Source organism: Homo sapiens, chromosome 11, assembly GCF_000001405.40.
Source record: "Homo sapiens chromosome 11, GRCh38.p14 Primary Assembly".
Lineage (NCBI taxonomy): Eukaryota > Metazoa > Chordata > Mammalia > Primates > Hominidae > Homo > Homo sapiens.
The window spans coordinates 73,948,880-74,525,595 of NC_000011.10; the positions used below are offsets into that span (position 1 = coordinate 73,948,880).

Consider the following 576,716-nt stretch of genomic DNA (forward strand, 5'->3'; position numbering starts at 1 on the left):
ACACAAATACCTACCATTTGTATAAATGATACCATTTATATAAAGTTCAAAAATATGAAAAGGTAAATATGTTGCTGTGGATATTTGCAGTGTGGCACTGGAGCTGGCTTGTACTGGCTTGGGAAGAACTGGCAAATGCCACAAAACAGCACACCACTGGGTACAGGCATATGGAGTAAAGCTCTAAAGAAAAGCAAGAGAATTACAAACAGGTAGGGAGGGGCACATCGGGGCAATATTCCTTCAACAAGGAATGTTCTAATGCTGCTCTTTTTCTTCCTAAGAAGAAAAAACAAATAGAAGTTAGCTGGGTTGAGGCGAGGGTCTGTGGTGGGTGGGGTGGGAGGTTCTGAGCAGAGGTAGCAGCAGAGGTGAATGAGGAGAGGGGATGGCTGGTTTGGGCAGTGGCAGGCACTGCAGTCCATTCTGACAAGCAGTGGGTGCGTGTAGGGCAGTGGTGAGAGCTCAGGTGGAAAGGGAGGCACCAGATCACAGAGGGCCTGTGTGCCATGGTAAGCAGTTTGGAGTTCACTCGAAGTAATGAGGAGTGTGGGCTTTGCAGAACAGAGACAAGGCAGGCAGGCCCGCGAGGAAGTTGTTGTGGTCTTGCTGAAAGATGAATCCAGAGCTGGGCCCTGATTATGAGGAGGAAGAGCAGAGGAGCTGGGCTTGAGAGGTTGTCTAGGAAGCAGAATGGACTGAGCTTGGTGACCAGTTGGATTTGGGATGTGCATGGAAAACAGGGCTCTGCTGTACTCAGAGAGGTGGAGCATAACTCCCTCACTGTAAGGGTGGGCCGCACAGTGACTGCCTTCCAAAGAGTGCAATACAGCAAGTGGGGAAGGAGGGCTGGCGCGGTGGCTCACGCCTGTAATCCCAACACTTTGGGAGGCTGAGGTGGGTGGATCACTTGAGGTCAGGAGTTTGAGACCAGCCTGGCCAACATGGTGAAACCCCGTCTCTAGTAAAAATAACAAAAATTAGCCGGGCATGGTGGCACATGCCTGTAATCTCAGCTACTTGGGAGGCTGAGGCAGGAGAATCGCTGGAACCCGGGAGGCAGAGGTTGCAGTGAGCTGAAATTGTGCCACTGCACTCCAGCCTGGGCGATGGAGTGAGACTCCATCTCAAAAAACAAAAACAAACAAACAAAAAGAAAAACACCAAACAAATTCCAATTGCAGGACATTCTACAAAACACCTGACCATTATTACTTAAACTGTCAAGGTCATCAAAAACATGGAAAGTCTGAGAAACTGTCACAGTCAGGAGGCACCAGAGGAGATGCAACAGCTAAGTGTAACGTGGCATCCTGGATGGGGTCCGGAACAGAAATAAGATATTAGGTTAAAACAACTAGTAAATCTGAATAAAATGTGGATTTTAGTTAATAATAATGTATCAATATTGGTCATTATTTGTGACAAATGTACCATACTAATGTAAGATGTTAATAATAGGGGAATGTGAATGCAGTGGCTCACACCTGTAATCCCAGCACTTTGGGAGGCCAAGCCGAGCCCAAGAGTTCAAGACCAGTCTGGGCAACATGGTGAAACCCCATCTCTACAAAACATACAAAAATTAGCCAGGCATGGTAGTGCACGCCTGTGTCTCAGCTACTTGGAAGGCTGAGGTGGAAGAATCCCTTGAGCCTGGGAGGTTGAGACTGCAGTGAGGTGTGATCCTGCCACTGCCCACCAGCCTGGGTGACAGAGTGAAGACCCTGTCTCAAAAACATGATAATGATAATAATAATAATAAAATAGGAGAATGTGGATGTGAGGTATATGGGAACTCTCTGTACTGTCTTCTCAACTTTTCTAAACTCTAAAACTGTTCTAAAATAAATGTATTTTTAAAAAATTAGCCAAATGCATTTCTTCTAAAACCTTTTTATTAAAACTAATTACTGCTCTCTTTAAAAACAAAAACAAAATAAAACAGAGCCCTGTGAGTCTTCAATTTCCGAGTTGAGTGACCTTTCACAGGGTCGCAGAATCAGCCCCAGCTCTCCCCCAGTCCTTTCACTGACTCCTCTCTGTGGCAGAGCTGAAATTTGTTTAGGGAAGTGGGACTACAACTCCCAGAGTGCACCTGTGCGGTTGTCAGGAGCAACCAAGGAAGCCAACTAACAGCCTTGCTAGAGTCTGAGGACTATCCAGGGCCTGACTGCCAGCTAGCCAGCCATGGGCCAGGATTATTACTCTGTGCTCGGGATCACTCGCAATTCAGAGGATGCCCAGATCAAGCAGGCGTAAGTTGGGGTGGGAGCCAGGCCTTAGGGGTGTGCTGGGGCAGGCCCTGCCCTCTTCTCTTCCAAAACGAGCTTTCCTGCACAGCTTAGCGCAGACAAGGTAAACCTTGTTCCTCCTTTCACTTCTTGCATACCTGTATCCTGGCTTTGGTCTGGGTCAGGGCCCAGGTTGGAAATTTGAACTCTTTAGTTCCTCAATCTGCTCCCAACCCATCTCCCTTTATGCTCCATGCCCTATATCCTCTCCTGGGTGCCTTGCTTTTCCCAGCAATGAAGTGGGGACAAAGGAGCCATTTGAACTTTATCTTGAATATTATGGAGAACCAGAGGCTTGTGAACAAGGGAGTGGCCAGGCCAGATGGATGTTTTAAATTCAATTCTGGCCATGATGGAGGTTTTCAGCATTGACTAAACTACATTCCTGAATACTTCCATCGGATCTTAAGGACGTTCTGGCTCGTTCCTAAGAAAGCCTACAACAGGAGTCAGTACATTTTTCTGAAAACATGTTTTTGTTTTTTGTTTTGAGACGGAGTCTTGGTCTTGTTGCCCAGGCTGGAGTGCAATGGCGTGATCTCGGCTCACCGCAACCTCCACCTCCTGGGTTCAAGCGATTCTTCTGCCTCAGCTTCCCAAGTAGCTGGGATTACAGGCATGCACCACCATGCCCAGCTAATTTTGTATTTTTAGTAGAGATGGGGTTTCTCCTTTTTGGTCAGGCTGGTCTCAAATTCCCGACCTCTGGTGATCCACCCGCCTCAGCCTTCCCAAGTGCTGGGATTATAGGTGTGAGTCACCGCACCTGGCCAAAAACATGTTTTTTTTTTTAACAAATATTTATTGAGCGTCTACCACAAGGGTTGAGAGGGTACTTCACTCCTGCTGCAGTGGTAGCAGCTGGAGATAAATGTCGGAATCCGACATCGACACTCCCTTACCTCATGCAGCTAGATTTTGTTGCTGAATAGATGTTGAATAAGTCACCACAACTGTGATGAGTGTTACAGAAGAGGAAGTATGGGGGGCTGTGGAAGTTATCTTGGAAGGAGAGAGACCCTTTAGGAGGCTGTTCGTGGTAATCAAGGCAAAAGATGAGGCCAGAGAAAGGGGAGGGAATGGACTTGGTAATTAAGTGGATCACTGGAGGGTGAAGAAAAGAGGAGTCCAGGATAACTCAATCAATTAAGTTAGGCAGTGACAATAGGTGTATGTTTTGAGTGTGTAGGTGCTGTTCTGAGAACTTTCCATCACTGTTTAACCCTCACAACAGCCCTGAGAATTAAGTGCCATTATTATCCCACAAGTGCACTAGTAAATGGTGGAGCCAGTGTTCAGATATCAGGCCTCCCAGAGTTGCCAGTCATGGGCCTATTCCTGGGCCAGGTCCTGTAGGGGATCAGTGGCATAAGTGGAGAGTCTGCGGTGTTGGAGAAAAAAGACACAAACTCATGAAAGGATCTGAGAACAATTCAGGACAGTGTATGATGTCACCCACTCTTCGGAGCATCTCATTGACCAGAAGGACCCATCCAGGGAAAGGTAATCAGGAGGAAGGGCAGTGGGCGTGCAGAAAGATAAGCACAGCTTAAGCACTGGAAAGGGCTGGATCAGAATCCAGATTCACTTACCTGCTAGCTGCGTGACCTGGGCAAATTACTTAACCTCTTTGAGCCGAAGTTTTCCCATGTCTAAAAATCATCATCATAATAAAGGTTGCTGTGAGATTGAAATAGGATTAGATGAGATAATGCATGTGTCCAGCAATCATTTGCATGTGAAACCATGTCATATAAAGAGTGATTAAGGCCTGGCATGGTGTTTCATGCCTGTAATCTGAGCACTTTAGGAGGCCAAAGCAGGAGGATCCCTTGGGCCCAGGAGTTTGAGAGGGCAGCCTGGGCATCATAGGGAGACCCTGTCTCTACAGAAAATTTAAAAATTAGCTGGGCATGATGGCACACACCTGTAGTCCCAGCTACTTGGGAGGCTGAGGTGGGAGGATTGCTTGAGCCCAGAAGGTAGAGGCTGCATTGAGCTATGATTGCACCACTGCACTCCAGTCTGGGCAACAGAGCAACACCTGTCTCAAAAAAATAAAAATGGCTGGGCCGGGCACCGTGGCTCATGCCTGTAATCCCAGCACTTTGGGAGGCCGAGGTAGGCGGATCACGAGGTCAGGAGATCGAGACTGTAGCAGGACGAGCCGCAGAAAAAACCTCTCAGACACCGAGTTGTAGAAGGAAGAGCTTTATTCAGCTGGGAGCATCGGCCAGCTACTGCCTTAAAATCCGAGCTCCCCGAGTGTACAATTTCTGTCCCTTTTAAGGGCTCACAACACTAAAGATTTCACATGAAAGGGTCGTGATTGATTTGAGCAAACAAGGGGTACGTGACGGGTTTCATGCACTGGTAGTCAGAGAGAAACAGAACAGGGCAGGGAGTTTCACAATGTTCTTCTATACAATGTCTGGAATCTATGAATAACATCGGTTTCTAAATTATGAGTTGATTTTTAACTACTGGGTTTAGGCCAGGCAGGCCCAGGCCTGGTTTCAGGCCTGGCGCTGGGCTGCCTGTCTTTGGTTTTACTTCCTTGTTGCTTTTTTTTAAAACAGGTACTGAGTATAAAACAATATGAGATGGTCGCTCTCTTCCCTCAAGACCATCCTGGCTAACACACTGAAACCCCGTCTCTACTAAAAAATACAAAAAATTAGCCGGGCACCTGTAGTCCCAGCTACTCGGGAGGCTGAGGCAGGAGAATGGCGTGAACCCGGGAGGTGGAGCTTACAGTGAGCGAGATTGCGCCACTGCACTCCAGCCTGGGCGACAGAGCGAGACTCTGTCTCAAAAATAATAATAAAATAATAATAATAATAATAATAATAATAATAATAATAATAATGGCTGGACACAGTGGCTCACACCTGTAATCCTAGCACTTTGGGAGGCTGAGGCAGGTGGACCACTTGAGGTCAGGAGTTTGAGACCAGCCTGGCCAACTTGGTGAAACCACTTCTCTATTAAAAATACAAAAAATTAGCCAGGTGTAGTGGCGCATGCCTGTAATCCCAGCTACTGGGGAGGCTGAGACAGGAGAATTGCTTGAACCCAGGAGGCAGAGGTTGCAGTGAGCCGAGATCGTGCCATTGCACTCCAGCCTGGGTGACAGAGTGAGACTTCGTCTCAAAAAAATAAATAAAAAAAAGTAGGCCGGGCGCAGTGGCTCACACCTGTAATCCCAGCACTTTGGGAGGCTGAGGCGGGCGGATCACGAGTTCAGGAGATCAAGACCATCCTGGATAACATGGTGAAACCCCGTCTCTACTAAAAATACAAAAAAATAGCCGGGCGTGGTAGCAGGTGCCTGTAGTCCCAGCTACTCGGGAGGGTGAGGCAGGAGAATGGCGTGAACCTGGGAGGCGGAATTTGCAGTGAGCCGAGATCGCGCCACTGCACTCCAGCCTGGGCAACAGAGTGAGACTCCGTCTCAAAAAAAAAAAATAAAATAAATAAATAAATAAATAAATAAATAAGGCTGGGCACGGTGGCTCATGCCTGTAATCCCAGCACTTTGGGAGGACGAGGCAGGAGGATCTCCTGAGGTCGGAAGTTCAAGACCAGCCTGGCCAACAAGGTAAAACCCTGTCTCTACTAAAAAAAATTAGCCAGGCGTGGTGACGGGTACCTGTAATCCCAGCTACGCGGGAGGCTGAGGCAGAAGAATCGTTTGAACCTGGGAGGTGGAGGTTGCAGTGAACCAAGATTGAGTCATTGTACTCCAGCCTGAGCAACAAGAGCAAAACTCCATTTCAAAAATAAATAATAAATAAAAATAAATAGAGTGATTAAAAGAACTATGTAGGTTTCAAAAAGCAGTCCTTAACCCTTCTCCCCTGCAATAACTCTAAGTCACATGTATGACATGCTTGCTCATGGGATCACCTAGATATTGATCAAAAAAAAAAAGAGCTAAACTTATATAAGGAAGAAAAACATCATGATAGTTTATAATTGCCCAGGATTCATAATTGCAGCGTTCAAGCTGTGATTTCACCCCTTTCTCTCCCACTCAGGAAAGCAGGTGAATGAGAGTGATGTTATTGCAGGGATAATTTTGAAACCACTCAAATTTATATGAAAAACTAAACCTTTCTCAAACCTTGTTACTTTTTTTTTTTTTTTTTTTGAAACGGAGTCTCTCTCTGCCACCCAGGCTGGAGTGCAGTGGCAGGATCTCTGCTCACTGCAACCTCCACCTTCTAGGTTCAAGTGATTCTTCTGCCTCAGCCCCCTGAGTAGCTGGGACTACAGGTGTGTGCCACTGTGCCCGGCTAATTTTTTTATTTTTAGTAGAGACGGGGTTTCACCATGTTGGCCAGCCTGGTCTCGAACTCCTGATCTCAAGTGATCTGCCTGCCTCGGCCTCCCAAATTGCTGGGATTACAGGAGACTGAGATGGGCAGATCACTTGAGGCCAGGAGTTTGAGACCAGCATGGCCAACACGGCAAAAACCCGTCTCTACTAAAAATACAAAAATTAGCCAGGTGTGGTGGTGGGCACCTGTAGTTCCAGCTACTTGAACCTGGGAGGCGGACAATGCAGTGAGCCCAGATCGCGCCACTGCACTCCAGCCTAGGTGACAGAGTGAGACTCTATCTCTAAATAAATAAATAAAAATAACTGACTGTGACCTTTATAATTGAGAAAGGCTGGTTTGGAAGGCTGTGACAATTGTCTTCAAGTCTCTGAAGGTAGATATTCTCTCTGTAAGGTCCCCAGGGCACAGCCAGGACCCTTATGGATGGAGGGGCAGTTGCAGGACCACAGATCCAGCTTCCTGTCCGCAGTAAGAGGAGGCATTGCCTAAAAGTCAGAGCCATGCCACAGTGAGATGGACTGTCCTGCAGGATGCTTAGCATGTATCATTTATTTACTCACTCCTGCTCAGTGCCCAGCACTGGGGCTAGAACTGGATGCAGCAACTCCAGGACCTCCCAGTCTATTAGACAGAGGAGTCAATATACACCTGGAACACAGCACTGCTGAGGACAAGGATCAAAGGTGCTGGGGACTTGGGAAGGGGAGTCTAACCTAGAAAGGAGGCTAACAATCAGGGAAGGTGCCCTGGAGGATTTGGCACCTGAGTCGAAAGTTGAAGGATGAATTAAAAATTGCCCAGAGAAGCTGGGAGGAGCTGCAGAGGGGTGAGTCATGCAGGAGAGGTCAAGGGAGCAGCAAGAGAGAACAGTGAGTGAGGCCAGAGGGAGAAGCAGGGGCTTGGATCTTAGAATGAGACATCCGAGTTTTATGCTGGAGACAATGGGGAAACCAGTGAAGGGTTATGCCAGGAGAGGGACCTGGTCAGAAAGTATTTCAGAAGGCTGGGCGCTGTGGCTCATGCCTGTAATCCTAGCATTTTGGGAGGCTGTGGTGGGCGGATCACCTGAGGTCAGTAGTTCAAGACCAGCCTGGCCAACATGGTGAAACCCTGCCTCTACTAAAAATACAAAAATTAGCCAGGCGTGGTGGCTCGCGCCTGTAATCCCAGCTACTTGGGAGGCTGAGGCAGGAGAATCGCTTGAACCCAGGAAGCAGAGGTTGTAGTGAGTAGAGATTGTGCCATTGCACTCCAGCTTGGGCAACAAGAGAGAAACTCCATCTCAAAAAAAAAAAAAAAAAAAAGTATATGTCTGGGCTCAGTGAATTTATGATACCTTGGAGAGGAGATGGCAAGTAGGCACTTGGAGGTAGTCTTTGGCTCAGGGAAGTGGTCTGGTTCGGGATGGAGATTTAGCTGTGAGAGACAGAAGCCTGCCTCTGGAATAAGAAGAGAAGCTGTGGAACTCTGGGGATGGCGGCGAGGCGGGTGTGGGCACTAGAAAAGCGGGTGGAGGCAAGGTGGGGGGTCACGCCTGGGCTGAATGACAGGCGTCTGTGCTGGATGCTTCCCGTGCAGCCCTCCAGACCCACTCCCCACCCTTCCTGCCCTGCTGCGCTCCGGGAGGCTTCCTTGCCCTCAGCCTTCCACATGGAGCCGGCCCAGGGGAGCATCAGGCGGGGAGATGGGGAGGGAGAAGGGCAGGGCTGCGGCTTTATTCCCCAGTTCTCCTCCTATGGGGTCTCTTCAGTCAGCTGTGTCGCTTGACAGAAGGTCACAGCTCCGCTGAGGGCCCTGTCCACACACTCCAACAGACCCCTCGGGGTTCCTGGCCTGGGAAAACTGCACTCCGCTGTCCCTGGCAGTCTCCCTCCGCTCCTCCAGCACCTGGGCGAATGGTCCCTTTATTAAGCTCTCCACAAACCACCCAATCCGCTCCATCTCTCCCCCACCCCGGGTCACTGCCGATACATATTCTCAGACGCTGCGATGTCTGCCCTTCAGAAACAGGCCAGCTGGTACGACTTGTATCAACCCTCCCTCCTCCAGGTGCCGCAGACTCGCCCTTTAACCACCCGTTGAAGTCAAATGAGCCGTCTTCAGCAGAGATTTTCAGGCAAATAGCAGAGGACTGGGCAGGAACAGAAGTGGGGAAAAAATGAGCAGAGAGAGGGTGGGGGCGGCACAGGAACCGGACGGGCACTGAGCGCCTCAGCCATGCCCGCTGCACACCCAATTGTAGCTCATCCTCCCAAGATGCCTGTGTGTCTGCTCCGGTCCTCTAAGAAGCAAACAGGATTAGATGAGCAGGAAATGCACCTGGAGAAACCGTGAAGTATGAAGGGAAGGGAGCAGGGGCGCGCACAGTACAGCCTGACACCTGCGAGTGGAGACAGGGAGGGGAGGAAGGAGGGAGAGTGCAGCGAGGCCCGGGGAGCAGCTCAGCCAGCCTCTGGGGAGCCCTCGCGCAAAGCTTGCCCGTTGGAGGAGTCCTGTGTCTTGCAGGAATGGGCCAGCCCTGGTATCCCCACCACACGTAAGCATTGAGGGCAGCTCAGGGGCAGTTGCTTCAGCTCAGATGCCCAGGGGGGCAGCTGCTGGAACTGTCGGTCAACTGTGCTCCCCGCACCAGCTACTCTTCAAGAGCTGAGCAGTGCACCTCCGCAGCCACCACAGCTGGTGAAGTCACCCCGGATTTATAGCTAGGCAGGAGTGAACAGAGTGCCGGCTCTGAACTCTGGTCCGCCCTCAGAAACAGACCAGCTGATAAGACTTGTATTAATTCTCCCTCTTCCAGGTACCGCAGACTCGCCCTTAAGCACCACCCGTTGAAGTCAAATGAGCCGTCTTCAGCAGAGATTTTCAGGCAAATAGCAGAGGCCTACGACGTGCTGAGTGACCGTGAGTAGGTGTGGGGCTGAGCACCCCGCTTGATTAGGATCATTCCTTAAGTCTCTAGACTGTTGGGTTTTCTGAGGGGGCCCAATAACGAGGAAGCATCCTTCTTCCCTGCCTAGAATCTAGACACACAGAGAAGACAGAATACGGACCCGCCTTTCTCAGTAGAAGCAAGCTGAGGTGGAGGACGTGGGGTGTGGAGCCCAGGATTACACTGACTCGCTCATCCTGGCAGGCAGTGTGGGAGCTGGGGCACATTCCCCACGCATCCCTATGCCCTGCGGGGACGGGACCTTCCCCGGGAGAAACAGAGTAAGGGGCTTGCAGCTACGGGGAAGAAAGCTGAAGCTGGGCAGGCGTGCCCACCTGTCCCTCCCAGAGGTCCTTCCCAGTGGCTTAGTGTCCATTTCCCCAGGGCCAGCAACAGTAGGAAGAGGCAGAGAAAGGCCAGGAGTAATTAGGAAATCTGTCTCCTAGGGAAACCAGCAGAGTGAAGAAAGTGTGATCCCCGCCCCGGCACCCAGGGCCGTCCTGCGGGGCTTTCCCTGGGGGATTGTCCTGGAGACTAATCCTGGTTCCTGCGGAAGTGCAGCTAGAAGATCACTAAGGTTTCTACAGCCCCGAGTTTTCAGGACTTCAGGGTCCTTAGACTCTAGGATTTCGAAGTTTTAAAATTTGGAGGCTCTAGAATTCTTAGCTTCTAAAATGTCAAGGTTCTACGATTCCGTTTACCCCAGATAAGACAGTGGCTATGATGACTGAGTTAGGCCAAATCCCAGGGCCATTGCCTGAGCCTCAGTCTCTCAGTTATTCCCCCAGTCTCTCACCCTGCCCCCAGCAAACTCAAGGCTTTCCCGTCTCTCTTCTGGGCTACAGGAGCCATACCTAGGTCCTCCCAGAATGAAATGGAACGCCTGACTCCTAGGGTCTCATTCCAAAGACTGCCAGACAGCAGGCACTTTGGGATCAGGCTGCTTCTGCCCCTTCCCTTTCTCCATATCCGCCTGCTTCCCAGCCCCTCCACCTATCTCAGCCCCCAAAGTTGGACACCTCCTTAAGGTGATGCCCATCCACAGCCATGAAGAGAGGCATCTACGACAAGTTTGGAGAAGAGGGCCTGAAGGGTGGGATTCCTTTGGAGTTTGGATCCCAGACCCCATGGACAACTGGTTACGTCTTCCATGGCAAACCTGAAAAGGTGTTCCACGAGTTCTTTGGTGGAAACAACCCCTTCAGTGGTAAGAGGTCTTCCTCCCCCACCTTGCCTTATAGAGAAAGGACACTGCTATAAGTGATGTTTTCGTTGAGTAGTTTTGTTTTTATTTTTACTTTATTATTTTATTTTATTTACTTATTTTTTTTGGAGATGGAGACTCACTCTGTTTCCCAGGCTGGAGTGCAGTAGTGGGATCATGGCTTACTGCAACCTCTGCCTCCCGGGTTCAAATGATTCTCCTCCCTCAGCCTCCCAAGTAGCTGGGACTACAGGCGCACGCTGCCACACCCAGTTAATTTTTTTATATTTTTAGTAGAGACGAGGTTTCACCATGTTGCCCAGGCTGGTTTCGAACTCCTGAGCTCAGGCAATCTGCCTAAGGCCTTGGCCTCCCAAAGTGCTAGGATTACAGGCATGAGCCACCGTGCCCGGCCTATTTTTACTTTAATAAATATATATAAAACACATTGCAAAAGAAAAAGTAAAACAGAATTCATTGAAAAAGAAATACATTCCAGCCCTCCATTTTCTTTTTCTTTCTTTCTTTTTTATTTTTATTTTTTAGATGGAGTCCTGTTCTGTCACCCAGGCTGGAGTGCAGTGGCATGATCTCTGCTCACTGCAACCTCCGCCTCCGGGGTTCAAGCAGTTCTCCCTGCCTCAGCCTCCTGAGTAGCTGGGATTACAGGCACCCACCACCACACCCAGCTAATAATTTTATATTTTTTAGTAGAGACGTGGTTTCACCATGTCTGCCAGGCTGGTCTTGAACTCCTGACCTCAGCTGATCTGCCCACCTCTGCCTCCCAAAGTGCTGGGATTACAGGTGTGAGTCACCACGCCCAGCTAATTTTTGTATTTTTCATAGAGTAGAGACAGGGTTTCGCCATGTTGGCCAGGCTGGTCTTGAACTCCTGACCTCAGGTGATCTGCCCACCTCGGCCTCCCAAAGTGCTGGGATTACAGGCATGAGCCACCGTGTCTGGCCGAGCCCTCCATTTTCTTCCTCAGAAGCAGCTACTAGGGAAGCAGCTATTAGTAAACAGTTTATGTATCCTTCCAGAAACTTGCCATGCTTGTATGAGCTGTATTTATTTTTACAGAAGCCTTTTATTAAGGAAATAGGGCCAAATTTTACACAATGATTTTTTTTTTCACTTAATATATCTTGGAGATTATCTTATATGTTATACTATATATAGATCTACTTTATTCACTTACATGCAAATCTATATACTATGTACAGATCTGCATAAGATTTCATTGTACAGATGTCTATTAGGGATCCATTGCAGAAGCAAATACTGTTTTAGCCACGTGAAGCAGAAAGGGGTTCAAAACAGGGAATTAGGTGCTTTAAAAAATCACCGAGGCCAGGTGTGGTGGCTCACTCCTATAATCCCAGCACTTTGGGAGGCTGAGGTGGCTGGATTGCTTGAGTGTAGGAATTCGGTGCCAACCTGGGCAACATAGCCAAACCCCATCTCTACAAAAAAATGTGCCAGGAATGGTGGTGTGTATCTGTAGTTCCAGCTACTCAGGAGGCTGAGGTGGGAGAATCGCCTGAGCCCAGGAGGTTGAGGCTGCAGTGAGCCAAGATCGGGCCACTGCACTCCAGCCTGGGTGACAGATTGAGACCTTGTCTCAAAAAAATAAAATACATAAATAAAGAAATAATCATTGAAAGGCCTGGGTGAGAAGGCTGTAAGCTGGCCCTGTAGGAAATCTTCCAAGAACACCACCTCTAAACTGGCCCACAAGGAGAGCTGCTGTCTCTGCCACAGTCACAAAGAAGGAATCAGGAAATGTCACCGTTGCATTCCAGAGCACACCATGAATGTAGCTGCAACTGCTGCCTCACTTGCCTCTGACAGGCATGAAACTCGTGGGTGGACCCACAAAGGCTGCTGCAGAAAAACCTAGTGTCTCCACAACAGTGCCCACCAGCTCCAGACAGAGCCACGGAGAGATGCCTGCCGCCTTCTTCCTGCCTCCCAAGCAGCTCAGGAACTACCTGATGAACAGAATTCAAAGCCAGAACCTTAGCTGCAAGAGAGTCTGGGGGATGTTCCTTTTGGCTCTACAGATTCTCTAGCAGGGAAGGTATGCAAGAAGGAGGACAGAGCAGATGCCAAGTGCCAGCATGGCTACCATGGATGTTTTATAATTTATTATTATTAAAGTCTTGCTCTGTTGCCCAGGCTGGAGTGCAGTGGCACAATCTTGGCTCACTGCAACCTCTGCCTCCTGGGTTCAAGCGATTCTCCTGCCTCAGCCACCCGAGTAGCTGGGATTACAGGTGGGCACCAGAATGCCTGGCTAATTTTTGTATTTTGAGTAGAGATGGGGTTTCCACTCAAGACTGGCCAGGCTGGTTTTGAACTCCTGACCTCAGGTGATCCGCCTGCGTCATCCTCCCAAAGTGCTGGGATTATAGGCATGAGCCACCATGCCAGGTCTAATTTATTATTTTTAATTACTGTCTTATTGATGGGTAGTTTCTTCCCAGTCTTTTGCTAATATTGTATTTGTGGGAAGATACCTCTTGTCTCTTTTGCAGTTAAAACAGTTCTTGTGCTATTTATAGTTTCCCTAATATGCTTGTCTCCCTACCAGACTGGGAGATCCTCCAGGTCTGATTGATCTCAGCGTAGCCAAATCCCAGCCTAGCATCTGACAAGAGTGAGTGTGGATGGGTGGATGCATGAAATGAAGGAAGGACAGATGGATGAATGGATGAGTGGGTGTATGAATGAATAGACGAGCACATGGTGGGTGGGTGGGTGGGTAGGCGGACGGATGGCTGGGTAAATGAATGGATGGCTGGGTAGGCGGATGGATGGCTGGGTAGGCGGAAGGATGGCTGAGTAGGTGGATGGGTGCGTGATTCCAGGTCTGAGACAAACTGACCAAGAGTTGATTTCTGAGGCTCAGAATCATCTTGCAAAGGCAGTGAAAAGACCTTCACACCTGACTTCCTGGCTCCAGTTATACCCACATAAGGCCTAGATTTTTCACTGCCTGTTTTCTCCTACACCTCTTGCCCCTTCTCCCTGACTATACTTCAGCCTTTCTGAACTTCATAAGTTCTTTCCTTCTCTTTTCTGTGCCAATATGTGGGTTACAGCCCCTCTGCCTCAGAGATTGCTCCCACCTTGTGCCACCCTCACGTGTCTGCCAGAAGAAGCTGAGTTTATAAGCTCCACGTGAGACTGAAAACAGCAAGGGGCTTCGAGTAGCGGGCCTGTTTCCAATCCATGCGCTGCCATTTGTGAACCGTGTGATCCTGGGAAAATTTCTTCACCCCTCTGAAACCCCAGCTTCCTAACCATTACATAGCCAAAATAATCATTAAGGCTCAAGGGCTATTATCAGATGAGATAATGTTTATGAAAAGGGGCTTTGCAATCGGCCGGGCATGGTGGCTCACACCTGTAATCCCAGCACTTCAGGAGGCTGAGGCCGGCGGATCACTTGAGGTCGGCAGTTCAAGACCAGCCTGACCACCATGGAGAAAACCCATCTCTACTAAAAACAAACAAACAAACAAAAACAAAAAAACAAAGCCAGGCACAGTGGTGCATGCCTGCAATCCCAGCCACTTAGGAGGCTGAGGTAGGAGAATCGCTTGAACCGAGGAGGTGGAGGTTGTGGTGAGCCGAGATTGCGCCATTGCACTCCAGCCTGGGCAACAAGATTGAGACTCTGTCTCAAAAAAAAAAAAGAAAAAAGAAAAAAAATGAAAGGGGCTTTGCAGTCCAAAAATGCCATACAGTGGACCTTGCCTCCCTACCTGTCTCAGTTCAAAGGAGCCAAGTGAGTCTACAGGGCATCGCTCATTGGGAAAGGTCAGGCTCAGGGTCTGGGCTTCCTCAGGCAGTGCCCAGAAGCTATACTGCCATAGTGCTCCACCCCAAGGGTTCCTGAGTCCCATCTCCCTGCAGGGTTGAGGGGCTGGGCTTCCTGTGGACTGGCTATTGGGGTGTTTACTGCCTGGTACACTGTAGGTCTGGGTGAACAAGTGAATTCAGCAATGCAACAGGAGGACCAGAAGATTCAGGCCTCTTGATTGCCCATCGCATCTTAGAGGGACATAGTGTAGTCACCTCACCATCCCTGCCTAAGGTCATTTCACCATTCTAGCCTGTGAAGTTCATTCCATGGCATTAACCATGAGAGGCAGAATATGAAAACTCTTAACCATAGCGCCCCTCGAGTTTACAGCTTATGAGGGGCTTCCACATCTAGCGATGCGGCGTGGCACAGTGGTTAAGGACACAGGTTCCGTAGTCATATTGTCCTGTGGTTCAGATCCCAACTCTACTGCTTACTAGCTACGGGACCTTAAGCGTTTTGTTTGGGCTCCCTGGACCAATGAAATAATAATGTAAGGTTCCAAAAATAGCACCTGACGCATAGTAAGCTCTCAGCAAGTTTTAGCTCTTCATCTTAATGGTGGAAGGCAGGTCAGGCATTATTACCCCATCCCACAGACCAAGACACTGAAGCCCACGGATCACACAGCACATCAGGGGCAGAGCCAGGATGGGGCTGTCTTTGCACTGGGAGGAAGGATGGGGGCAGCAAGAGGGGTTATGGGTGCAGAGCTGGGCAGGGGCAAAAGAAATTGAGGAAAGAGGAGTTTGGGGAATGCCGGTGGCCTCTCAAATTGTTAGGGACCAACCCTTTCCCTCCCCCATCTCAGCTGACAGCTTTATAGAAACTTGAGTCTGGGGTCTTTAGCAATCTTGGGCTGGGCTGGACAGCGAAGGGTTATGGAGTCTGGGGAAGAGTAGAGAGGACTGGCAGGCTCTCACCTTCCTGCCGAGGACTACCAGCAGTCTCTTCTGGCACTCCTGAGCGCGGCCACCAGAGGGAGTGCCTCCCTTTCCTGAGACAGCCAGAGTTACGGTATCCGAGTTGTGAATAAGAGAGACGGGGAAGCGTTGGGCGGGGTGGGGGGGGAATGTCCCAAGGGGAGGTGAAGCAGTGGGAAATGGCAAAGGATGATAATCACTGCATCTGCAGTTGAAGACAGCTCCTTGGCTTGGCCAGTCTGAGAGGTGGTTATAGGATGCTGGGTGTTACACAGGACACTGAAGAGGTTGGGGAGCATATCTGGATAGGGAGGCTGTGTGTGTGTGTGTGTGTGTGTGTGTGTGTGTGTGTGTGTGTGTGTGCGCGCGCGCGCATGTCTGGGTCTCTGGATACAATTTCTCTTACTCCTCTCCCTACCTCCTGCAGAGTTTTTTGATGCAGAAGGAAGTGAGGTAGATTTGAACTTTGGGGGGCTCCAGGGCCGAGGGGTCAAGAAGCAGGACCCCCAAGTCGAACGGGATCTCTACCTGTCCCTGGAGGACTTATTCTTTGGCTGCACCAAAAAAATTAAGATCTCCAGAAGGGTGAGTACTCAGCTTGCTCCTCCCGGGAGCCACCTATCTCCTGCAGCCTAGCAGCTGCCTCCTCCCTTACCTGGGTGGGAGGACTCAGGGATGGTCTCTGATGGAATTATGGAACCTTAGATTCAGAGACCTAGGATGTTAGAATTCCGGAATCTGAAATTCGGAAGGGACAGTTGAAGACATTAGCCCGGTTCTTTCCTAGTGCAGGAGTGCCCTCTGCAGCCTTCCCAACTGGGACAGGCTCTTTCCCTTCCTTTCTTTCAGTTCAGCCCCATCCCCGTGGGAACTGGAAAGGCTCTGAATGGGAGGAGTCTCTTCTGAATTCTTCCTTCTGGGCTTTACCAGACCATATTCCCAGGATTTCATCAGGGTGCATGCCTCGTGCATAAGAAAGAACAGTGGGCATGGAGGGTGGGCTGGGAGATAGTCCCCAAGGTGACGGGTTGAGGAAGACCCTCAGTGCCTCATGTCTAGTCCTTGGCTTGGCCCTGTCCCATGGCCCAGCCCTGTGCCAGGCATAAGAGCAAGCCCCCTCCACCTTTGCCCAGCAGAGGAGATGCCGATGCGGCCATGCTTTCCACAGATGGAACCCATCTGGACATGCGACTGGGGAGTGGAAGGATCCCCAGTGGGGAATGCACTGGGGGAGGCTTAGATATGTTGACTTTCATTTCTCTCTTTGGGATTAAGAGACTTGCTGGAGGCTCAGGGCCGGGCCTCTGGGATTTGGAGAGAGGAATGGAGTACATTTTCACCATGTATCTGTTAGTGGCCAGGGCTGGAGCTGTGTGTTTGATCAACTAATGGTGACTGCTTGGCATCTCAGCCCCCAGCCCCAGTCTCATGGCATCCTCTGCCATACTGGAATCATAAGTTCTTGGTTGTCATGGCAACAGGATGGGAGTGGGAGTGGCTCAGGGCAGGCTCTCCCCATTGCTGGAGGCTCTTCCCATTGCTAGAGGATTGAGCCCAAGTACAAATCCCATAGAGCATCTTTCACGTGTGCAAAGGTCACCTGAGTGTTCATGAAAATCTGAGCAAATCTCGACTGTACTCATGGAAGTCCTAAGCAGACCTCCCCACACCTGATATGTTGCTATAGGTGCTGAACGAGGATGGGTACTCCTCCACCATCAAGGACAAGATCCTGACCATTGATGTGAAGCCCGGTTGGAGGCAGGGCACACGCATCACCTTTGAGAAGGAAGGGGACCAGGTGAGGGGGGAAGAAGCTGACTCAGGTCAGTCACTGAGCTCAGGCGGTGGGAAGACTGAGGAGGAAAGGAAGGGAAAGGAGGCAATACTTTTTCCTGCCCCTGTGAGCCTTGGTCTGTAGAGAGCCCAGTCTGCAGAGTGGGTGAGATGGGATCCCTAATGTTCCTTCCAAGGAACAGAGCCTTAGCCTTACAGTGCTTCTGTGAACAGGCAGCCCAGGGACTGTCCCCATTTTACAGAGTGGGAAATGGGGGCCCAGAGAAGAAAGGGACTTGCCCAGGGCAAGAACATGGGAGCTGAAAGGAGATCCCAGTCTGAACTCCAGTGTTTTCCTGATTTTCTTCAGTGCTTCTCAGAATAAAGCCCAATTACAGGAGCTACTCAGAAACCATTTAATCATAATAATTTTATTTATTTATGTATTTATTTATTTATTTATTTTTATTTTGAGATGGAGTCTCACTGTCGCCCAGGCTGGAGTGAGGTGGCATGATTTCAGCTCATTGCAGCCTCCACCTCCTGGATTCAAGCAATTATCCTGCCCCAGCCTCCTGAGTAGCTGGGACTACAGGCATGTGCCACCACGCCCAGCTAATTTTTTTTTTTTTTTTTTTTTTTTTGAGACAGAGTCTCGCTCTGTTACCCAGGCTGGAAGGCAGTGGTGCGATCTCAGCTCACTGCAAACTCCGCCTCCCGGGTTCAAGTTATTCTGCTGCCTCAGCTTCCCCAGTAGCTGGGATTGCAGGCATGCACCACCACACCCGACTAATTTTTGTATTTTTAGTAGAGACGGGGTTTCACCATGTTGGCCAGGCTGGTCTTGAACTCCTGACCTCAGGTGATCCACCTGTCTCGGCCTCCCAAAGTGCTGGGATTACAGGCGTGAGCCACTGCGCCCAGCCACCCAGCTAATTTTTGTATTTTTATAGAGATAGGGTTTCTCCGTGTTGGCCAGACTGGCCTCGAAATCCTGACCTCAGGTGATACGCCTGCCTCGGCCTCCCAAAGTGCCTGGGATTAAAGGTGTGAGCCACCGTGCCTGGCCTATTAATAATAATTTTAAATTAAATACTATTTAAATAAAAACATAAATTTATTGTCCAAGGCGTGCTGAATCCTTAAGTCCTGAGAAGAGGCATTCAGAGCCAGGGAAGACACATTCCTTTGCCTGCACTTTTTGCCCCCTTTCTCACCTATGAAACATCTACCTCCGGTCTGGCCTGGTGGCTCACACTTATAGCCTCAGCACTTTGGGAGGCCAAGGCAGGAGAATCACTTGAGCTCAGAAGTTTGAGACCAGTCTGGGCAACATAGCGAGACCTTGTCTCTACTAAAAATAAAAAATTTAGCTGGGCATGGTAGTGTGTGCCTGTGGTCCCAGATACTCAGGAGACTGAGGCAGGAGGATCTTTTGAGCCGAGGAGGTCAAGGCTGCAGTGAAGTATGATCATGCCACTGCACTTCAGCCTGGGCAACAGAGCGAGATCCTGTCTAAAAACAAAACAAACAGACAAAATACAAATAAAACATCTACTTCGAATAAACACGCTTCAAAACCCAGCTCCAGTGTTCCCCGCTCTGGGCAGCCTCCTCTGAGCCCCAGCCTCTGGGCCTCCCTTTATCATGTCTTGAGCGTGCTGAGGATTCACTGTCAGTGTTAGGGGCCAGTCTGATTCCTCTGTCCCCAGCGCCCAGAAGAGACCTCAGCAGAGTTTTGGTGACTTAATGAAGTTTGGGACAGGGGTGTCATGCCTGGAGTTACTAGCAAGACAGAGACATACGGGCAGTTGCCTGACGCCCAGCTTAGTGTTCCACCTGCCTGCCGTCTGAGGAAGCCTCTCCGCCCCTCCAGCTGAGTGTGTCTATTTTGGGCATGCTCAGTACAGAAGTAATTCTGGGGGGATTCATTTGGGTAAGCTTCTCGGGCTTCTAATCCATCTGGGCTATGGGGGCCAAACTGAAAAGGCCCTTCCAGAAAACCTGCTCTCATCTCCCCATTGTACAGATGAAGACATGGAGACAAGTAGAGGCAGGAACTTGGCCAAGGTCACACGGCCAACTAGTCCTTGTCACCTTTTGGCGTCCCCTGCCCAGGGCCCCAACATCATCCCAGCAGACATCATTTTCATCGTAAAGGAGAAGCTACACCCTCGCTTCCGCAGGGAGAATGACAACCTCTTCTTCGTGAACCCCATCCCTCTTGGCAAGGTGAGTGGGCAAAGTGCAGGAGCAGCGGGGAGGAGATCAGAGTGAGCCCTGCCTGCCCCGGCCTAGACTTGGCCTCCCCTCCCACAACCACCTGCCATCAGTCACTAAGCCCTGTGGATTCCACCCTCTAAATCACCATCCACTTGGTCCCGTCTGCTCATCTGCACCGCCTGGATCTGTACACCAGATCTGCGCAGCAGGCCTTCCTCCCCACTTCTCATCTCCTCCAGGCTCTTCTCCTTAGGGATCCTGCCACACACTCATCAGACCCTGCCACACTCCTGTCTAAACATCTTTGTGCCACTGGAGGCCCTCTGCGATCTGCTCCCTGCTTACTCCTTCCCCTGCACTCCCGCCCCTTCGCCGCATAGCACCCTGCCTGTGTGGCGCATTGTCACACCTCCGTTCTCATTTCTGCTGGGCCCTCTCCCTGGAATGCTGTCTATTCACCTGACCCTATAGGGTCCTCATCAATAGCTACCACCACTGCTACCACTTCCTGCCCCACTCCTGAATGGTTTAGGGGCCTCTCCTTGGCTCCCACAAACGCTTTTATTCTGTCTCCATCATTACATTTATACAACATCCATCTTACCTGCCAGATCCATCCATCTTTCCTGCCAGTGCAGAAAATTGCATGGGTCATTCACCTATTAGTTATTGAACAGCCTCGTCTCCCTTGTGCCCAACTCACAGTCTGGCACTGGACAGGTTCCTAAGGTGCCTTCTAAATAGGAGAGCCATGGTGACCCTCCTCAGCCCCACCTTTGGCCCTGACCCTCCCTAGGCTCTCACCTGCTGCACTGTGGAGGTGAGGACCCTAGATGACCGTCTGCTCAACATCCCCATCAATGACATCATCCAGTGAGTCCATCTGCCTTGGGCCCCAGTAGCCAAGAGAAGGGCTAGCCTGGGATTTAGGTGGTAGTGTGACAGGTCTGCCCAGTAGAGTTGTACAGGCTGCCCCCAGCAGAAGGGTTCCCTGCTGAGGGGATAGAGAGGACCAAAACTGAACCCACACTGGCCAAGCTGTGGGCTGCAATCACCTGGCAAAAGGAACATCTTTTTCTAATCCACACAAAGCCACTGCAGAGGCTAGAGGCCCCCATTGTTGGGCAACCCTGTAGCCTCCATGCCCTGCAAACTTCTCATTAGAGTTCTGAGTTGCATATCCTAAGTCCTTTTCCAAGAAAGGCCCTCTGCCCGTGAGGAGGTTTGCCTGGCAGCCCAGCACCCTCGCCCTCACCCCAGGGTTTGCTCACCTTTACTTCCCGTTTCCCATGTCTTAAACAAAGTTTCTGGAATCCTCCATCAGAGACTCAGTGTAAACAGGTTTTCAGGGAGCTCCTTTCCCAACCAGTTCTGGCTAAGAACCACTCCAGGTGAAGACTGCAGTGACTGTCCCCTTCCTGGGGTTATGTGAGTAGGGGTTATATGACAGGGACCTGCTGAGGTGCTGCTCTGGGATGCCCTCTATGCTCCTTTCTTTCATCCTATTTCAGCCCCAAATACTTCAAGAAGGTGCCAGGGGAGGGGATGCCATTGCCGGAGGACCCCACTAAGAAAGGGGATCTCTTCATCTTCTTCGACATCCAGTTCCCCACCCGCCTCACACCCCAGAAGAAGCAGATGCTGCGCCAGGCATTGCTGACATGACTGTGGTGGGCTGGAGCAGGGGTGAGAGGAGGCTAGCCGGGCCTCACCCCACCCCTACCCGCCACAGCCTCAGGGTGTGCAGGGGAGCCTGCTGCACAGATATGATACAAGGGTGGGATGGCGCAGGGCTTAAACTGACATAATAAAGATCTATTTCCTGTCCTCCAGCTACACCCACGAGAGTACATTGGAGAGGAGCTTCATATTAGCCCTTCTTGTGGGGCACAGGGAAGAAAGAGGCCTAAGGAGCTGAGTGCCTGAGTCCCTGTCCTGGCTTTGTGGGAAAGGGCAGGTAAGGGTTCAGATCCTCTGTGCTTCCACTTTGATAGAGTGGGGCAGGGCTGTGTGGCCTCTGAGGGTCTCTAGCTCTGCTCTGGCTTTTCATGACAGAAGAGACAATCTCTGGAGCATGATATGGTCACGTTAGAGACAGGAAAACTAAAGCACAAAAGAAAACATTCATTGCAGGTCACTCAGGCCTCAGTGGCAAAGCTGTCATCAGAACCTTGAAGGTGGCTGGGTGCGGTGGCTCATGCCTGGACTTTGGGAGGCCAAGGTGGGCGGATCACTTGAGGTCAGGAGTTCGAGACCAGCATGGCCAACATAGTGAAACCTCGTCTCTACTAAATACAAAAATTAGCCAGGTGTGATGGTGGGCACCTGTAATCCCAGCTACTCCAAAGGTTGAGGCAGGAGAATTGCTTGAACCTGGGAGGCAGAGTTACAGTGAGCTGAGATTGCACCACTGCACTCCAGCCTGGGCGAAAGTGAAATTCCATCTCAAAAAAACTAGAAAGGCCGGGTGTGGTGGCTTATGCTTGTAATCCCAGCACTTTGGGAGGCCGAGGCAGGTGGATCACCTGAGGTCAGGAGTTCAAGACTAGCCTGGCCAACATGGTGAAAACCCGTTTCTACTAAAAATACAAAAATTAGCTGGGCATGGTGGCGAGGGCCTGTAATCCCAGCTACTCGGCAGGCTGAGGCAGGCGAATCACTTGAATCCAGGAGGTGGAGGTTGCAGTGAGCCGAGACTGCGCCACTGCACTCCAGCCTGGGTGACAGAGCAAGACTCTGTCTCAAACAAAAAACAAAAAAAACCCCCAAAAACCTTGAAGGTCACTTCCCACAGACTCGCCCTGCGTAGAGAAGCAGCATAAAGAACACATGTGCACTGGAAACAGCTTTGGTTCTACCTCTCTGGCCTCAATCCCCTGGTCTGTGATAGGGTCCTGGGCAGGGTGATCTGGGAGGCAGGAAACCTGAGTTCTGACCCCAGCCCTGCCACTTTCTCCTGGGACCAGTCACCACACCTGTCTTGTCAGTAAAGCAGAGCCCATAACCCCCCTCACGGGCATGTTGTGAGGACAGAGAACATTGATGTGAAAGTGCTTGGTGAACTCACTGCTTAGATTCAGGAAGGGGTAACAGCACTGCTGCCCTCAAGGCCTGGAGTTCCAGCATCCAGGTCCAACTGGGCCTGCGTAGACCACACTTGCCTCCTCATAGTCAACACGTGTGTTATGCTCCCCTTCCATGCCAGGGAGGTTCCCTTCTAGAGTCTGAGCTTGGGTGAGGATAGATCCAGGCTTACGGGGAGTAGGTAGCCAATTCCATGGAATGCCTTCAGAGGTGCCAGAAAAGGCCCCATGTTCTCCAGATTGCTTGGGACTCCACCATTCAAATCACATCAGCTTAAGGTTTTTTTTTTAAAACGGGGGTTCAGTAGCACTTTTGTCATTAAAAAAATCACCATGGGCTGGGCGCGGTGGCTCATGCCTGTAATCCCAGCACTTTGGGAGGCCGAGGCGGGTGGATCACAAGGTCAGGAGTTCAAGACCAGCCTGGGCAACATGGTGAAACTTTGTCTCTACTAAAAATACAAAAATTAGCCGGGCATGGTGGCATGCACTTGTAATCCCAGCTACTTGGCAGGCTGAGGCAGGAGAATCACTTGAACCCAGGAGGCAGAGGTTGCAGTGAGCTGAGATCTTGCCACTGCACTCCAGCCTGCACGACAGAAGAGACGCCATCTTAAAATTAAAAAAAAAATCACCATGAAGTCAGCTACCCAAAGACCTTGAGGTGAAGACTCTGGGACCAGGGCTCCAGGAAGCATTTCAGCATAGTAGTTAAAAGCATGTGGGCTTTGGAGTCAGACACACCTGTTCTGGATCCCCAGTGTGCTACTAGCCAGCTGTGTGCCTTTGGGCAAATCACTTCACCTCTCTGAACCCGTTTCTTAAAGCTTACAGCCCCTACCTTGCAGGCCTTTCATGGAAACCAGATGGTGAGGCATGAAATGCTCTGGGGCAGGACTCAGGTGGAGTGGGATGGTGAGAGCTGCCCTGTTCTGAGGGCAAGCCCTGAATTGGAGTGCAGAGGCAGGGCTGTGAAATTCTTCAACTCTAGGTCTCCTGTAGGGCAGCAGGAAAGCCTACTCCTTATCTTGAAGGAAGCCTGGGTCTTGGGCCTGAAAGTCCCTTAGGAGATTCCTATTACCTTAGTGATCTTCAGTGTTACCTTGAATTAGGCAAAGCAGGGCTTATCATCTGCCCACTTAATAGGCATTAAAGGGTTGGGAACCAAAGAGAAGTGATCTACCTGTGATCAGAATGAATGAGACCCACTGGTATGTTTTCCAGTGGTTCCTACCACTGTTCCCAGCTCATTGTCCTAAGGCCACACCCAGAACCACAGTGAAGTTGGGTAGCCTCGTGTCTATTAAGGCTGCTGAATGAACCAGCTGACTTGCTCATGCCCACCCAGCCTGTTTAGCTTTGACACACACCTACCAAACTGCCCCTACTTCTTCCCGTCCAGAGCAGAGCTAACAAACAGCCTGCCTCACAGAATTAGTGTAAGAAGGTACATAAAGTAGTGGCCAGGTCCTCTGTATATGCCACCCCCTGCAGCCTGGCTGAGCTGCCTGTCACCTTTACCCTGGTTTGCCGACTTATGGCACTCAACCCTGTCCCTCCCGAGGACTATGGGGCCTCAGCTCAATTTGTCAAAAACTAAGAAGCTGAAGAATCCTGGGCCCTCGTTCCTTCTCCAAAAACCAATCTAACACCCTGGCCCTCAACCCAAGCACTGAAGGGTCTAGCCTCCAGCTCTGACCATTGGGCTTACGAGGCGGCGAAGCAGCAGTGGCTTCAGCGGCTTGAGGCTGAGGGAAGAGGGAGGGTGGTCGTGTTCTCAGGGCCTAGCTCCACAGCTGCCAAACAGGCTTCCCCAAGGACCCCAGCACTGGTCTCTGGGGGAGTCCACAAGGGGAAGGAGGACTGGGTCCCGGTCCCAGTTCAGTAGTGGACTTTCTGGGTGTTCTTGCCTGCATCACCTGTGTCAGGCCTCAGTTTCTTCAGACACCTACAAACTGGGTCTGAGTGACATAATTCTAAGGGCCCAGCCCTACAGGAGATGCCTTGGGATTCCAGGACCTCACAGTCTCCACTCCTTGAAATTGTAGTACCCCTGCCCACCTGCCTCTGAGTGCAGGTGATAAGAACAGGGACAGAGAAGCGGAGACCCCTGTGCAGCCAAGGCCCTGGCTTCTTGCGGCCTCCTTGGATGCCTAGCTGGGGCAGGGGCAGGTGGAGGGGGGTTGTGGTGGTGAGACTCCAAATGGAAAATATCCTGGCCAGGCACAGTGGCTCATGCCTGTAATCCCAGCACTTTGGGAGGCTGAGGTAGGTGGATCACTTGAGGTCAGGAGTTTGAGACCAGCCTGGCCAACATGGCAAAACCCCGTTTCTACCAAAAACACAAAAATTAGCCAGGTATGATGGTGTATGCCTGTAATCCCAGCTACTTGGGAGGCTGAGGCAGGAGAATCGCCTGAACCTGGGAGAGGTTGCAGTGAGCCAAGATTGCACCACTGCACTCCAGCCTGGGTGACAGCAAGTGAGACTCTGTCTCAAAACAACAAAAAACACAAATGGAAAGTATCCTCAGGCAGAGACCAGATGTTTGCCCTGCAGCCTCCACCCACCCTCTGTGGAGTCAGGGCCTGCTCCACCCAGTTCAGTAACATTTCCTCTGTGGGTGTGGCTGTGGCTGTGGAGGGTGGAAGGAGGCTGACTGACTTGTTCTCACAAGGTCTGGGACTTTGGGGGAGGTGGGTCTTCCTTCCATTTGTAAAATGGAATAAAATAAAGTCAACAGCATCTAAGAGTCTCATGTTCCTCTGGAACTGCAGGAGATGCAGGGCACACAGGAGCACTCTTGTTGTGCAGATAAACAGGCCTGCGGCTGGGGTGGGGGGTTGGGATGGCAGGCACTAGAGTACCAGATTCTGAGTAAGAGCTCAAGTGGCCCGGCAAAGGAAGGGGAGGCACTGCTGTCTCTCAGGTGGCTCCTGCACTCCCCATGTTAGTACAGGGCCTGGGTCTAGAGAGAAATGGACCAGATGACCTACACGGGCTTCAGATTGGATGCTGGAGGTGGAAGGTGGATCACACCCATTTTCAAAGTCAGGTGGTTCCTCCCCTGCCCACCAGGTACCAAAAAGGCCATTGGACCAAGACCTCTGGTAAGAGCTACAAGAGAGGGAGGAGACGCCAAGGTTGAGCTTGCTTTATGGATGACAAGTGGGCTAGGCTGGGCTGTCGGGGGCAGGACGAAGATTCTGGCTGAACTTTCCAAGGGACGGGACGCTTGGGATCCTGGCTGGTACGAGGCCTCCCACACTGTCAAATGTCAACTCCACCAGCACTGAGACAATGAGTAGATGAGAATGTAGAAAGAGGGAAGGTGGTAGGTAAAGGAGCGGAAGGAAGAGGTGGGGAAAGAGGGAAGGAGAGAAGGGAAGGAGGGAAGAGAAAGAAGGAAGAAAAGGAAAGCATGGCCCGGCTAGAGACAAAGCCAGAGGTGATCAGGTCAGCAGCAGGAGAGGCTCAGAAGGGAGCCTCTCGGGAAGTGCAGGCAGCCATGAGGGCTCGTTTCAGCTGCTCATAGGTGACGAACATCACCACGTTCCAGGAACCCAAGCGGAGAAAGGAGGGCATGAACCTAGAGGAGAAAAATCACAGGTCATGGGGGCACCTCCACCTCCCACTTCCCTCACTGGGCCTGGTATTCAATCCAACCCAGTTGCTCTGTCCCAAAGGAGGCTGGGAGGACTCAATGAACTGAGCTCACAGCTGCTTGGCTATAAGCATGAATTCCCTTTGAGTCTCCATTTAACACCTAATAAACAGTGATGGTAGCAATTCTGGGAGGAAGGAATTAAGGGGATAGGTGAATGCTGGTGAAATGCCAGGACCAGGATCAGAAATAGTCACACTTGGCTGCTACTCACTTCCAGGTGGTTCTCTCCCACCCACAATAGACATGCATAGCCAAGAGGCCTGAACTGGGTGGGGAGGACCAGAGGCTCACCCTTTGTAGAAGGCTCGGGGCCCCTCCTTCTGGAGCATGGTAAGGGCACAGTGGCCAGCGCTACTGTACTGGCCCAGGGCAGAGTTCATGTATCTCGTCTTGACCACGTCTACAGGGGAGGCGATGACAGTGGTGCAGAAGCCTGCCCCAAAGGCAGAAGTGAAGTGGCAAGGGAGGTCATCTGCCAAGGAGGAGCAGGCAAGGCAGTCAAGATCTTCACCCATCATTCCAGAAGGCAGGAGAATTACTTAAGTAGCTACGAGTTTTCATGATTTTAAAGAGACAGAGAGGCTGGGCACAATGTCTCATGCCTGTAATCCAGGACTTCTTTTGGAGGCCGAGGTGGGTGGATCACTTGAGCCCAGGAGTTCAAGACCAGACTGGGTAACATGGCAAAAACCCTGTCTCTACAAAATACAAAAATTAGCCAGGCACAGTGTGCATGCCTGTAGTCAGCCCCAGCTACTCAGGAGGCTGAGGTGGGAGGATTGCTTGAGTCAGGGAGGTCGAGGCTGCAATGAGCCATTAATCACCCCACTGCACTCCAGCCTGGGCAACCGAGCAAGACCCTGTCTCAAAAAACAAACAAGAGGATGGGGCGCAGAGGCTCACACCTGTAATCCCAGCACATTGGGAGGCCAAGGTGGGCAGATCACTTGAGGCCAGGAGTTCGAGACCAGCCTGGCTAACATGGTGAAACTCCATCTCTACTAAAAATACAAAAATTAGCCAGTGTGCTGGTGCACACCTGTCATCCCAGCTACTCGGGAGGCTGAGGCACAAGAATCGCTTGAACCCAGGAGGAGAAGGTTGCAGTGAGCTGAGATTACACGGGTAACAGAGTGAGACTCTATCTCAAAAAAAACAAAAAACAAACAAACAAAAAAACAAAAACAGACAGGGACTCCAGCTGAGACATCTTCTGAGGACCTGAAAGAGTCATTTTGCCAATCTAGCCTCAGTTCCTCAATGTGCAAAGTGGGAGCTTCATCCCAATTGGCTTCAATATGGCAAGTAAGAGATATCTTACTCTCCCTGCAAAGGGCAAATAGGATGAAAAGATGTGGTCTTCTGGTGTCAGCTAGACCCCCGCACCTGCTCCTGGCATGGGGGAAGGGTGAGACCCAGCACCGTCTACCTCATGACTCACCTGTCATGAGGTTGGCTTTCAGGAGGGCATCCTTGATGAGGTCATAGGTCACCAGCTCAGCACAGTTGACAATGGCATTACGAGCAACATTGGGAGAGGTCCCTGTAGGAGGAGGAAGATCCTGGGTGAGACCAGAGTATCGGGGAGGAGGAAAAGGGGAAGGGAAAACAACTGGTACACACCTTTCCAGAGGCCCCGGAACCCTTCCTCTCGGGCAATGGTCTTGTAGGCATTGACGGTGCTTTGGTATCTCCGACCACCTCCAGCCCGGGCCTGAGCTTGGAATCGGACCTTTACCACATCCGTGGGCTGGGCCACAGCCACAGCCAGGGCACCTGTGGTGCTGCCTGCTAGGAGGCGGCTCCCAATGCTGGCATCTGTGGGCGAGCCATGGGGTCAGTGGCCAGCGGGCTTGCACTCATTTTCTACCTCATCTCTCCTCACCAAAACCACCCTGTCACTGTCATCTCCTGCTTTTGGGAATAGAATCCAGAAGCTTTTGGCCTTCTACAAGCTCTTGCTGTAAGAACTCCTCACATCAAACAAAATATCCCTATGAATATCTACTTCTTGCTAGGGACATAGCAAGGGCTAAGACCAAAATGAAACTTGGTGCTTTCTTTCATAAAACATTTTCATTTACCTGCTCAACAGCCCTGAGAAATCACAATCATTTCCATCTGACAAATGTGAAAACCAAGGCTCAGAGAGAAGTGGCTTTCTGAGGACTGGGATTCCTAAGACTTGGGATCTCAGGTCAGCTTTACTTCTTCCTGCCATGTGATCTGGGAAAGACAACCTTTTGTCTGGGGCTCTGTTTCGTCATGTGTAAAATGGAGGGTTGGCATGGCATACTAAGGAGGTGAAAGGGAAGAACGCTGGCCTTAGAGACGAGTGTCCTGGCTCTCTACTGTGTGTTTTCTGGCTCTCTACTGTGTGCCCCTGGCCAAGTCCCCACTCTACCCACTGCCTTCCCACCTCAGTCTCTTCTTCTATAACACTGGGATGATACTACCTACTCCCAAGGTGGTGTTGAAGACTGTGATGGGATGACGCCCTGCTCAGAGCCTGGTATAGCCCAGGTGCTTAGGAACTATGTGGAGGACCAGGGCCCCTTCCAGTTCTCTGTTCCCCTGATCTTCCTAGGGATCGTGGGGCCTAAAAAACTATATGGCTGAATGAACTAAGATCAATCATCACTGAGAAAAAAGGGCCAAGGGGCCTACACCCTTGCTCCATACTCACGCTCAGAGCCCTTGGTGTAGAACTGTTTGACAGAATCATACAGGCCGATGCGGACAGAGGCAAAGCTCATTTGGCGCTGCAGGCCGGCAACCAGCCCATTGTAGAGGCTTCGGGGGCCCTCAGTACGCACCATGGTCAGAATGGTGCCCATCACACCGCGGTACTGGGCGCTGGCTGTAGCGCGCACTGGCCCCTGACTTTCTCCTTGGATCTGCAAGGCCAAGACAGGGTAGCTACAGGGATAAGCATGTTGCCCTTCCCACCTCCAGTCATCTCGATGCTCCAAACACTGGCCCTTGAGGGGTCTGTGTCTTTGGGGAGGGAACAGAGTAGACACCATCAAGACTCCCAGGCTTCATCCCCTCACCTGTAACCGGACTTTAGCAGTATCCAGAGGAAAGGTGATGAGATCTGCGATGCAGGCAGCTGTGCCAGCCCCAAGAAACTTCACAGTGGCAGTAGGGGGCACATCTGTGGCCTTGAACCCAACCATGATGCTGATTTCCTGCTACGTCCCAGGAGATGGAGAAAAACTGGAGACAGGGGCACCTTTAATCAGCAACAAGACGAGATAGAGGAACTCTGCCGGAATCTAAGCCAAGAGGAGAAAAGCCCCATTAGCCACAATGTCCCCAGGCCCTCCCTGCTCACCATCCCCAAACTCACCTTCCCTAATAGAACCAAGTCCCTCAGCAAGACTCCAAGTGGCCTCATGAGGGAAAACCGATGTGAGCTCGAGAGGCACTCAGTTAGGTGCTGGTGAAGCAATTCCTGCTCAAGCAGTCAATACTTCATGAAGGGCTCCCTCCCTTTCACTGCAGGGAGAGTCTGGATCAGAGCTCTCCTAGCGCTGCCTCATAAACAGCCACTGGACCAGCCCTTTGTCTGCTGTATGCAGAGATTTCACTGATGATGCCCACATTCCTGCTTCTGTGGTTCATCTGGAGAGCTGACAGAAGTAGAGAAAAGTTTCACCCAGACTAAGACCCAACAGGCACAGACCCATAGGCTTATGTTCTGGATGTCTAAGCAGGAATGGTTGCTACAGGTCTGGAACTTAAGTCAAGAAGAAAAGGTACAAGATGACTAATTCAATCCCTTCCCAGACCATCAGTCTAATTCTCTCCTCCAGCTCTCACACAGCTTAGGATCTCTAGAGTCATTGTTTTAGCAAGACTGCTTTGCTGGGCAGTGGTTCACTGAGATGCAGGAGATAGTATCTACTCTAGAGGAGGCTTACTGTTGGGCACAGGGGGTGGATGGGCAGATGATTCAAGCTGCATTTGGGGCTTACAGGACATACTCTCAAAATGCAAAGGAGGGAACAACTAATGCCATTGGGAGAGAAGGAAGAGTGGGTGATCAGAAAAGACTTCTTGGGCTGGGTGTGGTGGCTCACGCCTGTAAACCCAGCACTTTGGGAGGCTGAGGCGGGCGAATCACCTGAGGTCAGGAGTTTGAGACCAGCTTGGCCAACATGGCAAAACCCCATCTCCGCTAAAAATACAAAAATGAGCTGGGTGTGTTGGCACACGCCTGTATTCCCAACTACTTAGGAGGCTGAGGCAGGAGAATCACTTGAACCCAGGAGGTGGAGGTTGCAGTAGCTGAGATCGTGCCACTGCACTCCAGCCTAGGCGACAGAGCAAGACTCTGTTTCAAAAAACAGACAAACAAACAAAAAAAAACCTAGCACTTTGGGAGGCAGAGGTGGGAGGACTGCTTGAACCCAGGAGTTCAAGACCAGCCAGGGCAACATAATGAGACCCTGTCTAAAAAATATAAATAAAAATAAATTAGCTGGACATGGTGGTGCAGGCCTATAGTCCCAGCTACTTGGGACGATTGCTTGAGCCCAGGAGGTTGAGGCTGCAGTGAGCTGTGATTGTGCCACTGTGCTCCAGTCTGGGTGAGAGAGTGAGACCTTGTCTCAAAAAAAAAAAAAACAAACCCCAAAAAACCTAAGGACTTCTTAGATAAGGTAACATTTAGCTAGGTGATTTTGGGGGCTGAGAGTAAACTCTGGGGCATTAGACTCCTCCTGGCCTACCATGTGATGCAGAGAAAACTGCTCTCCTTTTTGTTTGGGCCAGTTTCCTTTCCTCCAACTTAGGGGGATCCGCACTTACACCACAAGACAGGCAGGGATGAGGGGTCCAGGTCAGAGCTGTGAAGAGTGATAAAGTAAACCAAAAGCCCCATTTTGTTCTGAGTTGGAACCACACCCTCCTCCACTGCCCCAGGAGGAAGTGAGCCCAGCACCCTAGTGGGGGAGGGTGACCTGCTTCTTCCCCTGAGCTTATTTCTTTGACTTCATTGGAGCAGCTGCTTTGAGCCCCGCCTGACTGCCTTTGTTGCTGGGGCTCAGGTGAAAGGGCTGGCTGGTGAAGGGAGTCAGCTGTGAACACAGAGACCCATGGAAACAAACAGCTCACCCAGCTTCCTCTTGGGCTTCTCACTCCAGGTGGCTGGGGCAAGCAGGGAAATGAAGATACTCACCATAGCAACTACACTGGGACCTATAGAACAGGGCCTGACCTTATTCCTGTTTCCCTCCAGCTTGCCCACGAGGCTCAGTGAAGACTGGTGCTCAAATGACAGATTGGGTTGATGAAGGTGCCCTCGGACTCCCCAGATTCCCTGCTCTGACACCCCCTTCCCCCAGGAGGTGCTCCACAACTTTCCCCACCCCAACGCCCAGGGCACTGTATTAGCTCAATCCTCAGAGCAGCCCTGCAAGGTGGCTGCCCTTATTTCCATGTGAGATGAGTAAGAGCCACACTTACAGGCACCAAAGCTGGTAGTATTTGCTTTGCACTGCTGCCCAGCTCCTCAGTTCGTTCTTGCTGTTTTATCAGCCCCAGGCACAGACAGGGCCTTTCACAAGGAAAGTTCTCACAGGCTGATTAAACAGTACTGAGAAGGCTCAGGCAAATGGTATCCCTTCTCTGGGCATCAGAGATATGATGACATGAGTCTGTCACATTCCTGACCTTGAGCTGGGTTGCAGGATGTTGTGAAGGCCAGAGAAGAATAAGACCCAGCTGCTGCCCAAAGACAAGTGCACAGAGGTTCAGCTGCCATATTCTGAATGTTGCCTTGGGCTTGCCAAGTCAGGTCCTTCAGAGGGTGGGTAAGATGGCCCTACTAACAGCAATTAAAATGCAGGACTAGAAATAGTTAATCCTATTTTACAGTCCCCAGCAAATAACCAGTTTCAGAGCCGGGCTGATTACCAATCTCGGTTTCAGGGATAGTCAAAAGCTAGCATCAATATGAAGTTAGAACAATAGGTTCCTGTCCTAGCTCTTCTGCTGGCTCCCGGGATGACTTGGGGCCAATCACTGTTACACGTGGGCCTCAGTTTTCTCCTTTATAAAATGGGGACCAAGATCCTTGGCTTGTCCGAGTCAGCTGAAGGGCCAGAATGAGAGCGGGGAGGTGTGAGAGTGCTCTGTGAACTGGAAAGAGCCACTTCACTGTCGGGGGTGGGGATGGTAATTATTTTTGTTAATGCCCTGCTGACTCCTGCCCCTAGACCACAGGGTTAGGAGGCAGCAAGAGACCTCTTCCTTGGACTGGACTCTTACCCGGCTTTGTAAGGTCTCACGGTGAGGCCTCCAAGATCAAGCTTCTCTAAAGGTGTCCCGTTCTTCAAAGCTGCCAGTGGCTATCATGGCCCGATCCCCTTGGTTTTCCATAGAAAATGGGTGGGAGACGAAACACCTAATGGTCATACTATGTGTCCTGTGGGTGAGCAAAGGCAGAGAGTTTAGAAAGGGCCACCTGCCCCAAGACACACAAGCCCACCCAATCCATGCCTTGGAGGGGGATGGGGAACAGGGCCCAGGGACTGGTTAAGTGCACACACTGGAAAGGGGAAAAGCAGGGCGGAAAATGAACCTAGGTACACTCCCCACCCCCACCCCACCTGCTTAATATCACAAATTGGTTCTCATCCAGACTTCTGCTTTTGTAACACTCAGTACTCTATATAAGCACCCCCTAGCACAGTCATCAGACTTTGGTGAGTGGGAGAGTTGTGAGGGGGTCACGATGGGACAGAGACTCTCCGGGAATTGGCTAGGTCCCAGGTCGGGCTGTGAGGAGGTTGGAAGGGCTGGGAGCCGGCCCTGCAGAGGCCAGATTGAGCAGCTCAAAGCCCACTAGAAAAAGCCCCCAAGCCCTGGGAAAGGCGGTGCAGGAACACTGCCTGGAGCTGCCTGGTAAGGGAGAGGTCATTGTGGTCATCGCTGATGGTCCCCATCCAAGGCAGGGCTCGGCATCGTGGTGGAAAGGAGGGAGTGAAAAGGTGGAGGCTCAAACGACAGCCAACTGAACGGGAGAGGGAAAGAACAAAAGGGACTAAGAAAAAGAGAGAAGAGAAATAAAGAACCAAGGACAGAAAGGATTAGCACAGGCCGGACCCGGAGGCTCATGCCTAAAATTCTAGGACTTTGTGAGGCCGAGGCGGGCGGATTGCTTGAGCTCAGCAGTTCGAGGCCAGCCTGGCCAACATGGCGAAACCCCATCTCTACAAAACACAAAAATTAGCCAGGCGTGGTGGCGGGCGCCTGTAATCCCAGCTACTCGGCAGGCGGATCGCTTGAACCTGGGAGGTGGAGGCTGCAGTGAGCCGAGATCGCGCCACTGCACTCCAGCCTGGGAGACAGAGCGAAAGCCTGTCTCAAACAAACAAACAAAAACAAAAAATAAAACCGAGAGAAAGAAAAGAGTACAAACTTGGGTGGGAGAGAAGGTAAATGGAAGAGCGGGCAGCGCACGCAGAACAAGCGTGGGGGGCGCAAAGGGCGCAGGGCTGGGGCCAGGCTCACCGAGCCGCAGGGAGAACACGGCAGTGCGTGCGGCTGTGTCTGTCGGCTGGCGGAGGGCGCGTCGGACGAGCCGGGCGAGCGTGGACAGTCAATCCCAAGGCGCGCGCAGCTGGGCTTCGCAGTGGGGCTCCGCGCAGGCGGCGGCGCGGCTTAAGCCTCGGGGGCGGGGCCCGGGGTGGGGCCTGCGGGGCGGGGCCGGGCCTGCCAGCTCCTACTTGGGTGCGGAGACCCTGGAGCAGCCGCCTTTCCGCGGGGACCGCCCCGCCTAGGGTTCTCTCCATGACTTTCTCCACTCCCGTTTCCGTGCGTCCCATCACCGCGTTTACTCCTTCGTTCCCCGAGATGGTCACTCCCTTGCCACTCCCCGCCTCTGCCTCACACTCTCTCGGGCCGCCAACCTCTGTGAGGATGGCAAGACTGACCGCCAGAAACAAGTCTTGTCCAGTCACACACCTCTTGCCTTCCCAGCCAGGACGGTTTCTAACAGCGTCCAGCGGGGCCGTGTCTTAAGTGCACTTCCTCTTTTATGGGCCCAGCCCCCCTACGCTGGGCAAACTACCCACCCTCCTGCGAGCGAGCGCGCGGCTGGCTCCTGCAGGGCGGGACTGGGGCCTCGCGACCGGCCTCGCTGTCGATTGGTTACAGCCGCCGCGTTGTCGGGGGAAGGAACCAATCAGAACTGCAGCAACAGGTGGCCCGGCAACCGACAACAGCCGTTGGGCTCGGCTGGGGTTCGCGCCTTCTCCCCCGGTGGAGCGGCCTGGCGTTTAGGGACCAGGACACTAAAGGCCCCGGCGGGGCGGGAGCACCCAGCGTGACCTCACGCTCCTACACACAGACAAGCAAACGGGCCGGCCCCCGCACGTGACAAGGCAGAGCCGGGCCCAGGCCAGCTGCCTGTCCAGCCCTGGGATGAGAAAAGGCGTCAGGAGATGGACCGGGCCTGGTTCGCCTTTAATTGGCTGACCCGTCCTGTGGGGGTAACTGACGCGTGAACAGCCAACAATTGGGCCCTCTGGCCGGGACAAACACGTGCGTTTGGGGAGTAGAAGAAGGCTGGTATTAACCTCCATTTTACAATGAGGAAACGGAGTCCCAAAGACGTTCAGTCATCTTCCTGATATTCACACACTTACACCCTGGTCAGGCCGGCGCCATATGTGTTTTCACCAGCAGAAGGGACTGCCAGGGAACAGCTGAGGGGACCAGAGCTGGGATGGGCCTGGATAATTATAGCGGAAAGAAAAACACGCCGAGCGCATGGTCCTGGCAGAAGCAGCGTGGAAACAGAAGTCAAGGCAGATTATTTCTGCCATGAGGAGATCTTGCCATGTAGGAAAAAAGAAAGAAAGAGAGGAAAGAAAGACAGAGAGAGAGAGAGGAAAGACAGAAAGACAAGAAAGAAAGAGAAAGAAAGAAAAGAAAAAAAAAAAGAAAAGATAAAGTTTTTTTGTGGCACTGTGAGTCTCCCTCCGCCAGGTTCTCTAGCTTTTGCGCTGAGCTCTGTCTGGCTGTGCATTCCGGAGAGGCTCGGCAAATTTGCTGTGAGATTGCTGAGCAACAGCAGAACAGATGCAAAGGCCTGCAGACCAAAAATTGTCCCCCTGGCTGTCCAAACAGGGAAGAATCTGGATTCCAGAAACTATATACTTATTATCCTTGGCAAAAGAGACTGTTAAAAGTGTGGACGCTGAAAAAGGGAAGTGGAGATCAACAGGACGCAGCATGAAGTCCTTAAGAAGTCCTCTTTGAAAAAGAAGATGTGTTTAGGGTTTAAACTATTTTTATTATTTATTTATTTAACTTATTTTTTGAGACAGGGTCTCTTTTTGTTGCCCAGGCTGGAATGCAGGTGGCTGGGTCTCAGCTCACTGCAGTCTTGACCTCCTGGGACAAGCAGTCCTACTTCTGCCTCCCTAGTAGCTGGGACCACAGGGATGAGCCACTAAGCCTGGCTAATTTATTTATTCTTTGTAGTGACAGGTCTCCCTATGTTGTCCAGGCTGCTCTTGAACTCCTGGCCTCAAGCAGTCCTCTGACCTCGGACTCTCACAGTACTGGAATTACAGGTGTGAGCCACTGTGCCTGGCCTCAAGAAATTCTCTTAAATTCTTTCAGGGTGGGGGCAGATCTGAGCAATCCTATAGACATACAAACGCTGCACCCTTGGATTTTTAGCAGCTTGCTCAAGTCATAAGATGTCCTGTGGACAAACTGGAGAATGTATGGGTACAGATAAATGTATTTTGAAAACTTGTAGCCAGGTGAGGTGGCTCACGCCTGCAATCCCAGCACTTTGGGAGGCTGAGGCGGGCAGATCACCTGAGGTCAGGAGTTGGAGACTAGCCTGGCTAACATGGTGAAACCCTGTCTCTACTAAAAACACAAAAATTAGCTGGGAGTGGTGGTAGGTGCCTGTAGTCCCAGCTACTCGGGAGGCTGAGGCAGGAGAATCGCTTGAACCCGGGAGGCAGAGGTTGCAGTGAGCTGAGACTGCGACATTGCACTCCAGCCTGGGCGACAGAGCAAGACTCTGTCTCAAAAAAAAAAAAAAGAAAACTTGTTTCACATCTATTTCATTGAATTGTGTGTACACGCACACACACACACGTTTATTTGTAAATATTTTGTATGTGCCAATAACCAAATTGACAAAGTTTCATATATTTTGTTGTATAATTTTAACATCATCCCAGGAAACAATCCACTGTGCTTACAGTTTTGGAACTTCTAAATCTTTAAATACAAACTGTATTTGAAACACTGAAAATGAAAAAAAGACACAAGAATGAAAGAGAAAACTGAAAACATTAGGTAATTAAAACCAACATGAGAAAAACTTAAACATTTCCTTAGTCTCTGATAATTTCTGCTAAAAATATTGAGTAGATTGGCTATATTAACTTTCCTCCCCTCATCAAACAAGCATACAGTTATCTGATTGCATTTTTAAAAAGAAGTCGAATTTGATAACCATACATTTTAAAAATTGACATGAAACTGAATTTCTTTAAACCCACTTAGCAGATGAGATGGGGCACGGTGGCTCACACCTGTAATCCTAGCAGTTTGGGAGGTTGAGACGGGTGGATCACTTGAGGCCAGGAGTTGAAGACCAGCCTGGCCAACATGGCAAATCCCTGTCTCTACAAAAAATACAAAAATTAGCTGGGCATGGTGTTGCACGCCTATAGTTCCAGCTACTTGGGAGGCTGACATGGAGGATCACCTGAGCCTGGGAGGTTGAGGCTGCAGTGAGCCATGATTGTGCCACTACACTCCAGCCTGGGTGACAGGGTGACCCTGTCTCAAAAAAAATAAAAAATACCTGTAATCCCAGCACTTTGGGAGGCCAAGGCGGGTGGATCATGAGGTCAAGAGATCGAGACCATCCTGGCCAACATGGTGAAACCCCATCTCTACCAAAAATACAAACATTAGCTGGGTGTGGTGGTGCTTGCCTGTAGTTCCAGCTACTTGGGAGGCTGAAGCAGGAGAATCGCTTGAACCTGGGAGATGGAGGTTGCAGTGAGCTGAGATCCTGCCACTGCACTCCAGCCTGGCGACAGAGCAAGACTCCGTCTCAAAATAAAATAATTTTAAAAAACCTCTTAGGAGATTAAATTGAATCATATATTTGTTAATTTCCATGTCCATTTTGATGTTTGTTCTTCTTCTTGGTTTTGGTTTCTGAAAAAAGGGTGGGGAAATGGTGACACAAAGCCAGATGGAATTACTTGACATGTTTGTCACATAATTAACCATTGTAAATGAATTTTCCTTGGTAACACATCCTGGTTTTTTTTTTTTTTTTTTTTTTTTTTTTTTTTTTTTTTTGAGATGGAGTCTTGCTCTGTCGCCAGGCTGGAGTGCAGTGGCGCGATCTCGGCTTACTGTAACCTCCATCTCCCAGGTTCAAGCGATTCTCCTGCCTCAGTCTCCCGAGTAGCTGGGATTACAGGTACGTGCCAACATGCCCAGCTAATTTTTGTATTTTTAGTGGAGATGGGGTTTCACCATGTTGGCCAGGATGGTGTCTATCTCTTGACCTTGTGGTCCACCTGCCTCGGCCTCCCAAAGTGATGAGATTACAGGTGTGAGCCACCGGGTCTGGCCCACTCCTGTATTTTAAAAGTTGAATTGAAAAACACCGAGTTAAAAGATGCATTTTTTCCCATGAATTGTGTGAATGAAATAAAGCTAAATTCACAAAGCATGAACATAGCAGTCGTTCTCATTTTGCTCACAGTTCTAAAAATGCAAATTCTCCCCAACTTCTTAGAGCATGACAGGTGTTCAGCTGGCAATCTTTCCATGTTTACATAAGAAGCTAGAATTGATCATATGGTTTTACAGTGCTTTCCCGAAAATCTGTGATTGTTATTAGATTCTGTTTTTCCTCTATTACCTCTCAAAGGAAATAAAGCAGCAAATTACTCCCATATTTTGAGCTCTAAATTCAAGAACTACTAAATTCACTGCCAGCCATTACAAATATTCAGTTCTTTATTAAGGTACACATCATTACAGTAGGCTCAGAGTGCTAATACATGAATAATAACTATAGTTAGTAAAACAATGCAAATGGAGATCAGTTTAAAGAGCCCTGATCAATGAAGTAATTTTCAGTTGAAAAATTGTAGAAGGTATGTATTAAAAAGCACTAGTAATATATGATAATTCAATAAGTCATTGAATGAATAAGTGAGTGAATCCAACTAACTAGAAATTATTTTGATATATTAGTTTTCTTTTGTTTTTTCTTTTTTTTTTTGAGATAGAGTTGTGCTGTGTCGCCCAGCCTGGAGTGCAGTGGCAAGATCTTGGCTCACTGCAACCTCTGCCCCCCAGGTTCAAGCGATTCCTGCCTCAGCCTTCCAAGTAGCTAGGATTACAGGCACACACACCACGCCGTGCTAATTTTTTGTATTTTTAGTAGAGGTGGGGTTTCGTCATGTTGGCAGGTTGATCTTGAACTCCTAGCCTCAATAGATCCACCCACCTCGGCCTCCCAAAGTGCTGGGATTATAGGTGCAAGCCACCACACTCCACCTAGTTTTCTTTCTTCTTCTTCTCTTTTTTTTTTTTTTGAGACCGAGTTTCACTCTTGTTGCCCAGGCTGGAGTGCAATGGCATGATCTGGGCTCATTGCAACCTCCACCTCCCGGGTTCAAGCGATTCTTCTGCCTCAGCCTCCCGAGCAGCTGGGATTACAGGTACCTGCCACCACGCCCAGCTAATTTTTGTATTTTTAGTAGAGACAGAGTTTCACCATGTTGGCTGGGCTGGTCTTGAACTCCTGACCTCAGGTGATCCACCCGCCTCGGCCTCCCAAAATGTTGGGATTACAGGCGTGAGCCACCATGCCTGACCCTAGTTTTCTTATATAGACAAATCTTTATAACATACTTTTAGTTTGTACCTCATGTAAGACAAAGTAGAAAACTATTATATTTACCCCAAACACAGCACTGACAATGCCAACCTGGTGAAAAATATTAAATCCTATATATAGGCCATAGTATTGAACACATGCTTATATTAACACTCTTAAGGAAGACATATATTTATAGAAGTTAAGCCACACATAGTCTGTTTTGTTATTTTATTTTTAGAGATAGGATCTCGCTCTGTTGCCGAGGCTGGCGTGCAGTGGTATGATCATAGCTCACTGCAGCCTTGAACTCCTGGACTCAAGCAGTCCTCCCACCTCACCCTCCTGAGTAGCTGGGATTAAGGCACGAACCGTGCCTGTAGCTACTATGTGTAGTGCCTGGCTACAACTAGTTTTATAAAGAAGAAAAAGTCAGCGAAAGTATTTACGTAATAACATTCTCAAATTCTTTGTTTGCCAGATATCTTATTTGGTCACTTAGGGTACAGTTTTAAACTAGTAAACAATTATACTATAGAAGAACTAAATTAAATTATAACATGGCACAGACTTCCTAAGGAAGGTAACTCAAAAAATCTAAAAAGTGATACCAATTATTCTAATTAACATTTGAGATACTAAACGAATTAATGACCGAAGACAACCTTTGAAACTTATTCAATTATTTTTTAAAAGTGTACTAGCATAATTTAAGATCAGTTTGCCTAAGATTACATCTTTTATTTTATTTTTATTTATTTATTTTTAGATAGGGTCCTGCTATATCACCCAGGCTGGAATGCAGTGGCACAATCAGAGATCAGAGTTCATTACAGTCTCAAACTCCTGAGTTCAAGTGATTCTTCCATCTCAGCCTCCAGAGTAGTTGAGACTACAGGCGGTCACCACCACACCCAGCTCATTTTAAAATTTTTTTGTAGAGATAGAGTCTCGCTATGTAGTTCAGGCTGATCTCAAGCAATACTTCCCACCTCAGCCTCCCAAAGGGCTGAGATTACAGGCATGAGCCGCCATGCCTGTCCAGAGTATGTCCCTATCGTAGGTTTATCACTAGAATGTTTTGATCTGAAGACATAGCCTTAATGATTCTAAGTGTAATTCTAACCTAAAACCAAAATCCTTGGTTTGTAAACATCAAATTCAATTTTATATTAATTCGTACGGCAACTAAGCAAAAAACAATTTTTTAAATGTCCATATTATTTATTACACTAAACAATTCTGACCACCAACAACCAAGAGGGGGCGGAAGGGAACAACACTATGAGACCATGAAAACATCTTGCTTCTCAACAAACTTTCCTCCCTCGCTTTAACATTTTTGAGGATTCTTTCCCAAACCTATTACATGTATATTATGATGGTTACGAATTTCCCAACTCCGCCACTCCTTTCAGTGCACTATTATTATTATTATTTTATTTATTTATTTTTTTGAGATGGAGTCTCGCTCTGTCGCCCAGGCTTGAGTGTAGTGGCGCGATCTCCGCTCACCACAACCTCCGCCTCCTGGGTTCAAGCGATTCTCCTGCCTCAGCCTCCCGAGCAGCTGGGATTACAGGCATGTGCCACTGCGCCCAGCTAATTTTTGCATTTTTAGTAGAGACAGGGTTTTGCCATGTTGGCCAGGCTGGTCTTGAACTCCTGATCTCAAGTGATCCACCCGCCTCAGCCTCCCAAAGTGCTGGGATTACAGACGTGAGCCACCATGCCTGGCCATCAGCACATTATTTTTAATATCTTAATTAAAGGGGAAAAAAATCACCTACTTGTAATAACAAAACAATGTTGGAAACTGCCATTAAAACACAAGTGAAAAACAGATCTCTTCCCAGACTCATGGGACTATACATTTAGGAAGTACAAAAAATATTAAAAATTAATTACACTCAATTGGATACATTAAATATATACAGCTTTTTGTACATCAATCATACCTAAATAAAGTGGTTTTAAAAACAAATGAGATGGGCCGGGTGTGGTGTCTCACATCTGTAATCCCAGCACTTTGGGAGGCTGAGGGAGGTGGATCACTTGAGGCCAGGAGTTAGAGACCAGCCTGGCCAACATGGTGAAACCCCATCTCTGCTAAAAACACAAAAATTAGCTTGGCATGGTGGCACACGCCTGTAATCCCAGCTACTCCAGGGGCTGAGGCATGAGAATCTCTTGAGCCTGGGAGGTGGAGGTTGCAGTGAGCTGAGATGGCGCCACTGCACTCCAGCTTGAGTGACTGTCTCAAAATAATAATAATAAATAAATAAAAACAAACGATCCAACCCATACCACCAACTGATAAAGAAACAAACAAATGAGTTATGCAAAAGAAAAGTCATGCTTTTTGGTTTAATCCTACTTTAAGAACACTAACAATAATTTGCATGCAATACATACAGTTCCCTAAATACAATAGATGAATTATTTTATAAACACATCTTATTTTTGTTTATGGAGAATCTGCTAATAAACACATTTTCTATTCAATGTATTATGTATGTATGAACGGGAAGTAACCTTAAACATTTTAAATACTGGAAATAAACAAAAGAATTATAAGCGAAGTAATACAAAGTGCCTCGTGTTTTTATCCTGGAGCCAACCTGTAGAAATCGCAGGTTATTAAGAGAACTTTGAAAAATATTGTTTTGAATATTGAAAATCACGTGTTTTGGGGAAGGAGAGAATTAACAGCCTTTCTTTGCCTTAAAATACTTTACATTTTATGTAATTGCAATTGGAATGAAGCAGCTCCTAAAGTAGTCAGCATTTGGGTCAGGGAAATTGAGCACAGGAGCAAACTGCTGTTTGTTTTCTCAACTCCTTCACAATGCTCAGCTGAAGAGGTTCCCACTTAAAAGAGCTGCTGAAGTCATTTCTATTTTAGAAGGGTAGTATGAATGAGTTTTTCTATGTGTTAACTAGAATTTATGGTAATTTGTAAAATGTTTTTCCATTTTTAAACTTAAGAGTCTTTTATGTCCACCCACGAAGCAGCAGTCACTGCTAGGGGTCTTAGGCTAACATCTGCCACCCCACCAGTCTGCATGGCCCATAAGCAGGTGTGGAGAGGACCAGAGTTCACCTGTCAGCAGCACCACGGAATCAACTGTCCAGCCTTTCTGCCATTAATTACCACAGATGTGGTCTTTTTCCTGATATTCTATTCCCACCGGAGGCTTTTTATTAAGACCTTGTACCTGTGAACGCATTTGGGGCACAACATATTGTCTTCAAGTTATGGGGTGGAAAATTGGAGGCAGGAAGCAAAAAGAGTGCACTCACTCTCCCTTCTTGCTTTTCTGGAACCCAGCCTTGTCCAGCATGAAACTGGAGGTGAAGCCAACCATCTGTGTCTGCAGGGAGTCTTCTCCCATGGACACTAGCCACCTGACACCATGGGCCTCATGTGGAGATCCCACTGCTTCTGGTGCCTTCTCCCTGGCTGCATTTCTGGCCCAGGAGGCCAGCGAAGCTTCTGGGGCAGAAGTTGTCACCACAACTGTATTAACTCCCTCAAGGAGAGCAGCAGACTCTTCTAGGTCAGGCAACCCCTCCCCAGGGGGAAGAGCTACTTTAGGAGGATGTGTCTCCTCAGGGCTTTTCGGGGTAATTTCCCCTTTGTCCACCTTTGATTGTTTTGGTAATGATTTCCGGATTCTGGCCTCTTTTGCTGTGCTAGGAAAATTCTTTTGATTTGGATAGGCAAAGGCACACAGGAGCTTATTTCTGGCACCAAAGGCCTGTGTGGCTTTGCCTTTAATTATAGACACCAGGCCCACAGAATGTCCCGGTGAAGCCGATTAACAGGTTGCGGTTTAGAGGGTAATGAAGGGATTAGTATCTTCTTCTGAGGTTTGGGGTTGTCCCTATACTCTGCTGCCTTCTTTGGGCAGAGCGCTTTTTCACCTTTAGCAGAAATTTGTCCTTTGGTTCCCTTTGCTGATGTTCCTGGCAAAGCAATTGTGTTTGGTTGATTAGAAGCCTGCTGATCCTCTTCCCTCGACTTCTCTGAGGAGGTCCACTCCCTGCCTTTTGCCTTCTCCATACTCAGAGAAGAAGCAGAGCTTGGTCCAAAAATTCTCAAATCAGAGTGAAGGTATGCAGTAACCATTGCTACCAAGATGGAAACAAATTCTATTTTTCCATAAAGAGTCTATGAAAAGAAGCCGGGCACAGTGGCTCACACCTATAGTCCCAGCTACTCAGGAGACTGAGGCAGGAGGATTACTTGAGCCCAGGAGTTTGAGTTTAGTCTGGACCACATAGTGAGACCCCACATCTCTAAAAAAGTTTTAAAAAATTCTGTGAAAAGAAAAACCCAAAGTGAGCAGCAGACTTACATATAAACATTGTTTAAAAAATACGTTTGCCAAAAAAATGGAAATAACCCAAACATCCATCAATTGCGGAACGGATATATGCTAATAAAATGTGGTATATCCAAGCAATGAAAAGAAATGAAGTGGCCGGGCATGGTGGCTCACGCCTGTAATCCCAGCACTTTGGGAGGCCGAGGCGGGCGGATCATGAGGTCAGGAGATTGAGACTATCCTGGCTAACACGATGAAACCCCGTCTCTACTAAAAATACAAAAAATTAGCCAGGCGTGGTGGTGGGCGCCTGTAGTCCCAGCTACTCGGGAGGCTGAGGCAGGAGAATGGCGTGAACCCAGGAGGCAGAGCTTGCAGTGAGCCGAGATTGTGCCACTGCACTCCAGCCTGGGTGACAAAAGCAAGACTTCATCTCAAAAAAAAAAAAAAAAAAAAAAAAAAAGAAGAAAAGGAATGAAGTACTGATCCATGCTATACCGTGGATGAACCTTGAAAACATTATGCTAAGTAAAAGAAGCCAGTCATGAAAGACCACACATTGTGTTTCCATGTATATAAAATGTCCAGAACAGGCAAATATATAAAGACAGATGGTAGGGCTTCAGGGAATGGGGAGATTGATCATGACAGCTAATGGGTATGGGGGCTTGTTTTTGAGGCAGTGAAAATGATCTAAAATTGATTGTGGTGGTGGTTGCACAACTCTGTGAATACACCAAAAATCACTGAATTGTACACTTTGAATGGATGAATTGTATGCTATTATGAATTATATTTCAATAAAACTGTTAACAAAAATGGGGAGAAAATGGCTAGGTGTGGTGGCTCATGCCTGTAATCCCAGTGGTTTGGGAGGGCAAGGAGGGAGTATCACTGGAGCCCAGGAATCAAAAACCAGCCTGGGTAACATAGGGAGATCCCCCATCTCTACAAACAATTAAAAAAAAATTAGCTGGGCATGGTGGTGTGTTCCTGTGGTCCCAACTACTCAGGAGGATGAGGTGGGAGGATCACCCAAACTACTCAGGAGGTTGAGCCTGGGAGGTTGAGGCTGCAGTGAGCTGTGATCACACCACTGCACTCCAGCCTGGGCAACAGAGCAAGACTCTGTCTCTAAAAAATAAAAGGAAAAAAACCAAAATGCAAATTAGACCATTTTAGCATTCTCTCTCTCTCTCTTTTTTTTTTTTTTTTTTGAGACAGAGTCTCACTCTGTTGCCCAGGCTGGAGTGCAGTGGCACAACCTTGGCTCACTGCAACCTCCACCTCCTGGGTTCAAGCGATTCTCCTGCCTCACCCTCTGGAGTAGCTGGGACTACAGGCACCTGCCACCCTGCCACCACACCTGACTAATTTTTGTATTTTTAGTAAAGGTGGGCCAGGCTGGTCTTGAACTCCTGACTTCAAATGATCCACCCACCTCGGCCTCCCAAAGTGCTGGGATTACAGGCGTGAGCCATCACGCCTGGCCCATTTTAGCATTCTCTTAAGGATGGCTTGTTGCACTTTGAATAAATTCGAAATGGGTTAAAAAGCAATGGCCAGGGGCAGTGGCTCATGCCTGTAATCCCAGCACTTTGGGAGGCCGAGGCAGGCAGATCACTAGGTCAGGAGTTCCAGAACAGCCTGGCCAACATGGCAAAACCCTGTCTCTACTAAAAATGCAAAAATTAGCTGGGCGCAGTGGCACATGCCTGTAGTCCCAGCTGCTGGGGAGGCTGAGGCAGGAGAATCGCTTGAACCCAGGAGGCAGAGGTTGCAGTGAGCCGAGAACATGCCACTGCGCTCCAGCCTGGGTGACAGAGTGAGACTCCGTCTCAGCAAAAAAAAAAAAGAGAATGTTTTCCAAGGCTTCTTATAAGATGTCAGTGAATCTTCATAGTCTGAGTTGAGACCTTCTAAAACAAGCTTAAGGTATGCTGATTTGCATACCTTTGACAAGGTTTAACTGACATATAATTTATAAATATCCACAGGAATTTTTAATGTTCCATCATATCATTTCTCAATACTGGATGTTCATTATTTTATACTTTTGCTACTTTAAATACCAAGAAGCCTTTTCACAGGAAGAATAAAATCTCCATTATCCTCCAGAGTGTAGGTAACAAAATATAAAATTAAACCAGATATACGTTTGACAAACTAACACTGAAAATCACCAATATTCATAATGACATTACATTAACAGTTATCATAAAGTCTATAAAGTTTATCCTTAGATTTATAAAAAAATGCAGATTGTCTCAAGGTAAAAAATATAGTAAGTGCTTTTTGCTAAAAAGCTCTTTGTTGAATTAGGATGTGTTATAATGATCAAGACACCAGACAATACTAAATGTTACCCAAACTACAACACAACACACTTTGAACATAATTTAAGCCTAAATTATTCTGCACCAGCAGGATTCTTTTTAGTGCCTGGCAGTATAAAGCTTTATAAAAGCTTTATAAAAGCTTTTTTCTTAAAGGTATTTAAGAAAAAAGACACAAAGTGTGAATAACAAGTTATGTGAAAAAATTAATACCAATGAAGATTAGCAGAGAGAAGTGAGGAAGGTGACCATCTCTCCATTCTGATAAGATGCCATCTCTACACATTACATTCTTTTCAAGAAGTAGAACTTAAGATTTAGGTAAAGAAAACTGGAAAAACCAGCCTGAATGTGAATATCTAGTGTTAAAGCAACTTCCTAGAATGAGTGAATAAAGTTAAGAACATATATAGTTTTCTACTGGAAAGTAAGAGTTTTTGAAGGCTTTCTTTTCTGCAAGGTTTGTAGTGTGACTGTTTTCCTACAAACTCATTGAATTCAGAGCTAAACAGTGGAATTACAAGCATAGCTCAAGAGGAACCCAGTCTGTTTCTGTTGTAGCAACCTAAGATTTCTGTTATGTTGTTGAATCTGTGGTTGCTTCCTCAATGACCATTTCAAATGACTCTGTCCTCTCATCTGCTCAAAGCAGGAAGTCAAATCAGGTTTTCCTTTTTCATCAGAAGCATCACCACACTTTCTGTTTGCGTTGATGAGATGGTACAGCATAGTGACATATCCACAGAAATCCTGCAAATCCACTTTGCTCCTTAATATTTTCAATGCTTTATGGGCACCCATACGACACAAGCAAACCCTCCTTGTGGTTTTATTTTATCAAATGGAAAAGATTTCTCTCATCCCATCATTCAACATTGTAAGCACATGTGAAGCATGAATTACTTCAAGGATCATAACTCCAAGACATAATAATAATATAGCAAGAATAACAATGGTGAAATATATCTTGACAGTTTTTGAGATCTTGTACCTTTGGAAAGTAAAAGAAACGGGGATATGACTTCTGGGGATGACTTCTGGATAACTGGTCTAATATGCTGAGGAGCTCTACTCTGATGGATTTGGATTCATTGGTGAGAGGAGCCATGAAACAAGCAATATACAATTCTTGTTTAGAACTCTGCTGCAAGTCACAGGTTCCAAATCAAGAAGGCTTTCACAGTGTAAGATACTGAGAAGAAAACCACAGTTGGGTTGTTTTGGTTGTGTGACCACATCACTGAGACACAGACACAGTGTTGTGCTTTTCAGAGTAAGTGCCTGATCAAAATTTCTCTCTATTCTGTACTTCTTTTTCACCAGTGTTTTGAACGTTTTGTAGGTCTTTAAAAAAGTTGTCCAGATGCTCATATGAAAATTTGCAAACTTTTGGTGAAAGATTTCCCATCATTAAACCAGCAAGAGTAGCCAGGCATGGTGGCTAGCACCTGTAATCCCAATGACTTGGGCAGCTGAGGTGGGAGGATCACTTGAGTCCAGAAATTCAAGACCAGCCTAGGCAACAAAGCGAGCCCCTGTCTCTATAAAAAATTTTAAAATTAGCTGGGCCTGGTGGCAGGTGCCTGTAGTCCCAGCTACTTGAGAGGCTGAGGCAGGAAAATTGCTTGGGCCCAGGAGTCTGGAGGCTGCAGTGAACCGTGATCACGCCACTGCACTCCAGCCTGGGTAACAGTGATACCCTGTCTTAAAAAAAAAATCTGTTTACAGACTGAAGCAACCCTCCCGCCTTAGCCTCCTAAAGTGCTGGGATTACAGGCATGAGCCACCACTCCCAGCCTAAAGTAAACTTTTATTGAAGTAAAACACATATAAAACAGTGCACAAATCCTAAGTATACAGCATGAATAACTTTTATAAAGCAAACATCCCTGTATAATGAGCACACATGAGGAAACATTACTAACACCCAGAAGTGATCCTTTGTGTCTACCATCAGTCACTATTCACCCAAAGAATAACCAGTATCCTGATTTTTAACACCAAATATTTGTTTTACCTGTTCTTAAACATTATATAAATGGAATGATACTATATGTACTATTTTGTATCTTTCACTCAACGCTATGTGAGATTCATCCAAGTTACATAAAATTGTAGTTCTTTAATTTTCATTCAAAAATAGGCAGAGGCCTTAAATAGACATTTCTCCAAAGAAGATATGCAGATGGCCAATAACCACACGAAAAGAGCCATAGCATCACTAATCATTAATCAAAATCACAATGAGAGACCACCTTACACCCATTAGGATGGCTACTATCAAAAACCAGAAAATAAGTGTTGAAGAGGATGTGGAGAAACAAACCCTTATACACTGCAGCTGGGAATGAGAATGGTCCAGCTGCTATGGAAAACAGTATGATGGTCCCTCAAAAAATTAAATATAGAATTACCCATACCAAGTGATTCCATGATTCCACTTTGCACTTTGGGTATATACCTAAAAAAATGGAAAGGAGGTTTCTTTTTTTTTTTTTTTTTTTTGAGACAGAGTCACGCTCTGTCGCCCAGCTGGAGTGCAGTGGTGCGATCTCAGCTCACTGTGAGCTCCACCTCCTGGGTTCAAGCAATCAAGCGATTTTCCTGCCTCAGTCTCCCCAGTAGATCTTTAAGTCTGCAACCCAGACATACTGACAGCTGACAATCCCTTGGATGTACCTTGAATGTTTTTATCTTGTTTCTGGGCCTTTGCACGAACCATTCCCTTTGCCTAGGATGACTTTCACTTCACTTTCTTTACCTGCATAACACCTACTTGACCTTTAGGTGTCTTCCTCCAAGAAGCTTCCTGGCCCCCCAACCACGTCAGATGTCCCTTATCTGTGTACCTGCTCTTGGGTGCTTTGTATACATCTCTATTTGTAGCTTTGATCACCCAGTATGGTGACTGATGGTTTGCAGTTTGTCTTTCCTGCCCCACCATCCTCCACCCCAGTGAGCTCCTTGAGGACAGGACTGGTCTTGTTCACCCCAGCACCTAACATAACATATGGCTTACAATGTATGTACAATGAATATTTTCATTCATGTAGCACACTGTGCTTTTCAAAGTGCCCTGAAACAAACTCATCTACAGAGCTATAATAATATTTCCTTACTTAACATTCATTCCTTCTGAATAAAATATTCTTTTAAAAAATATTACCATTACTTAGAACATTTATGTGAATTATCCATTATGTCACAAATGGGACTGAGTCAGGACTCTAACTATCTTATTTCTGCCTGACGTAGTAGAAGAGTTTGAGAAAAAGCAGATTTCTTTTGAATCACTTGACTGGAGGTGGTGTCTCTAGGAGTGTGGTGGGGAAATGGATGCACAGAACTTAGAAACTGGCCTCAGCTGGTAATCTGACCTTCTCATGAATTCACATCCCTGGTTTCCTGGAAGCATAAATTGAGGCCAGCGTTGAAAAGGTGTTCACACCGTAGCCTGGGAGAAACTGTCTCTCAGTCCTTGGAATCACAGAACTAAAGAGCTTCAGGTCATCTGGTTGAATCTCTGCCTTTAAGAAGTGGGGAAAGAGACTGGGAGCAGTGGCTCACGCCTGTAATCCCAGCACTTTGGGAGGCTGAGGTGGGTGGATCATCTGAGGTCAGGAGTTTGAGACCAGCCTGGTCAACACAGTGAAAACCCCATCTTTACTAAAAATACAAAAACTAGCCAGAGTGTGGTGGCACGCACCTGTAGTCCCAGCTACTCGAGAGTCTGAGGCAGGAGAATTACTTGAACCTGGGAGGTGGATGTTGCTGTGAGCCAAGATTGTGTTAGCCTGGGCACAGAGCAAGACTTTGACTCAAAAAAAAAAAAAAAAAAAAAAAAAACAGTGGAGAAAGAGATCTAGTATTTTGGCCTAGAAACCTCACAAGACTCACCAATCTCGTTTTTCTTTCTCCAAAAGGCTAGACTTGGCAGTTAGTAGGCTCCTGATCCCAGTCAAAATATCTCTTAGAATATTTTATCCTCCCTTTCTCAGAATCATCACCTGAATAGCATCCTCTGGGTAGGTGGTGTGTTAATATTGCCATATGGAAATTCATGGAAGATATAGTTCCTGGCCCTAGAAACTTACAAACTGAGACCAGGAGTTTGAGAGTGATTTGCACATGTCAGTCAAGTCAAAAGAAAGAGAAACTCTTTTTTCTTTTTTCGTTTTTGTTTTTTGAGATGGGGTCTCACTCTGTCACCTAGGCTAGGGTGCAGTGGTGTAAGCTCGGCTCACTGCAACCTCCGCCTCCTGGGCTCAAGTGATCCTCCCACCTGAGCCCCCCGAGTAGCTGGGACCGCAGGCACATGTCACCATGCCTGGCTAAAAAGGGAAACTTTTAATTTAATTCAATTCAATTTAATTTTTTTTTTTGAGACAGAGTCTCGCCTAGGCTGGAGTGCAGTGGTGTGGTTTTGGCTCACTGCAACCTCAGTCTCCTGGGTTCGAGTGATTCTCTTGCCTCAGCCTCCCGAGTAGCTAGGATTACAGGCACCCACCACCATGCCTGGGTAATTTTTTTTTTTTTTTTTGGTATTTTTAGTAGAGACAGAGTTTCACCATGTTGGCCAGGCTGGTCTCAAACTCTTGACCTCAAGTGATCCGCCCGCCTCGGCCTCCCAAAGGCGTGAGCCACTGCACCAACCGGAAACTTTTCAAAATATGGGTTTTATTTGAAAACCAAGCCAGACATTAAATCAAAATAATTTTTTTTTGCTTTTGTATGAACTCTCCAGTTTGTATACATAGATGATCTCAAGTTATAATTTAAATTTAGGAAAGTGCTGAGGATGAATAGATATTTGCTTTTTCCCAGGGTCTGGAGGGGTAGGAGCAGGGAAGCAGGGAAATGACATTACCGAGTGCCTCCTGTATGCCAACGATTTTTTGTTTGTTTTGTTTCAGAGAAGGAGTTATGCTCTGTTGCCAAGGCTGGAGTGCAGTCATTATTCACAGGTGCAGTCATGGCTCACTGCAGCCCTGAACTCCTGGGCTCAAGCAGTCCTCTCGCTTAAGCCTCCCAGGTAGCAGGTGCACACCACATGTCTGCTTTCCAAGGAGTTTTAGGTCAACCCTCACAACAAGCCTGTGAAGCAGCGATTGTTATTCCCACTTCTCTGGTAGCACACCAAGGTGCAAGGATTCCCTGTGGCTAGGTGGTTAGTAAGGTAGAATGGGGTGAGGTTTGAACCCAGTCCTGACAATCATCAGAGCTACGCAAGGCTGCCAAGAAGTAGAAAAAGATAGTGGCATTTTGGGTCCCCATTATCAATTCGAAAAATGTACAGTCTTAAGCTTGGAAGTCGGTCGTCTGGTTCAACCCTGCCTTTTGCAGAAGCAGGAGCTGGAACCCTAAAAAAATAAAGCTACTTGCCTGCAATTAAACAGGGTGAGAGGGGGCAGATGAAGTGTAGGCATGTGGGGCTGGATCTGGCCCTGCCCTGACACATAGAAAGCCTGAAATAGAAGTGAGAAAGGAAAATTCCAAGAAAGAAAAGGCAGAGAAGTGGCTGTTCTTACTCCCACACCTAAGGTGTGAATTCTTTTATTGAGTCATAATAATTTCCCGAGAATTCCGAGTCCTGCTACTTTAGGTTCTTGCCCAGGAATCCACCTCTTTTCCCCCAAGCCCAACAATCCTTTGAGGTACTCATGATTGAGCACGTGGTGGGGGGGGTGGGGAAGAGGCTGCATGGGGGTGGGGCTCCTGTGGCTTCACGTCATCCACTGTCACCTCTGGTCCCCAAGTCTCTGGATCCTTTGGTCTCACCTCTAGACAACCGTATCTTTCAAACCTTCTTCCCTGGCAACTCCTCTCTGTCCCGACAAAATCTCTCCCAAGGCATTGTCCTTGTAGTTAGATTTACACAGAGCTTTTGCTTTTATAAAGTGCGTTCATGCCCAGCTTCTCACTTGCATGTCATAGCACCCCTGGTGAGGTGGACAGGGAAGGGATGGCTCCCTCCATTTTGTAGGAAAGTGGGGGCTGCCCTCTTGATTCTTCAGTGTCGTCAGGGAATATTTACGAGCCCCAGCCTCACATGGGCCCAGCAGGGCTTCTTTAGCACAGGCTCTAGTTTTTTCTCTTGTTCCTTGGGTTTCCTAGAATCCCAAAGGACTCTCTGTGGCAGACATATTACAAATAGGCTGATGATGCATGTGTGATGGTGCAGCTGCAGTCGCCAGCTCTGTGTTGCTGGGTGGCATCCCTCCAGGCTCCGTGGCTGATCTCCCACTCCATTGTGGGCCCCTCCTGTCCCGTGCTTGCCATCCTTCCTGCTTATCATTCATTATCTAACCAGATTTCACGGGGATACACGTCTCCAACCTTCCATTTTGTCCAAATGGATCTATCTTGGTTTATTTTCTCTTGCCTAAATATTAGGCATGCCTAATGGGTTTCAAAAATTAATATAATTTATTTTCCATCTTGTCAGTGCAAAACAAAGGTGTTCTTGAGGCATGGCAGTGAAGACCAGAATCCCTCCTCCTCTTCTACTTCTGTTTCTTGAATCAGCAACAAGTAAACAACAGTTCTGTAAACATGTGTGGGTCTGTGTCCATGTGTGCGTGGATGCACCGTTTTCTTCCATTCTTAACTGGTTTCGGACACGTTAGCTACCAGTGGCCTTCTTGTCTTGTTCAAAACGGTGATTCCCGTAACATCTGGACTTTCATCAGGGCCCGTTTCAGCTGCTCATAGGTTACGAACATCACCACGTTCCAGGATCCCAAACGCAAAAAGGAGGGTGTAAATCTGATAAGAAAAACAACCAACACATCAGGTGGAGTGCTAGGGGACCACAACAGATGCGTGTGCTCTCCCGGGACACAGTGGTAGTGCCAGAGGATCCAGACTTCTGTTCATCACAAGCATTTTCTGAATCCTTTCAGTCTCTCTCTCTCTTTTTTTTTTCTGCTAAGGGGATTTAGGCAGAAGTCGGAGTAAGGAAAAGAAAAAAAAACTCACGTTTTGAGACGGGTTACTGTGTTAGGCAGCGAATTCTCACAGTTCTATAAGGCAGCCATGTTGCTGCCAGGCTCTTTTTCACAAACTGAGGCCCAGGGAGGTTAAGAGCTCAACCAAAGACCCGCGGCTAGTAAGTGTCAGAGGTGCGGTTCTAACTCCACCCTGCTGCTGGGTGTTTCTGGGCTCAGTTACACCCCGGGTGGCCAGCCCTAACATGGCCCCCTGCCAGGACATGGAGAAGCTTGGGCTTTGCAGGGTGAATACAGTGTGGCACCAGATTTAGCTCTTCTCCAGAGAGGCTGGCTGTGCTGTGATGGCATAGCACAGTGTCCCCACCTCAGCTGTGGCTCACCAACTCAGGGAGAAGCCCACGAGCTGGCCCCTGCCCCTCTCTCAGCCTGTCCCTCCACTAACCACCTCCTGGGCCCGTTTGCTCCCACCAGACTCAGCTAGTCACATTCCCTGACGATGCCAGGCCCTCTTCCCTCCATGCCTTTGCTCCTCTTGCTCCCTCTGCCTGGACTGTCCCCTCCTCTCCTCCTTCCCTGGCTGGTTGCTCTTTGCTCTGGAGGACTCAGTTTGGGCACTGTGACCTCATGCCATGGGTTTTCTTGACTCTTGTGGGGACGATAGTACTGTGACAACAAATGTAAACTCTGGAGTCAGACCTGGGTTCAAATCCAAGCTCTCCCAGTTTCTAGCTTTACAATCTGGACACATCACTTAATCTTTCTAAGCCTCAGTTTCCTTATCTGTAAAATGAGGAAAATAACAGTATCTGCCTTGTGGAGTTAGTCGTGCAGATTAGGTGAGTTAATGTTGGACAGCACTCAGCACAGGGCCCAGCATCAATACATGCTCAGTAAATACCACCAACTTATCTGCTGCTCTTTGAGGGAGGCATAACCCAGGGCCTGGCACCTACAAGATGCTCCAGAAATGTTGGACAAGTGAAAGCAGTAACTGAGACAAGTGGCTACAGCTGAAGACTGTAATGATAGAGGCACTTTTTGGAAGAACAGTCTGTCAATTGCAGTATAGTTTTATTACGTCATTCCCAGGCTTGAGAACCTATAGCAGCTCTTGTTCACTTGTTGGGTCCATTCTAACACTGGGCACCAAAAAACTCTCTGTTGAAGACATCAGCAGTGGGAGGTGAAAGGGCCAAGCTAAGAGCTTACCAGTAGGATAAACAACATTGTTGGGTGTGGTGTCTGACGGTCAGGGTTTGAGCCATGGCTCCACCATTTTAACCTGTGATCTTGGATAAGTTACTTAACTTTTCTGACACTCAGTCTTTTCCTTAGTTAATGTGGACAATACTACCCAGTTCAAGGGGCTGTTGGGATAACGTGTGTAAAGTGCTCAGCACGAGGCCTAATATAGAGTGACTTAGCTATTGTGATAATCATAAACAACCTGCATTATCGAGTGCTCACTTTGTGTGAGGGACTGTGGGAGATAAAAGATGTCTGAGCCACTTTTGCTGTCAGGAACTTGCTCTTTGCATGAGGAATAATTTAAGCTTACAAATACTATAATACAAGGCAGGAGGTGATAAATACCATAAAAATGGTATCAAATGGCATTGCAGAAGTTCCCAGGGAGGAGGAAAAATTTACACCTGAGAGTGTTAGGGAGGAGGTGGCATTTGAACTCGTCTTGAAGGATGGCTAAAATTGACAGCCTGTAGATGATGAGGCATTCCACGCAGAGGGAGCAGTAAGTGCAAGAAAACGTGGAGCGTGTGGAGACAGTGAGGAAGGCACTGGCCATGGTCAGTGTGGTGCTCAATGGCCATGGCAGGAGGTCCAGGAGGTCTCAGGATTGCTAACTTCCTCTGGAGACAGGCAGTACTTTTACCTATTCCTGGAGTGTTTGTTCTCAGTCAGGCTTCCCTAACCCTCCCCATCAGGTATGGTTCACTTTTTTTCTTTTACTTGCATGGTTTTTTAAACTTCTTCTTTGTGGCATTTACATCTGTACTCTTCACCGCTACATCCCAGGTTGACCCACGGTAGCCACATTCGAAAAGAAAGAAGCCCCTGTTCTCTGGGAGGGAGTGCTGGAGGCAGGAGGAGGCTCACCCCTTGTAGAAGGCTGTGGGGCCCTCCTGGGCCACCATCTTTATCATACAGTCGAGGGGGCTGAAGTACTGGCCTGGAGGTGAGTTCATATACCGGGTCTTCACCACGTCCACCGGGGAGGCCACCACTGTGGCACAGAAGCCGGCTCCAAAGGCAGAGACAAAGTGGCAGGGGAAGTTGTCTGCAGAGGAAGGACAAGCAAATATCAAGGAGTGCATTTGTGTTCTGTCCATATGTATGCACTGTTTGTCCCCAACTCAACCGTGAACTCCCTGAGCATAGGACAGTATTTTCCATATCTCTCACAGTGCCCTGGGCTAAGCTCTTGGTAAGTACTGGCAAACTAGGCCTGGGCTGACCCAGAGGTGGGAGGTCATGCAGGCTGTTTGAGGAAACTGAAGTCGGAGAAGGTGAGAGACCCCTGCTTAAAGCTATATAGTGAGAGGTGGTGCTGGGACTGGAACCCAAGTCTCCAGCCTCCCAGCCCAGGGGTCTTTCCTGCTTGTCACCACAATGTACCTGGCACTTTTTACTAGGCACTGCTTCTCTCTCTGCTCCTTCTAAAACCCAGTTGCCTCTGGGTGGTGCCCACTCCACGGAGTTCTGGGTTCCCTCCCTGCTGAGGGAGAGCTGCCTGCCTGGAGCCCAGGGCCTCACCAGTGAGCAGGTGGTAGTCCAGCAGCTTCTCCTTGAGGATGTCGTAGGTCACCACCTCAGCACAGTTGACGATAGCATTCCTCATGATGTTGGGCAAAGTTCCTGTTAGGAAGGCGGTGGGGAGGGATGTGAAATGGGTGGGGAGGGAGGAATGGGAAATGGGAGAAATGGATGCCCTGGCTGCAAGGCCACAGGCCCCAGTTTTGGGGCCATAGTGCCCCATTCCAATGGTCTCAGCCAGAGGATCCCACCCCAGCTGAGCAGATTCCACATTTTCCTTTCTAGGGTTAACAACTCTCAGATTATCCATGTTTTCCTCAGAGACAGAGAACAGAGAGGCCCACTTGTGTTCATTTGGCCACATTTGGAGGGTGATCTGCAATAGCTGTCAAAATTAAAATATGCTTCCTGGAGACCCAGCTGCAGCCAGAAAAGAAAGTCATTCAGCGAGAGGCTGAGCTCTTGGAACAGTGACAGAATGTGGTGCCAGCAGGGCCCTAGGAAACTGTCAGGATCAAACCCCTGGTTTCACAGGTAAGGGGACAAGCTCTGAAGGGTGCCCAACAAGTGAGTGAAGAGCCCCAACTTAAGAGGTGTCCTGCCCTTAAACTTCACTGGGTCAGTTTCTTCTGCAAACGTTCCTGCAACCTCTGGTTCACATGCGGAGAGAGTCCTGCATTCATCGCAGTGGCTGCCATGTGGACACATAGGGAGCCCTCCAGCTTTGCTCCCAAGGAAGCGCTTCCTCGTTGCATCTCCCTGCGCCCACTCCTCACAGCTGTGCTTTTCTGATGCTCCTCTTTTTCCTCCGGACCCTGCTTGAGGGCCCCTCCCCTTCCGTCTCCACACACCTAGAGCCTGTTCAGTCTTCCAGGCCCAGCTTAGGTGTCACCTTCTCTGCAGAGCCCGCCTCTGGAGCTCCACCTCTGGGGCAACCCCTACCACATCCTGCCTGTGGTGTAGCTGCATCTTATCTCCTCTGCTGTCCTCATGCCCTGGGCGTGTGAAGGTGTCTTAAGTTCATTTCTGGCTCCCTCACATCAACCTGCACATGGCAAAGGGCTGGTAAAATGAACTGAGTTTGAGGGGCTGTGGCAGGTCAGTGAAGTATCTTTGGTTGTGATGTTCTTTCAGAATCACTGGAACACGCCATGCTGGGAGTCCCCTCCTTACTGGGGTCCCTGCCCCAGCCTGAGGGGAGGGAAAGCTCTGCCTAAGACCGCCTGCGTCCAGAGTCCAGACCTACCTTTCCACAGGCCCCTGACTCCTTCCTCCCTGGCGATGGTTCTGTAGGCGTCCATAGTCCCGCTGTATTTTCTGTCGCTCCTGGATGGCCCGAGGTGTATGCTGGCCTGAAATCGGACCTTCACCACATCTGTGGGCTGGGCACAGGTCACCGCCATGGCTCCTGTGGTGCAGCCGGCCAAAATCCGGGTAGTGAGGCTGGAGTCTGGGAGGGGCAGAGAGAGTGGGCCAGTGTCCCCTACTAAGCAGCATTCTGGGACATGCTGTTCTCTGCGGGGCTGCCCCTGCAGCTTCCTTGATGTCCACTCAGAGCCTCCTCATAAGCGTCCGGTACCAGCTTCCCCCCGCCCCTGGCTCTGCCTCTGAGTCTAGACTTCCCTGGTCTCTTGACCCACACACTTTCAGCCACCCCTTTGGTGTTCAGGGACCTGGTCACTCACTGTCCGCGCCTTTGGGGGTGTACACCTGCTTGACGGAGTCATAGAGGCCGATGCGGATGGAGGCGAAGCTCATCTGGCGCTGCAGGCCGGCCACCAGCCCATTGTAGGGGCTGCAGGGACCCTCAGTCCGCACCATGGTCAGGATGGTGCCCAGCACGCCACGGTACTGCACGAGCCGGGCCGTCTGGACCGCCTGGTTCTCCCCCTGGATCTGAGGGACAATAGCAGGGGGTGAGGACTCAGATGGGAAGGCAAGAAGGGGCTGCGTGCACAGGAACCCTGCTGGGGCTGGGCCTGCCTGGGCTGGGCCTGAGAACAACCATGCTGGTCACAGTAGAAATCACTGGTGTCTGCGCAGCATTTTACCATTCACAAAGCAGTATTATACACATGGCTTGGTGTTTGATCCTCAGAGTAAATCAGAGGGACAGATTGTTTTTCCCATTTTATAAGTGCTTCGTGGCTTGCCCAAGGTCACACAGTTAATTCCTTACTTTTACCTCACACTGCATGCTTTACAAAGTAGGGCCTAGCCCATAAAGGGCCCTGTCACATCATGCAAAGAATTTAGATTTTTTTGTCCTGGTGGATGGTGATGGGAGGAGGCAAGGAAGGGTCCTAAGCAGTGGAGTGAGAGTCTTTGTCAGGGTTCTGAGGAAGGGCATGTGGGCACACGTCATGGGGGATATGGGAGAGAACTAGCCCCTCCTTCCATGTGATCAATGACCCTTGGCCAAAGGGCACCTACCTGCAGGCGGACCTTGGCTGTGTCCAGTGGAAAGGTAACGAGGTCAGCAAAACAGGCTGCTGTGCCTGCCCCCAGGAACTTCACAGCCATGGTGGGAGGCACGTCTGAAGGCTTCAGTCCAACCATAGTCCTGGAAGGCTCTGCCCAGTCCCTTTAGGGCCGAGAGGAGGTCCAAGGAGAGAGGCTGCTCCACAGCCCTGGGCTTCAGTGCAGCGGTGGGGCTGCAGGAGACAGGCCAGAGAAGGCTGATGGAGTGATGTCTGGCCTGGCTCCCAGGAACTCTTCCTTACCCAGGAGGGGCTTTAGAAAGGGAGAAGCCTGGGTGGTGCCATACTTAAGCTGCATGAATTTGGCCTATAAAAACAGGTCACGTTCCTATCCCTTGAATTTTGCAATCCTCCTCCTGACCCTCTCCCTCCCCTCCTTACCAGGGGTAGGCAGAGCTGATAGTGGTACCTGCACTGTATACATGAGGAAACCGAGGCTCAGGCATCTGTTCTCCCCAATATCAAACTGCCTCCTTTTTTTTTTTGAGACAGGGTCTCACTCTGTTACCTGGGCTGGAGTGCAGTGGTGCAATCCAGGCTCACTGCAGCCTTGACCTCTTGGACTCAAGTGACCCTCCCACCTTCAGCCTCCCGAGTAGCTGGGACTACAGGTGTGCATCACCATACCCAGCTAATTTTTTATTTTTTGTAGAGATGGGGGTCTCTCTATGTTGCCTATTCTGGTCTTGAACTCTTGGCCTCAGCGTGATCACTTGACAAGAGGGGCAGTTCTTAGCCACTCATGGAAAATGGAATGGATGGACACAGACTCAGGTCAAAAGCCCACCTTGGGGCTCTAGAACTTTCAGTAGTCAAGCTGCGGGAGGAGGGAAAGCCACAGTGGTGGGCACAGGTAGGAGGTGCCTTGAGGCCAGCACTCCCCAATCTTCTTCCCAATTCACTCCAGACTCTCCTAGACCCCTAGCAGCCGGCAGCCTTTTGCCACTGGCCAGTGGAGGAAGAAGTCAAAAGTGGAACCCTCATTACTGTAGCTCTGCTGGGGCTCCTGAGGGATGGGATGTTCTAGTCAGCATGGTCCATTAATGTTTGCTGGTTGCTTCTTGCACCAGATACCGTGCTGAGGGCTTTACAGACACTGACTGATTTGATCCCTTCATAAGGCTACAAGTAGTTGCTATTATTATTCTCATTTCGTAAACCAGGGACCTGAGGCTTCCAGGGCTTTTGCTAGTCATACAGCTGAAGTGCTGGAGCTGAGATTGGTGCCCACGTTTGTCTGACATCTGAAGCTGCGCCTGTTTCACTGCCCAGAGAGTCTCAGACTTCAGGGAGAGCCAAGGATCCCTTGAGCTGCTTGTTTACAGAGCAGATTCTCAGCTCTCAGCCCCAGAGATCCTGATTTAGGTCTGGGGTGGGGCCTAGGAATCTGCATTAGGAAAACTCCCTGTGGTAGCTCTGAAGCAGGGGAAGAGGACCCCATTTTGAGACATCCTACCCAACACCAGTTGCCTCCCCAACTCCAACCCACCCTCCCGGCAAAGCCTTCACAGCAGCCCACTGAAGAAGCCGTCTGGGCAGAGACCATGGGCTCTGTAAAGCTCCCAGCAAATGACCTGGACCACGCCTCAGGTCAGAAGTGCCCCTGTCATCCCTACTCAGGAAGAGGGCCCCAGGGTCCTCATGGAAAGAGAGGGATTTATGCTCTGGAGGAATCGCAGAGATTCTGGGGCAGGCAAAGAAGAAAGCCACTTCCTGTCTATGGGGATTTGCAAAATCCCACCAGAGGCAGCCAGCAAGGCAAAGGGGGTGTGAGTCTTGAGTGAGTGACACGGGTGTTGGGTTCAAGCCCCAGCCCTGCCACAGTACCCTCATCAAGGCCACAGCTCCCTTTTCATAAGGTGGCGGCTGGACTGAATCTCTATCAGGTCTGACAAGCTGCAGCTAGTGAGCCCTGACTGCTCGGGGCTGCTCTCTGAAAGCCTCCAATGAAAGGGAGAACAAGGAGAAGGGAGAGGGAGAGGGGAAGGGATGAGGGAGGAGAAAGGGGTCTTACCTGTGAGTCCTGCCACGGCAGGGGCAGCACAGGGGCTCCCTAGGGCTCCATCCCAGGAGGTGGCAGCAGGGATTGGATGGCCCCTCCTTGTCATTCACTGTTGTCTCTGCTGCTTCTGGCTTGGCACTGGTCTTATACACACGGGCTGACCTGAAACCTTATCCTAGAGAAGTTGGTTGACAGCCTGATCACTTGACAAGAGGCTGGCTGGTGAGGGCAGTGAGGTGAGAGGGGAGGTGAGTGAGTTCCAGATCTGGTTCAGTCCTCTTGACTTGGGGTGCTTTAATATAGCTCCTTTAAGCTGTGGACGCTTCCTTGGTGACAAGGGTGTATGGGGGGGTGGACCTGCTGCCACTTTTGAGTCCAAAGGTCAAGGCCTCCCACGATAGGCTGGGCACAGCTCTCCCAGGTCTCTTAATAATAATGTCATTTCTTTGTGCCTACTATGTGCTAAATATTTTACATACATTACTACTATTTTCCACAATCCTATGAGATAGGTACTATTAGGATTCTATTTTTTTTACTTTTTTTTTTTGTAATTTAAAATTTTTTAGTAGAGACGAGGTCTTGCTGTGTTCCCCAGGCTGGTCTTGAACTCCTGGGCTTAAGTGATCCTCCTGCCTCAGTCTGGCAAAGTGCTGGGATTATAGGTGTGAGCCACTGCACCCGACCTAATTTTTTTTTTTTAAATTACAGATTTATTGATATAGAATTCACATACCGTACAATTCATCTGTTTCAAGTGCACAATTCAAATGGTTTTTAGTATATTCTGAGTGGCACAACCATCAACACAATCTATTTTAGAACATTTTCATCACCCTCTCACCCTGGAAAAACTCCATACACATTGGTAGTCACCTCCCTTCCCCCGCTCCCCAGCCTCAGGCAACCACTAATCAATCTACTTTCTGTCTCTATAAATTTGCCTGTTCTGAACACTTCCTAGAAATGGAATCATCCAATATGTGCTTGTTTGTGACTGGCTTCTTTCACTTAGTATAGTAATGCTTTCAAAATTCATCCATGTTGGAGCCTGTATCAGTATTTCGTTTCTTTTTAGTGCTGGGGATCCTAAAATCTTACCACTTATTTTACTGAGGAGGAAATGGAATCTCAGGGAAGTCATGTAGCCAGCACGTGGCGGGGCCTGACTCCAGCCTGTAAACTGTAAGGCATTTTGGGCTTATCTACTGTGACCACCATTCTCTCCAACATGACACTTGGAGGCTTTAGCATGGACACTGCTGGAGCCAAGGGAGCTGGGACCTGGTGGAAGGGTGCCCCACAGAAGCTACTGGAGGCTCCATCTGTGGGCACTCAGAGTAAGGGCTGGGCACAGCTGAATCGGGCCCCAGGTGATGGGGGAAGGGGAGAAGAAGAAGAGAAGGGAGGGGAGGAGTGAGAAGCAGAAGGGAGGGAAGGAAAGGGAGTTAACTGGGTAGGGCAGAGGAGGAGTAGGCAGAAGTCTTTTCTGGACTGGGGCACAGAGCCAGCGTCACAGGGCAGGTGGTCAGAAGCATGGATGTTCAAGTGCAAAGCTTGGGCTGTACCTGTCCTCTTCCTTGGACCAGGCCCTGACCTTAATGTCAGCAGAATAAGCAGCTGCATTAGTGTTAAGAGGGAAGTGGCTGTCAGGGCTGCTGAGATTAGGAAGGCTCAGGAAGTAGGTTCTGAGCTCCATCTGTAATTGCTAGTCTAGAGGTGATGCAGTAAATTGCAGGGAGTCTGTGGGGGAAGAATAGAGTAGAAGCCCAAACCAGGAGGCAGCAGGCTCTGGAGAAACCTAGTGGGAGGGAGGGCCAGGCTCTCTTTAGCTTGGGAGCTTGAGGGCAGGGCCAGGTCTGCCTGCTTTGGCTCCATGTCCTGAGGCCAGCCCATGCTAGAAGTCCGAAGGCTGCCTGCTCTGGGTTGGGATGCAACCAGCCTAGGGATCAGAAACACCTATTCACAGGTCTCTGTGGAGGGAGGGCTCAAAGGGAAGAGAGGCAGCCACTGGCTCGTTCTGGTGGTGGGAACACCTATCTCATGCCTTAATCCATGCCACACGCCTGGTCAAGTCATTTATCTCGGAGTTGGCACTGGGAGATAGATTCAACTTCCGGGGATAAGATATTGATAAATAACACACTGTTTTGAAGTGGAGGTGGGAGGTCTCCACCCTCAGGGTCCTTTTGTGTTATCAGAGGCTGCTCTCAGCCTGGGGTAGGAGTGTGTCCTCCTGACCCCGATCAGGTTGTCTGCGGGAGCTGGAGTGGGATTTGGAGGAATATTCTTTACCTGGGGCTTTCCCCCTCAGGCCTGGGCCCTGACTGCCCCTCTTTAGGTCCCCTGGGCCCCAAGGGAAGTGGGGCCCTGGGCCTTGAATGCTCTGTGCTGGTGACTTGAGAGGGAGGCTGGCCTCTGTGGTGCTGGGGAGGGGTGGGCTGGCAGGCGTCGGAGCAGAGATAAATAGAAGCGGGAGGGCTTGTCACCAAGAAGGCAGCACCCACTCCTTCCTTGAGGTTCCCGCATCATTTTGCACCCTCTGAGGCCCAGGAGTGCTCTGCCTGCCCCAGTGGCTGCATGCTTGCCTCTCTACTGGTTTGCTCCCGAAAGTCAGGAGAGTGGGTGGGGCTGACATTTCCTAAGCTTCCACCATGTGCCAAAAGTAGGCGAAGCACTTTCACAAATGTCATCTCATTTGATCTTCCTCACAACCCCATGAAGCTGGGGTGATTATCTCTGTTTTACAGACGAGGCCACAGAGGCTCAGACGCAGTGAGACTGGTCTCTATCTCCAGCTGCACACTGCTCACAGGCTTTCCTGGCTCTCTCTCTATAGCTGTCCACAGCCTGGGCCAATTCTCTGTGCTCACCCCAAGACCTGTCTCTTCTAGGAAGCCTTCCCTGACTGCCCCAGCCCACATGGTCTTTCTCCATGAAGTCCCTAAATTCAGAGCACTTATTGGCTGTACCTTGTTTTGATTACTGAAAGCAGTAGCCTTGCAATACCTCTGGGATTTCTTGTGTGGTTAATCACTTCCTAACTACACAAACAGAGGCAAAACACTGAACTTACAGAAACTCTAGATATCATAATATCTAGAGTTAGAGAGCTGTTTTGAGGACTGAGTGAAGTGACATGTACTTGGGGGTGAAAGCCTGTTGCCCAGCCACACTGCTCACTCTGCACATTTGGCTCCCGCGACCCCATTTTTTTTTTTTTTTTTTGTGATACGGAGTCTTGCTCTGTTGTCCAGGCTGGAGTGCAGTGGCGTGGTCTCGGTTCACTGCAACCTCCACCTCTTGGGTTCAAGTGATTCTCCTGCCTCAGCCTCCTGAGTAGCTAGGACTACAGGCGTGCACCACGCCCAGCTAATTTTTGTATTTTTTTTTTTTTTAGTAGAGACGGGGTTTTGCCAGGTTGGCCAGGGTAGTCTCAAACTCCTGACCTCAGGTGATCTGCCTGCCTCGGCTTCCCAAAGTGTTTGGATTACAGGTGTGAGCCACTGCACCCATCCATGGCCCTTTTCTTGTCCTCCCCACGGGGCTTTGTCTGATGGATTTCAAGCATCAGCAAAGGAAATACTGGGTGTCACTGTCATCTGGACCAACCTGATTCTGGAGGAGCCAGAAGTCTCATGGTGATTGATCTTCGTCTGCGTGGGGTGTATGGTTGTTAATCTTTCTCTCTGGCAGTTAGGGCACACACGAATTCCTAGCATCCCCACTCCAGCGAAACACTTGTGCACAGATTACAAACACCAATATGATTTTATTCAAACACAGGCAAGAACAATGACCTTCAGAGCTGGGTAAAAATAATAAGTTAAAAGCATGGTTAGAATTTTAGACAATCAGATAAAAAGTTTGAAGGAAGTGATTTCCCCTTCCTCTCCTAATTGATTAATTCAACACAGCATAAAAATAATTTGTATCTATAAAATATCCTTGTTCCCACACAAATGAACTGGAGGTGGCCCTAGGATTTCCTTGACTATGCACAATGCACACAATCTACATGTCCCTCCTCCCCAACTTTTAAGGCAAAAATGGTCCTGCATCTTCAGGCAGAGGGTGGGCTCATGCCAGCAGTCAGCTGTGTCAAGGACACTGGGGGGCGTTTCTCCACCGAAAGATGCCTGCTTGGGTCCCACTTGGGCGCGGATTCCATTTTATTTCTAGCCTTTGCCTCACCACAGAAAAAAGGAGCTGAAATTCTGGCAAGTGGACACTGGACTGGTTTGGGGCACTCCTCCAGTCTGGGCTGACCGGGTCTCTTGAGGCATCCGTGGCCTAGGCAAGTGGTGGTTTCAGGACTGTGACAGCCCTGAAGGAGCCAGACCTGGTGCCTCCTGCAAGCTGGACAAAGCTGACGGAGGGTGGGCAGGTGTCTCCTTCCCCCCAGCCCCTCAGGCTGCGTCAGTCTTTCTGGGAGTACTGAGAAGAAAATATCCGTGCAATCCTGAGAGTTTCTTCCTCAGGCAGGTTGAGGGGGAGCGAGTTAGGTCTGGGGCGACAAGGCCTTTGGGAGAGAGCTCCCCTGGTGGCTTCGCTCTTGTCCTGGAGAGGAAGAAGTCAGCTAGGTTACCACTGAGGATATGGCACCACCAATGGATGACGCTGGTTTCTCTCATCTTTTGGTCCTTTGGTTAATATTTATGTAGAGCTGCCTGGTTTACAAAGCGCTTTACGTACCTTATCTTGCTTGACCCTTACCTCAACCCCATATGGGGGGTATATCATTCTCCCCATGTCGTGGATAAGGAAACTACATTCAGGTGGAATAAACTCAAGGTCCCACAGCTCTGAGTAGCAGAGCTGGGACGTGAACCCCAGCCCTGACTCTTTCTGTGCCTCTGGAGAAGGAGGCAGCGTCACCTCCAGGATAGGTTTGAATCCTCATCCCTTCTCCTGTTGCATGGCTTTAGACAAGTCATTTGTCCTCTGGGTTTAGTCCCATGTGTGATGCTGGGAACATATCCAACTCTCAGGGAGATGGCGGTGAATAATACACTCTCTGTTTGGCCCTTTGGAGCTCCTGGAGTTGCCAGGTGACATAAAGCACCTACCTACTGCTTGGCTACCAAACTTTGATCTCTCTGACTCTGGCTGACAGGGCATCACTAATTCCGCCTTTAAGGTACTTAAACCTGTGGGCTATGGTATCATGGTCCTCTGGACTCCTCTAACTCATTTTTCTTTCTTTTTTCTTACTCCATGTCAGGCTCCTGTGCTGAAGGAGCTCAAAGCTATACAGGAAAGCCATCCCAGACAGCTGGCTGAGAGCAAGGCCCTGGGGAAGAAGTGGGGGCCTGATAGGGGAGGGGGCAGTTCTGAAAGGAGATGGGAGCAGCCTCCACAGGCAAACCTGGCTGACTTCATGGCATGCAGCTTGCTCTTCCCTGTCATCAAGTCCCATGAGCTGAGGCTGTCATAAGCTGAAGGACTATTGAGAGCACACTGTACCACTTCCTGGGCACTGAGAAGAAGCTTGGTGGAGACCCTAGAGACTGGGACCACCTACCCCCTGCAGTTCTGCTCATGAGAAACTGAGGCCCAGCGAGAGTTGCGCCCAGCGAGAGTTGCGCCCAGCGAGAGTTGCTTCTGGCATCAGTAACATTCAGTTATTCTTTCTTTCATGTCTTCAATCTTTTTTAATACCTACTTGAGAGGGGCGCAGAAATAAACAGAACTCCGTTTTAGGCTTTCTCAGCTCAGAGTTAAGCCCTGGAGGCAGAGAGATCTGCCTAAAGAATTAGAATTGCCAGAATGAGATAAGGGGAGTGGAGTCAGGCATCCCTGATCTACTGCCTGGATGTCAGTTTCCCACCCATGAAATAGAAGTGTGGATGGGAAACCTTGAGGGTCCCTGCCAGTCTAGAATTCTAAGTGCCAAGGGAATGTCTACAATCTGGGAAGCTCTCAGTGCTATGAGCCCACAGGCAGCCTTTCCTTATAACCAAGAGCAAAGTGATACTAGGGCTGGGCTGCACAGCAGAGACTAGAAGATCTATCTCCCTGCCTTCTAGGCAGGTCTAGGCTAGAAGGGAAGAAGGAAACCCACTTTTTGCTGGTGTTTGCAGTTCTTCCTTCCAAAATACAGGAAGCACCTGCACTGCATGATGCCTCAGACCAGGGGAGGCCAGTGGCCAGCCTCTGCCTGTTGCTCTCCCACTTCCACACTGGGTGCTCCTGCAGGGCACGGCCTGGGTCTGAGGCTTGGGATCCCAGCGAGGCCAGTTCCAAGACAGGAGCCTGGGAGCTGCTAGACCAGTGTGGGTGGGACCAGGCCAGGGTAACCACAGGTTTAAATTGGGTGGGGAGGAGACTCTTTGTAGTAAGCTTCTCATTCATTCATTCTAGAACCAGTGGTTGTTGTCCTACCATATGCCAGGTCTTTAGTTAAGTTAAACTCTCTCAGGCTCTATGTAGCACTTTAAGCTTGTGTATATCTTTCTCTACTCCCAAGATCCAAGATGGCTGTTTCCTGAGCTATTTGGGATTTAGGATGACACAAGTCCCATTCCTGACCCCCAGCTGTACTGCAGGTAGATTTTCTGGGTCATCAGTTGTATCTTACCTTCCATTTCTTTCTCTGCTACTCTGAAGGGGAAGTAGGGAGATGTTTGTTTTATGAGCCAGATGGGAAAACAGGCCTTAGAGCATAGTATTCTATCTCAAATCCTAAAACCAGGCATTTGTTTCCCCATTTTCTAGAAGAGATGTCTTCTCTGTTTTAGAGAGACTTAGATGAGTCTTGTTCTCCATGGCTGGAAGGGCCAACTACCTCAGTTCATGAAATGACCATAAAAAGACCTCTGTTGGGCTGGGTAGCTCACGTCTGTAACCCCAGCACTTTGGGAGGCCAAGGCAGGGGGATCGCATGAGTCTAGGAGTTTGTGACCAGCTTGGTCAACATAGGGAAACCCTGTCTCAAAAAAAAAAAAAAAGGAAAAAAAAAATTAGCAGGGTGTAGTGGTGCACACCTGTGGTCCCAGCTACTCAGGAGGCTGTGGTGGGAGGATCGCTTGAGCCCAAGAATTCAAGGCTGCAGTAAGCCATGATCATGCTACTGCACTCCAACCTGGGTGACAGAGGAAGACCCTGTCTCAAAACAAAACACCTCTGTTGGTGACTCATCAAACTTTTCAGGAGCCTAAGATCTAATCAACTTGATCAACTCTTATGGACAACAGGCAGACGTGGTTCCTGTTGTCATAGGGCTGCTCAGCTAGAGAGAAGACAGACAATGAGCTACCCAACAATCACAGAGATGAAGCTTAGAGCTTGTGAGCACTGAGAAAATAGCAATTAGTAACAGCTGAGAAAGTCTGGGGCGGCTTCACAGGAGGTGGGCTCCAAGATGGGCAAGGTCTCAACAGAAGCTGGCTGTCAGGTGAGGTCTTTCATTAGAGGGAACAGCATGAGCACAGACCTACACCTACTGGCTGGGCCATATCTGCCCTGGAGCTGAATCGTGTGTGGCACCAACCTTCCAGCACTGATACCCTAACCCAATGACCTAGGGGGCCTTATCTGCAAGGCCCAGGCCCAGGAATCAGAACAAGGACAAGGACAGGGCTTGGCTCTGTGTACAGGGCAGGGGCGGGGTGTGGAAGGACAGAGAACTCACACTCAGCAGCATTTTGCTTTTGTTGACCTCAATAGGGTTTAGAAACCATCTTGACTAGTAGTGAAGATTCTTCCTTCATCAGGACTGCTACCCTAACACACAACCCTGGTGGGGTTGGCCAGAGGCGAAATTGGCCAGAGCAGGGATACCCTCAAATGTATCATCCATTCCTCTGAAATACTCCTACACTTCTGGCTGTAGACCTGAGGGCACAAGAAAGTTGTCAGCAGAACATGGGCTTTGTGGGAGGCATCAACCTTCCTGGGGAGGCAGGAGGAACACACATGGAAGCAGGATCGTCGTAGCTGGAGGGGCTGCAGGTGCCTTGGAGTCTAGACAGCGGGTGTCATCCATGGGGTGAAGTCCCTGGAGCGGGAACTTAAACATGAAGGTGGAATGTGAACAGACAATGAAGAGAGAGGGTATGCCACGTGGAGGTGCAGGTTTTGTGAGGAAGGAATTTTCTTTGCTAGGAAAGTGGTGGGGGTGGATAGGCTGAGCTGCAGGTATGGAGAACAGCCAAGACAAACCTATTACTAGAAGAGGGGTTGATGCTGGTTGAGGAAGTTCCAGAATGTCTGGGGGGAATTTGATCTTATTCTTCTTGGACTTCAGCGAGCTGATCTGTAAGGGCCTTCCCAGGGAACAGGGATGGGGTATTTGACGACTGTACTAGGCTGAAGGACAGAACTGGCTTTCCTGTGGACCGGGTGTCAAGCACGGCAGTAGGCCAGGGGCTTTCAGGCTGCCCCATTAAATCCTACCTCATCCATACATGGGACCTGTTCCTTTCTGAGTACCTGGACACCCAGGTCATGAACATGATAGGCCTCTCTGATAATAGATGTGTCTTAAAAGAGCCTTCAATGCTAAAGATCAGACTTTGCTGGGGAGAAAATGGAGCACGTGGAAGGTGTAAGGAGTGGTTTGGAAAGAAAATGTGGGGCTTCCTGAGGCTCTTCAAATTGAGTGGCTAACCCTGCATAAGGAGCTGGTTCTAGTCCTGGCTCTACCACTTCTTAGCCAAGCGGTGTTGGGCAACCCACCTTCTCTTTGGGCCTTGGTTTGTGCATCTGAATGGGATCAGGATGAGCAGATAATGCAAGAGGAGGCACTCTATAAACCACGGGCTTATCCCGGCCCTTGGCTCCTTCTCTGGTCTGCTCCCTGTGATGCAGACTCTTCTCCAAAAGCTCTCTCAGGAGGGCCTGGCCCTCTTCTTTGGCCTGGAACATGATCTGATCCCAGCCACTGTGTTCTAGGTTCTCTTCACTCCAGCCCCCAGATGGATTCCTCGAACAGGCCACATGCTCCCAGGGGTTGGTGGGTACAGGTGCCCCCACTTACCCCTGCTTCCAAGTATCTGAGGGACTTTCTCAGAGGACAGGCAATGGAGTGCAGTGGAAGGGACACTGGTCTGTGGCCCAACCTAACTGTCTCACTCACTCAAGACCAAGATGCTTTCTCACTCTGGGTCTCTCTGGGTCTTAGCTTCACTGTCAAGTGGATCTAAGAACTTCTGTTTGGTCTTCTTATCCAGGTCTATGCTGGGTTCAAATAAAATTCAGATATGGCCGAGGTTCTGACCAGGTATAATATCTTACAAAACACAGAGGCTAAGATGGAGCTAGAGCCAATACCAGCTGCAGACCCAAGAGCAAAATGAAGCCTTGCTGTTCTCAGACCCCATCCCTGGCAAAGGGTCAGGCCCCAAAAGTCCTGAGTAGAGCTGGGGTACAGGATCTCCTGTACTGAGGTAAGCAGTGCTAGACCAGGCAAGTTCTCCCCGCCCCACTGTCTTCCCCCCTTCTTTGGTAACAGTGAGCCTCTGGTCTGGGATGAGGGCTAAAGTTCTGTTCTTTTCCACAGTAGCCCCTTTAAGTGACATAAACATTGACTCAGGAGCTGAAAACTGAAAGTAAACAGCCGCCTGGGTCTGGCTGGCTAGGTGGACCTGCCAATGGATTGCTGCATCAGAGGCCGAGTGAGGGCTCAATATAGCTGCCTGCCTTGCTCAACTTTCACCCCTTTGGCTGGCTGCCTTTCCCTGGGGTGGCTCTCAGAGTCTGGCCTGGACTAGAACTTCCTTGATACTACAGAGAGCAGCAAACTCAGCAGCCACAAGTAGGAGCAGAGGGGAAGTGAGGACAAGGCACTTAGACTAGAGGCCCAGCCCTGAGAGGCAAATCCCAAATCTGACCTGCTCAGCCCGGCTGCCGCATGGCTCTGGTCTCATGCTCTGAGCTCACCCTCCATGCCTAAATTAGAGGTCTGGTCATGTGGTTCTTATTACCGATATGCTCCCTCCGTGCCACACCCCACCTGATGCCACCCTCTCCTTACTCCAAGAAGCCTTCCCGGACAGGCCCATTCTACAGGGCCTACGTCACTCCCTCACCCTGGGCCTTAGTCTATGCTACGAAGGGGCCTGACTAGGGCAAGACTCCTCAACCCTTTTTTTTGTTTGTTTTTTTAAACAGGGCCTGGTTCAAAAGATGATCCTCAATCTTCTGAACCCAAGCTCTGCCAGAGAGAGGGCTCCAAAGTCCAGGTTTTGAGAGGGAAGGGTTAAAAGTTATACTCTTACAAGAAGAGCTCCTGGCTCCTCCTGGACTCTGGCCTCAGAGTGGCTCAGGCAACCTGAGACTAGCACCTGCCCAGCAGACCTATGAGCCCCTTCCTAAAAAGTGTCTGCCAACTTGCAGTCTGGGCCAGGGTGGCGCCAGCCAATTTTGGCTGTTTCTCCTGACCTCTATACACCCGTGGCCAAGTTGCTTATCTTCTAAAAGCTCTGTATGGCCTTTATCAGAGATACTTTGACCTTTAGGTCTCTCTTAGGCTCTGCAGAAAGCTAGGGACTTGGTGGTTTAATGAAATGAGGCAATAGGTCAGGACCTCTTGCCCCAAGAGGGGCAGCTCAGCCGTCAGGCCTGGACCACAGGCTGAGAAGAAACCCAGGATCAGTAAGTTCCCTCAGGCCCCCTACTGATCTGATCTGGTGGCTTTGTGGAGAGCTGGGATTCTCTACCAGGACTATTTATCTTTCAGCTGCTTCTGGTTTGTGGAAAGGAAACCAAAGGATAGATTTTTTTTTTTCAGACACAGTTTCACTCTGTCGCCCAGGCTGAAGTGCAGTGGCACCATCTTGACTCACTGCAACCTCTGCCTCCCAGGTTCAAGTGATTCTCATGCCTCAGCCTCCCAAGTAGCTGGGATTAGAGGTGCCAGGATAGAAAAATTCTATCCCTTGGTTTAGACATGTTGCTGAGGACCTCAGAAAGTCATAAGCAGAGACAGGACAAAAAAATCAGGCTTGCTGGCACCTCGATCCTTAGTGATGTCTGAAGTGCTGTGGTCTGGCTGAGTACAAGTGAGAACATCGGGTGGGAGTGGGTGGAAAACTCAAGGTTTTAAGGGTACCCTCATGCCTGGCCTTGTCTCATACTTTCTGCCTCCTACACTCACTCCTTATGAATAACAGTGTCTGGCCCGATGCCTGTGGTTAATCCAGGGGCCCATTCATGATGTGGGCAGAGCGTGGGCTTAACACAGGAAGGCACAGAGCAAGACAAGGCTCACCTCATGGTAAAGAAGTGCCATGTGGACAGGGCAGGGAGGCCAAGGCTCAGAAGACAGGCTGCTTCTTGTCCTTTGCTTCTAATTCCTATCTTGTTTCAGTCCAGGCCCATCTCTTCCCATTTCTGACCATGTCTCTAGCACACAGTGCTTGTACCTTCTGCTGTCCAACTTCTGTTGATTCTAAGGTTTCTTCTTTTCAAATCCACAGCATGAAAAGCCTTTCCTTTATCTTTGTTGAATTCAACTTAAGCCACCCCACATGGCTCTGTCTTTCTTTTCCTATACTCATTCCCTTTGCTTTACTTCAGTGCTAATATAGGCAAATGTCATTTGAGGAAATGAGTGGTTTGGAGTCCAGTGCGTTTCCAAGAACTGCGAGCTCCCTAAAGGCAGGGTCCACAGCATGAGGGTCCTAGCTCTTTCAGCATGACAGGCAGTTGGCAGGAGTTGGAGGAACTTAGATATAAGGCTGGCTCCCCAGGGAACTGTGAGTTCCCCGAGGGAAGCTCCTGTCTTCTGCACCTAGCTCAGGACTGTGGCTTTGCACATTTGTTAAAAGATGCAAATTTCAAGTCTGAGGTCAAAACTATCTTCCTACTTTCTGGCCTGCCTATCCTCAGGCCCAGCTCTAGTTCTCCTATTCAATGACGGGAAGTTATTGGAAGGTTCTGAGCAGAGAAGTCACATGATTGAGTTGATGACTGATTTAACGTCTTAAAAAGTTAACAGGATGCTGTATGGGGAATGGGTTGTGAGGAGCAAGGGAAGCAGCAGAAAGGCAAGTTAGGAGGTTACTGCAATAATCTAGGCCAGAAATAATGATGGTTGAGACCAGGGTGGTGAGAAGCACATTTCTGTATATTTTAAAGATAGAGCTGCCAGAATTTCCTGTTTAATTGAAAACTGGCATCAGGGAGGATTCCAAGAGTTTTGGTCTGAACAACTCAACTAGAGTCCCAGCTACTCAGGAGGCTGAGGCAGGAGATCACTTGAGCCCAGGAGTTTGCAGTGAGCCGAGATCATGCCACTGCACTCCAGTCTGGGCAACAGAGGGAGACCCTGTCTCAAAAAACAAACAAACAAACAAACAAACAAAAAACACCACCCCCCTCCAGAGTTCAGCTGTACCCTTTAATCGAAATTGAGAAGACTGAAGGGGAAATGGATTTGGGAATAAAATCTGGAGCTCAATTTTGGACATGTTAAATTTGAGACATCTATTAGATATTCAAGTGAAGATGCTGGGTAGGCAGTTGTAGAGTTACAGTTGTAGAGTTAGGTCTGGGCCAAGTTAACCATCGGGAGTCTTCAGCATATAGAAGAAGAAGTAGGGGAAATGAGGGAGACCCAGCAAACAAGGCAGAGCGGGAGCAGCCAGTGAGGGAGGAGAACCAAGAAGAAGTGATGCCTTAGAAATAAGTGAAGAAAGTGTTCAAAGGAGAGAGATCAACTGTGTCACATGCAATCAGGCACTGAGATTTGATAATTGACTTAGGAATATGGAAGTTTTTTGGGGTTTTGACAGGCTTAAAGAGTGTTCCCCCTGCCAGTGGTAAAGTGAGGTAAGATCTGATTAGAGTGTGATATTACACTGGCTACAGTGTGGAGAATAAATGGTGGTGGAAAAGTGCAAGTATAAGTGAGACTGGTTAGAAATAGTCGGGGGGGCTGGGCGCAGTGGCTTACGCTTGTAATCACAGCATTTTGGGAAGCTGAGGCGGGCAGATCACTTGAGGTCAGGAGTTCGAGACCAGCCTGGCCAACATGGTGAAACCCCATCTCTACTAAAAATACAAAAATTAGCTGGGCGTGATGGCACGCGCCTATAATCCCAGCTACTGGGGAGGCTGAGGCAGGAGAATTGCTTGCACTCGGGAGGCAGAGGTTGCAGTGAGCTGAGATCGCACCACCACACTCCGACCTGGGCAAGAGTGAGATTCCGTCTCGGGGAAAAAAAAAAGAAATAGTGGGGAGATGATTGGGCTAGACAGGGCAGGGTGAGAAGTAAGTGATTCAAAAGATGCTTAGGTGGCAGAATTAACAGGCCTTGGTGATGTGGATCTTGGCTGTGGGTCATGGGGGATAAAGGAGCAGGGGTGAGAGATACTTGTGCTTCTGGCAGGAGTAACTACATGGATGGTGGCTGAATTTCCTGAGATATGGATGCAGGTGGCAGAGGAAGTATGCAAAGGAAGATGACAAGCTCAAGTTTTGGACAGAGTGAATTGTTTGTGACACATCGGACAAGACGTCTAGGATGCAGGTGGGTCCGTACGTGTCTGCGGCATGAGAGAGAAGACTAGACTGAAGATAAGGATTTGAGAGTCATTCAAAGTCATATTTGAAGTCATCAGAGTGATTGAGATATTCCCAAGAGTGAAAATCTACAGAGCAGAAGACACAGTCTGAGGAAGACAACATGTAAAGCAAATTACTGCCGTTCTCATCGTCAACCTCTCTCCTCCCCTGTATGGAAGTTGATAAAACTAGTTTGTCCATCAGCAGCTGAGCAAGCAGAATCACAAAAAACTTTTAACAAAATCAGGAAGCTGTCCCAGTAAAGAGTTACTTCATCACAAGAGGGAAGAGAAAGCAGGGGCAGCGGAACTTGATTGATTTATAATGAATTTGGAACTGCAAATGGATCGCTGTGCTGCAGTCCTGCTAAACCAGCCATCGTTCTCACCCCTTTTCTTTTTGCAGAGGCGACAGCCAGAAGTTGAAGTAGCATGGGGTGGGAATTATGGGCTGGCCCCTATACTCTACCTGTGTGGCACTCGTTATTCTACAGTACAACCACCCTGTGAGGCCTGATAACCCCATTTGACAGATGAGAAAGCAGACTCAGAAAAGTCCAAAGATCTGACGAATGTCATACAGGCTCCTGTATCCACTCTACTGTGGGAGGAGGGAGGGGAAATCTGTTTCACAGATGCTTCCAGTGGAGACTGGGAGGTTCCTTGGCTCAGGTATATCATTTCAGTGTGGAGTGAAAGATCAGGTCTTGTCTTCGATCATGTGGGGAAACCAGGGCAATCAATCCAGCAATTACGAGCCCTCTCCTGTTTCAGGGATGGGCTGTTAGCCCTGACCCGGAAGCAGATCAGCTTTAGTATAGCAGTCCTAGGACAGTGGTTGAGAAGAGCCCTGCAGCCTCTCAAAGTGCTCCTCTTCAGTTGTGAGGGCCAAGGCTGGCCTTAGGAGGAGGCAGAAGAGGTGGAATTCTCAAATGTGGATACAGGACAGGGCTCCTGCCCTTGCCTCACTCCCTCTCACTTAGAGCTGCTGACTGTGCCTGAAGCATCACTGAGAAAACAGGAACTTCCATCAACTTGAAACCCTACCACCAATCTCTAATCCTGTCTGCTTTAGCACCCATCTTCTCTGCCTTCCTTCATGATATTGGGTGAGTTTTCTTTTTCCTCTCAAAAGGCCAATACCTCCATGTGTGCTCTAAATCCCACACCCTTTCTTTTCCCCCTCTCCTTTTTCTCTCCCACTCCTGTGTCTTCCCCTTCTCCCTTTCTCTATGGGATCATTGCATTAGCACATAGAAAGCTGCAGCCTTCCCATATTAAAAAACAAAAACAACCTCCCTTGGTCTCGCATGCCACTCCAGCCACTGTCCTATTTCTCTGCTCCATATTCACAGCCTAATTTGTGGAAGGAGTTGGTGTCTCCATCTTGTTATCATTCAATCACTGTATAATTTTAATGACATATGATTATGTGATTTCATACCAATGAATACCAATGAATCTATGTAACAACAGTAAATCATGAAGCACAAGAAAATGAACATCTGTAAACCCACAACCCAATCTAAGAATCGAAACATCTCTAATACTGTTGAACAGATCTTTATGTTCCTCCTCCCCTATCCCATTCCCCTGCTTCTATCCCATTCCCTACCTCCACAACTATGAACACTGTAATCAAACTGTTGAAAACTAGAGATAAAGAGAAAATCAAACAAGAAGTGAATAAAGGTCATGTTACATCCAGTGCAAGAACAATCAGAACAATGCTTCTTATAAGAAACAATGGAGGACAGAAGACAGTGGAAAGGTATCTCTAAAATGCTAAAAGAAACAACAAAAATTCAAGTTAGAATTCTATATCCAGTAGAAAAAAAATCTTTCAAAAATAAAGATATTTTCAGACAATTGAAGCTGGATAACCAGTTACCAGTAGGTCCACACTATGTGAAATTCCAAAGAAGTTTTTCAGGCTGAAGGGAAATGGTCCCAGCCAGAAATCAGGATGTGAAGAAGAAATGCAGAACAACAGCAATAGTAAGTATGTGGGTAAACAGAAAAGACTATTTTTGTCTCAAGTTCTTCAAAGTGAGGCCTTTTTAATAAAGGCCACAAGATGATGGTGCTCCTGCTCAAATAATATTTCAAAATTAAATCTAAAATAAGTATAAGAAAATCAGTTGATGTTGTGATTTATCCCATGGTAATGATTTCAATCTTTTTAAAAAATGTAATTCTTAAAAATGTTTTCCTCTTAAATTTTGGTATCTCTACTTGCTAGTGTCCTAAATACATACATGATCTTATTTCTTAGGCCATCCAGTGCTGGCTGGCAGCCAGCCAGGAGCGTAAGATTCTGAGAAAATGTGCTGCAATAACCCATCAAGTAGTGAGAGAGGCCCATCACTAGCCAGGATGACTAACCTCCCTGGGTTTCCTGGATCCTGGGTTCCAGTGCTAAAACTGCATCAGTTCTGGGCTAACCATGATGACTGGTCATCCGAACCAGGACCCAGAATAAGGTTCTAAGGACATAAGTGGCTCTGAGAGCAGCAAACAATGGAATGTTGTTAAGGGCAACAAAGAAAAAAGGCTGAAAAGTATTATCTTCTCAAAAGTAGACTTGCTCTTTAATTGAAGTAGAAATTCTTATTTCTCCCTCTCCCATACTTTGTATCTAGTATTTAATAGACCAAAGACATACATCAGGATACTTCTGGACTGGCCCCATTTTTCATTAATGTGGCCTCTGGGAAAGCATATAAAATGTATACATGTTAAAATCCAACTGGCTAGAAAAATGTACCATAAGTCAAATGTCATGATTTTCAGGTGGTGTAACAGAAGAGCATAGAGTTGTGAGTGCGAAGTTTAGATTCAGGCTGGGCGTGGTGGCTCACGCCTGTAATCCCAGCACTTTGGGAGGCTGAGGCAGGCGGATCACAAGGTCAAGAGATTGAGACCATCCTGGCCAACATGGTGAAACCCTGTCTGTCTACTAAAAATACAAAAATGCTCCTGGGAGTAAAAATATTTAGTATTTTTACTAAAAATACTAAAAATGCCCCTAGGAGTTGGCATATTTCAAAGGCAAAAACACAAAAGCAGGAACAGCAATTCTGCTTGGAAGGTGAGGGATGGCCATTCAAAGCGGCCCAGAGACCTTTCCTGTGGGGCATGACTCGCTGACAGTTCATCCAAGACTCAGAGAGGCCTGAAGGCTTGTCTAATGTCACACAGGGACTTGTATCCACTATACTGTGGGAGTAGGGAGGATACGAGGGCTGGAGGGAAAGGGAGCTAAGAGGGCCTGCTTTTTTCCTCTAGGGTAATTCTCACCATCATCCTATTAGGTATGAATTATTAGCCTGACATTACTTTTAAGGAAAGTGTGTCTCGGGAAGGTTGAGTCACTTGCCTAAGATCACTTACTAGCAGATTCAGTATTTCACTCCATGGATGTCTTGCTCCAAAGCCTGGACACAGCCCTATGACCCCAGCATAAATGTGATGGGTGTGTGTGGGAAATGCAAGGGAAAGCACAGAGAGGAAGGAGATGAGCTGGTGACCACAAACCGGAGTAGTAAGAAAGGCCACAAAACTGCAGATCTTCCTGGACAGGACTGACACTTCTCCTCCCCTACGAGAGGATTTACAAACCTGATAAAAACTGAGATGTAGCCTGGGCAACACAGTGAGACCCCGTCTCTAAGAAGAAAAAAATTAGCTGGTTGTGGTGGTGCACACCTGTGGTCCTAGCTACTCGAGAGGCTGAGGCAGAGGATCACTTGAACCCAGGAGTTTGCGGGTGCAGGGAGCTGTGATCACGCCACTGCACTCCAGTCTGGGCAACAGTGTGAGACCCTGTCTCAAGGAAAAAAAAAAACAACCAACAGAGATATGTGGGAACTTAAGATTAATTCCTGTGCCAAATAAAATGAGACATCTTGAAATGGTGCTGAGGAGGTTGGAAGAGGATGGGGAAAGGAAACTAGTAAGAGGATCAGGCATCTGATGCTTCTCTTTAGGATTGTATCCCAGGACTATAACTTTAGGACTACAACTCTCAGGATACTTCTGTACTGACCCCATTTTTCATTAATGTGGCCTCTGGGAAAGCATATAAAATGTATACATGTTAACTGCTAAGTAAAATCTAACTGGCTAGGAAAATGTACCATAAGTCAAATGTCATGATTTTCAGGTGGTGTAATAGAAGAACAGAGAGTTGTGAGTCAGAAGTTTAGATTCAGGCCGGGCGCAGTGGCTCACGCCTGTAATCCCAGCACTTTGGGAGGCTGAGGCAGGCAGATCATGAGGTCAAGAGATTGAGACCATCCTGGCCAACATGGTGAAACCCTGTCTCTACTAAAAATACAAAAAGTAGCTGGGCATGGTAGTGGTGCACGCCTATAGTCCCAGCTACTTGGGAGGCTGAGGCAGGAGAATTGCTTGAACCCGGGAGGCAGAGGTTGCAGTGAGCCGAGATCACACCACTACATTCCAGCTGGCGACAGAATAAGCCTCAAAAAAAAAAAAAAAAAAAAATTTAGATTCACTTACTGGTTGGGTGACCCTGGGTAAGTGACTCAGCCTTTAGGCATCTCAGTTTCTTTATATATACACAGAAATAATCATAGCTTGTAGGTCAGTATGTGAAGCTCTGAGCCTCAGTTTCCTCATTTATTTTTTATATAGTCTCGCTGTGTCATCCAGGCTGGAGTGCAGTGGCGCCATCTTAGCTTACTGCAACCTCCACCTCCTGGGCTCAAGCGATTTTTGTGACTCAGCCTCCCAAGTAGCAGGGACTATAGGCACGTGCCACCACGCCTGCCTAATTTTTGTAATTTTTAGTAGAGATGGGGTTTTGCCATGTTGGCCAGGCTGGTCTTGAACTTCCTAGCTCAAGTGATCCTGCCACCTTGTCCTCCCAAAGTGCTGGGATTACAGGTATGAGCCACCATGCCTGGCCTAGTTTCCTCATTTTAAATAGGCATAATGATAGTATATTCCTCATCAGATTGCTAAATTTAATTAGTTAATACAAAGTACTTGGAACAGTGCCTGGTACATGCTAAGCACCACCATAACTACCATCTTTAACACAGCCTCCTCAGAGAGACCCTGTTCTTTATCACAGCACCTGGTACTCATCTCATCAGTCTATAAATATTTTATTTTTTGCTCATTATTTGTGCTCCATGAAGATAGGGAATTTGTCTGTCTTATTTACTACTATATGCTCAGTATCCAGCATGACACCTGATACAGGGTAGGTACTCAAAAGCAGTTATTATTAAGCAGTTATTATTATTGTTTATTTTCTTGGTACTTGCAAGAAAGTTCAGGTGCTCTGCCAAGGCAGAAAAGAGGAGATGTGGGATTTGTACCAGAGTTCCAACCACCTACTTCAGCTGAATGAATAGTTATGAGGTGTTTTGTAAATGGCAAATAGTTGTACGACTGATATTATTCTCCTCATCCAGATCTTACTGTTGTACTCCCGTAAGGTTGCATCTCCGCTCCTATCTACCTGCTTGGTGGGGACTCCCACAGCACTCAATACACATTTCTTAGCTGCCTCTTGCTTTCATGCTTCTGCACAGCTTTTTTCTTCCCCATGTCAGTCTTGGCTGACAATGCCCTGCTCTTGCATATTTGCTCTTCCTCACTTTTCCTGAGCTCCCTGCCCACTGCTGGGCCCACAGAATATGCTCAGTACAAACTTGAGGAGTGACCCCTGCTGCAGCCTTTCCAGGAAGATGACCTGGGGCAGCTCTGCATTCTGTGCACACTTCTGTGGAAGAGATGATGACTCTATAGAAGAAAGGTCAGTTGGCCATTCTCTTACCTGATCTGTTGTGGCTGCTGGTGGCAAAGTTGCTGAGAGTGAAAGCATCCGCAGGGAAGCCTCCAACTGCTGGGGAGGCAAAAAGAAGTTGGGCACCACAATGGGCCCTGGGCTACAATGGTAGTTAAGGGACAAAAATACCTAGAAGTCCACCCCTCTTGCAGTGGAGGCCAGCATCTCCACTGACCATTCACTCTGCCCCCACTCATGTTTTTCCCTCAACTATTCTTGTCCATAAATTCTTTGCTCAGCTGGCTCCCTCTGACTGGAAGGCTTGCCCACTCCTAACACATATAAGTTTTTTATGGATCAGTTCAAATCCGGCCTCCTCTAGGAAGCTTTCTCTTAATCTTAGCCCCACAGTGATCCCTCCTTCCTCACATCCTAGAGCAGTCTGCAACACAGGAGAATGCTTAATTATTTAGTCTGATATGATTATTTTCCTCAATCTTCCCTAAATTTCTCAATGGCACAGACAGTTTCCTTCTGTTACCTCTACTTCCTGAAAGCCCCTCAGGAGGCTGGCAGGTAGCAGGCGTTGAATGATTCTTGCCTAAGGGCCTGCTAGTTAGAAAAAGACCTATTAGAAGTCAGTCAGGGGATGTGGGGATTGGGATGTGGCTCCAGGGGGCAGTGCCTTAGGCTGCATTTAGGTGCCCTGCACTGAAGGAGGGCCTGCTTGCCTATTTTCTCTGCTCACATTCAGAAATGAGAGCTCTGCATCAGGGGCTGTCCATGACGGGACATGTCCTCATGTCAGGGACCAGTACAGCTGGTCCAATCTGGATGTGAGCCCTAGAAGGCAGGTACTGTTATCTTGCACTTCTCCTCCGTATCTTCTTGAGGTGCTCAGTGCTGTGTTGAGAATATGGTGTTCTACAGGTATTTTTTGAATCAAATCACTGATTCAGTTTAGTTGAACTCTGAAGGGGGTAAAGAGGGGACTATTTTGATGTTCCAATTTTTTGTTTCTGTTTAATAAGTATGGTTCTCACTCCAATTTGCTTACCACATTTCCTATTTTATCGTCGTTCTTCTACATTAGACTCTAAACTTCAAGAAGGCAGAGATGATCTGTCTTTCATAACCATATTCCTGTCACCTAGCATAGTACCTGGGAGACAGTAAGTACTCAATAAATATCTTGTGAATGAATGAAATGCATTGATTTCTTGCTTTGGTTCAAGTCCCTGATTTTTCTGTAGAGAGGTGGGGGAGGAATGGAGATCCCGAAGGGAAAGACCCTTTGACTCCAGGCCTTCTGCAGAGGCCCAGGTGAGGTAGGATCTATTTGCTGTTGCTGAAACTGCTGGGGACTGCCAGACAGCCAGCTGATGCTGTGGGGAAGAAAGAACTTTGCTGTGAGGTGTCAGGGCTGGCTCTGAAGCATGGAAGTCTCTTTCCCAGCCCATTGCCTCATGTGTGCTTTAGGGTCCTGCTCCAACAGGCACTTTCTCCCACCAACTTTTATTTTGTTATGTTTTTTGAAACAGGGTCTCACTCCCATTGTTCAGGCTGGAGTGCAGTGGCGTGATCATGGCACACTGCAGCCTTGACCTTCTGGGCTCAGGTAATTCTTCCACTTCAGCCTGCAGAGTAGCTGGGATTACAGGCACATGCCACCATGCCTGGCTAATTTTTGTATTTTTAGTAGAGATGGAATTTTGCCATGTTACCCAGGCTGGTCTTGAACTCCTGACCTCAAGTGATCCTCCCACCTTGGCCTCCCAAAATGCTGGGATTACAGGTGTGAACCACTATGTCTGGCCTCATGAACTTTAAATTCCTGTTCCTCAGTTCATAAAAATGTTCAAGTTTCCCATTTAGGGAAACAAACAAACAACCCCCTGACCTTGCATTGTCTTCTAGTTACCACCCAGCTCTCTGTCACTTACTAGATGGATAACTTCAGGAAAGTTCACTTTTTGTGCCGCAATTTCTCCATTTTTAAATGTATTAGTACTTATTGTTTTAAGGATTAAATGAATTTATATATGTAAAGTGCCTAGAATGGTGCCTCGATAAATGTCAGCTATTCTTATCTCCTCAGTTTATGTGAAAAAGTTGTCTGTTCTCACTGTCCTCACCATTAGCTGCTTTGACTAATGAAGTCTGGCTTCCATTCCCACCACTGTAAGGTCCTCCTTAACACTAAAACCAGTGATACATGTCAGCCACATTCTCCCGGACCTGTGTGCAGCGTCAGTGCTGACCACGACGTCCTGAAACTCTGCAGCATCTGCTCCTACGGCACCTCTCTCTCCGCTGCTTCTCCCACCTCCTGACCAGCTCTCCTCATCTCCTTTGTGGGCATGCCCTGTCCTGCTTCTCTTTGCACACTGGAGATGCTCAGAGTCTGCCTCTGTGTGTTTGGTTCCCCCTTCCCAGGCTCTTCTTGCTGCCCTCATCGACTCCCAGAGATGCCTACCTTTATGGCTGAGCTCAGCCCTCAACTTCACTCCTCCTGCATCTCCTCCTGGATGTCCTACAGGCACATGCCCCAAACGGCAATCTGCATCGTCTCCCAAACCTGTCTATGTGCTGTTTCCTATCCAGTAAATGATATCACCTGCCGGGTAACTTGTGACAGAAACCTCTAATTACACTTTCTATTTCCTTTGTCTCATCCCCTGCCCCTCTATCTAATCCTCTCAGATCTGTTCCCCTCGTCTTCATCATAAAGCAGTCTATACTTCAGGTCAGACTTTCTTCATCTCTTGTTATTATTGCAAGTGTCCTAACTAGCCTCCTTGTTTCTAGTCTTCCCTTACTTAACCTGCTCTCTACAAGGCACTGGGTGACTTCTTTTCTCATATGTACATCTGACCATACCACACTCTTGCTTAACAGTGAACACTATTCATGTACCAGGTATTGTGCTAGGCAGTTTACATGATTATTTTCATTTTCATTTTCACAACAACCCAGTAAGTACTATTATCACCTCCATTTTACAGATGAGGAAAGTGAAGTTTCTTTGCTTTAGAATAGAGTCCAAGTACCTCAGCCAGGTATAGAAGTCCTTTAAGATCCAGGCCTTGCCTCACCTCGCACCATCCCCTCATCCCTGGACTCTAGCCACAGTGAACTACTGCCCACAGGCAGCCTCCTTCACCCAGCGAGGCCTCTGCACACACAGTTTGTCCTGACTAGAACTTTTCCTTGTCTCTATTGCACAATGCCTATTCATCTTTAAGGCCTGGCTCTCCTGTCTCTCTTACTGGGATGGCTCCAAGTAGAGTTAGGGCAGCTCCCTCCTCATGGTCCCTCGCGTTCTGTCCACATCTCATCACAGTACTTGGCACAATAAACTGTCAGTATCTATCTACTTGACTGTCTCCTATCTCATAATGGGAACTTCTCGAGGTAAGGTCTCATTCAAATCTGTCCTTGGCACCCAGCACAGGGCCTGGCACGATTTATTTTTGAAAGAATAGTCAGGAAGGCCTAAGTTAAAGCAGCACTTAGGGTCTGGGCACATGTGGCATCTCCTCCATCGGCCATATTCTGAGCACAATTAATACTGACTGCAAAGGCAGCAACATTAGGGGCCAGGATCCAGGATGGGCAAGGCCAGGGAGAACTGCACACAAGGAGGTCTATTTTCAAAGCTCAGCCTCCAGCCATTGCATGCTTTAATCCTTTCCTGAGCCCACTCTCCCACCCCTAGGTTTTTCTCTGATCTGCATCAAGAATCATACTGTGTGGTGTGTACAAATGTTTCCACTCATTTGGTTTTCTCAACAATGTTGTGAAACTGTGATAGTTCAATCCAATCTACATTTACCAATCCCTTCTCTGTGTAGTGCTAGGTCCTGAGGATGCAGAAAAAGACAAGGTCCCTGACCTGGGGAGCTTATAATTTGGTGGGTAAGGGATTTCCGCCTCCATTTTACAGGTGAAGAAACGTGCACATAAAGATTAAACTATATGTCTATAATCACAAAAATAATTTTGTGGGTCTAGAAGGGTCAAAGTCAGGCTCCCTGACTTCTAGTAGAGGAAGATCTCTAGTCTAGTAAAGCAGCCTGCTTCACCTGCCAGCCGTACAATATTCCCTGCTTGTTGGGATAGCAGGTGAGCTGATCTGATCAGCTGGTTAGGCTACAGGTGTGAAGGCTGTAGATGGTCCTAAGTGGTTTCCTTTCCCCATAACATGCCAGTCTGTGTTTAAAAGGAAGGAGTGGGGAATGTCAGGTGCCCCCTGTTCCCATCAACAGTACCTTACTGGGGACTTGGGAAAGTCCATCTCCATGGTGCCTGTTTAGCTCCATCACTTCCTTTTTTAAAAAAATTTAATCTGGCCAGGCGTGGTGGCTCAAATGCTCTAACTGCAGCATTTTGGGAGGGTGAGGCAGGAGGATTGCTTGAGGCCAGGAGTTTGAGACCAGCCTGGGTGACACAGCAAGACCCCAACTCTTAAAAAAAATTAGCTGGGTGTGATGCTGCATACCTGTAGTTCTAGCTACTTGCAAGGCTGAGGTGGGAGGATCACCTGAGTATAAGAATCTGAGGCTGCAGTGAGGTATGGTAATAACCTTGTACTCCAGCTTGGGTGACAGAATAACCTGTCTCTTAAAAAAAAAAAAAGGCAAGTCACAATAACTGAGCATCAGTTTCCTTATATATGCAAAATAGGGATGATACCTACCTAAAAGACTTGTGATGACTGAATGAAAAATGTACATAAAGTGCTCAATGGCAGTGATTTTCTTTCCTCTTTCTCTAGACCCTCTGCTTCTCTTTCAACTGATAAATAGTCTCATTCCTTAGATCCCAAGCCTTGCCTTCAGGTGGTAAAATACCCAACAGATGAATTGGATAAATCAGGGTAGGCTAGGCTAATGTGCTACGAATGCCTAAACCCAGTTCAAGGCATTATGTTTCTGAGGGCTGGTGTTAATGGTAAAACTGTAGCACCTGTCATGCAGGTGGGGTCTTCTGAAGGAATGGTCTTTCCATGCCCCCTAGTGCATTCCATGAGGGTGGCCACTTGCTCACACTCACACTAGGCTAGTCTAAGTACCTGCATCCAAACCACTTGTGGGAAATGCCAAAGGATACAGCAGGAGGCTCTGCTTTGTGGACGTCTCTGATCCAGTTGTCACCTGCCTCTGCCTGATGTCAGAGGAGTCGATGGGTGGTCCCTTATGGTTTTCCCTTCTGCTCTGGGAGGCTAGATTTAGCGGCAACTTCTTGAAGCTATCAGCAGAGTCACCGAGCTCACTGGTGGCAGCTTCATTCTCAGCTGGGGCCTCTGACTTGGGCTCCTTGTTCTGATCTGTCTGTGGTGAGCTCCATCCAACAAACGTGCTGCTCTGTTGAGCTCCTGAGAGTGTTGGGCATGGGATGGGCTGAGGGTTGGCTGAGGCAGACTCGCCACCAACCCTGGCCTTAGAGGCCTCACACTCACAAGCAACAAGACTTTGGCTAGGAGAACCCTGCCTAGGCAGGTGGGGGTTGACAGCCCTTTCTGGGCTGGAGAGAAAGCTACTTTTGACCATAAGCTCCTCTCTGCAGAAAGGCCCTGGAGAAGGACAAGAGGGGCCTTCCCTCTGCACCTCGTCAGGCTGAGGGCTGATGACCTCACTTGTGTCTGATATGACACTAGACCAAGGGCTAGTTTTGTCTGTCACCGTGGTGATCTCATTTAAGGTCCTGGGCTCAATGATGTCTTCTTCATAGTCCTCATCACTGTAGGCTGGGCCTGCCTCAGTGTCTTCACTGCTCTGCATCCTTGTAATGGGTACTGCATGCCTCAGGGACTCATGGAGCATTCTTCCTCCATTTGAAGTCTCTTCGAGAGGAGGGGGTGATGGGGAATCTGTGCCTTTATCTGGAGCTCTTACCAATGGCTCATCTGGCATTGTGCATCGTTCTTGCAGTGCTTCTGTGTCCTGAGCATCTGGGAGGGTGGTGGCCTTGTTGCTTCTACTCCTGGCTCGGTGAGAACTCAAAGCTGCTTGCGAATCCCTGGTGATAGTCTGCAGATCTGAACAGCAACACATATCACTCTTATTACAAGGTAGGGCCACAGACCCCTCAAATTTCCCACACTAGCCTTTAGCTTCAGAAGCACTATGGCAATCAGACTCTGAACAAACCATAAAGAAAATTAGTCCACCCAAGATTCAGTGAGACTATATTCAAGGCGGTACAATTTTTAGTACTTTATTCTAATATCAGAGGACCAGAATCTAATCTATAGTTGTGGATACATCTGTGGAAATGCTTTCAGAGACTATCTGCTCATGCTCAGGAATCGTTGGGAGCTGGGAGTCCTGGTGGGCATGTTCATGCTTCCAGTTACTTCAGTAACTACCTATATTAAAAATCAAAATGAGAATCCACTTATTTACCTATTTGATGACAGTTATTAAAACTACCTATTTTACTTCGAAAATAAAAGCAAGGAAATATCTATCACCCATATGATAAGGCAGGGAAGATTTACACAGAAAATAGAAGCAGCAAGGTATGTTGGAAAGAGCATAGGCTTTGGAGCCGGTCAATCTTGGGTTCGAATCTCTGTTGTCACTTGTTAACTTTGTGATCATAAGCAAACCATCCTCTCTGAGCCTATTGATCTGTACAGTGTAATCAACACCACCCACTTCATAAGGTTACAGTAGAGAATACACGAAAGAAATGGGCATACACTGTGTGGTGAATATATAACCACTTAATAAACAGAAGCTACTAGTCATCTCAAATTATTTTTGGGATGGAATGGGAGTGAATCAATTAATAAATAGACCCAGTAAATGATACATGTTTGCAAGATTATTTGAGAGGAGAAAATTAGGAACTGAAGGCAAATTTGATTCCTGGGGAATAGGGGTCACATCTCCCTCACAGCACCTAACAGAGGGCTCACTCTACAGGAGGTGCTGGCTGTTTAATATTATACACTGATGATTTTCAGGCCTCAAAGGAATGGGTAGATAGACGAAAATGAAACATTACTACCTGTAAATAGGAATAGGCATGGGGAAGCATGTTTAGTTAATCCTAATCCTTTGGCCTGAACATGCTTTCTGTCTCAGAGCAGTCTTCTTGCTTTTTATAAACTTGCCCAGCCTTCAAGGCCATGTTCTATTGGATCTCCTCCAGGAGGCCTTCCCAGATTCACGAGTTAAATAAGATTGCTACATGGCTTTGTTCTATAAGGAAGCACTTAAGAATATGACACTGTGTAATTGTATGTTTACCCCATCAGACTGTGAGCTTCTCAGGGCATGAACCATATGTCTGAATCATGTTGTATCTCTAGGGCCTAGCCTAGCATATAGCTCTGGCTTAAAAAAAACCCCACTCAGTAACTCTCTCAAGTTTCACTCATATCCATTTGTCTGATGGCTTTGTAAAAACAGCATACTGAGGCATAATGGAGCATAATGGAGGCAGGGGCAGGCTTTTGCTGTTTTTTTTTTTTGAATGGTTTCCCTGATCTAATCATCTTTCTCTTTTTAAATTCATTCTCCTTGTGAAAACCAGTTCTCATTCAGTTGTCTGCTTGCTGAGAACTTTCCATTTCTTCCAGGATAAACATTAGGCCCCACAGCTTCAATTCTTTTTTTTTTGTTTGTTTTGAGTCAGAGTCTTACTCTGTTGTCCAGGCCGGGGTGCAGTGGAACAATCTCGGCTCACTGCAACCTCTGCCCCTGCATTCAAGCGATTCTCGTGTCTCAGACTCCCAAGTAGCTGGGATTATAGGTGCGCACCACCTCGTCCAGCTAAATTTTGTGTTTTTAGTAGAGATGGGGTTTTGCCATGTTGGCCAGGCTGGTTTTGAACTCCTAACCTTAAGTGATCCACTCACCCTGGCCTCCCAAAGTGCTGGGATTACAGGTGTGAGCCACCGTGCCTGGCCACAATTCCCTTCTCTCTCCTCTTTTAATATGCCCCTTTAGAAAGATTCCCCTATTTGTTTCCACCTCTACTCCAAACAAGCCTTCATCTGTTTTGCTGTCATACTTTCTTTGTGAGAGGATTTTTCTTTGGTTGACTATAGAATATAAGCTTGATGAAGGGAGATAATGCCTGTCATATCCACCACTGTATCTTCCTGGGACAAATAACAGAATAGTGCCTGGCACAGATGGTGCTCAATAAACACTTGACTGAAAATATCCAAGCAAGTGGAAGTCAAACACAGAGCATTTATCTGAGGCCATGGATACCAACAGGTTAGGTATCTGGAAGAAGAAGACAGAAAGAAGGTTTGTACTTAGTGTTAATCAAGGTGTTTTTCTCTCCTGTTAGACAAAGAAAATTGAACTTCTTCATCCCTGTGTAGAATCTACACATTTCGCTCAAGCAAAAACAAGTGAGGGCTGAAGATGCTGATCTAGTTGATTTCCCAGTGTTCCCTGAAGCTTGCTTGATAAAGATTTCTAGGTCATGACCCTGGATCCTGATTCAGAAGGATGGAGTAGGACCCAGGAATCTCTATTTCACAGTAAGTGCCCCGGGTGATTCTTATGCTCAGGCAGGTTTGCCAATATTTGCTCTAGAGCAGTCTCAGTCTTGTCTACACACTAGAATTACCTGGGGAGTTAGAAACAATACTGATGCCTGGGTTCCACCTCAGAGATTCTGTTGACCTACAGTACAGCCTGGGCATGGGGTTTTTTAAAAGTCCCTCAATAATTCCAATATGCAGCTAAAGTGAGAACCACTGCTCCAAAGGGGTTTTTCAAAGGGTGGACTATGAATCGCTAACATCCAGAATCATCTAGGGTGCTTGTTAAAAGTGCAGACTTCTGGGCTTTCATAATTAGAATTTTAAATATGTTTATTGTTCATTATTTTCTCAGAGAGTGGCACAAGTTCAAGAATTGCTATTGAGGAACCACTCATCTAATCTACCCCACTCTTTTCTTGGCTGGGGAAACTGAAGTCTAAGAAGGGAAAGGACACGTTCAGAGTCAGACTCTAAGTCTGTACCAGAAGCCCATCAAGGACCTGGGTCAGTCCAGTGCTCTTTCCATTGCCCCATGTTGCTGTGCCATACTATTATGTCCCTCCTTTTCAAACGCAAGATGGTTAAAAAAAAAAAAAAAGGAAGAGGGTGAAAACAATTGGTCTCTATTTGTCATAGGGGCTTGTCCGAAGGAACACATTCAAATGCTTTTTGAATTAGCACCTAGTGACCATAACATCTCAACAAGAAAGGATCTGAGTCATACCTGTGATTAAGGAGCTGACTTGCAACACCAGGTTACTGGATTTCTCCAGGATACACTGGCTCCCAGGGTCTAGGCTGCTGGCACCTGGCCCAAGATGGTCCCTACAGCTCTCCTGGTGCTGTGAGATGGCCGTTTGAGTCTGAGGGCTGAGGGGTAGGAAAGGCTTGGTGAGCTTCTGGCGGAAGTACCTCTGAATCTGATCAAGCTCACTCAGATTCTTCCTATAAACAAAAGGGGGAGAAGAAGACAAAGGGGTAATTCATGGAGATTATGAACATCTCTTATGTCCCCTGGACACTACCGCTTGAGCCAAAGCCTTAATACCTCTCACTTGGTCTATTAATATACTAAGTCCCTCTCTCTCCAATCCACCAACTCATCCTTCACTCCTCTGACTACAATCCTGCTGCTGGGGGCAACTTTCTCCCCCTTTTGTCTGTCTAATGCGATTCCTCATCTGATGTCCAGCAAAAATGCCACTTCCTCAGAAAGGAACCATTCTTGACCACCATTCCAGTCCTTATTTCTGTTTACTTTGACAGAATAAAGCCCTACTCTGCGCTAACACTGTCCTTTGCTACCTCATAACCATTCCTGATCCTTCAGGCAAGCAACTTCTAAAAAGCCTTCCCTAAATTGGTTTAGGGGCTCCTCTTCTGTGCTCCATAGTTCTTTCTGCACTCTTCCATCACATCACTCATTTATTTAACACCTATTTCCCCTGATGTACGGTCAGCTCTGGGCTGATTCCTTTACATCTACTGCACCCAGCATAGTGCTTGGCACAAAACAAAAGAATGCTGGATGGATAAAAGGACATAAATAAGTGATTTTAAAAATCTGTTTAAAAGCCTTTAATAGGGCCACATTCTCACCATTCTCCAATAAGAAATCACACCAACCTTCACTTGCATAGGATTTTATGTTTATGCTTTTAAACATATTATCTTGTTTAATTTTCAGCTAATCATATGAGATCAGTAATTATAAATAAGCAACTTGAGTTTCAGAGAAGTTAAGTGACTTGTCCAGAGCAGGGAGCAGTATGTAGCTACTCAGAATCTGGGACTCCAAGTCATGCTTTTTCCATATGAGATGGACTCTGTTCCAGCTGGGTTCGTTCCTTCCTCATACTTCTGCTGATACTGGAACCCCAGTTCAAGCAACTCCCTGCTCTGTTTCTATTCCAGTCAGCTTTTAAGGTTGCAGCTCACATTTCTTCTTTTCAAAGTCCATTATCCCAAATCTTTGCACCACCTGTCCCTTAAACACCTTCACACTCATCATTTCACACATCAAACTTTTTCTTAGATTTTCCCTTAATTGTCTCATTATATGTTAGTTCAGTTTCCCTAAGTAGGCCATGGGCGTCTCAGAATAGAAGATATATCTCACACTTCTCTATTTCCTTAGTACACTCAATGTGCCTGGTATAATCAACACAGCATGGACACCAAATACCTGTGACATGAACTGAAAGTCTTTCTATCCTTTTGTTAGAAACAGTCTGCGTATCTTAGAGGAAAATCCAAATGAGAGGACAAAGTTGATCCTTATTCTATCACTAGAGGCCAAGACTCAAGTCACGGTGGTGTGTACCAAATCACTTAGGTGTCTATATCGTGGTATATGCCACATGGATAAACATCTGCAGGAGGAACATGCAAACAAATGTAACTTGGGGTAGCTTTGGGAAATAAGCAAATCTACTGGTCTTGTTAGACCAGTGTAGAACCATGTAGAACCATGGCATGTCAACCTATGAACACCAAGCTGTACTTTGCTCATCTGTGAAACACAGGTTTATTAATACTTGCTCTGCAGGCCTGAAATGATAGCTGTGATTCAAATGCAGCACTGTTTAAGGGCTCTCTGAATCCAAGGAGGTTATGCAAATTGATCTCACCTTGTTTCGCGCCCATTTGGTAAAGAATTCCTCTAGATAGTAGTTCTGAAAGCCTAGTTCTAGGACCAGCTGCAGCAGCATCACCTGAGCTTGTTAGAAATGCAGAGTCTCAGGCCTTATCCTAGACCTACTGAATCAGGCACTGTGTGGATGGGTCCTAGCAATCAGTGCTGTAATAAGCCCTTCATGGGATTCTGATATACACTAAATTTTGCGAACTACTGTCCTAGGGCAGTGGTTTTCAACCTGGCAATATTGTCCCTCAGGATACACTTGGCAATGTCTGGAGACATTTTGGGTTGTCACAAGTGGGAGAGGGGTGCTACTGGTATGTAGTTGGTAGAGGCCAGGGATGCAGCTAAACAACCTACAATGCGCAGAACTGACCCTCAAAACAAAATATCTGACCAGAATGTCAATAGTGCCAAAGTTGAGAGAAACTACTCGAAGGTGAAGGAGTTTCTTTTTTTAAGTGGGTTCCAAATAGGTTATGTGAATGACCCAAAAAAATACAACCAAATTATCAATGGTTTCACTTAAACAGCCTACAATCTCTAGCACCTTACTAATATGAAGATAAGAATCTGAACATATTACTTCTTCGTAAAATAACTTTGGGCAGTTTCCTATAGTCTATAGCAGAAGTCCCCAACCTCTGGGCTGTGTTCGTGGCCTATTAGGAACTGGGCCGCACAGCAGGAGGTGAGTGGGGGCAAGTGAGCTTTACTTCTGAGCTCCGCCTCCTGTCAGATCAGCAGCAGCATTAGATTCTCATAGGAGCACAAACCCTATTGTGAACTGCTCATGTGAGGGATCTAGGTTGTGCGCTCCTTATGAGAATCTAAATAATGCCTGATGATGGGAGGTGGAACAGTTTCATCTGGAAACCACCCCCCACCCCCAACCCCACCCTTGTGGAAGAAAAATGGTCTTCCACAAAACCAGTGTCTGGTGCCAAAAAGGTTGGGGCTGCTGGTCTATAGCACTATTGATCAATTTTTAACTTGTCTCATTAACCAAAAAGATTTTGTTGATGTTTCTTTTCTGACTTTGCATTATGAATCAAAGAATAGGTTAGTTTTTTTTTTTTCAAATATAAAGTCTTTTGGCCGGGTGCAATGGCTCACGCCTGTAATCCCAGCACTTTGGGGTCACGAGGTCAGGAGTTTGAGACCAGCCTGGCCAACATAGTGAAACCCTGTCTCTACTAAAAATACAAAAAACTAGCTGGGTGTGGTTATGGGCACCTGTAATCCCAGCTACTTGGGAGTTTGAGGCAGAAGAATCGCTTGAACCCAGGAGGCAGAGGCTGCAGTGAGCCGAGATTGCGCCACTGCACTCCAGCCGGGGCAACAGTGCGAGACCCCATCTCAAGAAAAACAAAAACAAAAACAAACAAACAAAAAAGCCGGAAGCCGCAGTGGCTCAGGCCTGTTGTCCTGGAGAATAAGGAGGGAAGCAAGGCCAGGTGTTCGAGCCCAGCCTGGGCAGCATAGGAAGCCTTTATCTATCACACACACACACGCACACACACACACACACGCACACACACACACCCCTTTTAAACATTTTTTCCTTAAATTTTTTTTTTTTTTTTTTGGTGCTATAACAGATTTTACTCATGTCAATAAAAACTGACAAACATGATTATCTGAAATCTGTATGGGTAACTTTTTAAAGATGGAGTACATTTTGATTGTAGCAACCTCCATATTGTTCTTTTAAGTGGTTACATAATGTTGATACTTTCATTTTTCCTTAAATTTTACATACTCTCCTCCTTTCCTTCCTCCAACACCTTTCACTTAAGAATAATTGTTCTAAGGGTAATAATTCTTAGTCTGACATTCAAGGACCTTCATGATGTGACTCTTAAAAAATTCACCCTGCTTCTTGCATCTTATGCTCAGCTTTTTCCTACATGCACTGCTGGCATTTCCCCAAACTTGACTTGCCCCTGAGCCTTGGCGTAAGTTCTTTCTGCACAAAATGTCCTCCAAAGACCAGTTCAAATGTGACTTCTTTAAATCTTTCCAGGAACAATCCAGAATATTAGGCATTCCCCTGTCTACTCTTGGCCAGGGAAATTGCAGCTCTTACTACCCTGCATTATAATTATTTGGCAACATGGCTATCTCCTCCACTGAGATGGGCAGAGCAAGGATTGGAGGTCAAGTCTATCTGACCCTGAAGCCATGTCCTTTCCACTGTGCCACACTTTTCATTAGATAAGCTAGGGGCTGATCTAGCTGATCTATCATCACCCTTTCAATTCTCACAGCGATTCTCTGGCTCAGGTGCTAACTAAACTAAGAAAGGAACAGAAAAGAGTTAACAGGACAGAGGCTGGTCTGGACGAAGTAAATGGTTGTGAGGTTGTGAGGCTGGTTATTATTAAGTTTTGGTGAACAATCTGAAGCTCCTACATTTACAGGTGCATCAGTAACAGAGCCCCCTGAAGGAATGGAAGGTCCCAAGCTGATACAGATTCATCTATGAGGAATCCCATGAGGCTCCAGGGTCCAACCTGATACTAACATGCAAAAGAGCCCTCTACTAATGTTCCTAGGGCGGTGGCAGGTGATGGAAAAGCAGTAATGCACATTGCCATTTCTCATTCACCTTGTGCCCCACTATGGTTTCCTGTGTCTTTTCTCAGTAGAGCCTCACCTGAGAGAAGTCAGAATGGAGGTTTGGGAGGACAAAGGTGATGTGGTCAGTTTGTCATCACATGGCAAGGGTGCCTCTCCCTGAAGATGCAGGGATTCATGAAACCGGCGAATGTTCTGCACATGCTCTTCATGGCGTGATGCTTGGCTTCTTGTGGTATCACTTCTGTCAAAAAAAAAAAAAAAAAAAGTAGGAGCAAAATAAATTCCCAATCAATGAGAACACTGCTAGTGTGACAATAAACAAATCACTATCCTGAAATGGAATGCAAATCTATCCCCACTATCACAGTTCTGGCCTTATCATCTCTTGCTTGGATTATAAATGTCTCCAAAATAATCCTGTCTTCAATCTTGCCTACCCCCTTTTAACTCATTCTTCACAACAAGCAGAGTGATTTTTCTAAAACATAAATCTGGCCGGGGGTGGTGACTCACGCCTGTAATCCCAGCACTTTGGGGGGCTGAGGTGGGTGGTTCACTTGAGGCCAGAAGTTCGAGACCAGCCTGGTCAATATGGCGAAACCCTGTCCCTACTAAAAGCACAAAAATTAGCTGGGTGTGGTGGCAGGCGCCTGTAATCCCAGCTACGCCAGAGGCCATGGCAGGAGAATCACTTGAACCTGGGAAGTGGAGGCTGCAGTGAGCAGAAATCATGCCACTGCACTCCAGCCTGGGAGACAGAGTGAGACTCTGTCTTAAAAAAAAAAAAGCCCCCCAAAACCAAAAACCATAAATCTGAAGTAATAATAACAAGAGCAACAATAACAACAATATATTTGGCGTCCTTATTATATGCCAAGCCCTGCTGTAAGCATTCAACATATATTACGCCATGTGATTATCACCATTCCTTTCTGGCTTTGGCTTTTAAACAAATCTCAAATTCCTGAGCATGATATTCAAGATCATGACTCCAACAATCTCTTTTTAATTCACCGCTTTATTGAGATATAATTCACATGCCATACAATTCACCTATTTAAAGTGTATTATTCAATGGTTTTTAGTATATGCAGTTACGTAACTGTTACCACAATCAGTTTTAGAACATTTTTACCACTCACAAAACAACCTCATACCCATTAGAACCATTCTACATTTCCTGGTCCTAGGCAACTACTAATTTATTTTCTGCCTCAATAGGTTTGCCCATTCTGGATATTTCATATAAATGGAATCATATAATATGTGTTTTTTGGTGACTGGCTTCTTTCATTTAGCATAATGTTTTCAAGCTTCATCTGTAGTACAGCATGTATCAGTCCTTCATTCCTTTTTACAGCTGAATAATATTCTGTTGGATAGATATACCACATTTTGTTTATCTACTCAGTTGACGGGCATGAGTTGCTTCTACTTTTTGGTTATTAGGAATAATGCTACAAACATACGTGTACAAGTTTTTGTGTGGACATTTGTTTTCATTTCTTTTGGGCATAAAACTAGAAGCAGAATTACTGGGTCATATGGTTACTCCATGTTTAAGGAACTTCCAGATTATTTTCCAATGCACCTGCAGTGTTTTACTATCCCACCGGCAATGTATAAGGGTTCCAATTTATCTACCCCTTCCTAAGGCTTGAGATATCTTTTTTTTTTTTTAAATACAGTCACCCTAGTGGATATAAAGTGGTACCTCATTGTGGTTTTGATTTGCATCTTTTACTGTGATTATTGGCCATTTGTATATCTTTTTTTGAAGAAATGTCTATTCAGATCCTTTGCCCATTTTTAAACTGGTTATTTGCTTTTTATTATTGAGTTGTAAGAGTTCTTTATATATTCTATATATTATTTTGAGACAGGGTCTCACTTTGTCTTCCAGGCTGGAGTGCATGGCTCAATGCAGCCCTGACCTCCTGGGCTCAAGTGATCTTCCCACCTCAGCCTCCTAAGTAGCTGAGACCACAGATGTGCACCACCAAGTCTGAGTAGTTTTTTAATTTTTTGTGGAGATGGGCTCTCACCATGTTGCCCATCTCTATAAAAAATAATAACATGGTCTTGACCTCCTGAGTTCAAGCGATCCTCCCACCGCAGCCTCCCCAAGTGCTGGGATTACAGGTGTGAGCCACTGCACCCAGTCCCCTTTATATGTTCTAGATATAAGATCTATAACTGGCCGGGCACAGTGGCTCACGCCTGTAATCCCAGCACTTTGGGAGGCCGAGGCAGGTGGATCACAAGGTCAAGAGATCGAGACCATAGTGACCAATATGGTGAAACCCTGTCTCTACTAAAAATACAAAAATTAGCTGGTGTGGTGGCGTGCACCTGTAGTCCCAGCTACTAGGGAGGCTGAGGCAGGAGAATCGCTTGAACCCGGGAGGTGGAGGTTGCAGTGGGCCAAGATCGTGCCACTGCACTCCAGCCTGGCAACACAGCAAGACTGTCTCAAAAAAAAAAAAAAGAGCTATAATTTGCAAATATTTTCTCCCATTCTATGGGTTGTCTTTTCACTTTCTTGATGGTATCACTTGCAGTGTAAAAATTCCAGTTTTAAAATTTTTATTTATTTTTATAATTTCAATTTGTATTTTAGATCTGAGGGTGTATGTGCAGGATGCTGAGGTTTGGGGTTTGAATGATCCCATCACCCAGGTACTAAGCATATTACCTAACAGTCAGTTTTTCAACTTTTGTCCTCCTCCCTTTCTCCTTCCTTTAGTAGTCCCTAGTTTCTTTTGTTGACTTTTTTATGTCTATGAATACCCAATGCTTAGCTGCCACTTATAAGAGAGAACATGTGGTATTTGGTTTTCTGTTCTTGTGTTAATTCGCTTAGGATAATGGCCTCCAGCTGCATCCACGTTGCTGCAAAGAACATGATTTTGTTCTTTTTTTTTTTTAATGGCTGTGAGAGTTTTTAATTTTGATGAATCTAATTTTTTTCTTTTGTTATTTGTGCTTTTGGTGTCATTTCCTAAGGAATCATTGTCTAATCCAAGCTCATGAAGATTTACTCCTCTGCTTCCTAGGAAGAGTTTTATAGTTTTAGTTTTTACATTTAGATATGTGACCCATTTGAAGTTAATTTTTGTGTATGGTTTGAGGAAGGGGTCCAACTTCAATCACTTGCATGTGGATACCTAGTTGTTCCAGCACCATTTATAGAAAAGACTAGTCTTTCCTCATTAGTCTTGGCATCCTTGTTGAAAATTAGTTGACCACAGACACATGGGTTTATTTTGAGATTATCAATTCAATTCCACTGATTTATATTTCTATCCTCATTCCAGTACTGTTTTGCTTACAGTAGCATTGTAGTAAGCTTTGGAATTAGGGACTCTGTTCTTTTTCAAGGTTGTTTTGCCTATTCCATGTGCCTTGAATTTCCATACTAATTTTAAGATCAGCTTGTCCATTTCCACAAAGCCAGCAGGAATTTTGATAGGGATTGTGTTGAATCTGTAGATCAACGTGGAGAATATTGCCATCGTAAAAATATTAAGTCTGTTAATCCATAGATATGGGATGTCTTTGATTTTATTTAGACCTTTTTCAATTTTCTTTTTTCTTTCCTTTTTTTTTTGGCAGACAGGGTCTTACTCTGTTGCCTAGGCTGGAGTGCAATGGCATGAACATGGCTCACTGTAGCCTCGACCTCCTGGGCTCAAGCAATTCTCCTGCTTCAGTCTCCCGAGTAGCTGGGACTGCAGGCATGCACCACTATGCCTGGCTAATTTTTTTGATTTTTTGTAGAGATAGGGTTTCACTTTGTTGCCCAGGCTGGTCTCGAACTCCTGAGCTCAAGCAATCCTCTCACCTTGGTCTCCCAAAGTGCTGGAATTACAGGCATGAGAGACCACGCCCAGCCTCAATTTCATTTTTGGTTATTCATTGTTGGTATATAGAAATACAATTGATTTTGCTTATTATGTTTTAAAAGTTTCTGTTTCAATTTCTAATATGGTAAAAATTGATAGATATAACCCACATAAACCCGTTTGGGTCATCACTAATTTTTAATAGTATAAAAGGGTTTTGAAGTGAAAATGTTTAAGAACCACTGCTTTATTAATGTGTAACTGACATAAAATAAACTTTACATATTTAAAGAATACAATTTGATGAATTTTAACACATGTATACATCCAAATAAACCATTACCATGAAATAATGAATATATCTACCATCTCCAAAAGTTTCTTCTTGTCTTTTGCAATTCCTTCCTCCTTTCCTCCTTATCCACCCTGCCTTGTCCCTAGGCAACCACTGATTTGCTTTCTGTCACTATAGGTTAGGATGCATTTTCTAGGATTTTATATAAATGGAATCATATACAAGGTACTTTTTATTATTTTAAGAGACAGGTTCTCACTCTGTCACTCAGGCTGAAGTGCAGTGGTGTGATCATAGCTCACTGCACCCTTAAGTACCTGGGCTCAAGTGAGCCTCCTGCCTCAACCTCCTGAGTAGCTAGGACTACAGGCAGGCAAATTTTTAATTTTTTTGTGGAGATGGGGTCTCACTATGTTGTCCAGGATCATCTTGAACTCCTGGCCTCAAGCGATCCTCCCATCTCAGCCTCCTAAAGCACTGAGATTAAAGGCCTGAGTCACCATGGCTGGCCCAATGTACTCTTTTTCGTCTAGCTTCTCTTCCTCAGCATAATTATTTTTATATTCATTTTGTTGTCTATCAGTAATGCATTTCTTCTTGTTTTTGAGTAGTATTAATATTTCATTGTATGGATATACGACAATTTTGTTATTTGTTCACCTCTTTGTTGATGGACACCTGAGTTGTTTATAGTTTTTGGTTATTACAAATAAAGCACAAAGACCAGAAAGTTTGGAAACTGCTGTTCTACGCATTTCACAAGTATTATTAGTAATAAAACCTCTCTCTTAAGGCTGCTGTGAAAACCCAGTGAGCTAATGTATATAAAGTCCATATAAAAGTGAGTTATTTCTATTCTCATTTACTCTTTGTAACAGCCCTTGAGGTACTATATTATTTTCATCCTACAAATTAGAAAGCTAAAGCTCAGAAAACTAAAGTAATTAGCCTCAGGTCACATGTAACTAGTAAGTGGTAAAGCCAGGATAGGATTCCAGATCTGTCTGACCTCACAGCCCACTTTACCACCCTGTCCCTTGAGCAGGGCAGGGTCAGGAAGAGCTGGATCTCTGTTAAGATGGTTAGAGAGTGAATTATAGCCTAGCCTTAAATGGCTGTCTGTATATAATATGACACTTCGATGTGGCCCTTCTGAAGTGGTAACAGGGACATCTTTATGTGGACAAAAGGCAAGCCATTAACCTTTTAGCTTTTAAAATTACTAAAGGGTGGGCATTAGAGATATCCTCATCCTACCCATGTGTCCCACTGTGGGTATGGTCAAAGTGACACTTTTATAAAAGAGATAACAAAGGAATTATCTAAAATCTGGGATCTAGGAATTGACAGATACATAGCTCTCTTTGTACAGAGGACCAAGGATCTCTTCATGTGGTGATCAAGTAGAAAACTATGTAGCCCTGAATTGGGCCTTAGAATGTTACATGATATTAGTGTCTTCTTGGAATAAAAGGGTCTGCTCAGTAACTGCTCTTGTAGGAAGGGCTGCTGTAGGGCAAGATTCCTTGCCCTTTCCCTGAGCTGAAGAGAAAGACATAGGAAAGACTCTGGTGTAGGCAGCGGGGTGCTTCAGATGGTTCTAGGGCCTGTAAAGAGGTAGAATGGAAAGCAGCAACCTTATTCTTAGACCCTGTCCTTGTATAGGATGGAACATGCTCTAGCCCTGAGAGCCATATGCATGTTCAAGGCTGGCTTGGTGAAAAGGATGGACCAGTTGCTTTTTGTAAAATAAACTGGCACATAGTTTTAGCAGGGGAAAGAAGATGTATTTCTCACATAGTTGATGACTGAATTTAGGGATAAAGGTTAAAGGCCTTTGAGGATAACAGAAACTTGTCCCTTGTACTGAAGTGACCCTTCTGATAGCAGTACAAATTCTAGCTCCTATCTTATAAAAACTTTGTTTTCATACGATCTTGGGGTTTTTGGAGTTGTGACAGAAGATCAACAAAGCTCTTACCCTGTCTTGTTTTTTCCTCTAATAAAGGAAAGAGAGAAATGATAAGCCAGTTCACACACTTCCATTTTTTAACCCCATTTCTTCTCATCATCAAGAATTCACTCACCTCCCAGGAGAGGAGAAATCAAGCTCCTTTGAGGAGGCATGAGCAAGTTGGTCTAGGGTCTGCCTTGCCATGTGGCTGGAGAATGCAGCATACGTATCAGAGGCAGGGAAGGAAAAGGGACTGTATATTGGGATCTGTAAACACAACAAGAAAAATGGTACACTTGTCACCATAAACCCATTCGTAACAAAGCAGTATATAAATAAGTTTGTAAAATTTATTGTGTGCATTTAATTTACTGAATACTTTGTGTTAAACACTGTGCTAAACAATTTACATACATTTTCTCATTTATAATCTTATGAGGCAACTATTATTATTATACTCATTTTACAGACTATGCTATCAGATTTGTTTTCAGTTGCTTTATCTATATTTATGCTCTTGTTCCTCCAGCTATTAATACACTGTAAATGCCTGAATGGATATCATTTTACATTTACCTTACATATGAGGATAATCTGGCTGTGAAATTTCTTGTCTTAGGACTACCAGGGTTGGGCCGAAGAAATGACCTTCCTATATTGGGACCAATGAACTCTGTTTTCTTATGCATGCTTTCATCCAGTATTTATGGATGACCACTCTGTGCCAGACCCTGGGCCAGGCACGAGAGACAGAGAGATGAATAGAAAACATAGTCTTTGCCTTGATAGAGGTCCCGTATTTTTGATAGTCTGGGAAATTCTTTCTTTTACAGTTAAACTCCTTGAAAGAGTTGTCTACGCTTACCGTGATCAATTCCCCTCTTCATATTCTTTCAATTATTTTTTTAAATGAAAGACTAATGATATCAATGTAACAGAGTTGAAAAACAAGTCAGTTGATAGAGTTTCAGATTCTATATGACAACCTTGTTTTATTTGGAAACTGCGATATAATTAATGTATTATACAATTCATCCTTTTAAAAAGCTCAATTCACTGGTTTTCAGTGTATTCAAAGTTGTGCAACCATCACTACTAACTAATTCCAGAACATTTTCATCACCCCAAAAGGTCAGGAGGTTGTTATGAGACACATATAGTATATAACGTATTCTATAAGCCGGAGAGTGCCAAACATGAGTAAAGGATGTTCTTATAGGTCAGTACAATTCGTATTGGTTAGGGATGTGAATCTCCATACATACCAGTGATTTTGAGGTCTCCACTCCACGCCTTGCTTGCCTTTCTTCTTTGAAGTGTATCAAACTCTCCAAAGGGGAGACAGCAACTTTTATCTGCCCCTGGCACTCTCCACTGAAGTCTGTGATGTTGTACCAGCCACAGACAAACTGGAAGCCAGAGAGAAGTGGGGAGAGGTCCACCGAGGCAAAGCCAATCACCCTCTCCTCATCTGTAGAGGAAAGAGAAGAGCTGGGCAATGTGGCTAGGCATGTCCTGCCACTGAGATTAGAGGGTGCACACAGAGAAGCTGATTCAGGGGATGGAGGAATTTAGTGATCCCAAAGCCATCAGAGAAGACAGATAATGAAGTTGAGAGGGACTGGCAACCAAAGCCTGCCTTCCCTGTTAGGAATTCCCTTTCTGTATGGTGGGAAAAAGCTGACAGGCTTGCACTTCATTCTCTCTCTCTCTCTCTCATTTTGAAAGAGATGGGGTCTCACTCTGATGTCTAGGTTGCAGTGCAGTAGCATGATCATAGTTCACTGCGGCCTCGAACTCGCAAACTCAAGCAATCCTCCCTCTTCAGTCTCCCAAGTAGCTAGGACTATAGGCACACACCACCATGCCCAGCTAATTTTTAATTTTTTTGTTGAGATGGGGTCTTACTATGTTGCCTAGGTGGTCTTGAACCCCCAGCCTCAAGTGATCCTCCTGCATTGGCCTCCCAAAGTGTTGGGATTACACATGTAAGCCACCCCACCTAGCTGGTCCTCTTGATATAGGCAATTAGAAAATAACACTAAATTTAAGAACTTATTTTTCCTAGGCTATCATGTCTCAGTGATTTTTCTCAGGGCAGTATGTCTTGCAATTATGGAATTATGAGAGATTTGCATTTTCCTATTTATACTTCTCTATATTTTCCAAATTTTCTACATATGCATTATATTTAATTAAGAACAAAGTGATGCAAATTAAAAAGGAAAAACAACTCCCTGGAGAACAGTTTAGGGTGCAAAATGAGTCTGGGCTCAGGCTCTTCTCTACATGGTAAGGGGGCTGCCTTTAATGACTGAGAAGATTCTCTTTTTATTGGACAAGCTACCATGCAATGACCTTCATTCTCATATTCTTTGCTACTTATTCCTCATTTCTGACATGACGTAGCTGGGGACACACAGGTCTCTGTCACTCCATGAATTTCTATTTTATATAGGCTCCATTCTGTATAGTGAAATCAAAGGCTGGATCTACCAAACACTGATACAACTGTAGGTCTATAAATTGCTTAATAAATCAAGGAATGCATATTTTCCAGAGGAGTAATCGTGAAGTTCCCACAGTTCCTTGGGCACATTCCTGGTGACACTAAATTCATCACATACTGCATAACATTTGTTTGGACAGCTTGCTGTCCTTTAGACTGGAACCTAGCTAAACGGTGAGAAAAGGTATTACACTATGTTCCCTACACTCTCCATACCTGGCATAACATCTTCCTGCATGAAAAACTTGATAAATATTCACTGAAAGCACAAGTAAACTGGCCAACCTAGAGTGGGACAAAGGAGCAGTGTGCCACAATAGCAAATCTAGGTATGGCTTTGACTGGAAAACATATTCCTCTAACTCCCTGAGCCTCAGTCACACACATATAATGAGAAGTACTGAACCAGATTCAAGATCCCCTTTGGTTGAGCAGGTGGCTCATGCGTGTAACCCCAGCACTTTGGGAGGTTGAGGAGGGAGGATTGCTTAAGGCCAAGAGTTCGAGACCAGTCTGTGCAACATAACATGACCCCATCTCTAAAAAAAACAAAACAAAACAAAAAATTTGTGGGGTATAGTGGTGCATGTCTGTAGTCCCAGCTACTTGGAAGGCTGAGGTGGGAGGACTGCTTGAGCTCAGGAGTTCACAGCTGCAGTGAGCATAATCCTACCACTGCACTCCGGCCTGGGAAACAAAGTGAGATCTTGTCTCAAAAAAGAAAAAAAAAAAAAGATCCCCTTCAACTTGGAAAGTTTTTGATTCTATAAACACTTGAAGCTGTATTCCCCAGAGTGGGGGTCAAGTAATTCTTACCCACTGGGGATGAAGTATGATGGAGGTTTCTGCCTAAAATGAAGGTAGTACGTCCTAAACATACTTGAGGAGTGCTTTGGCTAAGCAGATCACAGAGAAAAGGAATGGCTTGGAAGAGTTAAATTTAACATTGGATTAACAGGACAACCCACCATTCTCCCTTTGCAGTTAATATTCTAGTCAACAAGAACTTCCCTCAACTCTTTCTTGACTTGAAACTTTGTATTTGTTTTCCCCTCTGACTACAGTAAAAATCCTGCCCCTTCATTCCTCAGTTCAGGTGTGCTCCAGGAAGCCTTCTCTGACATCCTAAGTCTGGGTTAGACGTCTCCTATCAGAGTACCCTGTATTTGTCTAATCATACTATACTGTACTTTTTATGTCCCACACTGACTGTAAGCTCTGTGAGGACAGGGACCATGCCTGTTTTATTTTACCTTTGTATCCCTAGTACTTAGCATGGTGCCTGGCACAGAATAGAAACTTAAATAAAACATCTGCTGAACACAGCTTGGTTGGATTTGAGTACTTGCTATACTAGATGTGTTGAGTTTGTGTGGAAAAGATAGAATTAACCCATTTATGCTAGAGTCTGCAAATTTTTTTGTAAAAAATCAGACCTTGGTCATGACCTTGAGCAGTAGGATATAAATAACTCCCACAAGCTTAGCGTTCCAATAATGGAACACCAGGCATAAGTGGGCTAAGGGGAGAGAGACATCTACATACACTAAGTAGTGGTCAGTGTGGTCTAGGCATTTTCCTCACTTTCATTTATGACCAGATCTTAGCAAGACCCTCTTGAAGTCCTGGAAGGTAGGGAATGTATTTTATTCTCTACACTCCAATAGTCCTAGCATAGTACCTGACACATAGTAGACATAATAATAAAAATAGCTCCATTTATTAAGCAATAATTATGTGCCAAGTACTTTACATATATTATCTCTAATCCTCACAAATTCTGCAAGGCCAGTACTATTATTCTAATTTTATAAATAAGAAAGATAACAGGAAAGAGGTGAAGTGATTTAATTCGGGCCACATAGTTATTATAGTAAACAGCAGAGCCAAGATTTGAACTCAGGTCTGCATAAGACCAAAGTTTATTCTCTTTTTCCTGCTAAAATAAGTGCTGACTTGTGAACCCTGGTCTGCTTCAGAATCTCTGTGGTACTTTAGAGAGAAGAGAGAAAAAGCCTAGAAAGGAGGGTGGAGCCCAGCTAAATACAGCAAGAATTCCTTGTGTTGATTCAGAGAAAAGCGAGTTATGATCAGCTCTTGCTGTATTTATGAGGTTGGGTAGCAGTGGAGGAACTAAGTGAATCCAAAGCAGCAACATAGAACTCATCATCAAAACAAGGGACTCACAGCAGCACTCACCAACAGGAGCACAGGCAGAGAGAAAGGTCAGTCAATTCCCTTTACACTCTGATTTCTCTCAGGTCTTTACTAGGGTTTGAGGTTAGCTCCAAATATCACCACTGGCAAACAAAAAACTGTGACTCTGTAGGCTGTGTAGGTGACTTAAAACAAATGAAGATTTGGAAATCAGGGCCTAGCTGGAATCTTAAAGAAGCTAGACTTAGAGGAGAGATTTAGTGAGATAAAATTTTCTAAGCTGTGAGATGGTTAGAAGTCCTCATCACCTCAATTTTCCAAGTTTTCCAATCTTACTAGCATGGTGAAGAACAAACAGTGAAGGCTGTACAGCCAGTAAGAACTGGGTTCAAATACTGGCTCCACCAATTAATAGATATATGACCTTAGTCAAGCCACTAAATTTCCTTGGGCTTCAGCTTTTACAGCTATAAAATTAGACTAATTTTATTTTTACCGTCAAGAATTAGAGATGTTTGTAAAGTTCTTAGCACATTATTGCTCGGTAATAAAAACAAGAAAAACTGATACGGTATTTACTAAGTGTCAGGCCCTTACTTAATTCTCCAAAAACCCTATGAAGTAGGTACTATTATTAGCCTCAATTTTATAGATATGTAAATATGCACAGATAAGTCATTTACCCAAGGTCACACTGCTAAAGTAAGGGGCAGAATTGGCATTTGAACCCAAAGAATCTGGCTTCAGAGTCAAGCCTCTTAATGTTGCTGTGTTATGCCTCTTAATAAAACTGGGTCCAAAGACCATAATATCAGCACATCCCTCTTGGGAAGGTTCTTAAAATAAGAAAAAATATGTGGTTAGACTTTCTTCTTGTGTACTACCTGATAATGCAAGGGTCTTGGTTAATAAGCCAGAGTCAACAGAAGGCTTAATATCATCATACAAACGTGGGGGGAAGCCACTTGTATGTGGCAGGCTGTACGTTATGATGGTTGACAGATACAACAGGAAAGACTGAAATGTACTTGGATTTCTGCACTAAGCAGGTAGTCAAAATTATATAATTTTTAAGTACTTGAATTCTGTAGGAGAATAGGCCAGGTATGGTGGCTCATGCCTGTAGTGTCAGCACTTTGGGAGGCTGAGGCAGGAGATTGCGGCAGGAGATTGCTTGAGCCCAGGAGTTAGAGATAGAGGAGTTAGAGCCTGGCAACATAGTGAGACCTTGTCTGTACAAAAAAATAATTAGCAGCCAGGCGCGGTGGCTCACGCCTGTAATCCCAGCACTTTGGGAGGCCGAGGCGGGTGGATCACGAGGTCAGGAGATCGAGACCACCCTGGCTAACACGCTGAAACCCTCTCTCTACTAAAAATATAAAAAATTAGCCGGGCGTGGTGGCAGGCGCCTGTAGTCCCAGCTCCTTGGGGGGCTGAGGCAGGAGAATGGCGTGAACCTGGGAGGCGGAGCTTGCAGTGAGCCAAGATCGTGCCACTGCCCTCCAGCCTGGGCAACACAGCAAGATTCTGTCTCAAAAAAAAAAAAAAAAAAAAATTAGCTAGGCATAGTGGTATGTGCTTGCGGTCCCCGCTACTCAGGAGACTGAGATGATCATGCCACTGTACTCCAGCTTAGGTGACAGAGCAAGATCTTGTTCAAAAAAAAAAATTTTTTTTTTCTTACAGGAGAATAATGTGGCCTTCTGGGGGATTACCCTCTACCACATATCTGCATTCCCAGCACTGTCGGGAATGCTTCACTTGGTTTGGAAAAAAAAAAAAAAAAAAAAAAAAAGGAATGGTAGATTGTTAACAGGATGTGAGCTTATTTTTACAAGCAAGCAGATATTCTTTTAACAGAGTTCATACCTCCTTTATGCCAAACTTTGAAGACCAGGGTTTGTTGTGGGTCCAGAAGCAGCTCTTTTGATAGCCTATTAAGAAAAACAACCACTGTAAACTAAATGTATAGGAACTTTCTGTAGTATAAAACTTAGATTTGAAGAATATCTTGTAATTTGCAAAGCACTTTCCCAACACTATTTCATCTTCTTAGCCATCTTCTGGCATATATTTTTATCTTCACAGTTAAAATGAGGGGATGGAAGCTCAGAGAGGTGAAGTAACTTGCCAAGACTTGAAAACAGGCTCCCCTGACACAACATTTCCTCCCCACCACTCCCAAAGTTTCCCTAAGACAGAGGAGGAAGTATGGAAAAGAAGTTCCTCAACATGCATTTAAGAGTTTTACTGGAATGGGTAATGATTCCGCTTATGCCTTAGAATGAGAGAATGGAGAGAAGGGAAGAGGAAGAGAAAAAGAACATTTACTGAGTGCCTACCTTGGGCCAGGCATGGCACCACGTGTTTCATATACATTTCATCTGCACAAAAGCCTATAACATGGACATTATTATCCTTATTTTACAGATGATAAGGTTGGACTCAGAGAAGTAAAATGGTTTGCTTGAGGTCACTTAAGAGTCAGTAAGTAGTAGGGCTAGGATTTAAACCCTGGCTTGCCTGACCTCAATGCTACACCATGCAGAGGCAAGGCAACAAAATAAGAAAATGCCTAACTTTCACACCAGATAAAGAAGCTGAAGTGGAATCCACTGAACACCTCCAATACATTTATATATTACATAAATTACAGTTTTAAGTGACAAAGTGTTGGAAAGTTCCAAACCAGGTGCCAGTGCTCCAGGTAAGCAAGATGGAGATCTAGAGAAAACCAAGAGGCTTGATTTCATTCCCCAAACACCCCTGGGGAAGTGAATAGAGCCTACTTCCTGACCAATGAGCGGCACGGTGCTAAAGTGAAACAAATATTGGTCAGAGATTCTAATTCTAGCTGGGAATTAAAAGATTCACCTCTGAATGCTAGCTCTGCTATTATCACCTGAGTGACTCTGGCCATGCACTTAGCTTCTTCCAGGCCTGGTTCTCTTACCTGTTAAATGGGATAATACTATTGACCTGCAAGTTGCTATGAAGATCAAAAGAAACAATTTTGTGATAAAGGAATTATAAACAGTGCCATTATTCATTTTTCTTCCAATCCTGCCTCTGTTGCCAACAGACTATGTAGCCTCCCTGGGCCACAGTCTCCTCAAGTGTAAAGTGAAGAGATGAAATCAGGATATTGCTAATGTCCCTTCATCACGTTTGTGAAGTTTTGTAATTCTGTTAGGTTTTTAGGTTGTGAATGAACAAGTCACCTCCACTTAGAAGCTCAGTCCTCTGGTTTCCTGCCTTTTGGGGAGGATCTGATATTTTATATGAAGTACTCTGGCCACTATGGCCAGAATTTCTATAATTTCCAGTAGCTCACTATAGATAGCACTGAGTTTTCACTGCAGTTCTAGCTCCTGACTCATCCCAGCCTCTCAAATTACAAATCACTGAACCTGTGACCAACTGCTGAGACTCAATAAGTACACAAACACTGTGAGAAAACAGAAGACCAGACACCATGGGTATGGCTAGTGTTGGTGGACAAGAATTAAACTTTATAAAAGGTGATACAGTATAAATTCTAACAATGATTTTGTTACTATTATCATAACATTGCATCACATTTAATAAAGTTTAATTCATGGCTTCCTATGCCAGCCCCCTCACATTTAATTAGCCCTCTTTGTCCTAATAAAATCTGAGTGGCACCACACAGTGGCTGACAGAACTTTACCTCCTATTTTTTGAGCCTCCCAAGGGAGACCTAACATTTGTTGTATACCTGCTATATGTACCATGAGGCCCTAAATGTCATCTAATTTGGACCTAACAATGACCTTATAAAAATGATCCCCACTTTACAGATGAAGAATCTGTGGCTCAGAGATGTTATGTAACTTGATCACACAGTCAGTAAATTACAGAGATGGAGTTGGAGACCAAGTGTCTCTGGTTCAAATGCCCAGGGTCTTTCCACTACACCAGAAGTCTTTTCCAAGGATGAAAATCCACAGCCTTTTCTGATATTAGTTCTTTTTGTTTGGAATATCTTTCCGACTCTTATTCATCTGGATAACTTATATACATTCTTCAATATTTAGCTGAGGTGTCTTATTTATGAAGCCTTCCCTGAACTTCTAGGTTGTCCTAAATAATCTTTTTTTCTGAGCTCTACCAGCATCCCCTTCTTATTTCTCTTTATTGTAATTTTTTTTTTTTTTTTTGAGACATGGTCTTGCTATATTGCCCAGGCAAGTCTCGAACTCCTGGGCTCAAGTGATGCTCCCACCTGGGCTCCACCATCCTCCAATGCCACCCCTCCCCTCCCCCAGTAGCTGGGATTACAGGCATGTGTCACCAAACCCAGCTTGATGGTAATTTGTTATTGATATTTTTTCCCAGGTAAGACCATGAACTCCTCAATTGCATGGAGTATCTTAATAATCTTTAATTCCAAGTGCCTAAAACAGAGAGGTCCTCTCACTGAACAATTTTTGAGCATACTGAGAAGAGTTAAAAACACTAAAACAAAACCTTTAAACCACTGCTTCCTGTGAATTCATAAACACTAGGATTAAATAATTGCTTGGATAAGAAAAGCATTTTCCAGGTCTGCTCAAAAATTGTGTTGGTTATAGTCCTTGCTCTGACTTTGTGTCTTGGAACAAAAAGCAGATTCTGGAAGGCTGACGAATAACGGATAACACAAACCTTGACTGCTGTTGAAAATTCCAGATGGGGGAATCTGTGTTTTCAACCACTTGGGTGTATACAGGAGATGACTCATCGGCTGTTGCAAAGGATACACAACAACTGGGTATCGATACTTTCCGCTCTGTCAAGGGGCTCCCTGAAATAGAATAAAGTGCAGTGACTGTACTTTAGGGTACACAAGAAGCCTCAGATTATACAGGCACAAGCAGGACTATTCCTGGCCCTCTTCTTCCTATGGGGTCTTTGCTCAAGCTATCCCCCTGTGTCTGAAATGTTTTCAGGCTGGGTGTAGTGGCTCAAGCCTGTAATCCCAGCACGTTGGGAGACCAAGGTAGGAGGACAACTTGAGCGCAGAAATTCAAGACCAGCCTGGGCAATACAGTGAGATCCCATGTATAAAAAAAAAATTAGCCAAGCATGGTGGCACATGCCTGTAGTCCCAGCTACTCAGGAGGTGGGAGGATCTCTTGAGTCTGGGAGGCAGAGGCTGCAGTGAGCTGAGATTGCACCACTACACTCCAGACTGGGGTACAGAGTGAGACCGTGTCAATCAATCAATCAATCAATTGATGACATGTTTTCAGTGACCTTTCTGCTATTACCCTGTCTTTTTAAGGCTCAGTTCATAAATATTCTCCAAAAAGAAGTGACTTCTCTCATGTTCTGTACTTTGTGGGAAGATGGAAAATACTGTGTTGAGAGGCAAAAGACAGGACAGAACTACAAAGAGTCCTGAACCTAAGAGTCAGATGACCAAATATTGGCTCTGCCACATACATGCAATGTGATTTTGGGCAAGAAGTATCTAGGCCACAGCTTCTTCAACTGTAAAATTGGGCATATTATACTTACACTTCCAAAGATATTGTAAGGATTAAGATAAATACTAAGAGTAAGTAACACTTACATATCACTTACTGTGATATGTAAGGCACTGTTCTATGTACTTTATATATATTAACTCATTTAATCCTTACAACAACCCTATAAGATAGCTATTTCTATCCTATTGATTATTTCTATCATGTAGATTTCTATCATTATTTCTATCATTGTTATTTCTATCATTATTATTTCTATCATATAGATTTCTAAAAACTGGGTACTGAGAAATTAAATTAGTTGGTCACATATTTATTAAATGGTAGAACTGAGAGTCCAATTCAAGCATTCTGGCTCCAGAGTCCATGTTCTAAACTGTCTCCTATATTGCCTCTACTATGGGGTTAACAAATGTAAAATACTGGGTGCTGGTGAGAATACCTAATGTTAATTTTTACAAGATCAGGTTTCCAATGTGGGAGACTTGGTCAAGTTATTCTGTCTTAAGACAGTGTAAAATGAAGATGGCTGATGATACTAGATAGTCTAACTGAGCTGTCCAGGAAGATAACCCACTAGCCACATGTGGCCATTCACCTTTAAATTAATTAAAACTAAAGATAAAAAATTTACTTCCTTGGTTGCACTAGCCATATTTCAAGTGCTCGATAGCCACATGGGGCTAGTGGCTACCATACTGGACACTGAACCCACAGAACATTTCCATCATAACAGAAAGTTCTTTTGGATAGCACTGAATAATAGACACTTTACAAAATATAGACTATATATTTCACGAGATCACTTTCAGCTCTAAAATGCTATGAATGTCAGGATTACAGATGAAGGAAAAGAGATGAGCAGAGCAGAAAAGAATAGAAGAAGTATGTCCTAAACATAATCGACATGCTCCAGGGAACAGATTCTGTATGTGTATTCTAACTGGTTTGTATTCTTTATAACTGTCTAGCTCAAGAATTCTCTCCTGCCTAACATGGTGAAACCCCGTCTCTACTAAACAATACAAAAAATTAGCCAGGCGTGGTGGTGGCTGCCTGTAGTCCCAGCTACTTGGGAGGCTGAGGCAGGAGAATGGCGTGAACCTGGGAGGCGGAGCTTGCAGTGAGCCGAGATTGCACCACTGCACTCCAGCCTGGGTGACAGAGCGAGACTCTGTCTCAAAAAAAAAAAAAAAAAAAAAAAAAGAAAGATTTCTCCAAATCCATACTCCCACTTCTCCTGATAGGTGAAGTTCATCTTTGAGGCTCCACCCTTTTCTCTATCTCGCTGCTCCTTTCAGTAAGTACTCCTCCAGGGGCCTCAGTCTGTCCCTCTGGACAGAAAGCATTCTGATGAACAAATTCACACTCAGGAACCACAGATTTTATTCCTGTCCACATGCAGTTTAACATTTAACAAGTAGTCTTGAAAGAGGTTCCAAGATGGCCGAATAGGAACAGCTCCAGTCTGCAGCTCCCAGCGTGAGCAACGCAGAAGACGGTTGATTTCTGTATTTCCAACTGAGGTACCGGGTTCATCTCACCGGGGCTTATCAGACAGTGGGTGCAGCCCATGGAACAGGGCAGGGCATTGCCTCACCCAGGAAGCACAAGGGGTTGGGGAATTCCCTTTCCTGGCAAAGGGAAGCCATGATGGATGGTACCTGGAAAATCAGGATACTCCCACCCTAATACTGCACTTTTCCAACGGCCTTAGCAAACGGCACACCAGGAGACTGTATCCCGCGCCTGGCTTGGAGGGTCCCACGCCCATGTAGCCTCGCTCACTGCTAACACAGCAGTCTGAGATCGAACTGCAAGGTGGCAGTGAGGCTGGGGGAAGGATGTCCACCATTGCTGAGGCTTGAGTAGGTAAACAAAGCATCTGGGAAGCTCGAACTGGGTGGAGCCCATCGCAGCTCAAGGAGGCTTGCCTGCCTCTGTAGACTCCACCTCTGGGGGCAGGGCATAGCTGAATAAAAGGCAACAGAAACTTCTGCAGACTTAAACGTCCCTGTCTGACAGCTTTGAAGAGAGTAGTGGTTCTCCCAGCACGGAGTTTGAGATCTGAGAACGGACAGACTGCCTCCTCAAGTGGGTCCCTGACCCCTGAGTAGCCTAACTGGGAGACACCTCCCAGTAGGGGCTGACTGACACCCATACAGCTGGGTTCCCCTTTGAGACGAAGCTTCTGGAGGAAGGATCAGGCAGCAACATCTGCTGTTCTGCAATATTTGCTGTTCTGCAGCCTCCGCTGGTGATACCCAGGCAAACAGGGTCTGGAGTGGACCTCCAGCAAATTTCTAACAGACCTGCAGCTGAGGGTCCTGAAAGTTAGAAGGAAAACTAACAAACAGAAAGGACATCCACACCAAAACCCCATGTGGACGTCACCATCATCAAAGACCAAAGGTAGATAAAACCACAAAGATGGGGAGAAACCAGAGCAGAAAAGCTGAAAATTCTAAAAATCAGAGCGCCTCTCCTCCTCCAAAGGAACACAGCTCTTCGCCAGCAACGGAACAAAGTTGGACGGAGAATGACTTTGACGAGTTGAGAGAAGAAGGCTTCAGACCATCAGTAATAACAAACTTTTCCAAGCTAAAGGAGGATGTTCGAACCCATTGCAAAGAAGCTAAAAACCTTGAAAAAAGATTAGACGACTGACTAACTAGAATAAACAGTGTGGAGAAGTCCTTGAATGACCTGATGGAGCTGAAAACCATGGCACGAGAACTATGTGATGTGTGCACAACCTTCAGTAGCCCATTTGATCAAGTGGAAGAAAGGGTATCAGTGATTGAAGATCAAATGAATGAAATGAAGCGAGTAGAGAAGTTTAGAGAAAAAAGAGTAAAAAGAAATGAACAAAGCCTCCAAGAAATATGGGACTATGTGAAAAGACCAAGTCTACATCTGACTGCTGTACCTGAAAGTGACAGGGAGAATGGAACCAAGTTGGAAAACACTCTTCAGAATATTATCCAGGAGAACTTCCCCAACCTAGTGAGGCAGGCCAACATTCAAATTCAGGAAATACAGAGAATGCCACAAAGATACTCCTCGAGAAGAGCAACTCCAAGACACATAATTGTCAGATTCACCAAAGTTGAAATGAAGGAAAAAATGTTAAGGGCAGCCAGAGAGAAAGGTTGGGTTACCCACAAAGGGAAGCCCATCAGACTAACAGCAGATCTCTCAGCTGAAACTCTACAAGCCAGAAGAGAGTGGGGGCCAATATTCAACATTCTCAAAGAAAAGAATTTTCAACCCAGAATTTCATATCCAGTCAAACTGAGCTTCATAAGTGAAAGTGAAATGAAGTCCTGTAAAGACAAATGCTGAGAGATTTTTCTCACCACCAGGCCTGCCTTACAAGAGCTCCCAAAGGAAGTACTAAACATGGAAAGGAACAACCAGTACTGGCCGCTCCACAAACATGCCAAATTGTAAAGGCCATCAATGCTAGGAAGAAACTGCATCGACTAACGAGCAAAATAATCAGCTAACATCATAATGACAGGATCAAATTCACACATTAACAATATTAACTTTAAATGTAAATGGGCTAAATGCTCCAATTAAAAGACACAGACTGGCAAATTGGATAGAGTCAAGACCCTTCAGTGTGCTGTATTCAGGAGACCCATCTCACGTGCAGAGACACATACAGGCTCAAAATAAAGGGATGGAGGAAGATCTACCAAGCAAATGGAAAACAAAAAAAAAGCAGGGGTTGCAATCCTAGTCTCTGATAAAACAGACTTTAAACCAACAAAGATCAAAAGAGACAAAGAAGGCCATTACATAATGGTAAAGGGATCAATTCAACAAGAAGAGCTAACTATCCTAAATATATATGCACCCAATACAGGAGCACTCAGATTCATAAAGCAAGTCCTTAGAGATCTACAAAGAGACTTAGACTCCCACACAATAATAATAGGAGAGTTTAACACCCCACTGTCAACATTAGACAGATCAACGAGACAGAAAGTCACCAAGGATATCCAGGAATTGAACTCAGCTCTGCACCAAGCGGACCTAATAGACAGCTACAGAACTCTCCACCCCAAATCAACAGAATATACATTCTTCTCAGCACCACATCACACTTATTCTAAAATTGACCACATAGTTGGAAGTAAAGCACTCCTCGGCAAATGTAAAGCAACAGAAATTATAACAAACTGTCTCTCAGACCACAGTGCAATCAAACTAGAACTCAGGATTAAGAAATTCACTCAAAACTGCTCAACTACATGGAAACTGAACAACCTGCTCCTGAATGACTACTGGGTACATAACGAAATGAAGGCAGAAATAAAGATGTTCTTTGAAACCAATGAGAACAAAGACACAACATACCAGAATCTCTGGGACACATTTAAAGCAGTGTGTAGAGGGAAATTTATAGCACTAAATGCCCACAAGAGAAAGCAGGAAAGATCTAAAATTGACACCCTAACATCACAATTAAAAGAACTGGAGAAGCAAGAGCAAACACATTCAAAAGCTAGCAGAAGGGAAGAAATAACTAAGATCAGAGCAGAATTGAAGGAGATAGAGACACAAAAAACCCTTCAAAAAAAAAAACCAATGAATCCAGGAGCTGGTTTTTTGAAAAGGTCAACAAAATTGACAGACCACTAGCAAGACTAATAAAGAAGAAAAGAGAGAAGAATCAAATAGACACAATAAAAAATGATAAAGGGGATATCACTACTCATCCCACAGAAATACAAACTATCATCAGAGAATACTACAAGCATCTCTATGCAAATAAACTAGAAAATCTAGAAGAAATGGATAAATTCCTGGACACACACACCCTCCCAAGACTAAACCAGGAAGAAGTTGAATCCTTGAATAGACCAATAACAGGTTCTGAAATTGAGGCAATAATTAATAGCCTACCAACCAAAAACATCCAGGACCAGATGGATTCACAGCCGCATCTACCAGAGGTACAAAGAGGAGCTGGTACTATTCCTTCTGAAACTATTCCAATCAATAGAAAAAGAGGGAATCTTCCCTAATTCATTTTATGAGGCCAACATCATACTGATACCAAAGCCTGGCAGAAACACAACAGAAAAAGAGAATTTTAGACCAATATCCCTGATGAACATCAATGCAAAAATCCTCAATAAAATACTGGCAAACCGAATCCAGCAGCACATCAAAAAGCTTATCCACCATGATCAAGTTGGCTCCATCCCTGGGATGCAAGGCTGCTTCAACATATGCAAATCAATAAACGTAATCCATCATATAAACAGAACCAAAGACAAAAACCACATGATTATCTCAATAGATGCAGAAAAGGCCTTTGACAAAATTCAACAGCCCTTCATGTTAAAAACTCTCAATAAACTAGGTATTGATGGGGTGTATCTCAAAATAAGAGCTATTTATGACAAACCCACAGCCAATATCATCTGAATGGGCAAAAACTGAAAGCATTCCCCTTGAAAACTGGCACAAGACAGGGATGCCCTCTCTCACCACTCCTATTCAACATAGTGTTGTAAGTTCAGGCCAGGGCAATCAGGCAAGAGAAAGAAATATTCAATTATGAAAAGAGGAAGTCAAATTGTCCCTGTTTGCAGATGACATGATTGTATATTTAGAAAACCCCATCGTCTCAGCCCAAAATCTCTCTTTTTTAAATTTTATTATTATTATACTTTAAGTTTTAGGGTACATGTGCACAATGTGCAGGTTTGTTACATATGTATACATGTGCCATTTTGGTGTGCTGCACCCATTAACTCATCATTTAGCATTAGGTATATCTCCTAATGCTATCCCTCCCCCGTCCCACCCCACAACAGTCCCCGGAGTGTGATGTTCCCCTTCCTGTGTCCATGTGTTCTCATTGTTCAATTCCCACCTATAAGTGAGAACATGCGGTGTTTGGTTTTTTGTCCTTGCGATAGTTTGCTGAGAATGATGGTTTCCAGTTTCATCCATGTCCCTATAAGCAACTTCAGCAAAGTCTCAGAATACAAAATCAATGTGCAAAAATCACAAGCATTCCTACACACCAAAAACAGAGAGCCAAGTCATGAGTGAATTCCCATTCACAATTGCTTCAAAGAGAATAAAATACCTAGGAATCCAACTTACAAGGGATGTGAAGGACCTCTTCAAGGAGAACTACAAACCATTGCTCAATGAAATAAAAGAGGACACAATCAAATGGAAGAATATTCCATGCTCATAGATAGGAAGAATCAATATCGTGAAAATGGCCATACTGCCCAAGGTAATTTATAGATTCAATGCCATCCACATCAAGCTACCAATGACTTTCTTCACAGAATTGGAAAAAACTACTTTAAAGTTCATATGCAATCAAAAAAGAGCCCGCATTGCCAAGACAATCCTACGCCAAAAGAACAAAGCTGGAGGCATCACACTACCTGACTTCAAATTATACTACAAGGCTGCAGTAACCAAAACAGCATGGTACTGGTACCAAAACAGAGATATAGACCAATGGAACAGAATAGAGCCCTCGGAAATAATACCACACATCTACAACCATCTGATCTTTGACAAACCTGACAAAAACAAATGGGAAAAGAATTCCCTATTTAATAAATGGTGCTGGGAAAACTGGCTAGCCATATGTAGAAAGCTGAAACTGAATCCCTTTCTTACACCTTATACAAAAATTAATTCAAGATGGATTAAAGACTTAAATGTTAGACCTAAAACCATAAAAACCCTAGAAGAAAACCTCGACAATACCATTCAGGCCATAGGCAAGGACTTCATGTCTAAAACACCAAAAGCAATGGCAACAAAAGCCAAAATTGACAAATGGGATCTAATTAAACTAAAGAGCTTTTGTACAGCAGAAGAAACTACCATCAGAGTGAACAGGCAACCTACAGAATGGGAGAAAATTTTTACAATCTACCCATCTGACAAAGGGCTAATATCCAGAATCTACAAAGAACTTAAACAAAGTTACAAGAAAAAATCAAACAACCCCATCAAAAAGTGGGCAAAGGATATGAACAGACACTTCTCAAAAGAAGACATTTATGCAGCCAACAGACACATGAAAAAAACTCATCATCACTGGCCGTCAGAGAAATGCAAATCAAAACCACAGTGAGATACCATCTCACACCAGTTAGAATGGCGATCATTAAAAAGTCAGGAAACAACAGGTGCTGGGGAGGGTGTGGAGAAACTGGAACACTTTTACACTGTTGGTGGGACTATAAACTAGTTCAACTATTGTGGAAGACAGTGTGGCGATTCCTCAAGGATCTAGAACTAGAAATACCATTTGACCCAGCCATCCTATTACTGGGTATATACCCAAAGAATTATAAATCATGCTGCTATAAAGACACATGCACACGTATGTTTATTGTGGCACTATTCACAATAGCAAAGACTTGGAACCAACCCACATGTCCATCAATGATAGACTGGATTAAGAAAATGTGGCACATACACACCATGGAATACTATGCAGCCATAAAAAAGGATGAGTTCATGTCCTTTGTAAGGACATGGATGAAGCTGGAAACCATCATTCTCAGCAAACTATCCCAAGAACAAAAAAACCAAACACCGCATGTTTTCACTCATAGGTGGGAATTGAACAATGAGAACACTTGGACACAGGAAGGGGAACATCACACACCAGGGCCTGTCGTGGGGTGGGGGGAGGGGGGAGGGATAGCATTAGGAGATATACCCAAAGTAAATGATAAGTTAACGGGTGCAGCACACCAACATGGCACATGTATACATATGTAACAAACCTGCACGTTGTGCACATGTACCCTAGAACTTAAAGTATAATAAAAAATAAAATAGAAAATGTGGCACAGATACACCATGGAATACTATGAAGCCATAAGAAAGGATGAGTTCGTGTCCTTTGTAGGTACATGGATGAAGCTAGAAACCATCATTCTGAGCAAACTATCTCAAGGACAGAAAACCAAACACCACATGTTCTCACTCATAGGTGGGACTTGAACAATGAGAACACTTGGACACAGGAGGGGGGAGGGATAGTGTTAGGAGATATACCTAATGTAAATGACGAGTTAATGGGTGCAGCACACCAACATGGCACATGTATACATATGTAACAAATCTGCACACATATGTAACAAACCTGCACGTTGTGCACATGTACCCTAGAACTTAAAGTATAAAAAAAAAGTCAAAAAGAAAGAAAGAAAGAAAAAAAAACATTTAACAAGTAGTCTTTAAAAGACAGGTTCTAGTTCCATCTACTCTGACAAGCCTCTCTAGGTGCAATCACTGAACTTTATAACCCCAGTTAGAGCTTCCAACTTAAAATTTCTTTCAGGGAAAGAAAAGTAGCTACAGCTTTGCTTTGATATGTTTTCCTCAACGTAAAGAATTTCCATTAGACCAATTCTTTTTTTTTTTGAACAGAAAGAAAACTGTTTTATTACACAATTAAACTTGAATGTGACATGCATCATAGTCAATCTGCTTAAGAGACTGCAGAGACAGAAAGATGGTCACCAAAATTAGTCCACAAGTAGAAGAATTTACAGCACCATGTCATAGACCAAATTCTTTTCAAACTTTCCCACCAAAGTAACAATGATTCAGAGAAGAGTAAACATTAAACTCAGAGAAGAGTAAACATTAAACTCTGAAGTGTAGGGGTCCCTGTTGCCTTAAAACAACTACAATAAGCATAACATCTACTAGTAGGCTTGTCTTTCATTTTAGAAATTCATGAAGGTTTTATATTATATTCCATAATACAACCATATTTGTATCTGAAATGTATAAATGAAAAACAGCATTTCTGTTCCCAAATATTGGTTAAAAAATTGACATGCTATTATTTAATCTTGTGACTTCTAGCACCCAGGGCACAAAACCAGACCAGATGACATTACTTTTTCAGTCATTTGTACTGGAAATAATAAAGAAAGAAACTGGGTGATGGGAAGAGAAAAGAGAATGGAGATTTTGTGAGGAAGCTTGGGAAGGAGAACTGAAGAGAAATGCTAGCCTTGGAAGGAAGATCTAGTGGCGTCCACAAAGCAGGAGAGAACTGAGGCATGTACAAGTTGCCAACAAAGCAGGACCTGGAAAAAGGCTGAACCTGGAAAAAGGCAGAGGAGCCTTAGAACCGGGAAAGCATTAAAGATATAGAGAACTATATGAGGAGCAAAACAACAAAACAAAATAATCACTGGCTACAACTTGGCCAAACCAGTTTACAAGCATATTAAAGAAAAAAATTTTTTAAGGCTAGTCAAGGGAAGCAGTAGGAGTTACAGCATATTTTTGAAAGAACAGGGAAAGGTAATTCTAATTTAATGGTAGTAGGCAAAAAATCAGTTAATGGAAATCAATAAAATAGTATTCATATTACTAATGTAAATGTATAAAATATCACTAATAGTACCCAGTGAGCTATCTTCTTAAAAGTTTTATTTTAGTGAAACTGAACAGTATTTATGCGGATTGACTTGCTGAGCATCCACCCCCACCTACTTTTATTGCATTGTACTCCTTTATTGTACAGATTGGAAGCATTAAAAGCTACATTTCTCGGACTCTTTTGCAGCTAGGGTATGGATGCAAATTGGCCTCTACCAATCAGATGCCCTCACAAAAGATCTGGAAGGCAGGCGGGAAGCAGAGGACATCTTTCTTTTCCTTCTGCTTTTGCTAATAACAAGGATGATGATGTAGAGACATTGTGTTTTTTGATCTAGCATTTGGTCCCTGGGTGCAGAGAGGCCCTGTGGCAATGGCTATGACGAGAGCTTCTGATTCTTAGATTTCAGTTTTGGCACTGTATTCTGAACTTAAAAGATTTAGTGGTTCCCTCCTAGAAGTTTAGCCTAGAGCTCACTCCTCTAGCCCTTCTAATGACTTAAAGTACCTTAATATTCTATATTAAACTCCTCTCTGCTTAAAATGGCTGGAGTGGGTTCCATTTCCTCTGCCTGATATAGCTTTCATCTCTCATTCTTTCTCCCATTTTCCTTTTTCGGTCTTAAGCTTCAACTAATTTCTTCCAATAAAATGTCATAAATCCTCACAATTAGGAAGAGATAACCTGGCTCTACCACAGCAGCTCTCACATATTGTATAATAATCTGTGTTTCCCTCACTAGACTGAGAGCTCTTTGAATGCACAGAGTATTCCCAAGGCCCTTATTAAATGTTTGCTGACTTCCCACTGCCCTTTGTCTACAGATAGTTGCCCAGGGTTAGAGAGAGGAGTTGCCTTGTCTGCTTGCAGTACATACCCACAGAAGATAGCAACATCTTCTCAAGAAAGCTCTGAGGAAGATCAGCAGAGAGGACCAATCACTGTTCCCAGAGGCAGGACACCTAGGTTCCAATGTAGTCTGCCATTGCTTTAGTGTGACATATTGGATACACCACTTCATTCTGGCTAACTGGGCCTCGGTTTTCTCATCAGAAATAAGTGCTCTCAAACCACCTTCCACAGTAAAATTCTAATTCTAGATATATATCAACCTTGCTCACATCTCTCATGGCACTACCCCCATCCCTCTGGTTTATTTATTTATTTATTTATTTTTTGAGACGGAGTCTCACTCACTCTGTCGCCCAGGCTGGAGTGCAGAGGCACGATCTCGGCTCACTGCAACCTCCACCTCCTGGGTTCAAGTGATTCTCCTGCCTCAGCCTCCTGAGTAGCTGGAATTGCAGGCTTGCGCTCAGCTAATTTTTGTATTTTTAGTAGAGAAAGGGTTTCACCATGTTGGCCAGGCTGGTTTTGAACTCCTGACCTCAAGTGATCTGTCTGCCTCAGCCTCCCAAAGTGCTGGGATTACAGGCATAAGCCACTGCGTCCGGCCATCCTCCAGTTTATTTTTAAAGCTGCTATTTGCTAAAGGCCTTGAAACAAAACTATTTTGACTTTGGAAGAAGATAGTTCCTTATTTAGTCTTGAACAGACACATTCCTTTTAGCCAAACAGGTGGGTGAAAAAGAAATCAGCTTGGGAGAGCAGGTCTATCAGGTTTCTCTGGCTCTCCTCTTGTAGGTGGAAATTCATCTGGGCCTGTTTACATTCTGAAAAAGGTCAAGTTCTGAAATACTTTTGGAAGCAGCCCAAAAGAAGGCTGCTATACCCCCCACAGGGTTGGGACACACATTAAGAAGACCTGAGGTGAACCAGTTATGCCATTTAAGAATTTTATGCATCAAGAAAGGTGTAATTGTTTCAGTGAGATTAAAATAACAACTTCTCATATTTAGATAATGCGTTACAGCTTGCACACTGTTTTCTTACACACTAAAGTTGTGCTGATAACGTCTCTGAAAATCGCATAAGATAGGCATCTCTATCCCTATTATAAAAATAAGGCAACCAAGGAACAGAGAAGTGGCTTGCTCATCACATACCTGGTTAACTAGCATTGAGAAGAACCACGGTTTCCTGACTCGTACTTTAGATTTTTTTCCATTGCAATCATTCTAATTATCTCCATCTGGTTAAGAGAAGTGCTCTCCCTTTGGCCTGGAGTGAATGGATGGAAACTTCCCCCTTAAGCAATGTCCAATTTTTTATGTTAATAAAAACTTAGCCCAGCAGGTGTATTAAGCTAACATTAGCTGACACCTCCTCTGTGTCACACCTGTACAAGGTGAGTCAGATTTGATTCTTGATCTGCGGGAGACAAACACAGACAGATAATTACAACCCAATAAGATAAAGACTATGCTAAAAGCACATGGGAACCCAGAGGTGTCCTGAACTCTGCCTTGATGGGCTAAAGAATGCCTCTAAAAGTTGATAATATTGAAGCTGATTTTACTTTTTACTGAGTATAACTTATGCTACTTCAAATCATTTTACCTCTCTGTTCCTTATTTGTCTCATTTGTAAAACAGGGCTAGAAATACCTGTTTTGTCTAATATAAGTATACAAACCTTAAGAGTATTGAAGCTGATCTTAACCGAAGGTTCCTCAGAGCTTTTTCTAACATAAGTATCCAAGAAGTTCTTTTATTTTCAGAACCAGGACTACAGTGGTGACCACAGACCATTTCAGAGCTGCTTCAGAACTCAGCTTTGCTGAAGGCAAAGCTCCTAATTTGGGGCTGTTTGTGAATCCTCTGCATAAAGGTTTGCATGAAGGAACCACTCATTTCCTTCCTTAAGAAAGAGCTTCCAAGGCATAAAAAGGACAGACACTCTGAGAACACTATTAAGGCAAGAGGAAAGTCAGAAGTACAGAGTGTAGAATCATGGTCTCCTACCAGAAAGTTTCTGTCGCCTGTTCTCCATTCTTGCTGCCACCTTGCTTGTTTAGGCTTCAGAACTTGAACTAATGTGACGGCCCTCTCAGTGATTGCTGCTTTCGGTATTCTCCAGTATCTTTTTCATACTGCCACCAAGATTTCATGTCTGGTCAACAAATATGACCTTGCCTCTCCACAGATTAAGATTTTGTTGGTTTCATCTCACCTGCAGTGTCAGTCATGTAGCATACAAAATGCTGCCTATGTAGCCTAATTAGTCTTTCCAGCCCCATTTCTCACTACTTTTTACTCACATTTAATGACCTTTTTTTGGCCAATGTCCCATTCTCTCATACTACCAAGCTTTTGAGCATGCTGTTTCTTCTCATTAGAATGCCTTTTTCCTCTTTCATTCAGCAAACTTGCTCCTCCTCCTTCAAGAGTAGGCTAAAGTGACACCAATACTTGGAAGCCTGCCCTGACCACCCCATTAGCAAAAAAATGCCCTCTGTGTTCTCAAAGTTTTCCTATACTACCACATCCACCTCCCCACAGCTTTCCTCTTTCATATCGTTTATTCCTCTGTACTAAAAATGTTAACATGTCTCTCCATTAGGCTGTTCCTTGGGGACAGGGACTGTGTGTTGTTTGTTTATCCCAGCACTGTGATCTTCATGATGCAGCAAAGCAAACATAATGTCCTCCTGTTTTATGAATATGAGACATAACGCCTCTCACATTTCTGGCAAGAGTTGCAGACCTGTAAATCACTTGTTATTTAGCCTCTTTCTGTTTAGCCAGGTCAAGGCAAGCATAGGGTAGACATCTGACTTTCCAGACGTCACTGTTGTATCCTGATTTCCACCCTGCAGTGATAAGCCCATGCAGTCCTTCCTCCCACAGACATTTATGTGTCAGTCAGGCACTGTGCTGAGCATAGAGTGTAGACCTATAGTATAGAGATCTGCCCATTGTCTCTTTGAGTATAGACCTGCCCATCTGGTTCTGCAGAGCGCATTAACTATGTAACTTCAGGTCATTTTACCTTTTTGAACTTCGGTCTCCTCATTTGTGAAATGATTATGTATTGTAATCTCTTCAAACTATAATCCTGCTCGTGGCAAGGATTAAAGGGGATACAGGGAATAACCCTGATCTGAAATGCTTGGGGCAAGAGGTATTTCAGATTTTGTAATATCTGCATTATACTTATTCAGTATGCCAAATCTGAAAATCTGAAACCTGATATATTCCTATGAGCATTTCCTTTGAGCACCAAGTTGGTGCTTTTGGATTTGGGATACCTAACCCATAATTAATGTACAAAGACTAGAATAGAACTCAGCACACAGCAGATGATGCTCAATAAATTATTATAAAATTTTGCCAAGTGATATTATAAAACTGTAATTCACTGTCTCATTGAAAATTTGTAAGTATATTTTGCTTTTTTTTAACAATATGGGAATTCTCCTAAAATGTAACATATACCATATCTTTTGTATATTAAATTTTATTTTCAATGCAACTACAAAAAAAAACTTTCCAAAAATAAAAGAAGCTTTTTAATACTTTCCTTAAACTCATTCATCTATTGATTTTTTTGGTCTTTAAAAAAAATTTGTCAAAAATGGCTGCTTTGGTGGGGCAGAAAATTTTTTTTTCTTTAAAAACAAGTAAAAATTGTTCAATTTTGTGATTCACACTGCACTTGAAGAAGACTTTGTCCTGATATAGAATGTTTCAAGGTTTCTGATACACAATGGCTGAAATGGATGAGAACATCAAGGATCATTATGGAAGCTTATAATCCCAGGAGTAATGGCTGTTGGTAGTATAAACGGGGAGGAGTAGGAATGAGAGATAAATAATAGTTACTATGAGCACAGGTTTTGTTTCTGTTCTAAAGTAGTAAGGACACATGACACAGTTTGAGAGACACCAAAACAGAGATGACAGGAGCCAAACAGAGAGGTCAAATCTGAATCAAATGATGTATATTGAAACTTTCTGGATTCATAAGGCCATGGTTGACTGGCTCTCATAGACACCACACATCTGAACATTGTTAATCACAGCCATTTACAGATGAGAAATTCAAGACAGAGAGAAAGAATACCTTGCTCAAAGTCACACATATGTACACATACAATTTATTGGCTAGGGACACAGGGATAAATATATTCCTACTAGAATGTAATCTCCACAGGGCACAATTTTTGTCTGTCCTTTTTTTTTACTGTTTTATCCCTGGCACCAAGGACAGGGCTTAGCATGTAGCAAATACAGTAAGTTTTGTTGTAAAATAAATGAATGCATGATGAATGAACAAATGAGATGAGGTCTTTGCTTTTGAACAGTTCATATCTAGTTGAAAAGAAAACCATGGAAACAACTGCAGTACTGTGTGACATATGATATGATACAGGGGCAAAGTGCCAGGGGAGCAAATAGAAGGGGGCCTTTATATTGGGAAAGCCCTCCAGGAAATGGTGATGCCTGAGCTGGGTCTGAAGAGAGGAGCTGGAAGTAGCCAGGCAAAAGAGAAGGGTGACGGCAAAGGGGAAATTTTAGGAGATTACAATGCTGAATAAAGGTAGGGCAGGAATTCTTTGTGCCATGGACTCTGGCAATCTGGCAAGGTCTATGGGCCTCTTCTTTTAACAGTGTTTCTTTAAAATGCATAATGTAAAACACATAGGATTACAGAGAAATCCAATTATATTTACATAGAGTTATCAAAACTAAAAGAACTTTGTGATATAGTAATATATGTGCTTTAGTAACAAGGTCTAACTATAGGTAATAACTACTGTAGGTCTGGCACAGTGGCTCACGTCTGTACTCCCAGCACTTTGAGAGGCTGAGGTGGGTGGATCACTTGCGGTCAGGAGTTCGAGATCAGCCTGTCCAACATGGTGAAAACACATCTCTACTAAAAATACAAAAATTAGCCAGGAGTGGTGGCACAAGCCTGTAATCCCAGCTACTCAGGAGGCTGAGGCAGGAGAATTGCTTGAAGCTGGGAGGTGGAGGTTGCAGTGAGCCGAAATCGTGCCACTGCACTGCAGCCTGGGCGACAGAGCAAGACTTTGTTTCAAAAAAAAAAAAAAAAAAATCAAAACAAACAAAAAAACCCCCCTAACTATTGTAATTTCAAAGAAATCATAGTTATAAGTGATATTCTAAGATATCTGCAATAATGATGTGATATGGAAATACCTGTGATTTCTATTGTTGACAATATCACAGGTACTATTACTAGGATCTACTGCCTATATTCATAATGAGAGGAAATATGTTAAATTTTAGCTAGAGGTTGCTAAAAATAAAGATGTAATTATTTTCCTATCCAAGGCCACTAACCCGGAGTTTGAACTTTTCACGGATCCCTTGGATGTTTAAGGACCCAATGTTAAAAACACCTGGCCCTAGGTGCATTAGGAAGGCCTGAGTTGGCAGGAATGCAGAAGGAAGAAATCTGAGAAATTTAATAAAGAACAAGTTAGGGATCCGATGATTTGACAGTGGATAAGGAAAAGAGAAGTATCTATCTAGGTTGAGACTCAGGTGGCTGGACTGGGGAATTTACGATATGCAACAAGTTCAGAAAAGCTTTCATGTTGCTTAAACCTTTAGGCTTGAGAAATAAATATTTATCAGTTGAGATAATTAACAGATCCTGCCATGATTTGAAAGATTTGTGAAGAAAGGAGCACACCCTGAAGAGTTAGACATGCTCCTGGGTAGGTGAGGAGAGCATACCTTTCAAGCTCAAGTGCATTGCTCTTTCTACTAGGATGCTGACTGCAAACGTTCCATCCAAATCAGCAGGGCCCTCCTGCGTCAGGCGGACTTCAGCTGTGGTGCTGCTGCAGGGGACCTGGGTGGAGGCAGGAGACTTCTGGTGGCAGGAGATGACTTCTGGTGGAGAGAGCTGGACCTCATCATTCCTTCTGGGGAGCTGCTCAGACTCACTGTGGCTGCTGCAGTCCATGGAGTCCAGCTCATGAGTGGGCTCAAGGTGTGAGGAAAGAGAGGAAAGAACCACATGAACTCGCAAGGCAGCTCCTGAGAGGTTGGAAGCATTTCGTCCAAACAGAGGATACACACCTAAAAGAAGATGGAGAAGAATAAGGCTAGTCAAGCAGGAACCAAGACCAAGCTTGGAGGAAATACTCACTGAGGGTGCTGTGGTCCTTTCTCCTTTGAAAGGTCTACAAACCCCAATACAGCAATTTGCAAAAGAAACTATGAAGCTGGTAGAAAACATGAAAACTTTTACCCTGCCCTAACTATCTTCAATAATGAAAAGTAGGCTGAGTGTGGTGGCTCACACCTGTAATCCCAGCACGTTGGGAGACTGAAGTGGGCAAATTGCTTGAGTCCAGGAGTTCAAGAGTTTGGGCAACATGGTAAAACCCTATCTCTACAAAAAACACAAAAATTAGCTGAGCATGGTGGTGTGTGTCTGCAGTCCCAGCTACTCAGGAGGCTAAGGTGGGAGGATCACCTGAGCCCAGGAGGTTGAGGATGCAGTGAGCCATGACTGCGCCACTGCACTCCAGCCTGGGTGACAGAGCAAGACTCTGTCTCAAAAAACAAAACAAAATAAAACAAACAAACAAAAGTAATGAAAATAGTAAGATCTCTGATTTAAAGCCAAAGCCAAATGACTACCAGGCAGAGCTGTTGTGGAAGGGATTCATGCGCTGAGAGGCAACAAGACTTAGAGAAGTCTAAGATTTGATGAAATCAAGAGTGGTCTATTTTCTCTTCCTCGTGTCTCATGGGCTCCTGTTTTTCGACCTTCTCCCTATCAGGAGGCTGTCTTGACACTCAATTTAGCTATGTTTCACTAGGGTTCGGGCGATATTTTGGGGGGGGGTGGGGGGAAGTAGGAGGTTAGCAGGAGACCAGAAATAAATACAACGGAGTTAATATTTGTTGAGTGTTTTTCATAAGCCAGAATCTCAGAGGAGTTAAATAAACTGCCAACATCACTCTGGCAGTAAGTGGCAGATTTAAGCCCAGAGACTTGAATTTTACTAACTTGCTGAATATTAAAATGAGATTTATAAAACAGAAGGAACTAATAGTTCCTTCTGAATCTCAAAGTTTGCTTCATTAGATTCACTTCAATTCAGGAAAATGGAGTTAACTGATTCATAGATGGCAATAATATGAAACCTTTCCTGTTTTAGATAACCAGTTTTCTTCTCAAAGCAATGTGTAAATTATTATGATTATCAAAGGAAAATAAGGGCAGGTCATTACAGGTGGGAAGACACCCAAAAGCAACACAGTTAAATCCTTATCCTCAGGAAAATGAATAAAACATGGAAGTAAGGTTGGATGGATGGCTTGACGCATTCAACAAACACATCAAATGACATGCCTTGTATAAGACCCTTGCACAAGAGGATAAAAAGCTCAGACAAGAGGGATATGGAGAAGTATGAGAGAAACGGATGATCTGAAAAGCTAAATACTACCTTTGGTAGCACTCAATAAAAAGAAGTATTTGTGCTTGAGTTCCTATACTTAGATCTATATTCAGTGTCCTAAACCTACTTTCTTCAGCAGAATGAAGCTAAAAGCCTGTCTTTATAAACTTTAGTTTAAGTGAACTTGGTTCACTTCAAGGACATTTTCTGTAGTCCCTTTGAAGGGACTCTAGGCCTGCCCAGATAAAACAGAGCACATGGCATTTGATGTGCTCAAGAGAGCCAGATTTACACCTGTTAGGTCCAGAAAGAACCAGAGAATTTGGGATGATCACCTAGATACACTCAGTTCTCCTCTAGCCTGGCCCACCCACTCAACAACAGGGTCAGAGCACAGGGCTGATAGGGCTAACAAAGGGTCATGACTCAGTTTCTTCGACTGTAGAGTGGGGGAAATAACAACTAACTGGACAGCAATGTTAAGCTGAATAAAGATCATATTTGTAAAGAATCTAGTCTGGCTATCTCTAATTCATCTTAACTACAGTCACTAGCTTTATTTTTCTAAATGCAAAGCTATACACTCCTCTTGTATTCAGGAACCATTGTGCTAGTTTTCCATAATTCTCAGGAAAAAAGTCCAAACTTCAGCTGAGAAGAGAAGGCTTTCAACACAGTACTCCTGCCTACCTCCCTAGCTTCATCTCTAATCACTTCCCAATCTATGTATCCTAACATGCAGCTGTCTGAAATTACTACAGTCCCCAAAATCTATCAAACTGCCTCATTCTCCTGTACTTTGACCCATGCTGTTCCCTTCTTTAGAATATCTCTCTTTCCCCCTTTCCTTGACTTATACCTACATCCTTTGAAACTCAGGTCAAGTATCACTTTCACTGAGATGCTATCCTTAGAGGTGTCATGTCCCTGTGTTCCCATAGCACCAAGAATACCTTTTTCATAGTTCTGATGCTTCATTGTAATTATTTACTTACTACTGTATTCTCCTATTAGACTGTAAACTCTTTAAGGTTAGGAACTAGTTCTTACTCATCTTTGAATTCCCAGGTCCAAGCATATGTAACAAGTACTAAACAAATGTTTGAAAGAAAAGCACCCAGCACAAAAATGCCACCTGCAAAATGTTACCCTTTTCTTTTCTGCTCTGTTTATTACCATATAGATTTTCTTTATGGTTCCAAGATGTGGTGACCAGAGAGGAAGAATACCCTGGTCCCCTCAGTAGGTATGCTTTTCCATATAATTAATAAACTAGCATTCTAGATGATCAGATAGGCTCTTATATATGTGATTACAAGTAGTTCCCTAAATTCATTCATTATTTCATAAGTGTTAACAATGTTCTAAGCACTATGTTAAATGCAAAAATCCGATGAGTTTGGATGCACTCTAGTGCTACGAAGTTCAGAGCCAATTCTTTGACCTATGTTGACCTCACCACAGTACTGGAATAAGGTAACACCCTTTCTTAAGCAGGCAGTGGAACTTTAAAAACAATCTCTTTAGGGATGAGTTCATGTCCTTTGCAGGGACATGGATGAAGCCTGGAAACCATCATTCTGAGCAAACAAGAACAGAAAACCAAACACCGCATGTTCTCACTCATAAGTGGGAGGTGAACAATGAGAACACATGGACACAGGGAGGGGAACATCATACACTGGGGCCTGTTAGGGGTGGGAGGCTAGAGGTGGGATAGCATTAGGAAAAATACCTAATGTAGGTGACAGGTTGATGGGTGCAGCAAACCACCATGGCACATGTATACCTATGTAATAAAACTGCACATTCTGCACATGTACCCCAGAACTTACAGTATATATATATATATATATATATATATATATATATATATATATATATATATATATATATATATATATATATATATTATCTCTTTAGTTACAAGAAGCACTACTAAATTATTATTAATCTTTCAGCATGCAATAATGGAAGGAACACTTACTAGTCTGTGACCCTGGGCAGGTAACTCAATCTCTCTGAGCCTCCTTTTTTATGAATGTAAAATGGGTATAATACCTATCTCACAGGATTGCTGGGAGGGTCAAGTAAAGTAATGTCTGACAGAGTGTCTCACCTAGTGTTTGACACAGAGCAGGTGCTCAAACTACAAGAGTTGAATCAGGCTCCTCACTTACCACTGACAGTTAGCGTCCTCGCTGACCTCTCCCCAAGTCTGGCCAGGTCCACATAGGCTGAGCCAATCCAGCTGTCTGTCTGATGGGGTCTCTCCACACTGTCATTGCCATAAGCTCGCCACACTTGGATCTCTAGCCTCTCCTCCCTGAAGTACCAAAGCAGTGATGGGCCCCTGGTGACTTCTGCTCTTTTGGATGCCTTGAAAGTGACCATAATCTGCTTTTTGTTTACAGATTCCTTAGGCTTCTTGAGAGGGGTCCAAAAGGCTTCATGATCATAGAACTTGTAGCGAAGGTAGCAATATGTATTCTTATGAATGTGGTTGTGGCCAGCAAGCAGCACACAATGGATGGGCAGCCACAGCCTTGGGGTGGAGATGGTGACAGTGGCTGGCTCCCCTTCATCCATTCTGACAAAATCTTTCAGGCTGTTCTCAAAGCTCCAGCCCAAATGCTCAGCAGCTTCCAACACCCGTTCTCTATCTCCACGATGCGTGAAGGAAATCGAAAGCTCCAGACCACCCACGATCTTCTGCATGAGCTCCAGGCCATGAGGTAGGCCCCCGTCTTCTGGTAAAATGATAGGATACCATCCTGTGATCCCTTACGGGAGAAAATAAAGATTCTCAATTATAGTCTTAAAAGTAAACAAAAAACAAGTTACTTACTCTCCACCCCATAGTGTCCTATCATCCTGGCTCAAGACAGAACAGAAAACATACCCACAGTGAGTTGGAGTTTATGTTCATCTGACCATTGAGAGGCAATGAGATTAGATGGGAAGAACAAAGGCTAGGAGTTGGAAGATCTGAGTTCTCTTTGGCTATGGCTAGAACTAGTGGTTTATTATGAACAAGCCATTAATTTCTCTCAGATTTGGTTTCCTTACCTCACAAATGGGAAAACTGATGCTAGTGCTGTCTCCCAAAGTTGTTATGATTGTCCAATGAGATAATGGTTTAGAAAGAGCTTTGAGAGAGAAGTGCTTTAAAAGTGAAATGTTTATGGTACTATGAGTGCAACAGAAAAGGCAGGGGTCAAAAGAGATCTGGGGTCTAGACCCAAGTCTTCTATCAAGGGAATCGGCACTTAGAGAACACATACCAAGGACCAGGTGCTAGATTTCAAAATCTTTCTCTATTGCCCGCCTGGGCAGTGTCACCTGTAACTTTGAACTCCTGGGCTCAAGTCATTCTCCTGCCTCAGCCTCCTGAGAATATAGGACTATATGCATGTGCTACCACGCCTGGCCATTTTCCAAAAAAAGGTTTGTGGGTTTGTTTGTTTTTTTTTGTAGAGATAGGGTCGTGTTGTGATACCCAGGCTGGTCTTGAACTCATGGCCTCAAGTGATACTTGCACCTTGGCTTCCCAAGGTTTTGAGATTACAGGAGTGAGCCACTGCACCTGGACAAAAACTACTCTTTATTAAATATCTAGTATGTGTCAGAAATTCTGCTAGCCCTTTACAGATATTATTTCATTTAATTCCTCTGATAACCCTGAGAAGTTCTGAGGACTAAATGGGAGAATAATCCTTACTTTACAGATGAGAAAGTGGAAGCTCAGATACCTGTCCAACTTATTACTGCTACCAAGTAAGAGAGCTAGAATTTGACTCCAGGTCTAGCTGGCTCTAAAGTCTACATTCCACCTAGTATAGGTTCACACTATCTTATCTGAAACCTTTAAGGCCAGATTTATTTCTGAATTTAGAATTTCTCAGGTTTTAGAAAGGTAATAGAGTACATAAACTGAATATTATATAATATTATATATCAGGGCTCACAGATAGTAAACATTTTAGGCTTTGTGGGTCATATGGTCTCTACTGCAGCTACTCAACTGGGATACTGTGGTAATAAAGTGGCCACAGACACTATGTAAATTAATGGGCACAGTGTGTTTTAATAAAAGTTTACATAAATAGGCAGTTGCCTAAGTCTCATATCAGCTGAGGTCAGATTTGGCTCCTCAATGAGTTAAAAAACTTCTATTTTCAGGGTCTTTCAGATTTTGGCATTATATAAAACATTGTGGAATGATAATATTCACAGCAATTTTCTGCGAAATGTTTTACTAAGTATATTTTACAAATGAGATTTAGGCTTATTGAGATTAATTTGCTGAAGATTACTTAAGGTTTTATGACTTTTGGACAGGTATTTAACTTTTCTGGGTGTTCTTGTTCTTAGTTTTTCTCTATGAAATGAGGAGGCTGAAAATTTTGATCTCTAAGGCTCTTTTTCGGCTTGATAGTCTAAGAGCCTAGGGCTTTGGCTCTAAGATTATGTTTCCCCACAGCTTAATGGTTCTTAACATTTTTTTGGTCACAGACCCTTTTGGCTCAAATGAAAGCTATTATGCCCCCCAAAATAAACAAATATGTGTAGACACAAAATTTCACGCCATTTCAGTGTTTAAGAACTGCACAGATTATTAGATGGTTACTTTAGCTTTGCGATTCTATAATTGAGGTTATAGGTAGGAAAAAACAAAATAGAGTGCTCACTTTAGAACAAAGAGAAATGATATATCCTTAATTATCTAAAAGGTTTATATCCAAGGGGTTAATTTTAATTCACAGAGATGTGATTTCCCAGATGGTGCTTGTTCTCTCACAAACTGTAGCTAAGTTATAGAAGGAAGGAAATTGAGGTATCCTACGTACCTAGCCCTGTGCCAAGATCTTTCACATGTAAGATTTTATTAAATGCTTTAATAATCTAGTGAAATAGATCTTACTATTTCCATTACAGATGAGGAAACCATGGATCTGAAAGATGAAGTAACTTTCTTTAGATCACAAATAGTAAGTGACAGAAGGGAGATTTGAATCCCATATCAACTTGTGCAGACTTCTCTCTGGCAGGCACATACACAGTACCTGTTTATTAGGGTAGTGCTCAAATACTAACTCATAATAAAATTGGGAGATGTGTGACAGAATTCTGCAAACTAGATTACACAATCCTAGGCAGGAAGATTGACAACAGAAGGAAAACCTACACTTACTGCACACCTACTATGTGTCAGGTACTTTATATAACCAATTTAATGAATTCCTACCTTGTAGACTTGTCAGGATTAACTGTATCCATCCCACAAGATAAGAAAATGGGGGCTCAGAGAGGTCAAATCACTTGGTCAAGGTCACCCAGTTACTAGTTAAGTAGGATGGGATCAGTATTTCCAGACTGCCTTGGTGGTTGTGTCTATTTTGGGGGGCATTTATCCCATGTCCTTATTCCTTCTTCAGTGAGAGAAAAAATAGGGAAAAATAATGAGTGAATCTGGATTTCATTTCAGGTCCTGCCACTCACCAGGTATGTGGTTTTGGCAAACCACTTAATCTCTAAGTTTTCTCATGTGTCAAATGAAAATAATAAGATCCTATATCCTTACCTGTCAGGGTTATCATGAAGCTCAAACAAGATCTGAGAAAATATTTTACAAAGTGCTACATAATGTAATGGATATTGCCATATTCTTCATCATCATCATCATCATCACCATCATCATCATCATCATCACCACCATCTTTCTTAGAGAAGGATGATAGTATAATGTCTTGAGCTTCTTTGTTTTATTATAAGAACTTCAGAACGATTAGGAGAAGACTTAAAATGTTTCAAGAAAGGGAGTTCACTCATGATTTGGCTCTCTGTTTGTCTGCTATTGGTGTATAGGAATGCTTGTGATTTTTGCACATTGATTTTGTATCCTGAGACTTTGCTGAAGTTGCTTATCAGCTTAAGGAGATTTTGGGCTGAGACGATGGGGTTTTTTTTCTAAATATATAATCATGTCATCTGCAAACAGGGACAATTTGACTTCCTCTTTTCCTAATTGAACATCCTTTATTTCTTTCTCTTGCCTGATTGCCCTGGCCAGAACTTCCAACACTATGTTGAATAGGAATGGTGAGAGAGGGCATCCCTGTCTTGTGCCAGTTTTCAAAGGGAATGCTTCCAGTTCTTGCCCATTCAGTATGATACTGGCTGTGGATATTTTTTTTTTTTTTTTTGAGACGGAGTCTCGGTCTGTCGCCCAGGCTGGAGTGCAGTGGTGCGATCTCTAAATACTCCGCCTCCCGGGTTCATGCCATTCTCCTGCCTCAGCCCCCGGAGTAGCTGGGACCACAGGCGCCTGCTACCACGCCCAGCTAATTTTCTGTATTTTTAGTAGAGATGGGGTTTCACCTTGTTAGCCAGGATGGTCTCAATCTCCTGACCTTGTGATCCGCCCACCTCGGCCTCCCAAAGTGCTGGGATTACAGGTGTGAGCCACTGTGCCCGGCTGACTGTGGGTTTATCATAAATAGCTCTTATTATTATGAGATATGTTCCATCAATAGTTTATTGAGAGTTTTTAGCATGAAGGGCTGTTGAATTTTGTCAAAGGCCTTTTCTGCATCTATTGAGATAATCGTGTGGTTTTTGTCATTGGTTCTGTTTCTGTGATGGATTATGTTTATTGATTTGCATATGTTGAACCAGCCTTGCATCCCAGGGATGAAGCCAACTTGATCGTGGTGGATAAGCTTTTTGATATGCTGCTGGATTCGCCCCCCTGTCCCTCCCCCAAAGGGAATAAAATAACTAGGAATCCAACTTACAAGGGACATGAAGGACCTCTTCAAGAAGAACTACAAACCACTGCTTAACGAAATAAAAGAGGACACAAACAAATGGAAGAACATTCCATGCTCATGGATAGGAAGAATCAATATTGTGAAAATGGCCATACTGCCGAAGGTAATTTATAGATTCAATGCCATCCCCATCAAGCTACCAATGACTTTCTTCACAGAATTGGAAAAAACTACTTTAAAGTTCATATGGAACCAAAAAAAGAGCCCGCATTGCCAAGACAATCCTAAGCAAAAAGAACAAAGCTGGAGGCATCACGCTACCTGACTTCAAACTATACTACAAGGCTACGGTAACCAAAACAGCATGGTACTGGTACCAAAACAGATATATTGACCAATAGACAGAACAGAGGCCTCAGAAATAACACCACACATCTACAACCATCTGATCTTTGAGAAACCTGACAAAAACAAGAAATGGGGAAAGGATTCCCTATTTAATAAATAGTGCTGGGAAAACTGGCTAGCCATATGTAGAAAGCTGAAACTGGATCCCTTCCTTACACCTTATACAAAAATTAATTCAAGATGGATTAAAGATTTAAATGTTAGACCTGAAACCATAAAAACCCTAGAAGAAAACATAGGCAATACCATTCAGGACGTAGGCATGGGCAAGGACTTCATGACTAAAACAACAAAAGCAATGGCAACAAAAGCCAAAATTGACAAATGGTATCTAATTAAACTAAAGAGCTTCTGCACAGCAAAAGAACCTACCATTAGAGTGAACAGGCAACCTACAGAATGGAAGAAAATTTTTGCAATCTACCCATCTGACAAAGGGCTAATATCCAGAATCTATAAATAACTTAAACAAACTTACAAGAAAAAAACAAATAACCTCATCAAAAAGTGGGCAAAGGATATGAACAGACACTTCTCAAAAGAAGACATTTATGCAGCCAACAGACACATGAAAAAATGCTCATCATCACTGGTCACTAGAGAAATGCAAATCAAAACCACAATGAGATACCATCTCACACCAATTAGAATGGAGATCATTAAAAAGTCAGGAAACAACAGGTGCTGGAGAGGATGTGGAGAAATAGGAACGCTTTTACACTGTTGGTGGGAGTGTAAACTAGTTCAGCCACTGTGGAAGACAGTGTGGCGATTCCTCAAGGATCTAGAAATAGAATTACCATTTGACCCAGCCATCCCATGACTGGGTATATACCCAAAGGATTATAAATCATGCTACTATAAAGACACATGCATATGTATGTTTATTGCGGCACTATTCACAATAGCAAAGACTTGGAACCAACCCAAATATCCATCAATGACAGACTGGATTAAGAAAATGTGGCACATATACACCATGGAATACTATGCAGCCATAGAAAGGGATGAGTTCATGTCCTTTGTAGGGACATGGATGCAGCTGGAAACCATCATTCTGAGCAAACTATCACAAGGACAGAAAACTAGACACCGCATGTTCTTACTCATAGGTGGGAACTGAACAATGAGAACACTTGGACACACGGCGGGGAACATTACACCCCAGGGCCTGTCATGGGGTGGAGGGCAGGGGGAGGGATAGCATTAGGAGAAATACCTAATGTAAATGACAAGTTAATGGGTGCCATGGCACACGTATCCCTATGTAACAAACCTGCATGTTGTGCACATGTACCCTAGAACTTAAAGTATAATAAAAAAAAAAAAAAGAAAAAGAAAAAAGAAACGGGGTTTCACCATGTTAGCCAGGCTGGTCTCGAACTCCTGACCTCAGGTGATCTGCCCGCCTTGGCTTCCCAAAGTGCTGGGATTACAGGCGTGAGCCACCATGCGTGGTCTGTGTTTATCCTTTCTTCAGGACTTCTCCATCTATAAAATCAACCTCTTCTGCTCAGCTCATTGGAACACATTTTATTTTATGAAATGAAGTATTCCCGATTGCAAATAAAATTAATTAAGATCTTTAAACTAAAAAAAAAAAAGTTTCAAAAAACATTTGAGGTATTGGAGAGAGTTCAGAAGCATGTGTTAAGGGGTTGTGTTTTCTTTTGAATATCTTACATGAGAGACAGAGAAGATTACCTCTTGTAGGGAAGTGAAAGGGAAAGGGTGGCATCAGAAAGTGATAATCCAGGATCCTTACCAGATCTCTTGATCAGCAGCTCTTTTGTTGGAACTTTTACTACTCCAAGCAGATACTCTTTGCATGACTCAATACTGATTATATCACTTGCTGTTAAATCAAGCAAAAAAGAAAAATTATTTGATGGTCTATTCATCAAGGGGCTAGTTTACAGTATATCCACACAACCCTCCCCTTATATGCACTAAATCTTAGTTTTGTAAAATGCATTAGAGATTATCTTGCTCTTGCTCATGCCCCAATCAAAGCCTGAATGCCTTCATTTTTTTTTTTTTTTGGCAGGGTCTCACTCTCTCATCCAGGCTGGAATGCAGTGGTGCAATCATAACTCACTGCACCTTGAACTCTTGGGCTCAAGTGATCCTCCCACTTCGGCCTCCCAAAGTGCTGGGATTATAGGTTTGGGCCACTGTGCCCAGCCCATTTTTTAAATTAAATGTTTTGAAAAAAATTCAGGTATACAGAAAAGTTGCAAAAATATAATAATGAACTCCTACACACCCTTCATCTCGATACACCCATTAACACTGACACATTTGCTTTATTTCTCTCTACACTATCTTTCTCTTACATACTTAGTACATATCCTTATTTTTTGCTATATCTTTCAGAAATAAGTTGCAGAGATTATGACTCCTCACCTTTAAATACTGCAGTATGTATCTCCTAGGAAGGGCTATACTATTCACAATGCAGCCTCTTTTAATTTTGATTGTGACAAGTCATATGGTGCTCACCTGACTTGGTATTTTCATGATAGACAGCAAAAATAACTTCTGCAAACTCCAACAACTCTGCTAGGAAACAGGCCTCTCCACTACAGTGCTGAGTCACCAAGTTACATGTGAACTCAACGTGATGGGAGAACTCAGGGCAGAAAGAACAGGCCACAGGGTGGGTTCGGCGCTGTTCTCCCTGGGGCAGGAAGGAGAGATGAGTGGTGACAGAGGCATTGACCCCGACTGTGGCACTAAACTGTAGAGCGGGTTCCCGTTCAGCCAAAGCCCTGTAGAGGAGAAGGGTGGAAATGAGAAGATACCATGGTAACATTAGAAATCAGCTTGATTTTCTAGAAAATAACTTCATTACTTCTATGAGACCACCAAGAATAAAACCAACTATATGCTTTCTATCTAGGCTTTTGGCAGTGCCACAATGGGCTTTCTTAGTAATCTAGATATCATGGCATATGTATATGGGAGTGGAGGGGATAACATCTGCCCATCAGAGTGACTCTGAGGATGACCCACTGTCCTGTCAATGCTCTTAAGTCAAGGACCACAGGAACCAACTCTAGTTGAACAAGCTGGGTTTACTGCTCATTGCAATTAAGGAAAATATACACCATGGGGAACCATAGTACATCTCAGTGAGAAGTATCAGAAAGGGCTTATCAGCATTGGACTTGTGTTAGCTGACTTGAGTGAGGGCTTAAAGGAGCAGGGCTTTGCTCTGGATTGATTTTCTTAAAGAATCTTATCTAGACGGAGGGAATACTAGAGTAAAGCTAAAGCTATAACTGGTGAAGCAGCAGCTGTCACTCATTTTAGCCAGACAGGAGGATGTTGGCTGTTTCTATGGTTTGCATAAGTGACCTCGTTTTGGTCTGTGCTTAGACATGATGATGGAGCTGTCTTGTTTTTGTCTCACTTCATCATAGTCATACAGTGATCTTGTCTGATGCTGATGTTCTGTAAGATTACTTATGGTCAACAAGAAAACACCAAAGCCTACCTATGAATTTTGGCCCAATTCCCAGAAGTCTGGGGCTGCTTTTATCTTTCTCAGCACAGATGTTCCATGATGTATAAATGGAATCTACACGCCTTTAACGACACTCATAAAGAGTAGTCAAGTCATTTGGGTGTAGCTACAGTATGGGACAAACCCCCTTTCCCTAAACTCCCCAAGGCGATAGAGTTGACATCTAGGCAAAGAAATCACCTATTTTTGAAGCATTTCTTGATATCCCTAAAGTAGACTTCTGGGTTCCTTCCTGTTAAAACCTTACTGTACTTCATAGAGAGTAGTAATTTGGAGTTATACAGATCTGGGTTTGAATGCTGGCTCCACCATTTACTTACCATGTGACTCTGGATAAGTTATTCAACCTCCTTTAAGTCTCAGTTTCCTCTTCACTAAGATGAGGTTAACATAAGATAGTATATAAATACTAAAGATGTATATTATATATTTGGATGCTTACTGCAATTTCATTTCTAAGAAAAAAAGAAAAACTTTTTCCTTTTCATTATCGTTAATGATCATTAATAGATGATTTATCATTAACAGAAGATTAATGTGCATCCATACAATAGTATACCATGAAGTATATATTATGCCTAGGAAAAATGGGGTGAAAATAAATTGAATGCTAGCAGTAGCTTAAAAAATGAGGATAGGCTGGGTGCGGTGGCTCGCGCCTGTAATCCCAGCACTTTGGGAGGCTGAGGTGGACGGATCACCTGAGGTCAAGAGTTTGAGACCAGCCTGCCCAACATGACGAAACCCCATCTCTACTAAAAATACAAAAACTTAGCCGGGCGTGGTGGCGGGCACCTGTAATCCCAGCTACTCAGAGGCTGAGTCAGGAGAATCGCTTGAACCCAGGAGGCGGAGGTTGCAGTGAGCTGAGATCGCACCAGTGCACTCTAGCCAGGGCGACAAGAGTGAAACTCCATCTCGAAAAAAAAAAAATGAGGATAAAATACTCATAGGGTGTTGTAAAGATAACATTAGATAATATATACAAAAGAAAGAACTTGCATATGGACAGTGAAGGACTCTTAATAGGGAACTTTCAGAGATGGCAGTGAGATGGCAGAAAGGCTTGGGCCCCAAGCTGGTTTGAATTCACTCATTCAGTCGTTATTTGCTGGGTATCTGCTCTGTGTGTCATGCCTTGGGCTCAGCTGGATATATAGTAGTGAAGTAGCCTCAATTCCTTAGCTTCACGGCATTTAAAGACTACTGGCTATGTCCAAGAAAGGTTCTATTCACTCTGAGTTAAAGATCAGGTGAGTTAGAAGAAGCAAGTCAGTAAGAAGTGCCTACTTTACATAGGCACCAACAATGTATTTTCAGGAAGACCACTGGCAGGTAAGATGGAGGCTGGTGTTTCTTGATGAGAGAAGACTAATTTACAGCACCTGCTATCTAGATGCCAGCGTAAGGATTCAAGAGGGGTAAGTTTAGAACATCAAGAATTCTTTTCAGTAAGAGGCAATGCAAAATTTACTTCTCTGATTTTACTGGCAAATAGAGGTCACAATTATCTATACAAGTGGAAGTAATCATAAAAATCTGTATATTTGTACAATAGTTTGTAGTTTATAAAATGACTTCATATTTGTTAATTTTTACACTGATCCCTACAAAATCAGGGTAGGTATTTAAAATTTCCATTTCAGATGAAGAAACCGAAGCTCATGGAAGTAAAGAAATCAGCCCCAAATCATACACAGCTAGTAGGAGATGGGGGTGAGACTAGAAGCTATAGTGTCTGATTTCTAGAACAGTTCTGTGTCCATTATACCATGCATTGTCTCACATCCTGTGAACCTCTCCCAACCTACCAGAAGAGTGTTGTGTCAGAACTGGCCTGGCTTCTTGTTCTCCCTCCTTGAATATATGACACAGACCAAATGGGAGATTTAGAACAAACTGCCTGTCATCCAATCTGACTTTCCTCATGAGTCCTCAGACAGAGCAACTACTGAGTTTCCGACTTGTTATCTGCCCTCTCTGAGATCTACTGAGTATCTAAATTCTGAGTCCTTCTCTGCCAATTAAATGCTAGTTAATTTAATGCCATATTGAAGAATTCTGATGTTGGCTGGATCTGAGACTGAGGAGGTACTCCAAAAACACAAGTTTCATGCCTCCCTGCCTTTGCACATGTTCTTCTCTTTCACCAAAATAATTTTCACCCCTTTTGGGTATCTTGATAACTACTATTCTTCTTTTAAGACTCAGATTTATTTTGAAGGGGCTTGAATGCCAAGCTAAGGAAGTTGGACCTTATTATATGGACCAATGATCCCTAAAGAAGGCTGTATACAACTTAGGAGGTTCATAGGATAAACTATATTGGTTATCTCATATATTAAAGTTTTTCTATTCCATGGTATATCTTAGAATATATTTTGTATATGAGTATAGCAGTACATGAAGATGATTTATACATGAGTAAATATGTACATATTTAAAGGGTATGCTACCTTTTTTATTAATAGGAATGCATAATTAAAATTATGAGATCACTGCTATCAACAATGGGAAATCATCAAGTTTTAATGTAAGGAAGTGGTATGATTATAAAACTGCTTTACTGTCTCAGTGATGGGATCTGTACCCTAAACCTTAGCATCATGCGACATACCCATATAACAAATCTGCACATGTACCCCTGTATCTAAAATAAAAAGTTGAAATTAAACAAACAAACAAACGAAACACACCAAAAACCAAAACAAACATAAAAACAAAACCCAAAACCAACCTGTCTTGACATCACCTTCACTAACACTAAGATGTTCTTGGGCAGTAACTGAAAGAGTCTACGTGGAGAATTTAGTGAGGAACAATATTAACTACACTGAGTATCTTAGCTCTTCAGCATCAGATCTCACACAATAATGCAATTTCTTATTTGGAGACCATAAAGTTATAGGTGAACAGTTTGACCCTCAGCTACAACAGGGAAAAAGTTAGGGAGCACTTGTCTGTTTCTTTGTTCAAAGGGTGTCAGTCTGAAGCAGGAGCCTGATCTAGTTCTCTTTCTTACTGGGTGCCTGTTATATGCTAGAACTATGCTAGGAGGTTAGAAGGATGGAGAGGAGCTCAGGCAGTATCTCTGACTAGAGGAACTCACAGCCTAGTGGGAGAAAAATGCATGTATGCCAATAATTGAAACAGAATATGTGCTACAACCAAGGTGTTAACAAAGGAAAAACCACCAACTCTGCCTACACGTACAAAGAAATAAAGAGAGACTGTAAAGATGTTGCAAAGTCTTGAAGGAAAATAGGAGTTTGTTAAGTAGACAAAAGGAAGAAGAATATTCAAGGCAGAGAGAAGTATGAGTGAAGACCTGAAGGAGGTAAGGGAAAGGGCTGTGCTGTTTTTCTAGAGAAATAGTGTTCCAGGCAGAGAAAACAGCAAGACAAAGGCCTTGAGAGGAAAATATGCTTGGTGTGTTCAGAAGCAACATGGGGGTTGTGGCTGGAGTGGAGTAAGCAGAGGGCAGACTAGCAGGAGATGAGATCACAAAGATAGATGGGGGGTGGGGCACGTGGTTTAGATCATATGGGGTCTCATAGCCATTTTAAGGGCTCTGGTTTTTACTCTGAATAAGATCAAACATAGGCCAGGTGCACTGGCTCACGCCTGTAATCCCAGCACTTTGGGAGGCTGAGGCGGGTGGATCACTTGAGGTCAGGAGTTCGAGATCAGCCTGACCAACACAGTAATGAGGATCCCGCCACTGCACTCTAGCCTGGGCGACAAAGCTAGACTTAAGTGTTCATAGGTTCACTGGCTACTATGTTGAGAACAGACTAAAGGGGTGCAAGCTGGAAAAATAGGAGGTAGTACTCAGAGACTGAAAGGAATGAAGTGAGATTACACAGGAGTTGCAGTGATTGGGTATGGCATGGTTTGATGGTGTAGGGTATGGCCATAAGACTAAGTTGTTAAGAAAGGCACAGGATAAAATTGTTGGGCAAGGTCAAGGAGGTAAGTTGCTAACAGTTAAAATAGCAACGTTTGCAAGTGATTTACTCATATTCTGAAATGCTTTATTAACAGAAAAAGAGGAGTTGTGGTTAGTGAACTGGAAATTATACCTAAGAAAGTTTTGCATATCTGAGCATTATTTTACAATGATTGCAGTGTAAAAGGCTTGAGAATTGCTTGTCTCAGGTGGACTTACTTGGCTGCTGCTTGCAGACCACAGGCTCTGATAATCTGGACTGAGATGGAAACAGTTCGGGCAGCAAGAACTCCCTCTGCTGTTCTTGGACTACGCCTGTACCTTAGGCCCACATCCAGTAAACCTGAAGAATGAGGACACAAGGAAAGAAGGTTGGTCAGAAGAATCTCTGTTCCACCAAACCACAAAGTTTTGGTCAGGAAGGATGGAAGAGGATTAACACTACAACGAACAATAAGGGCAATGAGAGAATCTGTCCTTGTCATAATCACATTGTTATTCTTTAAGGTTAATAAAGGTTTAACAGGTTACTAATTTACTTTACATTCAAGAAATTATGGTTCAGAGATTTAATTCCTTGCCAAGATTACACAACTACTGAAGGCAGAACTTAACTCCAGATTTCTTTTTACCCCCAATTATGTTTATAGAATTGAGATGGGCTCTAGCCATTTTCTTTTTAAACTTTCAAACGGTTTCCACACCTCACATACTTCTATCACCCTCCTACCATCACCACCTGAAATATCCTTCTCATGCTACCTTTTTATAAAACCTCTATCATCCTACTGTCACATTTCAGGGACAGCTTTATGGAATAACAGAATAAGCTGATCAGGGAGGGTCAGGAGAAACAACTCAATCTTAATTATGGTGACATAAAACCTATTGTTTTGGCAGATACTCTTTAGCAAGCATGTACAGCAACTTGATATAGGAGGCTAAACTTCGTTATCTGATGATAAATTTAGAGGGTACACCATCCTGCTGGAAGCATTAGGATGTAATATCATTCAAATCTCCAAATTCGAATTAATCCTCTCCTAACTTTAAACCCTAGCCTTCTCCTCCCTTACAGTGAATTCCTGGTTCATGCTATCTTCTACCAATCCCCTATCTGCTCATGTTGGCTTGGAATAACAATTCTCTGAGTGTACCATATAATGCTTAGAATTTATGGCATGAGGGCTTATAAAATGCTTGCTGAAGTTAAAGGTGAAATGAGACAAGCAACATTTACATAGACTCCATGGAGCTATGAGTTTTCTAGAATTGTATACAAAATTGGCAGTGTATATTCTATACTCATTTTTTCCAAGACAAGGTGTCTTACAGTTTTCATCAGATCCTCAAAAGGGCAAATCCCTCAAAATGTGGAGAATCACTAATTTAGAGAGAAAAGGGATGTTTATGTATACTGTATATTTTATATATATATATGTGTGTGTGTGTGTATATATATATATATTTTTTTTTTGAGACGAGTTTCGCTTTTGTTGCCCAGGCTGGAGTACAATGGCTTGATCTTGGCTCACTGCAACCTCTGCCTCCTGGGTTCAAGCAATTCTTCTGCCTCAGCCTCCCAAGTAGCTGGGATTACAAGCATGGGCCACCATGCCTGGCTAATTTTTTTGTATTTTTGGTAGAGACGGGGTTTCTCCATGTTGGTCAGGCTGGTCTCGAACTCCTGACCTCAGGTGATCCACCCGCCTTGGCTTCCCAAAGTGCTGGGATTAGAGGTGTGAACCACCGCACCCGGCTATTTTATATATTTTTATGTATACTGATTTTGAAAGAAAAAGACAAACTTGTTTTCAATTACCTGATGACTGGTTCCTCAATTCTTTCCTGTTCTCAATCCTGGGGGTTAAAGGGAGATTAAAGGTCTGTATTCCCACATCCTCACGATGCTGGGTGGTTACCATAGCACAGATCCTTGATAATGGCAAGGTTCCTTTGGCGACCTTCTGGTCTCTCACATTAGGATAATAGTATCTGTAAACCACAAAAGCACACGTTGTCAGAAGAATTAGGTGATAAATGATTCAGTCTGCCCCACAGATCAGCCTTCACTACCTGGTTATCTTTGGTGCCTGATTGTTCTGTGTTGGTAGTACGCAGCTATGGTGTCTGGCTAAATTTACCACTCATTATGTGGAGGAGGAACTCCATAAATTATACCGAGTTCAGGACAAAGCCTAGCTTCCCTCAAGTTTTCTGTGCGGTAACTGTACATGCCTTGAACCTGTCGGGGGTGGCCACTCCTGAAAGCTTCCATCTTGCAGCAGCAAAAGTGGTTCAAAGTGGAGTAGGCCCAATATCTTTCATGGCTTACTCTCATCTTCATGCTGAAGCCCCTCTAATTTACCAGGGTAATGAGGATCTGTCAGTACCTACTCTATTTCCTTCTTATGTCAAAACAATCCATTCTTAGATTGCAAAGTTGTAACTCAAACCTAGGTGGTTTTAAAAATCTTTTTTGTACTTGACTGACAATTAATTGTATTTAGGAAAGTGTTCTCGCATGTGGATGGTACTCATCCCTAGTTCTGTTCCTGATGCTGTTTCCTTTCCTCTTATATTTATACTCTCTTAAGCACTTTAGTTGGTTTGTCGGTGGTGCAGATGTAAAGGGGTGGGTTGAACATCCGTATTTATGCCAGTATTTTCCTGGAAATCTTCCAATGTCTGTAACATTGAGTGGATTTATATTTTATAATATAAATCAAATATAATAATTTATATATTTGTTATATATAAATTATATTATTAAATTATATTTATAAAATAAATATAAATGTTCCTCTGGTGGTGGGAAGAACAGGTTACAAGAAATGAGTTTATAAGTAGGAGGCCAGTTAGGAGGCTACCACAGTCATTTAGGCAAGATATGAAAAGGGCCTGAACTAAATAAGGCAGTAAGGGACGCACAAAAAAGGTGATTGATATGTTTAATACATAATAGGAGGTAAAATAAATAAAACTTTCACTTTCAATGTAAGTAGTGATTAGAAATATGAGATACAATGGGTCATAAGATCCTAATAACAGACTTCAGTAAAAACTGGACAAGAGTCACTGTCAAATCCAAATAACATAAAACAGGGCTGAAGAGGCTGCTTAGCTTCCTTACAATAATTCAACCTAGGCTGGTTAGGAGTAGGATGCTTTATGATTGTGCACTTCCTTCCTAGGCATAGGACTGGGGTCTCCACACTGTACCTGCACCAGATTTCAAACTGGACTCCACCTCCAGGCACGAGGCCCTGTGCAGAGAAAGCACTTAGTAGGAGCCTTTGCACTGGAACCTCAGCTGGCAACAGGAGAGAGTGATGGTGTTCACTATTAAAGATGGGATCTGGAACACAGAGTGTGGTTGCAGTTCTGAAGGGCTTCAGAGTAATTCCTTTGGAAAAGAAAAGCATTTCAGAATAATCCAACATATGACTTAGTGTTTTCTTCTTCTTTCATGTTCTTCCAGTGAATATTACTTAGTAATTCCCTAGTAGTTATGGTTCCCTAAGGTCCCATGATAATACAGAAGAAAAAGATACCTTGCTGGTGGACAATTCATATATTGCCATACAAGTGCCAACACTTGTTAGGTTTTTTTTTTTTTTTTTTAATTATAGCCACCTTAGCTAGTATGAAATGGTATCTTGGTAGTTTTGATTTGCATTTCCCAAATAAGTAATGATGCTCAGTATTTTTCCATGTGCTTATTAGCCATTTGTATATCTTTGGAGAAATGTCTATTCAGATCCTTTGCCCACTTTTTAATTGGTTTTTAAGAAATGATTGATTTGTAAGAGTTCTTTATATATTCTGTATATACAAATCTCTTATTTGAACCTCAAAATCAACACTGGCAGCACTCTGGCAATCATTCTGGAACATACACCGAATGGCAAAAAGTTCGAGTCACCTGGTCTGTTTGTTCCCAGGTGAGAAAAAGGTGAGCGAGTTTGACTTCTTGTTTCAGCTCTCCGAGACTACCAGAAGATGGAGACAGTAGGAGGCAGTGAGAAGCTTCCAATCTGGGTACAGTAGGATGGGGTTTGAATCCCAACCTTGGCACTTGTTAGTGGGGCAGCCCCAAGCAAGTCACTTAATGCTTGTGAATCTCATTTTTTCTTTCATAAAATAAAGAAAACAGAGTCTACCAGGGTAAGTTGTTTTAGGAGTTAAGATAATGATCTATGTGAGATATGTATATGTACATATTTCCCTTAGGAACAGTGGTTCAGTATTCCTTAATTCAGCGTTCATGGTGGCTTTACAGAACAGAACTACTGCGAGGAATAAGAATCAACTTATACTATGTGTATAGATAAGAGTGGGCATGTAAAGGATATAAAATAGGGCAAATGCAAATAATTGGTAGAACTAGGTAAAGAGTATACCAAAGTTCTTTGTACTATTTTTACAGGTTTTTGTAAATTTGAAATTGTATCAAAATAAAAAGCTACAAAAATAGTTAAAAAATAAAAAAAACTTGGCCTATCTCCTGTTTTACTGCCCAGTAAGACTAGAAATATTCAACAACACAAAATTCACTCAGAAAAAAAAAACTCTTAAGTATAATCTAATAAAAGAACCATATAAGAATAAGAAAGCCTAATATCTAAACCTACCATTTTCAAGGAACTCAGGTCCTTTCAGCACACTGGATTGAGAGTGTTGAACTGGAAAGTAGTACTGGACATAACAATCTGCTTCTCCCCAGACTGTTGCCTGAAGAGGGGCTAGCCCTTTAACCATCTCTATATGGATCTCAAAGCAGTGCTCCATCAGTCCATTTCCTCGGTCCTCTGCCTATTAAATGAAACAGAAACACTGGTGAGCTTTAAAGAGTAACTTGCTTAGAATATTTCTGCTTCTCTATGAAGTCTGAGTATAGATAAAGAGATAAGTATAATTAGTTGATACTAAAATAGACACTTAATTTTCATTGTAACTCTCACAACTACTCACTGTAAGTAGGCTAAACAGGATGTACTCTTGACTATGAGACTGGGTTAATATTAGGAAATCCATAAATGTAATTCAGTGCATTAATGGAACAATAAAAATGATTAACACAAATGCTGAAAAGGCATTTGATAAAATTCAACATTTGTTCCTGATAAAAGCTCTTAATATACTAAGAATAGAAGGCTGTTCCCTTCATAGGAAAAATAATAAATCGTAAATTTAGAATAAATTCTACATTTAGAACAGCAAAGGAATGAGAAGTGAAGTGGAAGAAGGGTAACACCAGACCAAACTAATATCATAATTTAAGAAAAAAAGGAAAACTAATAGCCTACAGCAGACAGTGGCATCCACGATTCCAGCAGGACTCCTCAGTCTGGCCATTCAGAATAGCAAACAGGTACTAATTACTATTTCAAATCAGTTGGGTATAACACCAGGACTGTCCAATAATGGTAAGGACTACTTTGGGAGGTAGTGAAGACACTGTTACTAAAGGTAATAACAACAAATAATCGTGTATTTATTGAGGATTTACTATGAACCAGGCACTATACCAAACAGCTCACCTTCATTAAGTGATTTAACATGCAGAGCTAGTAACAGTGGAACCAGGTTTAGACTCAACGTAGTCTGACTCCAGAGTCAGTGTTCTTTATCCCTATTCTATACAGCAGATCTTAGAGAATGAATTATTCAGGAAAATTCAAAGGGGGAATTCAGCATTCAGAAAAGAGTTGAGACTATATGATATACATGTGTTTAACATTTTAACTACTAATCCAAAAAATCTAGAACAGAGACTGTATTAGGTCTCTGCTTTGAAATCTGAAAGCATATTTTAGCAATACCTGCTCAAAAATTTTCCTTAGAAAAACAGGAAACTTGCAATTTGATTCCCTCGGGCAAAAAAAATTGAAAAAAAAAATCTCTCAGAGTCACAACAGCTACTTAATTTGGCCTTATAGTATCACAGCAATTTGATATTCAGTTCTGCAAATGGTGAATTGGATGAGAGGCATGAGTAGAGGAGGAAAAACAATTGTTTTTATAGATATCTAATCCCACAGGTAAATCTTTCAAGGATTTCCTCTGTGCATGTAGTGAGAAACATTTTCTAACCTTTACTATGGAATTTAACAAAATCTGAGTCTACACTGCAAGATGACAGCCATACAACGCCTAAACAGACTTGGGGATATTAATGTGGCTTTTCTTTATTTGTGCTTTTATGTAATTTTCAACTTGAAAAATACGATTATCTATTGACAAACAATAATATCTAAGAAATAACTGGCCAGGTGTGGTGGTTCATGCTTGTAATCCCAGCACTCTAGGAGGTGGAGGTGGGTGGATCACTTGAGGTTAGGAGTTCGAGACCAGCCTGGCCTGGGCAATATGGTGAAATCCCATCTCTACTAAAAATATGTAAGTTACCAGGCCCAGTGGTGGGTGCCTGTAATCCCAGCTACCCGGGAGGCCAAGGCAGGAGAATCCCTTGAACCCAGTTGGTGGAGGTTGTAGTGAGCTGAGATGGCACCATTGCACTCCAGCCTGGGCAACAGAGCAAGACCTCACCTCGAAAAAAAAAAAAAAATCTAACAAATAACTAAGAAAAATGTGGAGTTCATAATATACAAATAAACCATAACTTGCTAAAAGTTATTTTCCTAATAGTTCTTTCCCTGCTAGAGACATTTAAATTTGTCATTTGGGTTCAGACTTAAGAATATAACATACTTAAATGGTATGGATACTGAGATTTGGCTGTACTAGTAAAGACAACAAATAGAAGATACAGTAGTACATGATACAGTGGAATAAAGACTGAACTTGAAGTTAGAAGACCTGTGTCTGAATCCCAATTCTCTCATTCCTAGTTATGTGACCCCGGACAAGTAACCTAACCTCTTTGATTCTGTCTCATTATCTATAAAACAGAATAACAATAACCCACCTCAGGTAGTTGTTAGGGAAATAAACATGAGAATGTATGTCAATGTGCTTTCTCAACTGGACAGCACCATACAAAAACAAATTACTTTTAAATTACTAGTAGATAAGCAAGCACTTCACAATGACTTTCCAGCATGGGCTCAGCCAATAAGCAGAGTAAGATTTTGCTGGCTTACATTTGGGATCACTCTCCACTCCCAATCTTTTTTAAAGGCAATTAAGCCAGTAAATTAGATAATTAAGATTTGGTTGTTCGATTGGATTTTCTTTATAAATTCAGGGAGCTAAGAGGGACATAGAGATCCATTTAAATCATAACAGAAAATTACCAATGATTCCTTTGATTTATAGGAAGCACTGGAGTGCACATTATGTTCTTTTGTTGAGCCTTTCATTACAGAAATAAAGGATTTGGGCAATAAATTCACTAAAATATGCAAGAGAAAATGAAATAATGACTTTTTGTAAACCATAGCGTTTATTACCATAGCAACAGATGCTGCAGTTGGCTGGTCCAGGAAATGGGCTGGCCTAGGGCTGAAGGGAGGGAGTGTTCCTTCTTCATTCTTTAATCTTTGTAGTGCCATTATTTGATTTGAAGAACCCATAGCTAAAAAGACTCGAAGACTCCCATTTTGGTGGCCTGAAAACACATCAATCACAGGCATGTAGCTGTCGACAGCAACAACTGGGTACTGGGCATCCAGCAGCAGGCGAGAAATCTTAGCATCTCTAGAGGGGGAGAAATTGTGAATAAGCAAATAACAAGCATCAATCATGTCATAGAGTTATTTCTTTCTTGACTCATTTTTTCAGTTTGTTAAAAATAGATTTGCAACTGGAAAAGTAATAGTGGTTTTAAAAAATGTGTGCATCTGTCAGTAACCTACCAAATAAAAATTACCAGGCAGAGAAGTTCAAAATGTAGCAATTTGAAGGCAAGGAATGTGTCTGATATGTCTCTGTAGCATTATGGACCCAAGTCCAGTGTCTGTGATTTGAACAGTATCTCATGGAGCTTTGCTAAACTGCATTATTTTAAAGGGAGGAAGTGTGGTCTACTAGGAAGAATGTGGACTTTGGTGTCTGACAGATAAGATTTGGAAAATATTGCCAATATCTGCCATCTACTAAGTGCTTAGTATGTGCTAGGCATTTTATAGTATTTCTAATCCTTTTAACGCTGCAAAGGTTGGTATTATCCACTATTAATGGATGAGAAAAGCCAAATTTAAAGAGGTTAAGTAACTTAGCTAAGGATACACAACTAGTAGGAGGTTAAGTTGGGATTCAAGCTCTGATAAATGATTTATAATGCCATGCTGAATCTTAGCTCTGCCACTTATTTGCTGTGTGACTCAAGCAATTCATTTAACATTTTTGAGTCTGTTTTGTCATTTTTAAAACGTACGCAATGAAAAAACTTCCATCAAAGAGTGGTTGTTAGGACTAAACTGAGATAACATACAAAATACCAACTATGATGCTTGGTACATGGAAGATGCCCAGTAACTGGTAGTTACTATTATTTTACACACTCTGAGCAAAGAATGAGATCTAATGGAATGAGAAGTGAAGTGGAAGAAGGGTAACACTAGACCAAACTAACATCATAATTTAAGAAAAAAAGGAAAACTAACAGCCTACAGCAGACAGTGGCATCCACGATTCCAGCAGGACTACCCAGCCTGGCCATGATTTCCAATGTTACTGTTGTAAGTATTAATACTCAGCTGTTCACAGAAGGCATATCCATGTATTTTCTCTCTAGATCTTCACGATTGTTCCACAAGAGAGATAGGTAATCTACTATCACCCTCATTTTACAGATGAGGAAAAGAAAGTCAGAGAGGTTAAGTGACTTCTGCAAGTTAAAGGACAAATTTCTTCATCTGTAATATAGGGATAATAACAATACTTTATAGGGTTATAGTAAGGTTCAAATGAGCTAATGCCCACAAAGGTGCTCTTTGTAAAATGTAAAACACAACATTTAAAACACAGAACTATGAGAAGGCTGCTAGGAAAGAGGTCAGTGCTAAAATAATTAAAAATCAGAATCTTGAGTCAAAATTAAAAAGGAACAGTTTAGGCTGGGCGCGGTGGCTCATGCCTGTAACACCATAACTTTGGGAGGCTGAGGCGGGCGGATCATGAGGTCAGGAGATCGAGACTGTCCTGGTTAAGACGGTGAAACCCCGTCTCTACTAAAAATACAAAAAATTAGCCAGGTGTGGTGGCAGGTGCCTGTAGTCCCAGCTACTTGGGAGACTGAGGCAGAAGAATGGCGTGAACCCAGGAGATGGAGCTTGCAGTGAGCCGAGATCGTGCCACTGCACTCCAGCCTGGGCAACAGAGTGAGACTCCGTCTCAAAAAAAAAAAAAAAGAAAAACAACAAAAAAGAAACAGTTTGTATTGAGGAATGAAATAACCTTCAGGTTAATCAATACCCCACCTACGTGTTAAAAGTGAGGTGGAGCAATCAAATCTGAAGGTCTAAAAGATAATATTCACTATATAAAACTTGCAAATAGTTGATGTGAACAATACTGAAGTTCCGTGACAGAATGGTAAACCACCTTTTGAGAGGTGGTAACTTTTGACAATAGAGTTTTTTGGTGAAGTGTGGACTCCAGAGCCATGCTATCTTGGGTCCTAACCCTTCACTTTATAATGTATGTGACAAGTAATTTAACTTCTCTGAATCTCTGTTAACTCATCTGTACAAAAAAGCAAATAGAAGTACCTGCCTCAGAGGGTTTGTCAAGAAGATTAAATGACTTGATGTTGCAAGGTTTTTAGCATAGTGCCTGAAACATGGTAAGCAATATCTCTAAGACTGCTTTAGAATAGGAGAAAGAGCAGCAACTCTGTTGAAACTGGAAAAAGTCCTTCAAGGGATTACTGGGCTATTCATGTTTGCAAATCAAAAGAATTCCTTTTCAGTCCATGCAAAGTTAAAGATGCACAATAAAGAATACTCCAAAAGGTCCTATTTACTTGAATGACATGTAAAACTGGTGGAGGGGAAGTTTCACCAGCCCGAGCAGCTTGTCCTGTCCTGGGCTCCGCACCTTATTCCAAGTTTCAATTACCATCACATTGTTCTTAAGCCTTTCCAGGTATTTGGAAGACAGAGAGACAGGAATCACCTAAGAGAGAGGAACAACCAAAACAAACAAAAAACTCATACCTGAGACAAATATTAATTTATACTTTCATTCAATAAGCATTTACAGAAAGCCTATTGTTAACACACAGTGTTATGAGCTAAAGACATTCAAATAAAACTTACTCTGTATCCTCAAGAGAAGTAGCAGTCTGCTGTTAGAGACTAACACATAAAGGCCAGATACAAAACAGTGAGTTCTCTGATGACAAAGCTCATACAGGTGGAGCTTTGAGGACACAGAGAAGGTTGTTAAATATGTCAAACATGGTGCCTGCCAAACTCGTCCAACCCTTTCTAAGGCAAAGTGATCCACTAGTAAACCCCACTGAAAGAAAGATGTTTTTGAAACAAGTATGCTACTGACTTGACAAGAGTTGAGTATTTTATCAAAGGGCAGCCAATTCACTGGCTGGATAGCATTTAATAAAATGGCCAAGTGCCAAAAGCTCTGCCCAACAGGTGTCACAGTAAAGAGCAAAGCCAACTGCTCCTCTGGATTTTCAACATAAAATTACTCCAGAATTGGCCAGTTGATAGTTGAAAAAGACAGGTCACAAAGAGAATCAGAGATCTAAGCCAAAAGCACCTTTGTCAAATTAGTGGTAGAATCAAGGGCCCACCAATTTGAAGAAACCCAAGCTGTAGGGACAACTGTAACAGTAGAAGGTCAATAAGCCCCAATGTTGAAACCAATAGAAAACATGAGAGGCAAAAAGTGTGAAATTAGAAAAGGGATGATGAGAGGAAGACACCAGAAAACAGAGCAGAGCTACTTTTGTATCCACCTAAGAAACACAAGGTGGATACAAACCTAGTGTTTATATCCTGAACACATTTCTGTTCCTTGAAACCAAAAAAAGTAAAACTAGAACAGCAACCTAACCTCCAAATAAGGAAGTTGCAGGCAACTACTTCTGGGACAAAGTAACCTTAAATCTCAAGGCTGAGCAGGAGTTAACTGATACAAAAAGCTCTGCTTAAGTGGTGTCAAGAAGGCTTAAAGGAAATTCAAGGCAGAAGAAAGAGCACATATGAAGATACAGAAGTAGGAGAAGAGAATATTCAGGAAAGTCTAAGTAGCTGAGCACAGCTGGGCTATCTAGTATAAGGGGAAGAGTGGCAGGAGCTGAGGCTGGAGAAGTACATACAGTCAGTTTTCAAAGGGTCTTGGATGCCAAGGATTTACATTCCATCTTGAAGGATATAGGGAATCACGGAAAGGCTTTAAGCAGGAAAGTAAAATGTTCAGGTTAGTGTTTTAGAAAGGTCATTCTCATTGGTGCATAAAGGAGGCAATGGACATAAAGAGAGCTGGGAAACAGCTATACCAGTCTGAAGGCTATTTGGAAGGAGGGTGAAGGTTTGAATGGAAGCAGTGGCAGTGCAGTGAAGGTAAAGGGATGTCTTCCAGATAATTAAGTTAGTAGTATCTATTAGACTTGGTAAGTAATTACATAAGAAAGAGTCAAGGACAAATAACAGGTTCTACTTAGGTGCCTGAGTAAATTATAATTTGAATTAGGGCAGACAAAAAGAGGAAGAACAGATTTGGAAGAAGTGATAAATTCAGATTTGAACATGTTTGAATTCATTCTTTCATTTACACATCTTTATTGAATACCCAGTATGTGCCAGGCAATGTGTTAGGTGCCAAGTGTAAACTGCTTCTGAGATATCCAGGTGATAATGACCAGCAGGCAGTTAGATACAGAAATCTCAAACTAAAAGGAAATGTCTGGCTTATATAGAAATGTAGACATGGAAGTTATCTTCATAAAAATGAGTGCTGAAGCTGTGTTGATAGATGTGATGACCATGGGGAGAAGTGGGTTGATTTGGAAGAGTGCCAGCAATAGAGTAAGAGTGGAAGCACCAACAGTTAAAGGAAGAAGTACTGGGGTTACCACCCTTTTCCTAGTTTTCCTTCTGGCCCAATGACTGAAAAAGAACAGCTTTGAGTGAGGAAGAAATTAAGACAGTAAAGTTACAAAAACCAAGAAAGAAAACAATTTAAGCACCACATTACACAGAAAAATCAAGTTAAGATGAATACTGAAGTAGGCAGAAGAATAAATGTGAGGAGAAATATATAAAATAAAGTAATAAAGAAGGAGAGATTGGAGAAAGATGGGGAGGTTTAACTAATCAAAGTCTTAGAGGAAGCAGAAAGGAATAGAATCCCAAAACTCAGGCAAAAGAAACAGTGAGAAACCATGTGAACTCAGACAGAATAGAAATAAAGACAAACAGTTTTAAAATGTTGACAATGCCTTTCCCTCTTCCCATCCAATAGTGGGACTGAATCTGTACACCAGATAATTACGAAGGTTCCTTCTAGTCTGAACATTCTAGATTTAAGACGAAATAATAATTTGGGAGGCATTTGTCTCTCACCCCTATATTCCTCTAATGGATATGGAATGTACAAAGTTACCTGAGAAAAGTTAAAGACCGGTTGTGTTGTGCCCCATGCGATGACAGATCTGGTGACTTCCTCTGTGCTGAAGAGTTTACAATTTAAATAAACATTGCATGGTGATTGTTTCTCAGATTCTCCACTAATAAAATCTTTCCCATCTGGCACCATCAACAGCACATGCAACAGCAAAGCACTCTCTTTTGTTGTCCCATTTGTCTGATTGACTAAATTATGGGAGGCTGGCGTAGCTACGAAGGTTGAAGGATGTGGTGCTACAGGGCTTGGTGACTTTCGGTTGGGGAGCACCAAGTTCTGTGCTTTCTTTGCAGTTTCCTCATGAATTTGGTTTAAGTTTTGTGGATTTTTGGTACAGGTCATATCTTGGTTAAGTTCTGGTAGTGCCTTATTTGGACTTGTAGGAGCACAAAGTGGGGTATAATGGGTGTTGCCACTTAACTTAGTATTGATACCAGTGAAATCTTTGTTATCTGTAATAAGCTCCATGGTTACCTGTAAAACACAAAAGGAGAAGAGTCAATAAGAATGTCCTTTAGAATTGGAATTAGAATTTTGAGGCTGGAAACAACATCAGATTATTAGGAAATGAATTAACTCATCCTCAAACACTCTAATAGTAAGAATATTAACAGAATGCATATACATTAACTTGCTAGACTAAGAAAAACTAGACAGATGATTTATCAATAACAAAAGATGAGCCTGGAAGATCAAGTTATGCCAGAATATAAGATAGTTCCCAGAAAAGAATGGAGCCATGTTTAAAGGACCCAGAATCCAGCTGAAGAGGCTCCCACTGGCTAAATCTAGGACAACTTAAGCATCAGAATGAATAACAGTAATGGATTATAAACTATTGAATAAGAATCCATGAATCCATCCTGATATAAAATAAATATGAGAGAAGAAACAGCTTCTCTATATAGAATGCCAATTAATAAATGCAAAAGAGACGGTAGAGTTAGAAATCACCATTTGACAATCATCACAGTAATAAGTGATTCAGGTTAACCCCAGTGGAGGAACATTCTTTAAAATAACTGGCATTACTTAAAAATATCAGCATATTGAAAAATAAAGAAAGGCTGCAGAACTGTTCCTGACTAAAGGAGATTAGGAAGATCTGACAAAATGCAATAGATAATCCTGGACTAGAAAAAAATATTTGCTATAAAGGCACTGGTATAATTGGTGAAATCTCAGTATAGCCTGCAGATATAGTATCAATGCTATGCTGACTTTTGTAACTCTAGAGTATTATGCATGATGATGTCCTTGTTCTAAGGAAATACATAAAATATAAACTAAAGAATTTAGGGGGAAAGAGGCATGATGTACAACTTACTCTCAAATAGTTCACAAAAAAATGTGTATGTACATGTATGGGGGGAGGAGATAAAGGGACAGAGAGAGAGAGGCAGAGAAGAGGCAGACAGACAATTATAAAGAAAATGTGACAAATAGTAAGAATTGGGGAGTCTCAGTAAAGGGTATAAAAAAGTCTAAATAATTAAAAAGTAAAAAAGAAAAGGGAAGCAGGATAAATGATGAATTTAAAGAACAGAAGTGGTCACTAACTGTTAGGAGACTCAATTACTAGGGGTAAAAGGTTCTTGCTGTTTCTTCGATCTGAAATCCTAAGTGTTACATAGCAAGGTTCTTTTACTCTGTTGAATATAGACAGCAATCTATCCAGAATAGTATTTCTCTCAAAAGAGCCAGAACAGAAAAAATTTCTAGTTGATCAATCCTATTTATAACCCCTTTCTGATTTTAAACTTTGTAGTTCAGAATGAACCAGGCAGACAAAAACTATAACTTGGATAGCAAGAGTAGGTGATGTTAATTTTTTGCAATAATAATTGTGTAAGTCTTTAAAGCAAAGTGGTATTTACTAAGACCAAGAAGAGAGACAAGGCTTTCAAGAAGAAAAGGCAGTATGATAATCAATAACAAAAACACAGAGGCATGAACCAGCATGATACCTTACTGACTCTTTACGTAGAGTGACATAGTTATTGGTAGAGAAGCTGTAAGAGAGAAGGTTGAAATGGTAGGCCAGGGTCATATATTAAGCCTTGTACTTTATCCTTTGGGTGATTGGGAGCCATCAGGATGTTTTAGGCATGGCTGTGATGATTTTTTTTTTTCTTTTGAGACAGAGTCTTGCTCTGTCGCCCAGGCTGGAGTGCAATGGTGCAACCTTGGCTCATTGCAACCTCTGCCTCCTGGGTTCAAACGATTTTTGTGTCTCAGCCTCCCGAGTAGCTGGGATTACAGGCGTGTGCCACCACTCCTGGCTAATTTTTGTATTTTTAGTAGACATGTGGTTTAGCCATGTTGCCCAGGCTGGTCTAGAACTCCTGAGCTCCGGCAATCTGCCCGCCTTGGCTTCCCAAAGTGCTGGGATTACAGGCTTGAGCCACTGCACCCGGCTGATTTTTAAAACTCACCAGGACAAAGCTATACTGAAGCCACACGCTCAGATTCTGTCATCTAAGAAATCCTAACTCACCTGAATACAAGGAAATAACCCTCTCTCCAATGAATTATATACCAGAATTCATTCTACCAGGCACACTTAGTTACTGCTCTCCTTCTTTATTTCAATTACTCTAGTCTAAGCCACCATCAATCATCTCTTTTCTGGACTAATGCCACAGCCCATTTCCCTCTTTCCTCTTGCCGTCTATTCTCCACACAGTAATCTTGTAAAATGGAAATCAGATGATGTCAGTCCCATGCTTCAACATTCTTTCCTTGGATCTTAGGCTAAAATCTAAACTCTTTACCTTTACCTACAAAGCTCTGATGATATGGCTTCTACCTGACTGTTCAACCCTACTTTCTACCACTCTCTCTCTTGCTCACTATCCTCTGGCAACTTTCTATCCCTTGATGACTCCAAGCCCACTCCTGCTTTAGGGCTGTTGCACCTGTTATTCTCTCTGGAATGGTCTCTGTGTTTTTTACTTACTCCTCTTATTCTTCAAATCTCACCTTCTATTTCACCTCCATAGAAAGATCCTCCCTGATCACCATCTCCTACTTTCTCACAGGTACTCACTATCACATCATACCATTTATTTCCTTCATAGTACTTCCACTGCTCTATTTCAAGAGATGCTACACAAGATCAAAGACCTTGCTTTTCTTGTTCACTGCTATATCCTCAGTGCCAGCCAATAATGCATACTCAGCAAATACTTCTGACTTCCTGAATGTATATCTACATACCTTGAGGGGGCCAAATGGAGACTGACCATTTTCTTGTTGCACTGGAAGCTGATCACTGAAAGAAAGCAGCTCTGATTGAATGACAGCTCGCAAAGAAAGTGACACAGATCCAATGACTTCTGGCTGAGAAAGAAGGAAAGAGAACATTTAGATTAATTAAAGAGAAGCCACAGGTGATCTTAATTAAAGTGACAACATATGATGGCTTATAAAGGAAACCATTCAGGAAGAAAAAAGCTTAATTATCTAAGACAACTCTGAGATCCCACTTTGTCATATTTTGGTCTCTCTTCTGGCTTTTGCTACTTCCCTCTATAAGATTACAGAGGGTTTTATAAGCCACAAAGTGGTGGGAAGATTATCTTTTTCTATCACTAAGAGTTAATTCTTACTCAAAATGTTCAACTTCACTATTAAAAATAAAAAATAAAATTTAGATGTCACAAATTTTTGCTATTAAAACTAGGGAAATTGTAAAATTTAATATATCTAATGCTATCAAGGCTATGGAGAAACAAGAGGCTGTCATATGCGTAAAGCTGGAAATATAAACTGGCAATATGCTTTTGGATGGCAAATTTGGTAACAGATATTAAAAGCTTTAAATATTTATGCTCTTTGGCCCAGTAATTCCATTTCTGGGAATTTGTACTAAAGAAATAATAAATAGGCTGGGCGCGGTGGCCCATGCCTGTAATCCCAGCACTTTGGGAGGCTGAGGCAGGCAGATCACCTCAGGTCAGGAGTTCAAGACCAGCCTGGCCAACATGGTGAAACCCCCGTCTCTACTAAAAATACAAAAAAATTAGCTGGGCATGGTGGCGGGTGCCTGTAATCCCAGCTACTCAGGAGGCTGAGGCAGGAGAATCGCTCGAACCCAGGAGGCTGAGGTTGCAGTAAGCTGAGACCATGCCATTGCACTCCAGCCTGGGCAACAAGAATGAAACTGTGTCACACACACACACACACACACACACACACAGAAATAAGAAACAATGCATAAAAAGCTTATACACAAATATGTATATGTTAAAAGTAGTTAACAATGAGATATACCTAGTTGTCCAATAATCAGGAATTATTAAGCTAATTATATAGCACATCCATATGATGGCATAACATGTAGCCATTAAAATGACATTTACTAAAAGTTTCTAATAATATTAACTGTTATAATGTTTGATAAAAGGGTATTAACTCATATATATCATAAACCTTCAAATACAAAATTATGTGAAAAACATTAAATAGATATTTTTGAAGAAAAATGAATAAAAACCCTCAAGATGCTAAATGATAAAAAGGAAGAATAAAACCTACATACAAAATTATACAACATACTGTATTCATTGGAAAAAGACAATGCAGATAGTCATAAATGTTAACAATAGTTATTTCTTGGTGACAGAATTACAGGCAATTTTTGCCTTTTAAAAATTATTTTTCAAGTTTTCTACAAAAATACGTAAAACTCTTTTATAATTAGAAAAAAAATGCCGGCCGGGCATGGTGGCTCACGCCTGTAATCCCAGCACTTTGGGAGGCCGAGGTGGGCAGATCACAAGGTCAGGAGATCGAGACCATCCTGGCTAACATGGTGAAACCCCGTCTCTACTCAAAATACAAAAAAATTAGCCAGGTGTGGTGGTGGGAGCCTGTAATCCCAGCTACTCGGGAGGCTGAGGCAGGAGAATGGCGTGAACCCGGGAGGCAGAGCTTGCAGTGAGCTGAGATCGCGCCACTACACTCCAGCCTGGGCGACAAAGCGAGACTCTGTGTCAAAAAAAAAAAAAAAAGAAAAGAAAAAAAATGCCATTAATTAGGTATAGGAAAATGATTCAATGTAAATACATTGAAATGTTAATAGAGTTTATCTTGAGGTTATGAAATGATGTGCCTTTCCCACCATTCCTATTTTGCTATAATTTTTCAAAAAGGACCTGTATTGTATATGTCTTCTGAAAAAAATAAAAGAAAACAAGATGTTCTTCATGCTATCCATACCAAATAAGAGGTCAAAAGATTATAAAGACTACTCTTTTATTGAAGGAAGTAAAAACTGCTTGTTATAGTTTATTGATTTACATTATGCCAGCTGCAAGCAATTTTATAAACTTGGAATTAGTTGATCAAAACTGCTACTCACAACTATATTATTTTGGGCTTGGATACCTTATGTATTCTGCCTGCAAACAGGAAGTAGAACCTCAAATTAAGGCTAATAGCCTGTATCAATATAGCTACCTTTCTTTAGAAGGGAACAGCACAATAAAGAGGTTAAGAACTTGAGATCTAAAGACAGCAGATTTGGGATGGTGTCCTGGCTCTTTCATTAGATTGAGTGATCTTAGACATGTTAACTAAATCTCAGTTTCTTCATCTGTAAAACAAATATAATAATGTACCTAATTCACAGAGTTGTGGTGATTAAAATTGATAGTGTGCTCGTGTAGAGCCTTTAGTATTATATCTGGCCCATGACAAACAGCAGAGATTAGTAGTAGTAATAATAATAATGATAATAATAATAATAATAATAATAACAATGGATTATTAGTACTGCCTGCACCTGAAGATTCCTAGTTTAGGTAAGAATATAATTTTAGGTATCCTCCAAATCCCTAGTGTGAAGGTAAGGCAAAGGCCAAAATCACTCAAAGTACCTTTTTCTGTGGAGTTTTCTTTACATAAATTTGGAAAGTGAGGTTGGAATTCCACCAGTGCTCTATCATTGGGCCACCAAACTGTACTGGAAACACAAATCGCTGCTGGAACTTCACCTCTGTAAGGAGAACCAGACACACAGACATGTCACACCACCCAACTGAAGTCATCATCAATTCATGCCTTGATACCACCTGCCTCCCTTTCAAATTTAATTAAAATCTCCTGCAGAAATCGAGTCAGTGTGCTTTCACAGAAAGTGCTAGGGTTGTAGGATTGAATGAGCAGGGACAAAGAGAAAACTCTGGAGATAGTACACAGAAGACAGGCAGTGCTATGTTGCTCCGCTTTGCCATGAGAAATGAATGTCAATCATATGAGTACTGGATGTGTAAGGAGACATATCTATATACTTCACTGGGTTTTAGGTAATAGCACTGTTTTTAAAAGACTAGTTTGTAGGTAGTATACTAAAAGAAGGGGGCTGGTTGGAGGTGGAACAATGAGGGATAAATAGAAGAATGGAATAAAAAACTATAATACAAAAATAAGCCTACCTTCTGGACACTCTTACTGTCACAAACAAGTTATCAGGTACTGATGTTAGCTAGTAGTGTCAGGCAAAGGAGTCTATCTCTTGGGTGGAAAGGAAGGGGTTTCTGCTATAACTATAAGTGTAAGTGGATAAAGTGATGGTGGTATTTGAGTTTGTGCTCATGGCCATGGAGTTTTAACTGGTAAATAAAAAGAATTTGAGGCCGGGTGCGGTGGCTCACGCCTGTAATCCCAGCACTTTGGGAGGCCGAGATGGGCAGATCACGAGGTCAGGAGATCAAGACCATCCTGGCTAACATGGTGAAACCCCGTCTCTACTAAAAATACAACAACAAAAAAAAATTAGCTGGGCGCAGTGGCAGACGCCTGTAGTCCCAGCTACTTGGGAGGCTAAGGCAGGAGAGTGGCGTGAACCGGGGAAGCAGAGCTTGCAGTGAGCCTAGAGCACACCACTGCACTCCAGCCTAGGCAACAGAGTGAGACTCTGTCTCAAAAATAAATAAATAAATAAATAAAATAAAATAAAATAAAAAGAATTTGAGACCAGAATCAAAGGATATAAGTTTAAGCTCCAGTTCTAATACTTACTATTACTTACCACCGCAGAAACAATTTATCACCTATAAAATGATCTTCCTGTCCATTCACTGCTAAGGCTGTTAAAATGGATCATGAATCTGAAGAATCTTCACAAGAGGCCCAGTTATGTATGAAGAGAATCTGCTATTTCTAGCATTCATTCAAATGACCCATTTTAACCTACTGATCTCTCTATTCATCTCTGGCCATATTAACTGGCGACTCTATACTTTTCTTGGCACTGTTGGACAGGATCTGGACCTTGCTATGTGGATCAATGCACAGGAACTATGAACAAAAGGTCTGGGGCCAGGAAGCCCACATCCACTAGATCAGTTTATCTGGTTACTCTACCTGGGAAAGGGAAGTAAGATAACACCTGCACCTCATTGGTGTGCTGGGAGGATGAACTGAGGTAATAAAGGAAAAAGCACTTTGAACACTGTAAAATTCTTTATGTACAAACAATCCTATTTCAATTTCTCCTTACTACTTGGGTATGTTCTTGCACTGTTACTATATTTCTTATATAATTCTGTTTCTTAGGCTCATTATTTTTTACCACTGAAAAGTGAGTTAAGGCAGTAAGTGAAGAAGAAATTCAGGTAAATAACTTGCTAACAGTGTCCCAGAGAAGATTTTTTTCAAGAGTTGAAAGGGATCCAGATTAATACCTAGTCTAATCCATATTATTGTTAAGAGAGGCCCACAGGTAAGAAAGTGATTTTGCCTAAGGCATATGATTAGTGTGTGGTATAATCAGAACTAGAACCCAGTCTTGCAATTCTTTGCTCAATGCTTATTCCACATTTCCTATATAATCCTTCTCAGAAAAATGTAGAGAAGATCAATCACTGTGGCCAACAACAACAATAATGTTTAAGAAGCAATACAGATTAAGGCACATTTTGGAATCGAAACGGTGCTAGGTTGAAATTCTAGTTCTACCATAAACCAGCTGTGTGATCTCATAGAAGCTACTTAACTAATTTATGTCTCAGTTTCCTCTTTCCTCATCTGTGAGTTTCCTCTTTCCTCTTTACGTCCTGATATGCAAAAATTCCTAAGATATAATGTTAAAGGCAAGGTGCAGAACCATGTACAGGTTGGGCAGCCCTAACCCCAAAACTCAAAATCCAAAATGCTCCAAAATCCAAAACTTTCTGAATGCCAATATGATGCCAGAGTGGAAAATACCATACCCTACCTCATGTGATGGGTCTCAGTCAAAATGCAGTGAAAACTTTATTTCAAGCACAAAATTATTAAAAATATTGTATAAAATTACCTTCAGGCTATGCATATAAGGTCTATATGAAACATAAATGAATTTCATGTTTAGATTTGGGTCCTATCCCCAAGATATCTTATTAATGTATATGCAAATATTCCAAAATCTGAAAAAATTCGAAATCCTAAATACTTCTGGTTCTAAGCATTTTGAAGAAAGGACACTCAACTTGTGTATGGTGCATTAATACTTGCAGAAACATGGGGGATGGGAGGCAGGGGAAGGGATAAACCAAGCTTGTCCAACCCACAAGTGGCCCAGGATGGCTTTGAATGCAGCCCAACACAAATTTGTAAACTTTCTTAAAACACTGTAAGATTTTTTTGCGATTTTTTTTTTAAGCTCATCAGCTATCATTACTGTTAGTGTATTTTATGTGTGGCCCAAGACAATTCTTCTTCCAACGTGGCCCATGGAAGCCAAAAGATTGGACACCCCTGGAGTAAACATATTTGCTGATACACACACACACACACACACACACACACACACACACACACACACACACACATATATATATACACACACACATTATCTATCTATCTATAATGGCTTAAGGAAGGATATAAAAGCAACAATCTTGATTGTCTGCAAGGATGCAACCGTTCAATTTTGAACCATGTGAATGGATTATCTATTTCAAAAAGGAAACAAAACAAAGCAAAGTAAAAATTTAAAAATCCCGTGTTACTATGCTGTAAAGGAAAAGTTATTTGACTATGTAGTAGGAGTGTTAGGACCACATCTTTTATTTCTCAAACTACTTCCCAGAGAATAAACTTAACACTGATGAACTAACTATTCATAGATCAAACTGGAGAACCAAGGCAAAGCTATCCTCAGAATATATTAGAAAAGTGGCTGTAATTTTGGGTGGCAGGAACATAAATGTCTATTATATTATCCTTTTTCTGTATCTGAAATATTTAAAACAAATTAGAAAAAAAAGACAACACCAAAAGCCTAAGCAACAAAAGAAAAAAAAACAGATAAACTAGAGTACATAAAAATTAAAAACTTTTGTGCTGTAAACAATACCATCTAGAGAGTGAAAGGACAACCCACAGAATGGGAGAAAATATTTGCAAATCATAGATCTGATAAGGGGCTTGTATCTAGGATATACAAAGAACTCTTATAACTCAATAACAAAAAGCCTGATTTGAAAGTGAACAAAGGATCTGAATAGACATTTCTCCAAAGAAGATCTATAAATGGCCAATAAGCACATGAAAAGATGCTTGACATGATTGGCCATCAGGAAAATGCAAATCAAAATCAATGTGATGTCACTTCACATCCACCAGGATGACCAGAATAAAAAAGAATGGAAAGTAACAAGTGTTGACGAGGATGTAGACAAATTAGAACCTTCATATACTGCTAGTGGGAAAATGGTGCAGCCACTGTTGAAAACAGTCTGGCAGTTCTTGAAAAAGTTAAAACATAAAGTTACCATATGACCCAGCAATTCTACCATTAGATATATACCCAAGGGAAATGAAAGCACACAGTCCATACAAAACCACGTACACAAATGTTCACATAGCAGCATTATGCAAAATTGCCAGGAAGTGGAAATAACACGAATGTCCAGCAACTGAGAAAAGGATAAATGAAATGTGGTATATCTATGCAATGGAGTATTACTCAGCCATAGAAAGGAATGAAGTACTGATATATACTATAACATGAAACTTAAAAATATTATGGTAAGTCAAAGACAGTAGTCACAAAAATCACAAGTTGCATGATTCCATTTATATGAGACATCCAGAATGGACAAATTGATAGGGAAAGAAAGATTAGCAGTTGCTTAGGGCTGGGGGAAGAGGGAAATGCGAAGCGAATGCTAGTAAGTATGGGGTTTCTTTTAGGGGGGATGAAAATGTTCTAAAATTAGATTGTGGTGATGGTTGCACAGCCTTGAAAATATTGGCTGGGCGTGATGGCTTATGCCTGTAATCCCAGCACTTTGGGAGGCCGAGGCAGGCGGATCACTTAAGGTCAGGGGTTTGAGACCACCCTGGCCAACATGGTGAAACCCTGTCTCTACTAAAAAATACAAAAATTAGCTGGGTGTGGTGGCATACGCCTGTAATCCCAGCTACTCAGGAGGCTGAGATGGGAGAATCACTTGAACCCGGGAGGTGGAGGCTGCAGTGAGCAGAGATTGCGCCACCACACTCCAGCCTGGGCGAAAGAGTGAGACTCCATGTCAAAAAAAAAAAAAAAAAAAAAGTCAAATGAGTAATTAGGAATTCAAAAATTCTTCCAAAGTCAGAATGTCTAAGGTGCAGAAAACCAGTGTGTCTCTTACTTCCATCTGTAATTTTACTGGAGGCGAGTCGAACAACCTCAGTGATCAAAGCTGTCTTTCCCAATCCGCTTTCCGAAAAGCCCACAGGAAAGTGATATTCTACAAAGAAAGTGCTAAAAAGAAAAAAAAAGTGATTAAAAACTAACCAAACAATAAACCTAATTTCCGTCTGATAAATCCAACATATATTTGAAATCTTACTTTCAGGACCTCTAGTACTCAGAGGCCCTACCTCTTCTTCAAAGCCTTCCACCAACCCTGTCTGAGAGAATCAAAGGCTCCCTTTCTTGTGTTCCCACAGCAATTTTAATACAAAACATCTATTTTGGGCCCTAAAGCTTTATGTTATAGATAGCCATTTAAATGTTTCTCTCTCCTGCTAACTGTAAGATATGTAAGAACAGAGTCTGTATCTTAATTTTCTTTAGTCCCATACTTACTTACACAGTTCTTGGGATATAGCAGGGATTCAATATATTTCTGTAGATTAAATGATGCATATGAAAACACATCCCAAATCACAGTATTATGCAATTGTTGATTATTACCATCAGACACACTTTCCAAAAATGTCAAATTTAGCTTTCTCATGTTAGAGACATACCGCTTTTTTGCTGTAGTCACCTTAGGTGGTGGACCAGCATAGCTTTTTTTGCCAGGGGTCATCTGAGGACTATCTGGAGGAACTCCCATGGTTTCGATGATGATTCTGACTGAATGTGTTCTACCCAAAAGGGCCAGTCTATCCACACTTAGTGTCATCGTTTGGGCATCTTCTGGAGTTTCTGAGAGCATCTGTTGTTCAACCAAATTTCTGAAAGGAGTTCACACAAGCAGTGAGGCATACTGCTACAGGCTTCACATGAAACAATCTAGTTTGCACAGGCAAGATGAGGAAAAAGGGAGGGCAGCAAGTTTTTATTTTTTTATTTTTATTTTTGACACAGGGTGTTGCTCTGTCACCCAGGCTGGAGTGCAGTGGCACGATCATGGCTTACTGCAGCCTTGACCTCCTGGGCTCAAATGATCCTCCCACCTCAACTTCCCAAGTAGCTGGGACCACAAGCATGGGTCATCACACTTGGCTAATTTTTGTATTTTTTGTAGAGATGAGATATTACTATGTTGCCCAGGCTGGTCTTGAACTCCCGGACTCAAGCAATCCTCCTGCCTCAGCCTCCCAAAGTGCTGGGATTACAGGTGTGAACAACCACACCCAGCCAAGTATCTTGACTCACAAGTTATCAAGGATTGGAAACAGCTTTTATTATCAGAATTCTGGTCCTATAGTACAAGAAATCTCAAAAAATGTAAAAAAAAAATATAATCTAAAGGTTTGAGAGTGTATATTCAGGGTAATTTGAATCTATGCTCCCAGGTAAAAAAAAAATTTAAAAATACTATATAGATATATACACACACACACACACATACATACATATATATATACATACATATATATACACACACTTATACACACACAACATATATACACACACATACATTATACAATACATATGAGTACAGAAACTGAAACTCCAAATTTAGGTTTTTCTAGAAGGGACACAGACCTTATTTCAGTTACCCACTATTCTAATGTAACTACTATTGTCACTTTTGTGTATTCCTTCTCATTTGCTTTCCTTATGCATATTTTCTACACAGTTGTGATCACAGTACACATACAACCTAGAATTCTGCTTTCTTCCTTAACCATTTAAATTATACCTATCTTGGTAGAATCAAAAATATGAAAACGACCATACTGCCAAAAGCAATCTACAAATTCAGTGCAATTCCCATCAAAATACCCTCATCATTCTTCACAGAACTAGGAAAAAAAATGTTAAAATTCATATGGAACCAAAAAAGAGCCCACATAGCCAAAGCAAGATTAAGCAAAAAGAACAAATCTGGAGGCATCACATTACCTGACTTCAAACTATACTATAAGGCCACAGTCACCAAAACAGCATGGTATTGGTATAAAAATAGACACATAGACCAATGGAACAGAATAGAGAATCCAGAAATAAAGCCAAATACTTATAGCCAACTGATCTTCAACAAAGCAAACAAAAACATAAAGTGGTGAAAGGACACCCTATTCAACAAATGGTGCTGGGACAATTGGCAAGCCACATGTAGAAGAATGAAACTGGATGTTCATCTCTCACCTTATAAAACTATCGACTCAAGATGGATCAAGGACTTAAATCTAAGACCTCAAATCATAAAAATTCTAGAAGATAACAATGGAACAACCCTTCTAGACATGGTTTAGACAAAGACTTCATATCCAAGAACCCAAAAGCAAATGCAACAAAAACAAAGATAAATAGATGGGACTTAATTAAACTAAAAAGCTTCTGCACAGCAAAAGAAACAGTCGGCAGAGTAAACAGACAACCCACAGAATGGGAGAAAATCTTCACAATCTATACATCTGACAAAGGACTAATATCCAGAATCTATAAGGAATGCAAACAAATTAGCAAGAAAAAATCAAACAATCCCATCAAAAAGTGGTCTAAGGACATGAATAAACAATTCTCAAAAGAAGATATACAAATGGCCAACAAACGTATGAAAATATGCTCAACATCACTAATGATCAGGGAAATGCAAATCAAAACCACAATGCGATACCACTTTACTCCTGCAAGAATGGCCATAATAAAAAATTAAAAAAAAAAAGAATGTTGGTGAGGATGTGGTGAAAAGGGAACACTATTACACTGCTGGTGGGAATGTAAACTAGTACAACTACCATGGAAAACAGTGTGGACATTCCTTAAAGAACTAAAAGTAGAACTACCATTTGACCCAGCAATCCTACTTCTAGGTATCTACCCAGAGGAAAAGAAGTCACTATATGAAAAAGATACTTGTACTTGCATGCTTATAGCAGCACAATTTGCAATTGCAAAAATATGGAACCAGCCTAAATGCCCATCAATCAATGAATGGATAAAGAAATTGTGGTATACATATATGTGTGTATATATATACACACACACACGTATATATATACACACACATATATACGTGTGTGTATATATACACGTGTATATGTGTATATACACGTGTATATGTATATATACACACGTGTATATATACACACGTGTATGTATATATACATATACACGTGTATATACACATATACACGTATATATGTGTATATACACATATACACGTATATATACACATATACGTGTATATGTATATATACACATATATACGTGTATATGTATATATACGTGTGTGTGTATATATATATGAATATATATATATGAATATATATATGAATATATATATATGAATATATATATATGAATATATATATATGAATATATATATATGAATATATATATATGAATATATATATATGAATATATATATATGAATATATATATATGAATATATATATATGAATATATATATATGAATATATATATATGAGTGAGCTGTGATTGTGCCACTGCACTCCAGCCTGGGCAACATAGTGAGACCCCGTCTCAAAAAAAAAAAAGTAGTCTACCCAAATAATTAGGTGACATCGTCTAAGTCATTTGGCCTCAAATATATATATATATATATATATATATATATGGAATACTACTCAACTATAAAAAGGAAATGAAATAATGGCATTTGCAGCAACCTAGATGGAATTGGAGACCATTTTTCTAAGTGAAGTAACTCAGGAACAGAAAACCAAATATCATATGTTCTCACTCATAAGTGGAAGCAAAGCTATGAGGATGCAAAGGCATAAGAATGATACAATGGACTTTGGAAACTGAGGGCAAGAGTGGGAAGAAGGTGAGGGATAAAAGACTACTAATTGGAGGCCGGGTGTGGTGGCTCACAACTGTAATCCCAGCACTTTGGGAGGCCAAGGTGGGCGGATCACCTGAGGTTGGGAGTTCAAGACCAACCTGACCAACATGGAGAAACGCCGTCTCTACTAAAAATACAAAATTAGTCGGGCATGGGGGCACATGCCTGTAATCCTAGCTACTCGGGAGGCTGAGGCAGAAGAATTGCTTCAATCTGGGAGGTGGAGGTTGCGGTGATCTGAGATCGTGCCATTGCACTCCAGTCTGGGAAACAAGAGCGAAACTCCGTCTCAAAAAAAAAAAAAAAAAGACTACAAATTGGGTACAGTGTCATATTGCTTGGGTGATGGGAGCACCAAAATCTCAGAAATCACCACTAAAGAACTTATTCAGGTAATCAAACACCACCTGTTCCCCAAAACCTATGGAAAACAAATTTAGCCATCTTTTCAGATTATTACATTTTTAAGAATTACAATGTTTACTGAGTTATTGTAATTAATCACTCTGATGGTGCTGGGCAAATGGGTCATTTCACCTTGGGAGATCTTGTGAAAATAACATTCCTTTGTGTTTACCTTTAAATAAACAGTCAGAGCAGCTCACCTATTTCTCTTGCCTGCTGACCTCTTCTTCAGCTTATGATCACTTGACTCCAGAACCTTAGATGATCTGGCAAGAGCTGTTGACTGGCTTATTTTTTTAGAAGGGACGATATCATCCTCTTCACTGAGGAAATCACTGATGCTGGTATCAGATTTCTATGGAGAGGAAGAAACAGAGACACTAAATGACTGCTGCTTTGGGAATTGTAGCTACGAAACATTTCTCTAAAGAAAGCAAGTTCTTCTCTGTACATACATCATTCTCTTAAAGAAAGAACTGACACCAGGGAGATAATCCCATATTTCTCCTGGTTATACAAAAATAATCTGAAGTTCACAAAAATAACCTACAAGTTCAGTTCAAAGCAAATAAAGGAAGGTAGATTCTTCTTTCAAATTCTCAATAATAATAACTATTATTTATTGACTATAGACCATATGTCTGGTATTATGCTTAATGCTACATGTATATTTCTAATATTCACCACATTCCGACAAGGTACCTTTATGTCAGTTTTTACAAGTGAGAAAATCAGAGCTGAAAAAAGTAAGGCAGCTTGTTTATGATCCATAGCTGTAAAGCCAGATTTTGATCTCCATGGGCTTCAAAGCCTGTATTTCTACCATAGTTTGAGGCCAAATGACTTGGACGATGTCACCTAATCATCTGGATAGACTATTTTTTTTTTTTTTTTTTTTGAGACAGGGTCTCACCGTGTTGCCCAGACTGGAGTGCAGTGGCACAATCACAGCTCACTGCAACCCTGACCTCCCTGGGGCTCATGTGATCCTCTTACCTCAGCCTCCCAAGTAGCTGGGACTACAGACATGAGCCACCACACCTGACTAATTTTTGTATTTTTTGTAGAGAGGAAGTTTGGCCATGTTGCTCAGGCAGGTCTTAAACTCCTGGGCTCAAGTGATCTGCCCATCTCAGCCTCCCAAAGTGCTGGAATTACAGGCATGAGCCACCGTACCCAGCCAAGACTACTTTTTGTCACCATTCTATACTACAAATGATTCATTCTGCTTTTAATCTTGCTAAAATGAACTGTTTACTATAGTCACAAATTTTCTTAATGAGAGAACCAATGGCTAAGCCCCTTGCAATTCATTTTTATTTTGAGAAAAGGCAGCTACTGCAATGGACTGATCAGCCCTCTACATCACAAAATGTAAAATAAAGAGAGAAGATGGCATTATAGTTACTGGGTTCCATTTTTAAAAAAAGACATAAAGCTTGCTAATATAATATAAATTCAGGACACAAACCCAAAGTTATTTTAAGTCTATCATTTAAAATTACCCTTTTTTCAGCATGTCAGGGGGTATAATGTGTTGATCTGTGATAGGGGGACAAATTAATTTAAATAAGCATGATAAGAATGTCTTCTTGGAAGCAATACAACTTTTTTTTTTTTTTTTTTGAGATGGAGTCTCAGTCTGTTGCCCAGGCTGGAGTGCAGTGGCGCAATCTCCGCTCACTGCAACCTCTGCCTCCCAGGTTCCAGTGATTCTCATGCCTCAGTCTCCCAAGTAGCTGGGACTAAAGGAATGTGCCACCATATCTGGCTAATTTTTGTATATTTAGTAGAGACAGGGTTTCACCATGTTGTCCAGGCTGGTCTCGAACTCCTGACCTTAAGTGATCTGCCCACTTTGGCCTCCTGAAGTGCTGGGATTACAGGCATGAGCCACCACACCACCACAATACAACTTTTAAAAGGCAAAATTACAAAGATTTTTGCCTTTAAGTTATCCTTTGAGTGGCAGCTTTTAAAAATGGTTATTGACTAGTGCAACTGAAAAATAAATTTTAAATTTTATATAATGTCAACTAATTTAAGCAGTGGCATGTGGCTACTAGCTACATTGAACAGCATGATTGTAAGATTACTTCCTTTTTTTTTTTTAATTATACTTTAAGTTCTAGGGTACATGTGCACAACGTGCAGGTTTGTTACATATGTATACATGTGCCATGTTGGTTTGTGGCACCCATCAACTCATCATTTACATTAGGTATTCCTCCTAATGCTATCCTTCCCCCAGCCCCCAACCACCCTACAGGCCCTGGTGTGTGATGTTCCCCGCCCCGTGTCTAAGTGAACTCATTGTTCAATTCCCACCTATGAGTGAGAACAGGCGGTGTTTGGTTTTCTGTCCTTGTGATAGCTTGCTCAGAATGATGGTTTCCAGCTGCATCCATGTCCCTGCAAAGGACATGACCTCATCCTTTTTTATGGCTGCATAGTATTCCACGGTGTATATGTGCCACATTTTCTTAATCCAGTCTATCACTGATGGACATTTGGGTTGGTTCCAAGGCTTTGCTATTGTGAATAGTGCCGCAATAAACATATGTGTGCATGTGTCTTTATGGTAGCATGATTTATAATCCTTTGGGTATACACCCAGTCATAGGATTGCTGGGTCAAATGGTAATTCTAGTTCTAGATCCTTGAGGAATTGCCACATTGCCTTCCACAATGGTTGAACTACTTTACATTCCCACTAACAGTGTAAAAGCATTCCTATTTCTCCACATCCTCTCCTTCAAGAATGAAGTTTATCAGATGGCTAAGAGCATTTCAACATTCAAAGTAGAAGGATTAGTACCAGCAAAAAATAGGGAGATACAAGAGCTAAGGCCAGGTGCAGTGGCTCATGCCTGTAATTTCAACCCTTTGGGAGGCCAAGGCAGGAGAATTGCTTGAGCCAGGAGTTTGAGACCAACTTGGACAACATAGTGAGACCCTGTCTCTACAGAAAAAAAAAAAAAAGAGCTAAAATGTTTCAGGAGTGGCAAGTGGCTTGAGACTCCAGTATGGCTGGAGACTCCAGTGGGTAAAGGGTATAAGTGGGAGATGAAGTTAGAGAGGTCAGTCAGGGTCAGATTCTAACACCATGCTCAAGGCTGATGACACACTGTGGTCTAGTAGAAAAACATACAGGCTTTTTGTCAGATAGACTACGGTGAGAATTCCAGTTCTGCCACTTAATTATTTGTACTTAACCTCTTTAAGCTTTTGTTTCATGCTATGTAAAAGAGAGATAATACTATCTCATGCGGCTGGTAAAAGAATTAAATAAGACAGAGCTGGACATGATGGCTCACACCTGTAATCCCAGCACTTTGGGAGGCTGAGGTGCGCGGACCACTTGAAGTCAGGAGTTCAAAACCAGCCTGGCCAACATGGTGAAGGCCTGTCTCTAATAAAAATGCAAAAATTAGCCAGGTGCAGTGGCATGTGCCTGTAATCCCAGCTACTCGGGAGGCTGAGGCAAGAGAATGGCTTGAACCTGGGAGGTGGAGGTTGCGGTGAGCCGAGATCATGCCTCTGCACTCCAGACTGGGTGACAGAATGAGAGACTCCGTCTCAAAAAAAAAAAAAAAAAAAAAGAATTAAACAAAATAATGAATTAAAAACAGTATTTAGTGTTCTATTAGTTTCAGCCATAAAAACACAAAACAAACAACCCCCCCAAGTATTTAATAAATGACAGATAAGATGTGAAGTCCCTAGCACACAGAAAATGGGTAATAAATGTGTAATAAATATTTCCTCTTTATCCTATAGGGAACACAGTATCAGTGATGACTGTGAAGGTGGGAAGTCATGAAATCCTAACAGTTCCTAATGTCTTTCCCGTCCACCACCTCCTGTCCAATTCCACTGCAGGTACTCTCATTCAGGCATTCTGTCTCATGCTTCCCGTAGCCCAGTGGCTTCCTATCTGCTTCTCGTTATTCCCTCTTCAGTCTGCCCCACTGTAGGGTTGCCAGACACAGATTCCTAGAACACTCTTGTGATATGTGATTTCCTCTTCACCTGACATGAAAAGCCTTTCACAGATTGGCTGCAATGTGCCAGCCTGCCTTATCAACTCCTTTTCCACACAAATTCTCATCTAGTCAATTGGGTCCCTTGTAGCGCAAAAATGTGTTTTTCTGCACAGGTCATTCTTTCTACGCCCATTTTGTATCTTTTCTCTGCTTCTCAAAACACTATCTTTCAATCTCAGTTAAAACCCTTTATTCTTCATTATGGTTTTTCCCCACAATCTCATGTAAAAGTTTTCCCTGCTTCTTCCAAACTGTGGTAGCCCTCACTGGCTTACTACTGGGCTGATATAAACTACCTTGTATTTCAGTATCTTTTTTTGACCTGGAGAAAAGGAAAATCAGGAGTATGAACCTTCACACATATAAATAACTACTTGTGGAACAGGGATTGGACATAGTATGTATAGATTCTAGAAGATGCTAAGCCAATGAAAAGAGCATAAGGCTTGATAGAAAAAAGAACTTTGAAAAAACCAGAGCTGCCAGAAAAGAGAATCCCTGTCTTACAGGCCAGAAGAGTTTTGTCTCCTGTGAGTAAGAAGTGTTTTTGGAATATTTTTAACAGATACCAGTTAAGGATGGTTCTGAGGGTATAACTACATCAGCTCTTCCTTATAAAAGCTCTAAGGAAACCATAAAATATATTAATTAAACCATAGGCTTTGGACTCAGGCAAATGTGAATTTGAATTCTGGCTCTAATACTTATTTGCTATATGTTCTTGCACAAAATATTCAAATCCTACTAGGCCTGTCTCAACATCTGTAAAATGAAGATAATACTTTCCTCTTGAGGTTGTCATTAAAATTAAGTAAGGTAAGTTATGTAAAATGCATAGCTGTCATGCCTGCAGCTACTAATATTATTAATACATTTGTTCTCTAATTCTCAATGCTTCAGGTTCAGTGACTTACAGGTGCTGTATAAAATAAATTCTCCAGAAGACTCTGGTCATACTGAGGGTCATTCAGCTCACTGATGCAATACACATCACTCCCAGGAGATGGGGAATCTGGAGGAGAGCCTAGCCCATCCCAGAAATTGCCTTGGGATAATTCAGCACTGCAGAGATAAGAAAACAAAGCAGAAGAATTTTAATAGAAGTTTCAGCTGAACTATTCTCTCTTTAGTGAAACTTTCTGAGGTTCTAAATGTGGAAGGAGATATGTTAAACAAAAGACTCACATTAAACAAAAGACTACTGAATAAATATTTCCCAATTATACTACCCCTCCTCTGGGATGCTAACAACCAGTATTCAGAAACACACTACTGACACTGATTGTGATCTCATTCATGTATTCAACAAACATTTATTGGTCACTTATTATGTGCTAGGTCCTGGAAGATATAGAGGTGGCTAAGCTAACACAATCTGTACTCTTGTATTATTTATAGTCTGATAGGGAGAAAAAAGGGTATAATTCAATGAGTTAAATATTATATATCGATTTTGCAAAAAATTCACAGATACACCCACTTCCAATAAACAAAAATACGTGTATTTAGGACTAATTATGGTGATATTAGTTCTATATCGAATACAAAAAATGAATAAAACACAGTTTACAAACTAATAGGAAGATAAGCATATAAGTAACTATAAACTCAGAATTTTGAAGGAACAAATACTCCTTTTTTTTTTGAAATCCCACGCTGGTATCTTTTTTTTTTTTTTTTTTGAGGTGGAGTTTTGCTCTTATTGCCCAGGCTGGAGTGCCATGGCATGATCTAGGCTCACTGCAACCTCTGCCTCCTGGGTTCAAGTGATTCTCCTGCCTTAGCTTCCCTAGTAGCTGGGATTATAGGTGCCTGCCACCATGCCTGGCTAATTTTTGTATTTTTAGAGATGGGGTTTCACCATGTTGGCCAGGCTGGTCTCTAACTCCTTAGGTGATCCACCCACCTTGGCCTCCCAAAGTGCTGGGATTACTGGTCCCTTTTTTGATAGCAATTTTTACTTTCTAACTTTCTTTCAGGTCCTTGTATAAATTCCATATTTTCCCTCAAAGTTTAGGCTCCTTGAGGGCAAAGTATGCATATATTTCTGTTTCTCCTACAGTAATTAACATTTAATAAGCACCTGTTAGTGAACTTAATGATTTCTTAATGAACATGATGCCAGGTACTGTAATACACATTTTATTTATTATTTCTTTCCATGTTGCTTCCTTTCAAGCTAGCTGCTATACTTTTTTCCTTAATTTCTCAAGAAAATAGTATATAATCACTACCTTCAAATTAGACAGTGTTCTTATATTATTTTGAACAAGCAGATAGTTAACATTCCCTTCCTCACCTTTCCTTAGGCTACAGCAGGGTTTCTCAATCTCAGCCCTGCTGACATGTTGGGTCAGACAATTCTTTATCTTTGGGACTGTCCTATGCATTTCAGATCCCTGGCCTCCACTTACCAGATGCCAGTAGCACGTTCCCAGTTGTGACAACCGAGAAATGTCTCCAGACACTGTAAATGTCTCATGGGGTTGGGGTGGGGAAAAATCACCCCCTCCTTGAAAACCATCAATCTATAGTAACTCTCAAAGGTCAGAACAGCTTCCTAACTGCCATAATCCAACTAACAACTTCCCAGTCGACATGGCCTCTCTGCAGCTTCTGCAGCCCAGGAGTTTGAGACCTACTTCATTTTGAAACTTTACTTTTTGTTCTTTTATATAACTGTATTATTTGTCACATATACACTCCCCTTTGTATACCCTTAAAGTTATGAAAATTTTTCCAGTTGCTTGTTATTCCCCACTTTGTACACCCTTAAAAGTTATGAAGACTTTTCCACTTTTTACTCTTTTTTGAAATTAATATTTATTTGAATTTATTCACCTGTCTATGATATACTAAAAGGGCTAAAATTTGCCTGTGTTCCTTGGCCATAAAATAAGCCTATTCTCATGACTATCCTTTTCTTTTTCTTCTTAGACATAATTTTAAATAAAAGAATACACATACCTATTTTGAAAGTCAAATACGACTACAAGGCTTATAATAAAAAACAGTAGCTGACTGACTCCTCAGAGGTGATCACTTTCAATTCCCTTGGATGCTTCTTCTGGTATTTACCTTCATATTTCTCTTTTTAAAAATTGTATTAGAGACATGGTATTGCTTTATTGCCCAGCCTGGAGTGCACTGGTGTGATCATAGCTCACTGAAGCCTCGAACTCCTGGGCTCAAGGGTTCCTCCTGTCTCAGCCTCCCTAGTAGTAGCTAGGATTACAGGTGCACACCAATACACTCGGCTAATTAAAAATTTTTGTAGAGACTGGGCCTCATTATGTTGCCCAGGCTGGTCTTGAACTAAACGATCTGACATAGCCTCCCAAAATACTGGAATTACAGGTGTGAGCCCCCATGCCTGGCTTTACCTCTATATTTTGAAGTGACACATTAATATACTGTTATTTTCTGATTTTTCACTTTTCTGTATGATCTATGAACTTCCTATTATGAAAAATGAAGGACCCACTCTCTTATACCATTACACTTGAACCACACATTTCCCTTTTACCCATCTTCTCTATTTAGTTATATTACAAATTTTTTGGTTAAATTAATTTTCAGGGTTAATATTGTATCAGAGCCAAGTACAGTATAATTTATTGCACCTTTTTTCTTATACAACTAATTATCCCTGGTATAAATTAACTGCCTTTTCATTTGCTTAGTTTTCTTTGACTCTATTACTACTTTACGAGTGAACTCTTCAAGAGAATTGAAAATTTCCTTTGAGAGAACTTAAAATTTGGTCAATATATGTTCCATTCCCCTCCACCTCTGCACTCCTTAGAAACATCCCTACTGAAGTCAGGGATGCCCCAATATGGACTGTTTGCTCTCTCTCTATGACATATACCCGAAATCTCCTTCTATCCCTCTTCTGTGTTGTAGCCCCTATTTCTTAGACTATATGTCTTACTCTTTCTTCCTAAAATAAATGTTCAGTAGAAGACATTTTCCTGTGGTTTTCTGAGGAATAGTGCAAGACAGGTAAACTTCTGAGACTATGGATAAATAAAGTTATTTTTACTCTACCCTCACACTTGATTAATAGTTTGATTAGGAGTGGAATTTTAGGTTGAAAATAATTTTACTTCAGAATCTTAAGACATTTCTGCACTGAATTCCAAGGAACTGGTAGAAAATCTGATGTCATTCCAATTCCTGATACTGTATATGTGACCTTTATTCTTTCTCCCTCTCTGGAAGCTTTTAATATGGTCTCTCAGTATTTTAAAATTTCATAATTATGTGTCTTGGTGTATCTTTTTTCATTCACTGTTCTGAGTTCTTGATCTTTCTTTTTCCATAAACAGCTTTATTGAGATATAATTCACATACCATACAATCTTCCCATTTAAAGTGAGCAATTTGGTCAGACATGGTGCTCACGCCTGTAATCCCAGCACTTTGGGAGGCCGAGGCCGGCGGAAGACTTGAGGTCAGGAGTTCAAGACCAGCCTGGCCAACACGGTGAAACCCCATCTCTACTAAAGATACAAAAAATTAGCTGGGCATGGTGGCATGCGCCTGCAATCCCAGCTACTCGGGAAGCTGAGGCAGGAGAATCGCTTGAACCCAGAAAGTGGAGGTTGCAGTTAGCTGAGGTTGCGCCACTGCACTCCAGCCTGGGTGACAAAGCAAAACTCTGTCTCAAAAAAATAAAAATAAAAAGACTAAATAAATAAAGTGAGCAATTCAATAGTTTTTAGTATGTTCATAAATGTGACCAACCATCACCACTCAATTTTAAAACATTTTCATCATCTCAAAAAGAAACTCCATAACCTTCAGCTATCACTACCCTACCCATCATCACTCCCAGCCCTAAGGAACTATTAATCTATTTTCTGTTTCTATAGATTTGCCTATTTGGACATTTCATCTAAATGAAATAAAAGTATATATATTTGTTTGTGACTGGCTTCTTTTTATCTGAGACAAGGTCTTGCTCTACAACCCAGGCTGGAGTACAGTGTTGCAATCACAGCTTACTGCAGCCTCAACCTCCCAGTCTCAACTGATCCTCCTACCTCAGCCTTCTGAGTAGGCAGGACCACAGGCATACGCCACCACACCAGGCTAATTTTTTACTTTTTGTAGAGATGGGGTCTCCCCCTGTTGCCCAGGCTGGTCTTGAACTCCTGAGCTAAAGCGATTCTCCCAACTCGGCCTGCCAGATCACAGGTGTGAGCTACCACACTGCGCCCGGCCTGGCTTCTTTCAATTAGCATGTTTTTAAGGTTCATCCATGCTGTAGCATGTAGCAGTACTTCACCTTGATGGCCAAAGGTGAAAACACTACTCTACTGTATGGATACTCCAGATTTCTTAATCCATTCATCAGCTGATAGACATTTAGGTTGTTTCAATATTGGGGTTGCTTAATTTTTTTTTTTTTTTGCATGTGACTATCCAGTTGAATAATGCTGGTATGAACATTCATGTACACATTTTTACATAGATGTATGTTGTAGTTTCCCTTGGGTATATAGCTAGGAGTTGAATTGCTGGGTCACATGGTAAACATTTGTTTAAAAATTTTATTGTTTTCTGTCATATGGTAAATCTATAGGTACGAGTTTGAGGAGTGGACAGACTATTTTCCAAAGTAGCTTCATCATTTTACATTCCTGCCAGCAGTGTACCAGGGTTTCAAATTCTCCACATCCTCATTAATGCATAGACTATTTGACTTTAGTGGGTGTGAAGTAGTATCTCATTGTCTTGATTTCCCGATAACAAATGGTGTCAAGCATCTTTTCATGTGTATATTGGCTTTTTTTTTTTTTGAGACGGAGTCTCACTCTGTCGCCCAGGCTGGAGTGTAGTGGCGCGATCTCGGCTCACTGCAAGCTCCGCCTCCTGGGTTCATGCCATTCTCCTGCCTCAGCCTCCTTAGTAGCTAGGACTACAGGCGCCTGCTACCACACCTGGCTAATTTTTTTGTGTTTTCAGTAGAGATGGGGTTTCACTGTGTTAGCCAGGATGGTCTCGATCTCCTGACCTCGTGATCCGCCTGCCTCGGCCTCCCAAAGTGCCGGGATCACAGGCGTGAGCCACCACGCCCAGCCATATTGGCTATCTTAATATATTTTTTGGACAAATGTTTATTCAGATCCATTGCCCATATTTTTAATTGGATTATTTGTTCCTTAATTATTAAGTCATATAAGTTATTTATATGTTCTATATATAAGTCCTGTATCAGATGTAAGATTTGTAAATATTTTTTCCCTTTCTGTGGTGTCTTCTCACTTTCATAGTGTCCTTTGAAGCACATACGTTTTTAATTTTGATGGAATCCAATTTATGTATCTTTTCTTGTTTGTGCTTTTGGTGTCATATCTAAGAATCATTTCCCAAATTCAAGGTCACAGATTTACCTTTATGTTTTCTCTAAGAGTTTTATAGTTTTAGCTCTTCCATTTAGCTGTTTGATACATTTTATTTATTTATTTATTTATTTATTTTTTATTGATCATTCTTGGGTGTTTCTCGCAGAGGGGGATTTGGCAGGGTCATAGGACAATAGTGGAGGGAAGGTCAGCAGATAAACAAGTGAACAAAGGTCTCTGGTTTTCCTAGGCAGAGGACCCTGCGGCCTTCCGCAGTGTTTGTGTCCCTGGGTACTTGAGATTAGGGAGTGGTGATGACTCTTAACGAGCATGCTGCCTTCAAGCATCTGTTTAACAAAGCACATCTTGCACCGCCCTTAATCCATTCAACCCTGAGTGGACACAGCACATGTTTCAGAGAGCACAGGGTTGGGGATAAGGTCATAGATCAACAGGATCCCAAGGCAGAAGAATTTTTCGTAGTACAGAACAAAATGAAAAGTCTCCCATGTCTACTTCTTTCTACACAGACACAGCAACCATCCGATTTCTCAATCTTTTCCCCACCTTTCCCCCTTTCCTATTCCACAAAACCGCCATTGTCATCATGGCCCGTTCTCAATGAGCTGTTGGGTACACCTCCCAGACAGGGTGGTGGCCGGGCAGAGGGGCTCCTCACTTCCCAGTAGGGGCGGCCGGGCAGAGGCGCCCCTCACCTCCCGGACGGGGCGGCTGGCCGGGCGGGGAGCTGACCCCTCACCTCCCTCCGGGACGGGGTGGCTGCCGGGCGGAGACGCTCCTCACTTCCCAGACGGGGTGGCTGCTGGGCGGAGGGGCTCCTCACTTCTCAGACGGGGCGGCTGCTGGGCGGAGGGGCTCCTCACTTCTCAGATGGGGTGGCTGCCGGGCAGAGGTCTCCTCATTTCTCAGACGGGGCGGCTGGGCAGAGACGGTCCTCACCTCCCAGACGGGGTCGCGGCCGGGCAGAGGCGCTCCTCACATCCCAGACGGGGCGGCGGGGCAGAGGCGCTCCCCACATCTCAGACGATGGGTGGCCGGGCAGAGACACTCCTCACTTCCTAGATGGGATGGCGGCCGGGAAGAGGCGCTCCTCACTTCCTAGATGGGATGGCGGGCGGGCAGAGACGCTCCTCACTTTCCAGACTGGGCAGCCAGGCAGAGGGGATCCTCACATCCCAGACGATGGGCGGCCAGGCAGAGACGCTCCTCACTTCCCAGACGGGGTGGCGGCCGGGCAGAGGCTGCAATCTCGGCACTTTGGGAGGCCAAGGCAGGCGGCTGGGAGGTGGAGGTTGTAGCGAGCCGATATCACGCCACTGCACTCCAGCCTGGGCACCATTGAGCACTGCGTGAACGAGACTCCGTCTGCAATCCCGGCACCTCGTGAGGCCGAGGCTGGCGGATCACTCGCGGTTAGGAGCTGCAGACCAGCCGGCCAACACAGAGAAACCCCATCTCCACCAAAAAAATACGAAAACCAGTCAGGCGTGGCGGCGCGCGCCTGCAATCGCAGGCACTCGGCAGGCTGAGGCAGGAGAATCAGCAGGGAGGTTGCAGTGAGCCGAGATGGCAGCAGTACAGTCCAGCTTCAGCTCGGCATCAGAGGGAGACCGTGGAAAGAGAGGGAGACGGAGACCGTGGGGAGAGGGAGAGGGAGAGGGAGACCGTGGGGAGGGGGAGAGGGAGAGGGAGAGGGAGAGGGGAGAGGGGAGAGGGGAGAGGGGCTGTTTGATCCATTTTGAGTTAATTTTTGTACATGGTGTGAGATAAGGGTCCAACTTTTTTTTTTTTTTTTTAGAAACAGGTCTCGCTTTGTCGCTGAAGCTGGAATACGGTGGTGTAATCCTAGCTCATTGTATCCTTGAACTCCTGGGCTCAAGTAATCCTCCTGCCTCAGTCTCCTGAGTAGCTAGGACTACAGTCATATGCCACCATACCTAGCTAATCTTTTTTATTTTTATTTTTTGTAGAGATGGGGGTTTCACTATGTAGTCCAGGCTGGTCTCAAACTCCTGGCCTCAAATGACCCTACTGCCTCAGCCTCCCAAAATGTTGGGATTACACCATGAGCCACCGTGCCTGGTCCCAACTTCTTTTTTTCTGCATGGGGCTATCCAGTTGTTCCAGCACCATTTGTTGAAAATACTATTTGTTGCCCCATTGATTGGTCTTCACAGCCTTGTCTAACTCATATTAGTTGACCACAGACAGATGGGTTTTTTTCTAAACTATCAACTCTATTCCATTGATTTATATGTCTATCCTTATGCCAGTATCACACTGACTTGATTAGTGTTGTTCTGTAGTAAGCTTTAAAATTGGAAAGTGTGAGTCCTACTTTCTTTTTTTTCAAGATTGTTTTGGCTGTTCTGGGTCCCCTGCAATTTCCTATGAATTTGAGAAACAGCTTGTCAATTTCCACAAAGAAGTCAGCTGGGATTCTGATATTGTGTTGAAAGATAAACATAGGATTTTTTCCATGTATTTAAATCTTCTTTATTTCAACAATGTTTTATAGTTTTTGATTTTTTATTTTTTTGAGACAAGATCTCACTATGTCACCCAGACTGGAGTGTAGTAATCATGGCTCACTGTTGCTCAAGGGATTCTCCTGCCTCAGCCTCCCAAGTAGCTGGGACTACAAGCGTGTGCCATCATGACTGGCTGTTTTTCTGCATCTCTTGAGATAATCATGTGGTTTTTGTTTTTTATTCTATTGATATGGTGAGGCCAGGTGCGGTGGCTCACGCCTGTAATCCCAGCTACTTGGGAGGCTAGGGCAGGAGAATCACTTGAACCCAGGAGGCAGAGGTTGCAGTAAGCCGAGATCAAGCCATTACACTCTAGCCTAGGTGATACAGTGAGACTCGGTCTCAAAAAAAAAAAAAAACTATCTATCTGTCTATCTCTCTCTCTTTATAGATACAGATATAGATAATGGTGGATCACATATATTGAATTTCAGGTGTCAAACTAACTCTCATTCCTGGAATAAATCCTGCTTGGTCATAGTATAAAATTATTTTTATATGTTGCTGGGTTCGGTTTGCAAGTATTTTCTGGAGTATGTTGTGTTGTTACTTCCCTGTAATAGAAATCTAAACTTCAGATCAAACTAATTGGAGGTTTTGTTTTTCTTTCTTTTTTTTTTTGAGATGGAGTCTTACTCCTTCTATCATCCAGGCCAGAGTGCAGTAGCATGTTCTCGGCTCATTGCAACCTCTGCCTCCAGGTTTCAAGCAATTCTCCTGCCTCAGCCTCCTGAGTAGCTGCACCACCACGCCTGGCTCATTTTTGTACTGTTAGTAGAGACAGGGTTTCACCCTGTTGGCCAGGCTGGTCTCGAACTCCTGAACTCTGGTGATCCGCCCACCTTGGCCTCCCAAAGTGCTGGGATTATAGGCGTGAGCTTTTGGAGCCTTTGAAACACATGTTCTCCCATAACCTTTAAAACTTCGGCACATATTGCTTTTAACCACTATGCCCTATTAACTTTCCAAGACATGAATGTAGACAGTATCTTTTATTCAAGAGACAATAAATAGATGAGTCTGGTTGGAGGGCACATGTTATTCACAATGTTAACATAAACAGCTACCAACAGTAAAAATACTATGTGTTGGCCAGGCACTGTGGCTCATGCTTGTAATCCCAGCACTTTGGGAGGCTGAAGCGAGTGGATCACTTGAGGTCAAGAGTTCGAGACCAGCCTGGACAACAAGGTGAAACCCCGTCGCTACTAAAAATACAAAAATTAGCCAAAAGTGGTACTGCATGCCTGCAGAACCAGCTACTTGGGAGGCAGAGGCAGGATAATTGCTTGAACCCAGGAGGAGGAGGTTGCAGTGAGCTGAGACTGTACCATGGCACTCCAGCCTGGGCAACAGAGTGAGACTCCGTCTCAAAAAAACAAAAAACAAAAAAAAACCCCGCAAAATATTATGTGTCAAGCATTGTGTTACTCCTCTATATACATCATTTTTAATCCTTACAACAATTTTGCAAAGTTAGGTACAATTCCAATTTTACCAATGCCTCTGAAGTTCAGAGATACCTGCTTAAGGCCACAAAGCTAATTAGAGATGAACCTCGAATTTCCACTTGTATCTGTTTAAAATCCATGCTCTTTTCATCATACCATGTTAACACTGGTATTGGGGAAAGAGTTGGGAGATAAGAACGGTAAGGTAGAATGGGATCATTCTGTAAGTGAAGCCAAAAGTAAAGGGCTAAAGTATGGAGTTTTATTTAGTAGGCAATAGTGATAGTTTAAGGAATAGGGAAGGGCTTGGTTAGTCTAAGGACATGTTACTTTAGGAAGATGAATCTGATAACAATGCATACTATGAATTGGAGGAAGAGTTTAAAAGGAAGAAAGCCAGTTAATAGTGCTTACCTGCCTAATAGCAGCTGTATAGCTCTGGTATCAGCTTTTGTGTCATGTCTCCAAAATGTATTCTCAGTTGAAGGGAGGAGGTGATCTTCAATGTGGTCTTTAAACCGATTCCTAGAAAAGGCTCTGATCCTAAGGTGTGGAAAAATACTTTCTCACTGAGTGGCTAACAGATGGAAAAAATCTAAATCATAATCACTTCGTACATGCAGCTGGTCTGACTCAGAAAATTTAACATACTTTAGACTTAACTGCCTTAAATAAAACTTTACACTTTGCAAAGCTCTTTCCTACAGTAGAATCCCATCTCATTTCTGTGAGGTAGGGAGAGAATATCCCCATTTTACATCCAAGGATACCAGTTCGGAGACAGTAAAGAATTTACCCATTTACACATGCTGCCAGTACCAGTGCTAGGATAAGATTTTTAGTATCTTAACTCCTAGTGTAGGCTTCTTTCCCACCACATCAGGAATTATTTGATAAGCATTTCCAAGATTACCTAGTCCATAACTTGACAAAAAACACAGGTTAACAACTATTAAGAAATGAACTGTTAAGGTTCTGTCTATCCTGTAACTTACTGTGTTGATGCTCTAAGAGAATCTTCATTAATAGGAGGATGAACTTGGTCCAACAACATGCTGGTCTCTGGGCTTGATTTCATTGCAGAAATCACCATGGCATTACGCAGTTTATTGCCTTGTTCTAACAGAGCTGAAGAGGGTAAATGCAGAAAACAGAAAAATCCAAAATGCAGCAGAAACATTTGGAATATTCAGTGCATTTCCTTCTATCAGAGGACTCACTAGTGTGTACTGTAATAGTTTGCTCATCTGCCTTCCCCATTAGCTTGAGAATTCCTTGAGGACATTTACGCAAAAGAGATGTTTACTGAGTTTCTACTGTGCACTGTTTTAGATGCTGGCATTGTAACAATGAATGAAGTCTCCATTCCGGAGACTCACCTCTTGTGGGGGTTGTTATATCCATATACTGGCTCTTCCAACTGGTGCTTGTACCTAATAAGGTTAGTAATGTTTATATATTGTTTTTGTATCCAGATATCAAATTTATACTTCTATGGATGAAGAAAAGAGTGCTAAAAAGCTTCCATGACTCACACAGCAGGTTAATGGAAAAGTCAGGATAAAACCTGACTTTTCCGACTTTCTGATAGGTAAAATTTACCCCATCCCTTAAGGGGTCCCACAACAATAGCAGCAACACAAATCAGAGAATACACTTATGGAATGTTTACCACATGCGAGGCACTATTCTAAGTATTTTAACGTGTATTACTCATTTAATCCTCCCAACAGTCCTCTGAGATATGTACTATGACTACTTTTGTTTTCCAGATAAAAAATTGAGGCAGAGAGTAGGTAACTTGACCAAGTTGTACACGCAATACATCTATAACCAGATGATTCCACATCCTATGCTTTTAATTGCTATACTATCTATGACCCTACTTAGTTCTTAGGCTTCTTTTTAAAAGCTGAGTACTAGCTGGGCATGGCAGCATGTGCCCATGGTCCCAGCTACTTGGGAGGCTGAGGCAGGAGGACTGCTTAAGTCAAGAAGACTGCTTGAGTCTAGGAGTTTGAGGTGATAGTGTGCTATAACCACACTTATGAATAGTCACAGTGTTCCAGCCTGGGCAACATAGTGAGATTCTGTTTCTAAATAAAAACAAATAAAATAAAAAAGCTCAGGCCCAATAGTATTGTTCCAACAGATACAGGAGGTATTATTATTTTCTTGAGGTTCCACAGGTGCTTAGAAAGTGCCCAACTCCTAGTCTAATTTTATAATTTCTAAAAATAAAATATGATGGTTAGGCCAAGAAAAAAAACAAGTCAAATATATCCATAGTCTTACTCATTATTTACATATGTTTAGAGACAGAGTCTTGCTCTGTTGCCCTAGCTGGAATGCAGTGGTACAATCAAGTTCGCTACAGCCTCGAACTTCCAGGCTCAAGCAATCCTCCCATCTCAGTCTCCCAAGTAGCTAGACTATAGGTGCATACCACCATGCCTGGCTTATTTTTTATTTTTTTGTACAGATGGTATCTTGCTATGTTGCCCAGGCTGGTCTTGAACTATTGGCCTCAAGCTATCTTCCTGCCCCGGCCTCCCAAAGTCCATAAACATCAAAACATCTAATATTTGTTACTATAAAGAGGTCAAAATATAGCTTAAAAACTTAAAAAAAATCCAAAATCTTAAATATCATATGTTCAATGTGTGATGTGGCAATACAACTAAACTAAAAAATAAAGCTCACTCACTGTGATAGGCAGAATTCTAAGATGGCTACCCCAAGATCCCCATTGCCTCATATACTCATACTTCGTCCTAGTGATTCAAACACTTGTCTAGGTATTACCATGAAAGGATTTTGCAGATGTAATTATTTAAAACTTTTTTTTTTTTTTTTGAGACAAGGTCTTACTCTGTTACCCAGGCTAGAGTGCACTGGCATGATCATGACTCACTGGAGCCTCGACCTCCCAGGGTCAAGTGATCCTCCCACCACAGCCTCCCAAAGTGCTGGGATTACAGGCATGAGCCAGCTTGCCCGGACTTGCAGATGTAATTAATGCTTACCTTAAGACAGGAAGATTATCTTGGTAGGCAGAATCTAATCATATTAACCTTTTAAAGCAAATTTTTCTCTGGCTGGTTAAAGGATATGATAGTCAGAGATGTGAAGTATGAGAAGAATCTAATGTATCATTGTTATTTTGAAAATGGGGAAGAACAGGATCCTGCTGTGTAGTTAGTGTTTCATAAATACTAGCTGGTTGACTGATACAGCTTTGTACCCTCTATTCTGGTATGTTATTAGTACATCAAAGACCAGAAAAATCATTAGGTTTATGTATTTGTTGTGTCCCTCACATGACCTCAACTCTATGCTTACTAAAGTGGCCCACTTAATCTTGTGGTTGCAAGACACCTTTAAAGATCTTATCCAGTGCAACTGGAGGCCGTTATCCTAGGCGAACTAAGTCAGGAACAGAAAACTAAATACTGCATGTTTTCACTTATAAATGGGAGCTAAAAACTGGGTACTCAGGGATATAAAGATGGTAACAATAGAAACTGGGGACTACTAGAGGGGTAAGGAAGATGGGGGCAAGGGTTGAAAAACTATTGGGTGCTATGCTCAGTACCTGGGTGATAGGATCATTCATACCCCAATTCTCAGCATCATGCAATATACCCAGGAAAGAAACCTGCATATATACCTCCTGAATCTAAAATAAAATTGAAAAAAAAAAAAGATTTTATCCAGCTATGTACTTGATAATTTAACCCCATCTGTAAAAGTCACATCAGAAGGTTATCCAGCCCACACTTGACCATTTACAGTGATGTGGTCCCTCTCCCATTTGTGCACAAGTCAGACTACTAACTCAGACCGAGTTGAAATCTACCTTGTTTTACCTTTAAATCCACAGATCCTAGTAACTCTTATTGAAGAGGTTGCACATTGACAGCCCATGGGTTGTGCATGGCATATTTTGTTTGGCTTGAATAGCTGGCCAGCAAGGTCTTGATTTAAAAAGCAAAAGCAAAACAAAACAGGCCTAGGTAAACAATGAACCTAGAGTAAGATGAAGCATAGGACTTTACCTTAAAGTCTGAGACAGTAATAAATGAGAGCTGCCCCCTTTGATAGCACAGGAGCTGCCTAAGTCTGAGCTTGTGTTTTCATTTTAAAATGGGGATAATGCCTACCTCACGTGACTTTTGTAAGATTATGTATATAAAGCACTTGGCATAGTAGCTAGCACATAATCAGTGCTCAATAAGTGGCAGCTGTTTTCTCCAGGCTATCTCTTGCTGCTCCTTTTACCAGTCTGGTTACTTTCCTTAGAAGGAACACATCTCCTCTCCAGAACACATGGACACAGGGAGGGGAACATCACAGACCGGGACCTGTCGGGGGTAGGGGGCTAGGGGAGAGATAGCATTAGGAGAAATACCTAATGTAGGTTACAGGTTGATGGGTGCAGCAAACATCATGGCACGTGTATACCTATGTAACAAAACTGCACATTCTGCACATGTGCCCCAGAACTTAAAAGTAAATAAAAAAAAATAAAAGTTAAAAAAAAAAAGAAGGAACACATCTCCTTTCCCTTAGATCTTTAATGTTACCTTCTTTCTCTTTGCTTTTTTTTTTTTTTAGAGATGAGATCTTGCTATGTTGTCCAGGCTGGACTCGAACTCCTAGGCTCAAGTGATCCTCTTACCTCAGCCTCCTGAGTAGCTTAATGTTATCTTCTTAATGAGGTCTTCCTTTGCCAACCTATGTAAAACTAACATCCCCTTCTCTCACCTTCCTGGCTTCATATATCACCATTGCCATGATCACCAAGTAACACACAGTTATTTATTTAGTCTATCATTTGTCTTCCAATCAATATAAAATCCATACAGCAGGAGTTTATATATATATATTTAACTACTGTAGCCCTGATACCTAGAAGAGCGCCAGACATTTGGTAGTGCTGAATAGATAACTGCTTATTGAGTCAACAAATATCTTTCCTAAAGTCTGGTGCTCAAGTCTACACAAGTGAGCTGACAAGTGCTGAGTACATTGGGTCAATTTTCCTTCTTGTTAATGTAGTCTTTGCATTAAAGACTGAAATTAATAGTTTATAATCTTGGAGTGTATATATATATATATACTTTTTTTTGGAATTTTATATATATATATATTTTTTCTTTTTTTTCTTTTTGAGACAGAGTCTTGCTCCGTTGCCCAGGCTGGAGTGCAGTGGTACCATCTTGGATCACTGCAACCTCTGCCTCCTGAGTTCAAGCGATTCTCCTGCCTCAGCCTCCTGAGTAGTTGGGACTACAGGCACCTACCACAACACCCAGCTAATTTTTTGTATTTTTAGTAGAGACAGGGTTTCACCATGTTGGCCAGGCTAGTTTCGAACTCCTGACCTCAAGTGATCTGCCCGCCTCAGCCTCCCAAAGTGTTGGGATTACAGGCGTGAGCCACCGTGCCCGGCCCGTGTATTTTTTAAAGTAGGGAATCTAAGACAATTCAGTTGAAAAACTATAAACAAAATGTTTTTGTTCTTTTACAAAATGTCCTTAAGAATGTAAATTATGTACCCAAATAGTTATTTAAAAGACTTTTCTGATGCTACAGATATTTTAATTTTGGAAATTTTACTTGTAGGGATGTAGACAAATTCCTGTTATGATCTTGAGGTCAAAGAGATACATGGTTGACCATTACAGTGTAATGTAAGTCAACTGCTTTTATTATACCACTCCTTAACATGAGGTAATCTAATTCTGTTCCTGTTTGCTTTTTTATTTCTGTCTAAGCCCTTATAAGGGTAAACTGTCTCCTTTCTTCTTCTATTTGGCCACAGTCATTATTTAATTCCCAGGATTAAGATCAGCAGCTGTGTACTGAACGTTCTCACTAAGACTAAGAGTTTTCAGAATGTGAAATGGATTTTGTACTAGTCTCCATACAGTGGGATAAATAAATGCTGATCACGAGACAAAAACCTTACCTGCCTTGAATTATTTGGGACAAAGTAAGGACTAATCCTTTTCTATGATAAAGGTTTTCCCCTCATATCCAATTCCTTTTAAACGATTCCTTCCCCAAACTTACAATTATAAGCACTGAGTAATTATTCAGAAATACCTTGGTGGTTTAATACGGCTGTCTTTAAATGGTGTGAGATGCTGGACTCTAGCAAGACTGCCTGTTTTTATTTGACTTAGTTCAAACAAGAGTCTTGGTTCTCTTTGTAGGCTGGCTAACAAGCAGAGCAATCCCATAAACGTAGTTTAGTCTGACTCAGTTCACAAATACATACATACCTGAAAGAAGATCCTTGGTAGGGAGGTTGTTTGAAGAAAGAATGCATGAGTCACTGTGACTCTTGGCAACTGTTCTAATTTGAGGCTGGAATTCAGAACTGTTCAGAAGGGACATCTGCTTCCGTGGAGCTCTGCCTTTCAGAGTTACAGACTCTAAACTCTGTCCTGAATTAAGACTGTGCTGTAGTCCAAAGGAAGAATCCTTTATTGTATCAGGGTTCTCTGCAAAGCATACATGGTCTTTTCCCCTGTTTTTTTAAAAAGGGAGAACATCAGCAATATATAATCTATTATGGTAACATTCTATTTTGTCAGAGACAGAAAGTAGACCAGTGGTTTTGGCAAGGTAGTTTGGACCTCAAAAAGCGTGACTTATTTGCAATACAACTTTGTAAATCTCTTTTTCATCTCCCAAATTATAGAAATAATAGATGCTTTACCTACAGTGAGGGAGTCATAGCTTAAATGAGACAATAAAACGAAGAGCTCAGCAGAGCCTGACACAAAGCAAATGCTTCATAAATAATTACTTAAAACAAAAACCTGATTCTTATTCCATTCTGTTTCACAGAATAGCTCCCTGTCCCTCTTTTCCCTCATGAACATCTGTCCTGCATCTGGATATCATTTAGTCATTTATCTGTATGTTGGCTTCTCCGCTAGATTGTGAGTAGTCCTGGAAAACAGAAATCATGTCTTACTTATTTCTAGGCCCAGCACCTAGTATCAAACCAGGACCAGAGTGGGTGCTTCACAGTTATCTGCTAAATGAGGACTGTGCCTCTCTCTGCTGTTAATCTTTTACTCAACCATAAATGAAAGACAGAAATCACAACTACAGTGCAGTTAACTGACAGATTGACTGGTATTAGGTATGGTAATTACCTCGGAGTGGTTGATCTACTGCTGTTGGCTGCTAACTCTTTTCCATCAATTTTGATGGTATGTATGTCGCGAGGCCTTGATGGAACCTGAAACTGGGTACTGCTGGGTTCAGTATTCTCTCTGAATCCCTGCTTAGATAAAAGCACATTTTCTGTCATGTCAGTGGTAGGAAGTGGATGGTAGCTGTCGTAAGTTTCTGACAGAGGTTCCAGGGCAAGTGAGACCTAAGAGAGACAGGTAGTATATGAGAAATTTTCTTTAGCATTGATTAACTAATTTTAAGACTCCCCTGCTTAATATTAATTAATGTCCCCCATTCCCTACAGGATTGTAAGGAATGTCCCCCATTCCCTAGAGGATTGTAAGGAATGTCCCCCATTCCCTAGAGGATTGTAAGGAATGTCCCCCATTCCCTACAGGATTGTAAGGAATGTCCCCCATTCCCTAGAGGATTGTAAGGAATGTCCCCCATTCCCTACAGGATTGTAAGGAATGTCCCCCATTCCCTACAGGATTGTAAGGAATGTCCCCCATTCCCTACAGGATTGTAAGGAATGTCCCCCATTCCTTACAAGATTAATGTCCCCCATTAATTGTCTAAATTCCTGCCTACCTTGGAAGCCTCATCTCTTACTAAGCTTCCTTCCTTCATCCCTCTGTTCCAATAGACCAATTACTTATGGTTCTCTAAATGTACCTTATATTTCATTGCTTTATGCCTTTGTATATACAATTTCCCCCAGTATTCCTTCTTTACGTCTAAGTAGAGATGCCATGTCCACTGCCTTCTTCATGTTTCTACTTAATCTGTATCTATCCATTAGCATAATCACCATTTACTGAACCTTTTACTACAGGCCAGTAACTGTGCTAAGTTCCTCATATAGAGAAGATAATGTGATTATACAAGGCCATCAGGAAAGTATATTACCCTAATTCGAAGATTCTTTTTTTTTAAAGCAAAGACTTGGAGAAGGTACTTGCGACCTTTCATTCATCATCCTGATTAGATTATGCATTCCTTGAAGCACGGGCTATCTTCTTCATTTTTCTATCGACTACTTAGCATAGTGTGTGTATAAATAGTATGCAAGTCTAATATGCCTAATAATGCTAATGGTCTGATGAATAAAAGAAGGACATAACATTTTCTGCATTCTTATTATTAGTTGCTTGGGAAAAATAAGGTCCTAGTTCTATGCTGGAGATGAAGAGGGGTGAGGAGGGAGGACAACTAAGATGAAAAGGTAATTACTTTAAGTTTCCTTATCATCTCCTTCCTGTGAGTTCAAGTTCTTTGTGAAAAGACTCTCTAGTCCTCTGAAAATCCCAATGGAGAAACGCCTAATGGAGGAATGAAAAATAAAATGGAGTTTTGAAGCAAAACCTTAAGGAAGAAAGTGAAGGATATACTCCAAAGGAAAAGAATAGTAGCGCTGAAAGTTCAGTTTCAATGACAAAGAAAGCAGAAGGAATTGTTTAAGCACCCAAAGACCGTCAAATAATGAATGCCCTAACACAAAAATGAAAAACTGCAGTTAGATGTTTTACGATGTCTCTGGGAAGGTCAATGAAATATTTTATCCAGAAGAACTGCCAAGGCACAAACTCAATAAAACATGCCTGGGTCTTGATGAGAATTCTGTTCATGAACCATAATATAAAGTCCTTCAAATCTATTCATCATGAAGATCTTTGTACAAAGACAAATGACAGCAATGCGGTGGGATGAATACTATGTGCAGTGATCACTGTTAACAGCATCACATAAAATCCTGGTTGCTCAAACATAAATGCCAGGAAGTGTTCCCTTACCATTCATCACTTGCCAAAGACTGCCTCTGCATTCTAGAAACAAAGGAGACACTGAGGATAAAGGTAGTGTTCCTGGCCTTAACAATGAACTGCTGACTGGCCACAGAGTTTGCTTTAACTCATAGGCCTGTACTGCCATTGGCCCTTGAATAAAGAGTCAGAGAAAGTCCAGACACTTGCCACGCCCATCTTACAATCAAAACACAGTGGCCTAACTCCTTTGTTTAGTTAAACAAATACTTGTTGATACCAGCTCTGTGCCAGGCTCTGTGCTACCTCCCTGAGGAAAACAGAGGACTAAAACAGGGACTCACACTGTAATCCCAGCACTTTGGGAGGCAGGGGTAGGAGGATTGCTTGAGCCCAGGAATTTGAGACTGGCCTGGGCAACATAGTGAGAACCTGTCACTACAAAAAATTTAAAAAAAAAAATTAGCTGGGCATGGTGGCATGTACCTTGAAGTCCTAGCTACTCGCTAGGCTGAGGCAGGAGGACTGCTTGAGCCCCGGATATTGAGGCTGCAGTGAGCTATGATTGTGCCACTGTACTACAGCCTGGGCAACAGAGCAAGACTCTGTTTCAAAAAAAATAACCCCCTCCTCCCCCACAAAAACACCCTCTGCCTCAGAGGATCATAGTATTTTGTAGAGGAAGTTAGAAAAAAAAGTAATTTTTCCATTTCTCTATCGGCCAGGAAGGGCAGTGGTGACATACCTATCAAGTACAATGACTACGGCTTCTAGTGCTTTGGCAAAAACCTTAGATATGGTTGCAATTTCATATTGTTGGAACATTTGCTGTATCCCTGGGGGTTACAGATCTCTCTCTGTTTGCTGTGGCTAAACCAAGAAAGAAGGCACACACAGATTTCTTCAGAAATTATGATTCCATGAAAGATTGTGAGGAGATGAAGAAGGCTGATATCTTTCGGAATACAAAGTGATTTTGAAATACAAAGAATTTCTTTGGGCTAAATTACGTAGAAGTTTGTCACTGATTTGTGTTCCTGAACTATGAAACATGAATATGTGGGCTAAGAAATAGTTTCTACTGATAAATAAACAATTAACAAAAAAGTAATTTTAATATAAAATAGTAAGTTTTAAGATAAGGATGTGTACTAGGTGGTATGGGAATGCTAAGAAGGGGTCTGAGGCTGGGGAAAAGGTGAGGAAGGAGTGCCAGGGATGATTTCCAGGAGTGAAATACAAACATTTGAGCTTAGAATCTTAAATACGAATGAGGCAGAAAAAGCTGAGGGGGATGGAAGTAGAACATTAGAGGCAGAGGGAAAAGTATTGGTCAAACTTTGACGGTATAAAACAGAAGAATGTTCTGTCAATTCCTAGCCGTCCAAGAGACCATCTACTTTAACCCTCCTGTTGCATTTAGCTCCCAGATCTTCATTCCTGTCCACCTCAATCATTTGCCTCCCCAATCATGATTCATCCTGGTGCTCACTCCTCTGCCAATCCCTTCACTGAGTCCTGTAGAATTTCTATTTTATACAAATTACTTTACCACTTTAATGAAACATTTTTTTCTTTAAATGTCCCCATTTCCTCAAAGTCTCTTCCAATAGAAACCACCTACACTTGCCAGGCTAAAGGGAGTTAACTTTTGCCTTTTTGGTGCTATCTCTAGACCATCATTCTATCACTTAAATATATCACCCCTCTTCCAAAGCCCACGCCATCCACATATACCAAGAATGTACCATATGCTTCTCACATCCGTAAGAGAACAACCTTAAGGACACTCATCAGTCTTCTAGCAACGACTCAAGGTTCGCTTTAACAATAAGTTGCCTACAATTATCTACTATATCTACAACATGTATCAGTATCAGAGAGAGCAAATTAGTAAGTATAATTTTCACAATCATGTTGGTCAATGCAGCATTTTTTAAAAAGTCAACTATTTAACAATGCTTATTATTTTTTAAATTTAGAGACAGGGTCTCGCTCTGTCACCCAGGCTGGAGTGCAGTGGTGTGATCATAACTCACTGTAACCTTGAACTCCTGGGCTCAAGTGATCCTCCTGTCTCAGCCTCCAAAGTAGCTGGGATTACTGGTGTGCACCACCACATCAAGCTAATTTTATTTTATATATTTATATATATATATATTTAATATATATTTTATATATTTTAGGGGTCTTGCTCTGTTTCCCAGGCTGGTCTCAAACTGCTGGCCTTAAGTGATTCTCCCACCTCAGCTTCCTGAGTAGCTGAAATTATGGGCACACGCCACCATGCCTGGCTCAATTTACTAAAATTGCGTTGAAAAATTTTAAGTCTAGGTTCATTAAGGATATTGTTCTATACTTTTCTTATATTGCCCTCTGGTTTTGGTATTAAGGTGATGCAGGCCTTAAAATAACTGTTTTCTCCTTTATGTTTGGAAGAATTTGCCAGTAAAGTGATCTGGGCCTGGAGATTTCTTTTTCAGAAGGTTTTAAGCTAAAAATTAAATTTAAAAATAATTATCATTTTATTCAGGTTATCTATTTGATCTTGAGTGAGTTTTGGTAGTTTACAGTTTTTAAAGAATTGGCTCATTTCATCTAAGTTGTCAAATTAATATGTGTAGAGTTGTTCACAGTATTTCCTTAATATCTATGGGTGCTATAGGCTGCTGTCTTTCTTACAGTAGAATCAAAAGGAAAGTGAAATATTTGTGTTCATGAAAGAGAACAAGAGACATTAATTTCAAAACAAACAAAAGAAAAAAGCATATTTCTTTGTGGAAGAGAATGTGAAAGTTCATTATACAAATTGGGTCCTTCTTATCATATCCAACTAAATCAGTTGAGGGGCCAGGGGAAAAAAAGGGCTCAGGGTATATAGATTGCTCCAACAATGCAATTCTCTGCAAGCCTGGATGCAGAAATGGCCTGCTGTAACCCTCAGAGCAGTTTCACCTACCAATGAGAGGGTCACTCATCAAAAAGAGCTTGCCAGCTCCCCAAAGCTTCTCTAGTGCCAATAAGCTTTTTTGGCACACAATATGTACAGTTTTTCTTTTTTAAAAAAATTTTAATTTTAGGTTCGGGGTACATGTGCAGATTTGTTATATAGGTAAACTCATGACGTGGGGGTCTGGTGTACAGATTATTTCATTACCCAGGTACTAAGCACAGTACCCGACAGGTTTTTTGTTCTGAACCTCTCCCTCTTCCCACTCTCCTCCTTCAAGTAGGTCCCAGTGTCTATTGTTCCTCTATTTCTGTTCTTCTGTTCTCATTATTTAGCTCCCACTTGTAAGTGAGAACGTGTGGTGCTTGGTTTTCTGTTCCTGCGTTAGTTTGCTAGGGATAATGGCCTCCAGTTCCATCCATGTCCTGCAAAGGACATGATCTCATTCTTTTTTATGGCTGCATAGTTTTCCATAGTGTATACGTACCACATTTTCTTAACGGTCTACCATTGATGGGCACTCAGCTTGATTCTATGTTTTTGCTATTGTGAATAGTGCTGCAATGAACATAACATGTGCATATGTCTTTGTGATAGAACAATTTATAGTCCTTTGGGTATGTACCCTAAAAGTATAATTATTTAAAGCTATAATTATTTTTTAAATTTAATTTTTAGGTAAAACCTTCTGAAAAAGAAATCTTCAGGTCCAGATCACTTTACTGGCAAATTCTTACAATACTCAGTAGTGGGACTGCTGGGTCAAATCGTAGTTCTGTTTTTAGATCTTTGACGAATCGCCACACTGCTTTCCAGAACGGTTGAACTGATTTATGCTCCCACCAGCAGTGTATAAGCATTCGCTTTTCTCTGCAATCTTGTCAGCATATGTTATTTTTTGACTTTTTAATAATAGCCATTCTGACTGGTGTAAGCCATTCTCACTGTGGTTTTGATTTTTACTTCCCTAATGATTAGTGATATTGGGCATTTTTTCACGTTTGTTGGCGCATGTATGTCTTCTTTTGAAAAGTGTCTGTTCATGTCCTTTGCCCACTTTTTAATGGGGTTATTTTTTGCTTGTACATTTCTTTAAGTTCCTTATAGATTCTGGATATTAGACCTTTGTCAGATGTATAGCTTGGAAATATTTTCTCTTATTCTGTAGGTTGCCTCTGTTGATAGTTTCTTTTGCTGTGCAAAAGCTCTTTAGATTAATTGTCCCAGTTGTCAATTTTTGCTTTTGTTGCAATTGCTTTTGTTGTTTTCATCATGAAATCTTGCCAGTTCTTATGTCGAAAATGGCATTTCCTAGGTTCCAGAGTCTTTACAGTTTTAGGTTTTACATTGAGGTCTTCAGTCCATCTTGAGTTGATTTTTGTATATGGTGTAAGTAAGGGGTCCAGTTTCAATCTTCCGCATATAGCTAGCCAGTTATCCCAGTACCATTTATTGAATAGGAAGTCCTTTCCCCCAAATTTTTCTTTCTAATAAAACTCCCAACCTTCTCTTTGTTCTTTGAACATACTGAAGACCACCACCTACCTATATGTCCTGAATTGCAATTCTTGCTTCCCAAATAAAATGCTTTAAATTTGGAGATTTGTCTTTATATTTTATTTTGACTTCAACAAGAATATTTCTAATGGTAAAATATACAAACAAGATATGACTGTGTCAAAAGATAGCATCAGGAAACAAACTCTAGTAAGAATTATGATGGGCCTGTAGAACAGACAAATAATGAAAACTGAATAAACAGAAAGTACACATTTAAACTGTTATTTTTTTAAGTAAATAATGAGTGGTATACCTGTGAAATGCAGTTACATATTAAGATTAAAAGCTTTAGGGTGTCAAAGTCTCTTATCAATGGTAAAATTTATAAAAGAATGTTTAGTGAATGCAGCAGAATTTGGGTGTAATAGCATGATTTGCATGTACACATCTAACCAAAATTAGTTATTCAGCATGTTAGTGGTATGGCTACAAACTTAAAAGGTGAATTGAGTGAAAATGTTAAATAATTTGTGGCATTCTTCTTTGTAGTTGATGAGAACACAGATTAAAAATAACTTTCCAAGAGTTGTATCCATTTAAAGTATCAATGAGAACTTTTATGTAAGGGAAAAATTTTTGGATGTGATGCTCATGACAAACATATCCAAGGAAATACAGCTCTCTGAACTGAAAAAAGTTTTGAAAACTTTATTAAAGACTGATGACAAAGGATGATGATCCTGAAATGGTCTTTGTTGACAATAAACTTGTTTCAAGATCTAAATCCAAGGTGGCAACACTTTGCAAAGACAGATAACCATAAAGCTATTTACTGTCTTATTTACTTTGTCTACAAGGCTAAAAGTCAAACCACACACACACACACACACACACACACACACACACACAATTAACATATGAATTAAATTCCTGCCAGGCGCGGTGGCTCACGTCTGTAATCCCAGCACTTTGGGAGGCCGAGGTGGGCAGATCACTTGAGGTCAGGAGCTCGAGACCAGCCTGGCCAACATGGTGAAACTCTGCCTCTGCTAAAAATACAAAAATTAGATGGGCGTGGTGACAGACGCCTGTAATCCCAGCTACTTGGGAGGCTGAGGCAGGAGAATTGCTTGAACCTGGGGCGGAGGTTGCAGTGAGCCGAGATCGTGCCACTGCGCTCCAGCCTGGATGACAGAGTAAGACTCTGTCTCAAAAAATAAAATAAAATAAAATAAAATAAAATGAAATAAAAAAAATTCCCTTGGTCAATATTTTGCTTGCTAACTGGAAAGCAGGCCAGGCACAGTGGTTCACACAAATAATTCCAGCATTTTGAGAGGCAGAGACAGGAGGATTGCTTAAGCCCAGAGTTCAAGACCAGCTTGGGCAACATCTCAAGGCCTTGTCTCTACAAAAAAATACAAAAATTAGCCAGGTGTCGTGGTGTGCACCTGTTAGTCCCAGCTACTAGGAAGGCTGTCGTGGGAGGATCACTTGAGCCCAGGAGGTCAAGGCTGCAGTGAGTCATGATCTAACCACTGCATTCCAGCTTGGGCAACAGAGCAAGACCCCGTCTTAAATAACAACAGCAACGACCACAACAACGACAACACCCCTGAAAAACTGGATAAGCAGTATGTAGCCTATCATTAGTACATGGATATTAGGTGACTTAGTATGAGTTATGGTGCTAAAAAATGTTTTTGAGCTTGAGTTTAAAGAAGTCTCCTGGTTTATGTTGTCCAAGGACAAATCCCAGCCTCAGATCACTAGCACAGACTGGTCAAATACAGGGCCATTTTAACTGACATTACTGCCTATGTAAAAAATCTGATGGCTTATCTGCAAGGGCATTAACAAGGAACCATATTTCATTCAATTTACTCATTACTTGATGACTGTATCTCTGGAAAGTTTTATTGGCAAGGAACTATCTGTCCTACTTTTTTGTATTTTTCCATGCTGAAACAGGATTTCCAGAAATGAAACTGATGGCATGAAATACATTCCTAAAATTGTAGAGCTAAAGACTGATAACCCAAAAAGATTTTTTTTGGTTTCAAGCTTTATGAAAACTAACACTATTCAACTTACCTTTCTCAATTTATACTGGAAGTGTAACATATGGAGGTTAATAAAGTACAGTACAATATTTAGGATTAACTGTGATGTTGAAATCTTAAATTTTACAAATGTCTTAAATTTTACAAATTTTACAAATGTCTTAAATTTTACAAATTTTACAAATGTCTAACTATCAAAACTATTTTGCCAAGATTCTACCTTTGTTTGGAAATACTCATGTTTGTGAATGGTTAAGATCTGTTATGAAACTGAATAAAAACTAAATCTTATAATTAAAGGGTTTAAAAATGAATGATGTAATGCCCATCATATATTTAATACTTGGTACTAACTTAGCATAGAAGTAAATGTATCACATTTCTAGCCAGATCAAATGAATGATTTCAAAAGAAAAAAGCTATAGTTAAGTATTCCTGTTTCCCAATTTCAAACTTAAAATAATCGTATGTTTATGTGTATATATACATAAATATCTTATATATGTATATATACACACATATACCTTATATGTGTGTATATAAGATATATGTGTGTATATTTATATATGTGTATATATTATGTTACATGCTTATATAATAGCATAAGTTTGATACTTTTGATACTTTTCAAAAGTCTGAATATATTTTTGGCAGTTGATTTCTTTTACAGCCAGTCTGCTTGACTCATTTATTTTTTTTGACATCTGATCTATACTAATAATGGAATACAACAAAGCTTCCTCTCTCAATCAGCTTGATTGTAATGAACTATATCTGCCTTCTTTGCAGTCCCTCACTCCCCAGTCTGACCAAACCTGATCTTCCCCTTCACAGCAACAATGTAAAGCCACCTTTCTTCCTTCATCTCCATTCTATCAGCTCCTTACTGGCTACACTTACCCCTCTTTTCAGGAGAGATCCCATGGTTAGTCAACTCAATACTGTCCTTGGGGACAGCAAAGCAGTGGTATAACAAGAATTCAAGTTCCATCATTCACTGCATGTTTTTCTTTTTAAAGTATCAAAATTAATATAACACATGCACATTTAGATTCAAACAGTTCGATAATTTTGTTACATAAAACAAGTCCCTTACATAGACACCATTTCTCTTTCCTCACAGGCGGCCACTTTCAATTTCTATACCTGATTCCTGTGGTATTTACCTCTATAGCTCCAAATAACATGATTATGTCTATACTTTGACTTCTAGTTTCCAGGCATAACCTTTTGACTTCCTAATACAGGAGATAAGAATTTAGCTCTCTCCCACATCCACTTGTTTCCTCCATCCTCCCAATGTGCCAATATAGTAAACACTGATTATTGATCTGACTACAATTATAGTATGAACATGTATTCCATTTATAGCTGAACAATTAGAAGTACTGATTACTTTTCCTTTCCTGCACAACATTTTCCCAAAATGCTGTCTTGTTTTCTCATTTGCTTAGTTAAAAAAAAAATTTTTTTTTCTTTTTAGAGATCAGGTCTTGCCATGTTGCCCAGGCTGAACGTGAACTCCTGGGCTCAAGTGATTCTACTGCCTCAGCTTCCTGAGTAGCTGGGACTGTAGGTGCATGCTAACATTTGCTTTGTGTTTTTATTGTTCTTATTGTTAATTCAATTCTGAACTTTTTGCCAGTTATCGAATTCTCCTCTTAAGATTTTCAGACACAATAGGTGTTTTGTAACTTTTTTTTTTTTTTGAGAAATCTCTCCCAGAGCCTTAGCATATACTCCAATTTGGAATAGCTGCCATCTATGCCTTGTGTACAGCTGCTTCACCTCAAATCAAGGGATTCTCTTCGGCTCCCTCCTGTGTTGTATCTCTTGTTTGCAATATCCCACCTTGTCTTCTTTTTAAGTTTACTCCCTCATTTTGGCAGAGAAAGTCCCTCAGCTGCTTTGTCAGGAAGAGTGTGGGAGAGGTACAAATTTTTGAGACTTTGTATATACAAAAACTTCATTCTACTCTTACACTAGATAGTTTGCCTAGAGAGACAGAATTCTAGGCCATTTTCATTCAACATTCTGGAGGCATTATTGAATTGTCTTCTGGACGCTAATGTGGCTATTGAGAAGTTTGAAGCCACTCTACTTAATTCTTTGTGTGTGACTGTTTCTCCTGTTCTCTGGAAGTTTATAGAATCTTGTTTTTGTTTTCAGTGCTCTAAAATGTCACAATGATATAACTTGCTGAAAGTCTGCTTTCATCCACTATGTTGTACTTAATGGACACTTTCCTTTTGTAAAAAAAAAAAAAAATTGATATCAAGAAAAATGTTTCTGTGGATGGGTGCGGTGGCTCACGCCTGTAATCCTAGCACTTTGAGAGGCGAGGCAGGTGGATCACTTCAAGCCAGGAGTTTGAAACCAGCCTGGCCAACAAGGTGAAACCCTGTCTCTACTTAAAAAAAAAAATACAAAAAAAAATTAGCTGGATGTGGTGGTACATGCCTGTAATCCTAGCTACTTGGGAGGCTGAGGCAGGAGAATCACTTGAACCTGGGAAGCAGAGGTTGCAGTGAGCTTAGATCACACCACCGCACTCCAGCCTGGGCTGGGCTACAGAGCAAGACCCTGTCTCAAAAAAAAAAAAAAAAAAAAAAACAAAAAAAAAACAAAACAAATTTCTAAGCTTTTTAAAACATATAAAATTAGAAAAAAATAAATAACGACTACAGGTACTTATTATCCAGCTTCAACAATTATTCACATCTGGCTAATCATGTTTCATTTATACCTTTTCCAAGCCCTGCTTTGTTACTGGATTATTGTGAACCAAGTTCCAGATATCATGCCATTTCTGTAAATATAGTTTTAATAATATGAGGACTCATTAAAAAAACATAAACACCATACCATTATCACATTTAAAAAATTAATAACAATTCTTCAAAATTATCAAAACTTGAGTCAACATTCTAATTTCCCTGATTGTTTCAGATTTTTTACAATTGGTTTCTATGAATCAGGATCCAAACGAGTTCCACAGGAGACTTTTTCTTTCTTTCTTTCTTTTTTTTTTGTTTTTTGAGATGGAGTCTCACTCTGTCACCCAGGCTGGAGTAGTGCAATGGCACAATCTCCGCTCACTGCAACCTCTGCCTCCTGGCTTCAAGCGATTCTCCTGCCTTAGCCTCCTGAGTAGCTAGGATTATAGACGCCCACCATCACACCCAGCTAATTTTTGTATTTTTAGTACAGATGAGGTTTCACTATATTGGGCAGGCTGATCTCGAACTCCTGACCTGGTGATCCGCCCGCCTCGGCCTCCCAAAGTGCTGGGATTACAGGCGTCAGCCACAGCGCCTGGCCCACAGGAGGCTTTTTCAATCTGGCAGCTCATGTATTTAGTACTGAGAAGTCTTCCTAAATTGCCTGTAAGCATCCAACACTCTTTATTTATTTATTTATTTATTTATTTATTGAGACAGGGTCTCACTCCATCACCCAGGCTGGAGTGCAGTGGCATGATCTCGGCCCACTGCAACCTCTGCCTCCCAGGTTCAAGTGATTCTCCTGTCTCAGCCTTCTCAGCCTCCCTAGTAGCTGGGATTACAGGCACATGCCACCATGTCCAGCCAATTTTTGTATTTTTTGTAGAGATGGAGTTTTGCCATGTTGGCCAGGCTGGTTTCAAACTCCTGGCCTCAAGTGATCCAGCTGCCTTGGCCTCCCAAAGTGCTAGGATTACAGGCATGAGCCAACGTGCCTGGCAGACAACACTCATTAAAGGGGGAAAAAAAATAAAGTGCACAATTTATAAAATTTACAATGTTCAGTATTCAATAAAAATTTAATAGTAGTAGGAAAACATGCCCTATAACCACAGAGCAATTAATCAATAGAAACAGACACCAAATGATGGGTGATAAAATTGATGGGACCTTAAAACCGCTATCATATAGATGCTCCTAATGCTTAAGGATGTGAAAGAAAATGTGACTGCAAAGAAAAAAAGAAAATGTACATTAAAAAAGGAAATGTAACTTTTAGAGATGAAAATATTTGAAATGAAAATATGACTGATGGGGTTAGAAGCAGGTAAGATACTGCACAAGATGATTAATGAACTTGAATATAGAGTAATAGTAACTATAAAACGAAATACACAGAGGATGAAAAGACTGGAAAAAACCAAACTCAAGTCACTGGTAGAAAAATGTCAAGCAGTCTAAGATACTTTGAAGTCTCATGAAATCACATGCTGGCTCCTTGAAAAGATTAATAAAATTGTTAAACTTCTATCCAGCCTGATCCAGAAAAAAATGAGAAAACAAATTACTAATATTAGGAATGAAAGAGGAGATATAATCACAATTGCTTTAGACGTTTAAAGACAGAAAAGGGATGTTATAAACAACTCTGTGCCAATAAATTCAACAACTTCAATGAAATGGATGAATTATTTGAAAACCAAACTACCAAAGCTCACTCAAAAAGAAAGATTACCTACACAGCCCTGAATCTACTATATAAATTAAAGTGGTAGTTAAAAACCTTCCCCATAAGGAAAAATCCAGAAACCAGTTAACTCCACTGGTAAACTCTACTAGACATTTAATCAATTCTACGTTAACTCTTCCAATAAACAGAGGAGGAACTCTTCTAAAATCATTTTATGCCAGCATTACCCACACATCTAAATCAAAGACAATGCAACAAAACAATACTACAGATTAATATCTCTCCTGAACAAAAATGTAATGTTTCATTTCATCCTCACTGAAACATTAAATCACAATAATATATAAAATGGCTAATACTATATGACTTCATTGTGTTCATCGTAAGACTGATGGTCTGGTTTTGTTTTTAGAAATGAATCAATAAAATAGGCCATATTAACAGACCAAAAGAAAAAAATCCAAATGACTATCCTAACACATACAGGAAAAACATTTGATAAAGTTCAATACCCATGATAAAATCTCTCAGAAAATTTGGGAAAAGTGTTCTTAAAACTTGGCACTTTTCTAATTGATAAAGGACAAATATGAAAAACCTATATCTAACATCACATTTAATAGTGAAAGATGCCAGACATGATGGCTCTCCTCTAATTCCAGCACTTTGAGAGACTGAGAAAGGAGGATTGCTTGAGGCCAGGAGTTTGAGACCAGCCAGCCAACATAGCGAAACCCTGTCTCTACAAAAAAATTTTAAAAAACAGTTAGCGTGCACCTGTAGTCTTATTTACTCAGAAGGCTGAGGCAGGAGGACTGCTTGAGTCCAGAAGTTTGAAATTGCAGTGAGCTATGATCATGCCAGCCTGGGTGACAGAGTGAGACTCTGTCTCTTAAAAACAAAACAAAACAAAACAAAACAAAACAAAACAAAACAAACAAAAGCAAGTGAAAGACCAAATGCTTTCCTATGAAAAGAAAGAATGAAGGAAGAATATCTGTTCTCTATTCAACATATACTGGAGATCTTAGTGTGATAAGGCAAGAAAATAGAAATAAAAGGCATATAGATTAGAAAAGAAGTAAACCTGTCTTTATCCACAGATGACATCATTGTCTATAGAGAAAATTCTCAAGAGTCAATGAAGAGCATGAATACTTTGGGATAAATCAAAGTATATGCAAGCCTGCATGATGCTAAGTATAAAAGATTGTAGAAAAAAAATTAAAGAGCCAAACAAATGGAGAAATATACCATGTTCATGGATTGGAAGACTCAATATTGCTAAGAACTTAATTCTCTGAATTTTATCTGTATATTGTACAGTATCAACAAAAATCCCAGCAGATATTTTTTATGGAAATCAACAAGCTGATTCTAATATTTATAAGGAAATGTGAAGAACTTAAAATGGACAAAAATTTTCAATAAGAACAAAATTAGAGGGCTCAGAGTATCTTATTTCAAGGTTTACAATAAAGCTGCAGTAATACAGTGTTGCTATCCTAAGGACAGAAATTCTAATCTGCAACAAGAATTCCATTAAAAACAAAAAGAAATACAGATCAATGAAACAGAAAGGAGTCTAGAAATAGACTCACATATATATAATCAATTGATTATATTCAAACAAAATTTAATGGGGTGGGAAAGGGCAATCTTTTCAATAAATAGTGACAGAACAAGAAGATACAATTATAGAAAAAAAAAATCCTGACCTTATTTCACACTACAGTATACCCCAAAATTAATCAGACATGAATTATACCTAAAACTAAAAGCCAAAACTATAAAAATATTAGGGGAAAACAGTGGAGAAAATCTTTGCAAACTTGGATTAGGGGAAGATTTCTTAGGTAGGCCTGAGTTTATAAAAAACATAAACCATAAAAGGTAAGATTGATGGCTGGGCACGGTGGCTCAAAATAAAGGTAAGATCGATAAACCTGATTTCATTGAAAGAAAAACTTCTGTTTTTCAAAAGACACAATCATGAAAATAAAAGAAGAAAAAAATTAAACAAAGGGAGTATATATTCAGGGCAACTTAAATCTATGCTTCTGAGTTGTAGTCCTCAAGTTTGGCCCAAAGTCTCTACTTATTAAAAAAGAAAAGAAAGAGAGAAGCCAAAGGCTGGGAATATAAATGAATGAATGAATGAATGAATGAATAAATACTTATAGCCCTAATGTTAAAAAGCTCTCAAAACTAAAAAAGATAAGCTTATTTTTTAAATGGGCAAAAAACTTGAACAAACAATCCACAGAAAGTATCGGGGGTTGATACATTTTCCTATGAATAGGCCAGAGAGCTAATATATTAGGCTTTGCATGCCATATGGTCTCATTACTCAACTCTGCTGTTTGGCATAAAAGCCACATAGACCATATATAAATGAATGGGTGTGGCTGCGTCCTAATACAACTATTTACAAATATAGGTGATGAGCCAGATTTGGCTTGGGGGTTGCAGTCTGTGAACTCCTGAAGAAGATAAAAGAATAGCCAAAAAGCCCATGAAAAAATACTCAACATGTTAGTCATCAGGAAATACAAATGAAAATCTCAATTAGATATCAGTACATACTCATTAGAATGGCAAAAATTTAAAAGAGTGACCATAGCAAGAGCTGGTGAAGCATAAACACCTTCAATTTTAAGAACAGCTGTGGTTCCCAATGGTTCCAGAGACCCTGCTTATAGCCAGCAAAAATGGTCTTTGACAGCAGCCTTCTAGACATATTTGCCTTTAAGAGTCCTGTTCCTGGCAGGCCTCCACAGGCTCCAAGATAGTGGAACAAGAGAGGAAACAAATCTTTAATTATAGCTTCTATTTCTTCACTGTAACCACTACTTATTTCTGTACTCCTCAGTCATTCAAAATTTGACAAAAGTCTCCACTGCTCTATTAAAAACAATTCTTCAACAAATCCAATGACTGCAAATAAAAAATACACAAATATTATTGTATGAATTGACATTTAAATATGAACAAAAAATGGTACAGGCATTCTGGAAAATAGTCTGGCAGTTCCTTAAAAAGTTAAAAATAGAGTTACCATATGGCCCAGCAATTCCACTTGTAGGCATATACCCAAGAGAACGGAAAGCATATGTTCACAAAAGAACTTATATATGAATGCTAATAGCAACATTATTAATAATAGTCAAAAAGTCAAAACAATCCAAATGTCTATCAACTTTAGAATGGGATATATCCATATCGTCAAGTATTATTCATCCACAAAAAGGGATGCACTTCTGATACATGCTATAACATGGATGAAACTTAGAAACATTATGTTAAATGAAAAAAGCCAATCGCAAAAGGCCACATATATTATTCCATCTGTATAAAATGTCCAGAACAGGCAAATACACAGAGACAGAAAGTAGGTTAGTAGTTGTCAAGGGCGGGGGCAGAGAGAAACAAGGAGTGGCTGTATTGGGTACAGTGTTTCTTTTTGGGGTGAAAAATGTTCTAGATTTAATAGCAGTGATGATTGTAAAAACCACTGAATTGTGCACTTTAAAAGGGTGAATTGGCTGGGTGTGGTGGCTCACAGCTGTAATTCCAGCACTTTGGGAGGCTGACATGGGAAGATTGCTGGAGCTCAGGAGTTCCAGACCAGCCTGGACAACATGGCAAAACCCTGTGTCTACAAAAAATCCAAAAACTGGCCAGGTGCAGTGGGTCATGCCTGTAATCCCAGCACTTTGGGAGGCCGAGGTGGGCAGATCATGAGGTCAGGAGATTGAGACCATCCTGACCAACACAGCAAAACCCTGTCTCTACTAAAATACAAAAAATTAGCTGGGCATGGTGGTGCACGCCTGTAGTCCCAGCTACTTAGGAGGCTGAGGCAGGGGAATCACTTGAACCCAGGAGGTGGAGGTTGCAGTGAGCTGAGATCGCACCACTGCACTCCAGCCTGGTGACCGAGCAAGACTCCGTCTCAAAAAACAAACAAATTAACAAACAAAAAAACAACAAAAACTTAGCTGGGGGTGGTGGTGTGTGCCTGTAGTCCCCACTACTAGGGAGGCTGAGGTAGGAGGATTGCTGGAGCCCAGGAGGTCGAAGCCAAGTCAGTTGAGATTGCATCACTGTACTCCAGCCTGGGCGCACAGTAAGACCCTATCTCAAAAAAAAAAAAAAAAAAAAAAAAGGTGAATTTTATGGTATGTGGATTATACCTTGATTTTTTAAAAAAACTAGGTGCTGTGGAGCACACCTGCAGTCCCAGCTACTCAGGAGGCCGAGGCAGGAGAACCGCTTAAGCCCAAAAGCTTGAATCTAGCCTGGGAAACATAGTGAGATCCCTTCTCTTAAAAGGAAGAAAGAAAAAGAAAAACATAAAACCTTACCCTGTGGCCGGGCACAGTGGCTCATGCCTGTAATTCCAGGATTTTGGAAGGCCAAGGCAGGCAGATCACTTGAAGTCCAGAGTTTGAGACCAGCCTGGCCAACAGGGTGAAAACCTGTCTCTACCAAAAAATACAAAAATTAGCCGGGCATGGTGGTGTGCACCTGTAGTCCCAGCTACGCTGGAGGCTGTGGTGGGAGACTTGCTTGAATCCAGAAGGCAGAAGTTGCAGTGAGCAGAGATAGTGCCAGTGCACTACAGCTTGGGTGACAGGGCAAGACTCTGTCTCAAAAAAACCCCAAAGAAAACCCACCTTACCTAGAACATTGTACTCCTCCCGATTTCATTTTTCCTTGTTTTTTCCCTAGTCATCGATCATATGCACATATGCAAATTTGAATTTTCCTTTGTCATCAATCCAAAATCATTTTTCCAGCTGCCACACAATCATAACTATGTAATTTTATCTTCTATGGATATAAAAGATTCCACAAATAGACTATAACTTTAATATTGTTGAATAAATTGTTTTCATTTTCCCAATATTAAAAATGTATTTCCAATACTAGACTGAAGCATATAGCTTCCTTCTCTTTTCATAGTATTTACTTAAGGTAAATTCCCAGGGGTGGAATAATGAGGTAAACGATATACAGTAATTCATGTGGCTTTTGAAACATAATGCCAAACTGTCTGGCAGTGCTGATGCAAATTTATATCATCAACAGAAAAGCATGACTAAACCAGACTCACTTCACCCTTAAGTCATCAATATAAAGTGTCACTATTTTAACATTTAATATATTATAAATGAGAATAGGATAAAAACAATAAATGTTAAGTTTTTTTTCAGTTAGATGGATCTATTTCTGGAATCTGTTCCACTGACAAAATTATATGCTTATGATTTTATAATATTAATAAATTCTTACATTTGGTAATGTTAGATGTTTTTTCCTTATCCTTTTTAGACTATTTTCTTATTTAGTATTTAATTTTCTCTATACATTTTAGAATACAATTGACAAAGTATAACCCTCCTGGAATTTCTAAGGGGTTTGAATATTCAGAATTTTCTAGAAAGTGCTCCCAATGAGCCCCCCACAGAAGAGGGACCATTCTATGTTCTTTCCTAGTATCTCATGCATATCTATCACACAGTATGTATTACACAGGGTTCTGGAAAATTAAATGAAAGGGCCATCTCTTATCTCTGTATATCCCAAGTTAGTGGCATGTAACAGTATATGAAGAAAACATAAGTTGATATCTTCAATAAATAGTGCTGGAAAACTGAATACCCACATGCAGGAGAATAAGAGTAGACTCCTCTCATCATACATAAAAATAAGCTAAAAGTGGACTAGACTTAAATGTAAGATCTAGGACTATAAAACGACTAGAAGAAAACATAGGGGAAATGCTTCATGACATTGGTCCAGGCAAGGATTTTTTGGGTAAGACCTCAAAAGCACAAGCAACAAAGCAAAAATAGACAAATGGGAGTACATCAAACTAAAAAGCTCTGCACAACAAAGGAAACAATCAACACAGCAAAGGGACAACCCACTGAGTGGGAGAAAATATTTGCAAACTTGGCATCTGACAAGAGTTAATATCCAGAATATATAAGAAACTCTAACAATTTAACAGCAACAAAACATTTTTTTAATTAAATAATGAACATAAAACTTGAATAGACATTTCTTAAAAGAAGACATGCAAATGGTTAATAGGCATATGAAAAAATGCTCAACAGGGCTGGGCGTGGTGGCTCACATCTATAATCCCAGCACTTTGGGAGGCCAAGGCGGGCGGATCACCCGAGGTCAGGAGTTCGAGACCAGCCTGGCCAACATGGTGAAACCCTGTCTCTACTAAAAATACAAAACTAGCCAGGCGTGTTGGTGCATGCCTGTAATCCCAGCTACTCAGGAGGCTGAGGCAGGAGAATCACTTGAACCCGGGAGGCGGAGGTTGTGGGGAGCCGAGATGGCGCCATTGCACTCCAACCTGTACAACAAGAGCAAAACTTCGTCTCAAAAAAAAAAAGAAAGAAAAAAGAAAAAATGCTCAACATCACTATGATTATGGAAAGGCAAATCAAAACGACAATGAGATATCGTCTCACTCCAGTTAGAATAGCTATTATCAAAAAAGACAAAAAGTAACAAATGATGGTGAGGATGTGGAGAAAGGGATACTCATGTATTGTTGGTGGGAATGTCAATTAGTACAATCATTATGGTCAACAGTATGAAGGTTCCTCACAAAAATTAAAAGTAGAACTACCATATGATCCAGGAATCTCACTACTTGCTTTATAGTCATGCACCAGGTAACAACATTTCCATCAATGACAGACCACATATACGACAGTGGTCCCATAAGATTATAATAAGGTTGAAAAATTCCTATCGCCTAGTGACTATAGTGTTGTAATGTGGTAGTGCAATGCATTACTCTATGTTTGTGGCGATGCTGATGTAAACAAACCTGCACTGCCAGTATAGCACATACAATTATGTATGATACATAATACTTGATAATGATAATAAACAACTATGTTACTGGTTTACAATTTACTATATTATACTTTTTCTTTTTGTTTTAGAGTGTAGTCCTTCTACTTATTAAAACAAAGTTAACTGTACAACAGCCTCAGGCAGGTCCTCAGGAGGTATTCCAGAAGAAGGCACTGTTATCATAGGAGATGACAGCTCCATGTGTGTGACTGACCCTAAGACCTTCCAGTGGAACAAGATATGGAGGTGGAAGACAGTGATAGTGATGATCCTGACCCTGTGTAGGCTTAGGCTAATGTGTGTGTTTGTGTCTAAGTTTTTAACAAAAATGTTTAAAGAGTTAAAAAAAAATGAAAATAGAAAAAAGCTTATAGAATAGGGATATAAAAAATTTTTGCATACCTGTAAAATGTGTTTGTGTTTTAATTGTTATTACAAAAGTCAAAAAGTTAAAAAAAAATTAAAAGTTTATAAAGTAAAAAAAGTTAAAGTAAGCTAAGGTTAATTTATTATTAAAGAACAAGATTGTTTTGTAAATTTAGTGTAGTCTTCTAAGTGTACAGTGTTTATAAAGTCTACAGTACAGTAGTACATGGTAATGTCCTAGGCCTTCACATTCACTCACCACTCACTCACTGACTCACCCAGAGCAACTTCTAGTCCTGTAAGCTCTATCCATAACTGCTCTATATAGGTATATATCTTTTATCTTTTATACTGTTATTTTATCTTCTATACTGATATCTTTTAACTTTTATACTGTTATTTTTATGTACTTTTTCTTTGTTTAGATATGCTTAGATACACAAATTCTTACCATTGTGTTATAACTGCCTTCATTGTGTTACAACAGTATTCAGTATAGTAACATGCTATATAGGTTTGTACCCTAGGAGCAATAGGCTATACCCTAAGCCTAGGTGTATAGTAGGCTATACCATTTAGGCTTGTGTCAGTACACTGACGTTCGCACAAGGATGAAATTGCCTGAGGACACATTTCTCAAAATATATCCCCATCATTAGTAATGCATGACTGTATATTCAAAGGAAATAAAATCAGTATGTCAATGAGATACCTATACTCTGTTTATCACAGCACTATTCACAATAGCCAAGATGTGGAATCAACCTAAGCATTCATCAACAAATCAATGGATTTAAAAAATGTATATATACACGATGGAATACTATTTACAATAAAAAAGAATGAAATCCTGCTATTTGTGACAACATGGATGAACCTGGAGGACATTATGTTAAATGAAATAAGCCAGGCACAGAAGGACAAATATTATACTGCATAATCTCACTCAGATAGAATCTAAAGAAAGTAGATCTCATACAAGTAGAGCAGAATAGTAGTTAACAAAGATTAGGGAAGGTAGCAGGGAGGGAGGATGGAGAGAGGTTGGTCAATGGGTACTATCGTACCGTTAGGAGGAATAAATTCTGGTGTTCTATTGTACAGTTGGGTGAATACAGTTAACAATAATGAACTGTATATTTCAAAATAGCCAGAAGAGAGGACTGTGAATGTTCTCACCACAAAGAAAAATAATACATGTTTGAGATGATGGATATGCTAATTACCCTGATTTGATCCTTACACAATGTATATATGTATCTAAACCTCACATTGTACTCTAAAAATATGTGTATCACGCGTCAATTAGAAATAAAATTTACAAAGTAAGCTGAATCAATAAATGAATACATCAAAGATACCACTTACATGAGTCAAACAAGCAATTATTGTTCAGTACTATATTATGAGCTATGTGAAAAACAAAGAAAAGAGAAAACAAAGGCTTGCCTCTCAGGGAATCTAGAAACTAAAACGAAGAGGAATTAAAGAGAGCCTACTAATAAACAATTTTGGAAACTATGTAGAATTATAACTGTACAATGATTAATTAATGCTTTTATGAATGTAAAAAAGAGTACAAGAAGAATGAATGCTGTAGGAGGTGTGAAGGACTCTCGGAACTTGAGATGGCACTAAGGCACTAAGAGGATTTGGATAAGTGGGAAACAAAAGTAGGTCTACTGGGTAAAAACATGGGCAAAGGCATGAGGTGGAAATTAGCATGATATACAGGAGCCATGGACCTATCCATTCTACAAACAGACTCAACTATTTCTGCCCAAAAAGTTTATTTTATGCAGCAAATAATTAAAATATATTTTTACCTGGAGTTCTCCAAGTTTCTTAGACGTTGATGAAACAATGGTAAAAAATCCATTGATTTGATGGGTTGGAGAAAGTTGAGCTAGTCCATTGATCTGAACTCTACCAATTGGAAGACCATCAAGTTTGGTGATTACTTCCAGCACCAGCACAGCCATATCTAACCAGAAACAATTACAACATGGATATTTTTCATTTACTTTTATTTTCTTTTTTAAGACGTGGGTAGAGGGGTATATGCGGAAAAGCTTTCTAACTTGAAAAAAAATATTTTATGTTGGATAACACCATTGCATTGGTGAAAGTGAGGGGAATTAGGTACTTTAATAAGTTGCTAATAGGATGGTTAACTGGAAAGCAATTCAGCAATAACTCAAAAAAGTACAAAAGCACATTCCTTTTTCCATGAAGTTCTACTTTTTTTTTTTTTTTTTTTTTCTTGAGACAGGGTCTCTGTCGCCCAGGCTGGAGTGCACTGGCACAATCATAGTTCACTGCAACCTCGAACTCCAGGACTCAAGTGATTCTCCCATCCTAGCCTCACAAGTAGCTGAGACTAGAGGCACACGCCACCACACTGGGGTAATTTTTTTTATTTTTGTAGAGACAAGGTCTCACTGTGTTGCCCAGGCTGGTCTCAAACTCCTGGCCTCAAGTGATCCCCTGATCTTGGCCTCCCAAAGTACTGGGATTACAAGTATGAGGCACCAAGGCTAGCCTACTCCTTAAACTTTATTTTACAAGCTGTAAATTGATCTATGTACCAGAATATTTAATAAAATGTGTTTTTTTAATAATGGCAAAATGGTGAAAAATAAAGTAATAAAAAGAATATAAGTAGCTCTATACTGATATGGAACAACATCCAAGATGAATTGCTAAGTAGAAAAAAAAGTGCTGACTGTATATGTATATAATCTGTGTAAATAAAAGAAATTATGCAAAGAGCTTTTATTAGTATAGAATTTATTTTATAAGTAAATATATTCTTGTGTAAAGATACACAAGAGACTGGTAACCTTTCATACCTTTAAAATGTTTTACCATGTGCATGTATTTCCTAATGAAAAAAGTGACACAACTGATAGAAAATACAACTGATTTAAAAACTATAACAGAGATAACAAAACTATCTGGAAAAAGTAATTTAACTTAAAAAAGTATTTTAATTTCAAATAATCACTTATCATACCATTCTGGGGGTAGAGGAGTATGAACCCAAGATCAAAAGAACAATAAAGATTCACAGAACAACAACAAATACCACACACTGAGGAAAAAATAAATCAACTGACCAAAAATATTTAGCATAGCAAGTATTTGATAAGAAAAATACCCTTAAAAGAGTATTGTTAAATGTATTTGCCAATAACTCAGGCTTTGGTTTTGACACACAGAGCAACAAATCTCAGTTTTCATTCTCACCATTTCTAGTTTTGAATTGACAAAGGATTGCCCTTGCACAGCTGCAAGGGTTGGTCCCTGCCTCCCAGGAGTATCTAATTGCATACTCTTGGGTTATATCTGGACCACTGAGCTATTGAGAGCACTTGGAACCAAGAGAAATGAAAATAAACTTCTCAACTATACTCTTTGGTCACTTAGACTAATACCTTCATGCCCAGAGGAGAAGAAATATAATGTATGCATAAGGAATCTCAGATCATTTCAGAACAGTTTAACTTCTGGTATTTTCTTAACCAAAGTTGAGAAAATGGTTCGTTTTCAGCATTTGTTAATACTGTAGTGAAAAGCATGTAGGAATTATTATTAGAAGACTTGTGATTGTGTTCTGACTGCAATATTCACAAGCTATTTCTGTATAAGCCATGGTTGTCTGTAAAGTAGGCTCATAATATTCGCATCACTGCTGTTCTGAGGAACTGGGGTTGCTGCAAGCAGAACACTAGTACAGTCCAGTGTCTTCCCACATGGTAGTTGCTGAATGGTTGGTAAATGACTTTAGGCAAATTACTTGACATATCATAGTCCCTGTGTAACAACTTGATATGGTTTGGCTGTGTCCCCATCCAAATCTCATCTTGAATTGTAATTCCCATAATCCCCATGTGTCATGGGAAGGACCGGGGGAGATAACTGAATCACAAGTGCGGTTCTCCTTATCCTGTTCTCATGATAGTGAGTTAGCTCTCACGAGATCTGATGGTTTTATAAGGGGCTTCCTGCTTTGCTGGGCACTCATTTTTCTCTCTCCTGCTGCCATGTGAAGGACGTGTTTGCTTCCCCTTCTGCCATGATTGTAAGTTTCCTGAGGCCTCCCCAGCCATGTGGAACTGTGAGTCAATTAAACATCTTTTCTTTATAAATTACCCAGTTTCAGGTATGTCTTTATAGCAGCATGAGAATGGACTAATACACCACTCATGGGGGTTATCTGAAAGTCATATGAGCAAATAGATATAAAAGTGCTTTGTAGACTATAAAATGATGTACACATGAAGAATAAGGGAAATGGACTAACATGTATTCATTGGCTATTTACTAACAGCCAGGGTCTTCCACATCTCATTAATTCTCTTAACAACTCTACGATACTGGTGTTTCTGTCTTCATTTGGGGATAAAAGAGGCTCCGCAAAGTCATGTATATTCCTAGGTTCACCCAGCTTTAAATTGACAGAACTGGGCTAAAACTCAGTTCTATCCAATTATAAGTCCACTACACTTAATTATAAGTCCACTACACTATTCATCACTTCTAGGACAAAAAGCTTAATTCTTAGTAGACTTCTGACCTTTATACTTCACTTGTTGTGGAATTAGAATCCCTACTGTCCAGCACTATTCCTACTCCGATTTGTCTTTCACATTCCTACTAACTGAATCCTATCTGATCAAAGACAGGTAAAAATCACGTAGTGTAGCCATAATTTTCTCAGTTTCTACTCTAGTAGTTCCATGCTCCAAACATTTTCATGGCTGCTATTTTCTGCAACAGAATAAAACGTAAAGGAAGAAAGATGTAAGAGTATGAGGCATATCTCAGAATCCTATAATCCTTCTATTTCCTAAGGCAGTATAATACAATAGAAGTATCAATAATTTCGGAGTCAAGTGCCTCCCTGAATTTAGGGTTGGTGCCAGGGTAACCTTGGGTTAGTTACTTTTAACTCTTTGAACCTCAAATTCGTCACTCAGAAAATCAGGATAATACCCGTTGCAAATGTACAGGGCCTCAGAGCATGCTTTCTAGTGCTCTGCAGAGGCTTCATCTTATTTCTCCTACTGTATTTTCACTTTCTGTAAACAAAAAGTTATGAAGATTTAAAATGTAAAGGTTTTCTCATTAGTTAAACAGAAATCTGTACTTAACATGTTTTTGCAATTGCCTTAACTTCTGTTTAGAATAAGGTAAAATAGATATGAAGAAAGTGGCCAGGCATGGTGGCTCACCTGTAATCCCAGCACTTTGGGAGGCCAAGGCAGGAGGATTGCTTGGGTATGGAAGTTTGACACCAGCCTGGGGAACAACAATGAGACCTCATCTCCACAAAAAATACAAAAATTAGGTGAGTGTCGTGGCATGTGCTTATATTCCCAGTTGCTCAGGAGGCTGAGGTGGGAAGATTGCTTGAACCCAGGAGGTTGAGGCTACAGTGAACTGTGTTTGCATCGCTGCACTCCAGCCCGGCTGTCTGAGAGAGACCTTTTCTCAAAAATAAAATAAAATAAAATAGATACGAAGAAATAAATAAAATGATTTTAAACATCAAATAAGATGATAGACTTGAAAGTATTTCAAAAATTGTAAAATGTGATACATTTCCTCTTCTTTTTTTATATGTTATTTTTATCTGAGGAACTCATATAATCGTTCTTACTACCTCTCTCCAGCCTAGAAAAAAAGAGCAACCCCATCTCATTTCAAATGTTAATTCTGGCACAGCCTATATATTTCACTCATTTGTAAATCTCTTCATGCAATAGTGACTTCTCCTTTTTTGACTGATACAGTATCCTAATTACAAGGTTATTTTGCACTTGTCTTAATACCTTAAGTGTAATAAAAATGGCTTGAGAAAAAAATATGGTTCATGCTAATATGTGACAACATATTAATTAGTTTACTTTTTGCATTTTGTATTAAGTGAAATATGTACACAAAAGAGTAAATAAAATAATAATAATGCGAATACCTACCACACAGCTTAAGAAATAGCATACTTTTTCCAAGTTTTTGGTTAGAGCACATACTTTTGTGAACTAATATTTGATGTCTTATCTCTTCATTTTCTGTCATTTTCTTTCTTTTTTAGAAACAGGGTCTCACTCTGTCACCCAGGCTGGAGTACAGCGGCATGAACATGGCTCACTGCAGCCTCGACTTCCTGGGCTCAAGTGATTTCTCTCACCTCAGCCTCCCAAGTAGCTGGGACTACAGGTGTGCACCACCATGCCCAGCTAATTAAAAAAATTTTTTTTTGTAGAAACAGGGTCTTGCTATGCATGTGGAATCTAATTTTTTTGTAGAAACAGGGTTTTACCCAGGCTGGTCTTGAACTCTTGGCCTCAAGTGATCTTCCTGCCTCAGCCACCAAAGTATTGGGATTACAGGCGTGAGCCACCACGTTCAGCCTCTTATCGCTTCATTTTCTAAAAAACACATCATGTCGGCCGGGTGCGGTGGCTCACACCTGTAATCCCAGCACTTTGGGAGGCTGAGGCGAGCAGATCGTGAGATCAGGAGATTGAGACCATCCTGGCTAACACGGTGAAACCCCATCTCTACTAAAAATATAAAAAATTAGCTGGGTGTCGTGGCGGGCACCTGTAGTCCCAGCTACTCAGGAGGCTGAGGCAGGAGAATGGCGTGAACCCAGGAAGTGGGAGGCGGAGCTTGCAGTGAGCCAAGATTGCGCCACTGCACTCCAGCCTGGGCAACAGAGTGAGACTCCGTCTTAAAAAAAAAAAAAAAAAAACCATGTCATGTCTACAGTTGGACTGTCACTTATAAGGTTCACCTCATGTGTCTCCTATTGAAATTCTACCTTTTCCATGGCCTTCTTTCTTAACTAGAATTATGAAATTTGGGTGCTGGCACATTTGATGTTTTAACTCTTTCAATTTACTGGTGGGAAAATTAAGGCCCAAGAAGATGAAATGGCTTGCTCAAAGTCAAACAGCAAGAGCATAGAGTAGAAGCAGGATTCTGGCTTCTTAATAACATAAGATTAGCCCTTATTAACTTCCTAGAATATTCATATGATATTACTATATGTGTCAAGTAATCAGACATTTAATTATATACTGTCTGGCATTGCTCAATACTGTTTCATGTATGTCAGTTTTGTTTTCAACTAATCTTTAAGTTCCTTTTGGGCAGGGAATACATCTCAAATCTCTGTACACGCTGCCTGAGTCTTAATATTTTTATAAGACTTGTACCTACAATGTGTCAGCTACTAGACCGATCACTTTACAAACATTTTTTTCATTTAGTATTCACAATAATTCCTGACAGGTAAGTGCTATTTTTCCCAACTAACTAATAGGAAACTGGGGCCCTGAGATGCTAAGGAACCTCTCAGCATCACCTAACAATCTAGTCCTGAAGCCAGAGTTCAAACTCTAGACTGTCTAGATGTCAACCCGTTCAACCGGGTTGCTTCTTTGTGCAAATATCTAGAAAATGGAAGGGCAACTATATGATCCCATTTTACAGATGGGGAAACAGGAATCAGATATGGGAAGAGACTTTCCTAAAATCATGTAGTTGGTAACACCAATGTAAATGTTCGGATGCCAAGTCCAATGCACCAATATACCATAAGATGTTCAAATAAATGTCTGACCTGTTGATTACCATGTTAATAAATACCTTCTCTCTTATTGAATTTCTAATCACTCCTCATTTGTTATATTATATAAAAATACTACCTGAGGATTTAATTTTTAAGCTTACAGTACCAAGATTATTTATATCTTTTAATCGCACTTACTGCTTTTAACCTACTATTAATAACTAAACTTTTTTGTGAAGTTAGAGTTCGGGATCATTCTTATTAATTTTTTGGATTTTTTGTAAACCCCATGGTGCCTAAAACAATGTGTAGTATGTGCTAAACATATTTTTTGAATGACTGAATTACAGCATTTGTTCTTTACATGTTGATGTTTCAAAAATTTTTTCTCGAGAGAATGTAAGTTACTCAAGGACAAGTTAATCTTAACTCACCCCTGGCTCTCCAATATTCTGAGCCCAACCATGTTTACATGATAAATGCTCGAATTTTATTGACTTGAACTGAATTGACTTGATAAATAACCCCATCATCCAAAATGTATTTATGTGAAAGCTTGACCTGAATAAAGAAGTAACATAGTACACTCAGAATACTTTTCTTGTACAAAAATGAAGACATCTTGGCTTCTGGTTCCCTACAGAGGGATGCTTTCCATTTCTGAACATCTGTAATACTAACTCACTAAACCATTCATTTAGCATTTAGTATGTATTATCTTGTACTATTGGTAAATTTTACATCTATATCCTCTTTCCTTGAGTATAATGTAAACCCCAGAGTTGAGACTACAGTTATTACCTAAAAAAGCATGGTGTAGTGAAAAGAGCATGAGTTTTGGTGACAGACAGAAGTGGGTTCAAATCCTAATTCAGCCATTTATCAACTTTGTGACCTTAGAAAGTATTCATTTCATCTCTCCAACTTGTTTAATTGTCTATAAAACAGAGAAAATACCTATCTTTCAGGGTTATTGTAAGGATTAGAAGTAATACATTTCAAAACTGCTGGCACACAGTAACACTCAATAAATTTACAAAGAAAAATGTCTACTATAAAAACTCTTTGACTCTTCAATAATTAAGAATGCCCATATATGCTAGGTACACAACAACACTTATTGCTGACAATATAACCACATGCTTTGTATTACGTCTGCAGGTGCAATGATAAAACAATAACATACCTGTTAGATAAGAGGTAAACTGTTTTGGACCACAACGAATAGCGTAACGTGTAGTTGTTCTCACAGCTTTTGGTTCAGTCTGCAATGCATCCCTGGGACAAAAGAGGGTTCCATCTGATGTTTCTCCCCACCATCTCACTCGGACAAGTACACAAGTGGGAGGCTTTGCAATCTTCCATATGACTCTATTAACAGTAAGTTTTAGAAAACAGCGTAGCTGGCCTTCAACCAGAGGTGGCAGGCTTGTAGATGGAGAAATGTCACTTAAACCTGTAGAGGAATCCAAGAAAACTGAGTCAAAATTTAGACTAAATATAGAAAACATATAATATGCTTTTTGAATGAAAACAAACAGAACACTTTAGTCTTAAGTTCAGCAATTTATCACCACTTAGAAAGAAGGTTTATCCTACCCATTATTCTAATACATGAGAAGTAACTATCAAATCAGACCACCGAATAATCTATCTGGTCATGTAAGCCACTCTGATAACTAATTAGTATTTAAGGTTTGATTTGATTTACTCTAAGTTAAGAACATACCAACAAAGACACACTAATATAAACTTTTCTTTAGTTGAGTTACTATTTGAAAAATACAAATATCAGAAGTAGTTGACATTTTTCTAAGTATGGTTGAAATTTTTCTAAGTACAGTTGTTTTAATTATTGCAACATCTATGGTTTTTAAGATATGTAATCTTTATCTAACTCTCTTTTAAAAAAATCACTAACGATAAAACAGCAACAACTCCCTTCACTCACAAACGATTTAGACTATATCATACAACTCAGCATTTCAATGAAGAACGTCTTAAATTGTAACTTTTCTTTCCTGCCAAGATCACACAGTCAGTGAGGACACAGACTATCTAATCTTCAGATTCTGCCACTATTTTTAACACAGTGCTGGGTTCATATATTTATTGGCTTTAGTATTTATTGGGTTTCATAAAGACATTAAAGTGTAAACAAAGCAATTAATCATGACTTTCTAAAAAATTTTCCTTTAATGACCCTGATTGTCTTTCATTCATAGTACCTTTTCGGGAAAACTTAAAGGAGATTTAAGAAACCATTCCTATATTATTTATACCTTTTTTTTCCTTTGACTTTTCTTTGAGGAGTGGTTATGCCTCAAAGAAGAAAATATATGGAATGTATCAGATCAGGACTAATTATTTGGACTTCTAATGCAAACACCGCCTCTGCCCTCTATAGTGGAGAAAAGACCCACCATAATCCTTATGGATAGTTTCAACATAAAAATTATACACAGTTGTGTATACATTTCTACATATGGAAATGGTATAGCAAAAAGTGTATTCTGTTCTATGCTATGTTATATTATTTCTACTTTGACTTTCCGATTATCAACCAAACATGCTTAACTGTTTTGACACAGGGAGCACTAGTATGCTTCAGTCTCAGATCCTCCTATCTTTCCTGGCAGGAAAGTCAGTATCTCAAAACTGCCTTAGTAATCTTTAAACAGCTTGGATAAGAGTAATTCCCAGATTGTAGCTTCAGTCCTCAACCCAATGGCCTAATGTCCTATCACTGTTCCCAATACTTCTTTTCTCGCTAAACTGCCTACAATGCAAAAAGGCAGGGTCACCCACTGTCCTTTTTCCCTTCGAGGCAGTCTTGTAGAGATTCAATGTCAAGTTTCCTGATCTGCCCTGGGTTCCTAGGTTGACTGTTCTCACTGCAGCTAACATCCCCTACTCGGTGAGCTTGTGTCTCCTTGAGCTGCTAACCTGATGAGGACTCTCTGCTGCACACTCTTTCATGATCTCAGGTCCTTCAGGAGATCGTCATGCCCTTACCCCCACTCCAATCCTATCACACCTGTCATTCCCCACTCTTCCCGGCTCTATACTCTACAATTATTTTTCCCAACTCCTGCTCATAGTCAGCCCTTCATACTTCATTCATTCAACTAACATTTACCGAGTCCTGCTTTGTACTAATCCTTGGTCATTCAGTAATGTATAAAACGTGATTCTTGCCCACAATCACACAACAAATGATATAATCCCTTTGCCAATTTATGTTTCTTCCTGTCCCTGTGGACCTCGAAAGCTACACACACACATACATTTCACTTCGTTATCAAAACCAATCCCATCATTGTTTGTTCTTCTCCTCTACAGTCATCCTACCGGTAACCTTCATCTCATTAATCGCCTGTCTGTGGCCCCTACCCCAGCCCCTAATTCCTTTCTATTCTCTGGAGGGCCAATTGCCCTTCCTTTTAACCTTCTGGTTCCCTGGCTACTTCCTTCTTACGTCCCTTTTCTTGTTTATCCAGCGGGGGTGCGGGTCTCCCTAAAATTCCTTACACCCTGCTCTCCTATTACGCTTTCCTCAATCTTTGATCGCTCAGGTTACCTCTTTTTTTGCGCCCACGGCTGCCCCCAGACCCTTGGCCTTTTCGTTGTTTCATGATGAGCCCGAGCTCTTCTTCACCAGCTCAACTCCGTCTCCAGCACCTAAGCAGTATCCTCCCGCCATCCCTCCCCACGGCGCCTGCGTTCCCCGGCAACCGGCGCCGCTGGGCAGCCTGGGAGGCAGGAAAAAGCGACTCTTCCTCTAACAGTCTCCGGAAAACGGTGCGAAGAGAAGGCGCCAAGACGCCTTCCCTCCAATACACTACAATACCCAGGACGCTTTGCTACAATACCTCTCCGGGGTTGGCTGGGGGGCGCCTCCAGCTGCGCAAGCGCATAGGGATGCGCCCTTTGTGGACTCCATTGCGCAGGGTGCATTGCCCTGAAGAGCGCTCCTCCTTCCGGTGAAAGTCGTCGGGTTCCCAGCCGGGAGTCTGCGGAGTTCTCATACTCTGTTACCCAGCTTCCTTTGTATGAGTGCTGTTGCGCACTTCCGGTGGAAGCGCTGAAGCGAGTGGGTGGAGTTTACGGAGCCGGTGGGCGGTAGGCGGTGCTACGGGTAGCTGGGTGCTGTCCAAAGGCGACAGGGCGTCGTTAGGGGAGCGAGTCGTGACCGGTTGGGCCACACTCAACGTGGGACGAAGCTTCGCCTACTGTTTGACTACGTGCGTGCAGCCTCCCCTCGATGTCGGCCCTCGAAAAGAGCATGCACCTCGGCCGCCTTCCCTCTCGCCCACCTCTACCCGGCAGCGGGGGCAGTCAGAGCGGAGCCAAGATGCGAATGGGGTACGTGACCCATACCCCTTCTCCCTATGGGCCAGGCCCCAGCCGTTGGAGAATGGTATCTCTGGGCGTTCATAGAGGCACGGGAAAGGAGTCTACTGATAGGAGAAAATGTTGGCGGCCTGGAGATATTTAGATGGAGTAGAAGGCAGATTGGGGTACTAGGGGAGGCGCCAAGTCAATAGAAATTGGAGGAAAAATAACGTTGTTGAAGGGAGAGGGGAATGAGGCAAAGGTTGGGGAAGCTGAGAGACTAACATAAGGGATCTGAGAATCACTTCCACAATAAAGGAGGCTTAGAAAAGGGAGTAGAACGGTGACAAAGGTGGAGGAGAATCGGCCAGGGAAGGTGGAGGGAAGTGGGGAATGACTGAGAGAAAAGTTGAGGGGAATTGGGCCAACAACTAAGGAAAGGTTTGGGAGGAGTAGATATTATCAGAGTTCTAATATCTGCACTGTGAGAACTAGATACTAGAAAAGCTGAGGGGGGTAGAAAACACTCGAGACAGGGCTGGAGAAGGAAAGAGGAGAACTAGGAAGCAGACGATTCTAGAGAATTCCCAGAGGTGTAAAGACAGATTCAGCGAATGAGAGGTGAGATTAGGTCTCTTAAGGGAGAATGAGAAAGTTTAGGGAGTAGGCCTAAGGTAAGGTGGAGAACATAGCCACGAAGATTGTTAAGGGTAGTAGGAATGTGCTGAGAAGCTGGACAGGATAAGGGAGAGAGAAGAAGGAGAGGACTGAAGAATTTACAGAGTGAGAAGCTGGACAGGATAAGGGAGAGAGAAGAAGGAGAGAACTGAAGAATTTACAGAGTGACCATAGGCTCTAAAGATTGAGAGATGACTATAAATACGGTTTGGTGAATGGAAGTGCTGCAGTTGTAAGGTCTGGGAAGCTTAGAGGAAGATTTGGGCAATCAGTTTTTGCTGGGCTAGTAGATCTGAGGGAAGCGACGTACTGGCCTAAGACTTTGAATTAGTGAAGCATTGGGAGTTCGAGAAATAGTTTGCTGGAAAGGAAGGAGAGCCATGTAGAAGAGATAGGTTTTGGAATTTTAGATCGTTAAATGGCTTGTGCCAGGTTAGGGGATACTTGGGCCGAGGAGAAAGAATGAGGTGAACATGGGAGAAGTAATTGCTGGAAAGTGGAGAGAATTGAATAGGCATTTGGTTTTGAGGGGATATTTGTAGTTTCAAACAGGATTCTGGGAATTAGTGACTGTAAAGAGAAAAGGAGTAGGAAAGATACTTAGGTATGAGGGCTCCAGAGTATATTTGGGATTCTAGAGATGAATTGGTAGATATTCTTTGAAAAAGGACTACAGAAGAGAAACCTTAGGTTCTGAAGAAGTAATATGTGTAAAAACTTATCAAAAAGGAGGCGAGAGTAGGAGATGCAGTACTGTGACAGTAAGTCCTAGGGATGAAAAGAAAGGAGAATCCTATAAAACAGTGGGGTAAAGGAATGGGAAAAATGGGTGGAAAAACCAGGGAAGGAAACTAAGAATTGAGTGGAGACCTGCTATGATACGCAGTAGAAAAATGAGAAAACTTTAGCAGGAGGAGATAGAGAGATAGACGCACAATAGAGGTAGAAGGCTACATAGAAGGTAAAGTGAAGATTGTTTTGGCTTTGGAAGACAGAAAAGTTGGACTATAACATGAATAAAGAGAATTTGGAAACTGACCCATAACATTATTTGGGAAAACTAACCTGGAGTTTAATATTAATGTAACATTAATTGTTGTTAAATATCTTAGTTGCTGCCTTTCTTAAAATAAATTTGATTTTTCAGTATACCAGCACCCTTCTATACAAATACATAAGAAAATCAGATTTTTAATAATTATACATTCCTTAGATAAGCTTAATTAGAGCTCAGCTTCTCATCTTGGAGAAACAAGTTCTCTGAAGATTGAAGAACTGAATGAAGATACTGAGAGAAAAAAAAAGGAAAATCTGCTGATTAGAAGATTGTATAATTGTTAGTAATTTATCGTTTTTATTTTTTATTACTTTTCATTTTATTTTTTTTTAGAGACAGAGTCTCACTCTGTTGCCCAGGCTAGAGTGCAGTGGCACAATCTCGGCTCACTGCAACTTCCACCTCCCGGGCTCAAGTGATTCTTGTGCCTCAGCCTCCCAAGTAGCTGGGATTACAGGCATGCACCACCACGCCCGGCTAATTTTTGTATTTTTAGTAGAGAGGGGATTTCGCCATGTTGGCCAGGCTGGTCTTAAACTCCTGGCCTTAAGTGATCTGCCCCACTTGGCTTCCCAAAGTACTGGGATTATAGGAGTGAGCTACTGTGCCTGGACAACTTACCTTTTTAAAAAGATGCTTTGGTCTTCTTGGTTTAGGTTAACTGCTTATCCTGGAAAAGAAAGTTCTTTAGAAAGGCCTTTCTTTATGATAGTATTGTGAAGAGAAGAGCATATATTGGCGAATATTTGTGTGGTCCTCAAATGGCTTATTTTCCCGTATCTTTCTTTTCTACTTTATTGGTATATAAGCAGGCTTCATCTAAGTCTCATGGTAGTAATAATATAGATTCTCTTTCTCCTTAGAATCATAAAGCTGAGAGAAAGCATAGACATGGTCTCATTTCACCACTTCATGTAGTTGAGGAACCCAATATTCAGAGAGTTCTGTATTCTATAAGGGAATGTATTAATAAATGAGGGAACTGAGACTCAGATATTCCTAAGGTACCCTAGAAGCTTAGCGGTAGGGCCGTTAAGGACTAGGACTTGGGTCTCTTGACTGTGAGACCCATTGTGTATTTTGGAGTCATAATTGTCATCTGGGGATACTTATTTTGAGTTGTGTATCTTACTCATTTGCATATAATCTAGGATTCAGTCTTTTTCTTCAGTCGTAATTTATGAAGTCTCACACCAATTTCAAAGCATTCTTTATGTCTCCTTATGCTTACTTGCTTTTTTCTTAACTTCCATTCTTCCACTCTATCTATGTTACTCACAAGTTAGTCCTGTTCTCTTGATAGTCTCTTGTGTGGCTTACTCTTAACTATTTTTCATGATCTCTTGCCTTCAATTTCACTAAACATTATTTAGGCATGTTTGCATATTCAGGGTGCATATTCTGAGTTGGTGATTTTTCATGAGTTTCCATAATTCAGTTTTTCAGATTAGATTTAGTAATTCCAAAGTATTGTTGGATAATTTAATAATAGCAATTTTTAAAGTAAGTACTGTGTGCCAGACATTGTAATGGTAACTTTATGTTATTTAATGTGTCCACAGACCTGCATGGTGAATATTTTCCTGCATTGTGGGTAAAGACATTCAGACCCAGAGATTAAAAGTAACCCAACTAGTAGGTAGCAGAGCTAGGATTCAATCTAAGTTTAGTCTCTAGAATCCATTCACTTTTCAGTACACTAATATTTTCTCTTGGGTAAGGCCTGAAATCCTGGTGTCACTCTTCCTTTTAATAGATGCCAATGGATGTTGCCAAAAACAGTGGTTTTGAACTTCTTTATTAAAGCTTTTAGAGCTACTCTGACTAAAGTAGATTTGAGATCCCTATTTGCTTTGCACCCCTGGTGTGCTTGAGAGAAGTATCTTTTGAAAGTCACTGCTTTCGTATATACTATTACTATTAGAGGAACTATAAAATATTAAAGCCATTCATTATTCAACGTGTTTTTGGTTTATCAGTAGTTGTACTTTTTGGCCAGGTGTGGTGGCTCATGCCTGTAATCTCAGCACTTTGGGAGGCCGAGGCGGGTGGATCACCTGAGGTCGGGAGTTCAAGACCAGCCTGACCAACATAGAAAAACACCGTCTCTCCTAAAAATACAAAATTAGCTGGCGTGGTGGCACATGCCTGTAATCCCAGCTACTCAGGAGGCTGAGGCAGGAGAATCACTTGAACCTGGGAGGCGGAGGTTGTGGTGAGCCGAGATCGCGCCATTGCACTCCAGCCAGGGCAACAAGAGCGAAACTCCATCTCAAAAAAAAAAAAGTTCTACTTTTCTATTATTATCTCTTAAATTCCTTTTTTTTTCTTTTGCAAGAGATAGAGTCTTGCTGTGTTGCCCAGGCTGAAGTACAGTGGCTTTTCACAGGCATAATCTTGGTGCATTACAACCTCAAACTCGTGGGCTCAAGCAGTCTTCCCACTTCATCCTCTTGAGTAGGTAGGACTGAGGATACATGCTAGCATGCCCAGCTCTGTAGTGATTTAACTGACATGTATATAGTAGTCCCTTTTTATATTCTATGAGGTAAACTAGGGCAGGAGTTAATATTTTCTTTTAATAAATGAGAAAACTGAAATGTTCATTGACTTGCCTAAGATCACAGAATCATTATGTGGCAGGAACAACATTCAAACCCAGGACTTCGTATTTTTAGTCCATTGTTCTTTCTATAGCTTGCATTGAAGGGTTTGATATTTGAAGTGACAAAGATCTAAGTTTGAAGCCCAACTTAGGTATTTACATTGGTCGAGTCATTTAACTTCTCATAGTCTATTTTCTTATCTCTAAAATGAGAATACTTCTGCTTACCTGAGAGTGCTGTGAGAATAAGATAATACATAAAAAGCACTTATAGTTCCTGACACTGACACATAAGCTCTTAAAGAATGATAGCTAGTAGATAATTATACATTGAGAACTGTGAAGAAGGTTCATAGTTTATGTGGAAGCTCTCCTTTCAGTTTCTTATGTTATCAGCTTTTTTGTCCCCACAAGCTGTATGTTTATTCATATCTGATTAGATAGTCTTTCATCCATCTTCTTAAATTTATTATGGATATCAGGCCTCTTAGGAAGGCTTTAATGAGCTATTCACACAGATGGGGAAATAAAGGGCAAAGTGAAGTGATTTGCTCAAGGTCACAAATTGAGTTACTAAAATAATCAAATCCCAGTATTTCTGTTTTTTTTTTTATTTTTTCATTAGATTTTTAAAAAGTTAAATTTATATGCCATAGAATTCACTCTTTTAAATGTACAATTCAGTGATTTTTGGTATATTCACTCAGTTGTACAATTACCACCACTAATTGCAGAACATTTTCATCCTCCCATAAACTCGTTACTCATTAGCATCTTCCCTTCCTCCCAGCATGTATTGCTTCTGGATCTTGAGTCACAGAAAGGCTTTTCCTTTTTTTGGGTTATAAAGGAATCATTTATATTTTTTCCTGGTACCTGTGTAGTGTCCTTTTTTTTTTTTTTTTTTTTTTTGAGACAGAGTCTTGCTCTGTCACCGAGGCCGGATGGAGTGCAGTGGTGTGATCTTGGCCCACTACAACCTCCACTTCCCGGGTTCAGGCGATTCTCCTGCTTCAGCCTCCCAAGTAGCTGGGATTACAGGCATGCACCACCACACCCAGCTAATTTTTGTATTTTTAGTAGAGACGGGGTTTCATTATGTTGGCCAGGCTGCTCTTGAACTCCTGGCCCCAGGTAATCCACCCACCTCAGCCTTCCAAAGTGCTGGGATTACAGGCATGAGCCAATTTTTTTTTAATCCATTTGAAGTTTATCTTGATATGCAAAGTGAGGAAAAGAAGACATTTTATTTTTATCCAAAGGCTATCTAGTTGTTTTCATCATTTATTAAATTTTTTAGTCCTTTACCCATTACGTAAATTTCACTACAATAAAGAAATAGTCCTGGCCAGGCTCAGTGGTCCATGCCTGTAATCCCAGCACTTTGGGAGGCCAAGGCATGTGGACCACTTGAGCTTGGGAGTTGGAGACCAGCCTGGACAACATGGTGAAACCTCTTCTCTACAAAAATCACAAAAATTTAGCTGGGTGTGGTGGTGTGTGCCTGTAGTCCCAGCTACTCTGGAGGATCATTTGAGTCCGGGAAGCAAAGGTTGCAGTGAGCCAAGATAATGCCCCTGCACTCTAGCCTGGGACACAGAGTGAGACTTTGTCTCAAAAAAAAAAAAAAAAGTCTTCTTTCTCACTGATTAAAATGACACCTTTGTCATATGCCAAATTTCTATATAAATCCGGGTCTGTGGAGTTTCTTTTACGTGCCACTACTGTACTTTTAATTAGAGGATTTATTAATATGTTTTGATGGGTGGTAGAGGTTGTTTACCCCTCATTCATTTTGAGGATTTTCGTGGTTCCTCTTGTTTTTTTCTCACAAATAAACTTTCTAATCCCATAGACTAGTGCCAGAAAAAAATCCTGATAGTATTTTTATTGGGATTACATTAAATACAAACATTAATTTAGAATAAACGTTTTTATGATGTTGAATGTTCCTTGAAGAAATATGGTATCTTTCAATTTGTATGAATCCCTTTTGAAGGAAATATATTTCAGATTCCAAGTATTGACCTAAGTTATATTCAATCTAATATTACTTAAATTCAATAGTACTCTTAAATAATTGTGAAACTCAGTAGATTTACTCTTTAAATACAATTAAGTCTACAAAAATCCCCAAACTCACATTAGCAACATTATATTGATGTGAAACAATCTAATTTGCTGTTATCAGTTTACTGTAGTTTAAACTACAAGGACATTTATTATTGATAGGATGTTCCAGGGTTCATTCAGTTGCTAAACAATTTCATTCAGGACCCAGGCTGTTTGCATCCTTTCTTTTGCCATCCTTAGAATGGTGGCTTTTCCTTCTCTTGCTTGTCACCTTATGGTTGCAGGATGGCTGCTGCCACTCTACTTCTATCTTATCTTTACAAATAAAAAGAAGCGGGGGCCAAAGTCCTTTCCTAGCTAAGCTTGTCTTTTAATTTTTTCCCAGAAATGCAAGCTCCCCAACAGATTTTTCCCTTAAGTCTTATTGTCCAGAACTGTTCACATACCCATCCTAAAACCAATCACTGGCAGTAGGGAATGGGATTAACTATGACTGGTTTAGACCAATTTTGATTCATTCCCTTGGACTGGAGGAGAGACAACAAGAGATCTCCACTAGCTGCTCAAACAAAAGTATTACAATTCTGTTAGGGAAGAGAGAGTGGGAAGTGGGCAGGTAATGTCTGGAATAGAGAATAAACAGCATCTGGCCCAAATCCTGAGGTTAACAAGTGGAGAAGCCTAATCTTCTGATTTCAACTTCCCTACTGTTTTCATTGCAGTGTAAGTATAGGAAGTAATAATCCCACCCCCAACTCCCCTGCCCCTTATTGCCAGATTTCAGCCCCTTGACATTCATTTCAGAACTTCTGAGTAAAAGTCCGTTTTTCCATTGTTGCTTATTGCCAGCAAATCTATTTCTTCTTAGTATCTCCAAAATTGGGTAATTTGCTCTTTTGTTTTATTTTAAACCTAATGAGCCTTCCATGTTATGCTACTTGATGTCAGATTTCAGAAAACATCTCTAGTTGTTTGGGAAAGACTGTTTCCTTCAAACTACAAAATAGTTTTTTTTTTTTTAAGAGAAGAAACTTTTAATTAATAGTTCTATTAAGAGGGTGGCCACACTTAGATATTCTTCAAATACAATATTGATTACAAGTTACAGGTATATTCTACCAATATATTTTGAAGATTGAATAAGAGATTATATTGAAAATTCCAATCATTTCAAACCACACCGGAAGACCGAAGTTGTTTACTTATCAGTCCTTTTCCTATATGCTTCTGTGTGTGTTTTTGGCCATAGACTTTTTCCAGGTTTAAGTAGACATCCTCTCTCTGCCACTAACAAGTTGTATGACTCTGGTCAGTTTCTCTTCCTGGGCCTCGTTATCATGGAAAGAAAGAACGCTTTGGCACCTGACGTACTTGTTTAAATCCAAGCTCCCCAGCCTGGGCAACATAGGAAAAACTTGTCTGTACTAAAACAAAACAAAACAACCAGGCATGGTGGTGCGCACCTGTTAGTCCCAGCTACTTGAGAGACTGAGATGGGAGAATCACTTGAGCCTGGGAGTTTGAGGTTGCAGTGTGCTGTGATCGTGCCACTGCACTCCAGCCTGGGAGACAGAATGAGACCCTATCTCTAAAAATAGTAATTATAAAATAAAAAGTCAAATCCAAGCTCCGGTGCTACCAAAAATGGCTCTGGGAAAGTTATTTAGTATTTCTGAGTCACCTTAAAATGAGAATACTTTAATGGTACTGTTCAAAACCATGCTTGGTACGTAATAAACACCTAGTTGTTTCCTTTCATAAAGTAAGATTTGAGTTAGATGATCTCTAACAGCATGATTCATGATGTAGTTTTTAGAATCCTGAAGTCTGCTGCTTAATGGCATGCCTTGGAGTAAGGAACACTTCAGACCTACCACAACCCTCAGCCAGCCATCTGGTTGCTTTCTTTTCATTCTCTTCAAAGTACTGCTAATAAGGACATTTTAAAAACAGTGGTGCCTTGATTTAAATAGCTGGCTGCAATTAAACTTCAGTATTTAGCCTCCACTACCAGACTCCTAGACTTTGACAGAATTTGTGACAACAAGTGATTAAGACTGCTACTGTGCCCATTCATGACTCATCAATAACTCTCTTAACAGACTTAAGCAGCCTAGATGTTGATGTGTTATTCCTATTTAGATTTGAGACATTCATGTAAAAACATACAACTTACATTTCTTGGTTATTGTTCTCTAGGCAAGGAAGGTTTTTCCTCCTTCCCTTTCTCCCCTTTCTCTCCTTCCTCCTGGCTTTCCTTAGGATTTGATCATATAATTTTGTTGGTTTTGGTCATTATCTCCTAGTAGGCATATCACATTGTAGACAAGCAGAACATTCTCTATTCTCCTTAGTCCTCTGAATTGTAATTATTGGTCAACTGTGTATTCCTCAAAACTGTTGAGGTTCATAAGGGTAGGAATTGTGTCTGAATTTTGCTGGTGCTTAGAATGCTGTCTCCTTTAGTGCTAACTGAACGAGAAACCCAAATCCTGGCCTATTTAACCCCGTTCTATAAGAACAACGTTATTTCCCCATCAGTTCCCTTAAGATGGTATAACTAGGGCTATACTGCCTTTCTCCTAAAAGCGGTTATACTTCATAGAATAATAGAATCTCTATTTCAATACCAGCTTTTAGGTAAAATGTATTGTGTTTACAATATGTTACTTTGAGATTTAAAATAATTATATGGTCGAAACTCTTGTAATAGGTCTTGTAATAGGCTTGTAATAGGTCTCATGATATGTACAGATTCAGGCTTGTTACTTTTATTTTATCAAAATTTGACAATTTATGTCTTCCTCTTTGATTCCCCAAACCTGAAAGCAAGTCCACTATTATAAGACAGCAAATGTCAATTAGCAATTATTTTCACACTAGCCTTATTTTATAGTATTCAATTTTTCTGCCCTTGCCCAATTTATCACTTATTCTCTAAGAGCGAAGACTATTTTCCAAGCACCTTCACCAAGTTTAGGGACCAGAGCAAGTGGTCCACCATTAAAGGCTAGTGTTAAAAGCGCTCCAAAGTCATGTCCTAAGCAGTGGTAATTTCCTAAGTGTTTCTTGCACTTAACAATTGCCAAGTTTATTTTGTTGGCAATGCCTTCCATTTTCTTCACTTTTTTTTTTTTTTTTTTTTTTTTTGAGACGGAGTCTCGCTTTGTCGCCCAGGTCGGACTGCGGACTGCAGTGGCGCAATCTCGGCTCACTGCAAGCTCCGCTTCCCGGGTTCACGCCATTCTCCTGCCTCAGCCTCCCGAGTAGCTGGGACTACAGGCGCCTGCCACCGCGCCCGGCTAATTTTTTTTTTGTATTTTTAGTAGAGACGGGGTTTCACCTTGTTAGCCAGGATGGTCTCGATCTCCTGACCTCATGATCCACCCGCCTCGGCCTCCCAAAGTGCTGGGATTACAGGCGTGAGCCACCGCGCCCGGCCCACTTTTTCAACTCCTATCCATCTTTAAAACTCATGAAGCACTTTCAGACTACTTTAGTTCATTCATTTGCTCTCTCTTCTCTGAGCACCTATAACAATTTTGGCATCTCCACTCATCAATTGTTTGCATTGGTATTGTACTTTTTCACTGTTACTGTGTCAGACTTATCGAAGATAATTTTATGCAGATTTTTGTGTGTTTCCTCAATAACATTTAGAACTCCTGTAGTGCAAGGACCTTTGTTTCTTTGTGCTTTCTACTGTAACACAGTTAAATGTTTTTGTAAAATTTAATTTAATGGACACATAGCACAAATTCATTTAAAATAAAGTTCTGAGGCTTTTTCTGATCAGTCCAGCTTGCACCGATTTTTCTATTTTCTGTCCTTTGGTGGCACCTGTCATTTTACCAGGAATCAGCAAACATTTTCTGTTAAAAGCCAGATAGTATTTTAGGCTTTGTGGGCCATGTTAGTCTCTGTTGCAGCTACTCAGCTCTGCTGTTTTAGAGTGAAAGTAGCCACAGACAATATGTAACTGAATGTGTCTGTGTTCTAACAACACTTTATGGACACTGAAATTTGAATTCCACATAATTTCCACATGTCATTAGTCTCTCTTCTCCCCCTGCCCTCCACCTTTTAAAAATGTAAAGATCATTCTCTGATCCTGGGCCATGCAAAAATAGGTGGTGGGCTGGATTTCCCGTAGGCTGTAGTTTGCCAACCCAGTTAGTTCTATACTTCTACTGTCTTGTAGTAGAAGGAAGGTAGGTTTTAAAATCAACAAACTAGGATTCTCTTCCTGGCTTTACTACTTACCGCTTAACTGGTGCAAACTTGACTTTATTTTTTTTTAAATGTAGATAATAATGCTAGCCTCATAGAATTTTTGAGGAGAAAATGAGATGATTTATGTGTAGAAATATTATTTAAATTGGAAAACTGTCTAATGGAAACTTACTGTATTTCCTCAATTCTAAGATACATTTCTTTTTTACATTTAAATTGATAATGTCTTTTTTTTTTTGAGACAGAGTTCTCACTCTGTCACCCAGGCTGGAGTGCAGTGGCATGATCTCGGTTCACTGCAACCTCTGCCTCACAGGTCCAAGCAACCCTTCTGCCTCAGCCACCCGAGTAGCTGGGTTTACAGGTGTGTGCCACCACGCCTGGCTAATTTTTGTATTTTTAGTAGAGACAGGGTTTCACCATGTTGGTCAGGCTGGTCTCAAACTCCTGACCTCAAGAGATCTGCCCACCTTGGCCTCCTAAAGCATTGGGAGATAGTGTCTTAACAATGCTGTTGGTCAGGTAACAATTCTAACATGGTTCTCATTGCCTGAACATAAGTGAACACCAAAACCAGAATCAAAATTTACAAAACGTATACATGTTGAGAACTTCTTAGAGGTAAAACTGGACTGCTCTTTTAACCACTAGGAACTGAATGCTTGTGAGGAGGCGTGGGTGTTCAATCGGGTGGGTTGAGCAACATTCCTAAAGTGAGAGTCAAAAGTAAGGCTGAGGCCAGGCACCATGGTTCATGCCTGTAATCCCAACACTTTGGGAGGCTGAGGTGGGAGGATTGCTTGAGCTCAGGAGTTCAAGACCAACCTGGGCAACATAGCTAGACCTTGTCTCTACCAAAAAAAAAAAAAAAAGTACGGGCTGGTGCAGTGGCTCACGCTTGTAATCCCAGCACTTTTGGAGTTCGAGGTGGGAGGATTGCTTGAGCCCAGGAATTTGAGACCAGCCTGGGCAACATAGTGAGACCACATCGCTACAAAAAGTTAAAAAATTAGCCAGGCATGGTAGCATGTCCCTATAGTCCCAGCCACTGGAGAGGCTGAGGTGGGAGGATGAATTGAGCCCAGGAGGTTGAGATTGCAGTGAGCCATGATCGTGACACTGTACTCCAGCCTGGATGACAGAGGGAGACCCTGTCTCAAAACAAAACAACAACAAAAAAAGTAAGATAGCTCTAAATAATTGTAAAGCTGGCATATGAACTGGTGTTTAGTTATATGAAACATTCCATCACCAATGTTCTTGTGAGGCACAGAAAACTATATTGGTCCAAGTGATTCAAAAGAGAGTGGGACTCCAACTATGAAGAAATGGTCAGGAATACCTTAAGTATTTTATTCTGCTTTCATTTATATATATTATATATATGTCTCCATAAGTAATATATAATGGATCTATATAAGTGTAAAAGAGCTATTTCTTCTATAGAAAAATAGAATGAATTCTTTTTTATATAAAAAATGTAAAATGAATTCTAAGTGATAAAGTATTGTGTCATACTTGATAGTTCTTTTTCTTAGTTTTTCATCTTACAAATTCTTTTTCTTAGCTTTTCATCTTACAAATTGATGGTGCCTTGTACATACTGTATTTCATCTATTCTAGCAACAAGATTGTGATCTGCTTGTTTAGTTTTCTTAATTGTAAACTCCTTTTGTATGTTATTTACTTGTCCTAAGGCAGTTAGCATTTAGGAGCTCAATAAACATTTGTTGAGTGAATGAATGACACTCAGATGCAATGGAAACATCACATTTTCCCAATAGCAATAGTTTAGAATTGTCCATCCTGAATTTAATAGAGAAGTAAATGGGAGGGAGGAGCCATAGACTTAGAGTGAAATTTAAAAAATATGATTATTGAAAGCTTGCAAAAATGAACTCGTGCCCTATTTATATTCTTTTGTGATTCCATATTTATATCTCTCTGTCTTTATTCTTTTAAGAAATATATCTTAGGTGGCTGTGAGGATTAAATTTGTATAATGCTTATAAAGTGCCTAGTACATATACATGTCTAGCTTGTTTCATTTAATCCTTTTCATTCCTTTAATTAAACAGCTTTTCCTTAAGCATAAGAACCATTGTTCATTATATATAAAAACCACTTTTAATTGAGTTTTTCTCTGTTAATTAACTGAACTATATTATTAGCTGGGTTTCATAAAAAATGGCATTTTAGCATATTATGGATAAGTAGGCTTGGGAGTGGAGCTACTCATAGAATTTACCAATATTTTATAACACTGTTGGGAGAAATGTGTCTTGGTATTCCCACCATCAACTCATTTTTAAGTTGGAAAATCTCTATACTAACATTTTTTCACTGATTATTGGGAATTCTAATCTTTTGTGGGTAATTAGAGGATTTGTACTTTTGCCTCTTCCCTAACCAGATTGATGTTTAGTAAGGGTGGTACTTTAAATTTTTATAGCATTTGATTTAACAAAATCTTCACGCCAGATATCATCCTTGTGAATCCTTTTCCCATCTAATTATATTAACATGTGTTCCACAAGAAAGACTGGGTGTGCCGTTTATGAGCTCTGATGGATTATTTCATAGCCATAGTGTACAGTGACTGTTTACCTATTTCCCCCCTGCATGAGCTCTTTGAAGGAAAGGACTAAATTTTAATCAATGGGAACTTCTAGTCTGCTTGTTTCCCTAGTGCCTAGGAAGTATATCAGGGCCTGCCATGCAGGATGTACTCAAAATGTCTCTTCAATTGAATTGAGATTAAATTAGCTGCTTATATAAGCAAATTGTGACTGGAAAGAAGCTCTGAAATGATTGCCCTAATGATATTTACTGTTTGCTTATGAAGTATGTCTTTTTTTTTTTTTTTTTTTTTTTTTTTTGAGACAGAGTCTCACTCTGTCACCCAGGCTGGAGTGCAGTGGCGCAATCTCAGCTCACTGCAACCTCCACCTCCCGGCTTCAAGCGATTCTCCTGCCTCAGCCTCCTGAGTAGCTGGGATTACAGGCACATGTCACCACAACCGGCTAATTTTTGTATTTTTAGTAGAGATGGGGTTTCACCATGTTGGTCAGGCTGGTCTCGAACTCCTGACCTCGTGATCCACCCACCTTGGCCTCCCAAAGTGCTGGGATTACAGGTGTGAGCCACCGCGCCTGGTCTGAAGTATGTCTTTTATTCTAGATCATCATGACATTCAGATGAGTCTGGGGAGGGGATCGTATGGCTGTTGGTCTGAAATATACTTCATTAGAGGCTTTTATATGAACCTCATTGGTTTTTAAACTTGAAACCTGCTTGTTTTCTTGCTGTTTTGGCAGAATAGTAGCTTACATAAATGCTGACTATTGGGTAATGCCACACACGTTGATTTTGAGGGTAAGCAACTGCATTAGCCTTTGCAAAACATCAAAAAGTCTGTATTCTGTCTGTTCTCTTGCTTTCATTAATGGTGTTTCAGTGGCTTTTTTTTTTGTTTGAGGCCAGATCATTTTAGAAAAGTTGTCATTATATCTTTTTTTTTTTTTTTTAACTTTTCGAGTTGTAGAAAAAGAAGTTAATAATTATGTTGTTTTCCTGTTGGGTGAAAGGTGGAAATAAAATTTAGAAAATTTATTTTCTAATTTAGGCAAAGTACAATTCTTTATTATCAAAGGTATAAGATTACACCTGTTCTCCCTGTGCTACAGCAGTCTGTGTTTATCCATGCACTTTAAGCAAAGTATATTTTTATGTGGTCTGACTCAGCAGGTTGGAAGTTCCTATGGCTTAAGTATCTTATCTGAAGATGGTTTTAAGTGAGGTAAGGTTTCATTTATTTGCTTGAAAGCACATCATATATTGGGCTGTACGTGTCCTGTTCTGCTTAATGCAAGACATTTTGTGAAATGCTTCTGTTTCCATTTTTGGATTCCACGATGCTCAACACAGAAAAGTAATAGTAATGGGAGCTAGGATTTTCAAGCACATGGTAAATCAGTATTTAATAAATTAGAACTCTTTAAGAAGGCCTTCTGTATTCTCTGTCTGTGAATGGCATCAGGAAAACTTGAGAGTTTTCCTTGATTCTTCCTTCTCACTTCACTCTTCAGCTCCCTGTGATCATGATCATAATAGTTCTAAACCTTGACTTTGTTCTTAGTCTATATGGTGCTCAACCTTGCTACAAGGTTCTTCTCCCAATCATTACTATCCCTACAGCAGGAACCAGTCCTCTTCCTAGGGATTTTCAGGGTGTTCATTGCCAGCTTTGATGATTTCAAGAATGGGGAACTTAATATTATTTTGAGGATAGTATTGAAAATGGTAAGGAAATAACCCTGAGAGTCAGATTCTAGCTCAGCTACTTCCCATGGTCTTAGACAAGTTATTTAAACTCCATTGGCCTTAGTTTTCTCGTTTGGAAAATGGGGATAATAATAGCTACCCCAGAGGCTTGGTGTAGAAATTAATTCCTGTGTTTATCTCCATTGTCTCCTCAAATTTCATTAAGTTATAGTAATTTGGAAAAAGGAATAAAGCTAAAGGACAAAGAAGAGTAGGGATATAAGATGCTAACAAAATTTAGGAAGCTAGAAAGCAAGTTGATAAATATTTAGAAGAGAAAACTGAAAACTACTTGTAGAAAGAGAATGAAAGTGCAAGCTAATCCATATCACTATCCTATAAAGGCTCAAGAATTCCAGGTACTAGGTGCCTGTGAAAGGGGGCTTAGAGTTTTCTTCTAAGAGTTTTCTAGTTTTGGCTCATACATGCAAGTCTGTGATCCATTTTGAGTTAATTTTTATGTATGATATGAGGAATGAGTCCAACTTCATTCTTTTGCATGTGGATATCCAGTTATCCCAGTATGATTTAATTGAAAAGGTTTCTTTTCCTATACAGTTATCTTGGCATCCTTGTCAAAAGTCAATTGACCATAAATGTATGTGTTTGTTTTTGAACCCTCAATTCTATATCATTGATTTATATATCGATCAGTATACTGGTACTACACTGTCTTTTGATTACTGTAGCTTTTTGTAGTAAGTTTCGAAATCAGGAAGTATAATGTTTCCAACTTTGTTCTTTTTTAAAAAACTTATTTTGGGTCCCTTGAATTTCCATATGAATTTTAGGGTGAGTTTGTCAACGTCTGCAAAGAAACCAGGTGTAATTTTGATAGGCATTGCTTTGAATCTATAGATCAATTTGAGAAGTATTGCCAACTTAATAATACTCAGTGTTCTAATCCATGAACACTGGATGTCTTTCTTTTTATGTCTTTTTTAATTTCTTCAACAGTATTACATAGTTTTCAGTGTTTAAATCTTGCATTTATTTGGCTATATTTATTCCTGCATATTTTATTCTTATCAGTGGTATTGTAAATAGAATTGTCCTCTTGATTTTATTTTTGGATTGTTAATTGCAAATTACAGAAATACAATTGATTTTTATATATTGGTCTTATTTTCTGAAACCCTACTGAAATTGTTCCTGTGGTTTTTTTAGTGGATTCCTTAGGATTTTGCCCTACACATTTTAACATGTATAGGTAATATACAAGTCCAAGTTTAATCAATATCTCTGCTGTTCTTCTGAAATAATACAATGACTTTAGCAACCTGTGGCAGGTGGAATAACAACATCCCCAGGATGCTGAGGTCTGAATCCCTGGAACCTGTGAATATGTTATTTTACATGGCAGAGAGGAATTAAGGTTGCAAATGGAATTAAGGTTGCTAATCAGCTGACCTTAAAATAAAGAGAATATCATGGATTATTTGGGTAAGCCCAGTGTAATCACTGGTGTCTTTTAAAGAGAAGGAAACAGAAGACCAAGTCAGAGCCTGAGAGATTTGAAGATGCTGTGTTGCTTGCCGGCTTTAAAGTGGAGGAAGAACCTGTAAGCCAAGAAATACAGGCTGCCTCCAGAAGCTGGAAATGGTATTTAGACCTCTCAATCTGGGCACTAGACTAACTCATTGCTACTATTCTGGTTATTGCTTATAGGCCTTTGTAGTAGACATATCTAGAATCGTGAGTTCATATTGATATTTCTTCCTTTTTCTCTTTTTTTTTTTTTTTTGAGATGGAGTCTCGCTCTCACCCAGGCTGGAGTGAAAGTGGCACTATCTCGGCTCACTGCAACCTCCGCCTCCCGGTTTCAAGCAATTCTCTGCCTCAGCCTTCTGAGTAGCTGGGATTACAGGCGCCTGCCACCACACCTGGCTAATTTGTGTATTTTTAGTAAAGATGGGGTTTCACCATCTTGGCCAGACTGATCTTGAACTCCTGACCTCATGATCTGCCTGCCTCGGCCTCCCAAAGTGCTGGGATTACAGGGGTGAGCCACTGCGCCCAGCCCATACTGATATTTCAAAAGGAAGGACAAAAGGAATCAAGCGTTCACCCTGACATTTTCATTTCAAAATTAAGATTATAGGGTTTTTTACTTTTTTGATTTTTATATAATTATCTCTTCCCTTAACAACGAAAGTCTTGGTTCCTAATGACATTAACCTAACTACCTATTTGCTTTATCCAAATATGTATGTATATGGTGCTCAAAATAACAAACTGTGCTACCATTAAAAATAACCAACAATATGATTACTGAATACTGTTTAAAATTTATTTTCAGTTCTTTTTTTTCCTTAAAGTATATTTATCCCACTAAAGATGTGCAGTCAAATAATTGTTTTTAAAGTCACTTGGAATAATTCTTAATACACCATTAAGGTAATTTGTTCTCTTTTATGTTAATTGTGGTAATTGATTTGTACAAAGTGTTTAACATGCTTATAAAACAAAAATTATTTACATGACTACAATGTTGAAGTATAAAACAATATATATTCAGGAAAGTATAGCTTTTTTGTTTGTAATATCCTACAAGTAACTATTTTCATTAGTCTCTGCTTTTATCAATGCACTTCAAAATATGTAAACATACAGTTATATTTCCCCCTTACATAAAAGATAACATTGGCCAGGTGCATTGGCTCACACCTGTAATTCCAACACTTTGGTAGGCCAAAGCAGGCAGATCACTTGAGCTCAGGAGTTCAAGACCAGCCTGGGCAATGTGGTGAGACCCTGTCTCTATTTAAAATTAAAAAATATAATAAATAAATAAAATAGCATACATATGGTTCTGCATATTGCTTTACTTATTTATTTATTTATTGAGACAAGGTCTCACTCTGTCACCCAGGCTGATGTGCAGTGGCGTGATCATGGCTCACTGCAGCCTTGACTCCCTGGGCTCAAGCTGTTCTTCCACCTCATCCTCCTTAATAGTTGGGACTGCAGGTGTGCACCACCGTGCCCCCTAATTTTTGTATTTTTCATAGAGACAGTGTTTTGCCATGTTGCCTAGGCTGGTTTCAAACCCCTAGGCTTAAGCAATCCACCCACCTCGGCCTCCCAAAGTGCCGGGATTGCAGGCATGAGCCACTGCACCTAGCTTGCACCTGGCTTGCCTACTGGTTTTTAAAATTTAAGATATTCTAATCACTTCTTATTAGTACACAGAAATCTTTTCCATTATTTTCCCTGCAGTTGCATAGTATTCTGTTGTATGGACATAACCCAGTGTATTCAGCCAGTCTCCTGTTGATGGCCATTGGGTGTTTTTCATCCTTTTCTCTTTCAAATAGTGCTGAAATGAGCAAAATTTACTCATATGTCATTTAGTATTTTGGGGGTTAGGGCCACTTTTAAGATAATTGTCTTTAATGTTCTACAGTTTTACCATAATGTATTACTTCTCTTTAAATCTTGTGATTCACTGGGCTTCATGAATCTGTAGTTTGATGTTTCCTCAGTTCTGAAAACTTCAGCCACAGGTTAAACATTCCTAATCTGAAAATCTGCACTGCTGCAAAATCTGAAACTTTTTGAGTGCTGACATGACACAAGTCAAAACAGAGCAAGAAATGATGTCAGTTTATAAAATGAGAGACAGACTTTCAAGACAAAAACCATTGTTAATGAAGCAGATGACTGGAAAAAAATTTTTAGAAAGCCACCTAGCAGCATGCATTCTCATCCCTAGAGGACCCACCTTCTGGTCCCTTGATAGGGTTAGAATGTTTGTCCCCTCCAAATCTTACATTGAAATGTAATCACCAATGCTGGAGGTAGGGCCCAGTGGAAAGTATTGGGTCATGGGGGCAGATCCCTTATGAATGGCTTAGTGCTATCCCCTTGGTAATGAGTGAGTTCTGGTTCTGAGTTCAGTCGAGATCAGGTTGTTTAAAAGAGAGTGGTGCAGATCCCTGCTGTCGGCTCCCACTCTTGCCATGTGATGTGGCTGCTCCAGCTTTACCTTCCACCGTGATTGTAAGCTTCTGAAGCCCTCACCAGAAACAGATACTGGTAGCATGCTTCTTGTACAGCCTGCAGAACTCCAAGCCAAAATAAACCTGTTTTCTTTATCAATTACCCAGCCTCAAGTATTTCTTTATAGCAGTGCAAGAATGGACAACACAGAAAATTGATACCGAAGAGTAGGATGTTGCTATAAAGATAACTGAAAATGTGGAAGCAGTTTTGGAACTGGATAACGGGCAGAGGTTGGAAGAGTTTGGAGGACTCAGAAGAAGACAGGAAGATGAGGAAAAGTTTGGAACTTCTTAAAGACTTGGTTAAATAATTTTGACCAAAATGCTGATAGAAATATGGACAGTGAAAGCCAGGCTAATGAGGTCTCAGATGGAAATGAGGAGTTTATTGGGAACTGGAGTAAAAGTCATCATGTTATGCCCTAGCAAAGAGTTTGCCTGCATTGTGTTGTTCATGCCATAGGAACCTGTAAAAAGTTGAACTTGAGAGTGATCAAGAGTATCTGGCAGAAGAAATTTCTAAGCAGCAAAGCATTCAAGAGGTGACCTGGCTGCTTCTCACAGCCTGGTATCAGATACAGGAGCAAAGGAATGACTTAAAGTTCGACTTTATAGGCCAGGTGCACTGGGAGGCCAAAGTGGGAGGATTGTTTGAGTTCAGGAGTTTGAGACCAGCTTGGACAACATAGTGAGACTTCGTTTCTACTAAAAATAAAAGAAGTTATCAGCTGGATGTGGTGGTATATGCCAGTAGTCCCAGCTAGTCCAGAGGCTGAGGCAGGATGATCACTGAAGTCTGGGAGATTGAAGCTGCAGTGAGCTGTGATCATGCCACTGCACTCTAGCCTGGACAACAGAGTGAAACCCTGTCTGAAGAAAAAACAAAGTTGGTACTTATTTTAAAATGGGAGCAGACTGTAAATGTTTGGAAAACTTGCAACCTGGCCCTCTGGTAGAAGAGGAATCCAGGAGGGCTTTGGAGTAACCACTTACTAGAGAGATTTGCATGACTAAAAGGGAACCAATTGTTAATATCTAAGACAATGGGGGCAAGGTTTCAAAGTTGTTTCAGATGTCTTTGGGAAGGTCCCTCTCATCACAGGTCCAGAGACCTAGGAGGAGAGAATGGTTTCAGGGCCCAAGCCCAGGGCACTGCTGCCCTGCTCAGCCTCAGGACTCTGCACCTTGTATCCTGGCTACTCATGCTCCAGCCAGGGCTCAAAATGCCCCAGGCACAGCTTGGGCCGCTGCTCTAGAGGGCACAAGCACTGTAAGCCTTGACCACTTCCATGTGGTTGGTAAGCCTGCATGCACATAGAATGCGAGAGTGAGGAAGGCTAGGTAGCTTCTGCCTAGATTTCAGGGCATATATGAGAAAGCCAGGGTGCCCAGGTAGAAGCCTGCTGCAAGGGCAGAGCCCCTGCAGAGAAACTTTGCTAGGGCAATGCTGAGGGGAAATGGGGGGTTGGAGCCCCCGTCAAAGACCCCACTGGAGCGTCACCTAGTGGAATTGTGGGAAAGGGGCTGCCACACTTCAAACCTTAGAATGGTAGAGCCACCGGCAGCTTGCATCCTGAGCATGGAAAAGCTGCAGGCACTCAGCTCTAACCTCTGAGAAAAGCTGGCAGGGCTATACCCTACAAGCAATAGGTAGAGCTGCCCAAGGCCTTGGGAGCCCACCCCTCACACCAGTGTGCCCTGGATGTGGGACATGGAGTCAAAAGAGATTATTTTTGGAGCTTTAAGATTTAATGACTACCCTGCTGGGTTTCAGACTTTCATAGGGCTTGTAGCACCTTTCTTTTAGCCAGTTTCTCCATTTTGGAATGGGAATGTTTACCCAATGCATGTACCACCATTGTATCTTGGAAGTAAATAATTTGTTTTGGTTTTACAGGCTCATAAGTACATCTCAGGCTGCTTCCACCTTATAGGTGGAAGGAGATGAGTCTTAGATGAGACTTAGGACTTTGGACTTGATGCTGAAACAAGTTAAGACTTTGGGGGAACTATTGAGAAGGGGTGATGGTATTTTGCAATGTGAGAAGGAGATGAAATTGAGGGGCCAGGGGCAGAATGATATGGTTTGGATGTTTGCACCCTCCAAATCTCGTGTTGAAATGTAATCCCCAATGCTGGAGGTGGGGCCTAGTGGGAGGTGTTGGATCATGGATGCAGATCCCTCATGAATGGTTTATTGCCATCACCTTGGTAATGAGTGAGTTCTTGCCCTGAGTTCTCTCCAGATCTGGTTGTTTAAAAAGAGTGTGGCACCTCCCCCTTCTCTTGCTTCTGCTCTCACCTTGTGACACAGATGCTCCCACTTCACCTTCCACCATGATTATAAGCTTCCTGTGGCCCTTACCAGGAACAGATGCTGGTACCATGCAGAACCATTAGCCAGTTAAACCTTTTTATAAATTACCCAGTCTCAGGTATTATGTTACAGCAAGAACAGACTTAACACATCCCTCAGCTGCTTCTGATGTTTCTTCTCACCTAAAAAAATAAAATACCGTGTTCAGTAACTTTTTAATCAAACACAACATTGTAGGTGGGAGACTGAAAGCCTGCCATTGTTGGTTGTTGCTTTTATTTAATAACTGGTAGAGGTGTTCTGTGATGTTACTGTGCTGGTTGGTTACCCTGAGTACATTATGTTTTTTCACTGTATTAATGGTATGTTGTATCTTTTACTGTTAAGTACTTATGTGTGAATAAGTGTAATAAAAATGATTATTAGTAACGTGTAAGTTCAATCAGGAATGATGGTGATGCCAAACAACCATAGATTTTCCACATGGGTGGCTAAGATAGTGACACCGTTGCTTTCTGATGGTTCAGTTTACACAAACTTTGTTTTGTGCACAAAATTATTAAAAACATTGTTTAAAATTACCTCCAGGCCATGTGTATAAGGTCTTTATTAAACATAAATGAATTGTGTGTTTAGACTTAGGTCCCATCTCCAGGATATCTCATTGTGTATATGCAGATAATCCAAAATTAAAAAGGAAACAATAAACTGAAATTTGAAACCCTTCTGGTCCCAAGCATTTTGGATGAGGGATACTCAACCTGTACGGCCTCTTCAAATACTGCTTTTATTTCACTGTCTTTATTTCCTTTCAGAACTTCAGTTTGACATATTTAAGACTTATTTACTCTTCCCTTCATATTTCTTAACTTTTGTATTTTCCATCTTCTATTTGTATTTTGGATTCTAAATGTATCTAGATGTATCTGAACAAATTCACTACTAGTTTACGCTTCTCCTTAGCTGTGTCTAATATGTTAAACTTGACTATTTGTTTTTTAATTTTAATTCTTTTCATTCTAGGAGCTTGTTTCAAGTTTCTGTTCATTTAAATGTGTTAAGCAGTTATTTTATATTGTATTTGATAATTTCTTTATGTGAACTCTTTACAGGTCTGTTTCCTCACGTATTTTATGCTTTTTGATTGTGAGATGGTCATTTGCCTTGGAACTTTCTTAAAGTTCTTAGTCCTAGAATGAAGATTGATTCTTCAAAGAGGATTTGCCTTTGTTTCTCTTGGGGGTCCTGAGGGCACTACCAGTTGGATCCACTTTACATTCTCATCTTGAAACTTCTTGGGATATGTAAATGATATGTATTTAGCTCCATATCAGTTTGAGAGCTGTCTTTGTTTTTTCTTGCTTCTCCCTTCTCAATGCTAAGTTTTAAGACAGGCCTTTTTTTATTTTATTTTTTATTTTTTAATTTAATCCTGAGATTGTGGTAAGAAGCAGAAAGTTAATTCTGTTTCAGCCTTTCACTGAGCTTATGATTCTTTGGGATCCCAGCTTGATGGAGAAAGGTTTCCTACTGGGCTCCGCAGCAAGACTTCCCACCTCGGGCTTTGTGTCCTGTTCTGTGTGCATCGCAAAACTTCAAGTTCAGACAGTTGGCAAATGCCATCAAGGTAAAAGCCAGATTTAATGGTCTAAGTGCCTCTCTGGATTCCCACCTTACTTAACTTTTGACCTGGGTCTTCCCTGTTCCTTACTTTCTTGCCAGCTCATCTATGCGTTTAAGAAGAACGAATGACTATATAATTACAATATATAAGATCATTATATATAATTATTTAATAATTATACACTATGATTGTATAAATATAACATCTATTTATATAATATTTTTCACACAAATACTTACATATAATTTTAGCCAATATTTCTCAAGTTGGATCTATTAATTACCATAGACAGAAGCAGTCCCTAATATAAGATGTCTATACTCAGGCAGACTGTCAGTCATTGTGTGAAAATGGGGAACGCTATTTTCAACATGCAAAGTTTCAAAATTAATGTCCCTTTCTCATGAAGCTGATGGAGGATGTGTTTCATCAAAATAAGAGACTACAACAAGAAAAATATGGGATATGGGATAAGGGATTCAACACAGGTGAAAGGCAAGAAGAATTCCTGAGATGATACTAAATTGTTAGCAGTTCATTATATCAGACAGCAGGCAGTCCTATTTGGAGCAGATGAATGGAGGATGCCAGAAATGGAAATTTGAGTGAAAAATAGACCTGGTAGATTATTTAATGTGAATGACCAAATATTAAGAGAAGTTTTACAGAATTCAAAGGCTTTATTTGTTTAAAATTGTGAAATACTCATACAGAAAAGTAAAGTATATATGTACAGTTCAAAGAATAATAAATTCTCATGTGTCCGTCACCTAGCTTAAGAAATAAAACATTATCAGCACCTTAGAAACCTGTTTGTCTCTCCTCGAGAGCATCTCTGTTTCCCACACTGGTATTGAATTGCATGATAATCAGTGCCTGGCTTTTCTTTATTGTTTTACCACTTGTGCATGTATACATTAAAAATACATTATTTAGCTTTGCCTGTTTTTGAACACTATTATTAATGGAATTATACAGGATTCAGTCTTCTGTGCTTATTTCTTTCTCTAAGTATTTTTCAGATTCATGTACTTTTAAATTTATTTTCACTGCTATGCTATATTCTATTACCCAGATACATCACAGTTTGTATATTCTATTGGTGATGCATATTTAGCTTGCTTCTTATTCTTTGCTTTTATAGACATGTGTCTACAAACATTCTTATATGTGTGTTTTGATGCCTATGTGCAGGAGGTTCTCTGTAAAGTAAAATTACCAGGTTGAAGGACACCTGTCTAATTTTATTAGGTGATGCCTTACAGTTTTCCAAATAATCTTCCCTGTTTCCTTGTTAATACCTGTTAATGTCTGGCTTCCTATATTTTGTCAACATGATGGATGTGAAATATGATACTTCACTGTAATTTAAATTTTATGTATCTTAAATTGGAAACCTTTTCATATCTTTATGGGCTGTTTGTGTTTCCTCCTTAGGGAAAAGCATATTAATGTCTTTTGCCTATCAAAAAGTTTTGGGAAACAGTTAGTGACACTTTAATAGAAAACTAAGCAAACAAAATTAAAAAGACAATTATTCTGGAAAAAAGCAAAAAGTTGTACAAGAAGTACAATTGGTATACCATGTGGCTCAACTATAAACAGTGTTTCTATAATGACTAACAGGAAGTACTTACTAATAATCACTTTGCAAAGCTTACAGTTGAAGAAATTGAGACAGATTAATTTGCCAACAGTCACATAGCTTGTAATTATTGGAAATGAAATTTAGACTAAAAGAATCTGACTTCAGAGCCCATGTTCTTATCCATGAAACTATGCTTATTTCTCTCTGTATGTAGCCATAGTATGAAAATGGCATATAGTTTAATGAAAAGGATTTTATTTTAATGAAGTTCAAGTCCTGTGTCTTTTTTATCACTTCTGCTTTGGGTGTTGTATCTAAGAAATTGTTGCCTAACCTAAGATCACAGAGTTTTACTCGTTTTTTACTTCTCAGAGTTTTATAGTTTTAGCTCTTGTATTTAGGTTTATGATACACTTTGAGTTAATTATGTATATGGTGTGAGGAAGGGGTCTGGATTTGTACTTTTGCATGTGGATATCCAGTTGTCCCAATATCATATCCCCCATTGAATTTATCTTGGCCCCTTTGTTGAAAATCAGTTTGTTACAGGAAAGGGGTCCCAATCCAGACCTGAAGAGAGGGTTCTTGGATCTCACTCAAGAAAGAATTCAGGGCGAGTCCACAGTGCAAAGTAAAAGCAAGTTTACTAAGAAAGTAAAGTGAAAGAACAGCTACTCCATAGACAGAGTAGGACGTTCCCGAAAGTAAGAGGAGGAACATATCCACTCTAAGTATAATGCTTGTATATATGGGGAGATGTGTTCTGCTACAAGGGTTTGTGATAAAGGATTAATTTCTTAATTAACTATTTTTGCAAGAATGGATATTATAAACTTTAAAGCAAAATTAGGAATGCCTTTGTTCTCCAGATATCAGGATAGCTGGAAGCTCCCAAGTGTGGGTCTGTTTAGTAAACATTATTAATTTGTTCCCTTAACCATAAACACCTAGAGGCTAGGAATGCCTAACTTTCTGAGAATGCAGCCCGGCAAGTCCCAGCCTCATTTTCCTAGCCCTCAGTCAAAATGGAGTGGCCTGGTTCAAATGCCTCTGACAAATTGACTATAAATACTAGTTTATTTCTGGACTTTTGATTGTATTTAGGTGATCTCTATGTCTGTTCTTATACCTGTACCACAGTCTTGATTGGTGTAGTATCCCATTCGCTTTTACTAGAAAGTTTATAAGGATTAAGTAAGGATTATTAGCCTCAAAGCTATTTAATAATAGTAATAAATATTTATTGAGAAACCCAGCTAAGTGCTTTATGCACATTAATTCACTTCAGACTGTCAACAGATATTAGTCATTGATGTGTATCAGGCTCTGGGCTGGGAATACATCAGTGAACTAATGGAGAACCTTCTTGCTCTAATGGATCTCACATTAGTGGTGAATTAATTGGGGTGACTGGAGGATAATAACAAATATGGGAATAAGATAATTTTAGAAAATGATTAGTTTTATGATAAATAGAACTGACTAATTTGAGAGTAACCAAGAGATGAAAGGGCATCTTTGATCCTCATAATAACGCCTATAAAATTGGTACTATAATCCCCTAACATGAAGAAACTCAGGCTTACAGAACTGAAGTGACTGCCCAAAGTCCCATAGTTTAATAAAGGCAGAACTGGGTTGTGAAAATAAACCTTTAGTTGGTAGCAAATGGAAAATGAATTCAGGTTCAGGAACTGATAAGAATGCAGTATCTCCTAATTCCTTTTCTCTTTCTGCTGGAAATAGGTTGTTAAGGTCAAATTATAGGCTAAGGGTTCTTAATTTGGGATTCGTAGATAGGTTTCTTGAAACCAGTGGAATTATAGCAAAATACATGTGCATGCATGAACCCTCTGGATTGAGGGTTCATAGCTTTCATCAAATTCTGAACATGGTCTGTGATAATAGCAAAAGATCCATAAACACATTTGATTCATGTGACTCAGGCAGATACCATATTTTCTTTGTGTCTTTCACAGCACCACTTTGTCTCCTCTCTGTCAAACTTCTTCCTTTGGCAATAGGAGGGGGGAGGAAATTATTTATTTATTTTGTTAGGTTTGAAATAAATTGTATTCTAACGTAAAAAAATTATACAGTTACCTACCAGAGTAGATTTTTATTTATAAACTGTAGGACTTAATTATTAATTTCTCTGTTCAAAACTTTAAAATTGACTTTGATTCTGCTGTCAATCATCTTTCATATCTTGAACATTCCCAAGATTTGTTCATTGCCTTTGAAAGGTCATTCTATGTTTTCTTGCTTTTAATTCCATTGCCAGTTAAGTCTCCCATTTTTTTCTCTTTTTTCTTTGTCAACCCTATTAACTGATCCCATCCTTTTCTAGCCAGGTTATTGCAACATATTTTTTCCCAGAATCAAGTCCATCTTGTGCCTGTAACCAGATTGATCTTTCTGAAATACTTTTATCTTTACATTTTATCGACTCTTCATTTTCTTTTCTTGTTTGTTTGATTTTTGGAGACAGGGTTTCGCCTTGTCCCCCAGGCTGGAATGCAGTGGTGTGTTCACAACTCACTGCATCCTTGATCTCCTGGTCTCAAATGATCCTCCTGCCTCAGCCTCCTGAGTAGCTAGAGCCACAGGTGCACTACCTAATTTTTTTTTGTTTTTAGTAGAGACGAGGTCTTGTTGTGTTGCCCAGGCTGGCCTCGTTCTCCTGAGCTCAAGCAATCCTCCCCCCTTGACCTCCAAAGTGCTGGGATTGCAGGCATCAGCCACCACGTCCAGCCTGGCTCTTCATTTTCTCCCATCCAAGTACTAACCAGGCCTGACCCTGCTTAGCTTCCGAGATCAGATGAGATCGGGTGCATTCAGGGTGTTACGGCCATAGACTGGCTCTTCATTTTCTAGGATATCATCCATGACTGTTGGGCCACTCCAAAAAATCACACACATACAAATAACCGGAAAAAGAACATATATTCCCCATTTTATTAAGCTAACATTCTTTCTCCACTATCTAATTGTGTCAGCTTCTTTTAGCTTTTCAAAAATACTGTACTATTCCCACCTCATTCCAGTTAGCTATTTTGTTGTTGTTTGTTTTCAGTGTTCCCTATGACAGGCAGCAGGCTGGGTCCTTATCTGCCTGAAATGTCTTATCCCTCTCTCCATCCCTATTTCTATCAGCGCAAATTCTTTCTGTCCTTCAATGCCTAGCTTAAGTGTGTCTGTGTGTGTTTTTTTAAGCCTGTCTTTCTTCTCCAAGCTGGAAGTAATCTTTCTTTCCTCCTTTGAACATTCACTGCACTTCAGCTGTACTTCTTAGGGTATTTAACTCTTTGTACATTTTGTTAGATATTTATGTACTTAATACTAACTTCTTGACAGCAGATGCATTGTCTCTCTAGTTTTATAATTGTCCCAGCATCCCCCATTATCCTATGTCAGTTCCAGCCTTATACACGTAATAGGTTCTTAGTAAATATTTTTTGAATGAATTAATCCTTTTTTTTGGGAGAGACAGGGTCTCACGGTTTTGTCCAGGTTAGAGTACAGTGGCTATTCACGAGTGTGATAATAGTGCACTACAGCCTTGAACTCCAGGGCTCAAGTGATCATCCTGTCTCAGTCTCCCAAGTAGCTGGGACTACAGGGGTACACCACCACAACCAACAATAAATTCTTCCTTTTAAAATGTAACTATATTAGTCTGTTTTACGCTACTGATAAAGACATATCCAAGACTGGGTAATTTATAAAGAAAAAGAGGTTTAATGGATTCACAGTTCCACATGGCTGGGGAGGCATCACAATCATGGTGGAAGGAAATAGGCATGTCTTACATGGTGGCAGACAAGAGAGAATTGAGACCCAAGTGAAAGGGGTTTCCCCTTATAAAGCCATCAGATCTCCTGAGACTCATTCACTACCATGAGAACAGTATAGGGGAAACTGCCCCCATGATTCAATTATCTCCAACCAGGTCCCCCCACAACACATGGAATTATGGGAGCTACAATTCAAGATGAGATTTGGGTAAGGACATAGCCAAACCATATCAGTAACTTAAACTTGTTATGCTTTTGAAAGTTCTTTCACTACTTTAAAATTCTTTCATTACGACCCCTTGAGGGGGGGAAGTTAGTAATTAATCTAAAAATTATAATTAAAAAAGGCCTACACAAACTATAATGACTATAAAGTATCTAGGCATAAAATAAGAAACTAAAGCTATTTTTTAAAATCAATCTAAACTATATCCCTAAAATTCACAATATTCTGTTCTGACTAAAATACAAAAATAATGTAAGATTCTTGCCACTTATGTAATGTCTAATAATACTAGTTACAAAATTAATTGAAGTCTTCTAGTTTATAAACAGTCATGTGTTTTGTGTGTGTGTGTGTGTGTGTGTGTGTGTGTGTGTGTGTGTGTGGACGAAGTCTCGCTCTGTCACCCAGGCTGGAGGGCAGTGGCACGATTTTGACTCACTGCAACCTCCGCCTTCTGGGTTCAAGCGATTCTCCTGCTTCAGCCTTCCCGAGTAGCTGGGACTACAGGTGCGTGCCACCATGCCTGGCTAATTTTTGTATTTTTAGTAGAGACAGGGTTTTGCAGTGTTGAGCAGGCTGGTCTCGAACTCCTGACCTCAGCTGATCTGCCCACCTCGGTCTCCCAAAGTGCTGGGATTATAGGCATGAGCCACCGTGCCTGGCCCAATTATGTGTTTAAAAGAAGGTGTTAGGGGTGTGCTAGAAAATCTCTGTGGGAGTAGGAGCAACCTTTGGAGATGGAGAATTATTGATTCCTTAAATAAATGGGAATTACTCATTTGGTGGAAATAAGTTGGGTAGTCCCTGGAACCTGTTTTTTTGTTTATTTTTATTTTTATTATTGTTTTTTGAGAGATGAGACCTCACTTGTTGCCCAGGCTGGATTAGAACTCCTGGGCTCAATTTATCTTCCCACCTCAGTCTCTCCCGAGTGGCAGGAACTACAGGCCTTTTTTTTCTTTTTTCTTTTTTTTTGAGATGGAGTCTCGCTCTGTAACCCAAGCTGGAGTACAGTGGCGCTATCTCGGCTCACTGCAAGCTCCGCCTCCCGGGTTCATGCCATTCTCCTGCCTCAGCCTCCTGAGTAGCTGGGATTACAGGCGCCCGCCACCACACCCGGCTAATTTTTTGTATTTTTAGTAGAGACGGGGTTTCACCGTGTTAGCCAGGATGGTCTCGATCTCCTGACCTCGTGATCTGCCCGCCTCGGCCTCCCAAAGTGCTGGGATTACAGGCGTGAGCCACCGCGCCCGGCTACAGGCCTTTTTTGTTTTTTGTTTTTTTTAAATGAAGGAAATTAGAAGTGGAGGGTGTTCTCCTGTGAATAATTTCTACTTATAGGAAGTAAGTTTTAACTGGTACCTGGCTAACTTGTAAAGGTTCTTTGGCATTGGCAGAATCAGCTATATTTAGACTACAAAAAGAAAACCTCTAATAATGTGCACTTAAGCCTTATTACTTTTCAGAAGCATAAATGACAGCATGAGAAGATAAAAGGATGAAAGGAGTGATACAGCATTGGGGTAAAGAGCAGAGGCTTTGGAGAGTGGCAGAACTGGATTTGAATTTTGTCACTACCATTTAGTAGTTGTGTGGCCTTGGCAAGTTACTTTTATGTCTAAATCTGTTTTTTCATCTGTTAAATGGGCATAAAAAGTTTTGTGAGGGTTAAATGGAATCACGTCTGTGAAGTATTTGGCACAGTGACTCGTTTGTGCATAGTGAATATTATGTACTATTACTATGATGATATCCTAGGTCCAGATATCAAAATTCATCCATGGATCGTTAGAATCCATTATAACATGTTTGGCATGCCATGTTATCGTTATAATCAAATTAGTGTAGGATAGGTAGATTTGTGAGTAACTTGTGAGTAAGTAGAATTCTAAGTTCTGCTTTTAGTTTTCCCATAGGATTTCAAGTGCAACCAGAAAAGCAAAAAAAGCAGGTCGAGGCTGAAGTTGCTGTTTACTTCACAATGTCATTTTTATTTCAGAAGATAGGATTATCCATCTACTGAGCAATTATCAAATGCTAGATGTATTAGATTCTTTAAAGGTAATTTTATTCAGTCTCTGCAATCCAAGGCAGAATAATTTGACCAAGTTCATAATGTGTCAGGAACTTGTAGAGAAATGGTAGGACTTATAAGGAATTTGAACTCCTCTGTCATTCCAAATCATGTACTCTATCTTTATATTTATAGTGCCTCTCTCAACATGGGGAACTTTAAAAATCCTCAGGGCTCAGGCCATAACACAGACCACTTAAATATGTTTCTAGAGGTGAGACCCAAGCATGAGTATAAAGTTCTCCAGGTGATTTCATTGTTAGATTCAGAAATACTGACCTGGTTCAATGCCTAGAACAGAGTAGACATTCAATAAATGTTTCACTTTTGAAAGAATATATCCCTTCCTACCCAGCCGCTGTGTTGTAATTTTTCCAGTATTATAGTCAACTAGGAGTGCTTTTATATTAAGTTTTTAGAAAGAGCTTTGTATCATACTTTGTAGATATTCTCCATAGCATATACAGGAAGATGTCTGGCAAGAGGTAATGTTTTGCTGCTGATAGAATTCTGAATTTCCTCCATTACTAGGAAGAAGAATAGGTTGGAAATTGGGACAGCTTGGAATTTCTTTCTTGTATTCCATCCAAGGTTGAAGACGTAAATTGTGAATAGACACTTACTGATTTATTTTGTTTTAGAATAATTTTATATTTTTTAATAATACATGATCAAAAATCAAAAGATAGTAAGGAACAGAGATTGAAAATTTTTCCTCTCATTTCCCAATCATACTTTCCTTTCCAAGATACCATAAATGTTGTATCAGTATCCTTCCAGAGATGTTGAAAACATACATAAACACTTACATGTATTTCACAATTTTACCCAAGTGATAGCACGCATATCGTGTTCATCTTGGAGTTATATATATGAATCTTGGAATTATATATTCATATATAAAGATTTTTATTAATATATTTGTTCATTTTTACAGTTAACTAGTATTTTTCTATATACTACAATTTATTTTCATCGGTCCCCTATTGATGGATATTAGATTTTTTCCAACTTTTCTCTATTACAAACGATGTTTCATTGAATACTTAAGTCATTTCACTTCTGTGTGAGCAATTCTTCAGATAAATTCCTGTAAGTTGAAGGTATTGATATTGCCAGTTTGCCTTCCATGGAGGTTGTATATTGATTGTTTGGGAATGACAAGGAAGCATGAAAGAGTATGGAGAATTAAATGTGTAAAGGAGTGATAGTGACCAAGACTATTGACTGTTGACTGAGGTAGGAATGATATTAAAGTCAGTTGGGAGGATGGAAATGAGCCTACAGCCAAGAGCAAGGTGAAAAACTAGCAGGTTTTGTGTGTATATGAACACAGAATTTATTTGTGATTAAAATATACTAATGAATTTTGAAAAATCCTAAAATTTTTACTCTTAAATCTATGTTTGGATTTAAATACATTTTAAAATACTTATTTAAATGCATTTACATTATTATGTAATACAATACATTAAATACATTTTTAATATGATACTTTGTGATGAACTCTTTATATCTTTAAGAGAAAATACCTTTGCTGTTTTCATTACTGACTTACATTTAGCATTTATTGACCAAGATTTTATCTCTTTATGCATAATTTTTCTGAAATGTCTCTCTCTTTTTTTTCCTCAGCCCTGGAAGAAAGCGGGACTTTTCCCCTGTTCCTTGGAGTCAGTATTTTGAGTCCATGGAAGATGTAGAAGTAGAGAATGAAACTGGCAAGGATATATCCTTTGCAAAATGGCTTATTCTTTAGTGAGCTTATGATGTTGTCTAAGTTAAAAGACTTGTGTAGTTTCTAAAATGTTCTTTATTCCTGCTACTTATTTCACCTTATTCCTCACTTGTTCTTTATGGAATATTGCCTGGAAGTCCATGCCAATATCTTTCTTGGCTGTAATTCTCTAATGCATGGAGAAGGGATTAAGAATTAAATTCTTGAAACTGATATACTGTCTTAGGGGCCCAGGGGAAGGTTTCATGAGTCAAGTGAGTTGAACTAGTTTCATTTCTAGAATCCAGGGGTTATGTCCTCATGAGGGCAAAGGGAATTTTTTTTTTTTTTTCATTGAACAAAATGGTCACACAGGCTTCATGCTTCAAACAGAGGGTTAGTGTCTCAGAAAAGTCTGCTTACATCTCTTACATTTGGCAGTCTGCAGTTTTGCATGTAAGTTTCTAGCGGTATTACTATGATTAAATAATGAAAAACTTTAGTGAGCAAAAACATAGATGTTTTATCTTTAACTATTCATACACTTTTCGAGTCTACAAGAGTGGTTCAGAGGGTCCAGTCCTGCTCCTTCTGCATGGAGGAGGTCATTCTGCCCTTTCTTGGGCTGTGTTCACGGTAAGTAGGTTGTTGATAGTACAAGTTAATGTTAGCACTTTTGAACTAATGAAAGTATAGGGACAAATCTTGGAAGTTAACACATTCTATTTGGGAAGCAGGAATTGCTATTCCAGGCATACACACAGACTGGGTGGTATGTTCTTCAGTATGTCTGAAGAACAAAGAGAAGGTTGGAGGTTTTATAAAAAGGAGAAATGTTATGTATTGTTCTTTGAGAAAGTTAATTGGCACTAGTAAAGGTTTGGGGAGAAAAAGAAAAGATAATAGGGAGTGATGGAAAATGTGAAAGAAAAATTTAAAAATGTTAAAAAAGGGTTTGGAAGCTGGCAAGTTCTGATTGATAAGTAACTGCGGTGAGTAAAACTAGTCTTAGAGTCACAGCAGCTTGTTTCAGTAGCTATTAGATAAAACTGGTTTCATATTTTAGCAGGGAGTTTCAGCAGCCAGGCTTGCAGAGAATTACTTACATTCTTGCAGCAATGTTATGTGCCCTGAGTGCTTTTTCTCTCTGGCCTCTCAACTCTGTTTTAATGGGATATGACAAGAATAACCCAATTTGTGTAAACTTCCATAGTGCAATTATTGTTTACTTCTTTGACTAGCCTAACTCTTCATTTTGTGTAGAGAACCAGACATTTTATTTAGGTGCTTTAGATAATGTCTATCACTTTGTCTCCCATATAGAGCCTATGTAATACTTTGCACATGGAGATATCTCATAAGAACTTGGAAAATGTTTCTTCCTTTTTGAAATGATTCTTTATATTTTAATGGTGCTTGTTAGCTACAAGGAAGTAAATAATATTTGGCTAATGATACTGTGGTCTAGAGTAGAAGATATGTGTCTGTGTGAATGCTGTCAATTATAGATCTTCCTAATACCTTTGACTCTGGGGTGGGACAGCCCATGTGCAAGGAGAGATACTGCTAAGGAAGATACTAGCAACATCTGTGTTTAAAATGAAGTTGTCATCTCATGTGTGTGTCAAGCAGATATGCATCCTCTATTTACCACTAGAGAGCCTGAAGGACAGAAAATGAGAGCAAGTGGGAATGCAGCACTAGGTACCTGGAGCCAGATGGCTGTGGAGTTGAGGAAGTCCCTGAACATAGCACTTTGTTCCTGGCAGCGGGGATTATTGGGGTTAAGTTTAAATCTCATCTTGTCTCTTCTTTTAGATCATGAATTCCTTGAAAATAAGGATAATGTGTTACACTTTTTTGTTTCCCAAATGGCTTGAAATAGTTCTTTAAACATAGGCACATATTCAACCACTATTAAATGATTTGGCCCTTGTCTTGTTTGCTACTTTTTTCTCTTACTCTAGGATAAATTGTGTGACTTGTCCATAAGTACCAGGCTCTGTCATGTCTCTGGACCAGTACTGTCCAATAGAAATAGAGTGCAAACCACGTATGTCATTTTAAATTTCTTAGTAGACACTTTAAATAGATAAAAAGAAACAATAAATTAATTTTAATGTATATGTATTTAACTATTGTATCCACAATATCACTTCAACATGTTGAAGTAATTATATTGATTACCTAATCAATATAAAAATTATTATTGAGATATTTACATCTATTTTTATACTGTAAATTTAAAAATTTTATACTTACAGCACATCTCCGTTTGGGCTAGCCACATTTCAAATCGTAGCTTTAGTCATTTACTTCGCAAATAGATTGCAAAATTTTTTGGAGGCAAATTCCATGGCTTATTATGCCTAGCACATATTGTATGCTTGAAGAATTTTATGTATGTATTTATTTTTTAAGAGATGGAATCTTGCTATGTTGCCCAGGCTGGACATGAACTCCTAGGCTTATGAGTAATTTTCTTCCATCTTTCTATTTTCTAGGTTTTCAGTTAAATGTTTATTACTTTCATAATTTAAAGACTGTTTTTTTCTTTTACTGGAAACTATTTTCAAGGAAAAAGGTCATATTCACTTCTGGATCTGACAAGTTTGGCAAACTGAAACTTGTCTAGAGAAGAGCAATCAAGATTAGAATACTTTAAACAATAGCATTTAAGGAACAATTAAAGGAACTGAAAGGGGTTTGCCTGAAGAAAAGAAAGACTTGGGAGACATAATATTTGTTTTCAGTTGTATTTTATTTATGTATTTTTAAGACAGGATCTCAGTCTATCACCCAGATTAGTGTACAGTGGCACAATCATAGCTCACTACAACCTCAACTCCTGGGCTCAAGTGATCCTCCCACCTCAGCCTCCCAAGTAGCTAGGACTACAGGTGTGCACCACCACTCCCAGCTAATTTTTAATTTTTTTGTAGAGACAGGGTCTCACTGTGTTCCCCAGGGTGGTGTCAAACTCCTGGCCTCAAGCAGTCTTCCTCCCTCAGCCTTGCAAAGTGCTGAGAATACAGGCGTGAGCCACCAAGCCTGCCCTTCAATAAGAAAAAAACCAGCCACATCTTTTAAACATTTACTCTGTGCCAGGTACTATGCTAAGTGCTTAAGTGGATTATCCCATTTAATTTTTCTGTAATACTATGAGATTAGCCAGATAAGGACTGAAATTTAGAGAAGTTAGAGAGCCAATGACAGCATGAAAACTCATACTTGTTCTGACTCCAGTGTGCATATTTCTTTGAAGACTGCTTTTATGCCACCTAAGAGGAAAGATTCAGGGCAGAAACTAGAGACCTATTTTGACACACATAGGCAGAAATTCTAAAGATTAGGACTATTACAAAGCAACCCAGGTCCTCTGCAGAGGAAAAGCAAGCATCATTTCACTGAAAGGATTTAATTGTGAATGTATTCTTCCAAGTTCCTTCTTGTCCATAATTCTATAAAATCCTTGATCCTGAGTAGAACTCCTTTTCCATCTAAATGTTTTGTGGTTTGGGAGGGAAAATCCCCCAAATCCAGATTCACCAGAAGTTCTATTATGTATGAAGAGAAACCATTTATACCTTGGCTTTAGTAACAAAAACAAACAAACAAACAACCATAAAGCACTTGGGAAACTTTTATCTGTAACCACTTTTGTGGAACTATCAAAGGGATATAACTATTAGAAGAAAATTATGTTGTTTTAAAGGATAGTCTTTAAATATCTAGAAAATTAATTTTTGAACCTTTTATTCCTTGTTTATATTCAATAAGTTAGTGATTGTAGTTGCTGCTACAGTAGTCAAGTTTATCATATATAATGGGTAATAATGTATGGCTTCTGTAGCCTTCTCCCATCAGCAAGTACTAGGTATAACAGACCACCTAGCTGCTGTGGGAGAATCCAGAATGAAGCAGAAACTGAAGTTTGGCTGAGCCAGAAGAGAGATGAGAGGAACAGTGGGATCTCATTAGCACATGCAGCTGCAGCAGGCTAGATTTTGCCAGCCTCCAATGGTTTTCAGCTTTGGTACCTCTGAAGAATCTGGGACCAGATAAGTGTGTGTTGATTGAAGCCAAGAATTGAACCTGAGTGTCTGCTGATTCCCATTTCTTCTTCTAGTTAATTCAGTTGATTTCAGCAAATATTTACTGAGTATATTCTATATCCCAAGCTTTGTGCTGAGTCACTAAGATTCAAAAAATTAAACTTCAGGGTCCGGCATGGTGGCTCATGCCTGTAATCCCAGCACTTTGGGAGGCCGAAGCGGGCAGATCACAAGGTCAGGAGATCGAGACAATCCTGGCCAACATGGTGAAACCCCGTCTTTACTAAAAATACAAAAATTAGCTGGGCATGGTGGCACACACCAGTAGTCCCAGCTACTAGGGAAGCTGAGGCAGGAGAAACGCTTGAACACGGGGGGCAGAGGTTGCAGTGAGTCGAGATCGTGCCACTGCACTCCATGCTGGCGACAGAGTGAGACTCTGTCTCAAGAAAAAAAAAAAAAAAGAGACTTTACTCTTTAATAAGATCAGCCAATCAGCAAATACTTACTAAACCCCTGCTGTGTACCAGGCATCGTACAGGTGCTGTGGATACAGTGGAGAATTAAACATATGTTCCATCTTCCTGTTCTTACGATGTTTAAATCTAATAGGGAAGGTAAGAAAAATGGAAATGGCACATGTATACAAAAAATACAGCAAACATTTTAAGAAATTTTTATCTCAGACTAGGTTTTGAATGTCAAAGCAGCTTAATTTATCTGAATTTTAGATAGATGGGTATAATACCTCCTAGTTAATAGAGTGGTTGTGAAAATTCAACAAAAGATGTAAGGTTCTTGGTAAAGTACTTGACTCATAAGCACTCAGTTGTTAAATGAGTTTGCAGCAAGATACAAAGGTAATGCAGAGGAAGGAATGATTAACTTGTGGTAGATGAGGGGACTACAAGGAAAGTTTCATAAGAGAGGACATCTGAAATGGTTTTTAAGACCAAATAGAAGTTGGATTAGTAGGGAAGGCATGCCAAGAAAAGGTAAGCACAAAGGCATTGAAGAGTGTAACAGTGAAATATGTTTTGGAAATTATAAGTAGCTTGGCTATAGTTTGAATAGAGTTGAGGTTGTAGTTGTATAATATATGATGAGGGTGGAGAGCAGGGAAAGAAGTGACTAGAGAGATCACTGGAGCAAAATTATAGAAGGGGCTTGTATACCTAGCTAGGTAATTGTACCTTTAGTTTCCTTTTACTTCTGGGTAACAGTAGAGGGGGCTATTTTTGTTTGTTTGCTTTTGTTTTTGATACAGGGTCTCACTCTGTCACCCAGGCTGGAGTACAGTGATGCAATCCTGGCTCACTGCAACCTTGACCTCCTGGGCTCAAGTGATCTTCCCACTTCAGCCTCCTGAGTAGCTGGGACCACAGGTGCGCGCTGCCACACTAGCTATTTTTATTTTTTATAGAGAGGGAATCCCGCTATATTGCCCAGGTTGGTCTTGAACACCTGGCCTCAAGCAATCCTCCTGCCTCAGCCTCTCAAAGTGCTGGGTTTACAGGCATGAGCTACTGTGTCTGGCCATGGGAGCTATTTTTAAACACAACATTTACCCCACGCACATCCACATTAAGCATATTTTAGGCATGTCAAAATTAGGGAGTATGGAAAGCATGTTTTGCTTGACACACATTCACACTGTAAAGTTCTGGTGAGTTAAGTATCTTGATACACATTTACCTGATTGTAATTGAGTACCACTGTTTCAGGCAATAGGAAGCTATTGAAGAGCTTTAGAAAAATCAAAATACTAGTATAGATGATTGATTGGGCAGGAAACCACAGTGGAGGCAGGGAGACTAGTTAGAAGGCTATTCTTATATTACTCAATTCTAAATATTTGACATCTTATGGAGTATTAATTTCTCTCAAAAAGGAAGAAGTTCATTTACATTTTCTACCATGTAAAAAACTACTTAGGATAATACTGTTTGAAGCTATTTGATTTATGAAGGTATTATTAGTCTGATACCAAAACCAGGCAATGATAATATAGGAAAACTAAGCCAGTGTCTCTTATAAAATAGATACAGAAGTGGGGCATAGTGGCACATAACCTATAGTCTCAGTTACTTGGGGAGCTAAGGTGGGAGGAGTGCTTGAGCCCAGGAGTTCGAGGTTGTAGTGAGCCAAGATCGTGCTACTGCACTCCAGCCTGGGTGACAGAGCAAGACCCCATCTCATTTATACATACATACGTAAATATTCACTTGCTCATTCACCTAATCCTAAGGAAAATAACAGCAGATTGATAGTGTGGTAAAATAATAATACACTGTGACCAGGTAGGTTTTGTTCAAGGAATGCAAGAATGTCTCAGCATTAGAAAATATTATCAGTATGATTCACCTCTTACCTCACTTGATGCCCCAAAAAGGACTTGATAAACTATAATGTCCCTTCATGTTGAAAACTCTTGGCCACTAGGAATAGATGAAAAACTTCCTAAAGATTATAAAATTCATACAGAAACTAGAAAATTGCATGAATATCATACTTAGTGGTAAAACAGACACATTGACACATTCCTTTTAAACTCAGGGATAAGACAAGTGCTGTGTTTTGGATATTTGGCCACTCTAAATCTCAGTTGAAATTTGATCCCTAATGTTGGAGGTGAGGCCTAATGGGAAGTGTTTAGGTCATGGGAGTGGATCCTTCATGAATGGCTTGGTGCCGTTCTCATGGTAATGAGTGAGTTCTTACTCTCCTACTTCCAAGAGTTATTTAATAAGATCTGACATCTCCCTCCCCTCTTTCTGCTTCCACTTTTATCACATGACCTTTGCACCTGCCAGCTACCCTTAGCCTTCCACCATGAGTGGAAGCAGCCTGATGCACTCAGCAGCAGGACCAGATGCTGGTGCCGTACTTCTTATACAGCTTGCAGAACTGTGACCCAAATAAACTTCTTTTCCTTATAAATTACTCAGGCTCCGATATTTCTTTATAGCAGCATAAATGGACTAAGACAGTAAGGGTGCAATTTTCAGTGTTATACTGGAGTTTCTAGTCAAACAATACAAAAAAACAAGTTTTAAATATTTGAAAAAAGTAGCTAGAACAATTATTATGTGAAGATATTCTCTCTCTACAAAATCAACTGACAAACTACTAGTTAAGCAGTTTACAAAGTTGATGTTTAAAAATCTGTTTTTTCTAAAATTAGCACTTTGCAGATCTGGAAATGTAATAGGAAAAATCCTATTCATAAAAGCAACAAAATGTAAAATACGTGGGAATAGACCTTATTTTTTAAATGTAAGACATTTATGAAGAAAACAATAAAATGTCACAGAAGGATTTAAAGGAAAATCTGAATATGGAAATAAGTTATGTTCCTGTATGAATCTAGCTAAACTGGCTAAGATCCCAGTGGGATTTTTTCATGAGAGTTAATTAAACAAACTGAAATTCACACAGAATAATAAATGCCTAGGAATAACCAAGATAATTTTGAAAAAGAGCAAAAAAAAAGAGCAATCTGGTCTTTCAGATACCAAAACATAATCTAAAAGTCTATCAGTTAATAGTATGGTATTGGTAGAAAGAATAAAGAAATAAGCCCATGTATAAAAAGGAATTTAATACACAATGAAAATAACAATGCAAATGGATTAAACAACACAAATGAATTTAAATAACAAATCGTAAGAAAATTCAGATACGACCTTAAAGCAGGCCTTCTTAAACTTAGCCAAAAGAAGTGAAAGCCATAAATAAAAGATTAATTTGAGTTTACCAAAACAAAAACTTCTAGACAAAATACCGTAAAGTTAAAACACAAGCTATGTGCTAGATAAAAAATATTTCATATATGTGCAAAACAAACTATAGGCAAAGGGTTAATATTTTCGTTATATTAAAAAGAAGAAAAAACTACAAAGCGGTAAGAAGAAAGACAATCCAGAAGAAAAATGGGCAAGAGATAAGAAGTGTTAGTTGACAGAAGAAGAAATATAGATAATGGATAAATTTATAAAAATGGGACTACCTTACTATTAATTAGCAAAATATAAAGTGAAATAAAAGAATAACACTTTTGAGAGGGGCGGCAGAGCAAGATGGTGAAATAGAAGCCTCCACTTGTCGTCCTCCCCACAGGAACACCAAATTGAACAAATGTCCACACAAAAAAGAACCTTCATAAGAACCAAAAATCAGGTGAATGATCACAGTACCTAGATTTATCTTCATATCACTTAAAGAGACACTGAAGAGGATAGAAACGACAGTCTTGAATTACTGACATCACCCCTTCCCCATCTGCTGGCAGTGGTTGCGTGGAACGGAGAGAGAATCTGTGTGCTTGTGGGAGGGAGAGCACAGTGATTGTGTGACTTTGCATTGGAACTCAGTGCTGCCCTGTCACAGTGGAAAGCAACACTGGGCAGGACTCAGTAAGTTTCCACAGAGGGAGGATTTAGACCAGCCTTAGCCAGAGGTGAATTACCCATTCCAGTGTTCTGAATTTGAGTTCTGGAAAGCCTTGCCACCCAAGCTAAAGGGTCCTGGGGTCCTAAATAAACTTGAAAAGCAGACTAGGCCACAAGGACTGCAATTCTTGGGCAAGTCCTGGTGCTGTGCTGGTGTTGGAGCCAGTGGACTTGAGCAGCACATAACCTTGTGAGACACCAGGGGCAGCCAGGGGAGTGCTTACGCCACCTCTCCCCCAACCTCAGGTGGAGCAGCTTGCAGCTCTGGGAGAGACTCCTTCTTTCTGCTTGAAGAGAGGAGAGGAAAGAGTAAAGAGGACTTTATCTTGCAACTTGGATACCAGCTCAGCTATAGTAGGATAAGGCACCAGGCAGAGTACCAAGGCCCATTCCAGGCCCTAATTCCCAGACAGCATGACACATACTGAGCTAGAAGGGAGCCTGCTTCCCTGAAGGGAAGGACCCAGTCCTGGCAGGATTCATCCCCTGCTGACTAAAGAGCCTTTGGGTCCTGAATAATCAGCAACAGTATTCAGACAGTATTTGCCGTGGTCCTGAGGTAAGACTCAGAGATGTGCTGGCTTCAAGTGTGACCCAACACATTCCCAGCTGTGGTGGCTATGAGGAAGGACTCTTTCTGATTGAGAAAAGGAGAGGGAAGAGTAAAGACTTCATGTTGCAGTTAGGTGCCAGTGGGGTAGAGCACCAGGTGGACTCTTGGGGTTCCCAATTCCAGGCCTTGGCTCTTGGACAGCATTTCTGGACCTACCCTGGGCCAGAGGGGACCACTGCCCTGAAGAGGCAGTCCCAGGCCTGACAGCATTCACCATAAGCTGACTGAAGAGCCCTTAGGCCATGAATAAACACTGGTGGTAGCCAGGCAGTACTTGCCATGGGCCTGGGGTAGTTGTAGCCATGGGGAGAGACTATGCTTGTGGAAAGGATAGGGAAGAGTAGGAAGGACTTTGTCTTGTGACTTGGATGCCAGCTCAGCTGCAGTATAGTAGAGCACCAGGTAGATTCCTAAGGTTTCCAATTCCAAGCCCTGGCTCCTGGATGGCATCTCTGGACTCACCTGGGACCAGGGGCAACCCACTGCCCTGAAGGGAAGGACAGAAGCCTGGCTGGCTTTGCTACCTGCTGATTATGGAGCCCTAGGGCCTTGAGTGAACACAGATAGCCAGGCAGTGGTTACTGTAGGCCTTGGGTGAGTCCCAGTGTTGTGATGGCTTCAGGTCTGACCCAGCACAGTCCTAGTGCTGGTGGCCACAGGGGTACTTGTGTCACTCCACCCCCAGCTCCAGGAAGCTCAGCACAGAGAGAGACCCCATTTATTTGGGAGAAAATAAAGGAAGAGTGTAAGAATCTCTGTCTGGTAATCCAGAGAATTCTTCTGGATCTTATCCAACACCACCAAAATAGTACCTCTGTGAGTCTGCAAGAGCTAGGTGCTTGGGGTGCCCCCTAATGCAGCTATGGCTGCAGTGACCAAAAACTTAGATGACAATACCCAAGTTTCTTTGAATACCTGGAAAGCTTTCGCAGGAAGAATGGGTACAAACAAGCCCAGACTACAAAGACTACAATAAATACCTAACTCTTCAATGCCCAGTCACTGATCAATATTCACAAACTCAAGACTGTCTAGGAAAACATGACTTCACCACATGAACTAAATAAGGCACCAGTGACCAATCCCAGAGAGACAGAGATATGTGACCTTTCAGACAGAATTCAAAATAGCTGTTTTGAGGAAATTCAACAAAATTTGAGATAACAGAGAAGGAATTCAGAAAATTTATCTATAGATAAATTTAACAAAGCAATTGAAATAATTAAAAAGAACAGAAATTCTGGAGTTGAAAAATGCAATTGACATAATAAAGAATGCATCAGAGTCTCTTAACATATTTGATGAGGCAGAAGTAAGAATTAGCTTGAAGACAGGTTATTTGAATATACACAAAGGAGACAAAAGAAAAAGAATACAAAAACAATGCAGCACACCTACAATAGAAAATAGCCTCAAAAGGGCAAATTTAAGAGTTAGTGGTCTTAAAGAGGAGGTAGAGAGATTGGCATAGAAAATTTATTGAAAGAGTTAATAACAGAACTTCCCAAACCTAGAGAAACATATCAGTATTCAAATAAAAGAAGGTTATAGAACACCAAGCAGATTTAACCCAAATAAGACTACCTCAAGGCATTTAATAATCAAACTCCCAGAGGTCAAAGATAAAGAATTCTAAAAGCAGAAAGAGAAAAGAAACAAATAATATACAATGGAACTCCAGTACATCTGGAAGCAGACTTCTCAGTGAAAACCTTACAGGCCAGGGGAGAGTGGCATAACATATTTAAAATGCTGAAGGGAAAAAAAAAAAAACTTTTATGCTAAAATAGTATATCCAGTCAAAATATCCTTCAAACATGTAAAAGAATAAAGACTTTCCCAGACACACAAAAGCTGGAGGATTTCATCAACACCAGACTTACAAGAAATGCTAAAGGTAGTTCTTGCATCTGAAAGAAAAGGACATTAATGAACACTAAGAAATCATCTGAAGGTACAAAACTCATTGATAAGTACACAGAAAAACACAGAATAACATTGTAATTGTTGTGTGTAAACAACTCATATCTTGAGTAGAAAGACTAAAAGAGGAACCAATCAAAAATATTAACTATGACAACTTTTCAAGACATAAACAGTACAATAATATATAAATAGAAACAATAGCTATAAATAGGTTGGGCATGGTGGCTCACACCTGTAATCCCGCACTTTGGGAGGCCGAGGTGGACAGATTGCTTGAGCCCAGGAATTTGAGACCAGCCTGGACAACACGGTGAGACCACATCTCTACAACAAAAAATTGACTAAGTGTAGTGGTGTGTGCCTGTAGACCCAGCTACTTGGGAGGCTGATGTGGGAGGATTGCTTGAGCTGGGAGGCAGTGGTTGTAGTGAGCTGAGATCACACCACTGCACTCAAGCCTAGGCAACTTGAGACCCTGTCTTAGAAAAAAGAAAAGAAGTAGAGACAACAAAAATTAAAAAGTGGAGTGCTGAAGTTAAAATGTAGAGTTTTTATTGGTTTTCTCTATGCTTGTTTGTTTGTTTATGAAATCAGTTTTAAATTGTCACCACTTTACAATAATGGGTTATGATACTATTTGCAAGCAAACTCAAACCAAAAACATAACAACAGATACACAAAAAATAAAAAGCAAGATATTTAAACATACCACCAGAGAAAATCACCTGCACTAAAGAAAGACAGGAAAGAAGAGAAGACCACAAAACAACCAGAAAACAAAGTTGCAGGAATAAGTCCTTATTAATAATAACATTGAATGTAAATAGACTAAACTCGCCAATCAAAAGACGTGGAGTGGCTGAATGAATACAAAAACAAGACCCACTGACCTGTTGCCTACTAGAAACACTCTTTATCTGTAAAGACACATATAGACTGAAAATAAAGTGAGGGACAAAGATATTCCATGCTGATGCAAACTAAAAAGTGGGAGTAGCTATATGTATATCAGACAAAATAGATTTCAAGACAAAAACTATAAAAAGAGGCAAAAGTCATTATATAATGATAAGGGGGTCAATTCAGCAAGAGGATATAACAGTTATACATATATATGCACCCAACACTGGAGCACCCAAATAGGTAAAGCAAATATTATTAGAGCTGAAGAGGGAGAGATGGGCCCCACCCAATACAATAAGAGCTGGAGACTTCAATACCCCACTTTCAGTGTTGGACAGATAATCGAGATAGAAAAATTTACGTAATCTGCACTATATATCAAATGGACTTAATAATTACCTACAGAACACTTCATCCAACAGCTGCAGAATACACATTCTTCTCCTCAAGACATGGATCATTCTCAAGGATGGACCATGTTAGGTCACAAAACAAGTCTTGGATAACATTCAAAAAACTGAAATTATATCAAGTATATTTTCTGACCACAATGAAATAAAACTAGTAATCAATAAGAGGAGGAATTTTGGATACTATACAAACACATAGAAAATAAACACTATGCTCCTAAATGACCAGTGGGCCAATGAAATTAAGATGGAAATTTTAAAATTTCTTGCAACAAATGATAATGGAAACACAACATACCAAAGCCTGTGAGATACAGTGAAAGCCATACTAAAAGGAAAGTTTATAGCTATAAGAGCCTACATCAAGAATGTAGAAAACTCTCAAATAACCAACCCAACGATGCATCCTAAAGAATTAGAAGAGCAAGAACAAACCAAACGCAAAATTAGTAGGAGACAAGAAAAATAAAGATCAGAGCAGAAATAAATGAAATCAAAACAAAAAAGTAGAAAAGATCAACAAAATAAAAAGTTGGTTTTTGAAACATGAAATTGGCAAACCTTTAGCTAGACTAAGAAAAAAGAAAGAAGACCCAAATAAAATCAGATGAAAAAGGAGACATTGCACCTGATACTGCAGAAATTCAAAGGATTACTAGAGGATACTATGAGCAACTATATGCCAATAAGTTGGAAAATCTAGAAGAAATGGATAAATTTCTAGACACGTACAACCTACGAAGGTTGAACCATGAAGAAATCCAAAACCTGAACAGACCAATAACAAGTAATGAAATCCAAGCTGTAATAAAAGTCTCCCAGTAAAGAAAAATGGGACCTGATGGCTTCACTGCTGAATTTTACCAAACATTTAAAAAAGAAATAACACCAGTCCTACTCAAACTATTCTGAAAAATAGAGGAGGAGGGAATACTTTCAGACTCCTTCTACGAGGCTAGTTACCCTAATACCAAAACCAGACAGACAAAAACAAAAAAACTACAGGCCAATATCCCTGATGAACATTGATGCAGAAATCATCAGCAAAATACTAGCAAACCAAATTCAGCAACACATTACAAAGATTATTCAGGCTGGGCACAGTGGCTCGTGCCTGTAATCCCAGCACTTTGAGAGGCTGAGGCGGGTGGATCACTTGAGATCAGGAGTTCAAGATCAGCCTGGCCAACATGGTGAAACCCCGTCTCTTCTAAAAATACAAAAATTAGCCAGACATGGTGGCGCGCACTTCTTATTCCAGCTACTCAAGAGGCAGAGGTGGGAGGATTGCCTGAACCTGGGAAATGGAGGTTGCAGTAAGCCAGGATCATGCCGCTGCCCTCTATCCTGGGTGACACAGCAAGACTCCGTCTCAAAAAAAAAAAAAAAAAAAAAAGGAAAAAGATTATTCATTATGATCAAGTGGGATTTATTCTAGGATGTGAGGATGGTTCAGCATATGCAAATCAATCAGTGTGATACATCATATCAACAGAATGAAGGACAAAAACCATATGATCATTTCAATTGATGCTGGAAAAGCATTTGATAAAATTCAACATCCCTTCATGATAAAAAAAAAAAACTTAAACTGAGTATAGAAGGAATGTAACACAATAAAAGCCATATACAATAGACCCACAGCTTGTATAATACTAAAAGGATGATAAATGAAAAGTTGAAACCTTTCTTGTAAGATCTGGAAAATGGCAAGGATACTCACTTTCATCACTGTTATTCAACATATTATTGGAAGTCTTAGCTAGAGCAATCAGACAAGAGAAAGAAAGGGCATCCAAATTGGAAAGGAAAAAGTAAATTATCCTGTTTTGCAGATGATATGAACTTATATTTAGAAAATCCTAAAGACTCCACCAAAAAACTGTTAGAACTGATCAATTTAATAAAGTTACAGGATACAAAATTGATGTACAAAAATTAGCAGCATTCTTATATGCCAACAGCAAACAATCTGAAAAATCAAGAAAGTAACCCTATTTACAGTAGCTACAAATAAAATACCTAGGAATTAACCAAAGAAGTGAAATACAATGAAATGTATAAAACACTGATGAAAGAAATTGAAGAGGACACGAAAAAGAGAAAGATATTCCATGTTCAGGGATTGGAAGAATCAACATTGTTAAAGTGTCCGTAGCACCCAAAACAATCTACAGATGCAACACAATCCTATCAAAAATACCAATGATATTCTTCAAAAAAATGGAACAATTGTGAAATTTCTATAGAACCACAGAAGACCCAGAATAGCCAAAGCTATCCTGATAGAAAAGAACAAAACTGGAGGAATAACATTACCTGACTTCAGATTATACCACAGGGTTATAACAACCAGAGCAGCATGGTACTGCTATAAAGACAGACACATAGACCAATGGAACAGAATAGAGAACCCAGAAACAAATCCATACATCTACAGTGAACTCATTTTCAACAGAGGTGCTAAGAACACATGTTGGGGCAAGGACAGTTTCTTCAATAAATCATGCTGGGAAAACTGGATATCCATATACAGAAGAATGAAACTAAACCCCTATCTCTTGCCATATACAAAAATCAATAAAAATGAATTAAAGACTCAAACTATGAAAGTACTAAAAGAAAACATTGAGAAAACTCTCCAGGACATTGGACTGTGGAAAGATTTTTTTTGAGTAATACCCAACAAGCACAGGTAACCAAAGCAAAAATGGACAAATGGGATCATGTCAAGTTAAAAGGCTTCTGCACAGCAAAGGAAACAACAAAGTGAAGAAACAACCCACAGAATGGGAGAAAATATTTGCAAACTATCCATCTGACAAGGGATTAATAACCAGAATATATAAGGAGCTCAACAACTCTATAGGAAAAAATCTAATAATCTAATTTTAAAATGGGCAAAAGATCTGAATAGATATTTCTCAAAGGAATATATTCATATGGCAGACACGCATATGAAAAGGTGCTCAACATCACTGATCACCAGAGAAATGGAAATGAAAACTATAATGAGGTATCATCTCACCCCAGTTAAAATGGCTTTTATGCAAAAGACAGGCAATAACAAATGCTGGTGAGGATGTGGAGGAAAGGGAACCTTCATACACTGTTGGTGAGAATGTAAATTAGTAAAGCCACTATGGAGAACAGTTTGTTGATTCCTTAAAAAAAAAAAAAAAACTAAAAATAGAACTACCGTATAATGCAGCAATCCCGCTACTATGTATATAGCCAAAGGAAAGGAAATCAGTACATCGAAGAGATATTACACTCCCATGTTTATTACAGCACTATTTACAATAGCCAAGATTTGGAAGCAACCAGTGTCTATCAGTAGATGAATGGATAAGGAAAATGTGGTACATATACACAAAGGAGTACTATTTGGTTATAAAAAAGACTGAGATCTCTGTCATTTGCAACAACATGGATGGAACTGGAGGTCATTACGGTAAGTGAAATAAGCCAGGCACAGAAAAAATTCACATGTTCTCACTTACTTATGGGAGCTAAAAATTAAAACAATTGAACTCATGGAGAGTAGAAGGATGGTTACCAGAGGCTGGGAACAGTAGTGGATGGGGAGAGGGAGGTGGGAGGTGGAGGATAATTGGGGATGGTTAATGAGTACAAAAATATTTAAATAGAATGAATAAGATCTTGTATTTGATGGCACAACAGGGTGACTACAGTCAACAATAGTTTACTGTGTATTTTAAAATAGCTAAAAGGGTATAGTTAGATTGTTTTCAACACGAAGAAAGGATAAATGCTTAAAGTGATGGCTACCTCATTTGCCCGATGTGATGGTTATGCATTGTTTGCCTGTATCAGAATATCTAATGTACTCCACAAATGTATACCCTTACTATGTACCCACCAAATTTTTTAAAAAACAATACCATTTTTTACTTATCAAATTAGCCAAAATTAAGTTTGAGGATATCATATATTTGTGGGGATACCTATTTCTCCACACTTTCACCAATACCTGATAAACCTCTAAGAACCTGTTTTGTTCGCCAAAAAAACTGTGCTAATATTTTCCCAGCCGACTTCTTAAGAAGATAATATGAGATTATCTGAGATAATCTGGTGAAATTATAAAGTGATACAGAAGCATATTATTACTACCCAGTTCTTCCAATCTTGTCTCTGTTCTCTAGTCTCGGGTTAGGATAGTGGGCCTTCATTTTGGGTATACATTAGAATCACCTGGAGAAGTCGAAAATGTGTAAATAACTTGAATCAGAATTTCTGGTGGGTTTGCCCCTGGGCAGTAGTATTTAGGTGATTGATTCTGTTATGTAGCCAGGGTTGAAAACCACCTGGAACCAGGCAGCTTGGATTTGAAAATTGGCTCTGTCACTTATTAGCTATTTAGCCTTGGGCAAGTTACTTAATCTCTCTGTAAAATGCCCTTATCTGTAAAATGCTGAAAATTATGTCTAAGTAGTAAAGAGTTGTGAGGAGAAAGTTAGGTAATTCATCTGAAGCACTTAGATTGCTGACTGGCACATAGATTTAGTAGACATTAGCTCCTACTGCTATTGTTGCAGTTATTGCTAAACACCATAATATTCTAGTGAGAAAATGGTTGGTTAAGTCTAGTTCTTAAATAGCTGCTTTCCACTCATCCATTTCAGAAGTAGCAAAGTTGTACTATTTGTGACAAGATCTGGAGTAGCTACCATAGATCTGCTCTGACTTTTTGATTATCTTTAAAGCATGTGTTAGTCTGTGAATTTACTTTGCTCATTTATTTTTTTCTAGTCTTCTTCCACCATAGTAGAATGTAGATATCATGAGAGCAGGAGTATTGCCAGTATTTTTCCCTCCTGTAACCCAATTACTCCATTGGTGCCAGATTTTTATTAGAAAGATTTGTTAAATAAATAAATGAAAATTTTGTTTTTAATATTTGTAGTGATTTTCTGACAGGCACCTATGATTGTAAATCATTGCTTTCAAGTTAAAGGTTGGAATTTCAAATATATATTTTGTTTCTGTTTTGTAAACCTGGTTCTATTATCTAGAGCAATCAAGCAAATTCATACTATCTTTTCCACTTAATTTTATTTCTAACATAGGGATTTGTTTTTGTCATTGAAGGCTTTACTGTCACTAAATAACTCCTGTAAATTAGCAAATAGCTTTCAGGAACAAACAGCAAAGTATAGTAGAATTTCATTCCATTGTTGCCTTTAAAAGGTATTCATTAGAATAATAGAAATAGAATCAGACTTGATTTTCTAGGGGATTTTAAAAATATGACTTAAGAATCTGACTTGTTTTGTGATTTACGTTGACTTTTATATTGGTAACTTACCTTGGGTCTAGTTCTGTTTTTACTCCTAATTTGTTATGTGACCCTGGGCAAATAATTTTCTTTCTCTTGGCCTCAGTTTTCTCATTCATAAAATGTGACGGCTAGACTAGACAGTTCTCTTATTTTATTCTTAAAAGTTAAAATTTGGTGACATTTGCTAGCCCTAATTGTGATATATTATTGTCAAAGAATCCAGTTTAGTTTAGGAAGAAGATCCCCAATTATTTCAGATTTTTTTCACCCTCTAAAATTGTACCTCCCCCATGATATTATGATTTTTTTCAATAAATTTTTAATAGGTACACAAGCTGGTATGTTCTGCAGTATCTGTCTTAAGTGAATCTTTAGTAGATTCCATGACTTCTGCTACTTTCAGCAAATTTCATGATTTGATTGTCATGTTTCTGTGATGTCCTGAGCCAAGATATAAACTGACTCACCGTCCTTATCTAAGGGATTCTCTCTCCAGAGTAAGGAAAAGATATCCAAGGAATATAGATGAAAACCAGAGCTCAGAGGGTCATTGTCTAAAGGCTCTTAACTGTGTGTGTCAAGAAAGGATAGGAAGAATTAAGATTGAAAGAGGGATTTAGGTAGAGAAAGCCATATTTTGAAGTTGGGACAGAACCACAATATATGGCAAAACTAGTAGAAAATCATCATTCTTTCATTTTGCTTAAAACTAGAAAGTCTTTTGATTCTCTTGGGTCCTTTGAATTTTGATGGCAGTTCATTTTACAAAGTTATCATTGGGAATTGGGTGAAATTTGTTATCCTAGATGTGTCTTAACTACTTTTCCTTTTTCTCCTAGGCAGCGATTATTAGTAGAGTTCAGTGTAGGATTGTAGCTTTGGATCTGCGAAGTCATGGTGAGTAAAGTTCTTAATTAGCCATTAACTGGATTATAGTCATCAAGCCCCTTTGAATAGTTGTAACTATTAGAAATTTCAACGTGGCCATAAAATAACCTGGTCTATTCCATTTGAGCTTTTTGTTGTTGTCGTTGGAGATGGAGTCTCATTCTGTCGCCCAGGCTGGGGTGCAGTGGCACAATCTCAGCTCACTGCAACCTCTGCCTCCTGGGTTCAAGCAATTATCCTGCCTCAGTCTCCCCAGTAGCTGGGATTACAGGTATGCGCCACCATGCCCAGCTAATTTTTGTATTTTTAGTAGAGACCGGGTTTCACCATGTTGGCCAGGCTGATATCAAACTCTTGACCTCAAGTGATCCATCCACCTCAGCCTCCCAGAGTGCTAGCATCACAGGTGTGAGCCACTGCGCCCAGCTCGATTTGGGCATTTTGAAGGAAGTCCTAGCTTCTAGTCTTTACAAATGTATGTGTGTGTATATATATTAAAGTTTTATGTATAATATTTATTTTTGTATTTTATGTGTGTTAAGCTAAGAAAATGTCCTTTAAAGTCAAATTCTTTTTTTTTTTAATTTTTTTTTATTATACTTTTAAGTTTTAGGGTACATGTGCACATTGTGCAGGTTAGTTACATATGTATACATGTGCCATGCTGGTGCGCTGCACCCACCAACTCGTCATCTAGCATTAGGTATATCTCCCAATGCTATCCCTCCCCCCTTCCCCCACCCCACCACAGTCCCCAGAGTGTGATATTCCCCTTCCTGTGTCCATGTGATCTCATTGTTCAGTTCCCACCTATGAGTGAGAATATGCGGTGTTTGGTTTTTTGTGCTTGCGATAGTTTACTGAGAATGATGATTTCCAATTTCATCCATGTCCCTACAAAGGACATGAACTCATCATTTTTTATGGCTGCATAGTATTCCATGGTGTATATGTGCCACATTTTCTTAATCCAGTCTATCATTCTTGGACATTTGGGTTGGTTCCAAGTCTTTGCTATTGTGAATAATGCCGCAATAAACATACGTGTGCCTGTGTCTTTATAGCAGCAAGATTTATAGTCCTTTGGGTATATACCCAGTAGTGGGATGGCTGGGTCAAATGGTATTTCTAGTTCTAGATCCCTGAGGAATCGCCACACTGACTTCCGCAATGGTTGAACTAGTTTACAGTCCCACCAACAGTGTAAAAGTGTTCCTATTTCTCCACATCCTCTCCAGCACCTGTTGTTTCCTGACTTTTTAATGATTGCCATTCTAACTGGTGTGAGATGGTATCTCATTGTGGTTTTGATTTGCATTTCTCTGATGGCCAGTGATGATGAGCATTTTTTCATGTGTTTTTTGGCTGCATAAATGTCTTCTTTTGAGAAGTGTCTGTTCATGTCCTTCGCCCACTTTTTGATGGGGTTGTTTGTTTTTTTCTTGTAAATTTGTTTGAGTTCATTGTAGATTCTGGATATTAGCCCTTTGTCAGATGAGTAAGTTGCGAAAATTTTCTCCCATTTTGTAGGTTGCCTGTTCACTCTGATGGTAGTTTCTTTTGCTGTGCAGAAGCTCTTTAGTTTAATTAGATCCCATTTGTCAATTTTGTCTTTTGTTGCCATTGCTTTTGGTGTTTTAGACATTAAGTCCTTGTCCATGCCTATGTCCTGAATGGTGATGCCTAGGTTTTCTTCTAGGGTTTTTATGGTTTTAGGTCTAACATTTAAGTCTTTAATCCATCTTGAATTGATTTTTGTATAAGGTGTAAGGAAGGGATCCAGTGTCAGCTTTCTACATATGGCTAGCCAGTTTTCCCAGCACCATTTATTAAATAGGGAATCCTTTCCCCATTGCTTGTTTTTCTCAGGTTTGTCAAAGATCAGATAGTTGTAGATATGTGGCGATATTTCTGAGGGCTCTGTTCTGTTCCATTGATCTATATCTCTGTTTTGGTACCAGTACCATGCTGTTTTGGTTACTGTAGCCTTGTAGTATAGTTTGAAGTCAGGTAGTGTGATGCCTCCAGCTTTGTTCTTTTGGCTTAGGATTGACTTGGCGATGCGGGCTCTTTTTTGGTTCCATATGAACTTTAAAGTAGTTTTTTCCAATTCTGTGAAGAAAGTCATTGGTAGCTTGATGGGGATGGCATTGAATCTGTAAATTACCTTGGGCAGTATGGCCATTTTCACGATATTGATTCTTCCTACCCATGGGCATGGAATGTTCTTCCATTTGTTTGTATCCTCTTTTATTTCCTTGAGCAGTGGTTTGTAGTTCTCCTTGAAGAGGTCCTTCACATCCCTTGTAAGTTGGATTCCTAGGTATTTTATTCTCTTTGAAGCAATTGTGAATGGGAGTTCACTCATGATTTGGTTCTCTGTTTGTCTGTTATTGGTGTATAAGAATGCTTGTGATTTTTGTACATTGATTTTGTATCCTGAGACTTTGCTGAAGTTGCTTATCAGCTTAAGGAGATTTTGGGCTGAGACAATGGGGTTTTCTAGATATACAATCATGTCGTCTGCAAACAGGGACAATTTGACTTCCTCTTTTCCTAATTGAATACCCTTTATTTCCTTCTCCTGCCTAATTGCCCTGGCCAGAACTTCAAATTCTTATGCTGATGTATAAGGAATGTGGATAAATCTTTGCTAGGCTACTGTAATTATCCTTCTTAGGATAACTATAAAGATTTTTCTGAAGAAAATCCTTGCTAAACTCATTGTGTAAAATTGTGAAGTCCCTAATCCATTGTCCAAAGATGATATTTTTAAAAGAGAATACTTCTGCTTTTATAATTCCTGTCTGTGGGAATTTTATTTTTAAAATATTTTCATTTTAGGTGAAACAAAGGTCAAGAATCCTGAAGATCTGTCTGCAGAAACAATGGCAAAGTAAGTAACCAAATATTTCTTATACATTGCCTGTCTCCCATCACTATTATAAATAGTACTATAACTTTATCACTTTCCTGATGAGATTGTTGGGGAATAATTACCACAAGGAAAATTTTACTTCTGTTCTCTCTCCTCTACTTCTGGTTTCTCCTTACTATTTAATCTTGAAAGAAACCTGCGTCTTTCTTGGTGTGTCCAATGCAATGGTCATCATATAAAGCACATGAAAATTCTTCAAGGCACAGTTTAGTTTGTGAAGGCTTTTGAAAAGTTTTCTTCTGTTGATGGAATTGCGTTGAATCTGGGTACTTATCATGGACTCACGCTTGGAAAAGTAGTTGTATGCAAGAGGCCTTGAGAGTATCTCCTTCAGGTATCCTGCGTACATTCTTCGTCTTATGTCATAGAAAGATGAGATCATGATATTAAAAAATGACAGTTACACCCTGGGCCTAAAGTAAAAAATGAATGTAACATGTACAGTGGCTCTTAAAACTGCTCACTCATCAGAATCACTTGAGAAGTTACTAGACATACAGATGACTTGACCCTACCCCAGACCTACTTCTAGCAGTGGAGTCTGGGCATTTATATTTTGGTAAAGCTCTGTGTAGGAATCTGATGGAGCCAGTTCAATGACTGTTGTTTGGGAATCACTGACCTATAGCATAAATAGGATTCTTCTAGCCACTCTGCTTTAATACGTACTCTCTCAGGTATTTGGTCACTTTGGCCAAAAATATCTTGCCCTCTTTTACTTTAGCAGCTTTAATTTAAGAATAAACATTTTCCTTCAGAGCCCAAACTGATGTAGGCAACAATTTTAATATTATTATTTTTTCACTGTCTACCTGGAGATAATTGTTTTATTATTATGGTAGGTGTTATTTGTGTACTTTTTATCTGCCAACTTTCATTAAAGTATAAACTAAGCATTTATTAATAATAAATCATTAACTTATTTTGTGTAATCATTTATTGAAATTAATCCTCATTATTAACTCTGTAATACAGATATACCCTTTTACAGATGAGGAAACTGGCTCATATAGGTTGAATAACTGTATGAAGTCACACAGTCAGTAGATTGAATTTATGATCATTCAACTATAGTCCTTGGCAGAGAGAGAGAGAAAGAAATAATGTGTATAGTATGAATGTCATTCCACTCAATGAACATATGCCTTAAAAAGTATGAAAAGAGAGGTAAGAATCTGTTCCTCCAATTATTCCTACTGCCTTCATTAATATGAGAGCAATATATCCTCAAACAGTCAAGGCTGTTAGTGATACCTATAGGAAGATTTGTGAATGATTTTTAAGGAAGTAAAGGGTTTCTTAACTTTTAACAAAAAAGTGAAATACATCATCTGAGTGTCCAGGCAGTCAGACAAATTGATGATGATAGCTTGGTTGACATTCTAGAGGAAATTGAAGAATTGATTGAGAACCTTAAGGAAACATGGACTAAATAATAATGTTTCAGTCTGGGGCTCATCAGGAAAGAGAAACCATGTAGTAATTTGAATAAGTAAAGTTGAATATAAAGAATTATTCACTATAACAGGGGATTGGAATGAGCGATTGGTAGTAAGAAGTAACAAAAACTCTTAATAATATAGGAATAGCAGATATAAGGAGCAGCCACTACTCCCTTGGGCTGAGGGAGTACACCCAGGGTTGAGATCCAGACCTTGTTGGAGAATGCACGACCATGGTTTACTGAAGGTTAGAACTTGCTGAAAATCTGCCCTTTTGGAACCTGACAGAATTCTGCCCTCTAGGGTATAGGGAAAGCTATTCGTGGGGAGGATCTCACCAGAGGCACTTGGCTACAAAAACACTGGGTTGGGGAGGGCTAGAGTACTGGAGAAGCCACTTGTGCTGGAGGAATTGTGCAGGAATTGGCAGGAGTTGGATACTGGGGGAAGTTCTGTGTTTCTCTAGCACCCTCCATTAACATAGCTTAATATCATGCCTACTGGCAAGGGTAAAATATTTACAGGCCTCACATCTATTTTTGTAGAGTAGGCAATGAAGGATGAATTGGAGTTGAGGTAGTAAGTTGATAACTGGCACCAAAAAAATTTTTTAATGGTAAAAATCATCCACAGTAGATGATGACCAAGAATCAAAAGGGCGAACAAATTGGATTCTTGCTGAAATTATCCAAGCAGTAAAACATTTGTGTGATTTCTGAATTCAGTTACTGTGGAAAAAAAAAAACCTCAAAATGGGCATACTTATTATCAACTGCAGAACCTAAATACTACCTAAGAAAGTATGTGAAAAAGCCAGAATTTGAGCTTGGGTCATTCTGATATTCCAATTTCTGTGATACACAGTAATGCTTCTCAGAAAATTAACCTAGCATTAAAATATGACAGAATCCCTTTAAAAAGCATCCACCAAAATTGTAATACATCCAGTTACAGTCTAGATTTGTAGGTAACCCTTGCTACTTCATCTTTATTGTATTTCTCTGGATTTTCAGGACTTATCTCAAGTAAGGTACTTGTTGACTGAATGCTCTGCTTGATTTTAATAACAATAAATTTCTCTTGGTGGTAGATGATCAAGTGATTGATCGTAACTACCTTCTACCTGGGTAAATATGCCTTTCTTAAGCTCAGACACGATGTTCAGTTGGTGTGTTTCAGACCTCTCTACCTTTGTGCATGAGGCAGATACTGCAGAACCCCTTCAATTCAGTTAATGTGTATTTTAAGGTGACTTGGACTTAGATAATCGTCCATAGCATCCTTTTATTTTACTCATTATTTGTCTGTTACCAACCGAAAGTTTCTTGGAATTGTTCAAGAATTATTCTGGAAATTACATGTTGATATTTAATATAAACATGTTTTAAACTTTAGTCTTTTCTTTAAAAAAAAAAAAACAGTTTGCCCCCAAAATTGTATCCAATATTGTTTTAGATTAATTAATTGAGCATATAATTTTTTCTGGTCTGTTATTTTAATATGCAGAATTAGCTTTGGAATACTACCTGTTTTATTTTTTAGAAACTGTATGTGTAATAATTTCCTCTGTGTTACTACTCTAAAGACCACATATTATCGAATCTTTGTTCCTGATATTTTCCAGTGGCCTCTGAGCAAAGGCATCATGGTTTTGACTTCATGAAATTACTCTGAATTCACACTACCCTATGCCAAGGGGAGATGGCTTTACCATTTATGCCTGAGGTTGCAATTTTTTGAATTTTTGCAATCAGAACTTGGTGATGACCTTGGGCAGTAGGATATAAATAACTCCCACATGCTTAGTGTTCCAGTAGTGGAACACTAGCATAAATTGGTTAACTCGTTGAAACATTGAAAATATGTTTCAGTGAGGTAACAAGAATCTGCAGCTCTTTTTACTTGGTAGAAATGCAATAATATTTTTATAGACCCAGTGAGAAAATGCAATAATATTTTTATAGACCCAGTGAGATTAATTGATTAATACAGAACCTTCTAGACAGGGCTGCTGAAGGATTACGTTAGGTGATGTTATAAGAAAGTTTAGAGCACAACTGAAAAAGAAGCACTGAATAAGTATTAGTTCTCTTTTCTTTCCTTCATATCATTTTGTCTCCCAGAGAGAATTTTGTGTTACTATAGAAGCAGCACTGGTGTCAAAGAAGCTTGGACTTTTCGTCTTAACTATTTGTTATCGCTTTGGATGACTGCCTGAACTGCTTCACTTTCTGTCTTAATCTTAAATTTAAGTCGAACGAATATTAAACTATTTGTTTTCACTTACAAAGTTTGGTGGCCTCCCTATCTCCCATTCAGATTGTCTACAATTGCCGAGGCTACCCTATTCACTCCTGCAGTTGTTGTATGAGATTTTAAAAATCAGTTCCTACAGAACTAATAACATTTGCCTTTGCCATTATAAATACTGTAGAGACTATATATGAAAGTCTGTGTTCCTACCTTGACACTTGCTATATTTGGTTAACACTGTGTGAGTGCTTAAGGTATGCAGTGACACTCAACAAGACAAAACTTTCTTTTGAAGTTGAACCAGCCACTCCCAAAAGAAGGGGGTAGAACTAGCCTAAAAATATATATATATAATAAGGCAGTAGAGCCAGTGGGTCTCCAGAAACACACCTTACTGTTCTTATCCACCTATTGCTATAGCAAGGAAGGCCTACATGCAATTAAAAACCAAACTTCATACTTCAGTTCTAATTTTCAAAGCTTTAAAATTAGACTTTGTTAAATAGGTCCATTAATAATTGAAGATTAGAACCAAAGCCAATAAAATGAGCTCTGAACACCTTTCTAGTTTCTCAGAGCACTGTACTTACATTTATGTTCATCCTTCAAACAAATGAGAAATTGTAAATAATAATTAACATTTGTGAAGCATTTTACTCTTTCGAGGTGTTTTCTTGTTCCCTTCTCAGTTAATCCTCAAAGCAATCCAGAGCAGTCAGTGATATTTTTATCTTTTTTTATAGATGTCGAAACTCAGTTTCTGAGAGATTAAGTAACTAACCCAAGATCACATAGTGAAAAATAAACTGAGGCTAGGGCTCATCTTGTGATTCTGAGGTTTACTACATTATAATGCTTAATAAATTTTTGTTCTTGTTTTATAGATGGGAAAATTGAAACAGAGCAGTTAAATGATTTTTCCAGTTTCAATCTTAGGTTCAAAATAAAGGTATATGTTTATGTAATTGTACTACATATGTGGAACAGTGAAAGTGTGATGTAAAGGAAAATTCAGTAATTTGGGTTCTTAGTCCTTTACCTGCCATTTATCAGGAGAGCTAGGTGTGTGGCTACACATATTGATGCTGGGGACATGTTAGAAGGTTTACATAGGTATGTTTGTAAGATGGCCCAATAGACTTTTACAGTTTCCCAGCACTGTTACACACCAAAGAAAGGAACTGGGAAAGAAAACCATTTTTACAGTGTTGTCAGAAAGCATTCTTAGATCTTTTTCTCTTCTCTTTGCAGAGACGTTGGCAATGTGGTTGAAGCCATGTATGGGGACCTTCCTCCTCCAATTATGCTGATTGGACATAGCATGGGTGGTGCTATTGCAGTCCACACAGCATCATCCAACCTGGTACCAAGCCTCTTGGGTCTGTGCATGATTGATGTTGTAGAAGGTGAGTTTTCTTAGCACTGACCAAATCAGGATTTCACTTATAAGAGACATCCTTGGTAGATTATTACCTTGTCTTAGTTTATTGTTGATTTCATTCATCTTGAAATATGTCCCTCTGTCTTTATATCTTTTTTAAGTTTATACAAGATAACCATTTTTCCATGTCATCAAAAACTCTTCATTAACATCTTTTTATGGCTGCATAATATTTCAATCCTATGTATGTCCCATAATTGTATTTAATCATATAAAAAGAAGCTGCCATGTCTTTTCTGACCCAGCTTCAGAAGTCACACTGCTGCTTGTGAATACAAGTCATCCTCTTCAGTGTGAGGGCATGACATAAAGAAGTGAATACCCCAGAGGCAAAAATTATTGAGGGCCATCTTTATTTCTCTGCGAGCATCACTAAATTCTGCTGTCATCAAGAGCAGATATATAGTAGTTGACTCAGTAAGTGTAAATGCTCAGAATAAGTTAAATATGTGGTTACAGTTTTTGTTTAACATCCAGGTACAGCTATGGATGCACTTAATAGCATGCAGAATTTCTTACGGGGTCGTCCTAAAACCTTCAAGTCTCTGGAGAATGCTATTGAATGGAGGTAACCAACAAATCTTTGTCGCCTTTATTTAATTAATTTGTTTGTTTGTTTGCTTGCTTATTTATTTATTTAGGAGACAAGGCCTCACTCTGTCACCCAGGCTGGAGTGCAGTGGCATGATCCTAGCTCACTGCAACCTTGAACTCCTAGGTTCAAGCAATCCTCCCACCTCAGCCTCCCAAGTTGCTAAGACTACAGGTACACACCACCAAGCCTGGCTAATTTTTAAATTTTTTGTAGAAACGAGGTCTTGCTATGTTGCCCAGGCTGGCTTCAAGTAATCCTCCTGCTTTAGCCTGGCCTCAAGTAATCAAGTAATCAAATTCCTGGCCTCAAGTAATCCTCCCACTTTAGCCTCCCAAAGTGTTGGGGTTGTGGCGTGAGCCACAGTGCCCAGCCACTGTTGCCTTTATTCTAAATGTTAGATTGTAGCTTTTCTTCTTTTTTAGGTCAAGCACCAAGTTCAAGGAATAGAATTTCAGTTGCCACGCCTTATTGTAATAGCATATGAGGAAACATTATATAAACAGCAGAATTTTTTGAACATTTAAAAATATTTTAGATTTGGCTCAGTTGTCTGAAACCCATTGTTTTCCCAATACACTATAGTACCTCCTGGAATCTTAGTAATTATTGATCATCTGCTGTCTAGCTGTTTCTGCCTCTGAGGTAAGAGGTTAGACTAGGTGGTTTCTAAGGCATCATCCACCTCTGATGCTTCATGGTTTTAGATTTACTTTCTGTGTTTCAGATAAAATGGTGGAGAAATGGAAGATGGCTATAGGTTCCATTCCCTCAAATTTATTTGGATTTTGGGTAAATAAACTCAATGGGTAAATAGTTTTTATAAAAATCAGTGACAGAATTCCATTTAAGCAAAGGAATGAATTTATTCATTAATTCAGTTAATCATTTGATAAAGTATTTATTAAACACTTATTTTGTGCTAATGAGTGAAGATTCAGAGATGAATAAAACACTGTCCCTTCCCACAAGGAGATCAGTCTTTGGATAAATGTCTTCATCATCCTATCTTCCTTCCTATTCTTCTAACTCCATCTCCAGTCTCTTCTTCAGAACATTTTCTCTTAAGTTCTCCAAACCACCCAGATGACGCTTTCAGCAAAATTACAAGAGACCTTTAAGTCTCTATTATATTGCACTGTATACCCTTAAGTTTTCCAATACTCCCTTGAGGGATATGGCTCATATTGTTAATTTTCATTAATGTCTGTCTTAATGCCCTTCCTGCATCATAAGGGAAGAAGCTATTCTGTATTTCTTTTCTACTTTCATATAGCATATGGCATACTGCCCTAGCAGGCAGAATATATCTGTTAACTGAATCAGATATCAAGTGGAAATTTAGGACTTGGTAAATATATCCTAGGCGTTTTCCTAGGACAAATGGTCTTATGCAAGAATATGGCTTGTCAGAATGATGTTTGTGTTGGTGAAGTTTCTACCACTTCCTGTTCACTACTGTGATGCAGGATTCCTGTTCTCACAGAAATATCAAAGATCTATCTTGGGCAGATAGCATCAAGAATGTAGCTGCTGCCAGCTTGGCTTGTATCTCAGGTGCCCTGCCTGCTTCCGCAGTAACAACAAGTGAGAAAGTTATTCTAGACTTGGCTCAGTTGTCTAAAGCCCATCCAACTTTTATCCAAACTTTTTTTTTTTTTTTTTTTGAGACAGGGTGTCACTCTGTTGCCCAGGCTGTGGAGTCCAGTGGCATGATTACAGCTCTCACCGCAGCCTTGACCTTCTGGGCTCAAGCGATCCTCCTGCCTCAGCCACCCAAGTAGCTGGGACTACAGCTGTGCACCACGATGCCCAGCTAATTTTTGTTATTTGATTTTTTTTTTTTTTTTTTTTTTGTAGAGACAGGGTTTTATCATGTTGGCTCGACTGGTCTTGAACTCCTGAGCTCAAGCAGTCTGCCTGCCCGCCTCGGCCTCTCAGAGTCATGGGATAAATGGGTATGAGCCACTACGCCTGGCCCTTTTTCCGAACTCTAAAAATTTATTCAGTAAATTTTTTTTTCTAGTGCCTAAGATGTGTCAGTACCTGATCTAAGAACTGGGGGATGAATCAGGCTCAGTTCCTATCATCAAAAAACTGGGGATGCAAACAAGGAAACACATAAACATAACACAATGAAGGAAGCCAGGGGATATACCTAATGCAGCCTGGGTATCATGGTAGGCCTTCTCTTAAAGTAGTCTTGTTTCTTTTGCCAGATACAGGATAGAATAAGGGTTCTGTTTGTTAAATGTTAAGATGTTCTGGGTTTCATGAGAGTCATTGATCTTTCTGAACCTGAAAATTATTATACTATGAGGTATTTGGTAATTTTGTTTTTTATTCTGCTGGATATCTGAATCAAGTTTATGACTGATGGCCATTTTGGCTATTCTAGATTTTTTTTTATGTTGAAATATAAGGCCAATGATTTACTGCTTTTGCTCTCATAGGTTTCCTAATGAGAGGCAGCAGGGGTATAGTCATTAAGAACCTGGGCTTTAGGCCAGGTGTGGTGGTTCACACCTGTAATCCCAGTGCTTTGGGAGGCTGAGATAGGAATATTACTTGAGGCCAGGAGTTTGAGACCAGCCTGGGCAACATAGCGAGACCCTGTCTCTACAAAAAATATATATATTTTTTTAATTAGCTGGGTGTGGTAGCATGTGCCTATAGTCCCAGCTACTCAGGAGGCTGAGGTGGGAGGATCATTTGAGCCCAGAAGTTCAAGGTTATAGTGAGCTATGATCATGCCACTGCACTTCAGCCTGAACAACAGAGTGAGACCTTGTCTCGAAACAAAACAAAAAAGTTAGGGGAAACCTGGGCTTTGAGGTCAGACAGATACAAATTTGCATCTTGGTTACACCACTCTGGCTGTTCTGAGGAAAATCAAATAGAAGAAGTGGGGAATGAGGTGTGAAGTTGGTTAGGAGACTGTTATAGTAAAGGAGAGTAATAATGGTAAACATAGACGAGGATGGCAACAGAGGAAGAGAGTCATTTTTTAATGTATTTTCGAGGTAGAACTGACAGGACTGGTTTATGGATTGGATGTTGGGAGAGAGACGGGGAAGGGCAGGAAGGGACTTAAGGATGACTTCTAGGTTTTTAGCCCAAGCAATTGGGTGAATGGTAGAAACAGAAAGAGGTAGATATGGGAGCAAATAAGGGGCAGAGAATCAGTTTTGTTTGGATAAACTCAAATGCTTATTACATATGTAAGTAGAAATGTTAAGTAGGCAGTTGTATATACTAGTTAGAAGAGGCTGAACTAGAGATAAATTGGAGAATCGTCATCACATAGTTAATATTTAAAAGTGAAAGATTGAATGTAAAGACCTAGGAACTTGATATTGATAGGAAAAAGATCCAAGACTGAGTCTTGGGATATTCCACAATATTTAGAGCTTGGGAAGAAGAGGAAGATCCAACAAAGAAACTGAAAAGGCACAGTTGATGAGATAAAAGGAAAACCAGGTGAGTATATTAAGTGTTTGTAGAAGGAGGGAGAGAATAACTGTGTCGGATGCTGCAGAGAGATCAAGTAAGATGAGGACCAAGAAATGACCATTGGAATTGGCATGATAGAGGTGACCTTGACAAAATAAATATCTGAAAATAAATGGGATATAAAAATCATATATAAGTTGGGGAAAGGATGAGAGGTGACAAAGTAGAGAAAGCAAGATAACTCTTTTGAGGAGCTTTGCTGTATAGGAGAGCAGAGAAATGGAGTAATAGGTAGTAGTGAATGTGGCATTGGGAATGTTTTTAAAGGCTGGATAATGGAGTATGCTTGTGACATCCACGAGAGAAAAAAAGTGACACAGAAGAGAGACAGGATAACTGAAAGAAAGAGTATCTTTTCAGAAGCAAGAGGGGATGGGAACTAGTGCCCAAGGTTGGCCTTGATAGGAATAGATATTTCATGTATTAAACAGGCATCAAGGCAGAGTATATTATTACAAGTATTGGTGAATTTGTGGATTCATTTGGTAGTTAAAAGATGAGGTAATAGTTCTGATTGCCTCGGTTTACCATTAAAGTAAGAAATCATGTCATTATCTGAGGAGAGGGGCTTTAAAATTTTGAATGATTTTTTAAACTAAGAAATGAGATTTAAAGAAGTGCTTTCTCCTAGTGGCTTGCTTCAGGCAGTGTTTCCAGTTCACCCTGGGAATGCAGTCATTTTGCTCTGCCTTAGTTGTACTTAGGTGGACAAATGTGAGAAGACTAATTTATTCAGATAGCCTAAGCCCTGTAGCACGGCACACAAGGCCCTGGAGAAGCTGGCGCCTGCCTTCCAATCCTATTCTGTCACGCTCCCCTTTTATCTCCTCCCTGCTTCTCCTTGCACCCAGTTCTCTAAAATCATTATCCTGCCGACTTTCACATCACAGCACCTTTGTACATAATGTGCCCTCTGCCTAGAATGCTCTAACCAACCTCTTTTATTTTCTGGTTAAACTTGTTATCTATACTCCTCAGTTTAGCTGTGACCTCTGGGGAGCTTTCTCTGACCTCCTCATTCATGTTCAAGTGCTTTCTTTGAACCTTGCCTCATTATATTAACATTATATGTGTCTTTTTCTCCCTACCGAATTATGTGCTTTTTGAATACAGGCCTGGCACCTAGTATCCTCTTGATAAATATCTGCAGAACTGAAATGGCTATGATGTTTTTACTTAATTTTTACTTATAAAACCATGTAGCCAGGTGAGTAATAGTGGCAATCTCTATAGTAAGAAACACTGGTGATCACTACTTTTTATTAGGTCTCACATAATCTGTAGAATTATTTATTTGATTCCAATGATGTGATACAATAGATACTGAATAACCTTCTCTCTTCCTTTCTTTTCTTTCCCAGTGTGAAGAGTGGCCAGATTCGAAATCTGGAGTCTGCCCGTGTCTCAATGGTTGGCCAAGTCAAACAGTAGGTCTTACTCTTCCCCCTTGGTCTGGTTAGAGGCGGAAACATGGTGAGGGAATTACAGATTGCTTCTTTTGTCTTACACCAATTCTACCATTCCGGTAAATGCCTTTATTATTTTAAATAATTTTAAAGGTGAGTTCAGTTGGGACAGACATAGATTTTCTTTCGCCTGCCTTCCTTTCTCTCCTTCCTTTCCTTCCCTTTCTTTTTTTTCCTCCTCATTTAATACTGGATTACCTTAGCAAAACTCTGCGTGTTAAAAAGCAAATCCCAGAGCATAGACATTACAAATTATGTTAACCTTAGTGATAGCAGCTGAGTTTCATTCTAGTAACAGTCTCCTTCTAAGCCAAACCTGGCTGTGAGGGAATTATAATAAAAAAGCTCTGGCATAGCCTGAGTGAAAGCCAGATTCTAAGAGTGAGCTAAGATTATTTAGCCCAATTGATCTTTCCTGATAGAATTACATGGCATTCTGGGTATTGCTGTATAGTCACAAAATAAACTTTAGATGAATTGAGAAAATGTTGCCCAACAGAACAGACAGAAGTTAGATGAAAATGATAATGGCTTTGAGTGCTTACTATTTGCCAGGCACTGTGCAAGGTATTTTATATGCACTGTCTCATTTTTAAAACCTTATATTATGGAAAAATTTTGCACATATAAAAGAAGAGTGATACAGTGGATGGACCCCAGTGTTCCCATTGTCCATTTTCAATGGTTATTAACCCATAACCATGTCTCATTTGTTTCATCTGTGCCCCTATGTATTTCCCCTAGTCACAAAATATTTTGAAGCAAATTCCAAACAAATATAATTTCCTCTGCAAGATTTTCATATGATCTAAAAATAAGGGCTCTTTAAACATCATCACGATGACATTATTACACGTAAAAAAATTGGCAATTCTTTAATATCATCAAATATCTAATCAATATTTACATTTCTGATTGTCTCATAAATAATTTTTTACAATTAAAGTCAAAATCAAAATAAGTAGATAGCAATTGGTTGATCCACCTCTCATGCATCTTTTAATCTAAGGTTCCACTTCTGTCTCCCTCTTTTTTTTGATTCCTTGCAATTTATTTCTTGAGGAAACCTTGTTTGCCCCATAGAATTTCCCATGATCTGGATTTGCTGATTGAATTCTCAGGCCATAATTTAACATATTCCTTTGTTCCTTATATTCTGTGTAAATAGTTAAATCTAGAAGCTTCATCGGGTTCAGGTGTTTTGTTTGCAAGAATACTTGATAGGTGATGTTGCGTACTGCCATCAGGAAGTACATAATGTCTGGTTGTCTTTTTTTTTTTTTTTTTTGAGACAGAGTCTCACTCTGTCGCCCAGGCTGGAGTGCAGTGGCGCGATCTCAGCTCACTGCAACCTCTGCCTCCCAGGTTCAAGCAATTCTCCTGCCTCAGCCTCCTGAGTAGCTGGGACTACAGGCATGTGCCACCATGCCCGGCTAATTTTTTATATTTTTAGTAGAGGTGGGGTTTCACTGTGTTAGCCAGGATGGTCTCTATCTCCTGACCTCATGATCCGCCCACCTCGGCCTCTCAAAGTGCTGGGATTACAGACGTGAGCCACCATGCCCAGCCAATTGTCTCTTTTTTTTTAATGTCAGGAGCCGTTGATGTTTATTACCTAGATTCATTAATTCATTTGCACTATCTCATTTAATCCCTACAATACCTCTTTAAGATAAGTATTGCTTTATAGATGAGGAAATAGAAGTTCAGAGAGGTAGTTTCCCAAGATCACATAGCTAGTGGATGACATAGCTGAGATTCAAACTCCTGTGTATTTGACTTCAAGGCCTATCTTATGGTTTTATGCCTAAAAGGGCAATTTCAGTAGAAATATCAGGCAGTCAAAATGCAAGACTTTGAATAACCTGTGAGACTGCCCACTTTTCAATTCCTAAATATTTTGAGACCTCAAATTTGTCTAATCAGTAGTAAAGCATTTTACATGGCATATATGCAGATAGTTGAGTGATTTTAAAATTTTATTTCCAGTGATGTTTTCTCTTAATAAGTAAACCTATGTGTAGGAGAGTGTGTATGTGCATGTGTATTAACTGTCACATAGATAGCTGGAACTTTCCTGCCCCTTATAATCCAGGTGAAATTGCCTTGAACCTCCTAATCCACAGGCTATAGAAATTCAAAGCATATGTTTCTTTGTTACACTGTTTTTTTTTTTTTTATCACATCTATACTGTATACTACATGTGAAACTTGGCACAAGTTTCATATAAAACACCTACTTAACAAAACATTTGTGAACTTACACTTCACTGAAGGTTTGGCAGAGAAGACAGAAAGGGAGAAGTTATCATTCTTAAAAATCTACCGCTGACTTTTGAATTTATCCCAGTCTCTTTTTATCTTGCTTGTTCTCTCTCCTTTTCCTTCTCTGTCTTTGTCAAGGGCAAAATAACAGATTGTTCTCTATCATACAGAGCAAACCTTGGCACTAGCTGTTGCCCAGGCCCTTGGGATTTTTTTACCTTCAGAGCTTGTCAATGTGTTTTTTCCATCAAGTTCTCTCTAAAGGAAGTATGGTACCAGCTGTTGATATAATAATAATTTTTCTACCAAAGAATATAATAAAAAGAGATGCAATTTTTAAGAGAAAAACAACAATGATAATTGGTTGGTTCAGATGGTTTCTGTCAGCTAATTAAAAAGTGAGGCCTTTTATCATTCTGTTTGAGCCTTGTTCTACTATAAGCAGGGTTCAGCAGAAAAGCACCATGTTTTGGAGTTAGTTGAGCCTGGATTTGCATCCCAGCCTTAACCACTTATGAGTTAGGTGATGCTGGACAATTTTCTTAACTCTTCAGGGCTACTTCATAGGATTGTTATGAAGATTATATAAGATTATGCCAATAAAACTCATGCCTGAGGAAGTGGTTGCTCCCTTTCTATGGGTCAGTATTGGTGCAAGAACTGGAAACCAGCCCTTGGAGAATAGTTATACATTGGCCATGATTTTCCACAGCCCTGGAAATGCACAATTCTATCCTCCTACCAGGATGATTGTTAAGTTTTAGCTAACATTTGATTATAAAAGGCCGTAAGTATGAGTATCTCTGAGATAATTTGTGTATTGGAAAGAGGTGTGTAATAGCACTTTTTTAAAAAAACCTAGGTGTGAAGGAATTACAAGTCCAGAAGGCTCAAAATCTATAGTGGAAGGAATCATAGAGGAAGAAGAAGAAGATGAGGAAGGAAGTGAGTCTATAAGCAAGAGGAAAAAGGAAGATGACATGGAGGTGGGTAAAAACATTCATTCTTGAAAAGATGCGGTATGGAATGGTTCAAACTGTGTGTGGGTGGGAAGGGGTGATAACATTGTTCTTTTTGTTTGCCATTAGGTATTTTAGGGAGCCAAGACACTATCATAAGAGATACTTAGCTTAACTATAAGATGTAAAGCACTGTTGATAGCTCTGACCAATTGGAACATAAAACTTACGCTATATACCCTCCCCTAAAACAGACTGCTTTCTCACCTGTTCTTCTGTTCCTGTGTTTCCTCCCATGAGAAAAATTCCATTTCCTACCAGTCTACTCTAAGCTCATCCAGATCTTTTTTTTTTTTTTTTTTTTTGAGACAGAGTCTTGCTCAGTCACCCAGGCTGGAGTACAATGGCGCGATCTCGGCTCACTGCAAGCTCCGCCTCCCGGGTTCACGCCATTCTCCTGCCTCAGCCTCCCATGTAGCTGGGACTACAGGCGCCCGCCACCACACCCAGCTAATTTTTTTTTGTTATTTTTAGTAGAGACGGGGTTTCACCGGGTTAGCCAGGATGGTCTCAATCTCCTGACCTCGTGATCCACCCGCCTTGGCCTCCCAAAGTGCTGGGATTACAGGCGTGAGCCACCATGCCCGGCCTAAGCTCATGCAGATTTTACCCTGTCCATCTGTCTTTCAAAGTTTTTCTCCTTGAGGAAGCTCTTTAATTTTCTTTCCATTTTTTTTTTTTTTTTTTTCGTTTGAGACTGGGTTTTGCTATGTTGCCCAGGCTGAATTCCTTGGCTCACGTGATCATCCCACCTCAGCCTCCCCAGTAGCTGTAGCTGGGACTACAGGTGCGTGCCACCACACCCAACTTCCCTGGGGAAGCTTTCTGACCTCAATTAGTATCACTGTCTTTCCAACACAGCACTGAAAGTCTGTATGACACACCTTAGCACTTTTTTTTTGAAGTTGTACATATTAAGTCATAGAACTGATTTTATAAGTCACACTCAGAAATACTATGGTCCTTTGCTAGTCATCTGTTGACTCATGTTGTCCTCTGTGCAAGAATTGTATTCCAAACAAACAAAAAATGTGTATTTTGTGGCAGAAACTGATGTTCTGCATGAATTTCCCTCTGCATTTAGCTCAGGGTTGTATAAATAGTGTTTTATGAGTACTTGCCAGGCAAGTAGTGGTAACAAGTGCTTTTTTCTTGAAAATGTTTAGTGCTCATGAACAGCAGACTAGGGATGGTTTCGATTATAAACATCTTACTAATGGCAGGTAATGAACATGTAATGACCTACTCCTTTGCATTTGGTGATGCTGCTGTTAGCAAGAAGGAGAATACATTTTTAAACAGTATTTTAAATTTGAGGATCTTCTTGCCATCTTTAAAACAGTGATCAGAAATGTAATACTTTGTACCTCTTTAGAGTTTACAAGGGTTTAAATAACGCATGGTCTGTTTGGTCCTCTGAACACCTTATGAGGTGTGGAGAGATCTTTTCTCCCATATTATGGTGTAGAATCTGAGGCTCAGAAGTTAAGAGACTTGCCCAAGGTAATCAAGAACGCATTTAGTAGATTTGAGACTCTTAATATAATCAATTGCTTTTTACCCATTATGTGCTAAGCACTATGCTGAATGCTTCACATTTATCATCTCTAATTCTCATTTTAGTTCTGCATTGTAGGTATTATCACCATTTTACAACTTAGGTACAGATACTTGCCCATGGTCACACATAAAAGTTAAAGCTAAAACACACCCAGATCCTCGATTTTTAATTCTAACTCATTTTTTCTTTGTATTTTTTTATAAGCCCAATTATGTGGTTTCATAAACTCCAGCAGTTCTGTTGAGAGGGTGAACTGAGGCACATTAAGGAGTGTCCATGAGAATTCACTCCCCATTTCTCCCCAACCCTCCCAGCTTAGGCAACCACTAATCTAATCTCTATAGATTTGCCTAATCTGGACATTAAATATAGATGGAACTATATAATATGTGGTCTTTTGTGACTGGCTTCTTTTCTCTTAAAATAAAATTATCAGGGTTCATCCATATTGTAGCACGTATCAAATACTTCATTTCTCTATATGGTTGAATAATGTGACATTGTATGGCTATACCACAGTTTTTAATCCATTCATCGCTTGATGGACATTTGGGTTGTTTCCACTTTTTGTCTATTATGAATAATACTTCTTTGAACATTTGTGTGCAACTTTTTGTGTGGATATAGGCTTTTATTATTTGTCTTGGGTACACAGCTGGGAGTGGAACTGATCGATCATATGGTAACTATATTTAACCTTTTGAGGAACTGACAGACCGTTTTCCAAAGCAGGTGCACCCTTTTACATTCGCACTTGCAGTGTATGCGTGTTCCAGTTTCTCAGTATCCTTGTCAGCACTTGTTATTTTCTCTCTTTTTGATTATAGCCATCCTAGTGTGTATGAAGTGATATCTGATTGTGGTTTTGATTTTCATTTTCCTAATGACTGCTGATATTGAGTTTCTTTTCATGTGCTTATTGTCCACTTATATATCTTCTTTGGAGAAATGTTTGTTAGATACGTTGCCCATTTTTTACTTGGGTTATTTGATTTTATTACTGAATTTTAAGAGTTCTATATATATTCTAGATACAGATCCCTAATTTGCAAATACTTTCTCCCATTCCATGGGTTGTCTTTTCACTTTCTTGATGGCATTCTTAGAAGTATAGACGTTTTTAATTTTGATGAAATTCAATTTATTTTTCTTTTTGTCCCTTGTACTTTTGGTATTATATCTAAGAAGTCTTTGCCTAAAAGTCATGAAGATTTATACCTATGTTTTCTTCTAAGAATTTTCTTGTTTTAGCTCTTACATTTAGGCCTATGTTCCATTTTGAGTTAATGTTTGTGTATGATATCAGGAATGGAACCAACTTCATTCTTTTGCATGTAGATACCCAATAAACAGCCTGTCCCAGCTCCATTTATTGAAAAGGCTCCTTTTTCCCCATTTAATTGTCTTGGCACCTTTGCTGAAAATCAATTGACTATAAATGTTAGATTTTATTTCTGAACTCTGAATTCTATTCTGTTGATCTATATGTCTGCCCTTATGCAAGTACCACACTGTCTTTGTTATTGTAGCTTTGTTGTATGTCTTGAAATCAGACAGTGTGTAAGTCCTCCAACTTTGTTCTTCTTTTTCAAGGTTATTGACATCCTATATATTTTTTAAAAATTTTAATACTTGTTTATGTGCCAGACCACGCTCCTGTTGTTTTACATACATGAGTATCTTTAGCTCATCCTTACAATTCTTTCAGATCTTGTGTTGCCAATTTCACAGCTAAGAAAACAGTCTGGGGTTGGGTGCAGTGGCTCATGTCTGTAATCTCAGCGCTTTGGGAGGCCGAGGTGGGTGGATCACGAGGTCAGGAGATTGAGACCATCCTGGCCAACATGGTGAAACCCCGTCTCTACTAAAAATACAAAAATTAGCTGGGCGTGGTGGCGTGCGTCTGTAGTCCCAGCTACTCGGGAGGCTGAGGCAGGAGAATCGCTTGAACCCGGGAGGCAGAGGTTGCAGTGAGCCGAGATTGTGCCACTGCACCCCAGCCTGGGCGACAGAGTGAGACTCTGTCTCAAAAAAAAAAAAAAAAAAAAAAAAACAGGCTGGAAGAAATTAAGTAACTTTCCCAAGGGACCCACAGTGATTAGTTAAGAATGGCTTTGGGACTTGCATTCAGTCAGATCTGACTGACACAAAGCGTTATGTTTTTAAACACTTTTCCAGTGAAACAATGGGAGATAATGCAAGGCCTGTGGTGGATGCCCTTGTGTGGAGAACTGCATCTCGCCCAGGTAAACATCCCAGGAAGATTGTTAGCCAACTTTCTGTTTCTCCCACCCAACAACAAGTGGATCTCATTATATCAGCCTGCTTTATTACCATTTTCACAGCATCTAATAGGCATCTAAACTAAACTTCATGATCCAGCTCTTTGGAGAAAGGATTTATTTCCAATAACCTAAATACAGAAGAAATCCTAATTCTGTCCAGAATTTTTTTTTTTGGTTTTGCAAATTTTAAGATTTGAGATGAACTGTTATATATATATATATTATAATGTTACTTTTTGGAGGTTTTCTTACCTTAAATTTGTCATTTCCCTGTGAAGTTCAGTGTGCATGTAGGAGGGGCTTGTGAGATTATGCCTTGTCTCTGACGGTGGAGCTGATCTCTTAGAAATGGCTCATAGTGTTGTGGGGAATAGGACAGGCTGAGGTTCCAGGTTGAAATGGCAGTAAGTGTTTCCTTTAAAGTGTCCTATCCCTGGTAAATATTAACAGTGGAGAATAGAATTAGTTCTTTAGTGAGAATATTTGAATCATAAGGTACCTTTGTATCTCCTTTTACTGATGGAAGACCAAGGCCCAAAGAAGGGAAGGGATCTGAGAAAATCAGTGGCAAAGATAGGACTAGAAGACCCAAGTTTCTTGATTTCCCATCTGGCGATCTTTTTCTTTTTCTTTTCCTTTCTTTCTTTCTTTTTTTTTTTTTTACTGTGATAAAAAACAAAAACAAAACAAAAAACAACCCATAAAATATGCCATCTTGGTAATTTTTAAGTGTACAGTTAATATTCACATTGTTGTGAAACATCTGAGATTTTATGCCTATTAAACAACAACTCCCCTTTTCTAAAACTCTTCCAAAGGCCCCTGGTTGCCACCATTCTACTTTCTATGAATTTGACTATTTTAGATACCTCATATAAGTGGGATCATATATTATATGTCTTTTTGTGACTGGCTTATGTCACTTGGCATAATGTCCTCAAAGTTCAGTCCCTATGCAGCATGTGATAGCATTTCTTTCCTTTTTATGGCTGAATTATATATGTATATACCACATTTCGTTTATTCATTCATCCATCAGTGGCCATTTGAGTTGCTTCCACCTCTTGGCTGTTATCCATAGTGCTGCTATGAACATGGGTTTGCAGATCCCTCTTTGAGATTCTGTTTTCAATTCTTTGGATATGTACCCAGAAGTGGGATTCCTGGATCATACAGTAGTTCTGTTTTTAATATTTTGAGGAACTGCCTTGATGTTTTTCTTATTGGTTGAACTATTTTACAACTCAGTACACAAGGGTTCCTTCCGAATTCTCCACATCCTCACCAACACTTATTTTTCTCTTTTTTGATAGTAGTCATCCTAATGGGGGTGAGGTGGTATCTCATTGTGGTGTTGCTGTGCATTTATTTATTGATTAGTGATGTTAAGCATCGTTTCATATGCTTATTGGCCACTTCTGTATCACCTCTAGAGAAATGTCTATTCAAGCCCTTTGACCATTTTTTAATCAGGTTACTCGATGTTTTTAGTTGCTGAATTGTAGGAGTCCTTTATATATTCTGAATATTAATCCATTATAAGATATATGATTTGCAAAGATTTTCTCCCATTCCATACACATAGTACCATTTGTCTATTTTTGCTTTTGTTCACTGCTTTTTGGTGTCATATCCAAGAAATCATTACCAAGTCTACTGTCCAGCTTTTCCTCCATGTTTTCTTCTAGGAGTTTTATAGTCTTAGTCTTACTAGGTCTTTAATCCATTTGAGTTAATTTTTGGATATGGGATAAGGCCCCAGCTTCACTTTGGAATATGCATATCTGTTTGGTTATCCCAGTACTGTTTGTTGAAGAGACTGTTCTTTCCCCATTGAGTGGTCTTGGCAGTCTTGTCAAAAATCATTTGACTATTTATGTGAAGGTTTATTTTTGGGCTCTCTATTCTATTCCACTGGTCTATTTGTCTTTACGGCAGTACTAAGCTGTTTCAATTACTGCAGCTTTGTAATTGGGGAGTGTGAGTTCTCCAATTTTGTTCTTCTTCAAAATTGTTTTGGCTAGTCAGTGTCTATGAGATTCCATATGAATTTTAAGGTGATTTTTTTTATTTCCTAAAAAAAAAAGCCATGGGAATTTTGATAGAGATTATATTGAATCTGTGGATTACTTTGGGTAGTATGGACATCTTAAGCATCCAGTGATCTTTAAGATAATATGTTACTATCTCATGTTCACTTTTAGATTTTCATATTGTGGTTGATTCAGTATATTTATTTCAATTATAATGTTTCAAATATTTCAATGGTACAGAAAAATATAGAGAATTATTTATTTTTTCAGCCAATATTTGATTGCATACTCTGTGCTTATCTACAATAAAGATTTAATAAATGTTGACATTTTGTCATATTTGTCTCATATTTCCTTTCAAAATTACTATTGCAGGAACATTATATCATTATCATAAAATATAAGAAAAAATGCTCTACTGACAAATCAACCTATTTTCAGTTTTCCTTTTTAGTACTTTACTATACCACATTTTTCCAGTAGTAATCCTAACTTAGATGACATGTTGTAATCTGTTTCTTGCTTATATTATAAGCATTTTTTCATACTGCAGTATGTTCTTTGTAGTTATTCTTTTGATGAAACATCCTTTTGCCAACCAAGTATAAGAAAGGCTTAATCTTGGCACTACCACTTACTAGCTTTGTGATCTTAAGAAAGTTTCCTAAATTCACAGAAACTAATAGCAATAAAAAGTAAACTTGTAATTATCTTAAAATGAATATTAACAGTGACCCATACAACAAGACTGTTGGAAGGATTGAATGTATATTAAAATGTCTAGGACTTAGTAGGTCCTTAATAAGTGCTAGTTTCCTTCCCTTTCCTTTTCCCAGGGATCTAGTTTTTAATCCTGTTCCTCCAGGGGTTGCCCTCGGAGACTCAGAACTTGCTCTTATTCCTCCAGACCAAGAAAGACCATCCATACACCTGGAGAATTGAACTGGCAAAAACAGAAAAATACTGGGACGGCTGGTTCCGAGGCTTATCCAATCTCTTTCTTAGTTGTCCCATTCCTAAATTGCTGCTCTTGGCTGGTAAGTGTATATGTGCATATATTAGTCAGCTCAGGCTGCCATAACCAAATATCATAGACTGAGTGGCTTAAACAACAGAAATTTATTTTCTCACAGTTCTGGAGGCTGGAAGTCTGAGATCAGGGTGCCAGCATGGTCAGGTTGTGGTGAGGGCTGTCTTCCTGGCTTGCCTTCTCTCTGTGCCCTCACATGGCCGAGAAAGAGTGAATGTGAGCTCTCTGGTGTCTCTTCTCTTAAGGATATTAATTAGGGACGTTCATCCTATCATGTCAGAGCTCTGCCCTCATGACCTGAGGTTACGTCCTTATAGGCCCTAGTTCCAAATACAGTCACATTGGGAATTGGGGCTTCAACATGAGTTTTAGGGGGACACAACTCAGTCCATAGCAGTGTTGGTATATTGTCATCTCAATATGACCTCATTAAAACTTCTCACCAAATGAGTAGTGACATCCAAAGTAGAGTACCTTCCTCATTCATCTATGCCTTTTCTCCTCCCCACACCCAGTCTCTAAACCTAACTAAGCATAAGCATTCATCTAAGCATAAAGGATGACCTAATTCTGGCCTGGCCTGTCTACTTGGTCAAGCTCAAGTCCTTCTTAGTCTAGAGCTAGATGCAGTGGTATAAGGATATTCTGATTATTATGAGAATTAAAATAGTAAAACCTTGTTTTCAGAACCAGTTTAACATAGTAATTATAGGGGAATCTCAACCTGAAAAGTTTTATCTGGTGGTGAGAGTATGCTCTGGGAGTTAGGATTGGTATAAACATGAATGGAGAATGTCATCATATTTAAAACTTTGTAACACTTTTTACTTAATACGTGAACAGCAAAATCTGTTTCACAATGAATTCTCTTGTTTTCTAGGTGTTGATAGATTGGATAAAGATCTGACCATTGGCCAGATGCAAGGTAAGTTATCAAGAAATTATACCCCTGGACCCTTTTCTGAAGAAAGGGTGATAGGGCAGTTAACATCCTGAGATAGTGAGGTATAACGGAGAAAGCATGAGCTTTAGAGTCCGACCCAAGTTGGACATCCGCCTCTACTCCTAACACACTATATGATTATGGGCAAGTATTTCCCTTTCCTGAGCTTTAATTTGTTTAAAAAAAAATCCATCCAAAAATGAAGATTATAATACTACTACCTATGTCTCAGTTATAAGAGTTAAAATGAGGCAATGTGTTTAAAAATTATAAAGTACTGTATAGGTGTATGATACTGTGAAAAGAGATATTCTGACTACTGATCAGTTTTTTGTTTGTGGGTTTTTTTTTTTTTTTTTTTTTTGAATTGGAGTCTCACTCTGTTGCCCAGGCTGGAGTGCGGTGGGACCAATCTCGGCTCACTGCAACCTCTACCTCCCAGGTTGAAGCAGTTCCGGGCCTCACCCACCCCAGTAGTGGGATTACAGGCATGCACCACCACGCCCAGCTAATTTTTGTATTTTTAGTAGAGATGGAGTTTCACCATTTTGGCCAGGCTGGTCTCAAGCTCCTGACCTCAAGTGATCCACCTGCCTTGGCCTCCCAGAGTGCGAAGATTATAGGTGTGAGCCACTGCAGCTGGCCAGTATTTTTCTTATTGTTAGAAGTTTTAGGAAAGGGAAAGGCTCAAGATAATCCAGATATAAAAAGGTATAAATACCTGTTTAGAAGACAGCATGGTAAGATGGTAAAAGTAAGGTCTCTGAAGTTCGGAAAACTGAGTTTTGAATACTGCTTTTCCAGTAATTTTTTGACTCTGGGCAAGTTATCTGACTTGCCTCAGCTTTAGTCTTCTTAATCTGGAAAATGAAAAAACTGATGGCAGCCTCAAACAGATCGTGGGGTATAATGAGTAGGAAAGTGACATGCTGAGCACTGTATACAGATGCATGTATGTTAGCTAGATAACAGTGGAGGCAGCGGGTCCAATTTTGTGGGGGCTCTTGCTTTAGTACGGGTAAAAGACTCAGTGAAGGTGAAGCCAGTAGGCATACAACTTTTGGGTTATGGGAAGAAGAGGTGCCAACTCCAAGACCAAAGTTTCAGGCTCAGGCAGAATCTGTTCTAGACCTTTCTTCCCTACTTACTCTCCCTGGACAATTTCATGGCTTCCATTTATATATTGATGACTCCCAAAGCTAAACATCCACCTCACCCCTCTCTCCTGAGATCCAGTCCTAGCCTATGTAGCAAACCTGCTGGATATCTCATGGGCCTCTCAAACTGTTCTTTTAGCTATCCTCAAGCTTTCCACAGCAAAAGGAGCTATATTCTCTCATAATAGTTGTTCAAAGGCTCTCACATATAAAACTCTGGTCCCAGACCTTCATGGCTTTGCCTTCCTTTAACTACATTGTATCCTGAGGCCTAGAATAGGACTATGAGCTGGGACTGTGTGATTTTTTTTCCATGGCACTGATGTTGGTAATTATGGGCTTAGACACTTATTTAAGTAGATGCTTATAAATGTCTAAGCCCGTAATTACCAACATGAGTGCCATGAAATTGAATCTAAGACACTTAAGTTCAATTCAAGAAACCTTTCCTAGGCACCCTTTCTGTGCAAGACCTATGCATGATGCTGGGCAGACAGAAGAATCAGATATGGCCCCTGAGACTGCCTGAAGGCAGTTGACATGGACTGGGATAGCATTTGAAATCATTGTTGATCACCAGCCTTGGAATCAGACAATCCTGGGTTTGAATCACTGTTAATAGTTTTGCGGTATGAGTGAATTCCTAACTTATTTAATTTTGAGTTTCTTCATCTGTGAAATGGAGATAATGATATATCTCAGTACAGTTACATGAAGTTTAAATGAAAAAAATGCGGGTAGTCTAACAAATGATGCCTTTCATTATATTCAGGAAGTAATCACGATTCCTTATGAGATGTCCTCCTGTTTCCTCAATATGGATTATATCAAGACCACCTTCTGGTTTAAAGAAAGCCTCCTATGAGTATAGAGAGTAAATGGCGAGGATAAGGAACATTCCACAGAACAAAGGGAAATGGCTAAGGCTGCATAGATTCCAAACCACAGCTTTGCCAGCACTGTGTTCAAACCAACTGACTTAGTTATGAAATCCTGGAAAACTACCACCTATTCATAGTACCCCTTGGGTAAATAATTTAGGCTCTCTGAACCTAAGGCTCCTAATCTGTGCAATGGGAGAGAAGAGTTTGGAAATATTCCCACCTCATAGAATAATCATGAGGATTACCCATGAACATGTTATTTTATGTGTACCTGGCACAGTGTTGTTGGTGTATGTGAGTTCTCTCTGATTATACCTACTCTTCCAAAGAGGAAGGACAAATGCGTCCCTAGTCATCAGAGCTGATCTAACAGAAAGAACAGGGAGATTGGAGTTGTAAGTTTTGGATCTAGTCATTTGTTCATCATTCATTCGCTAAAGACTTAAGCATCTACTCAGTGCCCTACCCTGTGTTAGGTCTTATTAGGGATATAGAGCAAGTAATAACACCATTGTCCCCTGTTCTTATGGAAATGACACACTCCTGGGGAGGCAAGCACCAGTGGCATGTAAAATGTAAACTTACTTGAAACTTACAAGAGGGCCATGTGCTGCTCTGTGTTTGGATCCAAGTGCATTAACAACTTTAGGAGCTAGAAGGGAGAGGTGACTAGGCTTGAGCACCCAGAGAGAGGCAGCTTACTGCAGGAGGAGGGGCACAGGATGGACTTTACTAAATGGGATCATCTTATTCCTCCACTAATTAATGAAGTGGCCTTGGGCAGGTTACTTCACTAATCATGGCCTCAGTTTCATCATCTCAGAAAAGAATTTCAGTATTTTTGTGCTTAATTGTATAGGGTAGATTTTGAGAATCAACTTTAAAAATGGATAGAAGAATACACTGAAAACTTTTGAATCCTGCGTAACTGGGGTAAGAACCACAGGATGTAATGACCAGAAGAACTTTCAAGCCCATTCCTTTATTTTATAAATAGAGAATCTGAGGCTGAGAAAATCTGCTGTCTCTACTTATGGGGGCTCTGGGTCTCATATCCTTTAGTCTCCTTAGGGATCTTCTTTATCAGTCATCGCTGTTCATTCTCAATCATTGTCGCATTAGTTACGAGCTTACAGTGTTCTGTAAGACAGTATGAGAAAGTGCTTAGTACAATGCCTGGCACATGCTTAAGTGCTCAGATGGTAACTTATTATTGTAATAATACATTTTGAATCCTTAACATAGCTTACAAAATCCTTAATGGTTTGGCCCCTGCTTACCTCTCCAGCCTTATTGTTAACCACTCTCATAAGCACCATGCCAAGCTTCTTGTATTCCAAGCCATTTCAAGCCTTCCTTCCTTCCTGGTTCCCTCTTGGATTGTGAAGTTCCCTTTCTTATGCTCTTACAGCCCCATGTAGCCAGTTTTATCATAGGAATGACATGCTGCATTAAAATGTTGGTTTTTGTGTTTTACTCCCCTACTGGACTGTAAATCCCCTGAGGACAAGAACTGTTTCTTCTATGTGTCTCTGGCCCACAGTAAATGTACACTAAATAGGACAGAAGGAAAAAGTGAAGGGAAATGATTGGCGCAAGGTTACAATTACTTGTATTACCATCCTCAGCAAGACTTGATAATTGGGTCCAGAGTATTGAGGTGAGGTTGGAAATGGGGAGGTAGGTCCTGGGCTCCTGGAATGACCTATGAGGCTGCATAAGAGAGGGCTCTTTTAGTCGCTGAAGTTGCCTTGCTTTGATTCCTCTCCAGGGAAGTTCCAGATGCAGGTCCTACCCCAGTGTGGCCATGCAGTCCATGAGGATGCCCCTGACAAGGTGAGTCTGGTGCTCAGTGACTGTAAAAGGACAACTGTGAGAATAACCCTGGATGTCACAGAAGACAAGTCTCTGAGTCTCAGCCTGCATTGCCTGCAGCAGCTGCTGTGGAGCCTATGCAGATGCAGTTCCACCAGCTCTCCAACTTCTCCCTGGCAGCTGCTTATGGTATTGGTTTTGTGTATATGTGCTGAGGAGCTACTGACACTCTGCTATTTCATCCCAGGGCCCTGTGGTTAAGATCTTAAGCTCTACTTCTCCAATACCCCCAAAAGCCAGAGATGGAAGAGGGATGATTAGGGTAGAAACTGCTCCCTAAACCACAGGCACAGTTAGGAATTAATATGGGCTCCTCCTGTGAGAAAACACCATTCTGTAACTCTGAGGGCACACATAAGCCCTTCACGTCATTCCTCTTGAGCTCTATGGAGCTATCCCTGGCAAGGATAGTGGGGAGGAGTCTTCTAGCTCTGCTAGGGAGGGCCTAGGTCCTTTTAATTTCAAGCCACTCAGACCTGTGGGTGGGATGAGGGCACCGTAGAGCCTAACCATCTAACAGTAGCTCACAGCCCAAGGCTAAGCCCCATCACTAACCTTTATATGGCCTGGAATATCTCTCCCATTTCCAGGTAGCTGAAGCTGTTGCCACTTTCCTGATCCGGCACAGGTTTGCAGAACCCATCGGTGGATTCCAGTGGTAAGGCGGGTACAAGGGTTTAAGAACCCAGCAGTGCTGGCCGAATCTGACAAGCAGACACTTGTAGGACTGTAAATATCTCTGCCTTACCCCTGCCTGGTTTGGTCACCATGCCTTTCTTCCTCCTCCTCAGTGAAGAGCCTGGCATGTCTGTTTCTACAAAGCCATGGTTGGTTGTTTCTTTGTGCTGTGCTCCCACGGGTTGATGCTGAGGCTGTGATTAAATTGTGCCTAGTCTCACTCCCCACTGTGATGTGCATTTCTTCTTGAGGTGCCCCTTTGAGGAGGCTGGGATAGGAATCAGTCCTTTTCCAGGCTCCTAGAGAAGTTTTCTTTGGCTTCTCCTGCCCTGCTGCCAAGGAAAGCTGGGCAGGCCATGGAGCAGGGCTTTTTTTTTTTTTTTTTTTTCTTGGCACAGTCTTGGTTCACTGCAACCTCTGCCACCTGGGCTCAAGTGATCCAGTGCCTCAGTCTCCCGAGTAGCTGGGATCACAGGCGTACGCCACCGTACCCGGCTAATTTTGTTTTTTTTTTTGTTTTTTTTTTTTTTTAGTAAAGATGGTGGTTTCTCCATGTTGGCCAGGCTGGTCTTGAACTCCTGGCCTCAAGTGATCCACCCGCATCGGCCTCCTAAAGTGTTGGGATTATAGGGATTATAGGCACAAGCCACCGCGCCTGGCCTAGAGCAGGGTTTTCTACAGTGTTGCACAGTGTCTTCCCATGGCCAGCTACTAAGCAAGCTGGGAATGGAATGGGTGCCTCTGCCAGGCTTGCTTCCCCTCCCTTTCCGAAGCTGGCAGAATATTAGCCACTCTGCAGGGGTGATCCTGGAAGCTCTAGAGCAGGGTTTTCAACCTCAGCTTTATTGACATTTTGAGGTGGATAATTCTTCATTGTGGGGACTGTCCTGTGCATTGTAGGATGCTTAGCAGTATCCCTGGCTTTTACCCACCTGATAACAGTAGTACCCCTCCCACACACGGTTTTGACAAACAGAAATGTCTCCAGATTTTACCAAATGCCTCAAGGGAGGCAAAAATTCCCCCTCTATTGGTCTAGAGGAAGAAACAGGGCCAGGTCTCTCATCCTAGGTAGCTCTTCATCTGTTTAGGGAAACACAGTTGGGCTCTTTGTTGAGGAAGAAGAGAGGCATGTTGACCAAACCAGGTGGTATTGACCCACCTCAGCCAGCTCCTAGTCTGTACTGCAGAAGGCCTTTGATCCTCAGAGAGCCCACAACCCTCATGAGGAGTCATTCCTACCATTGAAAAGTCTCTTCTCTGATTTTGGTGAGGGCTTGGGGAAACTTGTTCCCCACTCTCAGAAAGTTTGCAGAAGAAATATTAAGAAAAGGAAATGGCTTCTGCGTTAGAGAACTCTGAATTCCAGGGCCTGGGAGATGAGAGTGACAGGGCAGGGTAAGCACTGGAGATGATGGCAAGACCTTGGGACAGTGAACCACAGAAGCGACACCCCTATGCTGAGCCATCCCTCTAACAACTGACCATTCATGGATCCCAGGAACCAACAATAAAGACTTAATTTCTCTTACTAAACAGTGTTTGGCTGGGGCCCTTCGACCATTTGGAGCCTTGGGCAAATGAGCAGCACACTGAGAGCAGACCCTGGGTCCAGCTCTGGTCAGGGCTGTGAAATGGGTCAGATTTGCCAGGGCCTTGGTGGTCATTAGGGAGGGCTTCCTGGAGGATACAGATAAGCAAGGGAAAGCTATTGATAGTTACATTTGTTTTTCCTTCTCTTTCTGTTCTTCCACAGTGTGTTTCCTGGCTGTTAGTGACCTGCTGTCCACCCCTCCTCAACATCGAGCTCTGTTGTAAATACGTCGCACCAGAGGCCACTGTGATGCCACTGTCTCCTCTCCATCCCGCCCAGCCATGTGACACTGGCTCCCGGTAGACGGGCACCCCGAGATGTACCAACCTTTTCATGTATTCTGCCAAAAGCATTGTTTTCCAGGGCCCTTGACCAACATCGGCTTCCCCAGTCCAGGGCTCCCCTGCTCCTTTCCCTTCCCTGTACTGGGGTAGCTCCTGCCTGCTCTCCCTGCGTTGCCTAGGGTAAAGCCTCCAGATTTGCCATACTGAGCCCCTCTTCCTAGCATCAGGCGATACATCTGAGTTCAAATGTCTTCCCAGGCTCAGGGACCTCCATTCCTTGAGATTGTCTTGGCATGGCCCAGCCCTGCCTCATGGGATGGACAATGCATGGGGTGGTCTTTATTTTTCCCTTTCAAATAAAACACTAGTCAGGTACCGTTTTATCCCAGTCGTACTCTTCCAGGTTTGGAAGACCCAGAGAGGCCAAGATCCCATCCTTAGCCATAGCGAGCGGTGGTGGTGGATAGCATCACAAGAAACGAGCCTGAAAATCAGGTCCAGCCGGTCCAAGCACATGGCCTCCCATCTGGGAGAGCCCACTGTCCCACTCCCACATGTCTGGGCACCTGCCCTGGGCTGAGGCCAGGCTGCTCCAGGGGCCTCCTGCGCCCTCACCTGCCACAGAGCAACCCAGGTTAAATACAGCCCATGCACAAAGCCACAGGCCAAAGCCTATGGAATTGTTTTTAATCATCAAATTTAACCATTTTCATAACTGGTTCCTGGAGGTGTGCAGTGCCCCCTTGCCTCTTCAAACCTACAGCTTCTCTTTGCCATTTGTGGATTTCACATCACTCCACACAGAAACATTACAGCCTGGCATCCCCAGTCTTTGCCTTCTTCCAGCTGCCTCGACACAGCACTGTGGCCTGTCCCTATTGCCCAGGCACGCCATTTCCAAGGGCAGGAAGGGGCAGTGTCCTGAAGCCCATCTTTTCTGTGACTGTCTTAGGTGATGTGTAGCCCCCTCCACCTTTCCACTCAACAACCTCCCACCCCTGTCCTGCTGCATGGTCCGGAGTCTGGGACCTACTTTGTTTTTTGTTATTTATGACCTTGTTTAAAGAAAATAAATATCTCCCAACCTTTATTGGTCTGGTCTTTCTCTGTGGAATTGTCCTTATTTCTGCTGATATGGGGGCAGGGGACAGCTCATTGGACTTAGTTGTCATGGAACTCCAGAAACCCCTTTCCCTATAGCCCTTCAGTGTGTTATGCTCTGCCTGTCCCCTGATCCAGAATGCCCAGTGGGATGGTCAGAGCCACCCTCCTCTGCAGCCAGGATGGGATTCCAGTCCCATCTCTCCTAATTATCGGCTGTGTCGACTTTGGTCCAGAGCAGGACAATCTGTGCACTGTCCACATGATCTCAGTCACCATAGCTTCACTTATGTGAAACTTCATCTACAACCCAAATCATTTCCTGAGCTCTGAACAGGTAGGCCCAGGTTCCTCCTCCTGTCTCTCCCAGATGACCAAAAGCCACTTCATATTGACTGTTTCTAAAGCTGAATCCACCTTCCCCCGGAAACTTGCTCCCCATGAAACTTGCTCTTCCTCCAGCGTTTCCTGGCTCAATAAGTGATAGGTATCACCATCTCTCCAGTTGTCCAAACCAGATACCCACAGTGAATGACTTCTCTTACACCCACCTCAGGTCTACCACCAAATCCTGTTCATCCTCTTTTCCGTGTCCCCCTCTTTTCCATCCCACAGCCAGTGCCCTAGCTTAGGCCTCATCATCTCTCACTTTGATCACTTCAGTACCTTTGCTGCCCTCCTCCCCCCTGGGTGGTCCTCCACACTGTTGGAGGCTTCCTCCTAGCAGGCTCTGGGGCCAGAGTGTCTAAATTAGAACCCAAGCCCCACCCCTTACACTGTATGGTATGGCAACAAACTTTCTCTCTGCTGTAGTTCACTCATCTGAAAAATGGAGATAAACCGTACCTACCCCACAGGGTCTTGAGGATTATACAAGTTAAACTAGGTTAACTGGCTTTCTCACTAACTGGCACATGGTAAGACATTTAATAAGTAGTTCCTGTTATGACACTGTTACATTGTTATAGTTAGGAACTTTATTCAGGGCCGTCTGTGGGCCAATAGCATCAGTATCTCTTGGAAGCTCGTTAGAGAACTGTGTCCCCATGTCAGACCTATTGAATCAGAACTGATCTGCATTTTAACAAGTGCATCAATGTCTGAAAATTTCTTGTCTAGTTGATGATGAAATATTTCAGGGTAGTTCATGAGCTCCCTAGTAGAGGAGAGAAGTTCCTTATGTGTGGTTTGATTTCTCTCACCGGAACACTTTGCGGGTGCCTTTGCTGAGCTATGTGCCCTCTTGTCCACAAGAGGGCAGCATGATCACTTGGTTTTCAGGGGCACTCAGGTTCATCAGGTTCACTCAAATTTTGAATGTCATCTAATTCACTTGACACACATCTCATTTAATCTTCACAGCAACTCTATGAGGTAGGTGCTGTTATGTTCCTTTTACAGGTAGGCAGACAGGTCCAAATTCTACAGCTTGGAAGTGACTGTCAGAATTCAAAACTGGCTTGCTTCCACATCATTCTGTTCCTGCATGCTACAAGGGACCCTGGGCAGAAGTCATTTTGGACCAGATACTTAAAAGAGCAGAAGGAGGATGACCGTGGAGATGAACCCTCTTTACACTTGATGGAGGAGGCTGAGAATGAATGAAATGCTCGTGAGCTTTGTGGTTGGTTGTGTTTTAGGCACTTTCATCTCCATTCATCCTTTGTATCCTTGTGAAGTACAGGCACTATCCCCAATTTAAAGGCAAGGAAGCAAAAGCTCAGACATTTGAAATGGCTTGCCCACAGCCACGGCCAGAGTGGCAGCATCTTTGTCTTCTGATTCCAAGTCTACTGAGCATTCCATTACACCCCAGAAGAGAAGGGACCATTCATGTGTTCACTTAACATGGCTTTAACGAGCACCTACTATGTGTTGGCCATAACAGTGTCCTTGCAGAGCCTACAGATCAGCATGTATGAACTCAGGAAGGGAATAAAGAAGGAGATCCCAGAATCCTTGAATGAAGGATTGCCACAAAGCCAGAAGGAGCATGTTTGGGACAAACCAAAGGCCCTGTCACATAGACACTAGTGAAAGTCCAAGGGAAACTCCTTCCCAAAAAAGGAAGGTAGGCACATTTTGGAGGCAGATGTAGATCTGATGGGGGACAGAATCTTGAGACTGGGAGGACTGAAGACAAAGCCATGAGGGGAATGGGGCATGACTTCATAGCCCCACGCTCTTAACATACTGTTAGGAGCATTTGCTGATTAAGCAAACCCGAGCACCCAATATGTGCCAGGCATCCAATGGACTTTGTAGACAGAGGTAAATAATGAGGCTCTTAAAATGAACTCATTGTCTAGAGAGACAGTGATAGAAATAGTGACCACGTTGTAAGAAGGTTGGGGGTGGGCAGTAACTAAACCTATTTGGAAACAGGCCAGGAATGGTTTCACAAGAGGTAGCATTTTTTCTTTCTTTTTTTTAGACAGTCTCCTCTGTCACCTAGGCTGGAGTGCAGCAGCACAATCTTGGTTCACTGCAACCTCTGCCTCCCAGGTTCAAGCAATTCTCCTGCCTCAGCCTCCCAAGTAGTTGGGGTTTCAGGTGCCTGCCACCACGCCCAGCTAATTTTTGTATTTTTAGTAGAGATGGGGTTTTGCCATGTTGGCCAGGCTAGTCTCAAACTCCTGACCTCGAGTGATCTGCCCGCCTCAGCTTCCCAAAGTGCTGGGATTATAGGAGTGAGCCACCACACCCAGCCAAGAGGTAGCATTTGAGTTGAGCCTTGAAGTATCACAAAGTGGAGGTGGAGGAGGAAGGGCAAGATATCTCAGAAGGAACAGCACAGACAAGCGCTGGAGACTTGAAAGTCAGCCTAGGAAGAAGACTGTGGCTGGAGTATGGGCCGAGATAGGAGAAGAGCCAGGAGAGAAGGTGGGAGTCAGGGCATAAAGGCCTTAAGTGGCAAGAATAAGGAGTTTCCAGAAGTTATTAAATAGGCATGACCCCATATAAAAAGACAAGGTCAGGTCTTTTTTATAAAGGAAAGTCACTCTGGTAGCCTGTGTAGATGGATTGGTGGGTGCCAGACATGAGGCCAAGAGGTCAGTAAAGAGGCAGTTGTAATTGGGCAAGGAAAAGACACAGGTATACTTAATTAGAACAGTGGCCACTGGGCTGAGAGAACAGGATAGTCTCATTATTTTGGAGGTGGAATGAACAAGAAAGAGACTAGTTAGATTTCAAAAGTGAGGGGCCAAGAACCCTTAAGTTGGATGCAGGGGCCTGTCATGAGAAGTGGGGGTTGGAAGTGAAAGGTCAAGATTTTACCAAGGGAAAAGCAAGAAGAGAGCCTACACTAGCAGCAGAGAAAGCAAAACGCAGTCACACTCCTCCCTGCAGTCACTGTTTTGTTTGCAATCTTGGAGCCAACTCTGCTGCTCCAGCTGGCCACCCCATCAGCAGCCAGAATCAACTCATTCTCAGTCTGGGGCCAGGGCTCAGAAAGTTATGTCAACTCAAGAGGCTCCCTTATTCCTCGAGCTGGCTTCCTCTCCCAGCAGTTTGCTAGAAAACTCCAGCCCATAGCCAGGCAAAACCTTGTAACCCAAGACTAGCAGAAAGGCTGGATTCTTCCAGGTGCAGGCAATAGGTGACTGAGGAGTGAATGGAGTGTTGACAGAGACAGTTTCTTCCTGATTAATGAGAATGATGCCATTCCATAATGACTTATAGAATGACTAATCAAACAAGCTTAGAATAACTGACATGATACAGTCTGTATCATTTATAAAGCACGTTTACAACCTTTGAGACCTCCTAACTCCTCTGGAGTGGGGAGGGCAGACAAATCAGCAGTGCCTCCTACAGATGAGGAATTCGAGGGTCTGACAAGGAAAGTGATTTGTCCAGGGTCATACCTTAGCACAATCTGGACTAGAGCTCAGGCCACCTGACTTCCAGACGAGTGCCTTTTTAGTCCCACACCATAGCAGAAGGAGAGGAGGGGTGGGGCAGGGGCATGGAGGACTAGGACCTGATAATGAGAGGAATGCTCCAAGCTCAGTTCAGCCTCCTACTAGCTGGGTGACCTCTGGCACATCACTTCCTTCAGAACTTCAGGTTCTGCATCCCAAAATGGGGGGATAATCCTTAATTCACTAGGTGTTATGAGGGTTAAATGAGACCTAAGTATCCAAGTATAGTAAAAGCTGCTGCCTGCAGTAATAAGGTGAAAAACAGTAAATGCCATGGTGCTAAGAAGATAAGGGGATTCATTCATCCTGACTGGGAATCCCCACAGGGCGGGGAGACCAAGGCACAGCAATTCTACCCCTACTCCTGCTGGGTAGGGCTGCTCAGGCAGAATTAGTGGAAGCCGGTGTGCCCCTGGGGCCTGAGAGCAGTGGCCCATGCTGCATCCTCCCTGGGACGTCCTTCTCAAAAAACTTTTGGCTGGGCACGGTGGCTCACGCCTGTAATCCCAGCACTTTGGGAAGCCAAGGTGGGCAGATAGTGAGGCTTGGCCAACATGGCGAAACCCCGTCTCTACTAAAAATACAAAAATTAGCCGGGTGTGGTGGTGGGTGCCTGTAATCCCAGCTACTCAGGAGGCTGACGCAGGAGAATTGCTTGAACCCAGGAGGCAAAGGTTGCAGTGAGTGGAGATCATGCATGCCACTGCACTCCAGCCTGGGCGACAAGAGCAAGATTCTGTCTCAAACAAAACAAAACAAAACAAACAAAAAACTTTTAACCAGGATTTTTTAAAAAAATAGTAAACTCTACCTAACACAGTATTTCTCATTTTAACCATGTGGAAATGAACAGTTCAGTGGCATTAATTACATTCACAAGGCTGTGGACCACACCACTATCTATACCCCAACTTTTTCATCATCCCCAGCAAGAACTCTGTACCCATTAAGCAATAACTCCTGCCTGCGTCCCCAAGCTCTATTCTGCTTTTGGTCTCTGAATTTGCCTATTTTAGGTAGCTCATAGGTGGAATCCTACAATATTTATTTTGTGTCTGGCTTATTTCATTTAGCATAATGCTTTCAAGTCCATCCATGTTGTAGTGTGTATCAAAATTCTGTTCCATTTTATGGCTGAATATTTTATTAAATGCATATTCCATATTTTGTTTAGCCATTCTCTTGACGGACATCTGGGTTTGCTTCCACCTTTTGACGATTGTGAATAAAGCTGCTATGACCATGGGTGTACAGCTATCATTCCATTCTTTCAGATACATACCTGGGAGTGGAATAACTGGGTCAGATGACAGTTCTATGTTTATCTTTCTGAGAAATCACCAATCTGTTTTCCACAGTGGCTGCACCATTTCACATTCCCACCAGCAACGCATGAGAGTTCCAGTTTCTTCACATCCGTAGTGACACTTATTTTCTGTTTTTTAATTGTATCCATCCTAGGAAGTGTGAAGTGGTTCCTTATTTGCATTTCAAGACTGCAAATGTGGAGGGAGAAGGAGGGCTTTAGGGTCAGAAATGTGGGCTGATGCTGGCTGGCCCAGGGACTTGGGGCTTGCCCTACCTGTCCCACCCCAACATCATAAGAGACAGAGGGACCCAGGGAGCTGGATAGGGAGGGAGGGTGTCTCTAGCCCCAGGCCCTGGAGGGTTCACAAGGCTTAGCAGCTCACACAGTGGCAGCAGGATAAAACCATTCATTCAGGGTGAGCCCGCTGACAATTCCTGTTCCCCTTTTTGTTGCAAGAGAGTAAAAAACAGAGATTCTAGAACCCCAGAATCTGGAGAGAATTGTGAGAGTTTCTCACAATTGGGAGGGGGGCCCCTTAGGGGACCATGTACAATTTTTAAAAGAAGATTTAATGTAATTTTTTATTTGGTAAATGGAAAAATAATGTTTTTCCAAAAAACAGATTACAGATCATAAAGTTAGACAAAATCTTTTCTCCTAGAGTGATATATCTGCATTTGTAAGACTAAAGAAAGCTTTAGGTTTATCAAAAGAGCACAAATGGTTTTATTAGGTTGGTGCAAAAGTAATTGTGTTTTTTTACCATTAAAAGTAATGGCAAAAATTGCAGTTACTTTTGCATCAACCTAAATAAGAGTTGGACAAATGTTAATCTAAGGACCTGTGAGTTAGGGTGATAAGCCTTCACACCTCCATATGCACATATGGACCTCCTTATCCTTCAATATGCAAACCAAAACTCACATGACCCCCATCACATGAAAGACATAATCATGTCTCACGACTTTGGTAATGACACAGGATTTTTCCCAGCTACTTGCCAACTGGGGACCTCCATGGCCAGCGATGCCCCCTGCCCAGGCCTCACGTGGCCACAGACCTGCCTCTAGAGGTGCCATGCCCACTGACCCACCTGTGCTATAGCTTGTACCCGCATTCAGGGGTTCTTGAGCTCTTGCCCCATGTCCAAGAAGAATGAGGATATGTGACAATTTGAAGAGTGAGGATGGGCAGAGAAGAATTTAAATGAGTGATGGAAAAGCTCTCAGTGGAGATGGGATGTGAGGGGTGGTCCCCAACCCCTGCAGACAGGTGGTTTCTCTATCTCTCTCTGCCTGGGTCTGGGGCTTTTTATGGACTCAGAATGGGGAGCGTGTGCTGACTGGCTTGTGAGTATGCAAAAAAGGTTAAAGCAAAGACACCATTCACAGTATAAAAAAAAATTAGGAAAGGGTAGGTATATGTAAAATAGGTGAAAGGTGGGGAGCAATCAGAGGAAAGCACACTGAATGGGAAAACAGGTTCTTAATCTGGTCCATGGGTTTACCTGGGACTTGTAGCTAGACTTTACACTGTCTTTGGCTTGAAGGTTGGGTTTCACTGGGGACCTGACCCTATCTGCCTAGGCATTTGTCTGCTTCCTGCCGTTATCAATAACATGTTATATGTTCCTCTTTCACTAGTATTTTGCTGGGATTGTAACTATTTTCACATATGTCAGTATTTTCACTAGTATTTCACTAGTATAGTCACTGTGGGTTCTCTTTTCTGGGAGCTCTTCAAGGTCAGAGACTCAATCAGTCATCCCAGCATCCTCAGCCCCAGCAAAGGTCCTGACCCAGAGGCAACATCAGGAATGCTTAGCTGAATGAATAAATGACAGGCCACACATGCAGTCTGTGCTCATTAAAATACCATCAAATATTGGTACCATTATTTGCCCACTGTGCAACTGTTCCAAGAAGCACCTATGGCGCTTTGGAAAAAGCATGGGTCTCTGAGCCAGGAAACCTTGCTTCTAGTCTTGAGCTGACACTGACACACAGCGTAATTATGGGCAAGTTGCTTTACTTTTCTGGGGCAGGGGAACTAACTACTGCCCTCCAGTCCCATAACGTGATAAGCAGATGAACAGGAGACATGGTGGTCATTATTTTTTAGTTATGCTCCATCTGAAAATGTGGTGGGCTTTAAAGATGGTAGAGATGTCATTATCTATGGGGCTCCATCTGAGCGATGCCCTTGAACCCTTAACCAAAAACACTGTCACCACGCAGGCATCTAGTGCCTAGAATCCACTCCTAGTACCTCATTCCTTTGAGATAATCCTTGATTACACCAGGCTACCCATTTCTAATGCAAACATGCCCCTGTCAAGGACAGGGAAACTCTGTCACTCAAACCTTAGGGAGAATGGGCAGATCAAGCACTTGATAGGAGGGGTCCTGTGACCAATGAAGTGAATATAAAGAGGGATGTGGCAGAGAGAAAGAAGGGAAAGAGGCAGGCTCTGATTCCAAAGGGGGAGAAAATTGTGGGGGTCCACAGTGGGGAAGAGAGAAAAGTCCAGAAAGAGGTTAGAAGCAGTTAGGGGAACGGGGAGACTTTCCCCCAAGCTCCAGATCCTGGTTCTGCCCCTGGCTGTGTGAACTCAGTGATGTCTTTTCTTTAAACCCCATTTTCCTCCTTTGCCAAAAGAGATGATAACTGTTGTGAATATGATACAGGAGAGTGATCCATGGCAAAGAGTAGGCACATATGTTTGTTTCCTCCCCCTAGCCCTTAGCCGATTTCATAGTTCTACTGAGTACACAGCAATCTGCAGGTAAATGTCCCTCTCTCCCCACCCCAGCTCCTACACTCAGGCTCCTTTGGCTTCTCCCAGCTTGAGCAGCCAAGGCCCCCAACAGGAGACTCTTTCAGTGGTTCCATGAAAGGGCAGTTTGTGCTGCCGTTGGCATTACTGGACAAGAGTCCCCCAGAATCAACACCCTCTTGCTTCCTCCTCCCAGACAGCTCTCTCTGCTCCCCTGTTGTGTGTGAAAGAGGGACAAGCAGGGTGGCCGCTGCACCTTGTGCTCTACAGGCATGCATTCTTACTCTTTCCATGTGTTCCTGGGGCTCCAACATGGATACCCTCAGCATATTCTGGCCATAGGGCCCTACCCTCTCTCCAAGCTCCCACAATCCTTAGGATGAGCAGCACACAGCTTCCCACTTGATTCTATCCAATTCTCACTTACATTTGGGCATGGACCCGCTCTGCCTTAAGGGCAGTGAGCAGGTCGTCTTCTTTTCTTGGATTCTCATGGAGCAGCTAGCATGGGCAGATCACTCGACAAGTGTTCACCGTTCATTTGTGGAACTGATTCATTCCTATATTCAACAGATATCTACATCTGACAAGAGTTCTTAACCATTAGGCATCAGTGGCACAAGGGATAGACCTTTTCAATACCTGGGAAAATGTTGGAGACCCCCCCTGCCCTAAAATTATTGGCTCCAAAAGATTATTGCCAATGGAAGCACAGAAGTGACAGCAAAATAACATGGAATGCAGACAACAGAGGGTTAGTTAAGGTCTTTGGTGACAGATTGACATGGATTTGAATCCTGCCTCTGCTATTTTATACTTGGATGACTTCAGGCAAGTTATATGTTCTCTGACTCAGTTTCCCTCATCTATAAAATGGGCATAATAGAACTCATCTCATTTTGAGGCTTGAAGGAGACAAATACACCTAAGTTCTCAGCACAGTGCCTGGCCTATCATAAATGATGTGGTTACAAATGATAATGATAATAGACTTTAATGTAAAGAATATTATCTGGAATGAGGCTTGCAAGTGATAAGTAGTGCAGTGCCAGAAACCCCGGTTGGACAAGGCTGTTGGAAAACAGCTCACAGAACAGTGCAAGAAAGAAAGAAACAGGCTGGGTACTGTGGCTCATGCCTGTAATCCTAGCACTTTGGAGGCTGAGGCGGGAGGATCACTTGAGCTTAGGAGTTCGAGAAAGAAAGAAACAAAATTATAAAAAAATCAATGCCCCAAGCCACAGTTGACCCTACTTAGAATTAGATATCTATCTATCTACTAAGTGGGGCCCAAGGCCATGCCACTTTATCAGGACTAGTCAGATTCAGGGGGTATGGAGACTAGTGCAAATACAGAATTAGGCAAACATAATAATTAGTGCAAATATAAGAATTAGGCCTTTCCACTCTAGGAGTGATGTGGCTTTGAAAGCCATCTGGTGGAAAGAAGACTGGTAAGGGAGACAGACCAGTCCCAGCTCATGAAGCCCCAGGAAGCCACTAACCATTCCTACCTCACTTTCCACAGTACCTGCTATGCTCTCCTCCCTGGGGAGGTGAAGTTCAAGTGGAGTGGTAAAGCGTTTTGAAAATGAACATGCTGGCCAAAAGTAAGGTGTTGCTATCCCTACAGCATGCCCCCTAATACATGCAAAGCCTGGTCTCTCCTTCTCAGCCTCTAGGGACCCTGCTCATCTTCAAGATTTGCTCAAGTCCCTCCTTCCCATGAAACTTCCAGGGGTGAGGGGAGCCTCTTAATGCAGCCTGTTCATGTCTCCACTCGTGGCCACATGGTTTCATGATGATTTGAGGGTCTGCTCCATTTCTAGGGGCAGGGTCAGCATCTAATTCTCCTTTCCCTCCCTAGTGCCAGCAACGGCCTGGCACTGAGTATGCACCTTGTCAGTGTGACTTGAATAAACAAATGAGGCTTTCTCAACTATCCCAAATCCCAAGGCTCCCCTACCTCTTGATGGCAGCATTCAGTGGTAGTTCACCTCTTTCTGCATGCAACATTTTCACATTGTGCTTCAATGACACTGAATGCAGGATGCATTTTGTCTTATCCTCCTACTGGCCCAGCTTCCAGGGCTCTATCCTCTGTATCCCCACAGCACCCACTGAGCCCAGGGCCTGCGCCTGAGGATTACTCATTAAGCAGTTATTAATTTGCAGCCAGACTTTCCTGTGTCTCAGTCGCCTGGTCAAGATGTTTGATAACTGCCCCATCTCAGACATTAAAAGCACAAGATTTGGGGCCAGTCTGTGGCACTCTCAACAAGTGACTTAACTCTATAAAACTGCCTCCTTATCTGTAAAATGGGGATAACTGTATTGACCTCAAAGGGTTGGAATGAGCATTAAATATTTAATGCATGAAGCTCTTAGAATGGTGCCATTGCTCTGATTAGCTCAGACCCATCCTGTAATTCTGAGAAGTCCAGGTTCTGTGAAGAAAAGGGAGCAGCCTCCCCTGCAGACAGTCGCTTTCTGTCTCGTCTCAGGCCTGTTCCTCTTGGAACTGGAGGAGGCAGGTTGTGAGTAGTGGCAGTAATTTAGTAAGAGGATTTCCAGAATCCTGGTGTGCTCTGCAGAAATCCTAGGAATGTGACAAGGTGCACTTCAGACTCTGAGGAAGCTGGGTATTAGAACATCAGAGCCTTTCCCTTGGGGCCACAGAGCTCTGGGAAGCTGAGGTCATATGGGCTTGCGGGGAAGGGGCAGAGACAGCAGGCATCCAACCACCCAGTCCTTGCACTATGTGGCTTCCTTATGAGCAATACATGCCCACAGCCCTGTGAAGGATCCTAAGCCAAGTGGCCTTAAATGTTCTCTTGGCACAAGTGCCCAAATATCACAATCACCCATCCATGTAGCCTTAGCCCCTGCTAGACCTACTGCTGGGAAACACTTCTCATCACACTCTGCTTATAAAAAGTCTACCTGTCCTCCAGAGCACAGCTCAAAGGAAGCCTTTGCAGAATTGCTGAATGCCTACTTATGTTGAACCAGACCTTCTTCTGGGGCTACCAAGAGGAATGAAGAGCACAGAGCCTAGTGGGAGCAGCCTGGCAAATATATAAACATTGAAATTCAGTGACCTGAGGGCTGGAATAGAGGCATTTACAAAGTACAGCACAGCCCCAAAGCACTTCCCCTGCAAGGAAGGCAACTGACCAAAATTAAACAAATGAACAAAGTCATTTCAATCCTGATAAGTGTTATGAAGAAAACAAAGTCAGTTCATATGAAAGAAAGTGGCTGGGTGGTGGCATGGTCACGGAAGCTCTGTGAGGTAATATTGAGCCACTGCATTGAGTGGAATGATGAAAAGAGGTCAGCAGTGGAAAGACTGAGGGGATGACAAATGTCAAGGCCTGAGAAGTGGGAGTGAAGGTGGTGGTGATGGGCATGGTGGTGATGGGGACAAGGAAGAATTCCAGCTTCTGGAACGTAGCCGGGGACAGTGGTGGGAGGTGAGCTGCACCGAGATTACAGCATAAATAAAATGCTGTACAGTCATCCCTCAGCATCCATGGGGAGTTTGTTCCTGGACTTCAAGAGGATACCAAAATCTACAGATGTTCAAGTCTCTTGTATAAAATGGTGTAGTATTTGCATATAACCTGTAAACTGCACACATCCTCCCATATACTTTGTCACCTCTAGATTACTTATAACACCTAACACAATGTAAATGCTATGTAAGAAGATGTTATACTGTATTGTTCAGGGAATACAATACAATCTATTGCATCTGTACTGAGCATGTACAGAATAAAGTCTGTTATTATCCATGGTTTTTTTTCAAATATTTTCAATCCGAGGTGGAATCCACAGATGGGGAACACATGGATGTGGAGGGCCAACTGTACTCTCCCTTTTTTCCCACTCAGCATTATAATGTAAGAATATTCTCAGTTGGGAAAAATGATTTATAAACATTTTTAATGACTGTGTTAAAAAACCATCATACAAAAAGAAAAGAAAGTTGTTTTCAACTTAAAAAAAATCCTTATATAATGTACCACTCATCTGGGATATGCTTCTGGGAGGGGGACACTCCCTGCTTGGGCTGCAGCAGAAGGCAGTGGGGAGAAAGTCTTAAAGTTCTGGGAGTCAGGCTAGCCCCTCCTGCAGGTGTCCTCATTGCCACTTCTTGGTCCCTGTGGTCAAGGTTCAAAGTGCCAAAAGACCCACTGATCGAACCTGAGACTGTTGAGATGTCCTGTTCCCAACAGAGAGTATCTGAACTCCAGAAACTTCCCTCTCAGGCCTCCACTCCCCCCTCCTTTGTACTGTGCATCCTACTCTGACTTCCGTGGCTGGGGCAGATCAAATGTACATTCTCAGTGTCCCCTGGTAACAACCTCTCCCTTGCCTCTGATTTGCGAGGCACAGACAAAGCTGACAAGGCCTTCTTCCAGGAGGCTGCTCTGCTTTCTCCTCTCCTACCCCAGCTTTTGGCTCCTGGCTTCTCTGGAAAGCCACAGGACTCCACCAGCTTCTCTCTGCCAACAGTTCAGTCTTCAGGGCTGGAGCTGCAGGGTCTGCGGAATTCCTGTCCATACTCATGTATCCACTTGTTGGCCACTGGGAGAGAACAGGGAAGAAGGAGACAGCAGGCTCAGCAGAACAGACAGCAGCAATGCTGCAGACTGGTGCGCACTCATAGGCGCGTGTGAGTGCCCCCTTAAATTCTGCATCCTAGGTAACTCACTTGCCCAGCCTAGTCCTGGCCTCACTATGGACTACAAGCTGTTTCTTCCAGCAGATAAATAGCAAAGAGGACATTGTCCTCTGGAAAAAAGTCACAGGTCCTGTCTCCTGTAAACTCATTTTCAAACGTTTGGGAACTAAGATCACTCACCCTTCATTTTAGAAGCCCATGTTCCCCATGAAGCCATTCCAGAGTACTGAGAGAAAAACGGGTGGCATCTCCTGGCAGCCTCCACCTCAGCTTATGAGCCCCCTTCCACTTCTCTTTCTGTTTCAGAGCTAAGTGCTCCTGGATGTATATGTGACATAAACACGTCCATCTGCTTATTGATCTCTTCTTTGTTTTCCCACCTCCTCATGGGGAGCACTAAACAGGAGAGACAATGGCTTGACACATCTTTCCTTGGGGTAGAGTGTGGATGGGACACCATATTCCTCTCTGGCAGTGCTCAGGAATCAAGGCCTATCTGGTCAGGTGAATAAACCTTTACTGACTGTCACTCTGTAACAGGAACCCCTGCCTGTTATAGGCTCCCAGTCTGTTGGGGGCACCTCATTCATAATCTGATCTTCTCAATATAATGTGGCACTGTAATGAAGCGTTTGGAATGGGATGGCTGTGGTAGGTCCCACCCATCCCCTGTTTCACTCTACTCTGCACCCTGTACCCCCTTCTCATGCCCAGAAAGGCAAGACTTACCCCACTTATCTCCCACCAGGACAGGACAGCCAGCATGAAGTGTGTCACTGTCCCCTTCACCACTCCTGTGCAGGTTCCACCAAAACAGTGCTGCATTCTGAAACAAGAGGGCCCAGCCCCAGGGAGGGTCAGCCCAGAACCTCAGTCCTCGGGAAGCACATACTAAGGACAAATGCAGGCATGTCATTGAAGAAGCCTTTCCATGCAGTCTGGGGGCAATGCATGCATAAAATGGCACAAAATGGCATAAGTTGCCATTTACTCCTTCATGCATGGGTCACTGACAGAGTCCCCTGCACCCCAGGTCCTGGGGCTGCAGGGACAAATTACGTCCAGTTCTGCTCTCCAGGAGCTCACAAGAAACAGACATAAAACAGACCTGAACAAGACAGCATGGTGAGTTCTGGGAGAAAGGTGAGCACATTTGTCATTGGGTCACTGAGGAGAAACACCGAACAAAACCACAAGGTGGAACAAAATATTCCCATACAGCCAAGCATGTCATTAACTCAGAAGCTTTTCCTCCCTCAGGCACTTATGATTAACACTTTCAGGGAGCAGGCAGTATCATAATCCCCAGTTTCCTAGCAAAGAACTTGAGGCCCAGGGCTTTAAATAATGCAATAAAAGAAGGAGCAAAGTGAGGACTCAAGCCCAGGTGTTCTGACGCTAAATCCTGTATGTTTTTCCCCCATACACGGCTTCTTTGCCGTATCTACTTCCTGTAGTCAAATTACTTTAACCTTGGTCCTCAAAGTAGACAAAACTCCAGGTCATGAAGAGCTTTCCAGGATGCATTGGCAGTCTCTATGTTCCTAAGCCTACAAGAGGCGTCAAGCTCCTGAGTATTCAGAGATACCTGGCATTGATTATCGAATGCTCAGGATGTGCCAGGCACTGTACTACCTGCTTTACAGGAATGATCTCGTTTAGTTATCTTCATTTCATTCCTAAATTAGGTAAGGGCTGCCAGGGAGTTGGACTGATCTGAAATTTGGAGGAAATACTCATTCATGAAGCAAACCTCTTAGACTCAGTTCTCCTCAGCGCCTATCCTTTCCAAATCCCTATTGCAACATCATAATGCCTGCTGACGTCTCTGTAAACTCCTGGATCAAAGGGCTATGAATTTCCCTCTGCACCCTCCGTGCCTCTAGCTCTCAATGTGGACTGAACTAATGATGGAAGGAACTAGATGCTGTAGAGGATCCAAAGTAAATAAAACAGAGCTCTTATCTTGAGGAGCTGTACTGTGACAGGGAAGACAGACATGTAATCATCTACTTGCAATATAAGTGTAAATAAAATAACAAATAGAGGCACAAGTGACGAGCATGTGTGCGGTAGTAAAGAAGACTATGGGATGATCTGTGATTCTGGGAATTGGGGAAGACCTCTTTTTGGCCCTCCTCCCAGGAATGGGCTTGCAAGCACAGACAGCGTGAAGGTTAGAGGGTAAGCGCTGCACTCCCTCAACCCCGTCTTCTGGGACCAGGGCCCCACTCACCCTAACCACAGGCACGCTGAGGTTGGCATAGATGAAGGCTGTGGCTCCTCCAGCTTCCACCGAGCTCAGCTACAAGACCAGAGGAAGAAGCCAGAGTTAAAACTGCCACCGACTTCCCTACCCTGTCATATGATGTCACATCTGCATAGATTCCTTCTCATGGTCTTTTCTTCAACTCTGAGAGAAATACTTGAAAGACAATCATCCAACTCAGGAGGAACTTCGGGAGCCTACTCAATGGCATTGGTGTTTGCCTACAGGGCCACAAGAGGACAATGTTTTGGTATTCTTCCTTTCTTTCCCTTCCAGCTAACATCCTTATTGAGGGCTACAATAAGTAGATTCAAACTTTTTGACTGAGACCCTTAGGAAAAAATACATTTTAAATAATGACCCAAGACACACACACATACACACACACACAGACACATACACACACACACCTCCTGAAATATAATTGTCATAAAACATTCTTAATATCTGAGATAGCTTCTGATCTTCTCTACTTTATTTTATTCTATTCTAGTGTGGTTCTCTTAAATGCTCATCAGAACCACTAAATTAATCTCACAACCTATAATGGATCATGACTTGTGGCTTGAAAACCAGTTTAGACTATGATTCTTCTTGAAAGCTGGGCATCATAGGAACTACTTATTACACCTTTGGCATATTCTCCAGATCACTCTGCTCCTCTCCAGGGAACCCAAGCTAAGGAGTTTCATCACTGGTCTGTTCTAGGACTATGGATATGTTTTCTTAATGTGAAGCTTTTTTTCTGGTTGTCACAGAAATATATAATAATTGTAAACTGTTTTAAAACAGGAAAATATTTTTAAATAACAATAATTATCATTGTACCATCCAGAAAAAAGTTATAGTTTACATAGTGATAGTTGACATTTATTGGGCACTGACTATATGCTAAAAGTTACACTATGTCCTTGCAAATATATTATCTCATTTATTCCTCAGAACAATCCTAGGAGTTACAATCGTTATTATTTTTAACTCTTCACATTTTACAGATAAAGAAACCAAGTCTCAGAGAGCTTAAGCACTTTATAAAAGGTCACATGGCTCTTCCATGATGGAGTCAGGATTTGAGCTGAGCTGGTGCCATGTGACTACAAAGTCCCTGCTCATAACCATCATGCTACACATTTGGAAATTTAGGTCATATCCAAATGTTTACTATTATAAACAACACTGCACTGAACAACTTAATGAAAAAAAATCATTTTGCATTTTGGATTGTTTTCATAGGAAAGAGTCTTGGCACTAGTATTATGGGGTCAAAAGGACATGCATAAGTTTCATACTTCTTATACATTTTGCTAAATTATTTTTTCAGCAGTTGCATCACACAAGAGTGCCAGTTTTACCTCACGCTGCCTAGCATTATCTACCAGAAGGTTCATGCTCTGTAATCTTATGGCAGTCAGATCCCGGTACATTTACTTGTGTTACAGAGCAAGAGGTATAGGAGGTAGGACGCTGGCCCTTGGTAGATGCAAGTGAACTGACATGGTGATTTGGAACCTGGAAATGGCAGTGGTGACTATTAGCATTCCTTGGCTCTCCCTGTAGCACACTGGGAAAGCCGATGAGAACAACAATTGGCTCCTTGTGTTCAGGTAACAAATTAGATTATTCTATTCTAGCCCTTGTCAGTAAGGGGCAACCTGGACTTTCCTGCATTCTTTTACCTGTGGTTTTACAATATGGTGGAAAGGAATGACATAGCCAACACATTAAAAAGAAAATCGGATTCTGCATGCAATGAAGCTCATGAGCACGGCATGGGCTGTAAGAACAGTGGGAAAGGGAGAGAAATCTTCCGTCTGTATACCTTCTACTATTTTGTACTGGGGCTGATCTTTTTTTTTTAATAGAGACAGGGTCTCACTATGTTACCCAGGCTGGACTCGAACTGCTGGGCTCAAGCGATCTTCTTGCTTGAGCCTGCCAAGTAGCGGGGACTACAGGTGCACACCACCGCACCCAGATTGGGACTGATCTTATGTCCAATCTGAGCAGAAAATCACCAACTGGACTTCAACTCAATCCTCTGTACTTCTTAAAGATTATTTTCTCCCTATAAAATCAGTCTTAGGTTTCCCACAAACCTTAACATTTGTCTTGAGAAATGTTTGTCTTGAAATTGTCTCGAGAAATCCCAACCTGAAGATGAAAGACTTGGGCATAATCTAGCACTTCCCTGGTCCCATGATACTGATTCCCCTTTATGATACCCTTTCCTTTAATTGCTCTGTGGGATACAATGACAGAAACATACAGTATGGAACTTTCCAGAGTGACATCCCTCCTTACATTATCTCATCAGACCCTCACAACAACACTGTGAGGAAGCACAGGGCAAAAAGTGAGCTCACATAATAGATGTAATCTGTGCTGAGGCCACATAGTAAGTGGCAAAATCAGGATTAGGTCAACTGACTCCAAATCCAAAGTGTATTCCATTCCACTCTGTCTCAAATACTTAAAACCCAAATGCACATGCATGCACACACATGTGAAAGTGCATGAGAGTGCATGCACACACATACACACACACACACACACACACATGCATTTGCCATTTAAAATTACTGGGCTCTTATACCCACGCTACCTTCGCTATAGTAACTGGGGCCCTGTAACCAGGGAACCAGCCATAGGAGATATTGAGGGGATAAAGAACAGAGATATATTGTGCCCTAGATGCCCTGTTTTTTGGCAGCAGTTCATTCTTTCGCCGTTTGTGACCTCCCATAACAGCTGGAGTGGTCAACCAGAGATGCAACCAACTGCAGCTCCAAGATGTGTCCCCTGCCTGATAGCTGACCTCAGAATGATCAGAATGAGGCCAGACACCATTGTAAGTGGAAGCCTTCCAGTTCCATAGGAAGTACAGAACTGAGCCACATAGAGAAACACACTGGAATTGCTGGCATTAAAGACTACACAGAATGCTGGCCTCTGACTGCCCTTTCTTGGCTGTCCTGTGGAGACCAGAGACAGTCCTAATAGAAGAGGAAAAGCTGGGGTGAGGGATGTCTGCTATTCTAATGAGGCTGAAACAAGGACTTCATCTTTGGTTGTTATATAGAACCCTTATATATGTTTGTCCCTTCAGTTAACAGTAAGGTATCTCTTCTAATAAGTGATTAATTCTAATATTCTCTTCCAGTGACAGGTGATTGGAAGCTTGTCCATAGAGACGAAAGTAAACCCACATGATCTGAAGGGAAGGGGACAGGTGAGATGATACAGACTGGGGCCGAATCCTGATCAGGCCAGGAATTAGGAGAGAAGTACAATTTATTGGTTTATCTTGAAAGGGGAGTCATGGAGATTTTACTGAAGATTTTATAGAGAGATAAGGAAGAGAATTTTCACTAAACATCAGAGGCAGCACTTGCTGAATTTCTCTCAGTGTCTCTGTTCTTCCCTCTTGTAAATCTGCTGCCTCATTCCTCATCCATCTCCCTCCCCACAGCCCCACAACCTCATCTATGGGTTGTTTTTCAACACTGATTAGTCCATGAGACCTCAAGGACACAGATTCTCAGATCCTCCTCCTGTGTTGTTCAAGTCCCTCTATCTCTTGGCCTTCAGTGGAGCTCCACTTCCCATCCTAATCCACTGCCCATACCAAGGTCATATTTAGATTTACACACTGTCAGCCTCTTTCAGGGTAGAAACCTTGTCTTGTATTTCTTTACATCTCCTACAGTGCCTATCAAAAATGCTGTCTGAAATTCGCAAAATTCCTGGAGATTTTTGCGCTGAGTACCAGATAAAATCAATACGTGAAATTGCTTTGAAAACAATAAAATAAAGTAGAGCTATAGTCAGTCATGAAGTAAGAAGCCCAGAGCAATACTCACATAGATCATAAATGTTGCAACTCGGTTTCCTGACTTCATTCTGTAGAGGGGGCTGCTTGGTGACTGAGAAAAAAAAAAACAGAACATATTATTTTATGCAGATGGCACCAGAGGGACAGGCAGGATTCCACTATTAATACAAATAGAAGTAAAATGGGGGCATCAAAGATGGGATATAGTTCTGATATACACCTACTGGAGTATGTGCCCGTCTTTGCTGGCAGGTACTCAATACAATTTTTTTTTTTACTAATTTATTAGATACTTATATAAAAGAATTGTCTACTACCAAACAGAACTACTTGTCAGTAGTGAAAGTACTATATGAGGGGTTAATTGCACCTTTGAGTTCTCTGTGAAATATAGAAATTAATATATAAAATATTACAGACAATTATTCTGTAGAAATACCAAATCATAAGGCCAGAGTTCCAATTACTTGCTGAAGAGACATACTCTTTTTTTTTTGTCATGGAACAGTTTGAGATATGATTTATATTCCATAAAATTCACCCCTTGTAAGCCTACTGTTCAATGAGTTTTCCCACAATTGAAGTTTAGAACACAGAACACTTCCATCTGCTGAAAAGCTCCTTCATGCCAGTTAGGAGTCAATCCCTGCTCTCACCTCCAACCTCAGGCAACCCACTTATCTGCTTTCTCTCTATAGCATTCCATTGTGCAGATATATCAAAATTTGTTTATCCGTTCACCTGTTGACAGACATCTGGGCTGTTTCCAATTCTTGGTTTTTTTTTTGTTTTTTTTTTTTTGTTTTTGAGATGGAGTCTCACTCTGTTGCCCAGGCTGGAGTGCAGTGGCGTGATCTCAGCTCACTGCAACCTCTGCCTCCCAGGTTCATGCCATTCTCCTGCCTCAGCCTCCCAAGTAGCTGGGACTACAGGCGCCTGCCACCATGCCCAGCTAATTTTTTTTTTTTTTGTATTTTTAGTAGAGACGGGGTTTCACTGTGTTAGCCAGGATGGTCTCGATCTTCTGACCTCGTGATCCGCCTGCCTTGGCCTCCCAAAGTGCTGGGATTACAGGCATGAGCCACCGTGCCCAGCCCCAATTCTTGGTTATTACAAATAAAGCTACTATAAACTTTTCTGTACAAATGTTTGTAGAGACATATTTTCTTTTTCTTTTGGGTAATATACATAGGTGTGAAATGGCTGGATCATAAGTAGGTGAATCTTAAACTTTTTAAGAAACCATCAAACTTTTTTCCAAAGTGTCTGTATAATTTTGCATTCCCACTAGCAGTGTATGAGAGCTTCAGTTCCTCCACATCCTCACCACCACTTGGTATAATCTTATTTTATTGTAGCCATCATAAGAGAGTGCAGTGCTATCTCATTGTGGTTTTAATTTGCATTTCCCTAATGATGTTGAGCATCTTTCCATATGTTTCTTAGCCATTCATTTATCCTTTTTGGAGAGGTGCCTACTCAAATAACTTTCTGTCCATTAAAAAAAATTGAATTATCTTATTACTGAGTTATAAAAGTTCTATAGATATTTTGGATACAAGTTCTTTACCAAATATATGATTTGCAAATATTTTCTCCTAGTTGGTGGCTTGTCTTTTCCTTTTCTAATGATGTTTTTTGAAAAGCAAAGAATTTTAATTTGATAAGGTCCAATTTATCAGTTGTTTTCTTCTTTTATGGATCATACTTTGGTGTCATATCTAAGAAATCTTTGCCTAACCTGTGGTCACAAAAATTTTCTCTTATGTTTTCTTCTAGAAGTTTTATAGTTTTACATTTACATCTATGACCCATTTTGTGTTAATTTTCATATATGGTGTAAGGTAAGGGTGTAAAGTCATTATTATTTTGCAGATAGATATTAAATTGTTCCAATACTGTCTATTGAAAAGATTGTATTTTCTTCATTGAATTTCCTTGGCACCTTTGTCAAAACCAATTGATCATAAATGTGTTGGTTTGTTTCTGGACTCTGTTCTGTTCCATTGACATATGTGTCTCTCCTTACACTGGTACCACACTGCCTTGATTCCTGTAGCTCTATATTAAGTTTTGAGATCAGATAGTGTATGTCCTCCAATTTGTTCTTCTTTTTCAAAATTGTTTTGGCTGCTCTAGGTTTTTTGCATTTCCATATACATTTTAGGATCAGCATGCTAATTTCTACAAAAATAAACCTCCTGGAATTTTTATAAAGCTGGGGTTCAATTTATAGATCAATTTTGGGGAGGTCATTTTAATCCTCAAAAATCACTACTGGGTATCTACCCAAAGGAAAATAAAGTATTATATTACAGAAAAAACACCTGCACCCAGATATTTATTGCAGCACTATTCACAACAGCAAAGTCATGGAACCAACCTAAATGTCCATCGATGGTTGATTTGATAAAGAAAATAAGGTATATATACATAACAGAATACTATCCAGCCATAAAAAGAATGAAATAATTTCCTCTGCAGCAACATGGATGGAGCTGGAGGCCATTATCCTAAGTGAACTAACTCAAAAGCAGAAGATAAGATATTGCATGTCCTCACTTATAAGTGGGGGCTAAACAATGGGTACACATGGACATAAAGATGGAGGTAACAAACACTGGAAACTGCAAAATGGGGGAGGGTGAAAGGGGAGTGAGAGTTCAAAAATTACGTGTCAGGTAAAACATTCAATAGTTGGGTGATGGGTACACTAGAAGTGTGGTCCCCACCATTACACATGCAATACCCATATAACAAGTATGGCTGGGTGCAGTGGCTCACTCCTGTAATGTCAGCACTTTGGGAGACTGAGGTGGGAGGATCGCTTGAGCCCAGGAGCTCAAGACAAGCCTGGGCAACATAGCAGGACCTTGTCTCTACAAAAAAAATTTTTTTAAATTAGCCAGGTGTAGTCCTAGAGCTACTTGGGAGGCTGAGATGGGGGGATCACTTAGCCCAGGAGTTCAAGACTGCAGTGAGCTATGATGGTGCCACTACACTGCAGCCTGGGCAACAGAGCAAGATGCTGCCTATAAAGAAAAAAATAAATACATAAATAAATACGTAAATAAAAAACAAGCACATGTACCCCATGAATCTAAAATTTTAAAAAAATTATTTGCTATTATCAGCAAAGATGGCCAGTTGAGATCATGAGGCTAGAAGAGTTACTGGAGGAAGGACAATCCTCACTAGGAAGTCCCTGAGTGGAGCAGTCCGATGATTCCATGACAAGCCACATTCTTCCCTCACCAGCAAATTTTAGAAGGGAGATGGTGGCAGACAAGAAAATGAGTCAGCAACAATATGCTTGAAACTAAGGCTTTCAGATATTTCTGGAAAAAGAACCTTTGTTCTAAGATTTCACTTAGTATTCCCTGAGAGCCTACAAGAGCTCTGCCTCAGAGAAATAAATAATGCCCTGGCTCCCTACCCCAGGGGATTGGTCATTGACTCCACCATTACCGTAGCATGGTCAAAGTGAGGCTCATAGTGTCCTCCGATGCCATAGTTCACCACCTGCAGATACTCTGCATAGGGAGGCCGGACATCAAGGCCTGTGAGGGCAGCAATGCGGTGGTTGAGGGTCACCAGTTTTGGGTCAACAGTGTCCTTCAGCCAGGCACTAAAACACACCACAGATTGAAGCATCAATGATCTGTTGCCCGAAATGACTAAATGACGTCTCTGAATGAATGAATAAACAAATGAATTATGTTAATTGCCAGAAGGAAGGATGGAAGGAAGGAGGAAAGAGAGGGAGGGAAGACAGACATAAATGCCTAATTACCTATGCATTCCTCATGTTAAGTCTGCCCAGTCCACTTTGTTCTCTACCTCAACAAACTCACAGCATTGAGATACAAAGAGGAATAAGACAAAACCCCTGCCTTCAAAGCTGCTATGGTGTAGAGACATCTGAACAGAGGGACCCGGGTACAGTGGGAAAAGCTTGTGATTTAGAGAAATGTGACGAGTCCCTGATCCTCTGTGATCCTAAGTCAAGTATTTAACCATTAACCTCTCTAAGGGTCAGTGTGTTGTCTATAAAATTGGGATGATAATAATATCTACTTCACAGACTTATAAAGATTGTGAGAGGCAATGCTTATGAAGACACTTTGTGAACTATACATTAGTGTTACTTTTAAACACAGGAAAATCTCTGCTCTACTGCAAGACAAGCCAGGATAGGGCAAAGGCCAAACAGCAGAGTTCAGTCTCTTTTCCTGAATGTCTTGTTGAGGTTCTGACAAAGTGGCAACTTTGGAATCAGAATTTACGTCCCTGGGAAGTGAGAAAGTGCTCCCTAAAGCCAGTGGGTCTCCTGGGGAGACGATAAGGCTCTGAGGGAACAGCCTTGGCATGATATGGAAGACCATTTCTTTGCTCTTTGCTTTTGATGGATTAGTGTGTTCATTCTTTCAAATAGAGTGCAAGCAGAGTGCTATGCCACATGCTCTTAGGTTACAGAGATCCCCAAGACAGAGCTATTGCCTTCTAAGAGCTCATGGATTATGGGGGAAAGGACAAACACAAATATAACTAAGAACAAAGTAAGGTACAGTGAAAAATTGAGAAACAGACTTTAAAGTGCTGGGAAGCACAGAGGAAGGAGAAGTTCATTCCAGTGGGGCACTCAGGTAAGATAGTGACATTTAAGCCAAATTTTGAAGAGTGCATAAAATTTCAATAGATGGAAAAGATGTAGGAGTATTCCAGCCTGAAGAAACAGCATAAGCACAGACATGGAGGTGTGGCAATAAATTATGAATAAGGAGATAGGAAGAAGTAACGGGAGATACAGCTGGAGAAGCAGGCTCAGGGCATGACATAGAAAACTGAAAACACTGTGATATGGAATCTGGACTTTATGGATAATGGGTACTCAGTGAAGGTGTGTGAGCAGGAAAATGATTTGGCAATTAGAAGTTCCCTGGTGACCTTTGGGAGACCAGCTCCAGCGAAGTTGTGAGGACAGAACCAAAAGTCAAAGAGTTGAAGAGTGATGCAAGTGGAGAAAGAAAGTAGTTTCTTGTTCGGAAAAGGGAAGAAAATACCACCTGCTCCCCTGGAAGCAATTAACCCAAGGCTGAATTTTCTCTCTGACACTAGAATATCAGAAAGGTTAGAAAAAGCAATGAGGCTGAGGTCATAGGGACCTTCCATAGGTTAGAGAATAACTACTAATATGAAAGGCCCTTAATGTACCAGACCAAGTAAGTTAAGCCAAATGATTCTGAATCACAGCTTTCATCACTCACCTCCCTTCCCAGACAGCACAAACTGATCTCCATCCTGAGGTCTGGCCTCCCCCCAAGGATGCTGACGTCACTGTCTCACATGTCTTTGGTGGATGTAAGTAAAGGGCTGCAGTGGGGGGTGGGCAGGGCTGGAGGGGTGGGATAAAGCTGGGCTCTCACAGCTGAATCTGCTCCTCTACAGAAGCCATCAGGGCCAGAGTCTATTTGTCCTTCTGGTCTCATTCTTGGCAAGTCATGCTTTCAATATGAGTCAGGAGGTGGGAATGGAATCTTGTAAAGTTAAATTACAAATGTGGACAGGACTGTATCTTCTGGAAAAGCAATCCTGTTTAGGAGAACAACTATAGACATATTTTTTGGTTTAGGGCAGAGGAGCTCTTCCAAGTCTCTCTCGAATGGCCTTCTAGTTAAACCCTCAGATGATCTAACAACCTGGGAAAGGGGAGTGGAAACTTCACCCTCTTAAAAAGAATGTACAGCTATAAACGTGAACTAGGGATTCTCCACCTCTGGAGGTCCCTGAATGGCTGTTGCTGACTGGCAGTCAGCTATGCTACGGCCCGAGGGTGGGCAGCAGGTATGACCAAGGAAGGGCCCTTCTTACCTTTTGCTGATGCGGTACTCCACTTGTAACTGCTTCTCCCCTGATGCCACCACTGACCTCTGTAGCTGGTGGGAAGAATGTAAGACAAAGTCCAAGTGGTTATGATGCAAAAGGAAAGTTTTGTCACTTCCACAGACATATTTCTCTCTTAAGCATCAACATAACAGATGCCAGTTCCTCCTTAATTAGAGGACATTTTGCATGTGGGACTAATTTAGTGACAGCTATCAATCCTGAAAATAAAAGATCATAAGTGACCAAAGATCGTAGAGTTGAAAATAACCTTTAACACTGTGTCTAGTCGACAGTAAGCACTCAATAAAAGTTTGCTGAGTTGAATTTAACTGTTATTTGAATCCCTTTTGTATCTGTAAGACTGTGAGTTAGGTAAGAACAGGGGCTATTTCTCATTCGTCTTTGTTTCCCAGGGTCAGGCACAGGGCCTGACCTATGGTAAGCACTTCGTAAGTGTTTGTCGAATTAAATGAACACCTCCAGCAACAGGAAACTCTCTACACTCAGAGGCAGCCTGCTCCTTTTGAATATTCTAATGAAAGCCTTTCCTTACAGAGAATCAGAGTCTGTTTTTGCTACAACCACTTTTTTAAAAAATTGATATATAATAGTTACAGATGTTGAGGGTACTTGTGAGATTTTCATAGCTGCAACTGCCTTGATTATGAAAAGACAACAACAGTTTTGATAACACTAGTTTAACTAAATGCCTCTCTTTTGTTCTGAATGTCTAGGTATAGCATTTAAATTATTATTATTATTATCTTTAGAGACAGGGTCTTGCTCTGTTGCCCAGGCTGGAGTGCACTAGTACGATCATAGCTCACTACAGCCTCCAACTCCTAGACTCAAGCAATCCTCCCACCTCAGCCTCCCAAATAGCTGGGACCATAGGCACATGCCACCAAACCTGGCTAATTTAAAAAAAAAATGTTTTTGTAGATACGGGGTCTTGTTTTGTTGCCCAGGCTGGTCTTGAACTTCTGGTCTCAAGGGATCCTCCCACCTCGGCCTCCCAAAGTGCTGGGATTACAGGAATGAGCCACCATACCGGGCCTAAATTATTTTTAAATAAAGTGTCTCCTAATTGCAAAATCCAGGGACAGAAAGAGAAATATTATTTATTTATATGAGGGTAAACATGTCTACTTCTGCCTCTGTCATCAGAATGTCAGCTCATGAGGGCAAGGACTTGGCCTTTTTTCAGTGCTGTATCCCCAGGGTCCATTCAACACCTGGTGGTGGAGTAGGTGCTTAGTACTGGTTAAATAAACAAATGAATGAAATAGGGCACTGCCCTTAAAGGTACTCACAGGGCTCAGACCCAGCTCTGGTGCTTCACAGGCAGGCAGAGCAGTGCCTGGGGCAATGAGCTACACAGACAGAAGCTCTTTCCCTTCTCTGAAGCTTCCATAATGTCATTGTCCCTCCTGCTAAACCAGATAGACAGTCTTGGAAAAGCCTCTTCCTTTCCTTGGGCCTGTTTCCCCATCTAAATTCTGCACAGCAAAAGAAACTACCATCAGAGTGAACAGGCAACCTACAAAATGGGAGAAAATTTTTGCAACCTACTCATCTGACAAAGGGCTAATATCCAGAATCTACAATGAACTCAAACAAATTTACAAGAAAAAAACAACCCCATCAAAAAGTGGGCGAAGGACATGAACAGACACTTCTCAAAAGAAGACATTTATGCAGCCAAAAAACACATGAAAAAATGCTCACCATTACTGGCCATCAGAGAAATGCAAATCAAAACCACAATGAGTTACCATCTCACACCAGTTAGAATGGCAATCATTAAAAAGTCAGGAAACAACAGGTGCTGGAGAGGATGTGGAGAAATAGGAACACTTTTACACTGTTGGTGGGACTGTAAACTAGTTCAACCATTGTGGAAGTCAGTGTGGCAATTCCTCAGGGATCTAGAACTAGAAATACCATTTGACCCAGCCATCCCATTACTGGGTATATACCCAAAGGACTACAAATCATGCTGCTATAAAGACACATGCACACGTATGTTTATTGCGGCATTATTCACAATAGCAAAGACTTGGAACCAACCTAAATGTCCAACAATGATAGACTGGATTAAGAAAATGTGGCACATATACACCATGGAATACTATGCAGCCATAAAAAATGATGAGTTCATGTCCTTTGTAGGGACATGGATGAAATTGGAAATCATCATTCTCAGTAAGCTATCACAAGAACAAAAAACCAAACACCACATATTCTCACTCATAGGTGGGAATTGAACAATGAGATCACATGGACACAGGAAGGGGAACATCATACTCTGGGGACTGTTGTGGGGTGGAGGGAGGTGGGAGGGATAGCATTGGGAGATATACCTAATGCTAGATGACGAGTTAGTGGGTGCAGCGCACCAGCATGGCACATGTATACGTATGTAACTAACCTGCACAATGTGCACATGTACCCTAAAACTTAAAGTATAATAATAATAATAATAATAATAATAATAAAAGTTTGGGACAAAAAAATAAAAAATAAATAAAATGCAGCTTATGAACAACATGTGCTTGCGAGTTCCTCTCACATGTGGCTCTACAATCTTAGGAAGCAGGAAATCAGAAGGGGATTGATGTTGCCTCCATCCATTGTCCCTGGTGTCCTGTCCTGAGCCATTTGTAGAGGAGAAACTCATAGAAGAGAGATGCTCCCTTCTGTTCTTTTAGGGCAAAATCAATGGTTTAAAAAAAAAAAACAAAAAAAAACCCTAAGGAATCCCCCCCATCCCAAATTAAGGAGTCACCTTATATTTATTTCCTGTAACAATCATTAATTGTCTACCTACCAGTCACTCGTTTTTTGGAACAAATATTTATTGGTTGTTCTCTGTGCTAAGCACTGTGCTAGGCACTGGAAAAACAATGTTAATCCAGACAATGTCCCTGCCCCTAAGACATCTAATGGGGCCATAATAGGCAAGTATAGAATGCCATGGCAATAGAAAGAGGGACACATAGCCCATTCTTATGAGGGACAGGGAGTCTTTCCAGGATGTCCACAAGACACACTGGAATCATACAGGTGAGAAGTCAAGGGCAGTTCGTTCCAGGCAGACAGAAGAGTGTGCAGCTGGAGCGTCAAGTGCCGGGGGAGATGTGGTAGAAGGGGTTGGCAGCAGCCAGGCCATGGAGACTTGTAAGCACTCAAAGGCAAAAGTGACCCAGTGAAGAGTTTCAGCAAGGGCTTGAGTGGTCAGACCTGACCTTTTAAAGATTTACTCTGGCAGCAATGGGAAGAACATGGGGCAAGGCATTTGCAGAAAGATGATGCCTGCTAGTTTACAGTCTGACTGGGGAGACAGGATGCTGACCCAGGAAACTGTCAGTGATGTCAAACAACACATAAATGGCAGAATACATTTAAAAATTAAGTACCAAACAACCAGTGAGAAAAAGCTTAGAGTTCAGAGGAGGAATAGGTAATTGTATATGGCTCCAAAAAGTGCTCTGAAAAAGAACCAAAGGAGGCCAGAATGATCAGGGCTAGCGGGCCCAGCGAAGGTGCAGGGCTTCAACTGAGTCTTCAAAGATGGGCAGGATGTGGTGAGAGAGAGAAGTGATGAGTGAGTGTGCTTTGGGAAAGGGACAGTGACTAGGAAGCAGAGATATTCAACACAAGCCACTGAGGCATCTGTCTTCAGTTCCCATGGGGAAGCCACTACCATGTCAGTCCAGGGCTGATTCCTGGGAGAGCCACAGACCAGACAGGCATCAGCAGCCCCAGAGAGACACTTCTAGGGGAAGGAAGTGTGCCAAGATCTGTGCATGCTAAATGGACGACATGGCCATGAACATTTAAATCAACGTCTCTGGGTGGGTCACTTCTCCCGTTACCATGGCAACAGGGCTGTTATAAGGAAAAAGCAGCTGCTGGCCAAAAGCTACTACTGCTGGCTCACTGCAAAGCTGAACCTGTTTGCTCCAATTCACCAGTGGGGCTTAATTATCTCAAAAAGCTTCTGTGCAAAGATTCTAGACTTTCCTGGAGGGGCTTTTAGATGAAATGATGATTGCCCCTCTTCTCCCTCCAATCCATGTCTGCTGTTACAGTCTTCCTTAAAAATCAGACATGATCATGCAACTCTCCCATTAAAACTGTCCAACAGCTCTCCTGCTGCCTACAGGATAAAATCCAAACTCCCCGGCATGGCATTTATAGCATCTGCTAATGGTGTCTCACATCTAGCTTCATTTCCTATCACCTCTCGCCCCCATCCCTTGCACACTTCAGCCACCAAGCTTCTGCCCAGTCTCTGAACATACCACATATCAGGCCCTTGCACATACTGTTTTGTCTTTCTGGAATACCCTTTGCTACCTTCTTTCTCTGATAGATGTCACCTCCACAGTGAAGCCTTCCCTGATTCTTCCTCCCTTCCCCATCTCTTCTTCACCCAATTGCCTTTTCTTTAGAGGAAGCCTTGCTTTTTTATGTGCATAGCACAACTCTCTGCCCACACCTCTATGATAGCATGTATCATAGTGTAGTGTAAATATTTGTTTTTCTCCATTGTGCACTAAGTTTCCAAGAGGAAAGAACCAATACTTCATCTCACTGTAAAAGCCCAGCACCCAGGCCAGTGTCTGGCACACAGTGGGCTCTATTCTGTTGACGAATGACTAATGGCTGCCTGGATGAACTGCACATGTTAAGGGCACAATGTCTGGCTTGACAGAAATAATTCTGAGACAATATCTTTAAAGAGGCAACATGCTTATAGAGGTGCATTTTTTCTTGTTAATATTTAGCACACTTCCTAGGGGGAGGATTAAATGTCCTCTTCCCATTGACATCCAGCTTGGCTTGGTGACTTGCAGTGCTTTCCCTGTGGAAGAATTAGAACCTTGCTGTTAACTGCAGTAGTGCCCACATGCTTTGCTCTGACCAGTGAAACATGGGTGGAAGTAACATCTGGCACTTCCATGCAGAAGCTTTATGAACCAGCTCATGTTTGCCATTTGTCTTTTTCCTCTTCCATGAGACTGGCAATGTCCCATACAGAGGCTGCTCTGTCAGGCTGGGTCTCCAAGTGAAGACAGTGGGATGGCTTCAATCAAAATTTAATCTAATCATGATTGTAATTTAATTTAATCATGATTGTAATTTAATTATAATCATAATTACATTATAACTAAATTTTTCCTTAAAACAGCCCTGTTGCCATGGTAATGGGAGAAGTGACCCACCCAGAGATGTCTATTTAGTCATTCATGGCCGTGTCGTCCATTTGGCATGCACAGACCTTGGCACACTTCCTTCCCCTAGAAGCATCTCTCTGGGGCTGCTGATGCCTGTCTGGTTTGTGGCTCTCCCAGGAATCAGCCCTGGGCTCACATGGTAGTGGCTCCCCCATGGAAACTGAAGACAGATGCCTCAGTGGCTTGTGTTGAATATCTGCTTCCTAGTCACTGTCCCTTTCCCAAAGCACACTCACTCAACACTTCTCGCCACATTCTGCCCATCTTTGGAGACTCAGTTGAAGCCCTGCACCTTCGTTGGGCCCGCTAGCCCTGATCATTCTGGCCTCCTTTGGTTCTTTTTATAACGAAATTATAATAATGATTGTAACTGAATTACAAAGTTTAATTTATAATTATATGTTATAATTTATAATTCATAAATGAGGCACAGAGATTAACAATAAAATATAATAATAATAATATACTGTAATAAAATTATGGGAAAATGACCTCTCTCTCTCAAAATATCTTATTGTACTACACTGAGAATAACTGAAACCACAGAAAGTAAAATTGCAAATAAGGGGGACTACTGTACCTCTAAGTTCTAGCTGTGGCTCTAGCTACATGTATGAGCTTAACAAGTCCCTTCCCCTCTCTGGGCCTCGGTTTCCTTTTTAACAAAATAATGAAGTTTAGCTTTCTACTCTAACTCTGTAAATTTGTGCTAGGATTTTACTCCTTGCCGCTGTCATTTCACCCTTTTCCCCACCTCTACCAATTACATAGAATGGTTGACACTTTTGAAGTGTTCTTTTTTATTTGTCTTTTTTTAGGTTAAACTTACATACAATGATATACACAGGTCTCAAGTGGACCATTTGGTGAGTTTTGACAAATGCATACAGCCACATGTACCACGTCCCTAACAAGATATTGAGAGCACATTTTCAATACCCCAGAGAATCCTCTTGTACATCATCCAGTTAATCCTTTCCCTCTAGAGGCAAGCACTATTGTGATTTTTTTCCACCATGGACTAGTTTTATGGAATGGTTGGCATTCTGAACTCCTTGGCTCTTTGAGGTGTCTAGTTGTTCAGGTTGCCTATTCTTACACTCCTGAACTCCAGGCATGTGAAGATGAAAGAGAAATTCTTGGCGGGTTCTCAGGACACTCACCCATGGTTCTGCAAGTTCTCTAATTTTCTGAGCCTCTGAGTCACTGACGAAGTCATGGTAGAGAGCAATGTAGGGCTCCAGGTGGATGACCTCCTTCCGGATGGGCTGGAGCAGCAGGTAGGCGTTGGAATTGGTCTCATAGGAACAGTAGAGGCTAGGGATCTGGTAGAGAGTGGGCTGGAAGGAAAGAATAGGATGAGCATAAGAGAAGAAGGGTCTAGGAGCAAAACTCAACTTAGGGGAACTATGGCATAAAAAAATTGGAATGCAAGAGATACAGAATGTGGTCACTCTGATGCTGCCCAAGTGAGCTTTATTGTTTTTAATGCATCAGCTCTATCCCCTCATGTTATCCCAATTCTAGCTTCTCAAACTCTAGCCAGGCCTCTCCCCCTTTCTCTTTCCCTGAGGAATCCTACCTGGGAACCCAGGGTCTGACATAGCCCCTCGTAGGTGTCTCTGGTCTGCAGGTGGGGTATATTGGGCCTCTGGATGACAGCCTCAGCTACCACGTGGTTGGGGCTCTCTGCCAAGAGCCTTTCATATTTCAAGACATTCCTGGCCATCCTCTTATTATCTGGGCCTGGAAGAAATCAGAGCAGGGAATATAAAATAGGGATTAACAAATACTGGCCCCAGGGAGTGCCACCAAGGTTTCCTCCAGCTTCACTGCTGCACAGGATGGGCAAGTGGATCTCCTGAATAACTCCTCATGTCAACACACAGGAGGATGCAAGGCCCTCACTCCCAGAAGACTACCTGGTATTTTTTTAAAAGACTGACTTGATCCTGGTAGATCTGAAGGTGCAAAGGGTTTTGGGAAGCAAAGTGGAACTTAAAACTCTTAGGCCAAGGGATCATGAAGATGGCTGCTCTGGGATACTGTGATGGTATATATGGCGAAGATGAAGCCTCATTCATTCATTCATTCTTTCACCCATCCATTCAGTAAATCTTCAGTGAACATCTACTATGTACCAGATACTGTGCTACAGGTTGACCTCTCAGAGTTTAGAGTCTAATGGAGAAAAAGGACATTAAATTATCACTTACAACAAAATATGATAAGTGCAATGAAAGAGAAGTCCAGAAAGCCAAAGCCTATTGCAAAAGGACCCAACCTATTCTTCCCCAGAGAATTGGAAGCTAATTCATTCTTGGCTCCACTAGATCTTTCAAATCTCCTAACTGGCCTAGACCCAGAGCAAAGAAGTATGGCGCAGAGGGACTCTAGACTTTGGCTCTAGACTGGATTCCCACAGGGCCCTTGGGAAACCCAATAAATCTTGTGTCTTGTTTGTGCCCACCTGTTTGTACCCACTTTGGCTGCAAGATGCCCCATGCATTGGCAGAGCTACCCGTGGCCTGCTGGCCTCTTTGCATGACTCTCAATGCATCTCAGAAGGAGATGCTGAATTGTTCTAATGCTCCCAAAGCATCTTTCTCTGAGGAGCCCAGTGTGCTTCTAACCACAACCATCACCCTGGCAAAGGAGGAAAGGAAGGGGCAGAAATTACCATTCTGTTTTAACAAGAGAAGAAGTGAAGTTTTGGAGAATGGAAATTATAAGCCCAAACCCCAGTGAAAATATTGCAAAGCCGGAAATAAAACTGGGAATCTCAACTTGCCATGTTCTATTATCCACCTATAAAAGCACAAAATTTGAGTGGATAGCAAAGATTTTAATAGATCAAGTGCAAATAAATAAAGAAGGGTTGGATTATAATTTTGTTTGTACCACTAATTACTCATGTGTTTGTAGATACACAGCTACTTCCTTATCCTATTGTTTGCTAATTATCAGAAGGGAATAATGTTACTAAATGGATTCATTAAAAAGTTTTGTATACATGCAATTATAAAGTCCTACATGAAATACTTTATAAATATTAAAACAAAATAGTGATTTTGTATCTCATTGTAGTATCTAAATACTAAATACTCATGCCTGTAATCCCAGCATTTTGGGAGGCTGAGGCAGGTGGAACACTTGAGGCCAGGAGTTTGAGACCAGCCTGGCCAACATGGCAGAACCCCATCTCTGCTAAAAATATAAAAATTAGCTGGGCATGGTGGCACATGGCTGTAATCCCAGCTACTTGGGAGCTGAGGAACAAGAATCACTTGAACCTGGGAGGCAGAGGCTATAGTGAGCCAAGATTATGCCATTGCACTCCAGCCTGGGTGACAGAATGAGACTCTGTCTCAAAAAACAAAACCAACAAACAAACAAAAAAACCACACCCCTAAAAGCAAAAGCAAAACAAAACAAATAAATACTGTATTAAAGAAAAACCTAGGAAGCTATCTACCACTAAAATGTTAAGCAAATACATACATATAACTTTGAGGCAAACATTTCCAAGCAGATACCTGAGTTAGGAAGCATCTCCCTCCTGTTTAACTCATTTTATTGTCAGCAAGAGACTCCCTGAAGGGGGGTGATGCTGAATTCTGTGACCTACTGGCTGGGCAGGATGCATGCATCACAGAGTGAGACCTGATTTAAGGGGAAAAACTGATATCTCCCTGTGAGCAGCTGAAGTGAGCAATCCTGCTGAGTCACTTTCCTTCTTGCGTACATAGTGCACACTGATTTCATTCATTCTTGGGTCTGCTTCCAAAATCTGGGTCTTTAAAATGTCTCTGAAGAAACTGGCTCCCACTCCTGGACTTTTTCCCATTGAAGCAACACTAATATATCATTGATTGGTTGGAAGAAGGAAGGGACAGGTTGATATCTTCTCAGCATTTTCCAACTAACTTAAAAATTTCCCCCTGATGCATTGAACAGCATGTAAGATTTCACCAAAATTTGAAATGTGACCTGGATTATGAAATTAAGATAATAAAGATAGGGCCAGGCACAGTGGCTCATGCCTGTAATCCTAGCACATTGGGAGCCCGAGGTTGGGGGACCACTTGAGGTTAGGAGTTTGAGACCAGCCTGGCCAACGTGGTGAAACCCAGTCTCTACTAAAAATACAAAAATTAGCCAGGTGTGGTGGTGGGCGCCTGTAATCCCAGCTACTCGGGAGGCTGAGGCAGGAGAATCACTTGAACCCAGGAGGCAGAGGTTGCAGTGAGCAGAGATCGCGCCACTGCACTCCAGCCTGGGTGACAGAGGGAGATGCCATCTCAAAAAAAAAAAAAAAAAAGATAATAAAGATAGATAGCTGTATTTCTCTTGCAGGAATTAAAGGCCAGGAGCAGAAGGGAGTTCCCCGTAAATCAGACCTGTGGCTGGCTTATCTTTTATCCATTACGTACTGTAGAGAAGAAACTCCCGAGAGAGGCTGAGGGCACACGAAACATTTCCTGCCTGTTAAAAAAAAAAAAAAGAAAAGAAAGCATTAACTTCACTGAGGATATCTCTTCTGAACAAACCATTAAATTAAAAAAAAAAAAAGATAAAATATTCTTACCATAAGTAGATAATAAGGCTCACTGAAAGGAACAGCAGACCAGAAATGCAGAGGATCTGTGGCCTCACTGCAAATCAGGTCTCACCAGTCTCCTCATTTACTAATGACTTATGACCACCCTTACCGGGCAAGGTAGGAAAATAAATGAAAATAAACCTTCTTAAAGTGCCCTCAAATCTTTTTTTGTTTTCTGTTGAATTGTTTTTTCTTTTAATTTTATTATTATTATACTTTAAGTTTTAGGGTACATGTGCACAACGTGCAGGTTTGTTACATATGTATACATGTGCCATGTTGGTGTGCTGCACCCATTAACTCGTCATTTAGCATTAGGTATATCTCCTAAAGCTATCCCTCCCCCCTCCCCCCACCCCACAACAGTCCCTGGTGTGTGATGTTCCCCTTCCTGTGTCCATGTGTTCTCATTGTTCAATTCCCACCTATGAGTGAGAACATGGGGTGTTTGGTTTTTTGTCCTTGAGATATTTTTCTGAGAATGACGGTTTCCAGTTTCATCCATGTCCCTACAAAGGACATGAACTCATCATTTTTTATGGCTGCATAGTATTCCCTGGTGTATGTGCCATATTTTATTAATCCAGTCTATCGTTGTTGGACATTTAGGTTGGTTCCAAGTCTTTGCTATTGTGAATAGTGCTGCTATAAACATACATGTGCATGTGTCTTTATAGCAGCATGATTTATAATCCTTTGGGTGTATACCCAGTAATGGGATTGCTGGGTCAAATGGTATTTCTAGTTCTAGATCCTTGAGGAATCGCCACACTGTCTTCCACAATGGTTGAACTAGTTTACAGTCCCACCAACAGTGTAAAAGTGTTCCTATTTCTCCACATCCTCTCCAGCACCTGTTGTTTCCTGACTTTTTAATGATCGCCATTCTAACTGGTGTGAGATGGTATCTCATTGTGGTTTTGATTTGCATTTCTCTGATGGCCAGTGACGATGAGCATTTTTTCATGTGTTTTTTGGCTGCATAAATGTCTTCTTTTGAGAAGTGTCTGTTCATATCCTTTGCCCACTTTTTGATGGGGTTGTTTGTCTTTTCCTTGTAAATTTGTTTGAGTTCATTGTAGATTCTGGATATTAGCCCTTTGTCAGATGAGTAGGTTGCGAAAATTTTCTCCCATTTTGTAGGTTGCCTGTTCACTCTGATGGTAGTTTCTTTTGCTGTGCAGAAGCTCTTTAGTTTAATTAGATCCCATTTGTCAATTTTGTCTTTTGTTGCCATTGCTTTTGGTGTTTTAGACATTAAGTCCTTGCCCATGCCTATGTCCTGAATGGTATTGCCTAGGTTTTCTTCTAGGGTTTTTACGGTTTTAGGTCTAACATTTAAGTCTTTAATCCATCTTGAATTAATTTTTGTATAAGGTGTAAGGAAGGGATCCAGTTTCAGCTTTCTACATATGGCTAGCCAGTTTTCCCAGCACCATTTATTAAATAGGGAATCATTTCCCCATTGCTTGTTTTAGTCAGGTTTGTGAAAGATCAGATAGTTGTAGATATGCGGCATTATTTCTGAGAGCTCTGTTCTGTTCCATTGGTCTATATCTCTGTTTTGGTACCAGTAACAGGCTGTTTTGGTTACCGTAGCCTTGTAGTATAGTTTGAAGTCAGGTAGTGTGATGCCTCCAGCTTTGTTCTTTTGGCTTAGGATTGACTTGGCGATGCGGGCTCTTTTTTGATTCCATATGAATTTTAAAGTAGTTTTTTCCAATTCTGTGAAGAAAGTCATTGGTAGCTTGATGCAGATGGCATTGAATCTATAAATTACTTTGGGCAGTATGGCCATTTTCACGATATTGATTCTTCCTACCCATGAGCATGGAATGTTCTTCCATTTGTTTGTATCCTCTTTTATTTCCTTGAGCAGTGGTTTGTAGTTCTCCTTGAAGAGGTCCTTCCCATCCCTTGTAAGTTGGATTCCTAGGTATTTTATTCTCTTTGAAGCAATTGTGAATGGGAGTTCACCCATGATTTGGCTCTCTGTTTGTCTGTTATTGGTGTATAAGAATGCTTGTGATTTCTGTACACTGATTTTGTATCCTGAGACTTTGCTGAAGTTGCTTATCAGCTTGAGGAGATTTTAGGCTGAGACGATGGGGTTTTCTAGATATACAATCATGTCATCTGCAAACAGGGACAATTTGACTTCCTCTTTTCCTAATTGAATACCCTTTATTTCCTTCTCCTGCCTGATTGCCCTGGCCAGAACTTCCAACACTATGTTGAATAGGAGTAGTGAGAGAGGGCATCCCTGTCTTGTACCCGTTTTCAAAGGGAATGCTTCCAGTTTTTGCCCATTCAGTATGATATTGGCTGTGGATTTGTCATAGACAGCTCTTATTATTTTGAGATACGTCCATCAATACCTAATTTATTGAGAGTTTTTAGCATGAAGGGTTGTTGAATTTTGTCAAAGGACTTTTCTGCATCTATTGAGATAATCATGTGGTTTTTGTCTTTGGTTCTTTTTATATGTTGGATTACATTTACTGATTTGCATATGTTGAATCAGCCTTGCATCCCAGGGATGAAGCCCACTTGGTCATGGTGGATAAGCTTTTTGATGTGCTGCTGGATTCGGTTTGCCAGTATTTTATTGAGGATTTTTGCATCAATGTTCATCAAGGATATTGGTCTAAAATTCTCTTTTTTGGTTGTGTCTCTGCCGGGCTTTGGTATCAGGATGATGCTGGCCTCATAAAATGAGTTAGGGAGGATTCCCTCTTTTTCTATTGATTGGAATAGTTTCAGAAGGAATGGTACCAGCTCCTCTTTGTACCTCTGGTAGAATTCGGCTGTGAATCCATCTGGTCCTGGACTTTTTTTGGTTGGTAAGCTATTGATTATTGCCTCAATTTCAGAGCCTGTTATTGGTCTATTCAGAGATTCAACTTCTTCCTGGTTTAGTCTTGGGAGGATGTATGTGTCAAGGAATTTATCCATTTCCTCTAGATTTGATAGTTTATTTGCGTAGAGGTGTTTATAGTATTCTCTGATGGTAGTTTGTATTTCTGTGGGATCGGTGGTGATATCCCCTTTATCATTTTTTATTGTGTCTATTTGATTCTTCTCTCTTTTCTTCTTTATTATTCTTGCTAGCGGTCTATCAATTTTGTTGATCTTTTCAAAAAACCAGCTCCTGGATTCATTAATTTTTTGAAGGGTTTTTTGTGTCTCTATTTCCTTCAATTCTGCTCTGATCTTAGTTATTTCTTGCCTTCTGCTAGCTTTTGAATGTGTTTGCTGTTGCTTCTCTAGTTCTTTTAATTGTGATGTTAGGGTGTCAATTTTAGATCTTTCCTGCTTTCTCTTGTGGGCATTTAGTGCTATACATTTCCCTCTACACACTGCTTTGAAGCTGTCCCAGAGATTCTGGTATGTTGTGTCTTTGTTCTCGTTGGTTTCAAAGAACATCTTTATTTCTGCCTTCATTTCATTATTTACCCAGTAGTCATTCAGGAGCAGGTTGTTCAGTTTCCATGTAGTTGAGCGGTTTTGAGTGAGTTTCTTAATCCTGAGTTCTAGTTTGACTGCACTGTGGTCTGACAGACAGTTTGTTATAATTTCTGTTCTTTTACATTTGCTGAGGAGTGCTTTACTTCCAACTATGTGGTCAATTTTGGAGTAGGTATGGTGTGGTGCTGAAAAGAATGTATATTCTGTTGATTTGGGGTGCAGAGTTCTGTAGATGTCTATTAGGTCCACTTGGTGCACAGCTGAGTTCAATTCCTGTGTATCCTTGTTAACTTTCTGTCTCATTGATCTGTCTAATGTTGACAGTGGGGTGTTAAAGTCTCCCATTATTATTGTGTGGGAGTCTAAGTCTCTTTGTAGGTCACTCAGGACTTGCTTTATGAATCTGGGTGCTCCTGTATTGGGTGCATATATATTTAGGATAGTTAGCTCTTCTTGTTGAATTGATCCCTTTACCATTATGTAATGGCCTTCTTTGTCTCTTTTGATCTTTGTTGGTTTAAAGTCTGTTTTATCCGAGACTAGGATTGCAACCCCTGCCTTTTTTTGTTTTCCATTTGCTTGGTAGATCTTCCTCCATCCCTTTATTTTGAGCCTATGTGTGTCTCTGCACATGAGATGAGTTTCCTGAATACAGCACACTGATGGGTCATGACTCTTTATCCAATTTGCCAGTCTGTGTCTTTTAATTGGAGCATTTAGCCCATTTACATTTAAGGTTAATATTGTTATGTGTGAATGTGATCCTGTCATTATGACATTAGCTGGTTATTTTGCTCGTTAGTTGATGCAGTTTCTTCATAGCCTCGATGGTCTTTACAATTTGACATGTTTTTGCAGTGGCTGGTACCAGTTGTTCCTTTCCATGTTTAGTGCTTCCTTCAGGAGCTCTTGTAGGGCAGGCCTGGTGGTGACAAAACCTCCCAGCATTTGCTTGTCTGTAAAGGATTTTATTTCTCCTTCACTTATGAAGCTTAGTTTGGCTGGATATGAGATTCTGGGTTGAAAATTCTTTTCTTTAAGAATGTTGAATATTGGTCCCCACTCTCTTCTGGCTTGTAGAGTTTCTGCTGAGAGATCAGCTGTTAGTCTAATGGGCTTCCCTTTGTGGGTAACCCGACCTTTCTCTCTGGCTGCCCTTAACATTTTTTCCTTCATTTCAACTTTGGTGAATCTGACAATTATGTGTCTTGGAGTTGCTCTTCTCGAGGAGTATCTTTGTGGCGTTCTGTGTATTTCCTGAATTTGAATGTTGGCCTGCCTTGCTAGATTGGGGAAGTTCTCCTGGATAATATCCTGCAGAGTGTTTTCCAACTTGGTTCCATTCTCCCTGTCACTTTCAAGTACACCAATCAGACGTAGATTTGGTCTTTTCACATAGTCCCATATTTCTTGGATGCTTTGTTCGTTTCTTTTTATTCTTTTTTCTCTAAACTTCTCTCCTCGCTTCGTTTCATTCATTTCGTCTTCCATCACTGATACCCTTTCTTCCAGTTGATTGCATCGGCTACTGAGGCTTCTGCATTCGTCACGTAGCTCTCGTGCCTTGGTTTTCAGCTCCATCAGGTCCTTTAAGGACTTCTCTGCATTGGTTATTCTAGTTATCCATTCGTCTAATTTTTTTTCAAAGCTTTTAACTTCTTTGCCATTGGTTCGAATTTCCTCCTGTAGCTCGGAGTAGTTTGATCGTCTGAAGCCTTCTTCTCTCAACTCATCAAAGTCATTCTCCATCCAGCTTTGTTCCGTTGCTGGTGAGGAGCTCTGTTCCTTTGGAGGAGGAAAGGCACTCGATTTTTAGAGTTTCCAGTGTTTCTGCTCTGTTTTTTCCCCATCTTTGTGGTTTTATCTACCTTTGGTCTTTGATGATGGTGATGTACAGGTGGGTTTTGGTGTGGATGTCCTTTCTGTTTGTTAGTTTTCCTTCTAACAGACAGGACCCTCAGCTGCAGGTCTGTTGGAGTTTGCTAGAGGTCCACTCCAGACCCTGTTTGCCTGGGTATCAGCAGCAGTGGCTGCAGAACAGCAGATATTGGTGAACTGCAGATGCTGCTGCCTGATCGTTCCTCTGGAAGTTTTGTCTCAGAGGAGTACCCTGCCATGTGAGGTGTCAGTCTGCCCCTACTCGGGGGTGCCTCCTAGTTAGGCTACTCGGGGGTAAGGGACCCACTTGAGGAGGCAGTCTGCCTGTTCTCAGATCTCAAGCTGCATGCTGGAAGAACCACTACTCTCTTCAAAGCTCAGTTGGAAATGCAGAAATCACCCGTCTTTTGTGTCACTCACGCTGGGAGCTGTAGACCGGAGCTGTTCCTATTCGGCCATCTTGGCTCCTCCCCCCGTGCCCTCAAATCTTAAAGCATGCAAAACCATGTAATTGCGGGGCGTTGTTGTTTGTTATATTTAATAATATAACTGAAGTTAAATATATTTAACCCAATGTGGAACTATAAAAACCCTAGTAAAAATATAATTTGTTCTCCAGATTCAGTTCTTCCCGGAGTCCACAAAGTTAGTGGAGGGAAGCAAAGAAAGAACTAAAATGGAAACATTGCCCAGTGCACAGGAATTAACTCTCCCTGCAGCCATTCAACCTTGGGCTCAACATAGTCAAAAGGAAATAGGGCTTTCCAGACAAATCTGGGGAACAGAATCCCGGATGGGTATCTAGCAGTCCTCTTCTGGGTGCTGCCAAATGATGATTAACTGATAGAAATGTATTTCATTCCAATCACTTTACTTTAGCATATTAACAATTCACTTCTAATGATAAAAGCAATAATAAGCACATTATGAAACATATGAGAAATGGAAAAAAATTACTACACCAAAATCCAGGGACTGAAGTACTTTGGATAATATATAGTTTTTACATAGTTATAAGCATATTTTTATACACTTCACATCCTGATTGTTTCACTTTACATTGTTATCAGGAGTACTTTGATGTCATCACATAGTCTTCACAGACAGCATTTTTAATGGCTGCATTTTATTCCATCCAGAAGATAGGCCACAGAGAACCTAACCATTCCACTACTGTTGGACAAATACATTGTTTCTAATTATTTGATATCATGAATTACTCTGTTCTACATTTAACAAGGAATACTTGAGTAATCTATGAATATCTTGTAATGTCAAATATTAACTCAAGGTCATAGCTTTTCAAACTCTTCGTGAGATGAAAAGAACCAAAATACAATTTCACATATTTCTAAAACTTGAGAGTCTTGTAATAAAGTAAAATTATATTTTACAAAGAACAAAGAGTTACTTTCAGTGTCTCAGTTAAGTTTCTTTGGAAATAGGTACACTAAGGAACATTAAATGAAAAGAGAACATATATATGTATGTATCATGTAATAAGAACTGACATTTATCCAGTAAGTAGCATGTGCCACGCACGCATTCTGTTAAGGGCTTTGCCTGTATTAGCTCACTCAATCCTCACAGCAACCCACTTGAGGTGAGCATCATTATTCCTCTTTTACAAATAAGAAAACTGAGGCCCAGGGAAGCTAAATAAGTTGCCTATGTTTTCACAGCATTTGAATCCAGGACTGTCTGATTCCAGAGCCCATAGCTTAACCACTGTACTCTACCATCTCTCATTATTAGCAGTTATTAAAATTTTTTTTACTAAAATATATAATGAAATAAAATACATTAAATTTTATGTGATAATGAAAGGTCCACAGGGACATTTACTTCTAATTTACTAGGGGGTGAGGAGGAACACAAACCATCTATAAGATAATGCCTTATGTGTTCTGTTACTGGGGAATAAAAACATGCTGTAAGACCACCAAGGAGGAAAGCCTGGGGAGTGAGGAGAACTCAGGAAGACTTCACAAAGTAGGTGACATTCGAGGTGTGCCTTGTAACATAAACAGGATTTCACCAGACAAAACAGGATGTGGAAAGCAAGTAGAAGAGAAATCCAAGCCATCAGAGTTAGAGGGAAACAAAACAAAACTAATCAATAATTGGGTACAACATTTGAAACTCCGTCTTTCAGGGTAAGCTGCTTTAGTTTCTCTTCTCTGAGTCTTTCCATGTCGAATCTCCATTTCCTTCCTCTATTAAAACTCAATTACTTCTCACCCCTTCCTACATCACAGTTACTCTGTTTGGCTTTAACACACAGCAATTTAGCAGGAGAGTTAGGAAGAGCACATACACAGTTTTTTTTTTCTTTTTTTCTTTTTTTTTTTTTTTTGAGATGCAGTTTCACTTGTTTCCCAGGCTGGAGGGCAATAGCTCGATCTCTGCTCACCACAACTTCCACCTCTCGGGCTCAAGCGATTCTCCTGCCTCAGCCTCCTGAGTAGCTGGGATTACAGGCATGTGCCACCACACCCGGTTAATTTTGTTTGTTTTTGTTTTTGTTTTGTTTGTTTTTAGTAGAGATGGGGTTTCTCCATGTTGGTCAGGCTGGTCTTGAACTCCTGACCTCAGGTGATCTGCCCGGCTCAGCCTCCCAAAGTGCTGGGATTACAGGCGTGAGCCACCACATCCGGCCAACACATACACAGTTTTACAACAAAGATCCATTCGCCAGGAACTTCCATGAAAGGAACAGGACTGTTTGCTGCACTGAGAGTAAATCTGTTTGGGCAGCAACACATGGGTTTGGAGCACCCACATCCTCCTCCCCTTTCTCAAGAAAATGGGGAAAGGAAAAAAAAGGTAGGGAGCAGAAATGGTTTACTAGTTTTGGAAACTCTAGGGAACTGGTTCCATGGAGATTTTTGCAGCCTACCCTTGAAGACTGTACAACTCGGGTGGGAAATGGGGTTAGCTATACAAAAGCTATACCTTACCCAGTTATTGGTTAGTTTTGTTTATTGGCAGCTGCTTTATTTAGGGAAATGAACTTCTATATAAGGCACAACAGGGAGTAAGTAGATCAACAGTGCCAAGGAAAAATAACACCTGGAGGAGGCACTGTGGCTGGTACTACAGAACAGTGACTCCAGCTCTGTAACCAGACAGGAGTCACATTACAGTTGGACTCAACTGCAGATGGGAAAAGCTCATAATCAAACTTCTTTGTCCATGGCAATATTATGGGTAATATCTGTGATGAATTATGAGTTGCTGAGAGCACAAAAGAGTGATCTACATTTATTATGAACCCATTAACTATTTGTGAATAAAGCAGCTGCTGCTACAGGTGACAAACTGCCTCCTACATGGGAAATAATGATTGTAAAGTAGTCAATGCATTGGAAAGAGCACTGGACTAACAGTCTAATCCTAGGTCTATAAGCTTTGTGACAAGTTAATAGTCTTTTGGAGATTCAGTTTACTCACATGTGATATATGGAAATGATAAAATAACTTCCCTGCTTGGCTCAGTTTGGTCCTATTGGGAAGATGAAACAGATGAAGACATGAAAATACTTAGAAATTGTAAAGCAGCTATAAAGGATTTCACTTAGTATAATAAAAGCAGTGAGCTTCACTTACTCCCTTACCCGGAAATAAGCAAAGGCCAAGTGATCCAAGGCATCTTCTAGACTTGCCTCATCCTCTGTCTTCCACTCTCCGTAAGATCCTCGGAAGAGACTGACAGCCTCCTCCAGCCATGGAATGGCATGGTAATAATCCCCCATGTCATAGGCCACCTACACAGAACACAAGTACCATCGCCAAAGCCTTATTCCACAGGTAGAAAAAGAAAATGACAATTCAAAGAATAAGAGGGACTTTGGAATCCAAGAAGGCAGGTTTTAATTTCAAATTCATTTTAATTCAATTTATTAAGCATCTACTATATACAACGCATTGTACTACGTGGAGAGGAGACATAAGGGTTCTTGCACTTAAGGAATTTATAATCTGAAGGAAAAGAGAACATGACCTCAATTAACTCTAATTTGGGACAGAATATCATGAGTGCTCCAAAGAAAATGTATACTATGCTGTGGTGGCACAGGGAAGGGAGGAGACTTGGGAATCTCAGAAAGCTTCATGCAAGAGGTAGCATCTGAGACAGGCCTTCCTTGAAGAAGGAAAAGGATATCAGTGAGCAGAGACTGGGAAGAAAAGCATTTTAAGATGAGGGAATGGCAGCAACAGAAATCTAAAGCAAGAATGTGTTCAAGTAGTCCATCGTGGCTGTAGCTAGGGTGAAGAGAAACAAAAAGTAAACTTGAAACAGCAGCATGGGCTAAGCAAATTACAGTCTTGAATGTCATATTTTTAGGAAGATATTGCTGGTAGCAATGTGAAGAATGGATTACATTCATTCATTCATTCATTTATTCAATATTTACTAAGTATTTTCTATGTGCCTAGTGGCCCTGTCCTGTAAGAGCTTAAATCAAGACGGGGCACATGAGTAAGCCAATAATTGTAACACAATGCATTAGACACCATAATGAAGGTAGACATGGGAACGCTATGGAAGCTCAATGGATCTGTTCTGTATTAAATGCTGGAATGCTGGCAACATGGCAACACGTACCAGACACAGCTCCTGTCTCCTCATAGTTTACAGTTAACTAGAATACCAGAACTGCAAGTGGAATTTCCTGGAAGTTGATATTGGAGACAACATGGAACTGTAAAGTTACAGACTAGGAAGAACTCTTACAAAATGATCTAATTAGGGTGTAACTTCCTGACAGGGAAAAATCCTAGAGATATTGCAATTCTGCAGCCTAAACAATAAATCATTTTTCCTTCAAGTCTGCCATTAACCTGTTGTTTTATTTTTCTGCACCTCAAGTCCTATTTGTAAAAACGTTGAGCTGAAAAATGCTAAAAATGACTGAACTTTTCATGCCAAGTTAATTTGTTTAATTAAGATTTCCATGAGTAACTTCAAGTCCCAGCAATATGGTAGACTGAAACAACTGGAATCCTTCCGAACACAAATTCGGACACTTTGAATAAACTATAAAAAGCGTTTTATTATATATTTTCAAGAAAAAAAAAAAAAAAACAACAGAAAATATCAGGTACCAGAAACAAAAAAGGGCTAAAAGCCCAAACCATAAGCTTATGAGCAGATGCTGATGTTCCCTAGGATGGGGGTGGGTGTTAATCATAGTAACCTTGGTGTTCAGTAACCTTGGGTTATAATGCCCATATGAGGATAGAAGATGAGCCATCCTTAGACCTGCCCCAAGCCCAGGAACTGGAACTAAGACACCCTCATGAAACTGGATTCTATAAAAAACTATACCTTAGGAGAAAAGGTAGACCAGAAAAAAATTTGCTTGCTATCTTAATGAGACAAGAATATTTGTTTGTTTCTGTCTAGCTCTGTGTAAGAATATTCTCAATTTTGAGCCTCTACTTCTGGTGAGTATAGGGTTTGAATCTGCAATATTCATATGGTCAAGGAACTCCTATGTCAATAAATAAATATAAAAATGATCTAAGGCGAGTGAGAGCACCAGAGTTTCTGGAAGAAGAACACCCAAAACTCTCTGGAGGGATATTCCCACAACTCTGGGCACATGGATTCTCTTAGGGGGAAAATGTCCTGCTGAAAATAAGCTCCCAAACATGAAAACTATATCAGGAAATAATCCATCATGAGCAAGAGTCAACAGACACAATAGCACGATGATGGAATTAGACAATTAAGAATTTCAGAAGATAGGCTGGGTGCAGTGGTTTATGCCTGTAATCCCAGCACTTTGGGAGGCTGAGGCAGGAGGATCACTTGAGGCCAGGAGTTCAAGACCATCCCGGGCAACACAGTGAGACCCTTATTAAAAAATTAGCTGGATATGGTGGGGCACACCTGTAGTCCTAGCTACTCGGGAGGCTGAGGTGGGAGGATCACTTGAGCCCCCCCAGGTGGGAGGATCACTTGATCAAGGCTGCAGTGAGCCATGATTGTGTCACTGCACTTACTTGGATGGCAGAGCAAAACCCTAAGAAAACAAAAAGAATTTCATAAACTAGAAATTTCATAATCCATAGAGGAAGGGATCGGGGAAGTGTAGATGAAACAAATTTGGCCACATGTTGATAATTATTGAAGCTTATTCTGTGAGTTGGCGATACCACTCCGAGGTATTCATCCAAGAGAAATGAGAATAAATGTCCATAGAAGGACATAAAAGGATGTTAATAGAAGCTTTATTCACAGTAGCCCAAACTAGAAGCAATCCAAGAATCTGTCAACAGGAGACTGGATCAACAGTTTGTGGTATATTCTTAGAATGGAATACTACTCAGCAATAAAAAGAAATAAACTACTAACAAATGATACAATATGGATGAATTCCACAGATACAATGTGCTGAATGAAAGAAGCTGGACTTAAAAGGGCACATACTATATGGTTCAGGATCGCTGCTACCTGGGCAAGGGTGGAGCAGAAGGGATGGGGGGTGGCGAGGAGGATGAGTGGGGTTTTAGCTGTATGTAACATGTTTTTTTTTCTAATATATATTTTTAAAAATGAAACAAACATAGCAAAATTTGAACATATATTCATTACAATAATAGATATAATTGCTTGTTATATTATTTTATGTTCTTTTCTTATATTTGAAAAGTTTTCTCTCTCAAAATAAGTGAATAAATATAGAAAGAAAGATTGCCAGTAAGACTTCCAGGAAGTGACTTACTAAATTTTCAACATACGGTTTTACTTTCAGAAAGGCCTCACTAATATGTTAGTACCATACATTAAACTACTTTACCTGGCTTAAATTTAAATCAGCCATGAACATGATGATTGAGCTCTGATTCCACTCAGGATCCCAGAAAAGAGAAAACAGTATGTAGAGAGACTCAAGCAGCCTACTCTGCCTTAATTTGGAAGACTGACTCCCAAAACTTGGAATCAGGACACATGAGACCCACTCCCAGATCTGTTGATGAATACTGTAGGAGTCAGGAAAAATACACCTTACTGCAATAAACATCTTCAAAGTTAAAATGGATTTGCTCCATTGCTTTTTATAGCAAAGGCTGGCAAAGAGTATATTACAAAATGATCTCACGTGTGATTACAACTTATAATCAAAGATCAGTTAAATACCTCAGATGGGGGGCGGGGGTGTTCCTGAAGTCTATTTCCTCAAGTAATGTTAAAGTGAATGGCCTTAGATTTTGGACACTACTTTAATTTTGTACTTCCAAATGCTTAGGAAATGTTGCATTGGATTCCAGAAAGTCTCAGGAGGCTGTTTCCGTGATCTTACCTTTCCATCACCATCTCTTATCCTTTTCCCCAACCTTGCGTCCCTGACCCCCTGCTTTCCCTTTCTACCCAGGAGTTCATGCACTGGCAGGGTGCTATAGTTAGGGTGAACAAAGGACCATTTTTCCTAGTTCATGTCTGTTGTTCTAGCATAATTAATAACACCCCTTTCAATCTCAAGAGTGTTCTAAGTATATAAACACCTTAACTACTATGGAAAGGGCCTGAGATTTGGAGTCAAAAGACTGGGTTCAAGCTTTAGTTCTGCCCTTAAAATTGCATAATCTTAGGGCAAGTTATTTACCCTCTCTGAATCTTGTTTTCTTTCTCTGAAAATGGAAATGATATCAAATTTCCAAGTTTACTGTAAGTATTAAAAAGAAGTAAAATCAATCGGTACATAGTTATTTTATCCATAAGAAACCAGAGCCAAGCAATTGGCCCTCTCTTGAATATTGTTACCTTGCCAACTTGGAAGCAGTCATCCCCTGTGAGAGAAAAGAGCCGTTTGGGGCTGTACAGGTCAGTGATGGCAGAGCCAGTGACTCTCTGAAAGACACCTCGGGCCAGGCCTTTCACATTGAGCATGTACACGTCCTGCAGCCGCATCAGGGCCCTTGCTGCTCCCTCAAGGTCCTCAAAGGCTGGAAGGTCTTGCTCCACCTTCTCATAGCCATCCTTCAGAGCTGTAAAAGTAGTAAAAACATCAACCCAGCATTCAAGAAACAGGAGTTGGGCATTTAATACATGTAAGGCATGACCACCTGTTCAAATATTTAATGACATCAAGTTGGATTTGTCTTTGTGTTCCCAGAGGCAAGCACAGTTCCTGGCACAGGGTGGATGCTTAATGCAATTCTGAATGAGGAACATTCAGAATGAGTGAATGAGGAATAAAAATTAAGGCATACAGCTTCATTATATTGTCCTATCCTGTATGTTTACAGGAGTCTCACTCTTTAGGGAGACAACTCTTCTTTTTCTTTTTCTTTTTTTCTTTTTCTTTTCTTTTCTTTTTTTCTCTTCTCTCCTCTTTTCTTTCTTTTCTTTCTTTCTTTTAATAGAGATAGGATCTTGTTCTGTTGCCTAGGCTGGAGCACACTGGCATGATCATAGCTCACTATAATCTTGAATTCCTGGGCTCAAGTGAGCCTCTCACCTCAGCCTTCTGAGTAGGCAGGACTTCAGGCACACGCCATCACATCCATCTAATTTAAATAAATTTTTTTGTAGAGACAGGGTCTTGCTATGTTGCCCAGGCTGGTCTCAAACTTCTGGCCTCAAGTGATCCTTCCAACTCAAGCTCCCAAAGTGTTGAGATTATTGGCATGAGCAACCACACCCAGACTCTTCTCACTGTTAGCTTTCCAAAAATCAACAAACTTCTTTTTTTTTTTTTTTTTTTTGAGACAGGGTCTTGCTCAGTCGCCCAGGCTAGAGAGCAGTGGCGCAATCTCAGCTCACTGCAACCTCCACCTTCTGGGTTCAAGCAATTCTTGTGCCTCAGCTTCCCAAGTCTACAGGCATGCGCCACCATGCCTGGCTAATTTTTGTTATTTTTAATAGGTTTCGCTATATTGCCCAGGCTAGTCTCGAACTCCTGAGCTCAAGCAATCTTAGCCTCCCAAAGTGCTGGGATTACAGGCATGAACCACTGTGCCCAGCCCAAAAGTCAACACTTTTTTTTTTTTTGAGACAAAGTCTCGCTCTGTCACCCCAGGCTGGAGTGCAGTGGTGCGATCTTGGCTCACTGCAACCTCTGCCTCCCGGATTCAAGCAATTCTCCTGCCTCAGCTCCCGAGTAGCTGGGATTACAGGCATGTAATCCCACGACTCCCCGGTAATTTTTGTATTTTTGATAGCGACAGGGTTTCACTATGTTGGTTAGGCTGGTCTGGAACTCCTGACCTCAAGTGATCAGCCCACCTCAGCCTCCCAAAGTGCTGCAATACAGGTGTGAGCCACCGCGCCTGGCCGTCAACAAACTTCTTACAGCACAAAGTAGAATAAATTAGGAAAGTGATCTTGCTATAGATGACACTGTAGTGACAATTTAATGAAACAGAAACTACTAGAAGACCGTTATTTTCTATACATATATAAATGGAAGGCTTGTACTTTGTCACAGGATTGTAGTGAACATCAAATGAGACAATTGATATGAAAGTGCTTTCTAAGGTATAATCATATAAACTGATTAGCAAGCGGGCCTAATTCTTTGTGCTAGCTAGAGCTAAGGATATTAAGTAATACCCACCTACTCCATTACCCTTTGAAATCACATCCCAACAGAATCTCTCTCCTTACCACCGAGTCAGGAGATAGAATCTTCTCTCTTACCCTCCAGCCCTCCTCCTCATTACCTCGGATGTTCTCACTGGCCTCCAGACTATGTACCACATTCCTCCAGTCAGACTGCAGGCGTTTGATGAGAGTAAATGCAAGCAGAGGGTTAGCCACAGGGGTTGTTGAATCCTCATGCAAAGAAAGTACCTTGTCGTAGAATCTGAAAGAAAGGAGTAGAATGATCTCACCTCCTGATACAACCACTACACCTAGGGAAGGCTGGCATGGTGTGTGTACATTAAGAGTAGCTAACACTGACATGCTGAACCTCTTGAGATTCACATAATAGTCCAACCAAAAAGCCATGCAAGCCCAAAGAATATGAAAACTATAGATACAACAAAAGTAGGTCCACTCTTTTGTTCACTGAATGAGTCAGTCTATATTAATCAATTACTGTATTTCAGGCACCATGCTAGAGATATAAAGGCAAGACAGGGTCCAGCTCTCAAAGGGATCACAAAGTCTTTTTCTCCTGTCATCACTGTATATGCAATACTTAGTATCTGGTAGAAACTCAAAAACACTATTGAATTAATTATAACCACTGTGATATGTGCTATATAGTGGTCCCCAACCTTTTTGGCACCAGGGACTAGTTTCATGGAAAACAATTTTTTCCACGGACCGGGGGGTTGGGGGATGGTTTCGGGATGAAACTGTTCCACCTCAGATCATCAGGTACCAGTTAGATTCCTATAAGGAGCACACAACCTAGATCCCTCACATGTGCAGTTCACAATAAGGTTCACGCTCCTATGAGAATCTAATGCCGTGGCTGATCTGACAGGAGGTGGAGCTCAAAGAGTAATGCTCCCTTGCCCACCACTCACCTCCTGCTGGGGGGCCCGCCTCCTAACAGGCCATGGACTGGTACCGGTCCCTGGCCCAGGGGTTGGGGACCTCTCTGCTATGAGAGAAGTGAGCATATAATGCTGCAGCTGTGCAGGCAGGGCAGCTCATCCAGGTGGGAGTTAGAAGGGGGAAGGAAAGGCTTCCAAGAAGAGATGGCATGTGATCTGAATCTTGAATGATTTGTTAAAATACTGAAAGCTATTACTTATTGAGCTCCTACCATGTATTGGCCTGTTGGGTGCTCTAAATAGATTGTCTCATTTAATTACCCCCCACCTTCCAACCGACCCTTAGTGTAGATTTAATTTTACCCATTCCACAGAGAGGAAACTGAAACAAAGCCACACTGTTAGTAAAGGGCAAAGCCAGGATGGAACCCAAGTCTGACTAACTCCAAAACCTGGGTTCGCAGCTGATTATGCTATATGGTTTCTTAAGGAGCTAGAACAAAGAAGAGAAGAAGAGTATTTTTCAAGCCAACAGGAACCATTAGTGTACAAAGGCACAGAGGCTTGAGATATATTTGTAGTAAGTCAATCTACACGAGTTATTTGCTAGATGTCAGACTCCATGCTAGATTCTAGGGATACAAAGGCAAGACGAGGTCTAATACTCAAGGATTTCATGGATAAGAAAATAACTTTTTTTCTCATCATTCTATACCTAAATTCAATACATATTTCTATGAAAGAAAGAATGAAGTATACTCTCCTAGGAGCTAGGGACAAAATTCTGAATAAGGAAATAATCTTGGTCTCAAGGATCCACAGTTTAGTGAGTAAGAAAGACACAAATAATTACATTACAGATGCAATACCAGATTTAAGAACAAGGCTTAGTGGGGAGGACAGAGAGGGGATGATTAATTTGGCCAGAGCAGGTTAGAGAAGGCTTTAAGTGAGAGTGGTACTGTTGAAACTATGACTTGTTCACATATATAAATGTGTGAGAGGGTGGGGAGGAGGCCACTTCAAAACTGCAAGCACAAGACAAGGAGACTCTGAACCACGACAGCGATGGAGAATGGACTGGGTTCAAGGAAGGAGTTTAGGAAGTGGTGATGACTGTAAAGGGGAATAAGAGGTGGGATCGTCCAGCACACTTCCAACCTTTCTAGCTTGGCAACAAATGCAGAAAAGGGCAGAAATGGTAGGGCCTGAAGTGATCATCTTTCCAGTTAATTTCCCTTCTCCAGTGTCCTTCAACAGTGTTTATATAGGCAAAAGATGCTGTTTCCTTTCCTAGTATACTCTGGTTAATTCCATTTCTAAAACACCAATGGAATTTATATTACTGAAATTTATTATCTATAACAGGGCAGATTAAGGTACTATTCCTGCTCTCCAAGAGTTTTCCCGCTCGTTTTAAAATTATCAACTTCAAAAATAGTATAACAAGAATGGAAGTAGAAGAAAAAAAAGTTTGTGCAAAGTGAAAAAAAATGAACGTGTGCAAGAGCACAGGAGACTATGAGTCCTTTGGCAAGAGTGGGCGACTTCTGCGAGGAGACAGAGATGAAAGTGAAAAATAGAGGAAGTGGCAAGGTGGTAGGATTTCAACCCCTTGGAGCAGAGTCTTATCTGAGGATTTCTAAAGAGTGAGGTCCTCAACTATGAAATGAAGCCTGAAATAGAAGACGACTGCCTTGAGGCTTCCAAGGAGCCAAATGTTCAATTCAACATAAACTAAGGAACAAGAACCTGGACCTGGGTCTCCCAGTGGGGAAATGGGAAGCCTGTCAAGTCCCAGGGTGTCTCTGATCCCAAAGACAAGGCAGTCTGTGAGCTGAAGCTCTAGGGTTTTGAAATGAAACCAGCCTCCAGGGTGTGGGATCTTTACTACCCATTGTCTCCTGCTTTGGCTCCGTATGGAACTACTTAGGGAAAGATACTCCACTGCTTGATGAAAAATCTTAACAAGCGGAGACTTGGGCTTGAGTCCAGCTTAAAGAGTAGGTGTCCAGGAACAATTGAGGCTGAGAGGGCAGTGATTTTATAAGACAGCTGGATAGGAAGGAACTGGGACTTATTCTGACCCAGCCTCCAACTATCACTCAGTTTCCTCATCCATAAAATGAAGGAACTGATCTAGTCTAGAAGATTTCTATGGATCTTTTCAGCATGAACATTCTGTTATTTCTTCTCATCACCCCCTCCACAACTGAATAAACAGATTCCTCATTAGCTTGAGGACTAATGTTTAATAGGAATCAGAGGACACTGAGGCACAAAGGTAAAGTGGTAAAGCAGAGAGGTGAATATTTGCCCCAAGTCATGCATCAAATCAAAAGTGCTGTCTACTTCCTTGTTTTCTTAGCACCCCTCTTTGCATTTTGGGGTTGATTTGTTTAGGTCAGGGTTTGATCTCTATTGCAGCACATCAATTCAATCCAGTGTTTAGATATGCCATTTTTCTGTCACACAAAGAAAAAAAATCTCTCAACTGATAACTGAGGTTGGCTTAGAATCCAAAAGTTGGCCCTATGCCCAGCCTCTGAGCACATAGCGGTTTCCAGAGACTGGAAACTGAGTTACTGGATGCTGAATTCAAACCTCAGGGTTTCCTAAATGTCTTTTTGCTTTAACAAATACTGCTGAGAATGGAAAATCAGATCCTTTCCTTCAAGAATCTGCACATAAAATTTGCAACCCAATCCCTGCATTAAACATAGCCTGGGCAGGTTATCCAACCACAATACATGGGCTATTTCACTTCAATATGTTTTGCCTTTGGAATTCAGAAATGGTTTTGTATCAGTTCTTCTGGGACATTATTAATGCTTAATCCTTAGCACAGAAAAAATTGCTGCTGACACTTCTCTCTCACTCTTGGTGGTGTTTTAAACTGCAAAAACAGCAACAACAAAAGCTAGGATAAACTCTTTTTATATATATAACTAGTATATGTACCATACTGGCATATAACTATATATACTATAACAAGTATAATTTTTATTCATTAACTTGGAGTAGGGAGTAGTTTCAACCTCAAGAATACTGCATTTTTCTATCTCAACTGAGAGCCTTGGAAATAGCCTCTCAAGTTACATAAAATCACCAGATTGGGAGTATAGAAAAATTAGCAAGAACTGCCAAAATTCTTGTTTTAAAAGGCAAACATAAAGGCTGGGCACGGTAGCTCATGCTTGCAATCCCAACACTTTGGGAGCCCGAGGAGGGAGGATCACTTCAGGTCAGGAGTTCAAGACCAGTCTGGGCAAGAGAGCAAGACCCCGTCTCTACCAAATCAAACCAAACCAAACAAAAACAAAAACAAAAAAACCCTAGCCAGGCATGGTGGTGTGCACCCGTAGTCCTAGTTACTTGGTAGGCTTAGGCAGAAGGATCACTTGAGCCAGGGGTTTGAGGTTATAGTGAGCTATGATAGAGCCACTGCACTCTAGCCTGGGTGACAGAGCAAGACCCTGTCTCTTAAAAAGCAAACATTTCACTGGGTTTTAGAGCAGTCACTAGAGAACAGAATGACAGAATGACAGTCTTCAAAATATCAAACTAAACTACAAAATTAACTGTTCATAAGTCACCTGAGAAAATAATTGAGAACTTTTCTGATTTGTTTTTTTATCTAGGCTGTCACAATCCTAGTTAATACTTAGAGCCAAAAGTGGGGCCTAGTTTCACTAGATGGTCTTAAAATAAAATAAAATAAAATAATAAGCATAAAGGCTTAGCATTTGTCCATCAATTGTTACATGCCAGGTACAATGATAAAAACTTTTACATGGTACTCTTAATCCTTCCAAAAACCCTATGGTGGTAGGTACTATTTTTATCATCATTTTACAGATTAGGAAACTAAAGCTCAAAGAGGTAAAGTAACTTGTCCAAGATCAGAGCCAACGATTCAAATAGAGGTCTGTTAAACTCCTGAATTCACTGTTAACCACCATGTACTGTGGCCACTAGTAAAACCTCAATTAGTTAGGGGCTTGGTCTATGTCTTGGTATAACAGATAAAAGAAGTGGTAGGGATAACATAGCATAGTAGGAAAAAAGTTGGATAAACAATCAAAACAACTGTGTCCTAGTCCTGGATTTGCTACCTATTAGATTTATTAATACAATCTTGAGTGAGCAACTAGACTTTAGTTTTCTCATGTTTTAACTGATTTCTCAATAGTTAACAAGTGTAATACAAATCTATTTCAAAGCATTGTGTGTGAGAGAGAATCAGATGAGATATGGTTTGTATGAGACCTCCTGCTGTGACAAAGTTGTGATAATGACAGTGGTGGAAAGACAGTGAAGGAGACCAGCATGGTGGAATGGGGTTGGCCAGCTGCTTTGGCCAAAATGCTTCAAGTGCTCTCTTCTGAGAATGTAACCTGAAAGACCAGCAGGGGGATTTTGACCCCCCACTCCCGTCTCCATCTGAGCTACCCAAAGAGATTACTGGTATGAGAACAAGCATGGGTAGCAGGGAGAATGCTGGGCTCTGAAATCAAAGAGAAAAAATTCTGTCCTATTTCCACTAATAAGCTTGGACTCCAATGACTCTGGGCTATGAACAAAAAGAAAACATTTGGCTCGGTCAACATGGACCCATAGAATACTAGACAACTATGCTATTCCAAAGAGTGACAATAATTATTGAAATGATCTTCATTTATTGTTAAAATTAATACATACCTATATTGTATATTGTCACACTATTTCAAGCTGTTTATACGCAAGCCACATACTTAAGGACAAGCACCACATTAGCTCATTCAGTCACTATTAACAAGATCTCTCGCAAATACTTTCCACCCACAAAATGCTTCTCTTCTACATAGCTCTCTCTCACAGTCATGGGGTCACAAAGTTTCGCACAGGGTGACAATGGGTTTGGGGGTCACACTGGACCTCAGAGTCACTCCCCATTCCACATACCTTCTTCTCATGTCACCCCAGAATCAGTATTATTACCACACACACTCACGCAAAGTTTTAAAAGCAGTGCATTGTGCTGTCTTTGCTCAATGATAAGGTCACATGATATAAGTACAATATTAATATATCCAAATAGTGACGTGGTCATAACCACTCTGTCAGTGTTGTAGGCTTCTTGATGTCCCAGGCAGAGAAGGCGCAGCACATATTCATACAGATGGTATCATATACAATCATTTATCTTTCATTTTTGTCAGTTGGACACTGCTAAGTCGATACATGACTATGGTGCCTCAGCATCCCAAGTCTGACAACCTTTTATGCCACAGTGTGTAGCACTAGAGTTTGTTGACTGTACCCCAAAACTATATTAGCTGAGCATCCACTGCTGTGTGCTACACTCAGTATCTTCTGCATCAAGTATGTTTTTTCACAGTGCTTTTTTGATATCAAATATGTTGACACACATATAACATCTCAGTTATCATTTATTTAGTATTTAGAGAGCTTCTACATGTGTAAAGAGAAGGAAGAACTGAAGACGTAGACGGCAGTGGACATCTCTGATTAACAGTCATGGTGCTACAGACCCAAACTCCTCGAGGGCAGAGTTGGCTCTTGATCACCATTTTATCCCCACTGCCTGGAACACTGCCTGGCTCTTAGTAGGCACTCAAAAATATGTGTTGTATGAATTAATGAACTGAAGCATTATTCATATAGCGACCTGTACAGTTACTCAGCATCATTCACATGCAGAGTATGATATCCACAGTGTCGTGCCCATCCAGTCCCAATGACATGTAAACCTCACATATGGTGGAAGACTGTCACCTGACTCCTAACACTAAACATCAGCTCACTAGGTCATGCGGTGTTTCACGATCCCCCCTTGAAAGGTCAATACTTGCGTAGCTAAAGCGTCACCGTATTCTCTCCATGTCACTCTCACAGTGTCTCTGTCACAGCACCGTCCACTGTGTCTGTGTCAGTGTGACACAGGGCCTGGGGCTCACACAGCTTTGCACAGCACATTGTGAGGTCCTAGAGTCACCCCGCCCCGCTCTTCCACAGTGTATCAACTTTGCTGTGTGACGCTGGATATGGGGGGTGCCACTATGTGTGTGATGGAGTCTGCAGTCCCAGTGTGACCCAACCCTCGCCAACACCTCATGCCACGGAGTGTCAGGGTCCCACACAGGGTGACAATGGGTCTAGGGGGTCACACTGGCCCTCAGAGCCACTCCCCACCCCATGCCACAATGTCTCAGTCGCACGGTGCGACAGTGGGTCTGGGGTCCCACGCAGCATGACAATGAGCCTGGGGTCACACTCAACCTGAGTCACCCCACCCTGCGGCACAGTGTATCCCACTGAGGCCCCTCGGTCGCTCCCACTCGTCGTGCCCTCACCTAGTCAGGTCCCGCAGCCGCGCCTCCTCCCCGCGCAGGTACCGCCTCAGCAGCCCCAGCAGCCGGCGCTCGGGCGCCAGGGCGCGCGCCACGCTGGTCAGCGCCGAGAACGTGTCGCCCCGAGCCGCAGCCCTTTCTGGGTCTCCTGTCCCGAGCGCCAGCACCGCCAGCAGCGCCGCCAGCCGCGCCCCAGGACCCATAGCCAGCGCTCGCGAACTTCCCCTCAGACAGTCCTGGCCGCGCGGCGGCAGCCGCTCCCGCCCTCGCCTGCCCCGCCCCTGTCTCCGCCCCCTCCCGGCTCAGGCCCCGCCCTCTGGCCCCGGCCCGGCCCGTCCCGTCCACCGCCCAGTCTCGCTCCACGCCCCCTGACTCCTTCCTTGTTTCGACGCCTCACCTCGCTCTCTATTCCTCAGCTCCTCGGAATGCGTGGGGGCTTCCTGCAACATCAGTCTCCGCCGCCCTCCACTAAATCGCGACCCTGGGAAGGTGTTTCCACTGTGCCCATCACACTAGGGGAAATTGAGGCGGAGGCAGGGTGAGCGATGAATTCACAGGTCTAAGGCTGTGACTATCCCCAAATATTGTTAACACCACGCTCACAGGATCCCCAAAATATCCGCCCCTCTGTACCATGGAGTGGGAATACACAAACACCACTGGATCCCCACAGGGACGTCCAGAAGAGTCAATTATGCGTATGTGAATAGGTGCGCAGGCAAAGAGCGGCAAGAGGACAGCTGGGAGGAAAACCCTCACAGAGAGCGTGACATCTGAGCCATCTGAAGGATAAGTAGGACTGTGTCAGGATGTGAGTATATGACAAATCTAGGACTTACAGAACCTGAAGCTCTGGGGTCCTAAAGTCACTGCTTTACACAATATACTTAGAGTCACTTAAGCAAATAAAAATATTATTATTATTATTATAGCCTACTAGGCTATGTACTCTATTTCCCCCCTCTTATGCATTTCCCAGGCAATGTTCATTCATGCAACAAATATTTATTAGTACCTGTGTTACTGTGCTGCCTACACAGAGAAATAGCAGATCCAATCCTGGACTCAAAGGAGGAGACAGTTATGTAAACAAGTAATCACAATAAAGTGCTGTCAGAGTAACTGAGGGTTGTGCAATATGCAATGGCAACACTGAAGAAGGAACCCTCATGTAGTGGGTGGAGAGGGCATCAGAGAGGAGGTGATGGGTGCTGGTTCAAAAGGATGAAAAAAATTGGAAGTTGACAGGCAAGGGAGGAGTGGGCTTTCCTGGCAGAAGGTACATGGGCGTGACAAGGTTTGGAGGTGGAAAACAGTTTGAGTTCCAGAAATGATGAAAAGTTTCTTGTGCTTGAAACTATCAGATTGTGAAAGGTCTTTGCATGTCATACTAAGAAATTTAGGTGCTTGTCCTCTATGAAAATCCAGTGGAAGTTTTTAAGGTAGCAATAATTGTAATAACAATGGCAACAGTAAACATAGTAGTTAATACTTACCGGGTGTTTCCTGTGTGGCAGTCGCCATCCAGAGTATTTTACATATATTAACTCATTTAATCGCTGTCCAGAGTATTTTACATGTATTAACTCATTTAATTCTCATGCTGACCCTATAGCCTAAGTAATATTAGTATTCTTACAGTATTATTGGCCCCACTTTACCGATGAGAAGACTGAATTGTAGGGACAATCATTAACCTACTCAGTGTTAATCACTTGTGGACCACATTCGAGGTGTGCTGGTAAACCAGCTCTCCAGGAAAAAAATAAAGTTCTGGTTTGTGGCATTTGCCAATTTCTGTGGTGTCAATTCTCCCACAGTGGCTAATTTCGACATGCAAAAATGTCACCACTGACTGTGGTTGGATAAAGATGCCAACAACTCCTGTGAGCTGGGGTGAGCCAGCTCCAGCACACCACTGCTTGTGTAGACATGAGATGTAACATGCAGATCCCCCTTCGAAGAAGGACTTGTTGCACAGCTGCAGGGTATGTGATGAGAAGAGTATCCAGTGGTCAGCTGCTTTAGGGTCTGTCCTATAGCAGAGAGCAGTCTCGCTTAGGGAAATGTCCTTCCTGGAACAGCCCTAATCCAGCAATGGAGCAAGGTGAGGGAATCAAGGCCTAGCCATTTTGGCCCATCGTGAGACAATTCTTACAGGAAATACTAGCTCCAGCGCACCTGCCACCTTGATCAAGGCTTTGTCAAGCCTCTTTGACTTCTTCCTCTGCCTTTTCCTGCTTCCTTTCCCTTTCGTAGATGCTGATCTCTAATAAACATCTTGCACCTCAAACTCCAGCTGTGCCTCTGCTTCTAGAAAACCCAATCTGTAACATCAATTCAATCAACATACATAGTAAGTGGTAGAGAAGGGACTTGAACCCAGGTCATGTGGATCCTGATTCCATATTCTTAATCAATACCAGAGGCAGATTTACCTAGAAGGTTTTGAAGCTTAAGCTTCAAGGCTCCTAGCTTGCACAAACCCTTTCTAACTGAGTAGCCTTCCCATAGAAGGTATTCTGACCATAGAAGATTAGGGACTGTGGTAGGCAGAATCATGCCCTCCCTCCAAAGATGTGCATGTCTTGATTCCCAAAACCCATGACTGTGTTACCTTACATGGCACAAGAGACTTTACAGATGTGATTAAGTTAAGGATCTTGACATTGGAGGATTATGCTGGTTTATCTTGGTAGTCCCGATGCAATCATGAGGGTCCTTAAAAGTCATAGAAGGAAATGTGACAATGGAAGCAAAGTCAGAAAGATTTAAAGATACTTAGTACTATATTGCTGACTTTAAAGATGAAAGAAGAGGCCACCAGTCAAGGATTGTGAACCGCTTCTAGAAGCTGGAAAGGCAAGGAAACAGGTTCTCCTCTAGTGCTTCCAAAAGGAACAGAGACCTGCTGACACGTTGATTTTAGTCCAGTGAAACCCATTTCAGACTTCGGAACTCCAGGGCTGTAAGACAATATATGTGTTGTTTTAAGCCACTGTGTTTGTGGTCATTTGTTTCAGCAACAGTAGGAAACTGATAAAGGAACCCAAAGGTATCTGCTTTGTATTGTCTCTGTCTCTTTAGCCCAAGTGGGCAGTACTTCTATTGATAAAATCATCTTAAAACCTTTGAGGATTTCCTGTAAATCTTATTGGAGTTCTTTCCGTTAGACAAAAACCATATCTATATTTCTTCCCAAGAAGTGCCCTTCTCTAACTTGGGCTGAGACTCAGGGTTGTGGTACAACAGTCTTAAAAGTCTTTTTATTTTTTTAGAGATAGGGTCTTGCTCTGTTGCAAGGCTGGAGTGCAGTGGCACGATCACGACTCTCTATAGCCTTGAACTCCTGGGCTCAAATGATCCTCCTGCTTCAGCCTCCTGAGTAGATGGGACTACAGGCACATGCCACCATGCCCAGCTCATTTTTGTATTTTTTTAGAGACGGTTTCACCATGTTGCCCAGGCTGGTGTCGAACTCCTGGCCTCAAGTGATCCACCTACCTTGACCTCCCAAAGTGCTGGGATTACAGGTGTGAGCCACCATGCCCAGCCAGCCCTAAGATTCTTAGAAGCATTTTTTTTTCCTGGTTGAAATATAAGGTACACCCATAAGATTCTTAGAGACCTTCTACAAAACCACAATATAACCACCAATATTAGGAAACTAACATTGACAAAATACTAATACCTCGAGTCCACATACCTTCTTCAAATTTTCTTGATTGTACCATTTAAATGTGTTGTGAATCTAGGATCCTATCCAGGACTATTGGTGTGCTCAGTTGTCATATCTCTTTAATGTTCTTCAATCTGGTACTGTTCTTCAATCTTTCCTTAGTCTCTGCTATCTTGACATATTTGAAGATAACAGGCCAGTTATTTTTTGGACGATCTCTCAATTTGAGTTTGTCTGACGTTTCTTCATGAGTAGATGCAACTTTGGCAGAAACACAACAGGAATAATTCTTTGTTCTCAGTGCATCATGTCAGGAGGCACAGTATGTTGATTTGTCCCATTGCTGGTGGTGTTAACTTTCAGTCCTTGGTATAAATGATGTATGCCTGGTTCCTCCAGCATAAAGTTAATGAAAAAGTATTTTCTACTTATTAATTAGTAGGTTATTAGTACTTATTGGCATTCTCTGGTCATATAGAGAATATATATATTCTCTATATTCTTCTGTCCCAGTTACTAACTTATTCATTTACTTATATCAATATGTATAAGTTCATACATGTTATTGAATGAATTATAATTAACTATTTATTTGATGTTCAAATTGTCCTGGAGTTGTCCTTGCCAACACAAGTTGACTAACTCCTTCAATATGGCTCTTGTGTCCCTTTGTTATGTCCCCTTTATTCCTCTCATTCTATAAGTTGTTAGTTATAAGCTATTCCAGGTAATCCTGTAGTGTCTTTCCCAGCCCCAGTCCCAGAATCAGGCATTTCTCCAAGGAGTGCTGGTTCCTTTTAATGGAAAAGAGTATTAAGAAACCAAGATTTGGGTGCTGGTGTGCTTACTGTGACTGGGATGCTGCTGCCCCCAGGTTCTTTCAGCAGATAGAGCTACAAAATTGTATATCATAATTTTGTTAAATTTATTCCTAAGTATAGTCTTCTTTATAAAATTGAAGTATAATTCACATAGTATAAAATTTACCTTTAGTGTACAATCAGTTGGTTTTTAGTATTAATATATTCACAAGGTTGCAAAACCATCACAAATATCTGATTCTAGAGTATTTTCTTCACCTCACAAAGAAACCCTGTACCCCTTGGGAGGCTGAGGCAGGAGCATCACCTGAACCTGGGAGGTGGAGGTTGCAGTGAGCAGAGATCACACCACTGTACTCCAGCCTGGGTGACAGAGTGAGACTCCGTCTCAGAAAAAGAAAAAAAAAAAAAAAGAAAGAGACCCTGTATCCATTAGCAGTCACTCCCTCATGGCAACCACTAATCTACTTTCCATCTATATGGATTTTTTTTATTCTTGGCATTTCATATAAATGGCTTTGTGTGGTTTTTTAATACTATTGTAAATGAAATTTTTTCTTAATTTTATTTTCAGATTGTTCATTGCAACTGTATGGAAGTACAATTGATTTTTGTACATTGAGCTTAAATCTTGTAACCTTTTAAACTCATTTAATGGGTCTATAGTGTGTTTTGTGGATGCCTTATGATTTTACATATAGACAATCATAACATCAGAAAATAGATTACTTCTTCCATTCCAGTCTGGATGCTTTTTATTTATTTATTTAGCTAAAATGACTTGGCTAGAATCTCCAGTATAATGTTGAATAGAAGTGGTAAGAGAAGGCATTCTGATCTTATTTCAGATCTTAGGGGCAAAGTTTTCAGTCTTCTTCCATTAAGTATGATGTTAGCTGAAGGTTTTTTGTTAATACCCTAATCAGGTTGAGGAGGTTCCCTTCTGTTCTTAGTTTGTTGAATGTTTTTAATCTGTAGAATGCATTTTCTATCTTTACTGAGATGGTCATGTGGTTTTCACCCCTTATTTTCTTAACATGGTGTGTTATATTGATTGACTTTTGTATGTTGAACCAACCTTGCATTCCTGGGATAAATCTCACTTGCCATGATGTATAGTCTTGTTCATATGTTGCTGGATTTGGTTTGTTAATATTTTGTTGAGGATTTTTGTATCTATATTCATAAGAGATGTTGGTCTGTGGTTTTATTTTTATCTGATATCTTTGTCTGTTTTGGTATCATACTTTTGATCTCACAGAATGAGTGGGAAAGTGTTCCTTCCTTGTCTATATTTTTATGTGAGTTTGTAAAGGACTGGAGTTAGTTTTTCTTTAAACATTTGGAAGAGTATACCATGCAAGTCATTTAAGCCTGGGCTTTTTTTTCTCCTGTGGGAAATGTTTTGATTGCTGAGTCAATATCTTTAGAAATTCTTTTAGAGCAAGTCTGCTGGCAATGAATTCTCTTAATTTTCTTTCATCTAAGAATGTAGTTATTTTACTTTTATCCTGAAGTATATTTTCACTGAATGTAGAATTCTGAGTTGACCTTTTCTTTTTCTTTTTTACCATTTTTTCTTTTCTCCTTCCTTCCTTCCCTCCCTTCCTCCCTCCTTCCTTCTCTTTCTCTTTCTCTCTTCCTCTCTTTCTCTTTTTCTTCTTTTCTTTCTACAAGATCTCACTCTGTTGCTCAGGCTAGAGTGCAGTAGTGGTGCAATCATGGCCCACTGCAGCCTTGATCTCCTGGGCTCTGGCAAAGCTTCCTGAGTAGCTAGACCCACAGGCCCATGCCACCACACCCAGCTAATTTTCTTTTTTGGTAGACACAGGGTCTTACTATGTTGTCCAGGCTGGTCTTGAACTCCTGGGCTCAAGCGATCCTCCCACCTTGGCCTCCTAAAATGTTGAGATTACAGGCATGAGCCACTATATCTGGCCATGTTCATTTTCTAAAAATCTTTTTCTCTTATTTGATTAGACAATTTCTGTGGGTCCATTTTCAAGTTCACTGACTCTTTCCTGTCATCTGTATTCTGCCATTAAGTCCATCAGTGAGTTTTTTATTTTGGTTATTATACTTTCAGCTCTAACATTTCCATTTGGTTTCTCTTTATGTCTTCTATTTGTTTGTTGATACCATTTCCATTCAAGAGTGTTCACCTTTACTTCTTGGAGCATTCTATAATGCCTAGCTTAAAGTCTTTAACAATTTCAACACTTATGTTCTCTCTTCATTGGCATCTGTTGGCTGTTTTTTCTCATGCAGATTAAGATTTTCTCTGTTCTTTGTATGCTGAGTAATTTTGGATTAAATACTAAACATTCTGAATATTATACATGTCTAGATCTTGTTTAAATCTTATGGAGAGTATTCATACTTTCATTTTAGCATGTAAATGACCCAGCTGGATGCAGGCCACAAAATGTGACCTGTCTTTGTGGCTGTGGTTCCAATGTCAGTTCAGTTTTCAAAGCCTTGCAATACTATTCAGACCTCTTTCAGTTGTGCATACTCAGTGGGCAGTCTTGGATCTGGATAGTGGTTTATCCCTTTATCCCATACCTCAGTACTCAAGTCTATGGTATGCTATTTAGTATCAGATCCATGCATGCACAGCTCAGAGGTGAACCCAGGAATTACGGCATTGCTCTCCTGAGCTTGTCTCTCTATGATGTTTGATACTTTCCAGTCCCCTGAGGCTCCCCTTTTAGGTCCTCTCACAGAAAACCTGAGATTTCACTTACCCCATTCTGCTATGTACTTCTCATGACTGCATGTATCCAGGGCCAAGTAGCAGGAAGACAGAGTCCTCAAATGCCTGTTCTGTGTATTCTGTCCAGGTTTTACAATTGCCAGGGTAGAATATATCTATTTCATCTTCCCCACAATCAGAACCTCCTAACTATAATATTTTGTTTTACTTCTGGATCAGAGAGGAATTTTTGAAGTCACTTTGAGTAATAGCAGTGTTCCAAGTTTAACTAAAACAAACTAAAATTTAATGAAATTATGCTACAAGTGTAAATAATTACATGACGACATTAGAATAGGTATTTTCCGAACACTGGTAAGTTTGTGAGGGCTCAACTTACATTCCTGTTTGGAACAACTTGCTAAATAGCAAGTTTTTTTTCAACCTGTATTACTAGACCATCCCTATTTCTGAATGTCAAAATAGTGAAAAATTTGTATTAGTTTTGAGGAAATGTTACTATAATAAGGCTTTTGAGTTTTAAAATGGAAAAAAATTGACAGAAAAGAGTTGAGGAAAAGATCAAGATTTTCAAATAATTATTAAGTCAGGAAAAGAGAAAGGCTTCTCTGGAAATAATAACCACCCTCAGCTTCAGCTTGTGCCACTCTCCTCTGCTCTCTCCACTCCAGCCATGCTGGCCTTTTGTCTTTTCATTTCTTGCTCTTGGCAAGCTCTTTCCTGATTCATGCGGAATTTCTGACAGACTAAATCCTACTCATCCTTTGAGTCATTTCCTCAGGGACATTTTATTTGTCTGCAGACTAGGTTCAAGTCTTCATATTATTCAAAACACACCCTGTATTTTCCCTTGGTAGCATTTATGACAATTATAATTTTTTATTTGGGCCAGGCACAGTGGCTCACGCCTGTAAACCCAGCACTTTGGGAAGCTGAGGCAGGAGGATCACTTGAAGCCAGGAGTTCGAGACCAGCCTGGGCAACAGTGAGACCCCGTTTCCACAGAAAAGTTAAAAATTATCTGATTGTGGAGATGTGTGCCTGTAGTCCCAGCTAGGAGGCTGAGGTGGGAGGATTGCTTGAGTCCAGGAGGTTGAGGCTACAGTGAGCCAGAATTGCGCTACTGCACTCCAGTTTAGGTAACAGAGTGAAAGCTTGTCTCAGAATAATAATGATAATAATAATAATAACTATTATTATTACTTCTTATTTGTATAATTAATGGCTGTCTGCTACACTAGATCATATACTTCATATAGGTGAGATGGTTCCTAGCTGAGTGCCTGGCAATTGCAAGTACTCGTTTAAAAATATAGAATAGACTAGGCATGGAGGCTCAGGCCTGCAATCCCAACACTTTGGGAGGCCCAGGAGTTCAAGACCAGCCTGGGTAACGTAGAGAGACAAAAATAAAAATATTAGCCAGGAGTGGTGGTGCATGCCTGTGGTGCGAGCTACTTGGGAGGCTGAGAAAGGAGGTTGGGAGATCAAGGCTACAGTGAGTCATGATTGTGCCACTGCACTACAGCCTGGGCAAGGTAGCAAGACTCTGTCTCAAGAAAATAATTCTGTTTTTTTTTTTTTTTTTTTTTTTTTTTTGGAGACGGAGTCCTCCTCTGTCCCCCAGGCTGGAGTGTAGTCGCGTGATCTTGGCTCACTGCAACCTCCACCTCCCAGGTTCAAGCAATTCTCCTGCCTCAGCCTCCCAAGCAGCTGGGACTACAGGCGCCCACCACCATGCCTGGCTAATTTTTTTGTATTGTTTAGTAGAGACAGGGTTTCACCGTGTTGCCCAGGCTGGTTTTGAACTCCTGAGCTCAGGCAATCTGCCCACCTCGGCCTCCCAAAGTGTTAGGATTACAGGCGTGGGCCACCACACCCAGCCAAGAAAATAAAAATGAAAATAAGAGAATAGATAAATAAAGTAGAAAGAGCATTCAAAACAATCCTGTTAATCTCTTTATCAAGTGTCTCTAGTGCCAGTCTTCTTCCAAATCTTTTGAATTGCCTGTCCTCATCATAAGCCTATGAAGTATGTATTGTCCTGCATTTTACAGTTGAGAAAACCAGTTTATGGAAATGAAGTGACTCAGCTGCAAGACGGTAAGCCCAGGGTCCCCAGCTCTCAGTCGAGTGCTCTTTCCATTGCATCATTACTTCACATTGCTCATTATCAGTTCCTGGGTTAGCCTCCCTTCTACATCCAAGGAATATTTCCAGGGGACTCACATCACCTCAGTTTCTCCTTTATATTATGAAAGGATGAAACCAATAGATCAGTGTTTCTCAGTGTGGTCCACAGTCTATTTGCAACAGAATTATTCAGGTAAATGTGGATGTTCTTATGAAAAATTCAGATTCCAAGGTCCACCCAGATTCATTGAATCAGACTGTAAGAGGGTGGAAGACAGGCAAAGTCCAGGAAATCTGCATTTATAACAGGCTCTTGAGGTGATTCTTACACACATCCGAGTTGAGAACACTTCATTAGGTGATCTTCAAAGTTCCTTTCCGCTTTGACAGTCTTTGCTTCTAAGACATTAAGTTTGGGGGGCATGTCTTTGCATCTCTATCATCTTTTACAGAGCCTGGAACTCAATATATTTTTAGTAAACTAATACATTTGTATTCGAAAGACCCAGATTCAAGTCCCTGCTTAGGTAGGTACCAGCTGTGATTCCTTGGGAAAATTACTTAACGTTCTAGAAATATCATTTTTAAGATGGAAATAATAACAATCTCTATCCTGGCTGCCAACATCTGATGTGGAAGATAAATTAAATCATGTTTGTGAAAGCTGTTATGGTGGTTCCAAGTTGAAGAACCACTACAGGCATAAAGTGGGCACCAAGCAGGGGTTACTAAGTCCTTCAGACTCACGGGTGGCTCACATACAGCTCTCTCCAGTGGACTGAATGGGGAGCTTATTAAAACACAAAATAAAACCACTACCACCTTTGAAAAATCACATTTCCATTCGAAGTAGGTAGAGTCTTTCCATGGAAATAACGTGATTTTTTAAGACTCCGAGGCATTGCCACAGTGACCCCTAGTGGAGCTTATAGGCCAGCTCAAACCCACCATCCTAGTCCCACATTTGCTGTTGGCTTAGCGGAGAGATCAATTTATTAATTCAATACATCTGTTCTTCACATAGGCTAGGAAATTTTTGTGAAGCTTCTCTTTGTCCTCAGAGTCTAGCATTCATTCATCCATTCAATTATTACTGAGCATCCCGGGTGCCAGCTGCTGTGCTTGGCCCCAGAGGGACCCAGCAGACATTGGGATCCTCACCCTCAGAGCCAGGTGGGGACAAGTTAAGTAGTGGAGACAGAGAAGCAAACAGCCAACAACAAGAGTGACACATGCTCCAAAAGAGGAAGTGCACGGAACTACGGAAGCCACTTTCTTTGGCAAAATCTCAATGATCTGTTTTGAGAATAAGCATAGCACATTGAGGGATGAATGGCAAAAATGAGGCATGAAGTGTAAACAGGAGCCAGATGGCGAAGGGCCTACTCTATAAATAAATTTGGATTTTATTCGAAGGTCAATGGGAAATGACTGAATAGTTTTAAGTACAGGAATTATTCGATGTTTGTTTTTTAGTATCATGCTGGCTTCAGCAGGTAGAGCTGATGGGAGGAGGTAAGACAGGAAGGAACTGCATAGTCCAGGTAAGAAGTGAATATTAGGTTGGGAGGGGCATACAGGGAGTTTAAAATATATTGATAAAATTGCATTTCTTTCCCTGCGTGGTAAGTACAAAAGCATCCTATTCTTTATACCTTACATTTATACTGCACAAATTATGTAGTATGTATGAAATAGTTCATTTAAAAACATATAGAACTCACAGGGGAAAAAACTATATATTTTTGATATGTACATATGTCACATAAAGATAAAATTTGGAAGGGAAGGATGGCCTCCCACTTTGTGATGAGGGTGGCCTCTGAGGAGGTATGGCAAATTGTAAAAACAGCCATGATCCTTATTCCTCTCCATATCCACACCCTTTGCTATATGACTTTGTATCTCCTGCTTGAATCTGGGAAGTCCTTATTATTTTCTTTCACCAGTAAATTGCAACAGAAGGAACAGTGCATCAGTTCTGAGCCTAGGTGTCCAGAGGCCTTGCATGCTTTGGCTCTCTCTTTTGGGGCTCTGCCCAGGCACCCAGGGAACACCCTGGGCTAGCCTGCTGGAGTGTGAGAGATCATGTGCAGCAGTGCTCAGCCAACCCAGCCGAGGCCATCAGAAATTAGCCAGCACCCAGTCAACTTGGCAGCTGACCACCAACAGAGAAGTGGACTCACTCAAGACCAGAAGAAATATCCAGCTGACCTCAGTCAAAACTGCTAACCCACACAATAGTGAGATATATAAATAGCTGCCGTTTTAAGCCACTAAGTGTTGGGGTAATTTGTTTTGCAGCAAAAGTAGACTGATACAGAAATTGGTGTCCGAAAGTGAGATGTTAGGCCATTAACAATACCCTAAAATTTGTGACATTAGCTTTGAGATTGGGAGTGGTTGGAAACTGGGAAAATGGCAAGAGCAAACATATTGAAGTCTGGGGAAATGATGGGAAATTATTACTAGAGGCTGGAAAAACAGTAATCTGTGTTTCATAGTGGCACTTTGTAAAGACCTCTGCAAGAATTAAAGTGATGTCTAGTCGACCTCTAGACAAAAAAAAACCTTCTTGGAAACTTAAGAGTGAGATCCCACAGAAGCCCAATTCAAAAATACCAGTAATAAAATCTAGAGAGATGTCACAAAACAGTTGTGTCATTTGGAGTATGGAATAGACTGAAATTATTCAAACTACCAATTATTCAGCTACCAACATGGGCCACATCTTCAGAAGTAGCCAAGGAAGGTGACAGACAAGGAATATGTTCCAAAGGGTATAGTCAAGAGCCGCAGAGATCAGTGGAGCAGGAACCCCCTCCCAGGGAGTAAACTCTAGACCTGAGCAAGAAATACACCCTCTCCTGGGATAGTGAGACTTGTAAACCTTTGCCCAGCTGGAGTTCAGAATTGCTATGTGTCTCTCATTCTTCCCTTTTTAATTTTGTTTTGTTTTGTTTTTGTTTTTTGAGACAGAGTCTTGCTCTGTTGCCCAGGCTGGAGTGCAGTGGTGTGATCTCGGCTCACTGCAACCTCCCCCTCCCGGGCTCAAGTGATTCTCCTGCCTCAGCTGCCCAAGTAGCTGGGACTACAGGTGTGCTGCCCAATGCCTGGCTAATTTTTGTAATTTTAGTAGGTTGGTCTTGAACTCCTGTCCTCAAGTGATCTGCCTGCTTCAGCCTCCTAAAGTGCTGGGATTGTAGGCGTGAGCCACCGTGACCGGCGTTCTTCCCTTTTTTAAATGTAAGTGTCTATTGAGGATATCCTGCCTCCGTCTCAATGTACAGTAGGTATGCGGGAGGCAAATAACTTGTCTTTAATTCATCGGTGTCAGGATTAAGAAGAACAACATCCATAATGTCACATACAAACCTGATGTGAACCACAAGATCCTGGTCTTCAAGCCTGATGACATAATTGCAAGAGGTGTTTGGGGGTCTTGGAATGGTGGTAAGCATATTTTTCCTGTGGGAGCAATGTGAATAATTATGGTCAAAGAGTAAACTGTGGTAGATTACAAAATTTGCCACACTCTTTCCATCCTCCCTGAATTCATACTCTTTGAATTGTGACTTTGCAGCATCCCCCATCAAGAGGTGGAGGGAGACTATTTCTCCTCCCCTTAAACCTGAACTGACATCATGACATTTTTGGCCAATGGAATGCAGCAGAGAGATGGTACAAATTCTCTGTCTAAGCCTCAACATGCATCGCACATCTCAGCTCTTTTTTTTGAAGTCCTGTCCCACTACTCATATGAAATGACCTGAGCTAGCCTGCTGGAGGACAAGAGATCACATGGAATAGAGATGAGCCATCCCAGCGGAAGTTATTCTACATTATCCAGGAACCAGCCAATTTAGCAGCTGGCCTCAGACCCATGAATAAACTCAGCCAAGACCAGGTGAACAACTCACCTGGGCTTAGCACAAATGTTGACTTGCAGAATTATGAGCTATATAAATACTTGCTATTTTAAACCACTAAGTCTTTGGGGATAGTTTGTTATTTGGCAAAAGCTAACCAATTAAAATAAATTGAACCAATATAAGAGTCAAAGCACAAAATTGGATAGAGAAGTACTTAAAAGGAAAGGGAAATATGTGAGATAAATGAGAAAGAGTGCTGATCTTTGTTGTTCTAGGTGGTGGGTACCTGGGTGTTTGTTGTATCCTTCCCTCTAATTTTCTTTATTTAAAGTTTTTACCATTAATAAAACTAGATTAAATTATAACTTTAAAGTAAAAAGAATACAAGTTGGAGTTCCAAAAGGCTAAGATTCCATCTCCTGTCTGCACCCTAATTAGGTGATCATACTCATTTCCACAGCTTTTTTTTGTTTTTTTTGAGACGGAGTCTTGCTCTGTCACCCAGGCTGGAGTGCAGTGGCGTGATCTCGGCTCACTGCAAGCTCCACCTCCCAGGTTCACGTCATTCTCCTGCCTCAGCCTCCCGAGTAGCTGGGACTACAGGTGCCTGCCACCATGCCCGGCTAATTTTTTGTATTTTTTAGTAGAGACGGGGTTTCACCGTGTTAGCCAGGATGGTCTCGATCTCCTGATCTCGTGATCCGCCCGCCTCGGCCTCCCAAAATGGTGGGATTACAGGTGTGAGTCACCGTGTCCAGCCATTTCCACAGCTTTAAAGACTTTGGTATGTTGATAACTTCCAAATTTATATCTCTAGCTCAGACCTTTCTTCTGAGCTCCAGACTCATATTTCCAGTTGCCTACTTGATATTTACATTTGGATGTCTCTCAGGTGTCTCAACCATGACTTGTTTAAAATTGATCACTTAATCTTTCCCTCTGTTGTGGCCAGTCCCCAAGATAGCCCCCAGTGATCCCTGCCTCCGGGTACTCACACACTATGTCCCTTTCACACTGTAGGAGGATTGCAGGATTGCTATATGTTACCATAGACTTGTACAGAAATGACAGTGTGTGACTTCCAAGGCTAGGTCATAAAACACACTGTGGCCTGTGCCTTACTCTTTCTTTGGATCACTCACTCTGGAGGACGCCAGCTGCCTTGTCACGGAGACACTCAAGCAACCCTACAGAGAGGCCCATGTGGTAAGGAACTGAGGCCTCTTGCCAACAGCCATGTGAGTGGGCCATCTGCCCACTCTGGCTTTCCTTATTTAGCTCAGATTAGCCGAAGCCTGGATGGAAGCCATTCAGCAAGTCACAAGCAGCCTTCCCAGGCTTCCCAGGCTTCACTCAGATAGCCCCTCTGTCTGGAGTTGAATTTACATATATGCCATGTGCCCCTCCCCACGCCTTTGCTTATCACAGCCTACTTGCCTTTAAAAACCCAGTTCAAATTCCACTTTTTTTTCCCCTTTTTTATTTTGCCGAAGACTCATGATATTGCTTGGCTTGGTGCTAGGTGCTTGGTGCTGGGGGTACTGCACTGACTCAGCTGATTCCAGCTCTCAGGGGGCCCACAATTCACTGAGAGAGTCCAATCATTTCAGTCTGGTATGGGAAGTGCTGCAACAGAGGGGCAAATGGAGAAGGAGAGGTGGGGCCCTGCCAGCTTGGTTAGGGCCACAGTCAGGAAAGGCTTTTTGGAAGGGGTGGTGCTTGAGTGAGAGTAAAAGGAAGACCAATCTCTGGCAAAGTGAAGAGAAGTCCAGCAGTGTTGTCGGCTGAGGCCCCTCTGCCCCATCTGTTGTGCTGCCTGTCATCTCAGGTAGAAATCACACCTTTCTCTACTCCGGACTGATGCCAGCATTCCATGAGTATTAATTTCTGGACTTGGGTTTTTGAAAACAAAACCCAAGGAAGGGGAGGGGAACCCCAAACTGGTTATATAAGGAACAGCAGCTGAATTATGCATATTTAGACTGGGAGGTAGGGGGACTGAGTGAAAAGGAAATGGACTGTTTTTATAACACAGAGCTTCCAAGTGCAAAATGTAGGAGCTGCAGAAGGCAGAGGTCAGCTGAACACAAGAAAGAGCTCTCTACTGGCCTTTATTTAAAAGAGAATGAACTTGTTTTGGCCCGTTGTCCCTGGAGAGGTTCAAACATGTATCCCCACTGGAGGTCACATCATAGAAAATGGTGACAGTTAGGTAAGATGCCCTTTAAACTCCTTTCCAGTGGAAATTCTGTCGCACCACCATCATCCCTCGATGACTCCCGTCAGCTGCTGACTTTAGTCCAAGCTCCATGGAGCAGCACACAGAGCACTCCACCTCTCCACTCACATCCCTACCCACACCCACTCTCAAACTCCAAGAGCAACACCAAATCACTGGTGCTCTGCACACGTATGCCATGTTCAGTATTTAAAATACCCTCCCCTATCCCTTTGCCAGTGTTTATTCTCCAACACTCAGCACTAGCACTGTAGTGGATTTTTGTCACTTTTTTTTTGCACTATTATTTCCAATTTGGCAAATTAACTCCCCAACTGTGTCTCAATGGAAAGGTAACTAGTGTCCTGCCTCTTACTAGAAGTCAGGAGGAAGCTAAGGGAGTCATATCCTTCCTTTATCAGCCTCCAGTTGCAGCTAGGAGGCAGGCAAATGACAAAAATCCAGCCAACTGGGCCTTCTCTCAAGTTACTTTGAATCCAAAGTCATAAGGAATAGATAAAGGTGATTTTCTGGTGGTGTGGGGGCAGTAGCATGGTGTCCTTAACTGGTTGTTTAGGCAGTAACGTGGTTGTGTCTTTTTTCTTACTTTTTAGACTTCTGGAGTGCCCTTGTTTCTCATTTCCAGATTAATCAATATGTATTAAATGAATGAATGAAGCAGAGGGATAAAGGTCAAAGACTTAATCTAAAGCAAATTATGTGCAAGGTCGGACCACTTAATGATCAGAAATGGAGGTAAAGAGAGGGAAATAAAAATAAACAGGAGAATGGTCACAGCACTAACAGAAATGAGGGGAAGTGTTGGTTTAGGGAAGATAGAGAGGAAGGATAGCGAATACCAAATTTTTATTATAATCCCCCCTCCAAAACGTTTCCATTTATATACATACCAACTCTTCTCCTTTAGTGAGAACAAAAATAAAACCCTGCTCCCTCTCCCTCTCCCTCTCCCGTCTCCCACTTTCCACGGTCTCCCTCTGAGGCCCAGCCTAGGCTGGACTGTACTGCCGCCATCTCGGCTCACTGCAACCTCCCTGCCTGATTCTCCCGCCTCAGCCTGCCGAGTGCCTGGGATTGCAGGCGTGCGCCGCCACGCCTGACTGGTTTTTGTATTTTTTGGTGGAGACGGGGTTTCGCGGTGTTGGCCGGGCTGGTATCCAGCTCCTGACCGCGAGTGATCTGCCCGCCTGGGCCTCCCGAGGTGCCGGGATTGCAGACGGAGTCTCGCTTACTCAGTGCTCAATGTTGCCCAGGCTGGAGTGCAGTGGCGTGATCTCGGCTTGCTACAACATCCATCTCCCAGCCGCCTGCCTTGGCCTCCCAAAGTGCCGAGATTGCAGCCTCTGCCCTGCCGCCACCCAGTCTGGGAAGTGAGGAGCGTCTCTGCCTGGCTGCCCGTCTCTGGGATGTGAGGAGACCCTCTGCCTGGCCGCCCAGTCTGGGAAGTGAGGAGCGCCTCTTCCTGGCCGCCATCCCATCTAGGAAGTGAGGAGCGTCTCTGGCCGGCTGCCCATCGCCTGAGATGTGAGGAGTGCCTCGGCCAGGCCGTGAACCTGTCTGGGATCTGAGGAGTGTCTCTGCCTGACCGCCACCCCGTCTGGGAGGTGAGGAGCGTCTCTGCCCGGCCGCCCCATTGGGGAAGTGGGGGGCAGCCCCCGCCCGGCTGCCGCCCCGTCCGGGAGGTGGGGGGCGCCTCTGCCCAGCCGCCCCGTCTGGGAAGTGAGGAGCCCCTCTGCCCGGCCGCCACCCCGTCTGGGAGGTGTACCCAACAGCTCATCGAGAACGGGCCATGATGACGATGGCGGTTTTGTCGAGTAGAAAAGGGGGAAATGTGGGGAAAAGAAAGAGAGATCAGATTGTTACTGTGTCTGTGTAGAAAGAAGTAGACATGGGAGACTCCATTTTGCTCTGTACTAAGAAAAATTCTTCTGCCTTGGGTTGCTGTGAATCTATAAACTTACCCTCAACCCCGTGCTCTCTGAAACATGTGCTGTGTCCACTCAGGGTTAAATGGATTAAGGGCGGTGCAAGATGTGCTTTGTTAAACAGATGCTTGAAGGCAGCATGCTCCTTAAGAGTCATCACCACTCCCTAATCTCAAGTACCCAGGGACACAAACACTGCGGAAGGCTGCAGGGTCCTCTGCCTAGGAAAACCAGAGACCCTTGTTCACATGTTTATCTGCTGACCTTCCCTCCACTATTGTCCTATGACCCTGCCAAATCCCCCTCTCCGAGAAACACCCAAGAATGATCAATAAATACTAAAAAAAAAAAAAAAAAAAAAAAGTGTAATAGATATAATTTGGTGAACATTGTCAATTTTATAAAATTAAATCTTTTTCATTCAGTTATAATAAATAAATAAATAAATAAATAAATAAATAAATAAATAAAACCCTATTATTTTAGGTTGTGTTAGCTGCTTGGTCTCTTTACGTGGGTCTCAAGTCAATGGCCTTGCCCTTTACTTTCAGAGACTGTTACATTTAAAGAATGCATCAAATAGCACATACCCAGTGGCAGGAGAAATCGAAGATGATTTGGAGGTTTCAAACCAGGGAGATATACGGCCACTCAGGAAAAGCAGGAAGAAAATGTGGAGCTTGAGATTTCAGCAGGTATGTTGTGAGCAGAGATGACCCAACAGCAGCAACATGTCTCTAAAACAGGTGGTATCGCCACTGCATATTTCTCGTGCAACTCTGCGCATATGCAGAATCAAGGATTTGGTGTTTTTCTTCTTCAAGAAGAAACATGACATAGGTTCTTTCATCTGACAAACATTTATTGGGTACCTACTGAGGGCCATACACTGTTCCAGGCAGTGGTAAAGTAGTGAAAAAGCTATGCTCATGAAGACAGATAATACTACTACTTAAATTGATTTGTTCATTTGTTTATGTGCTATAAAGAACAATAAACTAGGGAAAGTGGTTAAGGACGGGGTCGGCATGGTTCTCAGAATATTCCATTTAGAAGCTGACAAAAGGACCTCGTAGAACATTCCTTTCAGTCATCTTCCCTTTGAGCCTGATCTGGGAAAGGCAGGCAACAGAGACCAGGACCACAGATTCATAAGAACCCTTGGAAACTCAGTCCTTCATCAGTATTGAAGCATAGATCTACGGTTATTACCGTGAGAGATTTCCAAACTTTAAACTTTTGTCTTATTATAGTAGCTGGCGCTAACATGGGCAAACAAATTAGATCAGCTTAAGGAGAGAAAAAGAAAAGAAAAATAAGAATGTTAATGTTAGTTCTCACATCTGGGACTTCTGATAAACCAATCAAGAAATATTTCCTGAGTACTAAGCCAGAATATTCATTTAGATGCAAAGTGGATTCTAGGGTATGTGATGTGTGTATTTCAAGAGTATTTCCTGTTTAGATAGCAAGCTTTATGAACTACACAGTATCTCAAATAAAAATTACACAGAAACTCATGCCTATGAAGAGACCTGTTTATTACTGATAACACTTCATTTGGCTAAAACCACAAGAAATCCACACACAAATACATAAAGTGCAAATTCTCACAGGCAGTACTTATAATACACCCTGGTGTTTTTGTAGGGAAAAATGAGAAGATGTTGACAGAAACTGTTAAAACAAGGGCACAATTTTGAACTACTGCTACACACTTTAGTCAGAAAAATAATTCATTCTTGACTGCATAAATTTTACCTGGCATATTCAATGAGGCATACAAAGAGTTTATTCTAGCCTAGAACAACAAGGCCTCACCATACATAGAAGCAGAGTCTTGCTTGAGTGGCTCTTGTAAGATACATGATGAATCATAACAGTGGACAAAAACATACCAAATAGGATCAAATTTGTTGTGACTCACTTGGAAGGTAGTGCTACTAGGCTCAAAATGACACTTAGACTAGTGATATTAAGTCTACATAGACACCATTTCTTTACCTTCCTGGCCAACACCTTGCTTTGAGTGTAAAATACCAGGCATTATATATAATTTCCACAGAGAGATATGCTTTGCTCTCTCCAAAGAAACTGAGTATTTAAGGGGATGTCTGCTTAATAAACATTACATTATAAAGTTCAGTGATGGGACTTCATTGAAAAAACTGAATTAGAAAATTCATTTTTTGATTGTTCCTTAAACTATTTGCTACTTTTAAAAAATCCCTTAATTCCTAGTATCAGCAATTAAACACTCTATAACAGGTACTGAACTAGGTGGTATGGATATGAAAAATAATAAACCACGATTCCTACTCTCGGGACTGAGCATCAGGTGGTCCTTTTTAGTCAAGGAATGCCAATAGTAACAAAACTGTTTCAGGTCAGTTTAGTTTGGCATTAATCCTTCTGAAGGTCAGATTCCAAGGGCAGGAAATAGTCTGGATATGTTCTATGTTTATATATCTTTTTTTTTTTTTTTTGAGATGGAGTTTCACTCTTGTTGCCCAGGCTGGAGTGCAACGGCGCGATCTTGGCTCACCACAACCTCCACCTCCTGGGTTCAAGTGATTCTCCTGCCTCAGCCTCCCGAGTAGCTGGGATTACAGGCATGTGCCACCACACCCGGCTAATTTTGTATTTTTAGTGGACACAGGGTTTCTCCATGTCGGTCAGGCTAGTCTCAATCTCCCGACCTCAGATGATCCACCTGCTTCGGCCTCCCAAAGTGCTAGGATTACAGGCATGAGCCACCGAGCCCGGCCTATGTTTATATATCTTGCACTACAGCCAGTGTGTGTAGCTCAAGGACTTGCCTCCACTGGGGGTGAGGGCACTGGGGGAGAAAACTGAGCAGCCACGTGATGAACATGGTGCTCCTTTGTGGTGGCATAAGTTTCAGTAAAGATTAAACATATCATTTTTATATTAAAAGTTTTATTATAAAGAATGCAAAATTCACTTACATTTTAAAGACAGAACACACTTCATGTCAGTGGTAGGCTGATTCTGATTTTGCTCTCAGAACCCCTTCCCCCTTCATCATGCCCCTCTGCTTTAGGGTTACGCTAGTGGAAAAATTTGAGCAGCAAACTCTAGGTATGTCACTTTGTCCCTATTTGGTCACTCTACACATTCTTATAGGTTCTCTTTTATAAGTACATAGTCTTGAATAAACAAAGAGGAAAGATGGTCTAATAAATATATAGTATGGTGAATACTTTAAGGTAACCAGTAGTCAACACTAACTTTGTTTCCAACTAGAATTAAATTCATGCTGTGCAAGGAGTCAGACAATGAGCAATTCTCATCTTACTATTTATACCTCTATGGCTTAGGGTAAGATGCTCTGAGGGACAAATGTGAATAAGATTTCCTTAGATCTTGTGCTTTGGCTCCCCAAGTACAAGGAAACCTGAAATAGAATGTTATGTCAATTGCCCATTCATTTTGGTTAGTACGACTCTTTCCTCATCAGTTTCTAGAACAATCTCAGATGACAAGTGAATTGTAAAAGGCCGTAATAAATTAACATATAGCAGTATGCAGACAGATCAAAACAGGTTATGAAATAGATTTAAAATTACTTCCTACAATAAGTCTTAAATATAATGACAACATTAACAAAATAACCAAAGGTCCATAGGCAAATGTAGTTTATGACTAAGCTTAAAGCATTCTGAATGAATACAGTTGAGATTTCTTATCAGTGAGGTAACAGGGCAATAGTCCTTCACAGTAACAAAATGTGCAAGGGTGCCTAGGAAAAGTGGGAGGTAGAGAGAAAAAGGCATAAAATTAAATGTATCCAAGTGAAGTTTGGATTTTTCAAGCATCACAAATATCAATGGAAAATGTGGAAAAAAGTACTGATAGCAGCAGCTCATAGAACAACTTATCCATTAAACTACAGCTAATATCCCTGTTGCATCAATTCCAGAAGCAACTTGCTTAAGAAATGGGAGGTCTATTTCCTATATAAAGACATTCCAAAGTATCCAATCTCTTAGAACCTCTCCATCTGCTAACGTATCTACATCAAAATAACAACATATATATTCAAAACGAAAACCTCAAATAACCTAAGCCACTATACATTCTTCAAGATGAACAAAATTTTGTTCAAGTCTCACTTAATTTGCCAGGTTAAATTAAAAATAACAGTGAAGCAGGAAAATTATTCATTGCACTTATGCATCAGTTACTCAAAACACACAAAAATTGTTTTGTGAGCTAAATTCTTCTAGATATGGAGTGAAACCCAAATGTTACTTTTAGTGCCCTTTATGACATTTTTGTTCTAACCTGAGTTTTTAAAAAAAATGTGCTGGAAAGAAGGACCCTTAAAAAGTCATCTGTATATCTCTTAATTTTTAAAATTTTTATTCCCTTAAAAATAAAAAAAAGATTTTGAATAGAAGATATTATGAAGATTTCTCAAGAAGTTCCTAAATCTTAAACTTTCCATGCTGTCTTTAAAAAAAAGATCCTTATTCCCTCTGGTTCTGTCTTCACTAGAGATGGAGAACACTATGGCATAGTATTTCTTACTTTGAACCCTTCAATAAAAGACTCAATAAAGCTTTATTAGCAAACTTAGCAAACTATCTCAACAGCTTTCTCCTCTCCAGAGTCAAACAATCTTTATTCCTTGAACTTTTTCTCAGAAGTCTTATTTTCTAATCTACATTTTCTTCCTTTTTATTTCTGCTCTACCTCTTCCTGAGTTCTCACATGATTCTGATACAACATCCTAGCAGGAACTGAATCCGTAAAAGGGATACTTTTTCTCACCTCCTAAACCTTGGCCTCATTTTAGTGATCACAATAAAGGAAAATGGTAGGTGCATACTCATCATAACAACAAATAAACACAAGTAAACAGGTGGGACACAGTTTATTCCCTACTGTTATGGTGTTACATTTGCCCTTCACGAGAAGCATTTCCCGTGTCTCTTTATATTGTTTGCTTATTTCTACTGTTTATTTCCAATGTATGCTTTGATCTTGCCCTACTAATTCTCTCCTTTTCTCCAAAGCTTTAGAAAATTCCAGTTTTGACTTTCATGCTCAATGAGAATGCAATCATTTTCACAATATTGTTCAAAAAGAAAAAGATAAACATTGTAGTGCCCGAGGCTGAGACCTCCTAGCCAGCACTTCTGTCTCTCCTGACCAGCTTGGGCTATCACTGAATTTATCCTGTTAGGCAAATGTGCACCTACTACATCAAGTTCATGTTAAGTATCATGCTCAGACAGACTCATGACAGGCTAGAATAAAATAATTCCCTCAATCGATACACTTCAGGAACATTTGTAAAATTTTGTTAACTTGAGAGAAGAACACTTCAATAACTTTTCACCTTAAGATGACTTAAATGTTGCATTATATTAAAGCACTCAAATAAAACTGTTTTCTTCATAATAGAATGACAGTCATGACATGGCTTTAGTAACTATGAATGAGCCGTTGATTCATTTTAGCTTCATTTTTGTTTATCAGTCACTGAAACACAGAACTAAACCAAATATACCTGTTTTTCATATATACAACATTATACCACTTTGCAGAATATATGCCATTTCCTAAATTACAATCTACATTCTTAAAAGCATATAAAACAAAAGATGTTTTACACATTTTAAAAATAAAACAAAAATTCTACACATATCTTCTCCAGTGCAAAGCCTTTGAAAACAAACTCATTGAGAAAAATGGTGCTCTACATTTAGCTAGCTGTCTATTATCTACAGTCATACAGTCATATAAGATCCAACAATAAGAAAGTAAGGAAGGAACAAATTAACAATAGTGGCAATACAATAGTTGGACAATTAGGTTTGGATTATATGAGCTCAACCAAATGTTAGCTGACAGCTGCAACAAACGAAACCATGATTTAAGGAACATTCTAATCAGTTCAAACTTTATATTATTATTTTATATGAAATAAATTCTCTAATTACAGTGCTATCTCCCATAAGCAATTTGTTTAGGTCTTGTTATTGTTATCTCCTAACTATACCCCATATGTATTCTGAGAACTATGTAGGACAAGATACATTTTAAGAAGATTAAACACAGCATTTCTTTTTCTCTCTCTCTCTCTTTTTTTTTTTTTTTTTGAGATAAGGTCTCACTCTGTCATCCAGGCTTCAGTGCGGCAGTGTGATCATAGTTCTGTAACTTAAACTCCTGGCCTCAAGCAATCCTCCTGCCTCAGCCTCCCAAAGCGCTGGTATTACAGATGTGAGCCACCAAGCCCAGCCTAAACAGCATTTCTCTATTAAACCTTTTCAGAAGACTGCATGATTAGCCAAAAGTGACTTTTTTTTTTTTTGAGATGGAGTCTCCCTCTGTTGCCCAGGCTGGAGTGTAGTGGCGTGATTTCGGCTCACTGCAATCTCAGCCTCCTAGGTTCAAGCAATTCTCCTGCCTCAGCCTCCCGAGTAGCTGGGACTACAGGTGCCCACCACCACACCCGGCTAATTTTTGTATTTTTAGTAGAGACAGGGTTTCACCATATTGGCCAGGCTAGTCTCAAACTCCTGACATTGTGATCCACCTGCCTCAGCCTCCCAAAGTGCTGGGATTACAGGCGTGAGCCACTGCGCCCAGCCCAAAAGTGACTTTTTGTAAAAAATTATTTTCTACACTAAAAGAAGATAAATAATAGTCATGCAATCAGAAATTCTACAGAAGTCAGCAAGATGTTAGAATAAACTGGACCTCTGTTTTAAAACATGTAGTTTTAGTATTTCATAATACTTAAAATTTGGATGTTTTATTCTTAGTAAAATTAACATTACTTCATAAAATAAAAGAATAAATCTACTTACAAAAATGTAATTCAAAAGTTAGACTGTCAAATAAATTCAGAGCTCCTTTCTCAGTTCAGATTTTTTTCTGTAATAAAAGGTTTGATAAATGACACAATTCTAATATGAAGATCCTTAACTACATTAAGCTTGCTTTTATTAAGATCTTTATTTATATTCCTAAGATTTTAAAATCAGCAAACTCACTTGATATAGAGGAAGCACCTACAGATTTTGGAAGATTTTCCTTAGCTATCTGCAAATTGACTGATTAAATTATGGTAAATGCAGGAACACTGTTTTTTCTGTTCACACCAGACCCTGAGAAGGCACTGAGAAATTTGATAAGAACAAAGCCAATAGGAGTGTTGCCACTATTGTTTTATGTTCAGTAAACATCAGAATTTTAAATACATACAGTAAATTTATACTGCACCAAGGGCACCTGAAACAGACATGCCAAAACCACACACTGTAACATCTGTTCTAAACTACAGAAATGCTAAATATCCTATTTCAAATACTCTAATTTGTAAATTAATACCTGTGATGTCACAATGACACTTTTTCATAACAATCAAGGAAAGTACCATTTTCTTGCCAATTTTATGGACTAATTTCCTTAACTAACCCTACAATTATATAACATTTACCTGTCTTTTTTTTTTTCTTTTACCATGCTATACACAATTACGAGATACAGAACTAGGCTTAATCACACTATAATAAGAAAACTCACTTTTGAATTGTGATGTTTCTGTTAACGGAAGGACAATACGTTACTATAATACTTTTAGTGTAATAACTTTTGTTTGAATTATGAAAAAATTTGAATCATTTCCCTCTAGACCATTTCATTTCAAACTTATACTTTGTTTAGTCTAGCCAGTTGACCAAAAAGAAAGAAAATAAAAGGAAAAAGATACTCGGCCAGATGAGATAGAGAGAGAATGCTAACACAAGGTTCAATGTATGCAGTTCTCGGTTGCTCTGTTCCATATGCCCACACAGTGTCATGACATATTGGTGTACCCCTAAACAGAACGCCAGATCAGTCCATTCTTACTAGGCTGAAGAAAATTCTCTATCAGAGCATCAATGAGTTTCTTCAGTTCTTCCTCCAGTAAAGCAGTGTCACTGAGGAAAAGATGAAGAGTTTTGGAATTATTTATTTTCATAGGCTTAAAATTTATTTAAATTAGTGTGATTTTTTAAGAGGTCCTGATGGAGTCATTAAACAATTGGTAAACAAAAGAGAAATTCACTTGGTTAAAACAAAACAAGACCAAAAAAAAAAATTACACACAAAGAAAACACTGCTATCACAAACTGAAGGTGAACTGCATTAATAGGAGTTCCTTGGCACATGATAAACAGAGGAGTGATGGTGTATCTAAAGAATTCTCCTGGGTCAGGAGAATGAGGTTCTAATGGCTTTGAACACAAATACCAGGTGTTAGGAGAAAATGGCTTCCTGAAATACTTTGAAAAATATTCAGTACAGATGTTATGGAATGATATATCTTTCAGGTAGCAGAAGGAGGTGTGACTAAAATAACGTGATGTTTAAAAAAATAAATGTGCACTTAAAAGAAGGCCCTTGAAAGTCATCACTGAGGTGCTGCCGTTGCCCAGAACATTTCGAGGCAAGCCTCTTTTAAACTGCCTTTACAGTCATTTTAAAAGCTACACAACAAATCAGTTCTTATTACTTTAATAATCTTCCTTCATTTTCAACCAGATGTAGCATTACCCAATTTGGTTTACTTTAGATTCTACTTTGAATGACTTCGGGGGCTCTTTATCCCCCCCAAAGGAAATGAAATCTATCCTTAAATGCAAAGATTTGGGGAAATACAAAATAGTATAGCTTGGTTGGACTCTGAAAGCAATTCTAAAAAATCTCCTTCCCAAATATATATTGAGCAATTACAATATTATAGGAGACAGTACTTTTAATACATTTAAGTAGCCTTTGAATATGTTTATGAAATTCACTTAGTCACAATTCATCCTCTTAAAAGGAAATGAACTGAACAGATTATGTCAAGTCATATTAGACATAGAAAATGGATATTTGGCAATAAACAAATTATTTGATGATAATTTCCTTATGTTAATCACATAATACTTAAAGCTCAGAGAATCTTTCCAAGAATAGAAATTCAATACAATTTTAAAATTCAATTCCCAAATGATGTAGCTGCTTTAAAAAATGGTCTGGCAGTTCCTCAAAAGGTTAAACACAGAGCTACCATATGACCCAGCAGTTCACTCCTAGGTATATACCTAAGAGAAATGAAAACATACATTCACACAAAAACCTGTATGTAAATGTTCATAACAGTATTCAAAACAGCCAAAGAGTGCAAATAATCTGAATGTCCATCAAATGATCAATGGATTAAAAAGCATGGCATAGCCATGCAATGGAATATTGTTGGGCCATAAAAAACAAAACTTTAAAAAAAGGAATAAATTCATGCTACAACTGAATCATGGTGGAACCTAGAAACCATTATACTAAGTAAAAGACGGCAGTCACAAAGGCCCACATATTGTATGATTCCATTTATATGAAATGCCCAGAAAAGAAGCAAATCTATAGAGAAAGACAGTAGATTGGGGTTGCTGAGGGCCGTAAAGGAGGGAAATGGGAAGTGATTTCTCATGGCTACGGGCTTTTGGGGGTGATGAAAATGTTCTAAAATTGATTACAGTGATGGATGCACAACTTTGAACATACTAAAAGCCACTGAATTGTACATTTTAAGTGCGTGAGCTGTATGGTATGTGAATTATATTTCAATAAAGCTTTTGTATGTATATCTTAAAAAAATCAATTCTTACCTCTGGTCAGGTGACGCACACATCTCTGCATAATACTTTATCTTTGGTTCTGTTCCACTTGTCCGAAGGGTAGCAACACAGCCATTTTGAAAAGTAAATGTAATCATTTGGCTGTTTTTACTCACAGGCAGCACCTATGCAAAATGGCAACAACAGCTTAATTATACTTGGCATCTTTTTCATTTTCTTTCATTTTCAAGAATTGTAAAATATAGTCCACTTATATGAGGTATCTAAAGTCGTCAAATTTACAGAAATAGAAATTAGAATGGCAGTTGCCAAGGCAGGGGGTATAGGGAGTTATTGCTTAAAGGATAGAGAGTTTCAGTTTAGCAAGATGAAAAAGTTCTAGAGCTCTGTCGCACAACAATATAAATATACTTAACACTACCGAACTATACACTTAAAAATGGTTAAGATAGTTAATTTTTGTTATGTGTTTTTTTAACCACAATTGAAAATTTAAAACATATTTTAAAAGAATTATAAAATACAAATGAAGATTACCTATATGTAATAATTCATAAACATACCATTTACTGAATAGTTAAGGCATGGGGTTATATACCTCAATGCATGATCTCTGGGCCTCAACAATAATCCTGCAAAGTAAGTGTTACCGCCATTTTACAGACGAGGCTCAAAGAGAGTAAACAACCCATTCAAGACAATCAACTAAGTGGTAGAACAAGAAGCGGAAGCCAAGTTCCAAAGTCCAAACTGCCTCTATATTTGCGAAGCATTTTTGCCGTTTATCAATCGTCTCCAAAGAGGAGTGCACACATCCTGCATGTACTGGGGTGCAGAAAGAACTCTATTTTTTATAAAAATTAAAAAAAGAAGTGATGTTTTACTGACACTAAATATATGGATTAACACTGGTACTCTTGCTAGTCCACACATCCGTCTGTTGAGGCATCTCGAGGGGACTGTGAGGGTTGTACTAGGCCAGAGGGGTTGACACTGGTACCTTTCCTCAGCTGTCCTGAGCCATGAGTCCTGTCCTTGAGACCCTTCTCTTGGTCAGTACATTACCATATACCAGTGACTTAACACAGAGATCTTCCCTTCTTTTTCACCCACAGCCCATAAAGTAGCAAGTCCTTTCTATACTTTATTTAACTCAACTTTATCCAGTTCTTTCCATCACTGCTCCTATATTGAATTCAGGTGACCATCACACCTCATCTAGACTGCTGACACAGTGTACTAACTGATCTTCCTGCCTGGAAGTTTGCCCCTCAAAACCCACTCATCATGCAGGCCATTCTTCTCACCTCATACTCCAGTTATAGACAACTACCTGTGGTTCTCTGAAAGAGAATATGCTTTTTCATCTCTGGACCTTGTACTTACTGTTCCCTTTGCCTGAAACACCCTCTGCTCCTCCTGCATCTGGCCAACTCCTAATCATACTTGGGAACTCAGTTCAGAACAGTTCTCTAGAAAGTCTTGCATAAGCCCCCAAAGTCTCTTCCATGACATCCTATGCATGCCTCCCCTGGTAGCACTTATCATTTTGTAAATTGCTATTTACTTGTCAATTTCCCCACTAGACTTTTTCTTGAGTGCAGTGTTTTTGTCATTGCTATATTCCTAGTGTACCTGTGCCTGCAGCACAGAAGGACTCTGATAAGTGAATATACACAGATGAACATCAATTAATCTGAAACATGGAAAAGAGAGAATTCAGGAAGGCTTTGACACTTACTATGCAACCTTGGGGATAACAACATCTATGCTACCTACCTTACAAACTTGTTGTAAGAACCAGAAGAGAATAGATGAAAAAGCACCCTGAATAATGAATATTATACACTTTAACGAGAATTAAGAGGGAGAAAAGCATTATACCATAGGCTACTTGAGCACAGCAAACTAGAGAAATAAAAAGAAGCAAAATGTGATTCTTCTCTTCCAGCAATTTACAAAGATAGAAAAGTAGACACATATATACTCATACACAGGATATCAACACCAGGAACTAATATTTGTTGATTGGATAAATATGCAAAAATGGAATATGGGTACTATTCTACACAATAAACTACAGATTTTCCAAAATACATTATGTCCCCAGAATCTTGAGACCACATCAGAACATTACAAATGGAAATTTGGGCTAATAATCATCACAACAACAATAACAAAATGAATATAATCAGCATCTATGGCATTTAAGTATTTGTTGAGCAGCCACAACATAGGCAGCAACTTGGTGAGGCAAAAAAGTACATCAGAAAGGAACATGCCATGTACAACACAATGATGACATAAAACAGTAATAGGAGGAAGGCACACTATGTAATGAAACCTGAAGAGGAAGGTGTCTAATTATGAGGCCTAGAGGTCGCGTGGAACAGGTGACATTTGCCTTAAGTCTTATAGTAGCTGAGGTATGGGCCTGTAGAAATTGGAAAAATGGGTAAACTAAGGAAACAACTGGACCAAAAATGCAGAAATTTAAAAAAAATGTATACATGTAGGTAAGTAAGTAAGCTGTTCTATTTGGCTGGAGGTATAGGGAATAAGGTTGGAAAAGGAAGTTAAAATTAGAAAGATGTATGGCTTTGAAATTATAGGCTTTTACAGTTATTTTCAACATTATCTAGCATCCTTGCCCATTTTCTCTTTTTCTTTCTCTCTCTCTGCCCCCACCTCCATTCCACACATCTTACCCTGAGGGTAGTATACATGATTATTTGGGAAGTGATAAGGATAGGATCAAAGTCAGAGAGATAAGTTAGCAGACTGAAAAATGCTCTGGAGCAAAACAATGGGTTCTAGTCTTAAGGAAACTCACAGGCCTGAAGTTTCACCATTTTATTATAGTATTGATGCAGGTGAACCCCCAAACTGGGGCTCAGCCCAGGAGGGTTCTTGACTTCACACAGGAAAGAATTCAAGAATGAATCAACAGAGTAAAGTAAAAGGAAAGCAACTGCTGGGCGTGGTGGCTCATGCCTGTAATCCTAGCATTTTGGGAGGCCGAGGTGGGCAGATCACTTGGGGTCAGGAGTTCAAGACCAGCCTGGCCAACATGGTGAAACTCTGTCTCTACTAAAAATACAAAAATTAGTCAGGCGTGGTGACATGCTTCTGTAGCCCCAGCTACTCAGGAGGCTGAGGCAGGAGAATCAGTTGAACCTGGGAGGCAGAGGTTGCAGTAAGCTGAGATCATGCCACTGCACTCCAGCCTGGTAGACAGAGCGAGACACTGTCTCAAGGAAAAAAAAAAAAAAAAAAAAAGGAAAGCAATTTTATCAGAGCCACAAAGTACAGGAAAATGGCTGCTTCATAGGCAGAGTAGTACCATGGATTGCTGGCTAGCTATATTATAGCTTCTCCTTAATTATATGCTAAATAAGGGCAAGTTATTCACAAATTTTCTAGAAAAAGTGTGAGGAGTTCGTGGAACCAAGGGTTCCTCCACGTTTAAACCACATAAGGTAACTTCTGGGTGTTGCCATGACATCTGTAAGCTGTCATGGTGTTGGTGGGAGTGTCTTTTAGCATGCTAATGTATTATAATTAGCATATAATGAGCAGTGAGGGGAACTAGAGGTTGCTTTTGTTGCCATCTTGGTTTTAGCTGATTTTGGCTGGTTTCTTTACTGCATCCTGTTTGGACCAGATCCTGTTTTGATCAGTGAGGTCATGACCAGTGCTTGGAAAACAAGTCCTGCTGATCTCCTATTTCAGTATGAATTATAATAAACTGTTAAAAACTTTTTTTTTAAGTATTTACAGGAGCTTCCAGCTTGGTAAACACGTGGACTTGCTGGGAGGCTCCAGGCCCCAACCCCACCCCTAGTACATTGCCCTATACATCTCTTCCATCTGGCTGTTCCAGAATTGTCACCTTTATAATAAACTGGTAAACATGAGGAAACTGGATTGAATCTCATGTGAAATCTGTCCTGCCTCTGGACTTTTTGGTGACATGAGCCATGAAATTTTCTAAATTGTTTGGAAAAAAAAAAAGGTACTTACTGATTTCTTATTAGGCTGGCTACTGTCATATCCAGTGGTAACGTCCCGTACATGCAATATAGCAAATGTTCCACAAAATTTTGGATATTCTTTTGGAGAATCAAAATTACGAAGCCTTTCAAATATACTTTTGATGGTAGGTGGTTCATAACACAAGAAATAGGAAGTTTTTGAAATATGATAACCATATCTGTGCAAAGATTCAAAGTGCTAAAATTAGATTTCAGATAACTCTTTAAAAAAGCATATATTAAGGAAGATCAGCCTACTATGGTATTTTATACAAAGTGGCAGTCCTTAATTCACATAATTTTAATACTTTTTAAAAAAGGATCAACTATTCTTCAGAAACAAATTTAGAAAACTAAGGGTAGGACAATAAAAGAAAAATCTAGCATGTGAAATTCATAATAGTAGAACTTACTTTTCATAAACCTTAACCAGTTGCTGTTTCAATGTTATATTCATGGTTTCCAGGTAAGATGCCATCTCAGCAACCACAACAGCTGCACTCACCCCATCTTTATCCAAAACTGAAGTTCCACAGAGAAAACCTGAGGATTGAAAACCATCACTAGAAAAGAGGAAAACTTAAGGCTATAATTTCAATAGTTTTACATTTCTTCAGAAGGACCAGGAAATTTAAAAGCCTAGTAATAGATGAAACTCATCAATACTGAGTGTATTTAGGGGACACTTTCGTTCTTTTTTTTTTCTGATAAGAAATGTATCTACATATTTCTCATTCTCTGTAGTTTTTACAACTCAAAATATGAAACCAGAACACAAAAAACTCCTCCTACAGAATTACATTTTAAAAATTATCAATCAAATTTTGAAGATTTTAATATTTACTACATACCAATAGACTCTTCAAATGCAAAAAGGACTTCTTTCCCATTTTCCAGGAGGTCTATTATCCTACTTCCAATCCATTTAAAACCTGGTAATGTTTCCTGAAATGCAGAGGAGGCCACTCTAGTTAAGTGACTGTCTCACAAATACCTATTAGAGAAAAATCTGCCACTACATGCACACAACGTTCATATAATGATCCTTACTATAGTCTTCAGTCCACAAAGATTTATACAGTAGCAGACATATAGTAATGAAGGGCCATAAATACACACACTGCTACTACTAATGACCTACTATTTACAGATTATAGTACTAGGTGATTTACACCAAATATAAACCAGCATTTATAAGTGGTGCTTCATGTAGTCACAAAGTAACATGAATAAGCACATACAGTATAATCAGTATAATCACCTACTATTAAGGACTGAACCAGGTGCTTTACATTATCTTTTTTTTTTTTTTTTTTTTTTTTTTTGAGACGGAGTCTCGCTCTGTCACCCAGGCTGGAGTGCAGTGGCGCAATTTCAGCTCACTGCAACCTCCGTCTCCCAGGTTCAAGCAATTCTCCTGTCTCAGCCTCCTAAGTAGCTAGGATTACAGGTGTGCCACCACGCCCAGCTAATTTTTGTATTTTTAGTAGAGACGGGGTTTCACCATGTTGGTCAGGCTGGTCTTGAACTCCTGACCTTGTGATCCACCTGCCTCAGCCTCCCAAAGTGCTGGGATTACAGGCGTGAGCCACCACGTCTGGCCCCATTATCTTTTTTTAATGCTCAAAAACGCTGTCGCTGAAACACAGCCTTGAAAGATAAGTCAATCTGCCCAAAATTATACTGCATATAAGAGATGGAGTCAAGATTCAATTTCAAGTTTCTGCTTCTCAGAAACTGTCCTTTAAGCTATATTACAACCACTAATATAAGAGTGCCTATGAAAGTTGGTGGATTTACTCTCCCTGAGTAATCAATGAAAGGTCATGAAGCTTTTTAGTGATGCACTTTTAATATTAGCATAACATAAGCTTGAACCAAGTGTACCTTCTCATAACACTGTGTCCTAACTATTAATAAAACCACCAAGACAGTTACTAACTACTTCTTTAAATAATTAGATTTGAGGACTTTTCATCTAATGAGCTACTGTTCACTTTAAAGACACAGAAAGAGTTTCAGAGTCAACAGAAAGAGTATGTGATACACCCTAATACTAAAGCTCACCATTACTAACTTGTTTCCTAATTCACCTTTCTACCTCCTTACTACAAAATAAAAATTAAAAAGTCAAAAACCTCCCTGCTACAACAAAAACAAGCAAATAAAATTATAATAGTGGTCTTTAGAATTGTTCTTCTTTCTCTTTTGTGCCCATTATACTTCTTCTTGCTATAGACATAAACTAGGAAAACATCAGAATCTTAGGTGTGAATCAACTTTCAGTATCTTCTATTTTGCTATTTGTGTTTTAGAAAGCATAAGGTTGAAAGCTCTATTTCATAAAGCCAGGTACAATTTTCTTTTACTCAGTAAATTAGTGTTAAGACCTGTAGCCTGACTATGGCTCAAGAAAAATGTCCAGGGACATTTTCACTGATATTTGGCAAAGATGGCAGAGAAAAAGCAATTTAGTTAACATGGCTGCAAAAATGGTCAGCTTAAGGGTCTTAAGGTCATAAGGTTAATGATCTGGGCTGAGAGAGAGCCACTGCTTGTTTTTTTGGATGTAGGATCATTGGGTTTACTATGCAATTTAGAAGACTACTTGAAGTTCCTTAAGACCATGCTTGAAGAGCCTGAACAAGGGGTTGATGACACCTACAACTTTTTGGAGAGAAGTCTGAGTTACTGATGGGGTCACCAGGAGCTATATTTTCCCTGTCTGAAAACCAGATATTTGTTGTACAGAATAATAAGTATTAATGTAATTTTTAAAGAATATCTCATCTTAGTCCCAGAAATTCATATACGGTACTGGATGAATTTTGGCTCAAGGTGTCTAAATTATCAAAAGAGACTGAACAAGTGTTAACAGAATTAGAAAAATAAGGGAATTACAAATGAAATCAATGAAAGTCAGTCTTGGTGGGGAGATGTCTTTAACATACAGAAATAGGTTTTAAAAAGTAGCACACAGATATTATTGATTCTTACTTCAAAATGAAATCCTTCTTTAAGTGCAATTGCCTTCAGAATTTTAGAAGAGACTGTGGTGGCTAACATATAAACGTTCTTCACATCAGCATTTCTTGATTTATTTTTCTTCCAGCAATCAAACATCCACCATCCAAACAAAGCTGCCAACTCATTCCCTGTGAAAACTTTCCAACAACCACTGTAGAGAGAAGGAAAATACAATGTCAAGACCTTTCTTCTCATTAAAACTTCTTGACTCCAAGGCCTAAAAATTACCATCCTTCAGTTAGGAAAAATCAAAAACTATCATATGGGATTTTTGAGAAAACATTTATTACTACTTCTTTTCTAACTGACCAGGGGTGATTTTACGGTAGGAATGGTACAACGTCTTTTGGAAAATTATTATATCATTACATTTATTCTTTTACTTAATGAGAGAAAAAATTATGATAAATAATTAAGCCTTTCTATTTAAGGACATTTGTCACATTATAATGGTAAAAATACATAGCAGCCCAGAGGACTAAGATTAGGAAATAGGTGGCTCATGCCTGTAATCGCAGCACTTTGGGGGGCCAAGGTGGGAGGATCACCTGAGGTCAGGAGTTCGAGACCAGCCTGACCAACATGGCAAAACCCTGTCTCTACTAAAAATACAAAATTAGCCAGGCATGGTGGCACATGCCTGTAGTCCCAGCTACTTAGGAGGCTGAGGCAGGAGAATAGCTTGAACCTGGGAGGCAGAGGCTGCAGTGAGCCAAGATAGCACCATTGCACTCCACTCCAGCCTAAGCAACAAGAGCGAAACTATGTCTCCAAAAAAAAAAAAAAAAAAAAAAAAAAGCAAACAAACAAAAAAAAAGGTTAGGAAATAACTACATCATAAAGCGATCTGTTGGGATATTATGTCTTTGTAAAAATTAATATTTTCAAAAAATGTATAAAGTCAGGGGAAAATGCTTACACTGTAAGCATTATACTTAACCATTACACTGTAAGCAGTTTTTGAAGCATTTTGTACAATTAATGTGGAAAATAATCAAGATATAAAACTATGATCATAATTTAATAAAAACAAATACATCTTTAAATATTTCAATTTAAAAGACAGGAAAGAATTATCAAAGTATCAACTTAGGTGGTTATTTTGGGATAATGGATTTACAGGAAATTTATGTTCTTTTCTTATCTTTTCATTATTTTCAATGAGCCTGTAAGACTTAAAATACATTGCTTTTCAAAGTTCAAGCTTTTAATCAAATAACAGATTCTACATACTTCTCCTGAAGTTCTGCTGCTGCCAGTCTGTCTGCATCAGGATCTGTGGCTAGCACTACCCGGGCATTTTCTTTCTCTGCCAGTCTCAAGGAAAGTTCCTGAAACAGTGACCCAAAAAGCTGGATTGTACTGAAGAACCTAAGTTCAATGTTAACGTTCCTGTATGTAGGCACAATGTTAGTGATAGGAATTTTAGAAGGCATAGAATTCAGCTACGTTTAAAACAAGAAGCCAAAAGTAGGGACACCCACCATAGACATTTCAAACAAAACACAGCCTATTATTACTCCAATACAATTAAAAGATGTAAACTACAGTCCTTTCTGCTTTTGTAAGTAATCTTTGAATTGTCAATGAGTTCTATCTATTCTGATGGTTTAATAAACTAATAATAATTTAAATATTTAAAAAAATACCAGCACAGATTCTCCTTCTTCAGGATTTGGACATTTAACGGTAGAAAAGTCTGGATCAGGATCTTTTTGTTCTGGTACTGGAATTGGAGGCTTAAAACCAAACACTTTAAAAGCCAACTGCACATAGTCATGTCCGACCCCATGAAAAGATGTGTGCACAAATTTCAAGGTGGTCTTCGAGTTTAACTCCCTGTAAAGGAAAATCAACATAAGATCATGATTACAAAACCTCTTACCTTTGATATAATTAAAAACAATCAAATTCTGATTTGAAAATGTGATTAAATGTGATTTAAGCCTTCAGCAGAGGTCTAAGATATTCAAACAAACAAATCAAGAGTACTAACTTAAAGATCAAGAGTTTTAATTCAACAGCATTCTCCCTTTGTGGCTCAACTTCCTGACCTGGACAGCTGCCTTCCATATGCTGTGCCAATACCCTGAACAAGCTAAGCTTGTATCATCTAAGTAAATATTATCTCTCACTAGACCATCACAAACACTTCCTAACTGGTCTTTCTCGCTTGCCAGTAGACCCCTCGTTTCTTCACTTCCAGTTTAGATTGCAAAGTACCTAATTACACTCACCTTCTTATATGTCAGTCTGGCTACTTTGACCCTCCAATACCCCAAATCTTGTTGAACCCAAATGTGTTCCTTTTCCAGGCTTGCACCAAAATAGTTGAATATTGCTAGAATAAATCTCACAAAAGGATTGAACAGCTTCACTCTGAATGGACACCCAATGCTGCCAGGCAATCCTACTTTGTTACCCAAAAAGCTTACTTTTTTACTCTCCAAGATGGTGACTTAATTAGTACCTTCTCTTCTCTCCTTATTCCTTTCCTCCCCCTTCATCTCATACATCACTCAGACACAGAGCCATTTGATGGGAACTTCCTAATCGTCCCACACCAAACCGACAACCCATATTTTTTCCTTCTTCCATCTGATAATAACGAGGAGGTGTTCTTTGTATCAAAGGTCAACCCCTCTACTTCTGCTCTGGTCCCCATCAATTCTCACTTGAGAACTTTAGTACATGGATAATTCTCTCTCGCCGGCATCATTTCCATTAGCATCTAGTCTCTGTTTCTTTGGTCTTTTCCACAGCAAAACTTTGTACATCCTAACCTACCATTTACTAACTATTCCCCATAAAAAATACAATTTATTATAAGATAAATAATAAAAATAAAGTTATGACAATTTTCAAACATATGCATAGGAAGACAGAATATCTAACACCATATACCCATTACCTCACTTCAATATGTTTCCATTGTCTGTCAATCTAGTCTCATTTATTCAAGATATATTACTTTACATGAAAATGCTTTAGTATTTAGAAACATAACCATATTACCATCATTACATCTAACAAAATCAACAATAATTTCTTTCCTCTAATACCGTATCTGTGTTCAAATTTTCCCCAAGTGTCTCAAAAATACTTTTAACAGTTGTTTTACTTGAAGCAGGACCTGAACGAGGTTCCATATAATTTGACTGCTATGCCTCTCAAGTCTCTTTTAATCTGTAAATGTTCCTCCCTTCCTTCCCCAACCCAAATGTCATTTATTGAAGAAACTGGCCCATTTGTCCTGTAGAATTTCCTGTATCTCCAGTATGTAGACTGCATCCTTTTGGTATTAACATGCTCTTCTATCCTATTTTTTCTGTAAATAGGCAACTGCATTTAGAGGTAACATTAGATTCAGTTTCAATTCTTTGGGCAAGAATAGGTGCTGTGTATTTTCTATTGACTCACAGGTGGAAGCACACAATTTCTACTCTACTTTTAATGCTGTCAAACTAAGATTCACCAGTGTCAGCCTAATCCTTCCATCAAAATATTTCCCATCAACATTTCACCTATGGGTCTTAGCAGCCCTTGATAAGAATTACTTAGATATATTATTTATTAGAGGTCACAACATAGTGATTTTGAAAATTCTGTTATTTCTTCTGCATTTATTGTATTTTTCTTTTAAAAATAATGATCCTTCATCAACCATTTGATTAGCCCTAAAATTCAGTTCATATAGAAAAGGCAGAACAAATTAAGAGAAAGTTTCAAACATTTATTGATTTTCAGAAGGAAAATTTAGAATTTATCAAATTTCAGCCTGTGTGATTTTCAGTCCAGCAACTCCCAAAGGTGACCAATAAACTGCTTTTTTAGTATTACTAACAGTCATGGGCTTTTTAGGTTTAATGTTTTAATTCATTGAGGTGATTATTCTTTTTGATGCCCAACTATCCAATATTTGGTCAGTGGGAGTCCCTTCAAGTTGGCTCCCAGATCTTTTTGATATGACCCCAGTATCTTTGAAAGCTAGCCTGCTTCATGGCAAGGAAAACAAAGTTATCTCAGCCTCATTTAGTACATTTTCTGCCCCACTCCTTGATAAGAATCAATTTCTCCAATGAGCCCTGGTTCCTTTTACTAGGAAATGGTATTTAGAAACCACAGTCTGGGCTTTAGGGGTAGGCATTGGCCTTTTTAGTAACAGAACTAGTATTTTGGTATTTTAGGTAAATAAAACATATTTCAAATTCAAATTTAAAATTATAATTTTAAAATTATTTTATTTGATTTTACATTCACTTCTCTTAAACTAAAATCTTAGATCCTAGTGACATTAACATAATTACCCATTTGTTTTATCATATATATGTGTATGTCTATATATTTATTTATATCTACATCTGTAAAATCATCAATATTACCACTAACAGTACAGCTATCAAATAAAATTTGAGGTTTCTTTGTAGTTCTTTATCCTTAGGACATATCCCACTAGAAATACATAGTCAATAACTGTAAAGTCACTTGAAATAATTCTTCTCTGTGTAATTATGCCTTCAGCTTGATAAATAGTTAGGTTCACTTGTTAATTTGCTTTTGCCCATATACTCTTTAAAAAACAAAAATGTAAATAAGAAAAGACAGAAAGGATAAAAAAGGAATCAAATTCTTTTTAGATTGATTAGAGCTGGTAGCATTTAGCTAGTATTACTGTCACTTATTTTAGACGGAGAAGCAAACAGTTGACAGCTTGATGGGTATACTTTTGAAATTAAAATAAAGTTGAGAAAAAGCTAAAATTATTTTGTAGGATAGGAAAAATACACTCAGCTAGCCAGGATTCTTCCTAGCAATAGTGTTAGCTATTTACAGAAGAGTTACAGAGATAATTATGGAAATATGGAAATGGTTAAGGAAAAATAAACTCTTAAGAGAAATGTACTGATCTAACATAGAGGAAATACATATATTTAAGTATAACTTGTTTAACAGCTTTTTTGAGATATAATTCACATACCATATAATTCACCCATTTAAAGTGTGCAATTCAATGGCTTTCGCTATATTCATAGAGTTGTTCAACCATGACTATGATCAATTTTAGAACATTCTCACTACTCCTGAAAGAAACTCTAGGCTGGGCATGGTGGCTCACACCTGTAATCCCAGCACCTTGGGAGGCTGAGGCAGGCGGATCACCAGAGGTCAGGAGTTCGAGACCAGCCTGGCCAACATCATGAAACCTTGTCTCTACTAAAAATACAAAAATTAGCCAGGCATGGTAGTGGTTGCTTGTAGTCCCAGCTACTTCGGAGGCTGAGGCAGGAGAATTGCTTGAACCCAGGAAGCGGAGGTTGCAGTAAGCCCAGATCGTGCCACTGCACTTCAGCCTGGGTGACAAGAGCGAGACTCTGTCTCAAAAAAAAGGAAAGAAAGAAAGAGAGAGAGAGAGAGAGAGAAAGAGAGAGAGAGAGAGAGAAAGAAACTAACTCTATAACCTATAGCTTCCAGCCCCCAACCCTTTCATTCCTTCCAGCCACAAGAAACCTCTAATCTATTTCTGTCTCTATAGATTTGCCTATTCTACATATGTCATATAAATGGAATCATACAATATGTGGTTCTTTGTGACTGGCTTCTTTCACTTAGCATGATGTTTTCAAGGTTTATCCATGTTGTGGTATGTGAGTAGTTCATTTATTTTTATTGCTGAATAATATTTCATTGTATGGATATACCACATTTTACTTATCCATTCATTAGTTAATGGTTACTTGGGTTATTTCCACTCTTTGACTCTTATGAGTACTATTTAGCTATAATTTTAATCTAATAAATAGACAACACTTTTTATCACTTTTTATTCTCCTCATTCTTTAACGTTATTCTGAAGTAGTATTATCTGATATTCTCACTTGGATACCTGTAAAAACAGATCTTTTTCAGATCTTCCATGTATCTCCTGCAAATGTCCTGCAGAGGGTCTCTCTTCAGCGGGCTGGTATCCACTAAATTATCATTCCAGGAACCATTCCAGGGTTCCACACATTCTTCTATACATTTTAGAATTTCTTTATCATGAGGAGATGTGATCTGAGCACCAGTTTCCCAGTAAACCTAGATGATAAGTAAATATAACCATAATTACTTAAAATGCTTGCCAGATCTTTTCTTGTCTATAGTTGAGATCTTCAGCTTTATTAAAAAGCATATCAAATTGAGGCCAGGCACGGTGGCTCACGCCTGTAATCTCAGCACTTTGGGAGGCTGAGGCGGGCAGATCACGAGGTCAGCAGATCGAGACCATCCTGGCTAACGTGGTGAAACCCTGTCTCTACTAAAAATACAAAAAATTAGCCGGGTGTGGTGGCAGGCGCCTGTAGTCCCAGCTACTCGGGAGGCTGAGGCAGGAGAATAGCATGAACCCCGGAGGCGGAGCTTGCAGTGAGCTGAGATAGCGCCACCACACTCCAGCCTGAGCTACAGAGCGAGACTCTGTCTCAAAAAAAAAAATAAATAAAAATAAAAATAAAAATAAAGCATATCAAATTGATCAAATAAAAAATGTCAACATAGGAGGACTAATTTAATAAATATTAAAAGATATAGATAGTAATGACTCTACAGGGACTCTTCAATCAAATGATTATATATGATTTTCTTTTAGAAGTATACCTTAATAACAATATGAGTAAAATACAAGCAGGGCTAATTATTATGATAACATTATAATATGCATATGCCATAGTATCCAATTATACTCTTAAACCTATAACTATCTACTAAAGATAATCCAAGAAACCACAGACTATTCCCTAAAACTTGATACTATTTAACTTAACATTATAAAGTAGTTATGTGATATAGAAAAAAGTCATATTTCTATTATAAAGTAGAATTTATATCATACCAAATATAGTTTATTAACAATTAATGTGTTAATTATCCATATAAATTTCAATGAGCTTTCAGTTTGTCAAGTAGCCTGATCAATAAGACATTAGGAACAGTTACCAAAAAAGCATGAAAATGTAATTCTATTAATTTATAGGATTTCAAATTTGGAAGGTTAGAGAATATCTATGGTGACTTCTACCATGCATATGACACAAATCCCCTCTATTGCATCCTGAATGAAGGAAAGAAGAATACATTTGAATCTGTGCTATGTACTAATCTCTATGCAAAGAATATGGTTAACCAGATGACCTAAAAACCTGTTCTCTATAAACACCTCAAAATGCTACATAAAACAGAAAAAACATTATCTTAAATGCACAGCATAATTCACAAGAGGAAAGGGACGACTCCAGGCAGTGGGAAAAAAATAATTAAAAAGCAGAATGATAAGCCTGTGGGACTGATATTGTGGTTACCTGGGGTTTGAGAACTGTCCATTTATCTGGTTCTTGGATTGTAATGCCCATGTGCAAGGTAGGGAGTTGGAACTGAGACCCCCAAATAAAAATGGCATCCTTGAAGCATTTCACTCTCAGTGAAAATGCAGAATAGAAAAAGTCCTGCCCACTATTACAGAGATCATGAGGAAGCATGTCTCTTCTTGAGTTCTGGGTAATTAAAAAAATTTTCAAATCCAAGGTCTGCACTTCAGTTATTTTAGGATGAGAAACAATAAATTAACACAGAAACTGCCCCCAGTCAGTGAAATCCTTGAGGTTCTAGCAGAATTTTTAAAACAAACAAAAAACCCAGAATGTTTTTTTGTGTGTGTGTGTGTTGTATTGAATATTTTAATATCCTAACAGAAAGCAGATTTACAATATCTTTGTAGTGTTTGGACAACTTAATTTAGTTAATTACAATTTGAATGTTAAAATTTCGACTGATCTTTTCTCTCAGATAATTTAAATGTAAATTTTTTTTTTTTAAGTATTTATTGATCATTCTTGGGTGTTTCTCGGAGAGGGGGATTTGGCAGGGTCATAGGACAATAGTGGAGGGAAGGTCAGCAGATAAACATGTGAACAAGGGTCTCTGGTTTTCCTAGGCAGAGGACCCTGCGGCCTTCCGCAGTGTTTGTGTCCCTGGGTACTTGAGATTAGGGAGTAGTGATGACTCTTAAGGAGCATGCTGCCTTCAAGCATCTGTTTAACAAAGCACATCTTGCACCGCCCTTAATCCATTTAACCCTGAGTGGACACAGCACATGTTTCAGAGAGCAAGGGGCTGGGGGTAAGGCCATAGATTCACAGCATCCCAAGGCAGAAGAATTTTTCTTAGTACAGAACAAAATGGAGTCTCCCACGTCTACTTCTTTCTACACAGACACAGCAACAATCTGATTTCTCTTTCCTTTCCCCACACTTCCCCCACTTCCACTAGACAAAACCGCCATCGCCATCATGGCCCGTTCTCAATGAGCTGCTGGGTACACCTCCCAGATGGGGTGGCTGCCGGGCGGGGGCTGAAAACCCAGAATGTTTAAAACAAACAAAACTGTTCTGGAGGGATGCTCCCACATTTCAAGCCACAAAAAAGATTCTCTCCATAAGTCCTGAAAGCTCACGTGAAAATTTATAAAACATAAGAAAAAAAATCCTATTCTTTCTCTCTGTCCCCTTCTCCTTGCCTTGTCTGTGGATGTGATGCCTGGAGGTACAGCAACCACCATGTGATGACCATGCTTGAGGGTAAGGCCAGAAAAACTGCAGAGACACAAAGCCTGACATCATGGAGTGACAGAACCATGCCTGTGGCCACCTACCTCTGGACATTTTGTTACGTGAGAAAAATGAACTCCTATCAGCTTAAGCCACTTTTGTTGGTTTTACTTAATCTGCACCAGAAAGCATTCCTATCTGATATAGTAACATAAAAATTCATGCAACAAAATATGTCCAGGAATAAATGTTAAAAAATGTGTGAAAAATCTAGTTTAAAAAAACGTTTAGGTCAGCTTACTGCTTTCTGCCCGTGGATGCTGCTGAGGAAGCATCATTAAAGTCTCCTTCCCCCTGCTGTCATGTCTAAGTCAGAGTCTCCTAAAGAGCCTGAACAGCTGAGGAAGCTCTTTATTGGAGGGTTGAGCTTTGAAACAACCGATGAGAGCCTGAGGAGCCATTTTGAGCAATGGGAATGCTCACGAACTGTGTGGTAATGAAAGACCCAAACACCAAGTGCTCCAGGGGCTTTGGGTTTGTCACATATGCCACTGTGGAGGAGGTGGATGCAGCCATGAATGCAGGGCCACACAAGGTGGATGGAAGAGTTGTGGAACCAAAGAGAGCTGTTTCAAGAGAAAATTCTCAAACACCAGGTGCCCACTTAACTGTGAAAAAGCTATTTGTTGGTAGCATTAAAGAAGACCCTGAAGAACATCACCTAAGAGATTATTTTGAACAGTATGGGAAAAAAATGAAGCGACTGTAATCATGACTGACCGAGGCAGTGGCAGGAAAAGGGGCTTTGTCTTTGTAACCTTTGATGACCATGACTCTGTGGATAAGACTGTCATTCAGAAATACCACACTGTGAATGGCCACAACTGTGAAGTCAGGAAAGCCCTGTCAAAGCAAGAAGAGATGGCTAGTGCTTCATCCAGCCAAAGAGGTCGAAGTGGCTCTGGAAACTTTGGTGGTGGTCGTGGAGGTGGTTTTGGTGGGAAGGACAACTTTGGTTGTGGAGGAAACTTCAGTGGTTGTGGTGGCTTTGGTGGCAGCCATGGTGGTGGTGGATATGGTGGCAGTGGGGATGGCTATAACAGATTTGGTAATGATGGAAGCAATTTTGGAGGTGGTGGAAGCTACAATGATTTTGGCAATTACAACAATCAGTCTTCAAATTTTGGACTCAGCCAGGCGTGGTGGCTCACACCTGTAATCCCAGCACTTTGGGAGGCTGAGGTGGGTGGATCACCTGAGGTCAGGAGTTCAACAGCAGCCTGGCCAATGTGACAAACCCCGTCTCTACTAAAAATACAAAAAATTAGCCGGGCGTGGTAGCGGTCGCCTGTAGTCCCAGCTACTCGGGAGGCTGAGGCAGGAGAATGGCGTGAACCCGGGAGGCGGAGCTTGCAGTGAGCCGAGATCGCGCCACTGCACTCCAGCCTGGGCGACAGAGCGAGACTCCGTCTCAAAAAAAAAAAAAAAAAAAAAAAAAATTTGGATCCATGAAGGGAAGAAACTTTGGAGGCAGAAGCTCTGGCCCCTATGGTGGTGGAGGCCAATACTTTACTAATTATGAAACCAAGGTGGCTATGGTGGTTCCAATAGCAGCAGTAGCTATGGCAGCAGCAGCAGATTTTAATTACTGCCAGGAAACAAAGCTTAGCATGAGAGGAGAGCCAGAGAAGTGACAGGGAAGCTATAGGTTACAACAGATCTGTGAACTCAGCCAAGCACAGTGGTGGCAGGGCCTAGCTGCGACAAGACATATTTTAGACAAATACTCATGTGTATGGGCAAAAAACTCGAGGACTGTATTTGTGACAAATTGTGTAACAAGTTATTTTAGTTCCTGTTCTGTGGAAAGTGCAAAGCATTCCAACAAAGAGTTTTAATATGGATTTTTTTTTTTGCACCCATGCTGTTGATTGCTAAATGTAATAGTCTGATCATGATGCTGAATAAATGTCTTTTTTTTTTTTAATGTGCTGTGTAAAGTTAGTCTATGCTGAAGCCATCTTGGTAAATTTCCCCAACAGTGTGAAGTTAGAATTCCTTCAGGGTGATGCCAGGTTCTATTTGGAGTTTATGCAGAACTTGCTTGGGTAGAGAAATCATTGTTTTCAGAAACCTCGGTGTAGCTGAACTGATAATTACTATTGTGACCTGAACTTCACCATTAAAAGGGATTACCCAAGCAAAATCATGGAATTATTGGTTATAAAAATGATTGTTGACACATACTATGCAATGTATCTAAATTGAATAATGTTACCAGATAAAATTATAAACAGGAATGAAGCTTGTGTGTCATCCATAATCAATAAATGATTTAATTATCTTGGAAAAAATATTTAAGATGCTACTAAAGAATCTAAAAGAAGTCTTGAAAGAATAGAAAGACACACCCTATTCTTGAATAGGGAGACTCAATTATTAAAATATCGAGCCTCTCTAAATTAATACATAAATAAAATATTGATACCAATACAAATGCCAAAATAACTTTGTTTTCAAATGGGAAAAATACCATAATATCATGCATGGAAAAATATCATAAATAAAGTCAAGAAGACTGGGAGGAAATGTCTGCAAAACAGATGGCCAAGAGCTACTTTTTACATATGAAGAGTTCCCATAAATCAATAAGAAACAGCAAAAGAATAATGAGCAAATAGTTTAACAGATGCAAAACTATAAAACTCCTAGAAGATATGATGAGAGGAAGTCTAGAGGATCTTGGGTTTGGCAATCACTTTTTTTTTTTCAGATGGAGTTTCGGTCTTGTTGCCCAGGCTGGAGTGCAATGGTGCAGTCTCGGCTCACTGCAACCTCCGCCTCCCAGGTTCAAGCGATTCTCCTGCCTCAGACTCCCGAGTAGCTAGGATTACAGGTGCCTGCCACCATGTCCAGCTGATTTATTTTATTTTATTTTTTGTATTTTTAGTAGAGATGGGGTTTCACCATGTTAACCAGGCTGGTCTCAAACTCCTGACCTCAGGCAATCCACCCGCCTTGGTCTCCCAAAGTGCTGGGATTACAGGTGTGAGCCACCGTGCCCAGCCGGCAATAACTTCTTAGGTACACCACCAAAGGCATGATCCATGAAAGAAAGAATTGATAAGCTGGATTTAAAATGAAAATAAAATTTTCTGCTCTGCAAAAGGCACTGCCAAGTGAATAAAAAGACATGCCAGACTGGGAGAAATATTTGCGAAAGATGTATCTGAAAAAGGACTGTTATCCAAAATATATAAAGAATTCTTAAAACTCAACAATAAAAAAGCAAAACAGACACTTCACCGAAAGAATACACAGATGGTAAAGAAGTGTATGAAAAGATGCTTCACATCATATGTCATCAGAAAAATGGAAATTAAAACAACAATGAGATACTACTGCACACCTATTAGAATGGCCAAAATCCAGAACACTGACAACAGCAAATGCTGACAAGGATGTGGAGCAACAGGAGCTCTCATTTATTGCTGGTAGGGATTTAAAATGGTATAGCCACTTTAGAGACAGTTTGGCAGTTTCTTACAAAACTAAACATACTCTTGTTACATGATTCAGCACTCACACTCCTTGGTATTTACTGAAAGGAATGAAGACTTATGTCCATACTAAGATGTGCACACAAATATTTATAGCAGCTTTATTCATAATTGCCAAAACTTGGAAGAATCTATGATGTTCTTCAGTAGGTGAATGGAGAAATAAACTGTGGTACCTCCAGACGATGGAATATTCTTCTTCTGTGCTAAAAAAGAAATGAGCTATCCAGCCATGAAAAGACATGGAGGGAATTACTACGTGAAAGAAGCCAATCTAAAAAGGCTATATACTGTATATTCCAACAATATGATACTCTGGAAAAGGCAAAACTATGGAGACAGTAAAAAGATCAGTGTTTGCCAGGGGTTAAAGAGGAGGAATGGATGAATAGGCAGAACACAGAGAATTCCGGAGGCAGTAAAAATACTCTGTATGATACTATAATGGTGGATACGTGTCATTATTCATTTGTCAAAATGCAAAGAATGTACAAATGAAGAATGAACCCTAACATAAACTATGGGCTTTGGGTGATAATGACATGTCAATGTAGGCTCATCATATGTACCACTCTAATGGGGGATGTTGTTAACACATATGTGGGGACAAGTGGGTATATGGGAAATCTCTGAACCCTCCACTGAATTTTGCTGTGAATCTAAAACAGCTCTACAAAATAAAGTTTGTTAAAAAAAATCCTTTAACAGACTTCTCAGGGAAACGCAAATATCTTATAAATACATGAAAAGATGCTCAACCTCACTCATAAGACAGGTACAGATTAAAAATAACATTTCCACCCATCTGATTGGCAAAGATTAAAAGCTTTGATAATACAATCATGGAAGATACAGGATAAAGGCCGTCATATGTTGTTGATGAGGTTATTAAATGGTATGACCACCTTGAATAGGGAATGCAAACTTTCTTTGCATATTCCCTTTGATCCAGAAGTTTCACCTCTACGCCAGGTGCAGTGGCTGACACCTGTAATCCCAGCATTCTGGGAGGCCAAGGCAGGAGGATCACTTGAGGCCAGGGGTTCAAGACCAGCCTGGCCAACATGGCGAAATCCTGTCTCTACTAAAAATACAAAAATTAGCCAGGCGTGATGGTGCACGCCTGTAGTCCCAGCTACCCAGGAGGCTGAGGCAGGAGAATTGCTTGAACCTGGGAGGCGAAGGTTGCAGTGAGCTGAGATCGTGCCACTGCACTCCAGCTTGGGTGACAGAGTGAGGCTCCATCTCAAAAAACAAAAACAAAAACAAAAAAACCCAAAAGTTCCACCTCTAAAAATCTATCCTATAGATCAGCAGTGCCCAAAAGAAGTATGTGCACCACAAATGCAAGCCATATATAAAATTTTAAATTTTCTAGTAATCATATTAAAAAATACATAGATGAAATTAATTTTATGAATAAAGCATATATATTCATGCATATATTCATATCATTCATATGTGTATATATTCATGCCATTCATACATATGTATATCTGCTTCATTCATCTTTAAAAATCTATATAGATGAATCATAATTTATGTAATCAATCCTTTATTGATGAACATTTCCTTTGCTTCTGATCATCTGCTATGTATAAACAGTGCCACAATAAACATTCTTCTACATTCATTTTCTTTTTTTTTTCTTTTTTGAAACAGAGTTTCACTCTGTAGCCCAGGCTGGAGTGCAGTGGTGTGATCACGGCTCACTGCACTCTCTGACAGAGGAGCCCTCTCTACTTCTGAGCTTCTCCAAAAAATACAATGTCACAAATACAAATATATACACATACACACACACACACATACATATTTTTTTCTTAATATACAAGCACAAGGTTAAAATACACATATTGACTATATATACACATGTATGTGTATATATGTACATCTATATGTGTGTATATATACACGTACATACATATATATATATATATACACATACATACACATAGAATGAGAAGAAGGGAAGGGAGAGGGAGAAAGAAAAAGACAGTCTGTAAGACATATTGTTGTGTGAAATCAGCAAGGCACAGAACACTATTATATAGTACCCTACCATTTATGGAGAAAAAGATGGAGAAGTGACAAACACGTATATATTTATATATGTGTGGACTATCCCTGAACAGAAATGAAAACTGGAAACAGTATTTGCTTCTGAGAAACTGTACTAGGGGACAGAGATGGGACAGATACTTTCTACTGTTTCACTTTTTAACCTTGTGCTTACATATTAAGGAAAAAATATCTTTGAGGGTCCACTATGTGCCAAATATGTTCAACAGCAATGAATATCAAGGCAGACTAAGTCTCTCTACCTACGAACTTACATTTAGGGGATGGGGGTGAGAAGGGTCAAATAAATAAGATAACTCATCATAAAGAAACTAGACCTACAGCCTGGGCAACATAGCAAGACCCTGTCTCTACTAAATATAAAAAAATTAGCTGGGTATGATGGCTCATGCCTGTGGTTGGGAGACTGAGGCAGGAGGATTGCTTGAACCTGGAAGGTTGAAGCTGCAGTGAGCTGTGATTGTGCCACTGCACTCCAGCCTTGGTGACAGAGCAAGACCTTGTCTTAAAAAATAAAAATAAAATAAAATAAAAGAAAGAAAGAGAAAGAGAAGGAAGGAAGGGAGGGAGGTAGGGAGGGAGGTAGGGACGGAGGGAGGGAGGTAAGAAGGAAAAAAAAAAGGCAGGTAAGTGGTACATGCCTATAGCCCCAGCTACTCAAGAGGCTGAGGCTGGAGAATTCCTTGAGTTCAGGATAGCAGAGGCGGTTCCAAGATGGCCGAATAGGAACAGCTCCAGTCTACAGCTCCCAGCAGGACCGACGCAGAAGATGGGTGATTTCTGCATTTCCAACTGAGGTACCGGGTTCATCTCACTGGGGCTCGTTGGACAGTGGGGGCAGGACAGTGGGTGCAGCCCATCGAGTGTGAGTCGAAGCAGGGTGACACATCGCCTCACCCAGGAAGCGCAAGGGGTCATGGAATTCCCTTTCCTGGCAAAGGGAAGGGGTGGCACCTGGAAAATCGGGTAACTCCCACCCTAATATTGCGCTTTTCCAATGGTCTTAGCAAACCGCACACCAGGAGATTATATCCCGAGCCTGGCTCGGAGGGTCCCATGCCCACAGAGCCTCGCTCATTGTTAGCACAGCAGTCTGAGATAGAACTGCAAGGCCGCAGTGAGGCCGGGGGAGGGGCGCCCGCCATTGCTGAGGCTTGAGTAGATAAACAAAGGCCAGGAAGCTCGAACTGGGTGGAGCCCACCACTGCTCAGGGAGGCCTGCCTGCCTCTGTAGACTCCACCTCTGGGGTCAGGGCATAGCCAAACAAAAGGCGGCAGAAACCTCTGCAGACTTAAATGTCCCTGTCTGACAGCTTGGAAGACAGTAGTGGTTCTCCCAGCACGGAGTTTGAGATCTGAGAACGGAGAGACTGCCTCCTCAAGTGGGTTCCTGACCCCCGAGTAGTGCAACTGGGAGGCACCCCCCAGTAGGGGCAGACTGACACCTCACACGGCCGGGTACCCCTCTGAGACAAAGCTTCTAGAGGAACAATCAGGCAGGAACATTTGCTGTTCAGCAATATTCGCTGTTCTGCAGCCTCCACTGCTGATACCCAGGCAAACAGGGTCTGGAGTGGACCTCCAGCAAACTCCAACAGACCTGCAGCTGAGGGTCCTGACTATTATAAGGAAAACTAACAAACAGAAAGGACATTCACACCAAAACCCCATCTGTACGTCACCATCATCAAAGACCAAAGGTAGATAAAACCACAAAGATGGGGAAAAAACAGAGCAGAAAAGCTGAAAATTCTAAAAATCAGAACACCTCTCCCCCTGCAAAGGAACACGGCTCCTTGCCAGCAACAGAACAAAGCTGGACGGAGAATGACTTTGACGAGTTGAGAGAAGAGGGCTTCAGATGATCAAACTTCTCCAAGCTAAAGGAGGAAGTCCGAACCCAACAAAAAGAAGCTAAAAACCTTGAAAAAATATTAGACGACTGGCTAACTAGAATAACCAGGGTAGAGAAGTCCTTAAATGACCTGATGGAGCTGAAAACCATGTCATGAGAACTACGTGACGAATGCACAAGCTTCAGTAGCCCATTTGATCAACTGGAAGAAAGGGTATCAGTGATGGAAGATCAAATGAATGAAATGAAGCAAGAAGAGAAGTTTAGAGAAAAAAGGGTAAAAAGAAATGAACAAAGCCTCCAAGAAATATGGGACTATGTGACAAGACCAAATCTACATCTGATTGGTATACCTGAAAGTGACAGGGAGAATGGAACCAAATTGGAAAACACTCTGCAGGATATTATCCAGGAGAACTTCTCCAACCTAGCAAGGCAGGCCAACATTCAAATTCAGGAAATACACAGAACGCCACAAAGATACTCCTCAAGAAGAGCAACTCCAAGACACATAATTGTCAGATTCATCAAACTTGAAATGAAGGAAAAAATGTTAAGGGCAGCCAGAGAGAAAAGTTGGGTTACTCACAAAGGGAAACCCATCAGACTAACAGCTGATCTCTTGGCAGAAACTCTACAAGCCAGAAGAGAGTGGGGGCCAATATTCAACATTCTTTAAAAAAGAATTTTCAACCCAGAATTTCATATCCAGACAAACTGAGCTTCATAAGTAAAGAATAAAATCCTTTACAGACAAGCAAATGCTGAGAGGTTTTGTCACCACCAGGCCTGCCCTACAAGAGCTCCTGAAGGAAGCACTAAACATGGAAAGGAACAACCGGTACCAGCCACTGCAAAAACATGTCAAATTGTAAAGACTATTAATGCTAGGAAGAAACTGCATCAACTAACGAGCAAAATAACCAGCTAACATCATAATGACAGGATCAAATTCACACATAACAATATTAACCTTAAATGTAAATGGGCTAAATGCTCCAATTAAAAGACACAGACTGGCAAATTGGATAAAGAGTCAAGACCCATCAGTGTGCTGTATTCAGGAGACGCATCTCACGTGCAGATACACACATAGGCTCAAAATAAAGGGATGGAGGAAGATCTACCAAGCAAATGGAAAACAAAAAAAGGCAGGGGTTGCAATCCTTAGAGATCTACAAAGAGACTTAGATTCCCACACAATAATAATGGGAGACTTTAACACCCCACTGTCAACATTAGACAGATCAACGAGACAGAAAGTTAACAAGGATAGCCAGGAATTGAACTCAGCTCTGCACCAAGCAGACCTAATAGATATCTACAGAACTCTCCACCCCAAATCAACAGAATATACATTCTTCTCAGCACCACATTGCACTTGTTCCAAAATTGACCACATACTTGGAAGTAAAGCACTCCTCAGCAAATGTAAAAGAACAGAAATTATAACAAACTGTCTCTCAGACCACAGTGCAATCAAACTAGAACTCAGGATTAAGAAACTCACTCAAAACCACTCAACTACATGGAAACTGAACAACCTGCTCCTGAATGACTACTGGGTACATAATGAAATGAAGGCAGAAATAAAGATGTTCTTTGAAACCAAATGAGAACAAAGACACAACATACCAGAATCTCTGGGACACATTTAAAGCAGTGTGTAGAGGGAAATTTATAGCACTAAATGCCCACAAGAGAAAGCAGGAAAGATCTAAAATTGACACCCTAACATCACAATTAAAAGAACTAGAGAAGCAAGAGCAAACACATTCAAAAGCTAGCAGAAGGCAAGAAATAACTAAGATCAGAGAAGAACTGAAGGAGATAGAGACACAGAAAACCCTTCAAAAAATTAATGAATCCAGATCAACAAAACTGACAGACCGCTAGCAAGACTAATAAAGAAAAAAAGAGAGAAGAATCAAATGGACACAATAAAAAATGATAAAGGGGATATCACCACCAATCCCACAGAAATACAAACTACCATCAGAGAATACTATAAACACCTCTATGCAAATAAACTAGAAGAAATGGATAAATTCCTGGACACATACACCCTCCCAAGACTAAACCAAGAAGAAGCTGAATCCCTGAATAGACCAATAACAGGCTCTGAAATTGAGGCAATAATCAATAGCCTACCAACCAAAAAAAGTCCAGGACCAGACGGATTCACAGCCGAATTCTATTGGAGGTATAAGGAGGAGCTGGTACCATTCCTTCTGAAACTATTCCAATCAATAGAAAAAGAGGGAATCCTCCCTAACTCATTTGATGAGGCCAGCATCATCCTGATACCAAAGCCTGGCAGAGACACAACAAAAAAAAAGAGAATTTTAGACAAATATTCCTGATAAACATCAATGCAAAAATCCTCAATAAAATACTGGCAAACCGAATCCAGCAGCACATCAAAAAGCTTATCCACCATGATCAAGTGGGCTTCATCCCTGGGATGTAAGGCTGGTTCGACATATGCAAATCAATAAATGTAATCCAGCACATAAACAGAACCAAAGACAAAAACCACATGATTATCTCAATAGATGCAGAAAAGGCCTTTGACAAAATTCAACAGCCCTTCATGCTAAAAACTCTCAATAAATTAGGTATTAATGGGATGTATTTCGAAATAATAAGAGCTATTTATGACAAACCCACAGCCAATATCATACTGAATGGGCAAAACCTGGAAGCATTCCCTTTGAAAACTGGCACAAGACAGGGATGCTCTCTCTCACCACTCCTATTCAACATAGTGTTGGAAGTTCTGGCCAGGGCAATCAGGCAGGAGAAAGAAATAAAGGGTATTCAGTTAGGAAAAGAAGAAGTCAAATTGTCCCTGTTTGCACATGACATGATTGTATATTTAGAAAACCCCATCGTCTCAGCCAAAATCTCCTTAAGCTGATAAGCAACTTCAGCAAAGTCTCAGGATACAAAATCAATGTGGAAAAATCACAAGCATTCTTATACACCAATAACAGACAAACAGAGAGCCAAATCATGAGTGAACTCCCATTCACAATTGCTTCAAAGAGAATAAAATACCTAGGAATCCAACTTACAAGTGATGTGAAGGACCTCTTCAAGGAGAACTACAAACCACTACTCAACGAAATAAAAGAGGACACAAACAAATGGAAGAACATTCCATGCTCATGGATAGGAAGAATCAATATTGTGAAAATGGCCATACCACCCAAGGTAATTTATAGATTCAATGCCATCCCCATCAAGCTACCAATGACTTTCTTCACAGAATTGGAAAAAACTACTTTAAAGTTCATATGGAACCAAAAAAGAGCCTGCATTGCCAAGTCAATCCTAAGCCAAAAGAGCAAAGCTGGAGGCATCACACTACCTGACTTCAAACTATACTACAAGGCTACAGTAACCAAAACAGCATGGTACTGGTACCAAAACAGAAATATAGACCAATGGAACAGAACAGAGCTCTCAGAAATAATACCACACATCTACAACCATCTGATCTTTGACAAACCTGACAAAAACAAGAAATGGGGAAAGGATTCCCTATTTAATAAATGGTGCTGGGAAAACTGGCTAGCCATATGTAGAAAGCTGAAACTGGATCCCTTCCTTACACCTTATACAAAAATTAATTCAAGATGGATTAAAGACTTAAATGTTAGACCTAAAACCGTAAAAATCCCAGAAGAAAACCTAGGCAATACCATTCAGGACATAGGCATGGGCAAGGACTTCATGTCTAAAACACCAAAAGCAATGGCAACAAAAGCCAAAATTGACAAATGGGATCTAATTAAACTAAAGAGCTTCTGCACAGCAAAATAAACTACCATCAGAGTGAACAGGCAACCTACAGAATGGGAGAAACTTTTTGCAACCTACTCATCTGACAAAGGGCTAATATCCAGAATCTACAAATAACTCAAACAAATTTACAGGAAAAAAACAACCCCATCGAAAAGTGGGCAAAGGATATGAACAGACACTTCTCAAAAGAAGACATTTATGCAGCCAACAGACACATGAAAAAATGCTCATCATCACTGGCCATCAGAGAAATGCAAATCAAAACCACAATGAGATACCATCTCACACCAGTTAGAATGGCGATCATTAAAAAGTCAGGAAACAACAGGTACTGGAGAGCATGTGGAGAAATAGGAACACTTTTACACTGTTGGTGGGACTGTAAACTAGTTCAACCATTGTGGAAGACAGTGTGGCGATTCCTCAAGGATCTAGGACTAGAAATACCATTTGACCCAGCAATCCCATTACTGGGTATATACCCAAAGGATTATAAATCATGCTGCTATAAAGGCACATGCACACGTATGTTTATTGCGGCACTATTCACAATAGCAAAGACTTGGAACCAAGCCAAATGTCCAACAATGATAGACTGGATTAAGAAAATGTGGCACATATACACCATGGAATACTATGCAGCCATAAAAAAGGATGAGCTCATGTCCTTTGTAGGGACATGGATGAAGCTGGAAACCATCATTCTCAGCAAACTATCTCAAGGACAAGGAACCAAACACCACATGTTCTCATTCATAGGTGGGAATTGAACAATGAGAACACTTGGACACAGGAAGGGGAACATCACACACCGGGGCCTGTTGTGGGGTGGGGGGATGGGGGAGGGAAAGCATTTGGAGATATACCCAATGTAAATGATGAGTTAATGGGTGCAGCACACCAACATGGCACATGTATACATATGTAACAAACCTGCACGTTGTGCACATGTACCCTAGAACTTAAAGTATAAAAAAAAAAAAAAAAGAATCCCTTGAGTTCAGGAGTTTGAGGCTACAGTGATCATACCACTGTACTCCAGCCTGGGCAACAGAGTGAGACCCCATCTCTTAAAAAAAAAAAAAGGAAGAAGCAGCGATAAGTTCTGTGAAAGAAATAAGATGGCAAGAAAGAGTCACTGATGGAAGCCATTTTAGATAAGGTAGCCAGGGAAGATCCTTCAAGGAAGCACTATCTGAGTAGGAACCCAAAGGATAAAAATAAGCAAGTTGGCAAGATTTGGGGAAGAGCAATCCAAGCAGACGACAAAACAATTATAAAGTCTCAGAGGTGGGAAAGGGCTTGCTATGTTGGAGGAGCTGGAGAACAGAAGGGAGCAGTGGTATGACTGGAATGCAGTGAGCGCAGGAAGGGAAGGAATGAAGAAACAGGCATGAGGCAGATTATGCAGACTTATAAGCTCCAAGGCAAGGGGGTTGGGTTTTATCAAAAGAATAAGAAGCCACTGAAGAACTTTAAGCAGGAAAGTTCATATTCTAAGAGATCATCTGTCTGCTTTGTGGAGAATGGATTGCAGGGAGAACAATGGAAGCAGGGAAGAGACCAATTAGGATGCTTAGGTTCAGATAGAAGACAACAATGGTTTAGAATGATGATTGGTAGAGGATATGGGCAGAGGTAAGTGTATTCAACTTCTATTTTAGACATAGCATCTGTAGAACCCGTTAGTAGATAAAATGTTAGGGAAAGGAAGTAATAAAAAATGATCCTTGGTTTTTGTTTGGGTGGGTGGTAATGTTAATTTACAGAGATAACAGACTGAAGGAGGACCACTCTTAGGTGTATATGTTGTGGGGGAATCAAGAACTCTGTTCTAGAGACACTAATTTTGAGGTGTCTGTTAGACATCCCAATGTATCAAGTAGGCAGTTGGCTATGTAGTCAGATGATCAGAGAAGAGATGTGGGTTCTTGGCTTTCTTTGACAGTGGACCTATAATTCCTTGCACTCTTTTATCTCTTTGGTTTTTATGACACCAATCTCGTTTAGTCTTTCAAAAGAAGACAACAATGGTTTAGAATGGTGATGGTAGAGGATATGATATGGGCAGAGGTAAACATATTCAACCTCTATTTTAGACATAGAATTTGTAGAAGACTCTCCTAACTCCAGCTTCTCTTCTTCCCTTCCTTTAAAGTTGATATTCCCTAGGGATCCATTCTTGACCTTTTTCCTTTCTGCTCTATACTCTCTCTGGGCTACTCATGCAAGTAAAGGATGTCCAAATAATCTTATATGCTCTAACATGTGTGGTGACCCACAACTCTATAACTTAAGTCCACATTTCTCCCCTGAGCTACAAGTCTATATATCCAACTACCTATAGGACATTGCTACCTGGTTGACCCAAACACCTTGAACTTAATATGTCCCAAACTGAATTAATCACGCTTCTTCTCTGTCCCTATGAATGGTAACACTGTTCTTCACTTAGCTGACCAGGGCCAAAATCTTACATTAGCATTTAAATCTTTCTGCCAGTAAGACAGAGCTCGGTATGTCTGCAGTCCTCCAACATAAGAAGAAAAACAAATACAAGAACACAGGCTTATGACCCACCCAGAAGCCCCAAATCGTGGTTCAATACTGTGCTGCATTCTTCTATTTCCCCTCCAGAGCCACTTTTCACCCTTCTCCATTCTGCTTTCTGTCACAGAGGCTGACCCATCAAGTGGAATCCTGTGGCCAAGAAGCAGCTCCGGCAGAAAGTCAGAGAGAGAGGAGAGTGAGGATAAGGTACCATTCCTCTGGTTCTGTTGTTGAAAACTCCGATTCATTTTTCAAGTACTTGCTGCAATGTGACTTTATGAAACGGTAGAGAGGATGGATTTAGGAAGGGATAGAGAAATCAAGGACAATTAGGAATAAAAGAACTAAAGAAGACATTTTTGTAATTGTACACATTGAGAAGTAATAAATACCATTAGGGATACACATTCTTTGAGGACCAGCCTCAGTGTTTTTAACTTTCTGTTCCCAATGTCTAGCTCTGCTCTCCAGTATAGAAAACATACTCAACACATATTATTTGAATAAAAAAGATGAACTATAAGATAAGCAAAGGTCAGGAGTCCAAGGTTTACCTTGTATCCATTGTCTTCCTTGCGGTTGTGAGAGGCAGTAATCATCACACCTGCAACTGCTTTGAGCTTCTGAACTGCATATGGCTGAAAAATAAATAACACCATAATTCCATTTTGCTTCCTAGCTATTTACACATTTGACATGAGAATAATTTTGATTAAATAACAGGAAAAGCATTATAGTATGATATTGCTTTTGTTGATACCCTCTTTATTTTCTATTTACTTGATTTTTCCTCATACCTTTATTATAAGATTTCCTTCCTTTTACTTTTTTGGATTTCTTCTGTTTTAGCACAAACATGTTAAGTGAAAGCCAACTTATTATTTTAAAATCTTTTTTTTCCTTATATATTCATTAAGGCTATACATTTCCCTCTAAGTAGGGCTTTAGTTATATCCCATAATTTTTGCTATGTATTATTTTCATTATTGCTCACTTTTAAATACCTACAGGCAGTCCTTGCTTTGCTCAGTTCCTATACACAAAATTACTGATACTATGCTTTTGTTAAAATAGCTCCAGTCTCCCAACAACACGTTCAAATTTCAGTTACCACGGTAATATTAGCCATAACTGCATCAAGTACACACTTGGCTTCTAACTCTTCAGTCCACACATCCCTACATTTATAACACAGCCACATCATGATGAGTGATCAATCATATCACTCTTCAAAAGGGTGTCAGTGATTGGTCACTGAGCATCTGTTACTTAGCGCTCACACAAACTGCAAAACATGTGGCTCTATTGCCTCCTTTTCTCCCAATAATAGACCCACATGACAGTGTACAAAAATGGATAATGGAAAGTGGGAATTGGCCAACAAAGGTGAAAGTGCAGCAAAGAAACAAAAAGGAGTAATAATAGAGAGAAATTTGAATTAAACATAAATGGAGTTATAGAAAAAATAAGTGGGAATGCTGACACTGCTGCCATTCAAGAGACTTTAGACATACTACCAGGGAAGTGTAGTGAAGGGGAACACATGGATTAAACGAGGAACGAGGCTGTAATGAGAAGGATGAAGATGTCCCAGAGGAAGTGACACCAACAAAAAAAACCTTCATATTAAAGGAACTCCCAGAGATATTTCACGACATTGAAATTAACAAAGGATAAGATGCTGGAAGTGAATCCAAACTCAGAAAGGTATATTAACAATTTGCCAAGGCACAGAAAAGATGCTTGCTTGTAATATAAATAAATTATAACCACAAGAAGCAAGCTCTGTTTATCTCCTGATAAGTTTTATTAATTTATTTATTTATTGACATGGAGTCTTGCTCTGCTGTCCAGGCTGGAGTTCAGCGGCACAATCTCAGCTCACTGCAATCTCTGCCTCTCAGGTTCAAGCAACTCTCGTGCCCCAGCCTCCTGAGTAGCTGGGATTACAGGCGTGCACCACCACACCTGGCTAATTTTTGTATTTTTAGTAGAGATGGGGTTTCGTTGTGTTGGTCAGGCTGGTCTCAAACTCCTGACCTCAGGTGATCCACACACCTTGGCCTCCCAAAGTGCTGGGATTACAGGCATGAGACATTGCCCCTGGCCTCCTGATAAGTTCTTTTTACAAAGAAATAAAGTACTTTAGTTATCAATGTTTCTTAACGTTTTAAATTACAATGTACTAAATAAACATTCATTTTATCATTGTTTTTTCTTTTCCCTATACATTTTTAACCAAGAGTAAGAGTGTTTTTAATGTTTTGGCAAAAAAAAATGTTAAAGGTCATGGAACAGTCATAATTTTTCTCATTTATGATTAAGATCATTTGGCATGGTTTTGGCTTGTACAGCTGTCTTTATAGCCCCCACGCTCCGTGCAAAGCAAGGACTGTCTGTCATTGCTAATCTGCATTATGTTATCTTCCTTAATCCATGAATAGTTTATGAATGTGTTTTAAAAATTCCAAACAGGGGAAGATTTATGGGCTTTTTTATTTCTGATTTTATTGCATGGGATCCAGGTATATGGCTTGATAAGCAGTTCTTTGGCATTTGCTGAGACTGTGATTCTGCTTAATAATAATGTAAATCCTATTGTCACTCAATAGAGAATTTTTACACACATACACACACACACACCCAGATCAAGCCTGTTAACAATGTGTTCAAATCTATCCTTCATCATTTTTGTCTGCCCAATGAATCAATTTCTGAAAGAAGATGTTAACATATTTCACTATAACTGTAGACTTGTCAACTTTTATAGATCAAGTTCTTAGCTAAGTTTAACAAATGTCTGTTGAATGAAAATAAACTCAAAGCAAAATTTGTTTTCCTTCCATTGGTCCCTTATATTACTCAATACAGAACTACATGCACAAAAAATATTTGAATCCTAGTTGATTTAAGAAATGTTTTCAAGAGCAGCAAGCTATATGATCACCAACACAACACACTTACTACAAAAGGTGTAGGAACATATCTTGAAAAAAGGTACACAGGAACATCTTTGGCCAGCAAGACTGCAGCAGTGAGTTTAGCAAGCCTAAAAAAAGAGAGATTTAACTTAGTCCTTTGCCTACCATACTTTTTAAAAACCAACCTTCCACATAAATGTTTCATATTATAATTAGTCTGAATAAATAGTATCCTAATATAGCCCTTTCTTATAATCACTGATTATTTAAACTTCATGCCCTAATTGGAAAATTTTAAATAAATAAGTTTTTTTAAAAGAAGAGTTTAACAACTAACATAATTGATATTTCAATTTCCTCTTTTTCCCTCATTCATCTTTTGATGGCTCTTTTACTAAGAAATAAAATCTGCAAAAGGCAAAAAGAATGGAAAAAGTGATATAAGAGACTTTGATAAACTCAATATGCATTATTACCCCTGAAGAAAGATATCACTACATGATTATCTATTTATAAAAACACCCTAAAACTAATCTAATAGGCATATAATGAGAATATAAGCTACATAATTACTACTACCCGGTGCCTTTGCCAAAATATTAAAGTTATAAGCTATGATGTCATTCTAAATATGAACTCTAAATATTTTAAATTTTTACTTCTTTCTGTAAAATCTAAAGCTTTTCTTTGAGATACTTTTTCTTCTATTTCAGCTTTAAAGTAAATATTAGCATGTGATCACATTTCTATCTGACAGTCTACTGTTTCAGAAATCCTACTACTAGACAAAAAAATGTTTTAAATATGTTTTATTCTATTTCAACTTAATCTTTGAAACAATTAACTTTGTACCTCTGGCTGCTGCAGCTGCTAGTTACTTGACCCCGAGTGTCATACCCAACCACAAAGCCTCTCTGCTTGAAGTCTGAGAAACATCTCTCAAGGTATTTGTACATCCCCTGAAGCAAATAAACACAAAAGATTAGTTCTAATGGATGCTTGCATTTCATATGACTCAGAATCTCTTATTTTTATGTTTGCTGTGCAGCTGACTGGCTGCTAGGGAAGTGGCTTCTGCCTTTATGCCCATGTTTACCAGTGTGGGAGCAATACTGTTCAATCCAGAAATGTAAGATGACAAACATGTCCTGGAGTTTCAGACACATTTAATACCATGGAAATACCGATTTAGTAACCACTACTAAACCACTAAATCCAATACAATAAGTAAAACATTAGGAAAAGCAGAAGAAACATGAGCGTCAATAAGCTAAAAAAAAAAAAAAGATTAGAAGAGCCAACATAAAATTGTTTCTTGTCTGAAGGCTCTAGAAAACAGAATTTTAATTGTCTTAAGTCCTTGCTAGATCATATGATTGAAGTTAACCAAAAGATTTGACCTATTTATGATGTAAACATTTTTAATCAGCAACACAGTTCTTCACTAGAACATTTCTTATGATGGATGATCCCATTTGTAATTCTTTGGTTTTAAAATCTCACAGAAAAATAACACCATAGACTAGGAAAATTTGCAGTCATGGATGACAAAATAATGAAAAAGTATTTCATATTGAAAACATCACAATGACAAACTAAAACCATTTAACTATCTCATGAATTATTTAACTTTAATAAATACTTTAATATCTAAAAATAACATTTTAACATTTTATATTATTACAGTCCTTTAAAATTAGTTCTACATAAAAGATGGGACATGTAATCCTAACACCCTGAAAAGAAAGAAACGCAGACACCATTTCTAATTTGGTCTCTTTCAATATTTCTTTTAAGAATAGGAGACAATAAGATTAAAGCTCCATGTAATGTCATGCCTAAGGCCATTCATTCAACTAAAACTAAGTTATACTGATTTATTGAAGACCTATTATATGGCAGGCACTGCTAAATAAGTATGTGGTAGCACCAAACAAAGTCCCAGTGACTTCTGGTGCCTGAGTCTCTCAAGTACAATTAATTTCCCCAACCTATAAGCTATGAGTGAGTGCATGCTTAGTATATCAGCTGGATTCAACAACTTATTTCTCATGGTGATACTATCCTAAAACCTCATAGACCCTCATATTAATCTCTGCTATCAGAATGCATCTTATTTCTCTATATGCATTAGGTTGGTGGAAAAGTAATTGTAGTTTTTGCCATTAAAAAAAATGACCAAAACCTCAATTACTTTTGCACCAACCTAATAGAGTGAAAAGGGCTAGGGCTTAAGAATCAGATTCCATCCAGCTTTTCCACTTCACACCATGGAATCCCAAATCCAGTGAAAATGTGCACTTCTGTAGAAATTGCTTTTCAAACACCTCCCCCACCCCTTTTTGTAAAGTCAAGAAATCTTTACTTCGAATCAAAGCATATGAAGAGACTAAATGTATAAGAAAAGAATGAACTAAAGCATCTCTGGTTGAGGAATAGGGGGAGGTGTGGGTGAGGAAGGAGGGCAGGTATTCTACCTATGTAACCATCCTGTCATTCCTTCTCTCCTACCCCTGCATTAGGCCTTGGCTTTAGAGAATTCTCTCAGAATAAGGTTAAAGATGATTTACTGTTTGGGAGTATCAATTAGAATTATGTCTACTGAACAATTCTCTAGCCCAGAACTATTTTTAGTATAAGCTAAATACATTATTGGCCTCAAAAGTATAGTTATTTGAAACAGGATGATTCACTGCAAAGAGAAGCAATTTGTTTCTAGAGTGAGCTGCATAACAATGGAGAGAAGTAACACAAATTATATCATATTACACAACTAATATTAACTCTCATGTGGATATAGAAAACCACATAAAGGATATGTGATAGAGGAAAATATTTTCAACTAAATTTTCCAAATACTCTGGTTAACCTTTATAAATGGCCATATGCCAAAATGAGTAATTATTTTCTTCTATCTAAGTTTGTTTCTTTGTATTAATTGGATATGCTAATATACATTTCTTGGTTTCAAATGCAAAGCAACATTGTTAAGAAGTTGACAATGGCAACCAAAATAACGCTTAATCAGAAAGTCAGTCTGTGACCATGAAGATACATAAATGACTTCTAAAATCTTGAGCAAGACTAAAGGTCAGAATTGAGTCTACAGTTTTTACTTACATAACAGTAACTTCTGGGAAATAAAGTTTTGTGTGTGTGTGCGTTTAGAATGGCACTACCTAATTTATAAAGCCAAAAAAAAAAAAAAAAAAAACCAGACTGAGAAAAAGTACACTTTTTTTTTGAGACAGAGTCTCGCTCTGTTGCCAGGCTGGAATGCAGTGGCGCGATCTCGGCTCACTGCAACCTCCGACTCCCAGGTTCAAGCGATTCTCCTGCCTCAGCCTCCCGGGTAGCTGGGACTACAGGCACACGCCATCATGCCCACCTAATTTTTGTATTTTTAGTAGAGACGGGGTTTCACCATGTTGGCCAGGATGATCTCGATCTCTGGACCTCGTGATCTGCCCGCCTCAGCCTCCCAAACTGCTGGGATTACAGGCATGAGCCACCATGTCCAGTCAAAAGTACACTCTTAATACTTTATAATACTTACCTGTGTTGACTGTATTACTGTAAGGTCATTAATATAGCAAAACCCTGCCCCCATGGCAGAACGAAGTCCTGCAGTCCCAAAAGTCATTCGGCAACAAAGACGATCTCGCAGCTCCTTGTTCATCCCATTCCGTAACAGGTTTTCAATCTGCTCTTTTGTTTTGGGATTCTATAAAAAAGAAGTATTAAAACTTAACCAGGAATCCAAGCAGAGTCCTAATATTAAGCCCTTCTGAGGGGTCAATATGTACATATCACAAGGTTCAACATTCAATATAAATTCCACAGTGCTACTTCTTTGTATGTATAATAAAATAATACCTGCCATTCACTGAGTCCCCAAAGGAGAAAGGGCCTGTTGAGGGTGATTTATATATCTTTTAATTTTATAGTATTTGTATAGCATATCAAAGAATGTTCTTTTAAAATAATTGATATTTAAGAGCTTTGAATCCAAAATAAACCTCTTAGTAAAAAACGACATCAATTAAGTTAGAGTCTATGTTAGGTTTCAATCATAGTTCACTGTAACCTCAAACTCCTGGGCTCAAGTGATCTAGCCTCAGCCTCTTGAGTAGCTGGGACTACAGGTATGTGCCACTACACCTGGCTAATACATTAAGTTTTAAGAGAAATAGAGACACTACTGGATAAATACCATCAAAACATGCCTACCAGTTACCTGCCTAGACCTCTGCAATTCAAAATGAATTCTACTCCTTAAAAATCACAGAAAACGATTCAATTTATCTATGGCACAAGTTGACCATAAAAACGTTTTATGTGTTAAGTGTGAATTTAATTAAGAATGAGAATACAAATTCATTCCAAACACGGTTTGTGAGGCAGTGCATGCCAACATCTATATTTGGGATTCTGTATTTCATTGTCGTGTACTTTAACTTATTTTCATAAATCTCAAGAATACCTGTCACTGAAAATGGTGCTTCACAAAAGAATATCAAATTTCAAATAGAAATGCATTTATAATAACAGTAAGACTTACATGGAATTTTCCAATATTTTCTTTTTGGAAAAGTCAAATATTAAGGAAATAAGATGAAACATAACTTCTCTCTTCAAGATTAATATGAATTCAGTCCATTCTATTTGCTTCTTCAACATCCATAGTATATACAATGATAATGAATATTCAGAATAATAAACCAGTGCACATAAAAGGTGCTAAATATTACAGTATATTTGTCCTTAGAAATACATAAAAACATATTAATATACAATTTAAACAAAATGGTTTTCTGGTTATAGTAGAAATTAAAGTAACCAGAGTACATGGCCAAACTAATGAGAAGTTGAATGAGATTAACTGAAATTTTAATCTGCTTAAAACTAATGGATGATATATAAAATCCAGACTCAAGCAGTTTCTGTTTCATAAATGGCACACACTAACAAATAACCTACATAAAAATATGAATAGCTATTATGGAAAAATATGAATAACAATATCTGGGATATTATCATGTCTAAGATACCATGATATTTCATAGAGAGGCCAAAGAGAGTTGAAGAGGGCTAACATTTAAAGATGGGCATAAGAATGGCAAAAATTGAATAGACTCTTCACGTTTAGAGGGTACATAGCACTGTAATACCCTGCTAGTAGGAATGTAAACTGGGATAGTCTTTTTACAGTGCTTTTACAGCAAGTATCAAATTTTAAATTGCACATGCCTTTTGGCCCATAGATTTCTGTCCACAAAAATACCTTCACATGAACAATAACATTTATTCATATAAGAATGTTCACTGCAGCATCTGTATGGATAGTATTATTATTAATATTACTATTGTGTAGACGAAGAAACTAAGATTTAGAGAGGGAGCCTAGTATCACTGAGGTGGCATTGGAAATTTAGACAGGATGGGAACCTAGGCTGGGCTGGCTCTAAAGCCTACACCATCTCACTACAGACAAACAAAATAATTGTGTTGGGGTGTTAATAATGCTTCTGATAACAATTTAACTCCAGTTACAAAGCAAAACGATATTCCTTTTTATAACAAGTATAGTGTGTGTGTATATATATATAGTATGTATATATAGTATAATGTGTATATAGTATATATGTGTGTATATATACAGTATGTATATATGTATATATGTAGTATGTATATATATCTAATGAGTATATATGTGTATATACACATTATGCATATATGTATGTATATATACGTATGTATACACACACACATATATAAATGATCCAGCAGACATAAATGCTGTTGGTTACTGAGTATACTTCCTAATGTTTAACTGCACAGCTACTAGAGTAGGGCCTAAAAATTCCATTCCCAGTTACAGACTTCACAACCAGTACTAACCTAATTCCTGGTTGTTGAAAAACTGGTAAGTTAGAGAAAAATAAAAATGAATAAAAAATCATGATATACTAGACATAATAAATACATTTGTATGGCAAAAAAAGCTAAATAATTATGACAACTGGCATTTGAAATCTACTTTACACTCAGATTTCTCCCCTATTTAACAGTGAGACATTAATTTAGATGTTGATGTTATAAACTTTTAAAAATATAACCTAAAAAACTATCTATGCAGCCATAATTATCACATATTCTCCATTCAGATGAACTTACATTTGTATTTTTTTGCTAAAGTCAATATATCACTACGATTTTATAAACTATAATATATGAAGATTCTAAAGAATTATAAACTAATTATCATTATTATTATTTCTTTTTTTTTTTTTTGAGACGGAGTCTCGCTCTGTCACCCAGGCTGGAGAGCAGTGGCGCGATCTCGGCTCACTGCAAGCTCCGCCTCCCGGGTTCACACCATTCTCCTGCCTCAGCCTCCCGAGTAGCTGGACTACAGGCGCCCGCCACCACGCCCAGCTAATTTTTTGTACTTTTAGTAGAGACGAGGTTTCACCGTGTTAGCCAGGATGGTCTCGATCTCCTGACCTCATGATACGCCCACCTTGGCCTCCCAAAGTGCTGGGATTACAGCCGTGAGCCACCGCGCCGGCCAACTAATTATTTTTAAATGAAATTTTTATGTAGAACTCAGGTATAGTAAATGAAAAGGAGAGCAGAAGAGTATATACAGTGTTTTCATTTCTATAAAAAGAGGTATGTGTATATTTATATATCATCTAGAAGTATTCCATGCAAATATAAGAGACTAAAAATAGTGATTACCTCTGAAGGGGATATTAGGCATGGGGTTTCAAGTAGAAAAGTGACTTATTTTTATTGGATAGCCATGATGCTGTTTGGATATTTTATGTATATATCACTTTTTTATGGTTAAAAACTAGTTAGGTATTCATGATGGCTGAGAAAAACCACTACTTGTGTGTCTATGTGAATAATTTTTTACCTCACAAATTGCTCTCCTTTTCCCATTCACAGAAAGCTACTGATAAGATCTGAATCTATAAAACATATATTGGCTTTCTCTCAAATGCAAATTATTGTTTGCTTTCTGAATGTGCTCTCTTATTTACAATTCACTGATTACTTGGGGGTAGAAGCCTAGTCAGGAAAAAAAAAAAAGAGGAGGAAGACAGTAGGAAAACTATTTGACTGACCTGCTTTGAAGAAACATACATACCAGGCTGGGCACATTGGCTCATGCCTGTAATCCCAGCACTTTGGGAGGTCGAGGCGGGCGGATCACCTGAGGTCAGGAGTTCAAGACCAGTCTGGCCAACATGGCGAAACCTTGTCTCTACTAAAAATACAAAAATTAGCTGGGCATGGTAGCATGTGCCTGTAGTCCCAGCTACTTGGGAGGCTGAGGCAGGAGAATCACTTGAACTAGGGAGGCAGAGGTTTTAGTGAGCCGAGATTGCGCCACTGCACTCCAGCCTGGGCAACAGAGTAAGACTCCGTCTCAATTAAAAAAAAAAGAAAAAGAAAAAGAAATATACACACTGACCTATTATATAAAATGAAAATTAATTATTTAGAAAGTAAATGCATTCAATCTGAAATAAATTTGCTTTTAACTAGCATATCTTAGAATCCTAACAATTTTAGTACTCCAAAAAAGTAATCCTGCAGAAAATCCAAAAGATCTTAGTGACTACTAGCATTTCTCTGTACTTCATCAGTAATAAAGCTAATTGTTTAGTATGAAATCAGTAAGGTGCAGAATACAGAAAAAAGCCATACATTATTTTCAAATTTTACCTGTATACCAAAAATTTTCCTTTAGGTTCTAATCCTATGGTTTGCTTCAACTTTACATGGCTGAAATGAAGAAAAGAAAGTGTCTTCTTACATAGTACTTGTGGAGTTTTCTTTTTTCTATATTGTAGAACCATAAGGCCCAAATTCAAAGAAAACATGAAAGAATTGATTTTTCCAAAACCACTTAAAAAAATTAACTTCTTACAAACTTTCACAGATGTGCAGAAGGTTACACACCAGACCAAAATTCACATCAACTCTGCCTGCTGACCAATGAAAGTATTAACATTCACTTATGAAGGATCATTTTGAACTTGCCCAAGTTTTCTGAACCTATTCTGTTCATAACTAGGGACTTCTATATTATTTATGTATAATAAATATAAATGTCTATAAAAGAGTGTAAAAAAAGTAATCAAGTTTGCCAATGAGAAGTGCGTTAGTTTGTCTGCATTGGTATAAAGGAATACTTGAGGCTGGGTAATTTATAAAGAAATAAGTTTTATTTGGCTCATGGTTCTGCAGGCTGTACAAGCACAGCACCAGCATCTGCTCCACTTCTGGTGAGGCCCAGGAAGCTTTTAGTCATCGCAGAAGGGAAGGATAGCCAGCCTATCACATGGTGAAGGAGGGAACAAAAGAGAGCTGCCAGGCTCTTCAACAATCAGCCCTCATGTGAACTAACAGAGTGACAACTCCTTATTATCACCAGCAGAGAACCAAGCTATTCATGAGGGAACCACCTCCATGACCCAAACGCCTCCCACCAGGACCCACCTCCAATATTGGAGGTCACATTTCAACATGAGATTTACAGGGGACAAAACAGCCAAACCATATTAAAGAGTTTGCCTGTAAATCTTTTTTCCTACTTATCTTATAAACCTACTATTTTAATAATTCTAACACAATTTGAATCTACTCTATTAGTATTCTAGTACAAAACCTAACAGCTTAAATACACTCAAAAACATGAATCGTATTGTTTAGAAGATTGGAACAGATCTAAAAGAACATAATATATATTAAAAATCCCAAATTCAGGCTGGGCGCGGTGGCTTATGCTTGTAATCCCAGCACTTTGGGAGGCTGAGGTGGATGGCTCACCTGAGGTCAGGAGTTTGAGACCAGCCTGGACAACATGGTAAAACCCCGCCTCTACTAAAAATACAAAAAATTAGCCAGGTATGGTGGTGGGCACCTGTAATCCCAGCTATTCGGGAGGCTGAAGCAGGAAAATTGCTTGAATGTGGGAGGCGGAGGTTAGAGTGAGCCGAGATCATGACATTTGCACTCCAGCCTGGACAACAAGAGTGAAATTCTGTCTAAAAAAAAATCCCAAATTCTAATATTGTTACACATCTAAAGGGGAGCCAATATACAAAATTGACTCTTAAGAACTCAAATACTTCTAAAGTTGCAAAATTGTACATAACATTTTTAAATGTTACTGACAGAGACTTGTGTCTAAATAATAAATACCAGTTTTATATAACTACAGAGAAAAACATTTTTATTTTGTTTATCTATTTATTATTTTGCCCCTCATCTTGAATGAAAGACAAACAAATTTTAAAGTTTATTTCTAACCAGAAGTTAAAACAGGAAAGTGCAATCTGAAAATCTGAAAGGTAAACACAGCTGACATTTACTTCTGAGGGTAAGCCGATTTGAAGATCCAAGTCTAGAGTCTTGGAGCAGAACAGCTTTTCTAAATCAGATGTTTCTTTATTAAGTCCAAAATATATTCATGCTAAACCAATCATTCTTTCCTATTTAAATAATTTTTGTGTAATTCTAAATTTAATTTCCTTATCTTTAAAAAATTGGTAGAAATTAACATAAATTTGGCTTAGATAAAAAACTTGAATATAAAATATACTCATCATATAAAATGAGATTTATTTGAATAATTGCTTAATAAACACAAAAATCATATCCATGAAATGAAGTACTAATTACCCCCAAAGTAGAAAATAATCCTTGAAATATTATCATTTAAGAATATTAGATATACCAAATTAGTGTGAAAAATTTAAAAAAGTTAATTATTTTGTTTCAAAAAAACCTATCTTTTTTTAAAAAAACTATAATTTTAACAAAGCACATACATTGAGCTCAATTTTACTGTTCAATGACATAGTCTAACTTGTCTCTGTTAAGTTTTAAGTAAAAAATATTTCTCATATAAGGTAGTCAACATAAAATATTTCAAATGTTTATTGTCTTTCTACAACTATTCTGACACATCATACTTTTCTTGACCAACAAAGAATCCAATTATTGGCTAATGTGCTCAGTAGACCACTGCAGGAGAGAAAGATCACTGAACTATAATTCTAGAAGGTTTGGCCCTGATCTTGAGTCAGCAATTGCTTAGCTAGATCATCCTGAACAAGTCACTTCACCTTTCCTTAGACTTTAGATTCCAAGCAGATGTGATGATTTTTGAGATTAACTTTTCAAACTCTACAGGTTTTGTCAGTAAGTGATCATGTGAGGCACTAAGTATACTAAGTTCAAGGGTTCCAGTAGCATCTATTACTAGCTTTATGACCTTGAACAGGTAATTTCACTCCAGTATCCTCACCTGTAAAAAACAGGAATCATGTTCTACTCTTCTTCCTGGGCACCATGCCAGCCTCCCTTGGAGCTAAATGAGACCATGTGACAGAGTTGTGGTCACTGGATATGAAAGAGATGTGCACCACTTCCATGCCTAGCCCCAGACCTACTCCCCCACCACTCCTCTTTCCCCATTTACCCATTAAACAGAGAGGACTCTAAGGACCTAGAGGAGTATGTAGCAACAAGATGGAATAAATGATTTCACGGAGCAAAATCCCCCTCTTTTACCTCCTACCTCATGGACCAGCCCTGGGCTGTAACGTGAGCAAGAAATAAATTTTCACTGTGTAAGCCACTGAAACTTTGGCGTATTTGTAGGGTTTTTTGTTTGTTTGTGTTTTTGTCTTTTTTTTTTTTTTTTTTTTTTTTTGAGACAGAGTCTCGTTCTGTTGCTCAGGCTGGAGTACAGTGGGGATATATCAGCTCACTGCAGCCCGGACCTCCTGGGCTCAAGTGATCCTCCTGCCTTGGCCTCCCCAAAGTGCTAGAATTACAGGTGTGAAGCCACTGCACCCAGTGTAAGTAATATTTGAACTGAAAAGTGAAAGATCAGTAGGAGTTGGATTGTGGAGCAAGGAGGGTGAGGAACAAGTTGGGAGTAGAGAGATAATGAGTTCAGTATTAGACTTACTGAATTTGAAATAATATCTATACCCAGCACGCTAACCATTGCTTCCCCCCCACCCCCACCAATGGTAACCTAGGAAATGAAAATTAAAACAAGATACCATTTTTCACCTAAAAATTTATTAAGAATTTTTAAAATGAGTAAGCCCAGTGCTGGGGAATGAAAATTAACTCTAGTAACCAAGGAAATGAAAATCAAAACAAGATACCATTTTTTCACCCAAAACTTGATTAAGAGTTTTTAAAATGAATAAGCCTAGTGCTGGAGAATGAGAGTGTATTTATTGTTATGGCTTAGTAAAAAACCACTCTAAACTTAATGGTTTCAATCAATAATCATTAATTATCTTTCACAGTTTCTATGGGTTAGGAATTCAGAAAGGGCACAGCCAGGATGGCTTGTCTGTGTCCTGCTGTAGGCTTGTCTATCTGGCAGTGATGCTGACTGTAGGCTGGGGCCTAGTGGAGGCCATCAAATGGAACACCTACAGAGGCCACTCCTTGTGGCCTCGGTTTCCTTGCAATGTTGGGTTCCAAAGGCAAGTGTCCCATGAGCAAGCAAGCCAAGTGGAAGTCATATTACCTTTTATGGCCTAGCCCTGAAAGGCAGGTTAGCTTCCACTGCACTGTATTTACTATTTTTATTTTTATTTTTATTTTTTTGAGGCAGAGTATCACTCTGTCACCTAGGCTGGAGTACAGTGGTGCAAACACAGCTCACTGCAGCCTCTGCCTCCCAGGCTCAAGCAATCTTCCTACCTCAGCCTCCCAAGTAACTGGGACTACAGGCATACACCACTGTGCCTGGCTAACTTTTTAATTTTTTGTAGAGATTGGGTCTTGCCATGTTGCCTAGGCTGGGCTTGAACTCCTAGCTTCAGGCAATACTCCCGCCTCAACCTCCCAAAGTGCTGAGATTACAGGCATGAGCCACCGCACCTGCTTTGTACTATATTTCTTTAGACAGTTACAAAAGTCCACCCAGGTTCCAGCAGAGGGAACACAGATCCCACCTTTCAATTGAGGAGTACCAAAGTCACACAATAAGAAGAGCATGTGGAATGGGACATATAGGTGCAGCCGTCTTTAAAAACACAATCTGCTACAGAGGGACTATAAATCAATACAACATCTCAGATGACAATTTGCCAATGTTTTAAGTAGCTTAAATATTAAATAGTCTTTGTTTTAGCAATTCTACTTCTAGAAATTTATCCCAAGGAAATAATCACGGATTCATGTTATGATTTAGTCATAAGGATATTCACTAAAGTAATGTTAATAATAAAAAAGTAAGCAAGCCACATGTTAATAGAAAACTGGTTAAATAAAAAGGCTGATGTAATAATACATTAAAATAATGTATTAAAAAATCACAATAGAATTTTAATATGCAAAAACACTTAGATATATTAAGGGAGTAAGTATATAAACCATACATGCAATACAATTCCAAATTTGTAAAATACACATAAATGCACAGAAAAATAAAACTAAAAAAAAATGTGATTGTTCCTTATATCTTTATAGGGAAGGATTACTTATGTAATCAAGGAGAAAAGTTTACAGAATACAAATTAACCCCAAACTCTTATTTATTTAAAATTTTACTTTATTTTATATTCCAGATACATGTGCCAGTTACATAGGTAAATGTGTGCCATGGTGGTCTGCTGCACCTATCAACCCATCACCTAGGTATTAAGTCCCACATGCATTAGCTATTTATCCTGATGCTCTCCCTCCCCACGCCTCCCAGACAGGCCCCAGTGTGTGTTGTTCCCCTCCCGGTGTCCATGTGTTCTCATTGTTCAGCTCCCACTTGTAAGTGAGAACATGCGGTGTTCGGTTTTCTGTTCCTGTGTTAGTTTGCTGAGGATAATGGCTTCCAGCTCCATCCATGTCCTTACAAAGAACATGATCTCAATCCTTTTTATGTATACATAGTATTCTATGGAGATATATAAATAAATATATATATATATATATAACATTTTCTTTATCCAGTCTATCACCGATGGGTATTTGGGTTGATTCCATGTCTTTGTTATTGTGAATAGTGCTGCAATGAACATACGTGTGCATATATCTTTATAATAGAATGATTTATATTCCTTTGTAACCCCAAACTCTTAACCTGTGGATTAATGTCATTCATCAGTTTAGGAAATTTCATAGTAACTATCTCTTTCCTCTCCTTAAGAGATTCCAATGAATAGCATGTTAGACCTTTTCCTGTATCATCTTATGTCTCGTAGCCTCTCTTTTACTCCCCCACTCCCCCCGCATCCTTTTGTCATTCCATGCTTTGTTCTGACTATTTTTCACTGACCTATCTTGTAGTTTGTTAATTCTCTCTCTGATTCCTCTCTAAAGTGTTGTTAAATTTGTTCATTGAATTCTTAATTTTGGTTATTGTATTTCTTCAGCTTCAGAATTTCTATTTTTAAAAATTTACTTTTTGTATTATTTTCATTTCTCCACCAATTTTTTTAACTTATGAGATTACTCTTACTTCTGCTCTCTGCTCAATTTTAATCTTTTTTAATCTTCTTGATCTTGACAATCTTAGTTATTTTAAAGTCTACATTTGATAAATATAGGAGCCCTTGCCGGTCAGTTTGCATTATCTGTTGTTTCTGCAGGTTCTTGTTTATGTTGACTTGCTTCCTTATATGTTTGGTTATCTTTGACTCTGTACTATTATATTTATATTATTTTTGTAATATTAGGTATTATATTTAAAATATTATTAGTAGGAATAATTTGGAAACTAAGATGAAGCTACCTCCCTCCAGGAAACTTGTTGTTGTTGTTGTTTGTTTGTTTGTTGTTTTGCTTTTCTTAGGCATCTGAAAGCACTAGCAATCTAGGTTCACTTTAATCCAATTTCCAAGCCATCCAAATGACTCAAAACTGGAATATAGTCTGTATGCGGAGTGTTTACTTTGAGTTCACCAGTATTCACAGGGCAGCCCTTTGGACTTCTAACCTAAAGTAAGAGTGTTTTCAGGGTCTCCACCCGCAATAGGGCCTAGATTCCAACTTTTGTCCCGCTATACTAGCAAGGCTAACAAAAAGACTGACAATCTTCTTAGCTGCCTATCCTGATCAATAAATGTGCCCTGGGCAAAAGTGGCCCCCTAAATACTAAACTCAGCTCTCTGAATTTCTGTCTTCTTCTAGATCATGGCCTGGAATTTCCTTCTTCTTCCAAATCTTAAACTGGAAACTCTTGACTAACATTAAATAACACCTTCAAACAGATTTTTAAATCTATATTTTGTCTGTTTTTTCCAGTTGTTGGAGGAAGATTGTCCAAATTACCTCATCTGTCATTTCTAGAAGCAGAAATCTTTCTATCCTACAACACTGCACTATATAGTATGGCTTTACTACACTTAACTTACATGTACTCCACTATATGTATTTAGCCCTGCCTCCTAAATATTAAAATTGTATTTTGTGTATGTGCTCTATTATATATGGCACATTACTACATATGTTACATATTCTCATATATTACTGTGTAAGGATAGATATTTGAAATCATGTATCTTGTAGTTCTTGGACAATTTAAGGGTTTACAAGGGTGATTTTAAAATTTTATACCATTATCATTATTTATTGACTTTGGAATCTAACTCCTAAGTAAGACAAGACTCCATTATACCAGAAATGTTCTCATACGGAAGTTGCCTATTTGGGATACTACAGAACATGTTTTTATTCTGAGTAGGAGCTTAAATAAGATAATATCTATATTTCTGTCAACTGAGATTCCATAGTTTTATGCTTAATTTAACGTATACTCAGACAAAAGATTCATGGCTTGATGTTTAATGCATATTTTGAAATGGCGAAAATACTACCAACAGGAGAACCCTGCCCATCAGCATAAAAACCACCAAGAAAGGAAACAATAATATGCTTTTTCTTTTTCAATAAAGCCCAAATTCCATATTCTTCTGAAATTAGGCTACAATTATGGTCTGACAGCATTTCCCAGAAGTTAAATATCTCTGTATCATGTATATGTCATCTTTACATGTTATAGAAATAATCTAAGGGAAAAAATTATATGCAAAATGATGCTGTCAGCATTATTCAAAATAGTTTTTAAAAATCAGAATACTTTAAGACATCCAGCAAAAAGGAAATGGTTAAATATGATATATTTACCAAGTGAAATACTATGCTGTCAATAAAATTATAATTATGTTCTACGTGATAAAAATTACATATATAAATTCAAAAGACAAACTGAGAAAAAAACATTTGTAATACATGATACATCAAAGACTTATTTCTTTGGCATTAAAACAGGAGAAAAGATTAATAACTCAATAGAAAAGCTAGCAAAAGATATGAATAGTTCATAGAAAAGGAAATACAGCTATCTTTTAAGTATATGAAAATATACAACCTCACTTATAAGAAAAATGGAAATTAAAGCTAAAATAAAATATAGTTTTTATTTTTCACAATGGCAAAGAAAAATATTTGATACTGCATGGTAGAGTCAAGAATTTGAGAAAGCAGGCACTTTTATATATTATTGGTAGAATAATACATTGGTGCACACTCTCTGTAAGGCAATTTGGCAATATCTGTCAAAAAAAAAAACTTTTTTTTTTTTTGAGGTAGGGTCCCACTCTGTCACCCAGGCTGGAGTGCAGTGGTGCCATCACAGCTCACTGCAGCCTCAACCTCCCAGGCTCAAGCAATCTTCCCACCTAAGCCTCCCAAGTAGCTGAGACTATAGGCACATGCCACCATGCCCACCTAATTTTATTTACTTTTTGTAGAGATGAGGTCTCCCTATTTTGCCCAGGCTGGTCTCAAACTCTGGGGCTCAAGCAATCCTCCTGCCCTGGCCTCCCAAAATGCTGGGATTACAGGCATGAGCCACCACACCCAGCCTCCCACAGTTATCTTCATTTAAGTGAAAAACAAAATGATATTTTAACTGAAAAAGAAAATCAAACAAAACCCTAGTATTCCTAGATATGCCTTGGTTACTTTGAGGAAAGGAAGAAGGGAGGAAAATGGAATCAGAGAGGTGGGCATGTGAATTTAAATTATAATTTCTTTCTTTTAAAAGATGTGATTCAAAGTTAGCAAAATATATGATTTAACGAAATGGGAACTATCATTTTCTGTCTTTTTAAAAAGAAGACAGAGATCAATTTGCTAGTGAGTCTTATGGCTTCTTTTCCTGATTTTCTCACAAAGCAAACATCCTTATGTAAAACTTTTATATCTACATTTCTATGAGAGTTTCCAGGATCCCCTCCACAACTCCATTCCATCTCATCCTAATTACATGCTGCAGCCAGATTAATCAGCCAAGAATCAGCAATAGAGTTCAATTCTCATTACATCAAATGTAAAAATTAGAAAGGTTGGGGTCAGATCCCAAAGGGCAAAGGAGTTTGAAACCTTCTTGGATTCAAATAGTCCCCTCTCTCTACACTTCTCTGAGCCTGGGTTTGTGCATAGGCTTAAAAAAATGGAAATAACTACCTCAAACAATCCTTGGGAGAATTAAGAGACTTTCTACATGAAAGCATCTAGTAAGTACCATGTCTGGTACATGATCACTCATAAACACTAGTTTTCCTTCACCTATACTTACTCACCATAGTAGCACAATACATACGCTATACTTAAGAAATCTGTTCATGGTTTCTGCATGCCTCCTGCTCAGTTTCATTTCCCTGATCAGTGTCATTTTCCATTTTATGATTCTACTGTGCCCATTTTAAATTTTTGCCCCATATCCATTATCTATTTGTATCCTACTTACCCTTCAAGTCCCAGCTCAAATTCTACCTCTTACAAAAAATCTTCCTGACTTTGAACTCCTATTGCCCTTAAAAGCCAATGTCAGACAGTTAACCACTTAATTTTTATTTATATTTTAAATTTTACTTTATTATGAATTACAGTAACACATTTCTCTTATTTTAAAAATACTAATAATACAGATAAAGCTGCAGACATCATTGACCATTACTTTCATTCCCAGACCCCACCTTTAGAGGTGCCGCTTACAGCTTGTAATACATTCTTCCAGACCTTTACTACACATCTACATACTTGTAAAATGCAGTTTTGCTTTAACTCTTTTTTTACATATATGGCATCAAATTGTACATGTTGTTCTATAACTTGCTTATTTCATGTATATCTTGCACAGAGGGCCAAATACTGCATGATTTCACTTATATGAGGTATCTAAAATAGTCAAATTCATAGAATTAAAGAGTGGAATGATGGTTGCCAGATGCTGGAAGGGAAGGAGGAATGGAGAGTTGCTAAGCAAGAGGCATAAAGTTGCAGTTAAGCCAGATGAATTCATTATAGAGATATGCTGTGCAGCACTGTACCTACAGTTAACCATACTATATTGAATACTGGAAAATCTGTTAAGAGGGTAAATCTCATGCTAAGTGTTCTTAATATGATAAAATAAAATTAAAAAAAATATAAACCTATACACCTATGTATCTATATCTCTCTTTATATCTATATATCTTGGAGGTCCTTTTAATACATATAGAGCCATGCTATTCTTTTCACTCCAGAGTGTTCCAGTTTATGTCACCATTTATTTATTCATGGACACTTAGGCTTTTCCCTCATTTTTACCTATATAAATAATGAAATATTTCAGAGAGAAAATGACGTGAAAAAATTCTGAAGCAGAAACACAACATAAAACCATTACTTACGTTAAAGAGGTTTTCTAACAAGGTAGACATTAAAATGTCTTTGAATCAGAGAGATATGGTATTTTTCATTTACCATATTATAGTCTTCATACTCTTTAAGGCATTAAATATGACCATTTCCATTGTTTTGTTTGGTAAGATACACTCCTCATTAAATGACTTGGTGTAAAAGATCTCATGAGGATTGGTGACACTATCTCACTGCCTTCCTGTCTATTCTTCACCAGCATAGAACATTTTCTCCATTAACTCCCGATACTAGAGGGCAGCAGCCTCAGTACTAATTAGTAGTAATGCAGACCACAGTTGACTAATGAAAACAATACTCCTTCAGTAAAATCTGCACTAAATTACTAATCAACCTTTTATTTTGAGGGAAAATATTTCTAAAAAGCCAAACAGACATAAATTAGGTAAAAACAGGTTTCTCCATGAGACAAGCCAATTGTGCTGTCTCTCCAAAAGGAAGGATGAAAGAATTCTGATTTAGATTATCCAGGGATTATCATTGAAATCTAAGCTAATGTAACCAGGTGTGATGGCTTGTGCCTGTAGTCCCAGCCACTCCGGAAACTGAGGTGGGAGGATCACTTGAGCCCAGGAGGCTGCAGTGAGCTATGATCACACTGCACTCTAGCCTAGGTGACAGGGTGAGACCCTGTTTCTCTACAAAACAAAACAAAACAAAAACCCTGAGCTAATGAAATATAATAAGATGTATATTCTTTTGTTAATTCAATGTATCTCACAAGTAAAACCTGGAAGAATCAAATGATGATAAATTCCTTTTTATTAGATTATCCATATTCTTTGATTTTTTTAAATAAGAGGAGAGGAAGAGACAGGAAAAATACTTTTTTAAAAATTTATTTTTTTTGAGATGGAGTCTCGCTCTGTCACCCAGGCTGGAGTGCAGTGGCGCGATCTTGGCTCACTGCAGCCTCCGCCTCCCGGGTTCCAGTGATTCTCCTGCCTGTCTCCTGGGTAGCTGGGATTACAGGCAAGTGCCATCACGCCCAGCTAATTTTTTGTATTTTTAACAGAGATGGGGGTTTCACCATGTTGGCCAGGCTGGTCTCGAACTCCTGACCTCAGGTGATCCGCCTGCCTTGGCCTCCCAAAGTGCTAGGATTACAGACGTGAGCCACTGCGCCCGACCGGGAAAATAATTTTAGATCAAAGACATATCCGAATAGGTTTCTAACGGCCTTGTAGAAAACTTGAAGGAACTGGCCGGGTGCGGTGGCTCACGCCTGTAATCCCAGCACTTTGTGAGGCCGAGGCGGGCGGATCACGAGGTCAGGATATCGAGACCATCCTGGCTAACATGGTGAAACCCCGTCCCTACTAAAAATACAAAAAAAAAAAAAAAAAAAAAATTAGCCAGGCGTGGTGACGGGCGCCTGTAGTCCCAGCTACTCGGGAGGCTGAGGCAGGAGAATGGCGTGAACCCGGGAGGCAGAGCTTGCAGTGAGCCGAGATTGCGCCACTGCACTCCAGCCTGGGCGACAGAGCGAGACTCCGTCTCAAAAAAAAAAAAAGAAAACTTGAAGGAAGTAAACAAACAGCTTTTATGAAAGAAAAAAAAAAAAACAGGGCAAAGAAGTCCCCCAAATAACAAACAGAAGTGCTAGTCTACCTATTTTGAAAACTGTCAGGTGAGACAGGAAGAGCTTTCAAATATGAATCACTCCTTTTCAAATATATCTATGGAAAAATTACTACACTGTGTAGTTTTTCCACACCATCTTCTTTCAGTAAGCAATCTACATTTAAGGTTTCTTCATCTTTTCACAGCTTGATAGCTCATCTCTTTTTGTGGCTTGACAGCTAATTTGTTTTAATCACTGAATAATATTTGATATGCAACAGTTTGCTTATTCATTCACCTATTGAAGGACATCTTAGCTGTTTTCAGTTTCAAGTACATTTTTAATTTGAAGAAATAAAAGTATAAAGATTTTTGGGTCAAGATGAAAGACTTAAACACTTGTCTCCCCTCCCTGAGAACTTATTACAGTGATAGTAAAGGAACGAAAGGACTAAACCTACAATGTAAAAAGAACTGGAGGAAGGGATCAGTGGGTACTGAAGAGTAGATGCAATTTCCACGTACAAAAAGTAGCATGAAACAAAGTGCAATAAGCCCAAACCCAAAATAACTTGATAACATGTACATTTTGTTCTATAATCAAAATGAAATCTTGTCTTCAACATGGATGAACTATGAAGACATTATGCTAAGTGAAATAAGCTAGTCATAGAAAGACAAATATTGTATGATGCCACTTATATGAGGTACCTAGATTAGTCAAATTCATAGAAACAGAAAGCAGAATGGTGGGTGCTAGAGGCTTAGGGGACGAAGAAATGGGGAGTTATTTAATGGGTACAGAAATTCAGTTTAGCAAGATGAAAAAGTTCTGGAGATCTGTTTTTCTTTCCTTAAGATCCATCAATTAATTGTTCAAAATGATGCCCCATTTTAGTTGGCTTCATTTTTAGACCATAACTTAACTTACTCAGCTTTGTCTTTCCTTGCTTATTTGGGTCCTTCATTCTTTCCTTCCCTCCCTCCCTTCCTACTTTCTTCCTGTTTTCCTCCTCCCTCCCTCCCTTCCTTGGGTAACTGCTTTTTCTTTTCTGTTCTTTTTTTTTTTAATGTTGTTGACCAGAAACAACACGCCATCTTCACCATATTACTAACATCTTCCAGCTTTTTACTATTTATGGCATAGATGCTGAATTCTTTTTCAAGATATATTTCTGGAACCCCAGTGTGGATCAGTACACTATTTTCATCTAGGATTTCTTTACATTGGATTTCTGGGGAAGTTACTCCACATCAACTTCCTCATATTTCCTATTTCCTTTTGCTATGTTTCCTCAACTTTAACGTCTATATTTTCTATTGCATTTGGCAGGGGTGGGGTGTAACGTTTTTTTCTTAATTTCCAAGAGCTCATTATTGTTTCCTGTTCCTTTTTCATAGCATATTTCCTTATTTGATGGAATAATTGTCTTATTTAATCAAAAAACATTAAGTTCTTGTGTTCCCTGACTTAACTCAGTTTTTTTCCTGTATCCATTGCTTTACTTATTTTTCATGCAGCTTATTTCCTTTTTATAGTTTGATCGTTAGTTAGTTATTAACATCAATAGATTTTTAGCCGCTGGTACCCAACATTCTGTTTTCTGTTTCTGTGTATTTGACTACGCTAGGTACCTTATATAAGCTGGTATGGGTTTTCTCTGTTTTCATGTATACAATATGTTTTCTGCCAGTCTCCTCTTAAATAGAATGGCCAGTTGGAAGCCCTGTTTGTTAGTTGCACTTATTGTCCTGCAAACTTTGCTAGCATTAATTATATTGTTTAAACTTTTGAAATAACTAATGCTAATAGCATAACTATCAAAATTTAGGAGACATAGAGAATAGTGAGTGAATTCCCATTTTTTATAGCACAGGGATATATTTGACAGATAATATCTAAAGCTTTAAAATACATCAAGAAATAGTGCTTCTAGTATATTACTTAGTCTTTTCATGGTAACCACAAAAATAACTAAAAAGAAACTTAAAATGACTTATAAGGAGCAAACTGAGGAAAAGAAGAGGCAGTTAGGATCATTGTTTTCCATTATAATCCCTTCTGTACTATTTTTTAAAATCATAAGCATGTATTTCTTCAAAAAAAATAAATTGCAAATAAAATGATGAAAACAGGAGAAAATGTAGGAAATTTGGAAGTATAAAGAAAAAAATGAATTTGAATTCTAAAAAGAAAAATTCAAATATTCATTTATATGTACTAAATTTCTTGGACAGAAGGAGAATACTGTGTTGCCAAGGAGACCAAAGCAACTGTTCAGCTCTTAAAAAAAAAAAATCCATGGCAATTTATTCTGCATAATATTACATCCTACTCCAGCTTTATAAAAGCCAATAAAATAGTTTTTTTTTTTTTGAGACGGAGTCTGGCTCTGTCGCCCAGGCTGGAGTGCAGTGGCGCGATGTCGGCTCCCCTGCAAGCTCCGCCTCCCGGATTCACGCCATTCTCCTGCCTCAGCCTCCCGAGTAGCTGGGACTACAGGTGCCCGCCACCTCGCCCGGCTAATTTTTTGTATTTTAGTAGAGACGGGGCTTCACCATGTTAGCCAGGATGGTCTCGATCTCCTGACCTTGTGATCCGCCCGCCTCGGCCTCCCAAAGTGTTGGGATTAGAGGCGTGAGCCACTGCGCCCGGCCAGCCAATAAAACAGTTTTAATGAGGGCCTTGAAACTTAGTTTATGTTGTCACTAACATTTATTAAACATTTGGTTTATGGAGTCTACCCTAGTGATAAGAATACAGTAAAAGTCAGATGACCTAGGTTTGAGTCCCAATTTTACCACTTAAAAGCCGTATCTCCTTTAGCAAGTCACTTTTCTTTTATGAGCTTAAGTTTCTTTACTTGCAAAATTGGGGATAACTACTACCTGCCTAACACACTGTTGCTATGAATAGCAAATGAGACTTAACAGCATTTTACCAAAGTTGAAACACTACAAAAATAAATTCAAGGAATAAGGACTAGCATTTCCCAAAAGTAATAAAGCCATATGTGTATACTGTGTACTCTTCATTGATTAAATGCCAAATTCAGTATTAGAAAAATGTGAACAAAAAATGTTATATAAACTAGTATTATAAAAATTGGATTGAACTAGGTGGCAGATCCAAGCTCCCATCTAAGCTCCCCAACTGGATAATGTCCACAATTTCTTTGGGTCTCTACGCAATGACCCTGGAGTAGACCACCTTTGTACAGGTATGTCATAGGTGTATTTCCCATCACATAATGATGACTTAAAAGGAAATTCACTCACCATCTTTTCTATCTGGGCTACATTAGGAGGCACAGAAAATCATGTGAGTGACATTGGAAAAAAAACTTCTACCATTAGACTAATGTGTGAATCACTGGCTTAGATTGAAGTATTTTATTTCCATTTTCAGGCTTTTTATAAGCCTACGCTACCTTGAACTTTACATGATACTCTTTCTCAACGCAGACCTACATTCTGAGACCACAGTGCTCTACTTGCTATTTCTTAAAATGCCGTGGCCAATTCCTGCCTCCACATCGTTGTTGATATATAGGAAGTTCAACACCTTTGTGACAGCTGCTATAGCAGGCTGAGCAGCTCTAGCCTGTGTCCCAGCTCTATTCCCCATCCAGCCACTGACCCCATCCACTTTGCCAGTGCCTAACATCTTACATATAGGACTGCTTTTAAAAAGAAAATTCACAATGGATAAAGAACAGGACATATTATAATGAGAGAACCTGCTTCTGGGCCAGCAAAACTGGTCTATAATTTGACAGAATGTAAGAAAGCACTGAAAAAAAAAAAACTAGGAAGGAGGTGAGTGACTTAGCCCTAGAGCATAGAAGGAGAGAGCACTGGTAGTAGAGTCATCTGTTCGCTGCCTGGAGGAGAAATGCCTTGATCTAGGACTTGTTGGGTTCTAATGGTAGGACAGTCCCATTGTGGAGATGTGTGCATTTACTTATTACAGGTTGATGCTGTTAAATGTTTGTGTCATATATCTGACTCCCTGTGATTTGATTTCATGACCACCAAAAATCTTCTTTTGACTTCTCCTATGGTGCATCTAGAAAATGCCCTGAATAGAAACAAATCTACTTAGCTATTACATCTGTACCATACATTAATAAAACATTCTGAATTCAGACATCAGTTTCTGTGGCATTGGGCACAGTGAGTACATCCTGAGACAAGGTAGGCTAACAAATTAGGCTGAAGGCTCAGGAATGGAAGGTCACATTCTGGACTTGTAAATTTACCAACAGAAAGCCACCCCTTAGAAATTACATGGAGTACCCCAAACTGCCCCAATAAACACCTGTCTTGTTGCATTGTTTTCTTTTTAACATTTACACACACACCTGTGTGTATTTAAGCCCTTCAAGACATACTAAAGCCCTTCTATGACCTGGTCTTTACACATCCTTCCAAAATTTTCTATGTACCCTGAGCAACAGCAGAAATAAAAGTTCTTAATACACACATTAAAATTTCTCTCTATGCTTGTCATAGTTCTCCTTATGTTAGCAAGTCTAATTTTAACTAATTCTGAAAGTTCAAGCACAAATAACATTTTTTCATAAAGACTTTTCAAATACACCAACCGAGACTAAGATTAGTAATTTTAGTGACCAACGCAAGTAGCAAATTGACCTCTAATCAATTTAAAACTTATTATATGCCTCATCTGAGTCATGAAGAATTGGTGGCATTTGGTTCCTTTTTTAATTAAATAGGTATTCATCAGGTGTTAAAATCAGTTTCTCTGTTAAAAGACTACATATGCCATCAATATATAATGTAAGAAATGCCATGAGTCTGATCTTATTTTACATTTCTGCACTCTAAATTTCAGTGCCCTGAGACAGTCTAGCTTACCTATAGTATCAATCTACAGTAGATACAATTTCTCCATTAAATGTATTCTCTCCTATTAAGAGAGGATCAATGAAGAAATTTATTATATTTATTAAATAATTAACAAATTACTTAATCTATTCCTCTGTTAAGGATACTTATTACTTGCCCCTATTATTTATGCTTTTCCTTCCCTTCTATTTTCTTTAAAGATATGATCCATATCTATTTCATCTTTCTATCTCTCACAGGTTTCAGCTAATGCCTTATATTCAGAGGCACTTTAAATACAAATTAAGAATTTATCTTCCACTTTCAATGAAGTTTTATCTTCATTATTTTTATTTTGTTTTATTTATTTTTGAGATGGAGTCTCACTCTGTCATCCAGGCTGGAGTGCAGTGGAACGATCTCAGCTCACTGCAACCTCCGCCTCCCAAGTTCAAGTGATTCTCTGGCCTCAGCCTTTGAGTAGCTGGGACTACAGGCACGTGACACCTCGCCTGGCTTTTTTTTTTTTTTTTTTTTTTTTTTTTTGTATTTTTAGTAGGGACGGGGTTTCACTATGTTGGCCAGGCTGGTCTCGAACTCCTGACCTCAGGTGATCTGCCCACCTTGGCCTCCCAGGGTGCTAGCATTACAAGCGTGAGCCACCGTGCCTGACCTCTCTTCATTCTTTTTATGTATCCTATCTTCTAATGAAGTCTTCCTTGAGCATCTCAGTCCACCGTTTACTCCTACTTTTGAACTGCAAGAACTGACTGCCTACAAACCATTTAATTGCCACCAAAACTACCCTAGCATTATTATTTTATGTGCATTTTACAGGTTTCTTTAATATTTCAGTATATCCCAACAATGTATAGGCATAGAATGGACAATCAATAAATATAAATTCATTCAAACAATCTTTTAAAAATAATTCAGGGGCCGGGTGTGGTGGTTCATGCCTATAATCCCAACACTTTGGGAGGCTGAGGTGGGAGAATCCCTTGAGGCCCAGAGTTCAAGACAAGCCTGGGCAACATAGTGAGACCCCATTTCTAAAAAAAAAAAAATTTTTTTTAATTAGCCGGGCGTGGTGGCATGTGCCTGTAGTCCCAGCTACTCGGCAGGCTAAGGCAGAAAGATCACTTGAGCCCAGGAGTTCAAGGCTGCAGTGAGTGCAGTGAGCGGAGATCGCGCCACTGCACTCCAGCCTGGACAACACGGTGAGACCCTGTTTAAAAAAAAAAAAAAAAATCAATCAGGAGACTCATTAGGAAAAGTACAGTTAAAACTGGCACCTAAAGAGAACAAAAAGTCTTGCTACTCCAAGTGTGGTCCACAGACCAGCAGCATTAGTATCACCTGAAAATTCATTCTTTTTTTTTCTTTTCTTTTCTTTTTTTGAGACGGAGTCTCGCTCTGTCGCCCAGGCTGGAGTGCAGTGGCGCGATCTCCGCTCACTGCAAGCTCCGCCTCCCGGGTTCAAGCCATTCTCCTGCCTCAGCCTCCCGAATAGCTGGGGCTACAGGCGCCCGCCACCGCGCCCGGCTAATTTTTTGTATTTTTAGTAGAGACGGGGTTTCACCATGTTAGCCAGGATGGTCTCGATCTCCTGACCTCGTGATCCACCCGCCTCGGCCTCCCAAAGTGCTGGAATTACAGGCCTGAGCCACGGCGCCCGGCCGGAAATTCATTCTTAGGCAGAATCCAAGGCCCCACCCCAGGCCTCCTGAATCAGAATTTGTATTTCAAGATCCCCAGGTGATCTATAAGCACATTAAGGTTTGAGAAGCATTAGTTTAGACTGTAGAGGAAGAATTATTCGTCCAATATACATATGACCAATTAACACCAAATACCTCATTGTAGTTGCTTATTTGTTGGTCTTCCTCATCTGCTAACTGAGGCTTGTTGAGGGCAGGAACCCTTTCTATTTTCCTCACAAGTATTTCCTGGGTCTAACAAGACCTAAAACACGCACTCAGCATTCAATATTTTTTTGCTGAATGAATGAATGAATAAAGTAAAAACAAAACTTTCAGAAAGTGAAGCCTTAAGGAAATTCATTTGTACAACATAATGTCACATACTACCATACAAATTCCTTAATTCAGTGTCATTAATTCCATTTTAAATGTGCTGCCTTCTCTACTTCAACAAAGGTATTTTACGCACTTGACAAAGCAAAAGCTTGGATTATCTTCCTCTGTTGGAGCTACCAGGGACCTCTTTTACAAGTAAGATAGCTGCATTTTAATTCTGATTGTCACAAATTCATCCCAAATGCCCGCACGAGGTTTAATTACCACCACAACTTGGAGGTGGGGGCGGAGGGTGGGTGGGGAGGTGTTGGTAGAGAAGTAATGGTTAAGGCAAAAACAATCCTGTATTAAGAGTACCACATGAAACCTGGAAAACACGATTCCTTGAACAGATTAATTCCAGAAAATAGCTGCCAGCAGGAGAAAGAAGAGGTAAGCGCCTTGCCTTTCCCAACAGCAAAAGGTGATACTAGACAATACCAGGGAGTGATAAAAGGCCAGCAACTACCTAGCGACAGAAGGAGGAAACACACCAGACCAGAACTAAAGCGGATAGCGGTTAGAAACGCCCAGTAAGGGTGCCAGAAACCACTTTCAGGTATGTGGAGAAGGAAGTCAAGGGAGAAAAAGGGAAAGGAAATCGTTGTTTAGGGTATAACTTACAATGATGATGATTTTTTTTTTTTTTTTTTTGAAGAAAGAGGGAAGACAGCACTTGAAAGGAAAGAGGGTAAAGAAGAGGAAGGGAGGTTACAATTGAGAGCACTGCAGAAGGAAGCGATGCAGATGTTGCCGCCCGGCTCTGGCAGTCCGAAGGAGCAACCCCACGCATAGGTGGGTGGCAACGCCCTGCTCCGCTGCCCCCCGCTCGGTGTCCCGAGCCATCTCCTCTGCAGCCCGCGGGGCGCTGGGTGGGCACAGGAAAGAGCAGACTGTGTGGGGGAGGCGACGGCGTTTGCCGGGCTGACCAGGTACCCACCTTATCCCAGCGGAGCCACTGCCCGATGGCCGTGTCCAGCTGAGGGTCCCCGGTGTGGTAGGGGGCGTGGAGCAGGTTGGAGTTCAGATCCCCCTCTGTGTTTTCAGCCATGGCGACCAGACAGGCGTACGGGCCGGGGGCCGGCGAAGACACTGAGTTGGGGTGGGGGGTGGCTTGGGGTTCGCTCACCAGGGTCCAGGCGTCCCCACCTCACTGAAGGGCATCGGAGACCAACCGCAGGGTGTTCGTAACAGCTCCTGCCGCGGCGTCAGGGAACCGGGAGAGAGGGGGTTTATGGCCGCCTGCTCCCCAGCGGACCAGGTCCGGGTCTCTGGGCGAAGTGACTGAGGCGGTCGCGCCGCGAGAGAACAACAGTCCCAGATGTCTGGGTCCTGGCTCCGCCGCCGCCGCCGCCGCCCGCCCCGCCTACGGCCCCGCCCCGCGCCTTAGGCCCCGCCCCTTCCCGCCCTTGCTGATTTAAGTCCCCGAAGTTCTAGACTGGAGCCCGGGAGCGCGCTCCCCACGCCTCCGAAGTAGTGGGGGTTTACAGCCCGTCCGGGTGGTGAGGCAATAGTGCACGGTTCTTTTTATTTTTTAATTTGCCAAGGGTCTCCTTTCCTCGATCTGCTCTCACGGCTACCACTAGCAAGCTGCCTTTGCGCTTGCCCTGCAGGTCCCCAGCGCGCGCGCAGGCCCCCAGTTTCTCTTGGGGGCACGCGCCGGTTGGGGGAGGAGGGGCAGTGCGAGCTGTCCGCGCACTGCCTCACGGGAGTTGTAGTTCTTTCCTTTGTCTGAGCTCAGCGGAGACCGCCGCCGAGACTACGACTCCCAGCAGCTCCGCGTTCCCCCTTTCCTCAAAAGAAAAAGATCTACCTCGAGGTAGTTCCCTACAGACACGCCCTATCCCTATTAGTTATGCTGCGCTGTGTGGCCCTGGCATTAAATTAAACAAGGAATGACATAGTAAGGGGACAAAGTGGTATCCGTTTAGTGCTGTGCAGTTTACGAATCGCGTTCTATCGCCTCAATCCCTCAGTAAGGTACAGGGGCGTAGTCCTTTTCCGTTTCACACACAAAGAAGAAACTGACTCCCTGAGACACCTCTCCTAAGAGGCCGAGTTCGTGAGCGGTCAAACTAGGGTTCCAATCTCATTTCAGATCCCCTCAGCTGGCAGTTATTTTATTAGGTCGGTGCAAAAGTAATTGCTGTTTTTGCCATTAAAAATAATGGCATTAAAAGTAATGGCAAAAACGGCAATGACTTTTGTACCAATCTAATATCTCTGCTGCTATAGTAAACTAGGAGGTAGGGAGAACAAGATTACTGGAAAATAGATAAGGAAGTTGTTGAGGGAAGATGGTCGGCATTTAACCTAAATATAAGAATGTATAAGCATCACAAGATACCAAGAGCAATGGTAATGGGAATACGGAGGAAAAGGAAATTGGTTCACCCAAATTGAAATAGTCTTCCGTTACTTCTTAGCCGTCTCTCCTATGGAAAGCTCACCTAAGTTGAGGTCTGGGAAATGCTGAGAAGTGCTGACCTGTCAGCCACCTAGCTACTCCTCCGTTTCTTGGTTTGGCCTTCTTAGAATGGCTATGATTTTGGGCAAGTACATTACAACTCTTTCCCTAGTCAGCTTTTTTGTAAGGAAGGTATGATAATATTTACATCATGGCTGTACAGTAACTTAATAAATGGCATTAGGCTGCTTTGAGGTTCACAGATAAAAGACATATTAAGTTCAAAGTATTACTTTATTTCCTTTAAAGTGCCATTTACCATAATAAAATTCAAACTACCAAGGTACAAAAGGATTGTGGTACCAGTTTCTGAAAAACGTGCCATAGTTGGGAGTTGCAGTTTTTGCTAACGATTGTTTCTTTTGTGGAGTCAGCAGGACTCTTGTTCTTTTAATCACACAAGGCCTGGGCAACAGTCACGTGTCCTGGAGAGAAATTCATCTTCCACTACCATCACCATTATTATCCATGATACATATTAAACATTTACTCTCTGCTAAGCATTATGGTAGGAGCTGAGGCTACAAGAATCTATATAATTGTTCACTTCGAGAAGTAACATCTGAGGAGACAGGATATATGTAAGAAAAGAAAGCCCATGATAAATAGCAAGTGCTGCCAACAACTGTTAATGAATTTACATCTGAGGTGGTCAATGAAAAAAGCATCAAGCAGGAGGGACCTGCACTGGGCTTTCAGAAACAAAATAAACAAGTTGAGAATAAGATAGAGGATATTTCAAACCCATAGATCAGTGGTTCTCATATCTCCCTAGGAGTTTGTTTAAATTAATATTCCTGGACACTGCCTCCAGAGATTCTGAATCAATACATTGGCATAGGGCCTAGGTACCTGCATATTTGAAATATCTATTGACTGTCACAATTCAAAGTGTGATTAGGAGGACAACTGTGCTGATGTCCTCTGGAAGCTTATTAAGAAATACAAAATTTCATACCCCAGTCCAGTTCTGCTGCATCAGAACCTACATTTTAACAAGATCTAATGATGAGTTATATTTAAATTTGTTAAACAGTGTTTTTTATAAGACAATTCTTATTCAGTTCATTTCTGAGAAACACTACCAAATCAACAGAGCTTTCAAGACATGGAAAAAAAGAGTCAACTAACCTTCACTTTTATCAGCAAGATCATAGCAGACATTTACTGCTTACCAGAAATCTTGCCCAGCGGATTAGATTTATTGTTTGGATGTTGGAGGGTAACCAAGGAGACCCAGAACCCATCAAATCCAACAGCAGTGTCTAAGTGTGTTCAGCAGAGGAAGTGTAGTAGTTCCCCTAGTCTGGGAAAGCTCAGAGCTTTCATTTCTGTTGGAATTTGCCCATGGCATCCTGCATTTTTATTTGCTAAGCCTGGCAACATTAACTGTGGTTATGAAAAAGAATATCCTTCTTGGTCCCCGTATACAGTCATACATTGCTTAATAACAGGGATGTGTTCTGAGAAATGCATCATTAGGTGATTCTGTCATCTTAACATCATAGAGTATACAAACCTAGGTGGTATAGCCCACTACCCACCTAGGCTATATGGTACAGCTTATTGCTCCTAGGCTACAAACCTGTACAGTATGTTGCTGTACTGAATACTGTAGGGGACTGTAACACAATTGTAAGCATTTGGATATCTAAACATATCTCAATATAGAAAAGGTACAATTTTTGGTATAAAAATTATGATATAAAAAATATAAAATGGCACACCTATATAGTGCACTTACCATGAATGGAGCTTGCAGGACTGAAAGTAGCTCTTGAGTGAGTAAGTGAGTGAGTGGTGAGGGAATGGGAAGGTCTAGGACACTACTGTACACTACTGTAGACTTTATAAGCACCGTACACATTAGCCTAGGCCTACACTGGGTGAGGATCATCAAGACATCAACTCAGTCATAGGAATTTTTCAGCCCCATTATAATGTTATGGGACCACCATTGTATATGCCGTTCTTTGACCGAAACATCCTTATGCAGCACATGACTGTATTATATTTACTACATATATATAATATAATGTTTCAAATATTACATATAATGGACCTAATATTTTAGAATCATAATATATATAACTTACCCTCCAATGATTTAGAAAAAGACCACGTGTATGTCTATACAAATATTTATTATATATGTATATATGCAAACATATATATTACATAGTTAAATGAATAGCAAAGGACAAAGCAAATGGAGGAAAATGTTAATAGTGGGTGGATCTGGGTAAAGAATATGTGAATGGCTGGGTAAAGAATATATGAATGGCTTACATCTGTAATCCCGGCACTTTGGGAGGCCAAGGCAGGTGGATCACCTGAGGTCAGGAGTTCAAGACCAGCCTGGCCAACATAGTGAAACCCCATCACTACTAAAAATACAAAAATTAGCCAGGCATGGTGGCAGGCACCTGTAATCTTAGCTACTTGGGAGGCTGAGGCAGGAGGAAACACTTGAACCTGGGAGGTGGAGGTTGCAGTGAGCCAAGATCGCACATTACACTCCAGCCTCGGTGACAAGAGTGAAATCTGTCTCAAAAAAACATATATATATAGAGAGAGATATATATTATGTATATATATTATATATATTTTGTATATATAATATATATAATGTGTATATATAATGTATATTATGTGTATATATTATATATTGTGTATGTATTATATATATTATGTGTATATAATATATATTATGTAATATGTATACATATGTAATATATATTTTATATATACATGTATATATTATATATTATATATATATTTTATATATACACTAATATATATTATGTATACATAATATATATAATATATATATTATATATTATAATATATATAACATATATTATATATAATATATAATATATGTTATATATATTATAATATATAATTCACAGATTTATACATATATCACATACATATAATATATGTATATATAATATATATTATATATATTATGTATACATTATATATATTAGTGTATATATAAAATATATATATAATATATTATATATATTATGTATCTATTATATATATTATGTATACATAAAAATATATATGTGTATATATAAAATATATATTATGTATATATAATATATATTATGTATATATAATGTGTGTATATATACATATATATGTATAATATAATATATAATGTATATATACATAATATATATTATGTATATGTATTATATATATTATGTGTATATATTATATATATTATGTATATATAATATATATTATGTATATATATAATATATATATATGGGTATTGTTTGTACTATTTTTATTTTTGTAACTTTGACATCATTTTTTTCTTTTCTTTCTTTCTTTTTTTTTGAGACTGGGTCCTGCTCTGTTGCCCAGGCTGGAGTGAGGTGGCGCAACCATGGCTTGCTGCAGCCTTGACCTCCTGGGTTCAAATGATCCTCCCACCTCAGCCTCCTGAGTAGCTGGGACCACAGGTGCCCGCCACCATACCTGGCTAATTTTTTAATTATTTCTAGAGACAAGGTCTTGCCATGTTGCCCAGGCTGGTCTTGTGTTCCTGGGCTCGAGCAATCCTCCTGCTTCGGCCTCCCAAAGTGCTGGGATTACAGGTATGAGCCACCACATCCAGCTGTGAAATTATTTCAAAATCAAAAAGTTTAAAAGAAAAACCTCTACTGTATAAGAAATACACATTTCTTTATTATTAACAAAAAATCTAGCCAAGTGTGGTGGCTCATACCTCTAATCCCAACATTTTGGGAGGCCGAGGTAGGGGGATCGCTTTATCCCAGGAGTTTGACACCAGCCTGGGCAACATGGCAAGACCCTGTCTCTGCAAAACGACAACAAAAAAATTTTTTTTTAGTTAGCCGGGCATGGTGGCTCATGTCTGTAGTCCTCGCTACTTGGGAGGGTGAGGCAGGAGAATCCCTTGAGCCCAGAAGTTCCAGGCTCTAGTGAGCCTTGACTGTGCCACTGCACTCCAGCCTGGGCAACAGAACAGGACCCTGTCTCTAAAAAGAGAAAAAAAAATTTAATTAAAAGACTGGAATTTCTCATTCTGTTAGGGCAGCAAGAATTTGAATTTTCATTAATATCTGGAATTTTCTTCCCCACCCAGGCCTTATCTGGTACTTGGAAAACAGGAAGGGTCTGTAGCTCGAGTTCATTAAGGTTTCTGCAAGCATCTGCATTGTCCAGAGCCGTAGTGGTCACTGACACTGGAAGTCTGACAGCTTTCTCCCTGCATGCCATTTGTAAGCAATTACCAGGAAACTTGGTTGAGGCTAGGAACCCCAAGCCTCTGTCTAGGTTTGCCACATAGCCATCCCCTCTAAAATCTTGCCCATTCCTTGAAATGCTACCACCAGGCAGAGCTCAGGGCCTCTCTCTCTCATTACCTGCCTACTTTAAGACTTTAAATCTTGACAAAATGTATCATTCTGCTCTGTGATTGCTCTGAAAAGAGAAGTATTTTCTTATTGCTCACAAACATATTTGTCATAAACTCTAGTAAACTCTGTTAAAAAGAGAGAGCCCAAAAAGGAAGTATCTCACAAGCAATTTTCTACTTTTAGCCTTCTTACATAAAAGCCTCGAGGCAAGGGGATACAACAAGAAGAGCAAATAAAAAGATGATTATCTTTGTGAAAGGGGGGATGGATGCAGAACATATGCAGGAATATAGTGAAGCAAGGCAAAGAACCCAAGGTGCAAAATGTGAGGAAGCCTTTGCGCTTAGGTTTGTGAAGTGCAGGGTTGGCACCTGAGAGTCGGTGCCTCATTACATTTTTTAACACTTCACTGAGATATAAATCACATACTATACAATTCAACCACTTATTTATTTTTTATTATTATTATTTTTTATTTTTTACTGCTCCTTGCAGAGCAGGGCTAACTCATAGGCAGTGTGCCCAGAGCCTGCCCAGTTCACCCATTTAAAGTATACAATTCAATAGTTTTTGTTACATTTACAGATATGTATAAACATCACTATAGTCAATTAAAACGTTCATCACCTTGAAAAAAAAGCCCGTACCCTTTAGCCATCAGCTTTATCACCCTATCTCCCCACTCCCAGGCCTAAGCAACCTCTAATCTACTTTGTGTCTCTGTGGATTACCCTGTTGTGAACATTTCATCTAAAGGGAATTATATCATATGTGGTCTTTTGTGACTGGTTTCTTCCACTTAACATGTTTTCAGGGCTCATCTGTGTTGTAGCATATACTTCATTTTTTTTTACAGCTGAATAATATTCCAGTGTATGCATATGCCGTATTTGTTGATCCATCCGTTGGTGGACATTTGAGTCATCTCTGTCTTTTGACTATTGTGAATAATGCTTCTATAAACATTCTTGTATAATTTTTTGTATAAAATGTTTTTGGCCGGGTGTGGTAGCTCATGCCTGTAATCCCAGCACTTTGGGAGGACAAGACAGGTGCATAACTTGAGGTCAGGAGTAAGAGACCAGCCTGGCCAAAATGGTGAAACCCCGTCTCTACTAAAAATACAAAACTTACCCGGGTGTGGTAGCTCATGCCTGTAATCCCAGCACTTTGGGAGGACAAGACAGGTGGATAACTTGAGGTCAGGAGGCCAAAATGGTGAAACCCCATCTCTACTAAAAATACAAAACTTACCTGGGTGTGGTGGAGCATACCTGTAATCCCAGCTACTCGGGAGGCTAAAGCAGGAGAATGGCTTAAACCCGGGAGGCAGAGGTTGCAGTGAGCCGAGATGGCACCACTGCACTCCAGTCTGGGCAACAGAGTGAGGGAGACTCCATCTCAAAAAACAAAACAAAAAGTTTTCATTTCTTGTCAGTATACGCCTAAGAATGGATTTGTTGGATCATATGGTAACTCTATGTTTAACCATTAAAAAACTGCCAGATTGTTTTTCAAAGTGACTGTACCATTTTACATTCCCTCCAGCAGTGTACGAGGCTTCCAATTTTTCCACAGATTTGCCAATGCTTGTTATTATCCGACTTTTTTATTCTAGCCATTTTAGTGAGTGTGAAGTGGTATCTCATTGTGGTTTTGATTTGAATTTCCCTGATGACTAAAGATGTTGAGTATCTTTTCATGTGCTTATTGGCTACTTCTATATCTTCCTTTGAGAAGGAAATTAACATATTTTGTCCACTTGTGATTGGTTATTTGTCTCTTATTGAGTTTAAATGTTCTTTATATTTCTGGATATATGTCCCTGATATAGGTCAGATATATGACTTGCAAATACTTGTCCTCTGTGAATAGAGATTGTTTTATTTCTTCCTTTCCAATCTGGTCGCCTTTGACTTCTTTTTCTTGCCTACTGGCTCTGGCTACCTTCAGTACAGTGTTGAATAGAAGTGACAAGAGTCGACATTCTTGTCTTGTTCCTGATTTTAGGGGGAAAGTATTCAATCTTCCACCATTAAGTATATGTTAACTGTGGGGTTTTTTGTAGATGCCCTCATCAGATTGATGAAGTTCCCTTCTGTTTCTAGCTTGTTGAGTGTATTTATCGTGAGTGTTGGATTTTGTCAAATGCTTTCCCATATCTATTGAGATGATCATATGAGTTTTTTAATTATATTGGTATGATATAATTAATTACTAATTTTGGGAAATTAAACCAAACTTGCATCCCACTTGGTCATGGTGTATCATTGTTTTCATATGTTTCTGGATTTAGTTGCTAGTATTTTGCTGAGGATTTATTTGTTCATACTCAATGGAGATATTGGTTTATAGTTATCTTTTTTGTGATATATTAGTCTGGTTTCGATATCAGAGTAACACTGGTCTCACAAAATGAGTCTGGAAGTGTTTCCTTCTTCCTCAATTTTTGGAAGAGTTTGTGAAGAACTGACATTAATTCTTCCTTAAATGTTTAGTAGAATTCAGCAGTAAAGCTATCTGGACCTGGACTTTTCTTTGTGGGTAGTTTTCTCATTATTAATTCAATCCCTTCATGTGTTATAGATCTCTTCATTTGTCTATAGCCAATTTCAGTAGTTTGTGTCCTTGTAGGAATTTGTCCATTTAATCTAAATTATCTAATTTGTTGTCATACAGTTGTTTACAGTGTTCCTTTATAATCCTTTTTATTTCTGTAAGGTGAGTAGTAATGTCCTCTTTCACTTTTTATTTTAGTAATTTGAGTCTTCTCTCTTTTTCTTGGTCAATCTAGCTAAAGTTTTATCATTTTTGTCAATCTTTCAAAGAACCAACTTTAGGATTCATTGATTTTCTCTACTGCTTTTCTATTTTTTAATCTCATTAATTTATACTCTAATCATTATTATTTCTTTTATTCCAGTTTACTAATTCTCTTTCCAGCAGCATATAAGTGACTAAACTGACCCCTTGGTTTTGTTTGTGTGCATGTGCATATTCCAATGAAACTTTATTTGCAAAAGCAGGTGGCAAGCCAGATTTGTCCCATGGGCCACAGCTTGCCCATTCCTAATCCAGAGTAATGGTTCCCAACTCAGGATGCACATCTTTTAAAGGAATCAACTGCTGGGCTTCACTCCCTAAGATTGTGATTTAACTGATCTGGGTTGGAGCGTGGTCATCCGTGGGGTTTTTTTGTTTGTGCTTGGTTTTTGTTTTAAGCTTTCCCATGGGTTTCCAATGTGCAGCCAAAGCTGAGAGCCATTTATTTAGAGCAGGGATCTGATATTTGGGTTGTTTGTCTTTAAATCAACAGAATGTTATTATCTTGGGGTTCTGGAGGCCAGAAGTTCAACGTTAAGGTGTCAGCAGGACCAAACTCCTTTGAAGCCTATGGGGAAAATCTTTCTTTGCCTCTTCCAGTTTCTGGTAGCTCCAGGTGTTCCTTAGCTTGTAGCTGCATAACTCCAATCTCTGCCTCTATCTTCACATGACCTTCTTCTCCTCCAACTCAGAAATGGCCAAGTGGAAGAGGTGCATAGGGCAAGGTGTGGGAGCACGGGTGGCACGGAGCTTCCGTGGCTTCTCAGGTCACACCACCCTCCTAGCAGCTCAATGTGTTCCACCAATCCAGAAGCTTTACTTCTGGGTTTTTAATTAAGGTTATTGTATTTTCTATTTCTAGAATTATTTTAGATTCATTTGTAAATTTACTACAGCACTTTTCATAGTTTCCTATTCTCTACAGAGATCTTCAAACTTGTCTTTCACTTTTTAAACCTATAGCCAGCCTCGTTGTTTAAAATCTAAAATCTTTATGAGTCTGTTTCCCTTGTCTAATGTTTTTGCTAGCTCCTGCTCTGCAGTCTGGTTTCTTTGCGAGCCGTGTGTGTGTGTGTGTGTGTGTGTGTGTGTGTGTGTGTGTGTGTGATGGACATTGTATTTGAAAAAATATTTGTGGGAATAAATTTAGACTTGCAATGAAAGTTCTGTAGAGAGGATTTGCGTTTGCTTCTCTTTATAGAGAAAGTTCTTTTCTCTAGAGAGGAATTGCCAAGTACCTGGTAGTTCAACTATTTTAAGGCTTGAAATTATCTGGTGCTCGGGTGACCCTATGTTGGCTGTAATTCTATGTAAAATATTTCTCTTCTAGTTTATAGTTTACTTGGATTGCATAGCTCTTTGGGGTTCCAATATTGTGAGAAGTTTCTCCTGTTAGACCCTCAAGCTTACGCAGACCTTGGCTTTATTTTCTGTCTTGCCCGTGACAGTTTTAAAATTAAGGTTCAAAATTTTCAAGATTGGCAAATACTCTCAGGGCAAAAGCCACGTCTTGCACAGTTACATCTTCGGGATAACATTTTCCTTTCATTTTTGGCCTGGTAATTTTTTACTGACTTGTCATTTCTTCTTTGTGATTTAAAAGAAGGTTAAAATAATAACTGAGCTTTATTATTTAGTTTTAACAAGAAGGTTAATACAAATAACCTCATCTGCCATTTTGGGAACACTATACTATTTTGATAATCATCTTATGGCTGTAAAATATTATGTCAAGTTGATCTACCATGGTGTTTTTTAAAAAATTATTCTCATGTATAGGTTTCTTAGCTTGCCTCCATTTTTCCTATGTAAATAGCAATAACATTGAACGCCTTTGTGAATAAAGCCATTTTTGCCTTCTGCAGTATTCCATACCTAAATCCTTTAGAGTACAATTGCTGAGCAATGTACTATAAATGTTTAGAGGGTTTGATTCCTAAGGGTTGAACTAATGTCTTATGAATCAAATTGTGTGATCTTCATCTTTTTAGTTCCGTCATAGTAATATTAATATTTTTAAAGACCAAGTCCAATAAACCAGTCTTGGTCACCTGATTAAGCAGTTCTCAAGCAGAAAATGAACCTTTATGAGTTTTCTTTTAAAATATTAACTCTTTTATGTAAAGTATTTAAGTTCAATTTAATGTGGCAAATACTTGTATGTCTGTCATGTTACATCTTTCTAGGTGTTTCAGATTCAGGATAAACAAGATAGACAAGCCTTGTTCCTGCCCTTAAGAAGCCCAGGACGAGGAATACAGACAAATAACACATTATTGAAATGCCCTGATAAGTGCTTTTCATAGATAATACTATGGAATTACAGAGGAGGGGCACTTAATCCAGACTGGGAGGGGCATAAAAGGTATCCTTGAAGAAATCATAGCTAAACTTGGTAAGTCTTGAACTTGGGTGGCCTGCGTTCTCCAACTTTGTCCTTATTTTTCAAGATTCTTTGGGTTTTCTAGGTCCTTTGCGTTTCCATATAAATTTTAGAATAAACTTGTTAATTTCTACCAAAAAAAAGCCTGCTAGGATTATGATTGAGATTATGTTAACTCCCTAGATCAATTTAGAATTAATTGACATCTTTAGAATACTGAGTTTTCCAATCCATGAAAATGATCTATGTCTCTAATTTAAGAAGACTTTTAATTTCTCTCAGCAATGTTAATGTAGGTTTCAGTGCAGAGGTCTTATAAGTCTTTGACGTATTCCTAAACATTTTGTTTTTTTATGCACATGTAAATAGTTTTATTTTTATAGTTTAACTTGGAACTGAAGAACAAATAGGAGTTAGGAAAAAGGAATATGGCATGCTAGGCAAAGGAAACAAAACAAGAAGGATATTTGTGTGCTGAGAGCTCAATATTACAAATGTCTGCTACAAACCTCTTTTATCATGCTGACATGGAAGAAATATTGCTGAGGTGAGTAACAAAAACAACAAAGAAGGCATATTCTTCTTTTTGAATTCCAGGGTCTACAACTATACACCTAATAATACTATCTAGTAGTATCTATTAGATTGATATGATTATCTAATAATAGAGCAATAATAACTAATAAGTTGCTAAGTTAGTTTAAGCCCTTTCAGGGCAGAATAAAGTTGGAGAATTTACACCATCTGACTTCAAGACTTATAAATATGCAGCAATTCAGTGTGCAGTATTAGTATTAGGATAGACAAATAGATCAATGGAACGGACTATTTCTGCGGGCCCAGAAGTAGACCCACATTCATTTGATTTTCAACAAAAGCATCAAAGCAAGCCAATGAGAAATGGAAAATTCCTTCAACAGGTGATATTGAAAAAACAGAATATACATCTGGAAAAATATCAACCTCAACCTGTATCTCACACCAAATATAAAAATTAATTTTAGCCTGGGCTGAGTGGCTCAGGTAATCCCAGAACTTTGGGAGGCCAAGGCAGGAGGATCACTTGAGACCAGGAGTTCAAGACCATCCTGGGCAACATAGCAAGACACTCTCTACAAAAAAATCTAAAAATATATATATATATTAGCTGGGCCTGGTGGTGCACCTGTAGTCCTAGCTACTCAGGAGGCTGAGGCAGGAGGATTGCTTGAGCCCAGGAGTTTCAGGCTGCAGTGAGCTATGATTGATTGTGCCACTGTACTCCAGCCTGGGTGACAGAGTAAGATCTCATTTCTAAAAAAAATAAATAAAATAAAATAAAAAAATAAAGCTATACAGCTTCTAGAAGAAAACCAAGTAGAATATATTTGCAACTTGGGAATAGGTAAAGATTTCTTAGGATAGAGAAAGCATTAATCACAAAAATATAAAATTGATAAATTAGTTGTCATCAAAATTAACAACTTCTGCTTATCAAAAGACAGTCTTAAGAATCTAATTTGGTAAGCTATAGGTTAGGAGAAATTGTTTTCAAAATATATATCTGATAAAGAAGTAGTATCCAGAATATATATAGAATTCCTATAACACAATAATAAAAAGACAAAAACGAACCCAAAAAATCTACCGTTTTTTAAACTGCAAATGACAACACAAACTTAATCTAGCTTAAGTAGAAAATTGAGTTTTGGTACAACAATGTGAATGTACTTAATGCCACTGAACTATACACTTATTTTCAAATATCTATTTTTATATATAATTCAAAATTTAAAAAATTAAATGTCTTGGCATATGTACTGAGAAAGTCAGGAGTGGAGCCAGCTTCAGGGACCCCTGGATCCTGACATAAGGACTCTGTCTTCACCTTTCAGCTCCACTTCTGTTTCCTCCCAACCTCCCTTACTTATTTTTCAAAATAAGACAGTTGTGACTACATAGAGCTCTAGGCAAACATCACCCCAGCTAGCAACCCCAAAAAGAAAGACAAGATTTATCTCGCTGCTTCAGTAGATATAAATTTCAAGGAATAATTGGCCCAGATCGGGTTATGAGCCCACTACCCCTAAGGCCATGCCAGGAGGGTAATATGTTGAACCACCCCATAAAAATCACATAAAATGAATAGTTAAGGAACCTTTCCCCAAAGGAAGAGCAGGGTTCTGTCACTGGGAGATGAAGAAAAGGGATGCTAAACAACCAAACAAACAGATCCCTTTAATAATGACTTGTTATCTATTCCTTGACTTTAAACAAATTATTTACCATCTGCCAGTCATTTTTCTCAATTCTTTCTGAAAAAAAAGATCATTTATTTATTCAGCAACTTTATATTGTGCACCTACTGTTGTGCTATGCACTGTTCTAGGGATGAGAGAGAAGAATGGTAAATAGACAAAGTTCTGGTACTCTTGTAGCATGAATGATTTTCCCACTTATAAAAGCAGTATTTGCCAGCTCCACATCTTGGCATTTCCAAACATCACCAGTAAAGAAACTTTTTTTCTCTGTTGAAAGAAAAAGTTAAGTCTACTACATTTGGAAGGTCAAAAATAACCTTTCACTTTTAGGGAAAAAGTATTCTGTACCTAGAGCCACTTAATATATGTGTGTCATTCTAAACTTTGATTTCTCCAGTTTTTGTTCATTTTCTTTTCTCTCTGTTTTTTTTTTTTTGTTTTTTTTTTTTGAAACGGAGTCTTGCTCTGTCCAGCCCAGGCTGGAGTGCAGTGGCGGGATCACGGCTCACTGCAACGTCCGCCTCCTGGATTCAAGGGATTCTCCTGCCTCAGCCTCTCTAGTAGCTGGGATTACAGGCCCCCGCCACCACACCTGGCTAATTTTTGTATTTTTAGTAGAGACGGGGTTTCACCATCTTGGCCAGGAGCTCTGGAACTCCTGACCTCGTGATCCACCCGCCTTGGCCTCCCAAAGTGCTGGAATTACATTCGTGAGCCACTGCCCCCAGCCCATTTTCTTTTCTGCATACCTGATAGCTCATTTTGAAATTGTTGCTTTCTATTTTATTAAATGTCTGTGTTTGTGGATGCTAGATGACTATACTATGCTGTTGTAGGTTATCTTGCTTTCCTATAATTCTTGTGTGTTTGTGTGTGTGTTCTATTTATTCAATAAAAGAACTGGTAGCCTGTAGTCAATTTTCTATCCCTAATAGTTTTTCATTTTCTGATGAAATCCAAGATCGCTTTTTTATTATAATGTGTAGAAGACATGGCATATTGTAGACAAAGGGAAATTGAATCTGCTGGAACCAGCTCTTGGTGAGAAACTATGATTTGATGATGATGTTATATCCTCAGCTAAACGCTGGAAATTTTCTAGGATTAGAAGAAAATGACTCATTCTGGACTTGCAACAGGGAAAAAACTACATTATTTGGTAAGGTGAGGACTAAAAGATATGATTTTCTGTGGATTTTATTGTTTAAAAATACTATGCAAATCATAACTTGGAACAAGTTATAATATACTCATATATACATAGATATGGGTATAGATATAGATAGTATTTATACACATATGAGTTTTATCTTTACTTTTTCTGCCCACCCTTTAGTTAGGAATATTAGTGAGGAGTGAAATGACCAAAAGTATGTATCAATCTTGATAGCATTCAGCTGCATGTGACTAAAACAAAACTAAGCGGCTTAACAAAGAGATGTTCATTTTCTTTTCCAAATAACAAGAAGTCCCAGGGAAGGCAGACCAAGCGTAGGTAGTCAAAGACGTCATCAAGCACCCAGCCTCCTTTTATCTTTCTGCTCTTTCTTCCTTAACGTGGTTCTCACCCTCATAGTCAAAAGATGACTGTGCCACATTCCACATTGTACCTGAATTCTAGGCAAGAGGAAGGGGGAAGGGCAAAGGGCAAAAAGTTCACTTCAGCCAAGTTCGCCTGCGCCCCTTCTTAAAATGAGGAAAGCAGCTGCCGCTTTCCCACGCTCCGCCCCGCTCTGCACCCCCCGTAGACTTTTTCTTACATCTCACTGGCCAGAACTGTGTCCTATAACCACTCCTGGGAAATCAAGTTTTTGGCTGCACATGCTATTGCCTTGAGCAAAACAGAAGTTCTGATGGTAAGAAAAACAGGAATAATGGATATTAGGTAGGTAATTAGCAGAGCTGCCACAGGTGGCAATAGGGGGGAAAAATGCAGCTCAAGAGCTAGAAAATACAAACCATATAGTGTATAATTAAGAATTTACCATAGTAACTTATTTAGGAACTATAGCATGTATCCCATAAAGTTACTGAGCATATCTGCATAATTTATCCAACACTTAGATCAGTGCCTAGCCTGGTCCTGTTGCAAGCACAGCAGTAGATTTCAGTCTAGCAGTGGAAGCCCTGATCAATTACCCTCCCTAGAGTCGAAAGTCTTTGAGGTGTATTCTCAAGGCTGACACAGCATCCAGAACTCCATATTCTCCTTTCTTTCTTCCTACATTTATGGCTGTTCCTATTTTCATTGCTAACTTTTCTTCTATCAGCCCCTTATTTAAATGTTGGTATTTTTTGGTTCTTTCTGAAGCGCCACCACCCCCAACGGCTTTTTTTTTTTTTTTTTTTTTTTGAAACGGAGTCTCGCTCTGTCGCCCAGGCTGGAGTACAGTGGCGCAACTCGGCTCACTGCAACCTCCACCTCCCTGGTTCAAGCAATTCCCCTGCCTCAGCCTCCCAAGTAGCTGGGACTACAGGTGCCCGCCACCATGCCCGGCTAATTTTTTTGTATTTTAGTAGACACTGGGTTTCACCATGTTGGCCAGACTGGTCTCGAACTCCTGACCTCAGGCAATTCGCCCGCCTTGGCCTCCTGAAGTGCTGGGATTACAGGCGTGAGCCACCGCCCCCAGCCTGAAGCCCCTTTCTTAATCTTCACTTTAATCCTTGGTAATTTATTATAGTCCAGTGGCTTCAATTACGAATTAATTGATGATGTTTCTCAAACCATAACACCACTTTGTCTTCTGACCTCCCAACCCTATTAGCTGTTTTCACTTGGATATCTCATAGACCAGTATTAGGTATTCTTTTTAAAAATTATTTTATTTTTAAGTATTTATTTATTTATTTAAAGACCGGGTTATGAGACTGGCTCGTTTGTATTTTTGGTAGGGGTGGGATTTCAGTATGTTGCCCAGGCTGGTCTCGAACTCCTGGGCTCAAGCAGTCTGCCTGCCTTGGCCTCCCAAAGTGCTGTGATTACAGGCATGAGCCACCGCACCCAGCCAATATTAGGTGTTCTGACTCCGTTATTCTAATACTACCATTTTTACACCTCTGTTTCAATGCTAAGGACATGCTAAGTATAAACAGTTTCATCAAAATTAGGTCAATATTGATGAAGAAAAGGCTTTATGGAGTAACATCTAATTATTTAATGCCATGATAAATTTTGTGTTTTAAACTATTTCCTTCAAATTTCCCCTTTTATTTTTTAAAAATTATATTTGAAATAAGTTCCTCTGTCTTTACACTTTACAACGCAGGTTTGATTCATTGATCATATTTTGTTCATATCAAATGGACAAGAAATCCATTCTGCATCACCATTGTGCACTTTCTTTTGTGGTCACTATTTTCACAAAATCTAATTTTTTTCTGGAGTAGTTTTTAAATTTTTTTTTATTTTTGAGAAACAAATAAGTTGCAAGGAAAAAATAGGGAGAGAGAAAACTATAGATCAAAAGAGACTTAAGAAACATGTTAACCAAATGCAATCTGTGGATCTTGTCTGATCTTGATTTGAACAAATCTACCATCAAAGAAAATTAGGAGACAATCTGGGAAATTTGAACACTGACAGAATATTTAAGGATATTAATGAGTTACTAATTTTTGGTATGATAATGGTATTTCATTATATTTGTAAAAGAAATATGAGGTCTTGGATTTGCTTCAAAATATTCTGGAGGTAGGAAAAGTGGGTGTGCGTATAGGTGAAACAAAATGGCCTTGAGTTAGTAATTGTTGAAACTAAGAGAAAAGTACATGGGACTTCATAACATTAGTTTCTGTACTTTTGAATATTTTGAATTTTTCCATAATAAAATGTGAGATACATAAATAAGTCCTGTGAAGCAGATTTGTTTCTCTAAAAATTACAAATTTTACCATGTGCAATTTTAGCCATCAGTTTTATTTGGTGTTATTTCTTTTTAAAAAATATTTATTTTATTAATTAGTTTATTTATTTTGAGACAGAGTCTCACTCTGTCGCCCAGACTGGAGCACAGTGGTGCAATCTTGGCTCACTGCAACCTCCACCTCCAGGGTTCAAGCGATTCTCCTGTCTCAGCCTCCCAAGTAGCTGGGATTACAGGCATGTACCACCACGCATGGCTAATTTTTGTATTTTTGGCAGAGACAGGATTTCGCCATGTTAGTCAGGCTGGTCTCAAATTCCTAACCTCAAGTGATCCACCTGGCTCGGTCTCCCAAAGTGCTGGGATTACAGGTATGAGCCACCACACCCAGCCTTATTTGGTGTTATTTCTATCAGTAATGTTTCTTACAAATTGGATAGAAAACTGATCATTTGTATTCATTTCTTAGCTATCCAGGAAAAACTTGTGAGAAATTTTGTTAGGATGTTTCAGCTGCAAGTAACAACAAACCTTAACTCAATTGGTTTCAACCATAGAGGAATGCACTACTTCCCATAACAAGAAGTTCTACATTGGGACCACACCACTCCAGGATTGATTCATTCAATGGCTCATAAATCTGCCATCCTCAGGACCCAGTGATGTCCAAGGACTGAAAAGGATTGTGTGTCTCTACTTATTAGCTTGAGAAACCTTGCCAGAGGTCCTTGGACGCTTTCTACCTATTTGCCCAAATTAGATATATCCCTGGCAAGGTGAATGAGTGCCTTAGATCAGTCCCAATTCCCTTCTGTAGGCCTGAAGCTAGAGAGACTTAGCAGGAAGATGGAACTTACCCAAAAGTAGAGCTCTGCCAGCATGGGAAAAAGGAAAAGTGCCTGCAACAGGAAAAACAACAAAGAGAGAGAGGTGGAGAGGAACACGCCAAAGAAAGAGAGAGAGCCCACACTATCCTAAGCTCCTGAATGCACTGTGACATCCAGGTGTCCTGGGGAAGACATAAACACATCATACAGCACCCACAGGAACTTCAAGAGACTGGAGTTAATAAAGAGATTAAAGAGATTAACAGGGGCTCAATTCTTTTTCTTTCTTTCTTTCTTTTTTTTAGGGGGGAGGGTGGGGGGTTGGGGGTCTGAGTCTCACTCTGTCGCCCAGGCTGGAGTGCAGTGGCACGATCTTGGCTCACTGCAACCTCCACCTCCCTGGTTCAAGTAATTCCCCTGCCTCAGCCTCCCGAGTAGCTGGGATTACAGGCGCATGCCACCAGGCCTGGCCAATTTTTTTGTATTTTTTTTTGGTAGAGACGGAGTTTCACCATGTTGGCCAGACTAGTCTCGAACTCCTGACCTCAGGCAATCAGCCCACCTCAGCCTTCCAAAGTACTGGGATTACAGGCGTGAGCCACTGCACCCAGCCCTCAATTCTTATATTCGAGTGCATGAACTTTTATGTTAGAGTCAGTAATAATCTGGCCTGATGAAGTACCTTTCCAAATAATTGGTATAAAATCTGTCCCAAGAGTATAGTCCATTCTCTTTACAATATTTGCTCATTGAACAATTGGAGAAATTGTTTCTATGTTTGATCTCAATCATAGCAAAGTAAGCAAGGATGGATCTCTATGGACAACCTGCTTTTATGCAAAGCAGCCTTCTTATGAAGAAATGGGGGCTGGGTGTGGTGGCTCATACCTGCAATCCCAGCACATTGGGAGGCCAAGGCAGGAGGATCACTTGAGTCCAGAAGTTTGAGACCAGCCTGGGCAACATAGGGAGACCTCGTCTCTAGAAAACATTTAAAAATTAGATGGGCATGGTGGCATGCACTTGTGGTCTCAGCTACTCAGGAGGCTGAGGGGGAGGAATGCTTGAGCCCAGGAGGTTGAGGCTGCAGTGAGCTGTGATCATGCCACTGCATTCCAGACTGGGAAACAGAGTGAGACTTTATTTCAAATAAATAAATAAATAAAAAAGAAATGGAATATTATTTGTCTGAAGTGATTGGAATTTAATTAAATTATTTTGTAGGTCACTTTTGAAGTTTTTTTTTCCATAAGGTCTTTAAAAACTTGAGGCAATTAAAGCAGGCAACCTTAAAGGCTGCCAAGAAGCCTCTTTAAAACAGGTTGAGCTGGTTTTTCTCTAGCTTTTTAAACTAAGCATGTTAAACCGTTAAAGCTAACCACAAAGATTGTTGCTAATTTATTACATGTTTTCAAGATGAAAAGAAATGTGGTCTCAGCCAGTTATCTGGGGATAATCCAAGTTTGCATCTAGCCTTGCTATGTATTTTTTTTCTTTGTACCTGTCTTTTGGTTACCATGACAACTGAGAGGTCATAGGGGAGAAAAGATGTTTTGACTGCTGGATTGAGGGCAGGAGGAAGATTTGGGAGGGTTTAGAAACATGAAGTGGCTGACTAGATTCAGGTCAGGGAACAATGAGAGCCAGGGGCTATGTGGATGTCTTTATGCTGAGCATTTCATGCTAGCTGTAGAGAAGACAGGCCTGATGCTAAGAAATAGATCACAATGCAGAGTACACGAGTAAGGCTGGAGAACCCAAAGGCCAGTGGGGCAGAAAAGTTTTGTGTAAACACAGTGTCCCCCACTCTCACCCACTACAGATTCTGTGCCGCTGTCCACAGAGTATGAGTGCTGGATCCAACCAGTCCATCAGCCAGGCATGGACTGGTGACCAACCCATATGTTCACCAGCCCCACTCCCTATTGTCAGGGTGTCTTGAGTAGAAGAACACAACCACTTCAACAGGTGGCCTTAATAGGTCCTGTCTGAAGGGCAGAAGCTAGCCGACTCCCCAGCTCATGGAGCAGCCAAGGGGTATTGGGATACACAGTCTCCTATGGTGACCCTGGGGATAGATACTGACAATTGGCAAGCCAAAACTAACTTAGAAAAGGGCTGTTGTTGCCCAAGTTGGAACTGGCCAAATTTGAAACATGCTAGTAGTGACTGGGCCTTACACAGGATGCCCTTCTAAGCAGTCTGTTGTGTCCAATTCTGCTCTGGGAACAGCCACATTCTGCCTTAGGATCCAGCTGCCAGCCATAAGCGGAATTTTAGAACTGATTCTGGTTTCTACCCAACACAGATGCAGAACTACTCCCTCATATTTTTTTTTACTTTTTGAATTTTAAAAAATATTTTCGTATTTTAAAAATATGTTTTTATGTGTTACTTTTTATCTGTTGTAATACTGACTTGAAGTAGGGATAGGGCAACGTACTTGTCCCCCCACATAAGAATTGGAAAATTTTACTGCTTAAAATGGATGATGACTCATTTGACCCTCAGGAACTGTTTCCTAATGAATCACTGACTTGAATTATGTCATTTATTTATTCTGTCTCTCCTTTTGTGTTAGTTCCCTGGCCTCATGTTGGTGAAAAGGGAGTTTGGTGATGTGTAACCTTTAAAAAGTGCATTTATTACACATTTCCCAGCACCATGTAATTTGAGCATTGTGATTCTGGCTTTTTATTATGTCTCTTTTGTGCTTAATTTCAGTTTTTTTTTATTCCTGAATGTTCTGCAATCTCTCTTTACTAAATGCTTGAATTACAAGTATACGCAAAAAAAGCTGGCTTTTATGACTTGCTAAGACAAGGATGTTGTGTTCCGGATTTATAATTATAGCACTGGGGGAAAATATTTTATTTCAAAAAGACTAAATTAGTTCTACTTCAAAAGAGTTTCAGTTAATTAAATGTAGGATGGTGAAAAGCCTAAAGGGTAGTCCTTGGATCCTATAGTACTTTTATTTAACTATTAATTAGATATATTTTCTTGTGCTCATGGCCTTACCTATTAATACTTAGTTTTTAAATAGTCAAACAAAAATGGATGTGCATGTTGGGCTGCCTTTATCGTGTTTCATTGTTTCCTTTAGCTACATTATAGGCTATTTAAAGTAATTTCATATTTGCTGACACAGTATTGATCATTCACATTTATGGCACAGTTCATACACAAATATTTTGCATCTTGGAGTAGCAACCTGGTCATCTGTTCTCCTGCCCCCTCCCCTGCAAACTATCTCCTTTCTCTCATAACAGCTCTACTGGTTACATATTTCACATGCTGTCTTTGATAAAAATTCATTCATTTACTTCCTAAACATCTGATATGTCCAAGGCACAATTGAATTTATTGAAAGAAATGTAAAAAATAACATTACATGATATTATGTTTTCTAATTTAAAAAATGTTTAATAGATAGGGTCTTGCTCTGTTGCCCAGGCTGGAGTGCAGTGGTTCTATCCTAGCTCACTGCAGTCTTGGACTCCTGAGCTCAAGTGATCCTCCCACTTTAGCCTCCCAAAGTGCTGGATTACAGGTGTAAGCCACTGTGCCCAGCCTTAAAGAAACTATTTTTTACAATGTATGGTAGGTGGGAAGTAGTCAGGGAGGAGGTAGGATTCATTTGAGATGAACCTAGATGGGCAGGATATTGCCAGAAAATTGAGACGGAAGGGATTCTGTATACAGAGATGTGATGTAGGTAGTTTATCCTTGTTTCTCCCACCTTATCCTCTCTTCATTCAAAGCTTATTCCTACCACATCTCCTTATTCTCTACCTGAATGAATATAAGTTTCATAAGGGTAGGGGTCTTTAATCTATGTTGTTCACTGATGCATACTCAGGACCAGTAATGCCTGGCACATGGTTGATGCTTAAGTATTTTGAGTTGTTGAATTAATAAACATGTGAATGAAATGATAATTACCTGTAAGGTTTGGGGTCTCTAGCCTTCTAAAATGTCAGTTAGCTCATTATTTCCCCTCAAACCTTAGCCAATACAATTTATTATCAAATTTAAAATTGTTTTAATTTTAATTCATATTTTAAAAATTGTAGATGATGTTGCACACCATACTATATGTCTTTCAGCCATGCTTTTAGTTTTTTATTGTTACTAACTTTCTGTTCATGTCTTTCCCCATTTTTATGTTAGTAATTTGTCTCACTGATTTGTAAGTCCTCTTTAAATATTAAGGAAATCAACTTTTGTCTGTCTTATATATAGCAAATATTATTTCCAGTTTGTTATTTATACTTTGACTTCGTTTATTTTATTACTTACTGTGTGTTATTTTTAATTTTTATGAAGTCGTCTATATAAATATTTTATTTTACTTTTTGAGTTTCTCCTTGATTATTTAAGAATGATTATGCTGGGTGTGGTGGCTCACGCCTATAATCCTAGCACTTTGGGAGGCCAAGGTGGGTGGATCATGAGGTCAGGAGTTCAAGACCAGCTTGGCCAAGATGGTGAAACCCTGTCTCTACTAAAAATACAAAAACTAGCTGGGCTTGGTGGTGGGCACCTGTAATCCCAGCTACTCGGGAGGCTGAGGCAGAGAATTGTTTGAACCTGGGAGGCGAAAGTTACAGTGAGCCAAGACCGCAGTCACTGCACTCCAGCCTGGGCAACAGAGCGAGACTCTGTCTCAAAAAAAAAAAAAAGAAAAGAAAAAGAAAGAAAAGTAAAAGAAAAATTTTCCCATGCTGTCTCCTAGCTTTAATTAGTTTGCTTTCTTACTTATATATGTCTTAGATCTATTATTTAGGACAGAGAATATTTATTAAATGATCCATCTTTTGTCACTAATTTAAAATGTCATTTTGTCAGCTACTCAACTTTGGATCCATACTGGTCTTTCTTTTCCATTCATGTGTCTGAAACAACATGCTTAGAATACTGTAGCTTTCTTATGTACTGTTTTTGTGGGGTAGTGTATGTATAGTTCTATGCAATGTAATCTCATGTATAGATTTGTGTAACCACCACTACAGTCAAGATACAGGACTGTTTCCTCACCACAGAGAAACTTCCTAGTGCTACCCCTCTGAATTCACACCTTCACCCCGTCCTGTTCCTGACAAGTACTAATTTGTTCTCCATATCTATAGTTTTGTCACTGAGAATGTTATTAAGTGAAGTCATACAATGAATAGTCTTTTGAAATTGGCTTTCTTTGATAAGCATAATGCCCTTGATGTCCATTTAGGCTGTTGTGTGTATTGCAAGTTTTTACCTTTTTATTTCTGAGTGGTGGTTCACAGAATGGATGTGCTGGAGTTTATCCATTCACCAGCTGATGGACATTTGGGTTATTTTCAGGTTTTTGCTATTACAAACAAAGCTTCTATGAACATTCCTTGAGGAATGTTGTTTTTCCTAAGTACAAAGTATTGGATTAAATATAATCCTTCATTTATGGTACACAGTCATCATTGGATCCATGCAGAGCCATCTTACTCATTTATTTTCATTTATCTGTACTAATAAATGAACACCTATGAACCCGCCACCTAAGCCAAGAACAAATAACTCACATCTTTCTTTGTTCTCCGTCCCTATCCCATCACTTTGCCTTTCCTTCAGACACCTACCCTCTTGAATTGTGTTCTTATCATTCTCTTTGGGGATGGGGTGTTTTTATCACATTCATTGTTAGCTTTACAAAAATACTTTAATAATCTGTATTACCTTCTGGGATTTGCTTTGCTGCTAAAGTTTTGTTGCTTGTGACTTAATTTTCTTCCTGTGTAATATTCCATTGTGTGCACATAGTAAGAAAATTTAGATTGTTTTTAGTTTTTGCAATATGATTGGTGCTGTTCTGAACATTCTTTAAGTGTTTCCAGGTACATATATGCTAAGCTTTCTTTGGGTTATATATCTAGGAGTGGAATTGCTAGATCAGAGAGGATGCAAATATTCAATTTCATGAGATAATATCACACAATTTAACAAAGTAGCTGTTCCAATTTATACTCCCTCAGCAATGTGTCAGAGCGTCCTTTGATTCATATTTTCTTTAATGCTTTGCTTTTGTCAGACATCTTACCTTTTACCATTTGAAAAGATAAAAAATGGCATATCATTGAGACCTCAATTTGCATTTTTCCAATTTCCAGTGAGGTTTATTGTATTTTCATATGTTTATTAGCCTCATGTGTTTCTTCTGTGATATGTTTGATTATGTCTGTTGTACCTTTCACTATTGTACTATTTCCTTATTAATTGGTAAGAGTTTTTATATATCCTCGATATTTGTAGGATCTTTCAGCTTGTTGCTTGTCTTTTCACTTTCTTTAACGTGCAATCTTGGTTCTTAACCTCAGAACATACACAATTTATTTAACCACTCTCCTACAGATGGACGTTTTTACTGCTTCCAATATTTTACCATTATAACAATGGGACCTTAGATATTCTTGTATCTATATTTTTGGGAACATGTGAGAGTATCTACAGGAAAAACCCCTAGAAATAGAGTTAATGCTGACAAGGGGTATGTGCATTTTAAGTTTTGACAGATACTGTCAAATTGCTCTCCCTAGGAGCTGTGCTTATATTCCTACCAACTGTGAGAGTGCCTCTTACCCTACATTCTCTCCAACATTGTAAAAAATGGTCATCTCGATTTGCATTTCTTTTATAGTCAGTGAAGATGAGTTAAAAGCCCTTTGACATAATATTTTTATACTGTTATGATACAAACTTATATGCAGGAAAAATGAATAATGTTGGAACAGGTGCATCAGTCTTTTATCTGCAGGGTGAATATACAACCTTTGTGTAGATTTTTGTTTATTACTTGTTCTTTATTTTGGGCCTATAAAATGTAAAGTTGGACGATGATGATTAGAGGATTTTCATAAGATCATTGGCTTTGGCGCAAATCCAAGCACATTATGCAGGTAGTTTTAAGAAGCCTTTGAACTCATGTTTTTTTCCTTCTTTCAAGCATATCATATTTATTATAATGTATCAGGTAGAATAATGGCCTTCCAAAGATGTCCATATCCTAATTCCTGGAGCCTGTGAATATGTTCCCTTACATGCCAAAAGGGACTTTGCAGATGTGATCAAGTTTAGGATCTTCAGATAAGGAGCATTATCCTAGATCATCCAAGTGGCACCAGTGTAATCACAAGGGTCATTAACAGCAGAAGAAGGAGGAAGAAGAGATCAGAGAATGAAATATAATGATGGGAGCAGGGCCAGAGTCATGTGCTATGAGAACCTATCATTGCTGGCTTTAGAGAGAGAAGAAGGGCCCATGAGCCAAGGAAATCAGGAAGCCTCTAGAACTCGGAAAAAGCAAGGAAATGGATTCTCCCCTGGATCCTTCAGAAGGACTTCATCCCTCCTGACACCTTGATTTTGACTCTATGAGACCCATTTTGAACTTCTGACCTCCAGGCATAAGATAATAAATTTGTATTGGGTTAAGTTATTGAGTTCATGGTAATTTGTTACAGCAGCAATGCACAACTAAAACATATAGAAAATAAACAATATAAGCAAAATAAAGAAAATAAAAACTTTATGTGGTCCTTTCACCCAGAGAAGTATTATCAGTATTTTGGTATGTATCTATGGTTTTGTGCTTTTTTTTTTTTGAGACAGAGTCTCGCTCTGTCACCCAGGCTGGAGTGCAGTGGCATGATCTCGGCTCACTGCAACCTTGGCCTCCCGAGTTCAAGCAATTCTTCAGCCTCAGCCTCCTGAATAGCTGGGACTACAGGCGCGTGCCACCATGCCTGGGTAATTTATATATTTTTCTAGTAGAGACGGGGTTTCACCATGTTGACCAGGCTGGACCGGAACTCCTGACCTTGTGATCCACCTGCCTTGGCCCCCCAAAGTGCTGGGATTACAGGTGTGAGCCACCACGCCTGGCTGGTTTTGTGTATTTTTAAATTACACAAATAATTTTATACTTTATGCTCTTTTTGTAACTTGCTTGTCTCAGTCAAAATTACATTTATGGGATATCTTTATGTTGATAATGTAGCTCTCATTCATTTATTTAAAATTATGTATAATATTTCATGATAAGAATTCACCATGTGCAGCTGCTGGGAACCTGAAGGTACTGGGTAGGTGCAGGCTGAGCAGACAGGGCTCTGGATGGGTTCCCAAGCAGTGAGGAGAGATGGATCAAAACTACAGACCAACGATTCAGGCCTGGGGAGAGAAGGAAAATAGTATCAAGACAGCATCATTAGGTGACATTATAGAAAATGGCACAGTAGGGTGCTCAAAGAATTGGTGCTTCCACTGAAACAAACATAAGCTATCAAAGACTGACAGAATCAACTTTTTGGGACCCTGAAATATCCAAAACTTACAGGAACCAGGGGAATGCTTAATAAGGAAAAGGGCAGTTGACTTTTGGTAAGAGAGCACTATGGCTTTTTTTTTTTTTTTTTTTTGAGACAGTGTCTTGCTCTGTCGCCCAGGCTGGAGTGCGGTGGCGCAATCTCGGCTGTCTGCAACCTGCGCTTCCCGGGTTCAAGTGATTCTTGTGCCTCAACCTCCTCAGTAGCTGGGACTATAGGCATGCGTGACCACGCCCAGCTAATTTTTTGTATTTTTAGTAGAGACAGGGTTTTGCCATTTTGGCTAGGCGGGTCTCGAACTCCTGACCACAGGTGATCTGCCTGTCTCGGCCTCCCAAAATGCTGGGATGACCATGCATTCCCAGGACCATGTGCTTGCACAGCCAGGCATGGTGGCGGGCACCTCTAATCCCAGCTACTTGGGAGGCTGAGGCAGTAGAATGGCTTGAACCCGGGAGGTGGAGGTTGCAGTGAGCTGAGATCACATCATTGCACTCCAGCCTGGGCGACAAGAGCAAGACTTTGTCTAAAAAAAAAAAAAAAAAAGAAGAAAAGAAAAGAAAAGGCCTTAGAGGATCATAGGCTTGGCACCTCTGGAAGATCTGTGGGCTCCATGCATACAGGAAGTAAAGGCAAAGGCAGACCTGTAGGTGGCCTGGTGTAGGGGTGAAAAAAATGTCCCCACTCACAACCAAGATGCAAAGACCAGAAGAGTAGTATTTTTTTCTCTTTTTGGCTCTGAGTACTTAAGGAAATCTTTGTTAGGTCACTTCACTAAGCACTGAGATAATGGAACAGAGGCTTTGGTAACTGCACATGACAAGGAATACACTCTTTCCAAAAACAGTTTGAAAGCATCATTAAATAAATGGATGGCTACAGTCCTCAACAATTAACAACAGCAAACTTGGGGAAGGGGGAATATCTGACTTCCAGAGTTACCACATTAATCACATTATATTATTTAAATGCTCAGTTTTGTGTGTGGGTTTTTTGTTTTGTTTTGTTTTGTTTTTTTGAGTCAGAGTCTTGCTTTGTCATCCCGGCTAGAGTGCAGTGGTGCCATCTCAGCTCACTGCAACCTCTGCCTCCCAGATTCAAGCAATTCTCATGCCTCAGCCTCCTGAGCAGCTGGGAGTACAGGCATGTGCCACCATACCCAGCTAATTTTTGTATTTTTTGTAGAAATGAGGTTTTGCCATGTTGACCAGGCTGGTCTTGAATTCCTGGTCTCAAGTAACCAACCTCCCTCGGCCTGCCAAAGTGCTGGGATTATAGGCATGAGCCACCACACCCAGCTGCAAACGCTCAGTTTTCAACAAAAAATTACAAGACATGCAAAGATAAATCAAAGAGTGGCCCATTTAAAGGAACGAAATAGTTAGACAGAAACTGTCCCTGAAGAAGCCCAGACATTGGACTTAGTAGACAAAGACTTGAAATCAACTGTCTTAAATATGCTCAAAGAGCTAAAGGAAACCATGGACAAAGAATGAAAGGAGGCCGGGCGCAGTGGCTCACGCCTGTAATCCCAGCACTTTGGGAGGCCGAGGTGGGCGGATCACGAAGTCAGGAGATCGAGACCATCCTGGCCAACATGGTGAAACCCCATCTCTACTAAAAAAACAAAAATTAGCTAGGCATGGTGGTACGCACCTGTAGTCCCAGCTACTCAGGAGGCTGAGGCAGGAGAATCGCACCACTGCACTCCAGGTTGGCTATAGAGCTAGACTCCGTCTCAAAAAAGAAGAAAAAAAAAAGAATGAAAGGAGGCCAGGAAAACAGTGTGTGAACAAAATAAGAATAGTAATTAAAAAAAAAGAGTCATATAAAGGAACCAAATGGAAATTTTAGAGCTGAAAAGTATAATAACTGAGGATAAAACTTATTAGAGGGGTTCAACAGCAGATTTGAGCAGGTAGAATACTCAGTGAATTTAAGAGGACAGTTAAAATTATCCTATTTGAGGCGCAGAAAAAATTAACCTCAAGGTATCCAGTCCTTTATTGATAGACACTCACACTGTTTCCAACTTTTCCCTAATAATAAGCTATGTTACATTGAACATCCTTGTGCACCTTGGGCATATATGCAAGAGTTGCCTTAGGACAATGGTTCTTAACCTTAGCAGCATATTAGAGATTAAAATTTAAACACCTGATTCACATTTCCAAGAGATTCTTGTTTAATTGGTCTGAAGTGGAATCTGAATTTTTTTTTTTTTGAAGCAGGATCTTGCTCTGTTGCCCAGACTAGAGTGCAGTGGTGAGATCATAGCTCACTGTAGCCTCCAACTCCTGGGCTCAAGCAAAATCCTCTTGCCTCAGCGTCCCATGTAGCTGGGATTAGAGGCAAGAGTCACTGCACATGGCTATCAGTATGTTTTTTAAAAATTTCTTTCAGGCAACTGAGAACCACTCAATTGGGTATATACGTAGATGTGGGATGATCAGGTCACAGGATAGGCACGTCTTCACTTTGGTAATACTGATAAATTGTCCTTCAAAATAGTTGTATCAATATACACTCCCAATGACAACATATCAGAGTTCCCATTTCCCCACATTCTCACCAACACTCTGTGTTTTTATTATTTGCCAATTTGGATGAGTGCCAAATTGTATGTCATTTTTGTTTTAATTTGTATTTTCCTGGTTTTTAATGATGTTGAGCATTTTTGTCATGTATTTATTGGTCTTTGGGGTTCCCTCTTCTGTGAATTGCTTTTTTAAAAACATCTCTTGTCCATTTCATAATTGTCATTTATCTTTTTCTCATTGATCTGAAGGAATTATTTATATATTCCGGATATAATCCTTATTGCTTTGTTGTTGGCAAATATCTTTTCCCAATTTATGACTTGTCTTTTCGCTTGGTATTTGTAACATACAGAAGATTTCAGTTTAATATAATCAGATTTAGCAGTCTTTTCCTTTCGGTTTGTGCACCGTGTTTTCTTTTAAAAAATACTCTCTTAATTCTAATATCATGAAGACATTTTTAATATTTTTGTGATAGAATATTATAATAATGACTCCAGTGAATCACAGCATCCTGTATGCACATTCTTATGTAGTTCCCGCCCACATTGACTCTGGACTTGGCTAAATGAACTCTGTGACCTGCTCTGGCCAAGCCAACTTTGATGTAAATTGATGTAAGCAGAGATTTGAAAAGTGCTTGTGCATTGAAACTTGCATCTTGCATCTCAGCCACCTTCAGGCTTGCCTGCTGGAGACAGTGGCCTAGTGAATGGCCAGCACCAGCTGCCAGACATGTGAATGAGGCTATCGTAGACCTCTCTGGTCAAGCTGATCCTCCCAATGACTGCAGCATGGTGAAAACACTATAAGCAGCACCCAGCTCAAATTTCTGACCACAGAATTGAGAGCAAATAAAATGGTTGTTTTAGCCACTAAGTTATGGGGTTGTTTGTTACGGAGCAATAGCTAAATAATACAATTTTCTTTTTTTTAGAAAAGAAACCCTTCTTCTTAAGTTTTGCTTCTCAGACTTGGATTTATAATTCATCTGCAATTTATTTTTGAGTATGGTAAGAGACAGGGGTCTTATTATATATATTATACATATATAAAAATTTCATATTTTTTCATAAGATTAGCCTATTTTTCTAGCACCATTTATTAAATAATCAATTTTTCCATTTGAAATGCTATTTTTTTTTTTTTGAGACAGGGTCTTACCCTGTCACCCAGGCTGGGAGTATAGCAGCACTATCTTGGCTCACTGCAACCACTGCTTCCCCAGTTCAAGTGATTCTCCTGCCTCAGCCTCCTGTTAGCTGAGATTACATCGTGTGCCACCACGCCTGACTAATTTTTGTTTTTTGTTTTAGCAGAGATGGGGTTTCACCACGTTGGCCAGGCTCGTCTCAAACTCCCGACCTCAAGTGATACGCTCGCCTTGGCCTCCCGTGGTGTTGGGATTATAGGCGTAAGCCACTGCACCCGGCCTGAAATACTACCTTTATTATACAGCTAGTTCTAACACATCTTGGTCTTTTTCTAGGTTCTTTGTTTTATTACTTATTTAGCTATCTCTGCACCAATACCACATTGCTTCACATATTACGGCTTTATACAGTTTTCATATCTAATAGGAAACTTACTAATATGCCTATCCAATATGTCGTCTTTTCTCCCATCTTGATTAACGGAATATCAATTTTATTTGGTGTAGCCGTGTCTTCAGCTCCAGGCAATGGATCATGATCAGACTAACCTAGGGGTCAGCAAACTATGGTCCATTGGCCAAACCCATTTTACTCCTGTTTTTGTGCAACCCATGAGCTAAGAATTGTTTCTACATTTTTAGAAAAATATGATGTGAAAATTATGTGAAGTTAATAGTTTAGTATCCACAATAAAGTTTTATTGTAACACAGCTACATTCATTTACATACTGTCTATAGCTGTTTTCACACTAAAATGAGAATTGAGTAGTTATGATAGAGACTGTATGACTCTCAAAGCCTAAAATATTTACTACCTGGCTATTTACAGAAAAAATTTGCCAGTCCCTGGTCTATGCCAACCTTATATGCAGTTGGATGACAATGCACATAGAAGATTCTTCCAGAGGACACATTCAAGGGCTGCCAGATTGGCTAACCAGAGAACTTAGCCCAGCAGGATTTAATATCTTGTTTGAACCGATGATTTACATATTTTCCATTCTTCCCTTTCTCAAATGGGAACTTTCACTGCGATTATCCTGTTCCTTCTCTGCTACAGTACATCGGGTGTGTTGGGAGCAGATAATTGTCTTCTAGCCTTAGGTTGCTGGACCACAGGATCCATATTCAGACCTAGCAAAAAGGATTGCACATCACTCAGAGATCTTTCACTTCAGGCTGGTTTATTTTTATGTAAAGCGTACATAGGAGAAAAAGAGTGTGTTTGGATGATTGATTGCCAAAGAAGTCAACTGGCAGATAGTGTTAGTTGCTACACAATACTGATTCCTTCTAACAGAACTCTGTGTTCTGGGCAGTACTGCCTGTCTGGATAATGAATTGTCTGAGTCAATCATGAAATCTGCCTCTCTCTTATCCACTACTTCCTTCGTTCCCTCCTTCCTTCCTTCCTTCCCTTCCTTCCTTCCTTCCTTCCTTCCTTCCTTCCTTCCTTCCTTCCTTCCTTCCTTCCTTCTTTCTTTTTTTTTTTTTTAAAGGGTCTTGCTCTGTCGTCCAGGCTGGAGTTCAGTGGTGCGATTTCAGCTCACTGCAACCTCCGCCTCCTGGGTTCAAGCGATTCTCCTGCCTCAGCCTCCTGAGTAGCTGGGACTACAGGCGCATGCCACCATGCCTGGCTAATTTTTTGTATTTTTATTAGAGACGGGGTTTCACTGTGTTAGCCAGGATGGTCTCAACCTCCTGACCTTGTGATCCACCCGCCTCGGCCTCTCAAAGTGCTGGGATTACAGGCGTGAGCCACCGCACCCAGTCCACTCTTTTTTTTCTGCTAGGGAAGACTTATAATCTCATTCTAGCCAATGAAAATATGTAAATCAATGGGGTTTGCTGTGTTCCAATAAAACTTTATTTACAAAAACAGGTGGCAGACCTGATTTGGCCCATGAGCCATAGTCTACCAATCTCTTCCATAGAACACATAAGAAGAAAGAGGGTAATGGGGGGCTGATAGTCTCTGACATGGTATCTAATATGAATTGCTTTAAACTTTATAAGCAGTTAAACACATTTTTGTTAAAATTAGCCAATTGTACAATTTGGTCACTCAGTAAATGGTCAATATGTAAGTCAATTTGTGATCTTGTGAGTGAACTCTCTAAAAATTATATAAGTGGTTGTTTTCTGTACATAGGAGAGCTATTGATTTTTGTATATTGCTCTTGTATTCACCAATCATGCTCCTATTGTCTCTGATAGATTGTCCATAAAGTCTGTTGGATTTTCTATATGAAATATTAAACTATTTGGAAACAATGTGTTTTGTGTCTTTTCAATTCCTTAAATCTTATCTTGTGTTTTCTTACCTTGTTGCATTGGCTAAGTCCTGCAGTATAATTTCAAATAGAAAGTCCTGTCTTTAAGCAATCTTTTTTAAAGTTATTATCTAAAAAGATAATTGATATATGCAGTGTACATGTATGTGAATATGCTTTATAAAGGGATTATCACAAAATAATTTATATAAATAAGCCTCCTGATTTATTATTATATAAATAATTTATATAATTTATATAAATTATAATATCACCTTAATCATATTTTATCTTCGTTTGACCCTCCCAGCATTTTCCTGTGATTATACAAGTATTGTTATTCCTATTTAACAAAATAGGAAAGTGATACCCAAAGAAATAACAAAATGGTACTTTTAATATTATAAATTATATTATATTATAGTCTCATAGTTGTGTGGGAGACTTTTTCTCTTCTCCCAGTCACATGCCTCAACTTACAAAATAGAAGCTCCCCCAGCTCTCTAACTTTCTTCCCCTCACAGGAGAAGGAGGGACTTAATTGATTGGAGAAATTATGAGAGCATGACTTCCATTGGTTGCATCACTATTAAGTGATGTAACATGTTAGAATTTAACATGTTATAATATGCCAGATGACTAGATCCATTATCTTTTCTCTCTGACCACTTAAAAAAAAACATAGTCAAAGTGATGTTTATTGATTTTTCAAGTTCAAAGTCTAAAAGAATCTACTGAATTAATAAGAATTGGAAAAGATCTCTAGATCCAAAACTAACACAAAATATTAATCAATTTCTAGATGGAGGACGAACATTAAGAAATACGCCTTTTTTTCTCTTTTTTTTTTTTTTTTTTTTTGAGATGGAGTATGCCTTTTTTTCTTTTTTCTTTTCTTTTTTTTTTTTTTGAGATGGAGTCCCGCTCTGTCGCCCAGTCTGGAGTGCAATGGCGCGATCTTGGCTCACTGCAACCTCCATCTCCCGGGGTCCAGCAATTCTCCTGCCTCAGCCTCCCGAGTAGCTGGGATTACAGGGGACCGCCACCACGCACAGCTAATTTTTGTATTTTTAGTAGAGACGGGGTTTCACTATGTTGGCCAGGCTGGTCTCAAGCTCCTGACCTTAAGTGATCCACCCACCTCAGCCTCCCAAAGTGCTGGGATTACAGGAGTGAGCCACTGCACCCAGCCAAGAAATATGCCTTTTAAAATGGCATCCAATATAATGTTTCTAGGAATAAATCTAAATAAAGATGTTGAAGGCACTATGGAGACGTAAGAAAAACCTAAATGAAAAAGTAAATTATATTCATGAAATGGAAGATTTAGCCATGTAATCAATTTTCTCTAAACAGATTTATAGATTCAATACAATTCCAATTAAAATCCTACCAGATGTTTGATGAAACTTGGTAATTTTATTCTAAAATAATCTATATAAAAATTCAAAGACTCAGTCGGATGCAGTGCTCACTCCTGTAATCCCAGCACTTCGGGAGGCCGAGGCAGGCGGATCACCTGAGGTCAGGAGTTTGAGACCAGCCTGGCCAACATGGTGAAATCCTGTCTCTACAAAAAATACTAAAATTAGCCAAGCGTGGTGGCGGACACCTGTAACCCCAGCTACTCAGGAGGCTGAGGCCGGAGAATCGCTTGAACCTGGGAGGCAGAGGTTGCAGTGAGCCGAGATTGTGCCACACTGCACTCCAGCCTGGGAGACAGAGAAAGACTCCATCTCAAAAAATAAAAACAAAACAAAACAAAAAATTCAGAGAGTCAAGAAAATCCAAGATGCTCTTGAGAAAGAACAAGGTAGAAGGACTTGGTTTCACAGATATCAAGGTTCATTATAAAGCTAGAGGAATAATGACAATATTGTAATAGTAAAAAAATAGGCATATAGACCCCTCAAACCTAATATGCAGCTCAGCAGCAGACTATTGTCTTAATAAACCAATAATACATGACAGAGATGATGTTGCAGATCAGTGGGAAAACAACAGATCTTTTCAGTAAATAGTGGCAGACTAGTTAGTATCCATCAGATAAACTGAAATTGAATTCCTGCCTCACAATATGCACATCACACATACCAATTAATTTCAAGTGTATTAAAGACCTAAATGCAAAAATTAAACCAGAAAGCTTTTAGAAAATAATAAACGTGGCTGGGCACATTGGCTCACGACTGTAATCCCAGCACTTTGGGAGGCCGAGTCAGGCAGATTGCTTGAGCCCAAGAGTTTAAGATCAGCCTGGGCAACATGGCGAAACCCTGTCTCTACAAAAAGTACAAAAATTAGCTGAGTATGGCAGAACACGGCTGGAGTCCCAGCTACTAAGGAGGCTGAGGTAGGAGGATTGCTTGAGCCTAGGAGGTCGAGGCTGCATCATGCCATTGCACTCCAGCCTGGGCAACAGAGCAAGACTTTGCCTCAAAAAAGGAAAAAAAGAAAATAATAAACACAATGTCTTCATGGTCTTGTGTAGACTCTATGGAAGATTTTTTTTTTTTTAACAAACAGGAAAAAGGCATAAATCTAAAGGATGAGGAATAACAACTCTTTTATATCAAGATTCTGTCTTCATTAAAGTCACCATAAAGAGTGAAAAAACAAGCTACAAAATAAGAGAAGATATTTACAACTCAACTATCTGATAAAGGAATAGTATCCAGGATCTATAAAGAACTCATTCAGGGCAGGTGCAGTGGGTCACACCTGTAATCCCAGCACTTTGGGAGGCTAAGGCAGGCAGATCACTTGAGAACAGGAGTTTGAAATCAGCCCGGGCAACATGGGTAAACCCCCGTCTCTACAAAAAAATACAAACGTTAGCCGGGTGTGGTGGTGGCACACGCCTGTAGCCTTAGCTACTTGGGAGACTGAGATGAAAGGATTACTTGAGCCCAAGAGTTTTAGGCTTCAGTGGGCCATGATCATGCCACTGCACTCCAGCCTGGGTCACAGAGTGAGACCCTGTCTAAAAAACAAAAAACAGAAAGCCAAAAGAACTTGTTCAAATTAATTAGAAAAAAATTTTCAAAAGACTTAAACAGGTGCTTCATATTTATTGGCCAATGTTAATGTCCAATAAATAGATTATAAGCACTTAACCTCAATAGTCATGAGGGAAATGCAAATTAAAACCACCACGAAATATATCCACATAGTTACCAGATTAACAAATATTTTATTTATTTATTTATTTTATTTTTGAGACAGAGTCTGGCTCTGTTGCCCAGGCTGGAATGTAGTAGCACAATCTGGGCTATCTGGAACCTCTGCCTCCTGGGTTCAAGATATTCTCCTGCTTCAGCCTCCTGAGTAGCTGGGATCAGATTAACAAGTATTTTAAAAGATTGTCTCCTAATCTTAAATACTGGCTAAAATGCTGAGCAACAGGAACTCTCATACACTACTGGGTAGAAGTATAAGAGAATCAATTTATTAAACTGTTTGGTAATAACTTCCAAAGGCAAACATAGGCAGACCCTATGACCAAGCAATTTCACTTCTAGGTGTATACCCAACAGAAATGCATATAAAAACATCATTATTGGAAATAGCTCAAAAGTGGAAACACGGCCGGGCGCGGTGGCTCACGCCTGTAATCCCAGCACTTTGGGAGGCCGAGGCGGGTGGATCATGAGGTCAGGAGATCGAGACCATCCTGGCTAACAAGGTGAAACCCCGTCTCTACTAAAAATACAAAAAATTAGCCGGGCGCGGTGGCGGGCGCCTGTAGTCCCAGCTACTTGGGAGGCTGAGGCAGGAGAATGGCGTGAACCCGGGAAGCGGAGCTTGCAGTGAGCCGAGATTGCGCCACTGCAGTCCGCAGTCCGGCCTGGGCGACAGAGCGAGACTCCGTCTCAAAAAAAAAAAAAAAAAAAAAAAAAAAAAAAAAAAAAAAAAAAAAAAAAGTGGAAACACCCCAGATGTCCATCAACAGAAGAACAGATAAATAAGTTTGTAGAGTATTTCTAAAACAAAATACTTAGCAATGAAAACTAATGAACCACAGCTGTACATGAAAATATGGTTAAATCTCTGATATGGTTAGGCTTTGTGTCCACCCAAATCTCATCTTGAATTATAATCCCCAGGTGTTGAGGGAGAGATCCGGTGGGAGGTAATTGGATCTTGGGGGCGGTTTTCCCCCATGCCTTTCTCGTGATAGTGAGTGAATTCTCACGAGAGCTGATGGTTTTATAAGGGGCTCTTCTGCTTTCCCTCTCTGACTTGCTCTCTCTCCTGCTGCCTTGTGAAGAAGGTGCTTGCTTCCCCTTCTGCCGTGGCTGTAAGTTTCCTGCGGCCTCCCCAGCCATGTGAAACTGTGAGTCAATGAAATCTCCTTTGTTTATATATTACCCAGTCTTGTGTAATATCTTTATAGCAGTGTAAGAACGGACTAATACAATCTCATAAACATATATAGTTGTTATAGGGTTTGTCAAGTTTTCCCTCCCAAGAGATCTATAGGTCATTTTAGTGGCCAGACTGTTCTCTAAATTCAAATTGGACCTAGTGTATAATTATTTAATTCTAGAGAGTCAGTACCAGCATGGGATGAAAGCCTCATGAGAAAGTAGATGTAGAAGCCACTGCAGGGGTCTAGGTGTGAGGGGTGCTCAATGGGGCCAGGGAAAATTTTAGACCCTGATGTAAAGTTCATGGCACAAATGTTGTGCCCTGTTGGAGGCAGTAAGTTCTGCTGCTGTGGGAATTTACCAAGGGTTGGATGGAGAAGCTACTCAGAAACCTGAGACTCCCATGGGATGTGATTGGCAAAGACGCTGAATAATATTCCTGGTTCACTCCTGTCTGCATGTCTCTGTTCTGTTCTGGTTCCTCAGTAGTCGCTATTGCTGCCACAAATGCTGTTGACAGTATTTGGCTCAGCAGTTCTTGAACCACACCTGTACTTTGTGCTTGGTCAAGTTGAGCTTTTTAGCCAGTTTTTCCCTCTCTTTGGAGCTTTGAGTACAGGTTATCCTCAAAGAGTTTCCCCAACTCTTTCAGATGTTCCCACTATAGATGGTGCATTCCTGATGCTGTCTCTGATAAGGGGAGGGGGCCATAAGCCCAAGCTGCTTCTTGCATCCTTTACTCTTGCACAGCTCCCTCTTGGGTGCCAGTTGTCTGAGTCCTTTGCTCTGGTCAACACAGCATGAAGCCAACTTTGGTCTTCCATATGTCTGCTTGGGTAATTATGCTCTGCAGAAATAATGCTCCCCATGTGCAGGTTTAAAGCCTAGTCTTTGAGGGTGATCCAATTCATGTTCTCTAATTCAATTTCCCAGAAATAGATACCGTTTTAACTCTTCCCTGACATATATGTCCATTTCCAAATTATTTCAGCATTTAAAAGAGCAAAAGAGGATGGGACACCCATCAAATCTCAACAATTTTTAAAGGCTGATCTGAGGCTTGAACCTCATTCTCTTGACTCAAAGGCCAGCATGTGTTCTATTGCACATGCAGAGTCCGTTAGTTTCTTCCGATACTAGAAACCATTTACAGAGCCCCTTCTATTTATTGCCAGCAATGGTGCTAATTGCTTTATATACATTATCTTATTTAGCCCTCACAACTCTATAAGATCCTATTATCCAAATTTTATATATGAAGCTTAGATAAGTGACTTGCTCAACTTCATAGAGCTGATGAGTGGAAGAGTTGGAATTTAAACTCAGATTGCTCTAATTACAAAGGTCCTGCTGCTAACCATTAAGTTATAATTTAATAATAATAATAATGCTTTAACAATAATGAAGTAATGTTATAATCTAATAACAAAAGTAATACTGTGGTTGCCCATCATAACACTGTTGCATGGGCCTGAGATGCTTTATGATAGCCTTAGCTTTTCACAGTCCTCCCTTGGTATACACAGGGGATTTTTAAGTGTACAATATAGTATTGTCATCTGTAGGCACAGTAGCAGTGCTTTACCATACCTGGAGAGCATATTGTTCTCTTTATTGAGCAAATTAAATACTCCCACCTGACTCAGAAATGCTAAATTGCTAACAACCTCCCTAAGGCCTTATCCTCTTCCCTTTTCTTAAGAAACTTCTCTCTGAGCTACTAAGAACTAGATTAAAATAGAAGCTTTTAGCCAAGTGTGATGGCTCACACCTGTAATCCCAGCACTTTGGGAGGCTGAGGTGGGAGGACTGCTTGAGCCCAAGACTTCGAGACCAGCCTGGGTAACATGGTGAAACCGCATCTCTACTAAAATACAAAAATTAGCTGGGCACAGTAGTGTGCACTTGTAGTCCCAGCTACTTGAGGGGCTGAGGTGGGAGGATCGCTTCAGTTGAGCCTGGGAGGTGGAGGTTGCAGTGAGCCAAGATTGTGCCACTGCACTCCAGCCTGGGTGACACAGCGAGACTCTATTCCCCTCACACCCATAAATAAAAAAAAAAAAAAAAAAAAAAGAGAAGAAAAAAAATACAGGCTTTTCTCCACTGCCCTGACAAAACCCAAAATATACAGGTCATTATAATCAGTCAATACAAAAGTACTTATTAAGCACTTTCTGGTGTCTCCTACTGTACTAGACACAAACATAACCATAATAGTCAGTGTGGATTATCACAGAGAAAGCAGGCTTCTATGCAACTGATTAGTCAAGCCCCAGGCATTTGTTGTGCTACCTTCAAGGCCTTATGAGAGCTCCTACCAATGTATAGACTTTTATGAGTTGACTGTGATAAGGAGGAAAGCATTGAAGGAAATGATTTTATGGGTAGGAAATTTGGCAAGGTAGGTTTTGTAAGTCGACTGTAGAGAGCTTAGGACATCTGTGAATCTCAGTGTTTCTCTTTCCAGCCCCCTGGAGATGAATACCCTACTTTGAGAAAACAGTAGCTGGGTTCAGTTAAATAGCAACAGCTTTTGGTAATCAAAATAGCATGGAGAGATGGAGAAAGAAGCTTCCTCCTGCAACTTCACAAAGCTATTAAGAGTTAACTACACTGAGTAATCTCAGAGTCTAAGGCTATGTTGGTTCTCACACCAACAATGTCTGTAAAAGTTAAGTAATGTTTTCTAAATACATCTCTCTCCTACCCTGTCCCATCCTGAGGTACAGCGCAATGAGTAAGGGAAGGGAGGGAACAGGCCTGTGTGTTTTGATAAAAAGTGACACTTCACAACTTTAAGGCCCACTGGCCTAAGATAATGAGTATGGAGTACCCAGACTTTTCATGCATTGTTTTCTCCCACTGTACCAGAGAAGTTCAAGGAATGAGTCACTTTTTGGTCTACAGAGTTAGAGCAAGTATATAAGCTTGGATCCTGTGATTGTAAATCCAGTTTGTTTTTTTCCCCACTGTTCCATAGCTGCTTTATGGAACATTGTCCCCAGGGCCCTAAAAAGGAGTAGCTGGGAAACATGCATTGCTTTCTATTCTGAAATTCTGAATACTACTGAATTCTATTATGTGTAGGGCCCTATAATAGAGCTTCAAGATAAATATATGTGCACATGTTTACACATATGTATGTCTATATTAAGGTCCTTGGTTTTATTAGTAGTTTTAATCTACTTAGGAAGATAGGACATATTCATAAAAGAATTTAAAAAATAAAGTTCTGTGTGCTTAGCCCCAAATAAGTGATTTAGACCACAGAAGCATGGCAAGTAATGTGTTGCTAATATTGAAGATGCAAGTTTTGCAAATAATTTCCCTTTAGAACAAATAAGGATAATAAAGACATTCTCATTCACTTGCATGTCAGTATGCCTTCTTAAATTGGGGATAAAGAGGTAGAATTATGACACCAACTAGACAGAAATTACAAATTGTGCATAACAATAAATAATTTTACATATAAAATTAATCTATTAGATTTTTTTTTTCCTGTCGGGATGGGGAAAAGCCTGAAAATAGTTAATTTATACATAGAACTTTGGAATTTCCTAGGACAGACAATTATTGCAAGCTAATAATTTTAAAAATTGTATAACATGAGACAGAAGAGTACAGCTGCATCTTGATTGGAGTGAGGGATTTATGTGGACTGTAGGAGATTATGGGGAGTAAGAGGAAGGCTTCACTCCAGGCCCAAGAAATGCAACGGAAACTAACATTGGAAAAATGGTGGTTGTATGGCAGGAAGTTTTTACATTATCTCATTTAATAATTACATATATTATCTCATTTAATACTTACAAGAATCTGGGACAATTGGGATTGCTCTCTCAATTGTAAACACAAAGAAACTGATCTCAGGAGAGAAAAAGTAAATTGTCCAAGGTAAGCCATCTAGGAAATGAGATAGATTAAATAAAGCCACAAATTCTTTTCAGCTCTTCTCATCAAGACCAATATTTTAAAAAGCTGGTCTAGCTTTTGGGAGGATGACAGTCCACATAGAAGTCACCCCAGTCAAGCAAGATATGTGAGGTCATGGGCAACCTTCCAGCCCAGCCAGCCCTCCTGCTGAATGCAGCAGTGTGAGCAAGCTCAGGTGATACCAACAGAGAAGCTGCCCAGCCAGTCCATGTAATCATGAGAAACAAGAAATTGCTGCTGTTCTAAGAGTCTGTGTTATAGAGTGGTTTGTTATATAGTAATCGATAATTGAAAGAGCCAGACTTTGACTTTAGGGCCTCCTTGTTCCAAAGCTGATGTTCTTTCCATAACACATACCACCATTTTGTCATCTATAACATAGAAGTCTTTGATAAAATAATCTATAAGTCTCCTCTGAATTCTTCATAAAATCATATTCCAGACACACAGAATTGGAAAAGTCCAAGGTCTATTCGGATAACAGGAAGAAGGCAGTCTAAACAAGACAGAAGGTTGCTGTAGAAGTAATAGAAGAGTCTTTTTATTTTCTTTTTTCTTTTTTTTGAGACAGGATCTTGATATATTGCCCAGGCTGGAGTGCAGTGGCATGACTGTGGCTCTCTGCAACTACTATCTCCTGGACTCAAGGGATCCTCTTGCCTCTGCCTCCTGAGTAGCTGGGATTACAGGCATGTGCCACCACACCCAGCTAATTTTGTATTTTTAGTAGAGATGCGGTTTCTCCATGTTGGTCAGGCTGGTCTCAAACTTCCGAACTCAGGTGATCCTCCTGCCTTGGCCTCCCAAAGTGCTGGGATTACAGGTGTGAACCACCACGCCCGGCCTAATTTTTGTATTTTTTAATAGAGATGGGGTTTCACCATGTTGCCCAGGCTGGCCTTGAACTCCTGAGCTCAAGTGATCCACCCACCTCAGCCTTCCCTAGTGCTGGGAATACAGGCGTGAGCCACAGCACCCAGCCAAAAGAAGAGTCTTATATAGCGTAGTGATTCAGAGCAAGAGCTGGGTTTGAATCCTGGCTCCACCACTCAGTTGCTTTGTGACTTTGAACAAGTCATGTAACCTCCCTGTGCTTTGATATTCCCATCTGTTAAAGGGTAGTAGAAATAGAACCTTTCTCACAACCTTGTTGTAAATGAGGTAACATATGGAAAAACTTAGGACAGGGACGCCAAGTGGACTGAGACCAGAGGCAGAGTGTAACCTGCCATTGAGGTGAGGGAAATGTCACAAAGGCAGTGTTTGATGCTGGTGATGAAGTTTGCCTATGGCAGTAGCACAGCCCTTCCAATCATGTAAGAGTCTGGGAAACTTTCGTGGATGGACTACTGAATATTTTTTTTGGCATCTCCAAGCAGAGAAGGCTTTTATTATAGTGATAGATGGTATAATGAGTGCTTTTAGGATAACAAATCCTCAACAGCTACATAATGTCTTCACCTATAAAGTATTTCACATCCTTTTGTCATTTGATGGCTACTGTGCAAATAATTAGGAACCACAGAGTCAGTGTTCTAGTCATTCATTCAACAAATATTTATGCAACATTTCCTGGAGGAAATAACGGTAAAGGGAATAGGAATGACCTCTGTTCTTATAGAAATTATAGTAGAATGAAGAAAAGAGACACAGTAAGCAGGCAATGATTGTCTAGAGTGCTAAATATTTTACTGGGGGAGGTGTGGAGTACTATGAGTTGCATATAGAAAGTATTCCTCATACATATTTTATATTTTACCATCTGAAATGATATGGTTTGGCTCTGTGTCCCACCCATATCTCATGTCAAATTGTAATCCCCAATGTTGGAGGTGGGGCCTGGTGGGAGGTAACTAAATCATGGGAGTGGTTTCTAATGGTTTAGCACCATCCCCCTAGTGCTGTCTCATGATAGAGTTCTCACAAGATCTGGTTGTTTTAGCACCTCCCCACCACCTCTCCTGCTGGCCATGTGAAGATGGGCCTGTTTCCCCTTTGCCGTCATTGTAAGTTTCCTGAGGCCTCCCCAGAAACAAAAGCCCATACAGCCTGCAGAAGCATGAGCTGATTAAACCTCTTTTCTTTATAAATTACCCAGTCTCAGGTAGTTATCTTTAGCAGTGTGAGAATGAACTAATACGTATGGGGTACTATGAGTTGCTTATAGAAAGTATTCTTGGTATACATTTTATATATTACCTTCTGAAATAAAGTGATCTAAATGGATATCTGGAAGGTAAGTAGGAGTTAGCTAGGATGATGCCTGCAATTTTGCTACAAGTTAAGACTAGCTTAAATAGTGAACTCCTGCTAAAGAGCATCCTACTGCATCAGTAGGATGGGATCTCTGGTATTGGAATTTCATTCCTGATAGCAGAGGATAAGAAAACTGCTAGCTGACTGGGATCCAGAGGTGACTAAATAGGAGTATAGTGAAGCTGACCTTGATAAATCCTCTTAAAAAGTGACCCAGAAAGACAAAAGAACCAGAAGAAGGTGAGATTAAGAGGTGAACTACATCTCTTAGGTTATAAACATGCAGAAAAACAAAGGATGGTATAATAGAAAAAACACAAGTCAGATGACCTACAATCTGATCTTGTCTTAACCATGAACTCCCTTTTAGTGTATGATGTTAGATAATAAATTTTCCCTCTCTGGGACTCTGGCTTGTCCATTTATAAGATATGTGAGTTGGACTGCTTAAAAGGAGACAAGAAGGGGATGCTACAGTACAAGAAGTGAAAGTGGTCAGACATGTAGTTCACAAACATTGCTCTCAAGCCGCAACCTGGCCAAAGCACAGAGGAATTTAGGACCTGACTTTGAGCAGGTGAAGTCATTTGCTATCAATCCTAGGAAGGGAATAAATTTTTCTAGACACAGGGCTCACTTCTCTGGTTATTTATTGCAGGTCTGCAGAGGAAAGCACACTGTGAGTTTACTTAGTTGCTTGTCCCTCTCCTGCACTTGGCACCCTTCTGTTCCCTTCCTTCTATTATAAGGAACTCAGGGTATATGAAAGAATGGTCCTAGAGGAGCACAGCCCAAACCAAAGCTAATTGATTGCTAATGGGAGGTCTCAGTGGGGGAATGATCTTTAGAAAATTGTAGTGGAAATCCTAGTACCTAGCCTTTCTTAGAACAGTACCTCCCTTCTTTTTGAACACTGATCCCCCACTTCAACTATATAGTTCCAGTAGGAGCTGGAAATCACAGAATCTCTCACCCTTGGCACAGGGATGAACATGTCTCTTCCAGCCAGGGCCAAAGAGAAATTTTGCAAATTAGAGGTAAGGGGAAGGGCTCAGTCCCCCTCAGATAGCAAAAGTGTGAGATGGAGCCAGGAGGTATCGGTAGCCACATCCCTTGCAGTGTGGAGGAAGCCAGTCTGTAGTTGGTAGGCTGACAGATGGGGTGTGGTGGGGTGGGAGGTGGGGTGGGGATCGGGGGGAGGACAAGCATGCAATCTACCTTGTGGCATTATTGTGCCTATTTCCAGTTGTCCTGGAGGTCCAGCTATAACTTTACCCTTACTTATATGAAACAATAAATGTGTCTTTTGACATTTTGAGATTTCTACCCTTAGCAACCAAAAAAGTATTGCTTGACCCAAAAATCATTAGTTTTCTGCCGGAGGTGACTACTTAACTATGTTCAGATGTAAGGTCACTCCTGGTCCTGGACCCCTTGTAGTCCAAGTTTCCTGGAATGGCCTATACTTCCCATGTGTTCAATATTTTAATAAGTTTACCAAGTAATACTTCTAAACTACTCCGCATAATGACCCTCTGAGGTGGACAGGGTAGGGTTATCCCTATTTTACATCAAAAATACTGGGGTGAAGTGACTTGCCAACATCGTGTAGTAAGTTAGAGGTAGAGCAAGGACTCAAACCCTGGACATGACTAGTACTCTATTATGACAAGCTCTCTGTCCACTTAGGCAAGAGCGTTGGAATGGCTGAGAATATGTTGCTTATTCATTCAACAAATACCATTGAGCCTGTGCTCGGGCCAAGCGTTCTGGGGCCCAGAGTACAGTGTCAAATGAGACACAGCCTCTGACTCACAAAAGCTGATAATCTAGACTGTGTATACACTAGTAAAAAGGCAATTAGAATAAAGTGTGGTAAATACCATGGTAGATGGAGTCCTTCTGGAACAGATAGGAGGGGCACTAAACCTGTTCTGATAAGAATTAGGAAAGGATTCTCAGCAAGGTCACTGCCAGTCCAGTACCTTTTTGTGAATCAGAGAAAAAAAGAGTGCTCTTTCCTTAAAACACCAACTGCCGGGACATTTTTATAAAAGCATATAAACCTGTAATATATTTTCTGTGATCAGCACACCCTTGGTATGTGCAGCAGGCAACCAGTTCAACTGTGTGTGGCACCCTGCTTCCCAGAGGAAATAACATTGAAGCTGAGATCCAAAGGGTGAGTGTGTGTTAGCAGACAGCCTACCTGTCGGCTCCAGGCCTGTCTGAGAATTGGGTCTGCTGCCAAACATGCCATTATTTATTTAGGCAGCACAGCCCTCCTGTGGCTGCTCCTATGTCCTCACTGACACCACAATCCCTTTTTTCTTTGCTTCAGTCTGGTCTCCCATGGATCCCAGAGGACTCTCTCCCTGCAGGTTATTCAATCTCCCTAGACCTGTTTGTCTACCAGGGACTAGATTAAGAGTTTGTGTTTCTGGACCGTAGCCCTCAGTGGTGCTTAATTCAAAAAGAAACCCCAAGAGAAAACCCGATCCTCTCTGGGAGGGCCCAGCCTAGAGGATAAAGTATCTAAAGGCCTAGGGATTGTACAGCCTTTTCCTGATTGGCTGCTAATTATGTTCTTCTCTTGACTGCAGTTTTTCATTTCGTTTTGGTTTATCTGTGGCATTTTCTGAGCTCAACGAGAGAAATAAATAAGAAGGGAGCATGCAACCCTGTTGTTGTTAGAATCCTAAAATAGTAGGACTGGGGGAAAAAAAAACAGTATGCTCTCCCTTCCCAGCATTCTTATCTAGGTGAAAACAAACTGCGAATGCAGATTTAAAGGGGAGTAGAAACGGCTTTTATAAGAGAAAACTGGAGGAGCGTTCAGGAAAGGACAGAGACAGTTCCATCTCTTTGCTTTAGTGACATTAGGGGTTCATGTGTTGACGGAATGTATATGAAGCTCAGATCTTTTAGAATCAGCTGACAGGTGGAACTATTTTCCTTCCCAACCATCTGCACACTCTGTAAAGATAGAACAGCGTCACGTTTCAATGCACTGGATGTCTTGATCATGAAATTACCTCTACTTTAGAGATGTTACTGGCTCCCATTCCCAGATTCCCCCGCCTGTTGTAATGCTTGCTATGATTAGGTTAGGTTATTAGGTTGTATTATATTATTGCTCCTGAGTTCACAGGAAATTCTTTTTTATCCTTCCCCCGCCAACCCCCCCCCGCCCCGCCGCCCATTTCATACTAGGCTCTTCCAAGATTATTTTAAGGAAGGTTGTTCGATTCCTAGACTGTTCAAATGGAAGAATTTTAGGTGTCTGGCTTAGCTCTGCAGATTACAGCCAAGGAGCACAGGCCCAGAGGGGCATTGAGTGACAAAGGTCAGCTGAGGAGTTAGCAGCAGAGCTTAAGTGTCCTCTCCAATGTTCTTTCTACCACTGACACTATCTCTTTTTTGGCAGGTGATTAGCCTGGGATGAATTCTGGCACGGTTCTGAAAAGCGTGCTGTCTTTCTTCTTCTAGCTACAAATTCCTCTTTTCCAGTTCCTTCCTCTTCTGTCTTTTCTCCTTATATTTTGAATCTCATCCAGCAGCCACAACAGGTGTTGGGCCTGCCTCTCAAAAAATCCTACAGCTTGGCTGGCAGGGTCCTAGGGGTGGAGCATGTCCTTGCACCACCCAGTTGGCTGCCAGATCAATTTCAAGGTCTCTCTGGTAGCCTCCAGGGCCAGTTCTACTAAGAAGCTCCTCCCTCCTTGGAGCATCCAGTGATTGGCATGTAAACTCTTCAAAAGTCTGCTCTGAGCGCCTCGTGTGAGGAATATTTTATTGCAAACTTAAGCTCCCTGAGAATTGTTCTCTCGTACTAAGCTTGACACAGTGTTAATCTATAATGGAGGCTGTTGTTGACAATCATGGTAAGAAAAACTCACTTGTTTACCTGAAACCTTCCCAGACTAGTCCTTTTTCGCTTCGATTGTTCCACTGGTGAGGGTGGGGCTGCTGCTGTGCCAAGTGCAATACTTTTTGTACACTCAACAAAAAATTGTAATAAATGTACATTTGGGGCTCCGTTTGAGCTTAAATTATGTCCACTTTTGGAATTCACACAGGTGTGGGTATTCGTGATATGGCAGCCACCAGGAGTGAGCTGTTCAGGTCTCCCACAGGGAGCCTGCTGGGAGAAGAGCAGTTAGTGGCCGGCCTCAGGCAGCAGCACCTTTGGGCTCTCCTGCAGTGTTTACACCCCGGTTATGCTCACCCTGGCCTTCTCCCTGCCACTGACCAAGCTCTGCAGACGTATGAAAGTCAAGCCATTCCTGCCCAACATGGGACTCCTGTAATGGGCAGTCTCTGCTCTGGGGCTCCTCATCAGCCTGGCTGAGACTTTCTCAGAGCTGCATTGAAACCTGACGCTCCTCCTGCCTGGTCCTTCTTCCTTCCCTCTTTTTTTCGCTGGTGTCAGATCTGCATCACCATCTGAGGCTCCCGCATCTACTCCTGCTCCCTCACAGGCATTCCCCGCCCCAGTACATTTCTGGCACTTCTCACTCCATTTTGGCATCTGCTTCCTGGAGGAACCAATTGGGCATATTCGACCTAGTAGGCCCAACTCACCCAAAGTCCATTTTTTGTGAGGGCTTTGGGTCTCTCCTGGGAGAGAACTCATCTTAAGGAAAGTAAGGAGATAGGCAACATGGATCCAGTAATAGAATCTTCAAAATCAAGGAGGAATGAGCCAACATTTAACATTAGGTTTGTCATACAGATTTGTTTCTTGACCTTGCTGCAGCTCAGGCTTAGGAATTTGTAGAGGGAAACTGGGGTTAGGAAGGAATCAGCAAAATATAGAAGAGCTGCTTTACTGAAAGCAAAGGACATAAATATTACCCATTAGAAACCCATGTGACAAAGTATAGCACGATGGGGAGAGAGAGTTTCCTCACCTCCATGCATTCCATGTAACAGATGCTATGTACTGGGAACTCCAGAAGTGTCCAAGTCACCTGGCATCTCATCAATTCAGCATGTGAGAATCACTCTCCAGGCCTCTCAGAAATTAAGAGGTGCATTTCTCAGGGAACTAGGGTCCTTGGTTAATAGGCAGAGGCAATAGGTCGCAAAACTGTATATAAATTTGAATCACAGACTATTATAGCTGAAAGGAACTATAGTTCCTTTCCCTATAGATTCTGTATAGATTTCATCCATCCATATAGACTGGATGATCTATAGTAATCATCCAATCTGCTGATTTTCAAACTACATTCCATAGAGATTCTCAAAGTCCTGGGGGGAGAGTGCTACAGATGAAATAATGGTAGTTCAACAAAGGGAGAAATTAATTTAATTTGATGCAAGAAGGTATTTGATAAAAGCAAAGTGACGAGCTGATGAATTGATCAATTTAGGTCAAACAGCTAATAAATGAAGGTGCTGAGATAAGAATCCTGATTTCCCAGCTTCTTATGTGACTTTATAGGGGACTTTGGCTATTACTTTTGCAATGTGATGTCTGTGAGCAAATTACCCAGAATGGAAAGAATTTTGGGATCCTAGTGTATGTTTTGTCTGTGTTCTACTCTTGGGAGAGAGGCATATTGCATCTGCCTTATGGATGCAGCTGGGTGACTCTAAACAAGTGTGCTTTTCCTGGAGTCTGGTTTTCATTATCTTTATATCCTCAGGCTCACAAGTCAGCTGGGACAGGGATGCTGACAGAAAGGACTAGTGGAAATAATATATTTGCTTCTAATTTAGAATAAAAACAACCACACCCCACAGATCAAAACCCATGGAAACTTCCATCACCCTGGGGCAGTGTTTAGAGTGGCATTTCTGAAAGAGTTCTGAGAGACGCTTAATATGCTCCTGCAAAAGGGTCCCACATCAAATACTTTTGTGCAATGTTTCATATTATATCCCTGTCTTGGAGACTCCTGTTGCACATAAAAGTCTCTGAAGAGCTCTGCAAAAGATGTCTCTTTAATCTTAATCCAGTGTTTTATAAACTTGCTTGTTGATGGAAACTTTTATACATGGAATATCTATTATCATCATATAGAACACAGGCTTTGGAAATGCTGGGTAAAGACCACTGGCTAGGAACAAAGGAGGTCTGGTTGTGGTCTTGGCTCTGGTACTAAGTTGTGTTCCCCCCCTCCACCAAGAAGGAGTCTTGCTCTATTGCCCAGGCTGGAGTGCAGTAGGGTGAACTCAGCTCACTGCAACCTCTGCCTCCCGGATTCAAGCGATTCTCCTGTCTTAGCCTCCTGAGTAGCTGGGATCACAGGCACATGCCACTGAACCTGGCTAATTTTTTAATTTTTAATAGAGACGGTGTTTCACCAGGTTGGCCAGGCTGGTCTCGAACTCCTGACCTCATGATCTACCCACCTTGGCCTCCCAAAGTGCTGGGATTACAGGTATGAGCCCCCGTGCCCGGCCCTGATTTGCATTTTTAAACTCTTCTTTGGACTCCAGTTTCCTCATCTGCAAAAGGAGAGGGTTATAATCAGTGATCTAGAGAGAAAAAGGACTACAATTTATTGCAGACCCACTCTGTGCCAGGCTGTGGATGTGCCACCATGGCCTATGCTTACAAGGGCCCCCACACTTGGTTTAATACTCTGCTGTCACCATCTTTAAATTATCGGTAATTTTTGAACAAGGTGCCAGCATTTTCATTTTGTGCTGGGACTTGCATTTTTGCACTTGTTCCATGTGACATTATCTCTACTCTTCATATTAGTCTAGAGAGAATGTGCATATATTTGTGATATACAGATATGGAAGCTGAGAATTAGGTTAAATAAATTGCTCAAGGTCATATACAGAATGAATAGCAGAGCCAACATTCCAAGCTAGTCCACCTGGTTCTAAAGCTTTGCTCTTCCCTCTAGACCAGCTGCCAGTGCAAACATTCTATGATTCTAAGATTCTTTTGTTCTCTAAACTACAACTAGATCTGTCTCAATGTTTAAGGAACAGAATAACTGTTAATTCTATTTACTGTCTGAGTGCATATCTGGCTAAACAGATTAGTAAATGATGGATTAGATGTCAGTCAATGAATGGCTAGACAACAGGGAATGAATGGCTATAGAAGTTAGACATGGAGTCCAACAAACTTGGTTTGCCATTTACTAACCATGTGACCTTGGGCAACCCACTTGACTTCTCTAAGTCTCAGTCTACCTCATAGGTATATTGTGAGGATTAAATGAAAGAATGCACTGCCTAACACGTGGCAACCCCTCAATAGAGTATTACTATTCTTTTATTAACCGGGCCAGGCTAGGTTTGCTATTGCGATGTCAGAGCTCCCAATATTGTAACCCATTTAATTTGCTCTATAGCAAGTAGAAGAACATTATATTTATTTATTTATTTCTGAATCAAATCAAACTTTTATCTGTCTAATTCAAATCCAATTAAATTTAGCTTCACCCCCACCTGCCAGGTTTGTGGAACATCTAATTTCAGAGACTTTGTGGGGATGCAAAAACCCCAGGGCTTACCCAATCCGGAAAACCTGGGGGACCATCTCAGTCCATTGCAGTTGTGGTGAAGGTGCTCATTGTCCAAGCAGGTGTGGAGCAGCCAGAGGTATCTGGCCCACTTGCGTAAGATATTTACTGCTTCCATTGTAAACCTGGCCACCCAGAACTCCTGTATGGTCCCAAAGCTATGGTTTGGTAACTATCCCCCAGGTGTCTTTGTAGTCATCACTGCCAGAGATACTATGAGGGCAATGGGGGAGAGTTCACGGGCTGACTTCCACCACCCCTCCATCCTCCTGGTCTTGTAGAATCCAGCTCTTGTCCCTTTAATCCTCAGAGTTTTCCCTCTCACAGACAATCTAACTCTGACCCTTGAGAAATTTATAGAGACCTCCCAATATTTTCCTCCTGAGGTAAGGGAAGTCCCCCAACCTACAAAGGACTGTCCTTCCAAATAGGGTACAGAAGAAAATTTCCTTTAAGTCTTTAAATAAATCCATGGTAGAAATAATTCATTAATTCACTCAATTATACAATGTTCTCAAACTTTTTCATCTTCTGAGAAGGCTCTCATATCCCCTTTCTCCCTTGGCTACTATATTTTGCATCTAAGTCTGTGTGTCTTATCTTTATTACAAATTGGTGGGTGGGGGGATGGGGGGTAGAGAAAGTGGCAGAACTAGACAATATGTTGCTGATTCTCTCCATTCCTAGGTGAGGATGGTCACAACCAATTATTTGGATTTCACATTTCACATCTTCAGAGTCCCTTGAAACAATGAGAACAGTGGGTATTAAAAACAGGCTCTGGAAGCCTTGATTTATGGGAATAGGCTCATATGTAATGGCACGGGGGCTTGGTGCTGGGGTATTGGAACAGGCCAGGACACTGGTGTCTCCAGAATAGGTAAAAGAGAAGGAAGCATGGCCAACAATGTTCCCCCACTGTGTAGACAATTACACTGGATGTCTGCCAGATGAAGGGCAAAATTCTGTGCTCTAAAAAGTAGCAGCAGAGCTGTAAACCTGTAGTGTTGGGCCCTCTAGTGGCTAGTTCTTCTTTTTCAATGAATATAGCTGGCTGTTTCCTACACTGCTGGTCTCTCACTGCCTTGCCATCTTTTTGGTTTGCTGGAACCACTAACTGCCTCATCTACATTCTATCATCCCATTGCTCAATTATCACTGGTACTGACTTTGGAATGGACTCCATGTTAGGGCACAGTTCTTGAGGAAGGGATGGATTCTCTTGGAAACAGACTGAAATGGAGAATCGCATGCAGAAGGTTGTTGGGGGAAGTACTCTTGGGAAATAGGAAGTGAGAAAGCAGGGGTGGGCGGAGGAAGAAGCTAATTCACAATGTGGTTGCCACTGAAGCCTCAGCTGATCCTATGGGGAATTCTGGAGCCAAGATGGCCTCTCAGAGTTGCCCCAAATCAGTGATGGAATCAGACCTTTGGATCCCTGTATCAGCTCCTCATTGGTTGTGAGCCGCTCCAAGAAGGAGCTGTAACCTTGGTGAGACAGCTCCCTGTGTCCCAGGGCAACAGGCAGTGAGGAATTCAGTTGTTCATCAAATATTAATTTTTCTTTCCTGTTCATGAATTTCTGACTTTCTTGTTCCCAGGAGCTCATTCTCCATCACAGTTCAACCACTTCCACAGATGGTTCTCTCATTTCATCCAGGGAAATAATGTTCTTGGTTTCTTAGCAGCACCTGAAAGAAGATTCTTTTTCCATACAAGTTTGGCTGAAAGCCTTGCTTTGTCTATTTCTTCTATGCCTAAACCGAAATCTTGGATATTATTCTAATGAGAGGAGAGACCAGACTCACCTGTGCTAGAAAAAAAAAAAAAAAAAAAAAGAGCACAAGTCACACTCCCAGGATAGGCTAAGTTATACTCTCAAAAGGCTCCCGTCTTCACCCCCTCCCTCCAAAACATGATCTAATCAGAATAACAGCACTTCTTCCTTCCCAGCAGGTTTATAAATGTTTTTATCTTGACTAATCCTGCGGGGGAGAATTAGGAGGGTGGGGTGAAGACAGACTGTGGGGGAGCGTGAGGAGGGTGGGGTAAAGATTTCTGGGGCTGTCTACCAGAAATCATTCTCTCCTTATTCCATAGTGATAGATGTTTGGCTGGGACTTGACTACTCAGACAGGCACCTCATGTGCCAGCTCCCCTTGCAGCCAGTTTGTGGCCACGTTTTTTAAGCCGTCGTCAATGGAGCTGAGCAGAAGAGATGTACGCAGCTTTTGCCTTGCTTTCTTGAGAGTAAGTCCCTGGCCCTGGAATTCTATTCTGTTTCTTTCCTCACCAACCAGAAAATGCTTTGACAATGAGCGACCTTGGAAGCTACATGTTGAAGATGGCAGTTGCCATCCTCAGTCTCTGAATGTTTGAGTAGAGCGAAGCCATCCACCTACTTTGAACACTGAGCTTGGATCATACTATATTGGACCTTCATTTTTTATTTTAATTAATTAATTAATTTATTTTTTGAGAGCTGGAGTGCAGTGGTGTTATCACAGCTCACTGCAGCCACTTGACTTTCCAGGCTCAGGTTGATCCACCCACCTCAGCCTCCTGAGTAGCTGGGAGTACAGTCACACACCACCATGCCTGGCTTTTTTAAAAATTATTTTTAGTAGAGATGGGATTTTACCATGTTGCCCATGCTGGTCTTGAATTCCTGGGCTGGGATCCTCCTGTGATCCTCCTGCCTTGGCCTCCCAAAGTGCTGGGATTACAAGTGTGAGCCACCACACCCAGCCTACATTGGACTTTTTTTTTTTTTTTTTTTTTTTTTTTTTTTTTTTTGAGACAGAGTTTCGCTACTGTTGCCCAGACTGGAGTACAATGGTGCAATCTCGGCTCAATGCAACCTCCGCCTCCCTGGTTCAAGCAATTCTCCTGCCTCAGCCTCCTGAGTAGCTGGGATTACAGGTGCCCACCACCATGCCTGGCTAATTTTTGTATTTTTAGTAGAGATGAGGTTTCGCCATGTTGGCCAGGCTGATCTCGAACTCCTGACCTCAGGTGACCCACCCGCCTCAGCCCCCCAAAGTGCTAGGATTACAGGAGTGAGCCACTGCACCTGGCCCTTCATTGGGCTTTCTAACCAAATCCTACCAGTTGTTCATATTCCACCACAAATTCTACTTCTTCCCAGAAATATGCATGAACTTCCCTCTCCCCCTCCCCACCCCCCCCCTTTTTTTTTTTTTTGAGACAGAGTCTTGCTCTGTCACCCAGGCTGGAGTACAGTGGCACCATCTCAGCTCACTGCAACCTCCACCTTCTGGGTTCAAGCGATTCTCCTGCCTCAGCCTCCTGAGTTGCTGGGATTACAGGTGCACGCCACCACACCCAGCTAATTTTTTTTTTTTTTTTTTTTTAGTAGAGAGGAGATTTCACCATGTTGTGCTGGCTGGTCTTGAAATCCTGACCTCAAGTGATCCACCTGTCTTGGCCTCCCAAAGTGCTGGGATTACAGGCGTGAGCCACTGTGCCCGATGTCCTCTCCTCTTCTTGACCACCACATTAGTATCTGTCCCCCACACTTTCTGATGCTTAATGATACTGTTTCCTACTTAGTTCTATTTGGTATTGTCTTATTTTTGTTCATTATTTGGTGTGTGCTTCTTGTCTCTTAAACTAGAAGGAGCTCCCAAGATGTGACACTCTGCTTCTACTTTCGTTTCCCCAACAGCACAGCTATCATGGATGCTGTTGGAGCCCCAGAGGCCCCCTTCACCAGGCTGCCATAATCAGCCTAGAGCTGTCCCCATCCCCAGAGATTTTGCCTGAGTCAAATATGAGCACACCCTGGGAGAGTAAGTACCTCTGTAGCAACTAGCAGCCGATGACTGATATAGGATAGTAAAAAAGGTCACAAAAGGTGGGGCCAATTCTGTGATTGAAAAAAGAGCTTCAGAACCTTCCCAAGGAACGAGGCTATTGCTAGTCTCCAACCAAGAGCACTCCTTTGCTTACCTTTCTTCCACTGCTCTATTCTGCAGTAGCTCACAGCTGTTCCCTTCCCCACAGCTGATGGGAACCTCCTCAAAACCCTCTTGTCCCTCTTCCCTGCCAGGGTGGCCCACAACCAATGACTGGCTGCTTTGGGGATACAAAAGGCCAGCTGCCTTGCCTCAAGGGAGTGTAATTCTGCTGTGGGACTTATGCCACCATATATGACAGTTCCCCGTGGATCAGGCCAAGGCTAGATGTGACCGAGACACACTTTGTATGATGCTTTCCCTTTCCTGTCTACTCCACTCTCTCCCTTGCAGGTTTTTCCTGAAAAATACTTCCCATCAATAAATGTCTGTCAGATGGCCAGGTGTGGTGGCTCACGTCCGTAATCTCAGCACTTTGGAAGGCTGAGGCGGGAGGACTGCTTGAGCTCAGGAGTTTGAGACCAGCCTGGGCAACATAGCGAGACCTCATCTCTACTAAAATAAAATATTAGCTGGATATGATGGAACACGCCTGTAGTCCTAGCTACTTGGGGAGCTGATGCGGGAGGATCGCTTGAGCCTGGGAAATCGAGGCTGCAGTGAACCCTGATTAGGCCACTGCACTCCAGCCTGAGCCACAGAGCGAGACCCTGTCTCAAAAAAAAAAAATTCTGCCTCAAGGTCTGTTTCTAGGAAACCCAACTTCAGGCCACTGGTGTCAGTACTCTGCCATCCTTTTCCCAAATCACTTTCTCATTCATCTCTGGAGACTGTTCAGATCCATGCTCTGGGCTGTGCGTACCATGGGACCTAAATTGGGCTGAAAGTACATGAAGGTGCTAGGTCAAAAACAACTGGGCTCTGTGGAAGTACTTGTAAGGAATACCTACTTACTACATAGGGTTGTTATGAGGGTTTTAAAAGCTAAATGAATTCAAGTGTGTAAAACGCTGAGACCAATGCCTGGCATGGAGTAAATGCTCTTAAGTATTAGTGCAGGGATTTCTGGGATGTTTTTGTTTACTTATGTATTCCAAGTGTGCCTAGGTGAATGCGTGGCACATAGTAGGCACTCAACAATACCTGTTGAATCCATGATTGGTTTTGCTTTGAGGGCTTAAGGCGATGTGCCGAGATTTGGCCAGCAGAGGGCAGAACCTGGGAAGACAAAGCTCCTACAGGCTTTGACCTACAAGAGGTGGCAGGACAGGCTCCCAGACGACTGGGTTGGAGGGAGGGCTGCGTGAAGTGCCTATACCATAGGATATGGATAGAGATAGAGATAGAGATATAGAGATACAGAGATACAGAGATACAGAGATACAGATATATAGATATATAGATATATAGATATAGATATATAGATATAGATATCTTTTGAGACGGAGTTTCACTCTTGTTGCCCAGGCTGGAGAGCAATGGTGCGATCTTGGCTCACTGGAACCTCTGCCTCCCGTGTTCAAGAGATTCTCTTGCCTCAGCCTCCCAAGTAGCTGGGATTACAGGCGTGCACCACCAAACCTGGCTAATTTTGTGGGTTTTTTTAGAAGAGATGGGGTTTCACCATGTTGGTCAGGCTGGCTCGAACTCCTGACCTCAAGTAATCCACACTCCTCAGCCTCCCAAAGTGTTGGGATTACAGGCGTGAGCCACTGCGCCTGGCCACCATAGGATATTAGAATGTTTAAATTTTACTCCCTTCAAATCCTAGATTTTTATTTAGTCCAACCTGGGTGTGTGTAAGGAAACATACCAAGTTCTTAGTTTGTGAATTCAGACAGATCCGTTGTTCCAGGCCCCGAGATCCCTGGAGTTGCCCTGGTGTCTGCAGCTCCTTCTTTAAACTTTGAGCTACCCCATACACCTCAGAAATTCCCTTTTGTACTTATGCTAATATACATCAGGTGCCTGTAACTCACAACCAAAATAATTTGTATTATTTTATGATTATGCCCATGGAGTGTGAGGACTGTGTGAAGGGGAGCCTTCTCCACTGGGGACACTGAAGTCATGGAGTAGCCCCAGGAGGCCTGCTTCCTGCTGTCTCCCCAGCCTACCTGCCCTCTCCAGGAGGGAGCTCCCCAACATCTGCCTCCAAGCTTCCCTGATCTTGATCCCTTCATTCACTCTGCCCATTTAGCTCTGTCCTAGCTTTCAAAGCCCAGTTCAAGTTCTACCTCTCTCAAGTTCTACCATGGGACCTAAACTGGGCTGAAGGTACATGAAGGTGCTACAGCAGAAACACCTCTGTGGAAATACTTGTAAGGAATACCTACTTACTACATAGGGTTGTTATGAGGGTTTTAAAAGCTAAATGAATTCAAGTGTCTGACTCCTCCTAGTCAATTTCATTTCTCAAAATCCTTATGGCATTCATCACCTAACCATTCATTCTTACACCCAATTGCGTTCCATATTTTATTTGGAAGTTTGGGCTGGGTGGTGTCTAAAGTCCTATCCACGTAAATTTCTGAATCTGTTGTCTTCCCATATGTCACATCTCCTTAAGGAAGTCTCCACCTTCTCCCTCAAGAAGAGATGAGGAAGGGCTTGAGCAACAGGGCTCAGCACAGGTTTGCAGAGCATCAACATAACTGCATATGGCAGCAAATGTGTTCCATGATCCTCCATTCAAGAACCCAAAGGCTTTTATTTTTATTTTTTCAAAATAGAAGTACCTTTTTTCCTTTTATTATACAAGTAACATACTTACGGTCAAGTCAGTCAAATATTACATAAATTTATCATGCGGAAAGGGAAAATCACCTATAACCCAATTCCTCAGAGATAACTGCTGTCAGAATATTATTTCAGAGTTCTGCTATACACAAATACGCATGTTTCAATGGGTACTTCCAGGGACCGCATGGAGATCCCTTAAGTTGAAACTGGACAAACAGAACAGTGGATGGTTCTAGCTGAGATCTGGGATAGTTTCTGAATTCAGAAGTGTTCACCAGCCACATTGCATGTATTAGCTGGAACCATATATGAAACTACGATACTCAGCTGTTTCTAACCTACAAACACAGTGATTACATATGGCTCAACTTAATGTATATGAAGCCTAGAATGTCAGAACTGATAGAGCCTTAGAGACTTTCAAGTCTATTTCATTATGTTGAAGAGGAAAACGGATGAGGGAGAGAAGTGTCCAGCCTAAGATCATACATCACCTTAAGTGGTAGAATCAGGGCTGCTTCTCTTCCTACTGGACCATGTACCTGTCTCTCATACTCTGCTTCTTTTAATATAATAATAATTTAGGTGCGATATCAGTCTTTTTTGTTTTTGTTTTTGTTTTTTTTTGAGACAGAGCCTTGCTCTGTCACCCAGGCTGGAGTGCAGTGGCGTGATCTTGGCTTACTGCAACCTCCACCTCCCGGGTTCAAACAATTCTCCTGCCTCAGCCTCCCAAGTAGCTGGGAATACGGGCACCCGCCACCAGGTCTGGCTAATTTTTGTATTTTTTTAGTAGATGGGGTTTCACCATGTTGGCCAGGCTGGTCTCGAACTCCTGACCTCAGGTGATCCGCCCACCTTGGCAGTATCAGTCTTTTAGAAGCAGATTCAACATGACATCAGAAAACTTCTCTCAGATAGTCGTGGTGGCTTACACTTGTAATCCCAGCACTTTGGGAGACCAAAATGGGCAGATAACTTGAGGACAGGAGTTCGAGACCAGCCTGGGCAACATGTGAAACCCTGTCTCTACTTAAATATATATATATATATATATATATAAATTAACTGGGTGTGGTGACAGGAACCTGTAATCCCAGCTACTCAGGTGGCTGAGGCAGGATAATTGCTTGAACCCGGGAGGTGGGGGTTGCAGTGAGCCAAGATTGGGTTGCTGCACCACAGCCTGGGTGACATAGGGAGACTGTCTCAAAAAAAAAAAAAGAAAAGAAAAGAAAAGAAGTTTCTCACATCACTCAGTCAAAACTGAAAAGACTGCTTGCTTTGGAGGTAGTTTAGTCCTGTTGCCTGGCAATGTGGCTGGGAAGTGCCCTGTGACTTGGTTCAAGAAGCATATGAACCATAGAGCTAACGAGGCCTAACATTCAGGGTCCTGACTCACATGAGCTCCTTCTTAAGGTCCTAGCAGGGGCCCTAGCAACATATTAATGTGGCAGTATATTTTCATAATGTTTGCAAAAGTAAGATATTTTAGAATTCTTTTTCTTAAAGAGAGTCCCCAGAATTGTATGACCTTCAGGCCTGGATCCACTCCTGTGTAGCACAGAGTTTTGAAAAGCACTAGGCAAGGAGACCAGAGTTCCTGGGTTCCAATCATGGCACTATGCAGGCCCAAATGGGCAGCACAGCACTTGCCCTGCTTTCTTCACGGGAGCGGGGGCAGGGTGGTGGTGGTAAATCATATCTGTGATATGGGATAGTCATCACTGCTTCTCATGGCTGAAGATAACACATAAAAAATGTGTCCCCAGAGCATCTTCCTGTCTCATTTCCCTCTGCTACAACTTCTTCTCCGTTCTCCAATCCCCAGGCCCCTAATACTCCAGCCACTGAACCAGTTATTGGTCATTATCTGTTGCTACTTTTATATGTTTGTTCATGGGCTCCCACTGTTTATAAAGTCTATCTTTTCCTGGGAAAAAATCCTTATGCACAAGGCTTCGGTCTACCAGCCCCTCTTCTCCCACCCCAGTGACGACCTCCCTTAACCGTGTTTCTTGTTGATCTTACAGATAGGGACACTGAGACCTGATGCAGTCCACAGCAGAGTTCTGGAGGCCCCAGACGCAATCCCCAGGTGTCTTGGTCTTCCACCGTCCCAGCCCTCTCGTGTTAGATCATAGACACACGGTTCTTGATATACACATGATAGGGGTCACTACGCTTGTCCACTTTGCGGGAGCGGGTGTATCCCAGGATGAGGCTGCCCACAGTTACAGCAAATAGAAACATGACAAAGAGAATGTACATGTAGGAGTTGTCATCACGGCCAGGTAGGCTGGCCCGCCTCTCTTCAGTCTGGTTGTCTGGCCCCAGCCCTGGCCCTGGCCGGCAGAGCAAATTGCTGTGAAGAGTGGCATTTAGAGCCTTCAGCACGGCATGCAGGCTCTCATACCAGGTCTCCGTTCCATTGGTAGTCTCCATAGCAACAGGGATTGAGGTGGGGGAAGACTCGGTAGAAGCTCTGGTGGCAAAAGAAAAGAGAGAGGGGATGGCTCTGTCACCTGCAGCTCAAATGACCTCCTCCCTTCAGATCCCAGGTAAAATCTTAGCATCATGGCTGATATGGTTTGGCTGTGTCCCCACCCAAATCTCATCTGGAATCATAGCTCCCATAATCCCCATGTGTCATGGGAGGGACCCAGTAGGAGGTAACTGAATCATGGGGGTGGGTTTTTCCCATGCTGTTCTCATGATAGTGAATAAGTCTCACGAGATCTGATGGTTTAGAAAGGGCAGTTCCCCTGCACCTGCTCTCTTGCCTGCCACTGTTTAAGATGTGCCTTTGCTCCTCCTTTGCCTTCTGCCGTGATTGTGAGGCCTACCCAGCCGTGTGGAACTGTGAGTCCATTAAACTTCTTTTTCTTTATAAACTACCCAGGCTCAGGTATTTCTTCATGGCAGTATGAAAATGGACTAATACAATAGCTTATTCTAGCTGCTTGATTACATGTTTGTCTTCTCCATTAGACCATACACTAAACAATAAGGGCAGGGCCTATATTTGTTTTACTCACTGCTATATGCAATCACTTATGACAGCATTCAATAAGTAAGTACTCAATAAATAATTGTACAACAAAGCCTTCCCTGACCATCAGAACCCATATTAATCTCTCCTTTCTTTGGTTTCTATAAATCACTGAACTTTAGATTAGAAGGAACTTAAGGATTATTTAATATAACTCTTGCCATTTTATACACAGGGAAACTGAGGCCTTGAGAGAATAAGTGGCTTGTCCATGATCACAGAATATTGGAAGTAGAGCCAAGACAGAAAGCCCTGCTCTTTGTGGCTAGCTTAGAGCTGCTTCCACTTCCATGCTAGCTCTCAGCAGGACTGTGCAGCACCATTAGAAGACATTCATCACAACTCTCCTTGAGCACAGTTCTCTTTAGACTGCACAGACAGGTTGGGCACAGTGGCTCACGCCTGTAATCCCAGCACTTTGGGAGGCTGAGGCGGGTGGGATCACTTGAGATCAGGAGTTGGAGACCAGCCTGGCAAATGTGGTGAAACCCGTCTCTACTAAAAATACAAAAATTAGCTGGGCGTGGTGGTGAGCGCTTGGTAATCCCAGCTACTTGGGAGGCTGAGGCAGGAGAATCACTTGGACTCAGAAGGTGGAGGTTGCAGTGAGCCAAGATAGAGCCACTGCACTCCAGCCTGGGCCACAGAGCGTGACTTTGTCTCAAAAGAAAAAAAAAAAAAGACTCCACGGACACCTTTTGGAAGACACCTGGGGATGGTTTAAATTTCATCCTGCCTGGAGGCCAGAAGCTGGATCATTTGCCCTCTCAAGCATCCTGTGTCCCAAAGACTAGATATTCCTAGCTATTTGTAGAAATTCTGTTGGAAAGAGGTGGTCAGGGAAACGGGAACAGGTTGGTAACCACTGCAGGCACTGGAGAAGAGAACAGCAGCTTGGGCCTGAGGGCGGGAGAGTGAAAGGAGTTCTCAGTCTGGCTTGGGGTTTACCTGCCCACAAAAAGAAGACACAAGCACGCCAACTATCTTGTCTCCTGAAATAAAGTCATTATGTACCTGGCATATAGTAAGTGATTATAAATGTTCCTTTCCCTTCTTCTCAGAGATCCTTAGTCTATAATATAGAAAACATTTTTTTTTTTTTTTTTTTTGAGACGGAGTCTCACTCTGTCGCCCAGGCTGCAGTGCAGTGGCGCAATCTCGGCTCACTGCAAGTTCCGCCTCCTGGGTTCACGCCATTCTCCTGCCTCAGCCTCCCCAGTAGCTGGGACTACAGGCGCCCGCCATCACGCCAGGCTAATTTTTTTGTATTTTTAGTAGAGACAGGGTTTCACCATGTTAGCCAGGATGGTCTCGATCTCCTGACTTTGTGATTCGCCCACCTCGGCCTCCCAAAGTGCTGGGATTACAGGCGCCCAGCCAGAAAGAACATCTTAAAACAGACTTGCATCCTTGTCTCTGAAAAACCATATGTAATTCCCTATAAACAAGGCCCCACACTCACTTCCTTTAGGAAGCCTCCATTCAGTGCTCCCCACCTCTCAGCCACACTACACTGCCTTTATCATCACAGCCTTCCCTTCCCCCCAGCACTTACATATAAGGCAATATGTGGCTGTCCTCTTGTTTTTGATAAGGATATCATCAGACCACATGCGTCTGGTCAGCAGGGCTATGTCTCTTACCCCAGTCTGGAGGACTACCCTGAGACTGGGTGTTCTCCTTTCCCAGGGCACTACCTTGAGACTGGCTGGGTATTCCCTTTTTCTAGATTGGCTGGGTGCTCTCCTTCTCTCAATAGTTTCTAGTAGAGATGTTCACTTTAAGGAATTCTCTATGGGCCAAGCATTCAGTCCTCCATCATATGGGTAGAACTGTTAACAAACTAATATGTGACTATTAACCATAAGATCTCTTCCCTGGAAAAGATGATCATTCTGACTATGAAAAATATTCATCAATGGCTCTATGAACACAATCAGCCAGGACTGGGCAGCATTTCATGCAAGGCCTTTGGGGCCTTCTGACATCTAGTACTTGTGCTGCCTTGTCTGGATGGAGGAGGGGAAAAGAACAAGAGCTCACTGAGTTAAGATCCAGGAGATACACGTTCTCATCTACTACCCCATGTGTCAGGCAAGAACTCTGTGGCTGCTGCTTCCCTCGTGTGGGCCAATAGCAAGTAGGAGCAGCATGATGAAATAAATAACTCAAAAAATAATCTAGATAGTTATCACCAATATGGGCCACACCCTGTGATGGGAGTTCGGGGTGGCTCAGATCCAGTGCCTTCGCCCAGGGGCTCTGATACAATGCAGGGGACAAGCAAAGAGCTACTAAGGCTGAAAGGAATAAGTGATGGATACTGATCAGGGCTCAGAGAGTGTCCACAGTGATGGAGGCATTTGAGTTGGACCTTGAAGGGTTTTTAAGAGGCAGAAAAGATGAAGGAAACATGAGCAAAGGCAGAACAAGAAAGTGTGTAAATGTTTAGAAGAATGGAAAGTAGCATAAAGAGGTTGGAGTGTAAGATGTGTGGAAGAATAGTGTAGGATGTGGGGCAGGAGAGAGAGGATCCAGATCATGGGGGGCCTTGAGTGCCACGCTGTAGAGTTGGAACTTTATTCTGTAGCTAGGGAAAAGCCATGGAATGGTATCTTAAAAGAAGATAAAATGGTCAGATCTGTGCCTGGAAAGGATACTCTGGCTGTCATGTGGACTGGAGGGAGCTGGAATTGAGGCAGTGAGCCCAGCTACCAGAGTCTTGAAATAGTTTAGTGTAAGATGCTGAGTCATGAATTGGGGCAGAGAGGATAACAAAGTAGGGAAGTGGGGGTAGAGACAGTCGTAAGACCTGAGGAGGAAATGGCTAAGTGAGGGTTGAAGGAGGAAGGGGCCTCAGGCAATTTCATAGGTAGACAACAAACAAACAGTGTAAGTGTCTTGATGAGCCTACTCTGAAGGAAATAAGTTCCTTTCCCTGGGTGGGCTTTGGTTTCCTCATCTACCAAAAGACATTATCATGGAGTTGTTGTATGGTAGGTATAGAGTTTCAATTTTACAAGATGAGGAGATTCTGGGGATCTGCTGCACAACAAGGTGAATCTAGTTAACACTACTGAGTGTACACTCAAGAATGACTAAGATGGTATATTTTTATGTTTTGTGTGTGTGTGTGTGTGTGTGTGTGTGTGTGTTTTAAGCACAATTTTAAAAAATAGGCCAGCTGTGGTGCCTCACTCCTTTAATCCCGGTACTTTGGGAGGCTGAGGCCAGTGGGTCACCTGAGGTCAGGAGTTCGAGACCAGCCTGGCCAACGTGGAGAAACCCCGTCTCTACTAAAAATACAAAAATTAGCCGGGTACACGCCTGTATTCCCAGCTGCTCAGGAGGCTGAGGCAGGAGAACCGCTTGAACTCAGGAGGTGGAAGTTGCAGTGAGCCGAGATCACACCACTGCACTCCAGCCTGGGCAGGAAAGCAAGACCTCTGTCTCAAAAAACAAACAAACAAACAAACAAAAAACCCCACAAAGAAAGATGATCATCCTTTCCCTCCTCCTTCAAGGCTTGCTATGAGCATATACTTGTATTATGTAGAAGAGGATTAAAAACTTTTTTTTTATTTTCAAGAAGCAAATATGTACACATAGGTTTAAAAAAAAAAAAAAAGAATGGACGCAGCACATACAGTGAAGGTGAAAGCTCCTAGTCGTCCCAAGCTCCATCCCAGGGCAGGGCAGTTACCATTCAGTTTTCTTAGGTATCATTGGAAAGGGGTTTTAACTGACAGGGAGAGGGAGGGAAATCTCAATCTGGAAGACTCACCAGACTGCTGGCAAATCCACTGGCTCTCAGTCAGTTTCAGGAGTCCCTTTGTGGACACACTAAGGCTCCTCCACCCCCGAGCCTCTTCAGGATGTCTCTGGACACATCTGGGATCTCAGTATTGACTTCGGAGCTGGGAAAGCCCAGAGCTAGAAAGCAGGAGAGAAGGCAGAAAAGGAAGGAACCAGACACAAAGCACAAACTTCAGAACCAGGGTGGATTGCCCAAGGCCAGGCCCCAAGGATTATGCAACAGTCCTGCTGTGGGCTCTGACCCCCTCCCATGGCCCCTCCCCTTCCTGCAGCAGCTGGGTCAGGCCAGCCTAGGGTTGCAGTTAAAGGAACTGTGCAGTGACCAAAGGGCCTCTGATTGCTGTCCCCTACCTCCAGACTTACAGTGTCTTCACTGGGTGACTTCATGAGAAACCTGTTTAAAATGTGGACTCCCACTCAGGGACCAGCTGATGGTGCAGCCTAAAACATTCCCTTTCCTAAGGGTTACCTTAGCAAGGTCCTTTTCGAATCCCAAGGGAATTGACATGAGTGGGAGAATGCCAACTGGCAGCTGGGTTGATATTTTACATAGGAACAAATGATGTGTTACCACCCAATCTATTCAGATAGACAGGATATGAACACGGTCACAGAATGAACACTATCTGTAGCATAGCTTTGTTGTGAAAATTAAAGAACATCATGTAGTGCTTGGCACTAGACACTGCACATACGGTGGTTGTTTTTGTAGAGCAAGGCTGGAAGGGCCTTCAGAGCCCATCTAGGCTATATGCCCTCACTTTACGGTGAAGGAAATGGAAACCAGGGGAGTTGTCCCAGCTCAGCTGCTCCTTGTGTGACTTTGGACATAAGACTTCCCTTTTCTGGGCCTCAGCTTCTGTCCGCATCTGTAAAATGAAGGGGTCTCAGTTGGTTCTAACGTCCTGTGATGATACGAATCATGAAACCATGCTGTGAGACCATGGGAAGTTGGAGAGGCTGATGGGAGAGGCATTTTGGGGGCTTTCTAGAGCTTCTCAAATCCCAAGATAGAGAAGGCTGTGGACCTCTTCCTCACAGGTTAAGATGCTTCTGAGCCCTGGGACTGACTGACATCTAATATCCCAGTCGAGCCAAACTGAGAGATTTACTCATTTTTCCTCTTCACAGCTCACCTGCCAGGATGATCTAGCCTGAGGAGGGGATAGACTCTGCAGAAGGTGGGGGAAGGGGACAGTGTGGAGGGTAGGGTGGGCTTTGAGGCAGGGTTCCATGAGGGGAATAAAGATTCATGAGACCTTTCATGCCTCAGGGTCTCTCTGAATAGACTAGGATGTTTGTGCTTCTGACAGGAGGAGGAAAGGGGCCATAGTTCCACATCTCTAGGTGCTGGGTTTGTATGGGAGGGAAGGCTGGGGTGCCAGGGCCTCCTGTCTGCGTTAGGAGAGGCAGAAAGCTGATGAAGGCACAAGTTGGTTCTCTATGGGGCTCTGGGGCTGCCTCTGGGGCTCAAGCTGGGGACTGGCAGTCAGCAACAGGGGAGTTTTGCCACTGTTTCTGAGCTCCTTGGCTTCCCTGTCCAGGAGAGTCCCTGATTACTGAGATCCTTGGATGGGGGAGATGGAGCTCCTGCCCTGGAGAGGTCTTGCCTTGAAATAGAAGATAGGCCAGTGAGGAAGGAAGGTGAGCAGATGGCCAAGCTGAGAGGGACTTTAAGGATCATCTAGAATCTAGATTCCAGGCCAACCCCTCCATTTCGTAGATGAGGAAACTGAGGCTCAGAAGGGAGAAGTGACTAGTCCAAAATGACATGGCCCATAAATGGCAGCACTCAGACAAGAACCCAGGTGTTTGGGCTACTGTTCAGGTGCTCTTTCCACTACAAATGGCAGTGTTTCCTCACACCTAAGCTTCACATCACACCAGACACAGCCTGTTAGTGTCATGGGGCATCATCTCCTCTAACTTCGTCACTATGGCCTTTTCATGCACCACAGATTCTCGCCAATCTTAGTCAATGATCCAGTGAGATGGAGGTTGGTAAGCTTGGGAGGAGGAGTTAGACTTCGTTTATGCTCTCATCTTCCATGCACCCCACTGCTCCAGACCTACTCCTGATTCCCCAGATGAGCCAGGTTCACTCTCTGTTCCTGCTATTTCCCATACATTCACAGGTTCTCACAAACTGCACTTGCCTTACACTTGTCCAACCCCTAACTTGGAAGTTGGGGAATAAAGCTGTGATCTGAGGGATGAACTGGGGATCTTAGTGGGGTTTTCATTCAGGTTGCTCTGGGGAAAAGTGAAACTCTACCCTTGGGTCTTTCTTTCCCGTCACTCCGTTTCAGCTACTCTTTCAGAATGAGCGTCTTCAGTGTCTGGAAATGAAGTACAGAGAGGTAGGTAGAAAAAGTCACATAAAGCAGGTAGGTGATCCAAAGACAGTTCCTGGGGTGCACAGTTTTACCACTGTCCCCTTGGTGGTCTTACCACTCCTGTGGATTGGAGAGCTGGTGGAGTGGGAGAGGAGTTGAAGGAGTAGCCCTTAGCATCCAGTTGGAAGGACAAAGGAATAGAATCTGAGCTGGAAGAGATCTTCATGATCATGTTGTTGGTGCAACCCCCTCATTCAACCAGTGGGAAAATAGACCCTCCTCCCCAAGGGAATCACCTGCTTAAGGTCTCACAGCTCAGTAGTGGCAGAGTTGGAGCCAGAAACCAAGTATCTTGACTTCCCCTCCACAGACCTTTCCACTATAAGTTCCCTTCTGCCAGTAGGGCAGACTCTAAACTCTTCTGATTACCACTGAAGCTCCTTGAAATGTGACTCTGACACTGGCCTCATCTCCCCACAGCTCTTTTCAGTGGCCTGCACCCATGACACTGAAGTACAGGCCACTCTCCAAATATTCCTTGCACTTGCACATCTCTTGCCTTTGCTCATGCTGTTTTCTTAAACAAGAATGCCCTTCCTCTTTTTACCTGCCTGGCAAACTCCTACTCATCCTTCAAGACCCAACTCCAATTCATCTCTGCAGACCTTCTCCTGGGACTCCTCCTTCCTCACTCCCTAGCCAGTTAGTCTCTCCCTCTTGTTTTTTCCCAAAAGTGCTTTGCACGAAGGCTTATTAGAGCACTATACTGTACTGAAACTCTGTGTGTGTGTGTGTGTGTGTGTATGTGTGTGTGTGTATGTGTATGTGTGTAACTGTGCGCTTTAAGGTAAGAGGGCAGGGTCCTGTGCCTCATACATTTCTTTATTTCCCAGCCCTGATACCTAGCAGGCATTCAAGAATAAATGAATCAATGCCTCTTCTCTAAGAGCATTCCCCCGCTCTGGCACACGCACATACATTCATGAAAACAGTTTACAATATTTAAAAAGCAACCTCCAGGGCAGGGCAAAACAGATTTCATTTGGTCTGGGGAAGGGATGGCTCAAAGAAAAGAAGCCATCTCAGTCAGGTGGGGTGAGTCAGAGGAGGAAGAATTCTAAGCCTTCTTTGGAAGCCCAGATGCTCCCTGCACCTGGACCCCATTCAATCCAAAGGGCAAACATTCTTGGCCTCAAAACACCAGCAATGGCTTTGCAACCCTCTTCCCTGTGTACCTACCCAGGGTGTGGCCACATACACCCACCCACTGCACACACACACACAGTCCAACTCCCCAGTCCCTCAGCCTGTGATCTTGCCGTTCAAGTGTTCCTTTCATGATTCTAATCTTGGCTGTATGCTTGGCTCTGTGTCCTTGAGCACTGCATTTACTTCCTCTGAACCTCATCTATAAGATGGGGATAATGATCCCTGCCCTGCCTACCACACATGAGAACTAGAGGAGACAAGAGATGGGAATGTTTTAGAAATTGCAAACATACAAGATAATTATCAGGCAGGCTGGTCACACTGTTTTCCTTTTCTGTCTCCACATCTTTCCTTTCCCCCCATATTACCAAGAACAACCATCTCTGTGTCTCCTTTCCCACTCCAGGTCTCCTAGCCTCAGAAGCAGCCAGGAGGTTCTTATTATTCTTCTTGATTCCCAGGAACCTCACCTTCTCCAGAAGCCTTCCTGTTTCCTACCCTCTATGATCATTCCCGCAGTCCCTTATCATTGAGGGGTACCATTCTGTAGTCCTGTAGCTGGTGGAGAACACATCAGAGGGGGAATCAGGAGACCTGGGTTCCTGCCCCTACTAGGCCAACACGTCTAGCCGTGCGTTTTGGTTAAGTAACTTTATCACTCTAAGTCTATATCCCTCTAGGCCTCATTTTCCTCATCAGTAAGATGGAGTTTCTTGTCTTGCTTCCCTCTTAGAAGGTATTTTGAGCACTCGCACATTAAGTTTATGGATGTGCTTTGAGACGTATAGACTGAGTGAGGGATGGAGAAGGTGATGGTTATCATCTCAAGGAGTCAAGAAAATCTGAAAGCAGCTTCTAGGCCCCCAGCATGGGTCTTCCTCCATCAGGAACAGACAAAGTGGACGGATGCAAGGAAATAAGGAGGAGCTCACACGTTTACAACATGCCTTTGTAGGTGAAGTGGAGAGAGCCCTGGGCTAGGACTGAGGAAACTTGGGTTCTAATTCTGTTTGGTCTCTGTTGTAACCTTAGGTAAATCATCTCCCCTGGGGCATCAGTTTCCCTATATGCAAATTAGTGGAGAGGATTTTAGGAGGGATACTCTGGTGGGCTTTCACGCAAGAACTAAACTCATTTATTTTCGAGATAAGAGACTCTGAGGTCCAATCCCCCTTTCCCCTTCTGTCCCATGGGGTATGCAGGCAACAGGAGCAGGAGGCCCGTTTTACAAATGGTGGCCCAGGAAAAGCGAGCACAAGGCGCAGAGCTGAGGGATGACTGCCCGGGTTTACACAGCCTGTAAACTAGAACTCAAGTCTCCCGACTCCCAGCCTCGACCTATGTTACTGGCAGCAGAAGATGCTTTTGGGAGTCACCAGGTTTCCCGGGACTAGGTCAGACAGGGTGAAGGACACAGTGAGGTGTAGAGGGAATGGGCAAGTCAGCTCCGCAGAGCCGGTGGCTCCAGCCAAATGAGACTGTGCTGGGTCCTGAAATGTCGTTTCTGCGTGTGCACTGGCTGCCAGCTGCAAGTGTTCGCTTGCACGTCTGTGGGTGTGGAGGAACTTTTCTTGTGGCCGTCTTGAGGGCTGGGAATAACGGCGCAAGTCCCCACGGTTTCCAGACGGGGCGCGCAGAGCCCAGCTCCCTACTCCCACATGCTGCTCCACGATCACTGCGCTCGGGAGGATCGGGGAGGATCCGGGAGGACTAGCTTGGTATTTGCAGCGCCCACCCCTCCCCCACTCCCCCTCGGTTCCACAGTCTCACGGAGAGCGCGCCGTGGCCCTTGGAAGGGAGGCGGGAAGACCCCTCATTTCCACCCCAGGCCGCAGCTCAGCCTTCCCAGCTGGGTGGGTGCCTTACCTGCCTCTCAGCAAGGCTCCGGGGCGCCCGTTTGCTCGCTGGACACGGCGCCCTCTGACCGAGGGTGGCCCAAGCGCTGCGACCCTGTGCATTCCACCAGCCCCGTTCCACTCCGCGGGTGCCCAGCACCGCCCAGCGCGCTCTCTGGCTCTGGGCTCCCACCCGCGCTCGGCTCCCTTTTCCCTCCCCCGGGCGTCCCCTCCCCCTGCCCCGCCCGGGCCCCAGCACACCCACTTCTCCCCGGGCTGGCCTGGAGTGCCTCCGCCCAGCTCCTTGGCCTCCCCCGGCTGTGGGCTCCGACCCTTCCGTCCCCTGCAGCGCCTGCTTCCTGGACCAGAGACCGAAAGCCTCTCGCTCCGCTGGGCCTCAGCAAGCCCAGCATGAGGCCGATCTCCAGGAGTCGGTTTTGCTCCAGTGTGGCTGTGTGGTGGTGGGCGAGTCGCTGCCCCTCACTGGGCCTTGGCCTGGCTGTAAAGTTGGTACAGTTCCTCCATGCATTCTTCACAGGCTTATGGTTGAGGTCAGATGAGACCTTTGAGTCCAAAGTATTAAAACCAAAGGGTCAACAGCAAAATAATATGATTCTTACACAAACTCTTTTCCACACAGGACGCAGAGGCCCAGTTGGAGAAGGGATTTGCCCAGGTAGCAGAGCCCAGACCCAAAATCCACTACACACCCCTCTGTCTCTGAGTAGCACCAGCAAATGTTTCCTCCACCAAGCCTCAAAAGTTCGTGACAGTGCCTGACCAACTTGTGTTCAGCCGCACCTTACTCATCTCTGTCCCAGAACAGTTTATTTTCCCACCACCATGCCCTCACTCAAACTGTTGTTTCCTTGCTGGTGACATTGCAGGCTTCAGAGAACTGGGGCAGCCGGGGCAGCTGAGGAATAAGAGCCAGGAGGCTAGTGGCAGAGGAAGGGACAGTTGCAGAGAATTTCTCCGGGGGACCCTGTGGGGTGCCCTTTTACCAGCTCACTGCCTCAGAATAATTAATAACAGCCTCAGGCCAGCTCTTTCACTCCCTTGCAAAGGTCTGCTCCAGGATATCTGAAGCACATACTCTCAATTACAGAATCCCAGAATATATCTAAGAAGTGCTATCGTTTTAAAAAGACCTACTACAAGGTGGGTATATTGTATATTGTATACAATATACAAGGTGGGTATATTGTACCCACCTTGTTTTGACCCTACTATTCCTTTTTCTCAGTCTGGAGATCACCTCTCAGAAAAGTCATCCTAATCACCTAAGCATGCAATCTCAGTTTCCTTCCTTCCTTCCTTTCTTTCTTCCTTCCTTCCTTCCTTCCTTCCTTCCTTCCTTCCTTTAGACAGGATCTCACTGTGTCACCCAGGCTGGAGTGCAGTGGAGTGATTATGGCTCACAGCAGCCTTGAACTCCTGGGCTCAGGTGATCCTCCTCCCTTAACCTCCTGAGTAACTGGGACACACCACTATGTCTGGCTAATTTTTGTATTTTATAGAAATTGGGTTACTCCATGTTGCCCAGGCTGATCTCGAACTCCTGGGCTCAAGTGACCTGCACACCTCCACCTCCCAAAGTTCTGGGATTACAGGCATGAACCACTGTGCCCATCCTGCAACCTCAGTTTTCAATCTGCCTAAGAATCCCCTGGGGAGCTTGTTTTACTAAGTAGACTTTTGGGCTCCACTCCAGAGGTTCTAATTCAGGAAATCTGGAGTAGAGCCTAGAAATCAGCATTTTCAAACAAGATTTCCAAATGACTCTGATGCAAATGGTTCTTGAGACTAGCCATGAGGAAGCAGTCCTGGCTTGGTCAGGGTTCTTTCTCAGATCCTGCCCACGGCCTTGCATTTACTCTGTAGGACTGTCTATGACAGTTATAGAAAGTAACCATTTGTCCACCCCATCTGCTAGGTTGTGAGTTCTTTGAAGATAGGGATTGTCTTTTGTTCTAATAAAATCTTAGAACCAAAGTCTTAGAATCATATCATCTTAGGGTTCTGGAATGTAAATTGGAAGAACTCTCAAGAGTTTCCTAGTCAAATCCCTCATGAGCCTAACAGATTCTCCCATTTCTTTATTTTTGGAAACATATCACCCAGGCTGGAGTGCAGTGGTGTGATCTCAGCTTACTGCAAACTCTGCCTCCCAGGTTCAAACAATTCTTGTGCCTCAGCCTCCTGAGTAGCTGGAATTACAGGTGTACCACCACACCCAGCTAATTTTTGTATTTTTAGTAGAGACGGGGTTTTGCCATGTTAGCCAGGCTGGTCTCGAACACTTGACCTCAAGTAATCTGCCCGCCTTGGCCTCCCGAAGTGTTGGGATTACAGGTGTGAGCCACCACACTCTGCCTCTATTTCATTTTTGAAATGAGGCTATCCAGCTTCTCTTGCACACCTCTAGGGAGCTCAATGCCTGCAAGGCAGCCAGACAGCTCTGATTGTTAGGATGTTCTCACATTTTAACAAAAACTGCTTCCTGTTGACTTCTACCCTTTGGTCCTTGCACCCATTGGAGACATGAAATAGAAGTCTGATCTGTGTTCCCTTTTACAGTCTTTCAAGAATTTAAGGTCGGCCAGGAGCAGTGGCTCATGCCTGTAATCCCAACACTTTGGGAGGCTGAGGTGGGTGGATCACTTGAGCTCAGGAGTTCAAGACCAACCTGGATAACATAGTGGGACTTCATTTCTACAAAAAATAAAAAAATTAGTTGGGCATGATGCTATGTGCCTGTAGTACCAGCTACTTGAGAGGCTGAGGTGGGAGGATTGCTTGAGCCCAGGAGGTTGAGGCTGCAGTGAGCCAAGATTGTGCCACTGCACTCACTACAGCCTAGACAACAAAGTGAGACCCTATCTCAAGAAAAAAAAAATTTGCTGGGCGTGGTGACTCACGTCTGTAATCCCAGCACTTTGGGAGGTGGCGGATCACGACGTCAGGAGTTCAAGACCAGCTTGCTCAATATGGTGAAACTCCGTCTCTACTAAAGATTAAAAAAAAAAAATTAGCTGGGTGTGGTGGCATGCACCTGTAATCCCAGCTACTTGGGAAGCTGAGGCAGAAGAATCGCCTGAACCTGGGAGGCAGAGGTTGCAGTGAGCTGAGATTGCGCCACTGCACTCCAGCCTGGGTGACAGAGCAAGACTCTGTCTCAAAGAAAAAAAAAAAAAGAATTTAAGGTCTATCCTCTACTCCCCCTTCTCTGGGGTGAGGATAAGGCAGCAACCATGTCAGGGAAGGCAGCTGGCCATTGGAAAGGGGGCTGAGCTGCCTCATGTTCCCCACCTGTGCCCTGGAGCCTTGCCAGCAGGCTTAGATGAAGTGATGCGTTTAATATGCCTGGAGCCGGGCCTAGCATGAGGCATAGGCTTAATAAATGGCAGCTTCTATTGTCACTGGATGAGAAAGAGCAGGAGGAAACAGAGTTCCTGTCTCTGGGGATCTCTAGTCTGACAGGGACTTCAAGGAGCTCCCTAATCCAAAGACATTGGAGACATGGCCCTGACCCTGGGAAGATGGGGGAGTGGGGTGGATGGAATTTGAGGGTAGGATGAGCTGATTGAAGGGATGAGGGGAAGACTCACCTAGAGACATGCCACAAACAAGTCTTGGCTTAAATGTTACCTTCTTGGTGAGGCCTTCCCTGAGCATCCAATCTATAAATGCTAATTCCTCCCTTCTCCTGCCTCCCTACCTCCATCCCCTGCCTTGTTTTTCAGTAACACCTTAACAGATGATTCTGATATATTTCACTTACTTAAAAAAAAAAGTCTTTTGTTGTTGTTCTTGCTGCATCTTCAACTGAGGCCCACAGCTCCCGCTGCCCTCAGCCCTATCTTAGAGCTCTCCCTGAGTCTGGATTCCTGTAACCACCTCCTTCTCTTTCCTCTTCAGTCCTAGGGGTGGTAGTGATGCCCAGGTGCTTTCAGCTCCAGGATACCTCACAACCCCTGTGGTTTCCCCACTCCCTGCCCATCTCTGAATAGAGCCTTCTTGAATTATCCATATGAGATGGCCATCTTCTTCCTGAAGGACCTGGCTGGCACAGAAGCCCACTTTCTCTGCTCCTACAGCCCCTCGGGCTTTCCTCTCACACAGCACTTACCATTCTGTGTTACAATTGTCTCCTCTATTGGTTGACTCCACACCTAGAACATAAATTCATTGAGGGCACTAAGCCATTCCCAGCACCAAGCCTAGCACAGAGGAGATCTTAGTAAAAATTTGTTGAATATATGAGTGAGTGAATAATGGTCATGAGAGGGAAGATCCCTAGGAATTATGTTATCAGAGAAAGCTTCCAAGAAGAGATAGAACCTGAGAGAGCCTCAAAGGTCAGTAGGAGACTTTTTCAACCTCTGGGCCAAACCTTTCCTCTGAGCATCGAACTCCCATATCCAACAACCTCCCTGATGTCTCTGTTTGGATAATGTGGGGACTGGGACTCTTGACTTCTTTCCCTTTCACTTTCCTATGTCTCAGTCAATGGCACCATCATCCATCCAGTTCCCTGTTTGTTTTCTTCATAGAACTCAACCCAATCTTCTGTTTATCTGTTTGGGGCCTGCCTTTCCCATTGGACTGGAAGCGCTATGAGAACAGAGACCAGTTGTTTCTTTTCCACCTTGGTATCCCTTGAGTTACATCTTGATTTTTCAGTAACGCCTAACCAGATGACTCTGATATATTTGATGTTCCTAACTTAAGGTCTAGGAAGTGGGGGGAAAATGTTGAGAGGTAGGGTGAGTGTGGATGGTACCTGTCAACAGTTTCAGAAGACTGGGTCACCAGGGGGAAATGCAGTGTGACTCACAGAGGAAGTTTCACAGTCACATCAAGTTACTTTATTCTATTATTCATGAGGAGCCCGTGTCTGTGCCTTCAGGGTCTTATCTCCTCCTGGCTTGTCAGTTTGGTCCTTAATCCCTTGCATTCCCCAAATCTGAAATGCTACAGCCCAGAAATCAGCTCGTTCCCTCTTCTCTATCCCCTCTTCTTCTCTCTCTTCCAAATCCCTCTCTAAGGGGAGTGCTACATCCTTCTCACTGATGTGTTTATGAGGTGTCTGAAGATGTGCGTCTCATTCTGATTCCAACAGCAAATATTCATCTTTGGCGGAACTACTTGTCCTCTCTGGACCTGTTTCCCTCTCTGCACAGGATGGTGTGAGACTGTCTCATCTCTAGGGCTCCTGCCAGATCTGACCTTCTTCAAAACTCAGCCTTGTGGGGAGGGTCAGGCACCACACCACAGTTCTTAGCTTGGACAGGTATGGTGGCTCTTCATAGTTGCAAAAGCATCTTCACTCTTGCTGTCTCATTGGGTCCTTTGGAGTCTAGACTGGAGTTCAAACAGTGGACTTGCCTCTAACTACATGAATTTGGGCAATTTCTTTTTCTGAAACTCAGTTTCCTTTTCTGAAAACAGGGTCAGTAATACATCCCTGTGGATTTGTTATTTGCTGCAAATATTGTGCTTAGAACAGCTCTGGACCCTCGTGAGTTGGGCTGGAGAGAGGCAAGTGAGGGGCCGGGCACGGTGGCTCATGCCTGTAATCCCGGCACTTTGGGAGGCTGAGGCGGGTGGATTACCTGAGGTCAGGAGTTCAAGACCAGACTGGCCAACATGGTGAAACCTATCTCTATTAAAAATACAAAAAATTAGCCAGGCGTGGTGGCGGGCACCTGTAATCCTAGCTACTTGGGAGGCTGAGGCAGGAGAATTGCTCAATCCCAGGAAGTGAAGGTAGCAGTGAGCCGAGATCATGCCATTGAACTCCAGCCTGGGCGACAGAGCAAGGCTCTGTCTCAGGGGAAAAAAAAAAAAAAAAAAAAAAGATAGGCAAGTGAGGTGGAATTGAGCTGAATACCAATAACTCAATAACTCCTCCCAGGTTCCCAGCATTTTGCAGGGCTTAGCATACCCCGTCCATCCTCTAACTGTGGATTAGGGCTGTGCGTCACCAGGGTCCAGGTAGGAAACAGATGGCACCCTGAAAATGGGTAATTCAGAGTGTGGCGAGGGCTTAGGAAATCAAGACAAAATAGTGCAGTATGTCTGGCTAGCAACAGTGAGGATGAAAACTACCTGGGCTGACAGGGCAAGGGGAGGAAGGGGTTACTGGAACTCAGAGAGGGCAGTGGTGGGGAGGGCATCTCGGCTGGAGCTGTGGCCTTTGGTAGAGGCTAACCTCTCGCAGGGAGAGAGCCAGGGGAACAAGCACCTTTCCCTCTCTCCCCTCCCATCCTGTGGTCTTCTACCACTGCCTCCTGTTGGCTCAACCCAGTTGGAAGCTCCAGAGTCAGGCGGCCTACTGTGGGTGGAGAAGGGTGGTGAACCCATGAAGGGACACGTGGAAGGATCCAGCACAGGCAGTGCATCTGTCAGATGAGTAGGGTCCTCCCCTGATCCTTTTCAGCGTGCTCCAGGCAAGGGGTGGGAGGAAGGAGTAGAAGAACTAAGGAATGTGGGTGGAGGATGCGAGCTTGGGTTTTCACCCCAGAAAGGAGCAGGAGGGGACAATCTCAGTTCCTCAAATATCCACATACTCTCTGTCATCTTCAGGCCTTTGCCTATGCTGTTCTCTCTGCCTGGAACATACTTCCTCCTGGGGCCGGCTAACTCACCCTTAGATGCTACTTCCTCCCGGAAATCTCCCCTGCCCTAAATTAGATGCCTTTGTCTGTGTCCCCTGACTGCTCCCATCCCACGTATCTCCCCTTTTTCATATGTATCATCCTTGTGTAAGTCCCTGTTCTTGGGCAGGGTACAGTCTGATATGGGAAGAATGGCCCTGACTGCATGGAAAATGTTGCTCTCACTGGGAGAGCCCCTAGTCCAAGAGGGAGCAATAGACGAAGCAGCCCCTGGGGGGATCAGAATGCTGTTTGGTTTTTGGTGCTTCTAATCTTCTACCTCCAAAGTCATCAATGTTTAGAAAACAAGCAACAGATGTGGGTGTCTTTACTGGAGGTCTGGCTGAACCTACAGAGAAGGAGGGATTCCCTAATTCTTCTTAGTGATAAGAGACCACCTGGATGGTGCTGACACAGGCACAAGCCAAGAAAGGGGTCAGCCAAGGATCATCGGCCCTGGGACCTGGGCCAAGTCACTGCCCCACTTTGAGCCTCTGTGTTCCTCACTTGCACAACAACAATCTTGGTCCTGCAAACCTTGCAGTGTTCCAAGGAGCAAATGGACTCACAGCTGAGAAGGCACTTTGAAAACCATGAAATGCTTATTATTGCCTTCCCCTCAGACCAGGAGCTCCTGGAAGGAGGGGCTGTACCTCAGATGTTATGCATATTTGTTATCCCACCTAAGTAAATAGGATAGTGTGGCAGCAAAACAAAACAAAAACAAAAAGTGTTGACACTGACTTAAGCTTTGTTTTTAGAAGAATGTGTTTGGGGCTATCTTGGATTCTCCCAGAAGCAGGCCCTGGGACATGGATTTGAGTACAAGTGGTTCATGTGTGACGTGATCCCAGGAAACACAATTAGAAGAGTGGTGAAGTAACACAGGAGTGAATGGAGCCTTTCATAAGGTGTACCCTTAGCAAGCTTAGCCCTGCTAGGGAACCCTAGAGGCCTGGGTAGAACACACATCCAGAGTTACCCCTCATTAGAGGCAAGGGGGCTAGGGGAGTCAGTCATTGGCTGAGGGCTGCTCGGGGGATATGAATTCTCCAGCATGTCCAGCCTGACACATGGGTTGACAGCCCCGGTCCCTCCAAAAGTCCTGAGAAAAAAGGTACAGATGCTGGCAGGTGGAAATAGACACTGAAATGTCTATTTCTCTTCTTCTTCTTCTTCTTTTTTTTTTTTTAAGACAGGGTCTCACTCTGTCACCCAGGCTCCAGGCTGGAGTGCAGTGGTGATGATCTTGGCTCATTGCAGCCTTCACTTCCTGGACTCAAGCAATCTTTTTGCCTCAGCTTCCCAAGTAGCTGGGACTACAAGTGTACGCCACCATGCCCGGCTAATTTTTGCATTTTTTGTAAAGACAGGCTTTTACTACGTTGCCCAGGCTGGTCTCAAACTCCTGAGCTCAAGTGATCCTCCTGCCTCGGCCTCCCAAAGTGCTGATATTACAGGATTGTGCCACTGTGCCCAGCCTGAAATGACTGTTTCTAACAGATATTTGAAATGGCACTGAAATGGAAGGGCCAGGCAAATATACATGGAGCACCTAAAACACCTGCTATAGTCTGGGGCAAGATAGGCACTTGAGTTCCCCAGATTAGCTTCACACTTCAGAGACTCTCATGCTTCTTATTCTGCCTGGAACACACCATGTCTTCTTATCTATCCCACAATTCTTATCTTCTGAAGCCATAGTGGACATCTGATGTCTTGGCCTTCCCAGAATTCCTTCTTTTGGGAATAGAACCTCTCTCTTCCTTTTGGGGAGTCACCCTTCCCTCTCTTGCTCTCAGCCCATATGGTTCAGGTGGGGCTAAGCCCCATCTGTTTGTTCCAAGAGGGTCATGACGCTCCTTGGAGTGATGATTTATCCAGAATCCTTCCTGGGCCTTAGGCTGAATGTATACGGAAGTAAGGGTGGCTAAGCTATAGAATCTAAGTGTGGTGTGACCAACAGCCATCTTTGGCACCACACAGGAGAGAGTGAAGCCAATTCTGAGGTCAGCAGAGCTAAGGAATAGAGGAAGAAAAACCAAGTCCTGATGCCATTGTTTGAGTCCCTGGATCAATCTGTGCCTGAAGTCTATCCACAGACTTTTCAGTTATGAGATCTAAAATATTCTCTTTTCACTTGAGCTAGTTTGAGCTGGGTTTCCTGTTACCTACAACCCAAAGTCCTCACTAATTCAGTGTCACTTTGAGCCTTTTCTGCCCTCATCCTCCCTTTTAAGACTTAGTACTTCTTTTATTTCCCCACAGTTCCCTATGCAAGCTTCTCTCAGTGTGTATAACACTTTACTGCATGTGTTTGTTTACAGGTGTGTCTTCTCTACAAGGCGGTGAGCTCCTTGAAGATGGACCAAGTTGGATCCATCTCTGTCCTCAGGGTCCAGCACAGGCTGGAACCTGGCCAGACCATACCATACATGTTATCTTCAAGCTGCATAGATTAAGGGCACATTAGCCAATTGGAGCCTATGGAGATGAGGGCAGTGGTGTGGGGTCTGGAAGCCATGAAGAACATAAGAATAAGGAATGTTTAACTTGAAGTAGAGACCACTTCTGAGACAATCCATTCTCTGATTCCACAGACTGTTTCTGGGTGCCTCCTCTGTGGGAGGCCCGGGACTGGGGGCTGAAAAGGCCATGGATGACACAGCTATAGTCCCTGCCTGGGGAGCTCACAGTCTGGTTGGGATCGGGCATGGAAACAAGGAACTATAATAGAGTGTGGTCAGTACCACTAGAAAGGGATGTAGGGCATGGCCAGGGAAGTCCTCTTAGTGCAGGGGGGCAGAATTATGACAATGTTGGTGGCACATTTTAGCTTTGAGGAGTAACTTTCTAACAATCAGAACTGTGCAAGAATGGAAGGCTGCCTCAGGAGGCAGTAAGTGTTCTGTGTCTGGAGGTGTGTGAGCAGGGCTGGGACAACCACTTAACAGACTGGATATATATTTTTTTCTTTTTTATCATTTTATTTTCAAATTGTCTATGTCTTTTAATGTTAAAGTACGTTTTTTGATAATAACATATAATTGCTTGCATTTATAAAAGGTCAGCAAATGCTGCCTTTTCATGAGAGTATTTAATCCATTTACATTAAATTAGTGTTTCATGTTTGGATTTATCTGTCATGGTGTTTGATTTCTATTTCTGTTTTCAGATTTTCATTTCTCTACCTTTAGTTGGAAAATTATTCTTATTCAATTTTATCTCCTATGTGAATTATCATTATTAATTTAATTTGTGTCACCGCTATTGAATTTCTGCTTATGTCCATTTGACTTATTTTTGGTGGTTGCTGTATAGATGCATACGCATCTTCTTTTTATCATAGCCTGCCTGCCAAAAATACTCTAGTACTTACGAATATAAGAATTTTGGCAGGGCATGGTACCTCATGCCTGCAATCCCAGCACTTTGGGAGGCCAAGGCAGGCGGATCACGAGGTCAGGAGTTTGAGGCCAGCCTGGCCAATATGGTGAAACCCCTTCTCTACTAAAACTACAAAAATTAGCTGGGTGTGGTGGCATGCACCTGTAGTCCCAGCTACGTTGGAGACTGAGACAAAAGAATCACTTGAACCAAGGAGGTAGAGGTTGCAGTGAGCTGAGATCACACCACTGCACACAAGCCTGGGCGACAGAGTGAGACTCCTTAAAAAAAAAAAAAAAAAAAAAGAATCTTAAAACTGTATACTTACTTCTTTTTTTTTTTTTTTTCCTGAGACAGAGTTTTGCTCTGTCACCCAGGCTGTAGTGCAATGGCGCAATCTCAGCTCACTACAACCTCTACCTCCTGGGTTCAAGAGATTCTCCTGCCTCAGCCTCCTGAGTAGCTGGGACTACAGGCATGTGCCACCACTCCCGGCTAATTTTTATATTTTTAGTAGAGATAGGGTTGGCCAGGCTGGTCTCAAACTCCTGACCTCAAGTGATACCCCACCTTGGCCTCCCAAAGTGCTGGGTTTATAGGCGTGAGCCACTATGCCCTGCCTTAAAACAGTATACTTCTAAATACCACCCTTCTATCTTCATGGTTATATACTTTACATTCATATATGCTATAAATTCCACATTATGTAGTATTATTTTGACTTTATGGTAGTTATGTTCTATAAAGTTGTTGAAATCATGAATACTGAACCATGGCTCCTAGAGGAAATAAAGAGTTAGGTTCCTGCTTGTCTCTGGTCACACCATTTTCTTTTTTCTTTTTGAGATGGAGTCTCACTGTGATGCCTAGGTTGGAGTGCAGTGGCGCCATCTCAGCTCACTGCAACCTCTGCCTCTCAGGTTCAAGCAATTCTCCCACCCCAGCCCCCCGAGTAGCTAGGATTACAGGTGCACACCACCACACCCGACTAATTTTTGTATTTTTAGTAGAGACGGGTTTTCACCATGTTGGCCAGGCTGGTCTCAAATTCCTGGCCTCAAGTGATGATCCGCCTGCCTTGGCCTCCCAAAGTGCTGGGATTACAGGCATGAGCCACTACGCCCGGCCTATTTTCATCTATTGAAAAATGTATATCCTTGTTTTATGTGTGTTTCCATTTAAAAACATCTTATTTCATATATATTGTTGATTCATTAACACTGAACTCACAGCCAACTGCACTATGAGTTGTGCCTGAACAAAGCTTACGTAACACATGTGTCTTTTCCATAAGGCCCATTATAGTTTTCTTGTGCAGCATTTCAGCACTACTATTGGGAACCATTTTAAATAGTGAAATTGCCATTGAAAAGCACAATTTTTAACAGACTGGATGTTGATGTTTATCAACAAAGAGGACCAATGTGGAGGCTGCAGGGAATTCCTCACAATAAGACAAGCCATTAAAGCTCTGCTTCCTTCTGTATGTCAGGTACTGGGATATTAAGACAAAAACAAAAATAAAAAAGAAACAATCTCTGGCTCACAGTAGAAAAGCTCACAGTTTACAGAAATTTTTAAAATGTAACACTATGGCCTGATACCAGTGTCTCTTGAACTAGAATAATGTACAGACCCCCCTTTGAAAGGAAAAAAAATTATTGGGTTACTCATTGTTGACTTAATCTAAATATGTTAAAATTTAAACTCAATATAAATTCCAATGTATGTAACTGTAAAAGCAAATCTTTTATATAAACAATTTTTATTCAGTACAAACATTGAATATGAACAAAACTAAAAAATGAATAAAATGCTAATAACAACACCGCTGCTGCTGCTGGTCATGATGAGTTCTTTTGAGCTCATCCTGTTGGTTTTGTAGAAATATTCTGGCTGGGTTAGGTGGCTCACGCCTGTGATCCCAGCACTTTGGGAGGCCAAAGTGGGTGGATCGTTTGAGCCCAGCAGTTTAAGACCAACCTTGACATGGCAAGACCCTGTCTCTATAAAAAATACAAAAATTAGCCGGGCATAGTGGCACGTGCCTGTAGTCCCAGCCACTCAGGAGGCTGAAGCGGGAGAATCACCCGAGCCCAGGAAGTCAAGGCTGCCGTGATACAGTGAGCCGTGATTGCGTCACTCACTGCACTGCAGCCTGGGTGAAAAAGTGAGACCCTATCTCTAAAAACAGAGAAAGATTCCATCTGGTAAGTGAAGGAGGGATGATAGAATCTAATAAGAGAATGCATCTAAGAAATGATCATTACAAAAAAGAGAGAGAAAAAAAAAAGCCTAGTATTACATCCCTCTTGCTGTAAGAACACACTACCACCTAGCAGGAGACATGAAAAAGAAAAAAAATCATACCTGAATCAGACCAAGCCTCAGGAGCTACCTTTCAGTGTTCAGGAAATAGAGGAGATAGAGAGACACATGAAATAATACCAGGAGGACACGATGAACAAAATCTGGACTGTGGAAAACTTGATAGGACAAACATCTGTTTCCTCAACAAATAACAAGAGGAGCAAAGATAAAAAGATGGAGGAGGAACTTACAGATAAAAAAAGACTTAAGAGACATTTGTGAGACACATGAACCAAATACAGTGTCCAGATCTTGTTTGGATCCTGATTTGAATAAAACAACTAAAAGTAAAGAAAAAAGCAATTGGAGAAATGTGAACATTAACTGAATATTTGTTGATATTGAAGAAGTATTTTCTACATGTGGTGATGATGTTGTGGTTAAAGAGTTTAAAAAGAGTCAGGTTTTTTTGTTTTTGAGACAGGGTCTGACTCTGTTGCCTAGGCTGGAGTGCAGTGGTGCAATCTCGGCTCACTGTAGCCTCGACCTCATGGGCTCAAGTGATCCTCCCATCTCAGCCTCCCGAGTAGCTGGAACTACAGATGTGCACCACCATGCCTGGCTAATTTTTGTATTTTTTTGTACAGACGAGGTTTCGCCATGTTGCCCAGGTTGGTGTCAAACTCCTGAGCTGAAGCAATCCACCCACCTTGGCCTCCCAAAGTGCTAGGATTATAGGCATGAGCCACCATGCCTAGCCAAGAGTATTTATCTTTTGGGAATACATACTGAAATATTTCTGAATGAAACAGTATATTTGTTATTCGCGTCACAATAATCCAGGGGGAGGCAGGAAGTGGGTACCAGTTTAGATAAACTTATCTGGCCATGAGCTGAGGATGGCTTTAGCTGCATGACGGTTCATTATTGTATGTTTAAAATATTTTATAATAAAAAGCTTTAAGGCCAAACACAACACCTGTAATCCCAGCGCTTTTGGAGGTGGAGGAAAGAGGATTGCTTAAGGCCAGAAGTTCAAGACCAGCCTGGCAAAATAGCCAGATTTCATCTCTACTTTGAAAAAAAAAACACAAAAAAAATTAGTTAGGCGTGGTGGCACATGCCTAGCTAGTCCTAGCTACTCAGGAGGCTGAGGTGGAAAGATCACTTTAGCCCAGAAGGTCAAGGCTGCAATGAGCCATTATCATGCTGCTGCACTCCAGCTTGGGTGACAGAGTGAGACCCTGTTTCAACAACAACAAAAAAAGTCTTTAAAAATAAAAAAAGACACTTGTCTTTCAAGTCGCCCACTTGGCCCTCTTCCAAGTGTACTTTCCTTCCTTTTGTTCCTGCTCTAAAGTTTTTTAACTTTCATTCCTGCTCTAAAACTTGCCTTGAAAAAAAAATGAAAAAGCTTTCTAAGGTGCTGGAAATTTAAAATGCAGGCATTACATCATTATATTGCTGACAGGAGTATAAATTGGTATAACTTTTATGGAAGGCAATTATGACAATGTCTACTAAATTTAAAATACACATATCCTTTGACTCAGAAAACCATTTCTAGAAATGCAGCCTCTGTACTCACCATGTATGAAACACACACAGACACACATACACACATACATGCACACAAATTCTCACTATAGCTTTGTTTGTAAAAGCCTAAGATTAGTAATAAACTAAATGTCCTCAATAGAGACTAAATAAGTCATGGTAAATCATTCAATGGAATACTACATAGTCACTAAAAAGAATGAGGATGCCCTTTATAAACTGGTCTGAAACAATCACCCAAGTGCAAGACTGTGCATAGGGTATGCTACTATACAAAAAAGAATGTGTATAGTCATGTGTGCTTATATATGTATAAAATAACTCTGAAGTATATAAATAAGACACTTTTCATTATGTAGCCCTCCAGGGAAGGGATCTGGGTTTACAGGGGAGAGGGGGAGGAGCAAGACTTACATTTCAATGCCACTATTCTGCACCTTTTAAATTTTATTCCATATGTATGGATTATCTCTATTAAAAATTGATCAAAGTTAAAAAAATTAAGGCATTCAAAAATATAGTTATAAAGACTAGGAATGTGGGAAAATGTTTGTAGCATGATATTTGGTTTAAAAGAGTACACAGAGAGGGCCAGGTGCCGTGGCTTACCCCTGTAATCCCAGCACTTTGGGAGGCCGAGGTGGGCGGATCACGAGGTCAGGAGATCGAGACCATCCTGGCTAATATGGTGAAACCCTATCTCTACTAAAAATACAAAAAATTAGCCGGGCGTGGTGGCGGGCGCCTGTAGTCCCAGCTACTCGGGAGGCTGAGGCAGGAGAATGGCGTGAACTCGGGAGGCGGAGCGTGCAATGAGCAGAGATCGTGCCACTGCACTCCAGCCTGGGCGACAGAGTGAGACTCCATCTCAAAAAAAAAAAAAAAAAAAAAAAAAGTACACAGAGCGGGACGTCCGGCTTCTGAGTGGGAACCTTCCTAGCGCCAGCGACAAAAGAGAGAATTAAATATGGGTGATATTGAGAAAGGCAAGAGGATTTGTACTGAGAAGTATGCCCAGTGCTACACCGTGGAAAACAAAGGCAAGGACAAAACGAGGCCTAATCTCCACCGTCCAGGCCATTGGATTCTCTTTAACAGATGCCAGTAAGAACAAACGCATCACCTGGGGAGAGGATACCCTGATGGAGCATTTGGAGAATCCCTAGAAGTACATCTCTGGAACAAAAATGATCTTTGCCCACATTAAGAAGAAGGCAGAAAGGGCAGACTTGATAGCTTATCTCAAAAAAGCTACTAATGAGTAATAATTGGCCACTGCCTTATTTATTACAAAACAGAAATGTCTCATGACTTTTTTATGTGTACCACAATTTGATAGCTCTCATACACCAGAATTCAGATCATGAATGACTGACAGAATATTTTGTTGGGCAGTCCTGATTTAAAACTAAGATGGGGTTGTAGTTAAATGAATATGTTTGGTTTTTTGAATTTTAATAGTAATTGCGATTCAGTAAATGCTATCACCGTTTACCCCTTCTAAAGCTATGATTAGACTTTGTTAGTAATGTTCAACTTTCCAAAGATGGTGAATGCCATCTTAAAACTTATTGGAGATTGGGCTGGGTGTGGTGGCTCACACCTGTAATCGCAGCACTTTGGGAGGCTGAGGTGGGCAGATCACTTGAGGTCAGGAGTTCAAGACCAGCCTGGCCAACATGGTGAAACCCCATCTCTACTAAAAATACAAAAATTAGCCGGGCATGGTGGTGCACGCCTGCAGTCCCCAGCTACTCTACTGAGGCGGCTGAGGCAGAGGAATCGCTTGAACCCAGGAGGCAGAGGTTGCAGTGAGCCGAGATCGCACCACTGCACTCCAGCCTGGGCAACAGAGCAAGACTCCGCCTCAAAAAAAAAAAAAACTTATTGGAGATTGGTTTTATATTTAGATTAATATAACTGGATATGTAAATATATTTAAATACTGGGAAATTCCTTCACTGTCTCAGAACCAAGCAAGGTTCACCTGTGTTTTGTGTTCACTTGCTTCTTAAAGGCAAGGGTTGATGATAAGGTAGCAATGTATACTTTAAATTTTTGGCCTTAACTATGCCAATCTAATTTGAATTCCCTGTGTCTAAAATGGTTCCTTTTACTTATTGAAAGGTATTTTAGTGTGGTTTATGTGTAATATCAAATAAGGATTATTTAACACTTCTCACATTTTATAGATGATCTATAAGGTCAAATGCTTTAAAAATAGTAGCAAGTTAAACCTCACTCTTGAATTCTTTACAATCTAAGTCAGACTAAGTTGTAATTTAGGATTGTCTTTAAACAGCCATTCAGAAACCTAAAACTGTAGAACTCTTGTGTATTTGTGATCGGGAATGGTGCTTTTGCTGACTTAAAAGGATTAAAGTAGAGGAGATATACACAAATTTAAAAATTATGTGTGATCATAAGACTTAATTAAAAACAAAATCACAGATGATGAAAAAAAGTATACAAAATGTTGTCCACATATTAGAAGTACATAAAAATATGTCTGCTCATGATCAAATACTGAAAACACACATCAGTGAAAAGGATTGTGTTAGATGTGAGTACAAGTTTTTTTAACTTTATAGATATTATAAAATGGTATGATAATATTATAAAAATTTGGTTGAAAAATCAGATTTAGATTACAAAAATCTGGTTTCCATGGGAGTTTTCAGAGAGAGACTTTTTAAAAAATCACTTAATAAATCATTTATTTGTAAATCAGCACGTGTAGTATAAAGAACCTAAGAATTTAGACAATTTTAATAACCCATAAGCATGTTGATTCTATTTGCAGATTTAAATTTTGTATAAATAGCAGTCATTGCATACATACATCTTAACTGTACTTTGTTTATAATCACATTTATGCTACCGATACTCCTCAGAAAAAAACAGATTCTACTTGGTTCTAGCTGAAGTATTATCAACTCCAAATAACGCTTTGAGGACCTCCAAAGGTAAAGTACTAATCCCTTTGGCCATTTATTGAGAGAGAGAGAGAGAGAGAGAGAGAGTTTTGAAGCAACAATGTACCCTTAGTAAAGCTGCTATGCAAAATTACCCCTCAGTCCTATTCTAAGCTTACAGTTCAGTTGATTTTATTGTCCTCACCTAAGTATATACAATTCACATATGGGAGAAAAACACTAAATCAAGATGATTATTTTCACTATTTTGCTTAAGATTCATATTTAAATATAAATCAAGAAGTTAATCTACAGTTTGAGACATACTTTTTACATTAGAAATGTTTTTTAAAATGTTAAACTGATACATAATTGTAAATATGGTGTATGTACTGTTTCACACACAATGTGTGTCGATCAAATCAGTGTAATTAGCATGCCCATCAACTCAAACATTTATCATTTATTTGTAGCAAGAACATTCAATACATTAACTGTACTCACCCTACTGTGCAATAGGGCATCTGAACATATTCCTCCTAATTTAACTTTGTACCCATTAAAAGTGGTTTTGTGTGCAAATAACAGACAGATGTTCTACCCATACATTGTTTTCCAAAATTATTGTGTGGCTTTTTAAAAGAAAACCACACAACAAATTTTAAAAGGCACTGAGATAACATCTGCTTCTAGATCACTGCTAGGCTCGAAAAATAAAGCTTGTTCTACCAGGAATCACAAGTTAGAACTGAGTATTTGCCAAAGCAGAAATTATATAGTGTCAGTCATTTCAGGCAAACACTATTTGGCCCTCATCCCCAATTATCTGTCAGAACAATTAAAACAGGTCAAAAACAGTCCAGCATAACTGGGCTTCATTATATAAGGCCATTTTGTTCTAAGATGCTAATAAACCAAAATAAGAAATACTAAAATCAAAATAGAAGATATTATTTGAGCTATTTTCATACAAACTGTTGGTTCCTTATATCCTCCCTTCTATAACAATAAAAGGCATATTTTACTGCAAAGAAAATTTTACTTTATATATATCACTAGCCATAAATTTTTGAATGTCATTAATTACAGAAATGTTGCCTAGTACCATTAACCAAATAGCATAACCATTTTATGCCCACATTTCACTTCCATATTTACAAACATATCTATCAGTAAAGAGTTAACAATGAGATGCAATCTAACATCCATATTGTCTGATGTTTTGTAGACAGCAATGTAGATGATTTTTTAATCACCTTTCATTTGAGTGACCTTATATAAAAAATAAGTCAATAATTTAGAGGTTCTAAGTCTCCAAAGGAGATTTTCAAATGTAAATATAGAAACGGTTATAGACAATGAGATTTTTAGGAAACCTCTTCCGTGTCTGCATCCTGTTATAACTGTTGTATCACCTTTTCTTCCAGCTGCTTTCCTTTGCCTGCAAGAGGTGTCAAGATGAGTTTTGCCTGACTTCTTTGATGTCCTGAACTTTCTGTAGTCCTTTTTTTTCTTCAATTTGTTCATTATAAATTTAGCTTAGCATTTGTTTGATCTTTTCAACTGTCTTCATTGCATCAGTAGTTTTATTCCATAGTTCTTGCCGGTATTTGACAGGCTCATTTCTGTATTTTTCAAATTCAAATGAATTACCCACTGTAAGCTCATTATTACCAGTTGCTTTACAAAATGCTTTAGTCCACCTAATCTTTCCAGAATTGCGCTTCTTTTAAAGTTTTTATGCCATTTGTATTTACACAATCTGAACACCTTGCAATAGCTGCAGATGAACATCATGATGTGGTCAGGGTAGATGGGCCCCAAAGAAACTAACACTTCTTAGTACACATGCTGAGCTCGCATGGGCCTCCACTGACCACACATGGAGCTTGAGAGGAAGTCAAGAGCTATCTTGGAATTCCACATTCTGACCCTGTCATTCTTGAAAGAAAATGATGCATAATTTCTGAATAATTCAGAAAGAACATATAATCTTTCCAGTTAGTTTTTAAATAGTTCTGTTTATCAAATTTCTGAATTAACTTTTCTGAATTCAAGGGTTTCTAAAACTAGCCTTAAGCAAAATTCTGAAACCTAGGCTGGGAACCATGTAACCCAGCCCAAGAAGGTACTTTAAAGCGTCTTCGAGTTGTTTTTCAACCTAGGGGAAACAATAGATTCCGTTAAATCCTGAAAAGGATGTTTTTGTGTGTGAAAAATGGCCTGATACACTAGGTTAGACTCAGGAGGCTTTAACAAGTTTTGTCTTATGGGTAAATGGTGGCGATTTTCACAGATAACATCATTACTCCCATCCCTTACTATGGTTTATACAAAAGAGGCTGGAGAATAAGTACATTTTTACAGCCAGGTGTGGTGGCTCGTGCCTGTAATCCTACTTAGCACTTCGGGAGGCTGAGACAGGAGGATCTCTTGAGCCCAGGAGTTCGAGACCAGCCTGGGCAACATAGGGACACCCTGTCAGAGACTTTTACACAAAGCGAGGTGCCTGATACCTGATCACGCTGCCAGAGCTGGCTCTGTTCAGTTTCCTGCCAGCCTCAGTGGGGGAACAAGACACTGGACTAGTAACTGCAGTTGGTCACGTCCTCACCCTCAGCACTCATTCACCAGACTCTGGACAATCTGTTTATTTTGAGGAAAAGACTCTGAACAAACAAGAAGAGGCTTTTTCAAAGGAGGAAAGCCAGGGTGTTAAATATCCTCCTTCATACGCTCAGCTTCCTTCCTTAAGGAAAGGCCCCAGTGGGAAACCGGAGGTGGGATCTGTCCAAGCAGGAAGGAGAGCCAGGAACCCACAGCAGTAGCCTGACCTGATGCCACAGCTAGACCTCAGCCTAACTCTGGCCTCCTGTTCTACATCCTCCTGCTTTGCCTACCCACTGACCACCTGTTCCTGGGGGCTCCTCCTGCAGGCCTGCCTCACTTGCCCTTCAGAGCCCACACTGGGAGCCCAGACTCACCCTGCCCTTATCAACAACATGACCTCTCACAAGGCACTTGGCCTTTCGGAGCCTTGGTTTTCTCATCCATAAAACAACCTTGCCTATCTTGCCGGGTTGCCAGAGGAAGAGACTGCCAGAGGATGAGACGGTCATAATGTCCCATTCTGTGTCCCTGCACCACTTATTCTCTACTTCTCGGTCTACTTGGCCTACTCCTCCTTGCCAGCCTGTGCCTCACACAGCCTATGTCTCACATTTATCAGTCCTCTGCTCTCCTCTGTTAGAGCTTCTGCACCTAAACCTTCACTCATCCCACTCATGCTCCAGACCCAACTGCCTCTTGGCTCTCTCTGCTTGCCTCTCCCATGAGTATCTCAAACTTGATTTATTAAAAACTGAACTCATCATCTTCCTCTCCAAACTTGATCCTTATCTGGTGTTCTCCATCCCAGCAGTATCTTTAGCATCCATCCACCCAGCTGCTCAAATAAGAAACCTTGACTCTACCCCAACATTCATGGATAGCAGCAGCAGTGGCAGGAGCAGCAGCAGCCATTTTCTACCAGGTGGCCTGGGAAATAGAGAAAGCTGGACTGAAGCGAGACAAAATGAAGCAAACACATGCCACAAAGCATGACAGAGAGTGGGAGGGAAAAGACTACCTAAGTTCCTAAAGAGCTTCACACTCTGGTTCTGTTCTTCAGCTGCTGCCTTACTCTTGGATTCTATGAGACTCCAGTACCTTTTCCAATAACCCCCACCCTTGTTCTTTTTTTTGGCTTATGTTAGAATTGGGTTTCTACACTTACAAATATAAGAGTTCTGATTAATATAAACAATTACATTAGTTATAGCAGGCTAGGTTGTGCTGTGACATGTAAGTGGCTGAACTCCAATGCATGTCCATCGTCAGCAGGGGGCTCTGATCATTGCAGTCCCTCAGGAAGCAGCCACCATCTTCAGTGTTGTTGGTCACTGTTCCAGAGGGAAACTCTGAAGGGCCTGGCACCAGCTAGTCAATGCTCCAGCTCAGAAGTGACATGCCACCTCCATTCATAAATTAACCAAAAGAAGTTAACCTTGCTCCTACTCACCCATGTTGGGGCCACAAAGCACAATCCTGCCATGTGTCCAGAAAGCAGAGAGCCAGAAATATTTGGTGAAGATTAAAAACTATCATATATTTTCTGCTGCCTATTCTGTGCCAGGCCCTGAGCCAGGGGCCAGGGACACAGGAATGAGTAAGTCATGGCCCTTCCTTAAAGGGCTCCCCATGACTACGATATAAAACCAATACTGTGATGGGTCCACTGAGACTCTGCTGTGTCTCAGAACAAGGAAATGTCTAGATTAGGGGTCACCAACTCGAATGCCTACAGGGGCCAGGAAGCTAATGTCAACAAGTGGAGGAAGAGAGGGGAGGTGCTGCAGGTAACTGGAAAATGCAATTTTAAAAACATACCTGCTTCTGGCTGGGCATGGTGGCTCATGCCTGTTAATTCCAGCACTTTGGGAGGCCGAGGCGGGTGGATCACCTGAGGCCAGGAGTTCAAGACCAGCCTGGCCAACATGGTGAAACTCTGTCTCTACTAAAAATACAAAAATTAGCTGGGCATGGTGGTGGATGCCTGTAATCCCAGCTACTTGAGAGGCTGAGGCAGGAGAATTGCTTGAACCCAGGGCGATAGAGTGAGACTCCGACACACACACACACACAAAACAACAACAAAACCGTACCTGCTTCCAATCATCAGGCAGATGGCCCAATGTTTCCAGATCTCTCTAATTTTCATGAGAAGCCAGAAAACCAAATTTTTACATGACAATTTCCCATTTTTTAAATGTTGGCAATTACTAAACTTAACCAGATACATACACACATACATAAAATCCTGTAAGCCTAAGAGAACACATCTGCAGGCCAGCACCATGAGGGCCAGTTTGTATCCCCCAAGTCCAGCACAGGAAGCAACAGTTTCCTGTACTCTGTGCTGGTCTGTCCACACCAAGACTGCTGTGCTCAGCTGTGAGCGCTGCACCTAATGGGACACACATGAGCCGGGGCTGGTCCACAGACAGATGGGCAGGATGGGAGGAGACTTTAAATAGTTCAATTCCCCTTAATCGATATTTTCAAATAGCGTTGTGTATGTCAAGCCCAGTGCTACATGCTGGAGATGCAGAAGGAAACAAGGCAGAAGCAGCTCTACTCTTGCGGAGCCTATTGCCTTGAGGGGAACTCAAAGGATCTGGGGATAATTTCCCTGGAGAAGGCTCATGGAGGACAGACGGTAATAATAATGATAAGATTTACTGAGCTTTTACTCTGGGCCAACATTACCCTCAATGCTTTACCTATAATTATGTCATCTAATTCTTACCACTATCCTTGTTTCATGTAATGAAACTGAGGTTCAGGAAGGTCAAGCAAATCAGCCACTACAATTGTGTACAGATTCTCTATGGTCCAGAAGAATGGAACAGGCTGTCAAATGAGAGCACGTACTTAAGAGGCTAACACAGTATGACCGTATGTGGCAATAAATGAGTGCTGAGTACATGTCTATTTCTTTTCCAGTCTCTGGAAGCATTCAAGAACAAGTTGTATGGTCATTTGTTAGGGTTGCTAGAGAGGGAGGCTGAGTATCAGATAGGTAGAAACACTGTGCACAGCCTTCCATCTATGAGAATCTAACTCCACTTTTCCTGGAATAATTATTTTCCTTTTTGGCAATAATAACAAAGTAATTATCAATGACTCCTCACTTCCACACCCCTACAACAGCAGCAGTAGCCCTGTGGATGGGAGACTAAGGCCCAGGAAGAATATGGACCAAATTACAGGTGATAAACCATCAATCAAGTAATACTGATGGAATGTCCATGACACGTAAACCATATTGTTCCAAGCTCTAAATCAGTGTGCACAGCAGGAAAAGAGCATGAGAAAGGGGCTTATACCTAAGACTCAGTACTGGCTTTGGCATTAATTTACTTTGACTTTGAGAAGGTTTTTCCTAAGCCTTGCTTTCATCTCTTTACAATGAGGGGGTAGGAATATACCTCTAAAGTCCTTTTCAGCTTGAATAATTGATATAAATTATTTGCATTAAAAAAAATCAGACCTCAGATGTAGGAGGATTCACCTTTCTTCCTAGAAGCCAGTGAGACCACAGAACCCTGGGAACTCAAAAGGACTTTAGATGTGAGAATGGTCAGTCCTCATGGGACCAATGAGCACTTTTAAAATGTAGCTAGTCCAAAATGAGGTGTGCTATAAGTGTAAAATACACACTATATTTTGAAGACTCAGCATGAGAAAAAGAATATGAAATATCTCAAGAAAACATTTATATTGCTTTATATTGATATTTTTATATATTGGGTTAATTAAAATATTAAAATTAACATCATAGACCAGGCATGGTGGCTCACACCTGTAATTCCAGCACTTTGTGAGGCTGAGGCAGAAGGATCCCTTGAGCCCAGGAGTCTGAGACCAGCTTGGGCAACATAGCAAAGCCTCATTTCTTAAAAAAAATAAAAATAAAATAAAATAAAAATAACATCACCCATTTCTTTTACCTTTTTAACATGGATCCTAGAAAATGTCAAATTACAATGTGGCTTGCATTGTATTTCTATTGAACAGCACTGGTTTAAGGAGAAACTGAAGACCAGAGAGTAAATGACTTTTCCACAGAGCCAGAACTGGAACCAGGGTCCCCTGACTTCTCATTCGAGGCTCTTTCCACTCTTAATAGGCTGTGGTGGCCATTCTTCAAGATGGCCCCTAATAATCCTCACCTTCTGTTGCCCTAGTGCAGTCCCTTCCACACTGAACAGGGCTCATCTGTTAGAAGACTACAGAAATGCCTGTGTGACTTCTGAGGCTGGGTCATAAAAAACATTGTGGCTTCCAGCTTGTCTCTCTTTGGCATGACTTGCTCTAGGGGAAGCCAGTTGCCCTGTCATGAGAACAATTAAGCAACCCTATAGGGAGGTCCACACGGTAAGGAACTGAGGCCTCTTGTCAGCAACCATAACCAACCACGCAAGTGAATGCACCATATGGAGCGCTGATCCTCCAGCCCAGCCAAGCCTTTGAATAAGTGCAGTTCCAGCTGACATCTTAACTGCAAGTTCGTGTGAGACCCTAACCTAGAAACACCCAGCTAAGCTTCCCCCAAATTCCTGACCCACAAACGAGATAATTAATGTTTACTGTTAAGTCACTAAGTTTTGATGATTTGTTACACAGCAACAGATAATACGCAGCCTTACAAATTTAGAGGTCTCATATAAGAAAAACTCACTTCTATCTTTGGCATTTGTACAGTGTGAGAAATTATTCTTATCCTTCCTCCAGTCTTTGGCCTAGCTCAGGGTAACCCAACTAAAAACTGCTAAATTATCAAACTTGGGGAATCAAACCCAGGAAGGTAAGATCCCATTTTATTCTTAGAAGGTTCTTCCCTTTTCCCTTTATTGCAGAAAGAACCCAGGTCTCTTGAGAATGAAAAAGCACTACATCACATCACCTTCACCTGGGCCATTCAGAGATTTGATTCCCACAAAATCAAAGGAACTAGAGCCCAGAATTGCTCAGTTAGACACAGTATTGAGGAAGCAACAATTGAGAAATGACAATCTATGACATCAACAATCGAGAAATAACAATCTATGACATCTGAATTTCTCTGAGACACTGCTGTCAATAGCAGTGCTAATGTTTTATATAGCATGTGTTGCTTTTCACAGTATTGTCACATCTAGTATCTCTGAGGTAGGTGGGGAAGATATAAATAAAACAGGATACATATGAAAATAGTGGCTCAGAGCTCATGGTATGTCCTTAGTTTCATGATCAGTGAATGACAGGCCAGGTCTAAAATCTGGGTTTCAGTAGGTGACTCAAGTCAGACTTCATGCTTCCCAAGGCAGGAGCATCCTGGCTGTTATGAGTACTCTTCAGTTGGGGCTGTCCTCTGAGATCAGTGTGCACTTGTAGATCTCCTTAAAGGCCACAAGGAAAGGTGGCATTACTTCTTCCACGGTGACGTGCCTCTGGAGCTCCTTACTCAAGGAAGTGACGCCTGTCCCAACCAGTCCACAGGGCACGATGTGCTCAAACCACGTGAGGTCGGTAGAGCAGTTGAGAGCCAGGCCGTGGGATGTGATGTGCCTTCCACAGCGGACTCCTGCAAGGCAAGCCAAAGGGTCTTAGAGTAGATACCCTCCACTCTCCGGGCTTTGGTGTCCCTCTCAGGGCGATGAGAAAACTGGATTAGATCACCGGTTTTCAAATTTTGTTTCTGGAGAAACAAGGGATTGTACTCAGATGGGAAAAGGAAACAAATGAAAGGAAGGGGTGCGTGGCTTCAAGCAGCTGCACTCATCATGAGGATTCCAGGAAATGTCTTTTAACAGATTCCAATACTTAAAAAAAAAAAAGCTTGGGGACAGGCGCAGTGGCTCACGCCTGTAATCCCAGCATTTTGGGAGGCCGAGGCGGGCGGATCACGAGGTCAGGAGATCGTGACCATCCTGGCTAACACGGTGAAACCCCATCTCTACTAAAAATACAAAAAATTAGCCGGGCTGGTGGTGGGCGCCTGTAGCCCCAGCTACTCTGGAGGCTGAGGCAGGAGAATGGCGTGAACCCGGGAGGCGGAGCTTGCAGTGGGCCGAGATTGCGCCACTGCACTCCAGCCTGGGTGACAAAGCGAGACTCTGTCTCAAAAAAAAAAAAAAAAAAAAGTTTGAAAATTAGCACCCTTATTTGCCATGACATTGTCATTCGCAGGACGTAACCTGGCAATTCACTTCTCTTGTCTCTCCCTTAACAGAAATGCGTGTTGGACTAGATGTGAGGAGCCTTCTGCTTCTGAATATACGATATCTGAAAAGGGGCTTAAAAACTCAAACGCAGCGGGTAGCTGTGATTCAAAACCCGCGCTAGATACGCCTCCTCCCGGCCCTCACCTCCGTTGGTCCAGCCCCGTCAGACCCCGCCCCCAGGCCTCAAGCTCCGACCTCGGCTCTCAGGTACCGCCCTGCTCCGCGGCGCTCACCGATCGCGCAGATCTTGCGATCGTCTAGCCAGACGCCAGTGTAGGGCGGGGGCCGCGCGCGGGCGTCCTGCAGGCCCTGGAGCTCGCACAGGCGCACGGCGCACGCCTCCAGCGACGCTACGTGCATGCGCAAGCGCAGGCCGAGACGCCGCAGGTCGAGTACCGGGTGGCAAAGCAGCTGGCCCGGGCCGTGGAAGGTGGCCAGGCCACCGCGGCCTGTGACGCGCACCTCGGCGCCCAAGGCCCGTAGCCGCGCAGTTTCCTCGGGCGTCAGGCCGCCGCGCAGCCCGGCCGTATACACGGGCCCCGCGGGCTCGCAGAGCAGGAGCGCGCCCGCCTCAGTCCCCGACGGGGCCTCAATGCCTGGCTCGGCCTGCAGCCGCCGCAGCCAGCGGTCCTGCAGCCCCAGTAGCTCGGCGTACGGCACCCGACCCAGGCGCACCAACCGAACGGCGGGTTGCCGCATCGTGCCCACCGTTGCGTCCGCGGGGCCCCGCCCTCTCCGTGGGCCTGGGGGCGTGGCCTGAGGGGCGGGGACTCGGGGGCACACCCCGAGCCGCAGCTCCCAGGTGCGTGTTAAAAGCTGGAGGGGGGATATGTGATCCCAGGACCAAAAGCGCGGGGCCAGACTCATCGGTTCATTCAACAACCAGTATTTAGTGCCTGCTGTGTTCTGCAGGCCCTGCCATAGGCGCTTGATACAGCGGTGCATAGCGTATGAGAAAGATCTGTCCTGGTAAGCTTACATTCTTACAGCAGACGATAAGTATTTTAAGTGTTAAGTAAATAAGGTTATTTCACGTATAAGGTGTTAAATGCTATGAAAAGAAAAATAAAACAGGGTAACGTGGTGTGTCCTGTGTTGAGCCCCTGGGGGACGCAAGAGGGAGATTAGCTTGCCTACAAGGTTATTGGTGGAGGTAGGGAGAACTTAAAGATCAGCACCTGTAAGAAAGTGAAGGAAGCAGGAATTTGTAGGCAGAGGAAGAAGTTGGCCTGCAAAACAGTTGCAGCAGAGGCCTTGACCAATCCCAAGGCATGCTTGGAGCCTAGGATGACCCTTCAGAGTAGTTCCACATTAAAGCAAGGGGGCCAGAAACTCTTATCCTTGCATTGACCAGTCATGGATACAGGCTACACCTGGGGAGGAGCTGTGATTTTTTTTTTTTTTTTTTTTTTGGCAAGACTGCTTCCCTCGGTGGAGGGCGGCCCCCAGAGAAGGACTCAGTTGTGTATCATCAGTAACCAACTCCAGAAGCTGAGGGAATGACTGTCTAGGCCCTGAGGGGGTGTCTGGACCACAACATCAGCTATGTTGCAGTTAGAGTATCATTTAAACAAGTCTGAATTCAATGAATTTTTACTGAGGACTTTTCAGACACCATAGGTGTCTGAAAAACATTTCATAAACATAGACATAAAGATCCTAAGCAAATATTAGCAAATCAAATCCAGCAATTTATAAAAGGATTAATACATCATGATGAAGTAGGGTTTATCCCGGGAATGCAAGGTTGGTTTTGCATTCTGAAATCAAACAATGTAATTTACCTTAAAAGAGAAAAGCCTTCATTGGAAGAAATAATAAAAATTTTTTTTAAAGAAAAGCTATGATTATGTTAAAAAATACAGATAAATCTATTGGCAAAAATAAACACCTCTTCTGACCAAAATACTTAGCAATCTAGGAATAGAAGAGAAATTTTCCAGTCTGATGAAGGGTTCAAATTATCAATCAGGGTTTGGACAAGAGAAATCACATATGTACTATTTTAATTAAATGTTTTATTTGAGAAAATTGGACACTCATATGCAGTTGTAAGGAATAATATGGACAGATTATATGTACCCTTTACCCAGCTTCCCCCAATGGAAACACCTTGCAAAACTGTAGTACAATATCACAACCAGGATACTGACATTGATAAAGTCAAGATGCAGAACATTTTCATCACCACAAGGATCCCTCATGTTGCTCTTTGTAGTTACACTGCTTCTTAATTCCTGGCAAACGTCTGTGTTGTATAGATGGAATCATACAGAGTGCAACCTTTTAGAATTTTTTTTTCACTCAGCATAATTATCTGGAGACTCATCCAAGTTGTTGCATGTATCAATAGCGCGTTTCTTTTTATTGATGAGTAGTAGTCCATAGTATGAATGTACCACAGTTTGTTTAGCCATTCACTCACTGAAGAACACCTGGGTTGTTTCCAGTTTTCAGATATTCTGAGTAAAGGTACTGTAAACATTTGTGTACAGGTTTTTGTGTGAACTAAGTTTTCATCTCTCCGGAATAAATGCCCAGGAGTGCAGTTGCTGGGTTGCATGGTAGTTACATGTTTCGTTTTTTAAGAAACTGCCAAAATGCTTTCCAGAGCGGCTGTACCATTTTACATACCCACCACCAGTGTATGAATGATCAAGTTTGTCTGCATCCTCATGAGCATTAGCTTTTATTTTAGCCATTCTAATAGGTGTGTGGTGGTGTCTTATTGTGATTTTAATTTGTATTTCCCTATTGACTAATGATGTAAGACATCTTTTCATGTGCTTATCTTCCATGTGTATATTCCCTTCAGTGAAATGTCTGTTCATGTCTTTTGCCCATTTTCTAATTAATTGTTTTTCGTACTGTTGAGTTTTGAGATATCTTTATATATTCTAGATATTAGCCCTTTGTCAAATATGTGCTTTGTAAACAGTTTCTCACAGTGTATGGCTTGTATTTTCATCCTCTTAACCGTATCTTTTGCAGAGCAAAAGTTTGTCATTGTGATAAGGTCCAATTTATCCACTTTTCCTTTTATTGATGCTTTTGGTTTAATAACTCTTTGCCCAGCCCTAGATCCTGAAGACATTCTACTGCCTATTTTTTTAAAGATTTTTTATTTTACATTTAAGTCTATGATACATTTTGAGTTAATTTTTTATTTATTATTATTATACTTTAAGTTTTAGGGTACATGTGCACAATGTGCAGGTTAGTTACATATGTATACATGTGCCATGCTGGTGTGCTGCACCCATTAACTCGTCATTTAGCATTAGGTATATCTCCTAATGCTATCCCTCCCCCCCCCCACAAAATTGACAAATGGGATCTAGTTAAACTAAAGAGCTTCTGCACAGCAAAAGAAACTACCATCAGAGTGAACAGGCAACCTACAAAATGGGAGTTAATTTTTAAAATAGGTGTAAAACTTTGGTTGTTGTTGCGGTTGTTCTTTTTTGTTTGTTTGCATATACATGTTACATTACGCCAACACCATTTGTTCAAAAGGCTATGTTTCCTCCATTGAATTGCTTTTATGCCTTTGTCAAAACCAGTTGGACATATTCGTGTGATCCTATTTCCAGTTTCTGTATTCTGTTCCATTGATCTATGTGTTTATTCCTCTACCAATACAGGCTGAGCATCCGTAATATAAAAATCTGAAATCTGAAATGCTCCAAAATCCTAAACTTTTTGAGTGCTGACATTATGCCACAAATGGAAAATTTCATACCTGACCTTATGTGAGTTGCAGTCAAAACACAGGTGCACAACACCCAGTTCATGCAACATCCCCAGTGGGAAAAAAGACCCCCCCAGCTCTCTTCTGCTGCAGTTTTTCTGCTCACACCTGGATTTCCCCATGCATTCCCACAAAAAGTAATTAAATGGCATGCGTGCAGGCTGGACACGCCAACAACAGGTTTCCCACAATGCCCCACATGGGGCCAAGACCTGTGTGCATTACTCACTGCATTTTTTTGCTTATTCTCTGCTGTGTGGTATAAATATATTGTTGAAAATGTCAAAAAGACCTAAAGATACCCCTGTGAATATCAGTGATAAGAAAAAGAGGAAGCATTTATGTTTATCTATAGCACAGAAAGTCAAGTTGTTGGAGAAACTGGACAGTGGTGTAAGTGTGAAACATCTTACGGAAGAGTATGGTGTTGGAATGACCACCATATATGACCTGAAGAAACAGAAGGATAAACTGTTGAAGTTTTATGCTGAAAGTGATGAGCAGATATTAATGAAAAATAGAAAAACACTTCATAAAGCTAAAAATGAAGATCTTGATCGTGTATTGAAAGAGTGGATCCGTCAGCGTCGCAGTGAACACATGCCACTTAATGGTATGCTGATCATGAAACAAGCAAAGATATATCACAATGAACTAAAAATTGAGGGGAACTGTGAATATTCAACAGGCTGGTTGCAGAAATTTAAGAAAAGACATGGCATTAAATTTTTAAAGACTTGTGGCAATAAAGCATCTGCTGGTCATGAAGCAACAGAGAAGTTTACTGGCAAGTTCAGTAATGATGATGAACAAGATGGTAACTTTGAAGGATTCAGTATGTCAAGTGAGAAAAAAATAATGTCTGACCTCCTTACATATACAAAAAATATACATCCAGAGACTGTCAGTAAGCTGGAAGAAGAGGATATCAAAGATGTTTTTAACAGTAATAATGAGGCTCCAGTTGTTCATTCATTGTCCAATGGTGAAGTAACAAAAATGGTTCTGAATCAAGATGATCATGATGATAATGATAATGAAGATGATGTTAACACTGCAGAAAAAGTGCCTATAGACGACATGGTAAAAATGTGTGATGGGCTTATTAAAGGACTAGAGCAGCATGCATTCATAACAGAGCAAGAAATCATGTCAGTTTATAAAATCAAAGAGAGACTTCTAAGACAAAAAGCATCATTAATGAGGCAGATGACTCTGAAAGAAACATTTAAAAAAGCCATCCAGAGGAATGCTTCTTCCTCTCTACAGGACCCACTTCTTGGTCCCTCAACTGCTTCTGATGCTTCTTCTCACCTAAAAATAAAATAAAATACAGTGTACAGTAACCTTTTAGTCAAAACAGCATCATACTTGGAAACTGAAAGCCTACTGTTATTTGTTATTGTTGCTTAACAGCTGATACAGGTATTCTGGTGACACTACTGTGCTGGCTTACTTAACCTGAATACACTATTTTTTTCGTTGTATTACTGGTATGTCATTTTTTTTACTGTTAAGTACTTATGTGTGAATAAGTGTAAAAAAATGATTGCTTATCGGTAACATATAAATTCAGAATCAGGAATGATGGTGATGCCAAACAATCACAGATCGTCCACATGGGTGGCGGAGATGTTAACACCTTTGCTTTCTGATGGTTCAGTGTATCCACACTTTGTTTCATGCCAAAATTATTTAAAATATTGTATGAAATTACCTTCAGGCTATGTGTATAAAGTATATATGAAACATAAATGAACTTTATGTTTAAACTGGGATCTTATCCTCAAGCTATCTCATTGTGTATGTGTAAATATTTCAAACTAAAAAAAAAAAAAATCTGAAACACTTCTGGTCCCAAGCATTTCAGACAAGGGATATTCAACCTGCCCTGCAGTCTTGATTACTATAACTGTATAATAAATCTTGAAATCAGGTAGCCTGATCCCACTTTATTTTTTTCTCAAAATGGTTTTAGTTATTCTAGTTCCTTTGCCTTTCCACACAAATTTTAGAATGATATGTATGTCTAAAAAATACTGTTGGGGCTGGGCGTGGTGGCTCATGCTTGTAATCCCAGCACTTTGGGAGGCTGAGGCAGGTGAATCACAAGGTCAGGAGATCGACACCATCCTGGCTAACACAGTGGAACCCCGTCTCTACTAAAAATACAAAAACAAAATTAGGTGGGCGCCTGTAGTCCCAGCTATTTTGGAGGCTGAGGCGGGAGAATGGCATGAACCCGGGAGGTGGAGCTTGCAGTGAGCCAAGATTGCGCCACTGCACTCCAGCCTGGGTGACAGAGCGAGACCCCATCTCAAAAAAAAAAGTACTGTTGGTAGATCTGGATTGGTGGCTACAAAAAAAATCTTGTTGGGATTTTTATAGGAATTGCATTAAACTTTTATATCAACTTGGGGAGAATTGACATATTTGCTACATTGGGTCTTCCAGTCCATGAACACAATATCTCTCACCATTTATCTAGATCTTCTTTGACTTGTTTCATCAGCACTTTGTAGCTTTCAGCACACACATCATGTGTGTGTTTTGTTAGATTTATACCTAAGTATTTCACTGTTTTTTGAGTGATTGTAAATGGTATTTAAAATTTCTGTGTCTGCTACAAGTATATAGAAATGCAGTTGATTTTTTGTGTATTTATCTTGGGTCCTACTTTTTGCTAAACTCACTCATTAGTCCTATGAGTTTTTTGTAGATTCTTTAGGATTTTCTATGGAGACCATCATGTCATCTGCAAATTGGGACAGTTCTATTTTCTTCCTTTCTGATGTGTATGCCTGTAATCCCCCCCCCTTTTTTTTTTTTGCCTTAGAGCACTGACTAAAACTTTAGTACTATGTTGAATAAGAGTGGTAATAGCAGACATCCTTGCCTTGTTTCCAGTCTTGGAGGGAAAACATTCAGTCTTTCACCATTAAATATAATGTTAGCTATAGGTTTTTGGTAGATGCTTTTTATCAAGCTGAGGAAGTTCTCCCTTTACTACCATTTTTTTCAGAGTTTTTATCATGAATGGTGTTGAAATTTGAGAAAACTTTTTTTGTACTGATTGATAGAATCATGGTTTTTCTTTAGCCCATTAATGTGTACATTACATTGACTGATTTTTGAATGATGACTAGCTTTGCATAGCTGGAATAAATCCCAGCTGTATAAATCTTTTACTACTTTGTTGCATTTGATTTGCAAATATTTTGTTAAGGATTTTTTGCATCTAAGTTTATGAGGGATATTGCCTGTAGTTTTCTTTCTTTTGTACTTCTTTGCCTGATTTGAGTAGAAGGGAAATACTAGTTTCATTAGATGAATTTTTAAATCTTCAACTTTTAAGTTCAGGGGTACGTGTGCAAGATGTGCAGGTTTGTTACATGGGTAAAATTGTGCCATGGTGGTTTGCTGCACAGATCATTCCATAACCTGGGTATTAAGCCCAGCATCCATTAGCTGTTCTTCCTGATGCTCTCCGTCTCCCCACTCCACCCCTGATAGGCCCTGGTGTGTGTTGTTCCCCCACCCCATGTGTCCATGTGTTCTCATCATTCAGCTCCCTCTTGTAAGTGAGAACATGTGGTGTATGGTTTTCTGTTTCTGCGTTAGTTTGCTGAGGATAATGGCTTCCAGCTCCATCCATGTCCCTGCAAAGGACATGATCTGGTTCCTTTTTATTGCTGCATAGTATTCCATAATGTATATGTACCGCATTTTCTTTATCCAGTCTATCATTGATGGGCATTTGGATTGATTCCACGTCTTTGCTATTGTGAATAGTGCAAATGAACATACATGTGCATGTATCTTTATAATATAATAATTCATATTCCTTTGGGTACATACCCAGTAATGGGATTGCTGGGTCAAATGGTATTTCTGCCTCTAGGTCTTTGAAGAATCACCATACTGTCTTCTACAGTGGTTGACCTAATTAACATTCCCACCAACAGTATAAAAGTGTTCCTTTTTCTCTGCAACCTCGCCAGCATCTGTTATTTTTTGACCTTTTAATAATCACCATTCTGACTGGCATGAGATGGTGTCTCATTGTGGTTTTGATTTACATTTCTCTGATGATTAGTGATGTTGAGCTTCCCCCACCCCCCATTTATTTATTTATTTAAGAGACAGGTTCTCACTATGTTGCCCAGGCTGGTCTTAAACACCTGGCCTCAAGCTATGGGCACTTTAAAAGAACGTGTATTCTGCTGTTCTTGGATGCAGTGTTCTATAAATGTTAATTAGAATCAGTGGTTAATGATGTTGGTGAGTTGCTCTATATCCTTGCTGATTTTCTGTCTCATTGTTCTACTGGTTGTTGAGAGAGGGGTGTTGAAGTCTCCAACTGTTGTGGATTTATGTATTTCACCTTTGGATTCTATAAGTTTTTGCTTCACATATGCGTCTCTGTTGTTTGATACATACACATTTATGATTGCTATGTCTTCCTGGTGAATTGACCCTTTTATTATTATATAGTGTCCTTCTCCATCTCTAATAATTTTCTTTCCCCTCAAGCTTACTTAATCTGATAATATTGTAGTCACTCTGCTTTCCCTTGGTTAGTTTTGCATGATATATCCCTTTTTACCCTCTTACTTTCAACCTGCCTTTGTTGTTATACAGTCACATACCAGATAATGATGTTTTGGTCAACAACAGACCACATGTATGATGGTGGTCCAATAAGATTATAATGGAGCTGAAAAATTTATGTTGCCTAGTGACAACCTGATGATTCTGATGCTGTGTAGGCCTAAGCTACTATGTGTATGTCTTAGTTTTAACTAAAAAATTTTAAAAATTTTTAAAAAATAAAAAATTTAAAAATAGAAAAAAGCTTATAGAATAAGGATATAAAGAAAGAAAATATTTTTATACAAGTATACAGTGTGTGCTTTAGGCCATTATAAAAGAGTCAAAAAGTTTAAATATTTAAATGTTTATAAAATAAAAATGTTACAGTAAGTTAAGGTTAACTTGTTTTTGAAGAAAGAAATATTTTAAAGGTAGTGTAACCTAAGTGTGCAATGTTCACACCTACAGTAGTGTGCAACAATGTTTTAGGCCTTCACATTCACTCACTGTTCACACACAGACTCATCCACGACAACTTCCAGCCATGTTAAGTGCCCTATATACCACATTTTTACTCTCCCTTTACTATGTTTTGATATGTTTAGATACACAGATACTTACCATTGTTTTACAGTTTTGATGGTAGTGTAAAATGTTTACATTGTTTTGATGGTAGTGTAAAATGGCACAAACACTTTCAGAAATGATCTGGCATTTCTTATAAAACTAAATATACACTGACCCTATAATTTAGTTTTAATCCTAGGAATTTACTCACAGTAAATGAAAACACTTATACCACAAAAACGTTTGTATGACAATGTTCACTGCAAATTTATTACTAATACCCTAAACTGGAAACTGCTGAAGTATCAATAAAATAATGGATATACAGTGGTATTTTCATGAAATGGAATATTACTTAGCAATTAAAATGGACAAATTATGAGTTTCATAGTGTGTGGCTCACAACAGTCTCAAGTACTATGACTAAGCTAAGCACTTCATGAATTTTATCTTACTGAATCCTTCTAGCCTTATGAGATAATCGCTATTATTATTGACAAGTGCTTTGTGTTTATTTTCTTAACTTTTACTACCTTCTGAGGTAGCATCCTCACACACACTGGTGTACAGAAATACAATTTAATTCTGATGCTGACCACCCAGTGTTGGCATTGGACTCCACAGGTTTAATGGCACAATCCCCAGTAAAACTATTTTCACTTCAGATGCCAGCTGCATTTTGGGGGGTCCCTAAGCCACCTGTGCTTTTGACCCACTGGCTGTAAATTCAAAGTTTCACATGACCCCCTAAGGTACAATAATTTTCTAGAATGACTCACAGAACTCAGGAAAGCACTAATGATACAAATCAGGACCAGCTAAATGAAGATCCACATGGGTGGAGTCTGGGAGGGTTCTGAATGGAGAGCATTCATGACCTCTCCCCATGGCATTACCCTCCTAGCACATTGATGTGTTCACCACCTGGGAAGCTCTACTGAGCTTTGGTGTTCAGAGTTTTTATTGGGGTCTCATTACATAGGCATGATTGGATCATTGGTCACATGACTGGACTCAATCTTCAGTCCTCCTCCTCTCCTAGGAGATTGACCCAACCCTCTAATTACATTGTTGGTCTTTCTGGTGACCATCCTCACCCTGTGTCATCTCATCAGTTAGCATAAACTCAGGTGTAATCTAAGGAGCTCATAAATAACAAAGACACTCCTGCTACTTAGGAAGTTCTAAGGGTTTAAAGTCTCTTTACCAGAAACCAGGGACAAAGGCCAGTCAAGTTATTTATTACACAATAGGTAGGCACTATTATTATTATTTTATTTAATAGAGACAGGGGGCTGGGCACAGTGGCTCACATCTGTAATCCCAGCACTTTGGGAGGCCAAGGTGGGTGGGGATCACTTGAGGTCAGGAGTTCGAGACCAGCCTGGCCAACATGGTAAAACCCCATCTCTACCAAAAATATAAAAAATCAGCTGGGTGTGGTGACGCACACCTGTAATCCCAGCTACTTGGGAGGCTGAGGCAAGAGAATCACTTGAACCTGGGAGGTGGAGGTTGCAGTGAACCAAAATTGTGCCACTGCACTCCATCCTGGGTGACAGAGCGACACTCCATCTCAAAAAAAAAAAAAAAAAAAAAATAGAGACAGGGTCTCGCTATATTGGCCAGGCTGGCCTCAAACTCCTGACCTCAACCAATTCTCCCACTGCAGCCTCCCTAAATGTTGGAATTACAAATGTGAGCCATCATGTCTGGCCAGTAGGTAGGTGTTATTATTGTCCTCATTTTAGAGGTAAGTAGGGACCTATATTGATTGCTCAAAGTTACACAGTAACTAACAGAATTAGGACTGGAACCTAGGTATGTCTGAATACAGTCTTGCTATTCTCTACTATATATATATTGTCTGAAAGTTATTGCCACATGCTATTTATTGAATGAATAAATTGACAGGAAAAGATCACAGGTGATTCTGAAATTTCTACCTTGTGGGAACTGAGAATGATCAAGGCCCTTTTGAGAATTTCATTGATGCTAGATACATTTATATTTGTAGATCCTATCCCATATTAAAGTCTGTCTGTATCCCACATCAAGTATTATTTTTTTTGCTGAAAAAAATATTGAAAGGATTTAAAAATTTTTTTCTTTAGAAATCATTTGGCTACATGCACTCTAGTCATTATAGGATTTGATTTCATGGCAATTGCAGTGCATGGGTGGAATGTTTCCAAAGTGAGAAACATGAACTTACAAATTATTTTCAAATGTAATAAAATGTTTATAAATACCAGTGTATTACTTCAGTACAGCCTAAGCTGCTATAACAAAGAGACTTCTTAGTACAGTGAGAGTACAGGGCTGGTACACAGGCTTCCACCTCAGCATCCACTCCAGCTCTTGCCTTAAGGTCTGCATCACAGGGACAAAGCAGCCACATTGACAATGACAAACAGCATCCTTTGCACAGACTGCAGTGCTAATGTGCCCCCTGGAGTTGTCCATAGTAGTAGCTCTCACAAGTGTGTAGGGAGAAAGATGAAGAGCTCATCCCCTACTGCACAACCAGAAGTGGCAGGTATCACTTGTACTCACTTCCCATGTTCAGAACTTAAGTCACATGACCACATCTAGCTTCAAAAGAGTCTGGAAGTATAGTCTTTTACTAAGTGACCCTTGCACCTACCTAAAACCTAGTTCTACTTATAAAGGAAGAAGGGGATATATAGTAGTCACTATCATAATTAAATTGCATAAACAAGTAATGAAATCGGTATAAATTTATGTTGGTAGACATTTAATTGAAAGTTTATTGCTTTTGACTTTATAGTTTTCTGTATTTTAGTTGTGTTTAAAAAAAAAAGTGGGAGGGTTGTTCTTAAACATTTTTTTTTTAGGCCCTTGAAAAGTCTGTCAGCTCCAAGTGCTGTGTCTAATGGATACAAAATCTCTGTGGATCATGAGGCCACTAACCAGAGAAGGAATGCAGGGCGGCTGTGATTGCTCTCTGCTTGGTCCCCTTTCTGGGTAGGAAGGCAGCCCTTATGAAGCGGGTAGGCTAGATTCAGTATGCAATTTGTGGGGCTAAGGGAGTGTGGACACTCAAACAAATATTAACTGATCCTTATGTAGCTGGGGTTATAGTCCGTGGGGCTGAGGGTGGGACAGGAAGCAGGGAGAGGAGGGGAGAAGGGAATAACAACTAGAATGAGACTCAGGGCCAAGAAATTGGTAAGGAAGACAAAATAACATGAACAAACATGCACAATGATAGGTTTCAGAGCAGATTATGAAAGTCATTGTGAGTCATCGGTGGTAGTACTGTTGTTTAAAAAGAAACAGTGTCTGCCAGGCGCAGTGGCTCATGCCTGTAATCCCAGCACTTTGGGAGGCTGAGACGGGCGGATCACGAGTTCAGGCGATCGAGACCATCCTGGCTAACACGGTGAAACCCTGTCTCTACTAAAAATACAAAAAATTAGCCAGCCTGGTGGCGGGCGCCTGTAGTCCCAGCTACTCAGAAGGCTGAGGCAGGAAAATGGCGTGAACCCGGGAGGCGGAGCTTGCAGTGAGCCGAGATCACGCCACTGCACTCCAGCCTGGGCCACAGAGCAAGACTGTCTCAAAAAAAAAAAAAAAAAAAGAAAGAAAGAAACAGTGTCTAGATAACGCTGGGCTCTGAAGGAAACAGAGGTTGGATTACACAAGGTCCTGCCTGAGGACATCTACAGTTTATAAATAAATATGTCCAAAGTGGGGAAAGTAACTCAAATGACCTGTTTCCTATAGAAAATGCTCCAGCCCGAGAACTGTCCTGACATGAAGTAGGAGCCATTAGCAGGGAGGCCGGAAATCTAGGTTTATGTTCGGCCTCTATCACTATTTGAGAATGTGAGCTCCTTTGGAGTAGGTAATGCATAGTTTCATCTTTGGATCCTCACCTAGCCTAGTGCCTGGCACTTACTAAGTTCTTAGTAAATTCTTACAGAATCAATGAACAATTTGTTAAATAACTTGCTGTGTATCCTTGAACTGAGACGTTTTACCAGGGGTCTTAAACCTAAAAGGAAACAGTGGGTCAAGGTGGCGTCCAGGTCCCTAGTGACCTCAAATTTTCAGGATATGAGGACTGATATTTGGCTACTGTCACACTAAGAAGTGCACCTCATAGCATGCAAAATCCAATCTGAACTCAACCCACACGTCTCAGCTCAAAGACTGCCTCCTCCACAATGCCTCCCCTACCCCTTCCCTCAACAAATTGTGCCTCTGCTGACACTCTTCTACCTTGGTTATTCTCAGTTGAATTCATTACCTTTCCTTACCCCCTCAGGCCTGTGACCTGAGAACACAGAGTAAAAGCTAACACTTAGGTAGAATTTACCATGTGTCAGGTGCTCTAAAGGGCTTAAAATCGTCAGTGCATTTAATATCTTGATGCACCAGAAAGTAGGTGCTTTGATTATCCTCATTTCAGACATGAGAAAACTGAGGTACAGAGTGAGTAACTTTCTTACCATTAGGCTGGTAGTGAGTGGCAGGGACAAGATTCAAATCTGGGTAATAAGTCTACAGAGTCCTTAACTAGTTCCCTGTCTTGTTCAACTTTAAATACCCCATAATAAACATCCCATGGTCAGCCCATAGTAGGTGTGCAGTAAATGTTTGCCAAATAAATGAATAAGCAAATGCAGTAAACTAGGAAGCGGGGTATCAGAAGGGCATGGAGTTTCCCTGAATACCCATGTGCCTGTTGGGCCTCTCGGGCCTCTCAAACCTTTCCCCAACATGTTGAGTTAGTTTGTTGGTCCATCCATCCACTCACTTGTCCATCCATCCATTCAATGAATAGTTACTGTCCTAACCCACCTCCCCACCATCCCACATTGGGACCAGGGATACAAAACTGAATTGGCACAGACAGAGATGGACTTATTCACAGTCAATGGCAGTCCAGCATCACATAAGCTACACAGAAGACAGAGCCACTAACTCTGCCCAGGCAGGGTCAGAGAACACTTTTTAGTCTATGGGACAGAGATTCGATCTGGGTTTTAAAAAATCTGTCTCCAGGTCCCTGGTAGGCCAGGGTCCTCCCTGACCCCAGCCCATATAGCTGGAGACAGAACAGCCTGTCCTTCCAGCTGCTGGCTGCAAACTTGCCTTGGGGAGTCCATGGCTCTGTCCATGGTCTGAATCCTGGTGCTCTTGTTGGCTGCCATGCCCCTAGATTGAGCCATATGCTTTGGACCCTGGTTCTGAGTGTTGACCCTGAGCCTTTAGTGCCAGGCTCACAGCCAAGCATAGCCCACTTGCCAGATCCTTTCAGGTCTCTCCCTTTTAGCTGGGGGTGCGAGGGGCGGGGTGAGGGTGGGAGGACGTATGGCATATCCCTAGGCATGTGCTAAGATACAGACCTGGGACCTCTCAGTTACATGATTGCCAGTTTCATTGACCCCTTCCTCAGCCTCTAAGGAAATTCAGGCCAGACTAAGAAAGGACTCAGGCTGGAGCAGGTCCCTGAGGGCTCAGCCACACTTGTGTATACTCTGCCTGTCAGAGCTGGCCTGGCCACAGATATCATCTAGGTCCCTGCCTACCCTGAAGCTCTGGAATGGGCATACATTGAAGGAGGCAGACCTGGACTTCAGGGCTCTTGATCCCAGTCTGACGTTCGTTCCACTACAAAAAGGGGGTCTGGAATTCATTTTCAGTAATGAAGGCTTTCTCCATGAAATCTTAACCATTATATAAAGCAGAACAGGTCTGCCTGAAGCGAGTTAGGGCATCTAAAAGATCACCATCTTGGCCTCTGCCTTCCTGTCTCAGCCTTTAAGTCACTTCTAATAAACCTGTCTTATTTTTTACCGTTAGATCTCAACAGGGGAAGTTGGTCCAGTGAGGTCCTAAGCCCATGCAGAAGTGGCAGCTACTTCCCTCCAGCCTGTTTCACCCACTTCCTTCACCTTCCTCACTACAGCCAGAGACCTTTAAAAAACCCAGGTGTGTCTTTGCTACCCTCCAGTTTAAAAACATCCATTTGGCAGGGCTTGGTGGCTCATTCCTTTAATCCCAGTGCTTTGAGAGGCTTAAGGTGGGAGGATTGCTTGAAGCTAGGATTTCGAGACCAGCCTGGGCAGCATAGTGAGACCCTGTCTCTACAAAATTTTTTTTTAAATTAGCCAGGTGTGGTGGTATATGCCTGTAGTTCCAGCTACTTGGGAGGCTGAGGTGAGAAGATCACTTAAGCCCAGGAATTCGAGGCTGCAGTGAGCCATCACTACATCACTGCATTCCAGCCTGAGTGACAGAGCAAGACCCTATCTCAAATAAACACCAGAAATAAACAAATTCATTTATCCAACAATATTTACACAAGGACTATTATATTCATTGTACTTCTAGCTCCTTTCATTGTGGCAGGAATTGAAGTAGGAGCTAGAAGTGCAATGATTATAACAGTCCTTGCCTGTTTGTGGTGGTAGGGGAGCCAACAAACCTGGTGACAATAAAATAAATTACTAGACAGAGTCTGGTGATAGAGCCTAAAACAGGAGCGTGGTCTGAGGAGGCTGAAGGACAAACCAGTGCCATCCAGGAGAAAACCATTCAGCCAGAGAGAAGAGCCCATGTTAAGGTTTAGGGTGGCAGCTTTAGGAAAACAGAAGGCTCAGTGATGGTGCTGTGAAATGAGGCCAGAGAGATGCACAGAGGCCAGGTCATGGAACACCCTAAAAATCACTTCCAGGTTGTTGGTCTGCATCTTAAAGAGCAAAGGGAATGCAATTGAATGGTTTTAAATAAGATAGTGACACAATGCCATTTTTGTTTTAAGATCAAGCTGGTTGTTATGTGGAGAACAGGCTTGAGGAAGGCAAGAGTAAAGGCAGAGAGGCCTATTAAGAAGACATTGTTGGCTGGGCATGGTGGCTTATGTATGTATAATCCCAGCACTTTGGGAGGTGGAGGCGAGAGGATCGCCTGAGCCCAGGAGTTCGAGACCAGCCTGGGCAACATAGTGGAACCCCATCTCTACAAAAAATAAAGGTAAAAAACCAGCCAGGTGTGATGGTGCATGCCTGTGGTCCCAACTACTTGGGAAGCTGAGGCAAGAGGATCTCTTGAGTCCAAGAGGTTGAGGCTGCAGTGAACTGTGTTCACACCACAGAACTATAGCCTGGGGCAACATAACAAGACCTTGTCTCAAAAAAAAAAAAAAAAAAAAAAAAAGATTGTTATAGTCCAAGTGAGAGATGACATTGAGAAGTTGTGCTAAGTATGGGTACTGTGTGTTCCATACACCTAACACTCCTTCTTCCAACCTTCAGGCCCCAGGGAAACACTTTCCCACATATCTTGCCCTACATCCTCAAAACAAAAAATCATGTATTTTACATAGAGTAAAATGCTCACATGTAAGTGCCTAGTTTGAGGAGCTTGCACAAGTGTATACACCTCTGTAACCACCACCCATTCAAGCATGGGTAGAGACCATTTCCATCATTTCCACCACATGACTGTGTCTAAAGTTCTGTGGGTTGTGCTGCTGTTCACACCAGAAACAGCCACTGCTCTCGAGTAAGGAAAGCAAGTGAGTGGCAGAAGCTCTTGGGTAAGAAAAGCACACATCAATTAATCCTGTGAAGTCTTTTCTCTCACATAACATGAATGCCTAATGGGGTATCATTTTCCAGAAAAGCATTGTCCATTTTCTTGCTTCTTTTTGTGTTCCGATTTGTAGTTTTGGAGGAATTCAGGAATGGCTTACTATTTGCAATAGTTGCATGTGGCAGCTCATTAATATTAAACAATATTAAACAACTCATACTACTCTAATATTGTAGTGTAGGTAGGTCTAGTTGTAGACCTACATATACATGATATTGATTCTTTATGGACTTAGCTACTGTGTTAAGGAATGATGAAAATTATTATATGAGTGGTAGTGATTTATATGATGAAATAAAAATAGAATGTATTATACGTATTTACCATTTTATAAATCTATTTTAACATATAAATATAGTTTGTATTGTGTAATTATGTGTTCCTATATTTGACCATAATATATAAAATTCATGCTACTTTTAAAATCTAATGTTACTTTAAGATTTTTATTGACAATCCCTGTTGCTACTGCCTTAGCAGAGCAAACTTTTTCCAAATTGAAATCAATGCCAAAAAAAAACCTCTAAAACTTACAGTGTCCCAATAAAGGTTATTTTGTTTTTGACCTTATTGTCCAAAACTTATGAAATATATAATTATTGATGAACCATATATTCCCTTTTACTCATATATTCCTGTCCATGAGCCATTCCTTTCCATGACATCCATTAAATTCAGTCATCTTTGATATTTTGCTTACTTTCAATAAAAAGTACCATAGAAGTTGGTGCAAGGTGGAAGACTAGAAGGTCCCACCAATTGTCCTCCCTGCAGGAACAAGAAATTCAACAACTATCTACACAAAAAACCACCTTCACTAGAACCAAAAATCAGGTGAGCACTCAAAATACCTGGTTTTACTTCATATCATGGAAAGAGACACTGAAGAGGATAGGAAAGACAGTCTTGAGTTGCTGATGCCACCCCTTCCCCATTGCCGCTGCAGAGAAATCTATGTGCTTTGGAGACAGCACAGCAATTGTGAGACTTTACATTGAATTCAGTGCTGCCCTCTCACAGCAGAAAGCAAAACCAGGCTGGGCTCAGCTGACATCTGCCTATGAAGGGAGCATTCAGACCAACCCTAGCCAGTGGGGTATCACCCATCTCAGCAATAGGAACGTGAGTTCCAGGAAGCCTCACCACCATGGGCTGAAGTTCTCTGGAGCCTAATATAAACTTGAAAGGCAGTCTAGGCCACAAGGACTACAAATCCTAGTGCTGAGCTGGGCTTGGGGGGCATGACATACTTAGACATCAGCAAGGGCAGCTAAGGGACTGTTAGTACCACCCCGCCCCACTGCCAGGCAGCATATCCCCTGGCTCCAAAAGAGACCCCTTTCTCCTGCTTGAGGAGGGAAGAGTAAAGAGGACCAGCTCAGCCACAGCAAGATAGAGCATTGGTCAGAGTTGTGAGATCCCCATTCCAGGCCCTAGCTCCTGGATGACATTTCTAGACACACCCTGGGCCAGAAGGGAACCTGCTGTCTTGAAGAGAAGGACCCAGTCCTGGCAGGATCCATCATCTGCTGACTAAAGAGCCCTTGGTCCCTGAATAACCAGCAGCAGTAACCATGTAGTACACACTGTGGGTGTTGGGTGAAACTCTGAGACTTGCTGGCTTCTGGTGAGACCCAGCACCTTCCCAGCTGTGGTGGCCATGGTGAGAGACTCCTTCTCCTTGATAAAAGAAGAGGGAGAAGTAAGGGGATTTTTGTCTTATAGTTTAGATACCACCTTGGCCACAGTGGGGTAGAACACCAAGCGGGCTCTTGGGGTCCATGATTCCAGGCCTTGGCTCTTGGACAGCATTTCTGGACCTGCTCTGGGCCAGAGGGAAGCCAACTGCCTGAAGGGTGAGTCCCAGGCCTGAAAGCATTCACCATAAGCTGATTGAAGAGCCCTTGCGCCTTAAGTGAACATTGGCAGTAGCCTGGCAGTAGTCTTTGCTGGCATGTGGTGGTGGTGGCCACAGGGTGAGACCCGTCTGCCTGTGGAAAGGGAAGAGAAGAATGGGAAGGACTTTGTCTCATGGTTTGAGTACCAGCTTAGCTACAATAGTGTAGAGCACCAGGTAGACTTCTAAGATCTTTGACTCCAGTCCCTAGCTCCCGGATGGCATCTCTGGACCTGCCTGGGGCCTGGGGGAACTCACCACCCTGAAGGGGAGGACACAAGTCTGGCTGGCTTCATCACCTGTTAATTGTAGAGCCCTAGGGCCTTAAGTGAACATAGATGGTAGCCAGGTAGTGGTTACAGTGGGCCTTGGGCAAGACTCAGTGCTGTGCTAGCTTCAGGTCTGATGCAGCCCAGTCCCAGTGGTAATGGCCACAGGAGTGCTTATGTCACCCAACCCAAGCCCCAGGCAGCTCAGCACAGGGAGGGAGACTCCATTTATTTGGGAGAAAGTAAGGGAAGAAAACAAGAGTCTCCACTTAGTAATCCAAAGAATTCTTCCTGATCATATCTAAGACCACCAAGGTGGTATATTTATGAGTCTGCAAAAACCACAGCATTACTGGCTTGGGGTGTTCCCTAATGCAGATAGGGTCTAGAACAAAACACCCAAATCCTTTTGAATACTTGAAAAGCCTTTGAATACTTGAAAAGAACAGGTACAAAAAAGCCCAGGTGGTAAAGGCTATAAGAAATACCTAACCCTTCAATTCCCAGACACTGATGAACATTAACAAGAATCAAGACCATCCAGGAAAACATGACCTCACCAAACAAACTAAGGCACCAGGGACCAATCCTGGAAAAACAGAGATAAGTGACCTTTCAGGCAGAGAATTCAAAATAGCTGTTTGGAAGAAACTCAAAGAAATTCAAGATAACATGGAGAAGGAATTCAGAATTCTATCAGATAAATTTAACAGAGAGATTGAAATAATTAAAAAGCAGAAATTCTGGAGTTGAAAATGCAATTGGCATACTGAAGAATGTGTCAGAATCTCTTAATAGCAGAATTGATCAAGCAAAAGAAAGAATTAGTGAGCTTGAAGATAGGCTATTCAAGAGTACACAGTCAGAAGAGATGAAGGAAAAAGGAATAAAAAAATGAATCATGCCTACAAGATTTAGAAAATAGCTTCAAAAAGGCAAATCTAAGAATTATTGGTCATAAAGAGAAGGTAGAGAAAGAGATGGGGTAGAAAGTTTATTCAAAGGGATAATAACAGAGAACTTCCCGAACCTAGAGAAATATATCAATATCCAAGTACAAGAAGGTTATAGAACACCAAGCAGATTTGACCCAAAGGAGACTACTTCAAGGCATTTAATAGTCAAACTCCTGAAGGTCAGTGATAAAGAAAGGATCCAAAAAGCAGCAAGAGAAAAATAAATAATATACAATAGAGCCACAATACAACTGGCAGCAGACTTTTCAGTGGAAACCTTACAGGCCAGGAGAGAATGGCATGACATATCTAAAGTGCTGAAGAAAAAAAAGAACTTTTACCCTAGAATAGTATATCTGGTGAAAATATCCTAAAAGCATGAAGGAGAAATAAAGAGTTTGCCAGACAAGCAAAAACTGAGGGAATTCATCAACACCAGACTTATCCTACAAGAAATGCTAAAGGAAGTACATCAATCAGAAAGAAAAGGATGTTAATGAGCAATAAGAAATCATCTGAAGGTACAAAACTCACTGGTAGTAGTAAGCACACAGAAAAACACAGAATATCAGGCCGGGCGCGGTGGCTCATGCCTGTAATCCCAGCACTTTGGGAGGCCGAGGTGGGCAGATCACGAGGTCAGGAGATCAAGACCATCCTGGCTAACATGGTGAAACCCCATCTCTACTAAAAATACAAAAAAATGAGCCAAGCATGGTGGCGGGCGCCTGTAGTCCCAGCTACTTGGGAGGCTGAGGCAGGAGAATGGCATGAACCCGGGCGGCGGAGCTTGCAGTGAGCCGAGATCACACCACTGCACTCCAGCCTGGGCAACAGAGCAAGACTCCGTCTCAAAAAAAAAAAAAAAGAAAACAGAATATCATAACACTGTAATTGTATGTGAACTGCTCTTATCCTAAGCAGAAAGACTAAAAGATGAACCAATCAAAAATAATAACTACAACAAGACATAGACAATACAATAAGACATAAAGAAAAACAACAAAAAAGTTTAAAAGTGGGGAGATGAAGTTAAAGTGTAGAGTTTTTGTTAGTGTTCTTTTTGCCTGTTTGTTTATGCAATCAGTGTTAAGTTGTCATCAGTTTAAAATAATGGGTTATAAGTTAGTATTTGAAAGCCTCATGGTAACCTCAAATCAAAGAACATACAGTGGATACATAAAAAATAAAATGCAAGAAATTAAATCATACCACCAGAGAAAATCACCTTCACTAAAAGGAAGACAGGAAAGAAGGAAAGAAGGAAGATAAAACTACAAACAATCAGAAACAAATAACAAAATGGCAGGAGCAAGTCCTCACTTATCAATAATAACATTGAATGTAAATGGACTAAGCTCTCCAACAAAAGACACAGAGTGGCTAAGTGGTTAAAAAAAAAGAAAAAAAATCATCTGTTGCTTACAGGGAACACACTTCACCTATAAAAATATACATAGACCAGGGGTGTCCAATCTTTTGGCTTCCCTGGGCCACATTGGAAGAAGAAGAATTGTCTTGGGCCACACATAAAATACGCTAATGCTAATGATAGTTGATGAGCTAAAAAAAATTACAAAAAAACCTCATAATGTTTTAAGAAAGTTTATGAATTTGTGTTAGGCCATATTCAAAGCCATTCTGGGCCACATGTGGCCCTCGGGCCGTGGGTTGGACAAGCTTGATATAGACTGAAACTAAAGGGATGGAAAAAGATAACTTATGCAAATGGAAACCAACAAAGGGCAAGAGTAGCTACATTTATATCAGACAAAATAGATTTCAAGACAAAAACTGTAAGAAGAGACAAGGAAGCTCTCTGTACAACAATAAAGGGGTCAATTCAGCAAGAGGATATAACAATTGTAATTATACATGCACCCAACACTGGAGCACTCAGATATATAAAGCAAATATTAGTAGAGCTAAAGAGAGAGATAGACCCCAATACAATAATAGCTGGAGACTTCAACACCATACTTGCAGCATTGGACAGATTTTCTAGACAGAAAATCAACAAAGAAACATCAGATTTAACCTGCACTATAGACCAAATGGACCCAATGAATATTTATAGACCATTTCATCCAATGGCTAAAAAATACATATTCTCCTCCTCAGCACATGGATCATTCTCAAGAATAGACCATATGTTAGGTCACAAAACAAGTCTTAAAACATTTAAAAAAATAAAATTAAGCATATTCTCTGACCACAATGGAATAAAACTAGAAATCAATAATGAGGAATTTTGGAAACTATACAAACACATGGAAATTAACTTGTATGCTCCTGAATGATCAATGGGTCAATGAAGAAATTAAGAAGAAAATTGAAAATTTGATGAAACAAATGGTAATGTAAACATGACATACCAAAACCTATGGGATACAGTAAAAGCAACACTAAGAGGGAAGTTTATAGCTATAAGGACTTACATCAAAAAAGAACTAAAGATCAGAGCTGAAGTAATTGAAATTGAAATTGAAATGAAGAAAACAATACAAAAGATCAATAAAACAAAAGGTGGATTTTTTGAAAAGATAAACAAAATTGACGAACCTTTAACCAGACTAAGAGAAAAAGAGAGAAGACCCAAATAAATAAAATTAGAGATAAAAAAGGGGACATTACAACTGATGCTGCAGAAATTCAAAGGATCATTAGTAGATACCATGAGAAACCATATGCCAATAAATTGGAAAATCTAGAAGAAATGAATAAATTTCTGGACACCTACAACCTACCAAGATTGAACCATAGAAATTCAAAACCTGAACATACCAATAACAAGTACCGAGACTGAAGCCATAATAAATCTCCCAGCAAAGAAAAACCCACAACTCATTAGCTTCACTGCTGAATTCTACCAAACATTTAAAGAACTAATATCAATCCTACTCTGTTCTGACAAATAGAGGAGGGAATACTTCCAAATTCATTCTATGAGGCCAGTATTACCCTGATACCAAAACCAGACAAAGACACATCAAAAATAAAAATAAATAAAGCTACAGGCCAATATCACTGATGAATATTGATGCAGAAATCCTCAGCAAAACACTAGCAAATCAAATTCAATGACACATCAAAAAGATCATTTATCATGACCAAGTGGGATTTACCCTAGGGATGCAAGGATGGTCCAATATATGCAAATAAATCAGTGTGGTACATCATATCAACAGAATGAAGGACAAAAACCACATGATCATTTCAATTGATGCTGAAAAAGCATTTCATAAAAATAAAAAAACTCTCAAAAAACTGGATATAGAAGAAAGATACCTCAACATAATAAAAGCCATATACAACAGACTTGCTGCTCATATCAAACTGAATGGGGAAAAACTGAAAGTCTTTCCTCTAAGATCTGGAACATGACAAGGATGCCCACTTTCACCACTGTTATTCAACATAGTACTGGACATCTTGGTTAGAGCAATCAGACATGAGAAAGAAATAAAGAGCATGCAAATTGGAAAGGAAGAAGTCAAATTACCCTTATTTGCAGATGATATGATCTTTTACTTGGAAAAACATAAAGACTCCACCAAAAAACTATTAGAACTGATAAACAAATACAGTAAAGTTGCAGGATACAAAATCAACATACAAAAATGGATAGCATTTCTATATGTCAACAGTGAACAATCTGAAAAAGAAATCAAGAAAGTAATCCCATTTACAATAGCTACAAATAAAATTAAATTTTATTTGTGCCCTTTGAAACTAACCAAAGAACAAAAGGAATTAACCAAAGAAGTGAAATACGGTTGCAATGAACACTATATAACATTGATGCAAGAAATGGGAGAAAACACCAAAAAATGGAAAGATATTCCATGTTCATGGATTGGAAGAATCAGTATTGTTAAAATGTCCATACTACCCAAAGCAATTTACAGATGCAATGCAATCCCGATCAAAATACCAATGCCATTCTTAACAGAAATAGAAAAAAACAATTCTAAAATGATTATGGAGCCACAAAAGACCCAGAATAGCCAATGCTATCCTAAGCAAAAAGAACAAAACTTGGAGGAATCACATTACCTGACTTCAAATTATACTACAGAGCTATAGTAACCAAAGTGGGATGATACTGGAATGAAACAGATACATAGACCAGTGGAACAGAATAGAGAACCCAGAAATAAATCCATACATCTACAGTAAACTCATTTTTGACAAAGGTGCAAAGAACATACATCGGGGAAAGGACACTTTGTTCAATAAATGGTGCTGGGAAAACTGTATATCCGTTTGCAGAAGAATGAAACTAGACCCCTATCTCTCATGACATAAAAAATCAAATCACTAAGACCTCAAACTATGAAACTATTAAAAGAAAATATTGGGGAAACTCTCCAGAACATTGAAGTGGGCAAAGATTTCTTGAGTAATACCCCACAAGCACAGGCAACCAAAGCAAAAATGAACAAATGGGATCACATCAAGTTAAAAAGCTTCTCCACAACAAAGGAAACAATCAACAAAGAGACAATCCCATTGAATGAACCCCATTCTGTGGGTTGTCTCTTTGCAAACTATCTGTCTGACAAAGGACTAATAACTAGAATATATAAGAAGCTCAAATAACTCTATAGGAAAAAGTCTAATAATCTGATTTAAAATGGGCAAAAGATCTGGATAGATATTTATAAAGGAAAGACATATAAATGGCAAACAGGTTTATGAAGAGGTGCTCAACATAATTGATCATCAGATAAATGCAGATCAAAACTACAATGAGATATTATCTCACCCCAGTTAAAGTGGATTTTATCCAAAAGACAGGCAATAACAAATGCTTTTGAGGATGTGAAGAAAAGGGAACCCTTGTACACTGTTGGTAGGAATGTAAATTAGTACAACTACTATGGAGAACAGTTTGGCGTTTCCTCAGAAAACTAAAAATAGAGCTATTATACAATCCAGCAATCACGCTCCTAAGTATGTTATCTAAAAGAAAGGAAATATATAATGAAGCGATATCTGCACTCTCATGTTTATCGAAGCACTACCCACTATAGCCAAGATTTGGAAGCAACCCAGGTGTCCGTCAACACATAAATGGATAAAGAAAACGTGGTACATATACACAATGGAGTACTATTCAGCCATAAAAAAGAATGAGATCCTGTCATTTGCAACAACATGGATGGAACTTAAGGTCATTATGTTAGGTGAAATAAGCCAGGCACAGAAAGACAAATATCACATGTTCTCACTTATATGTGGAATCTAAAAATTCAAACAATTGAACTTACGGAGATAGCAAATAGAAGGGTGGTTACTAGAGGCTAGGAAGGGTAGTTGGGGGTAGAGGGGAGGGAACTGGGGATGGTTAATGGGTATAAAAAACAGAAAGAATGAGTAAGGCCTAGTATTTGCTAGCACAACAGGTGACAATAGTAAAAAATAATGTAATTGTACATTTTAAAATAGCTAAAAGAATATAATTGGATTGTTTGTAACAAAAAGGATAATGCTTGAGGTGATGGATACCCCATTTACCCTGATGTAATTATTACACATTGCATGTCTGTATCAAAATATCTCATATACCCAATAAATATATATACTTACATGTATTTCATATATACTTATATATATTCATAAATATATGCTTATATTTATATACATATAAATATACATATAAGTATATATAAATACAAATATATAAAAATGTATAATATATAAAATAAGTATATATAAATATATATATCTACTATGTACCCACAAAATTTAAAAATTAAAATTAAATTTAAAAAATCTGTAGGTATCTTTCTTTTCTGAGACAGGGTCTCACTTTGTCACCCAGTCTGGAGTGTAATGGCACCGTCTTGGCCCACTGCAGCCTTGAACTCCCAGGCTCAAATGATCCTCCTGCCTCAGGCTCCCAAGTAGTGAGGACTACAGGCACGTCACACCACACCCAGCTAATAAAAAATCTATAGTTGTTGGTGAAAGAAGTCAGACACAAGAGTACATACTGTATAATTCTATTGATATGAACTTTTAGAACATTGATATGAATAGGCAAAACTAACCTATAGTGACAGAAATTAGATGGGTGGTTGCCTGGGGTGAAAGGGAGGGGAAATTGATTGCAAGTAGGCATGAGGAAACTTTCTAGGGTAATGGAAATATTCTGTATCAATAACTGATTGGGGCAGTGATTACACAGATATATACATTTGTTAAAACTCCTCAAAGTATGTACTTAAAGTATGTGCATTTTGCGGTATGCAAATACACCTCAGTACCTCAGTAAAGTTAATTAAGAAGACTTTATCTTTTTGTGTGTGTTTTTAAATGTTTTTTTCTTTTTCTTTTCTTTTTGGGAAGACTTTATCTTTTTTTTTTTTTTTTTTTTTGAGACGGAGTCTCGCTCTGTTGCCAGGCTGGAGTGCAGTGGCAATAACCTCGGCTCACTGCAACCTCTGCCTCCTGGGTTCAGGCGATTCTCCTGCCTCAGCCACCCAAGTAGCTGGGACTACAGGCGCATGCCACCACGCCCAGCTGATTTTTGTGTTTTTAGTAGTGACAGGGTTTCACCATGTTGGCCAGTATGATCTCAGTCTCGACCTCATGATCCACCTGCCTCAGCCTCCCAAAGTGCTGGGATTACAGGCGTGAGCCACCATGCCAGGCTGACTTTATCTTTTAATAAATAATTTATTTAACTTGATGCGTAACTTTTAAATATTTAGACTTATCACATGTGGGCCCTACTGTATTTCCACCCTGGGCCCCAAGGATAATGCCTTGGTTTCTTGCAGGAGTAGGTAAATGACAGATGCTGGTGCCATTTACAGAGATGAGGAAAGCCCAGGAGGATTAGGCTTCGTCGGGGCAAGGCTGGTATTCAGCTGGTGCATTCCAGGAGTGCAATACTGATTAAAAAAAAAATACCTCTGCTGCTCTGAGCCTTCTTGCCACCAAGCTACCTGGCCCTCACCCTGGGATCCTCAGATCCTCCCACTCTCCAGCAACTAAATGGTTAATACCTGGCACATCACTGGCACAGTAATGGGTCTTCAGGATGCTGATCCAAATCCAGGGGAACTTGCTAGTGCCTGTAACCCTCAATATTTTAAATGTCACCTCTGATAGAATTGGGGAAGGAAGCATGTGAGTCAAAGGTTTATGGCTAGAAGTTGAAAGGGGAGGTCTGAGCTGGAGATGGAGCTTGTTGACTCTTGTTGCCTGCGGAATCAAGTCCAAACTCCCTTAGGTTGGCCCTGCAGTTCCCTTAGGTTATCATTCAGCTTCCACGTGACTCCCTCCAGCTCCCTGCCAGGATCCCTGATCACTCTGTGTTCCAGGACCCACTATTCCCTCTACCTGGAATGCCCTTTCATGTCTTCTCCACTGGCCACCCTCCTTTTTGTCCTTCAGGGCCATCTCGCATATCTCTGCCTCCTGAGGCCTCCCACCCTGTTTTCCATGGCTCCTCCAAACAGAGGACAGCACGCTGCCTTGTGCATCTCTGTTTAGATCCCTGCTTTCTGCACTAGGCTGTGAACTCCTCCCGGTCAGGGACAGGGGCTGGTGGCTCTCTGGGCCAAGCAAGGCCCTGGCATGGAGCAGTTCTAGTAAATCTTAAAGGACTAGATGGTGAGGCAGCATCCTGACTGGATTTACCACAGCCCCACCCTCACTCCATGACTTCTGTGCATGTGGAAGTCACAAATTTAGACAGACTAAACTTGGTCTTCTTGAAAGAATAGGCTCTTTAACAGCAAAGACCACTCTTTCCACATCACTTCTTGCTCTTTCACAGCCTGAGAAAAAGCACACAAATGCAAAGCAAGGGTGACCCTGGTCAGGCAGAATGGAATTTCAGCCTGGAGTCTTGTGAGCTGAGTGACCTCAGAGAAGTTGCTTCACTTTTCTGAGCCTCAGATTTCTCAGGTGAGAGAATGGAGATAACAGTACCTGCTTCACGAGGTGGATGTGAGGACTGAATGAAATAATGTGTATAAAAGTGTGTCAGGGAGAGGGGAGAGGGAGAATGAGGGTTATTGTTTAATAGGTACAGAGGTTCTGTTATATTTTATATGATAAAAATATTCTAGAGATGAATAGTAGTGACAGTTCGTAGCAATGTGGATATACTTAATCCCACTGAACTGTACACTTAAAAAGGTTACAATGATACATTTTATGTTGTGTATATTTTACCACAATAAAAATAAATTAATACGCTGAATGAAAGATCTTCCCTCATTGTCCCCTGCCCAAAAAGGGTTCAGCATGGTTCCAGGTACACAGCAGATGATCCATATGTCTGAGCTTCCTTCCTCCTCCCTTCTGGATTTCTCTCCACCTGGGTTCCAGGGCCATGGCCAAGAGGCAGGATGAGGGAGAGCAGGACGGGTGTCAGGAGCGGAAGTGATTAAATGTTGAACGAGGATATGGTGTTTGTGGGGTCAAAGCCAGGACTGCCCTCTGGAAAGCCCAGGCATGAGGAGGCGAGCTGCCTCCCCGCCTGAAAGGAAGAAGGATGTCCGGGGGTCAGGGATGACACTGGTGTTTTTGGCCATGAGAGAGAAGTAAGATATCTAAATTAAGGAGGAAAGGCAGGCGGGAGTTGCAGGATGTCTATGTTGGCCTACGTTGCAAAAATAAATGCATCTAGAAATAAATACATACGTAAATAAATAAGTACAGATTTTTTTAAAGACCTCAACTCCACCTTCTTGCTCTATTTCACCAAGGACAAGGGCAGTATAATAAGCTGAGAAGGGAAACAAGAGATTGTAGATTCCGGCTGCTATGGGGAAATTACAAATGAGGTCTGACGCTATCTTTGTTTCTTTTTCATTATGAAAAATACCTTGCCTGACATGGGCACCCTGCCACCATTGGGAAAACCGTGAGAATCCAGTTTGTTCCCAAAACACTGCCATGGGGAGCTGAGGTCACAAGGGAACATTGCTTTTCCCCAAGGCAACTGTGACCAAAAATAAATAAATAAATGAATAAATGATAAATAAACAATGTCCTGGAAGAAACACTGAAGTGGATATCAGGGCACCTGGCTTCTGGCCTGGTGTGTTCACATCCTAGCTGGGTGACCTGGGACACGTCACCTTCCCTCTCTGCACTTCAGCTGTTTCATCTGCAGAATGAGGGGAGCCACCAGATGACCTCTGAGGGTGCTTCCATCTCAGATAATATCTCTAATACTCATGATTCTAGGATATACTCTTTTCAAGCCCTTGAAAGAACAATGGGAGTTGGTGAGGAAAGAAAATGCTGAGCTGGATGGTGGAACTGACTGTCTCAGAGTTGGAAGAGAATCTGAGAGATCACCCAGCCCGCCCATCCATCCATCCATCCATCCATCCATCCATCCATCCATCCATCCATCCATCTGTTTATCCATCTACCCACTCAGTATTCCTACTTGAGCCTGGCTCTGTGTAGGGAAGTGAGGACCAAAAATGGATCAGACTCATTCCTTACCTTCCTGGAGCTCTCAATCTAGGGAACCTGGGGGTGAGGGAGGAAGGTAACTGAGTGATTATGTTACCAAGGGCTATGAACTGGGGTCTGAACATGCAGGGTATGGTAGGGGTGCAGCGTGGGTAAGACCTGCTCAGCTTGAGGAGGCCAGGAGAGGCTTCCAGATGAAGAATCTACTCAATAAGTAGAAGCTCTTCAGGTAGAGAAAAGGGGAAACAGCAGAACAGCACATGCACAAGTGCTGCTGTATGATGAAGTCATTCCAATCCCAGGGCACCAACGTCCTGCCTTACAGCAATTCAGGTAAACACATCCCAGGGTTTTGGAAATGATTAGATTAGAGTTTCTCAGACCTGGGACTATAAACCCCTCAAGGTTAATAAATAAATATATTGTGAGGAGCCTGAAATGTGTCTGTGAAAACTTCTAAATGTTATGTTTCATTTTGATGGTAATCCAAACAAAATCAGCATGTTCTGAATTGTCTGGAAGGCTACCACCTGCCATGGCATTTGGACACTGACTTTGTGTTTCTGATCACTTTGAAGCCAGATAGTGCTTTACGTTCATTGTTATAGCCCAACCAAGGAAAATAGAGGTGGGCTTAATGTAAATGATACTTCTATGCCAAGTAAAAGTCAAATGGGGACTTGGTGCACGGTCAAAATGAAGACTTTCCAGGAGTTTGACCAGAGAAGCACAGTGGGAGCTGCCTGCAGTCTACAGTGCTCTGGGTGTGCTGTACTAAAAAAGCCTGTGCCATAGCAGTCTGCCCCATACTCAGGCTTCAAATGGCAATTTAACTTCAGTAAAACATCTTCTGGCATACTAAGTTAGAATGTTTGTTTGAATTTTATAGGGTTAGTAATTGTGTTTATTTTCCATTTGTCTTGGTTTAGAGTTACAGAACAGCTACTAGCATAAGGAATTTATACTGAGTTTTGTGCTTGTAAGTATACAAGTGATATTAAAATAATTTAAGTCGGCTGGGTGTGATGGTTCACGTCTGTAATCCCAGCACTTTGGGAGGCCAAGCTGGGCGGATCACCTGAGGTCGGGAGTTCGAGACTAGCCTGACCAACATGGAGAAACCCCGTCTCTATTAAAAATACAAAAATTAGCTGGGTGTGGTGGCGCATGTCTGTAATCCCAGCTACTCGGAATGCTGAGGCAGGAGAATTGCTTGAACCCAGGAGGTGGAGGCTGCAGTCAGCCGAGATCGCGCCATTGCACTCTAGCCTGGGCAACAAGAGTGAAACTCCATCTCAAAAAAAGAAAAAAAAATTTAAGTCAACTTTGGGGTGAATCTGTAAGAATTTTGAACAGGGGCACCTCCATTACTTGAGTTTGAGAAACATGCTGTTAGTTGCTTGGTTAGCAATCCTCATTGTTTATAGAGTCTCTTCCTTTAGTTTAATGGGAGTCCTTCTTGCTGCCACCTTAGGTCAAAATTACCTCCAAAAAGAAGAACCATAACCTATTATCATATAGCTAAAAAAAAAAAAAAAAGTGCACAGGGCCTCTAGGAGGTAACTGCATCTTCCAGGGTTAGGCACAGCTGACGTGTACTTTACCACTTTCCACTGCCCCCCAACATACACCCTCTGCTGCAGCCATGTGGTTGATACCTTAGCAGGGTTCACTAAACAACTTGGGTAAAGTTCTTAATCTCTCCAAGCTCCAGTTTACTAATCTGTAAAACAGTCATGCTAATAATACTTTACTTCTCAGGGTTGTTGTGAATATCAAATGGGTAAATGCTGGGATACAACAATAATAATTCCAGGCCAGGTGAGGTGGTTCCTGCCTGTAATCCCAGCACTTTGGGAGGCCAGTGCAGGAGGCTCACTTGAGCACAGGAGTTCAAGACAAGCCTGGGCAACATAATGAGACCCTGTCTCTACAAAAAAAAAAAAAAAAAATTTTTTTTTAATTAGCTAAGCATTTTGTCACATGTTTGTTGTCCTAGCCACTCAGGAGGCCAAGGAGGAAGAATTGCTTGAACCCAGGAATTCGAGGCTTCAGTGAACTATGATCATCCTACTGCACTCAGCCTGGGTGACACAGCAAGACCATCTCTTAAAAAAAAAATTAGAATAGTCACCATTAACACTAGACACATTTCCTACTTTCTTTCATTTAATCCTCCCAGTAAGTCTACACAGAGATAGTTTATCCCAATTTTGTAGCTCAAGAAACAAGTTTAGAGAGGTGAAGGGAGTTTGTCAGATAACTGAACTGAGATTCAAACCTAACTCTCAAACACGCAAACTGCCTTTGCTGTGACCATTGCACACACGTTACTCATGCCCTGCCAGCTTCACCTGTGAAAATATTGCCTGCCTTTTAAGACCCTTACCGGAATTAAGCTCTCCTCCTGCGTGTTCATTCATACCTTTTGCTTGGCCTCGTGGATTGCAGGAATTTAATCTAGCTTTGCCTGATACAGGGTCAATTTACCCAGGACACACCCTTTTCAGGGGGTGAAGGATGAAGGCAAATTATCAGAGGTCTGGGAACAATCAAATGAGTCCCCACCCAGTGAAGTCACCCACATCCAGAGCCTCTTCCCTGAAAACCCCCACCACTCCTTTTCCTTAGCCAGATCCCCAGGGGCTCACTTGGGTGTTTATTAAATTGAATGAAATGAATGGAGCCAAGAGATCTGGCTTCCAACCCCTGTCCTGCAAATACGGTGTCTGATTTGAACAAGTCATTTTGCCTCACTGAGTCCTACGCTCTGGAAAATGCAGTAGGGGGATGTGTGGATTGGGTGCTTGGTGAAGTCCTACCAATCTTTAACATTCTATGTCTCGAAAGCTGTAGCAAAACATCAGCATGAGACTTGTGGCCAGATTAAGTTTCTTGGAACAGGGTACTTCCTGAGATTATTTTAGTATATGTTCATACATTGTAGCAAGAAGGGGGAAAATGGACATTGAAATCAAAATTTACCATAGTTATGTTTGTCTTCCAGGGAATGTCATATTCGTCAGTAAAGACAAGATTTTTTTTTTTCTAAAAAACACCACAGTCAGCTTTTTTGTATGTGGAAAGTGAGCCTGAGAATCCTCACTCTTCTTTCGGTGTAATTAAATTTTTTTATGATTCCATTTTATCTCCTTTGTTAGCTTATCAGCTAGAATGCATTGTTTTGTTTTGTTTTGTTTTGTTTTGTTTTTTAATGCCCTGGACTAGAAGTCTTTATTTTATTTTCTTTTTTTGTATCATTGAAAGTTTCAATTTGTTATAAAATCATAAAAATAATCCAGATCCATTAAACATCAGAATAATATGTCAACATGTAACATACATTAAGTATAAGTATAGGTTAATTAACTTTAGGCTGATTGGTACATACATCCAAAGCTTTGAGTTGTCTTCCTCAGAGTCATATGATTAAACACAGTGGCTCTAGAAGCCACTGAAGTCAAGACAAGGAGACCTAA

At 41.4% G+C, this 576,716-nt stretch overlaps 9 protein-coding genes, 5 long non-coding RNA genes, 2 other non-coding genes and 6 pseudogenes across 64 annotated transcripts, besides 31 other annotated features; 10 read left to right on the top strand and 12 right to left on the bottom strand.

The window, feature by feature from the left end:
- On the top strand, window positions 2,147–21,402 carry DNAJB13 (DnaJ heat shock protein family (Hsp40) member B13). 17 transcript variants are annotated; one of them, XM_024448508.2, is made up of 11 exons: window positions 2,147–2,258; window positions 3,529–3,797; window positions 9,438–9,541; window positions 9,658–9,850; window positions 10,016–10,146; window positions 10,615–10,776; window positions 15,999–16,156; window positions 17,259–17,372; window positions 19,466–19,579; window positions 20,367–20,443; window positions 21,082–21,402. In XM_024448508.2, the coding sequence occupies exons 6-11, from the start codon at window positions 10,617–10,619 to the stop codon at window positions 21,233–21,235; spliced, it is 777 nt and encodes a 258-aa protein (XP_024304276.1). In that variant the 5' UTR covers window positions 2,147–2,258; window positions 3,529–3,797; window positions 9,438–9,541; window positions 9,658–9,850; window positions 10,016–10,146; window positions 10,615–10,616; the 3' UTR covers window positions 21,236–21,402. The 17 variants fall into 17 exon arrangements, 16 of the variants coding, with proteins under 16 accessions (XP_024304276.1, XP_011543306.1, XP_024304277.1 ...); XM_011545004.4 differs by lacking the exons at window positions 9,658–9,850; window positions 10,016–10,146 and adding an exon at window positions 7,034–7,323; XM_024448509.2 differs by lacking the exon at window positions 10,016–10,146.
- Window positions 15,670–15,779: a silencer, noted in NCBI's record as "silent region_3749". NCBI's record gives its function as "represses an Ori minimal core promoter by ATAC-STARR-seq in GM12878 lymphoblastoid cells {active_cell/tissue: GM12878}" and the evidence as "EXISTENCE:reporter gene assay evidence [ECO:0000049][PMID:35858748]".
- Window positions 15,800–15,889: a silencer, noted in NCBI's record as "silent region_3750". NCBI's record gives its function as "represses an Ori minimal core promoter by ATAC-STARR-seq in GM12878 lymphoblastoid cells {active_cell/tissue: GM12878}" and the evidence as "EXISTENCE:reporter gene assay evidence [ECO:0000049][PMID:35858748]".
- Window positions 21,407–21,566: an enhancer, noted in NCBI's record as "active region_5246". NCBI's record gives its function as "activates an Ori minimal core promoter by ATAC-STARR-seq in GM12878 lymphoblastoid cells {active_cell/tissue: GM12878}" and the evidence as "EXISTENCE:reporter gene assay evidence [ECO:0000049][PMID:35858748]".
- Window positions 25,410–25,499: an enhancer, noted in NCBI's record as "active region_5247". NCBI's record gives its function as "activates an Ori minimal core promoter by ATAC-STARR-seq in GM12878 lymphoblastoid cells {active_cell/tissue: GM12878}" and the evidence as "EXISTENCE:reporter gene assay evidence [ECO:0000049][PMID:35858748]".
- Window positions 25,793–34,323, bottom strand: UCP2 (uncoupling protein 2). 8 transcript variants are annotated; one of them, NM_001381945.1, is made up of 9 exons: window positions 33,842–33,964; window positions 32,597–32,753; window positions 31,136–31,173; window positions 29,374–29,598; window positions 29,007–29,217; window positions 27,944–28,138; window positions 27,762–27,863; window positions 26,612–26,792; window positions 25,793–26,242 (listed from the first exon to the last, which is right to left on the bottom strand). In NM_001381945.1, exons 4-9 carry the CDS (start codon window positions 29,497–29,499, stop codon window positions 26,128–26,130), a joined length of 930 nt encoding a protein of 309 aa, NP_001368874.1. In that variant the 5' UTR covers window positions 29,500–29,598; window positions 31,136–31,173; window positions 32,597–32,753; window positions 33,842–33,964; the 3' UTR covers window positions 25,793–26,127. The 8 variants fall into 8 exon arrangements, with proteins under 8 accessions (NP_001368874.1, NP_001368876.1, NP_001368872.1 ...); NM_001381947.1 differs by having other exon boundaries at window positions 31,057–31,173; NM_001381943.1 differs by lacking the exon at window positions 31,136–31,173 and adding an exon at window positions 31,793–32,050.
- Window positions 31,490–31,549: an enhancer, noted in NCBI's record as "active region_5248". NCBI's record gives its function as "activates an Ori minimal core promoter by ATAC-STARR-seq in GM12878 lymphoblastoid cells {active_cell/tissue: GM12878}" and the evidence as "EXISTENCE:reporter gene assay evidence [ECO:0000049][PMID:35858748]".
- Window positions 33,875–34,084: a silencer, noted in NCBI's record as "silent region_3751". NCBI's record gives its function as "represses an Ori minimal core promoter by ATAC-STARR-seq in GM12878 lymphoblastoid cells {active_cell/tissue: GM12878}" and the evidence as "EXISTENCE:reporter gene assay evidence [ECO:0000049][PMID:35858748]".
- Window positions 34,385–34,544: a silencer, noted in NCBI's record as "silent region_3752". NCBI's record gives its function as "represses an Ori minimal core promoter by ATAC-STARR-seq in GM12878 lymphoblastoid cells {active_cell/tissue: GM12878}" and the evidence as "EXISTENCE:reporter gene assay evidence [ECO:0000049][PMID:35858748]".
- Window positions 34,801–35,301: an enhancer, noted in NCBI's record as "H3K4me1 hESC enhancer chr11:73694725-73695225 (GRCh37/hg19 assembly coordinates)". NCBI's record gives its function as "activates a minimal SCP1, AML or CMV promoter by ChIP-STARR-seq in primed H9 embryonic stem cells {active_cell/tissue: H9 hESC(primed)}" and the evidence as "EXISTENCE:reporter gene assay evidence [ECO:0000049][PMID:30033119]".
- On the bottom strand, window positions 40,425–43,301 carry DPPA4P3 (DPPA4 pseudogene 3; annotated as a pseudogene).
- LOC100421622 (family with sequence similarity 91 member A1 pseudogene) lies at window positions 46,098–47,302 on the bottom strand (annotated as a pseudogene).
- On the bottom strand, window positions 51,398–60,206 carry UCP3 (uncoupling protein 3). 4 transcript variants are annotated; one of them, XR_007062495.1, is made up of 7 exons: window positions 60,099–60,206; window positions 58,038–58,258; window positions 57,290–57,500; window positions 56,851–57,054; window positions 55,605–55,706; window positions 52,861–55,128; window positions 51,398–52,647 (listed from the first exon to the last, which is right to left on the bottom strand). XR_007062495.1 is itself a non-coding variant. In NM_003356.4 (7 exons), exons 2-7 carry the CDS (start codon window positions 58,161–58,163, stop codon window positions 52,533–52,535), a joined length of 939 nt encoding a protein of 312 aa, NP_003347.1. In that variant the 5' UTR covers window positions 58,164–58,258; window positions 60,099–60,206; the 3' UTR covers window positions 51,398–52,532. The 4 variants fall into 4 exon arrangements, 3 of the variants coding, with proteins under 3 accessions (NP_003347.1, XP_047283475.1, NP_073714.1); NM_003356.4 differs by having other exon boundaries at window positions 54,948–55,128; XM_047427519.1 differs by having other exon boundaries at window positions 54,948–55,128; window positions 58,038–60,206.
- Window positions 55,136–56,335: an enhancer, noted in NCBI's record as "MED14-independent group 3 enhancer chr11:73715060-73716259 (GRCh37/hg19 assembly coordinates)". NCBI's record gives its function as "activates an origin of replication core promoter dependent on BRD2, BRD4, P300/CBP and CDK7 cofactors, and independent of MED14, by STARR-seq in HCT116 cells {active_cell/tissue: HCT116}" and the evidence as "EXISTENCE:reporter gene assay evidence [ECO:0000049][PMID:35650434]".
- Window positions 59,501–59,681: a silencer, noted in NCBI's record as "fragment chr11:73719425-73719605 (GRCh37/hg19 assembly coordinates)". NCBI's record gives its function as "represses an EF-1alpha promoter that drives an FKBP-Casp9 reporter gene in an ReSE screen in K562 erythroleukemia cells {active_cell/tissue: K562}" and the evidence as "EXISTENCE:reporter gene assay evidence [ECO:0000049][PMID:32094911]".
- Window positions 59,815–60,454: an enhancer, noted in NCBI's record as "H3K27ac-H3K4me1 hESC enhancer chr11:73719739-73720378 (GRCh37/hg19 assembly coordinates)". NCBI's record gives its function as "activates a minimal SCP1, AML or CMV promoter by ChIP-STARR-seq in naive H9 embryonic stem cells {active_cell/tissue: H9 hESC(naive)}" and the evidence as "EXISTENCE:reporter gene assay evidence [ECO:0000049][PMID:30033119]".
- Window positions 63,027–63,176: an enhancer, noted in NCBI's record as "active region_5249". NCBI's record gives its function as "activates an Ori minimal core promoter by ATAC-STARR-seq in GM12878 lymphoblastoid cells {active_cell/tissue: GM12878}" and the evidence as "EXISTENCE:reporter gene assay evidence [ECO:0000049][PMID:35858748]".
- Window positions 63,839–222,123, bottom strand: C2CD3 (C2 domain containing 3 centriole elongation regulator). Of its 2 annotated transcripts, NM_001286577.2 has the most exons (33): window positions 221,859–222,123; window positions 219,465–219,734; window positions 212,520–212,677; window positions 190,726–190,949; window positions 189,841–190,088; window positions 184,546–184,678; window positions 183,965–184,093; window positions 174,109–174,256; window positions 169,349–169,503; window positions 165,505–165,714; window positions 164,901–165,013; window positions 160,155–160,273; window positions 157,492–157,614; window positions 154,252–154,746; window positions 151,646–151,797; window positions 149,130–149,376; window positions 146,349–146,529; window positions 144,937–145,120; window positions 143,537–143,709; window positions 141,934–142,057; window positions 136,739–137,007; window positions 136,002–136,091; window positions 129,236–129,838; window positions 125,374–125,721; window positions 108,527–108,665; window positions 105,728–105,792; window positions 100,458–100,663; window positions 99,326–99,459; window positions 93,175–93,339; window positions 88,599–88,819; window positions 84,472–85,399; window positions 79,408–79,519; window positions 63,839–64,646 (listed from the first exon to the last, which is right to left on the bottom strand). In NM_001286577.2, the coding sequence occupies exons 1-33, from the start codon at window positions 221,911–221,913 to the stop codon at window positions 64,506–64,508; spliced, it is 7,062 nt and encodes a 2,353-aa protein (NP_001273506.1). In that variant the 5' UTR covers window positions 221,914–222,123; the 3' UTR covers window positions 63,839–64,505. The 2 variants fall into 2 exon arrangements, with proteins under 2 accessions (NP_001273506.1, NP_056346.3); NM_015531.6 differs by lacking the exons at window positions 63,839–64,646; window positions 79,408–79,519; window positions 84,472–85,399 and adding an exon at window positions 85,563–85,729.
- Window positions 87,772–88,971: an enhancer, noted in NCBI's record as "CDK7 strongly-dependent group 2 enhancer chr11:73747696-73748895 (GRCh37/hg19 assembly coordinates)". NCBI's record gives its function as "activates an origin of replication core promoter dependent on BRD2, BRD4, P300/CBP, MED14 and CDK7 cofactors, with strong dependence on CDK7, by STARR-seq in HCT116 cells {active_cell/tissue: HCT116}" and the evidence as "EXISTENCE:reporter gene assay evidence [ECO:0000049][PMID:35650434]".
- Window positions 123,692–123,761: an enhancer, noted in NCBI's record as "active region_5250". NCBI's record gives its function as "activates an Ori minimal core promoter by ATAC-STARR-seq in GM12878 lymphoblastoid cells {active_cell/tissue: GM12878}" and the evidence as "EXISTENCE:reporter gene assay evidence [ECO:0000049][PMID:35858748]".
- Window positions 148,430–148,977: an enhancer, noted in NCBI's record as "NANOG hESC enhancer chr11:73808354-73808901 (GRCh37/hg19 assembly coordinates)". NCBI's record gives its function as "activates a minimal SCP1, AML or CMV promoter by ChIP-STARR-seq in naive H9 embryonic stem cells {active_cell/tissue: H9 hESC(naive)}" and the evidence as "EXISTENCE:reporter gene assay evidence [ECO:0000049][PMID:30033119]".
- Window positions 189,745–190,039: an enhancer, noted in NCBI's record as "tiled region #9619; HepG2 Activating DNase unmatched - State 5:Enh". NCBI's record gives its function as "activates a minimal TATA promoter and a strong SV40 promoter by Sharpr-MPRA in HepG2 cells {active_cell/tissue: HepG2}" and the evidence as "EXISTENCE:reporter gene assay evidence [ECO:0000049][PMID:27701403]".
- Window positions 189,745–190,039: a silencer, noted in NCBI's record as "tiled region #9619; K562 Repressive DNase unmatched - State 5:Enh". NCBI's record gives its function as "represses a minimal TATA promoter and a strong SV40 promoter by Sharpr-MPRA in K562 cells {active_cell/tissue: K562}" and the evidence as "EXISTENCE:reporter gene assay evidence [ECO:0000049][PMID:27701403]".
- Window positions 221,358–222,281: an enhancer, noted in NCBI's record as "H3K27ac hESC enhancer chr11:73881282-73882205 (GRCh37/hg19 assembly coordinates)". NCBI's record gives its function as "activates a minimal SCP1, AML or CMV promoter by ChIP-STARR-seq in primed H9 embryonic stem cells {active_cell/tissue: H9 hESC(primed)}" and the evidence as "EXISTENCE:reporter gene assay evidence [ECO:0000049][PMID:30033119]".
- Window positions 221,358–223,204: a biological region, named in NCBI's record as "H3K27ac hESC enhancers GRCh37_chr11:73881282-73882205 and GRCh37_chr11:73882206-73883128".
- Window positions 222,055–222,504: an enhancer, noted in NCBI's record as "active region_5251". NCBI's record gives its function as "activates an Ori minimal core promoter by ATAC-STARR-seq in GM12878 lymphoblastoid cells {active_cell/tissue: GM12878}" and the evidence as "EXISTENCE:reporter gene assay evidence [ECO:0000049][PMID:35858748]".
- Window positions 222,282–223,204: an enhancer, noted in NCBI's record as "H3K27ac hESC enhancer chr11:73882206-73883128 (GRCh37/hg19 assembly coordinates)". NCBI's record gives its function as "activates a minimal SCP1, AML or CMV promoter by ChIP-STARR-seq in primed H9 embryonic stem cells {active_cell/tissue: H9 hESC(primed)}" and the evidence as "EXISTENCE:reporter gene assay evidence [ECO:0000049][PMID:30033119]".
- PPME1 (protein phosphatase methylesterase 1) lies at window positions 222,410–305,824 on the top strand. 4 transcript variants are annotated; one of them, NM_001271593.2, is made up of 14 exons: window positions 222,410–222,643; window positions 254,849–254,942; window positions 255,474–255,566; window positions 273,433–273,490; window positions 276,326–276,377; window positions 281,366–281,520; window positions 282,033–282,123; window positions 287,022–287,087; window positions 290,254–290,377; window positions 297,155–297,326; window positions 298,200–298,244; window positions 302,075–302,139; window positions 302,769–302,836; window positions 304,613–305,824. In NM_001271593.2, exons 1-14 carry the CDS (start codon window positions 222,543–222,545, stop codon window positions 304,629–304,631), a joined length of 1,203 nt encoding a protein of 400 aa, NP_001258522.1. In that variant the 5' UTR covers window positions 222,410–222,542; the 3' UTR covers window positions 304,632–305,824. The 4 variants fall into 4 exon arrangements, with proteins under 4 accessions (NP_001258522.1, NP_057231.1, XP_047283072.1 ...); NM_016147.3 differs by having other exon boundaries at window positions 297,197–297,326; XM_047427116.1 differs by lacking the exons at window positions 302,769–302,836; window positions 304,613–305,824 and having other exon boundaries at window positions 297,197–297,326; window positions 302,075–302,751.
- On the bottom strand, window positions 249,869–249,975 carry RNA5SP343 (RNA, 5S ribosomal pseudogene 343; annotated as a pseudogene).
- LOC105369383 (uncharacterized) lies at window positions 260,329–261,928 on the top strand. Its single transcript, XR_950297.3, has 2 exons — window positions 260,329–260,370; window positions 261,799–261,928. It is a non-coding gene; the product is annotated as an uncharacterized LOC105369383 (long non-coding RNA).
- Window positions 301,267–362,761, bottom strand: P4HA3 (prolyl 4-hydroxylase subunit alpha 3). 8 transcript variants are annotated; one of them, XR_007062475.1, is made up of 15 exons: window positions 362,533–362,761; window positions 355,391–355,533; window positions 353,490–353,713; window positions 349,333–349,482; window positions 340,200–340,251; window positions 337,349–337,512; window positions 336,930–337,106; window positions 330,509–330,573; window positions 328,106–328,265; window positions 324,666–324,728; window positions 320,773–320,841; window positions 319,266–319,362; window positions 318,302–318,439; window positions 311,044–311,257; window positions 301,267–301,443 (listed from the first exon to the last, which is right to left on the bottom strand). XR_007062475.1 is itself a non-coding variant. In NM_001288748.2 (13 exons), exons 1-13 carry the CDS (start codon window positions 362,730–362,732, stop codon window positions 318,182–318,184), a joined length of 1,815 nt encoding a protein of 604 aa, NP_001275677.1. In that variant the 5' UTR covers window positions 362,733–362,761; the 3' UTR covers window positions 317,778–318,181. The 8 variants fall into 8 exon arrangements, 3 of the variants coding, with proteins under 3 accessions (NP_001275677.1, NP_878907.1, XP_047282758.1); XR_001747837.2 differs by lacking the exon at window positions 301,267–301,443 and having other exon boundaries at window positions 310,888–311,257; XR_001747836.2 differs by lacking the exons at window positions 301,267–301,443; window positions 311,044–311,257 and adding an exon at window positions 318,717–318,932 and having other exon boundaries at window positions 317,778–318,439.
- Window positions 301,585–301,879: a silencer, noted in NCBI's record as "tiled region #15540; HepG2 Repressive non-DNase unmatched - State 15:Elon". NCBI's record gives its function as "represses a minimal TATA promoter and a strong SV40 promoter by Sharpr-MPRA in HepG2 cells {active_cell/tissue: HepG2}" and the evidence as "EXISTENCE:reporter gene assay evidence [ECO:0000049][PMID:27701403]".
- LOC124902824 (small nucleolar RNA SNORA7) lies at window positions 303,535–303,673 on the bottom strand. The gene has a single exon (XR_007063005.1). It is a non-coding gene; the product is annotated as a small nucleolar RNA SNORA7 (small nucleolar RNA).
- On the top strand, window positions 362,483–375,826 carry P4HA3-AS1 (P4HA3 antisense RNA 1). Its single transcript, NR_120556.1, has 7 exons — window positions 362,483–362,570; window positions 362,946–363,067; window positions 363,240–363,340; window positions 373,355–373,422; window positions 373,828–375,124; window positions 375,216–375,331; window positions 375,462–375,826. It is a non-coding gene; the product is annotated as a P4HA3 antisense RNA 1 (long non-coding RNA).
- Window positions 375,827–379,423: 3,597 nt separating this feature from the next.
- LOC112268078 (uncharacterized) lies at window positions 379,424–419,852 on the top strand. Its single transcript, XR_002957258.2, has 3 exons — window positions 379,424–379,593; window positions 380,466–380,609; window positions 419,186–419,852. It is a non-coding gene; the product is annotated as an uncharacterized LOC112268078 (long non-coding RNA).
- PGM2L1 (phosphoglucomutase 2 like 1) lies at window positions 381,437–449,554 on the bottom strand. 2 transcript variants are annotated; one of them, XM_011544953.4, is made up of 15 exons: window positions 449,172–449,554; window positions 432,310–432,372; window positions 425,536–425,703; window positions 422,832–422,938; window positions 422,023–422,107; window positions 419,613–419,696; window positions 402,504–402,697; window positions 398,269–398,458; window positions 397,853–397,950; window positions 396,590–396,770; window positions 394,444–394,537; window positions 394,006–394,135; window positions 393,582–393,771; window positions 389,589–389,722; window positions 381,437–387,875 (listed from the first exon to the last, which is right to left on the bottom strand). In XM_011544953.4, exons 1-15 carry the CDS (start codon window positions 449,280–449,282, stop codon window positions 387,773–387,775), a joined length of 1,932 nt encoding a protein of 643 aa, XP_011543255.1. In that variant the 5' UTR covers window positions 449,283–449,554; the 3' UTR covers window positions 381,437–387,772. The 2 variants fall into 2 exon arrangements, with proteins under 2 accessions (XP_011543255.1, NP_775853.2); NM_173582.6 differs by lacking the exon at window positions 432,310–432,372.
- Window positions 405,485–406,393, top strand: HNRNPA1P40 (heterogeneous nuclear ribonucleoprotein A1 pseudogene 40; annotated as a pseudogene).
- Window positions 447,203–447,704: an enhancer, noted in NCBI's record as "H3K4me1 hESC enhancer chr11:74107127-74107628 (GRCh37/hg19 assembly coordinates)". NCBI's record gives its function as "activates a minimal SCP1, AML or CMV promoter by ChIP-STARR-seq in primed H9 embryonic stem cells {active_cell/tissue: H9 hESC(primed)}" and the evidence as "EXISTENCE:reporter gene assay evidence [ECO:0000049][PMID:30033119]".
- Window positions 447,705–448,204: an enhancer, noted in NCBI's record as "H3K4me1 hESC enhancer chr11:74107629-74108128 (GRCh37/hg19 assembly coordinates)". NCBI's record gives its function as "activates a minimal SCP1, AML or CMV promoter by ChIP-STARR-seq in primed H9 embryonic stem cells {active_cell/tissue: H9 hESC(primed)}" and the evidence as "EXISTENCE:reporter gene assay evidence [ECO:0000049][PMID:30033119]".
- Window positions 449,296–449,917: an enhancer, noted in NCBI's record as "H3K27ac hESC enhancer chr11:74109220-74109841 (GRCh37/hg19 assembly coordinates)". NCBI's record gives its function as "activates a minimal SCP1, AML or CMV promoter by ChIP-STARR-seq in naive H9 embryonic stem cells {active_cell/tissue: H9 hESC(naive)}" and the evidence as "EXISTENCE:reporter gene assay evidence [ECO:0000049][PMID:30033119]".
- Window positions 449,296–450,538: a biological region, named in NCBI's record as "H3K27ac hESC enhancers GRCh37_chr11:74109220-74109841 and GRCh37_chr11:74109842-74110462".
- Window positions 449,649–450,018: an enhancer, noted in NCBI's record as "active region_5252". NCBI's record gives its function as "activates an Ori minimal core promoter by ATAC-STARR-seq in GM12878 lymphoblastoid cells {active_cell/tissue: GM12878}" and the evidence as "EXISTENCE:reporter gene assay evidence [ECO:0000049][PMID:35858748]".
- Window positions 449,918–450,538: an enhancer, noted in NCBI's record as "H3K27ac hESC enhancer chr11:74109842-74110462 (GRCh37/hg19 assembly coordinates)". NCBI's record gives its function as "activates a minimal SCP1, AML or CMV promoter by ChIP-STARR-seq in primed H9 embryonic stem cells {active_cell/tissue: H9 hESC(primed)}" and the evidence as "EXISTENCE:reporter gene assay evidence [ECO:0000049][PMID:30033119]".
- On the top strand, window positions 450,358–450,454 carry MIR548AL (microRNA 548al). The gene has a single exon (NR_039710.1). It is a non-coding gene; the product is annotated as a microRNA 548al (primary transcript).
- Window positions 463,660–464,859: an enhancer, noted in NCBI's record as "BRD4-independent group 4 enhancer chr11:74123584-74124783 (GRCh37/hg19 assembly coordinates)". NCBI's record gives its function as "activates an origin of replication core promoter dependent on BRD2, P300/CBP, MED14 and CDK7 cofactors, and independent of BRD4, by STARR-seq in HCT116 cells {active_cell/tissue: HCT116}" and the evidence as "EXISTENCE:reporter gene assay evidence [ECO:0000049][PMID:35650434]".
- KCNE3 (potassium voltage-gated channel subfamily E regulatory subunit 3) lies at window positions 505,962–518,670 on the bottom strand. 8 transcript variants are annotated; one of them, XM_017017048.2, is made up of 5 exons: window positions 518,519–518,670; window positions 515,383–515,446; window positions 513,869–513,976; window positions 513,076–513,224; window positions 505,962–508,724 (listed from the first exon to the last, which is right to left on the bottom strand). In XM_017017048.2, the coding sequence occupies exon 5, from the start codon at window positions 508,682–508,684 to the stop codon at window positions 508,373–508,375; it is 312 nt and encodes a 103-aa protein (XP_016872537.1). In that variant the 5' UTR covers window positions 508,685–508,724; window positions 513,076–513,224; window positions 513,869–513,976; window positions 515,383–515,446; window positions 518,519–518,670; the 3' UTR covers window positions 505,962–508,372. The 8 variants fall into 8 exon arrangements, with proteins under 8 accessions (XP_016872537.1, XP_016872536.1, XP_016872540.1 ...); XM_017017047.2 differs by lacking the exon at window positions 515,383–515,446; XM_017017051.3 differs by lacking the exon at window positions 513,869–513,976.
- CYCSP27 (CYCS pseudogene 27) lies at window positions 533,310–533,867 on the top strand (annotated as a pseudogene).
- Window positions 535,104–538,604, bottom strand: LOC107984356 (probable ribosome biogenesis protein RLP24; annotated as a pseudogene). Its single transcript, XR_007062531.1, has 2 exons — window positions 538,523–538,604; window positions 535,104–537,147 (listed from the first exon to the last, which is right to left on the bottom strand). The product of XR_007062531.1 is annotated as a probable ribosome biogenesis protein RLP24 (transcript).
- Window positions 541,640–544,845, bottom strand: LIPT2 (lipoyl(octanoyl) transferase 2). 3 transcript variants are annotated; one of them, NM_001329942.2, is made up of 2 exons: window positions 544,588–544,845; window positions 541,640–543,485 (listed from the first exon to the last, which is right to left on the bottom strand). In NM_001329942.2, the coding sequence occupies exons 1-2, from the start codon at window positions 544,822–544,824 to the stop codon at window positions 543,366–543,368; spliced, it is 357 nt and encodes a 118-aa protein (NP_001316871.1). In that variant the 5' UTR covers window positions 544,825–544,845; the 3' UTR covers window positions 541,640–543,365. The 3 variants fall into 3 exon arrangements, with proteins under 3 accessions (NP_001316871.1, NP_001138341.1, NP_001316870.1); NM_001144869.3 differs by having other exon boundaries at window positions 544,359–544,845; NM_001329941.2 differs by having other exon boundaries at window positions 544,321–544,845.
- Window positions 544,501–549,654, top strand: LIPT2-AS1 (LIPT2 antisense RNA 1). Its single transcript, NR_171028.1, has 2 exons — window positions 544,501–545,094; window positions 547,770–549,654. It is a non-coding gene; the product is annotated as an LIPT2 antisense RNA 1 (long non-coding RNA).
- Window positions 544,611–544,720: a silencer, noted in NCBI's record as "silent region_3753". NCBI's record gives its function as "represses an Ori minimal core promoter by ATAC-STARR-seq in GM12878 lymphoblastoid cells {active_cell/tissue: GM12878}" and the evidence as "EXISTENCE:reporter gene assay evidence [ECO:0000049][PMID:35858748]".
- Window positions 544,831–545,080: a silencer, noted in NCBI's record as "silent region_3754". NCBI's record gives its function as "represses an Ori minimal core promoter by ATAC-STARR-seq in GM12878 lymphoblastoid cells {active_cell/tissue: GM12878}" and the evidence as "EXISTENCE:reporter gene assay evidence [ECO:0000049][PMID:35858748]".
- On the top strand, window positions 558,331–561,230 carry LOC124902712 (uncharacterized). The gene is made up of 2 exons (XR_007062776.1): window positions 558,331–559,000; window positions 559,833–561,230. It is a non-coding gene; the product is annotated as an uncharacterized LOC124902712 (long non-coding RNA).
- The last annotated feature ends 15,486 nt before the right edge of the window (window positions 561,231–576,716 follow it).

What these genes read in the sequence shown, in the direction of transcription:
- DNAJB13 (XM_011545004.4), top strand. Translation starts at nt 7,154, where the DNA reads ATGGACTGTCCTGCAGGATGCTTAGCATGTATCATTTATTTACTCACT. An exon ending in CTACGACGTGCTGAGTGACC is followed by an intron (nt 9,542 to 10,614) that starts GTGAGTAGGTGT and finishes GCCCATCCACAG; the next exon opens with CCATGAAGAGAGGCATCTAC. An exon ending in ACCCCATCCCTCTTGGCAAG is followed by an intron (nt 19,580 to 20,366) that starts GTGAGTGGGCAA and finishes GACCCTCCCTAG; the next exon opens with GCTCTCACCTGCTGCACTGT.
- UCP2 (NM_001381944.1), bottom strand. Translation starts at nt 29,499, where the DNA reads ATGGTTGGGTTCAAGGCCACAGATGTGCCCCCTACTGCCACTGTGAAG. An exon ending in CTGCTAAAGTCCGGTTACAG is followed by an intron (nt 29,218 to 29,373) that starts GTGAGGGGATGA and finishes TTGGCCTTGCAG; the next exon opens with ATCCAAGGAGAAAGTCAGGG. An exon ending in GAAAGCCAACCTCATGACAG is followed by an intron (nt 26,793 to 27,761) that starts GTGAGTCATGAG and finishes CCTCCTTGGCAG; the next exon opens with ATGACCTCCCTTGCCACTTC.
- UCP3 (NM_003356.4), bottom strand. Translation starts at nt 58,163, where the DNA reads ATGGTTGGACTGAAGCCTTCAGACGTGCCTCCCACCATGGCTGTGAAG. An exon ending in CACCCCCAAAGGCGCGGACA is followed by an intron (nt 57,055 to 57,289) that starts GTGAGTGACCAG and finishes TGCCCCTCCCAG; the next exon opens with ACTCCAGCCTCACTACCCGG. An exon ending in AGTCAGGGGCCTGTGGAAAG is followed by an intron (nt 55,707 to 56,850) that starts GTAGGTCTGGAC and finishes CCTTCCTAACAG; the next exon opens with GAACTTTGCCCAACATCATG.
- C2CD3 (NM_001286577.2), bottom strand. Translation starts at nt 221,913, where the DNA reads ATGAAACAACGAAAAGGCCAAGGGTCTGGGGGCAGCCGTGGGCGCAAA. An exon ending in CAGTTTGAAATCTGGTGCAG is followed by an intron (nt 143,710 to 144,936) that starts GTACAGTGTGGA and finishes TGTGGTTTACAG; the next exon opens with ATACTATTATCCTAATGTGA. An exon ending in CAGCAGCCACAACAGATCAG is followed by an intron (nt 64,647 to 79,407) that starts GTAAGAGAATGG and finishes CTTCCTCTCCAG; the next exon opens with GACAAGAGCGAAGCCACCAG.
- PPME1 (XM_047427116.1), top strand. Translation starts at nt 222,543, where the DNA reads ATGTCGGCCCTCGAAAAGAGCATGCACCTCGGCCGCCTTCCCTCTCGC. An exon ending in AGAATGAAACTGGCAAGGAT is followed by an intron (nt 254,943 to 255,473) that starts ATATCCTTTGCA and finishes AACTATTCATAC; the next exon opens with ACTTTTCGAGTCTACAAGAG. An exon ending in AAAAGGAAGATGACATGGAG is followed by an intron (nt 290,378 to 297,196) that starts GTGGGTAAAAAC and finishes TTATTCCTCCAG; the next exon opens with ACCAAGAAAGACCATCCATA.
- P4HA3 (NM_001288748.2), bottom strand. Translation starts at nt 362,732, where the DNA reads ATGGGTCCTGGGGCGCGGCTGGCGGCGCTGCTGGCGGTGCTGGCGCTC. An exon ending in ACTGCTTCCAAGTTGGCAAG is followed by an intron (nt 349,483 to 353,489) that starts GTAACAATATTC and finishes TGTTCTGTGTAG; the next exon opens with GTGGCCTATGACATGGGGGA. An exon ending in CCTGGTGGGAGATAAGTGGG is followed by an intron (nt 318,440 to 319,265) that starts GTAAGTCTTGCC and finishes GTTCTCTCCCAG; the next exon opens with TGGCCAACAAGTGGATACAT.
- PGM2L1 (XM_011544953.4), bottom strand. Translation starts at nt 449,282, where the DNA reads ATGGCTGAAAACACAGAGGGGGATCTGAACTCCAACCTGCTCCACGCC. An exon ending in AGTGGCTCCGCTGGGATAAG is followed by an intron (nt 432,373 to 449,171) that starts GTGGGTACCTGG and finishes GGTCTCATTTAG; the next exon opens with CTCCAAGGGAGGCTGGCATG. An exon ending in ATGTTCCTACACCTTTTGTA is followed by an intron (nt 419,697 to 422,022) that starts GTAAGTGTGTTG and finishes TTTATTTTTCAG; the next exon opens with CCATATGCAGTTCAGAAGCT.
- KCNE3 (XM_011544713.3), bottom strand. Translation starts at nt 518,610, where the DNA reads ATGCACAGGGTCGCAGCGCTTGGGCCACCCTCGGTCAGAGGGCGCCGT. An exon ending in GGAGCCTTGCTGAGAGGCAG is followed by an intron (nt 508,725 to 518,518) that starts GTAAGGCACCCA and finishes TTTTGCCACCAG; the next exon opens with AGCTTCTACCGAGTCTTCCC.
- LIPT2 (NM_001144869.3), bottom strand. Translation starts at nt 544,824, where the DNA reads ATGCGGCAACCCGCCGTTCGGTTGGTGCGCCTGGGTCGGGTGCCGTAC. An exon ending in TCGCAAGATCTGCGCGATCG is followed by an intron (nt 543,486 to 544,358) that starts GTGAGCGCCGCG and finishes CTTGCCTTGCAG; the next exon opens with GAGTCCGCTGTGGAAGGCAC.